General features: G+C 42.8%; 3 protein-coding genes across 5 annotated transcripts; 1 reads left to right on the top strand and 2 right to left on the bottom strand.

Annotated features, from left to right (window-relative positions):
• The first annotated feature begins 22440 nt into the window (after positions 1–22440).
• On the top strand, positions 22441–37873 carry prss35 (serine protease 35). The gene is made up of 2 exons (XM_067984784.1): positions 22441–22724; positions 33875–37873. Exons 1-2 carry the CDS (start codon positions 22666–22668, stop codon positions 35031–35033), a joined length of 1218 nt encoding a protein of 405 aa, XP_067840885.1. The 5' UTR covers positions 22441–22665; the 3' UTR covers positions 35034–37873.
• Positions 37874–70240: 32367 nt separating this feature from the next.
• Positions 70241–308005, bottom strand: snap91a (synaptosome associated protein 91a). Of its 3 annotated transcripts, XM_067984781.1 has the most exons (29): positions 307866–308005; positions 306796–306956; positions 237991–238133; positions 205681–205756; positions 192381–192483; positions 185622–185715; positions 178002–178113; positions 176882–176988; positions 162677–162718; positions 150465–150541; positions 144058–144088; positions 132163–132272; positions 124551–124651; positions 119597–119758; positions 115195–115296; positions 111467–111772; positions 111134–111217; positions 110873–110944; positions 107058–107141; positions 101797–101880; positions 101215–101340; positions 99511–99660; positions 85860–85890; positions 82653–82767; positions 81574–81597; positions 78148–78207; positions 77795–77899; positions 74054–74152; positions 70241–71679 (listed from the first exon to the last, which is right to left on the bottom strand). In XM_067984781.1, exons 2-28 carry the CDS (start codon positions 306923–306925, stop codon positions 74060–74062), a joined length of 2724 nt encoding a protein of 907 aa, XP_067840882.1. In that variant the 5' UTR covers positions 306926–306956; positions 307866–308005; the 3' UTR covers positions 70241–71679; positions 74054–74059. The 3 variants fall into 3 exon arrangements, with proteins under 3 accessions (XP_067840882.1, XP_067840883.1, XP_067840884.1); XM_067984782.1 differs by lacking the exons at positions 101797–101880; positions 107058–107141; positions 110873–110944; ... (1 more) ...; positions 111467–111772; positions 115195–115296; XM_067984783.1 differs by lacking the exons at positions 101797–101880; positions 107058–107141; positions 110873–110944; ... (2 more) ...; positions 115195–115296; positions 119597–119758.
• A 45145-nt stretch (positions 308006–353150) lies between these two features.
• On the bottom strand, positions 353151–376729 carry mchr2a (melanin concentrating hormone receptor 2a). The gene is made up of 5 exons (XM_067983848.1): positions 376542–376729; positions 369727–369936; positions 362577–362771; positions 359642–359761; positions 353151–353475 (listed from the first exon to the last, which is right to left on the bottom strand). Exons 1-5 carry the CDS (start codon positions 376727–376729, stop codon positions 353151–353153), a joined length of 1038 nt encoding a protein of 345 aa, XP_067839949.1.
• Between the last annotated feature and the right edge of the window lie 167779 nt (positions 376730–544508).

Genomic DNA, 544508 nt, shown 5'->3' with positions numbered 1-544508 from the left:
TATCTGGTCATTACCTCATTGCTGTTTGTGGGAGCTTGCTGTGCACAAGTTGGCTGTCACATTCACTACATTGCAACAGGGACTACACTTCAAAAGTACTTTATTGACTAAATGCTTTGGGATGCCCTGAGGTCCTGAAATGCACAATATAAATGCAAGTTCATTCATTCATTCATAACCACTACACAACTGTGTTTAAAGCCTATTTTTGATTTGCTGAGAACTGGTCTCAAAGACCATTTTTTCCACCTAAAAAGAGAATCATTATTAAGGTTTGGTCTACAGACCAAGGCTCAGCTTTCTGGACCTCTCTGAGCAGCAGTGCACACGGAGGCTCAGAGTCACTCAACATGTAGTCATGGACATCTGCAGCCTCCTTCATGCCGAGCTGCTCCCGGCTGGCCCAAGCACCATCTTCTTACCTGTCGCTGCCAAAGTCACCACTGCCCACAACAACTTCTCCTCTGGATCCTTCCAGGGTGCCACTGGGGACATCACCGGTGTCTCTCAGTCATCTGCACAAAAGAGCCCTGAAAATACACCTACACTCACTCTGCAGTGACACAATGGGTGGCATCAGTTGTGGGCCTTCATGGTGATCCTCAGGAAAGGGAATTATTGCACAAACCAGACAAGATTTGCAAAGACGTGGCAGTAGTGGTGATAACAACATTTAATGTGAGTGGCAAAAGAAACAAACCTAAATGAAAAACATGACATTCTGTCTTACACCCTTGTGCATCCCCTGTGTGCAATACCATGTATTTATGTTGGTCTAATAAGTTGGTATTATTCCCTATGTTACACTTTATCTAAAAAACTTTTACTGGCGCATACTATTGTTTTTATGCTGGGTTATAAATAACCAGCCAGCTATTGTATTGATTACCAGTCATGTGAAAATTAAAAATTGACATTCCACTACTGGTGCCAGCTGTGGCTTAGTTGGTAGCGCTCTCGCCTCTGGGTTAGAAGGTTTTGGATTCAAGCCCCACTCCCGAGACTTGAGCACAAAGACTAGGCTGTCACTCCAGTAATGTTCAAGGTAAATGCAGGACATTTGTTTCCTTTATTGTGTATTGTGTGAATGTTGACAGCTTGAGTTGGCACGGTGTTGTCCCTTAGGGGTCAATTTTAGGATGGCCGAGCGGGTGCATTCATGGCAGGGGGAATTGCTAAAATCGGGGATTCCCGGGGCAGGTCCGGAGCCCGGCTCCAACCCGCCCACTTCCGGGTTCTCCAATGAGGTGCTTAGATGCATGCGCAGCCCCGCATGCGGGACTCCCACCGGCAATTTAAGCCAGCGGGATCCCACTTAAAGCAATTATTTAGATAGTTCAGGTCATTTGCAGACCTGATTGACATGATATTTTAGGAGAGGTGGGATTTTCATCTCAACAGAGCGTGTTTCCCATGCTGGGGGAAACACTCCCAGGTGAAACAGACGTGTTGCAGCCGTCAGCCAGTGGGAGCTGCAAAGGTCCATTTGACAGGTGGGGGGGGGGGGGGGCGGAGACCCTCACTCATTGCAGGAGGCCACTCTGTCACTTTGGACAAAGTTTGGCCTGCACCACCCTCCTCCTAACACTAAAATTCACCAACTCGGAACCTCAACCCCGGTGTGCAGAAACATTTACCTACCTTGCGGACCCCCTCAGATGTACATCTTCCAGATGGGGGCCACCATAGCAGCAGACATGACCTCATCGGAGGACGAACAGCATCACCAGCCTTGCCGGCCACGCCGTCCACCTCTGACATGTGGAGCTCCACAACACAGTGCTGTGACACATCCATCTGCACAGCAGGAGGGAGGGCAAACGCAGAGAGAGATGCGTCATTACCCTCGCCACAGGGTCCACAGACCGAGGCTCAGTTTCCTGGACCTCTCTGATCAGCAGTGCACACGGAGGCTCAGAGTCACTCGACATGTAGTCGTGGACATCTGCAGCCTCCTTCATGCCGAGCTGCTCCCGGCTGGCCCGAGCACTTTCTTCTTACCTGTCGCTGTCAAAGTCACCAGTGCCCTCAACAACTCCTCCTCCGCATCCTTCCAGGGTGCCACTGGGGATATCGCCTGTGTCTCTCAGTCATCTGCACAAAAGAGCCCTGAAAATACACCTACACTCACTCTGCAGTGACACAATGGGTGGCATCAGTTGTGGGTCTTCATTGTGATCCTCAGGAAAGGGAATTATCGCACAAACCAGACAAGATTTGCAAAGACGTGGCAGTAGTGGTGATAACAACATTTAATGTGAGTGGCAAAAGAAACAAACCTAAATGAAAAACATGACATCTGTCATACACCCTTGTGCATCCCCTTTGTGCTCACAAAACCTTAGCCTTACGTTTACGGGAACCCCTATGTGGTGCTATCTCTGTGGCTTCAGCAGAGGTAGTGGCAGGTTGCTCTTGTCCATGCCCTGACCGATGAGATGCTTTGCGTGGACGCCCTCTGGGTTTCGGTGCCCGTGAGCGTCCCTCCAAAGACTGCTCCACCTTCACCTGTGCAGGGGCAGACTCGACCACCTGGAGAGGAGGCACCATTACGGGTACTGGTTGAGAGGGGAGCAACGAGTGAGACATGGGAGGCGCTTTGAGTGGCGTCCCCACTTCCATGTCCCCTTTCGCCATCATCCCTCTCCTGGCCCAGGCCCACATCACTCCTTCCACCCTGCTGGACAGTTTGGAGGACTTGTGTGAAGCCTTGGAAGGCCAGTTGTAACGTATCTGTCAGCCTGTTTAAGGCTGCAAAATGTTGCTCACCCTGAATCCAAACGGCCGTTGTCAGGGCCTGAATGGACTCATTGTTGAGCTGTGCTTGAAGCTCGATGGAGGTTAGCCTTCTCTCCATCGCAGACATTCCCGCACTTACCCGCGGCACTATCTCAGAGATGCCTTCACGTCCCTGTGACAGTATTCCACTCATGCAGGAGTTGGACTCCTCCATCCTCTGCGCGATTGTGGAGAGTGTGCGTGGCAACTGTTCCAGTACCTTGGCAATGTGCTGCTGCCTCTCGATGTCTCTCCTTTTCATGGCTGGCCCCATGTTTCAGCATCTGTGTCCAGCTGAGCAGAGCCTGGAGAAGAGTGCTCCCACCGACGTGGACTCTCCATGGCTGCCCCTGCCACCAGGGTCTGCTCGTGCTCACATGTGCGTGGTGACTCACCATGTGCAACCCCAACTAACTGAGGACAGGGACCCACCGAGGTGTGTGTATCTGCACTGGTGGATGGCTGGCTCGGATGTGACGATGCCCCCTCAGAGGCCGGCTGGTCCTCTGAGGAATCGCCCTCCGCAGTCATGGCAGTCGCAGATGGTCCTGCAAGAGAACAGAAAGCAATATTAAGCATGTGGACAGATGTTGAGGTGCTGCAGATGCCAAGTGATGTTAAGATCATTCGCTATTATGAGTACTGGGTGTTAAATTTCTGTCACCAGTCGCTTGTGCACTCCCAGTCTCGGCGTCCGCCACGGACAAGCTCTCCAGCATACGGCTTAATTCCAGTGCCTACTGCTCTGCGTCGGTGAGGACCACCTGGTGTGGCGGGCCCCTTCCGGTCCTTGCCCTCTCCCGGGGATTCTGGCATCTCTTCTCCTATCAAGGCAAAACACAGGGAGGCATGATTGAGTGATGGTTGCATGGTGACCCACTGCATGCATTGGTGTGGGTGGGGGTGACTGTGAGGGAGATGCATGGGAGGGTGCGTGTGAGACATAGCCATGAGATTGTATGAGGATTGAGTTGCATGGAAGTGTTCGAATGGGAACTGGGGCGGTGAGTACGTGCAGGCAAGGTGAGGATGATGGTTGAGTGGATGTGAGGAGTGATGCGAGAGCATTGTGGTGGCAGTGCAGAAGGAGTTGTGTAGTGGTGGAGGTGATGTGGAAGACGGAGTGTGGAAGAATGCGTAAGTATACTCACTTTGGCTGACCTGGTTAGGTCATTAAAGCTCTTTCTGCACTGGACCCAGGATCGGGAGATGTTACTGCTGCTGGTGACCTCCTCTGCCACCTCGAGCCAGGCCTTCTTGGTGCCAGAGGCAGGCCACTTCCTCCTCCTCCTGACCCCATCGAGCAGCACCTGGAGTGAGGAGTCTGAGAACCTTAGGAGCAGCCTCGCCTCTGGGCTGCTCCATGTGGCCAATTTGGTTGCTTGCTGCAGGAGGAGCATTGGAGGACTGCAACTTTAAATAGGGCTCCTCCTGCTGACAGCCTGTGATGCGGGTGCGCAGTGCGCCTGCTGCGCAGGTCTGCAACGGGAATCCCGGAAGCAAGCATAAGTACCTTCAATTAGGCTGCGATCGCGTGTGGAGCACACCAATTTCACTGGGCGCGTTACCCACGCGCCCAGTCGACCCCCACTGCCAACCTGCCTCCCTCCTAATATCGGGGCCTTAGGGCTCGATTTTGGCGTCGGGTTTCCAGCGGGTTTCCAGCGGGTTTCCAGCGGGGGGGCCCGGAAAATCCCGATATCCGGTCACGTGACCGGATCGCGACGAAATCCCGGCCACTTCCGGGTACCGCGCTGACGTGCGGGGCTGCGCGCGCAAGCCCCGCTGGTGGGAATCCCGCAGGTAATTAAAGCCAGCGGGGTTCCACTTGAGTGTACTTACCTTGCTTGTTGAGGTCAGTTAATGAGCTGAATCAGCTGTCAAAAGAGGAAGTGTGGGATTTTAGGTTCAAGGCAGTGAGTTTCACACACTGGGTGAAACAGTCTCTCTCCAACCAGGCGTGTTGCAGCCAGCAGCCTGTGGCAGGTGCCAAGGTGCACTCCACGGGGGAGAGCCCTCACCCACACAGGAGGCCACCGCGTCACATAGGGCAACAACTGCCCCCCACCACCCCCCGCCAAGCCAGAGGACAGACCGACACGAAACCGCAGCCCCAGTCCGAGGAACCACCCACCTACCCTGCACAACCCCTCAGACCAACACCTGCCAGATGGGTGGTGTGTGGACACCCTCGGAGGACGAAGAGCATGACCAGCCCCAGCAGCCTCGCAGTCCACGCCGTCCGCCGCAGAGACGTGGAGCCCCCCAACACGGTGTTGTTGCACGCCCACCTGCACAGCAAGAGGGAGGGCTACTGCAGAGAGAGACGCATCGCAGAGGGCACTACCCTCGCCACAGGGTCCACAGACCGAGGCGCAGCTCCCCGGACCTCTCCGAGCAGCAGTGCACATGGAGGCGCAGATTCACTCGACATGTAGTCGTGGAGATCTGCAGGCTCTTTCATGCCGATCTGCTCCTGGCTGGCCCCAGCACCAACTGCTTACCTGTCGCTGTCAAAGTCACCACTGCCCTCCACACCTTCTCCTCCGCATCCTTCCAGGGTGCAGCCGGCTACACCTCGGATGTCTCTCAGTCGTCTGCGCGGACGAGCCCTGCAAATACACCTGCACCTACTCTGCAGTAACACGATGGGTGGCATCAGTGGTGGGTCCTCATAGTGATACCCAGGAGCGGGCATTATTGGACACAACGGACAGGATTCGCGGAGACATGGCAGTGGTGGTGTCAATATAATGTGTGCTGTTTGTTGCTCTGAAATTCAATATAGGTAACACACATGACAAACCCTCAGACACCCTTGTGCACCCCCTTCATGCTCACGACACGTTTGCCTTACGCTGCCTACTGCACATATGTGATGCATGCCCTGTGGCTGCAGCACAGGTGGTGGCAGGTTGAGTGAGGCTGGCCGTGAGGGAGATGCACGAGAGGGTGAGTATGGGATGGAGCAATGAGATTGTATGAGGATTGGGTTGCGTGTTAGTGGCAGGATGAGTACTGGCGAGGTGAGTAGGTGGAGGTAAGATGAGGATGGGGTTTGAGTGGGTATGAAGGGTGATGTGACAGAGTAGTGTTGGCGGTGCCGAAGGAGATGTGGGGTGGGGGCAGTGTTGTGGCAGACGGAGTGTAGGGGAAAGACTTCGTGTTCTCACTGCGGCTGACCTACTGCGGTCATTGCAGCACCTCCTGCACTGTATGCAGGTGGGCCATATGTTGGTGGCGCAGGTGACCCCCTCTGCCACCTCGAGCCAGGCTTTCTTGGTGGCAGAGGCAGGCCGCTTCCTCCCGCCCGCTGGGGGGAAGATCTGTGTCCTCCCCCTCCTCCTCACCCCATCTGATGATACCTGGGGTGAGGCATCATTAAACTGGGAGCAGCCTTCCCCCTGGGCTGCTCCATGCTGCAATTTGTTCCATTGACTGCAGCATCTGTCAGTGGAGGACTGCCCCTTTAACTAGAGAGCCTCCAGCTGACAGATCGTACTGCGCATGCGCAGCCCGCCTGACGCGCAGACCAGCAGCGCGGACCCCGGAGGAGCAGGTAATTGATTCCAATTAGTGGGTTGCCTGCTACGATCGCGCGGGCAACCCACTAATTTCACCGAGCGTGTTGACCACGCTCCCGAAACCCAACCCGCCGGAAACCCGCAGACCTGCTAAAATCAGGCCCTTAGTGTTTGTGCTTCATTTCAGATGTGTGATAGATACCTAACCTACCATTTCTTCAAAGTGGAAGAAGTCAGTATGTTGGCTGGCTGCAGGGTTTCAATGGGAACCTGCTGTGATTCTGGTTACCCTAGGCCGCCCTGGGCTCTCCATTGCCAGAGCCTTGCACGTAAGTCAACCACATCCAGGAACTGTGTTGGCTGACTGGTGTTGCCAACTTTAGGCTAACTCCTCCTATGCCTGCTGTAGTAGCTGTTTTTGGAGAGTGGCCATCGGATCTTTTAAGTGTTTGCAAAAGTGTTTGCAGCTCCCGGACGATCAAAGTGGCATTTCTACGTCACTAATATCCACATCTGCAACAGTTTGGTGAGTGATCAGCTGGCTTTGCATTCTTTGTGCTGTTCTTAGTGCTTTCTCCTAGTTGCAGCTCACAGCTGCTTTAGAGGAATTAGTGTTTTTCCCTTACCAGTGGTTGGCTCACTTTGGGGGAAAGACTTCCCACAGTTTCAGCTCACAGCCTGAAAAAAAAAGGAAAATTGTGACTAAACCATGAGGAGTAAATTTTTCCAAAAACTTTCAGTAACTGACAAGTTGGCCCACAAACGGGAATGTCCAGGTTATAGTTAACAATAACTGTGGAGCAAACATGACTGTAAAAAGAAATTAATGTGATCATAAAAAGCAAATGCTTTACTTGACTTGATAGTGCTGTTTTTTGCACCTGTAAAGTGCCAACATAAATTAGGTTAACCACTTTGTTTGATGGAGTATATCTACTTAGTTTGTTGTATAGTATAAAAATGATAAATCAAAATTAAATTGGATCACTCCATTCCCAGCTATGCGGTGCCTATCAAGAGTAAACAAAGATTAACTACTCTAATGCACAGGTTGCCCAATATGAGCTGGTAGGAGAAGGTGCAGAGGAATCATTAACTTTATGAAAGAATGTAATCTTTTCACTAACGTATTTATGCCTATTAGTAATTGTATTTCAAATGCATTAAGATAATTTATAATATGTTTCTTCCCTTCTCTCTGCAGATTAGAGAGGTGGCATTCAGAAGTCATTGTGAAACAGCAGAACTGTTCACACCACTCCTTCTAATCTACAGGGGAAGGTGAAAAATGTGTTCAGAAACATGTATTATACTAATGACCCGGACACCACACACAAGGGGCTCGATTTTCGCACCCCCGAGCGGGTGCGTTAGTGGCGGGGGGGGCTGCGAAAATCGGGGATTCCCGGGGTGGGTCCGGAGCCCGGCTCCAACCCGCCCACTTCTGGGTTCCCCAATGACGCGCTGACATGTGCGCGCAGCCCCCGCATGTGGGACTCCCGCCGGCAATTAAAGCCAGCAGGGTGCCACTTGAAGTAATTAACCAGGTACTTCAGGTCGTTTGCAGAACTGATTGACCTGATATTTTAGGAGGGGTGGGATTTTCAGATCAACTGGGACTGTTTCCTGTACTGGGGGAAACACTCCCAGTTCAAATGGATGTGTTGCAGCCATCAGCCTGTGGCAGCTGCAAAGGTCCATTTGACAGGTTGGTTGGGGAGACCCTCACTCATTGCAGGAGGCCACTCTGTCACTTTGGACAAAGTTTGGCCTCCACCACCCTCCTCCTAACAATAAAATTCACCAATTTGCACACTTACCCCAGTATCCAGAGACATGTACCTACCTTGCGGACCCCCTCAAATGTACATCTTCCGGATGGGTGCCGCCATAGCTGCAGTCATGACCTCCTCGGAGGACGAACAGCATCACCAGCCTCGCCAGCCACGCCGTCCACCTCTGACAAGTGGAGCTCCACAACACAGTGCTGTGACACATCCACCTGCACAGCAGGAGGGAGGTCAACCGCAGAGAGAGATGCGTCGCAGAAGGCACCACAGGGTCTACAGACCGAGGCTCAGCTTCCTGGACCTCTCTGAGCAGCAGTGCACATGGAGGCTCAGAGTCACTCGACATGTAGTCGTGGACATCTGCAGCCTCCTTCATGCCGAGCTGCTCCTGGCTGGCCCGAGCACCATCTTCTTACCTGTTGCTGTCAAAGTCACCACTGCCCTCAACAACTTCTCCTCCGCATCCTTCCAGGGTGCCACTGGGACATCGCCGACGTCTCTCAGTCGTCTGCACAAAAGAGCCCTGCAAATACACCTACACCCACTCTGCAGTGACACAATAGGTGGCATCGAGTGTGGGTCTTCATGGTGATCCTCAGGAAAGGGCATTATAACACAAACCAGACAAGATTTGCAAAGACGTGGCAGTAGTGTTGACAATATAATATGTTATGTGAGTTGATCAGAAATTAAATATAAGTAAAAACCATGACAAACCCTCAAACACCCTTGTGCATCCCCTTCATGCTCACGACACGTTTGCCTTACGCTTCCTACTGCACATATGTAATGCATGCCCTGTGGCTGCAGCACAGGTAGTGGCAGGTTGAGTGAGGCTGACCGTGAAAGAGATGCATGAGAGAGTAAGTATGAGATAGAGCCATGAGATTGTATGAGGATTGGGTTGAGTGGTAGTGGTGGGATGAGTACTGGCGAGGTGAGTAAGTGCAGGTAAAATGAGGATGAGGTTTGAGTGGGTGTGAGGGGTGATGTGATAGAGTGGTGTCGGCAGTGCAGAAGGAGATGTGGGGTGGGGACAGTGATGTGGCAGACGGAGTGTAGGGGAATGAGTACGTGTACTCACTTTGACTTACCTACTTAGGTCATTGCAGCGCCTCCTGCACTGTATGCAGGTGGGCGATATGTTGGTGGTGCAGGTGACCTCCTCTGCCACCTCGAGCCAGGCCTTCTTGGTGGCAGAGGCAGGCCACTTCCTCCCGCCCGCCGGGGGGAAGATCTCTGTCCTCCCCCTCCTCCTCACGCCATCCAATAAGACCTGGAGTGAGGCATCATTAAACCTGGGAGCAGCCTTCCTCCTGGGATGCTCCATGCTGTAATTTTTCCTATTTTCTGCAGCATCAGTCAGTGGAGGACTGCCCCTTTAAATAGAGCTCCTCCAGCTGACAGCCTATGCTGCGCATGCGCAGTCCGCCCGCTGAGCAGCTTTCCAGCGCGAAACCCGGAAGCCAAGGTAAGTGGCTTCAATTAGCTTGCGATTGTGTGCGGAGCACCCCGATTTCACTGGGCACGTTGCCCACGCGCCCAGTCGACCCCCCGCTGCGAACCAGCTGCCCTCCAAATATCGGGCCCAAGGTATCAGTGTCATGGGTTTCATTAGTCAAATATGGTCTTCTATGACTTTCAGTAACATCCTAGAAAGACTTTTGGTACAGTTCAAGGCTGAAAGATTATTTGGAATAAATATCCAGCAGTAAAAGCTGTCAATCATTATCATCATTCCATGCATTTGAACTGGACACATAGGGTTGGATTTTCCTCCGTTATCCTGCACCCAAATTAGGCAGTACAGCATTGGAAAAAATGGGAAAGTCCTGTGGCAAGGCCTACCGCCATGTTCCCATCCCAATCTCAATTTTCAGGCTTGGGGCTCATTTGAACATTCCACTGCAGCTCGCCAATTGTGGGAAGCATGAAATCGGCCAGGACCCACACTGAGTTTGCTGGCAGGTCAAGCCTGGGTGGAGGGGAGCCCATCCCAGAGGGGGTCAATCATGGCCCGGCAGAGGGATGCGGTATTTTTGTGAAGCCAGAGGACCACTCCTGCCAAAATTCTATCCAGAAGATTTCTGGGCATTCTTGAGTGGCCACCAGTGGTCCCTTTAAGGGTAGATGGTTAGGCTGCTCACCGCCTGATACAAAACAGGCAGGCATGCTGCTTGCCCGTTTACAGGCCTGCCTAAAAATTGCATCAGGTGGACCTTGGGCATCAATGGGCCAATTGTGGTGCTCCCCCAGTTTTCAACTGCTCGCTGCCCACTTTTCAGGTGAAAAAGGGCTGGCCTATAGTTGAAAATGGTCCATACTAAATCATAAACAACCTCTTTCCTTGAGGCATTCTGTACCACCAAGGGCTAAAGGATGGTAACTGAAGGAAATATGGCTCGGGTAGCAAATGCTGCCATCATTTGCAGGCCGAAGGTGTCCTTCCCCAGCGGGACCTGAGGAAAATCTGCTGGTAAGTTTTTGAGGTGGAGACCTGGCATAGGATCTCAAACCACCCTCCCCTCGGCAACCCCCCCCAACTCCCACGGATTTTCCTCTGTTGGCCAGTTCGAATATGCCGAAAATGGGCAGCAAAGCAGAGGTGATTGGAGCTCTAAAACACAGATAAGTGAGTACCCTAATTTTTCTCATGGTGACTGGTATCATCAGGCAAGATCGAAGAGGATATCCAATATCCCTCAGTATCCATTCACACAGCTTGTTCTCTCCAAAAAAGAGTTGGAGCTGTTGCAAGATGTAGGAATCAAGGCAGCTATCTGGATACCTAGCATTAATGTGGAGGATGCTCTAGTTAATAGTGCATGGTATCTGCATGTTGATTGAGTAATTTTCTTTTCTTTTATATAGAGCATGATATGGCCTAATGAAGTCTGAGTGGACATGTATGTGCCATTAGTAATGTCCCACACCCTTGGAAACTGTCAATTTCAAAGAAGTTAGAAAAGCAGTACATTATTTAAATGGAGAGAGATTGCAGACTCTGAGATACAGAGGGATCTGGGTGTCCTAGTACATGAATCACAAAAAGTTAGTACGCAGGTACAGCAAGTGATTAGGAAGGCAAATGGAATGTTGTCATTTATTGCAAGGGGAATGGAATATAAAAGTAGTGATGTTTTGCTACAGTTGTACAGGGCATTGGTGAGACCACCTCTAGAATACTGTGTGCAGTTTTAGTCTTCTTATTTAAGAAAGGACATAATTTCTTTAGAGGCATTCAGAGAAGGTTCACTCGACTGATTCCTTGGATGAGGGGGTTATCTTATGAGGAAAGGTTGGACAAGTTGGGCCTGTATTCATTATAGGTTAGAAGAATGAGAGGTGATCTTATTGAAACATATAAGATCCTGAGGGGACTTGAAGGGTTAGATGCTGAGAGGATGTTTCCCCTCGTGGGAGAGACTAGAACTAGGGGACACAGTTTAAAAATAAGAGGTCTCCGATTTAATATGGAGGTGAAGAGAATTTTTTTTCTCTCATAGGGTTGTGAGTCTGTGGATCTCCCTTCCCCAGAGAGCGGTGGAGGCAGGGTCATTGAATATTTTTAAGGCTGAGTTAGATAGATTCCTGATTAACAAGGAGTCAAAGGTTATAGTAGGTAGACGGGAAAGTAGGGTTGAGGTCACAATCAGATCGGCCATGATCTTATCAAATGGCAGAGCAGGCTCGAGTTGCCAAATGGCCTACTCCTGCTCTTAATTCGTATGTGTGTATGTTCGTAAGTAAGTCTTGCTGCCTGGAGGTCTGCTGCTGAGCCATAATACCAATCTACACATGCCAGGAAATGTGCCTGTCACACGATGGGTGCAGTATTACACTGAGGAACAGCTCATTCGTGTCAGGTCCCCTGTGGCTGCATGGAAAAATCCTGAAAACACAAAAAGTTAGGGCCGTAGTCACTTTAAGAGCCAAAGACAGACTGTGTTCACCCTGGACTCTCCCTTACAGCACATGAAATGGCCATCTCCCAGGATAGTTCCAGACAGTGTTTTGCAGACGTATTCAGGAAGTTGGTTTGGAGACAGAAGACACAATCCTATGGGTGTCTGAACCCAGGACATACCAGAGTTCCACTGAGTCTCTGCCTTTGAAATTGGATTGCATCTGACTTCAGGCGTAAACGCAAACTGCTGCACCGAAACCGATGAGCAACAGGACCACGCAAAATTGGTTCTCTTGTGTCATCGGGACACGACCGGCATGCTGGAGGTGTTAGTCATGCCCAAGAGGCAGTGCGCTTGTTTCGAAGAGGATGAAGATAGGCCAGAGCAACTGTGAGGGTGGCCAGCAGCACTTCTGCCCTCTCTGGCTCCACATTCAGCTAAGTAAAACATACTTACCTTTTTGGCAGCAGCCTGCAGCGATCCTTGTAAAGACCGTTAGTTTGGCTGCTCTATGTCTGAGAAAACTGATCACAGCATGGTCAGGTGCCAACTAGTTTTGGGAATGAACTTGAAATAGGCATTAGACACCACAAACCCCCGGCTCCGATCTGTATAAGCAATGGGCCTAACCCCTGCTTTAGGCGGGCGCTCTGGACGACTACAGGGCACCCTAAACAATATGGCCTGTGGCGCATACCTGACGTGGAATGAGCGAACATGCCGCATGCCATATGGGATACTTCAGCACCCGTTTTCCACCTTTAAAATGGGTGCTGCGCAATCCAATTTCTAGGCCCCTGGTCCCTCTGAGCTCTCTGTCTCCTGCATCCATGCAATAAATACAAATATTTGCAATATTGCTTATCCTAGTAACTGTATGCCATTAGCTGCACAGCCACTATTTCAATTCCAATTGATACTGAGGTCAGAAACGACAGGAATATTTTGATACAGATAAACAGAGGGCAATACCAATGGAAACAATTCTGTATCAAATTCTGGTAGGGTTAGATGAAGCAGGGTGGAAGGAGGCTCATATGGAGCATAAACACCAGCAGAGACCAGTTGGGCCAAATGACCTGTTTCTGTGATGTACATTCTATGTAATTCTATGTATGTAAATAATGCTTAATTGGGCTTAACAAATCTGTTGCAGCAAAATAAATCCCGCTAAAGATTTTTGAGCCAATTTGGAGCCACCTGTGAACTCCAACTCCCATGCACAGCAACAGTTGTTGTTACTAAATCAAATATCAATGTTCTCTGCTTGGCTTAGAGGCCGCTGTGGCCACTGGCTCGATGTTGGAGTAGAGAACTTGGCCCCTGGTATTAATTACTCCGATCAAGCTTTGGAGTAAAACCTCCAACTGCTTGATCTCAGAGTTGTCTCAGATTGTAAAGCAGGAGATTCATAACAGCTTGTATATAAACCTGACAGGAATATCCCACTGATTTTAGATGGAAATGAAAATGGTGGTCCTGTGTTGGAAAAGTAATTTAATAAATTCATTGCATGACACAGAGCAGCCATTAATATCATATACACACTGGAAATCGCCACTGAGTTTGAGTGATTTGCTTCCGAAAATAATGTGATCTCTTTGGGGTTGAATGTATAAACAAGATTTCAGCTTTGAGTTGTGCCATATCTATACAATATCTTGCATGTTACTCGAAAGTTTTCCGGTATATACATATATGAGTGTGAGGGAAGACAGGGAGAGAGTGTCCCAATAATAGCCAACTACAGATTGCAATGATTTTAAAACGGTGACACGACAGGACATATGAATCAGAATGGACAATGCATCCTCCATTGGGATAGAATGAATTATCGCCAAAGACTGGTTTTGACCAATATCACCCATAAAAAGATATCCAAATATGCGAACATATGAAATTGACAGGCAGGAAAAGACCAGATGGTCTATCAAGCCCATCCCACACCATGATGGCCAGACCATCATGATTAAACATTTCTTGCCTCCTCCCACCCACCGCAGTCATGTAATATGAACATCAACAGATCATTCATTTCATTGCTGTTTGTAGGAATTGCGGGCTCAGAATGGCTACTGTGCTTGCCTACATAACAGTAGTCATTGCACTCCAAAATTAATTCATTGAGTAGTCTGCTTTGGGACATTTTGATGATGTGATAAGACACTATATAAACTAAACATATAAAATATACTTTATAGTAATTTTTAATGATTGGGGCCATTGAAAAAGTGGCACTTTTGTTATGCATGTTTCATCCAGGTATAACTATTGTCCTTGCTCATTAATCAGTAAGATAGAAAAATTGCTTCATTTTTTCTGCATTTAAGTTTTGTGGGCATAAATGAAATAAATACATATCAAATGCAGAGATAAAAATCTTTGGTATGCAGGAAAGGTTTGATCATGATCCAGGATCCTCACTTCAGATGGGCCATTATTCAGATGGATCCCTCCAATTTGTCAAATAGCTTGGATTGCCACGTCCTACATTATTATCTTTTTAAACATATACTTCTGTGAGCATGACAGCTAATACAGCAGAGTTCTAAGACCAGCTGTATGCAAAAATAATGACGAGTTAATTTTGAGGGATTTGATGTAATTATCAGTGTTGAATTCAGTCCTTAAGTTGTTTTACAATTTTTTCTCTCTTTTATCAATGGGATCTTGTTTGTAATGTCACTGTGATCTCTTACTTCTTGTAAAAATACTTTCCTTCACAGTAACCATTCTAAACCAGACAATAAGACTCGTGTTGTAATGGATATTCTTTACATAGCAAGTGTAAGTGTTCATCATATGACATCATATACCTATAATTCGCAGGAGGGAAACAAATATCACAGTGTCGCTGAAGGCTTTTTTAAGGCAGTACATTGCGTCCTGACCACAGGAAGAAGAAACAGCAGAAAAAAATATAGCAGTAAAAATGAAGAGAAAGTGATCGATGTAATGAAAGGATTAACTTCACCACTCTGGGTTGGGTCCCTTTAATCAAAGTGAAATGTTTACATCAATTTTGGGCATCCAATGATCTGCACTGTTTAATCATATGGTGGGTGTGCCCAACAGAATCCATCTCCCGCCCTACCACAGCTGTGGCTTTTTTGCAGAATATTTCTATAGAGTGCATAGAAAGACCAAGGGCATAATTTTAACATGGCGGCGGGAGCTCAGCGCTGAGGTGGGGGGGTGGTGAATAGTCCTGTGGGAAATCCGGAAAAAATTACTGCGCATCAGCTCTAATGATCACGACTTAATTGAAACCCTTAATGTAACTTCCGGGTTTCATTGGTGACACAGCAGCTGGTGACAGAACTTTAACATTCTTCACACACATCATGAATTGATGTTATCAATCATTGACCTGTTACACACCTCAGTATGCTCATTGCAAACTAACTTCTGCGATGAATGTTAATATTTGCTTTATGTTCTCTTCCAAGACCTTCAAGGATTGATGACGAGGCATACGCCATGGAAGAAGGTGATTCCCCAGAGGAGCTCCATTCCACTGCGGGCGCACCATCACATCATATCCAGCCATGCACCAGCACAGATACTCGCACTTTGGTGGGTCCTGTTAGGCAGATATCTGGGTTGTCACTTGGTGATTCAACACTCACAATTGAGCATGAGGAGACACTTGTGGCAGGGCCAGCTGTGGAGAGTCCGCATAAGGGGACGCACTCCTCTCCCAGCTCTGCTCAGCTGGACCCAGATGATGAACCCCGGGGGACATCATTGAGAGTGAGAATGATCAAGGTACAGCTCCACCCTTTGCGAGGTAATGGAAAAGGTGTCACGCACACTCTCCACAATAGCGGAGAGGATGGAGGAGTCCAACTCCATTGCTAGTGGATTGGTGGCGCAGCTAAGTGCGGGAATGTCTTCGATGGAGAGAATGGCAGCCTCCATTGAGCTTCAAGCACAGCTCTCTAATGAGTCCATGCAGGCCATGACAACGGCTGTGCGGACTCTGGATACCAATATGTCTGCCGCCTTAAACAGGCAGACAGAAGCTTCATCCGTGGCCTTAGAAAGTGCCACATCTCCTCACCAGCCTGCTGTCCAGCAGAGTGGAGGGAGCAATGTTGCGTCAGCCCAGGAGACGGATGATGGTGAAAGGGGACATGGAAGTGGGGACTCCACTCATATTGCTCCCATGTCTCACCCATTGCTGTCCCCCCCCCCCAACCAGTACCCGCAATGCTGCCTCCTCTCCTGATGTCCAAGTCTGCCCCTGCACAGGTGCAGGTGGGGCAGTCTTTGGCGGGACCCTCATGGGCTCCAAAACCCAGAGGTCGGAGGCTGAAAGCATCTAAGCAGTCAGGGCATGAACATGAGCAACCTGCCACTATCTCTGCTGAAACCACAGGGAATGCACCATGTAGAAGTGCTAGAAAGAGGAAGGTTACAGTTATCACCAAGGGTATGCAAAGGCTGTCTGACGGAATGTCATATTTTTCATTTATATTTGTTTTTTGTTAAATGCACATTAAATGTTATAATTGTCACCACCACTGCCACGTCTTGCCCATTCTTGAGTCCCTTTTGTGAAAGCGCCCTTTCATGTGCTTCATCATGAATGCCAAGACTTGGTGCTACCCTTTGGGTCCGTTCACAGTGGTTGTATGTGTGGTTGAGGGACTCTTTTGTGCAAACGCCGGGGGGACGGGGGGCTGGTGTTGGTGGTGGTTGTCATTCCAGGCGGTCTGAGTAGTTCACTATCTTCACTTTGCAGATCTCATAATGAGAACCTGTTAGATATGAGTGAATCCCTGGCATTACAAGCAGCCATGTGGGCCGCTGCTCTGGCGATGGGTTCCCCACCTTCCTCCTCCATCTCTTCCTTCTCCCCCTCCTCCTCCTCATCGTCTCCTTCAATGTTGCCGGCAGATTAGGATGTTTCATGAGCGCATTTGAGCTCCTCCACCTGTAACCCTCTCTGCTGAGCGATGTTGTACAGGACACAACGCACAACTATTATTCTGGACACCCTCGCTGGTGAGTACTGAAGGGATCCACCAGATCAATCCAAACATCTGAAGCGTATCTTGAGCATTCCTATGGCTTGTTCAAAGACAGACCTGGTGGTGCTGTGACTGTCATTGTACCGCTGCTGTGCCTCGTTGGTGGGGTTTCTCACAGGTGTCATGAGCCATGTCTGCAGGGGGTTTATCCCTTGTCTCCGAGGAGCCAGCCCTTAAGTCTGTCTTGTGTGTGGAAGAGGGCCGGAATGGTGGACTCGCACAAAATGAAGGAATCATGACAGCTGCCAGGGAATCTGGCACACACCTGCAGAAACCTCTCTGAATGGTCGCAAACCAGCTGCGCATTGATGGAGTGATATCCCTTTCAGTTGATGAACAGTCCTGGCTCATACGGAGGTCCTCGGATTGCTATGTGTGTGCAATCAATTGCACTCTGCACCTGTGGGAAGCAGCCAGAGAGTGGAAACCCACTGCCCTCTCAGTCTGACTGATGTCGTAGATGGGGAAGTTGACGTCGTGGGATGCCCTGGCAAACAAGCCATCCATGGTCTGTCGCATACATTTATGTGCAGCCGACTGAGAGGCCCTGGAGATGTCACCTGTGGCGCCCTGGAAGGATCCGGAGGCAAAGAAATTGAGAGCAGTGGTTACTTTAACTGTGACGGGCAATGCATGGCCACCAAGCCCAGCCAGGAGCAGCTCTGCATGTAGGAGCGTGCAGATTTCTGCGACCACCTGGTGACTCAATCTGAGCCTTTGTAGGCACTGCTCCTCAGAGAGGTCCAGGAAGCTCAGCCTCTGCCCGTAGACCCTCTCACGTGGAAAGCGCCTCCTGCGACCACGGCCCCTCTTTTGGTCTCCTCTCTGCTCTTCTGCAGGTCCTTGTGGTACACCTCTGTCTTGTGCATCTACAGCTCCCATAAATGCACGCCCTGCCTGCCGCAGATGGTGATGTGCCTCCTCCTCAGATGTACTGTTGAATAGATCTATTGTGGCCCCCATCCTGATGTTGTCAGTTTGAGGGGGTCCAAAATGTAGGTAAATATGTCTGAACACAAGAATTCTCAGTGTGAACAAAGAAATCTCAGTCTAAACACAAAGAACTCCCAGCCAAAGGTTTGTCTGAGAGAACTGATTGCCCTGCTGTGAAAACTCACCTTTTTTAAGATGCGTCAATCACTTGTTTAAAGGTCCAAATGAGGGTCGGCTGCAACTTGCCTCCGTTTCCATGACGTGTTTCAGAGGCCATGGGAGAAATGTTCAGGAGAAGTTAAAATGGTTTGTGTAACTCAGTACACAAAAAGTTAATCGCCTGAAGTAGTTTAAATGCCTAAATTGGCCCTTCAAATATCGGCCCGCCGGCTTTAACTGCTGGCGGGACTTCCGGGTGTCAGAAGAGCGCGCGCATCCAAACGCATCTGGGGCAAATCCGGAAGTGAGCGCGTTGGAGCCGGGATGCAGTCCCGCTCCGAAAACTTAGTATTTTTACTGCCCGCCCACCCCCCCAACCCACCCGTTGTTGGGGGTTAAAATTTACCCCCAAATTTCTACATGTGTTCTTCAAACTGTTCATTACACATTTGACAACAGAATCTAAAATTAAAGAAATGTTTCACTCTTCTAAATAGCTGACAGCAATTAGAAAGCACAGGGGCAGACCGACCATATGGGAAATCGAGAGATTTCCCGAGTGCCCTCATGAATGGTTCCATAGCACTGTATTATCAGCGGCCCATTTATCTGTGAGAATCCCGAAGAATCCCGCGCCCATACATTCATGATATGTACTGTAAAGCCCAAAGGTCTTCAGCTTTAGATCTTTTTTTGTGAAAGTCACTGTCGCAGTGGACATCAGCAGTGAATCTACGCTTAGGGATTTGATGATTCTGATGTGATCACTGCAAACCTAGTGAATATCACTCAAATGCTATAAAGTAATTGCATCAGTGTATATTAGAAAATATTGTCTACAAGAAACTAATAACAGGGCAGTGTCTTCAAATAGAAGTGTTTGCAAACCTTTTCTCATTTGTTTGCCAAACGCACATTACAATGATGTGACTTACGTTTGGACACACCATTGTATTGACAACTTCATTAATATCACTTGCATTTATCATCATCACAAAAATGCTGCAAGAGTTGTCTTCCTCCCCCAGCATTGAAGACAATCCCCTCTTTAATATGCAGAAGATTAAAAAGTGAATACACACTGCTGTCCTTAGGTACCCTATATTATAGTCAGGATATTCATAATGAATGTGTATAAAAAAATCCCTGAAGCAGAATGTTTATGCAAATGAGAATTAATAGAAAATATTTGGGATACACTGGAATTCTCTGCTTGCTTCAAAATGATCTGATGCATGCTTATTTGAAGTGATGATGTGGAGATGCCGGTGATGGACTGGGGTTGACAAATGTAAAGAATCTTACACCAGGTTATAGTCCAACAATTTTATTTGAAAATCACAAGCTTTCGGAGATTATCTCCTTCGTCAGGTGAGCGTGGGACTCCTTGAACGTTTCGCATTTATAGTCAGAGAACAATACCTGGTGATTACAGATAATCTTTCCAACTGCCCGTTGTCAAGGCAATCAAAGTGTTCAGACAGAGAGGTGTTACCTACAGGGTATTTGAAGTGGACTGCATGTCTGGAAAGGGGACACTCACGGATAAGGATTTAAAAAGACAAATGCTGTCTGATCTGCAATTTTCAGTAGCTCCTAGCTCTTCATTGTTATCTGTGTTAGAGCAGGTCAGGCAAGAGTCAGTCTGCAGCTGAACATTTCTCTATTTGCTAAAATTTTCTTTCAGACATCAAGGCACTGTCTAACAGCTCAACAGAGATAAGCAAACATACACTGCCGGTAATCTTTTTTTAAAAACATTGTAATGGTCATTATGTTGCACAGAGATATTTTTCTCCTTATTTTGAAGAGGCAAATGTTATGCTTATCAAGGGGAAGGATGTCAGTGCTGGGAAGTGGAAGACTCTTTTCTCACTTTTATCACCCAGTGTCTGCATCAAGCTTTACCATGATCAGGTACAGCACAGCCATCTGCAGAGTAAAGCTCCCTTTATTCTGTCACAACAATGTGCTTTAGACTCATGCAGAGAAAAGCACTGCATTAGCAAGAATTTTCTCTTTTTTTTTATTTGTTCACGGGATGTGGGCGTCGCTGGCGAGGCCAGCATTTATTGCCCATCCCTAATTGCCCTCGAGAAGGTGGTGGTGAGCCGCCTTCTTGAACCGCTGCAGTCCGTGTGGTGACGGTTCTCCCACAGTGCTGTTAGGAAGGGAGTTCCAGGATTTTGACCCAGCGACAATGAAGGAACGGCGATATATTTCCAAGTCGGGATGGTGTGTGACTTGGAGGGGAACGTGCAGGTGGTGTTGTTCCCATGCACCTGCTGCTCTTGTCCTTCTAGGTGGTAGAGGTCGCGGGTTTGGGAGGTGCTGTCGAAGAAGCCTTGGCGAGTTGCTGCAGTGCATCCTGTGGATGGTGCACACTGCAGCCACAGTGCGCCGGTGGTGAAGGGAGTGAATGTTTAGGGTGGTGGATGGGGTGCCAATCAAGCGGGCTGCTTTATCTTGGATGGTGTCGAGCTTCTTGAGTGTTGTTGGAGCTGCACTCATCCAGGCAAGTGGAGAGTATTCCATCACACTCCTCACTTGTGCCTTGTAGATGGTGGAAAGGCTTTGGGGAGTCAGGAGCTGAATCACTCGCCGCAGAATACCCAGCCTCTGACCTGCTCTCGTAGCCACAGTATTTATATGGCTGGTCCAGTTAAGTTTCTGGTTAATGGTGACCCCCAGGATGTTGATGGTGGGGGATTTGGCGATGGTAATGCCGTTGAATGTCAAGGGGAGGTGGTTAGACTCTCTCTTGTTGGAGATGGTCATTGCCTGGCACTTATCTTACGGCTACTTTGAATTAAATTGCCAATTTAGGTGCCAATTAGTTAATGAGGCTGTGTTCCTCAGATTTTGGCAGTCATGTAAATTTAACGCTGGCCGGGAGGGTTTCCCAGGACTCGGGAAACCCAGCAGCTGAAGGGAAGCAGGAGCTGGCAGATCCAGCAGTTAAGCACTTTTCCAGCACTGCTTTTGGGCCAGGAGGAGCACGAATGCTTCCCTGGCTCCTCAAGCAAATCTTCAGCAGCTATCTGCCTCACTCCTCGCTGCTGCAATCTCTCCCTCCCCGCGATCTCTCCCTCCCAGCGAACGGCTGATCCCCTCGCGATTGGCCAACCGTCCCCCCACAACCAGATGATCGCCCCATGTGATTGGCTAACCTACCCCCCCCCCCCCCCCGCCATGTCTCCCCCCAGCCATGTCTCCCCCCAGCTATGTCACCCTCCCTCCCTCGTACTGAGCCAACCCCCGATCTTCTCGATTACCGCGACCCTCCCCAGCGGTCCTCGGCTGCTGCTGTCTACAGCAGGATTTCCTGCCCGGCAGCCAGCCAGCCTCTCAATCTGATCAGCTGCCAGACGGGAAATGGAGTAAAAAAATTCTAATGTGGTCCTGCCGTTAAATTCGGAAGGAACTCCACCCTCCTGGTATTTCAGGGTTTCCCGGCTGCTGGCATGTGCCCCCACTCCCTCCCCGTAAATATCAGGGCCACAGAGTGCTCTATTGGCCTTTTCGCTTACAGTTAATTCCCAAATGAAAGGTATTGCAGTGTGGAAAGATGTCTCAGTATATTCCAGTCACCAACTTTAGACACCAGCTTGGAGTTCTAATTGTCACAATTTTCTCTTTGGGTCTAGAATTCCCTTCTAAACATTTGGCTTTTAAATTTTATGTTTCCCAAAGTTGGGAAGATGGTTTGCGATTCCAAGCAAATAAGAAATTACTCCAAAATATTAAAATATAGATCTGATAATAATGTTAGTGCAGACACCAACTATTCTGCACTAGGCGAATGCATAAACTATCACATTTTCTGGTTTATTTAAGAACACACTGAAAAATGTCCAGGTATCAAAGTCTTATAGAAATAATTCCAATTTAAACGCGGGTTTCTGTTGCTAGTGGCGCTCATTTCGTCCCCTAAAGGACCAAAAGAATGAATTCAGCGGTAAAATATAGACTCCTATGATTATTCTTTGCGCAATACACCAAAAGAGCTTTACACTGCAGCACACCGCGCAATGTAACTGCGCCAGGTGTACAAAACTGTTCCTAACACTCTGATTCACCCTCTCTCTGGCATGTTGGAACATACACTGAAACTTTCTCTCCAGCAGTAACGATGAGATGATTTGGCAGGCGGGGGAGGGGTGGGAGGTGGAGTCCTTAATGGTTCACAACAGGTTTTGGTAACCAGTCATGCCTGTTCTTTTTAAAATGTAGAGATCGGTTTGTAAATAGTAACTTGGAAACAAAAGCAGTGCAGTGTCTGATGTGACTAGCTGCCCAAACCAGAGGGCTGTTCGTTTCAGGCTTGGAGAAAGGCAGGCGAGTGTGCGGGACTGCCGGTCCCATTGGACACACCCCTCCCACTCCTCTTGGGCTGGGAAGAAACGGGAAAGTTTTGGCCTTTTTGTTTCAAAAGCGTCAAGTGCACTGTGCAGGCAAGTCTTGCTCGGCAGTGTTGCCTTGGTATTTGGTGTTGAATGTGAATGCCAGAGGATCTGTACGGATACAAAACCCCCTCATGAAATGTGAGGAGCCGGAGAGAGAATCGTGCAACATTCACACATCGAATGGTAACAGGTAAGAAATGATCAGTGCGTTCACAGGTTAGGGTCAGCGGAGGTGAGGATTCATTGGGAGTGAAGGAAGAAGCATAACTTGAGAGATCAGACCGTTTGCAGCAGAGAAGCTGCTTTGTTGGGTCTGGGTCAGCAACGTTAATCGATTAATGTATTGGGTTTAGGTGATTCGGATAGGAAAGTACACATTTCAGTGGCTTAGAAGCATTGCTATAGAAAGGAAACACTACAACAAAGACGGCGTTCACAATTTTTATGGAGAAGTATCTGACAAAACGGGAGCTTTGCCTAGTCTTCATTTAAAAAATAAAATCTACGAAGTGTGTTATTTGACCAAATACAAACTTTGCAGTTGACCTCCAAATTCCACAGCATATGTATTTGTTGTTACTTTTTCGGCTTTTTACCTGATTCTGGTGAAGATTAATCTATTAAAAATAAGACTTTTTTAAAAAGCCGGGTATTTATGGGAGCGGACGTTACTTAAAATGATATGTAAATAAAAATCAAATCGCCAGATTCTTGTTTATTATATCTCATTGATTTATCCTGGAGACTGTTCTAAAAGCATGAGTCGAATAACCTGATGAGTTTTATTCCGGTTGATATCTATCTAGAACGCGACATGATGACAGCGAGTTGGGGAATCAAGCTCTCTGAGACAAACTTCCACTGCTCTCTGAGACAAACTTCCACTGCTCTCTGAGACAAACTTTCACACTGCTCTCTGAGACAAACTTCCACTGCTCTCTGAGACAAACTTTCACACTGCTCTCTGAGACAAACTTTCACACTGCTCTCTGAGACAAACTTCCACTGCTCTCTGAGACAAACTTCCACTGCTCTCTGAGACAAACTTTCACACTGCTCTCTGAGACAAACTTTCACACTGCTCTCTGAGACAAACATTCACTGCTCTCTGAGACAAACTTTCACACTGCTCTCTGAGACAAACTTCCACTGCTCTCTGAGACAAACTTTCACACTGCTCTCTGAGACAAACTTTCACACTGCTCTCTGAGACAAACTTCCACTGCTCTCTGAGACAAACTTCCACTGCTCTCTGAGACAAACTTTCACACTGCTCTCTGAGACAAACTTTCACACTGCTCTCTGAGACAAACATTCACTGCTCTCTGAGACAAACATTCACTGCTCTCTGAGACAAACTTTCATACTGCTCTCTGAGACAAACTTCCACTGCTCTCTGAGACAAACTTTCACACTGCTCTCTGAGACAAACTTCCACTGCTCTCTGAGACAAACTTCCACTGCTCTCTGAGACAAATTTTCACACTGCTCTCTGAGACAAACTTCCACTGCTCTCTGAGACAAATTTTCACACTGCTCTCTGAGACAAACTTCCACTGCTCTCTGAGACAAATTTTCACACTGCTCTCTGAGACAAACTTTCACACTGCTCTCTGAGACAAATTTTCACACTGCTATCTGAGACAAATTTTCACTGCTCTCTGAGACAAACATTCACTGCTCTCTGAGACAAACATTCACTGCTCTCTGAGACAAACTTCCACACTGCTCTCTGAGACAAACTTCCACACTGCTCTCTGAGACAAACTTCCACTGAGACAAACTTCCACTGCTCTCTGAGGCAAACATTCACTGCTCTCCGACAACTTTTCACTGCTCTCTGGGGCAAATATTCACTGCTCTCTGAGACAAATTTTCACTGCTCTCTGAGACAAACATTCACTGCTCTCTGAGACAAACTCTGAGGGGTTGGCAGAGCGGCTTCCAACTCGCCTCTTGCTCTTTCGCCCTTTGTGGTTGGCTGCTGCCGATCGGGAGCTCTGCTTGGCCACCTATCGTTCATTTATGTGAAATCCTCAACTTTCATGGACTGAATTACTTCACTGAACTTGACTGAAGGCAAAATTTTAAAACACAGACACACACACTTCCCCAGGGTTCTTAACACTGGCAAGTAACTACGTGGTTTGTTTCCATCATCTCCCTTATAACCACTGTGCTTGGCAGGATTCCAGGCTTTAATTTTAATCCCTTGCCTGTATGTGCCGTTGCCACTTCAGTTTGTAGAGCTACGTTTGCCCCTCCCGAGCATCACATTCAAAGGCAAATACAATTCTGTCCTGATTTTTTTTATTTCCATGACAAGTTTTTAAAACCTGAAACATTGAACACTCGTGAGTCAAATGAATGAAGTAAAGTTATATATGCCTTTCAACTGTGGGTGGGAATAAAGTAGTCATTGCACTTAATCAGTTTGAAAATTCATTCCAGATTGCAGAAGGCATTAAAACAATCTGTTAAGTGCCCCTCTTGAAATACCAGGTTTTCGTGGATAGCAATAGATAAGGGCACCGCTGAGGTTTCAGCAGAGATTGCGGGGGGAGCAAGTCAGCTATGGGGGAAAAGAGCACAGAATTAGAAATGACCAGAGGAGAGTGAAATACAGAATAAAAAGAGAAAATGCTGGAAACATTCAGCAGGTCAGGCAGCAGCTGTGGAGAGAGAGCCAGGGTTAATGTTTCAGGTTGATGACCTTTAATCAGAAATACAGTTTTAACTTATAGGAACATAGGAACAGGAGTAGGCCATTCAGCCCCTCAAGCCCGCTCCGCCATTTGATAAGATCATGGCTGATCTGTGATCTAACTCATATACCTGCCTTTGGCCCATATCCCTTAATACCTTTGGTTGCCAAAAAGCTATCTATCTCTTATGATAATAGCATCTCAAGAACTCAGCAATTGCATAGGGAAGGAAAGGAATGAAGTACACATTGAAATAACCAGGAGCCGTTATAATTAATTCGATATACAACGATGAACTCTCATATATTTGGGATGAAAAGGTGGACATGACGGACGTTAGGACCCGGGGAGACCTTTCTCGGGGTGACTGATGTCAGGGTACAGAGGGTGGAGAAGCAAGAATACGGGAACAACCCCCGTCCATCAGCCGGTGTCTCAACTTAAAGGTGGGAATATTGTCTGATGTTGGTGCCTGTTCGGCATCGCGAATATTTTATTTCAACTTATATGAAGTCGTGGGATAGTCTTTGTATGTATTAAATAAAGAGCGCTGCAAAAGTTAACCCTGGAACAGAGTCTCTGACCTGTCAGATTGATTCCAAGGTCCGTGGGTAAGTTTGCAAAAGCCAATACTGTTTGTTGCATATAAAAATGTAAAATAATTAACAAATGAGGTGTACTACATTTGTTATAACGGTGGAACTTAGATATCTTATAAAGCGATCTGAACTTTAAAGACATTTATTTATTATTTATATAATAATAATATTGTTATTTATTTAAACACACCACGAACCAGATATCAAAGCAACTGTGAGTGTCTGATATTTAAATGTCTGATATTTAAATAGAGTGCCCGCCAATAAATGTTCCAAATTGAGAAAACAAATGTTTTTGTTTTTAGTATTTTATAACAATATCAAGTATTTTTAGTGTCTTGGTATATTGCTGAACTAAGAACTTGTGAAAGTTCCCTAGTCGTGTTCTGCCACCTTGTGGCGAGTTAACAACACGCAGAATTGCAGCAGCTAGTTTAACTTAAAGAAATTACATATTTGCAAAGAGCCACGATTTGAAGTTGTAAACTGCTTACTGTTATTTTCATTGTAGCAACAACTTGTACAAATATTCCTCCAAGGAACTTTGAAACCTAAACAAAAACTTGCATTTATATAGCATCTTACACGATCTCAGGATGCCCCAAAGCGCTTTGCATCCAACAAAGCAGTTTTGAAGTGTAGTCACTGTTGTAACATAGGGAAAAAAGGCAGCTACTTCACGCACAGCAAGGTCCTATGTACAGCAGAGATAAATTATCAGATAATTGGTTCTGTTGATGTTGGTTGAGAGATAAATGTTGGCCAGGAGACTGGAGAACTCCCCTGCTCTTCTTCAAATAGTGACAGTTGAATCTTTTACATTTGCAGCCAAGGCCTTGGTTTAATGTCTTAACCAAAAGCAAATCACTCCCTCAGTATTGCAGTGAAGTATCAGCCTAGATTATGTTTTAAAGTCTCCTGAGTGGGGCTTGAGTGTACAATCTCCTGATTAAAAGGCAAGAGTGCTACCACTGATCTAAAGCTAACACATTGATACATCACGATTGGTCCTTGACGTTCCTGTCTTGGTGAGATTTTATTGAGCCGTGATGATATGGAACATAAGTTGATTGTCTTCATGAACACAAATGAACATCTGAACATGGTGCTGCCTTCAGATAATATTTATATTTATTTCCCCCCACCTTTAGACCTTCCCAGGCCACACACAGTTTCTGGGAAGTAAAGCAAAGTGCTCCCATGCTGTCTTTATGTCCTGCTTTAAAGCAATTGGTACAGTATTAGTGCTTTTTCCAACTTATATAGTCTTTGATAAACAAATTACAATAAAAACAAAAATTACCTCATAAAACACTTAAAAGTTCATTATTTACACTCATTGCCAGATATTTTTTTAAATCCCCTTGAGCTCCAAGAATCATTCAGAAGAGAATAATTTTTTTACTGAAACTTTAACTTTTCATCTCAAAGACAGATATGATTAAATTTCTTGTATGCATTTCAAAATTAAATGAGGTAAAATTATTGTTTTCCATATCTTTGCTCCAAAAGCTCCAAATAGCAAATTTAAATATGTAGTGCATTTGGAGAGGGATAATATGAACATGTATTTATGCCATTTGTTATTCTCATGAAACCTGTTTTTACATTACTGTAAAAATATTGACCATTTGAGGAAAATGCAATTTTGTAGCACAACAAAGTCAGAATGTTTAAAGTACAGAGACCATTTCAAATAAGAGAAGTCGTGTGTCTGTATATGTTATACAGGTATTTCCTTCTCAACTCATTCTACATTGTAATTTTCTGCATTATAAATTTATATCCTTTGAAAATAACCAGGGTCGACAATATATAGCAACTTCAAAGATATAGAACCTCCTAATTAAATACAGTCAAATCCACATGCAGACAATTGCAGCATATAATGATCAAACACCTGGTGAGTTCATAAACAAAGCAAATGTTTCTAAAGCTGAGTCAGTCCAGACTGTTGTAGCCATTGTTGTGATTTGCAGCTCTGGGTACACAGAACCTCAATAATATTCCTCTCAATCTGTTGCGAATATTGTTATTCAACTGCATTCAACGGCATTACCATCGCCGAATCCCCCACCATCAACATCCTGGGGGTCACGATTGACCAGAAACTTAACTGGACCAGCTATATAAATACTGTGGCTACAAGGGCAGGTCAGAGGCTGGGTATTCTGCGGCGAGTGACTCACCTCCTGACTCCCCAAAGCCTTTCCACCATCTACAAGGCACAAGTGAGGAGTGTGATGGAATACTCTCCACTTGCCTGGATGAGTGCAGCTCCAACAACACTCAAGAAGCTTGACACCATCCAGGACAAAGCAGCCCACTTGATTGGCACCCCATCCACCACCCTAAACATTCACTCCCTTCACCACCGGCGCACTGTCGCTGCAGTGTGTACAATCCACAGGATGCACTGCAGCAACTCACCAAGGCTTCTTTGACAGCACCTCCGAAACCCGCGACCTCTACCAACTAGAAGGACAAGAGCAGCAGGTACATGGGAACAACACCATCTGCACGTTCCCCTCCAAGTCACACACCATCCCGACTTGGAAATATATCGCTGTTCCTTCATCGTCGCTGGGTCAAAATCCTGGCACTCCCTTCCTAACAGCACTGTGGGAGAACCTTCACCACACGGACTGCAGCGGTTCAAGAAGGCGGCTCACCACCACCTTCTCAAGGGCAATTAGGGATGGGCAATAAATGCTGGCCTTGACAGCGACACCCACATCCCATGAACGAGTAAAAAAAAACTGCATGCTAAAACTGTTGCAATAGCAACTGGTGATCTTCCTCACTTTCACCTGAGCCCATCTGATGTGTCTCTCTTCTGCCTGCTCAATGTGTTTCTGAATCCGAGTTCTCCATTCTCACCCAATGTGTATTGGAATCTCTATTCAGCCTTCTCGTGTCGCCCTGTTAAATAAGCCTATTTAATTCTATTATTACAGCGAGAGTCAGAAGATGTTACTGGGAGGTAGGGCTGTCACAACCTCCCTTGTAATGTAGAACTAGTTCATCCCCACTGCAGGGAAAGACTGGTTTCACATCAAGAGGAGACTGAGATACAACCACCCTTGTAAAGTTACCTGACTACCTTTCTGTGTCAGTGAAATCAGAGAGGAAACAGACATTTAATTAAAAAAAAGTGTCTGGAAGATGTAAACGGGGACACATTAAGTACGAAAGGAAGCATTAAGGGGTAAATTTTAACTTCGAGCCAGGAAGGAAGTGGTGGGGAAGATGTTCAGGTGCGAAACCCGGAAGGTAAGTGGGCAGATTGCGACCTCAATGAGGCCCATCAATTTCACTTTCGTGTTTTGCTCCCAGAAGCCAGCCTGATTGACAGGCTGTCGGGCAGGAAGGCCTGCTGCAGCAGGCCATAGCTGGGGATTGGAAGGAGGGAGGGAGGAATAATGGGCCAGGAAAAGATCAGGGGGTTGGGGAAGAAGATCGGAGGTCGCTGGAGGTCGGGTGAAGAGTCGGAGGTCCACTATAGTGGAGTGGTCCACTGTCGGGGTTGTGGGGGGGCGGAGGAATTGGCCGATCCTGGGGGTCCTGTCGACCGGGTGTGCTTGTTGGGCCTGGATGAAGCACTCCTGCTCCTCCGGGCCCACAAGCAGTGCAATAAAGGCACCCACCTCATGAATCCGGCCCTTCCTGCCTGCTTTCACCTGACGTGATTCGGAAGCGATGGGAAACTCGAACAGGTAAGGCTAAATTCATTTTAATTGTTTAATACACAAAATATTATGGGGTAAATTTTAACGGGGAACTGAGAAGAGGGCGGTGGGGGGTGGAATTCCTTACGGGAAACCCAGAAGTTTCAGTTTCTCAGTCTTTCAGTTTTTTTCTGTCGGCTTCCTGGCCGACAGTCAGCCAGATTCACAGGCTGGCTGTCAGTCGGACGGGAGAGCAGCCAGGGGGCGGAGGCCAGCAGGTAAATCTTAGTTTGGGTGGGGGTCGGTCATCGGGGGAGGGGGTTGGTCATCAGGGGGGTCATCGGGAGGGTCGGTCATCAGGGCCTCTGTCATGGGGAGGTTGGATGTCGGGGGAGTAGATGCTCATGGTAGGGGGGTTGGAGATCGTAGTGGGGAGTCAGAGATCATGGGGGGGGGGGGCAGAGATCATGGGGGTGGGTTGGAAATGACGGTTGGGGGGAGGAGCCACCGATCGCATGGGTGGGATCGTGGCAGGTAAGCTTGCTGAGCCTGGAGGAAACACTCCAGCTCCTCCTGGCCCACAAACAATGCAATAAAGGCACTTACCTGTTGATCTGGGCCGTCTCGCCTCCTCACAAGTAGCGTGAAGCAGAAGGCCTGGGAATCCCAGCCCCCAAGAGTTAAAAATAAAAAACTTATTAAAATGGAGGCCCGCAGCCTCCTTAAAAGATTTCACTGACTGGCTGCTTCCTGAGAGCGGGTTGGTCACCCGCCCCTCAACCCGCCAACGTGAAAACCGGAAGTGGGTGGGTTGGAGGCGGGTTGAGGTCGGGTTTTACTTTTTTACGATTTTTACCTTCCCACCCGTCCCCAACTCACCCGTTCGTGGGGTTAAAATATACCCCTAAGTATCCCAATGGTGTACATTGCTCTTTTAAGTATTGGCCTGCTAGCTTTAATTGGAGGTGGGACTTCCTGGTGTTTGCTGTCCCCACACATACAAACCTGCTTGGGTTAAAGCCAGAAGTGGGCGAGTTGGAGCCGGGATATGGTCCTGCTCCAAAAACCTGTTATTTTAACCTCCTACCCTGCCCCAACCTACCCGTTCTTGGGGGGGTTAAATTTACCCCCCCAAGAGTCAGAAATTGAGTGGCCAGGGTTGGAGAAGATGCAATGAAAGGTCAAGTGGTGGAGTCTAAAAGATGAGAGTAGATATATGAGGAACATTAAAAGCATATAGGCATATAGATAGGGAGGGTATCGGGCATGAGGAGTACAAGGCTTATTAGAGGTATGTACAAGCAATGTCAGAGGCAAGAGGAAGATTATGGTTAGGATGCTTGAGATGCATGGAGAATGGGGGCAGGGGAAGAAGTCAGAGGTAGAAGCAGAAGTAGATGTACAGAACGGAATGGCAGAGGGGAAGTTAGAAATACTCAACAGCTCTGAATTTTTTTCTGAATTAAGAACATAAGAAATTGGAGCAGGAGTAGGCCAATCGGCCCCTCGAGCCTGCTCTGCCATTCAATAAGATCATGGCTGATCTGATCCTAACCTCAATTCTAAATTCATGTCCAATTTCCTGCCCGCTCCCCGTAACCCCTAATTCCCTTTACTTCTAGGAAACTGTCTATTTCTGTTTTAAATTTATTTAATGATGTAGCTTCCACAGCTTCCTGGGGCAGCAAATTCCACAGACCTACTACCCTCTGAGTGAAGAAGTTTCTCCTCATCTCAGTTTTGAAAGAGCAGCCCCTTATTCTAAGATTATGCCCCCTAGTTCTAAATTAATTAGTTCTAATTAATTAGTTGTAATTAATTAAATCCATTGTTCCAATACTGTCTCCTGGTATCCCAAGTTGCATACACCACAGCTCCAGTAACATTTGAACCCAGATCTTTAATTGAGATTTTTTTCAAAGAAATTCAATTCAATTTTGATGATCTTTTTTTGGGGGGGAGTGGTTGGGTGTCATTTTAGCTTCAGTCTATGGCCTATCTGAATGAGATTTTCCAGTTTAGTTCTATTTTGTACTGCGTTATATGTAGGTTTGTTCTGTGCCCTCACCCATTAGTAATTGGGTTGAGGGTTGCCTACACTCAGTTCACTTCGGACTCTTATAACCAGCAAAGAGGGTAGACTTCCATCCCATCAGTCTGGGCTACATGCAGACCTCGGTTGTAGAGATGAAAGGACAGTGTGCCAACTCCATGCATCTTCCAGCCACCTTCTCCAGACACTATGGGGCAGATTTGCAACTTGCCATCCAGACATAAAGCTGGCATTGCAGATTAGGCATTCTGCAGTGGGCAGCCAATCCACAATGTCAGTTTTATGCCCAGGTGGCAAGTTGAAAATCTACCCCTATGTATTTAAGCAGGTTAGACAGGACTTGGGCATGTTAAGCATTATCAGCACTTAATGCAGGTGCTGAAAAAGGTTAGCACTGATCCCTGAAGGGGAGCATAGTTTTATGAAACAAGTAAAGGTGGAAAGAATGAATACTTATCTATGGATTTGTGAGTATTATCCTATGATAAATTACCACTTGACTATATAGCCCTAAGTAAAATATTAGTATATGCCTTAAATGAATGTAGTGGACATAGGTACAGACTGGTAAGAAATAACTTACATTTATACAGCACCTTTCATGATCTCAGGCCATCCCAATGAAGTACTTTTGAAGTGAAGTCACTGTTGTAATATGGGGAAATGTGGCAGCCGATTTACACAAAGCAAGGTCCCACAAACAACGAGACAAAAGACCAGGTTTTGGTGGTGTTCGTTGAGGACACTTTTTAAAAATTCGTTCATGGGATGTGGGCGTCGCTGTCAAGGCCAGCATTTATTGCCCATCCCTAATTGCCCTTGAGAAGGTGGTGGTGAGCCGCCTTTTTGAACTGCTGTAGTCCGTGTGGTGAAGGTTCTCCCACAGTGCTGTTAGGAAGGGAGTTCCAGGATTTTGACCCAGCGACGATGAAGGAACGGCGATATATTTCCAAGTCGGGATGGTGTGTGACTTGGAGGGGAACGTGCAGATGGTGTTGTTCCCATGTGCCTGCTGCCTTTGTCCTTCTAGGTGGTAGAGGTCGCGGGTTTGGGAGGTTCTGTTGAAGAAGCCTTGGCGAGTTGCTGCAGTGCATCCTGTAGATAGTACACACTGCAGCCACGGTGCACCAGCGGTGAAGAGAGTGAGTGGGTGGTGGATGGGGTGCCAGTCAAGCGGGCTGCTTTGTCCTGGATGGTGTCGAGCTTCTTGAGTGTTGTTGGAGCTGCACTCATCCAGGCAAGTGGAGAGTATTCCATCACACTCCTGACTTGTGGGAGAACTCTTTGCTCTTCTTCAAAAAAGTGCTTGAGGATCTTTTACATCCACCACGAGAAGGCAGACAGAGCCTCGGTTTAACAGCTCACCTGAAAGGCAGCACCTCTGATGATGTAGCACTCCCGGATTGCTGCACTGAAGCGTCTGCCTAGATTATGTATTTAAGTCTCTGAAGTGGGGCTTGACCCCATGACCTTTTGACTGAGTGATGAGAATACTGCCACTGAGCCGAGGCTAACACCTTAGCAAGTTCACCATTGACGTTAGGAAGCATTTCTTCCAATAAAGAGTAGTCATAACCTGGAATCGTATTCCAAGTGGAAGGTAAAAATTCTGGAATCAATCAAGAGGCAGTTAGTTTCTATAATGGAGGTGGGGGCAGGGAGAGACCATACTTCGATATGGAAAGGTGAGCTATTCATACATTTCTACCAGTGGCCTTCCTAACTTATCTTTGTGATGTAGCTTATTTTCTCCATTACCAACACAGCTCCTATTAGTGGGAAAAGTTCATGACCTAAACTGTCTCAGTCTCCTGGCATCAAATGAAAGGAAGCAAGTTTGAAATGGATTAAAAAAATGGCCTGATGGGATCTACCCAATTATTTTGCAAAATAGTTTGCGTTCTTCAGCATTCATAGGAAATGTGTTCTGTTGCTACTGTTTCATCTAGATCTCTGAAACAAGATTCCAGATAATTCCATAAGCATAGATACAATTCTGTGATTCTACTTTGAAAAATAAAAAAAAGGTTGAGGAAAGGGCAGGAGAATGGGACTAGGTAGACAGCTCTTTCAAAGAACCGTTCATAGTACCAATGGGCTGAATGACCTCCTTTTGTCTGCAAAGTTCTATGATTCTATATTATAAATGTGTTCATTATCTCTTTCTCAAGCAGTAACAATTGGTTCAAAATTATATTACAGTTCCGAGTTTTATTATGTTATATAGATGGTAACTTTTAATAATTTTGAAATGTAAATAGTAGAACTGAGTAGGATTTTTAATATTTTATCCTTTTTTTTTCTTTTCTTCACAGAAAAAGATCTGGCTTCACAATGAGAACTATACCACTATTAATATTACTTTCCATAAACACATTAACATTTGCCTTTGGGATTGACACTGAGGAGGATTATACCTGGCACTTAAAAAGAGCACCAATAGTGCTGGACAGAAGAACCATAACCATAGATCCTCCAAGATTTAAAGCTAAAACCAAATTGTTGATAAACTCAACCTGTGGGATTGCTTGCCAAAAGAAACTACCGCTGCCAACTGTGTCTGACCTTCAGAATTACCTTTCATATGAAACAGTGTACAACAATGGGACACGTACGTTGACTGAGGTAGATGTCAGAGAATTTGACCTGAAAAATGAATTTGAGCTTGTTAAGACAAGAGGCCGTTCTAGGAGGAAGAGGCAGGTCTTTGGGTTGGACAGTAGATTTAGCATTGGTGACAAGCATTTCATAACTAACTATCCTTTTAGTACAGCAGTGAAAATCTCCACAGGATGTACTGGGATTCTAGTGTCACGAAAACATGTGCTAACGGCAGCTCACTGCATTCATGATGGTAAAGATTATGTGAAAGGTGCCAAAAGGCTAAGAGTAGGATTTTTAAAGATGAGATCCAAGGGGGGTGGAAAAAGGAAAGGATCTAAGAGGAATAAACGGTCAACAAAGGATAAGCCATCTTTCCAGTGGTCAAGAGTAAAGCGTACTCAAGTACCAAAGGGCTGGTTCAAAGGCGTGGCTGATGATATTGCAGTGGATTATGATTATGCTATCCTTGAACTAAAGAGAGCTCAGAAACACAAGTACATGGAGATAGGAATTAGCCCCTCTGTCCAGAATATGCCAAGCAATCGGATTCACTTTTCAGGCTTCGATAATGACAGACCTGGGAAGTTGGTATATCGTTTCTGCACTGTGTCTGATGAATCCAATGATCTATTCTATCAGTATTGTGATGCTCAGCCTGGATCAAGTGGCTCAGGTATTTACATTCGTCTTAAGGAGCCAGACAAGCGTAAGTGGAAACGCAAGATCATTGGAGTCTTTTCTGGTCACCAGTGGGTGGATGTCAATGGCGTACAACAGGATTACAATGTGGCTGTTCGTATTACTCCACTTAAATATGCACAGATATGCTTCTGGATACATGGGAACTATGCTGATTGCAGAGATGGTTGATGGAATTCATTAAACACATTACCCGTGTTTGCATCTATGTACTTGTGTGCGGATATTGGTCCTTTACATACAAAGTGGATGATGGTATTCCATCAAGGCACATTGAAAAGATATGTACAATTTCATCTCGACTAAAAGAATCTGTTCATGGTGCTCTAATTTAAGTATATAAAATGTAAAATTAACGGGAGCCTTTCAGAATATATTGTTGACTGGGTAACATTGCTGTTCAAAATGTTTAGTTATTCAGTATCTAATTTACTGTAATAATTAATCTGCAGGAACAAATTATTCAAGGTTGATTAATTGCCCAATAAGTATTCTACTTAATGATTTTGAAAGATACATGCAATAAAATTCTCATTTCTAAAGTTATTTTTAATGGGTTGAAGAATGCACTGCAGCGATCTCCAGAACCTGATTATTTGTCTTGTATACACAAACACTGATGCACACAGATTTTAAGCAATTTCACTTATTAAAGTATGACAATTTGTTCTTGTAACAAAACATACAAAGCTATCAACACGTCATTTGTAACTGAATTTAAAGTAGTTTGTAACATAAGAGAAGTTGTGCCTTATGATTTGTCTTAGATGTACTGATCAAGCATTGTAGCATTTGGAATTGGAGATTCATAATGGGTGTTCTTCATATCTTGTTTCCAGTGAAAGGAATTGTAGATATGCTGAATTTTTGATGACCTCAGCCAAAGTATACCACTTTACAAATGAACTGTTATAATGGAGCTCATCAATACAGCAAAATAAATTAATGGCTCTCATCAATTAAGTAGTGACAAAGTTTTGTGAAGTTAAAGAAAAGGAAATACTGAGGTTTGTTTTTTTCTGTAACAAATGATTATAGAATTCATCGACTAAATCCTTTAAAAAATTTAGTGCAACCATTAAGAGGTTATTGAATAGATATTGTGAATGAGCAAATAAATTTGGTGATTCATCCAGTAAAAAGTGTTTAAATTTCAACCATCTCTTGCTTCCCCCCAAAATACTGAGTTAGTGATAGGTCAAAAAGGCAAATGTAACTACTTCACTGTGATGAACATTAGTGCCCGTGGGAAAACAATGTTATAACTGACAAAGAGCAGTTTCTCTTTTGGGAAAATCTGAACAATCTCTTTAAAAGTGAGTTGTCAGAGACTTATCTTATTCAATTGCATCTAGCCATCTGAATAGAATTAGAAATTAATGCTTAAAGTACCAGTCTAATCATTTGTTGTGCTAACAGTATATAATTCTTATTTATACATAGAGCAATGGTTAACATCTACAGGCTTGCCTTAAAAGCATAAGAAAACCGATAACATTTTTCAGAACTTATATCTATGGCAGAGGAGTTAAGACCTAAAAGTTTAGTGGCAAATACAGTTCTTTAAAGTGCATTACAGAATGCTTTGCCAAATAACAACTGAAATATTATTTGGTACTTCAGTATGCCTTGAAACATACTGTTGAGTGGCATTAAGATCACTATACATACAAACAGATTGAGTGAAGCAGAAAATGAGGAGTTTTAGGAAGGTTCTGCCACTTTAAATGCACTGGTGCTATGCTGTCTGCTACATACACTCACTGTCTTTGCATGTTAAATAACTTTCATATATCGGAATTGTAAAGATAGAATAGAAAAATTATTTAGTTAAGAACTGTAAAATGGCTCACTCTGCTTAGTCAGATCTTTCATTCTTTAAAATGAAATATAACCATACTCAAATAAAACGCAGCAGATGTGGTAGGAAATCTGAGCAATTCTTTGATGGATTACGTAAATGGTGATGATTGTTAACAAATAGAGAGTGATACCTAACTGAATTGTTTTTTTTAGGAGGGGGTGTTTGGGAACGTGCATTCTTGCAAAAAAAAATCACAAGGTCACAAAAAAACACACATTCATTTTAAAAAACTAATGTTGATGAAAAATATCCAACAAAAATTACTGATATTTCGCATTACTTTTAAGTGCATAAAGAGAATACATGTCTTCCCAAGATAGCAATGCAACCCATGGATCCAAATGGACCCCTATAGAAAAATGTTCCAGGCTGGATAATGGCTGACAATGGTCATCAAAGAAAATTCATATAAGGGAATACAAAGTGAGAGCTGATCATTTATTTTGCTTCAGGCAGGACACTGGCTGCTTTGCATATTTGCTCTTTTGTCTTTTTTGTGAAATGCATGTTTGGAAAGTGACGTCTTTATAGATTCACTGAGTTGTTGTATACTGTAAGACATGATCTACTCCTTTGAACCTCACTGTATATTCAGCAGAAAAATACAGACCTTTTCTGTCATTTGTTATCTGATGTGTTTTTCTTATCACAGGAGATAGTTACACATTCTGCATACATATGTTATTGATGCTTATTGTACATGCTGACCATGCAGTTGATTACAAGTATTCAGTTACCTCCAAGCAGAGTTAATATCAAATTCATTTATTCAGTCAACAATCCTGTAAGTTATCTAGATAGCAATAGTAATTATTTTCTTTAATTCATGCAACCACTATCGTAGCAGCCTGCATTACAATGGCTGCTAAACATCACAAAGAAAACAACTTACCTCAGATGGCTGGTAGGTTGTTTCTCAAGAGAGACAACAAAATCAATATTGTACAGTATACTTTATATAAAATAATAATCAGAAGAACTGATTACAAAGTAATTACACACTATCCAGAAGTTAGTTGAGGTTGACACTTCAATGATGCTCTCACAACTTGTGATGTCAGCTGAACTCTTCAGTTGTCTTGGAATTCACTTGTATACATTAAATAAATAAATATGCACCTGACCATATTAAAGTTCACTATAAACAGCTCTTGTGGTGTTATTTAGTGTGATTTTATTTTATCCAATGTTCTTATTTTCTCAATTTTGTTTCTGAAGGGGCTGACTCAGCATGACAACGGTGACATACTCTGATCATTGCCAGTACATATTGGACCCAGCAAAATCAGACTGTGGTTCAATGGGTGCTGGCATTGCTCCAGAACCTTGCCTAGATGGCCATTCTTCATGTGTAAACACCTGTCGGCAGGCTGTTTGACCATGTGGACATCTTGACTGAGCCTATCCTTACTCATCCGACATCCACGTATGTGCAGTTTCCTGCAGGTGTTACTGGATAGCAATCAGAAATCAGAACCCTGGCTGTTTTTCCACTTCCTAACCTGGGTAACTGTCCAATTGTAGCATTTCTAAAGTACCCCAGCTGAGATCATTCTACTCAGCACAGACTAGAAATGGACCTTCCGGGTTTGTTTGTTTCAATACCATAGTGGGTTTGGGAGGTTGCTTAATTTGGTTATGTCTAAGAAACTGGACAATATTAAGTTCTCTTTAAAACTGCCCATTAGCGCATTGACTTCCATTTTTACTCATTCAAAGCATTATATGTAATTTACTCAACTTTTATTTTTGTATTAAAATATGGAAGCGCACTGGAGTTAATCTGAAGATTTTCTTTCAAGTAACATCCTATATTTGGCATGAACTCCAAGAATTATATTGACTCGTTTTTAATCAACTTAAGTAGATTAATTCTCCACGTGAAGTTAACTTTTAATAAAAAGCAGAAAAATGGCTGTTTTTCTTTAAGATTAGTGTATGTCCCATGGCGTTGTTCATGGTGAGTCAGAGAATAAGCCATTTTATAATGACATGTGCATTTAACCATGTAACACACAATGTACTATAGTTCATCTCCCATTGCATTACTTATAACCCCAAATATCTGTTTCTGTAACCTGTAAGTTTCCTGTAACCTGTAAGTGTCTGCCTGTTTTCCATTCTTAAATCTTAGTATCATTTTCTGTGTCTTGTCTTCCACTATTTTTCTCCCTATTCCTCTCTGTACTGCTGTCACATACTTTTCTTACTACTGTGTCACTCTGCCCATCTCTTTTTCTGTAATACTGTCCTCCCCTCTGTCCCTTTTGTATATTTCCAGTGCTTGTGTGGCACTCAGACAGGTTCCTTTATCCATGTACTCAGTATTTTTCTTATTTTTCCAAGGCCCAAGATATGCAGGAAAATGGGAGGCAACATATACCCGATTAAGGAGGGGGGGGGGTGAAATTGAAGTATTGTAGCATTAAGGTGGGGATGAGAAGGGACTGGGGGGAGTATAGCCAGAAGGAAGTAGTGGGTTGGAGTGTGGATAGAAGGGAGAAGGTCTGGACATGGGAATAGTCATGGGGATTGGGAGTGCTGCAACCCAGGAACATTCTATGGGATTGCAGTTTGGGGCCTGGGAGGACTTTGGGGCCAGTTGGCCTCTGGCAGCAATCATGGGATGGGTTGCTAGGACGTGGAAGCACGTATTTGTGGTGTACACTGTGAAGTCCAACAGCACTGCAGGAGGAGACTGGTATCTGGATGGGATCATTCAATGGGGAATCTGGAGATTGGGAGGACTCAGAAGGTTGGGAATCTTGAAGAACTGTGGGATATTGGAGTCTGTAAGAGGGCATTGGGAGCTTTGAGCACTGGAGCGTTGGGAGCATTGGAGGGGGCTGGAATGTGGGATCATGAAGTCATGGGAGGAGTGAAATGGGTTGGTGTGTGGAAGTACTGGGCTCTGCTCACTGTAAGGAGATTAGATTGTAGGGAGCATTGAGATGGAATCTGGGAGTATTGTATGGTGGGGATAAGATAGGGATTGGAATCATGAGGTCTAGGAGCACTATTGAAAAAATGAAGGTTGGAAGCATGGTTGTTATAGTCTGGAAGAAGTTGATGACAGATGGCCTGGACCTGACTATAGCCAGGTCCAGGAGTGGCCAAACCTAGGAACACAGCGCACTGGTGGCTAAGAGCACAAAAGAGGTGCTGCATGTTAACAACATCACCAAAAACTATAATGCAATATTTTTCAAACTTTTTTGGGTTGAACCTTACCAAAAATCTCTCAGCCGTTATAACCCTCTAGTTAGGATACTGATAATGGTAAATCTTCCAAAAAAGGATCTTTTCTTTCTCTTTCTCTTTTTCTTCATAGTTGTCAGTTTGTCTCAGTTGACAGCTCCGTTACTTCAAGGTGAGAAGATTGTGGTTCAGTCCCCACCCCAGGACTTAATTATTTAGCCAGGGAAATTCCTTGGAATTGCTCCAGCTCCGCCAATGTTACTTTGCTGGAAATGCGGCGCAAAACCAGTTTACCCATGCAAGTGGAGTTTTCAGGGCACTTCTGACGAAGCGACGCTGGTGGGGCAGGAGCAGCTCCGAGGAAAATCCTGGCATTGTTATTGACTAATCATGCCAATCCATCTCCATCAATTAGGCTACAACAGACCCAGTCATAGGGAAAGGAAAACCCCTAGTGGTGCAAAACTTTGGGAACCATAGATCCAAAGTCACCTGTCCTTCCCAAGCATGCGACACTTAACCATATGTCATGTCTCAAAGTACTCATATACCCTATCCCAATATATTATTTGAAATATATCTAAGAAATAACTGGCGCAAAAACACAAAAAGAAATGCGGCCCAACCATGGCTAACAAAAGAAATTAAGGCTAGTATTAGATCCAAAGAGGAGTCATATAAAGTTGCCAGAAAAAGTAGCAAGCCCAAGGATTGGGAGCAGTTTAGAATTTAGCAAAAAAGGACCAAGAGATTGATTAAGAAAGGAAAAATAGAGAATGAGAGTAAACTTGCAAGGGACATAAAAGTTGACTGTAAAAGCTTCTACAAGTATGTAGAAAGAAAAAGATGAGTGAAGACAAATGTAGGTCCCTTACAGTCAGAAAGGGGAGAATTTATAATGGGGAACAGGGAAATGGCAGAGCAATTAAACAAATACTTTGGTTCTGTCTTCATAGAAGAGGACACAAATAACTTCCCAGAAATGCTAGGGAACCAAGGGACTAGTGAGAAGGAGGAATTAAAGGAAATTAGTATTAGTAAAAAAGTAGTGCTGGAGAAATTAATGGGACTAAAAGCCGATAAATCCCCAGGATCTGATAATCTGCATCCCAGAGTACTAAAAGAGGTAGCCATGGAAATAATGGATGCATTAGTTGTCATCTTCAAAAATTCTATAGATTATGGAACAGTTCCTGCAGATTGGAGGGTGGCAAATATAACCTCACTATTTAAAAAAGGAGGGAGAGAGAAAACAGGGAACTACAGACCAGTTAGCCTAACATCAGTAGTAGGGAAAATGCTAGAGTCTGTTATAAAGGATGTGATAACAGGACACTTAGAAAATATCAACAGGATTAGACAAAATCAACATGGATTTGTGAAAGGGAAATCATGTTTGACAAACCTACTGGAGTTTTTTGAGGATGTAACTGGTAGACTAGATAAGGGAGAACCAGTGGATGTGGTGTATTTGGATTTTCAGAAGGCCTTTGATAAAGTCCCACATAAGAGGTTAGTGTGCAAAATTAAAGCACATGGGATTGGGGGTAATATACTGGCATGGATTGAAAATTGGTTAACAGACAGGAAACAGAGTAGGAATAAACGGGTCTTTTTCGGGGTGGCAGGGAGTGACTAGTGGGGTACCGCAGGGATCAGTGCTTGAGCTCAGCTATTCCCAATATATATCAATGATTTGGATGAGGGAACTAAATGTAATATTTCCAAGTTTGCCGACGACACAAAACTAGGTGGGATCATGAGTTGTGAGGAGGATGCAAAGAGGCTTCAAGGCAATTTAGACAAGTTGAGTGAGTGGACAAATACATGGCAGATGCAGTATAATGTGGATAAATGTGAAGTTATCCACTTCAGAAGGAAAAACAGAAAGGCAGAGTATTATTTAAATGGTGATAGATTGGGAAATGTTGATGTACAAAGGGACCTGGGTGCCCTTGTACACCAGTCACTGAAAGCAAACATGCAGGTGCAGCAAGCAGTTAGGAAGGCAAATGGTATGTTGGCCTTCATTGCAAGAGGATTTGAATATAGGAGCAAGGATGTCTTACTGCAGTTATACAGGGCCTTGGTGAGACCACACCTGGAGTATTGTGTGCAGTTTTGGTCTCCTTACCTAAGAAAGGATATACTTGCCATAGAGGGAGTGCAGCGAAGGTTCACCAGATTGATTCCTGGGATGGCAGGACTGCTGTATGAGGAGAGATTGGGTCAACTCGGCCTGTATTCACTGGAGTTTAGAAGAATGAGAGGGGATCTCATTGAAACATATAAAATTCTGACAGGGCTAGACAGACTGGATGCAGGGAGGATGTTTTCCCTGGCTGGAGGATCCAGAACGAGGGGTCACAGTCTCAGGATACGGGGTAGGACATTTAGGACTGAGATGAGGAAAATTTGTTCACTCAGAGGGTGGTGAACCTGTGGAATTCTCTACCACAGAAGGCTGTGGAGGCCAAGTCACTGAATATATTTAAGAAGGAGCTAAATAGATTTCTAAGCACAAAAGGCATCAAGGGGTATGGGGAGAGAGCGGGAATATGGTATTGAGATAGAGGATCAGCATTGATCATATTGAATGATGGAGCAGGCTCGAAGGGCCGAATGGCCTACTCCTGCTCCTATTTTCTATGTTTCTATGTTTCTAAATCTATATTAATGATCTCAAGGTACTCTTCTCCAAATATCCTGGCCCATATTGTTCCCTTAATCAACTCTACCAAAAATAGATCAATTGGCCATTCGTCCTACTGATATTTGTACAAAATGGCTGCTGTGTTATTCTACATAGCAACAGTGACTGCACTGCAAGTTCATTGTATGTGAAGTACTTTAGGACATCTTAAGTCATATATTGCTGTACAAATGCAAGGTCTTTTTTTCCCACATTCTCACTTGCCTTCAATTCTTGCTTTCTCTCACTCACCTCTTGCGTTCTTTTACTTTTGCCCTTCTCTTTCAATATCCACTCTTTTCCACTCTCCTCCACTTTATTTCCTTCACTCTTTCACTTCTTGATAGACCATGAAGACTTGCGTAGGTGGGTGAGTTGGGAAGCACTTGAGGCAGGTGAGTCGGTGGACTTGGAATTTCTTGGGCATAATGGACAAGAACGTACGCAGGATATACTTGAGTTATGAGAGAAAGCAGGCAGCTCAGGAAGCACTTAAGCAGGTGGGCAAAGAAATATTCAGACTGGCTGAGTGAGCATGCAAACTGGCAAGTCTCTTGGTGGATGGGCTTACAAACAACATGCTTTGTAAGTGGGTAGCCTTGCTATGAATGGTGTTCAAAAGGCAGAAATCCTTAACCTGCATCTTGGAGCCATAATGAAGAAGGAAAGGGCTTGTCATGATTAACATGACTGCAGCTAATCAAGAGGAACCAGAGAATCAGAGAAATGATCAGCATAAACCATCCCAATAATCCACACCGCAGTCTGTACAAGTTAAGGATAGTATTAGCACGTTCCCCTCCAAGTCACACACCATCCCGACTTGGAAATATATCGCCGTTCCTTCATTGTCGCTGGGTCAAAATCCTGGAACTCCCTTCCTAACAGCACTGTGGGAGAACCGTCACCACACGGACTGCAGCGGTTCAAGAAGGCGGCTCACCACCACCTTCTCAAGGGCAATTAGGGATGGGCAATAAATGCCAGCCTTGCCAGCGACACCCACATCCCATGAACGAATAAAAAAAAAGATTAAAAGAAGAGGCTTACAATGTTACCAAAAAGAGTAATAAGCCTGAGGATTGGGAGGGTTTTAGGAATCAGCAAAGGATGACCAAGAAATTGAGAAAGAGGGAGAAAATTGAATATGAGAGCAAACTAGCAAGAAATATAAAAACAGATTGTAAGAGCTTCTACAAATATGTAAAATGGAAGAGATTAGCGAAAGTAAACGTGGGTCCCTTAGAGGCAGAGACAGGAGAAATTATAATGGGGAATAAGGAAATGGCGGAGACGTTAAACAAATATTTTGTATCTGTCTTCATAGTAGAAGACACAAAAAACATATCGGAAATAACGGGGAACCAAGGGTCTGAGAGTGAGGAACTTAAAGTAATTATGATTAGTAAAGAAAAAGTACTGAAGAAATTAATGGGACTAAAGGCCGACAAATCCCCTGGACCTGATGGCCTACATCCTAGGGTTTTAAAAGAGGTGACTGCAGAGATAGTGGATGCATTGGTTTTGATCTTCCAGAATTCTCTAGATTCTAGAACAGTCCCCGTGGATTGGAAGGGAACAAATGTAACCCCACTATTCAAGAAAGGAGGGAGAGAGAAAACAGGGAACTATAGGTCAGTTAGCCTGACATCAGTAGTAGGGAAAATGCTAGAATCTATTATTAAGGACGGGCACTTAGAAAATCATAATATGATTAGGCAGAGTCAACATGGTTTTATGAAAGGGAAATCGTGTTTGACAAGTCTGTCAGAGTTTTTTTTTGAGGGTGTAACTAGCAGGGTAGATAAGGGGGAACCAGTGAATGTAGTACATTTGGATTTTCAAAAGGCATTCGATAAGGTGCCACACAAGAAGTTGTTACACAAGATTAGGCCTCATGGGATTGGGGGTAATATATTAGCGTGGATTAAGGATTGGTTAATGGACAGAAAACAGAGTAGGAATAAACGTATCATTTTTGGGTTGGCGGGTTGTAACTAGTGGGGTGCCACAAGGATCAGTGGTTGGGCCTCAGCTGTTTACAATATATATCAATGACTTAGATGAGGGGGCTGAGTGTAATATATCCAAGTTTGCTGACAATCCAAACTAGATGGGAACGTAAGCTGTGAGGAGGATGCAAAGAGGCTGCAAAGGGATGTAGACAGGTTAAGTGAGTGGACGGGAAGGTGGCAGATGGGGTATAATTTGAGGAAATATGAAATTATCCACTTTGGTAGGAAGAATAGAAAAGGAGAATTTTTTTAATAGGTGAGAGACTAAGAAATGTTGGTATTCCGATGGATTTGGGTGTCCTTGTACACAAATCACAGAAAATTAACATGCGGGTACAGCAAGCAATTAGGAAGGTAAATGGTATGTTAGCCTTTATTGCAAGAAGATTAGAGTATAAGAGTAAGGAGGTCGTGCTGCAATTATATAGGGCTCAAGTGAGACCACACCTGGAGTACTGTGTACAGTTTTGGTCTCCTTACCTAAGGAAGGATATACTTACCTTAGAGGTGGTGCAACAATGGTTCACTAGACTAGGATGAGAGGGTTGTCCTATGAGGTAAGATTGAGTAGAATGGGCCTATATTCTCTGGAGTTTAGAAGAATGAGTGGTAATTTCATTGAAACATCTAAAATTCTTAGAGGGCTTGACAGGGTAGATGCTGAAAGGATGTTTCCTCTGGCTGGAGAGTCTAGCACTAGAGGTCATAGAATCAGAATAAGGGGTCAGCCATTTAGGACTGAGAAGAGGAAACATTTCTTCACTCAGAGGGTTGTGAATCTTTGGAATTCTTTGCCCCAGGGGGCTATGGATACTCAGTCATTGAGTATATTCAAAACTGAGATCGATAGATTTTTGGACACTAAGGGAATCAAAGGATATGGATAAAGTGAGAAAGTAGAGTTGAGGTTGAAGATCAGCCATTATCTTATTGAATGGCGGGGCAGGCTCGAGGGTTCATATGGCCTATTCCTGCTCCTATTTCTTATGTTCTTATGCATTAGTACACGAACATGATTAAATTTATTAATTGAATCGCCTTTCATGTTTTTTAATACCATCATTAATATTTTTACTTTATGGCCTCAGTCTGCCTCAAAAGCCTGGGCTTTGACTGGGTATTTTTCCCTCAACAGTTAGAGAGCTTTCGAGCATGCACAGATTGAAGAATTTCCCAACATGCGAACTATACATCAGCAGGAGTTGAACGTTAGAAAGATGTGTCCTCTCATCCTATGAGGATTTGAGAGTTTGCTGACTTACATAAACAATAGCTGTGAACAACGCACATCAACAGAAGCACCTTTTTTTTATTCGTTCATGGGATGTGGGCGTCGCTGGCGAGGCTGGCATTTATTGCCCATCCCTAATTGCCCTTGAGAAGGTGGTGGTGAGCCGCCTTCTTGAACCGCTGCAGTCCGTGTGGTGAAGGTTCTCCCACAGTGCTGTTAGGAAGGGAGTTCCTGGATTTTGACCCAGCGACAATGAAGGAACGGCGATATATTTCCAAGTCGGGATGGTGTGTGACTTGGAGGGGAACGTGCAGGTGGTGTTGTTCCCATGTGCCTGCTGCACTTGTACTTCTAGATGGTAGAGGTCGCGGGTTTGGGAGGTGCTGTCAAAGAAGCCTTGGCGAGTTGATGCAGTGCATCCTGTGGATGGTACACACTGCAGCCAGAGTGCGCCGGTGGTGAAGGGAGTGAATGTTTAGGGTGGTGGATGGGGTGCCAATCAAGCGGGCTGCTTTATCTTGGATGGTGTCGAGCTTCTTGAGTGTTGTTGGAGCTGCACTCATCCAAGCAAGTGGAGAGTATTCCATCACACTCCTGACTTGTGCCTTGTAGATGGTGGAAAGACTTTGGGGAGTCAGGAGGTGAGTCACTCGCCGCAGAATACCCAGCCTCTGACCTGCTCTCGTAGCCACAGTATTTATATGGCTGGTCCAGTTAAGTTTCTGGTCAATGGTGACCCCCAGGACGTTGATGGTGGGGGATTCGGCGATGGTAATGCCGTTGAATGTCAAGGGGAGGTGGTTAGACTCTCTCTTGTTGGAGATGGTCATTCCCTGGCACTTATCTGGCGCGAATGTTACTTGCCACTTATGAGCCCAGGCCTGGGAACATCCAGGTCTTGCTGCATGCGGGCTCGGACTGCTTCATTATTTGAGGGGTTGCGAATGGAACTGAACACTGTGCAGTCATCAGCGAACATCCCCATTTCTGACCTTATGATGGAGGGAAGGTCACTGAGGAAGCAGCTGAAGATGGTTGGGCCTAGGACACTGCCCTGAGGAACTCCTGCAGCAGTGTCCTGGGCTGAGATGATTGGCCTCCAACAACCACTACCATCTTCCTTTGTGCGAGGTATGACTCCAGCCACTGGAGAGTTTTCCCCCTGATTCCCATTGACTTCAATTTTACTAGGACACCTTGATGCCACACTCGGTCAAATGCTGCCTTGATGTCAAGGGCAGTCACTCTCACCTCACCTCTGGAATTCAGCTCTTTTGTCCATGTTTGGACCAAGGCTGTAATGAGGTCTGGAGCCGAGTGGTCCTGGCGGAACCCAAACTGAGCATCGGTGAGCAGGTTATTGGTGAGTAAGTGCCGCTTGATAGCACTGTCGACGACACCTTCCATCACTTTGCTGATGATTGAGAGTAGACTGATGGGGCGGAAATTGGCCGGATTGGATTTGTCCTGCTTTTTGTGGACAGGACATACCTGGGCAATTTTCCACATTGTCGGGTAGATGCCAGTGTTGTAGCTGTGCTGGAACAGCTTGGCTAGAGGCACAGATAGTTCTGGAGCACAAGTCTTCAGCACTACAGCTGGGATGTTGTCAGGGCCCATAGCCTTTGCTGTATCCAGTGCACTCAGCCGTTTCTTGATATCACGTGGAGTGAATCGAATTGGCTGAAGACTGGCTTCCGTGATGGTGGGGATATCGGGAGGAGGCCGAGATGGATCATCCACTCGGCACTTCTGGCTGAAGATGGTTGCAAACGCTTCAGCCTTGTCTTTTGCACTCACGTGCTGGACTCTGCCGTCATTGAGGATGGGGATGTTTGCAGAGCCTCCTCCTCCCGTTAGTTGTTTAATTGTCCACCACCATTCACGACTGGATGTGGCAGGACTGCAGAGCTTTGATCTGATCCGTTGGTTGTGGAATCGCTTAGCTCTGTCTATAGCATGTTGCTTCCGCTGTTTAGCATGCATGTAGTCCTGAGTTATAGCTTCACCAGGTTGGCACCTCATTTTTCGGTACGCCTGGTGCTGTTCCTGGCCTGCTCTTCTACACTCCTCATTGAACCAGGGTTGATCCCCTGGCTTGTTGGTAATGGTAGAGTGAGAAATATGCCGGGCCATGAGGTTACAGATTGTGCTGGAATACAATTCTGCTGCTGCTGATGGCCCACAGCGCCTCATGGATGCCCAGTTTTGAGCTGCTAGATCTGTTCTGAATCTATCCCGTTTAGCACGGTGGTAGTGCCGCACAACACGTTGGATGGTGTCCTCAGTGCGAAGACGGGACTTCATCTCCACGAGGACTGTGCGGTGGACCTGCTGTCATGGTTTCTCTCTTTGCTCTTTCCAAAAGAATTATGAACAAGAGAATGAATTCGCAATGCTTTTTCTTCCTCAGGCAAGTGAAATTCATTTCTACAAATGTATTACAAACTGCTTTTCTGTTATGAGGTCTTAAAAGACAACCACCACCTGTGAACCGCACATGTGCACAGAAGAACCTGTGATCATAATTTTTTTGTTGACGATTAGAAAAGTAAATGATTGTTTATAGAGAATGGATTACTATTTGTTGCCGTCGAAAATGCAGTTAAAATTTTCTGAGGCTTAAGGATTTTATAAATATAAAAATTTGGAAATTGCGTAAATGATGAAGTTTTAAGAATTTTATGAAGTAATTGATGTTTATTTATAGAAATTTATATTCATTAAAGACTATATAAATAGGAAAATTCGGGTGTAGCATTCAAGTGAAGTGGGATTCAAGGGGAGGGGTCAATTGGACCAGGGCACTCAGACTTAATTCTGACCCTGCTTTAAAGTCATGAATTCTGCACTTATTTTTATGTAATACTTGATTTGATTTTATTATCTTAATATTTTGGAAATGTGACATTTCCTGTCAACTTTTTCCATGATAAATTCCTTCGCAGTCATTCATAACAGAAACTGCCGATGTAAACTTGTCACACTGCATATTTTTAATCCTTAAATGATTTTGTTGCATGTGAAATAATGTTTCATCTTATAATAATCACTGTCAGGTACAATACTCTCACCCAGAAATAAAAAAGTATGTAAATTGATCAGACACATATTTAAGGGATAATTTTAACCTAACCCACCCGGCAGGAGACTGACCATAAGACCATAAGAGATAGGAGCAGGAATAGGCCATTCAGTCCCTCGAACTTGCTCCACCATTTAATGATTTCATGCCTGATATGATTTTTACCTCAACTCCACTTACCTGCCCTTTCCCCATATCCTTTGACTCCCTTGCTGATCAAAAATTTGTCTAACTCAGCCTTGAATGTATTCAATGACTCAGCCTCCACAGCTTTCTGAGGTAAAGAATTCCAAAGATTCACGACCCTCTGACAGAAGAAATTCCTCCTCATTTCCGTCTTAAACGGGCGACCCCTTGTTCTGAGACTATGTCCCCTAGTTTTAGATTCCCCCATGAGGGGTAACATCCTCTCAGTGTCTACCCTATCGAGTCCCCTCAGAATCTTGTATGTTTCAATAAGATCTCCTCTCATTCTTCTAAACTCCGATGAGTATTGACCCAACCTGTTCAATCTTTCCTCATAAGACAACCCTTCCATACCCGCAATCAACCAAGTGAACCTTCTCTGAACTGCCTCCATTGCAAGTAAATAAAGGCTCCAGAACTGTACGCAGTACTCCAGGTGTGGTCTCACCAGCACCCTGTACAGTTTTAGCATGACTTCCCTGCTTTTATACTCCATCCCCCTAGAAATAAAGGCCAATATTCCGTTTGTCTTCCGGATTACCTGCTGCACCTGTATGTTGACTTTCTGTGTTTCATGTACGAGGACACCCAGATCCCTCTGTACCGCAGGATTTTGTAATATTTCTCCATTCAAATAATATTTTGCTTTTTTATTTTTCCTCCCAAAGTGGATGACTTCACATTTTCCCACATTATATTCCATCAGCCAAATTTTTTCCCATTTGCTTAACCTGTCAATATCCCTTTGCAGACACTTTGAGCCCAATATTAGGAGGGAGGTGGGTTGGCAGCGGGGAGTCGACTGGGCGCGTGGGTAATGCGCCTATTGAATTCGGTGTGCTCCACACGCAATCGCAGCCTAATTGAAGGCACTTACCATGGCTTCTGAGTTTCCCGTTCCAGACCTGTGCAGCGGGCGCACTGTGCACCAGCATCACTGGCTGTCAGTAGGAGGAGCCCTATTTAAAGGGGCAGTCGTCCAATGCTCCTCCTGCAGCAAACAACCAAATTGGCAGCATGGAGCAGCCCAGAGGCTGGGGTCATGAGGAGGAGGGAAACGTTTTTCCCAGCAGACGGGAGGAAGTGGCCTGCCTCTGACACCAAGAAGGTCTGGCTCGAGGTGGCAGAGGAGGTCACCAGCAGCAGTAACATCTCCCGATCCTGGATCCAGTGCAGGAAGCGCTTTAATGATCTAACCAGATCAGCCAAAATGTGTATACTTATGCATTCTCCCACACTCCGTCTTCCACATCACCTCCACCACTACACAACTCCTTCTGCACTGCCACCACAACGGTCTCGCATCACTCCTCACATCCACTCAACCATCATCCTCACCTTGCCTGCACTTACTCACCGCCCCAGTTTCCATTCGAACACTACCACGCAACCCAATCCTCATACAATCTCATGGCCATGTCTCACATGCACCCTCCCATGCATCTCCCTCACGGTCACCTCCACCCACACCAATGCATGCAGTGGGTCACTATGCAACCATCACTCAATCACGCCTCTCTGTGTTTTGCCTTAATAGGAGAAGAGATGCCAGAAGGCCCAGGAGAGGGATGATGGCGAAAGGGGACATGGAAGTGGGGACGCCACTCAAAGCACTTCCATGTCTCACCCGTTGCCCCCCCTCTCAACTAGTACCTTCAATGCTGCCTCCTCTCCAGATGCTCGAGTCTGCCCCTGCACAGGTACAAGTGGAGCAGCCTTTGGAGGGCACCGAAATCCAGAGGGCGTCCGCGCAAAGCATCTAATCGGTCAGGGCATGGACAAGAGCAACTTGCCACTACCTCTGCTGAAGCCACAGGGGTAGCACCACGTAGGGGTTCCCGTAAACGTAAGGTGAAGGTTTTGTGAGCACAAAGGGGATGCACAAGGGTGTAAGACAAAATGTCATGTTTTTGATTTACTTTTGTTTATTTTGCAAAAAAACATAAAAATTTGTTATCACCACCACTGTCACGTCTTTGCAAATCTTGTCTGGTTTGTGCAATAATGCCCTTTCCTGAGGATCACCATGAAGACCCACACCTGATGCCACCCATTGTGTCACTGCAGAGTGGGTGTAGGTGTATTTGCAGGGCTCTTTTGTGCAGACAACTGAGAGACACCGGCGATGTCCCCGGTGGCACCCTGGAAGGATGCGGAGGAGAAGTTGTTGAGGGCAGTGGTGACTTTGACAGCGACAGGTAAGAAGATGGTGCTCAGGCCAGCCGAGAGCAGCTCGGCATGAAGGAGGCTGCAGATGTGCACGACGACATGTCGAGTGCCTCTGAGCCTCCACGTGCCCTGCTCCTCAGAGAGGTCCAGGAAGCTGAGCCTCGGTCTGTAGACCCTGTGGCGAGGGTAGTGCCTTCTGCGACGCATCTCTCTCTGCGGTTCCCCACCCTCCTGCTATGCAGGTGAATGTGTCACAGCACTGTGTTGTGGAGCTCCACGTGTCAGAGGTGGACGGCGTGGCTGGTGAGGCTGGTGATACTGTTCGCCCTCCGAGGAGGTCATGACTGCAGCCATGGCGGCCCCCATTCGGAAGATGTACGTTTGAGGGGGTCCGCAAGGTAAGTAAATGTGTCTGCACACTGGGGTTGAGGTTGCAAGTTTGTGATTTTTTGTGATAGGAGGAGGGTGGTGGAGGCCAAACTTTGTCCCAAGTGACAGAGTGGCCTCCTGCAATGAGTGAGGGTCTCCCCCCCTACCTGTCAAATGGACCTTTGCAGCTGCTACAGGCTGGTAGCTACAACACGTCCATTTCAACTGGGACTGTTTGCCCCAGTACGGGAAACACGCTCAATTGACCTGAAAATCCCACCCCTCCTAAAATATCCAGCAAATCAGGTCTCCTAACGAACTGAAGTAGCAAATTAATTGATTTAAGTGGGATCCCACCGGCTTTAATTGCCGGCGGAAGTCCCGCATGCGGGGGCTGCGCGCGCATCTAAGCGCGTCATTGGGGATCCCCAATTTTCGGAGCCCCCCCGCCACAAAAGCACCCGCTGGGACATCGGAAAATTGAGCCCTTTGTGTCCTCATCACAACTTGCTTTTCCACCTATCTTTGTATCATCAGCAAATTTGGCCACAAGACACTCTGTTCCTTCATCCAAGTCATTGATATATATTGTAAATAGTTGAGGCCCCAGCACTGAGCCCTGCGGCACCCCACTAGTTACAGATTGCCATTTTGAAAATGACCCTTTTATCCCGACTCTTTGTTTCCTGTTAGTTAGCCAATCTTCTATCCGTGCCAGTATATTACCCCCAAGACCATGAGCTCTTATCTTGTGCAGTAATCTTTTAGGTGGCACCTTATCGAATGCCTTTTGGAAATCCGAATACACTGCATCCATTGATTCTTTTTATCCACCTTGCCCTTTACTTCCTCAAAGAACTCTAACATCAGACATGATTTCCCCTTCATAAAACCATGTTGACTCTCCTTGATTGTATTATGAGTCTCCAAATGTCCTGCTATTACTTCCTTAATAATGGATTCTAGCATTTTCCCAAAGACAGATGTTAGGCTAACTGGTCTGTAGTTACCTGCTTTCTGTCTCACTCCCTTCTTGAATAAGGGTGTTACGTTTGCGGTTTTCCAATCCGCTGGGACCTTTCCAGAATATAGTGAATTCTGGGAGATTACAACCAATGCATCCACTATCTCTGTAGCCACTTCCTTTAAGACCCTCGGATGCAAGCCATCAGGTCCAGGGGACTTGTTAGCCTTTAGACCCATTAGTTTACCTAGTACTTTTTCTCCAGTGATAGTGATTGTTTTTAGTTCCTCCCTCTCCTTTGTCCCTTGATTTTCTACTATTATTGGTATGTTATTAGTGTCTTCTACTGTGAAGACAGATACAAAATTTCTGTTCAATTCCAGTGCCATTTCCTTGTTTTCCATTATTATTTCCCCAGTCTCATCCTCTAAGGGACCAATGTTTACTTTAGCTACCCTCTTCCTTTTCATATACTTGTAGAAGCTTTTACTGTCAGTTTTTATATTTCTTGCTAGTTTGCTCTCATAATTGATTTTCTTCCTCTTTATTATTCTTTTAGTCATCCTTTGCTGGTTTTTAAAGTTTTCCCAATCTTCGGGCTTACCAGTAATCTTTGCCATGTTGTATGCTTTTTCTTTTAACCTGATACCATCCTTGACTTCCTTAGTTAGCCATGGTTGGCTCACCCTTTTTGTGGAGTCTTTCCTCCTCACAGGGATATATTTTTGTTGCGAGTCATGAAATATCTTTTTAAATGTTTGCCACTGCTTATCCACCATCATACCATCTAATCTGTTTACCCAGTCCACTTCAGCCAATTCTGCCTTCATTCCTTTATAATTGCCCTTATTTAAGTTTAATACAGTAGTTTCAGACCCAAGATCCTCGCTCTCAAACTGGATGTGAAATTCTATCATGTTATGATCACTGCTTCTACACAAAAATAATAATTATATGCCTAATATATAGCATCGCTACAACAATGTTTACCTAGCTGAAGATCAGTTAAGAAATGCAGAACATACAGTAGAGGAAAAACTGCAAACAAGTTACAATTTTCAGTTTATCAACCGATCCTCAGTGGCCATGTTAATGCCGCAAATTTCTGTTTTACTCTCTTCTGACACTGAAAGAAGGATAAAACCATTAAATGAGTAAATTAATATAGAATTGGATTCACACCACCGCCTCCAAGTTCCCCTCGAAGTCACATACCGTCCTGACTTGGACATTTATTGCCGTTCCTTCACTGTCCCTGGGTCAAAATCCTGGACCTCCCTACCTACTAGCAGTGTGGGAGTACCTTTACCACACAAACTGCAGCAGTTCAGGAAGGCAGCTCACCACCATCTTCTCAAGGGCAACCAGGGATGGTCAATTAACGCTGGCCTTGCTAGCGACAAGAATATCCCCAGAATGAATTTTTTTAAATTAGGAAAAAAAATGTTCACTGTTATTAGATTAGCTTGTAAACTGCATTTATTGGGAATGGTAATCACATCACGTCTGCCCTCTAGTGGCACCTCAGAGTATTCACAGATCTTTCAGCTTTTGGAGAAAACCATTCTTGCCTTGGCACCTGCTGGAATCATTTTGACTTACTTGAAATGGGATGATTACTTTGAAAAAAAAAATATATATATATATATATATAAAATACACTTTGTGAATGTAGTATCAACTCTTTTTGTTCCTGGAATTTGCATTCAACTGCTGAGCAAACCTATTCCAACTTTTGTAATGCAAGGATTTTGTAGATTTATTCAGTGTCCAATTATAGTTTATTCAGGTACTTAAAGGAGCAAGATAGACTGAGGGATTCGTACAAGATGAAGGAATCATGGCAGCTGCCAGGGAATTTGGCACACACCTGCAGTAACCTCTTCCGGTGGTCACAAACCATCTGCGCATTGATGGCGTGGTAGCCCTTTCGGTGATGAACAGTCCTGGCTCGTGTGCAGGTCCTCGGATTGCCACGTGTGTGCATTCAATTGCACCCTGTACCTATGGGAAGCCAGCCAGAGAGTGGAAACCCACTGCCCTCTCAGTCTGGCTGATGTTGACAATGGGGAAGTTGACGTAGTCGGCTGCCCTGGCAAACAAGCTATCTGTGACCTCTCGTATACACTTGCGTGCAGACGACTGAGAGATCCCGGTGATGTCACCAGACTTGCCTTGGAAGGATCCGGAAGTGAAGAAATTGAGGGCAGTGGTGACTTTAACTGCGACGGGCAATGTGTGGCCACCAGGCCCAGCCGGGGCAGCTCTGCATGAAGGAGCATGCAGATGTTTGTAAACCAGCTGGTGACTCACTCTGAGCCTTCGTAGGCACTGCTTCTCAGAGAGGTCTAGGAAGCTCAGCCACTGTCTGTAGACCCTCTCTCGTGGGTAGTGCCTCCTGCGACCTTGGCCCCTCCGTTGTTCCCATCTCTGCTCTTCTGTAGGTCCTTGTGGTGCACCTCTGTCTTGTGGAGCTGCAACTCCCAAAGCTGCACACCGTGCCTGCGTGGATGGTGATGTGCCTTCTCCTCAGATGTACTCCTGAATACATCCATTGCGCCCCACATCCTGATGGTGTCAGTTTGAGGGTGTCCAAAATGTAGATAAATATGTCTGAACACAAGAATTCTGAGCATAAACAAAGAAATTTCAGTACATTCCTCCCTTGCTGAAATATTTTACATAATCCTCCTGATTCTTTTAAACTTTAATACCCCCTTTCCCTTTATTTTTTTTATCAGTTGCATGTCATCTCCCTTTATCAGCCTTGGTTTTCACAGCCTCTCCTACATTCTTTTATTTTGCTAATACAGACTGAGCAATGGCAATTCATACTATTTAATTTCTCCTTGACTCAGAATTATATAGCGTAGAAGGAGGACATTTGGCCCATCATGCCTGGGCTGGCTCTTTGAAAGAACTTATCGAATTAGTCCCACTCCCCTGCTTATTGCCTGGCAAATTTTTCCTTTTCAAGTATATATCCAATTCCCTTTGGAAAGTTACTATTGAATCTGTTTCCACCACCCTTTCAGGCAGTGCATTCCAGATCATAACAACTCGCTATGTTAAAAAAATTCTCCTCATGTCGCCTCTGGTTCTTTTGCCAATCACCTTAAATCTGTGTCCTCTGGTTATTGATCCTTCTGCCACTGGAAACAGTTTCTCCCTATCTACTCTTTCAAAACTCATCATAATTTTGAACACCTCTATTACATCTCCCCTTACCCTTCTCTGCTCTAAGGAGAACAACCCCAGCTTCTCCAGTATCTCCCCATAACTGAAGCCCTTCATTCCTGGTACCATTCTAGTAAATCTACTCTGCACCCTCTCCAAGACCTTGACATCCTTCCTAAATTGTGGTGCCCAGAATTGAACACAATACTTTAGCTGAGTCCTAACCAGTGATTTGTAAAGGTTTAGCATAACTTCTTTGTTCATGTACTCTATGCCTCAATTTATAAATCCAAGGATCCCATATGCTTTTTTAACAGCCTTATCAACATGTCCTGCCAATTTAATCAATTTCATCAATAGGAAGGGCAATCAAATCCCCAAATATTTAATATTTAATACTTTCACATGAAAGGACACAGTGTCTTTTGGGAAATATTTTAGATTTACTTCAGTTTATCTGATACACTATCTTAGGCACTTGCCAAACTCACTTATTGAGGTCCCTGATACATGAGACATCACCAATCTGCAGTAAAGAGCTAGTGCATAATGAAACTAACATAGGCATACATATTCTACACCATCCAGGTTGTGATTCACATCTCGTAGAGCTGACTGCCAATGATTCTCTTAACTCCCCCTCCCTCAAACTTATTTCCTTTCATTATCACCTTCATCTTGCAGTGCATGTTTCACACCTAGTGCAGGCTTTCACTTTTGTGATCTGTCAGCCAGAAAGACAGGGCTCATCAGATTGACAATTCTCCAAACTAGTGGTTGAAGTATCTCAATTTAAGCTTGATATGCTCTCCTCCTACCTCATTTATGGATCCATTTGAAGATGTATGAACATTTACAATATTTTTATTTCTGAAATGAACAATGCCTAGTAGAATGTTCCTTAAATTTTAGTATGGAATTTTAACTGCTGTTATCATATGCCTCTCTCATTTGCCTACAAATTTAATTCTCAATTTTATTTCCATGGTTCAATCTTGTATATACTCCCAGTAATGTGATTGTTCCCTTTGTGTTCCTCAGCTCAATCCAAAGGGATTCTGTTTGTACCACTTCCGTACTTAAATATTTATACTCTATTGTTATGGTAATTGGACTGGAGAGAGATCCATGTGGTTCTTAGATTTAAAAAGGATAGTATGGCAGAACCAGAAACTATGGGCCCATTAGTTTAACTTCAGTTATGAACAAGTTGCTAGGAGGTATTGTTAAAGAAGCATCGTATCACCACCAAAAAAAAGTCATAGGGAATCCCAGCATAATTCCTGGAAAAAGAGGTTCTGTCTTACCAACTTGATTGAATTTTTTGAAGAGGTTACAAAGTTGGTGGATAATGGAAATCCAGTAGATTTTCAAAACATCTTTGATAATGTGCCGCACAAAAGGCTGCTAAGTAAGGTTGCATCTTGTGGAATTGGTGGGCAGATCTTAGGTTGGATAACGAGTTAGTTGCATTCAAGCAGACAAAAAGTAGCTATTAATGGTCGGAGCTGTGTGTGGGGGTTGGTCACTAATGGAGTTGTGCAGGGCATATTAGGCCCGTTGCTCTTCAACATCTTTATTAATAATCTAGATGATGGCAACAGGAAAACAGTTCACGAATTTGCTGTTGACACAAAGATTTGTGCGGCAGTGAGGGCCTTAGATGAAATAAATATTCTGCAGGTGGATTTAACTGCATTGGGGGAATGTGCCTGTATGTCTTTCAATGTTGACAAATGCAGAATGATGTATTTGGGCTGGGGTAATTACAGGCATGTATACACCATGCAGGGCTACAGAGTGGGAGAAGAATGTGAGGGTTGCAATTCATAAATCATTAAAGGTCCATGTCTAGTATAGCAAGGTTGTTGTGAAAGCGAATAGGATGTTAGGGTGTATAGCCAGGGCAATTAAACATAAAAGTAGACCTTGTACTTACTTTGTACAAGGCATTAATTTGGCCACACCTAGAATAATGGTGGGTTGGGCACGGGTGGGAGGTTAAAATAGTAACTTTTTCAAGTGGGACCGCATTCCGGCTCCAACGTGCCCACTTCTGGGTTTAACCCAGGCAGGTTTGTATGCGTGTGCACAACAGACACCAGAAAGTCCTGCCCCACTTAAAGCCGGTGGGCTGATATTTAAAGGGGCAATGTACCTCATTGAAATACTTGAGGTACTTAATATTTTGTGTATTGCAAAAGTAAAATGCCAAGAATGCATCATTCAGGCCCAACAAGCTCACCTGGTCGACAGGGCCCCCACGATCGGCTAAAACCCACCCCCAGCCGATGGTGGACTCCCCGATCCCGAAGCTAGACACCCCCACTCTCCAATGCTGGCTGAACCCCCGATGTTGTTCACGTCTCCCCACCATCCCCCCTCCAATTTTTTCCAGCGACGATGATCTCATTCTCCCTCACGCCCCCATCTCTGATTTGCGGCTCCTTTCACTGTCGACAGGCAGCCAGCCTGCCAAGCTCAAATACTCACCTTCAATTGAGTTGCGATCGCAGATTGCGATGCACTCAAATCGCTTCCACATTCCACATTCGAATATCTACAGACGTGCGGGGTACCCGGCTCTGAGATAAAATCATGCCCACTGTCACCTGTTTTGGTCCCTCACATGGCTGGGGATATCAAGGCCCTAGAAAAGGTCCAGAAGAGGGTCACTCAATTGATAACTAGTTTAAGGGCCCTTAGGTATCCGAGATGATGAGGGAACCGGGGCTTTTTACTATGAAAAGTGAGCTCTTTAAAATAGTGAAGGGATTAGACCCTATCCAATTGAACAGATTATTTGAATTGGACAGACTATGGAGAATCAGGGCAGAGTTAGGCTAAGTGCCAGGAAGGACTTTTCACAGGAGGTCACCAATCTCTGGAATAGGTTGCCAACATTTGTGGTGAGTGTGGATTCACTGTATACCTTCAAAAGTGAGCTGGACAAGTTCCTGCAAGTGGAAGGCATCTTGAATTAGGGCTATTTATTTTAATCAACGACTAGTTTTCCATGCATCGCTATACACACATTTTAGTTTGGCTTTCCCTGCTCTTGCGATTTTTCCTCCACATGTTTGACTTTAAATCACTGACCAGGAGAGAAGAAATTTGGAGGAAAAAATAAATTAGAAAAAATGTTTTTAAAACACTGAACCCTCAAGTAAGTTAAGAGTATCTTGAAGAAGAGAATAATCCAAGGTAAGTAAATCAATGGTAAGTACTTCAAAATGCCTTGCAAAGGATAAGGTTGTGTAATGGTTATAGTACTTGTTTGGCAATCCAGAAATTATTAGTTCAGACCCACTGCCCCACCCCGGTTGCCCCCTATCCACTCTGCCCTACATGTGCTTCTCATCCTTACTATGTAGTTGTCACTTATTGCCCTTTAAAATGTTCTCAGGGTAACTAGGTATGGAAATAAATACAGCCTTGCCACTGTCACCATCTGCTGGGGCAAGATTTAAAAGGAAAGTTTTAGACGCCTTCTGGATATCCCTTTGGAGGGGATTTGTTTTCTACCATTTGTGTTAATAACCTTGAATTTTTGCAAGGGTTGTCCCAATTTCCTGTCATAACTTCAGTGGGAGATCAGTGGACTCCGCCAAGAAACAGCAAAAACACTTTTTATGCCATTTTGTCTGGGGTTTTGCCGATCTCCCACCAAAGTTATGGTTGGAGATTGGGACAACCCTGTGGAAATTCAACGCCAATGTTTGGTCTGTTTTCAGTATCAGACAGACTTTTTTGTTCTCTATCTTTGCTTCACTTTTTCTATCTTTGCATTTTATATTATAAGCATGTTTGTATGCTAATTTATTCTTTTAGATCCCCAGTTCAGTGAAGATTTTCTGTCCAGGATTATTGTAAAAATTGATTTATGCTTTATCACTTAACGCTGGTAATTTAAAGAGATTTTCCTTCCTCTTATTTTTCTTGTGACTTTTTAAAATAACTACTGTATCATTTACCAAAAAAAAATCCAACGACTTTTCTTTTGGTTTTTATGCTTCGTTTGGACATTTGCCCAACCAGCTGTACCACTGTTGCAATTAACAGCTGAATGTGCCATAATAATATGTCTAGTGCTGTCTCTGGAGCTAATACTCAACAGGTCACAAGATAAATACAGACGAGGAAGGCCATTCAGCCCTCCTTAGTTTATCCATCCAGAAGAACCTTATATGTTTCACTGCAACATTCAATTTTTTTTCATAAACAGTTGCAGGATTTTCACCTTCACTTTCAAGCTCTATTACTGTTAAAATATGCCTTGAAACTGCCAAGAGTGACTACAGGCAAATTGCTAATTTAAAAAAAATCTTTGTTTTTTGGCTGGAATGCCGCTCCCCCCTGGTAGTGGCAAGATGCTGCTCCAAAATTCCTCCTTCATATGGAGGTGGATGCCCCATTGTGCCAAAACAACATGGGTGCCTGCTTAACACATGTAAAATTGCATTCACCATTGAATTTTGAGGTAATAGGAGCTAATCTGCTCCCAACATTTTGAATTGAAAATTATAAACTACATTGCAGCAAGTTATTTGTTTTAATTTAAGGACTGAAATCATGGTATCATACCATATACGAGTTAGATCCCTACACTCAAATCCACACTTATTAACACCAGATAAGATGCTTTCATGATCGTTTTTGAACAAAAATGATTACAGAGCTGGACAAATTTAAGATTGACCAACTAGGTCAATTAATACAAAGACATTCTGTTGAATAATGTAGTTGAAAACTTCGGTGGGGGCTCCACACAGACTCGTATCTGGCAGCTGTAGCAAAAATTGATGACCATGCTTACTGACAGTCGCCTCTCAGTTCCAATTATATTTGCTGATGGAGCTGAGCTTCTTTGCAGTCCTCACACAGTATTCATTTTTTTTTCAACAGAAACACAGATTTAAAGAGGTGTGATGTTTCCAGGAAATATTTTTGCATTTCAGAACGATGAGTCAACTGTGAACAGATGGCCCAATGAGAACACATATCAGAGTGGCATTGGTAGGGCAATTTTCAATCTACAAACCTGTTTAGTTTCCATTTAAAGGGAAAACTTACATCTACCTTTTAATTTCCTACATGAAGTATATTATAAATAATATATGAGCAAGACTCATGAGCTATGTGGGGGGGTGGGGTAGGTTTATTTTATGAACCTGCTCTACCAGCAGGCTGCCTCACCCAGAGCCAGTGCAAATCAGAAATTCAGGCATACATTGCTACGATATTCCAACCATTCATTTTAATTTCCAATTTGCTTAAGACTCCCTGCCAGCAGTGTGACCACCAAGTTACCTCCGTGCTCTGTATTCTAACTTGTGGCTGATGACGACTCACACAACTTTGCTGGTGAATTATTCAGTCTCCACTGTGGTGGGATAAAAATCTTCTTTCATTTTTTTTGTCATTCATAATCAAAGCAACATGGCTGCAGTTTTGGATAGGCTCAAATTCTGGAACAGTCACTGTGCTGGTTGCTGCAAAAATCGAATTGCTGCGGATTAAACTGTTGAATTATGTTTTTTGTAGGAAACACTTTTTAAAAAAATACTAAACTTCTGTTCAGCACAGTTGTGATAGGTGCCATTGCCAATTTGTTTATAAATATGACAAAGCATTTTGTGACTATTCCATAAAAACTGTACATGAATTGGTGGGATTTTTATTCTCTTTTTGAGTTGTGTTTTTGATGGTAATAGCCAACAAAAATGCATTATATACTGGCTGCAAGATGATTTTCATAAAAGGATATTGATGCTTTGCAACTGACAAAAACTTCATTTCTCAAATATATCTGTAAATGAAGTATTAAATAGATGAAAGCACCTCTGTATTACAGAACAATACAAATAGCTTGCTGTACATTTCTGTATGTGGACACTTCAAAGCAATTAAAACCAGCCAACCATACACTGACTTATCATTGCATTTGGCCACTCCAATTATTCCAGAGATCTTGAGCACAAGTCCCTCATGAAGTACTTTTCTCCTTTCCTAACCCTATGGGTTACGTTCCATCGTATAAGTGTTTAGGATCCCTTTATGAAATGTAATGGGTTAATGGATTATGATTTAAGGTTGTTTTTAAGGCATTTAGATGTGGTGCCTACATAAACTGACCTGATTTCAAGCTGCCATTTAATAATGACACCCCTCCCAAAACAGTTCAAGGATTAAGAAAGAAACAATTTGAGGTACAACAAATAACTACTTTCTTACACTACTTCTGTTCGGTCAAGGATAGAATAATTGTCTGATTAATTATAAACTGAACAATAACTTGGCTTTAAACTTGTGTTCAAATTTATCATAAAATTCAGTTCTGAATTACAGTATTACAGCCATAGGTGGTTCAACTTAATATAGCCTATTAGTAATTTTCAATTTTGAGTATTACAGTATGGAGTATGGAGTGGATAACATTTCAGTTAATATAGTGAGGTAATGGGTAGCAATCATGCCCTTGTTCAGTTTATATGTTGGATGATAATGTAAAACAGATAACCTTTTTGACCTGGTAACAGTTTAACTGCTATATCAAAACTATTTCACTGTCCTTTGCAGCATTCTGTATTCAACTCTTTCGTACATCTTCACTGAGTTGCCTCTAGTTCTCTTTCCTCCTGCTTTGTTGACAGTGTCCTTCTACCAACTGCAGTCAACACCTTGCAAGTTCATACTATTACATTTCTTTAAAAAGCCATGCCCACGGTTGGATTCCTGTCTAAACTGTTCTTGACCATAATTTAATGCTCCTATCTGAAAGCTTTTTTGACTTCTGAAATCTAAGACGAAAATCTCCTCTTTTAAATTTTCAAAATGTTAACCTTACTTGAGACCATCTGATCGCCTAACACTATACAACTGCGAAAACTATACAACCATACTTGTCCAAATAAACATTTAAATGTGTAGTAGTCAATAAATTCAGCTCCAAAGCATCTGCCTTGTTGGGTTCTGTTCAAGGTCAACAGCTCAATGTTCAGTCCTCTCAGAATCATGTTAAACTTTGTATTTCCACTGCATAAAAACAACTAGGTATCACTCTCAAAACACATTCAACGTTTACCATTTGGCATCTGCTTTGAAGTCAAGTACAGACAGTGGAAAAAATTCAATTGCAATAATCTGAATAAGTGTTGGTCTATATGCTAGTCCTGGGGAAAATATATGGATATGAACGTTCTTGGGAGGGCCTAAGTCTCCACTGTCCTGCAGCCAAATCAATAAGCCCCTGATATTTATATTAATGGTTAAGTTCTCAGACAAGGACAGTAATTTTTAATCTAGTGTTGAATTACATTGGGCCATGATTTGCTGTAGCAGGGCATCTAACAATGTCTGCCATTACACGCGCATGGACAAGTCTAGGTTTTTTAATTTTTTGTGGGCACGTTGCTGAAAGTGCGAGCTGATCACATCGCAGTGAGGGAAACAGGGCATCTGGGACCTGAGTGAACAGGGCAAGTAACTGTATCTCCTTAATCAATCAGATTGAAGGATTGTGAAATTAACAGCGCAAGGACTGAGAAGGAAGTGTGAATTAGAGTGGGTGAATTCAATCTCAAATCAGGTACGGAAAGAAAGATTGGATTGAGAGAGAAAAAAAAGAGAAAGGAAAGTAAAAAGAAAGTAAATTTAAAATGACATTTTTAAAATCTCCAACAATTAAAACTTGAAGGAATGAGACTCCACATTTGTAATAGTTAATTTTCAGTGCCAGAGGTTGATTGTTAAAATGGTACTTACACTTGAAGTGACTTGACTTAACTTTGTGGCGAGTTTAGTTTGTATCTACTGCACAAATTTAACAACTTCATGCCATTCAATGCATTTTAATGGTGAAGCAGACAGCGAGATGCTGTTTTCATGAAGCTAATGGCGGAGCAGCACAACTCGGACAGCAACTTTTGGATATCCGCATTTAAACGCACATCTGGCCCTGCGCATAAATAACGGCGAGCACCATTAGCCTCACTGTTATTTTGATAGCAATTTCTGGCCCATTATAATTCAACATCTCACAAATGTACAGTATCAGAAAACATTTGAAACTGATGGAAATTAAACAAATTTTGTATATTATGAATAATTTGACATAGCATTTATGTAGTGCTTTCTATGACCCGAGGACATCCCAAAGCACTTCACAGCAAATGAGGTACTTTTGAAATGTAGTTTCTGTTGCAATGAAGGGAAATACAGCAGCCAATCTGCACCCAGCAAGGTCCACAAACAGCAATGAGGTAAATGGCCAGATAAGTCATACCTAGCACAAAGGAAGATGGTAGGGGTTGTTGGAGGCCAATCATCTCAGCCCCAGGACATTGCTGCAGGAGTTCCTCAGGGCAGTGTCCTAGGCCCAACCATCTTCAGCTGCTTCATCAATGACCTTCCCTCCATCATAAGGTCAGAAAAGGGGATGTTCGCTGATGATTGCACAGTGTTCAGTTCCATTCGCAACCCCTCAGATAATGAAGCAGTCCGTGCCCGCATGCAGCAAGACCTGAACAACATGCAGGCTTGGGTTCATAAGTGGCAAGTAACATTCGTGCCAGACAAAAGCCAGGCAATGACCATCTCCAACAAGAGAGAGTCTAACCACCTCCCCTTGACATTCAACGGCATTACCATCGCCAAATCCCCCAACCATCAACATCCTGGGGGTCATCATTGACCAGAAACTTAACTGGACCATCCACATAAATACTGTGGCTACAAGAGCAGGTCAGAGGCTGGGTATTCTGAGGCGAGTGACTCACCTCCTGACTCCCCAAAGCCTTTCCACCATCTACAAGGCCCAAGTCAGGAGTGTGATGGAATACTCTCCACTTGCCTGGATGAGTGCAGCTCCAATACTCAAGAAGCTCAACACCATCCAGGACAAAGCAGCCCGCTTGAATGGCACCCCATCACCACCCTAAACATTCCCTTCGCCACCGGCACACCGTGTACCATCCACAGGATGCACTGCAGCAACTCGCCAAGGCTTCTTCAATAGCACCTCCCAAACCCGCAACCTCTACCACCTAGAAGGACAAGGGCAGCAGGCTCATGGGAACACCACCTGCACGTTCCTCTCCAAGTCACACACCATCCCGACTTGGAAGTATATCGCCGTTCCTTCATCGTCGCTGGGTCAAAATCCTGGAACTCCCTACCCAACAGCACTATGGGAGAACCTTCACCACACGGACTGCAGCGGTTCAAGGCGGCTCACCACCACCTTCTCAAGGGCAATTAGGGATGGGCAATAAATGCTGGCCTTACGAGCGACGCCCACATCCAGTGAACGAATAATTTAAAAAAAATAGGTTTTTCTAATGTTGGTTGAGGGATAAATGGTGGCTAAGACATCAGAATTCCCTAGCTCTTTGAATAGTGCTATGGGATGTTTTACATCCACCTGAGGGGGCAGACAGGGTCTCAGTTTATTTTCTCATCCAAAAGATGGCACATCAGACAGTGCACCTCACTTAGTACTGCAATGAAGTATTAGCCTAGATTATGGGCCAGATTTTGCTGAAAAAATAATGGCATCTGAACGATGCACTCAGTTATTAATGCGCAAATTGGCCAGCAACTTGTAGCGAGAAAGAGATACCCCACAAATTGTGAATCATGCAAGTTGCTGGCCTATTTGCACCGCTCTGCCTTTAGCTTCGTGAAAAGGGCATCTCGCACTTCACCTCCCCATGATTTCTGAAGTTTCTGTATTTGCAAATTAATTGCCCATTAAACATGCCACAGAAAGTAATCTAATTATCAGCGTATATACCCTTTTAATGATGTGATAATTGTTAATGACTACCAATCAACCTCTTGCCCAGAAAGTAAACCATTATAAGTGTGGAGTCCCATTCCTTCAGGTTGTGAATTGTTTGATTTTAAAAATGTCAAATTTTTAATTTTTTAATATATTCCCCTTACTTTTCCATTCTGTCTCTTTTCTTCATCTCAATACATTCTTTCTTTCCCTCTATTTCTCTTTCTGTACCCTCCTCAGTCCTTCATGTTTATGTCTCAATCCTTTAATCTCATTGGTTAAGGAGATAGACAGTTGGTTCAGTTGTTCACCAAGATCCCAGATGCCCTGTTGTCCTCACTGCGCCGCTTTCAGCTCGCACTTCCAGCAACTTTGTAGGCAAAAACTTTGCAAACCTGAACGTGCACAAACACGTCTAATTAACGGGGCATGTTGCGAGATGCCCCACTCCAGCAAAATCTGTCCCACTGCGTTCAAAGTCTCTGGAGGGGGTGGCAGGGGTTGAACGACGACCTTCTGACTCAAAGGCATGATTGAGCCAAGGCTAACATATTAAATCTTACAAATACTTGTGGTAAAATACCACAGCAAATCAACCACCAGATTCTTTCTTCTTTTGTAGTTTTTTAATGCAATTTCTATTGTCTGTTGAGTATATTTAAATCTCTTTCTGTAAACAATTGTTCAGTATTTCTCCTTGCAAACCAGCTGAGCTATAACTTTCAATGTGATTATCCACATCTGGATCTGTCATTTATAATTATCCTGAGGTTTTTTGAAACTGGCTTCTCGTAATAGCTATTTTGTCCACTGAAACACTAAGACTCATCACTTACTGAAGAAACTGTTGTGACATCACTCACTCTAGCAGCCAGAAACAATGGCTGCAAAATAGCTGGTCAAGGTAAAAGACTCAAATTTTGTCCGATTGTCATAGTTACATGCATACAATGGCCACAGAAACATGAAATGACAAATCTTTCATAAACCAGCATTGTTACTCCTTTTGAAATGGGATTTGAATGAAATTTGAAACCCTAGCTGTAACCTGTTCATGAAATTAAATGAGATTTAAAAAGCCACTTATCCTATTAACACAATACAATCATGCTGTAAAATATGGGCTTCTGTTAAAAGTTTCTCTCTTCTAAAAATATCTGCCGCAATTTAGAAGACTTGTATGTGATCAAAAGGTCTTGCAGACATACAGTAGGAAACAGTCATTTTTAAAAAACCTCATCTCCATATGAATTGTTTAGATAGAGTAAATAAGGAGAAACTGTTTCTGCTGGCAGGAGAGTTGGTAACAAGAGGGCACTTATTTAAGGTAATCAGCAAAAGAACCAGAGGGGAGATAAGAATTTTTTTTAACGCAGTGAGCTATGATCTGGAATGCACTGCTTAAAAGGGTGGTGGAAGCAGATTCAATAGTAACTTTCAAAAGGCAATAGGATATATACTTGAAAAGGAAAGATTTACAGGGATATGGGAAAGAGCAGGGGAATGGGACTAATTGAATAGTTCTTTCAAAGAGCCGGCACAAGCGCAATGGACTGAATGGCCTCCTTCTTTGCTGTAAAATTCTAGAACTAATTTATTGCTTATGAATTATATTCATTATTTTCTCATGAATAACTTGCATTTATATAATATTCCAACGTGCTTCACAGGAGCATTATCAGACAAAATTTGACACCTCAATTTAAAATCAGTAGCACTTTTTTAGATTGTAGAATATTATACAGATTATAAAATGCTCCACATGACAGGATGGTGGTTCTTATTGGTATCCATAAGCATTGGATTGGAACCTGAGGTGTGACAGAGTTGATTCGGTTGTATGGCTTCTCTTTAATCTTACATTTTGGTAACATTTATTGCTCCAATAGGGCTGAATACAATAGGTGTTCAGAAAAACTTCAGATGGACAGCCCTTCAGCCATGTGTAGGCATTGGAGGAGGGCCCGTAGGTCCTACCTGGCTTCATACAAATGAACTGTGGGCTATGGGCACTCCTGTAAACCTCACAGATGTTCTTGATTATTTTTGTGTTGTGGCCCCTTTAAACTGCTGCAGGCCTTTAAATGCTGCAACATCATGTTAATTCCTTTCCTCCCTCTACCCTATGACAACTCCAAAATAACTGGCATTTCTAGCACCATGAGTGCACCATCATTTCATTAATTAGACTGATATTGGAACCTGTGGTGGGGTTAGTCTATTCTCGGCCTTTGGGCATAAATAGTGCTCTGCCATTTTTCTACTCAGGGTTTTGCACAAGTGGACAATCTGGACTTATGAGGGCTCCACGGCAGTAGCATCAGAACATAGAAGAAGCCTCTGAACTAGGTACCGCATGGTAGGTTGTTACATAAGGTTAAATCTCATGGGATCCAAGGTGAGGTAGCCAATTGGATACAAAATTGGCTTGACGACAGAAGACAGAGGGTGGTTGTAGAGGGTTGTTTTTCAAACTGGATGCCTGTGTCCAGCGGTGTGCCTCAGGGATCGGTGCTGGGTCCGCTGTTATTTGTTATTTATATTAATGATTTGGATGAGAATTTAGGAGGCATGGTTAGTAAGTTTGCAGATGACACCAAGATTGGTGGCATTGTGGACAGTGAAGAAGGTTATCTAGGATTGCAACGGGATCTTGATCAATTGGGCCAGTGGGCCGATGAATGGCAGATGGAGTTTAATTTAGATAAATGTGAGGTGATGCATTTTGGTAGATCGAATCGGGCCAGGACCTACTCCGTTAATGGTAGGGCGTTGGGGAGAGTTATAGAACAAAGAGATCTGGGAGTACAGATTCATAGCTCCTTGAAAGTGGAGTCACAGGTGGATAGGGTGGTGAAGAAGGCATTCAGCATGCTTGGTTTCATTGGTCAGAACATTGAATGCAGGAGTTGGGATGTCTTGTTGAAGTTGTACAGGGCATTGGTGAGGCCACACTTGGAGTACTGTGTACAGTTCTGGTCACCCTATTATAGAAAGGATATTATTAAACTAGAAAGAGTGCAGAAAAGATTTACTAGGATGCTACCGGGCCTTGATGGTTTGACTTACAGGGAGAGGTTAGACAGACTGGGACTTTTTTCCCTGGAGAGCAGGAGGTTAAGGGGTGATCTTATCGAAGTCTATAAAATAATGAGGGGCATAGATAAGGTCGATAGTCAAAATCTTTTCCCAAAGGTAGGGGAGTCTATAACGAGGGGGCATAGATTTAAGGTGAGAGGGGAGAGATACAAAAGGGTCCAGAGGGGCAATTTTTTCACTCAAAGGGTGGTGAGTGTCTGGAACGAGCTGCCAGAGGCAGTAGTAGAGGCGGGTACAATTTTGTCTTTTAAAAAGCATTTGGACAGTTACATGGGTAAGATGGGTATCGAGGGATATGGGCCAAGTGCAGGCAATTGGGACTAGCTTAGTGGTATAAACTGGGTGACATGGACATGTTGGGCCGAAGGGCCTGTTTCCATGTTGTAACTTCTATGATTCTATGATTTAAAATGTTCATTTCTATAATATGCCTTTCATTGATTTTGGGTTTGGCTCTTTATTTTAAGGATATGTATTTCAAATCAGAGTTTTGTTTCCACAGCTCCAAGAGAATCTCAAAGATGCTCCCTTTGGAAAGTAGAGTGAAAATAATCAAAATAAAATAAATTCCATGTCATGCCTTAGCTAAGGTTTTTATAAATCTGAAGAAGCTGATTAGTGCCTTTATACAGGGTGATAAGATGTTGCAATTGCACTCTCCCAAACACAGTAGATTGGCTCCTTTGAATATCCTTTGATATTTTTGGGTAATCTAGTTAAAACCTGTTCTTCGATGGATTTTGCATCGGGAGGGGGCGGTCTTCATTGGCGCATGGCATACTGGAAGTTTCTTTTGCTAAAGATTTTAGATTAGAAGCACAATTAGGCAGATCGGAATCCAGTGTTGCTCAGCAGGTGCTTAATGTAGCACATTGAACGCTATAGTTGCCAGTGTTTCCACACCAGGATTTGATTCTATCTAACTTGGAGTAATTGTGTGAGAGAAAGGGAGGGGGAGGGGGGGTAAAAGAAAGAGGACAGTAGTGTGTCATAAAGGGATCTGAGTCTATAAAAGTATAAATTTGTAACTTAACTTTAATACCACCGTTGACATTAAAACTATCCAGTGTCTTGGGTTGTAACCAAGATCTATAATCATGGCAAATATTGGGATGGAGGTTTAAAAAAAAAACCCACTTGCCTGTGAATTCTTCAGCCTGCCCCTGGGACCACTGCCGACCCTCTGGTCAGCATGGGGCTAGGGGTAGGTCCTTGCTCTAGCTTTTGACTGGCCCTTCAATAGGATGCCGGCCAAATGGTTGTAGAGGATGAATGAGGTGGGAGCCAGAAACCACCCCCCTCCTGCCTCATTTAAATGACAATGGTCCTCCGCCTACTACAAAGACCCAGTTTATGCTGCTTGGCGAAGCCCCATAAAATTCCAGGATAGTGCAATGGGGACAGAGACCTGATGTAACCCAAGAGAAACAGTACTTCAACTAGGTGCAAAGAAATGCTGTTTTCAACAGCTATAGTAAGAGACTTCACTGTTTAAATGTACACAAAGACATCGCACGTGATTATTTCAGCAAAACAAACATTTCTAAATTTACTTTGTTCAATGCATTTATTGCATCTCAAAGGGCTTACATGCACTGGATCATAAACAGAAAAATCAAACAAATTTAAATAAAAAGAGTAATATTTTAAATAATGTATTTTTCCACATTAATTCCAGATACACTTACTTGGAATGGTACAATATATAGATATACTGATAGATCTGAAGAGACATAAATGAAACACTTTCAAACTGCATAGCATTTTTACAAAACAGCTGCCATGCCTGAGAACACTAATCCCACTGATCAACAGTGACCTCTTTTGTTGGTGCCTACACCTTTTGCCAAGCAGTTTGCGCAAACAATATGAAATTTCCCTGGGAATCACACAGTACATGTAGTTTCTTTAAAGGTGGAAGGATATAGAAGAGATTCTGGGCAATGTTTGAGACTACCCATTTGCGTATAAAAATTACCGACAACACTTTAATGACAAAAGTACTTACAACTAAAAACAAACGCAAAATATGATATGCCGCTGAATGGAAAAAAGATGCGAAAACTGGTATTGGACAAAAAAAGTGCGTTTGAACTGGTTTGTGATCCCTTATAGTGAAGACACAACTGAGAACATCAATCCATTATTGTCTTTTCCAAAATATGCATTCTTACACTGTGTCCAATATTTTACTGCAGGTCCATTAAACAAAGAATACATAATGTAACTTAAAGAAATTAAATACAACAATTTAACATACTGATAGATATAAATATGAGATCTATTTAGATAATATTTTCTGTCTTGGCATACAGCATATATTTTTGACAAGTAATACCTTCTTTATGCCAAGATCAGTGCAGCCTATGGAACTTTAACATCAAATTTTATATTACTTTTAAAGAATTATAAATAATTCTGAATGTAATGCACACGTTTCTTTTAAAAACAGTTTGATAGCACGTTTAACCCAATTTTTGCAGTTGTGAATTGTTTCAGACAAAAAAACTTTAGACTTGGAAGATTTGAAGGGTGTAAGCACATTAATTTATATGCAAATTGCTATCAGAATCATGACTATAAGCTAGTAATAGGTATACAGAACGGACATGACATCCTAGGCTCTGCAAGGAAATTATATACATTTGCACTTTCAAGAATACGAACACATTACTCCAAATGGCTCATCACACAACAGCTGCAAATCTGCAACCTAAACTATCAAGTTAGGTACAGAGAAGCACTAAAAGGCATCAGTAACATACATCCATCTTTCAAGTTGCAAAACACAATCCAAAATGCACAACTTCTGATAAATTAGGGCATAACATCGAAAAGTACACATTTCTAAGTTACTTTCACAGTTGTGCTACACCTTTTACAATATGGAAGTCTGAATAAGCATTGAAACATGACTGGTGGATTGCTTGGAGTATTGAGTATCAACTGTGTCATCTTCAGGGTTCCCATCATCGCATGAACTGTAGCTGCAAAGTAAGCCATAAATAAATGAGATCTATCAGATGGACCAACTGTTTTCAATAAATTGCTATTTTAATGAGTTCTGATCTAAGTCTGGAGCAAGAACATTATTGCTCTGATGGTTGGAGTGTTTAATATTTCCTACATTACAACAGTGACTACACTTCACAAGTACTTCATTGGTTATAAAGCGCTTTGGCACATCCTGAGGTCATGAAAGGCGCTTTCTTTCAAATGCAAAAATAGCAGATTGATTGGTTTGGGAGGGTATCGCTTTAAAAGAATACAAGATGATGCATTATTTAAAAAAATATAACTGTCAACTGAAATATTTTCAAAGATTACTAAGTGCATTACTAACATTAGTCCATGTTAAGGAAAAAGAGCACAATCAAGATACAGACACATTTTGTTCTCGTTATTTACCATATATATTGCCATGGTCCATTTGTCAAATTTAGTGAAGAAAGAAATAGTGCCTTTTATGAACTCAGGTTGTCCCAAAGTGCTTCACAGCCAATAAGGTATTTTTGAAGTGCAGTCACTGTTGTAATGTAGGGAAGCACTGCAGCCAATTTGTACCCAGCAAGATCCTACAAACAGCAGCGAGATAAATGTCTAGATGATGTGTTTTAGTGATGTTGGTTACTGGATAAAAGTTGGCCTGGACATTGGGAAAAGTCCCCTGCTCATCTTCAAACAGCGCCCTGGGATCTTTTACATTCACCTGCGAGGGTAGACAGGGCCTCGGTTTAATATCTTGCATGAAAGATGACACCTCCGACAGTGCAGCATCCCTCACTACTACATTGGAGTGTCAGCCTCGATCATGTGCTCAAGTCTCTGGAGTGGGACTTGAACTCACACCTTTCCGATTGAGGCAATAGTACTACCACTGAGCCAAGCCTGACACATAATAAGCACAATTGAAAGCATGCAACAGAAGATATTAATTTCAATGATCCATTTGTTAATTTAGAAATGGTGCTTAGACTCAAGGTTTAGACTTCAAATAAAATGTATGCTGGAGAAGTGTACTCATTTTCAATTGACACCTATTTTGGTTACAATATGTGCAAAAAGGTCAATCCAAGATTCTGATAGGAACATAGGAATGTACAGGACAGAAAGAGACCATTTCCATCTATCTGACCACTCCCAGAATTCAACAGAGTACAATTCACTACCTATACGGTTCAACTACCTATATCATGATTGATATTCTCACCTTGCCTGTCCAACTCCCTCTGAACATTACTGATTTTATCAACCTCTATCTCCCTGGGCAGTCCTTTAGAAAAAAACAATCACAACCGTCTGTGTGAAATAGCTATGTCCGAGTTGTCCAGTCATCTCCCTTCTTCAGAGCTTCCTCCCATACCCCTTGTGCTATTTGCTGTAGCCACTGTAAACAGTTTCTCAGGTTCAAACATCATTGCTTTAAAGATCTTGAATACCTCAGTAAGGTCCCCTCTCAGTCTTCTCTAATGTAAATAAACTCAGTTTCTGTGGTCTCTCCTTGTAGATTAAGTGTCTGCTCCTAATAATTTTTTTTTTGTAAAAGGCAAGGCAAACAAATACACAGTAGTTTTTCATTCCTGTATTTTACATCAGTTTCAATTTGAACTAAATACTTTGGTTAATAGAATGTTTGTATGGTTTTCCTGACATTTAACTAGTGAATGGCTCAGCCATAGACCAGGTTCAATTCCACAGTCTGCGCTGAGTTAGTTAATCTTAGTAAGCATCCTCAGCACTCCTGGGTTACAGAAGGGAAAACCTAGCTGCCATGCTGCAACTGCTGCAGGAAATGAGCATGTGGGGAAACTGATGATGAATCTGGCTTGGCTATAATACCCCTGTAGTCAAATTGCTTCCCTACATTCATTGTCATAGTTCAAAACGAATAATGGCCAGTTGGGCTGGGTACCACAACAGAGGGCAGCTAGCACATCTGGAACCACACTCCAGCAAGATGCAACAGATTCAGAAAGGGAGAGAAGGGGGAAAATTGGCGAAAAATTAAAACACCTGTAACAGAGAATATGGAAAGAAGTTTTGATTTCTTTGTACATTGTGAAACACCAATCAGCCCTCCTATTGTTTTCTATTCAGCAACTGAGTTTGGATTTAAATTCCAAAATTTTATTTTTTATTCCAATTGGGGTTTTCATATACAAGGCAAGATAACTGACATTTTTGAAGACTTACCAAGTCTTTACGATATCCTTCACTGCATTAGAAAATCCCTCCAGTGCGTCAGAAATATTAAAGGTAGATTGCACGATTTTCTATCAATCACTCACAAACCCACACACTATCCATGCAATTCTAACTTTCAGCACACAAAATGATTTCCAGTTAGAACCTAGAGTGTACCTTTGTTTACAAGAAATCCTTGATGTTTAGATCTGCTAGAGGGTCCTTTGTTGGAGGTTTCTTGGGGCTCTGAGTGGCAGGCGTTGGGCTTGGGGAGAGCTAACAAAGCAGAGACCAACCAAAGAAGGCAGAAAAAGCAGCAACATAGTGAGGCAGAGAGATTAGAAAGGGTATAATTATACTTTACATGCACATTCTGCTCATGCAACAATTATCTGATTCCAAACATGATAAAATACACAAAACACGCTATTTTTAGTTTAGTTTGTTAAATATATTCATGAAGGAAAGAAACGTGAAAGAGCCAGCAACACTAAGCACAGACTTTGGCAAGGGACAGTAGTCCCTACATTGCCCAAAGAAATGCTTCTCAAGTCCACCACCAGAAAACCAACCAATCCCTCCATATTTAGACTCAATTAGATTCTGACTGTAGTCTGGGACATATTCATGTTTCACATTTGAATTATATGATTAAATATAACAATTTTATTAACTAGGAATTGTTTGATCCTAATTTTATTTGCACCCATAACCATTATTGGTGACAAGATAGTTTCTTCTGTAGCAGAAATAGGTAGAATACAAATATTAATGCCTCTTAGTCCTGCTCATTTCAACTTTTCTTCATGGCTTCATTAGAATAATGCTCCTCACAGCTGAATTTATGAATCATTTTTAAAAGAAGTGCTATCTGAAATGTCACTTAATCCTAAATGTTATACAAGTAAATATTTTGGACTTAAAGGTCTCAGTCTTCCCTTGTTCCCACATCTTGCATTTAAAAACTGAACTGCTGTAAGTGGAAAACACTATTTCTCCAACAAACCCCCAAAATTGAAACACGTGGGAAGAATAGCTAGATCATGCTATAACATGTAGGATTGAGATGATTCTGATGAATGCAGTTGCCCTTTTAATGGCAGAAGTTCATGTACATTTCTTACCAACGACCACCTGAAATCACTGATAATGAACAAACAAAGTGTCTTAAGTTGAGGCAACTGACAATCGGATGTACCATTATTTGGATGCAGGATTCAATTTTTCTGATATGCAAAACACTAAGTGATAACATAATATCTGAATTAAATTTGAAACCAACTTTTTTTTTGATATTTTCAATTTAAAAAAATTAAGTGCATTGTGTAGTACTTTAAAATCCCAGCCAACATTTGCATTAAACTGCACAACACGAAGGAATATATTGAATTTCTCTCATTTATAAATTGAGTTTTTCACATTAAATAATGTAATTACTACCTCAACAGTTTAACTGTATCTATGGTGACTGACATCAGCTTAGTTTACTGCAAGAGATGTTACATCATAGAATCATTAAAAAAATAAACGGCACAGAAAGCGGCCATTCGGTCCATCGAGTCCATGCTGGAAACGGTAACACAGCGGGGCTCAATGAGGATTTGTACCCAGGAACTCCCACATACCAATCAAATCCCAAATGCAAGAATCATACCCCTAGACCAACGAGCCGCTATATAGGCTTACAGAAATCACAATAGTAGAGGTAGCTGTTAATACTTATAAAGGAAACTAAACTTTGGGGGTTAAATTGGTCTTGGGCGGTAGAGCGAAACGGTCGATAGTGAATCGGCAGCCGGTTTTCACACTCTGTCCTGAAAAATTCCAGCGGAATGCAAAATGGGCTGCTGATTCACTATTGCAGTTTTGCGCTACCGCCAAAGACGGATTTCACTCCCTTTATTCTTTTAGCTTCCGCTCATGTCCTCTTGCTTCTTATTCTTTGTTCAAAAGGTCAACAGGGTTGACATGATCATTTTTCTCCTAAAAATTATGGGCAATTATGAAGCTCTCTTATTCTGCCCCCCCGCCACCCCAATTACTTCACTTTCATTGAAATAATAAAATGTCAAGCTAGCATCTCAAACATTTTACCATTTCTTCCCCTTCCTATGTGAAAAGTTCACAGAATAAACTTTTCTGCCATACAGAATTAGGCTTAAAATAAAAGTTATCCATATGTAGCCCCTTTGCAATCTGGATCTGTTGCAAATGTCCTCTGCTGCTCCAATCAAACTCAGGTGTATGCATAAGTGTGGAAACTGCCATCTGAATGAAGCCACATGACTATTCATGACAACCATGCAGAGTAACTACACTTATAACCCTTTCAGGCTTTTCAACACGCCATCATTTATTTACTCGTGAAGGACAACTTCAAACTGGAATTAAAAATCCTCATTTTCAATTACCGATAATTTTCATGAGAAAAAAATTCATGGTGACATAAATGGTCTAAATAAGTCAGAAGTTCTGACCAACTGAATGAGAATTTGCTTAAAACAATTTCAGTAATTAGAAGAAAATAAAGAACATGATGAAAAGAGTAGCTAATTAAATGATGCAATTCTGTTCACAAATGTCCATAAACCAAACTTAACAGGACAAAAAAAGTAGCGATAGTTGGCATTTTAAGTCAATTGGTTAAAACTATTTTCAACTGTTTTCTAGTGGTGAGAAGCAAGCAGATCCCTTCCTTAAGCGGTGTGTTAGTAGGCTACAATGGCAGAGGTATTGCTAGGTCTTGTTACGGGTAACAAAATAGATCAGGTGGATGAGTTAAATGTGGTTAAGCACCTTGGGAGTAGTAACTACAATATAATGTTTAAGATCCAACTAGAAATGGAAAAAGTCAGTGCGAAAAAGATAAGTGAGCTAGCTGAGGGGAGGTGGAAGGAGAAATTGTCACAGGACTGTAGAGCAACAGTGGGGTGATTTAAGAGATCGCAAAGGTAAAGAAATAAGTATATTCCATTAAGAAAGGAAACTACTAGTAGCTTTAGGATGCCATTGATAAATAAAGAGGTTACTAACTAACTAAAATTGTAAGGAATCTTACAACACCAGGTTATAGTCCAACCGTTTTATTTGAAAATCACAAGCTTGTGATTTTCAAATAAAACAGTTGGACTATAACCTGGTGTTGTAAGATTCCTTACATTTGTCAACCCCCGTCCATCACCGGCATCTCCACATCATAATTAAAATTGAAGTAACCTGGTGTTGTAAGACTCCTTACATTTGTCCACCCCAGTCCATCACCGGCATTTCCACATCTCAACTTATCAAGAAATTAAAGTGTCAGCCTAGATTATGTGCTCAAGTGGATGGAGTAGGACTTGAACCACAAACTTCTGACTCAGAGGCAAGAGTACTACCATTGAGCCAAGGCTGATACCTACTAAAGAATAAACAATCAGCTATTTGACCTCATGTAACTCCTTACCTTCATATATTGTGAAATTTTTGTATCGCATGAAAACATACTGGGAATTTGGGCACATGCCCACCACAATCTTCAGTCCATTAAAATTAAGAGTCAGAAAATCATTGGAGTTACGAATTCCCAACATGTGCTTCCAGCACACAAAGCGCTACATGTACTTTGCTTAAGATGAAATTTACCTCAGACTTTTAGGTGCATGTATATTGCATAGTAAAATGGACAGTTTTCCCTTCATTCAGAAGGAATATATTACCTAGTGTTTCAGCTGAACATGGAGTAAACCCAACTAGCAGTGACTAGCTTAAATGCCAGACACCACTGTGATTTGAATTTGCAGTACCCAAATTTCTCATTACTGTGCTACCAGGCTGCCTTATTTATAACTTTTCAAACAAATACCTTTCATACTAGTCTTGGAATAGAAACAATGATCTTGTTGATCAGCAATATTACATTCTTATAACAAAGCTTACCTGTGCTCCAGGAACTGGTCCTGCTCCAAATGCTGGTCTCATCATGGGTTGTGGATACATCATTGGTTGCTGAGGCATCATGGGTACACTTGCACTTGCAGGTGGCTTAATCAAAAAGCATATTTAATATTGGAGTACTTGAGATAATTAAAAAAAATAGTAGATATTGTGTTAATGAAAATGTTATTTTACACAGTCTTAGCCAATTTATCCGATCAGACTACATTTAGCAAGGTAGCAGGGTAAATTATGAATTTAAATCAGAAAAATACTTGAATTAAAAAATCTTTATAAGTCAAGATCTTAATTATATGAGCAGTAAGCTGAGCTTTCATGAATCTTCTACTACTTACTATCCCAAATCCAGGTACAGGTTGAGCAGTAGGTGGGGGCCCTACGGGTGGAACAGCTCCCTACAAACAATTCATAGAACAGCAGGTGAGAGTATATTGGTATAGATTAGTTTGACTTAAACTTGCTTTTGCAGTGAAAAGAAATGGTGCAACATAATCTTAATTGTTATGTGAGAGTCAAAAATGAGGAAGAAAGTACAATTACCTACCTTTGGTATGGTCTCATTCTTTGAAGTTTATCCATCATATGCAACAGGACTAGCTATGGTACATAATAGGGAAAATCCCTTGAGATCATCCACTCAAAAAAAAAATTCAGAACCTGCCAGCTTTGTTAGATTCACACGGCTTCCCCAGCTCCTTTACTGAATAAATGGTCTTGTGTTATAGCCTGCACTCCCCAGTTCTTCTTTGCAGCACAGAGACCAACTGAGAAAGGGGAAGGGAAAGAGGGAACTATGTATATGGGGATACATTTTAAATCAAAGAGAAGATGGTTACACCAAAGGGAGGCAATTTTTATTTTCTTCCTCATTTACTTTCCATATACAATAAAGATTACACCAAATACAGAAAGTTGAATAGGATAATTTTTCTTTAATGTTAAGGCCATCTTGGGGCACAGAGGCTTCAAAGTGTAATCTTTCCTTAGCGGAAAGGTCCAAACAATGACTAGAAAAGGCATCGAGGCTGCTCCAAGTAGACAGCTTGCAAACAAAACTAAGAGAAATCAGTTTAACGTGGGCATATACAAGTGGGCTAGGACAAGTGAAATAGGCTTTTATTCTGCGTAATGGTTCATGACCAGCAAAATAACAAATTATTATGTAATGCAACCCATTCTGGAACAGAGGGGCAGGTTTACCTAAAGTTTTATTTCCAAAGGAAACAGTCTCCTAGACAGATATTTCCTTCTTTCTGTTTGAACAGTAAGTCAAGCACTGCTAAATATTAGTTTAGTGAAATCTAGGTTTGATCTTAGAGGAATGGGATGTCAGGTAAAATATGGCACTACAATTTCTTGATAAGTTAAGATGTGGAGATGCCGGTGATGGACTGGGGTGGACAAATGTAAGGAGTCTTACAACACCAGGTTATAGTCCAACAGCTTTATTTGGAATCACAAGCTTTCGGAGCTTTCCTCCTTCGTCAGGTGACTCACCTGACGAAGGAGGAAAGCTCCAAAAGCTTGTGATTCCAAATAAAGCTGTTGGACTATAACCTGGTGTTGTAAGACTCCTTACATTTGATAAGTTAAATTCTGAGACAATTTTAGTCCACATATTGAAAAAGAGCAAACATATTTGTTGAGAACAAAGTTTCAATTCCATGGTTTGAGCTGCCATGCATCTTCCATGTACCATGATACCAATGACTGATCAACTGTTTTATTCTCCACAAGAGAACAACAGGCTACAATGGTTGCCAAATGCACACTTGATTCATGTTAATAATCCTCAAGACCAGTAGGGACTGAGGAAAAAAAGAGGAAGACCTTATTTAGACAACAACTAGGTTATCATTGAGGCTCAGAGAGGAACTGTGCCAAATCTGGCAATATTTTGGGCAAGAGGTCCCAACTGTCTACTAAAAGGCAGCAACAAAATAAAAAAAAATCCTCAATGTTTTTTTCTCCAAAAAGGCTAGGTGTTAAACGCTAGGAGATTACATATTAAAAATTGAGAAAGATGTATATAAAAAGTTAATTTTTTTTGGTGTGACAACAGCAAAACACGGCAAAGAGAAAACAAATTAAGGAAGGTCATTTGCACAGCTAGTAAGTTTTGAGTTCTTGAATGGAAGACAAATAAATTCTTGATTAGAATGCAAGTAGTCATATGTTGTATTTTTTGGAAAGGAGTAACCTCTTCTACCAAAAAAAGTTATTTCTGATGGCTCTTTAGAGCATTGAGTATATCTTTTCAGATTGCTAAATATATCCATTTTATAATAGATTAAAAAAGAGCTGTGTAACATTAATATTACAGAGCATAATCTGATTATTTTAAAATGTTTACATTTCTTGAATATACTAAGATATTTGAGCCCATTTTGCTTCATTTTCCATTATGGAGCAAAGCATACAATTGAATTCCTCATTGGCTTAGATTAGTAGCGCTGAATGCCATATGATGCCAAAGGCTGCAGAGAAAGGAGTAATTTAACTGAACAGCAATAAAATGAATTGATTGGCAGATTAATTTACTCTTGGTAAATAGAAATTTAACAAAATTCACAGCAATTCTTCCGTGGAATCTGAAAACAATTGGGAGTGCAATTAAGAAGAAAATGTTAAGATCCAGTATTGTATCTTTAAACCAAAGACATGACCCATACTATTTTGTTGAAACTGCTTGAAAGAAAATACCTTCTCTGGAGATTCAAATGTACAGAAACATTTCAAATCCACAAAGTGGTTGAAGAACTGCATTACACACCATACAAAATGTACTAGCACAAACTACACAGAGGATATATGCTGGTTCAGTACATTACAAAGCAGTAATTATTCAAGTAGTTCAAATGATGACAAATTACAAGGGTCAAGTCCAGCAGTTAACTTAACAACAGAGCTCAGTGGCTGTAACCCTCTGATAAACATTTATCATATGGATTGTAATTAATTTTTACTAGCTTTGTGTTCTTAGCGTGAGAGTTTTGACATGGAAATCAGTTATTTCACTTCCTGCGATGTTGGGACACGGATATCACGATAGCTTTTTTTGATGAAGAATTATTTAAGTGCCACCATCCTCATAACATTAAACAATTCATTTCTGAATAAGGATCTTATCCATTTGTGAAGAGAAATAACTTACAAGCACAAGGTTAATGCAAAGGAAAAAATGAAAAATTCAATGACATAAAATATTTGGTTTATATCAACTATGAATGCCAGAGGCAAACTTTTCAGTCAGTTGACCATTCTGACCAAATTACAAAACAGCAGTAGCAAAAGTGTAAATAAAATCTGCAGGTTAGTAAACAAGCCAATATGTTTCCAGAGACATTTGAGTAAAATGAATTTATACAAACCACTGTGTTTTATCTAACATTTTAGGCAATCAAAATAGAAGAGTTGAAGTTTTAAGCTCTCTGTGTTTATAAAAACTTTATTTGTGTAATCTTCTTTTAAAAAAGTCAGAGATGGCACTCCTGGACAGCATACAGGAAAAACCCTATTATCCCTCTTTCACTTCTTGCCACCTACCTCCATCTCTCTTTCCTGTGCTACAACCATTGTCTTTTAATCAGCTGTTTCATATTAGTTTTTGGGTGGGGGGGCGGGTAGGAGTTCGATCAGTTATCATGCAGTTAAAACTAAAAGATTAATACTTTTTGCAGTCAATATTTCTAAAGAATGCTGTTCAGAAAGTGGTTAGTAATGCTGTCAAAGGCTGTAGCGTAGGAATAGGTCTCACTTACATAACCTGGGATTGGCCAACCATTCTGTTAAGGAAAATTGTAGTTAAATATACATTACTTCTCACTATTTATTATTTCTAATAACTGATACACAATACAAATGTAATAACTTAATAAATAACTTTCAAATGCAACTTTTATTAACAATGCAAAAATTAACATCTTAAATATTAAATTGCATGATTCTGAACAATTCTACTGAATTATGCTGCTGAACCGCTCACCCATGCAATGTCATAGCAGCTGAAAGACTCAAACCTGTGCCTCAAATATAATAAAAATAGCATGCCAGAGTGCATTCCCATAAATGTGTCCATCATATTGGACCAATGCAGTGGGCCAAATAACTAATTTCAATAAATTATTTCCTTTGTTTCTGGGAGGAAGGAGATTGTTCCGAGACCCACTGAACTATTTTAACACCATGTTTCAGCACATTTCCACAGTGTCATTTACACTAATGTCCCCCTAGAGTCACTGCAGGCAGTCATATTGAGGAATTCTTCCAGATCAGAACAGCAACCCTATGCACAGAGAACAATGGGTATTATAGAGTCACTGTAGTTCATTTCTCTGGAATCAATACCCCCGCAACACAAGAATAACCCTCAACCTTTTGAAACACCAGTGCATTGTACCAAAAATAGTCACACTCATCCTGACAGGGAGAAAAAAAGTTGCCCTGACATGCTGATGTGCATCTTCTAGAGGCTGGTTACAGAATGACATTGGCAGAAAACTGTGAGCTGGTCTCCTATCTACCTTCATGGTTGGAAAATGCTGCAAAGGCAAGCTAAAACGAAAGGAGTGTTTTTTTAAAAAAAAGTGTGAATTATGGCACAACAAAAACATTAGAATCTTTTAGGATATACTTATTCAACAAATAGGCGATACTGAATGACTAACAGGTTGAATCATGTATTATTTAATTACACTTCTAACAGGAAAGTGAGGACACCAGGTTTGAAAGGCCCGCATCACAAAAGGTTCATAGGGCCCTGGAAGCAAACTCCAGTCAACATTTTCATAAAGTAAAAAGCTTGAAAGTTTATTTTAGTAAAGCAAAAATGTGCGAGTACCATTTGATTGCTGGGTGGAACACCTGCTGACCAAGCTGTGGTTGGAGCAACCTTAGGCTGCCAGTTAGCACCTCCTGTCAACTTCTTTTCAGAGGCATTCCATTGAAGGTCACTCCTATAACAACAGTAAACTTATTTTAAAAATATAGGTTAAAAATATGCAACTCAGTTATTCCTCTTAGGGATGTGTTAATCATTCACATGCAACGTTTTATCTTTTTCTTCAATATTTGAGATGATAAATTCAGAAAGTTTAACTACATTTACTATACTTAGCCGTAAGTGACAAAATGCATACTAAACTCCAATTATTGAAGTATAATAAACCTTAATTTTGTTTTGCTCTTATTTTACAATAACTTACGCAAGTTATAATGTAATGCTGTAAAATAGATGTTCAGCAATATTTCTAAGTTGCTTTGCTAAGTACACTAGCATAAAGTCTGTTTGATGGACTTAAAAAGGGGTTTTAATTTCCTTCAATATTGGGACAGAATTTACTGTCAAAATTACAGCAAGGCAAATGTGCTCACTGTTATTTATGGGCAAATGGTACAACAACTTCAGGCGAGGAGCAGATGCGTGGTTAAATATGAATATCCGTGTTGCGCCATTTCACTGTTAGCGTCGGGAAAGCCGCGTCTCGCCTTTAGCCGCCCCCCTTTTTTTTGGAACTTGCTGTATTTGCCTATTAAACTCGCCACAAAGCTAAGTCTTGTCATTACAAGTACCCTTTTACAGATGTGACAAGTGCTAACGACTGCCAATTAATTTTCGGTGCCAAAGATGTTAATTATTAAAAGTGTGGTGTCTCATTCCTTCAGGTTTTGAATTTTTCGGGGAGTTTTAAAAATGCCAAATTTTAATTTAAAAAAAACTTTTTCTTTCTGTCTTTAATTTCTCTCTCTCTTACGCCCATCTTTCTTTCTCTCTCTATTTCTCTTTCAGTACCTGATTTGATATTGAATTCAGCCCCTTTAATTCACCCTCTTTCTCAGTCCTTCCACTCTATTTCCCAGTCCTTAAATCTCTTTGGTTAAGGAGATACCCTGCTGCTTGCCCTGTTCACTCAGGTCCCAGATGCCCTGTTTCCCTTGCAGCACCATTATCAGCTTGCACTTTCAGCAACTTTGTTGGCAAAAATGTTTTGAGCTGAGGGGTGCAGGGACAAGTCTAACTAACGACAGACACTGTTAGCTGCCCTGCTACAGCAAATGCTGGCCAAATATTTATAGTCCTCCAGCTCACAAAAATTACACAGCCAGATTAGGGGACTTCAGGACTTAAAGTCTAAAGTCTAGAGTTCAGTGAATATGAAAACTAAGTGCTATTAATCATATCTTCCCGGTAAGAAACTTCAATCACGTCTATTATGTAATAAAATTGGTAGGTGGTTACAGCACTGCATTTCAAAATACATTGACAACCCTCATGTCAACCACTCCTTAAGGGAATTTTTTATTTTATCAATGTCCATATTTATCTGCAACAATTGTTACTCCTGTAGGTAGGTACTTTTACAGTTAAATGTCATAACATTAGCTAACAATTGCTGCTATTTTATACCAAAAGTTTCAGTTTGCATGGAGTTGCAGGCTCTGACCATCAGGTGCTGCTGACCACTGTGTCAGATATGTTGGTGAAGGTAAGTAAAAGATGGTAAGGAGGAAATTTCCCAAAGGAGGCCCCGCTACTCTTTAATTTTGCTGATGGAGGCCCTATTTATTTATTTACTTTTTCCCAATGCAAACTCCAGTCATTATTTAATTTTCCAGATTGAAGCCCTGCTCTGTCATTAATTTTGTTCATGATGTGGAGATGCCGGTGATGGACTGGGGTGGACAAATGTAAGGAATCTTACAACACCAGGTTATAGTCCAACAGTTTTATTTTAAAATCACAAGCTTTTGGAGATTATCTCCTTAGTCAGTTGATTCCCCTTTCAATTTATTCATTCCAAATCTACTATTAATTTTAATTTCTCTCCAATTTATTTAATTAATTTTCCCCACCATTGCCAATAAAAAAAATTATTTAGTGCTGCTTCTCACCATTCTGTTTAAGTCCATCTTTTGGATAAAAACATTAAACTGGAGCCCCAGCTACCCTCTTTGGTGGACGTAAAAGATCCCATTGCACATTCGAAAAATAACAGGGAAATTCTCCTGGTGTCCTAGCCAATATTTATCCCTCAACCAACATCTTGTTTAAAAAAAAAATCTGTTCATTTATCTCATTGCTGTTTGTGGAACCTTGCTGAGCACTAATTGGATGATGCATTCCCCTACATTACAACAGTGTCAGTAACTAGGAGAAAAGGGAGGAAGTGCATACAGAAACCTGTGTGTGCAACAAAAAGATAGGTCATCTCTTTTCCAGGAGAGTTGGCCTACAAAGGCTCGCTGCCCCCACAACACCTCCAATTTAAAATTCTACTCCTCATATTCAAATCCCTTCATGGCCTCAACCCTTCCTATTTTTGTACCTCATCCAGCACTGCAACCCTCAGAACTGTGTGTTGGCTTGTAAAAAATATGCAATTATAAAATAATTTAAGAAATGTTTCAGAGCTACAGCAACAACAACCACCTGCTTTTAAATAGCATCTTTAAAGTGGTAAAACGTCACAAGAGCCTTATCAAACAAAATTTGACAACAAGCCACGTAAGGAGATATTAGGACGTGACAAGAGGTAGGTAGATTTTAAGGAGCATCTTAATAGAGAGAGAGGTAGAGAGGCGGAGAGGGAATTTCAGAGCTTAGGGCCGAGACAACTGAAGGCCCTGCCGCCATTGATGAAGCAATTAAAATTGATGTTGTGCAAGAGGCAAGAATTGGAGGAGCGCAGAGATTTGGGAGGGTTGTGGAGCTGGAGGAGGTTACAGAGATAGGGAGGGGCGAGGCCAAGGAGGGATGTGAAAACAAGGATGAGAATTTTAAAACTGAGGCATTCCTGGACTGGGAGCCAACGTAGGTCAGTGAGCTCAGGGGTGATGGATGAGCAGGACTTGTTGCGAGTTAGAATACAGGCAGCAGAGTTTTAGATGAGCTCAAGTTTATGGAGGATGAAAGATGGGAGGCCAGCCAAGAGGGCATTGAAAAGGCATAGATAAGGGTTTCAGCAGCAGAGCTAACCACAAATTGGGCGAATGGTAATTAGTAAGTTGGTACATATGTTAACAAGCTTCTAAATACAACTTTACTTACTTCTTTCCTGGAGCAGGAGAAATGCCCAAATCTACAAAAGAAAGAGAAATATTAGACTAACCAGACATTAAACTGGCATGATTTTATGTGGCATTGTTAACTAGAGACAAAAATAAGAAAAAGGCAGATGACATGTCTTTGGATATAGTAATCAAAATATAGTGCGTACATAATAAATACATCAATAGTGGAACGAGGAAATGAGGGTGCCTATCCCTTCGTTACTTTTCCTATAAAAAACCACCCTTCCTGCAAGGTTATTAAACCACGAGTCTGATTTCTTCTATCAAATGCAGCAAAGAATTAATAAAAGGAATTAGTTATATTTTATATAAATTGCCCCCTTTACATTAAGTCGACGATTTTGTAAAACCCTGTGATTAAGAAATATTTTTACATCATAACCACAATTAATTGAAACAAAATGGAAATGGTAGAGCACATAGCTGTACAGACTGTACTGAAGAGGATCTTTTTTGAAGATGCAAGGGGGGAGGAGACAGTGATAGAGAAAAAGAGCAAAAAAAAAGCAAAGTTATGTAACACCTTATCACGTTCTCAGGATGTTGCAAACATAGAAACATAGAAAATAGGAGTAAGAGTAGGCCATTCGGCCCTTTGGGCCTGCTCCGCCACTCAAAATAATCATGGCTGATCATCTAACTCAGTACCCTTTTTTTCCCCCATTCGTTTATGGGACGTGGGCGTCGCTGGCAACGCCAGCATTTATTGCCCATCCCGAATTGTCCGAGAAGGTGGTGGTGAGCCGCCTTCTTGAACTTCTGCAGTCCGTGTGGTGAAGGTTCTCCCACAGTGCTGTTAGGAAGGGAGTTCCAGGATTTTAACCCAGAGACGATAAAGGAATGGCGATATATTTCCAAGTCGGGATGGTGTGTGACTTGGAGGGGAACATGCAGGTAGTGGTGTTCCCATGTGCCTGCTGCTCATGTTCTTCTAGGTGGTAGAGGTTGCGGGTTTGGGAGGTGCTGTCGAAGAAGCCTTGGCGAGTTGCTGCAGTGCATCCTGTGGATAGTACACGCTGCAGCCACTGTGCACCGGTGGTGAAGGGAGTGAATGTTTAGGGTGGTGGATGGGGTGCCAATCAAGCGGGCTGCTTTGTCCTGGATGGTGTCGAGCTTCTTGAGTGTCGTTTGAGCTGCACTCATCCAGGCAAGTGGACAGTATTCCATCACACTCCTGACTTGTGCCTTGCAGATGGTGGAAAGGCTTTGGGGAGTCAGGAGGTGAGTCACTCGCCACAGAATACCCAGCCTCTGACCTGCTCTTGTAGCCATGTTATTTATATGGCTGGTCCAGTTAAGTTTCTGGTCAATGGTGACCCCCAGGATGTTGATGGTGGGGGGATTCTGCAATGGTAATGCCGTTGAATGTCATGGGGAGGTGGTTCGACTCTCTTGTTGGAGATGGTCATTGCCTGGCGCGAATGTTACTTGCCACTTATCAGCGCAAGCCTGGATGTTGTCCAGGTCTTGCTGCATGCGGGCTTGGACTGCTTCATTATTTGAGGGGTTGCAAATGGAACTGAACAATGTGCAATCATCAGCGAACATCCCCATTTCTGACATTATGATGGAGGGAAGGTCATTGATGAAGCAGCTGAAGGTGGTTGGGCCGAGGACACTGCCCTGAGGAACTCCTGCAGCAATGCCCTGTGGTTGAGATGATTGTTCTCTAACAACCACTACCATTTTCCTTTGTGCTAGGTATGAATCCAGCCACTGGAGAATTTTCCCCGATTCCCATTGACTTCAATTTTACTTGGGCTCCTTGGTGCCACACTCGGTCAAATACTGCCTTGATGTCAAGGCAGTCACTCTCACCTCACCTCTGGAATTCAGCTCTTTTGTCCATGTTTGGACCAAGGCTGTAAAGAGGTCTGGAGCAGAGTGGTCCTGGCGGAACCCAAACTGAGCATCGGTGAGCAGTTTATTGGTGAGTAGGTGCCGCTTGATAGCACTGTCGATGACACCTTCCATCACTTTGCTGATGATTGAGAGTAGACTGATGGGGCGGTAATTGGCCGGATTGGATTTGTCCTGCTTTTTGCGGATAGGACATACCCGGGCAATTTTCCACATTGTCGGGTAGATGTCAGTGTTGTAGCTGTACTGGAACAGCTTGGCTAGAGGCGCAGCGAGTTCTGGAGCACAAGTCTTCAGCACGACAGCCGGGATGTTGTCGGGGCCCACAGCCTTTGCTGTATCCAGTGCACTCAGCCGTTTCTTGATATCACGTGGAGTGAATCGAATTGGCCGAAGACTGGCTTCTGTGATGGTGGGGATATCAGGAGGAGGCAGAGATGGATCATCCACTCGACACTTCTGGCTGAAGATGGTTGCAAACGCTTCAGCCTGGTCTTTTGCACTCAACGTGTTGGACTCTGCCATCATTGAGGATGGGGATGTTTGCAGAGCCTCCTCCCGTTAGTTGTTTAATTGTCCACCACCATTCACGACTGGATGTGGCAGGACTGCAGAGCTTTGATCTGATCCGTTGGTTGTGGAATCGCTTAGCTCTGTCTATAGCATGTTGCTTCCACTGTTTAGCATGCATGTAGTCCTGAGTTGTAGCTTCACCAAGTTGGCACCTCATTTTTAGGTACGCCTGGTGCTGCTCCTGGCATGCTCTTCTACTCTCCTCATTGGACCAGGGTTGATCTCCTGGCTTGTTGGTAATGGTAGAGTGAGGAATATGCCGGGCCATGAGGTTACAGATTGTGCTGGAATACAATTCTGCTGCTGATGGCCCACAGCACCTCATGGATGCCCAGTTTTGAGCTGCTAGATCTGTTCTGAATCTATCCCATTTAGCACAGTGGTAGTGCCACACAACATGTTGGATGGTATCCTCAGTGCGAAGATGGGACTTCGTCTCCATGAGGGCTGTGCGGTGGTCACTCCTACCAATACTGTCATGGACAGATGCATTTGCGACAGGTAGATTGGTGAGGACGAGGTCAAGTAAGTTTTTCCCTCGTGTTGGTTTGCTCACCACCTGCCGCAGGACCAGTCTGGCAGCTATGTCCTTCAGGACTCGGCCAGCTCGGTCAGTAGTGGTGCTACCGAGCCACTCTTGGTGATGGACATTGAAGTCCCCCACCCAGAGTACATTCTGTGCCCTTGCTACCCTCAGTGCTTCCTCCAGGTGGTGTTCAACATGGAAGAGGACTGATTCATCAGCTGAGGGAGGGCGGTAGGTGGTAATCAGCAGGAGGTTTCCTTGCCCATGTTTGACCTGATGCCATGAGATTTCATGGGGTCCAGAATCAATGTTGAGGACTCCCAGGGCCACTCCCTCCTGACTGTATATCACTGCACCGCCACCTCTGGTGGGTCTGTCCTGCCGGTGGGACAGGACATACCCAGGGATGGTGATAGAAGAGTCTGGGACGTTGGCTGAAAGGTATGATTCTGAGAGTATGGCTATGTCAGGCTGTTGCTTGACTAGTCTGTGGGACAGCTCTCCCAATTTTGGCACAAGTCCCCAGATGTTAGTGAGAAGGACTTTGCAGGGTCAACTGGGCTTGGTTTGCCTTGCCTTTGTCGTGTCCGGTGCCGAATGCTCCGATGGCGGGTGGTCCGTCCGGTTTTATTCTTATTGTGACTTTTTACAACTGAGTGGCTTGCTCAGCCATTTCAGAGGGCAATTAAGAATCAACCACATTGCTGTGGGTCTGGAGTCGCATATCAGCCAGACCGGATAAGGACAGCAGGTTTCCTTCCTTGAAGGACATTAGTGACCCAGATGGGTTTTTACGACAATCTGGTGGCGGGAATGGACTCATGACTCTGGATTACAAGTCCAGGCCTCTGGATTACTAGTCCAGTAACATAACCACTATGCTACTGTATCCTGTTCCCGCTTTTTTCCCATATCCCTTGATCCCTTTAGCATTAAGAAATATATCTATCTCCTTCTTGAATACATCTAATGACTTGGCCTCCACTGCCTTCTGTGGTGGAGAATTCCACAGGTTCACCACCCTCAGTGAAGAAATTTCTCCTCATCTTGGTTCTAAATGGCATACCCCGTATCCTGAGACTGTGACCCCTGGTTCTGGACTCCCCAGCCATTGGGAACATCCTCCCTGCATCTAGTCTGTCTAGTCCTGTTAGAGTTTTATATGTTTCGATGAGATCACCTTTCATTCTTCTAAACTCCAGTGAACATAGGCCGAGTCGACCCAATCTCTCCTCATACGTCAGTCCTGCGATCCCAGGAATCAGTCTGGTAAACCTTCGTTGCACTCCCTCCATGGCAAGGATATCCTTCTTCAGATAAGGAGACCAAAACTGCACACACTACTCCAGATGTGGTCTCACCAAGGCACTGTATAACTGCAGTAAGACATCCCTGCTCCTGTACTCAAATCCTCTTGCAATGAAGGCCAACATAACATTCGCCTTCCTAACTGCTTGCTGGACCTGAATGCTCGCTTTCAGCGACTGGTGTACAAGGTCACCCAGGTCTCATTGCACCTCCCCTTTTCCCAATCTATCACCATCCAGATAATAATCTGCCTTTCTGTTTTTACAACCAAAGTGGATAACCTCACATTTATCCACGTTATACTGGATCTGTCATGTTCTTGTCCACTCACCCAACTTGTCTATATCACATTGGAGCCTCTTTGCATCCTCCTCACAGCTCACATTCCACCCCAGCTTTGTGTTGTCTGCGAACTTGGAAATGTTACATTCAGTTCTCTCATCCAATTCACTGATATATATTGTGAATAGCTGGGGCCCATGCACTGATCCCTGCGGTACCCCACTAGTCACCGCCTGCCACCTGGGAAAAGACCCGTTTATTCCTACTCTCTGCTTCCTGTCTGTCAACCAATTCTCAATCCATGCCAGTATATTCCCCCCCAATCCCATGTGCTTTAATTTTGCACACTAACCTCTTGTGTGGGACCTTATCAAAAGCCTTCTGAAAATCCAAATACACCACATCCACTGGTTCTCCCCTATCTATTCTACTAGTTGCATCCTCAAAAAACTCCAGTAGATTTGTTAAGCATGATTTCCCTTTCATAAACCCATGCTGACTTTGTCCAATCCCGCTAATGCCCTCCAAGTGTTCTGTTATCACATCTTTGATAATACTATAGCATTTTCCCCACGACCGATGTTAGGCTAATTGGTCTGTAATTCCCTGTTTTTTCTCTCCCTCCTTTTTTAAATAGTGGGGTTACATTTGCCACCCTCCAATCTGTGGGAACTGTTCCAGAGTCTATAGAATTTTGGAAGATGATCACCAATGCATCCACTATTTCCAGGGCCACTTCCTTTAGTACTCTGGGATGCAGATTATCAGGCCTTGGGGATTTGTCAGCCTTTAGCCCCATTAATTTCCCGAGCACTTTTTAAAAAAAAAACTAATACTGGTTTCCTTCAGTTTCTCCCTCTCACTAGACCCTTGGTTCCCTAACATTTCTGGGAGGTTATTTGTGTCTTCCTTTGTGAAGACAGAACCAAAGTATGTGTTTAACTGTTCTGCCATTTCTTTGTTCCCCATTATAATTTCCCCCATTTCTGACTGTAAGGGACCTACATTTGTCTTCACTAATCTTTTTCTCTTGACATATTTATAGAAGCTTTTACCGTCAGTTTTTATGTTCCCTGCTAGCTTACTCTCATACTCTATTTTTCCCCTCTTAAAATCAATCTTTTTGTCTTCCTATGCTGAATTCTGAACTGCTCCCAATCCTCAGGCTTGTCACTTTTTCTGGCAATTTTATATGTCTCCTCTTTGGATCTAATACTATCCCTAATTTCTTTTGTGAGCCACGGTTGAGTCACCTTCCCTGTTTTATTTTTGTGCCAGACAGGAATTAATAATTGTTGTAATTCCTGCACACGTTCTTTAAATATTAGCCATTGCCTATCCACCGTTATCCTTTTTAGTAAAGTTCCCCAATCTATCATAGCCAACTCGCACCTCATACTTTCGTAATTTCCTTCATTTAGATTCAAGACCCTAGTTTCGGATTCAACTACTTCACTCTCCATCTTAATGAGGAATTCTATCATGTTATGGTCGCTCTTCCCTAAGGGACCCCGCACAACAAGATTGTTAATTAATCCTTTCTCATTGCACAATATCCAGTCTAGGATAGCCTGTTCTCTGGTTGGCTCCTCAACGTGTTGGTCTAGAAAACCATCACATACACACTCCAGGAATTCCTCCCTCACAGTATTATTGCTAATTTGGTTTGACCAATCTATATGTAGATTAAAGTCACCCATGATCATAGTTGTACCCTTCTTGCATGCATCTCTAATTTCATGTTTAATGCCTCCCCTACATTTCCACTACTGTTTGGGAGCCTATAGACAACCCCCACCAACATTTTCTGCCCTTTGGTGTTTCTTAGCTCCACCCATACAGATTCCACATCGTGATTTTCCGAGCCAATATCCTTCCTCACTATTGCAATGATTTCCTCCTTTACTAACAAACGACGCTACCCCACCTCCTTTCCCTTTTTGCCTGTCCTTCCGAAATATTGAATACCCCTGGATGTTCAGTTCCCTTCCTTGGTCACCCTGCAGCCATGTCTCTGTAATCGCAACTATATCATAACCGTTAATATCTATCTGCGCTGTTAATTCGTCTACCTTATTGCGAATGCTCCGCACATCAAGACACAATACCTTTAGACTTGTCTTTTTAAGACTGCTAGTCATCTTAGTTTTATTTTGCACTACGGCCCTATTTATTTTTCGCCCTTGTTTTCTCTGCCGTCCATTATTGCTTCTTCCCTTTCTGTCTTTTGTTTTTATCCTGGTTTCCCCCTCCTCTGTCTCCCATCCCCCTGTCATTCTAGTTTAAACCTTCCCCAACAGCTCTAGCAAACACCTAAGCGAGGATATCGATCCCGGTCCTGCTTGGATGTAACCCGTCCCGCTTGAACAGGTCCCACCTTCCCCAGAACCGGTCCCAATGTCCCAGGAATCTAAATCCCTCCCTCCTATACCGTCCCTGCAGCCATGCATTCATCTGGTCTATTCTCCTGTTCCTATACTCACTAGCACATGGCACTGGTAGTAATCCTGAGATCACTACCTTTGAGGTCCTGCTTTTTAGTTAATCTCCTAACTCCTTAAATTTTTTAAAAATTAGTTCATGGGATGTGGGCGTCGCTGGCGAGGCCTGCATTTATTGCCCATCCCTAATTGCCCTCGAGAAGGTAGTGGTGAGCCACCTTCTTGAACCGCTGCAATCCATGTGGTGACGGTTCTCCCACAGTGCTGTTCGGAAGGGAGTTCCTGGATTTTGACCCAGCGACAATGAAGGAATGGCGATATATTTCCAAGTCGGGATGGTGTGTGACTTGGAGGGGAACGTGCAGGTGGTGTTGTTCCCATGCGCCTGCTGCTCTTGTCCTTCTAGGTGGCAGAGGTCGCGGCTTTGGGAGGTGCTGTCGAAGAAGCCTTGGCGAGTTGCTGCAGTGCATCCTGTGGATGGTACACACTGCAGCCACTATGCGCCGGTGGTGAAGGAAGTGAATGTTTAGGGTGGTGGATGGGGTGCCAATCAAGCGGGCTGCTTTATCTTGGATGGTGTTGAGCTTCTAGAGTGTTGTTGGAGCTGCACTCATCCAGGCAAGTGGAGAGTATTCCATCACACTCCTGACTTGTGCCTTGTCGATAGTGGAAAGGCTTCGGGGAGTCACTCGCCGCAGAATACCCAGCCTCTGACCTGCTCTTGTAGCCACAGTATTTATATGGCTGGTCCAGTTAAGTTTCTGGTCAATGATGACCCCCAGGATGTTGATGGTGGGGGATTCGGCGATGGTAATGCCGTTCACCTTGCAGGACCTCATCCCTTTTTTTGTAAACCTGTGTCGTTGGTACCGATATGGACCACGACCACTGGCTGTTCACCTTCCCCCTCCAGAATGCCCTGCAGCCGCTCCGTGACATCCTTGACCTAGCACCAGGGAGGCAACATACCATCCTGGAATCACGTTTGCGGCTGCAGAAACGCCTATCTGTTCCCCTTACAATTGAATCCCCTATCAATATAGCCCTGCCACTCTGAATTCTCCCCTGCTGGTGCCACGAACTTGGCTCTTGCTGCTTTCCCCTGATAAGCCATCTCCCCCAACAGTATCCAAAGCTGTTTGAGAGGGAGATGGCCCCAGGGGACTCATGCTATTTCTCCCGAGTCCTTTTACTCTGCCTGGCGGTCACCCATTTCCAAAGCACTTCACAGACATTGAATAGACGTGTACGTGAACGTGACAGCCAATTTGCGCAAAGTAAAATTCCACACAAAGCAAATGAAATCCATGACCAGTGAATCTGTTTTTGGTGCTGTAGATTGAAGGAGGAATATCTGCCAGAAGAATCCCTGCTCTTCTAATAGTGCCACATAATCTTTTACTCCCACCTGAGCAGGCAAATGGAGCTTCAGCTTAATAGCTCATCTGAAAGAGACAACTTTAAACATGCAGCTCTCCATTAGTACATCGGATTGTCGTACAAACCCATCTGGTTCACTAATGTCCTTTAGGGAAGGAAACCTGCCGTGCTTACCTGGGCTGGCCTATGTGTGACTCCAGAACCATAGCAATGTGGCTGATTCTTAACAGCCCTCTGAAATGGCCTAGCAAGCCACTCAGTTGTACAATCCCGCTACAAAAAGCATAATAAGAATAAAACTGGACGGACCACCCGGCAACAGACCACTAGGCACCGTACACGACAAAGGCAATCCAAGCCCAGTCTACCCTACAAAGTCCTCCTCACTAACATCTGGGGACTTGTGCCAAAATTGGGAGAGCTGTCCCACAGACTAGACAAGCAACAGCCTGACATAGCCGTATTCACAGAATCATACCTTTCCGCCAACGTCCCAGACTCCTCCATCACCATCCCTGGGTATGTCCTGTCCCACCGGCAGGACAGACCCACCAGAGGTGGTGGTACAGTGATATACAGGCAGGAGAGAGTGGCCCTGGGAGTCTTCAACATTGACTCCGGACCCCATGAAATCTCATGGCATCAGATCAAACATGGGCAAGGAAACCTTCTGCTGATTACCACCTACCGCCCTCCCTCAGCTGATGAATCAGTCCTCCTCCATGTTGAGCACCACTTGGAGGAAGCACTGAGGGTAGCAAGGGTACAGAATGTACTCTAGGTGGGGGACTTCAATGTCCATCACCAAGAGTGGCACAGTAGCACCATGACTGACCAAGCTGGCCGAGTCCTGAAGGACATAGCCGCCAGACTGGGCCTGCAGCAGGTGGTGAGCGAACTAACACGAGGGAAAAACACACTTGGCCTCATCCTCACCAATCTACCTGTCGCAGATGCATCTGTTCATGACAGTATTGGTAGGAGTGACCACCGCACAGTCCTTGTGGAGATGAAGTCCCGTCTTCACACTGAGGACACCATCCAACGTGTTGTGTGGCACTACCATGCTAAATGGGATAGATTCAGAACAGATCTAGCAGCTCAAAACTGGGCATCCATGAGGCGCTGTGGACCATTAGCAGCAGCAGAATTGTATTCCAGCACAATCTGTAACCTCATGGCCTGGCATATTCCTCACTCTACCATTACCAACAAGCCAGGGGGGGGATCAACCCTGGTTCAATGAGGAGTGAGAAGAGCCAGGAGCAGCACCAGGCATACCTAAAAATGAGGTGCCAACCTGGTGAAGCGACAACTCAGGACTACATGTATGCTGAACAGCGGAAGCAACATGCTATAGACAGAGATAAGCGATTCCACAACTAACAGATCAGATCAAAGCTCTGCAGTCCTGCCACATCCAGTCGTAAATGGTGGTGGACAATTAAACAACTTGGAGGAGGAGGCTTTGTAAACATTCCCATTCTCAACAATGGAAAAGTCCAGCACGTGAGTGCAAAAGACAAGGCTGAAGCGTTTGCAACCATCTTCAGCCAGAAGTGCCAAGTGGATGAACCATCTCAGCCTCCTCCCGATATCCCCACCATCAGAGAAGCCAGTCTTTGGCCAATTCGATTCACTCAACGTGATATCAAGAAACGGCCGAGTGCACTAGCCCCGAAAACATCCCAGCTGTCGTGCGGAAGACTCGTGCTCCAGAACTAGCTGCACCTCTAGCCAAGCTGTTCCAGTACAGCTACAACACAGGCATCTATCCAACAATGTGGAAAATTGCCAAGGTATGTCCTGTCCACAAAAAGCAGGACAAATCCAATCCGGCCAATTACTGCCCCATCAGTCTACACTCAAACCAACAGCAAAGTGATGGAAGGTGTCGTCGACAGTACTATCAAGCAGCACTTACTCACCAATAACCTGCTCAACGATGCTCAGTTTGGGTTCCGCCAGGACCACTCAGCTCCAGACCTCATTACAGCCTTGGTCCAAACATGGACAGAAGAGCTGAATTCCAGGAGGTGAGGTGAGAGTGGCTGCCCTTGACATCAAGGCAGCATTTGACCAAGTGTGGCACCAAGGAGCCCCAGTAAAATTGAAGTCAATGGGAATCAGGGGGAAAACTCTCCAGCGGCTGGAGTCATACCTAGCACAAAGGAAGATGGTAGTGGTTTTTGGAGGCCAATCACTTCAGCCGCAGGATATCGCTGCAGGAGTGTCCTAGGCCCAACCATCTTCAGCTGCTTCATCAGCGGCTTTCCCTCCATCATAAAGGTCAGAAATGGGGATGTTCACTGATGATTGCAGAGTGTTCAGTTCCATTCACAACCCCTCAGATAACGAAGCAGTCCATGCCCGCACGCAGCAAGACCTGGACAACATCCAGACTTGAGCTGATAAATGGCAAGTAACATTCACGCCAGACAAAAGCCAGGCAATGACCATCTCCAACAAGAGAGAGTCTAACCACCTCCCCTTGACATTCAACGGCATTACCATCGCCAAATCCCCTACCATCAACATCCTGGGGAGTCACCACTGACCGGAAACCTAACTGGACCAGCCACATAAATACTGTGGCTACAAGAGCAGATCAGAGGTTGGGTATTCTGCGGCGAGTGACTCATATCGTCTCCCCAAAGCCTTTCCACCATCCACAAGACACAAGTCAGGAGCGTGATGTAATACACTCCACTTGCCTGGATGAGTGCAGCTCCAATAACACTCAAGAAGCTCGACACCATCCAGGACAAGCAGCCCGCTTGATTGGCACCCCATCCACCACCCTAAACATTCACTGCCTCCACCACCGGCGCACTGTGGCTGCAGAGTGTCCCATCCACAGGATGCACTGCAGCAACTCGTCAAGGCTGCCTTGACAGCACCTCCCAAACCCGCGACCTCTACCACCTGGAAGGACAAGTGCAGCAGGCACATGGGACCAATACCACCTGCACGTTCCCCTCCAAGTCACACACCATCCCGACTTGGAAATATATCGCCATTCCTTCATCGTTGCTGGGTCAAAATCCTGGCGCTCCCTACCTAACAGCACTATGGGGGAACCTTCACCACACGGTCTGCAGTGGTTCAAGAAGGTGGCTCACCAATACCTTCTCAAGGGCAATTAGGGATGGGCAATAAATGCTGGCTTTACCAGTGACGCCCACATCCCATGAACGAATAAAAAAGTACTGCATGTGAAGTGTCAGCCTAGATATAGGCTGAAGTCTTGGAGCAGAGCTTGAACCCACAACCTACCAACTTCAAAGTGAATGCATTACAAACTGAGCAATGACAACACTTACTGCACCACTAGCCCAGTTCACCCTCCTCTTCTCGACCAGTTGGAGCAATGGACTTCATACTAAGTCAGAGTACAGTTCTTTCAACTGACTCATGAGCTTAACTGGATGGCCTCTTATAAAGGTTCCTAATATTTTTTGGGATTGGGAAAGTCAGGCAATCATAGATTGATATATGGTAAGTACAGCACGGAAGGAGGCTATTCGTCCCATCTTGCCTGTGCCGGCTCTTTGGAAGGCCTATCCAATTAGTCTCACCCTGCTCTTTCCCCATAGCTCTGCAAATTTTTCCCCTTCGTATTTATCCAATTCCCTTTTGAAAGTTGCTATTGAATCTGCTTCCACCACCCTTTCAGGTAGTGCATTCCAGATCATAACAACTCTCTGCATTAAAAAAATGCTTTCATGTTGCCTGTTTTTTTTGTGCCAATTACCTTAAATCTCTGTCCTCTGGTTACTGACACTTCCGCCACTGGAAACAGTTTCTCTTTATTTACTCTATCATGATTTTGAACAGCTCTATCAAATCTCCCCTTAACCTTCTCTGCTCTAAGGAGAACAACCCTCACTCCTCCAGTATTTCCACATAACTGAAGTCCCTCATTCCTGGTACCATTCTAGTGAATCTCTCATGCATCCTCTCTAGGGCCTTAGCATCCTTCCTAAAGTGTGGTACCCAGAAATGGACACAATATTCCAGCTGGGGCCTAACCAGTGATTTAAAGGTTCAGCATAATTTCCTTGCTTTTGTACCCTATGCCTCTATTTATAAAGCCAAGGATCTCATATGCTTTTTTAATAGCCTTACCAACTTGTCGTACCACCTTCAAAGATTTGTGTACATGCACCCCAGGTCTCTTGGTTCCTGCACTCCTTTTAAAATTGTATGATTTAGTTTATATTGCCACTCCTCATTCTTCCTACCAAAATGCATCACTTCACACTTCTCTGCATTAAATTTCATCTGCCATGTGCCTTCCCATTTCACCAGTCTATGTCCTCCTGAAGTCTGTTACTATCCTCCTTCCGTTTACTACATTTCCACATTTTGTCTCATCTGCAAACTTCAATATTATGTTTCCTATAATGAAGTCCAGGTCATTAATATATATCCAATAATATATATCCAGGTCATTAATATAAAAATCAAAAAGAATATATCAAAAGGGTATTAATACCAACTCCTGGGGGACACCACTGTATACTCCCCCCCGCCCCCACCCAGTCTGATAAACGATCGTTCACCACCACTTTCTGTCTCTTAGACAATTTCATGTCTTCATTACCACTGCCCCTTTAATCCCATGGGCTTCAATTTTGCTAAAAAGTCTATTATGTGGCACTTTATCAAAAGCCTTTTGAAAGTCCATATACACAACATATTAATCCACATTTTCACTTCTTCTGCCTAATCGCATGACTTAAAATAGTATTAGAATAAAATGTATTCATATTAAACCACATCTGTCACCACTCTGCCTATCGACCTAGCCTAACCTTATCGCATTTTGGTCACTGTACTCAATTAGGCGTTACTCACAAATTTATATTCAATCAATAATTGGAAAAATCTGTTTTCCAATTTTCTCTCAAATCCTATCTATGCTTGGCTGTTTTACATACTCCTACAGACAGTTGAGCTCATTTGACAAATATCTTTGCAATAATGAACTATGTAAGACGTTCAGCAGCCTCCAGCTTCTTGCAATTTCAGATTCTAACCACCATCGTCAGTAACCCGTTATCCAGCATCGTCTGTAGGAAGAATTATTTGTGCAAAGTCACACAGTTTCAGATGTTACTGATGTGCTCATGAGAGCTCACAACTTAGATCAAGTGATCTAATAAGTAGTTCACTACTAAGACAAGTTGGATTGTACAAAGCACAACAGTGCCAATGAAAGTTTTGCGAACGCTATTCTAAAAAAATCAACTTACTTCCTACGAGATTTGCAAGGGACGAATCAAGATCACTCCCCAGGCCTTTTGTTGACTGCTGTGTTCCACTTGCTGTTGGCATTCCTGAAAGTATTGCTTGATTCTGCGATGTCACAGTGGGCATAAGAAGATCACCTAATCCATCAAAATCTTTGGCAATAAAAAGAAAGGATTAACATACAGGAGTGGCAATCTCAGTAGAACTGTATCTATAAATATGATTCCTTTTTGCTCTACCACTTACATATTGTACAATCCTGTAAGCTTACCTGAACCATGTTAAGGCTACATAGTAAACCAATCACAGAAATAATAAATATGTACTATAATCTCTTACAATTTAAAAATACTTGTCTTTTGGGAACACTATAATTATGCACTGTGCACTACACCTAAGCATAAGATGGATACACCAATCAAAGCATCTCTCCTTGAACTTTTGGGGCTGAAAGATAAATTATAATGGATGTTCTGACTAATTTAAGCTTAGATTAGACTCGATTTAGTGTCATTCTGATAGCATCAGTGCAAAAAAGGTAGCCTGGCATTGGTTTGAAATTTTAATGTTAATTTGAATTTTAAAAAGCATCTTACAAGAACAGAGTATGCCACTCTGTTAGTCAGTTCAATAAAAAAAAAATGTATGCATACAACGTAGCAACAGTGCAACAAGCATATAATATTTCACCACAGTATAAATTAAGCCAAGTCACAATTAAGGCAAAAACTCACCAATAATGAAATCGCATCAAGCAACGAGCCAACGTTGATGGTGTGAAATGGAAGAGAAATAAAATATGATAGCACTGTTAAGAACTGAAAGCTTTGGCTCAATACTGAACAGCAACAGTTGCACCTCAAATTTATTCTTTACAGCAGAAGCAAGTCATGCAGAATTTAATGCTGGTTAAGCAATAATGCAGCCTGGCAAATGTTGCACACTTTGCTTAAAGTAAAAGGGCTTTCACTACATAGCTGTATTTGTTACAACTAGAATCTGCAAGAACTCACCCAAGCATTCATACAGCTTTGCCACACAAAAAAGCCACAATTTAGGAAATCTCAATTGTCATTTATCTACTAAACTAACTTAATCCCTCAAGTACCTAACGAACACTGGTTGTAAGGATGTATTGGAAGAAGTCAAATTTTCTTTTAAACAGCAATATTCTTTAAAATTAAGCTTATTTTTTAAAAACATGGTACAAAAATCCCACCATAATACTCAAAGGAGCAAAGAAATAAAATGTATTACTGACCAGTTTCACATTTTGTATTCTATGTCATGAAAAATTAGACAATGTAATTTACAAGCATTGAGAACTAAAAAAGATCCTTCAATACTATATTAAAATATAATTTAGTACATTATAATTCTGCGAGGTGGAGTAAAATGTTCCTCATGAATATTCAGGTGTGCACTTAGTCACCCACTGGTGACAAACTGGCAAGTGAACTAAAGATCTTTCCTTTATTACAACTTTGAAGCCACCCCAAAAAACAGTTGAAGATTTAAAATGGAATTTTTTTTGCCTTTGAGGTAGTGCTGAATAAACAGGAGGTGTATTTGCATTCCATTTAAATTCTGAACAGGTCAGTTTATTTTATTTTGATTTATTGAAGTTATAGTCAAAAGTGGTAAATTCTCAAGCCATTTTTTCTCCCACTTCTTCGAAAGAAAGATATTTATTTTCTTTCCTTTACCTGATGAATCAAAAGTGTTACTTGTGGTTGTCATACCAAATGCTGCTTCAAAGTCAGGCTGCAAAACGTTATTCTGGACTGCAGGTTTTGGTGTAGTTGGTGTTGCCATAAATGCATTTCCAAAGCCTTAGAGAAACAGATAACAACATTTCAAATATTTAGCATTGCTTTTATAATGTCCTTTTCGATTATGGATGATGTTGGAGTGCTTATGCCTCCTCTAGGAAGAATTCTTGTGAAAAGCTGAACAGAGTGCAAGTTTGGACAGTTCTAAAACCAACAGTGTGGATAAGGTAGAGTGAATATAATCCTGATTGCAGTTACATAATACTGAGACAATACAATGTTATGCCGGTCTTTCAACTGCATCTACCTAATGCAGTAAATTTTCATGTAATATAATATCTCACAAAACTACAATAGTTACAAGTAAGCTTCAAATCAAGGAAAGCAGGCATTACTACTAAAATTATTCAGATAATTAATACAAATATATGCACGGATACTTCCAAGGTGAAGGAATATTTTTCAGTAGCCTGTCTTCTCCCCTCCCCTGCCACAATTAAAATAAAAGTCAGTTACCAGCTAGTAAGTCCGATGAAGCAGATGAACTGGAAATAGCCTGAGTGGCAGGCTGAGACTCGGGAGCAGAGCTGCCAAAAACATCTAGTATTGTGATCCAAAAATGCAGCACAAAAGTGAAGAAAGCACCAAACTTAGTCCAATTGGTTTCCACAAGCATCAGAATTTTTTTACACATGGCTTCCCATTGAAATATGAGGGAAGCAAGCTTATACAAAGGATAAGTTCAAATGTAAAGTTTAATAGGCTTAACAATGGATATAATATTAAAGGTAATTTCAACCTCAATTCATAAGGATAATCAGAGTATATCAAATATTTCTGTATCTCATGCTATCTAAATGAATTAGACAATTTATTTCATTTACTTAAGAGCCACAGTTTAAAATGCTGGTGTTGAACTATATTTCATTCAGTGAAAGCGACATTGGTAACAAAAAAGGGATGAGGTCCTGCAAGCAGAATATTGGAAGTTAGGAAATAAATTAAAAAGCAGGACCTCTAAGGTAGTAATCTCAGGATTACTCCCAGTGCCACGTGCTATCGAGAGCAGAAATAGGAGAATAGACCAGATGAATGCGTGGCTTGAGAGATGGTGTAGGAGGGAGGGGTTTAAATTCCTGAGGCATTGGGACCAATTCTGGGAAAGGCGGGAACTGTACAAGCTGGACGGGTTGCACCCAAGCAGAACCGGGACCAATATCATCATGGGGCATTTGCTAGTTCTGTTGGGGAGGGTTTAAACTAGTATGGCAGGGGATGGGAACTAAAGGGCAGGTACAAATAGGACAAATTCAGACCAGGAAACGGGAAGTAGAAGAGCAGTTAGTGAGGTAGTTAGTAACTCAAAGGCAAAAGATGCAAAGGTTAAATAGTGTTCAGCACAGGAATTTGATGGGGTTAAAGAGTATATACTTCAATGCAAGGAGTATTACAAACAAAGTAGATGAGCTAAGGGTACAGATAGACACATGGCAGCATATCATTGCTATAGTGGAAACTTGGCTCAAAGAGGGGGATAATTGGCAGCTCAATATCCCTGGATATAGAGTTTTCAGGCAGGATAGAGTGGGTGATAAAAAATGAGGGGTGGTAGCATTATTGGTTAAAGAGTCAATTACAGTTGAGAAGGGATGATATGCTAAATGGATCATCAATCGAGACCATATGGGTTGAGCTAAGAAATAAAAAAAAGGGGCAGTCACACTACTAGGAGTGCACTATAGACCCCCGAATAGCAAAAGGGAGATACAAGAACAAATATGTAGGCAAGCTTCTGAGTGCAAAAATAAGAGGCCAATAATAGTAGGGGACTTCAACTACCCTAACATCAACTGGGATTCAAACAGTGTGAGGGGCACAGTGGGCACAAAATTCTTGATCGGTGTCCAGGAGAACTTTTTTAGCCAGTACATGACAAGCCCAACAAGAGGAGATGCAATTCTAGATTTAGTTTGGAAAATGAAGACGGGCAAGTGGGTGAAGTGACACTGGGTATAGTGACCACAATTCGGTTGGTTTTAGCATTATTATGGAAAAGGACAGAGTTAAATCAGGAGTAAACGTTTTAAATTGGGGGGGGAAGGCAAATTTTACAGAACTAAGGTGATTTGGCAGAAGTGGACTGCTCACAACTATTTGAAGAGAAATCAGTGGCAAACCAGTGGGAGTCACTAAAAAGTGAAATTCTACAGGTACAATGCAGACACGTTCCCTCAAAGAAAAAGGGTGGCACTACCAAATTTAGAGCTCCCCGGTTGTCTAGAAATATAAGGGGCAAGATAAAGCAGAAAAAGAAACCTTATGACTGTCAGAAAACTAAATACTGCAGAAAGCCTAGGGGAGTATAGAAAGTACAGGGATGACGTAAAAAAGGAAAGCAAAGAGAGGGCATGAAAAAATATTAGCTCGTAAGGTTAAAGAAAACCCAAAGATGTTTTATCAGTACATTAAGAACAAGAGAATAGCTAAGGAAAAGGTGGGACCTATCAGGGATAAGGAGAGCTTGTGTGCAGAAGCAGAGGATGTGGGTAGGGCGTTGAATGAATATTTTGTCTCTGTATTCACAAAGGAAAGGGATGATCTGGACATAGTAGTTAAAGGGGAGAGGTGTGAAAGATTGGATTTTTTTTATTCGTTCATGGGATGTGGGCGTCGCTGGCGAGGCCAGCATTTATTGCCCATCCCTAATTGCCCTCGAGAAGGTGGTGGTGAGCCATCTTCTTGAACCGCTGCAGTCCGTGTGGTGAAGGTTCACCCACAGTGCTGTTAGGAAGGGAGTTCCAGGATTTTGACCTAGTGACGATGAAGGAACGGCGAGTTATTTCCAAGTCGGGATGGTGTGTGACTTGGAGGGGAATGTGCAGGTGGTGTTGTTCCCATTTGCCTGCTGCTCTTGTCCTTCTAGGTGGTAGAGGTCGTGGGTTTGGGAGGTGCTGTCGAAGAAGCCTTGGCGAGTTGCTGCAGTGCATCCTGTGGATGATACACACTGCAGCTACAGTGCGCCGGTGAAGGGAGAGAATGTTTAGGGTGCCAATCAAGCGGGCTGCTTTGTCCTGGATGGCGTCGAGCTTCTTGAGTGTTGTTGGAGCTGCACTCATCCAGGCAAGTGGAGAGTATTCCATCACACTCCTGACTTGTGCCTTGTAGATGATAGAAAGGCATTGGGGAGACAAGAGTTGAGTCACTCACCGCAGAATACCCAGCCTCTGACCTGCTCTTGTAGCCACAGTATTTATATGGCTGGTCCAGTTAAGTTTCTGGTCAATGGTGACCCCCAGGATGTTGATGGGAGATTTGGCGATGGTTATGCCATTGAATATCAAGGGGTGGTGGTTAGACTCTCTTGTTGGAGATGGTCATTGCCTGGCTTTTGTCTGGCGCAAATGTTACTTGCCACTTATCAGCCCAAGCCTGGATGTTGTTCAGGTCTTGCTGCATGTGGGCACGGACTGCCTCATTATCTGAGGGGTTGCGAATGGAACTGAACACTGTGCACTCGGTCAAATGCTGCCTTGATGTCAAGCGCAGTCACTCTCACCTCACCTCTGGAATTCAGCTCTTTTGTCCACGTTTGGACCAAGGCTGTAATGAAGTCTGGAGCCGAGTGGTCCTGGCGGAACCTAAAGTGAGCATCATTGAGCAGGTTATTGTTGAGTAAGTGCCGCTTGATAGCACTGTCGACGACACCTTCCATCACTTTGCTGATGATTGAGAGTAGACTGATGGGGCGGTAATTGGCCGGATTGGATTTGTCCTGCTTTTTATGGACAGGACATACCTGGGCAAATTTCCACATTGTCGGGTAGATGCCAGTGTTGCAGCTGTACTGGAACAGCTTGGCTAGAGGCACAGCTAGTTCTGGAGTGCAAGTCTTCAGCACTACACCTGGGATGTTGGATAAGGTAAACACAACAAGAGGGGAAATACTAGAGGGACTGGAATCCTTGATAAGTCACCAGGGCCAGATGGATTGTTTCCTCGGCTATTGAAGGAAGCCAGGGAGGAAATAGCGGATGCTCTGAGGATCATTTTCCAATCCTCACTAGATACAGGGGAGGTACTGGAGGACTCGAAGACAGCAAACATAGTACCATTGTTTAAAAGGGTATGAGGGAAAGCCTGAACAATTATAGGCTGGTCAGTCTTACCTCGGTGGTGGGCAAACTATTAGAAACAATATTGAGAGATAGGATAAAGTGTCACTTGGAAAGGCATGGTTTAATCGGGAATAATCAGCATGGATTTGTTCAGGGAAAGTCATGCCTTACAAATCTGATTAAATTCTTTGAGGAAGTGACAAGGAGAATTGATGAGGGTAGTGCAGTGGATGTTGTCTACATGGATTTTAGTAAGGCATTTGACAAGGTCCCACATGGCAGACTGGTCAAGGGTAAAAGCCCATGGGATACAGGGAAATGTGGCGAATTGGATCCAAAATTGGCACAGTAACAGGAAACAAAGGGTAATAGTCGATGGATGTCTTTGCGAATGGAAAGCCGTTTTCAGTGGTGTGCCACAGGGTTCAGTGTTGGGTCCCTTGCTGTTTGTGGTATATATTATTGATTTTGACTTGAATGTAGGGGGCATGATTGGCAAATTTGCAGATGACACAAAAATTGACCATGTAGTTGATAGTGAAGAGGAAAGCTGAAGACTCCAAGAAGATATCAATGGGTTGGTGGAGTGGGCGGAAAAGTGGCAAATGGAGTTCAACCTGGAGAAGTGTGAGGTAATGCACTTAGGGAGGGCAAACAGTAAAAGGGAATACGCAGTAAACGGGAATATATGAAAGGGGTAGAGGAAGTGAGAGACCTTGGAGCGCATGTGCACATGTCCCCGAAGGCGGCAGTACAGGTAGATAAGGTTGTGAAGAAGGCATACGGAATGGTCTCCGTTATTAGCAGAGGTATAGAATACAAAAGCAGGGATGTAATGATGGAACTGTATAAAACGTTGGTAAGGCCACAGCTGGAGTATTGTGCGCAGTTCTGGTCACCACATTACAGGAAGGAAGTAATTGCTCTGGAGAGTGTGCAGAGAAGATTTACAAGAATGTTGCCAGGGCTTGGAAACTGTAGCTACAAGGAGAGAATGGATAGGGTTGGGTTGATTTCCTTGGAGCAGAGGAGGCCGAGCGGTGACTTGACTGAGGTGTACAAAATTATGAGGGCCCAGATGGAGTAGACAGGAAGTACCTGTTTCCCCTAGCGGAGAGTTCAAGAACTAGAGGACATAGATTTAAGCTGATTGGCGGAAGGATTAGAGGGGGCATAAGGAAAAACATTTTTACCCAGAGGGTGGTGGGTGTATGGAATTCGCTGCCCGAATTGGTGGTAGAGGCAGGGACCCTCAACTCTTAAAAAGTATCTGGACCCGCACCTAAAGCGCTGTAAGCTGCAGGGCTATGGACTGGGTGCTGGAAGGTGGGATTAGAATGGGCGCCTGGTTGTTCTTTGAGCCGGTGCGGACACGATGGGCCGAATGGCCCCCTTCTGTGCTGTATCTTTTCTATGGTTCTATAAGCAAGAGCTCAGCTGAGCTGTTACTGCAGTAGATTTTGATAGTAGATAAGGACTGTACATGGGGAGAAAATCTATCTGCATTTTTACTTTTTCTAAACACTGGTTATTTTGAACAGCACTACTGCACTTGTCACAATATTCAGCCATGCTGTCATTTCAATTTTAAACATCAGCAAAGTCTAGTACAATGCTGAATGACTGCTTAGCTTGGGAAGAAATCTGAAGAAGTATACCCACCACCAAACAGATCAAGTACTGCTGAAGGTTCTGATTTAGCAGGAGAGGCACCGATTGTCGGTGGTGGTGCTACAAATGCATCAACTGTAGCAGGCAGCAAATATAAAGGAAAATAATATGTGAACAGCAGCAGAAGTACAAGAGATTTCTCAATAAGTTATACCCAAGCACACAACCCAAAAGATAGAGCGTACATGTCAGATAATTTCTGAAGTACAATGGTTTTCAATATATGATGCCTCGGTTACAACTTCCCACCAGATGACAGAAGTAAAATAGCTGAAATGAGTCTGTCTGCACAAAACCCAGTCCACAAACACCAGGCAACTCAAGTCTATTGGCACTTATATTTCTTACTCCCTGGTTTATCCTGTTTGAATTTTGTGGGCCTCGAAGTTTGAAAAGGATTGTTTCTAGTGCTGTTTTCTCATTGGTGGATAAATCCTAAATCAGAATACTAAGATCTGTTAGTCTCTGAAGCTAGAAATAGACAAATTAATGGGAACATTGATTTAAATTTTATCGGTGACCCATGGGGCTCCATGGTATGTACCGAAGCAGCCCATGAAGGCACAAAGCTTGGACACTCTTTTACTTCTTTAGTTTCTGAAGGAAGGATTTTAATGGTAGGGAAACTTTGCAAATACGATGATTAAGAACATGAATAAATTCATTAACAGCAGGCAAATTCCTCATTTGCATTAAAATCTAAATCTGTAGTTCACTAAAATCTAAATCATAGTTTGTGACACTAAAATACTTCAAAGTTCTGTACTTAAAACAAACAGCAAATGCTGGAATCTGAAATAAAAACACAAAATACTGGAAATCCATCAGCATCTGAAAAAGCAAGACAGGTTGACATTTGGGTGTATGACCTTTGGTCAGAACTGGAGGATAAGCGAGACCCCTAAAGGTTCTGAACAAAACAAAAATAGTTCGGGTGGGGAAGTGGAGGGGTGTCTGAAGAGAAAAAGAAGTTAAAATTCAGAAGTGCCATCTCCAGTCACATCATAATTACTGAGTTGAATGCTCAAGCAGGTTTTTGAGAAGCTGGAAGAGGGGAAACTGGTCGATTATACATAAAGATCCCTGTAAGGTATTGAAAAGGCATTAACAAAAAGGGCATGAAAATTGTTAATGGCATGGAAAAGATGCATAAAAAAGCAAAGGCAAATCCTTCTACAAGATACACAAACAAGACTTTCCCAGCAGACCCATTAGGGCCGATTTGACAAATGCACACACTATGTGCGGAGTCACCATTGATACGAAATTGTTGGTGCATTGCCCATAATTTTATGTCAATTAAAATTAATGGCTGGAAAAATCGCAGGGAGTGCACCTGTGATTTCCCGATGCGTGCTCCCAGTAAGTGAGCCTTCCAGCCAGGAGTACAATTTCATAAAGTTGTTCCTATTGTTTCAGCCTGCTCCTATCCAACTGAACTAGTCGCCTCTTATTTTGATTCCATTCTCCAACCCCCTCCCCTTCCCCCACCCCACCCTTGTCCAGTCACTACCTGTCTAACTCCATCAGTCTTTTGATGCCCTCCACTGCTCTCAGGATCTTGAGCACCCATTGTCTCCTTTCCTGGACTTACAATTGTTCCGCACATCCTGCACCAGCATTCAGCTCTAGGCTCTCCATTTCTTGCTTCAAGAGCAGCCCAGCTAGAGTCCATCCACCACCTCCATGCTCATCTACTGCTTGGCTGAACTTTTTATCACCCATAAAGGTGTCATTATGGAGACTGGCATGGGTCACAACTATGCTTGTCCTTTTGTCGGATATGTGGAACACTTCAAATTCTACCCTTACTCTGATTACTGCATCGGTGCCATTTCTTACTCAAGAATTTTATTCACTTTGCATCCAATTTCAACCCTTCAGTCAACTTTACGTAGTCTATATATAGACTCTTCCCTTGCATGGATTTCTCTTTTTACTTCGGAAATAGGATTTCCACAGACATTCAACTACGTTGATTATGCTTCATCCTGTATGCTCTCTATACAGCATGAACACCTTTCTTCTAGTTTCTGTCTTATTTGCTCTGTTGACTTAATTTTATGCACAGGAACGTCTTAAATGTGCTTTCTCTTTAGCTGAGGTTTTCCCACGTCCATCTCACTTTCATTGCCTCGCCCTCCTCTCATGATGACAGGGGCCCGCCCCCTTGTGCTCACCTACCTTGTTAGCTTTCACATTCACCAGATCATCTTCCTCCAACAATGGCATAATCATAACCACCAAGCATTTCTTCCCCTCTCCAGATATCCTTGTTCATTAATCTACTATCCTGACTTCCAGCTGCTGTCCTTGGCACTTCATCATGCAACTACAACAGCTGTAACACCTGTTCATTCACCTCTCCCTACTGCACTGCCCAAGGCCCCAAACACACCCGCCATTGGAGACAGCAATTTACACACATTTCCTACAAACTGGTATACTGTATTTGCTGCTCATTTTGTAGTCCGCTCTACATTGAGGAGCCGAAACATAAATCGGGTGAGCAATTTACCAAAAACTTCCATTCTGTCTCAAAGTGTGATCCTAACCTCTCCATGACTGGTCACAAACTCACCTTCTCATATCACTCTGACCTTAGTCTTTGGCTTCTTCCACTGCTCCAATCAAGCTCAATGCAAGCTTCAGGAACAGTATCTCACCGTTTTCCTCAGTCATTTGGTCCGAACATTGACTTCAGCAACTCCACACATTAGTTTTCTTAGCATGGGATGCACGTTTGGTCCACTGGCGTATGGGAGAAGCAGGAGAGAGCTGGGTTGACATGTTCTATGTAGACTTTTTGTTAGGGTTAGTTTGGGGGAAAGAGATCTGTCTTTTCTCCTTTTGGGTGCTGACAGTGTATTTCCGACATTTTCTGTTTTATTCAATGTTTACTGCATTTTCAGTTTTAGCCTTTTAATATTCCTCAATTTCTTGTTTCTTTGTCATGCATCTTTCCCAAGGTCTTTTCACATCCTTTTATTCTTTTAGTGTCTTTTAATTATCTCATCTTTATTTATCACTCTAGTTTTCACCTCTCATCAATTAACCCATTAACTGATCTGTGACAATAATCAGTACTTCTTCGACTTCTACCTATTATTCTCCCTTTTGTTTGGCTCAGGGGCGTGCTTCTCTTCCAGTCCTGACCAAAGGTCTACACCTAAAATATTAACTTCTTTTTTTCTTTTCAGATGCTTCCAGCATTTTCAATCGTTATTTCAAAGAGTTCGAAGTCAAGCGTATTCACTATAATTTAGCTTCTCGATTAAGAATCTGAAAAGTTAAAGTCAACTAAAAGCAAAACAAGTTCGCTACACATTTAATGTAAAAAAGTGAAATTTGTTATTATTAGCTTGGAGGATTGGCACATTTTCCACTTTAGATACACAGTGTGAGCATCCTACTCTCCCACGTCAGTATACTTAAGTATAGAACTCTCTTCACTGTGCCTCAATATCAGAAGAACAGCCTCCACACTTTTCTGCTTGCCATTTAAGCCACCTTCGAGCCTCTATCAACATTGTTGCCAATTTAGTTCAAGTTACAACATTTTTGTATTGTGGATCCATCCTCACCAGGAATTTGATGGGGATTCCCCAAATTCATTTCACATTGGACCTTTATAGCTATCAATCTAGGCTGTACTTTGAGCCTAGGTCTCATCTGCACCACCCAATCCCAAATCCAAGACTTTTTTTTTTAAAAAACTGCTTTGTTCATACAAAGACACTGTTACAATCCAATTTAGCTTTCACAGTTGCCAATCTTATGTGCTCAGAGAGAAAAGGAGGACTCACCGGATAACAGATCAGCAGTAAGACTACTTTCAGGCAAAGGGGAAGCCCCACGAGAAGGGGTTGAAAAAGCATCTTTAAAAAGGGAAAGTGAAAGCAAGTAAACAACAATAATTAAAAACTAAACTATTCCCCTTTCCAAAAAATGGCTTTATACACATTTTGAAAGTTAAAATGGATTCCAAAAGATTACACAAAATATTTAAAGTCTTTCTTGTTGTCTGAGGATTTCAGATGGGAAATGGACATTTTCCTGTTTTGTACCTGATGCAAACAGGTCTACACTAGGAGTTGCTTCTGGTTTGGGAGTTGTAGGTGCATTTGGTTCAGTAACAGAATCAAATAAATCTAAGAACAAAGATAAGAGACATTAATTCCCCTCCCCCACATAAAATCTCTGCAGTAAAAAAGTTTATATTGCTTTGAACACTTACCAAACAAATCTATTACACAAACTAACCTCAGAGCAGGAATAATACAAGTTTGTTCTAAGGAAGTTTTAAGTATGTTTGCAGCGAGTTTACTATTCATTAAAATTTATCTTGCTGAATTATCACTGCCTTAGATCAGAAATGTCAAGATAAAGAATAAAATTACCACCAAAAATATCAAGAACAGGTGCAGTGGTGGTGACAGTAGTATCAGCAGTTGTAGTGGTAGTAGCAGTAGTAGTAGCAGTCGCAGTAATAGTAGCGGTAGCGGTCGCAGTAGCAGTAGCAGTAACAGTAACAGTCTCAGTCGTAGTCACACTAGTAGTTGTGCTGGTAATGGCACTGGTAGTTGTACTGGCAGTTGCACTGGTAGTGGGGGTAGTTGCAGGAACGCTGACCTCAGCAGGCTTCATAGCAAAAAGGTCCAGTTCAGCAGCAGCCTCCGCACTACCTTCAGATGGTGCAAAAGGGTCTTTGGAAATGGGCAGAGGTGGGAAGAAAGAGGGTCAGAGGATGGAAAGTTAAGGGTTTACAATCAAGAAACTAGGGTTAACATCTACACATCAGCAGATTGGCTTATTTCTCCTCATAACATTTTTTTATTACATTAACCCTAGTTACATATTTTTGTAACAAGTACCAAAGTTGCATTTATACTGAACAACACTTTATACATTCCTCTCACAGCCAACTAGATTATACCACTATAATTGCTACCACCCAAAATCAGGAAATTGCACAGTATACCACTGATTAGATTACTTTGAATAGGAAGTTTAGTGATTTAAAAATAGAAGCTCAAAACGATTCCTTGTTTTAAACAAGAAATGTTACTTCTAGTATTTGTAGCTTTTTTTAAAATATAAATTTTGCATATGCTTGACAGACTGCTGATGGCAACAAGCCAAGAGGTGTTATTGAGCTTGACAACGCGATGGACAATGGGACTGTTTTAGCAAAGTGTGGGATAAAGAATACTTGGCCGAACCAGAGAAGGCACCCTGTTTGACCCAGACTGAGCTTTAGACCTCATCTGGAGGGCGGTGGGGGTTGGGATATAGGAGACAAATTTTTTGACTTCAGTCCAAAATGGCCGCAAAAGTTAAGAGTGCACCTGTGGTGCCCATCCAAGATCACATTTGGGAAGCATGAACTATTTTCAGGATTGGACCTCATCTGAGTTTTACCAGTGAGCTGCAGGTGCCAAACGGGTGCTCGCTGATTTTACATGGCAGAAAGAGCCAGCTGGCAGATAAAGCCAGCAAAGTGGGAGGTGGGGCGGGAGGAGAAAGGAGGTGAAGAGAGCGGGGTAGCAGCAGGCCGGAGATTATAGTGAGGCCAGAAGAAATTCCTCCTGGCTTCACGAAAATCTTTCTTAATAAAAAACTTACCGTTTCCCTTTAAGGATCATTGATTAGGCCGCACAATGCCCGGTACAGTTAAGGCTAGCATGCATGGCGCACGCTCCACTCATTTGTACATTAAAATTGCATAGGGTCCTATAGCTGGTGTAGGACCTTGATTTGCATATTTAAACAGCCTCTCTCTTGTTTTGGGCAGGAGTTCTGGGCGCATATTTAAAAGGCCTGCCTGAAAACTGAATAAAAACTGAAAATGCTCGAGAAGCTCAGCAAGTCAAGCAGCATCTATGGAGAAAAACAGAGTTAATGTTTCAGGTCGAAGACTTTTGCCAGTGCTGACGAAAGGTCTTCGACCTGAAACATTAACTATTTCTTTCTCCACAGATGCTGGCAGACTTGCTGAGCTTCTCCAGCATTTTCTGTTTTTATTTCAGGTTTCCATCTGTAGAATTTTGCTTTTGAAAACTGAACATGGGCAAATGGGTGTCCAAGGTATCTACCAGATTTTCCACCGCTGACTGCCCATTTTTCAGGTGAGAAACAGATGGCCAGCAACTGAAAATCACTACCCATATCTTCTTAAAGACTGCATACTTACAACTCTAAAACATTGCCTCTCTGCCTCTACTTCAGCCCCTCTGCTACTAAAATGCCTTTGTCACCTCCATTGCTAGCCTGCCATCCCACAGAAACTCAAACTTGGCCAAAACTCTACTGCATTTATTCTGCCCAGCACTGTCCTGCTCACCCACCACCCCTGTTCTTGTTGACCGAAACTGGCTCCCTGTCTACAATGTCTCAAATTCCTTCCTGGCCTCACCCCACCCTACTTCTGCAATCTTCGAGGCCTGTATTTCCAACAAAATTGCTCTGACTAGACCTCTTCTGCAACCCGACCCCCCCACCCTCAAAATCGTAAAATCATCCAGGAAACCCAAACTTCCGGGTTTCTAGCCCCCCCACCTCGATAAAATCATGCCCAATATGTCTATCGGTGAAGTATCTTGGAACTTTTACTATTAAGATATAATAAATACAAGCTATTGTTGTCATAATCTCAACTGGGAAAACCCCTCTCAGATGACAACATATTTAACTGGTTTGTCTTTAGCCAGTTGTCAATGAGCTGTGCAGGGATCAACAACCTACCTGGCTGATAATCCTGGTACCCAAATGTCTCTGAAAACTGAGCAGTAGCCAGGATTTCAGTTCAGCTGAGTACTGATTGTGTTAGCACTGGGACTGGGATTCGGGACCTTAGAATGCCAATTCCTGCTTCACGCAATAGCAGTTATGCAATGGGCATTTCTTCAGCCAAGAAATCCAAGGTGGTCTTTTCTGGCCTGAAAACCCAGGCCACGCTATGCATTTATCCAATAAATAGCTGAGCCATTCTTACCAACAAGATGCCAGGTATAGTCACCCATCTGTATTTAGTTGGCTGACCTGAGTCAAGTTGGCTGTAGGCATACTACAATTGGTCTCAATGGGTTTGAATTAGAGAAAGGAAAAAAAAACTTCTAAAATTTCTGCTGATAATCAAGCAACCCCTGACAGATAAGATTGTGTGTATGCTGCGCAAGGAAATAAATTGATCAGAAATAGTTTTTAGCAATGAAAAAAAAATTGTACATATGCTCAATGAATGTGGACTCATTTAATTTGTTCTTTTTCAGGAAACTCAAGTAAGCAGCCCCCTGCTCAGAAGTGCAGCTACTTTTCAATGAAAAGCAAAGGTCTGAACAGCCATTTATATAATTTCTTCTGGGATTCTGCCAACCTCCTGCTAAATTTACAGTGGGAGAGCCCCAAAGAAATTCAGGGCCACGTGCCTAATTTACTGCATTTTTGGCTTTTTATTAAACAAAATTGCAGTGCTCAAAGTTTGTGTGCACTGGTAGAAATGCTGTGTCCATCAAATTCAGGTGGGTGGCTTTCACCAGTTACTGTTTTAGCTACTAGTTCACATGCTATACTGAGACAGAAGTAGATTGAAGTGGTTGCAGAAAAGTTTGTTACCCAGACTGTACTACAGTTCCAGTTAGCTGGAAGAGGATGCATGACAGGAAGTTGCCTGCAAATAGCAAAATTACTGCAGGGAGATGGGGAGGCAGGGAAGCGAAGAGAAATGAGAAAGAAAGAAAGTGGTCCAGGGAACAAGAGTGTCTTGGATACTCAAAAACATTGTTTCATATTGTTCTGAAACCTGTTAAAGTAAAGTAGTGTTACAAATTTATGGGATAAAAGAACATAATAGGAACTGCTGAAAATAGACATCAAGGATATTTTGCTCTGTATGTCAGGTTGAAGAAAAATTCTCTTACTAAACTAAGGAGATTTATAATACTAGATTTTTTTTTCTTATATTTTGCTGTGTGTAAAGTAAATCACCAGGTTTTTACATATGTTAAAAAATTGTAGCTTAAAGTCTGAGAAGTCAGTTATTTTAAGCGAAATCCCACACAAGTAAATGACCCAAAAATCTAAAGTAGTTCACTGATAACCGCAAGTAAGCGAATGATATGAGACCCACCAGTTCCAGCGCATGCATCAAGCGCTGCTGCTGCAGGGGCTGCTGTTGCTCCTGCCCCTTCAGATGTTGTTGATTCTTCAGTAGGAGAAGCTGCAAATGCATCTAAGATGCATTACCAACACCATTCACAACAGAAAGTGGAGAGAAAAGCAAAAAGAAAAAAAAGACAGGGATATACAGAGCAAGAAACAAGTCACAAGTCTGTAGGCTAAAAGGCATATCAAAGTCCCTTTTACAGTATACAAATTTCCTAAGACCAGAGATCTAGATCTTGGAATTTAAGCCATGCAAGAAATCACATGAGGGTTTGGCTTCATATTTTCTAAAAGACAACTGGGATAAACAACATACAGAAAGAAAATGTGCATCAGTGTGTGTATTCTTCCCTTTGAAGTGTGCATCTTTTTGGCTTATTTATTCACATTTTAATTACTTTATATTCTAGCACATCAATGGTCTTTTAATGTTTGCTTTTATGTCTATTAGAATTAAAGGAGTGATTTGTAGACCTACATACATTTAGCAAAATGGTACTAAAATAGGGAAGAAATTTATACACTACTGTAGACATCTAATTGCAATTTGTAACTTTGACTAAAATACCAGTGAAACTGAACAATTATTCAGATACATTCTCTGATACAACTAGTACAGTTCATAGTTTTAGCTTCATGTTGCATGCTTGCGTTCAAAGTGAAGGATGATGGCACTATTTTCGACTTCACATACAGTTGCAAACACCCTTGTAAGACACTTAACAGGTCAGATACAACAGAGCCCTCATTGCTCTGGTAATGTACCTAAATCGCAAACTAAAGACAGTGATGTGGATGGGCACACAAATCTTAATACACAGCTACTGAATTGCCACAGAGAACCATACAAGGATGATGGTTCTGAGGTGGAGTGATGTGTTGTAACAGTTGAAGCAACTGACATCCCAAAATAGCCTATTCATATCTGGACATGCCCTATATCCACCTGACACAAATCAAATCCCTTCAGCCAATACAGTATGTGCTGTTAGGTACATATAATGTGGTATCTCCTTAAACCCCTTTCCCCTGCCTCCTCCACCCTCATCTCCAACAAGTGTGAGGAGCTCATGAGCCTTTGTCACTAAGATTGAGACCATCCATTCTGCTGCATTCTTCCCTTCCCCTAGCCCACCAAGCCAAACTTCCTCCAACGCTCCCCCTACCCAGCCCTAGCTCAGAACTTGCATCTTTCTCTAGTTTCTCTCCTAGCTCCTCTCATACCACTTCTAAGCTCATCTTATCCATAAGACCCACTTACAGCTCTCAACCCCATTCCCACTAAACTGCTGACCACCTGTTTCCTCTCCTCTGGTACTGTCCCCCTCACTTTCAAATCAGCTGTCATCATCGCCCTCCTTAAAAAAACCCACTTTTGATCCCTCTGTCCTTGCAAACTACCACCATCTTCAACCTCCTGTTCTTCTCCGAAGCCCTTGAACATGTTGTCGCCTCCCAAATCTGTGCCCATCTTTCTCACAATGCCATGTTTGAATCCCTCCAATCATTTTCCGCCCCACCACAGCACTGAAATGGCCCTAATCAAAGTCACAAATGACATTCTATGTGATTGTGACCATGGTGCACTATCCTTCCTTATTCTTCACGAACTGTCTGGAGCCTTTGACACAGTTGACCACACCATCCTCCTCCAACTCCTCTATCGTCCAGTTCAGTGGGACTGCCCTCGGCTGGTTCCATTCTTATCTATCCAGTTGTAGCCAAGAATTTCCTGTAATAGCTTCTCTTCCCACTCCCACACCGTAACCTCTGGAATACCCCATGTATTTATCCCTGACCCCCACCTATTTCTCATCTACATACTGTCTTTCGACGACATCATCCGAAAACACGTCAAGTTCCAGCTCGACCTCAATACCACTGCCTCTGTGTTGTCACACCGCTTGTCCAACACCCAGTACTGGATGAGCAGAAATTTCCTCCAATTAAACATTAGGACGACCAGAGCCATTGTCCTCGGCCCCCGCCACAAACTCCATTCCCCTCCCTGGCCACTGTCTGAGGCAGAACCAAACTCTTTGCAACTTACGCGTCCCTATTTGACTGAGCTGAGCTTCCAACCCCATATCCTCTCCATCACCAAGACCACCTACTTTGACCTCTAATATCTCCCGGCTCCGCCCCTGCCTCAGCCCATCGGCTGCTGAAATGCTCAACCATGCTTTTGTTACCCCCAGACTCGAATTTTCCAATATTCTCCTGGCTGATCTCCCATCTTCCACCCTCCATAAACTTGAGCTCATCCAAAACTGTGCTGCCCGTATCCTAACTCGCACTAAGTCCTGTTCACCCATCACCCCTGTGGTCGCTGACCTACATTGCCCCTGGTCCGGCAACGCTTTGATTTTAAAATTCTAATCCTAGTTTTCAAATCTCTCCATGGCCTTGCCCCTTGCTGTCTCTGTAACCTCATCTGGCACTACAACTCAGATCTCTGCGCTCCTCCAATTCTAGCCTCTTGCGCATCCCCAATTTTAAATCACTCCACCATTAGCAGTCGTGCCTTCAGCTGCCTAGGCCCCAAGCTCAGGAATTCCCTCCCTAAACCTCTCCGCCTCTCTATTCTCCTTTAAGACGCTCCTTAAAACCTACCTCATTGACTAAGCTCATATCTCATGTGGCCCTGTGTCAAATTTTGTTTGATAATTGCTCCTGTGATGCGCCTTGGGACGTTTTACTACGTTAAAGGCGCTATATAAATGTAAGTTGTTCTCACATGGATTTAATTTTAGGATGTTACACAATTTTTCTCAGAAAACTGTGTATGTTATTTTTAAACTAGAATTGATAGCAGTCTCTTATTTTTAAAGCAGTTCCCTATGCATTTTTTAAGACTGAGCATACTACATTATATTGATTATTTTTTTCTGAAAGCAGAGATAATTGAACAATTCACAAAGTAAGGCATATTCATGACATTTTTTTGTTCATGAGCAATTTGTTGCCAACCACAAACATTGGATTTAAATGTTATTTCTTGCACATCAGCAGTATTAGTACCTTTACTTGTATAGGCTGATTGGGTAAAGTTTCTAGGATGTTTATCCTGTACAGGAATGGAATGAAAACTGTCACCATTAAGTAAAATTCAGATACTGTAAATACAACTGAGGTTATTTTGTGCCTGGGCAAACTTTTGAAACCACTTTGAGAATCTCGACTTATTGGAAAAGAGAATGCAACTGGAATCGTTGGGCTGCGTCAAAGTTATATTGTATTATATGTGAACTGATTTGAAAATCATGTTAGTACGTTACACCTTTGCCAGTAAGTCTGGCTGCTAAGGTAACAGTAGCAGGACAGATGCAAGAACTGTGTCTTCCCTCAATTTACACATTCTTGGGTTTAAACATTGACTGACCCTAATTTATCAATGTAACTGTATGAGTGTACATTTAGGATAAATCATTCTTTCTTCGACGTTCAGCAATCATATGAAGCAGAACTTTAAAATGGACTCTTCACTGAGCATCAAAGCAGATACTGAAACACAAATTGGAGGATTAAAAAAAGAGACGCAACAAATCTTGCTTGAATAACAGGCTCAGAACATCAGCAAGGAACCTGTGGTTGGGCCTGCAAGTGGCCTCAAGGTACCTGAGCAAGGGAGTACAAAAAAATTAGATGAATTTCTCACTTCTTATTGTTACCCAATGATTTGTACTGGAAGTGTGCATGTGTGGATACCTGATGACAACATGATCAGGCTTGGTTGTGATGCCTCTCATAAAAACCTGACAAGATTATTTAGGTTCACTCCCAGTTCTGATGAAAGGTCATCGACCTGAAACATTAACTCTGTTTCTCTCTCCACAGATGCTGCCTGATCTGCTGAGTATTCCCATTTCACTATTTTTCCATTGATGCACAGTACTATATATTCAGAGTAAAAACAAAGTGTGTTAGGCAGCTAATGTTTTCACAAGTTCCCTCGATATGTTCATGTTTTTAAGTCAGATCAAGGTGAGGTTTATGGCCAGTTTAAAAAGTCCCTCATTGAATAGATTTTCTGCTTGGTTACTAATGTTTGAGTTCAAACATACATTTCTACCCAATAATAGGTATTAAGTTGACTCACATAAAAGAACTGTGAAGACTTATAAAAGCACAAATCATTTCACATCACAGTAAATTTCACCAAATATCCACAATCACCACTTAAGTTAATTCTCTCTAGTTTCCATAGTCTAAAGATACTTCAACAGTCCAACATAAGGTATTCCCCTTATCAGCTGTAGCCAAGAATACAGAACATGTTGAAAATCTTAACTACTGAACAAAGATCTCTCCAGTCTAGGAGACATCAGTATCACTGAGCTAAGAGATGCTAGAACACCCAAACTGACCTCCAAAAAGATCCAGATCAGTGGTTGTTGCTGTAGCAGCAGCAGCAGTAGGTGAAGTAGTATCAGCAGTTGTAGGAGGAGTGGTCAGGGAAGTCTCTGCTGCAAATGGATCAGAAGGTTGTGCCTCAGAGGCATTAGGAAGGGCAGGAGAAGCCAAAGAATCTGTATTGCCAGTGTCAAAGGAAAGAGGGGGAAGAAAAAGGAATAAAAACATTCTCTTGAAGCCAGACTCCAACTATCTAGTTTAGAAAATAATGCAAAAGTGTAGGAGTACATCCGCAGGTGACTGCTTTCAAATTTTGGATTAATGAATTCTAATAAACCACATTTAAACAAACTACTCACCTTCACCTAACAGATCTGTTATATCCATTGCAAAGATGCAGAGTGAAGAAAGCGTAAAAAGATAACAGTTCAATAAAGGGTACCTTTAGTAATAAAAGAACCTAATTATACTATGGATTTCAGGAACAATCTTCATTTTAAATTGAAGTACAGTAACTAAGTTCAAATTATATAGAGAATATCAAAAACAATACAACATTCAATATTACCATATATTATGCTTTCTGCCTTCTTCCTACAAATGTCAAACTCTTTAGATTTTCTGCTAGTTTACTGAGAACTGTTCAGAACAAAAATGCCACTTCAGTGCCATCTCAAATTTCAAGTATGAAGACAACATAGAAATCACAATTAGCCTTTTCTTCCAATTATTTCATGTAATTGAGACATGCTATCTGAAATGACTTTAAACATGACCATTTTAGGCATCACTACCAACAAGGCTGAAATGATAGACATGTCAAGTTACAAGGTTTCAAGCGCATTGCAATCAGCTCAAAAGTAGGTTTGCAACAGATTTAATTTTTCTATATTCTGTAGCTTAGGAAAATCAGTTGAAGCTGCTTGTTAATGCATTACATGTGGAAACATGATTTTTATCTCTTATTTCTATATATTAGTGTTACAAAATAGTGACTGTAGCCTGAGAATGCAATAAGTAGTACCACAACACATTTAAAATTTACTATATAAAAGCATATTGTAGCTTTTATAGAAGCCAGCATATGCTTTTGAAATGTCATGTTTGGAGCTTCCTCGTGAATATATTTTAAAAACAATTACTGCCAAAATCACCTAGTCAGTTCAAGCAAGACAAAATAATCAGCCTATCCTGTGTCATGGTACCAGGCATTAACCGCGATATTAGATCAGACTGCAAGACAGTGGGAATGTACAACTACAGCCAATTCAGCTATCAAAATGGCAATAAACAGCCCTGGTGGAATAGCTGGAGTGATATGTATACGAGATGGTTTTCTAGTTCAGTATGTTGAGGAACCAACTATTTTAGACCTAGTATTGTGAAATGAGAAAGGGTTAAATAATCTTGTTGTAAAAAAGCCCTTAGGGAAGAGTGACCATAATATGATAGAATTCTTCATTAAGTTTGAAAGTGATGTAGTTTAATCCGAAACTAGGGTCTTAAATCTAAACAAAGGGAACAAGAAGGTATGAGGCGCAAATTGGCTGTGATTGATTGGGGAGCTACATTAAAAAGGTATGACGGTAGACAGGCAATGGCTAGCACTTAAAGAATTAATACATAATTTGCAACAAATATATATTTCTTTAAGCACAAAAACCCAACAGGAAAAATGATCTAACCGTGGCTAACAAGAAATTAAAGGTAGTATTAAATCAAAGAAAAAGGCATATAAAGTTGCCAGAAAAAGTAGTAAGCCTGAGGATTGGGAGCATTTTAGAATTCAGCAAAGGAGGGCCAAGAAGTTGATAAAGGGAAAATGGAAAATGAGAGTAAACTGGCGAAAAACATAAAAACGAATTGTAAAAGCTTCTATAGGCATGTAAAAAGGAAAAGACTGACGAAGGAAATGTGGGGTGCCTTACAGACAGAGATGGGAGAATTTATAATGGGGAATAAGGAAATAGCAGAGAAATTAAACAAATACTTTGGGGGTGATTTTAAATCCGAAAGAACGGATGGGTTGGGGGGTGGGTGGGAGTTGAAAATAGTTGTTTTTTTGGGTCGCAACCGCAACCCGGCTTTATTTCTGGGTTTAACGTCAGCGCGTAAAAGTACAGGCTTCCCACTGGAAATGCAAAGTCCGAAAATTTTGCGGTTGCGACCCAAAAAAACAACTATTATCAACTCCCACTCGCCCCCAACCCACCCGTTCTTGGGGTTTAAAAATCACCCCCCTTGTGTCTGTCTTCATGGAAGAAGAAACAAAAAACCTCCCAGAAATACTAGAGAACCAAGGGTCTGGTGAGAATGAGGAACTGAAGGAAATTAGAATTAGTAAAAAAAAGTACTAGAGAAATTAATGGGACTGAAAGTCAATAAATCCCAAGGACCTGATGATCTACATCCCAGGGTTTTCAAAGAGGTGGCTATAGAGATAGTGGATGCATTGGTTGTCATCTTCCAAAATTCTATAGGTTCTGGAACGGTTCTTACAGATTGGAGGGTAGCAAATGTAACCCCACTATTTAAGAAAGGAGGGAGAGAGAAAACAGGGAACTACAGACCTGTTAGCCTGACATCAGCAGTAGGCAAAATGCTAGAATCTATTATAAAGGATGTGATAACAGGACACTTAGAAAATAATAATAGGATTTGGCAGAGTCAACATGGGTTTATGAAAGGGAAATCATGTTTGTCAAACCTATTGGAGTTCTTTGAGGATGTAACTAGTTGATTAGAAAAGGGGGAACCAGTGGATGTAGTGTATTTGGATTTTCAGAAGGCTTTCGATAAGGGGCCACACAGGAGATGGTGAACAAAGTTAGAGCACATGGAATTGGGGGTAATACACTGGCATGGATTGAGAATTGGTTAACAAGACAGAAAGCAGAGAGTAGGAATAAATGGGTCTTTTTCAGGTTGGCAGACTGTGACTAGTGAGGTACCGCAGAGATCGGTGCTTGGGTCCCAGCTATTCACAATCTATATCAATGATTTGGATGAGGGGACCAAATGTAATATTTCCAAGTTTGCTGATGACACAAAACTAGACAGGAATGTGAGTTGTGAGGAGGATGCAAAGAGGCTTCAAGGGGATATAGACATGCTAAGTGAGTGGGCTAGAACATGGCAGATGGAATATAATGCGGAAAAATGTGAAGTTATCCACTTTGGTAGGAAAAACAGAAATGCAGAGTATTTTTTAAATGGTGAGAGATTGGGAAATGTTGATGTTCAAAGGGACCTGGGTGTCCTTGTACATGAGTCACAAAGCTAACATGCAGGTGCTGCAAGCAATTAGGAAGGTAAATGTTATGTTGGCCTTTATTTCAAGAGGAGAAAAAATGTCATACTGCAATTATATAGGGCCTTGGTGAGACTGCACCTGGAATATTGTGTACAATTTTGGTCTCCTTACCTAAGAAAGGATATACTTGCCATAGAGGGAGTGCAACGAAGGTTCACCAGACTGATTCCTGGGATGGCGGGATTGTCGTATGAGAGATCGAGTAGACTAGGCCTGTCTTCTCTAGAGTTTAGATGAAAGGTGATCTCATTGAAACATACAAAATTCTTACAGGACTCGATAGGGTAGATGCAAGGAAGATGTTTCCCCTAGCTGAGGAGTCCAGAACCAGCGGTCACAGTCTCAGAATAAGGGGTAGACCATTTAGGACTGAGAGGAGGAGAAATTTCTTCACAGAGGGTGGTGAATCTTTGGAATTTTCTACTCCAGAGGACAGTGGAGGCTCAGTCATTGAGTACATTCAAAACAGAGATTAATAGATTTCTAGATATTAAAGGCATCAAGGAATATGGGGATAGTGCAGGAAAATGGTGTCAAATGCAGCCATGATCTTGTTGAATGGCGGAGCAAGCTCAAGGGGCCGGATGGCCTACTCCTGCTCCTATTTCTTATGTTCTTATATCACACTAATTTAAGAACACAAATAGATTTTTTATTTGACTGTTTGCTGTTGCCAAAATAGTAGAATAACCTGTTTACCACCTGAGCTTCATTGAAGCTGGCTATTCTACCCAATTTTCCCCCTTTCCTGTTTTTTCCTACTGCTACTTCTGCACTTGTTATGTCAAACCATAGACCAATTTACTCAATACAGCTGAGTGAAATGCAGCAGAGAGATAAAAACAAAAGAGGAAACACTGTTATAATACAAAGTAAGTGTTCTGAAATGGAGCTGCTGCTTTTCATTTAATTCATTTAAACAGGATACTCAATTTGATTAAATGGTCTGGAAGTCATTGAGAGTCATAAGAAAAGGATTTGTGCAGTGATATTTTATTCTTAAGTGGGATTTTTATTGTGTTATTAAATAGGCCCACTCTACAGACAGTTATACTGCCAATTGTATAGATACAAATTTTTTTTTGATACCTTCAAAGTATTTAACATGTTGATGATTGATGTAATTTGAAAATCAGCCAATTCAGTCTAAAACACCTAATGAGAAAATACTGAAGTAATCAGAAACCAAAAAGGAAAAAAAGCTTACTGAATATGTTCATGCATAATAGCTTTTCTTCCTACAATCACATTTTTCATCCTGACTGCAGACCAAAATTTATTTTCTGCTTTTTGTATTCAGTTTGGCACAGATTTTTTTTTAAAAACCTACATAAAAAGGACTGCAAATTTAAATTAGTGACAGTATAAAACTTTGGAGCAAAACTGCATCAGTAATTTTGCAATACAACACTCATTCCAAATTCTGAAGGAAAACTGCACCAAAAACTTAGCAATACAACACTCATTCGAATAGAGATCCTTCTCCAAAAATCAATAGTAAGCATTTAGTGGCAAAGAGAAATAACCAAGAGGGTTCAGTATCAGCCACCCATTAAACTGATTTTCCGATTCCCAAATTGAAACCACGCAGAATCAATACATTAAGAATATTTTGCCAGGGGGTTAAAAGTATTCTTGCAATGCACCATTCTCACCTCCCCAAGCACTGGCTGGTGGATTAGCGGCTACTGTCGATTGCACTGTAGATGTAAAATCTGGTTGTAGATCAAGAAGATCACTGGACAATTTGGATGCACTGAAGTGGAAAAGGAAATACCATTAATAATTTTGCTATTTCAAGTTAAAATTATTGAAATACTTCTCCCCTTCAAATGCAAGAATTTGTACTACAAAATATGTGTAACTGAACAAACTTGTGGTCTTTCCCTAGTGCAGACATCGGAATAGAATTGTTTTTATTGCAGAAATTATAAATAAATACATTTTTAAATAAAAGTATTATCCTGAGAAACCATTAGTGCAAACACATAAGAGGCTGCCATCCTCTGTGCTGAGCCTATCATCCGGTACAGAGTACTAAAATAGCCAATGGCACGTACACATACATCTGATTTACGTTTAATTTTGGTACTTTGAATTGGGGAGCAGGGGTGAAAATATTGCCTTCTAGTTCTGTCTTGATACACCGGTTCCTAAGTAGTGCTATAATAGGAGTCCAATTTTGCCCAAGAATCAACTGTGGGGAAAAGTCAAAAATAGACTTTTTAAAAAAAAAAGCACTATAGAAAGATTAAAAATGTAGGTTTATATTTAAAAATAAGTTAGTTCATTAATTTGGGCAGTTAAACCAAATATGAAGGCACAGAAAACTTGAGCAGTTGCACTGTGTGTAAATATTCAAAAACAAATTCATTGAGCCCTGGTTGTACAGTTCTCAGTGACTTGGATTCAGAAACTCAATGTAAATGGACTAAATTTGCAAATGGTACTCAACTATTGGGGGGTGGGTCAGAAATTACAAAATAAGTTGGACAACTATGTTAGTGGAGGGGAGAATGGAAGACCAAATTTTAATGTGGGCAAGTGTAAAGCGCTGCACATAGGAAGAAAAATAGGCAGTGCATGTACTCTCATGAATGGTGTTTAAATAGTCAATGATGAAGTTGAGAGCGCCATAGTGGATGGAAATGTTTTATATGTTGTACACTATGCATCCAGTAATTCCATTCTCCAACCCTTGCATAAGTATTACACATGAATGAAATTTCAGTCATCATTGGATGTCTGTTGCAGCAATCTTCCTGGATGTAAATCCTTCTATTTCCTCATCCTCTGCTACTGTGGCACCACGGGCTTCCTCTATGCTTAATCTTCTTTGTATATTGAAGTTATGCAACATATGGCAAAAAGTGATTTTGAACACTTTGCTAATGTACAGAGAAGAACCCTGCTAGAGCAGTCCAGTGGAATATCTGCCGAGGCATCCTAAATGATGTGCTCAACAGGTATTCTAGCTGATGCATATATTTTATTTTTTAAAAAAATATTCGTTCATGGGATGTGGGCGTCGCTGGCAAGACCAGCATTTATTGTCCATTCCTAATTGCCCTCGAGAAGGTGGTGGTGAGCCGCCTTCTTGAACTGCTGCAGTCCTTATGATGAAGGTTCTCCCACAGTGCTGTTAGATAGGAGTTCGAGCATTTTGACCCAGCGACGATGAAGGAACCGCAATATATTTCCAACAGTTGTTTCTGAATTTCCAATTGGGGCTTCAACCATAGCTGCAGGGAATAGCTTGGTCCCCCAGCAGCCATTTGTCTATTCCATCTGAGCCTTCAAATAATGCGGGCACTGTAGACTGTCACATAAAGGAGGCATAATCGCTGCTTCCTGAATAATGGGCATTAACCTGCATTATGATATTTCTGTAGTCAGACAACACCTGATCATTAATTGAATGGAAGTCCTTTGTTTAAGTAGGACAAGGGTTTGATGTGAGGAGCTGTGATGCCCACATGGTGCCATCTACTACACCCCGCGCTCTTGGAAACCTTACCACATGGTAAAATTTCTATGCCCGCCCAGTTAATGCCTCCTTTCCGTATTGGAGAGATCTTATAAAAGGGCCCTTGAAAATATTTCAGTCGCTTAGTTGATACTTCTATGGATTGCAACCTAATATGGCAGATGCTCCCTCTAGTAGCTTGAAGGATCCAAGGCATAAAATGCTAATACTGCATCAACCTTTGCACCTCTGGGCGGAGCCATCCCGGTTTCAGAAACTGACCACAGATCAGCCTGGAGAAGATGGCACAGCTGTGAAATGCAGTACGCTGTGCATTAGGCTTGAACACCCGAATGCCCAATTTCCCAATGAGGGTTTGGCTCCAGGTGTGCCTCACAATTTTGAGGCTAATATGCCTTCTGATAATAAGTGCCTATTTTTCATTTGAGCCTTGTAGTGAGTGTCAGCAGGCTGTTCCTCCATGGGGAAAGCGACATTTGCACTTGATCCTCTCCTCACCCAAGGCCGGCATGCACACTTTAAGCAGGAACTAGATAGGAACTAGGAACCTGGCCTAATTTTTCTTCTCTGATGCTCAAGGGCACGGGGTTCAATTGGACCACTTTATTATCAAGTGAGAATATAAGAACAGATTATAAGAGCTTCTACAAGAACGTAAAAAGGAAGAGATTAGTGAAAGTAAACGTGGGTCCCTTGAAGGCAGAGACTGGAGAAATTATAATGGGGAATAAAGAAATGGCAGAGATGTTAAACAAATATTTTGTATGTCTTCACAGTAGATGATGCAAAAAACATACCGGAAATAGTGGGGAGCCAAGGATCTAATGAGATTGAGGAACTAAAAGTAATTAAAATTAGTAAAGAAAAAGTACTGGAGAAATTAATAGGATTAAAATCTGACAAATCCCCTGGACCTGATGATCTATACGCTAGGGTTTTAAAAGAGGTGGCTGCAGAGATAGTGGATGCACTGATTTTGATCTTCCAGAATTACCTAGATTCTCGAACGGTCCCCGTGGATTGGAAGGTAGCAAATGTAATCCCGCTATTCAAGAAAAGAGGGAGAGATAAAACAGGCAACTGTTGGGCTAACTGGCCTATTATCAGTAGTAGGGAAAATGCTAGAAATTATTATTAAGGACATAGTAACAGGGCACTTAGAAAATCATAATATGATTAGGCAGAGTCACCACTGTTTTATGAAAGGGAAATCATGTTTGACAAACCGAATTTTTTTTTTTTTGAGGGTGTAACTAGCAGGGTAGACAAGGGGGAACCAGTGGATGTAGTATATTTGGATTTTCAAAAGGCATTCGATAAGGTGCCGCACAAGAGGTTGTTACACAAGATTAGGGCTCATGAGATTGCGGACAATATATCGGCTTGGATTGAGGATTGGTTAACGGACAGAAAACAGTAGGAATAAATGGGTCATTTTTGGGTTGGTAGGTTGTAACTAGTGGGGTGCTGCAAGGATCAGTGCTTGGGCCTCAGCTGTTTACAATATATATCAATGACTTAGATGAGGGGACCAAGTGTAAAGTATCCAAGTTTGCTGACGATACGAAGCTAGGTGGGAAAGTAAGCTGTGAGGAGGATGCAAAGAGGCTGCAAAGGGATATATAGACAGGTTAAGTGAGTGGGCGGGAAGGTGGCATATGGAGTATAATAGAAACATAGAAAATAGGAGGAGTAGGCCATTCGTCCCTTCGAGCCTGCTCCGCCATTCAATATGATCATGGCTGTTCCTCTATCTCAATACCATATTCCCGCTCTCTCCCCATACCCCTTGATGCCTTTTGTGTCTAGAAATCTATCTAGTTCCTTCTTAAATATATTCAGTGACTTAGCCTCCACAGCCTTCTGTGGTAGAAAATTCCACAAGTTCACCACCCTCATTGAAGAAATTTCTCCTCATCTCAGTCCTAAATGTCCTACCCCGTATCCTGAGACTGTGACCTCTTGTTCTAGACCCCCCCCCCCCCCCCCACAGCCAGGGGGAACATCCTCTCTGCATCCAGTCTGTCTAGCCCTGTCAGAATTTTATATGTTTCAATGAGATCCCCTCTCATTCTTCTAAACTCCAGTGATTACAGGCCGAGTCAACCCAATCTCTCCTCATATGACAGTCCTGCCATCCCAGGAATCAGTCTGGTGAACCTTCACTACACTCCCTCTATGGCAAGTATATCCTTTCTTAGGTAAAGAGACCAAAATGGCATACAATACTCCAGGTGTGGTCTCACCAAGGCCCTGTATAACTGCAGTAAGACATCCTTGCTTCTATACTCAAATCCTCTTTCAATGAAGGCCAACATACCATTTGCCTTCCTAATTGCTTGCTGCACTGCATGTTTGCTTTCAGTGACTGGTGTACAAGGACACCCAGGTCCCATTGTACATCAACATTTCCCAATCTATCACTATTTAAATAATACTCTGCCTTTCTGTTATTCCTTCCGAAGTGGATAACTTCACATTTATCCACATTATACTGCATCTGCCATGTATTTTCCCACTCACTCAACTTGTCTAAATCACCTTGAAGCCTCTTTGCATCCTCCTCACAACTCATGATCCCACCTAGTTTTGTGTCGTCAGCAAACTTGGAAATATTACATTTGGTTCCCTCATCCAAATCATTGATATATATTGTGAATAGCTGGGGCCCAAGCACTGATCTCTGCGGTACCCCACTAGTCACTGCCTGCCACCCTGAAAAAGACCCATTTATTCCTACTCTGTTTCATGTCTATTAACCAATTTTCAATCCATGCGAGTATATTACCCCCAATCCCATGTGCTTTAATTTTGCACACTAACCTCTTGTGGGACTTTATCAAAGGCCTTCTGAAAATCTAAAACCACATCCACTGGTTCTCCCTTATCTATTCTACCAGTTACAGCCTCAAAAAACTCCAGGAGGTTTGTCAAACATGATTTCCCTTTCATAAATCCATGTTGACTTTGTCTAATCCCGTTGATATTTTCTAAGTGTCCTGTTATCACATCCTTTACAATAGACTCTAGCATTTTCACGACTACTGATGTTAGGCTAACCGGTCTGTAGTTCCCTGTTTTCTCTCCCTCCTTTTTTAAATAGTGAGATTACATTTGCCACCCTACAATTTGCAGGAACTGTTCCATAATCTATAGAATTTTGGAAGATGTCAACTAATGCATCCACTATTCCCATGGCTACCTCTTTTAGTACTCTGGGATGCAGATTATCAGGTCCTGGGGATTTATTGGCTTTCAATCCCATTAATTTCTCCAGCACTTTTTTTTTTACTAATACTAATTTCCTATAATTCCTCTTCTCACTAGTCCTTTGGTTCCCTAGCATTTTTGGGAAGTTATGTGTGTCCTCTTCCGTGAAGACAGAACCAGTGTTTGTTTATTTGCTGTACCATTTCCTTGTTCCCCATTATAAATTCTCCCGTTTCTGCCTGTAAGGGATCTACATTTGTCTTCACTAATCTTTTTCTTTTTACATACTTGTAGAAGCTTTTACAGTCCACTTTTATATTCCTGTGTGGGGAAATGTGAAATTATCCACTTCAGTAGGAAGAATAGAAAAGCAGATTTTTAAAAAAAATGATGAGAGACTAAGAAATGTTGGTATTCAGAGAGATTTGGGTGTCCTTGTACATGAATCACAGAAAGTTAACACGCAGGTACAACAAGCAATTAGGAAGGCAAATGGTTTGTTAGCCTTTATTGCAAGGGGGTTGGAGTATAAGAGCAAGGTGGTCTTGTTGCAATTATATAGGACTGTGGTGAAACCACACCTGGAGTACTGTGTAGAGTTTTGGTCTCCTTACCTAAGGAAGGATATAATTGCCATAAGAGGGGGTGCAATGAAGGTAAAGTAGATTGATTCCTGGGATGAGAGAGTTGTGCCATGAGGAGAGACTGAGTAGAATGAGCCTATATTCTCTGGAGTTTAGAAGAATGAGAGGGGATCTCACTGAAACATACAATATTCTGAAGGGGCTTGACAGGCTAGATGCTGTTTCCCCTGCTGGAGAGTCCAGAACTAGGGATCATAATCTCAAGGGTAAGGGGTCAGCCATTTAGTACAGAGATGAGGAAAAATTTCTTCACTCAGGGTTGTGAATCTTTGGAATTCTCTACTCCAGAGGGTTGTGGATGCTGAGTCGTCGAGTATATTCAAGACTGAGATCGATAGATTTTTGGACACTTAAGGAAATCAAGGGATATGGGGATAGGGTGGGAAAGTGGAATTGAGATCCAAGATCAGCCATGATCTTACTGAATGGCGGAGCAGGCTTTAGGGGCCATATGGCCTACTCCTGCTCCTATTTCTTATATCGATCAGCTAACTCAGAACCAGAAGGGCCCAAATATAATCTGTTCTGGCTAACTCAGTACCACAATATAGAGACCACATCAGTTGTTAAATAACTACTTCTACGGTTTGAAAAAAAACTTCAATTTTTCAAAAAAACAAGTGACAAAAAGGAAAGATTTATGCCTATGATGGATTAGGTTATCGACTTGTGTCTTACTGGTCATGGTACATATAGGTTTGAAATTTAAAGTTCACCTAAAGAAAATAGCACAGGATTTGCAATATAAACCAGGCCCAGAGTCAGTCAATTGGCTGATGTAGGTATCAAGGAAACAAATTTATGTAAATTGGAAACCTGTTTGCGTCGTCCACTGTATTCAAAATGTGGCTAATAGGTATCAAATGGATTGCTCCAGGTGGGGTAGGATATTCTATTGCCCGGGTTGCCCGACTTAAATACATGCTACGAGATTTCTTTATACTTTACCGTTAGTGGCCGCTGTATTTGTGTGGGCAAATACTGCTTTGAATCCTTTTTATTTTGGGAATCAAGGGAACACTCGAATCAGGTATACGAAAGAGAAGTGGGTGTGATCCATTGTAGCTTTGTAGCCTGGAGTTGTAACGTGGGTTTATATTTGACAGCTTTTGCCTTACTCAAGAATCATTTGAAGCCATCATGGATCCAAACAGGTTAGAAATGCCAGTTAGCTTTGAATACTTTCTCCAAGATACTTTAAGTGTAAAAGCTTGTCTTATAAGCTTTTCTCGTAAGAGTGGAAAATTCAGGGGGAGAGGAAAGTGGGAACAAAGGTTACCTGGTTTTATCGGATGATTGGTTCATAACTTTTTGAAGGATTACTCCATAGAACCCTATAGAGTCATTCATGTAGTGTGCAGAAAAAGCAAGTGGATGCACTCCAGCCATATCAGCCAAGGGGCTCTCCGCATAGCAAGTTAGTTGCCCAGCAGACACTAGTGAGTTGCTTGCTTTCAAACAGATAAGTAGATTTAAAACTGTCTGAATTGTTGCTCAAAATTCATCCCAAAAACAAGGTGGACACACAACTGCCATTTTCAAATTCTTCATTTCCTCCACTTCTTCCCCAATGCATGGGATAAATTGAATCTTCACACCGAGATCTCTAACTAATGTTTTGAATTCATCTACAGCTAAAGATCATCCAAGATTATGTATGAAAACATTGAGGAAAACTAGTTGCAAAATGAGAAATGAAATGTTATTGACATTAGCCTATTAATGTATCTGAATAAGTTTACTTTGGGGTGTTACAGCTTTAATAATTTGTATGCCACTTTTAATTGCATAAACATTTAGATGTATGCTTTACCCTGACAAACAATTTTACTAGTTTTAACAAGATACAAATGATAGCAGCATAAAAAGAAACAAAGTGGTCCAGTAACCTTATAACAAAACCTTTTAACTTAAGCACTGACTCACTTTGTTGGAGCTACAGAGGGTGGGGATGAAAAGAGATCGACTACTGCAGCTGTATCGGCCACCTTTGCTGGACTGGAAGTGGGGGATGCTCCTGTGTTGTCTGGAGAACCCTGAAAGGAGAAAGGTACATAGAAAATCAAACCTTTTTGCGGTATGTCGTGAAATCTGTTTACTGGACTACTCACATTATAAGTGAACAAACTGTTTAAGTTCATAACTTACTGTTATGTGCACAACCACAAAGACTGAATCTGTCCATATTTTAACTGACTCAAAATGTCTTTGCAAAATAATTTCCCTGAAAAGAAGCCTTTTGAGCATTTGAACTCCAGTATCAATTTCCTGTCATCTCAAAAGAAGGATCTGGTATTTGCTTTACATTCAGTTATGTATTATTAACCTTTCCAAATGGAATCATGTTAAACCAAACTACTCCATTTCCTCTCTCCAATATAATACAACATTTTAATAAGCATCAAGTTACACTAAAACCTTGTGGATTGATTCTATTACTGCAAATATGTCTTCCTGCACATAGCCTGTGGTCTGTGTGGCATTTAGTAGGCTCTAAGGAAAATCATAACGTGAATTGATTTCATTTATGTTCACTGAGAGAATTGGTAAGCATAGAAAACACAGGAAATACTCGGTGCTAAATTAATTTGATTATTAGGTTTGTGGATTCCCAAGATCCAATTCCTACACAGTTTAATAGTAGTCTAGTAGTTTAAATGCATCAACAATAGTTTGAATAAAATATCAAAATGATAAGCTTTTCCACAATTGCTGCCCATTTTTGAGATGGGTTATGACTAAAGATTTGCCTTTTGAACCATGAAGCAGTGTTGGGGTCTATCCATGACTGAAATCATTTTAATTTTTTTAATTTGTCTTAAAAAAATAGAATTTGGTTTTTGAATGTGAAATAAATTCTAAAATTGGCCAAGAAATGTTCTTGTATGTTTGACGTGATAAAGCAATTGCTACCCAGTGTCTCACCCAAAAAGATAAGCCAGGCACTTTGGTGTAGAGAAGACAAAACAAAGAAAATATGACCAATCCCTCTAGACCACTTGAAACACACCCTAGTAACTGACTATAGAACAGCAAGTTAGAATGTTATTACATCTATACCAGTACAATGAGTACTGAAACCAACACAAATGAGTGTTGGCACATGCCTGTAGTTTTGGTACTGATTTCTTCAGTGGAACTGCACTATATATGTTCCACAAAGTTGCACACATTAAAAACAATTTGCCTGCAGCTTTACTGGCACAAAATTAAGCTCCCTAAAGCACTAAATGTCACCTTTGTGCCCACTTTGGCCAGGAGTCTTCCTCCCCCGCCCCCCACAACACAGCGTACCCTTTCTCCTGTCTTCAGAATTCTTGTTCCACCTGGACCCCTCCTTCTGGCCTCTTACCCTCTCGATCTTTTCACTGCGAACTGCCAGCGTGTCATTGGCTATCTCAATTTCTCTCCCATCTTTGCGGTCAGCTAGTGCTGGTAATGGTTCTGCTGCTGCCAATTACAGCTACTCCTGATCAATCTTTTGTTTCTTAACCTGTCCCTTTACCATCATCCCTTTTGTTATTTAATCACTCGTGCCCTATCACAGACCTTCCCTTTTGTTCTTTCCTCCCCTCCCCCTCTTTCCCTGGCTCTGTACTTGCTCAAAAACTTTAACTCTCTTAACATCTTCCAGTTCTGATGAAAGGTCTTCAACCCGAAACATTAACTCAGTTTCTTTCACCACAGATGCTGCCTGACTTGCTGAGCTTCTCCAGCATTTTCTCTTTTTATTTCAGATTTCCAGCATCCGCAGTATTTTGCTTTTGATCCCTAAAGCACTGCTCTTCTGATTTGAGGAAAGCAGTGGCCCTATATCAGAATCACAGTGTGTCAGCTCTAATATAACATCTAAATCTGATACTATCATGATGTAACAACATACATAAAAGCTGGCCTATCTACTACTGGTAGGATGTCCACTCCTCCCAGGGGCAAGCAGCCAAAAACACTGGATGCTCCCAAGTGTCTACTTCTTTGTGGAAAATAGCTTGGTCTTCATTCACTAACTTCTCAGGACTGCATGGTTGAGATCCAGGGCTCACTCTGTGGGAAGCCATGGATGCAGATGATCGGGAGCAGAGGAGAGAGACCGAGAGCGGGGATAAAAGAGCGGCGGCCCGAGGCCAGAGACCAGAGCGGCGGCGGACCTGATCGGGAGCAGAGGAGAGAGACCGAGAGCGGGGATAAAAGAGCGGCGGCCCGAGGCCCGAGACCAGAGCGGCGGCGGACCTGATCGGATCAAAAACAACAACAGAAAACCAAGGAGTGACGTCACAGGACAGCAGGTAAGTGATTGGTTGGTGAGTATTACTGTTTTTTTTTCTTCTCTAAATTAGGGCATTGGTTTAAACTAAGAGCTGGGAAACTAAGCAGCTTTTATAGCAGGTAGTTTTTTTTTTTAAAGTGAACCTAGGTCCCTGGTATAGTTTACATTTTCAAATTTCAACGTAATTTAAAAGGGCTAACTAAGCCAAGGCAAATCATGGCAGCAGACCTCGCACCCGTGATATGCCCCTCCTGCAAGATGTGGGAAGTCATGGACACTACCAGTGTCCCTGCCGACCATGTGTGCAGGAAGTGTGTCCACCTGCAGCTACTGACCGATCGTATCTCGGAGCTGGAGCTGCAGGTGGACTCGCTGTGGAGCATCCGCGATGCAGAGAAACTCGTGGATAGCACGTTTAGCGAGTTGGTCACACCGCAGGTAAAGGCAGTACAGGCAGGAAGTGAATGGGTGACCACCAGGAAGAGTAAGAGGTGCAGGCAGGTAGTGCAGGGGTCCCCTGTGGCCATCCCCCTCTCAAACAGGTATACCGTTTTGGATACTGTTGTGGGAGATGGCTCACCAGGGGAAGGTGGCAGCGGCCAGGTTCATGGCACCGTGGCTGGCTCTGCTGCACAGGAGGGCAGGAAAAAGAGTGGCAGAGCTATAGTGATAGGGGACTCGATTGTAAGGGAAATAGACAGGCGTTTCTGCGGACGCAACCGAGACTCCAGGATGGTATGTTGCCTCCCTGGTGCAAGGGTCAGGGATGTCTCGGAGCGGCTGCAGAACATTCTGGAGGGGGAGGGTGAACAGCCAGTTGTCGTGGTGCATATAGGTACCAACGATATAGGTAAAAAACGGGATGAGGTCCTACAAGCTGAATTTAGGGAGTTAGGAGTTAAACTAAAAAGTAGGACCTCAAAAGGTAGTAATCTCAGGATTGCTACCAGTGCCACGGGCTAGTCACAGTAGGAATGACAGGATAGCTAGGATGAATACGTGGCTTGAGAGATGGTGCAAGATGGAGGGATTCAAATTCCTGGGACATTGGAACCGGTTCCGGGGGAGGTGGGACCAGTACAAATTGGACGGTCTGCATCTGGGCAGGACTGGAACCAATGTCCTAGGGGGAGTGTTTGCAAGTGCTGTTGGGGAGGGATTAAACTAAAGTGGCAGGGGGATGGGAATCGATGCAGGAAGTCAGTGGGAGGTAAAGTGGTGACAGAAACAAAAGGCAGTAAGGGAGAGTGTACAAAACATGACCGGACAAATGGTCTGAGAAAGCACGGCAAAGACCAAGTCTAGACTAAACTGCATTTATTTCAATGCAAGAAGTCTGATGGGCAAGGCAGATGAACTCAGGGCATGGATGGGTACATGGGACTGGGATGTTATAGCTATTACTGAAACATGGCTAAGGGAGGGGCAGGACTGGCAGCTAAATATTCCAGGGTACAGATGCTATAGGAAAGATAGAGCAGGAGGTAAGAGAGGAGGGGGAGTTGCGTTCTTGATTAGGGAGAACATCACGGCAGTAGTGAGAGAGGATATATCCGAGGGTTCGCCCACGGAGTCGATATGGGTAGAACTGAAAAATAAGAAGGGAGAGATCACGTTGATAGGATTGTACTACAGACCACCAAATAGTCAACAGGAAATTGAGGAGCAAATATGTAAGGAGATTACAGACAGCTGCAAGAAAAATAGGGTGGTAATAGTAGGGGACTTTAACTTTCCCAACATTGACTGGGACAGCCATAGCATTAGGGGCTTGGATGGAGAGAAATTTGTTGTGTATTCAGGAGGAATTTCTCATTCAGTATGTGGATGGCTCGACTGGAGAGGGGGCAAAACTTGACCTCCTCTTGGGAAATAAGGAAGGGCAGGTGACAGAAGTGTTAGTGAGGGATCACTTTGGGACCAGTGATCATAATTCCATTAGTTTTAAGATAGCTATGGAGAAGGATAGGTCTGGCCCAAAAGTTAAAATTCTAAATTGGGGAAAGGCCAATTTTGATGGTATTAGACTGGAACTTTCGGAAGTTGATTGGGAGAGTCTGTTGGCAGGCAAAGGGACGTCTGGTAAGTGGGAGTCCTTCAAAAATGTGTTAACCAGGGTTCAGGGTAAGCACATTCCTTATAAAGTAAAGGGCAAGGCTGGTAGAAGTAGGGAACCTTGGATGACTCGGGAGATTGAGGCCCTAGTCAGAAAGAAGGAGGAGGCATATGACATGCATAGGCAGCTGGGATCAAGTGGATCCCTTGAAGAGTATAGAGATTGCCGGAGTAGAGTTAAGAGAGAAATCAGGAGGGCAAAAAGGGGACATGAGATTGCTTTGACAGATAAGGCAAAGGTGAATCCAAAGAGCTTCTACAAATACATAAAGGGCAAAAGAGCAACTAGGGAGAAAGTAGGGCCTCTGAAGGATCAACAAGGTCATCTATGTGCGGAACCACAAGAGATGGGTGAGATCCTAAATGAATATTTCGCATCGGTATTTACGGTTGAGAAAGGCATGGATGTTAGGGAACTTGGGGAAATAAATAGTGATGTCTTGAGGAGTGTACATATTACAGAGAGGGAGGTGCTGGAAGTCTTAACGCGCATCAAGGTAGATAAATCTCCGGGACCTGATGAAATGTATCCCAGGACGTTATGGGAGGTTAGGGAGGAAATTGCGGGTCCCCTAGCAGAGATATTTGAATCATCGACAGCTACAGGTGAGGTGCCTGAAGATTGGAGGGTAGCAAATGTTGTGCCTTTGTTTAAGAAGGGAGGCAGGGAAAAGTCTGGGAACTACAGACCGGTGAGCCTGACATCTGTAGTGGGTAAGTTGTTAGAGGGTATTCTGAGAGACAGGATCTACAGGCATTTGGAGAGGCAGGGACTGATTAGGAACAGTCAGCATGGTTTTGTGAGAGGAAATCATGTCTCACGAATTTGATTGAGTTTTTTGAAGGGGTAACCAAGAAGATAGATGAGGGCTGTGCAGTAGACGTGGTCTACATGGACTTTAGCAAAGCCTTTGACAAGGTACCGCATGGTAGGTTGTTACATAAGGTTAAATCTCACGGGATCCAAGGTGAGGTAGCCAATTGGATACAACATTGGCTTGACGACAGAAGACAGAGGGTGGGTGTAGAGGGTTGTTTTTCAAATTGGAGGCCTGTGAACAGCGGTGTGCCTCAGGGATCGGTGCTGGGTCCGCTGTTATTTGTTATTTATATTAATGATTTGGATGAGAATTTAGGAGGCATGGTTAGTAAGTTTGCAGATGACACCAAGATTGGTGGCATCGTGGACAGTGAAGAAGGTTATCTAGGATTGCAACGGGATCTTGATAAATTGGGCCAGTGGGCTGATGAATGGCAGATGGAGTTTAATTTAGATAAATGTGAGGTGATGCATTTTGGGAGATCGAATCGGGCCAGGACCTACTCCGTTAATGGTAGGGCGTTGGGGAGAGTTATAGAACAAAGAGATCTTGGAGTACAGGTTCATAGCTCCTTGAAAGTGGAGTCACAGGTGGATAGGGTGGTGAAGAAGGCATTCAGCTTGCTTGGTTTCATTGGTCAGAACATTGAATACAGGAGTTGGGATGTCTTGTTGAAGTTGTACAAGACATTAGTAAGGCCACACTTGGAATACTGTGTACAGTTCTGATCACCCTATTATAGAAAGGATATTATTAAACTAGAAAGAGTGCAGAAAAGATTTACTCGGATGCTGCCGGGACTTGATGGTTTGACTTATAGGGAGAGGTTAGATCGACTGGGACTTTTTTCCCTGGAGAGTAGGAGGTTGAGGGGTGATCTTATACAAGTCTATAAAATAATGAGGGGCATAGATAAGGTCGATAGTCAAAATCTTTTCCCAAAGGTAGGGGAGTCTATAACGAGGGGACATAGATTTAAGGTGAGAGGGGAGAGATACAAAAGGGTCCAGAGGGGCAATTTTTTCACTCAAAGGGTGGTGAGTGTCTGGAACGAGCCGCCAGAGGCAGTAGTAGAGGCGGGTACAATTTTGTCTTTTAAAAAGCATTTGGACAGTTACATGGGTAAGATGGGTATAGAGGGATATGGGCCAAGTGCAGGCAATTGGGACTAGCTTAGTGGTATAAACTGGGCGACATGGACATGTTGGGCCAAAGGGCCTGTTTCCATGTTGTAACTTGTATGATTCTATGATTCTATAAGCTGCGCAGCGGGCGTACTGCGCACCCAAATGACATGCAGGGAGCTGGAGTGTTTAAAGGGACATTGCAACCATGGATTTTGAGGGAGAAAGGAGAAATTTAAAGACAGGGAACATCAAAGGACGAAGCCAGCACCCCGGTTTACTGACTCTTCACTTGAGCTGCCACTGGCTGGTGCGAGGAGCAGGAGGGGCATACTGTACCCGGGTGATAGGAGGAAGCACCCTGTTTCTGCCACGAAAGCCTGGCTCGAGATGGCAGAGGAGAAGAGCAGAAGGAGCACCATGGCAAGGTCATGGGTGCAGTGCAGGAAGCGCTTTAATGACCTAACCAGGCCAGAAAAAGTGAGTACAGTTACTAATTCACCTACATCCTGTGATGTACATTGCTCCCCCCCTCACTCTGTCTTGCCAAGCCTAATCCATCACATCACATCTCACACCCACTTAACTCTCATTATCAACTTACCTGCACTTTGTGTACTTCCTCACCTCCCCATTTGTGAACTCATCACTCCCACTCACCCCAATACTGATGCAATGTCATGAATCTGTCTGCCAGTCACCCTCTGATGTATCTCTTTCATGGGCAACCTCACCCAAAGCAATGCATCCACTGGGTGACCCCATCACCCTCACTCATCTGTTCTTTCTCGCCTTGTAGGAGAAAAGAGTGCAAAATGCACAGGAGGAGGATGACTGGAGAGGGGCTACTACAAATAGTGCCCCTGACAAAGACGGAGGCAGCGGCCTTGGAACTCAGCCAGATGCAGGAATGCCTGGCCGGAGATGCGGAGACTGGCACCCTGCAAATGTCTGATAACAGAAGTTTAACATCCCTCACACGCAACATGAATTGATGCTATCAATAACTGACCTGTTGCACAGCTCAGGATACTCATTGCAACATCACTTCTGTGATGATTCTTAATATTGTTGTATGTTCTCTTCAAGGGCCTTCAAGGAGTGCTGAAGAGGCATATGACGTGGACGAGAGCGATTCCTCAGAGGAGCTCCCTGCCTCTGAGGGTGCATCGTCACGTTATAGTGAGCCATGCACTAGTGCAGATACTCATATCTCGGTGGGTCCTATTAGAGAGTTCGTTGGATTGTCACCTGGTGATTCAGCACACACAACTGAGCACGAGCAGATACTGGTGGCAGGGACAGCTGTGGAGAGTCCAGGTCAGTGGGTGCATTCCACTTCAAGCTCTGCTCAGCTAGACACAGATGTTGAACCCCAGGGACCATCCTTGAAAAAAGGAGAATGATCGAGGTACAGATGCACCTTTGCGAGGTAGTGGAAGACGTGCCACACATGCTCTCCATAATAGCGGAGAGGATAGAGGAGTCCACCTCCAGCATTAGTGGACTGATGTTGCAGGTAAGTGTGGGAATGTCTGCGATGGATGGAATGGTAGACTCCATGGTAATTCAAGCACGGCTCACAAATGAGTCCATTCAGGCCCCGATAACGGCCGTGCGGACTCAGGGTGACCAATATTCTGCTGCCTTAAACAGACAGACAGATACATTAGCAGTGGCCTTACAAGGGTTTCTCAGAGGTGTCATGAGCCACATCTCGAGGGGGTATCCCTGGTCTCCAAGGAGCCATCCCTTAAGTCTGTTTTGTGTGTTGAAGGGGGCCAGGATGTTGGATTTGTGCAAAATGAAGGAATCATGGCAGCTGCCAGGGAATTTGGCACACACCTGCAGTAACCTCTTCCGGTGCGCATTAATGGCGTGATAGCCCTTTCGGTTGATGAGATGAACAGTCCTGGCTCACATGTAGTTCCTTGGATTGCTCCGTGTGTGCAATCAATTGCACCTTGTACCGGTGGGAAGCAAGCGAGAGATGAAACCCTCACAGTCTGGCTGATGTCATCAATGGGGAAGTTGACCTAGTCAGGTGCCCTGGCAAACAAGCCATCCATGATATGTCGTATATACTTATGTGCAGGTGACAGAGATCCTGGTGATGTCACCAGTGGCGCACTGGAAGGATCCGGAGGTGAAGAAATTGAGGGCAGGGATGACTAACTGCGACGGGCAATGCTTGGCCACCAGGCCCAGCCGGGAGCAGCTCTGCATGAAGGATCCTGCAGATGTCTGCGACTACCTGGCGACTCAATCTGAGCCTTTGTAAGCACTGCTTCCTCTGAGGTCCAGGAAGCTCAGCCTCTGTCTGTAGACCCCTCACATGGATAGTACCTCCTGCAACCTCAGCCCCTCCGTTGGTCCCTATCTGCTCTTCTGCAGGTCCTTGTGGCGCACCTCTGTCTTGTGGAGCTGCAACTACCAGAACTGCACACCGTGCCTGTGTGGATGGTGATTGCCTCCTCCTCAGATGTACTGCTGAATAAATCCATTACACCCCCCATCCTGATGGTGTCAGTTTGAGGGGGTCCAAAACGTAGGTAGAATTCTTGTGCTCACACATATTTGAGTGTCAACCAAGAAATCTCAGACTAAACACAAAGAACTCCCAAGCCGAAGGTTTGTCTGAGAGAACTGACTGCCCTGCTGCAAAAACACACTTTCTCTTTACATCTGTCAATCACTGGTTTCAAGGTCCAAATGGGTGCCGCTGCAACTCACCTCCATTTCCATGGCACGTTTCAGAGGCCAGGGGAGACACATTCAGAAGCAGTTAAAATGGCTTCTGTCATTCAAACCACAAAAATTTAACATCTTTAACAACGATAAGTACCTCAACTGGCCCTTTAAATATCATCCTGGCAGGACTTCTGGGTTTCAGAAGCGTCCACGCACCCAGATGCGTTTGGGTCAAACCTGGAAGTCAGTAGGTTGGAGCTGGGGTGCGGTCCCACTCCAAAACAGACAATTTTCACTACCCACCCGCCCCCAACCCACCTGTTCTTTGGGGTTAAAATTTACCCTAAAGAGTCTGCAAAGGGATATAGACAGGTTAAGTGAGTGGGCAAGAAGGTGGCAGGCGGAGTATAATATGGGGAAATGCGACGTTATTCACTTCAATAGGAAAAATATAAAAAACAGAATTTAAAAAAAAATGGTGAGACTATTAAATATGTGTTCAGAGGGATTTGGGTGTCCTTGTACACAAAACACAAAGTTAACATGCAGGTACAGCATGCAATTTGGAAGGCAAGTGATATGTTGGCCTTTACTGCAAGGGAGTTGGAGTACAAGAGTAAGGAAGTCTCGCTGCAATTGTACAGGGCTTTGGCGAGACCTCACCTGGAGTACTGTGTACCGTTTGTGTTCTTACCTAAGGAAGAATATACTTGCTTTAGAGGCAGTAAAACGTAGGTTCACTAGATTGACTCCTGGGATGAGAGGATTGTCCTATGAGGAGAGATTAAGTTAGTTGGGATAATAGAGGGTGATTTTCAATGGCGATGCCCTGTACAACTTGAAGTTGTACAGGGCATTGGTGAGGCCACACTTGGAGTACTGTGTACAGTTCTGGTCACCCTATTATAGAAAGGATATTATTGAACTAGAAAGAGTGCAGAAAAGATTTACTAGGATGCTTCCGGGACTTGATGGTTTGACTTATAGGGAGAGGTTAGACAGACTGGGACTTTTTTCCCTGGAGAGTAGGAGGTTAAGGGGTGATCTTATAGAAATCTATAAAATAATGAAGGGGCATAGATAAGGTGGATAGTCAAAATCTTTTCCCAAAGGTTGGGGAGTCTATAACGAGGGGGCATAGATTTAAGGTGAGAGGGGAGAGATACAAAAGGGTCCAGAGGGGCAATTTTTTCACTCAAAGGGTGGTGAGTGTCTGGAACGAGCTGCCAGAGGCAGTAGTAGAGGTGGGTACAATTTTGTCTTTTAAAAAGCATTTGGACAGTTACATGGGTAAGATGGGTATAGAGGGATATGGGCCAAGTGCAGGAAATTGGGACTAGCTTAGTGGTATAAACTGGGCGACATGGACATGTTGGGCCGAAGGGCCTGTTTCCATGTTGTAACTTCTATGATTCTATGAATGGACTTTTCTTGTCCTTGCCCATTATTTTATTACCCATTCGGCTACAGCAGAATGATTACATTTTGGTTTTAGATGCCAGAAACACTCAGGGGTGCTTTCAGAGTTCGGGCCCTGTGCTAATTACAAAAAAATCAAAAATGCATAGATTGTGTGAAAAATCTAAAAATGGAAAAATTATGGGTGCAGTAGCAGTCACTGTATATTTAACAATTCACAATGTTGAACACTGTTGTATGCCAAATCTCTTCTGGACTTATTGGAACAGTCCATCTCAAACATGGGGAGTAGAGGGGGATTTGAGCAAATCTAACTTCAAAAGTTTTAGAAGTCTTGTCTGAATATCCACTGTAGATTTAACCACTGGGTTACTTATATTCAAATTTTGTTTCTAAGATAAATGGTGGCGTGGCATTGCCCTAGAAGACTCAGTTTCTTCAACACTTTGCTAGGATCTGTTCCTTGGTGCATCAATGCACATGTTGATGTTCTGCATTTTAAATGTAAACTTAACATAGAAACACAAATGTGTTAGAACTTACATGATTTTTGGATGTTTTCCTCCCTTGTGAAACCAAACATTTTCCATGTCTTTTGAAAAACAATTAAGACCAACTCAAAGTATCATCCAAATGTCAGTTACTCATGCAAACTCCTTTTCTATAACTCAACATAATGCCTATGAATAGCTTACAATTCACATTTTAACAGCAATTTTGCAATAAAAACACATTCTAACAATTTCAGGTAATAAAATGTTGGATTAAAAAGCTTTAAATATTCAAGTTTTAAAAAAAGTTTACTAAAAGTTATGGTCGGGGTTTCTTTAGATGCAGGCAGAAAAATAACTTCCCAAAACACACTCTGATGCACAATGAACAGTTAGTAGTCAAAAAAAACATTAAATATTATTTCACCTCTTCTGGGCCTTCTGCTTGGAACTTCATGCTGTTAAATTTTTATAATCCACTACAAAACAATGCAATTCCATGGTTATGCTCTGAATTTTGCATTGCTTAAGGATAAAAAAAAGTTTGAGCTGAACAACAGGTAACACTAGTTACTGATCTGTGACTATATAGTCAACAGTTCTTATACAACAGGTCTAATCATTTTTTGGGGTGGATGAAGAGAGGGGAAAAATATTTCCTATAACTAACTGCCTGATGGAAAACATTTAATTGTTTTTCATCCTTAATAGAAACACATGGACAAAGACTATTTTAATATATTAATTTAACCAAACTGTATCTAACATTTATTATACAAACACGCATATATGCACACAATTAGAGGATTTTATTGTTTTAAAGTCTTTCTCATGAGGAATAAACCGATATCCCATTCTGTACCCTCTTTAAAATACAATTCAACAATTATTACCATATTCGCTTGCGTTGGTGCTCCAGTAGTCCTAAAAGAGGTGGAAAAAAAAATGAAAACATTTGTTTTTTAAAAAAAAATTATCTCCAACTTTACCTGCAAAGATACCATAGGGACCAAGTATTATTTTCACGTGCTGTTTGCATTTTTGATATTGAGAAAAGGTGTTTCTGAACGATATGAAATAAAATTCTCTGAACAAATATATTTGTAGAACAGGACTACATAGTGATGCCATTTGCTGACGCATCAAAATGCAGCACTGCAAAGTCAGTAGGACACAGGTTTGACTCCTCTACTCTGCTGAGTGTCTAATCTCAGCCTGACTCCTATGGGGAGGGAGAAAACAATTGCTTCCTGTGCTGATTGCAAGATATGATGTGGAGATGCCGGTGATGGACTGGGGTGGACAAATGTAAGGACTTGCACAACACCAGGTTATAGTCCAACAGTTTTATTTTAAATCACAAGCTTTCGGAGCTATCCTCCTTCGTCGGGTGAGGAAGGAGGAAAGCTCCGAAAGCTTGTGATTTAAAATAAAACTGTTGGACTGTAACTTGGTGTTGTGCAAGTCCTTATGATTGCAAGATAGGTTTGGGCGAAGGTACTTCAGCTCATTTATTTTCATCCTTCCAGAATACCAATCCTATCGTCTTCCATTACAACTTAAATTTAATCTCAATAAACAGAGACATAAAGTCTCTGAAAGATAGCACCTCTGAAAACGCAGCACACATTTAAGGCAACATATGTAAAATACACCTTTTGCTGCAAGTCCTGCTGGCCATAAGTCTTGCCCCACCTCCAACTCATTACTGACACCACTGTGTCAGCCACACACTCTGCACATGGAAATGCCAGCCTAGATCAAATCCTGGTGTAGGGCTCAAATTTAATGACCCAGTTACCAAATTAACTGAGCATTCCTGTGATCTTGGCAACTGATTCAGAGTAGCACAGAGTGAATTCACTACTATCCTAGTTCCAATCAGTGCAAGGTCCAGGAAGACCAAGGAGGGGGGGGGGGAAATAATTTTTGTATCCTTAAAATATATGTACATAATATTAATAAAATCTTGCATTCTTGTTTGTTAGAAAACTAGCACAGAATATTGCTTAAGTTATGCTCTACTATAGCTACATCATTTTCTTCTATGGCAGCTGTAATCCAGCAACAAGATCATTAAAAATGTCAAAAGTTTGTACAACAAATTCCATTTAATTGCTTAAGTCTGGTGTAAAATATGTCAATGACTATATAAATACATAATTTATTTAAATCCACTTAATTGAATAAATCCATTTGCATCATGTTCTCATTTTGATTCCCACTAATTTGGTCTCCAGAATGGATTTGCTTGCTATAATATACTACATACTGTACATCAAACAGTGGCGACTTGAATGTTAATCTCCTCCCCAAGCAACGTACAATGTATTTATATTATGCTTGTGATTCCAACTCAAATACAAAAATGTGTATGCTGACATTTTGCAATTAAAATTGCAGATCTGTTAAAAGTGCAAAATTAGTATTTTTGTGCAGTTTCAGCTTTTCTCCCCCAACCCCATCTCCCTCGCTGGAGACCACCTAGAATAATGCCAATCCTCCACCCAACCAGCTACCAAGAGGTGCACAAGCACAGTGCAGGTGACCATTTGTTTCAAATTTCTATCCATGTGGGAAAACATCTGTTCAACTCCTTTCTGGCATGACTGCGGATTGGAACTCAACAGGGAACACTGGGTATTAAATTACTTCCCAACACACTATCACGAGACAAACTTCTTAAAATAATCAGGGCTGTTTAGAGGGGCAGGACAGAGCCGGACAAGACAGAGGTACATATGCAATAAAAATCTACAAGCTCTGCGAGATGTTCAAGAGTTGAGAGACCATGAATACAAGCTGGCATGTTCCCGTAAAACTATTTTATGCATCATAAAATGCTGATTTGAACTTAGTTCTGAAAGTGATGGGAACAAATATTGCACTTAATTCAGTGGGATTTTTGAAGTACACCATTCAGCATACGTTTTAAGAATCTTCTGAACAGAATATGCTTTAGATGTTTAAATTAATGATTAATTTAAAAATGCATTTCTGGGCCATTGTAGCTTTAAATTAAGTAATGAGACATTTATCTAGACAATTTACATTATTTCCTGTGAAAAGAGCACTTTGAAGACAAAACAAACCTCAAGTCCCATTTATTCAATTTACAACACAATAGTGTCACTTGTATTGCAAACAGCTTGCAGCCATTCATTCTTCCCAAGAGGCGATGATACAATTTTAATTGTAGATTTGAAATTCTCTATTTCAGGTAATTCATAGACTAGAGATAACCAAAATGGAGGGGGGGGTGGTGCAGGGAGAGAAGAGGGCCGAAACCTCTTCAATTATATATGACAGGATACATTTCTAGAAAGGCCTTCACTTCATCCATCATCGCCCCTTAAGGATTAACCACAATGACTATGGCCCAGTTTTCCAAGTTTTAAGTTGCTGCTAAACTACTAATTTACCAGTAACACTGGAGTTGTTTTCTGTTTCTAATCTCATCATTTTTTATTTTAATGGCAATAAATACTAATGTTAATAACCTCAGTTTTTCACTGGGTGATACTGTTCCAATGGACCTGGTTAGCCTTACCTGCAAATTAGGATTTGCCTGCATTAATGCACATTTTGTGCCTCAAATGTTTTGACAACTACTTAATCAAGTAATGACGAAGGACATTACTCCAACTCCTGGGAAAGGGAAACTGCATAAAATTAAGCAGTGTAATTTATTGACAAGGCCACTCTAGATTCTGAAAGGCTGATTGATGATCAACTTCAAGTGTTGAAATCAGAAAGAAAGTAAACCACAAAGCAAATTTTAAAGTGTGCCCATCGTTTGAGTCTACAGCTTGTATTAAAAATATTTAACATAATTTCTTAGTTAGCTCTGGTATTCTTTGTACCTGCAATGATTTGGTTCAGCAGCATCCCAACAGTGAGATTTTAAATTCTCTTGAGGAAGAATGAAATATACAACTGAGCAGTGCATCGATGCTTTTCAATAGTTTAGTGCTCACCAGTTTAGCATGCCCCCAAGCTGCTTAAAGTAAGTGTGAATATTACGAACTATTCAAAATCCTGATAGTAATGGTGCATAGTCCCGTTGCTAGCTGTGTTCTCGGGCTCCCTATTCTCATCAATGGTAACACTGAGCCAGTTAATGCAGTAGTAACAGAAAAGTGCATGAGTGCCCTAAAAGGTATTGCTGCTTCATTGTTGAATTAACTCCAGTTCAGCAGGCAAGACAATTTCTAAGCTAGCTGTTTAAAGGTCCCCCAGCAGAAAATTGCTGTGCTTTTCTTGAAAAACTAGTTAACAAGCAATAGCAGATTTTCTTTTTAGAACTGTTAATTTTACTTCCCTTATTTGGGGTAGAAAACTGGGAGCAAGCTGAAAAGAAAGAAAAACTGGTGGTTTCAGTTTAACTCCGATGGATATAATGACCACCTCCACCATCGATAGTTAACGTACAGCGCAAATATCCTTTCATGTTTTTGCAGCCTCTTCTAATGCAGATATAATGTGTTAAAAACTTACCCTTCACTAAGATTCCAAGGCAGCAGGAAAGAAACAAGTTTTAAAATTCACTTTCACAAAAGTAAGCTTTTAAATTTAAAAAAGAGAAAATAAATGATTACCAGTGGCATTTTAATAATTAAAAAAATTCCCCTGTATATTACAAAGGTACTGTTTATTCAGGTGTGGGAATTGTATGTACAAGTTCTTAATGACTCCAGTCAAATGTTTTTGATCAATGGGTTAATTTAAGTTTCGAGCTCTGACATTCATTGGCATGACGAACATTATACAAATTCAAGTATATTTTAGCTTCATAGCTCTAATACAAAGTGTCAGTAACATACTTACTCCTTCACTTCTACATTTGGCAAATCAGGAAAACAAGAGGAGTACATTCCTATTTCTAGTATTTAGCTAGAAGCCACATCCTTGAATTTTTCAAAATTTTTTAATTAAGCTGTTACTCGCCAATGAAAAACATGTCGCTCTGTTTTCTCCTTATGGATTCTAAATTCAAAACCTCTGTTTCCTTTCGCTAGCCAAGGTGCATGGCAGTGATCTACTAACACAAAAAGTTAGCATGCAGGTACAGCAAGCAATTAGGAAGGCAAATAGCATGTTGGCCTTTATTGCGAGGGAGTTGGAATACAAGAGTAAGGAAGTCTTACTACAATTGTACAGGGCTTCGGTGAGACCACACTTTGAGTACTGTGTACAGTTTTGGTCTCTTTGTTCATGGGACGTGGGCGTCGCTGGCAAGGCCAGCATTTATTGCCCATCCCTAATTGCCCTTGAGAAGGTGGTGGTGAGCCACCCTTTTGAACTGCTGCAGTCCGTGTGGTGAAGGTTCCCCCACAGTGCTGTTAGGTAGGGAGTTCCAGGATTTTGACCTTATCTAAGGAAGGATATATTTGCCTCAGAGAGGGTGCAATGAAGGTTCACTAGATTGTTTCCTGGGATGAGAGGGTCGTCCTATGACGAGAGATTGAGTAGAATGGGTCTACATTCTCTGGAGTTTAGAAGAATGAGAGGGGATCTCATTGAAACATACAAGATTCTGAGGGAGCTTGAGAGGGTAGATGCTGAGTGGCTGTTTCCCCTGGCTGGAGAATCTAGAACTAGGGGGGCATAGTCTCAGGATAAGGGGTCAGCCATTTAAGACAGAGATGAGGAGGAATTTCTTCACTCACTCAGAGGGTTGTGAATCTTTGGAATTCTCTACTCCAGAGGGCTATGGATGCTCAGTCGTTGAATATGTTCAAGGCTGACATCGGTAGACTCTAGGGGAATCAAGGGATAGGGGGATTGGGCAGGAAAGTGAAGTTGAGGTTGAAGATAAGCCATGATCTTATTGAATGGCGGAGCAGGCTAGAGTGGCCATATAGTCTACTCTTGCTCCTATCTCTTATGTTCTCATGTCATGATAGTCCTGTCCAATTTTCCATCCCTCCTCCAGGGAGGCAGCAAAGATTTCAACCAATATGGTTCTGATAAGGAACTGAGTGGAATTGGAAAACTGACCTATGTACCTTTCCACTCTGTAATGCAACACATTGGTACTTCAGTTGCACAATTGCATACTGCCAATGTTTTTTTTAAAATAAGTTTTGTAGTATTTATAGTCGCAATAGGTCAGGAAAATTTTGACCAGTCTTTGACAAATTAATACAATGCTTGAGGGTATAATTCTCCCCGAATTTTATTTTAAAAAACACAACCCAGAAGATTTCTAAGATGTTGGAATTAAAAACGAGAAGAATTTTCAGCAAGTTTTAAAAAAAGTGTTTTTTAAAACAATGTGGTTAAATAATGGTAATTGTTCAAGGCTTTTAACAAGCATTTTAAAACCACTTCCAATATGCATAAACTATATACCAGTTAATTTTTTGTTTTGATCAACTTCTAGCGATTCTGACAGAATCAACTCTATAATGCAGACATATAGTCACTGTTTATCGACTGCATGGAGTGTCTTAGCTTGAATCTCAACAATGCCAAAAAACAGCAAAACTAAAATAAATCTGCCCATCAATTCCACAACTTACATCATAAAAGTAATGAATACACAAGATTTAAATGTAGCAAGTTATCTGATTTTTGGGACCGGGTTAAGCACCTTGTAATCAGTCCCTAGTTTTATATTCTCTAACAAATATTAGCCAGAATCCAAAAACTGGTATCCCCTAATTCCCTGTCAAAAAACAAAACAAATCCCACCAAATCTTTCCCAAAACAAAACTATGACCCCCTCCTCCAAAAACACACACTTAACTTCTCAACTGTTTTTTTGGGTAAAGTATAAAGTAGATTAACTGGAAAAAAAAATCTAAGATTTTGATGAACTGCAACAGTGTGTAGGTTTTCAGGAAAAAAAATGGAAAAGTAGGGTATATTTCTATGACTCCAGCTTTTATCGCAAATTTACGATCATCTGAAGGCTAGTTTTAAAACATTAATTTGCAGAGGTATGAGTGTGCTCTGATTGGTTATTACTGAATGCAGATAAACTTGTGATTTAGTTGGTTTTAGACAATTAACATTATTTATGGAACTTATTTGTTTAAAATATGCAAAAATGTTTTCCTTGCTTTGCAATATAAAATCCTGATTGTTAATGATTTATCATACTACTTATACTATATTTCAGTCATAATACTCTTACATGAACATCTCTGACCTTATAGCACCACTAAGGGAATAATTGCATTTACAAAGTCTCATAACGCAGCGGTAAGTAGCAAATATAAGCTAAATATAAAGTGAGAACTGCAGCATGCCCTCATTTAATGAAAATGTGTAGTCTAAATAGGGGAGACCCTACCTATTGCCAGCTGCATTTTTCTTCCCTTCCAATGTATTCAAATGTTGTTCAAGGGCTTCCAGAAGACTGCTAGGAGCCTAAAAAAAAGTAACAGCACAACATATCCATGATATATTTACTGGTAATTCACCAGACAACTACATATGGCACTAGTGTCAAATAAATGCAACCTTCTGCAATTATTTGCCTGGAGAACGGCAAAGCACTACACATGCATGCTTTCTTCTACTTTCGCCATAAAACCAATGCATTACAAAAAAAACCTCATGCTTTCAGTCCAATGTAAACTTTTGAACTCAGTATAAAGTTTTATTTATTCTCTTAATAGATCCTAAAATTAAAAGGCCTGAAACTAGCACAAGGGTAAAGGTAATCTCAATCAAGTTTTTGAATTTTAAAGACAGCAGAAAAGAATTTAAACTGACACACACACACCATGCACAACCTCTTCTAGAACTATTTCTTATAAGACATCCAAGTCTGTTGATGTTACAAGGTAAAGACTGCACTTTTAATATAGCAAACATTATATGGATTGATGGGACTCTGGGTTTGACATTGGGACCATGATGCCAAGTTCCACTAAACAACTACTGACCAGTGCAGGTTTACAGTGGTTCACAATCTTTTCCCAATTTAAGTTTTGAAATAATGTTTTGGTTGCTGACAAGAAGATCACTCCATTTTTTTTTAAATTAAGAAAAGCTAGATTCTCTATCGTAAGTATGGGTTGCCACACTCTGAAAGAAGTTCAACCTCCACATATAAATAGATATTGTTGTAATCCTCTATCCAGACCTTGACAGTGTCTGAAAACTAGATTCAGGTAGCAAGAGGTGACAAAAAAATCATATTCACTGCAGGAGTTAACTGACTTGATGTAATCTCTCCGATTTGAACAGTCCAGGCTAATTAAATTGCCTTAAAACAGTTGTTGGGGCTTTGCGGATTTCAGTACCTGTCAGCTAATTTCAAAAGGAGCAGCCAGTCTTGCAAATAACAAAAAAAAACAGTATATTGTTTGAACCACGCGGCTTGGCTTCAATCTCAAGCCAACAACTGGAGATAAACGAACAGAATCCCTTGCAACGTTCTTATTGAATTAAGTTGGGAATGTGATTCTAAATGAGATGATGTCTAAACTTCTTATGCATTGTGACTGAATTAAAAGGAGTCACAACCAATATAAAAATTGGGCTTATCTTCGAAAGATTAACTTAGCTTTTCTTTAAATGCTGATTAACCTGCTATGTATTTCCTGCACCTTCTGCTTTTATTCCCGACTGTTATTTATCTGCACTGACCCTCGGTTTGTTGTGGTCACAACTAAACTATTCACAGTATTTAAAACTGAGACCATTTATATGCCAGGGTTCGCATAGTTACAACCATATTCTCAGTATTCATAAGCGTTGGTATAATTCATTATACAGCTTTTTAATGGGCATGTTGATGCTGAACTACAATTTAAAGAGCACAAGGTAGCTTGATATCCATTCCAAGAAATAAGTTCAGGAAAGTGAAGCAGGTTAGGAAGCAGAAAAGATTAAGAGAGCAGATCATTTTTCTTTTTCTTTTTCTGTTATCTTTTTTCTCAGAGCAGTGGGCAGCAGAGTGAGAACATTGTTGGTAGAGTTTAGCAGTCTTCCTCCTACTGCCCAGATCAGGATTGAAACCAGTGCTGAGCCTCAGGTTCTTGTATTTGAAAGTGGTGTTCAAAAAAATTGACTTCAAAGACTGACATCTTAGTCACTTGCTTGAAAAAGGAATCAGGTGATATCAGACCTTACAGAACCCTCAAATTGAAGAATGCTGGAATTGATCAATGTTGGAATAGTTGTAGAAACGCCAGAGGACTACAACAACTTTTCCCTCGCTGTATGAGAAAATGTGGAATGAAGCTCACTGTTGATTTGTTCACCAAGGTGTGGGGAAGTGGAGTGTAACACTGCCTGCATCTCATTCCCTATCTGATGTGGAAGTCTGCTTCCAGACAGAATTGGCGCCCAAGGTGCGTAATGCCTGGAGAATGAAGCTTGGGCATCCTTGTGGTCAGGTCGGCTCAGAGTAAATATTATGTTCTTTTGATGAGTTTACAGCAGAAAGCTGGCTTCTAAAAGTTATGCTGCTCCACAATAATTCATTATACAGGTAAAAGCAGGTTTCAGATAATGATATAAACCTTTCAAAATCACCCTCAACATTACACCATTTTATGAATTAGCTTGCCTTCATTTTAATGCCAGTTTTTGCTACAAGTACTTCTTGCTAGAAACTCATTCTAAGATCACTCAATTTCCTTGGCTTCATCAAAAAGTTACAGACAGATCTGCAATTACATTACTCTTACTGGAAGGTTCCTCGCATTTTCCTGTGGTAGCATAGTGCAGAACACTAGTTCACTCTTCATGGACATTTGATATCACCTAGATTTCTCACATGTAAATTCCCCTCTTTAGCCAAGCTATTGCAAGGAGGCCTGAAGCAAGACAAAATACTTTTCTTCAGGCAGGAAACAAAAAAAAAGGTGCCCTCATCCAAGGCCACCTTTTGAGTAGCTGAAACAGGTTTCAAACACATTCTCTTAGCCTCGAAGAATATGAAGTAAAGGGGGAAGAGAGCAAAAATTAAATCAAATTGTTGAGTAGAATGGGCCTATACTCTCTGGAGTTTAGAAGAATGAGAGATGATATCATTGAAACATAAGATTATGAGTGGGCTTGACAGGGTAGATGCTGAGAGACCGATTTCCCTGGCTAGAGTTTCTAGAACTAGAAGGCATAATTGCAGGATACGGGGTCGACCATTTAAGACTGAGATGAAGAGGAATTTCTTCATGCAGAGGGTTGTGAATCTTTGGAACGCTCTAACCCAGAGGGTTGTGGATGCTGAGTCATTGAATGTATTCAAGGCTGAGATAGAAAGATTTTTGAACTCTAGGGGAATCAAGGGACATGGGGATAGGGTGGGAAAGTGGAGTTGAAGTAGAAGATCAGCCATGATCTTATTGAATGGCGGAGCAGGCTCGAGGGGCCCTTTGGCCTACTCCCGCTCCTATTTCTTATGTTCTTAAGATGTAAACATGTATTAAAATAATAGTTGAAAAGAGTACTTTTTAAAAAGAAATTCACTTAAAACTGCTTATATTTTAGGAAGCCATCACATTCAAAAATGTACATCATATCACTAGGTAAGTTTTTCCACTTATAAACAAGACAAACCAATCAAGATATCCTTACATCACAGTCACATTGCTGAATCTTATAGTTAGTAGAGAATATGGAGAAATAGAATGATCTGGCTTACATTGTTATACGTGCTGATCAGAGCCATATTATAAGCCATGATCTCCACATCATGGCTTATAATATGGCTCTGATCAGCACGTATAACAATGGCAAAATAGAAGGAAACATGAAAAATGCACAAAAACAGGAGTTATAACACATAAGCTTAACACAGGAAACAACTGTGAAAGACAAGAAATTCATGCTATGTGCAAGACTTTTATTAGACTATTTTATCTCCTGTGGCATTATATATTAAATTGAAGAATATGGCCACTTCCTTATTTCTCATGTAGCTGTTTCTCTCTGTCCCTCTTCTTCTGCTTCTCGACCCATAACTCCCCTTTTTTCTTCTCTCAGTCGCCTGCTGCTTCTCTGTCTTTTTCTTCATTCTTTTTGGCAGGGAGGTAGTGGATGGTATATAATAATGTAGTGGAGAGGAGCCACCAACAACTAAAAGCTGCTTTTCTGGCGAAAGCTGTGAAAAGAACTATGGCCGAGCAGCTCCTTTCCCATCCCCTCCCCATATTACTCATTTCCCCCACCTCCTGGCTCCCATCACATCCCATTATCCTTTCCCCTTCCTCCCACCCCCTCACTGTCTCTAATCCTTTTGCTTTGAAGTACTCACTCAACCCTTATATCCTATCTTCCCTTTTGCTCCACTGGCACTCACCTCACCCCACTTCCACCAACTTCCCCTTCAATTAGTTCCCCTTCCGTCTTATCCATTTCCCTCAAAATGGCTTCATTTACTTCAAAAGTACATCTTTCAAAAATAAAATGAAATTAGAATGAGGGAAGAAACTGTCTCAGTCTTTATCACTCTCCCCCTCTGTCTCAAAAATGTTAGAAATTAGAATCTGTCAGGTAAGTGATTAGCATTGACCTTTTCTGTCAACAAAACACACAAGATAATGGGTTGCCGTCAAAATTCGACAATTTTTTTTAAAAAAGGGGGGGTGGGGGGAAAAAAAGAAAAGAAAGCAAGCAAGCAAGAAAAGATAAACAACTTGCACTTATATAATGCCCTTTATGGCCTCAGGACATCCCAAAGTGCTTTACAGCTAATATAGTACTCCACCCCCGCAGAGTGCAATCACCTTTGTAACATAGGATAATGCAGCAGCCAATTTGCACACAGCAAGGTCCCACAAATGGGATCATGACCAGATAATCTTTAGGTGTTGGTTGAGGGATAAATGTTAGCCAGGACACAAGAACTCCCATGCTCTTTTTTGAATAGTGCAATGAGATCCTTTACGTCCACCTGAGGGGACAGACGGGGCCTCGGTTTAACGTCTCATCTAAAAGATGGCACCTTTGATAGCGCAGCGCTCCTTCAATATTGCAGTGAAGTACCATCCTAGATTATGTTCAAGTCTCTGGAGTGGGGCTTAAACTCATTGAGCCAGGACACCTCAGGAACTTCCCTGGTCCACATGTTGTGGCATTACCCAAGTATTTTTTCATAAATTACCTCCAAAACAGCTTTAAAAAAATGGCATATACCTGCCTGTAGGTTTCTTGATCAGTTTTTGGCTACAGGATAGCTTACCGCTGTACCCAGTACAATGCAGTCTCCATCATGGAGTTAACTCAAGTCAGTCATTTCTAGGTGCTTAACCATGTACCACCATTAGCTCCAATTATTCTGATTGTTGGTTACTTGATCGATATCTCAGTTGAGTTGTTATTCTAGGTCTTGAATGAAATCAATATTTATCTATATAATAAGAAATATGTAGAAGATCCAGGAGGAAACTGTATATCTTTGGGTGGAAAGGATAGGATTATTCAGCAAAAGATTTCTGGGTAAATTGGCTCTACCAGAAAAACCTGGATTGTGAAGCACTGAAAGATTAAACCTATTCATGCTTGACTTTTTTTAGTGAAGTATTTGATATATGTATGCTTTTACAAAGAAATATTCCCCAAGCAAAATTATAAGAGGAGGATTGCACTGAACATCAATCTAAAACAAGCACTCAGTTCTAGCTATTTACCAGATGCTCCAGCTGTTGAGTTGATTTTTGAAAAGTGTGACTATATAAAGTCAGTTATCAAATCCTAAGCCAATTTTAAGACTGAGTTGATCAAGTACTCCATTGAGCAACTAATCCAATAACCTCATAGATCTATTAACAGAAAGTCCAGCACACCAGAGGTATAGTGGATAACATATGGAGAGTTACCGGATTATCAATGGTATAGTCTTTAAAAGGAGAATTTTCAGTGTCAGAATTTTTAAGGTCAGCAAGAATTCTCCGATGTATTGCCTGCATTTTCAAAAAGAGTTATTGTTATAAGAAAATGAACATTGAAAATTTAACTGTAAAACATTTAATCAGGAATAGTAAATCCCAGAAGAACTTTCTGTGGTATTTGTTAGGTATCTCAGTATTACCCATCTGGCAAACACAAAAATAGAATGTGCTCTATCCTATATATTTTGTTACATTGAGTTCAATTCTATGCTTAAAACACTTGCTCATACCCAAAGAAAAATACATTAGTGAACATTATAATTTAGTGGAAACAGAGGCAACAATTAAAAAGTTTTGTGAACACAATAAAAACTGCTTTGGTAAACTAAAAAACTGCTCCATCAGATATTCTTCTCCTACTCCACTCCTAAAAAAGTGGTGGTGACCTCACTGGGCCAACATTTTACAGAAGCAACCTTTGTCCAGCTAGTCACTCTTCGTGTATGAGCCGTGTAGCAATATGCTGTTCAACAGTGGGACCAACATAGCTGATGGTCTTTATCCAGTGTTCATACATTTTCAAAGTCACTGGATAGCAATCAAGAACGTGAATTTATGTTTGCTTATTTCTGATTATACCTAGAGTGACTGAGATTGGTTAATGTAACAAATTAGAGATTGAAGTTTTGACTTCAATGGCTCAGTGCTGTACTTATTTTACTAAACAATCAAGGAACCATCAACTTCTAATCCATTAAACCTCAAAACCCTCTAGTCCATTTGGTGGGTTTTGTATAATTATGCAGTCTCTATTTTATTCAAAGTAATACATTAAATAACAGCATTCATGGTTACAAGCGATAGTGACTAACCTAAACCTATGCAAACATGTTTTCAACAAAGTCAACATGCACTCCATATTCTTTCTTTTTATGTATCAACACAAAATGTACATTTAAACAGAGCAATTTCGATTGCAAATGTAGTGTTGTACTGTCCCATACTAATAGTCAGAATAAAAATGTATGGAAGGTAGTCTGGCAGAAGTGGAAATTGTATGCATATAATATTTTGATAGCTGAAAAACAGGCAACATTTGGCAATTAAAGAACTTTGGGCACTGCTGCACTAAGCAAGAGATACATTTACAGCATCAAAAATTTTAAAATACTGTTTCAGGAATTATGATGCCACAATTTAGCATTTATTTTTCATCTTCATAGTTATCCAAGATGATTGAAAATACTTTTTTCTATACCAACATTTAACAGTAAAGCTACATATCAAAGGCAACACTTGACATTCTACAAAGCAAGAATCTATTGTGACTTAATCCTAAAGTATGATACACATTTGCACTTTAAGAAATGTAGACTGGGTTTTCTATCCTAACTTTCTACCATATCACACGTACACAAAATAGTTCTTGTACAGAAGCATTTGGATCCACCAGTGCACACCTTCAAAACATCCCATCACTATTATCAAACAACAGTTTTACTGGAGGGAGTAGTTAAGTGTACCCAAGTCAAAAGGACTTAGTAAGATTTTACCATTAGCTATAAGGAACTCAAATCAATAGGTCACTTTTGTAAAATCACAGAACTCTTTATACATTAAATGTAAGGAACAAATGATGCTGTTGTACAGAACACTAGAATCAACATAGTACTAATGACAATTCATTGTCACAAACATCAATCTTTGTACAGCTCATCTCAAAAAAATGAAAACCACTATGTAAGGATTGAGTAAATCTTGCTGTGAACTGTAGATACTTTCAGCAATTTTATGAGCAGGTTCCAAGGACTTTTTGAAAGTTTCTAGAATATGGAGCAAGTCAATATGATGATTGACTTACTCCATAGAAAAGATACAGCACAGAAGGGGGCCATTCGGCCCATTGTGTCCGCGCTGGCTCGAAGAACAACCAGGTGTCCATTCTAATCCCACCTTCCAGCACCCAGTCCGTAGCCCTGCAGCTTACAGCACTTTTGGTGCAGGTCCAGGTCCAGGTACTTTTTAAAAGAGTTGAGGGTCCCTGCCTCTTCCACCAATTCGGGCAGCGAATTCCATATACCCACCACCCTCTGGGTAAAAAAGTTTTCCCTCATGTCCCCTCTAATCCTTCCACCAATCAGCTTAAATCTATGTCCTCCAGTTCTTGAACTCTCCACTACGGGAAACAGGTGCTTCCTGTCTACTCTATCTGGGCCCCTCATAATTTTGTACACCTGTCAAGTCTCCCCTTAGCCTCCTCTGCTCCAAGGAAAACAAACCAAGCCTATCCAATCTCCTCATAGCTGCAATTTTCAAGCCCTGGCAACATTCTTGTAAATCTTCTCTGCACTCTCTCCAGAGCAATTACATCCTTCCTGTAATGTGACGACCAGAACTGCGCACAATAATCCAGCTGTGGCCTTACCAGCGTTTTATAGAGTTCCACCATTACATCCCTGCTTTTGTATTCTATTCCTCGGCTAATAACGGCATAATCTCCTTCTTCACAACCTTATCTACCTGTACTGCTACCTTCAAGGACCTGTGCACATGCACGCCAAGGTCTCTCACGTCCTCTACCCCTCTCAATATATTCCAGTTTACTGCATATTTCCTTTTACTGTTTGCCCTCCCTAAGTGCGTTACCTCACACTTCTCCGGGTTGAACTCCATTTGCAACTTTTCCACCCCTCCACCAACCCATTGATATCTTCTTGGAGTTTACAGCTATCCTCTTCACTATCAACTACACGGCCAATTTTTGTGCCGTCTGCAAATTTGCCAATCATGCCCCCTACATTCAAGTCCAAATCATTAATACATACCACAAACAGCAAGGGACCCAACACTGAGCCCTGTGGCACACCACTGGAAACTGTTTTCCATTCGCAAAGATAACCATCGACTTTTACAGTTTGTTTCCTGTTACTGTGCCAATTTTGGATCCAATTCGCCACATTTCCCTGTATCCCATGGGCTTTTACCTTTCTGACCAGTCTGCCATGTGGGACCTTGTCAAATGCCTTACTAAAATCCATGTAGACAAAATCTACTGCACTGCCCTCATCAGTCCTCCTTGTCACTTCCTCAAAGAATTTAATCAGATTTGAAAGGCACGACCTTCCCTGAACAAATCCATGCTTTCTATCCCTGATTAAACCATGTCTTTCCAAGTGACAGTTTATCCTATCTCTCAGTATTGATTCTAATAGTTTGTCCACCACCGAGGTAAGACTGACCGGCCTATAATTGTTTGGCCTTTCCCTCGTGCCGTTTTTAAACAATGGTACTACATTTGCAGTCTTACAGTACCTCCCCTGTATCTAGTGAGGATTGGAAAATGATCCTCAGAGCATCCGCTATTTCCTCCCTGGCTTCCTTCAATAGCCTAGGAAATAATCCATCCAGCCCTGGTGACTGATCAACTTTCAAGATCTCCAGTCCCTCTAGTACTTCCTCTCTCGTTATGTTTACCTTATCCAATATTTCACACCTCTCCTCTTTAACTACTACTCCAGATCATCCCTTTCCTTTGTGAATACAGAGACAAAATATTCATTTAAAACCCTACCCACATCCTCTGCTTCTACACACAAGTTACCCGAATCATCCCTGATAGGTCCCACCTTTTCCTTAGCTATCCTCTTGTTCTTAATGTACTGATAAAACATCTTTGGGTTTTCTTTAATCTTACCAGCTAATATGTTTTCATGCCCTCTCTTTGCTTTCCTTATTTCCTTTTTTACGCCATCCATGTAATTTCTATACTCCTCTAGGCTTTCTGCAGTATTTAGTTTTCTGTGACAGTCATAAGCTTTCATTTTCTGCTTTATCTTGCCCCGTATACTTCGAGACAACCAGGAGGCTCTAAATTTGGCAGTGCCACCCTTTTTCTTTGAGGGGATGTGTCTGCATTGTACTCAGAATTTCACTTTTTAGTGCCTCCCACTGGCTTGTCACTGATTTCTCTTCAAGTAGTTGTGTCCAGTCCACTTCTGCCAAATTACCTCTTAGTTCCGTAAAATTTGCCTTCCCCCAATTTAAAACGTTTACTCCTGATTTAACACTCCTTTTCCATAATAATGCTGAAACTAACTGAATTGTGGTCACTATCCCCAATATGGTTACCCAGTGTCACTTCACCCACTTGCCCATCTTCATTTTCCAGACTAAATCTAGAATTGCATCCCCTCTTCTTGGGCTTGTCACGTACTGGCTAAAAAAGTTCTCTTGGGCACCGATCAAGAATTTTGTGCCCTCTGTGCCCCTCACACTGTTTGAATCCCAGATGATGTTAGGGCAATAATAGTAGGAGACTTCAACTACCCTCTTATTTTTGCACTCAAATTTGCCTACATATTTGTTCTTCTATCTCCCATTCGCTATTTGGGGGTCTTTAGTACACTCCTAGTAGTGTGACTGCCCCTTTTTTATTTCTCAGCTCAACCCATATGGCCTTGATTGATGATCCATTTAGCATATCATCCCTTCTCAACTGTAATTGATTCTTTAACCAATAATGCTAGCCCTCCTTTTTTTAAAATCACCCACTCTATCCTGCCTAAAAACTCTACATCCAGGGATATTGAGCTGCCAATTATCCCCCTATTTAAGCCAGATTTCCGTTATAGCAATGATATCATGTTGCCATGTGTCTATCTGTGCCCTTAGCTAATTGGCTTTGTTTGCAATGCTCCTTGCATTGAAGTATATACCCTTTAACCCCATCAAATTCCTGTGCTGAACACTATTTAACCTTTGCTCGAGTCGCTAACCTCACTAACTGCTTTTCTACTTCCCGTTTCCTGGTTTGAATTTGTCCCATCTGTACCTGCCCTTTGGTTCCCATACTAGTTTAAACCCTCCCCAACAGAACTAGCAAATGCCCCTGCGAGGGCATTGGTCACGGTTCTGCTTGGGTGCAACCAGTCCAGCTTGTACAGGTCCCGCCTTTCCCAGAAACAGTCCCAATGCCTCAGGAATTTAAACCCCTCCCTCCTACACCATCTCAAGCCACACATTCATCTGGTCTATTCTCCTATTTCTGCCCTCACTAGCACGTGGCATTGGGAGTAATCCCGTGATTACTACCTTAGAGGTCCTGCTTTTTAATTTATTTCCTAACTCCTATATTCTGCTTGCAGGACCTCATCCCTTTTTTAAAACCGGTATCGTTGGTACCGATATGGACCACAACCTCTGGTTGTTCACCCTCCCCCTTCACAATGTCCTGCAGCCACTCCGTGACATCCTTGACCCTAGCACCAGGGAGGCAACATAGAATCCTGGAGTCATGTCTGCGGCCGCAGAAACGCCTATCTGTTCCCCATCACTATTGCTCTCCCATTCTTTTTCCTCCCCTCCTGTGCAGCTGAGTCACTCGTGATGCCACAGTCTTGGCTCTTGCTGCATTCCCCTGATAAGCCACCTCCCCCAACAATATCCAAAGCGGAATATCTGTTCGAGAGGGAGATGGCCCCAGGGACTCCTGCTCTACCTGCCTAGTCCTTTTACTCTGCCTGGCGGTCAAACATTTCCTTTCTGCCTGCGTAATCTTTACTTGCGGTGTGACCACCTCACTGAACGTGCTATCCATGATAATCTCAGCATCGCGGATGATCCGCAGTGAATCCACCCGAGCAGCTCCATCTCTGCAATGCAGTTTGCCAGTAGCTGCAGCTGGACACACTTCCTGCACACATGGTTGCCAGGGACACTGGTAAAGTCCATGACTTCCCTCATAGCGCAGGAGGAGCAGATCATGGGTGTGAGCTCTGCTGCCATGACTTGCCTTAGATTAAGCTCGTTAGTTACTTCCTTTAAGGAGTTTACTCCTTTAAATTTAGAGAGTATCAACTTAAGTAGATAGCATATTAAACATGCAGAACTACCCATAATTTTTAGCATTTGTTTTGGGCTTTTTATGTAAACTGTACACTGATGAACACTTTATGCTGATGTAGTCCATTAAAGGCAGCTGACCTACCACATTAATTTACAAATTAGAAATTTTCTGTCCATGCACAGACACATATTAAGTAGAAAATTTAGCAACTTCAGGTCGTTCTACTTTCTTGCACTTCTTGTAGTTTAAAAGTATTGTTTTGGTACTGGATCAAAATACGACTGCATTTGCTCTATAATAGATTATTGGAGCTTTAAATTGTGACAACTCTTGTCACATTGAAGGTGAAATAAAGAAAATTATGAACTACATATCAAATCCATTATAGAAATTCTGGAAGGAACATTTGTATTGGGATTAATTTTGTTCTATTGATATTGCTGAAACTGTAAAGCAGTGTACACTACTCACACTCTGTCAGGGATCAATCTGCATCTCTAAAAGTGAGATCAGAAGGAGCAATGTCTGTCATTATCTCTTGCAAAACCAAGTACTGTTCTTTGTGGTTAAAACAGCACTCTATTATGATCACCTATATGATCTAGGTGAGAAATAGTGCTAGTGTATGAGCCACTGCTCCTGTTGTCCAGATCGCCTATAAATCAGCCAGAATCACAAGCAATAACATGTGAAAGCTGGGATTGAAGTAGCAAGATAAGCAGCCATTTTACCTATTAATTGCAAGGCCCACTGGACTACCATCAAATGCAGACATGACCAGATACTGTCATCATGCTATGTTAGTAGGTATTTGTCATGAGTTATGAAAATTAATCTAACTAGAATGCAAAAGGAACAGAAAAAAAAACTTACTTGAGATAGATCAGGAATGTCACCTTTGTCAATCCCTACTTGCTGTAAAAACAAAAGCATCAAGTTAAAAAAAAAACTTTGGAATTGCAGCATTCTTATTACACCCTCTTGGAACCTGTGATTATTCTGGCATTGCACTGTAATAGCCTCAGTAGTGAATGTCATTTCAAAACTTTCAAAGCATGGTTTTCATTAAGAATATAAGAAATAGGAGCAGGAGTAGGCCATACAGCCCCTCGAGCCTGCTCCGCCATTCAATAAGATCATGGCTGATGTTCAATCTCAACTCTACTTTCCCATATCCCTTGATTCCCCTAGAGTCCAAAAATCTATCAATCTCTGCCTTGAATATACTCAATGACTGAGCATCCACAGCCCTCTGCGGTAGAGAATTCCAAAGATTCACAACCCTCCGAGTGAAGAAATTTCTCATCTCAATCCTAAATGGCCGACCCATTATCCTGAGACTATGTCCCGTAGTTCCAGACTCTCCAGCCAGGGGAAACAGCCTCACAGCATCTACCCTGTCAAGCACTCTCAGGATGTTGCATGTTTCAATGAGATCACCTCTCATTCTTCCAAACTCAAGAGTACAGGCCCATTCTACTCAATCTCTCTTCATAAGACAACCCTCTCATCCCAGGAATTAATCTAGTGAACCTTTGTTGCACCGCCTCTAAGGCAAGTATATCCTTTCTTAGGCAAGGAGACCAAAACTATACACAGTACTCCAGGTACAGTCTGACCAAAGCCCTGTACTATTGCAGCAAGACTTCCTTACTCTTGTACTCCAACTCCCTTGCAATAAAGGCCAACATACCATTTGCCTTCCTAAATCGCTTGTTGTACCTGCATGTTAACTTTGTGTTTCGTGTATAAGGACACCCAAATCTGTCTGAACACCAACATTTAATAGTTTCTCACCATTTTAAAAATATTTTGTTATTCTATTCTTCCTACCAAAGTGTATAACCTCACATTTCCCCATGTAATACTCCATCTGCCATCTTTTTGTCCACTCACTTAACCTGTCTATATCCCTTTGCAGACTCTGACCTCCTCTCAGCTTACTTTCCCACCTAGCTTTGTATCGTCAGCAAACGTCGATACATTACACTCGGTCCCTTCATCTAAGTCATTAATATAGATTGTAAACAGCTGAGGCCCAAGCATTGATCCTTGCGGCACCCCACTAGTCACAGCCTGCCAACCTGAAAATGACCCATTTATCCCTACTCTGTTTTCTGTCCGTTAACCAATCCTCTATCCATGCTAATATAATTATGATGTGGAGATGCCGGTGATGGACTGGGGTTGACAATTGTAAACAATTTTACAACACCAAGTTATAGTCCAGCAATTTTATTTTAAATTCACAAGCTTTCGGAGACTTCCTCCTTCCTCAGGTAAATGTTTACCTGAGGAAGGAGGAAGTCTCCGAAAGCTTGTGAATTTAAAATAAAATTGCTGGACTATAACTTGGTGTTGTAAAATTGTTTACAATATAATTATCCCTAACTCCATGAACCTTTATCTTGTGTAACAGCCTTTTGTGTGGCACCTTATCGAATACATTTTGAAAATCCAAATATACCACATTCACTGGTCCCCCTTTGTCTACCCTGCTACTTACATCCTCAAAAAGCGGATAGATTTGTCAAATACAATTTCCCTTTCATAAAACAATGTTGACTCTGTCCAACCATTTTCTCAGTATCCAGTTACCACGTCCTTAATAATAGATTCCAGCATTTTCCCTACTACTGATGTCTGGCTAACTGCTCGAAAGTTCCCTGTTTTCTCTCTCCCTCCTTTCTTGAATAGCGGGGTCACTTTGCTACCTTCCAATCCACTGGAACTGTTCTAGAATGTAGGGAATTATAAGAACATAAGAAATAGGAGCAGGAGTAGGCCAATCGGCCCCTCGAGCCTGCTCCGCCATTCAATAAGATCATGGCTGATCTGATCCTAACCTCAAATCTAAATTCATGTCCAATTCCCTGCCCGCTCCCCGTAACCCCTAATTCCCTTTACTTCTAGGAAACTGTCTATTTCTGTTTTAAATTTATTTAATGATGTAGCTTCCACAGCTTCCTGGGGCAGCAAATTCCACAGACCTACTACACTCTGAGTGAAGAAGTTTCTCCTCATCTCAGTTTTGAAAGAGCAGCCCCTTATTCTAAGATTATGCCCCCTAGTTCTAGTTTCACCCATCCTTGGGAACATCCTTACCGCATCCACCCGATCAAGCCCCTTCACAATCTTATATGTTTCAATAAGATCGCCTCTCATTCTTCTGAACTCCAATGAGTAGAGTCCCAATCTACTCAACCTCTCCTCATATGTCCACCCCCTCATCCCTGGGATTAACCGAGTGAACCACTTTTGTACTGCCTCGAGAGCAAGTATGTCTTTTCTTAAGTATGGACACCAAAACTGTATGCAGTATTACAGGTGCGGTCTCACCAATACCTTATATAACTGCAGCAATACCTCCCTATTTTTATATTCTATCCCCCGAGCAATAAAAGCCAATATTCCATTGGCCTTCTTGATCACCTGCTGCACCTGCAAACTAACTTTTTGATATTCTTGCACTTGAACCCCCAGATCCCTTTGTACTGCAGTACTTTCCAGTTTCTCGCCATTAAGATAATAACTTGCTCTCCGATTTTTCCTGCCAAAATGCATAACCTCACATTTTCCAATATTGTATTGCATCTGCCAAATCTCCGTCCACTCACCCAGCCTGTCTATATCCCCTTCTAGGTTTTTTATGCCCTCCTCACTCTCTACTTTCCCTCCCATCTTTGTATCATCTGCAAACTTTGATATGTTACACTCGGTCCCCTCCTCCAAATCGTTAATATAGATTGTAAAGAGTTGGGGACCCAGCACCGACCCCTGCGGAACACCACTGGCTACAGGTTGCCAGTCCGAGAATGTACCATTTATCCCAGCTCTCTGCTTCCTGTTAGATAACCAATCCTCCACCCATGCCAGAATATTACCCCCAATCCAGTGATTCTTTATCTTGAGCAATAATCTTTTATGTGGCACCTTCTGGAATGCCTTCTGGAAGTCTAAATACACTACGTCCACTGGTTCCCCTTTATCCACCCTGTACGTTATATCCTCAAAGAACTCAAGCAAATTTGTCAGACATGACTTTCCCTTTGTAAAGCCATGCTGACTTTGTCCTATTAAATTATGTTTATCCAAATGTTCTGCTACTGTCTCCTTAATAATAGACTCCAAAATTTTACCCACCACAGATGTTAAGCTAACTGGTCTATAATTTCCAGCCTTCTGCCTACTACCCTTTTTAAATAAGGGTGTTACATTGGCAGTTTTCCAATCTGCCGGGACCTTTGCCGAGTCCAGAGAATTTTGGAAAATTATTACCAAAGCATCCACAATCCCTACTGCCACTTCCCTCAAGACCCTAGGATGTAAGCCATCAGGTCCAGGGGATTTATCTGCTTTGAGTCCCATTAATTTACTGAGTACCAATTCCTTAGTGATTTTAATTGTATTTAGCTCCTCCCCCCCTAGAGCCCCTTGTTTGTCCAGTGTTGGGATATTTTTAGTGTCCTCTACCGTAAAGACTGAAACAAAATATTTGTTCAGCATTTTTGCCATCTCCAGGTTTCCCACCATTAATTTCCTGGTCTCATCCTCTAAAGGACCTACGTTTGCCTTAGCCACCCTTTTTCTTTTTATATAACTGTAGAAACTCTTGCTATCTGTTTTTATATTTTTTGCTAATTTATTTTCATAATCTATCTTCCCTTTCTTAATCAATCCTTTCATTACTTTTTGCTGTCTTTTGAAGACTTCCCAATCTTCTATCCTCCCACTAAGTTTGGCTACCTTATATGTCCTTGTTTTTAGTCGGATACTATCCTTAATTTCTTTACTTAGCGGATGGCTGTCATTTCTTTTACACCCTTTTTTCCTCAGTGGAATATATTTGTTTTGAAAGTTGTAAAATAACTCCTTAAATGAACACCACTGCTCATGTACCGTCTTACCCTTTAATCTATTTTCCCAGTCCACTTTAATCAATTCCGCTCTCATACCATCATAGTCTCCTTTATTCAACTCAGTACGCTTGTTTGAGAACCAACCTTCTCACCCTCTAATTGGATATGGAATGTAACCATGTTATGGTCACTCATTCCAAGGGGATCCTTAACTAGGACATTAATTAATTAATCCTGGCTCATTACACAGGACCAGGTCCAAGGTTGCTTGCCCCCTTGTTGGTTCAGTTACATACTGCTCAAGAAATCCATCCCTAATACACTCAATAAACTCTTCCTCAAGGCTACCCTGCCCAATTAGATTTGTCCAGTTAATGATAGTTAAAATCCCCCATAATTATAGCTGTTCCCTTATTACATGCCCCGACTATTTCCTGATTAATACTTCTTCCAGCAGAGTTGCAACTATTAGGAGGCCTATATATTACGCCCACGAGCGTTTTTTGCCCCTTATTATTCCTTATCTCTACCCAAACTGTTCCATTATCCTGATCCTTTGTCCCAATATCTTTTCTCTGTATTACAGTGATTCCTTCCCTTATTAACATGCCACCCCACCTCCCCTTCCTTCCTGCCTGTCCTTCCTGATTGTTAAATACCCTGGCATATTTAATTCCCAGTCGTTGTCACCCTGCAGCCATGTTTCTGTAATGGCCACAAGATCATACCCATACGTCATTATTTGTGCCGTTAACTCGTCCATTTTGTTACGAATGCTACGTGCATTCGGATAAAGAACTTTCAAATATATTTTGTGACACTTAGTTCCTGCTTTTTCCTTTTTTAACACTTTACCTTTTACTCCATACCTTCTGTCCCTTCCTGATATTCTTTCCTCTGTCTCCCTGCTCAGGTTCCCAACCCCCTGCCACAGCTTTGATGCTGGGTTAATCGCCTTAGGCCTTCTAATTTTCATTTTATCTGTCGTGCCTAAAGTACACTTTTTTTCCAATACTCTATGCTTTTCACTTGTTCTTGAACAACTGTTTGTACTATTTGTATTGTAGATTTCCCCTGGGTCTTCCCCTCTCTTGCTGCTCTCAATTTTATTCCCTTCTGACTCCCCGCTCAGGTTCCCATCCCCCTGCCACTCTCGTTTAAACCTTCCCCAACAGCACTAGCAAACACCCCCGCGAGGACATTTGTCCCGGTCCTGCTCGGGTGCAACCCGTCACGCTTGTACAGGTCCCACCTTCCCCAGAACTGGTCCCAATGTCCCAGGAATCTAAATCCCTCCCTCCTACACCATCCCTGCAGCCACGCATTCATCCCGTCTATTCTCCTGTTCCTATACTCACTAGCACGTGGCACCGGTAGTAATCCTGAGATCACTACCTTTGAAGTCCTGCTTTTTAATTATGGAAGATCACAACCAATGCATCCACCATCTCTGCAGCCACTGCTTTTAGAACCCTTGGATGTAGGCCATAAGGTCAAGGGGATTTGTCAGCTGTGCGTCCCATTAATTTCTCCAGTACTTTTTCTTTACTGATATTAATTACTTTAAGTTCCTCACTTTCATTAGCCCCTTGGTTCCCCACTATTTCGGGTATGTTTTTTGTGTATTGTACTGTGAAGACAGATACAAAATATATGTTTACCATCTTTGCCATTTCTTTATTCCTCGTTATAATTTCTCCTGTCTCAGCCTCTAAGGAACCCACGTTTACTTTCGCTACTCTCCATTTTTACATACTTCTGGAAGCTCTTACAATCTGTTTTTATATTTCTTACTAGTTTACTCTCATTCTGTTTTCTCCCTCTATCAATTTTTGGTCATCCTTTGCTGGTTTCTAAAACTCTCCCAATCCTCAGGCTTACTACATTTGGCATTAAAAGCCTCTTCTTTTAATCTAATACTATCCTTAACTTCTTTGGTTAGCCACAGATGGATCACTTTTCCCTTGGGAGTTTTTACTCCTCAGTCGAATGTATATTCGTTGAGAATTATGAAATATTTCTTTAAATGTCCACCGTTGCTTATTTACCGTCATATCCTATAATCTAATTTCCCAATCAACCTTAGCCAACTCACCCCTCATGCCTATGTAATTGCCTTTGTTTAAGTTTAAGACTCTAGTTTCGGACTTGAGTTCGAGAGTGACGTACTTGATGTGAAATTCCATCATATTATGATCACTCTTCCCCAGAGGAGTAGTTACTATGAGATTACTAATTATCCCTGTGTCATTACACAAGAAAAGATCTTAAAATAGCCTGTTCTCTGGTTGGTTCCACAACATATTGTTCTCGGAAACTGTCTCCAATGTATTCCATGAACTTGTCCTCCAAACTACTTTTGCCAATTTGATTTACCCAGTCTATGAAGATTAAAGACCCCACGATTATTGCATTACCCTTGTTACAAGCTCCTCTTATTTTTTGATTAATACTCTGCAACAACATAACTATTGTTAGGGGCCTATAAACTACTCTCCAGTGTTTTCTGCCCCTTGTTATTTCTTATCGCCATCCATACTGCTTCTACTTCCTGATCTTCCAACTCAAGATCCTTTCTCACTACTGTCTTTATGTCATCCTTTATCATCAGGGCTACCCCCGCCTTTTCTATTTTGTCTTTTTTACCCCCCGAAAAAAGAAGTACCCTGGAATGTTTAGTTCCCAACCTTGGTCACCTTGCAACCATGTCTCAGTAATGGCTACTAGATCAAACCCATTTACCTATCTGTGCTATTAATTCGTCTCTTGTTACGAATGCTTCGTGCATTCAGATAAAGCAACTTTAATTTTAACTTTTTATCATTTATCCCCCGATTTTACCTTATTCACTGATGCACTATTACTGTTGAACACTGTCCCTTCCTGACTCTGCTTATCTTTACCCAAAACCATACTCTGCTTATCTTTACCCAAAATCACTACACTGCTCTCAGGCCTGGACTTTTCTCCATAGATTTATAAATTTATCCCTACCTGAACCTCCCTCCCCAACTTTTTAAATTTAAAGCCCGATTTAACACCCTAGTTATTCGATTTGCCAGGACACTGGTCCCAGCTCAGTTTAAGTGGAGCCTGTCCCAATGGAACAGCCTCCTCTTTTCCTGGTACTGGTGCCAGTGCCCCATGAATTGAAACCCCCATCTCCCACACCACTCTGAGCCATGCATTTAACTTTCTGATCTGTTTGATGCTATTCAAATTTGCATGTGGCATAGGTAGTAATCCAGAGATTACTACCTTTGAGGTTCTACTTTTTGGCTACAGATTAAAAAGGAACCACCATTACTCATAGCCAGTCCAGTCCCCAGAGTAGCAGTGATCCCAGTTTAAGCTCGCTAGTGTAATACAATGGGGGCTGAAGAGTATGGCAGATCAGCAAATGGAGAGAGCTGAGCAGCAGAGAATACAGAATTAAAGATTGAAAACATTGGACCTTGAAAGAAATAGGGACCCATGGTTTTCTGTGTTACGATGCTAAACAATGCATTCACAATAGCACCAGGGTTGCAGGGAACTGTGATGGCAGCTGGTCTGAAAGAATTTATTTCCTAGATCTAATTTTCAATTAGAAAGAAAAAAATGTTTTTGTCTGCTCAAAATCAGGATGTTTCCTAAAGCACCAGAATACTCTTATGATCAACAGTAAAAGTGTCCATTTGTTCATAACCCCACTTTCCTGTCCAGTATTAGACTTTAAAAGGTGGCAGCCTGAAGGCTGCCTTCTGTAAGTTGTCGTCCATATCGGTAACAATGGTGCATTCTGGGAGTCCATGACTTGGTTGAGTCTCTTCATGGAGAAACTGGAGAATGCAGAATTCCAGAGAAAGGGCTAAGCATGTGCAAACAAAACTTCTTGGAAGTGTTGGCCAGAGGCTGCAGAAGGTAACCTGAGACGTCAGCTGCTGATACACAGGCAGGAACAACTTTTGAACTAAAGTAACCGCGTGAATAAAGTGAATTGAGAGTTAAGAGAGAATTGACTCTTCTCCTCTGTGTACTAAGCCAGTAACCGGTGACCTCTGGTCAACAGAAGTGTTTCCAATGTACAGTGACTTTCTGGGTAAGTTTAGCATTTTATTTGCAGACTTACTTTTAGTTAAAAATTTATTAGTGGCTCTTCTGTGGCATTGTTCAGCGAGTCAGAAAATATACTGTTTCATAACAAGTGTCTTTGGCAACATACATAAGACCAGGTATTGAATTTTAAAAAGGGAAGAAAATGGACCACCACTGCACATACATAATTGGCCCAATTTTACGAGGGGAGCAAGTCCCTATTAGACAGGCTCAGATCAAAACGGCCACCGAAACCAGGGAAAAGCAGGGGCACAATAAGACAGACAGGAAGGCAAAACAATTAGTGCAGGAGAAAGCAGAGACAGTTACAGGGCAAATTTTCTTCTAGCACTTGGGCGTAAAGCATCGCCTGAGGAGCGTACATAGGGGAAAAGCAGGTGAGGAGGATCCCACATCCATAGTGGGGAGCACATCTGATTTCCTAGCCAATTAAATTAAAGTGATACAAAATTGGGTAGACTTTATGATGATGCTTTACACCCAAGTGCTGAAGAGGAAAAGCTGCCCCAAGGATTTATTTTTTGCCCATGTGCATCATCATAGGAGTTAAACTATTCTAAATATAAAAATATACATGGAACTAAAAATACAAAAGAGATACCTGTTCGCCTCTAATTGGGTTAGATCTTTTCAGAGGCAGGGGAGGGAGGAAAAGAAAAAGGTGGGGGGGGGGGGGGGAGAAAGAGAAGAAGGTAGGAAGGGCAGAAGAGCAGGAGCGAGGAATGAAGGGAGGAAATATTTTAATGTTGTATGAGATTTGAAGTGTTTCTTTGGCAGCTCCATTTGCCTAAGCCAAATCACTGCAAAAATTAAAAAGGCCACGAGGTGAAAATTAATAGTCACTTTGGCCAACTCAAAATGGCCATTTTGGGCAAAGGAAACTATACCAATTTGCAGTGGAATGAACTTTGGGCCAAACTTAAATCTCTTCAATTTTTGTACTGCTAAGCAAAAGGCCTAATTTTTAGGCTTCAAGAAAAACAGGAATTGCATTGTCAGGGCTATATCAGTATGAAATGATGTTCTCTCAAACAGTCTCTTTACAGCTAGACAATTATTCATGACATGATTTAATGACCATTTGTTTACATTATGGGATCTAGTCACAAATATTCTCACCGCAATCAAAAGGTATAATGAGCATCATGAACCTAGCTTGCTTCAACCCAGCAAATGCTTCAATTCTGGAAAATGCAGTACCAATTCTATCAAATAGATTTTGCAGTAAATCAAATATTTTAATTGCTCATAGTGCAAGAGCTCAACAGCAGAAGTTCAATCTAGACACAATGCAGCATTTTTCATGATGGTACTGGAGGCAATGATCCACAGCGAGGAACCAGATGTAGTAGGAATAACTGAAATATGGCTACTTAAAGAATAGGACTGGCAATTAAATATTGCAGGTTATAACAATCAGAAAGGATAGGGAAGGGAGGGGGTGGAATAGCTGTACTAATTAGAGATAACAATGACAGTCGAAAAAAGGGACATTAACAGAAGGATTGAAACCTTTTATTTCAAAATAGGTGGTCTGTAGTATCACCTCCATTAGTGTGATCAATCCCTTCTTACAGAAATATGTAAGCAAATAAGTGAAATGAGTAAAGGACATAGAATAATCATGGGTGATTTTAACTACCCCCAAATAAACTGGCAAGAGGTAGGTAAAGGGGTACGGGGAATGGATTTTTTTTTTTTAACGTGTGCAGGACTCCTTTGTTACCCGGTATGTAATAAGCCCAAGAGAGGAAGCACTGTAGGATCTAGAAACAGGAAATGAATCAGACAAGAGAAGTAAGCGCAGGGGAACATTTAGGCAATAGCAATCACAACGTAATAAGGTTTAAGATAAAGATTGAGAAGGACAAAAGTAAGACAAAAACCAAAGTGATAAATTGGAAAAAAGCTGATTTTAAGGGGACGAGAATGGAACTAGGCAAAATAAACTGGAAAAATGTACTGACAAAGAAATAGAACAGCAGTGGGAATCATTTAAAACGGTGATCAAGAGTGTCCAGGAGAAATATATTCCACTAAAAAGCAAGAATAAACTAGCCAGTAATGTCAAACCATGGGTGAATAAAAACATAGGGGCAAAATTGAAACTAAAACAAAAAGGCATGCACTAAGCACAGACAAAGGAGGATGCAAAAGGGAATGTGAAAAGGTTAGGAAAGAAGTAAAAAAAAAATAGCAAGGCAAAGAGAAACCAGGAAATTAAATTATCATGGAATACAAAAAGAAATAGTAAAGTATTCTACAAATAAATAACAAAAGAAAAATCAGGATAGGGATACGGCCACTAAGGATACACACGATAAACTCACAGGTAATGACACCGAAATGGCAGAAATATTAATAATTACTTGACCTCTGTTTACCAGGGAGACTAACACGGTAGGTATGACATTAGAACAAGAGGTCAAAAAAGATAGTAAGGATAGAAACAGGGGGTGGGGGGAGGAAAGAGAGAAGATATTGATAAACTAATCAAACTTAGAGGGGATAAACCCCTGATCCAGACAGATTGCATCCACACATATTAAAAAGTTAGGGAAGAGATAGCAGAGGCACTATTAAATATATAGGCCAATTAGCTTAATGTCTGTGATAGGAAAGATAATGGAATCCTTACTCAAAGATGTAATAGAAAAACATCTAGAAAACGAAAAGTATAATAGTCAGCACGGATTTCACAAGGGAAAGTCATGATTGACCCAACCTTATTGAATTCTTTGAAGAAGTAACAAAGGGTAAATGAGGATAATGCAGTAGATTGATATATTTGGATTTACAAAAAAGGCCTTCAATAAAAGGTACTGCATAGTGGACCTATGACTAAGGTCAGAGCATGTGAAGTCAGGAGACAAGTAGCAGAATGGATAGCAAGCTGGCTACAAAACATGTGAGTGGGGGCTAAAAGGCTCAGGCTAGCAAAAGGTAGGAAGGGGTGTTCCACAAGGATCAGTGCTGGGACCACTGTTCACTATTTACATAAATGGTTTGGACTCAGGAATCGGAAGTACAATTTCAAAATTTGTGGATGACACCAAATTGGGGGTTAATAAGGAGGAGGACTGCGACAAAATACAAGACAACATTAATAAACTTGCATGTAATTAGCAAATAAATTTTAATATAGGTAAGAGGGAGGTGGTACATTTTGGTAGGACGGCACATACTCCTTGGAAAAGAACAGTCTAAATGGGGTTGAGGAGCAGAGGGATCAGGGGATACAGATACACATCACAGAGAAGCGAACCAAGGCCATAAAAAAAGCAAACAATGCACTGGGGTTAGTTTCTGGAAGGATAGAATTGAAAAGCAGAGAAGTTATGTTAACCTTGAACTTTGGTTAGACCGCACTTGGTCTCCATATTATGAAAAGGATACAGAGGCACTGGGGGAGGTACAAGAAATATTTGCTTGGATGATACCAGAACTGAGAGGTTATACCTATCAGGAAAGATTGAGCAGACGGAGGCTCTTTTCTCTAGAAAAGGGAGGACTGAGGTGTGACCTTATAGAGGTCTTTAAGATTATGAAAGGGTTTAATAGGGTAGACGTAGAATAGGTGTTTCCACTTTTGGGGGAGACCAGAACTAGTGGCCATAAATATAAGATAGTCACTAATGAATCCAATAGGGAATTCAGGAGAAACTACTTTGCCCAGAGTGGGCAGAATGTGGAACTCGCTACCAATAGGAGTAATTGAGGCGACTAGCATTAATGTTAGTAAGGGGAAGCTAGATAAACACATGAGGAGCAAAGGAATAGAAGGATATGTTGATGGGGTTAGATGAGGAAGGGTGGGAGGATGCTCATGTGGAGCATAAAAACCAACATGGACCAGTTGAGCTGAATGGCCTGTTTCTGTGCTGTACATTCTATGTAAAGCAGAACTTGATTCAAGTGCAATAATCATCCTAGATTTCCACCCAGTCGCAAATTTACGGTTCAATTCTCAGGAACTAGGGTAACTTCAACCTTGAACCATGTAGTGACTACAGCTACTGAACCTGTCACCATATATTGCAGATATCTTGTGACCAATTCATTAGCTACTTCCTTAAGTAACTTACTGTGCAGTCCATTTGGGCCTGGTGTCGTTCTCTCTGTGCCCTCAGCCTGTCTATCACTTATTATTTAATTATTCTTAATATTTCCTTGATTTGCCCTGGAAACTCTCATTATAGGTACCACTAGTAGGAAAGGAACTGTATATATAAATAGCATAATTGTATGCTCCAAACTATGTAATTGCACTTTTTCATTCCAGACGTTCAGTTTTCACAGCAACACATGCCAACTGTCTGATCCTAGAACAACATTTTACCAAGGACCTTTGGCATTTTCCCCAAAATCAGTCAATCATTTGTGAATCCAAATAAATGAGTCTGCATGTTCAACCCTATATCTTAGGTGATATTTACAAACTAAGTCATTCTAGATAATATTTACATGTAAAGTTCACTGGTAAATAGACAGACCATATAAGTTATATCTAAATTACTGTTGCATTCCTATTTACTAAGGAATCAGGTGATATTTGCAAATATCTAAAAAGAGATAACGGCCTGCAGCACTCCAGCACAGTGCCAATAATGTTAACTGCTTACTTTTTCTTTACTTTTAAAACTATGAAACCATAAAACCATATGAGTTTGGAGTACTGTGGTTTGCATGAAAAAACTTCATCTCAAAGTAAAATTTTCTTCATATGAAAGGTTCAATTGCTAAATTTAAACTAAATAGTTTTATTTGAGAAACTGGTTTATAATATCATTGTACACCATATTCCAAAAAAAGTATACCATTAAAATCTTTCCATCTTTCGGATACAAGAGACGTGAAATAACGGCTATGCTGATTCTTCACTTGGACAAGACCAATTCTATTCAAATGGACGCCAGGCTGGGAGATCAGACGGTACATTTGTTCTGAATCTGAGTTGAGCCAATTACTTGAAATAGATATAGGTGTAACAGATTCAAGGTCCCCAAGTTTAAACATCAAATATAGAATAGCTAGGAACAACAATTGGAGCTTATAATGGTGATGTAACATACTGGAAACCTAGTAATTTCCATCATACAATTTTAAGACACGAGTTTGTGCCTATGTTTCTCCAAACAGATTCACAATTTGTAGATTTCTCAAAAATAGCCTCAATTAGAACACTAGCTTCCATTTCAATTTAATTACTAATGTACATTATATATTATTCTAAAGTGACATTTGCTTAATTTTGAACACAACTGTGTGGGGATGTTTGCGGCTGGGCCCATGTGTCAAATTACTAGAACAAAGGGAATACAAAGCAAATATTGTGAACTTCAAACTTTGGGGAATGTTTTCCAATTTTTAATGAAACATTGGGGTGCAATAACTCTTTAGCAAGCTTGTAAAGATCTTATGTTGTTCTTAATTTCAACTACCGTATTTAAGCAATGCAGAATATCCAGCATGAAATAGGATGACACACCGATTCCAGTGTGATACAAGATTAAATAGGATTTGATTGGACCTGACTGCAACACACTGTTACATTTGATCAGATCAGTGGGTTGCCTAAATACCAAATCACAGCAGGACCACTAACATGATGTACATATAGCATTACTTTTATGAATGTGTAATGTTTTTAATTGTAGAGGTGTTATTCAAACTAAAATATTAAACTTGTTCTACAGTGCTTTACTAAGATAATAGATACAGTCGTTGTTGAGTAGCAGTTGAGTATGAATGGTGGTCCACAGAATGAGTACAGCAGAATAGTATTTGGGTCAGAAAGAATGGAAATTTAAAAGACAAACTTATGGTAAGTAGACAGAAAAAAAAAGGAAATATGGTCAGAAGCGCCAAACTCTAAAGCACAGAACACAATAAGGACAGCAAGTGAAAATTTTAAAACTACAAATTTTTTTTGGTTTTATTTTCTTTCTCGAGTTTTATTGTATTTTGTAGGTAACATTCAGTGTCCTTAATTTTTTTTTTCTGATATGACCTCTAAGGACCAATCTTAAAACTTTAAAAGTAGTCTATGAAAAAATAATCAAACAGGGCTGTGCTCCAGAGCCACACACATTATGCAAAAGTGATTTTAACAGTTACTTACTTCAGCAACTTTAAGAAATTCTGAAACTCTTGTCATTCTAGTGAGGAATTTTTTATAAATTTCTAGAGCTTCTTTACACTGTCCCTTCTTCATTTCAAAATATTTTTCTAAAATCAGAAAAAAACAATTACATTAAACTGTAGCACCAAATGTTATTTCTTCCCAGCAGAAGAGTCAAGGATTTAAATAAACATTGCTACATTAACATTTTGAGCAAAAATTCGATGGCATCTCGAAAGCTGAATTTAAGTGATTCAGACAATATCCACACAAAGTTAGGTCTACACTAAGTCAACATTATTTTTTTCCTCCTATTTAGTCTCACTTTATGAGTCTTATTTTATCCTTGTGCCACTCCTGGCCAAGACTATGGACTACTTTTAGGCCTTTATCAATATAATTCTATAATCAACCAGCAGTGGGTGGCAAGAACAGCCCAGACTGCCTTGTCCTATAATTTTCCCTCCATTCTTGGCTTCGTACCTTACCCATAAAGTTGTAGCTAAAAATCAGGAATTTGCTGTGTGTGTGGAATTGTGGCTGTGAACCTGAAATCCTTCATTCTATGAAAAGGCAATGTGTTCCAACATATTGTGCACCTACACGATCCACAGGCAATCTCTCTCACCGGTCATTTCAAGATTTTACACAACCAAGCTTGAAAAACAGCATATAGACCTAATAATATTTCATTTCACAAAATTAATTAATATTTTCTCTTCATCCATTCAAACCTTCCTTTCTCCTCTCCCACCTAACCTGGTTGATTCAATCAGCAGTTTTACAGGAGGAAGGTACATATTTGACACAGAAAATCTTCATGCCAGGGAAATGTGTGGCTGCTGGTCACCAAATAAACCTGTGGATTCCAAAAATGTCAGTATACAATTTGAACAACTGGATTTGTAAAAAAAAAAATCAATCCTCAAACTGATTAAACTTGTTCACACAATGGTATAGTAGATTACATTCAAAAAAAGTGATGGGGAGAGAACATTAGGCAGATGGATTAAACTAGAGCAAATGATCTTATAGGTCTTCACATTTCTAGTAATGGAATAATTGATAACTAATTAAACTGCGGTGAACAAGTTGATTATGTATGGTAAATTGTACTCACCTAACAAATTAATGATTCCATCATTGTAACACGCAAATAATTTGATTAGATCTTTGAAAAGTAGCATGAAACCAGCATTTATTACTCCATTTGACAATTCACCAGGGCTCACCTGTAATACCAAATTGTTAGCATTTAACAGTGTGGTTGCAAACTAAATTATTGTTTTAGTATATCTACAAGTGTGATTATTCAGTTCTTAGATTCATGCACAAAGTAGGTGCGTAAATTACAGTGCAATGAATGCTTTTTCCATGCAGGTGATGACAGAATGGTCAGGTCCATGCTGCAAGAAGGTCAACTGCCATAAAAGAACAACAGAATCACACACTATATTTAAGTATAGCAAATACTGTATTTCAAATGAATTCTCAAGCTTTCTAGGGATAGTTAAGAACAAGCCTTGCTAGTCAAGAGTCAATTACACAATGATTAATTGCTTGGTGTTTTTAGGGCTGTCCTCTAATTTGAAACTAGCTTCTGCTAAATAACCCCAGCCACTTTCTTGCTAGGCCTTAATTTCTTCAGAAGATACCAGCACCAAGTTATGAAAAACAGATGCTCATATTAAAGTACCAACACAGGGATTCTCCAAAGTAGTGTACCTAGCCCCACTCTGCTCATCTTCAATCATTTAGTAAGATGGTATCAAAAGGATCACTTTTAATATCACCTTTTATAGAAAGTGGTTGCCTTCCCATCAGAAAAAAACAACCAAGTTGCTGCTCATGTGACAGAATTGGAGAGGTGAGGGAACACATATGGGTACAGCAGTGCAGTGGTTATGTACCTAGCATAGTAATTCAGAGACCTGGACTAATAATCTAGAGAATGAGTGTTCAAATCCCACCATAGCAGTTTGAGAATTTGAATTCAATTTAAAAAAAACATCTGGAATCAAGTCACTAAAAGTGACCATGAAGCTGTCAGATTGCTGTAAAAACCCAACCAGTTCGCTAATGTCCTTTAGGGAAGGAAACTTCCATCCTTATCCGATCTGGCCTATATGTGACCTCAGTCCCACACCAAATATGGTTGACTTATAACTATCCTCTGAAGTGACCTAGCAAGTCACTCAGCTGTATCAGGGCAGCTAGGGATTGGCAATAATTGTCAACCTTGCCGATGACATTCATATCCCAAGAACGAATAATAAAAAAATATTAGCTTCATCAAGGTGGGTGGGGGGGGGAAATAAAGCAAGTATTTTCCCCCCCCAATAATTTGAAATCACAACCATGAATTAAGGTTTGGTGCAGGGGAAACACATAAATGCATCTAATACCAGGTTAAAGATCTCCTGGGACAGATGTTCCCTTGTATGGGGAATGTTTTATTTCTTGTAAGAACTAGGATTAACCACACAACACAGCGGCTCCATCAATATATGGAGTACGAACGAAGGGAAGCAGGAAGAAAAGACAGAATCTTTAGGTCTGATGGTCAGCACTTCAAATAAATGCAAAGTCCACATGCCATAATCAAATGGGTGTGGAGGTCAGGGGAAGAATCAGGATGTCAACCACTTGAAACCTTTTAGTTGTAATCCATGGGACATTCCCTTAAGCAGGCAGGTCAGGCAGCACCAGAGACATTCTTTTCCCACCAATGCGTCACTACCCGCACCTACTGACAGCGATGCAGCTCTCTCACTTCGGCAGACAATTAGTGCATGCGGATGCTCCAATTCCCAAGTGAAACAATGAACCATGATAGCATGAAAACAATAAGCAACGGTCTGACCAACCACAATGCTGGATAGTTCTTCAGATGCATGTCAGTGTGTCACGCTTTAACTGGTACTGGATGAAAGAAGGAATGCCAGGTCAGCAACAACTTGCATAGCCTGACTGTTGATATCTTGATGGGTGCAGCCAACCAAATCTGTAAACCTCTACACATCCAGCTGGGAGTGACCACTGTGAAAGTCTTGCAGCAGGAAGCACAGTTCTGCAATTGGACCCAATGCAAGCCAATCTGGAACCAAGATGCAACATAGAAGTGGCACAGAACGAAACAATTAACAGTCAACTGCAGCCTCAAATCTGCCTTCATCGGGCATGCTGAAATTATGATTTATGGGGACGTTGCAAACAGGACCATCCTCCTAAAAATGTGCAGCACCACCTCCATTTCACCAGCCATCAAACAGGGAGTCGGTGCTGAGTTGTCTGTCTCTTGCCTACACAGTGTCCTTTCACTTCATTTTTGCCCACCACTTCTAGACAAAGATCCCCAATGGGTTGAAATGCCCGAGTGTTTTCTGTTGAGACAAGGAATTTTGTCTCCCTATTCTGCCACTTACTGTTAATTGTCCATACTGGGCTACCTTCATGCACACATCTAAATTTGCAACTGGAGCTAAGAATAAAGATAATGAGATGATCGTGGAAAATTCTGTGTAATCAACATACTTCACTTATGGGAAGCGTAGCACTCATTTTTTAAACTATTCAGGAGTAAAACTGCACCCACAGTGGAAAATACAGTCTAAAACGTCAGAGTCCTCTTGACATGCACATGGTGGAAGAGATACATTGTTGAAACAGTGAACAGCTGAGCACAGCTAACACCGTAAGTTCCCATAATAGATGCAATTCAGTTACCAACTAGGAACTCAAGATGTAGACAAAGCACTGCTGTTTCCTCATGCCAAATGAGGTAGGATGACGGAGCCACAAAGCATACGATGATTTGGAGTGACAAGGCAAGGGTCAAGAGTTTTAGCTTTTAGGTAAGTAACTGAAGATAATCATACTTGGATACCTGAGTGAGGAGGGTAGGTTCATGTTGGAATGATCAACTAAGGATGGTCAGTTCTGTAGATCACTTTTATAAATCAAAAAAACAAAGTAGCGCTTCTCTCAAGATTCCTAATCCATAGGCAGGTTAGAAGTAGACGTTGCTGCTAGGTATATCCCAATGAAACTGGACTTAACCAAAACTTCCCAATATGACTAGTTCCAGTGGTAGGTTTATGCTTAAATTCTGACACTGTAGTCTGCAAATGTTTATACAGCTTTCTGTAGAAAGCTTACAGCAGGCCAACATGACCTTCCATAGTATTGATAATTCGGGAAGGTGAGAGAAGAGAATGGGACAAACAGTCTAGTCTGCTCAATTGTAGATCCATAAGTTGACTGGATTCGGTGCATTGTGGTCTGAAAATTTAAAAAAATGATTCAGTACTGAGCTACAACTACAACTCAACATCTCTGTTTTCACATTCTCTTGGGAACGGTGAAAAGGAATTGAAGAATTCATCGTACAGTATTAGAATCTTGTATTCTGGATGATAACTAGGTTGACTGGATGCTTTCACTCAACGCAAATAGATCTTCAAAAAGCCTACAAGTCTTGACAACGTGGTAGCCATTAAATTGTCGGATAGGATTGCAATACTTCAAGGTAACCCGCAACTACATTCTCTATATCGGCTAGTCACCAACTTTGCTTTCTGTACCAACCTTCAAGTCAGGAGCATTGGAATTTGTAACCCCTGATAAATAGGTGACTGTAGGGGTGAGGGTGGTTCTGTATCTGTTGAAAATAACAGCTGTGCTATCAAGTTGCATAAGTTTATGGGCAAAATGAATTAGGTCCAAATGTCCTACAGATGAGTTTCTCAAGACAAAGGATTTAGTGACAACAAAGGTAGTAAAATCCAAAACTACAAAATTATCAAAGAATATAAAGAAATAGTAAAGTATTCTACAGACATATAAATAACAAAAGAAAAATCAGGATAGGGCCACTAAAGGATACATATGATAAACTCACAGGTAATGACATCAAAATGGCAGAAATATTAGGTAATTACTTTGCTTTAGTATTTACTAAATGGGAGACTAACATGGTGGGTATGACATTAGAAGAGCTCAAAAAAGATATAAAAGGATAGAAAGGGGAGAGATAATTGATAAACCAATCAAACTTGGAGATAAAACACCTGGTCCAGACGGAATGCATCAGTGTATACTAAAAGAAGTTAGGGAAGAGATAGCAGAGGCACTATTACATATATAAAAATTCATTAGAAAACGAATAGTGCAAGAGGACTAGCGGACAGCTAACATGAGTCCTACATTTTAAAAGGGAGACAGAACAAGTCCAGGGAATGACAGACCAATTTGCTTATTGTCAGTGATTAAGGATTTGGAATCCTTACTCAAAGATGTAATAGAGAAATATCTTTTTAAAAAACAAAAATAGTCAGCATGGATTTCAAAAGGGAAGGTTATGCTTAACCAACCTTATTGAATTCTTTGAAGTAATAGAAAGGGTAGACAAGGGTAATGTAGTAGATGTAATAATTTGGATTTACCAAATGCCTCCAATAAAGGTTCTGCATAGTGGACCTATGACTAAGGTCAGAGCATGTGCAGTCAGGGGACAAGTAGCAGAATGGATAGCAAGCTGGCTACAAAACAGAAAAGAGTAGGAGTTAAAGGTAGTTACTCAGACTGGCAAAAGGTGGGAAGTGGTGTTCCACAAGGGTTGGTGCAGGGACCACTGTTGTTTGCTATTTACATAAACGACTAGGACTTGGAAGTACCATTTCAAAATTTGCAGATGACACCAAATTGGGGGGTATAGTTAATACTGAGGAGGACTGTGACAAAATACATGAAGGCATTAATGAACTTGCAGAATGGGTGTGTAATTAGCAAATAAATTTCAATATAGATAAGTGTGAGGTGGTACATTTTGGTGGGAAGAATGAGGCCACCTCCTTGCAAAAAAGATTTACTAGGATGATACCAGAACCGAGAGGTATACCTATTAGGAAAGAGTGAAGAGGCGAGGGCTCTTTTCTCTTGAAAAAGAGAAGACTGAGGGATGACACAGTCTTTAAGATTATGAAAGGGTTTGATAGGGTAGACGTAGAGATGATGTTTCCAATTGCTGGGGAAACCAGAACTAGGGGTCATAAATACAGGATAGTCAAAAGTAAATCCAATAGGGAATTCAGCAGAAACTTCTTTACCCAGAGAGTGGTTAGAATGTGAAACTCACGACCACAAGGAGTAGTTGAGGCAACTGGCATAGATGGGGTTAGATAAAGAAGGGTGGGAGGGTGGGAGGAGGCTTGTGGAACACACTGGCATGGGCCTGTTGGGCCAAATGGCCTGTTTCTGTGCTGTACATTTTATGTAAAATAGGACAGAAGGCAGCAGCCATAATTTGTTTCTTTCTGGAGTGGAGTCCCCAAACTAAAAAGCAGCATAGATGGTAAAATAATTTTGAAAATGGCTATGGCAACAACAAATGTTAAATTCTGATTGGATGTAGTGCCTACTTATTGGCACACATGCTTTTCTCCTATTGGGGATGCTAAGTTTGTAACAATCTTGAAAATAATCCAAAATACGAATGGACAATCTGTTCAGACTTCTATACACGAGAAACAGCAGCTTCTTCAATAAGATAATTTGGTTTCCATGCTTATCCATTCTTCACTTCCAACGTTCGCACTGACTATTTTGATCTTTAGTAGGTTCTTGAAATGAAGAGCTAGGCTTCATACCCAACATTTCTCCTTCTGCATCAATATAATATCCAACAGCAGGTCCCAAATGGGCATATACAAAATATATTAGAAATCTGAAGGTGGTTGGGTTAAACAGCCTTACTTTTAAATATTTGTCCTCAGCACAAGGCTGCAGAAATAGAATACTACTAAGCACTTTTTGTCACATTTACTTCAATGTAACTCCACGGGGAGTCAATTTCTCTTCTTACAGATACTATTCAGCATGGTATGAGGCTGCCTTCCCACTAAGTTTGCAAACTGAAGGATATATAATTTAACATTGAGCTTGCTGACTATTCAGAGTTACCACTAGCAGTTGCATCTCATATCAGGTGTTCTTAGGGTGAAGTTGATGCCAGGGCTAGACACCTAGGCTTTATTAGGTACAGTTCAGTGCTTAAGAGGACCCTATTCTGTGTTTTCTTCTTGGTAATCCCTGTTCTTAAAGCTACAATGGCACAAGAGGAAGATCCACTGAAGATGAAAAGGAGTTTTATGGTGCCCACATAGAACCTGCTGTGAATATATAGATGCACTATTGTCCTCAGTAGAGGGAGATGGGTAAAGGAGGAGAGGGAAAGAGAAAGTATTTGGGGAAGGCAATAATGTTGCAAGTAGATTGTAGCTTTACTCTGGACTTTTAAAAAAAAATTCATTCGCGAAATGGGCATCGCTGGCAAAGCCAGCATTTATTGCCCATCACTAGTTGCCCCGAGAAGGTAGCCATCTTCTTAAACCACTGCAGTATTTGTGGTGAAGGTACTCCTACAGCACTAGGTAGGGGGCTCCAGGATTTTGACCCAGAGGGGAAGTTGGAGGTGATGGTGTTCCCATGCACCTGCTGCCCTTGTCCTTCTAGGTGGCAGAGGTCACAGGGAACAGGTTTGGGAGGTGCTGCCCAAAAAGTCTTGTTGACTTATTGCAGTGGATCCTGCAGATAGTACACACTACAGCCATGGTGGAGAGAGTGGACGTTTAAGCTGGTGGATGGGGTATTGATCAAGTGGGCTGTTTTGTTCTGGATAGGAGTGTTGTTGCAGCTGCACCCATCCAGGCAAGTGAAGAGTATTCAATCACACTCCTGACTTGTGCCTTGTAGGTGGTGTGGGGCTTTGGGAGTCAGGTGGTGAACCACTCCCTGCAGAATATCCAGCCTCTGACCTGCTCTCGTGACCACAGCATTTATGGTGGCTGCTCCAGTTGAGTTTCTGGTCAATGGTGATCCCCAGGATGTTGGTAGGGGATTTGGCAATGGTAATGCGGTTGAATGTCAAGGGGAGGTAGTTAGGTTTTCTCTTGTTGGAGATGGTAATTGCCTGGCGCGTGTGGCGCAAATGTTACTTGCCATTTATCAGCTCATGCCTGGATGTTGTCCAGGTCCTTCTGCATGTGGGCATGGATGGCTTCATTATCTGAGAAATCACGAATGGGCTGAACAATCAGCAGCGAACAGCCCTACTTCTAACCTTATGATGAAGGGAGGGTCACTTCCAAGTGTTCCTGCAGCAAGTCAGATATTACACTTTTAAATCTTGTGGCTCATGTACTGAAGATACCAAAATAACAATTGGGGTAGAGCAACTGCAGTTGGTACAGGATTTGGAGGTCTTCTGCTCCCATACCAAATTCTTCCAAAAGAACTTTCAGCTTTAAAAATAAAATTGAAACATTCAAGCTAACAATGAAATGGATATGAGGCTTCACCTTAGACAATATTTGCAAGATTAAAATTTCATAGGGTCAGTGGAGCTAATATATGGCATGCATTATGATACAATTGCGTACCACATGAAAATGCAAAGTGCAACTACAGGCTGCGAAAAGATCAGAAATGGAAGAAACATTCATTTTCTGAACAAACATGCATGAGAGGGTCCAAGTGGAAGGTTCTAATAAGACCATGCATTTCTATGAATGTAAAGTGTCCATGCATCATTAAGACATTCAGTATTTGCAATATCATAAGCAGGCAAGATTTTTTAATACGCAGATAGATCGGAGACAATCCCAATTAATTGCTAAATGAACTGTTCAGTTCCATCAATGACTGTCACAAATACAAACGGTCATGCCGATGAACTACTCACATCGAACTCCAGTAGTGCATCCAACTGCCCCTGCAGTATTGGCATGCCTTTCAACAATTTTTCTGGAGCTATAGTTCTCATTGCACCTTCAGCCCTGTAAAAAGAGAGCATATCTGAGCTAAAAAAATCTATTATACTTGCATGAAATGACTTACATCAAATTCCAGCAGAGCATCTAAATGTCCTTGAAATATCTGCATGCTTTTCACCAATTTATCTGAAGTCATAGTTCTCATGACACCATCAACCCTGAAAAAAAAATTGTAGCTTTGGAATCTATTTTTGCTTTTTGTATTTGACCATTTTGACCTCATGATTAATAGAAAACTAGTATAAATCATTTTTATTCATTTCCTCTTCCTTTAAGTTTATGGTAGCAACTGAAAGACTTTAGCTATGAGGAGGGACTAGAGAAACTGACATTGTTCATCAAAAAGATCTTAAAAAAGATCTGAGAGTTGTTCAAATTATGAGATAAGGTAATTCGGGAAATACTATTTCCGCTGGTCAGTGAGTTGTTAACCAGAGGGTATAAGAACATAAGAAATAGGAAGAGTAGGCCATACAGCCCCGAGAGTCTGCTCCGCCATTCAATAAGATCATGACTGAACTTCAACCTCAACTCTTCTTTCCTGCCCAATCCCCGTATCCCGAGATTCCCCTAGAGTCCAAAAATCTATCTCGGCCTTGAACATATTCAACGACTCAGCATCCACAGCACTCTGGGGTATAGAATTCCAAAGATTCACAACCCTCAGTGAAGAAATTCCTCCTCATCTCAGTCTTAAATGGCCGACCCCTTAGCCTGTGACTGCGCCCCCTAGTTCTAGCCTCCCAAGCCAGGGGAAACAACCTCTCCACCCTGTCAAGTCCCCTCGGAATTTATGTTTCAATGAGATCACCTCTCATTCTTCTAAACTCCAGAGAGTATAGGCCCATTCTACTCAACCTCTCCTCATAGGATAATCCTCTCATCCTAGGAATTAATCCAGTGAACCTTCATTGCACCACCTCTAAATAGATCCTTCCTTAGATAAGGAGACCAAAACTGTATGCAGTACTCCAGGCGAGGTCTCACCAAAGCCCTGTACAATTGTAGTAAGACTTTCTTACTCTTGTACTCCAACCCCCTTGCAAGGCCAACGTGCCATTTGCCTACCTAATTGCTTGCTGTACCTGAACGTTAACTTCCTGTGTTTCCTACACAAGGACACCCAAATCCCTCTGAACCCCAACATTTAATAGTTTCTCACCATTTAAAAAATATTCTGTTTTTCTATTCTTCCTACCAAAGTGAATAACCTCACATTTCCCCACATTATACTCCATCTGCCATCTTCTTGCCCACTCACTTAACCTGTCTATAATCGCTTTGCAGACTCAGTGTCCTCCTCACTGCTCACTTTCCCATCTAGCTTTGTATTATCCGCAAACTTGAATACATTACACTTGGTCCCTTCATCTAAGTCATTAATATAGATTGTAAATAGCTGAGGCCCAAGCACCAATCCTTGCGGTACTCCACTAGTTACGGCCTGCCAACCTGAAAATGACCCGTTTACCCCAACTCTGTTTTCTGTCCACCAGTGAATTTAAGACCACAAAAAGAATGACTGGCTAAGTATTTGAAAGTGAAAAATTTAGGCAGATTTAGAGAAAGGGCAGGGAAATAGGACTCAAGATAGCTCGTTCAGAGAGCCAGCACAAGCATAATGGTCCAAATGGCCTCTTTCTGTGCTGTTAAATTCTGTGAATCTATAACCCTGGGAAATTTGGCCAGGTTCTCAATTTCTAATCACTATGCAGCAACTGCCTGTCGCTGGCTATTGGATATGGTTGAATAGTCTGCTGATACATGACGCGTGCCACGTAGGTGAGATACCAGAAAGCAACTAACCCTGGCGAAACTAAATCACTGCAAGCAGTCAGTACTTTCAGAAGGGTAGGGAGGGTATGGGAGAAAATTGGCAGGAAAAAGATGAAAAAAAGATAGAATTAGCATTTGATCCAGTGACCACCTGAAATTCCATTTGACATAAAATAATACTCTTGTTTAGATTAATCTTTGACTTCAGTTACCCTGGAACTGGTTGATTTTAAAAGCTTAGCAATACAACAGACCTTCAACTCTTGGAAGGCAGATTTTGAGGAGATGAGGGAACTAAAAGATCTCACCTGAAATCCATTATTAAAAAGAGAGGAATACAAAAGTAACAATGGAATACTTTCAAGATTGCATTACTGAGAAAACAAACTAGCCATATATGATAAAATCCAAATATGTCAGTGGTGACCAAACTTTCAAAGCTCATGAGTCAGAATTATACATGATAGGATCTTTTTACATTACAACATGGGTTCTGGGACAGCAACATCAAAAGTAGGCTTTTGCTGCCACTGGCTCTACTGTGATTGAGTCATTTGTATTCAGGAGTGCAGACTACAATGCAAGAACAATGTATCTGCAGTCCATGGCATTCCATATAATAACCGTACCATAAAATACTACTAAATCTTGTTGCGATGCAGAACGGAAGTCAAAACAAAGTGCAGTATTCCGATCAAGGAGATAACTGGAACCGGACTAGGGGTTTTGGTGTGGGGGGGGGGGGGTTGTAAAAAGATGAGCGGAAGAGAGAGGGCAATTGCCTGTTTGGTGGACTGTGGAGGAGATGCCCTGCTCAGGCGGGGAACCCAAATCAATTCATTGCTCTGCAGTGTGTGGAGGGGACAAGAGCCAAAATGCTGGTCATGAAGGATGGGGGAAATGGTGAAAAGCTGGTCAGTGCTCAGGGGAAGGCAGTGGCAAACTGCTGATAAGCAAGGCGCTGGGGGAGAATACTTTGGAGGTGATGGGAATCAGGGGTCAATATTCTGCTGAGTAGGTGAGTGGAAGATAAAAAGTACAGTTTAGTTGTTGGCGGGGGGTTGGGGGAGGGAGGGAGAAGGGGTGGGCATAGGGACAGGCAGAGGAACAGATCAAGATGGTCATATTTGAGGAAGTGTTGTAGCAACAGAGGGAAGAGAATCAAATGGATTTTACAGTTCTGTTAAAAAGGGCAAGTTGGTGGGTGAGCATGGATTTCTGAACGATTGTTTTGTCATTAGGCTGGGTGGCTGGCCACCCAAAGAGGCTCGAGATCTTGGGTACAAAAGGGCAACAAGCTCATCAGGCAGGGACACATTTCTCTCTCTTGTTCTTTCAGTTTAACACCTTGGCACACAAAGCTGCAAAAGGTGCGTATTCCATCCTGAGTTGGACATATAATCGCCATTCCTTCATGAGTCAAAATCCTGGAACTCCCCAGCTAACAGGATTGTGGAAATATCTTCACCACATGGATTGCAGCGGTTCAAGGTGGCGGCCCACCACCAACTAGTGATGGGCAATGTACTCCTTGCCAGTGACGTCCACATCGCGAGAATGAATAATAATTTTAAAAATTAATCTTTTATCTATGGTCCACATTGTAGACTCCTCAACTACTGGAACCCACCTGCTTCTATCTATCTTGTTCCATCTTTTCATCATTTTATGCACATCTATCATAGCGCCCCGTAATCTGCGTTGTTCCAAAAAACCCAGCCCCAATTTGTAAGTCTTTCTTCGCATTTGTATTTCCTCATACCAGGCAGAATTCTCGTAAATTTGCATTGTACCCAGTGTAAAGCCTAAATTCTTCCTTTAGCATGCAGCCCAATTTTTTTCTGCACTTAAAAGTAGGAAACAAAAGATTTACACAAATAGGTGAAACATAAACATTTGATGTAGTGCAAGGATCTTGATTCTTATTAAAAAAAGATATTTTTCACATGGCACAACCCTCCAAAATGCAAATATATTATCAAGTGACTTCAAGCAATCTAACTTTGCACTAACTCAACATTCAACCAGAAATCTAACCAGATGCCTTTACAAAGCCAATTTTTGAAATTGCTTGATATAACTAACTTGAAGACCCAGGAGAAGGTTTGGTGGGTCTTCTGCCATATTACCATTTTCATGAGCCTTAACCATGGATGGAAAATGAGTAAGTTTTGTTTTCTGCAACTAAATATGAAACTTTCTCATTTATAAATGCAAAGTCACTTTATAGCAAGTTCATATTACAACTTAATGTGTCCTTCCAATTCCAGATTCAATTTGTTTAGATGCAGCAACATAGTTGATGAAAAGTCCAAATCTAAAATCCAACCGTTTTACAGATTAGTCTGTCAATTAAGGACATGCTTTGATCTTTTCTTTCACAGGCTTGAGCAGTTCAAAAAGAAACCAAGCGATTACATTTCCTTTAGAAAGTTAGGGTACTGCTGAGTGAAGCACGAGATCTTATAGGAGACTTATCACTGAACTCTTCAATCAGATTTTTCAAATGCCTGTGATTCAGTGCATGAGTTTTAATGTTGTTTACAATTTTCATCACATGCTTCAACACCAGCTACTCCTAATGAATGATATAAAAAAAAGCTATCAGTTATTCAAAATTCCACTAACTTGCTTACTGATCGCAACATCCCATTAGCAAAAAAAGCACATTTCTATTTTGGACCTTGTATAATGTACAAAGAAGAATCTATTTCTTTTCAAATGAACCAAAGATATTTGAAAATGTTCCATAAAACTTATGTAAACACAAATATCATTTAGAAGCTTTACAAATGGTCCTCGACAAGCCATCAGAACATATAACACACCGCTAATTAATTCCTCACAAGCACAATGAAAACGCAACAAATCTGAATTTAAAACTTGACCTCTGTTTAAACATTCATATAATTCATTGTGCTTATCGCTTACTTCAAATGTTGCAACTACTTAGCCATCCTTCCTTCCTTCCTTCCAACAGGAAACTGGTTCATAGCTCGCCTAGCTGCTTAAGTGTACTGCAGATCCACTGGATGACAATTAGGTGGCATATCAACATTTCTACTCGTCTAACATAGAAACATTGTACAATTTTTTTTTTAAACAGAAATTAACTGACTGGAAAAATTATAGAAATAAAGTTGATCTTCAAGCCTAATTTCTATGAATATTCAGTGTAGTCATTCAATTCAAATGTTCCAATCAAGTGTTGAACAGTTAGTCATAGAGTCATAGAGTTATACAGCACGGATAGAGGCCCTTCGGCCCATCGTGTCCGCGCCGGCCATCAGCCCTGTCTACTCTAATCCCATATTCCAGCATTTGGTCCGTAGCCTTGTATGCTATGGCATTTCAAGTGCTCATCCAAATGCTTCTTGAATGTTGTGAGGGTTCCTGCCTCCACAACCCTTTCAGGCAGTGAGTTCCAGACTCCAACCACCCTCTGGGTGAAAAAGTTCTCTCTCAAATCCCCTCTCAACCTCCCGCCTTTTACCTTGAATCTATGTCCCCTTGTTATAGAACCCTCAACGAAGGGAAAAAGCTCCTTAGTATCCATCCTATCTGTGCCCCTCATAATTTTGTACACCTCAATCATGTCCCCCCTCAGCCTCCTCTGCTCCATGGAAAACAAACCCAATCTTCCCAGTCTCTCTTCATAGCTGAAGCGCTGCAGCCCTGGTAACATCCTGGTGAATCTCCTCTGCACCCTCTCCAAAGCGATCACATCCTTCCTGTAGTGTGGCGACCAGAACTGCACACAGTACTCCAGCTGTGGCCTAACCAGTGTTTTATACAGCTCCATCATAACCTCCTTGCTCTTATATTCTATGCCTCGGCTAATAAAGGCAAGTATCCCATATGCCTTCTTTACCACCTTATCTACCTGTTCCGCCGCCTTCAGGGATCTGTGAACTTGCACACCAAGATCCCTCTGACCCTCTGTCTTGCCTAGGGTCCTCCCATTCATTGTGTATTCCCTTGCCTTGTTAGTCCCTCCAAAGTGCATCACCTCGCACTTTTCCGGGTTAAATTCCATTTGCCACTGTTCCGCCCATCTGACCAACCCATCTATATCGTCCTGCAGACTGAGGCTATCCTCCTCGCTATTTACCACCCTACCAATTTTTGTATCATCAGCGAACTTACTGATCATACCTTTTACATTCATATCCAAGTCATTAATGTAGACCACAAACAGCAAGGGACCCAGCACCGATCCCTGTGGTACCCCACTGGCCACAGGCTTCCAGTCACAAAAACAACCTTCGACCATCACCCTCTGCCTTCTGCCACTAAGCCAGTTTTGTATCCAAAGTGCCAAGGCACCCTGGATTCCATGGGCTCGTACCTTCTTGACCAGTCTCCTGTGGGGGACTTTATCGAAGGCCTTACTGAAATCCATGTATACCACCTCCACTGCGTTACCCTCATCCACACGCCTTGTCACCCCCTCAAAAAATTCAATCAAATTAGTCAGACATGATCTTCCCTTGACAAAGCCATGTTGACTATACCTGATTAATCCTTGCTTCTCCAAGTGGAGACTAATTTTGTCCTTCAGAATTTTTTCCAATAATTTTCCTACCACTGATGTTAGGCTCACTGGCCTGTAGTTCCCCGGTTTTTCCCTACTCCCCTTCTTGAATAATGGTATTACATTAGCGGTTCTCCAGTCCTCTGGCACATCCCCTGTGCCCAGAGAGGTTCTGAATATATGTGTCAGAGCCCCCGCAATCTCCTCCTTTGCCCCAAACTATTTTCACAATATCTAGCAGAGAGACTGGGAAACAAATCTAATTTTATGCAGTAAACTTTACTACAGCCTGCAATTTTTGTAGGACACCATTTTATATTTTACTGCATAACTTTCACAAAAATGATCTCAAACTTACCCCTTCTTCACTCTTGCAAAGTCAAATGCCATTTGTCTATACGAATATGCCTTTTCATTTAAGTATCTACTGTAGCGTCTAATAAACGTAGACATGTCATAACCTGCAAGAAATGAAATGTAGCCATTTGTGAATAGCACTTACAAAATCCCAGTATTTTCTACTTTTTTCAATTATATACATTCTGGTTTGAGATTTAGCCATAAGTATATTTTCAATTGACTAAATTTGACTGCAAATTTTGCAGACAAATTTCAATAAATTTTATAATATACAATTTCAATGATCAGGAGCAAATTTACACAGCAGAAAAAAATTGCACAACTGAAATTAGTATTTCATCACAAATACCTGAGAATGAACATTTTGTAACAAACTTAGTACTTAACAGGAACTAATTGGCTTACACAATTCACCACTCAATAATTTCAGGCTTGCAAGCAATTCCCATTTACAAACTAAGGAGTCAGTCTGAATCAAGAATGACTGTTTTGAACTACGCCAAAAACATCTCATTACATTTCAGCAGACTTGTACTTAAAATCTTCAATTTTACTGCGTTAATTATGTTGGTACAAAAACCCTGCATTACTTTACCATCCTTAATTAAGCTATTAATTAAGTCACAGTGTATACTACATCATTTTTGTGATAGACATGCTCTCCTCTATTCAACAGTGACCTTTCAATTTCAGCCAGGACATATGGTCATCACTTCTTGTAAGGGTACTTTTTGACTACAATGCCCCCTTTTCTCTAACTTATGCCCATCATCTACCTAGCTTCCACATCGCTGTAGCCAAGATGGCAGGCACAAACCTACTTGCCCATTACTGCCCCACGTAACCATCAGGAATCTCAGGTGTGACTGTTGGTTCAGCTAATTCCTTCCCCAACACTGATGCCATAGTTGCTATTTGATAGCTCCCTACTCTGATTGATCTATCCATTCCCACTGCATAACTAGTGTTCTAAATACCACTGCAACCTTCTTCACCCTCCAACCACATCTAATTAATCTCCTTGTGGGCAAGTACTACATAAACGCTCCTCCAACTCACTAACATAAATCAATCAAAACTCCAGAACATCTATTCAACTTCAGAATTCAATGCATGTCCAGCTCTTAAAGTTAACAGTAAGATCAACTACTACTTTTTCTGAGAATTTATTTGGTGGTGGTGGGGGAGGGGTGGAATTCTTCTTTTAATCTTTCTTAAAGTTTTAGCAATTTAAATCCATGTCCTTTAGCTCTGTTTACAGTACAATTCAAAAAGTTTGCCTACATCATTTACTCTATCTCTTAGTGCGTGTTAACTCTCAATCTTGTCTCAAATGAACATAAATTTAGCTCTGCAAGCAGACTTAAGTCTTGAAATATGTTTTGTTGTTTCGCCACCCACCCCCACACACACACGTGCTGTTATGTTAGACATTGCTAATCCAACACAGCCAAAGTTAGAACAGTCTCTATGCAGAATAAGTGGCAGCTAGAATAAACATCAAATGAGCAAACATGCCATTTCTATTTGGTGCGATTCTCTTGGCATTATACTAGGAGTATGCATTGCTTACCTTGGTTTCATAGATTTCAGAGATTTGCCCCACAATATGTGAACAGTATCTGGGCCAAAATAGTAGGACGGAGCTATGTCTGCAGCTCCTTCTGATATCCATCAGGTGTTTCTAAAGATGGAGAATGTTACTATAGGGACCTTAATTAAGTCAAGCATATCATAGAAGTTAGGAGTTTAGTAATGGCAGGAGCAGGAGTTAGATTGATGTGAGCAGCATGTAAGGTGTGAAATATTCTGAACCTGAAAAGTATTCAGGATGAGTACATATGCATGAAGTGCCAAAGATGCGCTTCTTGAACAGAAGAAATATATACGGGACCTAAAGGTTGTGGAAGACACATTTTGGAAAGAGGGACAGGGAGAGAGCAAGAGAGAAAGCAAGAGAGAGCCATCGAAAAAAGCAAGAAATTGAAAAAAAGCAACAGACCAAGAGAAAGAGCGAGAAAGCGAGAGCATGAGCGAAAGGGTAAAGAGTGAAAGATTTTTTTCCCCTGGCTGACAGGAAAATGGGATTAGAGCGAATGGCTCCAGTTGAAAAGCTAGCACCAGTACAAGAGTGCTGGGCCAAATGTCTGTCTTTTGTGTTGTAATTTCTATATTCTCTGATCAAGAGCCCCGTTGATTCTCTAGTAACACTGCATTAATCTGCAAATACAGGATTAGAGGGCCTGGTTATGAGCTAGCTATTACTAGCCTATGATTAACTTAGTTGTAACAGCTTTGCATTACCTGGAAATTTTCAGTGAATGACCAATAATCAAACCAAAATGCTTTTCAACTTGTTAACATACATCCCTTCAGTGTGCACAATTCCTACTCCAATATGCATTTTATATCAAAAGGCATTTACCATTCCTGAACCATCTGTTTATATAGTCCCTATTTCTTTGATTGTTATTTTCCTGCATCAAATCCTGGGAATGGATAATCTTTGTAACCAGGAGATGCATTAGGCTGTAAGCCAAATCCATAAGGTTAATAACTGACATGCAGAGTGTAGGAGCCAGTGATCAAGATAAATTGCATGCTGAACCCAGTTAAGTGCTGCAGTCATTTGCTGGAGCTTGTAAGGAGGCCACTTTCGTAACGTGCTTTGTATTCTAGGATAGTGACATCTCAAACAAACTTCACCTTCAGGAACTACCTCAGCAGCAGCTAGCTGCAACACCTCAATGCCGACAGAAGCAGAGGGAAAAATCTTTTGAGGAGTCTCATGACCAACCAGTATCAGGGCATCCCTCACTGGTGCAGTCTGAGACAAGGACACAGCTCCACTCAAAAGAGCTCAAGCAATTGCTCTTGGTCTGCACTATCCACCAGTATAAAGAATGGTCTCCAACCCTTTGCTGTTTAAGACTACGGTGTTAACCAGTGCCTAGATGGTCAACTCAGAGCATTCCTGGTCCAATTTCTTAAGGAAGTAAAGTTGGGAACATTTGCAGCTGGAGTATACCAAGGCTTGCTTGATAATGCAATTGCCCTTCTTGCAGCCTGGCTAGAGATGCCTGGAAGATAAAGAACACCAGCACTGTTTAGAGCCATGGTGGGAAGACTTAGTGGACTTCCAAAAAGCCTTTGACAAATTGTGCACAAAAAGCTACTATGTAAGCTTGAAACAGTGGGGAATCAAGGTAAAACGCATGAGTGATTAAAAAAAATGGCTGAAGGATAGGAAATATAAAGTGCTTGTTTGGGCAGCAATGTCAGAGGGTGGAGGTCCCTAGTGATTTGTGTGGAGATACCTAGCATTTCTAAATTTGCATTAACAATTTAAATTTAGAAGATCAATATAAACTGGTCACATTTGCAGATGATGCCAGGAGGGGACAGTGGCTAGATACTTACATATTTTCAGCTAACTCATTCTGTAAATGGGCAGGACAATGGCAGATGAATATGACTATGAAGTATTCCACGTAGGAAGAAAAAGGTGACATCTTACTACTCCATGAATACAATTAAAATAGCATAAGATCCCAGGTTAGTAGAATCAATGCTTAACATGTCCAATAACTGTGGAGCAGCATTCGACAAGGCCATTAGGATGCTGAACTATATAGCCAAAACAGTGCAGTACAAGTCAGAAGTTATGCTTAAACTGCACAATGCTCTGATCAGACACCACTGAAATCAAATAGGATAAGAGAGGCAAAAACTAGAATCATTTCAGAAACCGCTGTATATGGTCACTGGAGCACTTTTTTTTTCTAGCTGGATGATCGGAGATGGGGAAATGGCCTTCGTTGTTTATATCTATCTTGTGATGATTACTCTGTTGGATGTGAAATAACACATACCTCATATAGCTTTCTTGAATTCTAACATGGAACTAACTGTCCATCAGATGGATTAGTGGTCCACTATAAGTTGAGAATAAATTCTGCTAAATAATCTCAGCAATCCACATGGGGCTGGTAGAAAAGTAAAACCACAACACTTTGTCTGATAGTTATATTCAACTATGCAAGATGGTACATTTGCTCATCGACAAGTTCAGACTGAACTCCTGCAAGGTGATGAGAGAATGGATTCTGCCTTTCATCTCTCCTGAAGCCTTGAGAACCTCAGGAAAAGAGACATCTTCTGTTTCTAGCATCCTATTCTCCCTCACAAAAAAGGGGTGACATCGCCAGAAATATGCCACAAGCCTTGGGCATATCAACGGAAGCATCATTCTCTTCTTTCTCTCCTCCTTCCCACTCCCCCTCTCCTTATCCCTGGCCACTCAAGAGACAATGCTGTCAGGTCGGTACCTATGTTGAAGCTCGGTGGGCTGGGCCTGTTTGGGCTGACAGCACAGAAGTGACTGAATATCACCACATTTTCTGACCAAGAATCAGTAACAAAAAGAAATGTAATCAGATTCTTCAATGGTGGCTCCTTGGACTTTGACTTCCATGAAATTTTGAAAACACATTGATGAACTAGCTTTCTTTGGCAAATGGGAGGTAGCAGAAAATCATCCAGAAAATCATCTGAGGCAGGAGTGAAAAAAAAAGCTCAGCTTCAAAATGAGCCTCCACAACTAGGTGGCAGAGGTCATCCAACATCCAGAGTGCAATTTTCTTAAAGGCAAAGACTCCCTGCTGAGAATCCCCCATGGGATGAAAGCCACTTTTCCTTAAGGTATGTGGAAGTTGAACAAAGTAATAGAAATTTAGAAAAATAGAATAAAGAATCACTGGATTGGGGGTAATATTCTGGCATGGGTGGAGGATTGGTTATCTAACAGGAAGCAGAGAGTTGGGATAAATGGTTCATTCTCGGACTGGCAACCAGTAGCCAGTGGTGTTCCGCAGGGGTCGGTGCTGGGTCCCCAACTCTTTACAATCTATATTAACAATTTGGAGGAGGGGACCGAGTGTAACATATCAAAGTTTGCAGATGATACAAAGATGGGAGGGAAAGTAGAGAGTGAGGAGGACATAAAAAACCTAGAAGGGGATATAGACAGGCTGGCTGAGTGGGCGGAGATTTGGCAGATGCAATACAATATTGGAAAATGTGAGGTTATGCACTTTGGCAGGAAAAAATCAGAGAGCAAGTTATTATCTTAATGGCGAGAAACTGGAAAGTACTGCAGTACAAAAGGGATCTGGGGGTCCTAGTGCAAGAAAATCAAAAAGTTAGTATGCAGGTGCAGCAGGTGATCAAGAAGGCCAACGGAATGTTGGCTTTTATTGCGAGGGGGATAGAATATAAAAATGGAGGTATTGCTGCAGTTATATAAGGTATTGGTGAGACCGCACCTGGAATACTGCATACAGTTTTGGTCTCCATACTTAAGAAAAGACATACTTGCTCTCGAGGCAGTTCAAAGAAGGTTCACTCGGCTAATCCCGGGGATGAGGGGGTGGATATATGAGGAGCGGTTGAGTAGATTGGGACTCTACTCATTGGCGTTCAGAAGAATGAGAGGCGATCTTATTGAAACATATAAGATTGTGAAGGGGCTTGATCGGGTGGATGCGGTAAGGATGTTCCCAAGGATGGGTGAAACTAGAACCAGGGGGCATAATCTTAGAATAAGGGGCTACTCTTTCAAAACTGAGATGAGGAGAAACTTCTTCACTCAGAGGGTGGTGGGTCTGTGGAATTTGCTGCCCCAGGAAGCTAAATCATTGAATAAATTTAAAACAGAAATAGACAGTTTCCTAGAAGTAAAGGGAATTAGAGGTTACGGGGAGCGGGCAGAAAATTGGACATGAATTTAGATTTGAGGTTAGGATCAGATCAGCCATGATCTTATTGAATGGCGGAGCAGGCTCGAGGGGCCGATTGGCCTACTCCTGCTCCTATTTCTTATGCTCTTATGTTAAATTTATAATTTAATCCTATACAATTACGTTAATTTGATAGAGGTAGACAGTTCGCAACATGATCCTTTTCCAAAATCTGGGAGGGATTGTGAAGTTTGGTAAAAATCCTATTTAGAGTTATTGGAGATAATTCAGTCCTTATGAAACATGGAATGAAACTTTAAGATGCTCAATTTTCCAAAAGATTAAGCAATAGGTTGGTGAAAGCTGGTTAATACCAGTAGAAAAGTAATTTCAGGTTTACATTTAGTTTTCAATCCAGTAAATAAGACATGAAGCTGGAAACTATTTTGTTTCCTGAAGCTAGGTTGCAATTTTTTTTCAGTAGAAACTGTTGCATACTTTAAATGAAAATGCTCCTGCAAATATCTTGGATCATGCTTTAACAATGCATGAATGCTTTCAGAAAAATTAAAGTACCAGCTAGGTAACAGAAAATGAAATGTCCTGAAAGACCACTGTCCAACTGTTCAAATTGGAGAGGCAGAAATTTAGATACATTATTCAAACTATAAATTTGCAGACCATGAATGGCTAGAATGTATATCCATCTCAATTGGAAATGGACTATAAAAAGTTTTTCATGAAAACTTTGCTGTCACAATTTGTCAATGTACCCAGGTCTACACAATAGATTTGAGAGGTTACTAAACAGGGGGCCTTATTCAGATTAACCCCAGCTCTGTACACAATCTGCCTAGGCAGTCCTGTCTCCCACTGGGTGGGCAGTCTGTCAGGAAATTTGGCACAATACCAGCTCGGCCTCCCATTCCCAACCTACACTTCTAGCATTAAATGCCTCGACTAGAGAGCCAACATTAGAAGCAGCATCAAAACTCAAAAATGGACAATAATTGTTTGTTCGTGTTGAAATCCCTGCAAGGCCTTTCCCCTCCCTATCACTGCAACTTCCTCCAGCTTACAAACCCCGCAGAACTTTCTGTTCCTCCGATTGTGGCTTAAAGTGCTTCCCCCGACCCCCATCTCTTTGCCCAACCATTGGCCCCATGGTCTGGAATTTCCTCCATAAAACCCTCTGCCTCTCCACTTCCCCATTCTCCTTTAAGACCCTCTTTAAAGCCCACCTCTTTGACCAAGCATTTGGTCACCCCTTGTAGTATCTCCTTCTTTTACTTGAGGTTCACTTTTGTCTGATTATGTCTCAATGAAGCGCCTTGGGTTGTTTTTAAAAGTACTATATAAATACAAGTTGTTGTTCTGAGTGGGCTACCCCAGCCTCCTCTACTGATGCACAGGATAAGGCTGGGTGATGCATCATGAGAAGTACCAAGAAGGGTTCCAACCGGAATGGGATGAAGCAGCATGCCAAGGCTGACAGTGTACTGGACTTTTCAAGAGCTATCTGTGGAAACATCTGGCTAAACTGGTATACCATTTGTCCAAAGGTAACCACAAATAGCTGTTGCTTTCTGTTGAGACAGCTCGAGTAGCTGGCACTGATACTATAATGCCAGAATCCATCACTATCACCAATTCATAAGGTAGCTTTCTCCATCACAGTGAAGGTATACTGCCAAACATACATATCATCCAAAGCAGAGGATCAAGTGGATCAGACTCACATGTTTATCTTCTGCCAATGCAACTATAACTAATCCAAAGATGACACAAGGATAGTGTATTAGTCTTGCTAATATCCTCATCCATGTACAAAATAACATATGCTTCTTGTATGGGGCCTGGCATCATTAATGTCCAATGTAAGTAATCTTACAACACCAGGTTATAGTCCAACAGTTTTATTTGAAAATCACAAGCTTTCGGAGGCTTTCTCCTTAGTCAGGTGAAGTGCACTTCACCTGACGAAGGAGAATGCCTCCGAAAGCTTGTGATTTTCAAATAAAACTGTTGGACTATAACCTGGTGTTGTAAGATTCCTTACATTTGTCAACCCCAGTCCATCACCGGCATCTCCACATCATTAATGTCCAACAGTGAACCGTTCAATAGGCATGGTACAGATACACATTTTTACAGTGCAATCTGGCATCAAGGCCAATAACCCCAGTCTTTGCCTCAATGATAAATCATAATATATCAATCTGGACTGAAAATAGCATTTGACGCAGACTTTAATCGGAGCTAATGTAAGGACCAATGTTTGTTACTCCTGACTATTCAGAGGAAAGTTTTCCAAATAGACAAGCGTAATACAGATTACCATAAGAGATAGGAGCAGGAGTAGGCCATTCGGCCCCTCGAGCCTGTTCCGCCATTTAATGAGATCATGGCTGATCTGATTTTTACCTCAACTCCACTTTCCTCCCCTTTCCCCATATCCTTTGACTCCCTTATAGGAACACAGGAACAGGAGTAGGCCATTCAGCCCCTCATGCCTGCTCGGCCATTTGATAATTTCATGGCTGATCTGTGATCTAACTCCATATACCTGCCTTTGGCCCATATCCCTTAATACCTTTGGTTGTCAAAAAGCTATCCATCTCACACTTAAATTTAGCAATTGAGCTAGTATCAATTGCCGTTTGCAGAAGAGAGTTCCAAACTTTGACCACCCTTTGTGTGTAGAAATGTTTTCAAATCTCGCTCCTGAAAGGTCTGGCTCTAATTTTTAGACTGTGCCCCCCTACTCCTAAAATCCCCAACCAGCGGAAATAGTTTCTCTCTATCCACCTTATCCGTTCCCCTTAATATCTTATAAACTTCGATCAGATCACCCCTTAACTTTCGAAACGCCAGAGAATACAACCCCAATTTGTGTAATCTCTCCTCGTAACTTAACCCTTGAAGTCCGGGTATCATTCTAGTAAACCAACGCTGCACTCCCTCCAAGGCCAATATGTCCTTCCGAAGGTGCGGTGCCCAGAACTGCTCACGGTACTCCAGGTGCGGTCGAACCAGGGTTTTGTATAGCTGCAGCATAACTTCTGCCCCCTTGTACTCTAGTCCTCTAGCATTCCATTAGCCTTCTTGATTATTTTCTGCACCTGTTCATGACACTTCAATGATCTATGTACCTGAACCCTTAAGTCCCTTTGGATATCCACTGTTTTTAACTTTTTACCATTTAGAAAGTACCCTGTTCTATCCTTTTTTGATCCAAAGTGGATGACCTCATTTGTCTACATTGAATTCCATTTGCCACAGTTTTGCCCATTCACCTAATCAATATCGCTTTGTAATTTTATGTTTTCATCTACACTGCTTACAATACCACCAATCTTTGTGTCATCGGCAAACTTAGATGAGACTTTCTATGCCTTCATCTAAGTCGTTAATAAATAGTGTGAATAATTGAGGCCCCAAGACAGATCCCTGCGGGAATCCACTAGTCACACCCTGCCAATGTGAGGACCTACCCATTATCCCTACTCTGTCGCCTTACGCTCAGCCAACTTCCTAACCAAGTCCGTACTTTTCCCTCGATTCCATGGGCTTCTAACTTAGCTAACAGTCTCTTATGTGGGACCTTATCAAATGCCTTCTGGAAGTCCATATAAATAACATCCATTGACATTCCCCTGACCACTACTTTAGTCACCTCTTCAAAAAATTCAATCAGGTTTGTCAGGCACGACTTACCTTTCACAAATCCATGCTGGCTCTCTCTGATTAACTGAAAATTCTCGAGCTGTTCAGTCACCCTATCCTTAATTATAGACTCCAGCATTTTCCCCACAACAGATGTTAGGCTAACTGGTCTATAATTCCCTGGTTTCCCTCTCTCTCCTTTCTTAAAAAGCAGAGTGACATGTGCAGTTTTCCAATCTAGAGGGACAGTTCCTGAATCTAGAGAACTTCGAAAGATTATAGTTAGGGCATCCGCAATGTGCTCACCTACTTCCTTTAAAACCCTGGGATGGAAGCCATCTGGTCCTGGGAATTTGTCACTCTTTAGTGCTATTATTTTCTTAATTACTGTTGCTTTACTTATATTGTATCGAGTCCCTGTCGCCGATTCAATATTAGTTTTCTTGGGATTTCCGGCATGCTATCCTCTTTTTCTACTGTAAATACTGACGCAAAGTAATTGTTCAACATGTCCGCCATTTCCCCATTGTCAATGACAATATCCCCACTTTCAGTTTTTAAGGGGCCAACACTGCTCCTGACCACCCTCTTTTTCCTAATGTAACTATAAAAGTTCTTTGTATTGGTTTTGATATCCCTTGCAAGTTTCTTTTCATACTCTCTTTTTGTAGCCCTTACTATCTGTTTTGTGACCCTTTGTTGATCTTTGTATCTTTCCCATTCGCCAGGATCTGTGCCATTTTTTGCCTTTTTGTATGCCCTTTCCTTATCTCTTTAGTTGTCCCTTACCTCTTTAGTTGTCCATGGCTGGTTTTTTTTGGCAAGTAGAGTTCTTGCCCCTCAGGGGTATAAACCGATTCTGTATTTTGTTAAATGTTTCTTTAAACATTTCCCACTGATCAGTCGTTTTACCCATTAACAGATTTGCCCAGTTTACTGTGGACAGTCTCTGTCGCATCCCATTGAAGTCGGCCTTACCCAAGTCTAGAATCTTAGCAGCTGATGCACTTTTTTCCCTTTCAAACACTACATTGAACTCGACCATGTTATGATCACTATTGGATGGATGTTCACGCACAGTTAAGCTGTTAACTGAATCTGGTTCATTACTCATTACTAAATCTAGTATGGCTTGCCCCCTTGTTGCCTCCAGGACATACTGCTGTAGAAAACTATCCCGGACACACTCAAGAAATTCACTACCTTTCTTACAGTTGCTAGTCTGCTTTTCCCAATCTATGTGAAGGTTAAAGTTCCCCATTAAGACCACTATGCCTTTGCTACACGCTTGTCTAATCTCTGCATTTATACAATCTAGCACTTCAGGAGCTGCTGCCAGGGCTCCTATATACAACTCCCACTATGGTCTTAGATCCTTTCCTATTTCTCAATTCAATCCATAAGGTCTCTGTTGGCTGCTTACCTCTCGTTATATTCCCCTTTATCATTGAAGTGATTTCATCTCGAATCATTAAGGCTACTGCTCCCCCTCTTCCATTTTCCCTATCTCTCCTGTCGACCTTATAACCCGGTATATTTAGTTCCCAATCTTGACCATCCTGCAGCCATGTCTCCTCAATAGCTATCATGTCATACCCTCCAATTTGAATTTGAACTTGTAGTTCATTTAATTTATTCCTTATACTCCGTGCATTTGTATAAAGAACTCTTAGTTGGGCCACACAGTTGCAGCCATCCTGATGCCACCACAGCTGTATTCTTTGTACAGCTTCATTTTGGGCTTTAAGTTTTCAGCTGAAATTCTTGCCAAGATTGGCACAAAAGTGTTGGGATGTTATTAGACAGTTGCAGAAAAAGATTAACTGCTTTTTTCCCCTTTTTACCTTCAACAGAGCACTGAGGTAAGGCTGTGCAAAGCACCGATACAAACCACCACTCAATGGGACATAGTACAGATCCCCAGTCGGTTTAGAACCCAATTTGGATCACTTTAGATACAGCCCACCATTTTTCCCTGCAAGGTGGAGGGAAATCAGATGGCTTGTCATTGGCTGGTCACTATTTTGTACACAAACAGGGCATGACAAGGATCTTGAAACAAGATAGTCATCCACTCAAGGTAGAGTCATGAAACCTAGAAACATAACAGGCAGCAAACTGAGGCTGCATGCTCCATATTGCAGGACTGAACATAGAATAGAATGGTTACAGCACAGGAGGCCATTCGGCACAGAGCCGGTATGGGCTCGATGGAAGAGAAATCCAGTTAGTCCCATTCCCCCAGAAAGAAAAATTGGCAAACTTAAAGACTCCTGTTGTTAGATAGCGAAATACTAATGATGTTGCCTTTTCTCAAGGAAACAGCATGAAAGTTTGATACAGACTGTAGTGTTCTATCCCAGAGATAAGTTGCATTCAAAAGTTCATCGGGTTTTGTGGTATCTAACTCAGTGATCTTAAACAGAAAGGAAAGCAGACAAACCTTAGCTTTCAGCAGTTACTGGACAGATACATACATGGAGGTGAAGAAATGAACAGAATTGTTAATCTAATGGAATTCTATATATTGTATATTGTCCAAGAAATCATAACAGGAAGTTACAATAGGTTTAAATTATATCACATATATAAAGCATTAAATAACTGAGGCATTTCACCCGATTTTAAGGGGGGGGGGGGGGGGGGGGGGAGAAAGAGTATGGTACGCGCGAACCCCAAAGTGGGCGGCAAATTGGGGGACATGGAGGCCCAAATGTTCTTAACGGCCAGGACTCATTGCCATAACATTTTGGACTCCCGCCTGAACCCAGCCATATATATTATCTGGCCAGCAGGAGGCTGCAGCCGGGGACCCAAGGGAACTGTCCCAGGCAGTCACACAAATGGTGGTGGGGGGGTTGGAAAGAGTCTGGCCATGATTAAATTACTGGAGTAGGGATGCTTGGTTAACAAATTAGTGGTATTGTATGAATTAAAAGTAATCCTATAAAAATGGTATCATGCTGTTCTGGAGGCTTAATCATATTTTTATTGCAAAACTAATTAGGGCATAGTGTAGCACACCATCAAGGCTGGAGCCACCTGGATGAGATCAGAAGGGCACTCCTGCTCCTCCCTGGCCCACAAGGAAACTTTAAAAAAGTTTTAACACACTTATCTTGCTGGGCCTCTTGGGGCCACGATCCAGTTCCAAACAGGGTTAGCCTGATGGGGAAGCAGTCACTGCTCCCCTGCTTCGGCCTTCAACTAAAATTGCAGATCGGGTCCCAATGACATAATCGGATATAATCTGCATATTTAAAGAAGGACCCTGCTGTCTTCCTGCGGGTGTTCCGTTCGCCTGCTCAAAAGATGGTGGGAAGGCAATGGGGTCAGAGGGACCAAGTGACTGGCCTCATTTTAACTGCATCCCCACAAAGTGTTCACCAAGAAGGGGCAGTTAAAATTGGGGCCATAGAGTCAGTGTTTATGAACTGATGGGTGGAAGACACAGACAGCATGTGCTAAAATCCTCCTACTTTAAAGTGTCATGGGGATCAAAGCATACTCTGGCATCACTTACTCATGAAATATAAACAGACAGCTTATTTTCCACCACAGGGGTAGGTCCCTGTTATTACATTTATGATTGTTTGGTACAGGCGTATAATAATCTAGTCATTGCTTCCATATAAATGGATCAAGCAAACATACTGTATTTTAGGATCTTCAGAATAGTTATACATGCCCTATAAACCTTCTCGAATTAGTTTCACAGCAGAGCAAGCCCTATTAAACTGAGGAATTCAAATCGGTACCTATGAAAATACTAATAATCCATTTACAATATGAACATGAAAAAAAGGAAACTAATCAACCTCTTAGTACATCAAACATTTTCTTATTAAAATTTTAATATTAGTAGTTCTTCAAAAACAAGTGCTGATTTCTTACCATGTGTCCCACTTTTGTCCAAAAAATTGCTGAGGTTGAACAAAGTATTTCTAGATGCCAGGTATTGAATAAATCTCTGCAAAATACATAAAATTGTTACACAAAGACAATTTATGGCTTTATTTGAATGAAAGTGAATGTCAAAACATTACATGTATATGGAACACGATTAGAAGAACCCAACAGCAGTTAGGAAACGAACATTTGGTGCAGGTGCTTCCAATTTTTTCATTTTGATTTTAAAATTCAAATGATTGTAGTTTGCTACATCTAGTAAATGTCCAAGTGGCAGCACCATACATCAACACCGACTCCACTGTGCTTCTGAATATCTTGATCTTATCCACCTTCCCCAGTTCTGTGCACTTCCAGACTGTTCATTTGAACACAACCTGACCAAGACTCATCCTTTCTGGAGTTCATATCCTTTTCTGTTGTTCTAATCCATGATCCCAAGTTTTTGAAGTCACTGACCTCCTCTAATACCTAATTTTGCATAGTTCTTTTTTTGATGTTCAGCATTATATATTTGGTTTTCACATATGTACTTCAATAACCAAAACAGACTTTCCAAGTCAATGCTAGGAAAACCCTTTCTGGAATTCAAATTCCACTAAAAGTACAAAAGCCACATTCTTGGTTGTGACCCAAGAACCAGTTTTAAGATCTTTAAAATCAATAAGTGCTTTAAAGAATTTAACCTTGGTTACCAGCTCATAGCCATGTGAACATGCTTTAGTGCTTTTCTTAAGGGAAAGAGAAAAGGTACAAATGCCCAAGGAAAAAGGCAGTGAGATCAGCATGTTGGATAAAGTCTTCTTAGGGCCCAGCTGAGGAGGGACAGTGGGATTGGCTCAATTTTTAGAGCCATCATATGGATACCGCAACAGACAAAAAAGTGGCACTACCGTACTGTTACCATTTTCTTTCTGCAGCCTCTCCCCCTGGCCCTGGTATCTTCCCTCTTTTCCTGACCCAGATCTGCCACCCCTACTTTCTCCATTTACAGATTAGTGGGGGGGCGGGGGGAGAGAAGAGAAAGAGAGAAAGAAGTAGCAGCTATCAAGAGTCTGGATTCAACAGTCTATAATTGGGAATTGGAGAGTGAGGGAATTCCGTTCAGTAAGGGGTGAGGTACATTTGTTTGGACAGCAGAGAGGAGCATACCAAGAGCGGGACACAGCAACAACAAAACAAAACTGCAGTGTGACATCACAGGTAAGGCAGATAGGTGGTTGGTGGTGAGTATCTCTTCTGTTTTCTTCTTTCTCAGGGCTGTGTGCTAAGTAACTTTAGTTTTATGCTATAATTTTTTTTAAAAACTTAAACTTAATTTAATAAATTAAACAAGGCTAGTACTTGGTTCAACCTAAAAATAATTTGATTACTACAATGCCAATCAATCAATTAAATAAAAGTTATGACCGGGCATAACTTTTATTAAATAAAACTTGCAAGGGATATCAAAACCAATACGAAGAACTTTTATAGTTACATTAGGAAAAAGAGGGTGGTCAGGAGCAGTGTTGGCCCCTTAAAAACTGAAAGTGGGGATATTGTCATTGACAATGGGGAAATGGCGGACATGTTGAACAATTACTTTGCGTCAGTATTTACAGTAGAAAAAGAGGATAGCATGCCGGAAATCCCAAGAAAACTAATATTGAATCCGGGACAGTGACTTGATAAAATTAACATAAGTAAAGCAACAGTAATGAAGAAAATAATAGCACTAAAGAGTGACAAATCCCCAGGACCAGATGGTTTCCATCCCAGGGTTTTAAAGGAAGTCGGTGAGCACATTGCGGATGCCCTAACTATAATCTTTCAAAGTTCTCTAGATTCAGGAACTGTCCCTCTAGATTGGAAAATTGCACATGTCACTCCGCTTTTTAAGAAAGGAGAGAGAGGGAAACCAGGGAATTATAGACCAGTTAGCCTAACATCTGTTGTGGGGAAAATGCTGGAGTCTATAATTAAGGATAGGGTGACTGAACACCGAGAATTTTCAGTTAATCAGGGAGAGCCAGCATGGATTTGTGAAAGGTTTGTCGTGCCTGACAAACCTGATTGAATTTTTTGAAGAGGTGACTAAAGTAGTGGTCAGGGGAATGTCAATGGACGTTATTTATATGGACTTCCAGAAGGCTTTTGATAAGGTCCCACAAAAGAGACTGTTAGCTAAGATAGAAGCCCATGGAATCAAGGGAAAAGTACAGACTTGCGTGGCTCAAAGATTGGTGTGGGAGAAGTGGGTTTCGATTCACGCGGCACTGGCACCAGTACCGGGGAAAGAGGGAGCTGTTCCGTTGGGATGGGCTTCACCCGAACCAAGCTGGGACCAGTGTTCGGCAAACCGAATAACTAGGGCGGTAGAGAAGGCTTTAAACTAAATAAAGGGGGGGGGGGGGGGAGGGAGGGCTCAGGTGGGGCGAAGTTTAGATTGATAAAGAGAAAAGACAAGGAAGTAGTACAGGAAAGTGATGGGAATAATGATAAACAGAGTGTGTCAGGAAGGGGCAGAGCGTACAAACATAAGAGTGCACTAGCAAATGGGGCCGGGGTAGAAAAGAATGGTAAAAAGACAAAATTAAAGGTTCTTTATCTGAATGCACGCAGCATTCGTGATAAGATAGATGAATTGACGGCACAAATAGAAACAAATGGGTCTGATCTCGTGGCCATTACAGAGATGTGGTTGCAAGATGACCAAGGTTGGGAGCTAAATATTCAGGGTTATTTAACATTTCAGAAGGATAGGAAAAAAGGTAAAGGTGGTGGGGTAGCTCTGTTAATAAAGGATGAAATTGGTATAATAGTGAGAAGTGATCTTGGCTCAGAAGATCAAGATGTCGAATCAATTTGGATGGAGGCAAGAAATAGCAAGAGAAAGAAATCACTGGTGGGAGTAGTATATAGGCCCCTTAACAGTAGCTACACTGTAGGGCACAATATTAATCAGGAAATAAGGGGGGGGGCTTGTAAAAAAGGTAATGCAATAATCATGGGCGATTTTAACTTTCACATAGATTGGACAAATCAAATTGGCAAAAATAGCCCTGAGGAGTTCATAGAGTGTATTAGGGACTGTTTCTTAGACCAATACGTCGGGGAACCAACCAGCGAACCGGCCATCTTGGATCTGGTAATGGGTAACAAAACAGGATCAATTAATGATCTCAAAGTAAAGGATCCCTTGGGAAGCAGTGATCCTAACATGATGAATTTCACATCCAGTTTGAGAGCGAGGATCTTGGATCTGAAACTACTGTATTAAACTTAAATAAGGGCAATTATAAAGGAATGACAGCAGAATTGGCTAAAGTGAACTGGGTAAACAGATTAGATGGTATGATAGTGGATAAGCAGTGGCAAACATTTAAAAAGATATTTTATGACATGCAACAAAAATATATCTGTGAGGAGGAAAGACTCCACAAAAAGGGCAAACCAACCAACTAAGGAAGTCAAGGATGGTATCAGGTTAAAAGAAAAAGCATAAAACATGGCAAAGATTACTGGTAAGCCCGAAGATTAGGAAAACTTTAAAAAATAGCAAAGGATGACTAAAAGAATAATAAAGAGGGAGAAAATAAATTATGAGAGTAAACTAGCAAGAAATATAAAAACTGACAGTAAAAGCTTCTACAAGTATATAAAAAGGAAGAGGGTAGCTAAAGTAAACATTGGTCCCTTAGAGGATGAGACTGGGGAAATAATAATGGAAAACAAAGAAATGGCAGAGGAAATGAACAGATATTTTGCATCTGTCTTCACAGTAGAAGACACTAATAATATACCAATGATATTAGAAAATCAAGGGGCAAAGGGGAGGGAGGAACTAAAAACAATCACTATCACTGGAGAAAAAGTACTAGGTAAACTAATGGGTCTAAAGGCAGACAAGTCCCCTGGACCTGATGACTTGCATCAGAGGGTCTTAAAAGGAAATGGCTACAGAGATAGTGGATGCATTGGTTGTAATCTCCCAGAATTCACATGATTCTGGAAAGGTCCCAGCGGATTGGAAAACCGCAAACGTAACACCCCTTTTCAAGAAGGAAGTGAGACAGAAAGCAGGTAACTACAGGCCAGTTAGCCTAACATCTGTCATTGGGAAAATGCTAGAATCCATTATTAAGGAAGTAATAGCAGGACATTTGGAGACTCAAAACAATCAAGGAGAGTCAGCATGGTTTTATGAAGGGGAAATAGTGTCTGATGTATTTATTAGAGTTCTTTGAGGAAGTAACGGGCAGGGTGGATAAAGGGGAACCAATGGATACAGTATATTTGGATCTCCAAAAGGCATTCGATAAGGTGCCACATAAAAGATTACTGCACAAGATAAGAGCTCATGGTGTTGGGGGTAATATACTGGCATGGATAGAGGATTGGCTAACTAACAGAAAACAAAGAGTTGGGATTAAAGGGTCATTTTCAAAATGGCAATCTGTAACTAGTAGGGTGCCGCAGGGATCAGTGCTGGGGCCTCAACTATTTACAATATATATCAATGACTTGGATGAAGGAACAGAGTGTCTTGTGGCCAAATTTGCTGATGATACAAAGAAAGGTGGAAAAGCAAATTGCAATGAGGACACAAAGTATCTGCAAAGGGATATTGACAGGTTAAGCGAATGGGCAAAAACAGAATATAATGTGGGAAAATGTGAAGTCATCCACTTTGGGAGGAAAATATAAAAGAGCAAAATATTATTTGAATGGAGAAATACTTCAAAATGCTGTGGTACAGGGGGACCTGGGTGTCCTCGTACATGAAACACAAAAGAGTCAACATACAGGTGCAGCAGGTAACCCGGAAGGCAAACGGAATATTGGCCGTTATCTCTCGGGGGGATGGAGTATAAAAGCAGGGAAGTCATGCTACAACTGTACAGGGTGCTGGTGAGACCACACCTGGAGTACTGTGTACAGTTCTGGTGCCCTTATTTAAGGAAGGATATACTTGCATTGGAGGCAGTTCAGAGAAGGTTCACTAGGTTGATTGCGGGTATGGAAGGGTTGTCTTATGAGGAAAGATTGAACAGGTTGGGTCCACACTCATTGGAATTTAGAAGAATGAGAGGATCTTATTGAAACATACAAGATTCTGAGGGGACTCGATAGGGTAGATGCTGAGAGGATGTTACCCCTCATGGGGGAATCTAAAACTAGGGGTCCTAGTCTCAGTATAAGGTGGAGGTGGGGGGGGGGGGGGGGGAAAGAAAAGCGGCACGGGGGGAGGGGGGGCGGGGAAGGGGAAGAGAAAGACAGCGCGGGGGAGGGAGGGGGGAGAGAAAGAAAAGAGAAAAAAATCAAAAAGACAGAGAAAGAAGAGGGAGGAGGAGGGGGAGGGATATCGCTCAAGTCTAAGGGACACAGATCCATCATCAGATCTGGTAGGACCACATCAAGCATTATCTGGCCTCGTTCTCCTCTGCCAAAATTGCTCATTCTTGAGTCAAGATTGCCTTGGCTACTTTTCTCCACTACTGACCTTAAACCCCTTTCCTATGCCCCCTCTATCCTGGCCTCCAAAAAATGAGGGGAACTCATGAATTTCTTGTCACAATATGATGGATTTCTTTGTCACAATAAGCTTGAGACCATACGTTCAGCAGGCTCAGCTGCATCTCCCACTTCAATTTGTCCACCAAGCTTCTCCACGGCTCCCCCTTGCTCTAATCATGAACCCACATTTTTCTCTAGCTTCTCTCCCATCTCCTCTCATGCCCTGTCCAAACTCATCTTCTCCGCAACACCCGACTCCTGCTCGAGCCCAATACCACTAAACCGTTGACCACTCAACTTCACTTCCCGGCCCCATGCTAGATTACATTGTTACTGGTTTCATCTCCGCAGGTACTGTGCTCCACCGTTTCAAGACCACCATCATCCCCCACCCTCTACCCCTCTATCCTTGCAAACTACTACTCCATCTCTAACCACCTTTTCTTCTCCAAAGTCCTTAAAAGTGCTGTTGCCTCCTAAATTTGTGCCCAACTTTTCTACAACTCAATGTCTGAATCTCCAATAAGGTTTCTATCCACACGACAGCACTAAAATGGCTCTAATCGAAGTCACAAATAACATCCGCTGTTACTGTGACCATGGTGAACTGTCCCTCCTCCTCCTCCTCCTCCTCCTCGCTGCAGCCTTTGACAATTAATCACACCATCCTCCTTCAACACCTTTCCTCAGTTATCCACCTTAGTCGAACTTCATTTGGATAAACATAATTTAATAGGACAAAGTCAGCATGGCTTTACAAAGGGGAAGTCATGTCTGACAAATTTGCTTGAGTTCTTTGAGGATATAACGTACGGGGTGGATAAAGGGGAACCAGTGGACGTAGTGTATTTGGACTTCCAGAAGGCATTCGACAAGGTGCCACATAAAAGATTATTGCTCAAGATAAAGAATCACTGGATTGGGGCTAATATTCTGGCATGGGTGGAGGATTGGTTATCTAACAGGAAGCAGAGAGTTGGGATAAATGGTACATTCTCGGACTGGCAACCTGTAGCCAGTGGTGTTCCGCAGGGGTCGGTGCTGGGTCCCCAACTCTTTACAATCTATATTAACGATTTGGAGGAGGGGACCGAGTGTAACATATCAAAGTTTGCAGATGATACAAAGATGGGAGGGAAAGTAGAGAGTGAGGAGGACATAAAAAAACCTACAAGGGGATATAGACAGGCTGGGTGAGTGGGCGGAGATTTGGCAGATGCAATACAATATTGGAAAATGTGAGGTTATGCACTTTGGCAGGAAAAATCAGAGAGCAAGTTATTATCTTAATGGCGAGAAACTGGAAAGTACTGCAGTACAAAGGGATCTGGGGGTCCAAGTGCAAGAATATCAAAAAGTTAGTTTGCAGGTGCAGCAGGTGATCAAGGCCAACAAAATGTTGGCTTTTATTGCTAGGGAGATAGAATATAAAAACAGGGAGGTATTGCTGCAGTTATATAAGGTATTGGTGAGACTGCACCTGGAATACTGCATACAGTTTTGGTCTCCATACTTAAGAAAAGACATACTTGCTCTCGAGGCAGTACAAAGAAGGTTCACTCGGTTAATCCCGGGGATGAGGGGGTGGACATATGAGGAGAGGTTGAGTAGATTGGGACTCTACTCATTGGAGTTCAGAAGAATGAGAGGCGATCTTATTGAAACATATAAGATTGTGAAGGGGCTTGATCGGGTGGATGCGGTAAGGATGTTCCCAAGGATGGGTGAAACTAGAACTAGGGGGCATAATCTTAGAATAAGGGGCTGCTCTTTCAAAACTGAGATGAGGAGAAACTTCTTCACTCAGAGGGTAGTAGGTCTGTGGAATTTGCTGCCCCGGGAAGCTGTGGAAGCTACATCATTAAATAAATTTAAAACAGAAATAGACAGTTTCCTAGAAGTAAAGGGAATTAGGGGTTACGGGGAGCGGGCAGGAAATTGGACATGAATTTAGATTTGAAGTTAGGATCAGATCAGCCATGATCTTATTGAATGGCGGAGCAGGCTCGAGGGGCCGATTGGCCTACTCCTGCTCCTATTTCTTATGTTCTTATGTTCCCTCATCTCCAGCAATAGCTTCGCCACAGCCCCAAACAGTTACCTCTTCAGTCCCCGAAGGATCAATCCTCTGCCCCTCCTCGCCATCATCCTCAAGCATGGGGTCAGCTTCTACAAGTACACAGACCACCCCCAGATCTCTCTCCACCACCAGTCCTGACCCCTTCACTGCCACTGTTGTCAGATTGCTTGTCCGACAGCCAGTCTTGGATGAGCCATAATTTCCTCCATTTAAATATTGGGAAGACTGAAGCCATTATCTTCAGCCCCCTTCACTAACTCCAATTCCAACCCCCTTCCCAGGCACTCTTAGGTTGAACGAGAGTTTTCAGCCTTGGCATCGACTGCGCCCAGTGTCAATCTTCCAACCCCATGTCCTCTCCATCACAAAGACTGCCTATTTCCACCTCTAACATTGCCCACCTCTGCCTTGGCCTATCTGCTGCCGTAAGCCTCATCCATGTCGTTGTTACTTCCATGCTTGACTGTTCCAATGCTCTCCTGGCCAGCCTCCCATCTTCCATGCTCAGTAAACTTAATCTCATCCAAAACTCTGCTGCCTCTATCCTAACCTGCACTTAGTCCCACTCACCCGTCACCTCACTTACCGACATTGGTTCTCATTATCCCAATGCCAGAAATTTGACTCTCACCTTTGTATTTAAATTTCTTATCTCTAACTCCTGTAATGCTACAGCCCCTCCAGAACTCTGTTCTTCTAGCTGTGGCCTCTTATCCACCCCCCTCCCTTCACCCCACTATTGGCACCCATGCCTTCAGCCATCTAGGCCTTATGCTCTGGAATTACCTACCTAAACCTCTCCACCCCTCTCGCTTTTATGACCCTGCTTAAAACCCATATCTTTGGCCAAACACCTCCCAATAGTTCCTTCTTTGGCAGTGTGTCCATTTTTGCCTGATAACACCATTGGACATTTTGCTACATTAATTGTGCTAAATGCAAGTTGCTGTTATTAATTCTCCAAAGAAAAAGGCTGTGATATAATATGTACCTATTCTGCTGGAAGACAACACTGAATTATTTCATTTACAAGAATGTTTATTTTATTAAACTGTACATATTTCTTCTAAACATACAAAAGCTGGATAATCCAACCATCTTATTTATTTTCACTTTCGAATTTCTCCAGCATAGTGCAGATCACATCAGTAGAAATTCAAATAAGCAAGATCTCAGCAGTGATTTTAACTCCTACTGTAAATCCATCTGTTTCCTTATATTACCTACCTATTACAATATGCAGCAATCAGTGCTATTTTGCTTCCTGAATATACTTCGACTATACCTTTTTTTGAATAAAACATGTAGACAAGCAGCAACTCTAATGAACATTTGCTGTTCATGTAAAATAATAGCATAGTCTAACCTGAACACATATTATCCTGATAACCTTTGTTCTTGCCATCTGTTTTCTCACACAATATTGCAATTTGGATCTGGAAGGATGTGTAATGCAACAGAAGCATGGGTGATATGACCAGCAAATATCATCCATAATAGGCCACACTAAATCAGTCATGGAATTAAAATGGCAATAAAGATTTCCATTCAAAAATATTAATCTAACTATAATACGGCAGGGGGACTGTGATATACTCGAACATATTAACATCGAGCGGGAGGAGGTATTGGCGGTTTTAGCAGGCCTAAAAATGGATAAATCCCCAGGCCCGGACGAAATGTATCCCAGGCTACTGTGTGAGGCAAAGGAGGAGATTGCGGGGGCTCTGACACATATATTCAGAACCTCTCTGGCCACAGGGGATGTGCCAGAGGACTGGAGAACCGCTAATGTAATACCATTATTCAAGAAGGGGAGTAGGGAAAAACCGGGGAACTACAGGCCAGTGAGCCTAACATCAGTGGTAGGAAAATTATTGGAAAAAATTCTGAAGGACAAAATTAGTCTCCACTTGGAGAAGCAAGGATTAATCAGGGATAGTCAACATGGCTTTGTCAAGGGAAGATCATGTCTGACTAATTTGATTGAATTTTTTGAGGGGGTGACTAGGCGTGTGGATGAGGGTAACGCAGTGGAGGTGGTATACATGGATTTCAGTAAGGCCTTCGATAAAGTCCCCCACAGGAGACTGGTCAAGAAGGTACGAGCCCATGGAATCCAGGGTGCCTTGGCACTTTGGATACAAAACTGGCTTAGTGGCAGAAGGCAGAGGGTGATGGTCGAAGGTTGTTTTTGTGACTGGAAGCCTGTGGCCAGTGGGGTACCACAGGGATCGGTGCTGGGTCCCTTGCTGTTTGTGGTCTACATTAATGACTTGGATATGAATGTAAAAGGTATGATCAGTAAGTTCGCTGATGATACAAAGATTGGTAGGGTGGTAAATAGCGAGGAGGATAGCCTCAGTCTGCAGGACGATATAGATGGGTTGGTCAGATGGGCGGAACAGTGGCAAATGGAATTTAACCCGGAAAAGTGCGAGGTGATGCACTTTGGAGAGACTAACAAGGCAAGGGAATACACAATGAATGGGAGGACCCTAGGCAAGACAGAGGGTCAGAGGGATCTTGGTGTGCAAGTTCACAGATCCCTGAAGGCGGCGGAACAGGTAGATAAGGTGGTAAAGAAGGCATATGGGATACTTGCCTTTATTAGCCGAGGCATAGAATATAAGAGCAAGGAGGTTATGATGGAGCTGTATAAAACACTGGTTAGGCCACAGCTGGAGTACTGTGTGCAGTTCTGGTCGCCACACGACAGGAAGGATGTGATCGCTTTGGAGAGGGTGCAGAGGAGATTCACCAGGATGTTACCAGGGCTGGAGCGCTTCAGCTATGAAGAGAGACTGGGAAGATTGGGTTTGTTTTCCTTGGAGCAGAGGAGGCTGAGGGGGGACATGATTGAGGTGTACAAAATTATGAGGGGCACAGATAGGATGGATACTAAGGAGCTTTTTCCCTTCGTTGAGGGTACTATAACAAGGGGACATAGATTCAAGGTAAAAGGCGGGAGGTTTAGAGGGGATTTGAGAAAGAACTTTCACCCAGAGGGTGGTTGGAGTCTGGAACTCACTGCCTGAAAGGGTTGTGGAGGCAGGAACCCTCACAACATTCAAGAAGCATTTGGATGAGCACTTGAAATGCCATAGCATACAAGGCTACGGACCAAATGCTGGAATATGGGATTAGAGTAGACAGGGCTGATGGCCGGCGCGGACACGATGGGCCGAAGGGCCTCTATCCGTACTCTATGACTCTATGACTCTATAATGTGAGTTTGCTTTCCTTTTAGCTGTGGCTCACTGACATATTCAGACATGGAGCTGGAATCCAGGCCCAAGTAAGGATAGTACCCTTTGTAAAATGGAACAGTCCGAGCATAAAGACTGTTAGCAACCTATGCCTTAAGGTGTTTCATATATGGGATATATACTGAATCAAGCTCTTTCATAACAGTGCGGCAGAGTTGAAAAAAGTGGGCTGCAGTTATTCCAAAGGGGCATTCACAGTTGCAAAAATCCCCAATTTCTCACAATTTAGCTTCTATTCTTGATTGTAATCAGGATACGAAAATACAAAATGAATTACTCCATAATTCACACACCACTATTATCACCCACAGTTACTGGGATATATAATTCTCAAAGCTAATTGTCAATAAGAGGCAGGTAGAGCCCATAGGTGGGTACAGAAAGAATGATTGAGGGTGCGGATGACAAGGAGGAAGAGGAGGGAAAAAGAGAACAGAGGGAGAGCAAAGAGGGAGGGAGAGAGCAAAAAAAAACCCACAAGAGCAGAAAGATTAAAAAAGAAAAAATGTCAGAAGCTCCTGCAAGAGGACAGCACATATGGACAGAGGAACATACTGAGAAAGCTAAAAAAGAGTGCAAGTAGCCAAGAGAAAGGGGACTTTAATTTAAAATGGAAGGATGCGCTTTATGGGGTGAATCACCACACCTGCCAATGATTTTTTTCCTGTCCTCAGAACCACCCTGTCCAATAACCCATAAGTCTCACTTCATGCCTAATTATTTTGTACTTGTGGCCTGCAGTCAGTTTGTCAACTCCCATACATTTCCATTTTCCATAACTTTCAGCACTTTAAAAGCCTTGAACTTGTCCCTCTTGATCTTTTCTTCACTGAAAGCTATTTTAATCCTGAAAGCTTTCTTCCCAACTGATGTTCAAGTCTAAGTAGTATATGTATGAAATGAAGGTTCAAAAATGTTACTCAATACGTTAATCTCCTACAAAGTTGCTCTGACAAAAAAAAACTGTTTTGCTAATGCCCTCTCCTTGTTTCACATCAATTCCTCGCCTGTTCAAGCGTACATTGAATAAAACAATGGAAAGCGTTCTTTTGACGAGTTCTCCAAGTAGAAAAATAACCCGGTCCGGATGGGATGAATCCTACATTGCTGATGGAGGCAAGGGTGGAAATTGCGGAGACTCTGCAAATGTTACAACCCTGTTCAAAAAGGGGGAGCGGGATAAACTTGGCAACGACACGCCAGTCAGCCTAACGCTGGTGGTGGGAAAACTATTAGAGACAATAATACAGGACAAAATTAAATGGCACTTTGAGAATTATGGGTTAAATGAAAACCAGCACGGATACGTTAAAGGATAATTGCGTTTGACTAACTTGATTGAGTTCTTCGATGAAATAACGGAGTCTTGAAGAGGGTAGTGCTGTTGATGTTGTGCATAGGCATTTTCAAAAGGTGTTTGATAAAGTACTACACAATAAACTTGTGAACAAAATTGAAGCCCATAGGATTAAAGAGGCAGTGACTGCATGGATACGAAATTGGCAAAGGGACAGCAAGCAGAGAAGAGTGGTGAATTGTTGTTTTTCAAACAGGAAGTATACAGTGGTGTCCCCAGGGATTGGTATTGGGACCACTGCTCTTTTCCAATATATATTAATGACCTGGACTTGGGGAAACAGAGCACAATTTCAAAAAAGTTAGCAGATGACACGAAACTCTGAAATGTAGTAAACAGAGAGGAGGATCGTAGCAGACTTCAGGAGATCACAGACAGACTTGTAAAATGGGCAGATACATGACAGATACAATTTAACACAAAGAAGTGTGAAGTGATTCATTGTGGTAGGAAGAATGAGGAGAGGCTATATAAACTAAATGGTACAATTTTAAAGGGGGTGCAGGAACAAAGAAACCTGGGGGTGTACGTACACAAATCTTTGAAGGTGGCAGGACAAATTGAGATGGCTGTTAAAAAGGCATACGGGATCCTTGGATTTATAAATAGAGGCATAGAGTATGATAGTAAACCTTTACAAAATACTGGTTAGGCCACAGCTGGAGTATTGTGGCCAATTCTGGGCACCACACTTTAGGAAGGTTGTCAAGGTCTTAGAGAGTAGATTTAATAGAATGGTACCAGGGATGCATGTATTCAGCTACATGGAGAGACTACAGAAGCCGGGATTGTTCCCCTTAGAGCAGAGAAGGTTAAGGGGAGATATAAGGCAAACCAAGTCCAGTCGACCCTGCAAAGTCCTCCTCACGAACATCTGGGGACTTGTGCCAAAATTGGGAGAGCTGTCCCACAGACTAGTCAAGCAACAGTCTGACCGCCATACTCACAGAATCATACCTTTCAGCCAACATCCCAGACTCTTCCATCACCATCCCTGGGTACGTCCTGTCCCACTGGCAGTACAGTGGTACACAGTCAGGAGGGAGTGGCCCTGGGAGTCCTCAACATTGACTCCTGACCCCATGGTCTCGTGGCATCAAGTCAAACATGGGCAAGGAAACCTTCTGATTACCACCTTCCGCCCTCCCTCAGCTGATGAATCAGTCCTCCTCCATGTTGAGCACCACTTGGAGGAAGCACTGAGGGCAGCAAGGGCACAGAATGTACTCTGGGTGGGAGACTTCAATGTCCATCACCAAGAGTGGCTCGGTAGCACCACTACTGACCGAGCCCTGAAGGGCATAGCTGCCAGACTGGGCCTGCGACAGGTGCTGAATGAACCAACATGAGGGAAAAACCTACTTGACCTCGTCCTCACCAATCTACCTGTCACAGATGCATCTGTCCATGACAGTACTAGTAGGAGTGACCACCGCACAGTCCTCGTGGAGACTAAGTCCCGTCTTCACACTGAGGACACCATCCAACGTGTTGTGTGGCACTATCATTGTGCTAAATAGGCTGGATTTAGAACAGATCCAGCAGCTCAAAACTGGGCATCCATGAGGCGCTGTGGGCCATCAGCAGCAGCAGAATTACGTTTGAGCACAATCTGTAACCTCATGGCCCGGCATACTCCTCACTCTACCATTACCAACAAGCAAGGGAATCAACCCTGCTTCAATGAGGAGAGTAGAAGAGCATGCCAGGAGCAGTACCAGGTGTACTTAAAATGAGGTGCCAACCTGGTGAAGCTACAACATAGAACTACATGCATGCTAAACAGTGGAAGCAAAATGCTATAGACAGAGCTAAGCGATTCCACAACCAACAGATCAGATCAAAGCTCTGCAGTCCTGCCACATCCAGTTGTGAATGATGGTGGACAATTAAACAACTAAGGATGGCAGAGTCCAGCGCATGAGTGCAAAAGACCAGGCTGAAGCTTTTGCAACCACCTTCAGCCAGAAGTGCCGAATGGATGGTCCATCTCTGCCTCCTCACAATATCCTCATCACAAAAGCCAGTCTTCAGCCAATTCGATTCACTCCACGTGATATCAAGAAACAGCTGAGTGCACTGGATACAGTAAAGGCTATGGGCCCCGACAACATCCCCGCTGTAGTGCTGAAGACTTGTGCTCCAGAACTAGCCACGCTTCTAGCCAAGCTGTTCCAGTACAGCTACAACACTAGCATCTACCCGATGATGTGGAAAATTGCCCAGGTATGTTCTATCCACAAAAAGCAGGACAAATCCAATCCGGCCAATTACCGCCCCATCAGTCTACTATCAATCGACAGCAAAGTGATGGAAGGTGTCGTCGACAATGCTTTCAAGCAGCACTTACTCACCAATAACCTGCTCACCGATGCTCAGTTGGGGTTTCGCCAGGACCACTCTGCGCCAGACCTCATTACAGCCTTGGTCCAAACATGGACAAAAGAGCTGAATTCCAGAGGTGAGGGGAGAGTGACTGCCCTTGACATCAAGGCAGCATTTGACTGAATGTGGCACCAAGGAGCCCAAGTAAAATTCAAGTCAATGGGAATCAGGGGGAAAACTTTCCAGTGGCTGGAGTCATACCTAGCACAAAGGAAGATGGCAGTGGTTGTTGGAGGCCAATCACCTCAGCCGAAGAATATCGCTGCAGGAGTTCCTCAGGGCAGTGGCCTAGGCCCAATCATCTTCAGCTGCTTCATCAATGATCTTCCCTCCATAAGCTCAGATGTGGGGATGTTTGCAGTGTTCAGTTCCATTTGCAACCCCTCAGATAACGACATAGTCCGTGCCCGCATGCAGCAAGACCTGGACAACATCCAGGCTTGGGCTGATAAGTGGCAAGTAACATTCACGCCAGACAAGTGCCAGGCAATGACCATCTCCAACAAGAGAAAGTCTAACCACCTCCCCTTGGCATTCAATGGCATTCCCATCGCCAAATCCCCCACCATCAACATCCTGGGGGTCACCATTGACCAGAAACTAAATTGAACCAGCTATGTAAATACCGTGGCTTCAAGAGCAGGTCAGAGGCTGGGTATTCTGCGGTGAGTGACTCACCTCCCAATTCCCCAAAGCCTTTCCACCATCTACGAGGCACAAGTCAGGAGTGCGATGGAATACTCTCCACTTAGCTGGATGAGTGCAGCTCCAACAACACTCAAGTAGCTCAACATCATCCAGGACAAAGCAGCCCGCTTGATTGGCACCCATCCACCACCCTATTCATTCACTCCCTCCACCACCGGCACACCGTGGCTTCAGTGTGTACCATTTATGAGATGCACTGCAGCAACTCGCAAAGGCTTCTTCGACAGCACCTTCCAAACCCGCGACCTCTACCACCTAGAAAGACAAGGGCAGCACATGGCAACACCACCACCTGCATGTTCCCCTCCAAGTCACACACCATCCTGACTTGGAAATAGAATCGCTGTTCCTTCTTCGTCACTGGGTCAAAATTCTGGAACTCCCCACCTAATGGTACTGTGGAGAACCTTCACCAATCAGACTGCAGCGAATCAAGAAGGCAGCTCACCACCATCTTCACAAGGACAATTAGGGATGGGCAATAATTAGGGCTAGTCAGCGATGCCCACATCCCATGAATGAATAAAAAAAATGAATGACTTGGACTTGGCTGTACACAGAAACATAGAAAATAGGAGCAGGAGTGGGGCATTCGACATGATCATGGCTGATCCTCTATCTCAATGCCATATTCCCACTCTCTTCCCATATCCTTTGATGCCTTCGGTGTCTCGAAATCTATCTCCTTCTTAAATATATTCAGTAACTTGGCCTCCGCAGCCTTGTGGTAGAGAATGCCACAGGTTCACCACCCTCAGTGAAGAAATTTCTCATCTCAGTCCTAAATGTCCTACCCCTCATCCTGCGACTGTGATCCCTCGTTCTGGACCCCCCCAGCAAGGGGAAACATCCGCCCTGCATCCAGTCTGTCCAGCCAGGTCAGAATTTTATATGTTTCAATGAGATCCCCTACAGGGCACAATTTCCAAGTTTACAGATGACACAAAACTTGGAAGGGTAGTAAACAGTGAGGAGGATAGTGATAGACTTCAAGAGGATAGAGACAGGCTGGTGGCATGGGTAGATATGTGGCAGATGAAAATTAACACAAAAATGCGAGGTGATACATTTCAGTAGGATGAATGAGGAGAGGTGGTATAAACTAAAGGGCACAATTCTGAAAGGGGTACAGGAACAGAGATCTGGGGGTATATGTACACAAGTCATTGAAGGTGGCAGGGCAGGTTGAGAAAGCGGTTAAAAAAAAATCATACAGGATCCTGGGCTTTAAAAATAGAGGCATAAAGTACAAAAGTAAGGAAGTCATGATGAACCTTTATAAAACACTGGTTTGGCCACAACTGGAGTATTGTGTCCAGTTCTGGGCACCTTTAGGAAGGATGTGAAGGCCTTAGAGAGGGTGCAGAAGAGATTTACTAGAATGATTCCAGGGATGAGGGACTTTGGTTACGTGGATAGACTGGAGAAGCTGGGATTGTTCTCCTTGGAACAGAGAAGGTTGGGAGGAAATTTGATAGAGGTATTCAAAATCATGGAGGGTCTAGACAGAATAGAGAGAGAGAGAAACTGTTCCCACTGGCAGAAGTGTCAAGAACCAGAGGACATTGGTTCTTTTGCCAATCACCTTAAACCTAAGGTGACATGAGGAAGAACATTTTTTTAAAAAAAACACAGCGAGTGGTTAGGATCTGGAATGCACTGCCAGAGTGGGTGGTGGAGGCAGATTCAAATCATGGCTTTCAAAAGGGAACCGGATAAGTGCTTGAAGGGAAAAAATTTGCAGGGCTACGGAGATAGGGTGGGGGAGTTCTACTAGCTGGATTGCTCTTGCGTAGAGCTAGCACAGACTCGATGGGCCGAATGGCCTCCTTCCATGCTGTATCTATGATTCTACCTAATTGCTGTTGATGAAATCTTAGTCACATTTCATACTTGCCTATATAATAATTGTTGCACTTCAAACTGATTTATTTATATGGGATACTGAATTCCTCCCCCCAAAATTCAGAAAAGGGACAGATTTCTGTGAATTTATAAAACTTTATGGAGAACAAAGGATTAATGCTTGGTTAAAAATATTAAGCCACTGCAGTTACCACCTGTAAAGGTGACAGTTGATTAAAAATCAGACATTGCAACATGTCCAGCATAGAATGTAATGAAGTTTGATCTGTTACGTGGCACCTATAGTGAAGGGTGGAGGAGCAATTACACCTCACTAAGCTTGTTTTTGATCTTAGTTGTTTGGATTTAAATTTCAACCATAGTTATGGGAATGGCTTCAGTGCCAATTTGTACAACCAGAGCAGAGACTTCAATTTTATGCAAAGTTCAGCTTCCCCCTCAAGATAGGCCATCAAGTTACTGGACTAGTTATCTCCTGGCATCAAACAACTGTTAAAATCTTCCTGGTCATGCCTAGCTTTCTGTCACTGGTCGATGCCATTCAAAGTGTCTCTCCATGCCCACTCACATGGGAATATTCACCACCATTCCAGACCAGAGACCTCACACCTCCTCCCTTTTCTTTTGCCCAGTTCCAGACCCTGCTCTGCTCTCTTCACCTCCCCAGAGCAATGTTGTATTCCACCTCTAACATCCTTCCCACCTCACTTATCTCTTCCATCCCACCTTGACCACACCAGTAAGTCGACTACTGCATTGTTCCGTATTGCCTACCAGAATGTTTGCTCACCTACGAACAAGTGCCTCACCCCCAAGATCGTATTGTGAATGAATCTATTGCCGTTACCCAATACCGAGGCTTTTACACCTGGCTACACATTCCACATTTGCCCTGCCTGGCTGATGTAGCTCGCACCGTGGCCACCTCGGCCTCTTCACTACCCCGCTAGCAGCTTTCCCATCATAATCATAATCACTCCCAAGCAATCACTGAAATTTCCTCAGTTTCTGCACTCAGTGTCTCTTCATCCTCAGAACTTTTATACCTAACCTAAACTCCCCTAGCATCCTCGCCACCAATTTCTCTGCCTTCCTGTCCTCACTCAATCGCCACCATCACATGAATTTTCCCATTCACACCCAAAGCCTTACCATCTCATGCTGCCTGTCCATCTTAAGTTCTCTATCTCCTTTACTACCCACATCCCCGTGTCTTCCTCAACATGTGGGGAGATGAGAGGCTCTTCCCAATTCTCAAATTCACTCCCAATCTTTCCTCTGACCTTCTACTCATAACACCTCTGCCATTATTGGTCTACTCAGCTTTTCCCTTGCTCTGTTTTGCATATCCTTATTTGCACCAAATCGCTCATTTCCCAAAGGAACATGAGTAGGCCATTCAGCCCCTCGTGCCTGTTCCGCCATTTGATAAGATCATGGCTGATCTATGATCTAACTCCATACACCTGACTTTGGCCCATATCCCTTAATACCTTTGGTTGCCAAAAAGCTATCTATCTAGATTTAAATTTTGCAATTGAGCTAGTATCAATTGCAGTTTGCGGAAGAGAGTTCCAAACTTCTACCACCTTGTGTGTAGAAATGTTTTCTAATCTCGCTCCTGAACGGTCTGGCTCTAATTTTTAGACTGTGTCCCCTACTCCTAAAATCCCCAACCAGCGGAAATAGTTTCTCTCTATCCACCCTATCCGTTCCCCTTAAGATCTTACAAACTTCGCTCAGATCACCCCTTAACCTTCTCAACTCCGGAGAATACAACCCCAATTTGTGTAATCTCTCCTTGTAACTTAACCCTTGAAGTCCGGGTATCATTCTAGTAAACCTACGCTGCACTCCAAGGCCAATATGTCCTTCCAAAAGTGCGGTGCCCAGAACTGCTCACAGTACTCCAGGTGCAGTCGAACCACGGTTTTGTATAGCTGCATCATAACTTCCGCCCCCTTGTACTCCAGTCCTCTAGATATAAAGGCCAGCATTCCATTAGCCTTATTGATTATTTTCTGCACCTGTTCATGACACTTCAATGATCTATGTACCTGAACCCCTAAGTTCCTTTGGACATCCACTGTTTGGTCCCATTGGGTACATTTATAATCTTTGCACCTTCAAGTCCAAGGGCTGAAAACTGGAACCTAACCTGGTGCAGGACTAGTCCAATCATTCTTAGCCAGATTTGGCTTGACCATGTTTAGCTTGCACCTTGGTTTTCTCAGCCAAATACTATTACTGCAGGATTATCCTGGAGGGCAAGGACAACTCACATCACCTTCTCTTTAATAAAAGCCACCTCAAACTGCTTGTTTCCATCCCAGTCAACCTCACCTCCAAAATCAAGTGCGAAGAGCTCATGTATTCCTTTGTATCTTGGATGAACACCATCTATGCAGCTGCCTCTGCTGCACCTACCCCCCATTTTACCCTACCGTCTCCACTCTGGTTTCTCTCCCATCTACATCTGCCATCTCCAAGCTCACCTCAACCATGAAACCCAGCTTCTGCTCCTCTCCCCATCAAACCCCTGACCAATTACTTTTCCTTGTCCCAAAGTTTAACTAACATCATTGCTCAGGCAACATTGATCTCACTTTCAAAACCACCATCATATGATTGACCTGTTTCTCCTCTAACTACCACCCCATCTCCAAGCTCCCTTTCCTCTCAGGTCTTTGAACTGGTCATCACCTCTGCAGTTCTGTGCCCATCTCCCACAAAATTCCCCATTCAAAACTACTCAGTCCAACTTCTATGCTAGTCGATGTCACACCTGACATTCTAAGTGTGACTATGGTCAGTTATTCCTCCTTAACTTCTTCACAGCATCCAACACTGGCAACTATGCCATCATCCATCACTGCCTCTCCTTTGTCATCCAGCTCCATAACACTGCCCCTTATGTGGTTTCATACTGTCCCGCACAGTCAGTGAATCACCAGCAATCGCTTCTCTTTTCCCTGCCACCATCCCACCACCCCCACCCACCCAACAATGGCTCAATTGAAAATTTCAAGACTGAGATTGACAGATTTTGTTAGGCAAGTGTATCCAGTGATATGGAATAAAAGCAGGTAAATGGAGTTGAGTTACAGATCAGCCATGATCTAATTGAATGGCAGAATAGGCTCAAGGGACTGAATGGCCGACCTGAGCTCCTGTGACTAAGTAGTTTGCCTCCAACATAAACCCTCTTCTTTTGTTACCGAGTCCATCTCGCTCTCTGGTCCTTGCTTGAACTGAAATCAGACTGTGCAAATCCTTGGTATCCTGTTCAATCCAGTTTCAAATTCCATACCCTATCACAAGATGGTTTACTTCCACAACAAGAGTTGTATTTCACAACAGTGTAAGCTTTGATTTTGTCCACAAGAGGATGTCTAAAATGTCCAGCATTATACCTCCCACAAAAACAACTTCATTTACCTCCCAAATGTCCATAACCTATATGGCTACATCACTCTCTTTCATATCCACTATCTTTTTGGAACACTGCATATCTGTGAATGTTACATTCTTTCCCCATCATCTGTAGTTTACCATATAACCATATTTCTGATATTACTACTGCATCAAAGTTGCCTGCTGCCACACAGCCTCCACATCCAACATCTTATTTCTAAACACACACAACTTAATATAGATTTGCCACTTTATAGCCACCAGCGTCTGCCTTTTCTGCTCTCCGGTTCATTCATATAAAAGTTTGGGTTCATACCCATCTGTTGGCTATTTTCTACTTCCTGTTCAGTCTCACCTGGAATCCTGTTTCCATCCTGCCCCCAATTTATCTAGTTTAAATGATTCCTGAGTGCTGTCTTAATGTTACTCGCAAGTCTTTTTGTCCTTACTTGGTTGAGGTCCAGTCCATCAATCCTGTACAAGTCCTTTTCATTCTAAAGTAACCCAAGTAATTTACCAACATTATATTATTGCTTTCACACCATAGCCTCAATATTAACATTTATCCCCCACCCCGACGGGTGGAAGAGGGTTAAAAATGAAAAACGGGAAATGCGACCCCAACCCACCACGTATAAGCTTTCTGGAATTTTCACGGCGGCGGGTTTCATGGCATGCGAATGTCCCGCTGTGGAGAGGCAGGACACTTAATTAACATATTTAAATCAGGCCCCCACAGTACAATTGGGAGCCTGATTTAAATTTAACAGTTGACACGCAGGATTCCCAGGGGTCAGGAAACCCAGCAGTGAAAGAATGGCGGGAGCTGCCGGCTCAAGAAGACAAGTGCCTTTTACTCCACTTCTTGTGGGTCAGGCGGAGCAGGAGTGCTCCTGCCGGCCCCTGAAGGAAACCTTTGGCCTCCTCTCTGCTGTTCGCCACCTCTCCCCCTCCGCCACAATTGCAGACCTCCCCATGTCCCCTCTCCCTCTCTCTGTCTGACCCCAACTTTCCCGCCCGGCAGCCAGCCAGCTTGTCAATTTGTCCGGCTGCCAGGTGGGAAACTGGACCTCGCATCCCCAGCCTTGACGCATACCCCGGCCATTTCCACCCTCCCCCAAATCTCCCTGCAAATATCAGGGCCCATGTTACCAATTCAATTTTCTTGGTGAATTCTGTTCCTTTCCCAAACACAAAGTATATTGAAGATTATTTTTAGGACCCCTTTATTATTTCTCCCATGTCATTTATCCCTACATAGACTACAACTATTGGGTCTCTTCCTGTCCCCTTCAATATAGTTTCCATCCTTTCTTCAATATGTACTGCTTTATTTCCCAGGCCCTAATACATATTATAAAAGGTTTTACTTAAAAATAATTACTGCTGTAATTTGTGATTACAAAAAAAAAAATCTCAATTTCTGGGCCTGTAGTCTATGTTTCAATAGACTACAGAGGAGAACAGGGAACTGACGTGGTGGTTGTATTCTATTAAATTTAGTTTGGTAGAATGCGATTACTAGATCATTAATGACTACAGGCCTGGTTCTCAGATCTCATTGGTTCCTGGTTTGGTGATCTGATTGACTGAAAAAAACTCACGGCAGTAGCAATCCATATAAAGAATCAGTTCAAGTAATCATCATTGGTTAGGATAGAATTGGTTAAAGGGTACTCTCTTCCACAGCTTATGGCATTTTTGAGCCTGTCACTGTAACCACTAGTGCAGCCAAAAAAGATCCTGGGTGTTTATCTGACAACAGCTAATATTTTTTCAACTAGAAATCAGAATAAATTACATTCTGCACTTCAAGATCATCTCAAACATTTATGCCTTCATTGATGCGCAGGAGAGCAATGAATACCCTTGCAGTAGACTGGAAATGAGTTTGCAAGAAAGCTGTTTGCAAACAGACCACCATAAACAAGACAATGTATGTTGCTGCAAAAAAAACCCCACAAAGACTATAAAAAGGGTTTACTGATAAATAAGGTAAGTTTGAAAAAGTATTTGAGCCTGACTGTAGGCTAAAAAATTGAAAAAGGATCTTTTATATAGTTACCTTTTGCAAGGAACAAAAAATGGTCCAAGTATGAATGGTATGATAAAGGCAGATGTAGCTAAATTATGGTATATACGACAAAGATAGGGAGAATCATGGAAGATAATTATAAAGCAGAGTACTATTCTACAATCAATTTAACATTAGCAATTGACATCCACCACCTGATGTTACAAAATTTATTTTGCACAGCAATAATAGAAGAAACAAAGAAAATCAAAAAGCTAAATCAGAAATGCAAATCACACACACACACACACACACACACGATATATGTGGTACCATAATATACATTTACACAGCACCTTTAATATCGTTAAATGCTGCAAGACATTCCACACATGGATTCCATTATTAGTGGTTAATGTATTAGTGCATGAGGTGCAGCATTTAAAATAAGATGGTAATATTTATGTTAAATGAGCTGCTGTATAAAATTTTAGCACTTACAAAATGCCAATGAACTACCCAGCAATAAATTAAGGATCCGCAAAAATAAGTTCCCATCCATAAAAATTCTTGAGTCATGTTCCTATTATAAATAAAGTTTATAAATATTCAAGTCTTAATGAAGTTCAAGCAGAAACAATTGTAATGGGAATTAGCATAAGAACTTAACATAAATACAATTCTTTTTTGCTACCTGACAGCAGGAAAGAAAAATCATTCTAGTCCAGGTAAGTTGCAGGATATGTCTGGACTCTCACCAGCAATGTAATGGATGATCAGTCGGAAGCCTGTTGATGGTCAATTAACCCATCAGACCTCTGTCCTTTGCCTGGATGGCCTCACTTTTTGATAGGCACCTAAAGCACTCCTAGTGAACAGTTTAATACTTCTTACTTCAGCAGCTCAATCCCTACAATACATGCACCTCAATTCTACAACTTCCCACTTTCTGTTTAATTCATTGCCCCAAATGCCCAACAATTCATCCTTGAAGTTCTCCAGATCTGCCAGTGAATGACTTCAGCTTAGACTGAGTTGAGCAGATATTTGTGTGCAAATAAATTTTACCAGAAATACTTTTTCTCAACTTAATATAATTTATATTATGAAAAAAAGTTGACAAAGGTGATACTGATTAAATCTCTGAAAAACATTATGTTTTTCACTCAGTGAACAAGAAATGTCCATGAAAAAAAACACTCAAACCTACTTTCTTCTGCATATCATGTTTTACTAAGTCAGTTCCACAATTTTTTTTAAAAAAAAAGGATGTGCAAAGATTGTAAGGGGTAAATATTTGAGGTTTATTCTGCCACTCACAATTACAGAACTATGCGCCTAGAGATGGCATGTATAAACAAAAGTCACAGGCCTGCAAGCCAGGGGGAGCAGCAAGGGACCCAAGCACTGTTCAAACCGATGTTACAGATTAATAATTCACTGCTGATTTTGATGACTCTGACAATGCAGTCAGTTAGTTTTAGCATTATTATGGAAAAGGACAGAGTTAAATCAGGAGTAAACGTTTTAAATTGGGGGGATAGGCAAATTTTTACAGAACTAAGAGGTGATTTGGCAGAAGTGGACTGGACACAACTACATGGAGAAATCAGTGACAAGCCAGTGGAAGGCACTAAAAAGTGAAATTCTACAGGTACAATGCAGACACGTCTCCTCAAAGAAAAAGGGTAGCACTGCCAAATCTAGAGCCCCCTGGTTGTCTAGAAGTATACGGGGTAAGATAAAGCAGAAAAAAAAGCTTATGACGGTCACAGAAAACTAAATACTGCAGAAAGCCTAGAGGAGTATAAGAACATAAGAAATAGGAGCAGGAGTAGGCCAATGGGCCCTTCGAGCCTGCTCCGCCATTCAATAAGATCATGGCTGATCTGATCCTAACTTCAAATCTAAATTCATGTCCAATTTCCTACCCGCTCCCCGTAACCCCTAATTCCCTTTACTTCTAGGAAACTGTCTATTTCTGCTTTGAATTTATTCAATGTAGCTTCCACAGCTTCCTGGGGCAGCAAATTCCACAGACCTACCACCCTCTGAGTGAAGAAGTTTCTCCTCATCTCAGTTTTGAAGGAGCAGCCCCTTATTCTAAGATTATGCCCCCTAGTTCTAGTTTCACCCATCCTTGGGAACATCCTCACCGCATCCAACCGATCAAGCCCCTTCACAATCTTATATGTTTCAATAAGATCGCCTCTCATTCTTCTGAACGCCAATGAGTAGAGTCCCAATCTACTCAACCTCTCCTCATATGTCCACCCCCTGATCCCCGGGATTAACCGAGTGAACCTTCTTTGTACTGCCTCGAGAGCAAGTATGTCTTTTCTTAAGTGTGGAGACCAAAACTGTATGCAGTATTCCAGGTGAGGTCTCACCAATACCTTATATAACTGCAGCAAGTAGAGAAAGTACATGGATGATGTAAAAAAGGTAATAAGGAAAGCAAAAAGAGGGCATGAAAAAATATTAGCTAGTAAGATTAAAGAAAACCCAAAGATATTATCAGTACATTAAGAACAAGAGGATAGCTAAGGAAAAGGTGGGACCTAACAGGGGTGATTAGGGTAACTTGTGTGTAGCAGCAGAGGATGTGGGTAGGGTTTTAAATGAATATTTTGTCTCTGTATTCACAAAGGAAAGGGATGATCTGGACGTAGTAGTTAAAGAGGAGAGGTGTGAAATATTGGATAAGGTAAACATTACAAGAGAGGATGTACGAGAGGGACTGGAATCCTTGAAAGTTGATAAGTCACCAGGGCTGGATGGATTGTTTCCTGGGCTATTGAAGGAAGCCAGGGAGGAAATAGCAGATGCTCTGAGGATCATTTTCCAATCCTCACTAGATACCGGAGGACTGGAAGACTGCAAACATAGTACCATTGTTTAAAAAGGGCACGAGGGAAAGGCCAAATAATTATAGGCTGGTCAGTCTTACCTCGGTGGTGGGCAAACTATTAGAATAAATACTGAGAGATAGGATAAAGTGTCACTTGGAAAGGCATGGTTTAATCAGGGATAGTCAGCATGGATTTGTTCAGGGAAGGTCATGCCTTACAAATCTGATTAAATTCTTTGAGGAAGCGACAAGGAGGATTGGTGAGGGTAGTGCAGTGGATGTTGTCTATATGGATTTTAGTAAGGCATTTAACAAGGTCCCACATGGCAGACTGGTCAGAAAGGTAAAAGCCCATTGGATACAGGGAAATGTGGCGAATTGGATCCAAAATTGGCACAGTAACAGGAAACAAAGGGTAAAAGTCGATGAATGTCTTTGCGAATGAAAATCTGTTTCCAGTGGTGTGCCACAGGGCTCAGTGTTGGATCCGTTGCTTTTTTGGTATATATTAATGATTGGCAAATTTGCAGACGACACAAAAATTGGCCGTGTAGTTGATAGTGAAGAGGACAGCTGTAGTCTCTAGGCAGAGATCAATGGGTTGGTGGAGTGGGCGGAAAAGTGGCAAATGGAGTTCAACCCGGAGAACAGTGAGGTAATGCACTTAGGGAGGGCAAACAGTAAAAAGGAATATGCAGTAAACGGGAATATGTTGAGGGGTAGAGCACGCGAGAGACCTTGGCATGCATGTGAAGGTGGCAGTACAGGTAGATAAGGTTGTGAAGAAGGCATACGGAATGGTCTCTTATTAGCCGAGGTATAGAATACAAAAGCAGGGATGTAATGATGGAACTGTATAAAACGCTGGAGTATTGTGCGCAGTTCTGGTCACCACAATACAGGAAGGACATAATTGCTCTGGAGAGAGAGTGCAGAGAAGATTTACTAGAATGTTGCCAGGGCTTGAAAATTGCAGCTACGAGGAGAGATTGGATAGGCTGGGGTTGTTTTCCTTGGAGCAGAGGAGGCTGAGGGGAGACTTGACTGAGGTGTACATAATTATGAGGGGCCCAGATAGAGTAGACAGGACGTACCTGTTTCCCCTAGTGAAGAGTTCAAGAACTAGAGGACATAGATTTAAGCTGATTGGCAGAAGGATTAGAGGGGGACATGAGGAAAAACTTTTTTACCCAGAGGGTGGTGGGTGTATTCGCTGCCCAAATTGGTGGTAGAGGCAGGGACCCTCAACTCTGGACCCGCACCTAAAGTGCTGTAAGCTGCAGGGTTACGGTCCGGGTGCTCGAAGGTGGGATTAAAATGGGCACCTGGTTGTTCTTCGAGCCGGCGTGGACATGATGGGCCAAATGGCCCCCTTCTGTGCTGTATCTTTTCTATGGTTCTATTCTATGCCAGCCAAAGGAACAGAAAAAAATGCCTTCAGCAGGTTTACCAGCAACACTTCCTCCATCTTTTTTGGGGTGATGCAGGGGTAGAGCTTATATTTTGCTTTTCTCAATGCCATCAAGTTTTGGATTTCGATACCATGGGATACAGGGAAATGTGGCGAATTGGATCCAAAATTGGCACAGTAACAGGAAACAAAGGGTAAAAGTCGATGAATGTCTTTGCAAATGAAAATCTGTTTCGATACCAATGTCGGGGTGGAGGAAACAAACATTCAAGTTTTCAGCTATAATAAATTCTTGCATTAATAGGCTATGTGGAAGCCAGGCGTACTGCATATTGGAGGCACTGCTTGATGATTTATCCAGTTTGTTGAAGACTGAGGAAGGAAATTCTATCCAAATGTAACAATTAATAGACTACAAGATTTTTAATATTGAAAACTGGTAAACATCTGTTACAAAGAAGTACCCTACAAGGTAATAGGTTGGCTTGTGTAACTAATCTAAACCACAAAACAAAAACAGAGAACCTACCTGCTAGCTTCTTCATTCTCTGGTCACCCTATCATATAAAGGATATTAAACTAGAAAGAGTGCAGAAAAGATTTACTAGGATGCTACCGGGACTTGATGATTTGACTTATAGGGAGAGGTTGGATAGACTGAGACTTTTTTCCCTGGAGAGTAGGAGGTTGAGGGGTGATCTTATAGAAGTCTATAAAATAATGAGGGGCATAGATAAGGTAGATAGTCAAAATCTTTTCCCAAAGGTAGGGGAGTCTATAACGAGGGGGCATAGATTTAAGGTGAGAGATACAAAAGGGTGCAGAGGGGCAATTTTTTCACTCAAAGGGTGGTGAGTGTCTGGAACGAGCTGCCAGAGGCAGTAGTAGAGGCGGGTACAATTTTGTCTTTTAAAAAGCATTTGGACAGTTACATGGGTAAGATGGGTATAGAGGGATATGGGCCAAGTGCAGGCAATTGGGACTAGCTTAGTGGTATAAACTGGGCAACATGGACATGTTGGGCCGAAGGGCCTGTTTCCATGTTGTAAACTTCTATGATTCTAAGTATTCATAGAATCATAGAACGTTATGGCACAGAAGGAGGCCATTTGGCCTATCATGTCCATGCCGGCCAAAAAAGAGCTATCCAGCTTAATCCCACTTTCCAGCACTTGGTCTGTAGCCCTGTAGGTTACGGCACTTCAAGTCCACATCCAGGTACTTTTTAAATGAGTTGAGGGTTTCTGCCTCTACCACCCTTTCAGGCAGCGAGTTCCAGACCCCACCATCCTCGGTGAAAAAATTTCTCCTCAGCTCCCCTCTAATCCTTCTACCAATTAGTTATATGTCCTCCCTATCCACTTTATCCAGGCCTCTCAATTTTATATACACCTCAATTAAATCTCCCCTCAGCCTCCTTTGTTGCAAAGAAAACAACCCCAGCCTATTCAATCTTTTCTCATAGCTAAAATTCTCCAGCCCTGGCAACATCCTCGTACATCTCCTCTGTACCCTCTCAGGTGCAATCACATCTTTCCTGTAATGTGGTGACCAGAACTATACAGTTCTAGCATAACCTCCCTGCTCATATATTCTATGCCTCGGCTAATAAAGGAAAGTGTCACGTATGCCTTTAACAACCTTATCTACCTATCCTGCTACCTTCAAAGGATCTGTGGACATGCACTCCAAGGTCCCTTTGTTCCTCTATCAGTATCCTCCCATTTATTGTGTACTCCCTTGCCTTGTTTGCCCTCCCCAAATGCATTACCTCACACTTCTCTGGATTGAATTCCATTTGCCACTTTTCTGCCCACCTGACCAGTCCATTGATATCTTCCTGCAGTCTACAGCTTTCCTCCTCACTATCACACGTGGCCAATTTTTGTATCATCTGCAAACTTCTTGATCAAGACCCCCACATTCAAGTCCAAATCATTAATATATACCACAAAAAGCAAGGGACCCAGTACTGAGTCTTGCAAAACTCCATTGGAAACAGCCTTCCAGTCACAAAAACACCCATCAACCAATTGCTTCCCGCCATTGAGCCAATTTTGGATCCAACTAACTAGGTATTCTCCAAATACAATGCTTCTAGCTTAAAAACTGATGCCCAAGGTAACTGCCGCCATCATATCTGTCTCTCCTTTCTCCGAAAGGGAAGTACTTGGGAGTTCTTTTAAAAATAATTTCAGTCTTGAATGACTGTCAAAGCTGAAAGGTCCCCTAATGTCAGGCGATCTAGTGCCTGGACAGATAAAGAGGTCATGACTCTATGGGATCCCTGATTAGGCTGGTGCGAGGAGTGGGGAGGCAGTGAAAAAGGGAAATAGAAAAAGGACTGCAAAGGGGCAGCTGATATAAGCTGGCTGACGACAAAATACTGAAGATGTATGTCAGAGGGAGGCTCCACTACAGAAAACTCTCTCAAGATAGTATAGTCAGGTCAGTTTGGCAACTTTGAGACTCAGTACTGTCATTAATAGCAGAGCACCAACTTTGGACAGCAAGTGAAGCTACACTGGTGGAAGTCATGAGATTCCTCAAGCCAGTTGGAGACCAGGGCATTGTTTCAGGATACCAAAGCAGATGACACACACTAGCCAAAACTGATGCGACTAATACTGGGGGAGATTATGCAACACCCAGAGAACCTTAACACCTTTGCCCAAATATAAGAACCAACATAGTTCAAAGTGTTTCTTTCCCTGATTGATCAGACAGAAAAATCTCTTTCACATGGTCAAGATAATAGGAAGGGACTAATCATTACAAGAACAAAGGCCAAACAGCAATTACAATTTTAGATTATGGCAGATGACTCAGAAAAACTCAGCTATGCAAGATGCAAATATCTATGGATCAATTTGAAATTAAAAGTATACTGACATTTAAAGGAAAGTGTAAAACTGCTAATGACTCTGCATGTACATTAAGGATGTCATTATAATACAGGTATTAGTCTTGGACCAGTACACATATAGAGCAACATTGGGTCAGCAACCAAAGTTATGCTGCTGTCTCCCACATTGCTTCTCAGCCAGGGAAAAACTATGCTCTACATATACGAAGTGTGCAGTGCAGAACTCCAGCTACATAATGGTTAAAAAAATATGGAGATCCAGGTTTCACATCACACTTTACACCCAAATTACAAATTTTGCTGATGCAAAGCCAAAAGAGTTTCACATTCATACAAGTTACGGTGGATAAGGAAAACCGTGGTAGAAATTCACCCCCGATGTACAGGAACAAAGTGACCTTCAGGCGAACAAATCGTTTACTTCATAGAAAAGTTCAGATTCATACAGTATACAAATTGCTTCGGTAGCAGCTTACTTGGCTTATACATTTCAACATACAGTACCAGGACTCTTCTTCATACATGCTACTTGTCCACAATTGATGTAGACAGAAAGCGATTCAGGCATGAGACTGCCCCTCGCAACTTTTCCCATCTTTCCCCCATCATCATACCAGGTCGCTCCAACAGGAGACCTGCTGTTGCGGCTGTAAATTAATGTGACAGCAGCAGCAACAGAACAATAAGAGTCCTGGGGGGCAAAGAGCAGCTGTGAGTAGTACTGAGGGGCAAGTTGAACTGAAGGAGGAGGAGAAAGAAGAGTGTATGAATTGAGGAAGTTGGAATGGGGAGTGTCTGTAAACAGAATGGTGGGCTAGAGAGGGTGGATTGCCTTTGTGTTCTTGGTAGAAAGAAGAGTGTAAAAGGTAAGAGAAGGTCTGTGTGAAAATCCAAATATCAGTTACTTTTTTATACGATTAAAAATCACATGATTTTACATTACTTACAACATTAAAAACTCAAAATTAAAATGTTGCTTCTGGCTAATGGACATCAGACCCCACTAGAAAAGCATCAACAGATGGCTCAAGATGATAGGAGTGGGGGGGTGGTCAACATTTGTACAACACTAAATTGACTGGAATGGTCAAGAAACTTGTGCTTGAATCCACTACTTGCTATTGGGCAAATAAAAAAAATCTCCCAGTGATAGGAACATAGGAACAGGAGTAGGCCATTCAGACCATTGAGCCTGTTGCACCATTTAATTAGATCATGGCTGATCTGTACCCGAACTCCGTTTACCAGTCTTTGATCCATATCCCTCGATACTCTTACCTAACAAAAATGTATCGATCTCAGTCTTGAAAATTTCAACTGACCTAGCAGCCACTGTCTTTTGGAAGAGTGTGTTCCACATGTCATTGCCCTTTAGATGAAGACATGCTTCCTGATTTCACTCCTGAAAAACCTAGCTCTAATTTTAAGATTGTGCCCCCTTGTTCTATAATCTCCAAACAAATAGTTTCTCTATCTACTCAAACCCATTTATCATTTTAAACACATTAATTAGATCAGATTTCAACCTTCTAAACTCAAGGGAATATTTATTAAGTTTATGCAAGCTGTCCTCAAAATTTAACCCTTTTAACCCCAGTATCATTCTAGAAAATCTGCACTGCTTGCCCCACACCCTCCCACCCCTCTCCAGGCCAATATATCCTTCCTGAGGTGTCCAGAACTGAATGCAGTACTCTAGATGTAGTTTAACTATAGCTTTATACAACTGCAGCATGACTACCAACCCTTTGTATTCCAGCCCCCTTGAGATGCAGGAGTTGCTGTAGAGGTGACTATGCAATTAATTTCCTTGTGCATCAGCTCACTTTGTTTTAGATGGTAGGAGCAGGTGGAAGTACAAGGAGGAAAAATATATACATCAGGCATTCAGGTGAAACAAAAATCTAACTTTTGTTAATAGTCATTTCATTTTTCAGTTTCAAATCAGCATCATGCCACAAATTATTCTTTCAGACACAAAGATTTGTCAAAGCACACATCATTACATTAACAGAAAAACATGATCAACATGGTGGCTCAAGTAAGGCAGATATGTTTTATTAAGGTATGTTGGATCAAAGGGTCAGACCTTGATGTTATAACTCTGAAATTTAGAGAACACCGCTAGCAGCGTCCCACTTATCGGGAGAGCAAACTCAATTTGTAGTTTTCCCAAATTTCCAGCATGGAAAAAAAATCAGTGGTTAGAAAATCAGGCACGCTTACTTACACATCTGATTCTATAGTCTGCACTTCCACTGAGTGAGGCTGTATTCAGGGCTTGTATCTATATATATATGAAATCTAGTTAAAATCACCATGATTAACCAAAAGAAACCAGTTAGAGTTTCAGTGATACACCATTCATTTTCAATGGAAAAATATGGGACATCTATTATCATTTACTCATCCACAGTATAAGCTACAGTCTATTACCCAAAGTCCATAACAACCCTCATTTCCAGTGTCAGAATTGCTCCATGCACAACAAATGCAAACTGAAATAGTCGTTTACATTGTTAGATAACTGTTCTCAGCCACATTAAATAAAATGCTAAGAATTAATAAGCTGTACCTCATTGCCATGGACCATCAAATGATGTGTAGTAACCAAAGCCTTAAACACCACTACCCAGCTGCTGTTTGTTGCTCTCTCAAAAAGAGTGTCAGCCATCTGAGGTATGTTAACATTGGTCTCATTTGTAGCTTGTATAAGATCTGAAAAGACAAGAATATCAGATGCAATTCAGAAACTAGCTCAGAGGGAAAAACACAACAACTTGCAGTTAGCTTTTACCACTGAAATAGCAAGTGCTTTAATCTGCATAGAACACAATAAGCGAGCAACTTTAAAAAAAAGACTTTAGATGTTAGACAATTACTAAAAATGGCAAACCTATTTAAACCTTATTGTGCTGTTTTAAGTCATTTGCAAAGGTCGATACCTTGAAATAGAAACTGCAGCATTACTCAACACAATCCATTACCACTCAAGGTTTAGATTTCAAGGTTAGCAAGAAAAGCTGTTTTGGTATGTACAGTAAAATAGAATAAAGATATGACAACATTCGAGACAGTTTTCTAGAACAATGCGTCAAGGAACAAACAAGGGATTTTAGATCGAGTATTGGATAATAAGACAGGGTTAATTAGTAATCTTATAGTTAAGGATCCTCTGGGAAAGTGTGATCATAATATGATGAATTCCATATCTAGTTTGAGAGTGATGTAGTTAAGTCCAAAACTAGGGTCTTAAATTTAAACAAAGCCAATTACATACAGATGAGGGGTGAGTTGGCTAAGGTAGATTGGGAAATTAGATTAAAAGATATGACGGTAGATAAGCAATGGCAAACATTTAAAGAAATAATTCAGAATTCTCAACGAATATACATTCCCTTGAGGAATTAAAAACTCCATAGGAAATGTGATCCAACCATGGCTAACTAGAAGTTAACGACAGTATTAGATTAAAAGAGGCTTACAATGTTGCCAAAAAGAGTAGTAAGCCTGAGGATTAGGAGGGTTTTAGAAATCAGCAAAGGATGACCAAGAAATTGAGGGGGAGAAAATTGAATGTGAGAGTAAACTACCAAGAAATATAAAAACAGATTGTAAAAGCTTCGACAAGTATGCAAAAAGGAAGAGAGAGTAGCAAAAGTAAACGTGGGTCCCTTAGAGGCAGAGACAGGAGAAATTATAATGGGGAATAAAGAAATGGTAGAGACGTTAAACAAATATTTTGTTTCTGTCTTCACAGTAAAAGACACAAAAATCATACTAGAAATAATGGGGAACCAAGGGGCTAATGAAAGTGAGGAACTTAAAGTAATTATTAGTAAAGAAAAAGTACTGGAGAAATTAATGGGACTAAAAGCCAACAAATCCCCTGGACCTGATGGCCTACATCCTCGGGTTTTAAAAAGAGGTGGCTGCAGAGATAGTGGATGCATTGATTTTGATCTTCCAGAATTCCCTACATTCTAGAACGGTCCCCGTGGATTGGAAGGGAGCAAATGTAACCCCGCTATTCAAGGGTGGGGGGGGGGGGGGGGGGGGAGAAGAAAAAACAGGGAATAGGTCAGTTAGCCGGACATTACTAGTAGGGAAAATACTAGAATCTATTATTAAGGATGTACTAACAGGGCACTTAGAACATCATAATTGATTAGGCAGAGCCAACATGGTTTTATGAAAGGGCAATCTTGTTTGACAAATCTATTAGAGCTTTTTGAGGGTGTAACTAGCAGGATAGATAAGGGGGAACCAGTGGATGTAGTATATTTGGATTTTCAAAAGACATTCGATAAGGTGCCACACAAGATTAGGGCTAATATATTAGCATAGACCGAGGATTGGTTAATGGACAGAAAATAGATTAGGAATAAATGGGTCACTTTCGGGTTGGCAGGTTGTAACTAATGGGGTGCCGCAAGGATCAGTGCTTGGGCCTCAGCTGCACACAATATATATCAATGACTTAGATGAGGGGATTGAGTGTAATGTATCCAAGTTCGCTGACAATACAAGGCTAGGTGGGAAAGTAAGCTGTGAAAAGGCCGCAAAAGGATATAGACAGGTTAAATGAGTGGGTGAGAAGGTGGAAGATGGAGTATCCTGTGGGGAAATATGTGAAATTATCCACTTTAATAGGAAGGATAGAAAAGCAGATTTTTTTTTTAAAAAAGGAGAGAGGCTAAGAAATGTTGGTATTCAGATGGATTTGGGTGTCCATATACATGAATCACAAAGTTAACATGCAGGAACAGCAAGAATTAGGAAGGCAAATAGCATGTTAGCCTTTATTGCAAGGGAGTTGGAGCATAAGAATAAGGAGGTCTTGCTGCAATTATACACGGCCTTGGTGAGACTACACCTGGAGTATGGTGTACAGTTTTGGTCTCCTTACCTAGGAAGGATATACTTACCTCAGAGGGGGTGCAGCAAAGATTGAGTCCTGGGAATGAGGGGGTTGTCCTATGAGAGATTGAGTAGAATGGGCCTATATTCTGTGGAGTTTCGAAGGATGAGAGATGATCTCATTGAAACATATAAAATTCTTAGAGGGCTGGACAGAATAGATGTTGAAAAGTTGTTTCCCCTAGCTGGAGAGTGTCGAACTGCAGGGGGGGGGGGGCGGTAACAGTCGCAGGATAAGGGGTCAGCCATCTAGGACTGAGATGAGGAGAAATTTCTTCCCACAGGATTGTGAATCTTTGGAATTCTCTACCCTAGAGGGCTGTGGATGCTCAGTCATTGAGATCAATAGACTTTTGGACACTAAGGGAATCAAGGGATGCAGGGATAGGGTGGGAAAGTGGAGTTGAGGTAGATGATCAGCCATGATCTTATTGAATGGCAGAGCAGGCTCAAGGGGCCCTATACCCTAATCCTGGTCCTATTTCTTATGTTCTTACATAACACAAAAAGTTAGAATAACCTTATTTCCATAGATACACTGCACTTTTCTTTCAAGTGAAAGTCTTCCAGGTCTGACTACAGGAGCCAAGTCAAACCAAAACAATACTGAAAATTCAGCCATCATATTGCTGCTAGCAATTAATTACAAAAAAAGCATCTTCATGGGAGGAGGCCCAAGAAATAAAAGTATACTGCTCTGGAAAAATTGTCCCAGATCATACAATATGGCACAAGTCCCAACAGTGTCTTGTGGTATCTGCAAGACTCTTCCTCTCTTCACCAATGGGAAGAAGAAGAAAAGCTTTTTTTTTTGCACTTCACAATATTCATGCCATTTTCTCAAAATTTGATATCCATTTCATTATTTGTCCTTATTTGTAATTTCTCTCAAACCCAAATTGCACATCTAACTTTTCTGCCTAATTTCCCATACACGTTCTATTTCAAACTCCAAACCGAAAGGGAGATGTATATGCTATGTGGTTGCTGCTACTCACCTTAACTTCTGAGTCAGGTGACTCTGATCACTTTCCAAATCAGTAAATTCAATCTACTGTGTCTATTGGTCTGATTCTCAAACTTTGTCAAACAAAATTAAATCCATATCTTCTTTTTTCTGCTGAAATCACTATTCTTATCTTTACACCTATTTTACAGTAGATATGACAAAGTTATAATATCCTTATTTCCACAGATATATTACACTTTTCATGCTCACCACAAGCAATCGATTAGCTTCCATATTAATTAGCACAATCTCTAACCTCATGGCCCAGCATATTCCTCACTCTACCATTACCAACAAGCCAGGGGATCAACCCTGGTTTAATGAGGAGTGCAGAAGAGCATGCCAGGAGCAGCACCAGGCGTACCTAAAAATGAGGTGCCAACCTGGTGAAGCTACAACACAGGACAACGTGCATGCTAAACAGCGGAAGCAACCTGCTATAGACAGAGCTAAGCGATTCCATAACCAACGGATCAGATCAAAGCTCTGCAGTCCTGCCACATCCAGTCGTGAATGGTGGTGGACAATTAAACAATTAACGGGAGGAGGAGGCTCTGTAAGCATCCCCATCCTCAATGATGGCAGAGTCCAGCACGTGAGTGCAAAAGACAAGGCTGAAGCATTTGCAACCATCTTCAGCCAGAAGTGCTGAGTTGATGATCCATCTTGGCCTCCTCCCGATATCCCACCATCACAGAAGCCAGTCTTTGACCAATTCGATTCACTCCACATGATATCAAGAAATGGCTGAGTGCACTAGATACAGCAAAGGCTATGGGCCCCAACAACATCCCCGCTGTAGTGCTGAAGACTTGTGCTCCAGAACTAGCCATGCCTCTAGCCAAACTGTTCCAGTACAGCTGCAACACTGGCATCTACCAGACAATGTGGAAAATTGCCCAGGTATGTCCTGTTCACAAAAAGCAGGACAAATCCAATCTGGCCAATTACCACCCCATCACTCTACTCTCAATCATCAGCAAAGTCATGGAAGGTGTCGTCGACAGTGCGATCAAGCGGCACTTACTCACCGATAACCTGCGCACCGATGCTCAGTTTGAGTTCTGCCAGGACCACTCGGCTCCAGACCTCAATACAGCCTTGGTCCAAACATGGACAAAAGAACTGAATTCCAGAGGTGAGCTGAGAGTAACTGCCCTTGACATCAAGACAGCATTTGACAGAGTGTGGCACCAAGGAGCACTCGTAAAATTGAAGTCAATGGGAATCAGGGGGAACACTCTCCAGTGGCTGGAGTCATACCTGGCACAAAGGAAGATGGTAGTGGTTGTTGGAGGCCAATCATCTCAGCCCCAGGACATTGCTGCAGGAATTCCTCAGGTCAGTGTCCTAGGCCCAACCATCTTCAGCTGCTTCATCAATGACCTTCCCTCCATCATCATGTCAGAAATGGGGATATTCGCTGATGATTGCACAGTGTTCAGTTCCATTCACAACCCCTTAGATAATGAAGCAGTCCATGCCCACATGCAGCAAGGCCTGGACAACATCCAGGCTTGGGCTCATAAGTGGCAAGTAACATTCGCGCCAGGCAATGGCCATCTCCAACAAGAGAGTCTAACCACCTCCCCTTGACATTCAACAGCATTATCATAGCCGAATCCCCCATCAACATCTTGGGGGTCACCATTGACCAGAAACTTAATTGGACAAGCCACATCAATACTGTGGCTGCAAGAGGAGGTCAGAGGCTGGGTATTCTGCAGCAAGTGACTCACCTCCTGACTCCCTAAAGCCTTTCCACCATCTACAAGGCACAAGTCAGGAGTGTGATGGAATATTCTCCACTTGTCTGGATGAGTGCACCTCCAACGACACTCAAGAAGCTCGACACCATCCAGGACAAAGCAGCCCACTTGATTGGCACCCCATCCACCACCCTAAACTTTCACTCCCTCCACCACCGGCGCACAGTGGCTGCAGTGTGTACCATCCACAGAATGCACTGCAGCAACTCGCCAAGGCTTCTTCGACAGCACCTCCCAAACCCACGACCTCTACCACCTAGAAGGACAAGGGCAGCAGGCACATGGGAACAACACCACCTGCACGTTCCCCTCCAAGTCACATACCATCCCAACTTGGAAATATATCATCATTCCTTCATCGTCGCTGGATCAAAATCCTGGAACTCCCTTCCTAACAGCACTGTGGGAGAACCTTCACCACACGGACTGCAGCGGTTCAAGAAGGCGGCTCACCACCATCTTCTCAAGGGCAATTTGGGACGGGCAATAAATGATGGCCTTGCTAGTGACACCCACATCCCATGAACGAATAAAAAAAAATTAGGCAGGCACTAATGCCAAGTCTTTGGTTTTCCTGAACGATCTTGAACCCATCATTAACTGTCATAACCATATTCCTGATCTCAGACCCCACCATCCCAGTATATATACCTCCTTGATTTTTCACTCACCTCCAATCCTTTTACACTACCAGCTTCCCACCATTGTACTGTATTGATCACAGTCTCATATTAGTCTCTTGAACATCCGGCAAAAATCAAACTTTGCAAACCAGTATTCTCTTGTTTGGCATTATAAGTCAACCAAATGCTGTCTTCTTATGCTCTGACTCCAGGATTTGTATGAAACCCAGTCGAATGGTAATCCAAGAAATAGTATTAGATTTGGTGGAATGGGAAGAATGAGGTATGAAACCTTCCATGCCAGCTCTTCTGATCCTTCTGTGAAGTAACTAATGCTATTCAAGCTGGTATGGAAGGTTTCGTTCTTCCCATTCCATCAAATCTGGTACTACCTCTTGGTCAGCATGACTGGAACCATTCTGCCATCTCAAAAATTCATCCTATTGCACCTGGTACCTTAATCATGGGGAAGTATCCAAACTTTCATTATCTCGGCAAATCCACAATTAGACACCCCAAATACAACTTTATTAAAAGTTATCAACTGCCATCTTACCCCTTCCTCTCTGGCAGCTGCTTGTTCTAGTGCCTTACTAAAGCTGCCTAACCTCAATCTTCCTTACCATCTCCTCTTTCCTAATGGTACAGTTAGTCTCTGCTTTGACCTTTCTAGTTCCCCTAAAGAGAGGAATGACACTTTTGACTCCCCTTTTACCTCCAATTCTAATTTTGACAAGATTGGCTAAGAATCTAATTTCATTGCTCCATTCTGTTCGACCATTACTGTCGACAAAGTTTTATACTTTGCAGGTTTGTCGGACTCTCCGTTCATTACACTTCAATAGGAACTTCTGGTCCTATGGTATCTCTCCAAAGTCCTCAAGATGTATGCCTCCACACTTACGTTGGTCTTATGCCACCTCTTGAGATTCTTTCTCTTAACTTTCCCTTTGAAATTTCCTCATGTTCATCTTATCCCAAAGGAAAGTTAGCCCTGTTACCCAGAGCTGTCCTCTATTCTCATTCTGTTTCACCTACATGTTAACGGCCTCCACCACTCATTATCCAAATCTATTTACTTTTGCTCATCATTCCACTCTATATTTATCTTCCTTCAGATCGGACACCCTCACTGCATACAACTTCCATTTCTTAAAGCGCAATGGATGAATTGCTACAACTCCTCACCACTGTGTCCTTCAATAAAGCAATTTTCAAACAATTTCTTCATGCTCCTTACATCCTCACTATACTGAAATCAAGACTCGTCAGTCTTCAACTCCCTTTCTTTTCTTTTTTTTCTCCTCCTGGTAACCTTCAGGCTCTTAAAACCCAAGTTTAGAATCACTGAATATTTAAACATTTTGGTCGAGAAAATATTTCTTAAATTTGGTATCCAAGCATTTAGCATAAAGAAGCTGATCAGATATGTTGTACTCTGCTTCAACAATGTCCCTTGTATTCAGCTTCAACCAAACAGAAGCACGCCAACTACACCAAAGTGCCATTCTTCCACTTCCTGTAACAGCAATCTTGTGATTTCTCTGGATGAGATTGGGACAGAGATTGACATTTCACAGGATAATTAATGCCAAATTACACACTGCATATTCAGAATTCAGTTGAGACTGTTCAAACTCATTTTACATTGGACCTTATATGGAGAGAGTAAACTTTCATCTCATCCTTTTCAGCTGGATTTAACCAAAGTTCCAGGTGTGAAAGGCAAGTTTCTAACCCACTACAGCATTCCCTTCTAATCTTTTGATTCCTTATTTAGTTTGTTTCTTTTTTATTCATTCAATATAGTCATCCTTCTTCGTCCTTCAACTGAATCTCAAAATAATAAAATATGTTTCAGTTTCAGTTACTGAGAAACCTAGCTACAATTAAGTTAGTGCCCAGCAGGAAAACAAAATCACGGAGAAAAACTTCAACATTGCACGCTTATTTTCTTCCCACAGCTGGACACTGTTCAGAATCCTTGGCAGAGAATTCTGTTTGACTAAACTATTAAAATCTATGATTTCAAAATAGGACAGATGCTCAGTGAATAAAATAGGAACTAAATCTCCTGTTCTTTCCAAAAATGGGTCTCTGATAACTACTGCTCATGAATAGTATGCCTAGTTCTGAGGCTTCTAACAATTGCCTTGATTTTATATTTTTTTAATCTATAGTTATAAGAAAATACCAGATAGAACACTGCATTGTAATATTGCATTTTAAAATTCTCATCCTTGTTTTCAAATCCCTCCATGGCCTCGCCCCTCCCTATCTCTGTGACCTCCTCCAGCCTTGCGTTCCTCCAATTCTGGCCTCTTGCGCAGCCCTGATTTTAATTGCTCCACCATTGGAGGCCTTGCCTTCAGTTGCATAGGCCCGATGCCCTGGAATTCCCTCCCTAAACCCCTCTACCTCATTTAAAACTTATCTCTGACCCACCTGTCCTAATATCTCCTTACGTGGCTCGGTGTCAAATTTTGTTTGATAATTCTCCTGTGAAGTGCATTGGGATGTTTTATTATGTTAAGGGTGCTATATAAATGCAAGGTATTGTTGAAGATTATGTTTCAATTTTATATTATTCAGTGTAACAAATGCAAAAGATAATGAAAACCAAAGAAAACAATTTTCAGGTTCAGATGTTAAACCCTTAGTTCCCATGATTTGTGGCATCATCTGACGTCCTCAAACCATATAATTAAATCTTGCATTTGTCCAGCTTCTGTCACACTTCGAAGTGTCACACATGCAAAGTGTATACTGCACTTCAATCAAAATTACATACCCCACCCTACTTCATCTAACCCCAACATATCCTTCTGTTCCTTTCTCCATGTGTTTATCTTGCTTCCCTTTAAATGCATCTATGCTATTCGCCACAACTACTCTCTGTGGTAGCCAGTTCCATATTCTAACCATTCTCTCATTAAAGAAGTGTATCATTCATAAATAGTGCAAATATTAATTCATCTTGGTAATACAAAAAAAACAGCTGTCCTAGACTTGTAGCCGAGAATTGTTTAGTAGCTTAAATCATTAAAGTGGTTCTTCCACTATTTGTGCTTTAAGTTTCTGCTGTGTTTTCAATTTATTCTTGTCCACAATGTTGGCAAGACCACATTTATTGCCCATCCATAGTTGCCCTGAGACAGTGGCAATAGGTCTTTTTTAGTAGAAAAAACATTAACCTGAATAATGCCATTGCCCAAAATATCAACAGATAGGAAACGTATCAATTAGTATGCAGGAAGAAGATACAAAAACTAGCAAATCAAAAATCAGTTTTCAACAAAAAAAAAGGTGCAGTGGAACCTTTCAAATAATTTCTTCAGTTTTCAGCTACCAATTTCCTTCATCAGGTCAAATTGTACTGCTAATTTTTGAAACTATTACTAAAAACCTACGTATAAAATTAATCATTTAAATTTCAGAAATAACCAAGAAGTTTTTCCTGCATAAGCCTGTCCTCTGGGGTTTGAATTATGCTTCAGCCCCAGAGTTGGAAATTTGTTTCCTAGGCAAAGGTGACCAGCTGCAGTGGCCAAATTCTGATGTGCGAGAGATGCATAATGACAAATGTAGTTTTCACCCTGCTCCTGTGATACTACAATACCCAGAATGTAGTGCGACATAATGGGTGCAGCAAAATAGTGGTTATGGTTCTGAACTGGCAACCTAAATGAGAATTCAAATCCCACCATAGGAAGCTCTGAAACAGATAGTGTAATTTGTCCACAGGCACCAAAATTAAAACAGTGAAAGCTGCTAGATTGTCATAAGAACCCAACTGATTTATTGGTGCCCTTCTAGGAATGGAATCTGCCACCTTTACCTGGTCTGGCCTTCACATGAGTCCAGTCCTATATCAAATGGTGACTGTTAATGTCCTTTCTACTGAAAAAGACCTAATGCCACATGCTCAGGGCAACTACGGATGGGCAATACATGTGGTCTTGCCAACATCGCTGACAAGAATAAGTTAAAAACACAGCAGAAACTTAAAGTATAAATAGTGGAAGAACCAGCTTTAAAAATGATTAAGTTACTAAAAAATTCTAGGCTACAAGTCTAGGACTACTGTTTTTTTGGTGTTGCCAAGACAAACTAATGCTTGCACTATTTGAAGTAGAGCAGAGGAGTTATCTTGGCCAACATTTATCCCTCAACCATCACCATCAAAAAACGATTAACTAGTCATTTATCTCAATTGCCATTTGTGAGATCTTGTGCGCCAATTGTCCAAATTGCCTACATTACAACAGTGAGTTCACTTTAAAAGCATTTCATTGGGTGAGAAGTACTTTAGTATGTTGTGTGGATGTGAATGGCGCTATATAAACGCAAGTTCCTTGGACATTACAGCCGGAAAAAAAAGTTAGGATCCACCTCCTCCTCTCCCCACCCCACCCCCCTGCCCTGCCAGTATTGACACATTACACTTGAATTATGTCAATGGAAATCACAACTTTAAATGCTATAATCAAGTAAGCGCTGCAATAAATTTTCCACACAAGTTAAAGGATGGAAGTCAGGAATCAAGGTCCAGAGATAATATAAAAGCAAAATACTGCAGATGCTGGAAATCTGAAAGGCAACAGAGTTAATGTTCTCTTTTTCCTGGCTTTGTACTTGCTTAAAATCTGTTAATCTCAAACATCTTCCAGTTCTGAGAAATGGTCATTAACATGAAACATTAACTCTGTTTCTTTCTCCACAGATGCTGCCTGACCTGCTCAGTGTTTTACAGCACTGTGTTTTTATTCCAGAAATAATATGGCATGTCTAGTTTTAAACAAGTCAAAATGCATCATACCAAAAAGTGGTAACACTTTAGAAGTCAAGTGTTGAACCTCCCTGAAGCTCAAAGAATTTAGCTATGAATACTTTTTATGGGAGGTTTAACAAGGTCAAGATTCAAATTGTTCAAACACAAGGGTTCTCAAACTTTTTGGGGGCAGAAGTATCCAAAAACTATTATAGGTTTTCACACCTAACTAGCTATGGATACGGACAGGAAAGTGAAGAGGGAAAAGACTTTCATTTATAAAGTGCATCTGATCACATCCATCTCAAGAACTTCACAAAAATTACTTTGGAAGATCAGTCATTGCTTATGTAGGAAAACATGGCAGCAATTTCCACATATCAAGATCTCACAAATAGCAATGAGACAAATCACTAAGTGAAACTGCTTTTGGATGGCATTGGTTGAGGGAAGACTGTTGACTAAGACATCAGGAGAACTCATCACTCTTCTTTGAACAGTGTCATAGGGTCTTTAACTGCCACCTGAACAGGCAGATGGTGCCTCGGGTGCCAGGGTAGGTTGAATGTCTCACCTAAAAAAGGACAGTACCTCTGACAATGTAACACTGCATTACAGCATCAGCTTAGACAATGTGTAAAGGGGTATTTGAACTCAACCTTCTGATTCAGGGAGGGGATGCTACCAACTGAGTCAAAAGAAACTGAAAACTACTACTGATAGAATATTCCACCATATATCCAGTTACATTTAAGTGCATAAAAGAATCCAAGAATTTAAATTTTACAATGTAAGCTGAGAAGTTTGATATTCTGTAGTTCTGGAGTGTTTTGGGTATTTGTGCAATGCATGACAGCAGTGGCTTATGGAACGGAAGAGACTCAATTATTAAGTGTAATTTAAATTCTCACTGTATAGAACAATAATAATTTAAGGAGCAATAAAAACAAACAGTATATTACAATAGAGGTCAGTTTCTTGGTATGCCAGATTTATCAAAATGGAATGAAAACAGAAATTGCTGGAAATACTCAGCAAGTCCAGCAGCATCTGTGGAGAAAGAAACGGTTAATGTTTCAGGTCAATGACCTCTCAATAGAACTGGAAGTAGTTAAGGATTTAACAGTTTTTACTGACCTAAACTTGGGTATAGAGAGTACAATTTCTAAGTTTTCAGGTGACATTGGCCTTTATTTCTAGGGGGATGGAGTATAGAAGCAGGGAAATCATGTTACAACTGTACAGGGTGCTGGTGAGACCAGACCTGGAGTACTGTGTACAATTCTGGTGCCCTTATTTAAGGAAGGATATACTTGCAATGGAGGCAGTTCAGAGAAGGTTCACTAGGTTGATTGTGGGTATGGAAGGGTCGTCTTTTGAGGAAAAATTGAACAGGTTGGGTCAATACTCATTGGAGTTTAGAAGAATGAGGAGATCTTATTGAAACATACAAGATTCTGAGGGGACTCGATAGGGTAGATGCTGAGAGGATGTTACCCATCATGGGGGAATCTAAAACTAGGGGGCAAAGTCTCAGAATAAGGGGTCGCCCGTTTAAGATGGAAATGAGGAGGAATTTCTTCTCCCAGAGGGTTGTGAATCTTTGGAATTCTTTATCCCAAAAAGCTGTGGAGGCTGAGTCATTGAATACATTCAAGGCTGAGTTAGACAAATTTTTGATCAGCAAGGGAGTCAAAGGATATGGGGAAAGGGCAGGAAAGTGAAGCCGAGGTAAAAATCAGATCAGTCACAATCTCATTAAATGGCGGAGCAGGCTCGAGGGGCCGAATGGCCTACTCCTGCTCTTATCTCTTATGGTCTTATGAACAGAGAGACCTTGGGAGCATACATAAATCTTTGAAGGTGGCAGGACAAGTCAAGAAGGTTGTTAAAAAAAAGCATATGGGACCCTAGGCTTTATTAATAGAGGCAGAGAGTACAAAAGCAAGGAAGTTATGCCAAACCTTTATAAAACAATGGTTAGGCCTCAGCTGGAGTATTGTGTTCAATTCTGGGCGCCACACTTTAGGAAGGTTGTCAAGGCCTTAGAGAGAGAGTGCAGAAGAGATTTACTAGAATGGTACCAGGGATGAGACACTTCAGTTATATGGAAAGATTGGAGAAGCTGGGGATGTTCTCTTTAGAACAGGGAAGATTAAGGGGAGATTTGATAGATGGGTTCAAATTCATGACCGGTTTTGACAGACTAAATAAGGAGAAACTATTTCCAGTGGCAGAAGGGTCAGTAACCAGAGAACACAGATTTAAGGTGATCAGCAAAAGAGCCAGAGGCAACATGAGGAAACATTTCTTTCCCCTCGCAGCAAGTTTGAAATTATCTGGAATGCACTGCCTGAAAGGGTGGTGGAACCAGATTTGTATAGTGACTTTCAAAAAAGGGAATTAGATAAATACTTGAAGGGAAAAAAATACAGGGCTATGGGGAGATAGCAGGGGAACAGGACTAATTGGATGGCTCTTTCAAAGAGCTGGAACAGGCATGATGGGCTGAATGGCCTCCTGCTGTACTACACCTACTATGATACGCAAGTACAGAGGCAGGCAAAGGTGTTGGGGGGGGGCGCAAGAGGAAAGGAGACAGGAGGAAAGAATAAAAGGGAAGTCTGTGATATGGTGGAGGGCAGGAGTGATTAAATGACAAAAGGGATGATGGTGCAAGGTAAGGATGGGTGGTAATGGGACAAGTAAAGAACAAAAGATGGGTCTAGAGGAGTGTAAATGGCAACAACAGAATCATTACCAGCACTGCTATCTAAAAAATGGGAGCAGCTGTTATGATCTGAAGTTATTGAAATCAATGAGTCCGGGAGATTGTAAAGTGCTGAATCGAAAGATGAGGTGCTGTTCCTCGAGCTTCTGTTGAAACTGTGTAGGAAGCAGAGGACAGAGTGGGGGTGGGACAGAGAATTAAAATGGCAAGCAACCAGATGATGATCAGGGTCACCCTTGTGGACTGAACGGAGGTATTCAGCAATGCGATCACCCAATCCAAATTTGATCTCCCAATGTAGAGGAGACCGCATCGTGAGCGGCGAACACAGTATCATAAATTGAAAGAAGCACAAGTAAATTGCTGTTTTACCTGGAAGGAGTGTTTGGGATCCTGGACAGTGAGAAGGGAGGAGGTGAAAGGGCAGGTGTTGCATCTCCTGTGCTTGCACGGGAAGGTGCCATGGGAAGTGGAACGGGTGATGAAAGAATGGACCAGGGTGTTGCTCAAGGAACAGCACCTCATCTTTCAATTATGCACTTTATAACCTTCTGGACTTAATGATCTCAATAAATAACTTTTAGTCATCCTTTGCTGGTTATTAAATACTAATAAAGAGGGAGAAAATAAATTATGAGAGTAAACTAGCAAGAAATATAAAAACTGACAGTAAAAGTTTCCACAAGTATATAAAAAGGAAGAGGGTAGCTAAAGTAAACATTGGTCCCTTAGAGGATGAGAGTGGGGAAATAATAATGGAAAACAAGAAAATGGCAGAGGAATTGAACAGATATTTTGTACCAGTCTTCACAGTAGAAGACACTAATAACATACCAATAATAGTAGATAATAACTTTTAACGTACAGGGTGGATAAAGGGGAACCAGTGGACGTAGTGTATTTAGACTTCCAGAAGGCATTCGACAAGGTGCCACATAAAAGATTATTGCTCAAGATAAAGAATCACTGGATTGGGGAGTAATATTCTGGCATGGGTGGAGGATTGGTTATCTAACAGGAAGCAGAGAGTTGGGATAAACGGTTCGTTCTCGGACTGGCAACCAGTGGCGTTCCGCAGGGGTCAGTGCTGGGTCCCCAACTCTTTACAATCTATATTAACGATTTGGAGGAGGGGACCGAGTGTAACGTATCAAAGTTTGCAGATGATACAAAGATGTGAGGGAAAGTGGAGAGTGAGGAGGACATAAAAAACCTACAGGGGGATATGGACAGGCTGGGCGGGTGGGCGGAGATTTGGCAGATGCAATACAATATTGGAAAATGTGAGGTTATGCACTTTGGCAGGAAAAATCAGAGAGCAAGTTATTATCTTAAAGGCGAGAAACTGGAAAGTATTGCAGTACAAAGGGATCTGGGGGTCCTAGTGCAAGAAAATCAAAACGTTAGTATGCAGGTGCAGCAGGTGATCAAGAAGGCCAATGGAATGTTGGCGTTCATTGCTCGGGGGATAGAATATAAAAACAGGGAGGTATTGCTGCAGTTATATAAGGTATTGGTGAGACCGCACTTGGAATACTGCATACAGTTTTGGTGTCCATACTTAAGAAAAGACAGTACAAAGAAGGTTCACTCGGTTAATCCCGGGGATGAGGGGGCAGACATCTGAGGAGAGGTTGAGTAGATTGGGACTCTACTCATTGGAGTTCAGAAGAATGAGAGGCGATCTTATTGAAACATATAAGATTGTGAAGGGGCTTGATCGGGTGGATGCGGTAAGGATGTTCCCAAGGATGGGTGAAACTAGAACTAGGGGGCATAATCTTAGAATAAGGGGCTGCTCTTTCAAAACTGAGATGAGAAGAAACTTCTTTACTCAGAGGGTAGTAGGTCTGTGGAATTTGCTGCCCCAGGAAGCTGTGGAAGCTACATCATTGAATAAATTTAAAACAGAAATAGACAGTTTCCTAGAAGTAAAGGGAATTAGGGGTTATGGGGAGCGGGCAGGAAATTGGACATGAATTTTGATTTGAGATTAGGATCAGATCAGCCATGACCTTATTGAATGGCGGAGCAGGCTCGAGGGGCCGATTGGCCTACTCCTGCGCCTATTTCTTATGTTCTTATAATCAAGGGGCAAAGGGGAGGGAGGAACTAAAAACAAACAATCACTTTCACTGGAGAAAAAGTACTAGGTAAACTAATGGGTCTAAAGGATGACAAGTCTCCTGGACCTGATGGCTTGCATCCGAGGGTCTTAAAAGGAAGTGACTACAGATATAATGGATGCATTGGTTGAAATCTTCCAGAATTCACTAGATTCTGGAAAGGTCCCAGCAGATTGGAAAATTGCAGAAGTAACACCCCTATTCAAGAAGGGAGCGAGACAGAAAGCAGGTAACTATAGACCAGTTAGCTTAACATCTGTCATTGGGAAAATGCTAGAATCCATTGTTAAGGAAGTAGTAGCAGGACATTTGGAGACTCATAATAAAACCATGTTGACTCTCCTTGATTGTATGAAGGGGAAATCATGTCTGACAAATTTATTAGAGTTCTTTGAGGTAGTAACGGGCAGGGTGGATAAAGGGGAACCAATAGATGCAGTATATTTGGATTTCCAAAAGCATTCAATAAGGTGCCACATAAAAGGTTACTGCACAAGAACTCAGTGCTGGGGGTAATATACTGGCATGGATAGAAGATTGGCTAACTAACAGAAAACAAAGTCGGGATTTTCAAAATGGCAATCGATAACTAGTGGGGTGCCGCAGGGATCAGTGCTGGGGCCTCAACTATTTACAATATATATCAATGACTTGGATGAAGGAACAGAGTGTCTTGTGGCCAAATTTGCTGATGATACAAAGATAGGTGGAAAAGCAAGTTGCGATGAGGACAGATTGTCTGCAAAGGAATACTGACAGGTTAAGTGAATGGGCAAAAATTTGACAGATGGAATATAATGTGGAAAAAAGTGAAGTTATCCACTTTGGGAGGAAAAATAAAAAAGCAAAATATCATTTGAATGGAGAAATACTACAAAATGCTGCAGCACAGGGGGATCTGGGTGTCCTCACACATGAAACACAAAAAATTAACACAGGTGCAACAGGTAATCCGGAAAGCAAATTGAATATTGGCCTTTATTTCTAGGGGGATGGAGTACAAAAGCAGGGAAGTCATGCTGCAACTGTACAGGATGCTGGTGAGATCACACCTGGAGTACTGCGTACAATTCTGGTGCCCTTATTTAAGGAAGGACATTCTTGCATTGGAGGCAGTTCAGAGAAGGTTCACTAGGTTGATTCCGGATATGGAAGCGTTGTCTTATGAGGAAAAATTGAACAGGTTGGGTCAATACTCACTGGAGTTTAGAAGAGTGAGAGGAGATCTTATTGAAACATACAAGATTCTGAGGGGGCTCGATAAGGTCGATACTGAGAGGATTTACCCCTCATGGGGGGAATCTAAAACTAGGGGGCATAGTCTCAGAATAAGGGGGTCACCTGTTTAAGACAGAAAAGAAGAAGAATTTCTTCTCCCAGAGGGGCCTGAATCTTTGGAATTCTTTACCCCAAAAAGCTGTTGAGACTGAGTCACTGAATACATTCAAGGCGGAGTTCGACAAATTTTTGATCAGCAAGGGAGTCAAAGGAAATGGGAAAAAGGCAGGAAAGTGGAGTTGAGGTAAAATAAAACAAATCAAATCAGCCATGATTCCGCCATTAAATGGCGGAGCAGGCTTGAAGGGCCAAATGGCCTACTCCTATGGTCTTATAACTTCAGATCATAACCACTGCTCCCATTTTTTTTTGAACAGCAGGCGCTGGTAATGGTTCTGCTTGTTGCCATTTACAGCTCCTCTATACCCATCTTTTGTGTCTTTACTTATCCCATTATCACCTTCCTTGCCTTGAAACATCATCCCTTTTGTCATTTAATCACTCCTGCCCTCCACCATATCAGACCTACCTTTTCTTTCTTCGCTTCTGTCCCCCTCTCCCCTCGGCCTGGCTCTGTACTTGTGTAAAAACTGTTCAATCTTTAACTTCTTCCAGTTCTGGCTTGAAACATTAAATCTTCCTTTCTCCACAGCTGCTGCTTGACTTGCTGAGCATTTCCAACATTTTCTGTTTTTATTTCAGATTTCCAGCATCTGCAGTATTTTTCATTATCAAAATGGAGTTTGTTAATGTGCTTAATAGAACAAGGCCCATGACATCAGGAACAGAACACCAGCTATCGCCAAGGTACTTCAGAATCTGCAATTACTTGTGGTTGGAGAATGACACCTCCATTACACAAGCCATACAAATGGAATCAAGTGTCCCTGAAAGAGTACTTTTCAAACACAAAAAACTATATCAATATACTTTCTGCTAATGGAAACTCTCCCATCCAGTACAATGCATTTGGAATTGTGTACTTAGATCCCTATGGTAATTAAAGAGCTCAACCAAGTTTCATAAATTGATAGTTGGCACAGTCTGTTGCAATTATTCCATGTAATTCAAGAAATATAGCTTGCAGCATTGCACCTCAAGGTCCTAATCCTTTATTTATGGCACTTGGTGCAAGTGGCTAGTTGTATGATTGCATTAAACTTTTAGTTTTACTTTATACTGAATTTTTCTCCCCAAATGGAGTACACTTAGAAATGTACATTTTATTGTTCTTCAATTTCTTACCTCCTCCACTTCTACCCCCACCCGAGACAAAATTGGCTGGAGACCTGTTAAGATGCCACTCCACAGTTGTTCACATTGCCTTTTGCTGCTCTTGTGCACACAATGACCCTATAATTTTGTCACCCTGAAGGAGAAGCACAATTGAAACTGGGTTCTGTGTGTACAAGGAACAGATTTCCTACTTTGCAATTCACTTATTAGAATTATTTTGCAAATGAAAAACAGCCTAGGAGTAAAGAGAAGACTGCAAACAGGGCTAAATGATCAAAACTAGAATAGATTGAGGTCAAATATTCTGAGAACAGAGGAGGGGATGACCAGATGGCAGCTGGAGAGCAGTGATGCAGAAGATCCACATGGGGTAGTAATGATTAAAAAAACAATTGTATTTATTTATATAGTGCCTTTCATGACCTCAGGACGTTCCAAAGCACTTTAAAGCCAATTAACTACTTTTTCAAAGTGTAGTCACTGTTTTAATATAGGGAAACACTGAGTGAACTTGCACACAGCAAGGTCCCACAAACAGCAGTGAGATAATGACCAGATCATCTGTTTTAGTGGTGTTGGTTGAGGGATAATATTGGCCAGGGCACCAGGGAGATCACCCCTGCTCTTCTTCAAAATAGTGCTATGGGATCTTTTACATTCACCCGAGGAGGCAGTTGGACCTTGGTTTAATGTGTCACCTGAAAGACGGCACCTGCAACAGTGCAGCACTCCCTCAGCACTGCAGCCTAGATTTTGTGCTCAAGTCTCTGGAGTGGGACTTGAACCCATAACCTTCTGACTCCAAGGCGTGCGTGCTACTAACTGAGCCATGGCTAGAAAGAAAATACATGGCAGGCTAGGAAATTAGGAAAGTGGGGCTTATTACAGTTGCCTCAAAATTCTGTATACAAATGCCAGGCATTTTAAAAATAAAATCTGGATTGCAAAATGAAGGAAGCGTAAATTGGTATTACTGCTAAGTAAAGACATCAAATTAATATTTTGAGTGGAGGTTAAATTTCCAGGGGCATACAAATTGTTCCACAGAAATAGAAGAGGTAAGAAGTCACACCCCATGTCCAGATTTTTTTTTAAAATTCACCCAGTAAGGTTGGCATTTATTGCCCATTTCTAATTGCTATGAGCAGTTTGATATAACTGATTGGCTTGCTAGGCCACTTCAGAGGGCAGTTAAGAATCAACCAGGTCGGTGTGGAACTGAAGTCACACTTATGCCAGACCAGGTGAGGATGGAAAATTTTCTTCCCTAAAAAGGACACCAGTGAACCAGTTGGGTTTTTAATGACAATCTGACAGCTTCAGTCACTTTTACTGATACCAGATTTCTTCCACAGTTTCCAGATTTAAAAAAAACAGAATTAAAATTCTCAAACTGCCATGGTCGAACTTGACCAATAATTCAGAGAATGAGAGTTCAAGGCCTCTAGACCAAGATAACCACTGCATTACTGTACCCAATTGCCAATTTATGTAAAAGGGGGACATAAAAAAATTGTGTACTGGAGTATCAGTGTTCATGGAGGAAACCACAGACTATACTCCCTAAACAAAAAAGGTGAATAGCGGGAGGGAGAGGGAAAGAAGGGGGGGGCGGAAAAAAGAGGGAATGGAAAGGGAGAGGGAGAGGGAAAGAAGGGGAGGGGGATTGAAAGTGGAGAGCACATGCTAGAGGGGGAGAAAGCAAGCGAGAAAGGAGAAAAAAGGAGCATAGAAGATAAGCATCGAGCCCATGGAAAATGAGGCACCACATGCGAGGGGGCAAAAGAAAATGTGCGAGAAAGAAAAACAGGCTTACAGATAGGATGGAAAAACACAAATCATTTAATGAGCTGTTGGAAGCAGTTATGGGAAAAACTGAGACTTTTTGGATACAAGAACTAACTCTTCCTTATCTTTACTTGCAGCTTGTAGCACTCTGAACCAAGAAGTTAGCAAGACACAGAATAAACTTCAATACCTTTCACTACAGACATTACAGGAGGTTGGACATTTGTCACATCTAAAACGGTCGAGTTTGCAGCTCAAAGCCAGGCAATCTCTCACTAGGCTGGGTGATCAGAAAGTAGTTCTTAGAGGGAGCAGCTCTGCCTTATTCTGTTCACCATTATGAGTCAACGCTCGCCTTGAAGATGGTTGGTAGCATAGTCCAGACTGGTCTTCTGCTGAAGAGTTGGTGGTGAGGAGCCTCCTGCATATCTTTAAGTAGCAGTTGTGACATCTCCTAGATTTTCTCAAAGAGATTCTTTTCTGCAATATGATACTTGATGTTAGGAGGCCACATATTTGAGAGGACTGGTAGCCAGTCGGTGTTTCTTGGTCTCAGTCCGTTATTATTCTCATTGTTTGATTTACGTATACATCGACTAGTTTTGTGTGGGAAGAGTTTAACCATACACGAGCACAATATTCTCCAACTAAGTAGCAGAGAGCTAGCGCCGAGCTACGCAATGTGAGCACATTAGCTCCCCAAGTTGTGCCAACAAAGTTGTTTCGAAGGCTACTTCTGCTCTTGATCTTCTGAGTTTCCTTAGTGTGGTGGTCCTTGTAAGTGTGCAATCTAGAGTTACTGCCATGGGATATGTGCCAACCGATCTCCATCCAAGATATTGCGTTCTCGTGAAGCGTTGGCATGAAGATGGAAACATTACAACATCGTCTTTGACACACTAGGCTTAAGCTTTCACTTTTTGCGATAGTCAATGATGGCTACCATGTCTGCTACTGGAGCAATGTACTGAATTAAAAATGGGCAGTGTTTTTCTTCTCGCCCTGAAATAATTTTAAAAAAATCTTCAACAAAAAAATTGCTGATTTGTCTACAGCGCGTCTGCTTTAATAGTATCATGCCAAAATTTGATGCAGACAAAATCTAGTGCATCAAGTGTTTAGGTTAATACCTCAGAATTAATTCAGACTAGTTTCTTAAAACAGAAGAAAATCAATAAAATTTTAATTCCTTCATAAAAGCTGTTTTAGTACTAAAACAATATCTTGCTCTGCCAAAATATGGCATTACTATTTGCTCTGAGGGCAGATTACCACAATAATCCAACTACTGCTGTTTGCCAGGATTTACAAAAATTTTTATTCCATTGGTAAGTATGTTTAAATATCTCCATGGCCTCATCTCTCCTCAACTCTAGAATCCTCCAGTTCTATAATCCCCTCCCAGACTCTCCTTTCCTGACTCCAACCTTTGCTACAACACTCCTCTCTTTGCCCCATTAGCAGTTATAACTTCAGCTGCCTAGATCCCACACTGAAATTCCTTCTCCAAACGTCTACACCTCCTTTAAGACGCTGCTTAAAACCCAACTCTTTGACCAAGCTTTTCGGTCACCCCTCCTAACCTCTCCTCCTTTGGCTCAGCAGTCATTTACCACCCCCCCAAATCACCTTGAAACAAACTTCCTCTTTAAAAAAGATGCTTTATAGTATGAAAATGGCTGTTGTAATGGTTTCAATTGCAAAAAGCTTACTTTTTACCTACACAGACATATAGACCAATTAGCATGCATCAGCTTACAAAAATTTGATAAAAACTAAATGCAAAAGCAGCAATACAATTTATCTTAAAAATTGTGCTAGTCCAACTTGCATGCATTCTGAAGACACAATACATGCCAAAAATTGTGGCCTGAAATAAACTACAAATCCCACTTGAAAGGGTGTTACCATCCAATCTTACATTTTCACGGCACACAGCATGCCAACATTATATACTTAAACATTTATGTAATTGCAGCATTTATATCCCACTAATACTAAATCAGAGTTTCAACTATGCAACCACTAAAGAAACTTTTAACTTTTAAGTGAAGCAGCTCAGCACAAAATTAATTTGCTTACAATCCTCTTCCTGGAAAAAATGCTTTCTACCTTACCTGAAGTAATTCCTCTGGCCATAGTATCACTGCTTAGAATAGGATATTTGCATCCAGTCTATTGGTATGCACACCTTTAAACTGCAGAAAATCCAGGAGCAAGTTTAATTCAATCACTGCATAAATATTGGGCCGGATTTTGCTGTAAAAACGGGGAGACTAACAGTACTCACTGTTATTTATGTGCAAAATCAGAAATCAACTTCCATCATCTGCACATGCGGAGTTAAACGTGGAAATCCGGAAGTTGCTCGGAGATGTGATGCTCCTCCAAAAGCTGCACGAAAACGGCATCTCACTGTCTGGCTCCTCATTCAAATGTATTGAACAGCGTAAAGTTCCTGTAGTGATGTCGCAGATACGGGGCCCGATATTACCAGGGCGGCGGGGGGGCAATTGCGCGCGTGGGTAACGCGCCCGGTGAAAACACAGTCTGCCCAGCGCGCAATCGCAGGCTGATTGGATCCACTTACCTCTTGTTCGGGGTTCCCCGCTGCTGAGCTGCGCGGCGGGCGGACTGCGCATGCGCAGTAAGGTCTGTCAGCTGGAGCAGCTCTATTTAAAGGGGCAGTCCTCCACTGACTGATGCTGCAAGAAATAGGAAAAATTACAGCATGGAGCAGCCCAGGGAGAAGGCTGCTCCCAGGTTTAATGATGCCTCACTCCAGGTATCATTGGATGGGGTGAGAAGAACATAAGAAATAGGAGCAGGAGTAGGCCAATCGGCCCCTCGAGCCTGCTCCACCATTCAATAAGATCATGGCTGATCTGATCCTAACCTCAAATCTAAATTCATGTCCAATTTCCTGCCCACTCCCCGTAGCCCCTAATTCCCTTTACTTCTAGGAAACTGTCTATTTCTGTTTTAAATTTATTTAATGATGTAGCTTCCACAGCTTCCTGGGGCAGCAAATTCCACAGACCTACTACCCTCTGAGTGAAGAAGTTTCTCCTCATCTCAGTTTTGAAAGAGCAGACCCTTATTCTGAGATTATGTCCCCTAGTTCTAGTTTCACCCATCCTTGGGAACATCCTTACCGCATCCACCCGATCAAGCCCCTTCACAATCTTATATGTTTCAATAAGATCGCCTCTCATTCTTCTGAACTCCAATGAGTAGAGTCCCAATCTACTCAACCTCTCCTCATATGTCCGCCCCCTCATCCCCGGGATTAACTGAGTGAACCTTCTTTGTACTGCCTTGAGAGCAAGTATGTCTTTTCTTAAGTATGGACACCAAAACTGTATGCAGTATTCCAAGTGCGGTCTCACCAATACCTTATATAACTGCAGCAATACCTCCCTGTTTTTATATTCTATCCCCCTAGCAATAAAAGCTAACATTCCATTGGCCTTCTTGATCACCTGCTGCACCTGCATACTAACTTTTTGATTTTCTTGCACTCGGACCCCCAGATCCCTTTGTACTGCAGTACTTTCCAGTTTCTCGCCATTAAGATAATAACTTGCTCTCTGATTTTTCCTGCCAAAGTGCACCACCTCACATTTTCCAATATTGTATTGCATCTGCCAAATCTCCACCCACTCACCCAGCCTGTCTATATCCCCTTCTAGGTTTTTTATGTCCTCCTCACTCTCTACTTTCCCTCCCATCTTTGTATCATCTGCAAACTTTGATATGTTACACTCGGTCCCCTCCTCCAAATCGTTAATATAGATTATAAAGAGTTGGGGACCCAGCACCGACCCCTGCGGAACACCGCTGGCTACTGGTTGCCAGTCCGAGAATGAACCATTTATCCCAACTCTCTGCTTCCTGTTAGATAACCAATCCTCCACCCATGCCAGAATATTAGCCCCAATCCAGTGATTCTTTATCTTGAGCAATAATCTTTTATGTGGCACCTTGTCGAATGCCTTCTGGAAGTCTAAATATACTACGTCCACTGGTTCCCCTTTATCCACCCTGTACGTTATGTCCTCAAAGAACTCAAGCAAATTTGTCAGACATGACTTCCCCTTCATAAAGCCATGCTGACTTTGTCCTATGAAATTATGTTTATCCAAATGTTCTGCTACTGTCTCCTTAATAATAGAACCCAAAATTTTACCCACCACAGATGTTAGGCTAACTGGTCTATAATTTCCAGCCTTCTGCCTACTACCCTTTCTAAATAAGGGTGTTACATTAGCAGTTTTCCAATCTGCCAGGACCTTTGCCGAGTCCAGAGAATTTTGGAAAATTATTACCAAAGCATCCACAATCACTACTGCCACTTCCCTCAAGATCCTAGGATGTAAGCCATCAGGTCCAGGGGATTTATCCACCTCGAGTCCCATTAGAAGGGGGAAGACAGAGATCTTCCCCCCTCGGCAGGCGGGAGGAAGCGGCCTGCCTCTACCACCAAGGCGGCCTGGCTCGAGGTGGCAGAGGAGGTCACCTGCACCACCAACATATCACCCACCTGCATACAGTGCAGGAGGCGCTCCAATGACTTAAGTAGGTCAGCCAAAGTGAGTACACTTACTCATTCCCCTACACTCAGTCTGCCACATCACCGTCCCAACCCCACACCTCCTTCTGCACTGCCAACACTACTCTATCGCATCACCCCTCACCCTCATCTTACCTGCGCTTATTCACCTCGCCAGTACTCATCCAGCCACTACCACTCAACCCAATCCTCACACAATCTCATGGCTCTCTCATACTCACCCTCTCATGCATCTCTTTCACAGTCAGCCTCATTCAACCTGCCACTACCTGTGCTGCAACCACAGGGCATGCATTACATATGTGTAGTAGGAAGCGCAAGGCAAACGTGTCGTGAGCATGAAGGGGATGCACAAGGGTGTTTGAGGGTTTGTCATGGTTTTTACTTATATTTAATTTCTGAGCTATCACATCACATATTATATTGGTACCACCACTGTCACGTCTTTGCAAATCTTGTCTGGTTTGTGAAATAATGCCCTTTCCTGAGGATCACAATGAAGATCCATAACTGGTGCCACCCATTGTGTCACTGCAGAGTGGGTGTAGGTGTATTTGCAGGGCTCTTTTGTGCAGACGACAGAGATGTCGGCGATGTCCCCAGTGGCACCCTGAAAGGATGCGGAGAAGTTGTTGAGGGCAGTGGTGACTTTGACAGTGACAAGTAAGAAGATGGTGCTCGGGCCAGCCAGGAGCAGCTAGGCATGAAGGAGGCTGCAGATGTCCACGACTACATGTCGAGTGACTCTGAGCCTCCGTGTGCACTGCTGCTCAGAGAGGTCCAGGAAGCTGAGCCTCGGTCTGTGGACCCTGTGGCGAGGGGAGTACCCTCTGCGACGCATCTCTCTCTGCGGTTGCCCTCCCTCCTGCTGTGCAGGTGGATGTGTCAAAGCACTGTGTTGTGGAGCTTCACGTGTCAGAGGTGGACAGCTTGGCCGGCGAGGCTGTTCGCCCTCCGAGGAGGTCATGACTGCAGCTACGGCGGCCCCCATCTGGAAGATATCCATCCGAGAGGGTCCGCAAGGTAGGTACGTGTCTGGACACCGGGGTAAGTGTGCAAGTTGGTGAATTTTATTGTTAGGAGGAGGGTGGTGGAGGCCAAACTTTGTCCCAAGTGACAGAGTGGCCTCCTGCAATGAGTGAGGGACTCTGCCGCCCCCCCCCCCAACCCCCACCTGTCAAATGGACCTTTGCAGCTGCCACAGACTGATGGCTGCAACATGTCCATCTGAACTGGGAATGTTTCCCCCAATACGGGAAACAGTCCCAGTTGTTTGTAAAATCCCAACCCTCCTGAAATATCTCGTTAATCAGGTCTGTATACGACCTGAAATACCTAAATAAATACTTTAAGTGGCACCCTACCGGCTTTAATTGCCGGCGGGAGTCCCACATGCGGGGGCTGCGTGCGCATGTCAGCGCGTCTGTCGGAAACCCGGAAGTGGGCGGGTTGGAGCCAGGCTCCCGACCCGCCCCGGGAATCCCCGATTTTTGGAGCCCCCCCACCAGGAACGCACCCGATCGCGGGTGCTAAAATCGACCCCACGGACAAAACTCGCCAACAAAAGTCAAGTCATTTCAAGTCTAAGTACCATTTTAACGACGTGGTAATAAGGCTTCATTGCTGCCAAACGACCTCTGGCACTGAAAATTAACTTTTACAAGTGTAGAGTCTCATTCCTTCAGATTTAGAAACATACAAAATAGGAGGAGTAGGCCATTCGGCCCTTCGAGCATGCTCCACCATGCAATATGATCATGGCTCAGCCTCTACCTCAATACCATATTCCCGCTCTCTCCCCATACCCATTGATGCCTTTTGTGTCTAGAAATCTATCTAGCTCCTTCTTAAATATATTCAGTGACTTGGCCTCCACAGCCTTCTGTGGTAGAAAATTCCACAGGTTCACCACCCTCAGTGAAGAAATTTCTCCTCATCTCAGTCCTAAACGCCCTACCCCGTATCCTGAGACTGCGACCCCTTGTTCTGGACCCTTCAGCCAGGGGAAACATCCTCCCTGCATCTGGTCTGTCTAGCCCTGTCAGAATTTTATATGTTTCAATGAGAGCCGCTCTCATTCTTCTAAACTCTAGTGAATACAGGCCAAGTCGACCCAATCTCTCCTCATACGACAGTCCTGCCATCCCAGGAATCAGTCTGGTGAACCTTCGCTGCACTCCCTCTATAGCAAGTATATCCTTTCTTCGGTAAGGAGACCAAAACGGCACACAATACTCCAGGTGTGGTCTCACCAAGGCCCTGTATAACTGCAGTAAGACATCCTTGCTCCTGTACTCAAATCCTCTTGCAATGAAGGCCAACATTTGCCTTCCTAACTGCTTGCTGCACCTGCATGTTTGCTTTCAGTGACTGGTGTACAAGGACACCCAGGTCCCTTTGTACATCAACATTTCCCAATCTATCACCATTTAAATAATACTTTGCCTTTCTGTTTTTCCTTCCAAAGTGGATAATTTTAATTATTGTTGGACATTAAAAAAAATTAAATTTTCTATCTGTCTCTTAATTCAATCTTTCTTACCTTTTTTTTATTTCACTTTCTGTACCTGATTTGACACTTGAGTTCACTATTCTAACTTACACTTCTGCTTCAATCTGTTGGTTATGGAGATACACAGCTGTTTGCCTTGTTCACAAAAAGAAGGTTTATCACAACATCTCAAACTATTTTATACAAATTACTGAAGTGCAGCAATTGTTGTATAGTCAAATGATATTTCCTTTCATGCAAATGTTTTAAAAAGTTATTTGAGATCAATTTAAGGCAGTAAGTGACAGATCATTGCTCGATCAGTATACTATTGATAATTTGCAACTGTTAAATTTTTGTTTTTAAATCAACTCAATTAATTTATAGTCTTCAGACAGCAGTGGACTTGGGCTAAGAGTACTCATGTCAATTCCAGTGAACGATTTACAGAAATAGGTTGTTTTGTTTGATCCCTGGGCAATGCTGCATTAACAGATGGTATGCATGTACTTCAGCTCACATGGAATACTCACTTAGGAGTTGTCCTTGGCACTGAAATAAGAGAAATAGCTGGGTGAATCCAGCACATCATAACATGCAAATACTGAAGCTACTTCGAAAACATTACAAAATATATCAAAAAATTAAAAACGCCAAAATTTCAAAGTACAAAGTTTCATTTCTCAAACATGTTAAGATACTGTTATATCGTAAACAAAACTACTTGAATATAGTCAGAGAGTTCCTGTGTAAGGTCTCAAAATTCCAAAGTTCATACTTTATGTTGTTTGTGTTTTTGTATAAAATCATCAAATGACTTTAGCAGCTTCTAATAATGATTCCCACAGAAGCTTCATGTCGCCTCCTCCATCGACAGACAGATGGAGGAGGAGACATGAAGCTTACAAACTTTAAGTCCCTATACACTTTTTGTCAGTTATAAAACTAAAATCCTGGGACTTGTAGACAAAAAGGTGCATGCTAGGCATTATATTCTATTTGTTTTTAAATTTGTTCAGGATAATGCCCATCTCCAGTTTCCCCGAGAATGTGGTGGCGGGCCTCCTCTTTCAACTGCTAAAGTCCATGTGGTGATGGTGCTCCCACAACAATGCTGCTCTTCTCCTTCTTGGTGGTACAGGACGCAGAAGAGGAAAGTATTCTCGATGTAACTTTGGTGAGTTGCTGCAGTGCATCCTGTCGATAGTACATACTGCAGCCACAGTGAGCCAGTGGTGGTGGTGGTGGCGGATGGCGAGTCCAGTGACAGGGACACAAAGCAAACTGCTCTGTGCTGGATGGTATAGAGCTTCCAAAGCGTTGTTCAGGCTGCACCTATTTAAGCAAGTGATGAGTATTCCATTGCACTTCTGATAAGCCTTGAAGATGGTAGAGGGGCTTTGAGGGATCACATGGTGAGTTGCAAAGTATCCAGCCTCTGTCCTGCTCTTATACATGTGGTGTTAATATGATCAATGATGATCCCAAGATGTTGATGGTCGGGGACTCAACAATCATAATATCTAGTAGGTACAGCACAGGAGGAGGCCTTTCAGCCCATCGTGCCTGTGCCAGCTCTTTGAAAGAGCTATCCAACTAGCCCCATTCCCCCGCTCTTTCCCCACAGTCCTGTAAATGTTTTCCCTTCAAGTATTTATTCAATTCACTTTTGAAAGTTACTATTGAATCTGCTTCCACCACCCTTTCAGGCAGTACATTCCAGATTATTACAACTCGCTATGTTAAAATAAGTTTCCTCATGTCACCTATGGCTCTTTCGCCAATCACCTTAAATCGGTGTCCTCTGGTTACCGACCCTTCTGCCACTGAAAACCGTTTCTCTTTAATTACTCTGTCAAAACCGGTCATGATTTTGAACACCTCCATCAAATCTCCCCTTAACCTTCTCTGTTCTAAAGGAGAATCCCAGCTTTTCCAGCCTCTCCACATAATTGAAGTCCCTCATCCCTAGCACCATTCTAGTAAATCTCTTCTGCACCCTCTCTAAGGCCTTGACATCCTTCCTATAGTGTGGTGCCCAGAATTGAACACAATATTCCAGCTGAGGCCTAACCAGTGTTCTATAAAGGTTTAGCATAACTTCCTTGTTTTTGTACTCTATGCCTCTATTAATAAAGCTAAGGATCCCATGTGCTTTCTTTAAATATAAAACAGCCTTCTCAAATGGTCTACCACCTTCAAAGATTTGTGCATGTGCACCCCCTTTAAAATTGTCCCATTTAGTTTATTTTGCCTCTCCCCATTCTTCCTATCAAAATGCATCACTTCACACTTATCTGCGTTAAATGTCATCTGCCATGTGTCCGCCCATTTCACCAGTCTGCCTATGTCCTCCTGAAGTCTGTTACTATCCTCCTCACTGTTTACTAGTTTTCGAGTTTCATGTCATCTGGAAACTTTGAAATTATACCCTCTATATCCAAGTCCAGGTCATTAATATATATCAAACAATGGTGAGGGATGGTAATTATCTGGCACTTGAATGTTGCCTACCACTTGCCAGCCCAAGTCTGGATGTTGTCCAGGTCTTGCTGTAGGCTAGTCTGGGCTGCTTCATTTTCAGATGAGTTGTGAACGGAGCTCAAGACCGGAATCGACTGTAAACAGATTTATGATGCAGCTGAAATTGGTTCAGATGAGGACATTTCCCTAAAGAACTCCTGCAACAACTGACCTCGGATATTATCAATATCTGCCTCCTGACCTCGGATATTATCAATATCTGCCTCTGCATCAGGTATGACACTCAGGCACTGGAGAATTTTCCCTTTGAAGCCTATTAACCTCTTGCAGTAGGGCTTCTAGGTGCCATATTTGGTCAAATTGCACCTTGAATCTCTTCAGTCAACTGTGGTAGCTTCTCAAGGAGCCACAGGCATCCAACAAATAAAAATGTGATTAGATGAGTTTTAAAAATCACAGAAAATACTATTGTACAGATAAGACTAATTACTTTTTGTAAACTTTATAACAGACAGTTAAAAAATTACAAAATTTTCAGTACTAAGTTTTTCCAGTTTAGTTGAGTCCAAAATAGTGGCTGTACAGTTTTCAAAAAAAAATAGCTGTAGCAATTTCATTGATTTGTCTTATTATTGGTAGCTTTTGCTGATTGGAGGAAAGTCCTGAATTTTAACCAAAGGTGTTCAAATGGGAGTGTCCTTTCAGAATCTACCACTGTTGCAAGAATAATTTTGCCTTCCTGGCTATGAATTCTGAGATTCATTTAAAGAAGAAAAAATGTGGCAATGTACTTCAGATTACACAATACTTGTACACCTGCTCCTTCCCACTCATTTTTTTCTCCCCAGCTGTATCGACTCTTGCTATACTTTCCAACTTTTTGCTTAAAGTAGCACTGAAAAAGGTAGAAGAAAAACCCTCCAGTTACTTTTGCTGCTCCTAAAAGTGGTTTCCCTAGGGCTTTTCATTCACAGTAGTTTTCCATTGATACCCAGAAAGAGACAAGTTTTACTAACACCAAGTCCTGGCATTAAAGAGTCAGATTTGCTATATAAAAAAGTTGTAGTCACAAATACATGAAGGGGTCTGTTGTCTGCTATCTTGAGTGTCTTTGATTGAGAGTGATGAGGCTCAAGGAACCCAAAAGAGTTTAAGACTCAGGCTTCTCAGACAGGTAAGGCATTTAAAATACAGAAAATGCAATAGATAAATGTAATTTTCTGCAATTTGTTTCACATCTTTAAAAAAGTTCAAGAAAATGATTTCCTACAGCGACCAAGATGGAGAAAGAGCGAGCAAGAAAAAGCTGTAGTTTTGTTGACGTGCTTGTCATCTAAAAAGGTGGCAAAGTTCGATGTACCATCATGTAGTCACTTAACTATTTTACTACTGTGAAGCTACTTTTCTAATGAAATGGTAGTGATTATGGAAAACCATATGCAAAACAAAACATTGTTATAAGCACTTAGTATAAACAATGCCAAAATATACTAAGCCTCAAGTTTTCAAACAAGAAACTCAACATTAACCTTAGCAATACACTGGAAAATGTCTTCTGAACTGTCATGTTGCAATATTTACAATCTTGCCAATTACCAAGCATGCCAAGTGTCAGAAATAACTAACATGCATAAACAGGCAATTTTCACAACAACATAATCTAATCGGATTAGCTTTAGTATAGATTTTATTGGGCAGATATTACAGGTGACCACTGGCATATGTGTAGATTACAGATCAATGTTTATTACTCAAGTAAAGAGCATGTATCTCTCAGATTGTAGAAATAATCTTATTTTGCAAAAATCAATAATCTGGAACAGAAAGGGACACAAATTCCACCTTATTTATTAAAACTTTCTCTTCCCTCCCTCTCCTGAAAGTTTTGGTATCAAACTTGTGAATCGTTTTTGTACCTTCTCCATATCCTTTTTATAATATGGAATCCAAAACTGTTCACAGTACTCCAAGTGTGGTCTAACCAAGGTTCTATACAAGTTTGAGATAACTCCTCTGCTTTTCAATTCTATACCTCTAGAAATGAACCCCAGTGCTTGGTTGGCCTTTTTTTTTTAAATGGCCTTATTAACCTGTGTCACTACTTTTAATGATTTGTGTATCTGTACCCAAAGATCTTTTTGCTCCTCTACTCCATTTAGACTCTTGCTATCCAAGCAGTATGTGGCCTCCTTATTCTTCTTACCAAAATGCACCACCTCACACTTATCTATATTGAAATTAATTTGCCAATTACATGCCTATTCTGCAAGTTTATTAATGTCTTCTTCCATTTTGATGTATTCTTCCTTTGTATTAATTACAACCCCCAATTTGGTGTCGTCCACAAATTTTGAAATTGTACTTGATTCCCAAGTCCAAATCATCAATTTGGTGAGAATGTGGAACTCGCTACCACATGGAGTGGTGGAGGCGCAGAGAGAATAAAGTGAATCTCCCTGGCACAGAAATAGCAAACTTGATACTTGGGGAGATCTACAATATTGAGTAGGATATGTGGATATGGTAGTTGTAAGGTGACATCTGTATTTCTCAAGATTGCATCAAAGTTTAATTTATTAAGAAATCAGTGCAAAACTCATTGTTAATTCATGCTTGGTAATGCAAACTGCCAGGGAGGTTTACACTTATTCTATTCTCACTGTGTAACATTATATCTTGTTGGTATGTAGAAATAAAACAACATATTTTTGCCAAAAATGTATTGGAGTATTGTTTACCAAGAAATCAGAGCCAAAACTTTAATTCTTTACTTCACAAGTCTTCAGACAAAAATGAGGTATCGCTACATTGTGCAAAGGGCTTTAGTTTTCAGAGTAGTACAGTAGTGTAATGGTTATGATATTGGACTAGCAACCTGGAGGTCTGGACTAATAATCCAGAGAATGAGAGTTCAAATCCCACCATGGTAGTTTGAGCATTTGAATTCTGTTTTTTTTAAAAAAAATCTGGAAACAAAAAGCAGGTATCAGCAAAAGTGACCGTGAAGCTGGCAGATTGTTGTAAAAACCCAACTGGTTCACTGATGTCCTTTCGGGAAGGAAATCTGCTATCCTTACCCAGTCTGGCCTATATGTGACTCCAGTCCCACACCAATGTGGTTGACTCTTAATTGTCCTCTGATGTGGCCTAGCAAGCCACTCAGTTATATCAAAACCACTGACTAACACCTTCTCAGGGCAACTAGGGATGGGTAATGAATGCGGGCTTGCCAGCGATGCACACATCTCGAGAAGATTTTTTTTTTTAAAAAGGCAAGTCTAAAAGTACATGAAAGACAACTGTTAGCTGACTGACATATATCAGCGCGCTACTGCAAAGCAGACATACATCGATATTCCTAATGCCTGAACTATCAATATAAACATTTTTCAAAGCCACAAGATGTGCATTGTGGCAGAATTAGCATCTTCTGGTTATAGCAGATATTGAACATTACTGACAATCAAGGTGGTATGTCAAGCCGTCACCTTCCATTCTGTCTGACTTTTGCTTGACAACCCATACCCAGGAGGCACCCTGCTGCCTTTAAACCTATTTTGATTGAGTTTTAGTTGGGTCTTAGATACCTTTTGCTCTTCAAAGGAGAAGCGTCAAGGGCAAGTCAGTAAAGCATTTAGTTCATTGGTTGGTGGTTATTAGGGATGAAAGGAACGGGAGCGGGAGGCCCGAGAGCAGAAGGAGCGGGACCAGAGACCGAGGGCAGAGCACATAAAGCTGAGACCAACTCAAACACAGACAGAAGTTTGCAAGAGTGACATCAGAGGATAGCAGGTTGGTGAATAATACTTCTTTTGCTCTCTAAGCTAGGGGAGTGGTTTAAATTAGGAACTACGAACCCATAACTTGTTAATACTTTATTAAATTAATAATAAAACTAGATCAATTAATTAGTTTTTTAAAAATTTAATAAACCAAATTGGAGAGCAGATCTGAAGGAGTTAGGGGGCGGAGTGCCAGAGAGGATAAACAGCGAGGTAAAAAAACTAAAAAACTGAAGTGATGACAGCACAAGGCAAAGAGCTGATTGGTGAGGTTTTTTTTAAGTCTTTAGTTTATTTCTGTTAAGTTGAGTTAGTAATCTAATAAATAGAGGCATGGCAGGGCACCTCAGTCCTGTCGAATGCACATCTTGTGCCATGTGAGAACTCCAAGTCGCTTCCCATGTCCTGGACAACCACTGGTGCAGGAAGTGTCATCAGCTGGAGGAGCTTGAGCAGCAGCTGGTGTCACTGCAGTGCATCCACGAGACTGAGCGCTATGTGGATAGCACGTTTGAGGAGGTGGTCACCCCGCACTTTAAGCGAACGCAGGCAGAGGGGGACTGGGTGACCACCAGACAGACAAGGAGGACCAGCTAGGTTCTGCAGGAGTCCACTTGTGTATCTCACTCTCTAACCAGTATTGGTGAGGGTGATCATTCCTCTGCAGCCAGAACCAAGTCCACAGCACCATGGGTGGCTCAGCTGTACCTGGGGGGGGGGGGGGGGGGTGTTGGGGAGAAAGGAGAAAGGTTAGGAAAGCAATAGTGACAGGGGATTCAATAGTTAGGGGAAAAGACAGGCATTTCTGCAGCCGCAGAACTGATTCCAGGATGGTATGTTGCTTCCCTGGTGCAAGGGTCAAGGATGTCACTGAGTGGCTGCAGAACATTCTGAAGGGGGAGGGTGAACAGCCAGAGGTCGTGGTTCATATCGGTACCAACGACATAGGTAGAAAGATGGATGAGGTCCTGCAGGCAGCTTTTAGGGAGCTAGGGGGAAAAAAAGAGACTAATAAGCAGGACCTCAAAAAGGTAGTAATCTCCGAATTACTCCAGGTGCCACATGCTAGTGAGTAGAAATAGGAGGATAGAGCAGATGAATGTGTGGCTGGAGAGATAGTGCAGGAGGGAGGGCTTTGGATTCCTGGGGCATTGGGACCTGTTCTGGGGCAGGAGGGACTTGTACAGGCCGGATGGGTTGCACCTCAACGGACCTGGGACAACTGCCCTCGCGGGGAGGTTCACTAATGCTGTAGGGGAGGGTTTAAACTAATTTGATGGGGGGATGGGCACCAGGATGTAGAACTGGAAAGGAGAGACAAGGTGCACAAAAGGATTGGGAGAGACAGATAACACTAGTGTAAGAAATAGTACAGTATTAGGTGGGATCAGATTAAGAGAATATAAAGGTCTAGGATAGATTTACAGCGCATGTGTGTAAATGCACAAAGTGTGTTAAACAAGGTTGGTGAGCTGCAGGCACAAATAGCCACATGGGAATATGATGATGTGGCAATAATTGAAACCTGGCTCAAAAAAGGGTAGGATTGAGTACTAAATATTCCTGGATACAAGGTGTTCAGGAAAGAAATTGTTGGACTATAACCTGGTGTTGTAAGATTCTTTACATTCAGGAAAGATAGGGAAGGAAAGAAAGGGAGGGGGGGGGGGGGGGGAGGAGGTGACAGTATTGATTAAGGAGAATATCGCAGTACTGGAGAGGATGTCCTGGAGGTGTCAAGGACAGAATCTATTTGGTTAGAGTTAAGAAATGAGGAGCCGTTACACTACTGGCTGCATTCTATAGGCTACCAACAAGTGGAAAGCATATAGAGGAGCAAATTTGCAGGGAAATTACAGAGATGCAAAGAGCCATAGAGTAGTGATAATGGGAGACTTCAATTATCCTAATATAGACCGAGATAGTATTAGTGTAAAGGGCAAAGAGGGGAAGGAATTTCTGAAGTATGTTCAGGAGAACTTTCTTGACCAGTATGTTTCCAGCCCAACAAGGAAGGAGGCATTGCTGGATCTGGTTCTGGAGAATGAGGTGGGTCAAGCGGAGTAAGTGTCAGTGGGGGAACATTTCAGGAACAGCGATCATAGTATCATCAGGTTTAGATTAGCTGTGGAAAAGGACAAGGAGCAATCTAGAGTAAAACACTCAATTGGAGGAGGGCCAATTTCAGTAGGTTGAGAACGGATCTGGCCTGGGTAAATTGGAATCAAAGATTGGCAGGCAAAACTGTAACTGAACAATGGGCGGCCTTTAAAGAGGAGATGGGTCGGGTGCAGTCTAGGTACATTCCCACGAGGGGGAAAGGTAGGGCAATGAAAGCCAGAGCTCCTTGGATGACAAAAGAGATAGAGTGTAAGATGAAGCAGAGAAAGGGGGTGTAAGACAGATGTCAGGTTGATAATACAATTGAGAACCAGGCTGAACATAGAAAGTTCAGAGGGGAAGTGAGAGGCAGAGAGAGAGTATGACAATAGACTGGCAACTAACATAAAAGGGAATCCAAAATTCTTCTATAGGCATATAAATAGTAAACAGGTAGTAAGAGGAGGGGTGGGGCCGATTAGGGACCAAAAAGGAGACAGCATGGCTGAGGTACTAAATGAGTATTTTGCATCTGTCTTTACTAAAGAAAAAGATGCTGCCCATGTCACAGTAAAAGGAGGCAGTTGAGATACTGGATAGGCTAAAAATTGATAAAGAGTAGGTACTAGAAAGGTTGGCCGTACTTAAAGTAGATAAGTCACCAGGTCCAGATGGGATGCCTCCTAGGTTGCTGAGGGAAGTAAGGGTGGAAATTGCAGAGGTACTGGCCATAATCTGCCAAACATCCTTATACATGGGGGGTGGTGTCAGAGGACTACAGAACTTAAATGTTACACCAGTGTTCAAAAAAGAATGCAAGGATAAACACAGCAACTACAGGCCAGTCAGTTTAACCTCAGTGGTAGGGAAACTTTTAGAAATGATAATCTGGGACAAAATTAACAGTCGCTTGGACAAGTGGGGATTAATTAGGAAGAGCCAGCACGGATTTGTTAAAGGCAAATCATGTTTAATTAACTTGGAGTTTTTTGATGAGGTAGCAGAGAGGGTTGATGAGGGCAATGCGGTTGATGTGGTGTATATGCACTTCCAAAAAGAGTTTGATAAACTGCCATGTAATTGTCAGCAAAGTTGAAGCCTATGGAATAAAAGGGGTAGTGGCAGGAAACAGAGCAGTGATGAACAGCTGTTTTTTGGACTGGAGGAAGGTATCCAGCAACTCGCCAAGGCTTCTTCGACAGCATCTCCCAAACCCGCGACCTCTACCACCTCGATGGATAAGGGCAGCAGGCACATGGGACCACCACCACCTGCACGTTCCCCTTCAAGTCACACAACATCCTGACTTGGAAATATATCGCCGTTCCTTCATCATCGCTGGGTCAAAATCCTGAAACTCCAACAGTACTGTGGGAGAATCTTCACTACACAGACTGCCGCGGTTCAAGGAGGCGGCTCGCTACCTCCTTCTCAAGGGCAATTAGGGATGGACAATAAATGCTTGCCTTGCCAGTGATGCCCACATCCCTTGAATGAATAAAAAAATAAAGGCAGTAGTGAGAAAGGATCTTATCTCAGAAAATGAGGATGTAGAATCAGAATGAGTACAGCTAAGAAAGAACAAGGGGCAGAAAACACCAGTGAGAGTCGTTTATAGGCCCAACAGTAGTGATAGTGATGGGCAGAGTGTAAATCAGGAAATTAGAGTAGCATGTAACAAGGGCAATGCAATAATCGTGGTGGACTTTAATCTTCTAATTGGGCAAACCAAACTGGTAAAAGTAGTTTGGAGGATGAGTTCATAGAATACATTCGAGAGTTTTCTAGAACACTATGTCGAGGAACCAAGAGGGAACAGCTATTTTAGATGTAGTATCAGATTAGTAATCTTATGGTCAAGGATCCTCTGGGGTCAAGTGATCATATGATAGAATTTCATATTGAGTTGGAGTGAAGTAGTTAAGTCTGAAAATAGGATCTTAAATTTAAACAAAGCCAACTACATAGGTAAAAGGGGCAAGTTGGCCAAGGTAGATCGGAAATTAGATTAAAAGGTATAGCAGTAAATAAGCAGTGGCGAATATTTAAATAAATAATTCATAATTCTCAACGAATATACGTTGCCTTGAGGAATAAAAACTCCAAGGGAAAAAAAGTGATCCAACTGTGGTTCACTAGAGGAGTTAAGGATAGTATTTGATTAGAAGGTTACAAAGTTGCCAAAAAGAGTAGTAAGCCTGAGAATTGGGAGGGTTTTAGAAATCAGCAAAGGGTGACCAAAAAAATTGAAATCACATTCACCTGAGGAAGGAGGAAGCCTCCGAAAGCTTGTGGATTTTAAAATAAAATTGTTGGACTATAACTTGGTGTTGTAAAATTGTTTACAAAAAAATTGAAGAGGGAGAAAATTGAATGAGAGTAAAATAGCAAAAATATAAAAAGATTGCAAGAGCTTCTACAACTTTGTAAAATGAAAGAAATTATCTAAAGTAAACTTGGGTCCCTTAGAGGCAGAAATTATAATGGGGATTAAGGAAATGGCAGAGACATTAAACAAATATTTTGTATCTTTCTTCACAGTCGAAGGCAAAGAAACATACCAGAAATAGTGGGGAAGTAAAGGTCTAATGAGAGTGAGGAACTTAAAGTGATTAATATTAGTAAAGAAAAAGTACTGGAGAAATTAATGGGACTAAAAGCCAACAAATGCCCTGGACCTGATGGCCTACCTCCTGGGGTTTCAAAAAAGAGGTGGCTGCAGAGATAGCTTCCAGAATGGCCCCCAGCTTCCAGAATGGTCCCCGTGCATTAGAAGGTATCAAATGTAACCCCACTATTCAAGAAAGAAGGGAGAGAGAAGACAGCGAGCCTGGCATCAGTAGTAGGGAAAATGCTAGAATCTATTCTTAAGGACATAGCAACAGGGCACTTGGAAAATCATATGACTAGGCAGAATCAACACGATTTTATGAAAGGGAAATAGTGTTTGGCAAACCTATTACAATTTTTTTTTTTGAGGGTGTAACAAGCAGGGTAGACAAGGGGGATCCAGTGGATGTAGTATATTTGGATTATCAAAAAGGCATTTGATAAGGTGCCACATAAGAGCTTGTTACACAAGATTAGGGGTAATATATTAGCATGGAATGAGGATTGGTTAACAGACAGAACATAGAGTGTAAGAATAAATGGGTCATTTTCGGGTTAGCAGGTTGTAACTAGTGGGGTGCCGCAATGATCAGTGCTTAGGCCTCAGCTGTTTACAATATATATCAATGACTTAGATGAGGGGACCGAGAGTAATGTTTGTTGACAATAAAAAGCTAGACGGGAAAGTAAGCTGTGAGGAGGACGGAAAGAGTCTGCAAAGGAATATAGACAGGTTAAGTGAGTGGGCAAGAAGGTGGCAGATGGAGTATAATGTGGGGAAATGTGAAATTATCCACTTTGATAGGAAGAATAGAAAAGCAGAATATTTTTTTTTTAAAAAGGTGAGAGACGAAGAAATTACTCTAATATTCAGGAGGATTTGGATGTCATTGTGCACGAATCAAAGTCAACATGTAGGTACAGCAAACAATTGAGAAGGCAAATGGCATGTTAGCCTTTAGGAACATAGGAACAGTAGTCCATTTAGCCCCTCGAGCCTATTCCACCATTCAGTGAGATGTTAATTGTATCCATATGATTTATAACAATTAGTGTTAATTGTATTCAGGTGGTAGGTATCAATTGGGGACTCTTGTATCCATTAATAGGAGGGATCTTATCTAGTGAGTGCACAATGTGTAAGGGCAATCTGAGAATAAAGGCTTGGAAGCAACTGAAGATTAGGCTCTAGTATCCTATCCTTCACTAACTGGCTATCCAACTTTTTACAAGATCGTGGGTGATCTGTGACCTAACTCTATATATCTACCTTAACCAAAGCTATTAAGGGATATAGGGCTAACAAAAATCTATCAATCTCAGATTTAAAATGAACAATTGAGCTAGCATCAACTGTAGAAGAGAATTCCAATCTTCTACCGTCCTAACTTCACTCCTGAAAGCCCTGGCTCTAATTTTTAGGCTATGTCCCCTAGTAGGAACATAGGAACAGGAGTAGGCCATTCAGCCCCTCGTGCCTGCTCCGCCATTTGATAAGATCATGGCTGAACTGTGATCTAACTCCATATACCTGCCTTTGGCCCATATCCCTTAATACCTTAGATAGCTTTTTGGCAACCAATCTCAGATTTAAATTTAGCAATTGAGCTAGTATCAATTGCCGTTTGCGGAAGAGAGTTCCAAACTTCTACCACCCTTTGTGTGTAGAAATGTTTTCTAATCTCGCTCCTGAAAGGTCTGGCTCTAATTTTTAGACTGTGCCCCCTACTCCTAAAATCCCCAACCAGCGGAAATAGTTTCTCTCTATCCACCCTATCTGTTCCCCTTAATATCTTAGAAACTTCTATCAGATCACCCCTTAACCTTCTCAACTCGAGAATACAACCCCAATTTGTGTAATCTCTCCTCGTAACTTAACCCTTGAAGTCCGGGTATCATTCTAGTAAACCTACGCTGCACTCCCTCCAAGGCCAATATGTCCTTCCAAAGATGCGGTGCCCAGAACTGTTCACAGTACTCCAGGTGCGGTCTAACCCGGGTTTTGTATAGCTGCAGCATAACTTCTGCCCCCTTGTACTCTAGTCCTCTAGATATAAAGCCCAGCATTCCATTAGCCTTCTTGATTATTTTCTGCACCTGTCCATGACACTTCAATGATCTATGTACCTGAACCCATAGGTCCCTTTGGACATCCACTGTTTTTAACTTTTTACCATTTAGAAAGTACCCTGTTCTATCCTTTTTTGATCCAAAGTGGATGACCTCACATTTGTCTACATTGAATTCCATTTGCCACAATTTTGCCCAGTCACCTAATCTATCAATATCCCTTTGTAATTTTATGTTTTCATCTACACTGCTTACAATGCCACCAATCTTTGTGTCATCGGCAAACTTAGATATGAGACTTTCTATGCCTTCATCTAAGTCGTTAATAAATAGTGAATAATTGTCCTAGACTCCCAAACCAGCAGAAATAGTTTCTCTCTATCTACCCTATCAGTTCCCCTTAATATCTTGAAAACTTCAATCAAATAACCCATAACTTTCTAAATCTGTGGCATACAACCCTAATTTGTGTCATCTCTCCTCGTAATTTAACCCTTGGAGTCCAGCTATCATTCTAGTAAATCTATGCTGCCCTCCCTCCAAGGCCAACATATCCTTCCTAAGGTGTGGTGCCCAGAACCGAACCACGTGTGGTCTGACCAGGACTTTATAGCTGTAGCATAAAATCTACCCATTTATATTCTAGTCCTGTAGATATAAAGGCGAGAATTCCATTAGCCTTTTTGATTACTTTCTGTACCTGTCCGTGACATTTAATGATCTATGTACATGGACCCCTAAGTCTCTTGGGACCTCCACTGTTTTGAGCTTTTCACCATTTAGAAAGTGGATAACCTCACACGTGCCTTCACTGAAATCTATTTGCCACAGTTTTGCCCATTCACTTAATTTATTACTTTCTCTCTAATTTTGCACTTCCATCTACACTGTTTACAATGCTGCCTATCTTTCTGTCATCAGCAATCTTGGATATGTGGCTCTCTATCCAGTCATCTAACTCGTTAATAAATATAGCAAATAGTTGAGGCCCCAACACAGATCCCTGAAGGACACCACGAGTCGCATCCTGCCAATTTGAATACCTGCCCATTATCCCTACTCTCTCCTGCCGCTCAGCCAATTTTCTAACCAGGTCAATAATTTGCCCTCAATTCCACGAGCTTCAAGTTTAGCTATCAGTCTCTTACGAGGGACTTCACGAATGTCTTTTGGAAGTCCATATAAACATCCAGAGGCATTCCCCTGTCCACTTCTTTAGTCACCTGTTCAAAAAAATTCATTCAATCAGATGTGTCAGGCATGACCTACCCTTTACAAATCCATGCTGGCTCTCTCTCTTTGATCAGCTGAAAATTTTCAAGGTATTCAGTCACTCTATCCTTACAGACTAGTAATTTCTCAACAGATGTTGGACTCACTGCTCTATAATTCCCTGGTTTCCCTCTCACCTTTCTTAAAATAGTGGAGTAACGTGTAATTTTCCAATACAAACATACGAATTAAGAGTAGGAATAGGCCATTCGGCCCCTCGAGCCTGCTCTGCCATTTGATAAGATCATGACTGATCTGACTGTGACCTCAACCCTATTTTTTCGTCTACCTACTATAACCTTTGACTCCCTTGTTAAATCAGGAATCTCTCTAACTCAGCCTTAAAGCAATTATGTCCTTTCTTAAATAAGGAGACCAAAACTGCACACAGTATTCTAGATGTGGTCTCACCAATGCCCTGTACAACTGTAGCAAAACATCTCTACTTTTATATTCCATTCCCCTTGCAATAAATGACAACATTCCATTTGCCTTCCTAATCATTTATGGTACCTGCATATTAACTTTTTGTGATTTATGTACAAGGATATCCAGATCCCTCTGTACCTCAGAGTTCTGCAACCTCTCTCCATTTAAATAATACACTGCTTTTCTGCTCCTCCTGCCAAAGTGGACAAGTTCACATTTTCCCACATTATACTCCATCTGCCAAATTTTTGCCCATTCACTTAACCTATCTATATCCCTTTGCAGACTCCTTACGTCCTCGTTACAACTTACTTTCCTACCTACCCTTGTGTCATCAGCAAATTTAGCAACCATACATTCGATCCCTTCATCCAAGTCATTGATATAGATTGTAAACAGATGAGGCCCCAGCACTGAATCCTGTAGCACTCCACTCATTACATCTTGCCAACCTGAAAATGACCCATTTCTGCCGAATCTCTGTTTCCTGTTAGCTAACTAATCTTTTATCCATGCTAATATGTTACCCCCTACACCATGAGCTCTCATTTTGTGTGGTAGCCCTTGACATGGTACCTTGTCAAATGCCTTCTGGAAATCCAAGTACACCACATCCACAGGATCCCCTTTATCCACGTTGCTTGTTACTTCCTCAAAGAACTCTAATAAATTAGTCAAACACGATTTCCCTTTCACAAAGTAGTGTTGACTCTGCCTGATTGCATTGAGATTTTCTAAGAGCCCTGCCACAACCTCCTTAATAATAAATTCTAGCATTTTCCCTCTGACAGATGTTAAGCCAACTGGCCTGTAGTTTTCTGCTTTGTTTTCTGTCTCCCTCCTTTCTTGAATAGGAGTTACATTCACTATTTTCCAATCTGATGGGACCCTTCCAGAATCTAGAGACTTTTGGAAAATTAATACTAATGCATCTACTATCCCTGCAGCCATTTCTTTTAAGACCCTAGGATGATGAAGTCCGTCAGGACCTGGGGACTTGTCAGCATTTAGTTCTAATAATTTTTTCAGAACCCTTTCTCTGGTGATTGTAAATGTTTTAAGTTCCTCCCTCCCATTAACCTCGAGTCACAATTATTTCTGGCATGTTATTTGTATCCTCCAGTGAAGACGGACGCAAATATCTGTTCAATTCATCCGCCATTTCCTTGTTCTCCATTATTAATTTCCCAGACTCTCTCTCTAGAGGACCAACGCTCACTTTACTTACTCTTTTCCTTTTCCTAAAGGGACGGTTCCCAAATAGAGAGAACTTTGGAAGATTATATAGTTAGGGTACCTGCAATGTTCTCACCTACTTCCTTTAAAACCCTGAGATGGAAGCCATCTGGTCCTGGGGAGTTGTCACTCTTTAGTGCCATTATTTTCTTCATACTGTTAATTTTCTTACATTAATTATGGTGAATCCCCATCCCTGATTCAAAATTAATTTCCTTGGGGTGTCCGGCATGCTGTCCTCTTCCTCTACTGTTAATGCTGACACGAAGTAGTTATTAACACATCCACTATTTCCTTATTTTCATTTACAGTATCATTCAGTTTTTAAAGGGGCCCCACATTGCTCTTGACCACCCTCTTTTTCCTAATATAATTGTAAAATCTTTTTGCAAGGGGGTTGGAGTACAAGAGTAAGGAGGTCTTGCTGCGATTATATAGGTCTCTAGAGAGACCACGCCTGGAATACTGTGTACAATTTTGGTCTCCTTACCTAAGGAAGGATATACTTGCCTTAGAGGGGGTGCAATGAAGGTTCATTAGATTGATTCCTGGCATGAGAAGGGTGTCTTTGAGAAGAGATTGAGTAGAATGGGCCTTTACTCTGGAGTTTAGAAGAATGAGAGGTGATCTCATTGAAACAATTAAGATTCTGAGAGGCTGTTTCCCTTGGCTGCAGAGTCTAGAACTAGGGGGTCATAGGCTCAAGATAAGGGGTCTGCCAAATTAGGATTGAGATGAAGAGAAATTTTTTCAGTCAGAAGGTTGTGAATCTTTGGAATTCTCTACTCGAGGGCTGTGAATGCTCAGTTGTTGAACATACTCAAGACGGAGATCGATAGATTTTTGGACACTAAGGGAATTGAGGGACATGGGGGTCAGGCGGGAAAGTGGAGTTGAGGTAGAAGATCAGCCATGATCTTATTGAATGGTGGAGTAGGTTTGAAGGGCCATCTGGCCTGCTCCTATTTTTTATTTTCTTTGTATTAACTCAAAGAGAAAAAGTATAACCCAGCACACAATTTTCAGTTCCCTTCTCACTGAAGTGTTATAGGGATAGAGCGTAACAAAGGAGTCCATGGGCTCATTTTAATCAAGGACATGGAGTCCAAGTTACCAAATTTGAGAATTACTACAGCTTTGGGACTTTCATTTTGAAACTGTTAGTAATTGGATGGGAGGCAGGAAACAGAACGTAGAGATAAAGGGAATGTACTCTGATTGGTGGGATGTGTTGGTGACAAGTAGTGTTCCCCAGGGATCTGTACTGGGGCCTCAGCTTTTCACCATATATGTTAATGACTTGGATGAATTAATAGAGTTGTATATCCAAGATTGCAGATGACAATAAATTAGGAGGGACAGTAAGTAGTACAGATGGGATCAGGAAGTTTCAAAGTCAGATCAATTGTGCAGGCGGATGGAGTTCAATGTGGGAAATGCAGGGTCATCCACTTTGGATCTAAGAAATTGGAATATTTTCATAATGGCGAGAGACTAGGAACTGTGGAAGAGTAAAGGGATATGGGTGTCCAGCTATAGAAATCACTAAAAGCTAGCGCACATGTCCAAAATGTATAGATCATAGAATCATAAACGCAGGAGGAGGCCAATCGGCCCATCATGCCTGTGCGGGCACTTTGAAGAACTATCCAATTACTCCCACTCCCCTGCTTTATTCCCATAGCACTGCATATTTTTCCTTTTTAAGTATTATCTAATTCCCTTTTGAAAGTTACTATTGAATCTGCTTTAACCACCCTTTCAGGCAGTACATTCCAGATAACAACTCACTGTGTAAAAATTCTCATCTCCCCTCTGGCTTTGTTGCCAAGTATCTTAAGTCTGTGTCCTCTGGTTACTCACGCTCCTGCCAGTGGAAACAGTTTTTCCCAATCTACTCTATCAAAACCCCTCATAATTTTGAACACTTCCATTAAATCTCCCATTAACCTTCTCTGCTCAGAGAACAATCCCAGCTTCTCTAGTCTCTCCACATAACTGAAGTAATCCATCTTTGGTACCAGTCTGATAAATCTCCTCTGCACCCTCTCCAGTTCCTTGACTTCTGTCGTAAAAAGTGTGTTGCCCAGAATTGGCCACAATACACTAGGTGAGGCCTAACCAGTGATTTATAACGGTTTAACATAACTTCCTTGCTTTTGTACTCTATGCATCTATCTATAAAGCCAAGGATCCTGTATTTTTTTTTTAATAGCCATATCAACTTGTTCTGCCACCTTCAAAGATTTTGTGAGCCCCCAGGTCTCAGTTCCTGCACCCCCTTTAAAATTGTACCATTTAATTTATATTGCCTCACCTCATTTTTCCTTCCAAAATGCATCACTTCACATTTATCACGTGTCTGCCCATATCCTCCTGAAGTCTGTTACTATGCTCCTCACTTAAGTACATTTCCAAGCTTTGGGTAATCAGCAAACTTTGAAATTATGCCCCCATACCCTAATCCAAGTCATTAATATACAGATCAAAAAGAGCACTGGTCCTAATACCAACCCCTGGGGGACTCCACTTCTCTCCAGTCTGACAACTATTCACCACTACTCTCTGCTTTCTGCCTCTTAGCCAATTTCATATCCATGCTGCCACTGACCCTTTAATCCCATGGGCTTCAATTCTGCTAACAAGTCTATTATGTGGCACTTTATCAAATGCCTTTTGAAAGTCTATATACACATCAATTACACGACTTTCATCAACCCACTCCGTTATTTCACTGAAGAACTCAATCAAGTTTCGCAGATACGATTTGCCTCTAACAAATCCATGCTGGCTGACATTTATTAACCCAAGTTTTTCCAAGTGACAATTAATTTTGTCCCAAATTATGGTCTCTAGAAGTTTCCCCATCACAGTTAGGCACTGGCCTGCAGTTATCTGGTTCATCTCTGCCCTTTTTTGAACATGATGTGGAGATGCCGGTGATGGACTGGGGTTGACAATTGTAAACAATTTTACAACACCAAGTTATAGTCCAACAATTTTATTTTTAATCCCACAAGCTTTCGGAGGCTTCCTCCTTCCTCAGGTGAACGGTGTGGAAAACAGTGTAACTTTTGCAACCCTCCAGTCCTCTGGCACTACTCCCATATCAAAAGGAGGATTCAAACATTGTGGCCAAAGCCTCCGCTATTTCCACCCGTACTTCCCTCAGCAACCTAGGATGCATCCCATTTGGGCCGAGTGACTTTTCTATTTTTGAGTACCGCCAATCGTTTAAGTAACTCCTCTTTATTTTTATCCTATCCGATTTCTCTATCCCCTCCTCCTTTACTGTGACATTACATCTGTCTTCACTAAAGAGGATGCTGCCAAAGTATTAATTTAGTACCTCAGCCTCTGCCCCAAGATTCCCTTTTTGATCCCTAATCGGCCCCACCCTTCCTGTGACTATCCTTTTACTCTTTATGTTTATAGATTACTTTAGTGTTCACTTTTGTTACCCGCTAGTCTTCTCCTACACGCTCCTTGCCCCTCTTTTTTTTTTCCTTCAGTTCTCTTCTGCTCACTGTATTCTACTTGATTATCTACTGAATTATGAACCTGATATTTATCAATCCTCCTTTTCAGTTTAATTTTAATCCCAATTTCTTTGGTCATCCAGAGACCTCTAGTTTTGGATGCCCTTCCTTCGCCCCACATAGGAATGTGTCTAGTCTCTACCCAAACTATCTCCTCCATGAAGGCCTCCCATTGCTCATTTACTGTTTTAGCTAATAATCTTTGTTTCCATTTCACCTGAGCCAGGTCCCTTTTCAACTCACTGAAATTAGCCCTCTTCCAGTTGAGTATCTTCATCTTTGACTGTTCATTTAATTTTTAAATCAAAAAGGCTATCTAAAGAGGGTTGGAATACAAAGGGGAGGAGGTTATGCTTCAGTTGCAGAGCTTTGGTCAGACCCCATCTGGAGTACTGTATTCAGTTTTGGGCACTGCACCTCAGTAAAGATATATTGGCCTTGGAGAGGTACAGTGCAGATTCACCAGAATACTAGGTTAAATTATGAGGACAGGTTGCAGAAACTCAACTTGTAGTCCCTTGAGTTTAGATGGTTGAGGGGTGATCTAATTGAAATGTTTAGAATGATAAAAGAATTTGATAGGGTAGACAGAAGCTCTGGTGTGGGAATCCAGATCTTAAGATGGCACAAGTCAGCATAGAAACTCCATGTAGAATCAATTCAGTGCATCACAGGATGTCTTCCCCACCCCAAATTAATACTAGTATCAACAGTTAGAGACCTCTTCACTCAACCTCCAGGAAACCACTGATACATATGACCGGCAACCCTTCAAGTTTTTTTCCCCCATCCAGATTTGAAATAAAAATGAAAACAGCAAAATATAATCACCACTAGAGTACAATCTCACCTCAGACATCCTGAATGAGGCTCTTTAATCTCTACTCATTGTGGAACTGATAATGTGACCACCCTACGGAGAGAGGAAGAGAAAGAAAAAAAGAAAGGAGAGAGAGAGACTTGCATTTATATAGCGCCTTTCATGACCTCAGGGCATGCCAAAGCACTTTACAACCAATGAAGTACTTTTGAAATGTAGTCACTGTTGTAATGTAGTAAACATGGCAGCCGAATTGCACACAGCAAGGTCCAACAAACAGCAATGTGATAATGACAAGATAATCTGTTTTATTAATGTTGGCTGAGGGATAAATATTGGTCAGGACACCAGGGAGAACTCCCCTGCTCTTCTTCGAATAGGGCCATGGGATATTTTACATCCACTTGAGGGGGCAGACTCATTGGTTTAAGTCTCATTCGAAAGATGGCACCTCCGACCGTGCAGCACTCACTCAGTACTGCACTGGAGTATCAGCCTGGATTATGTGCTCATGTCTCTGGAGGAACGAGGTTATTCCATGGAAGCTCCCTCAATTTTAAGGCAATCTGCACTATCCTTATTTGAACAGAAATCAAGATTGGAAGGATGTCTCCAAGACCAAAGGTATCTTATACTGGCAGCCATAGCTCATGGCATCCATATGCCAGCCACGCACAGAAGTGGATCACAAGTACATTGAAGCTTGTGGAACAATCAAACATTCCACTGGTATTCTGAAGTATCACTTCATAAACCTGCACTACAGACAACATTACAGTACAACTGGTCCCCTGCCCATGAAGCTTTACAGAATGATTGTCATCTGCTGCATGCTCCATAACTTCACCTTGAAAAGCAACATCTGCATGCAGCTCGATGACCAAGATGGCAAAGCCTAATTACAAAGCAAGAGCCTGTGGGGATTCCTACAGCTCAGTTGGATTGTGTATTATAAGAGCTCTGCATAGGACTTAGCATCACAGTTCTAGATGTGGCTGAGTGATGCTGCCTGCTTTCCACCACCTTCTCCCATGACCGGTGTCCCAGGTACTTTGGAAATAGGGGAGGAGGAAAGAGTGGCCATTCCCTTATATTATGTCCGTTCTCTCCTTGACTGCAGTAGGGCTTATGGCATCTGGCCTGTAAAACTAGCTTTCCTCCGACGCTTAATCTTACGGCAGTTTTGCTCAATAAGTATCCACCTTTGCCTTCTTAGTCCTGCATCAGGTGCTTAACTGCAGTTCACAGCTGATTAAGAAGTTTAGTACTTTTTCATTGGCTGACCTGATGTGGGAAGCCCACAGACTAAGTAACCCACTGTTAACAGGGCTATAGCTTACAAATTGCTGATGTACAATTCAGGGCTTAAACTATTACAGCACCATTCACTCAATGATGTATTTCTTAAAGGCCAAAATCATTCATTCTTGCAGTTAAATAAATTGTTCAGAAATAATATCATTGCTATTTCCATGTTTATCACCAAACAAAAAGGCATAAATTTCCTGTGAATGCAACAGGTACAGTAGAGTATGTAGAATATCAGGTACTATTATTTCCTATATTCTGTGGCCACAAAAAAAGGATGCAATTCTTGTACTGCACCAGTCTCATGATTATATACACCTTCAGGTCAGATATCAGTTGCATCTGTTGTTCCCAATCACCTATATCTATAAAAAACCACATTCTCCACTGCTAAAAAAAAACGTTATAGTAATAAATACTTTAAATACATAGGCAGCAGATTTACAAATCAGACTTTAGCACCCAAATCAACTAATTCAATTGCTGTTACATATAGTTAGATACCTTTAAAACCATTTTTTTTTGCCAAGTACTCTAGATAAACAAACAAACAGTATGGTGTTGTCATGCAGCTTTCACTTAACCTGTAGGTCTTTCAGAAGGTGAAGTTTATCCTGTTTAGCTTCAGGATGCACTTGTTTTCAGCTAATCAAGACAAGCAAATTGTAGAGTTCAACATAGAAAGAAAACAAAATCACACCCCTTCGGTTTTGTACCTTAAGGTCCCTTTGAGGCATCTGAAAACATTACCCAAAATAATGTTCTTTTAACATAGCACCCGTACTATGAATTCAGTCAAGCATGCGTAGAAGAGACAAAAGGAATCTTGGAGCTTTAACCCCTAGGGAAAGAGAACTGATAAAGGTCACCTCTAGGACTGGCAATGGGCCACAACCACCGCCACAGCCACAGAAATAAAGCTAGTGATTTAATTCTGGCTCATTACTTTATTGACCAGCAAGATCTCAAAAGCATTCTTGTATGTGCCACATTAGTAAAACAAAGATAGGCATAAAAATATTGATCACGTGATTAGAAAAGTATTTCCGATGTATTATATCTATATTAAAAGATCAATCTAAACCAGGAGCGTCCAAAAGGCAACTCTTCAGTTTCCTCAGTTTCAATTTCATTGGCATGGAGTACTGGAAAGGAATATTCTCAGCGCTGTTGCCTTATTTGTGGATAAACAGTAAATCAGAACACCTAGATGTTATTTTTTCATTGCTTCTGATATATGGAAATTAATGGAAACATTTATTTAAACTTCATTAGCAAGGGGCAGCTGATGAAAATGAGTATTTTTAATATACAAGATACTGACAGTTGGAAAGAGACTTCAGAAATATGTTGCACACAGCACCTAGTGGCAGCAGCCTGCAACTACAATGCACCAGCAGCTATTTACATAGCTGTTCTTAATATAACTGATTACATGGCATTCATTACATGAGATTGGTATTGTCAATGTCAAATGTTGGCATAAAAAACATGACCAAAAATCATACCAGGAAGTCAAACTGGATGTGTATGCATACAAAAGATTATAAATAATAAGGTATTTGGCCTAAGATTTTTCCTTTGTTTTGCCTTGCCAAGGTGGTTGCATGACTGTATGGGTGGAGAGGGGTGGTGATATTGTGCAGAAGGTGCATGATGCCAGGATAAAACAGGTTCAATGGACTAGCTGGTCTTTACATATCCTTTTTCATACATTCATATCTGGGAGGAACAATAAATGTTAGTAGCCAATACTGCCTGTCCAATGTGGATTTACAGTTTGGTAGTTTCCATTCCTGCTTAACGTTTGTCAGTTGGCTTGCTCCCACCTTTTCAGTTGTGACTTCTTGTGTTTGGTTCAAATCTCATTCAAAAAAAAATCACATACAAGTGACAGACAAAAAGTGCATACCCGATGCAACACTTTGATAGAAAGATAGTACAGATATCTGTATCTGTCTGTACCAAGATAGACGTTTCCATTGCTAAACTAGTTAATCTGCTCAAATGTCAAGACTTTGTGATACACACTCATGCAGTTTCGGAACAGCAGATCACATAGCTGTGGAAATATTGTACCCTGCGCCACTTCTGGCAGTTGTGAAGAAGGGTGAACAGTGCTCCACAGCAAATTACAGTCTCTAATTCTGTGCCTTTATTATGGTCCAATTCAGCACCATGCAGGAATGCTGACCAGACATATACTGTAATTAAAGATTCATACCATCTACTTTTTCCATACCATGAAAAGTCTTAAATTCTCCATAGTGGTTAGTATAGTCTGATAAAAATCACCTTTGGCTGCAACAAGGAGTCACTTCACTTTATTCTCACATCACCTTTTGTTGGACGTACATAATTTTATATTACTAGCAGATCTCCTCTGGTGGTGTTCACAGTGAGTTGATGGATATGCTGTCTTATAACAATAGGAGTTTATGCCACATAGAGCCAGATTTACAGTGCCTGAATAAGTTAAATTCTACTTTTAATTACGTAGTATTTTGGGATTTCTTTTCCCCCCCCAGTATTCTGGGGATCAAATGTCAGGTATAACTCCAGGTTTTCCCTTTGCTCCCCCATTGTTAGAACTCCTAGGTGCCATGCTTGGTCGAATGCTGCCTTGATGTCTAGGGCAGTTAAATTCACCGCTCCTCTGGCATTTAGCGGTTATGTCCATGTCTGGGTCAAGGTTGTGATGAGTTCTGGAGCCAAGTGATTCTGGCAGAACCCAAATTGAGCATCAGTGAGCAGGTTATTAGCAAGTAGGTACTGCTTGATGGCATTATTGATGACTCTGACAATCACTTTACTGATGATAGGAAGGAGGCTGATACGACAGGTTAGATTTGTCCTGGTATAGGATGTACCTTTGTTTTTAATTCGTTCGTTCATGGGATGTGGGCGTCGCTGGCAAGGCCAGGCCAGCATTTATTGCCCATTCCTGGGTGCACTCGGTCGCTTTTAAGGTCACATGGAGTGAACTGTATTGGCTGGGCACTGGCATCTATGATGGTAGGGAACTTAGGAGCAGACCAAGTAGGATCACCTTTGGTTGAAAACACCTGAATTTATTTGCTGGCTCCACTCTGGTTGAGGATGAGGATCTTCATGGAGCCTCCTGTTAGTTGCCTGTTATCCACCACCATTCTCAACTGGATGTGGTAGGGCTAGAACTTTGCTCTGATCCATTTATTGAGACACTGCTTAGCTCTGTCTATAGCCTGCTGCTTTTGGTGTTTAATATGCAGGTAGCCCTGTGTATGAGTATATCATTCTAAGGTATGCCTGGTGCTGCTCCTGGCATGCCCTTCTACATGCCACATTGAATCAGGGCTGGTCTCCTGGCTTGATAGTGATCACAGGGTGAGGGATGTGCCAGGCCATGAGTTTACAGATTGTGGTAGTATACAATGCTGCCACTGATGGCCCACAGTGCCTCATAGATGACCAGTTTTGGGTTTCAATGATTTCTCCCAACTCTGTCCCATTTAGAGCAGTGTTAGTGCCACACCACATAATGGAAGACGCTCTCATGGTGGAGACGAGACTTTGACTTTGCAAGGCCTGTTGGGTGGTCACTTCTGCCAATGCTATTGTGAACAGATGTGTCTGCGACAGATAAGTTGGTAAGGATGGGGTCAAATTGGTTACCTTGCGTTGGTTCCTTCACCACCTGATAGAGGTCCCAGTCCGGCAGCTATGTCCTTCAGGACTTGGCCAATTTGATCAATGGCGGTACTACCAAGCTACTCTTGGTGGTGCACATTAAAGTCCATTACGCATATTACATTCTGTGTCCTTGCTTCATCCAGAATTCCCTCCAAGTGATTTTCAACATGAATTGAGGTGGGACAGGGATGGTCCTGGATTTTGGCTGCATCGAGTTAGGTTGCATGGAGTTGACAGCAAGGGGAGGGGTTTCTTTAGTCTGGCATCACTGTGGAGGGGAGAACCTGGGATTTGAAAGTGTGTGTGTGTGTGTGTGTGTGTGTGTGTGTGTGTGTGTGTGTGTGTGTGTGTGTGGAGGGGGGGGTCCAAGTGTAATGTGGGTTTTGGCCCAATGGTGGATTCTTGGAGTCAGTCTGCAGTGAGGGAAAGGCAGTTGCTGCTGACCCAACAGCATAGTCGGGGGTGGGGGGGGGAAAGAGAGGGAGGAAGAAGAGCCATGTCCCAGCTTTGACAACATTGCATTGTACCTTTCCAATAGTCCTCCCAAAACACTGAATTCATGGTTTTGTGATGGAGTTCATTCTCAGAAAATATAAACATTCTGAGAATCAACAATGGGTAGGTGATGCTTATTTGCCTGCTAAGCTTTCAAAATTAAACTCCTCGTGGTAAAATATGAAGACACTCTCAGCTTGACACACGTAAAGTAAAAAATTAAATAGCTCCAATTCGAAGTTTGATTATAAACAAGATCTGAATGAGGTTTTCAATCAAATCCTTTTTAAAAAAACACACTTATGGTCAGAGATAATGTTTGTTTGAATTATAAATGTTCTATTTATTTTTGTCAAAGTCAATCAAAAGTCACAACAATTGCATAACCAGCACGGAGTCGTGTTCGAAAGGGATTTGGTGTCAAATACACAGGTTTTACACAAACACTCAACATAAACATTACCTGAATAAAGCTTTTGAAGATTGCTCTGTAGCTTTTCTTCAAATAATTTTGAAAAACAACTAGGTGTTGCTGGAAGCTGAAGAGAAACAGTAACTATGAGAATTAAAACAGAAAATACAAGCAAAACACTGGATCTGCCAGAAGAAAGCATGAAACAAAGAGTACAAACTCACACAAAAAGGGAGAGAGAAATGGGTCGTAAGTGAGACAATGCATGCAAAAGACAGTTCTGCATATAAGAAAGCACAAGTGAAAGAGGAGGGGGGACGGACGACCAGGAGAGGAGAGAGGAGACCAGGAGAGGGTGACTAGGAAGGGTAGGGTAGAGATAGATCAAAATTAGAAGTGTAGGAAAGGAAATTCTCTATCAGACCAATAACAGGAAGCAGCACCAACACAAAATCAATACAAGAGGAAGTTTGGGATCCACGAGCCGGTCTAGAACAAAGTGTTCCAGAAATCTTACAACCTAGGGAGGCAGATGAGAGGTGACAAGGATATCTGGGTGAGACAAAACAGACAAACTGACAGCTTATTTATGATCTCAAACAATTTCTTGCGAAGTGCGAAGTGTTGGAACCACTGAAAGGCAAGGACAGAAGGCACCTTGTCTAGTAAGTGGCTTAAGAAATTCTGGCAAGAAAGATAACTGCTCACCAAAGAGCTGGCTGTGCTTAGAAGAGAAATGGAGACACAAATAACATTAATGAAATGGGCAGCAAGGCAGATGGAGAATAAAAGCTTACAGGATATTGAGAACTGTTGAAATACTTAAATGGCTGGGATGCAAGCTCATGAAGAAGCTTCACTGTCATCCAATTGACCAGAGAAATTACTCAACTTCAGATACAGACAATATTACCTCCACAAAACAAGAAAAGCAAATGAGAAGCAATGTGCATTATATGTAAAAATTTAAATGCAGTTACTACCAATTACTGACCAGGACAGGTGTAGGTTGCAATACGTTGCAAAAGTTTTGCAATGTGCATAGGTTGCAATGTGCCCACTAATACCCCACTACAATTTCTCCAAGTATTCCTGTGCTCTAAGCAAACAAGATCAAATTTGGGATATGTGGCTCATTACAGCTACCTCCTACTCCATCTAGCTTTGCTGCTTTTTAAAAAAAATTAACCATGTGTCACAGGTAACCAAAGCTCTGGCAGAATGAGCTGCAAACTTATCTAGTGGTTGTCTGAATTTTGACTATTCTACATGATTTCAGGGTCTGGATACAGAATAATTCAATTTTTCACATTGTGTCAGCATCAAGCACTCCCAGGTCAAGTACAATATGGGCAGGATATAGAAATCATAGAAAGGTTACAGCATGGAAAGAGGCCATTCGGCCCATCGAGTCAGTGCTGGCTCTATGCAAGAGCAATCCAGCTAGTCCCACTCCCCTGCCCTTTCCCCGTAGCAAATTTTTTCCTTTCAAGTACTTATCCAGTTCCCTTTTGAAGGCCACGATTGAATCTGCCTCCCCCACCCCTTCGGATAGTGCATTCCAGATCCTATCCACACACACTGTAAAAAAGTTTTTCCTCATGTCACCTTTGGTTCTTTTGCCAATTATCTAAAACCTATGTCCTCTGGTCCATGACCCTTCTGCCAATGGGAACAGTTTCTCTCTATCTACTCTGTCTAGACCCCTTTGTGATTTTGAATACCTCTATCAAATCTCTTTGCAACCTTCTCTGTTCCAAGGAGAACAACCCCAGCTTCTCCAGTCTATCCATATAACTAAAGTCCCACATCCCTGGAATCATTCTAGTAAATCTCTTCTGCACCCTCTCTAAGGCCTTCTCATCTTTTCTAAAGTGCAGTGCCCACAACTGAACACAATACTCCAGTTGTGGCCAAACTAGTGTTTTTTTTAAAAAAAAGGTTCACCATGACTTCCATACTTTTGTACTCTATGTCTCTATTTCTTAAGCACAGGATCCCGTATGCTTTTTTAAACAGCTTTCTCAACCTGCCCTGATACCTTTAACGATTTGTGCACATATGCCCCCAGATATATCTGTTCCTGTACCCCTTTTAGAGTTGTGCCCTCTAGTTTATATTGCCTCTCCTCATTCTTCCTACTGAAATGTATCACTTTGCATTTTTCTGCATTAAATTTCATCTGCCCACCCATGCCACCAGTCTGTCTATCACTATCCTCCTCACTATTTACTACTCTTCCAAGTTTTGTGTCATCTGCAAATTTTGAAATTGTGCCCTGTACACCCAAGTCCAAGTCATTAATATATATTAAGAAAAGCAGTGGTCCCCAACAGCGACCCCTGGGGAACACTACTGTACACCTCCCTCCAGTCCGAAAAACAGCTGTTCACCACTACTGTTTCCTGTCCCTTAGCCAATTCTGCATCCATGTTGCTACTGCCCCCTTTATTCCATGGGGCGCAATCTTGATAAGCCTACCATACAGCACTTTATCAAATGCCTTTTGAAAATACATATACACCACATCAACTGCATTTCCCTCATCTACCCTCTCTGTTACCTCATCAAAAAACTATCAAGTTGGTTAAACAGAATTTGCCTTTAACAAACCCGTAATGTAACAAATAATGTATTCAAAAACTATTTTTTCTGGTCATAGATTTAAAAAATCCACACAAGCGTAGCAGAATAGAGACTTAAGATAACAATTTGGCAGTCGTAGTTTGGTATCCTGAAGTAATCTTTAAAAATATAATTGACCATTATTAATTTCCATATTTATAAAAATTAAGAATTTTCAGTAACATAATTTGTCAAAGTAGTTTTTTCACATTCAGTACCAAAGATAGAGGAACTGGACGAAATATTGACAATGGAGCAAGATGGTGAAAGAATGGCATAACAGCTGAACCGCCACATTTGGACTTAGTAACTCCAACTCTTTCAAATGATGGCATTCCTTTAGAAATGGTAAGTCATATGGCACCCTGATGGCTAAGCTAATCAACAGTGCAAAACAGCCATACCGATTAGGAAGGTCATTGACCAATTTGTGTTAAATTAGCCACTCAGCCAGTTAGCAGTCAGATGCTACAATTGGCCTCAGCACCCAAGTTAGGAAAGGGAAAGTTGGCCAAGATACTCACTCCTGATTACTATCCAACAATCCCTTCTGGAAGCATGTATTACAAACATTACCTAAGGTCAGGATCAAGTTTAGCTGTAATACCATCCCATTCTCCACCAATGCCTAGGTTCACAAGAATGGCGACTTGAGTAAGGTATCAGAAAGCAAGTGAAACAGTGTCCTAGCAAGGAATCAACATCTTCACTGTTGGAAGTGGGGAGGGGGGAGGGAAAGAAAAGATGGCCGAAAAAAATTGGTAAGAAGAAAAGAACAAGATAGGAACTGAAATTCACTAAGTGGAAATCCTTTGTGGTGGAGACCCTTACTCAAAAATATTGTTTTGACATTTCAGTTTCCTTTGTACCTCAGTAGAATGTCAAATGTTAAACTGATTCCACAAAAGATATAAAATAGACTGCGTTCTCCTGAAGTGAAAATATATGTCTACAATCAAACAACTTTAATAATGCAGTTTAAAATGAAATCTTTAATACGTAAATAATTTCTGTACATCAATTTCAAAAAAACAAGCCTTCTAATGTTACACCCTTGTTCAAAAAAGGATGCAAGGATAAACCCGACAACTACAGCCAGTCAGTTTAACCTTGGTGGTGGGGAAACTTTTAGAAACAATAATCCGGGACCAAATTAAGAGTCACTTGCACAAGTGTGGATTAATAAAAGGAAAGCCAGCATGGATTTGTTAAAGGCAAATTGTGTTTAACTAACATGATTGAGTTTTTTTGATGAGGTAACAGAGGATTGATAAGGACAATATGATTGATATTGTGTATATGGACTTTTAAAAGGCATTTGATAAAGTGCCACATAATAGGCTTGTCAGCAAAATTGAAGCCTATGGAATAAAATGGGTAGTGGTAGCATGGATACAAAATTAGCTAAGTGACAGGAAACAGAATAAGAGTGAACAGTTGTCTTTTGGATTGGAGGAAGGTATACAGTGGTGCTCCCCAGGGATCGTTACTAGGACCACTGCTTTTTTGATATATATTAATGACTTGGAATTGGGTGTACAGACACAATTTCAAAATTTGCAGATGACAAAACTTGAAACTGTAATAAACAATGAGAAGGATAGTAATTCAACAGGACAGAAACTGGTGGAATGGGTGGACACATGGCAGATGAAATTTAATGCAGAGAAGTGTGAAGTGATACATTTTAGCAGAAAGAATGAGGCAATATGATCTAAATGGTACAATTTTAAAGGGGGTGCAGGAACAGAGCGACTTGGAGGTATATGTGTACAAATGTTTGAAGGTGGCAGAACAGGATGAGAAAGGTTAAAAAAGCACACAGGATCCTGGGCTTTATAAAAATAGAGGTAAAGAGTACAAAAGCAAGGAAGTTATGTTGAACTTTTATAAAACACTGGTTCGGCCACAACTGGAGTATTGTGTCCAATTCTGGGCATCGCATTTTAGGAAGGAGGTGAAGACCTTACAGAAGGTGCAAAAAAGATTTGCTGGAATGGTTCCAGGGATGAGGGATTTCAGTTACGTGCATAGACTGGAGAAGCTGGGGTTATTCTTCTTACAGCAGAGAAGGTTGAGAGGAGATTTGATAGAAGTGTTCAAAATCATGAGTGGTCCAGATAAAGCAAATAAAGAGAAACTGTTCCCATTGACAGAAGGGTCAAGAACCAGAGGACACAGATTTAAGGTGATTGGCAAAAGAACCAAAGGCAACATGAGGAAAAACTTTTCTTACGTAGTGAGTAGTTATGATTTGGAATGCACTGCCTGAAAGGATGGTGGAAGAAGATTCAATTGTGGCTTTCAAAAAGGAATTGGATAAATACTTGAAGGGAAAAAATTTGCGGGGCTACGGGGAAAGAGCAGGGGAATGGGACTAACCAGATTGCTCTTACAAAGAGCCGGCACGGGCTCGATGGGCTGAATAGCCTCCTTCTGTGCTGTAACCATTCTATGATAACAAAGCTGGTGTCTTGAATTTTTTTTTAAGTTTAAAACCTCAAACAATTTTGAACCCAGAATTACTCTATATCCAAATTGCTCACAATTTACTATCAAACTAACCATCAGTATTGCCAAAATTGTTCTCTTCTATTACAATATGATCCTTAATGCAGCTACATCAACTGCTTTATTTTCACCTGTGTAGTCAAGACTTCCAGACTAACATTAATTAATTGAGTAAAAATTTCATCTAACCAAGCATCAAGATGATGTGATCATTTTTGGTCCTGTCATAAACTCTGCTCCCTTACCATGGGCGGCTTCCCACTTGCTAGCTATTTCCTCAGGCTGAATCACACCATCTAAAGCCTTGGCGCGTTCTGTTTTGACTCAGCTGTGCTTTAAACCCCATACTGTATTTGTCACCAAGACTGCATACTTCCACCTCTGCAAGAGGTCACCTCCAGCCATACTTCACATCCCACAAACCCTTAGCCACACTTGTCACCTCCACTCAATTTCTCAAACTGCTTCTTGCTAGACTCCCATGTCCCACCCTGCATAAACTCCAACTTCGTCCTGCCCCCCCCCCCCCCACTAAGTTAGCTTGCTCATCATCTATATCCTCCCTGAACTACACCAGCTCCCTATTTCCCAATGCATTGAATTTAATATCCCTGTTGTCAACTTCAAAGGCTTCCAAAGCCTCACTCCACTCCATCTCCAACCTCCTCCAGCTTTACACACCCTTAAGTCCTCCACTCTGGCCTTCTGTGCATTTCCCCTCCATCTGACCAACCACTGGGGAGGGGGGGGGGCAGGGCCTTTAACTACTTTAACCCTATTCTCTGGAACTCCCTCCTTGAACCTATCTACTGGCCAAAGTTTAAAATCAAAGTTCCTATTAATCTGCATATATTTTAAGATGCAGAAATAAACAGATCTTAAGTGTTCTGATTTAATATTTATCCACCAGTGAGACAACAGTAGCAAGAACATTCCTTTCCAAACCTCCCGACCCATAAGTTTAAGCAGAATAAAATCAGCTAGTGAAAAACAATAGCACAAATAAAATAGAGTTGCCTGAGTTTTGTGGGGCAGATTGCCAGACCTCAAGTCAACTGTGGCCCATAGGCATCCTGAAGCAACATTTTTTTTCCCTCTGCACATTTGTGATCCAATTTGGGTCATAGATCAAGGAGTCTGCCATTAGCAACTGATCCAGCCATTCTTTTACTCAGCAAGACCCAAACTGCATTTGGTTTCACAAATCTATAAAGTGGGTTGGACCTAGCAGTCAGCTGCATGGACTAAAAAAAAACTCAGGACATAGATGAAGTGCTTCCCACTGCAGTCCAGGAAAGTGCTTAGCTCAATTGCAGGCTCCAATCAATAAATCTGTAATATTGCACACATTATATCCTACACTGCAGGGGTTATATAAAATGAATCAGATTTGAGAACAATATAGTCAATCTACTCAACATCCTGTAGACCAGTCAATGTTATATGTCCCCAAAAAGGAACATAAACTGGAAGAAGTGGGAGAGGGAGTGGAGGAATTTAAAAAAAAAAAATTGTTCATGAGATGTGGACATCGCTGACAAGGCCAGCATTTATTGCCCTTCCCTAATTGCCCTTGAGAAAGTGGTGATGAGCCGCCTTCTTGAACCGCTGCAGTCCGTGTGGTGAAGGTTCTCCCACAGTGTTGTTAGGAAGGGAGTTTCAGGATTTTAACCCAGCAACAATGAAGGAACGGCGATATATTTCCAAGTCGGGATGGTGTGTGACTTGGAGGGGAACTTGCAGGTGGTGTTGTTCCCATGTGCCTGCTGCCCTTGTCCTTCTAGGTGGTAGAGGTCACGGGTTTGGGAGGTGCTGTCCAAGAAGCTTTGGCAAGTTGCTGTAGTGCATCCTGTAGATGGTACACACTGCAGCCACGGTGCGCCGGTGGTAAAGAGAGTGAATGACTGGGGTGGTGGATGGGGTGCCAATCAAACGGGCTGCTTTGTCCTGGATGGTGTTGAGTTTCTTGAGTGTTGCTGGAGCTGCAATCATCCAGGCAAGTGGAGAGTATTCAATCACATTCCAGACTTGTGGATGGTGGAAAGGCTTTGGGGAGTCAGGTGGTGAGTCACTCGCCGCAGAATACCCAGCCTCTGACCTGCTGTTATAGCCGCAGTATTTATGTGGCTGGTCTAGTTGAGTTTCTGGTCAATGGGGACCCCCAGGATGTTGATGGTGGGGGATTCGGCAATGGTAATGCTGTTAAATGTCAAGGGGAGGTGGTTAGACTCTCTCTTGTTGGAGATGGTCATTGCCTAGCACGAATGTTTCTTGCCAGTTATCAGCCCATGCCTGGAATGTTGTCCAGGTCTTGCTGCATGCGGGCACAGACTGCTTCATTATCTGAGGGGTTGTGAATGGAACTGAACACTGTGCATTCATCAGTGAACATCCCCATTTCTGACCTTATGATGGAGGGAAGGTCATTGATGAAGCAGCTGAAGATGGTTGGGCCTAGGACACTGCCCTGAGAAACTCCTGCAGCAATGTCCTGGGGTTGAGATAATTGGCCTCCAACAACCACTACCATCTTCCTTTGTGCTAGGTATGACTCCAGCCACTGGAGAGTTTTCCACCTGATTTGAGTGACCAGTTCCAGGTTTGCCTTCATTTTGTTATATATTAGGTCAGGACCTTTCAATGCATCATAGCACAAAGGATATGGAGGTATCAGTCTCTATTACCATTTGTAATTCAGCAATTTCTCAATCACGTGCAGCACTAGACAACATGGACAAGTACTCAGCACTGGTTGAAAAAAATATTTTTCTCAATTTGGGAAAAGTTACAGGTCTCAGACACAGGAATATATTTCTGGGTTTATGCACAAGGACAAACAATAAGACTTGGTACATTTACAAATTAGTTACCTAGCCATCATCCTGTTGGTGGAAAAATAAAACAGCCATACTGTATTGTTTTCAAATGACAATACCTACATATACAAAGCTTTGTTCTTATTGTGACAGGTAGCAAAGTCATACTGTATATGATTTCCATGGATAAGTGCTCTGCTCAGTTTGGAAGAGCTGGGAATGTCCCAGATGAGATGAGACTGTTGATTTATGCCAAGTTGATTGATCTGGGCTTTGGCATCATGGTCTCACAGAGAACAACTATTCACAATCACTATACAATGTAGAGGAGGACAACAACTTTACTTAAGTATCACCTTTAAAATTGAAAAACATCCCTAGGCACAACAGAGGCATAAGAAATACAATAAACACTGACCAAAGGGAGCAGGAGGTGGATCTCATGGACAAAATGAGCTTAGAGGGGGTATTGGGAGAGTTCGGAAAGAAAAGAGACAAAAAGGGTGTGGGGCTAGAGTAGGGGAAGAAGGAAGCAGCAGAGGCAGCTTAACAGATGATCTCTATCTTTGCAACAAAGAAATCGATGAACTCCTTGTTGGAGTTCAAGGTAGAGGAGACAGGGAAAGGAGCTTGAAGTGATTGGTAGTAGAGAAAAGCCAGGTTATCTTTGCCTCCAGGATAATTCTAAAGTAATGGGTGGTTTTGACAGGAGAGCAAGGCCTTGTAAAGCTTGATATGGTCCAGCCAGAATCACCGAGAAATGCTATCTAGGCTCCAACATGAATAGCCAATTGAGCTATGCTGGTGCTCTAAAAGGAAATAAATGGAGGGGGGTGGGGGAGAACTAAATTCAGCATACTACATTCTCAGTCTTTAATTGTTAGTTCTTCCAATATGAATGTTTAATAAAATTGTAACAGTAAGTGGCAAGGTGCGTCAAGGTCCCCCCTCAATAGCACCAAAGCAATGACTTTGCTACATATTAGTTTAATGCAAGTTATATACTTATGACTTAATGAGGAAACTAAATTAGACACTGTTAAAGTACTCCATCACTTCAGTCTTTTTCAATTAATCCTAGTATATTAATGTTCAATTCTCGTACATTTCACATTCCCAAGCAAGTTATGTCGTACAGTCAGTTTAGATCATATTTCTTCCATGTTAAATTATCACTTTCTATAATAAATGCAAAGCATCCAAACAAGTAATAATATGCACATGCAAACATGAATAGTACACGACACTAAAAATGTGATGTTCTGCAAATCTTTGACCAAGTTACGTTGCAGCAAATAATGAGTGAGATACTAAAATAGAAGCCTATACTAAGTTTCACAAATTGAAAAGGAATGCCACTTAAACAAAAAACAGGAAAACAAGAGGGAAAGATGATGGTTATATCTCAGCATAGATTTTTAAAAATTGAAATACAAGCTGGAGAATTAAAAAGTGACTAGTAGATCTACTGAAACTACAAAATTGAAAGAAAGTACTTACAGAATGAAAACATACTATAAGTTGATTAAAGTTTTTTAAAAAATGCATACAAAGGCAAATTAGCATGCAATCCTATCGAGTATGATACTAGATATTGTAACAATACCTAATGTGTGTGTTATGCACAATAAAGTGCAACAGAATGCATGTCAATTCAGCATATAAGTATTAAATCTCATTTTTGGGGGCTGAGAAGAAGAATCCCTGATTCTTACCTCAAATGAAAAGGTTAATTTATTTATACTCTAGCAACCATAAAGTTGGGATAACTAATTTACATTACTTTGATAAATATTTGCTTGAATTAATATTTTGGCATTCCATTTTCAGTGTATGTTAAAATTTGGAGAAAAAATGCCAGGTTGATTTTTGATAACTGTACAAAAAGGATGCCACAAAAAATAATGGCCCAGAAATTGCTGATGAAATAGTGGCAAGGCTAACAAGGCTCACCATTATTTCAGAGTAAATAGAATAGCAAGTTCCGGCGAGCGCACATGCAGAGTCAAACACAGAAATCGCTCCACCATTTGTCCTGCTCGTTTGAAAGCTGCACGGGAAGGACAGTTCACCGGCTGAATGAATAGACCAGCATGGACTTGCTGAACTGCCCAGCTAGAAACTAAACTAATGTCTCCAGAAAAAAAGGTGCAGAGTTATATCAGGTCTATACTAACTTTTAACGACATGTAACCAGTCCTCATAATTTAACGCTTTTACTCCGGTATCATGCTGGTGACTCTGCGCTGCACCCCCTTCCTGAGCTGCAGTGCCCAGAACTGAACACGGTACTCCAGATGCGGTCTAACCAGAGCTTTAGATAACCTGTAGCATAACTTTCACCCATTTGTATTCCAACCCTCTTGAGATGAAGGCTAACATTCCATTAGCCATTTTAATTATTTTTTGTACCTGTTCACTAATTTTTAGTGATTTCTGTACAATGCTCCCCTAAATCTCTCTGCTCCTCCACAGTTCCTAGCTTCTCACCATTTAGAAAATACATCGATCTAGCTTTCTTTAGGTCCAAAGTGGGTGACCTTGCATTTCCCCATGTTGAACTCCATCTGCCACAGTTTTGCTCACTCACTTAACCTATCACTGTCCCTTTGCAACTTTCTGCTCCTATCTACACTATTTACTGTGCCACCTAACTTAGCGTAGTCAGCAAACTTGGATATACAGCTCTAATTTACTTTTTGCCTTAAAAGTTCTGTTTGCATAATTGATGGATTTCACTTCATTTTATTGCATAAGTTTTCTATCCTTATTCCTTAGACCAAAAAGGGTCCATGAGGAACATATTAAGGGGTCCGAGGAATTTATTAGTTCATTATTTATATTGCTGCATAATAAAAGACAACAATTTTTGTTTGGATAGATAGTAGTTGCAATAGGGGCTGCTCGGCAATGTACCAATTTTGCAGGAGGTTCCGCCACACAAGGAAAACTTTGGAAATGAATGAGTTAATAAATTGAAAAAATAGCACTGTATGTAGTTGCACAATGTGTTAGCAAGGCACTATGACACACTTGAAACTTTTAAAGGGTTACGGGCATAATGTGAAAGAATGAAAGTTCAAAGGTACTGGCTTTTTAAACACTGAAATAAGCATCCTTGTTAATGATTGAGGTATGTCAAAATCTGAACAGTCCCGATCAACCTGTAACGTCGTGAAAAAAGATGTTCCATGAGATCTCAGGTAAATTTTCCACTGTGATCCAGTAGCAAAGAGGCACCAATTCTTGCAGTTTACAGACAACATCCGAACCCCTGGTTTGGATTACTGCTTTGCAATCCACATCCATACATCAGTAACTTTATGGATTGTGTACTACTTTTTGAAACCATTATAAAATGTGTTCTAAATTGATCCAAAAGAGTAACTCTATCTCCTCACATCCCATTACCTTTGCTGCATTGCTGAGGGCACTGCTGAAATTTGAGCATCTGTTTGTGCTCCTCCTTTACATAAAAGGGCTGTATGAGTTGCTTTTATATAAATTCAAGATGCCTAAATATGCATATGAATATCTCTACGTCAGTTTAAACTTTGCCAAATAGTTTTGTCTGCATCACCTGATATCAAACTAATGTTTCTAATTTCTAAACCTACTGTAAATATCTAGAATAGAGATGAGAACAGATCCGACCTGGGTAAATTGGAATCAAAGATTGGCAGGCAAAACTGTAATTGAACAATGGGTGGCCTTTAAGGAGGAGACGGTTTGGGTACAGTCTAGGTGCATTCCCACGAGGGAGAAAGATAAGGCAACTGAAGCCAGAGCTCACTGGACGACAAAAGAGATAAAGACCAAGGTGAAGCAGAAAAGATGGGCATATGACAGACGTCAGATTGATAATACAAGTGAGAATCAGGCTGAATATAGAAAGTTCAGAGCAGACGTGAAAAAGGAAATAAGAGGGGCAAAGACAGAGTATGAGAACAAATTGGTGGCTAACATAAAAGGGAATCCAAAAATCTTCTATAGGCATGTAAACAGTAAATGGGTAGTGAGAAGGGGTGGGGCTGATTAGGCACCAAAAAGGAGATCTACTCATGGAGGCAGAGGGCATGGCCGAGGTACTAAATGAGTACTTTGCATCTGTCTTTACCAAGGAAGATGATGTTGCCAGAGTCTCAGTAAAGGAATATATAGTTGAAATACTGGATGGGCTAAAAATTGATAACGGGATACCTGAAAGGCTAGCTGTACTTAAAGTACACCTGGTCCAGATGGGATGCATCCTAGGTTGCTGAGGGAAGTAATGGTGGAAATTGCAGTGGTACTGGCCATAATCTTCCAAATATCCTCAGATATGGGGGTGGTGCCAGAGGACTGAAGAATTGCAAATGTTACACCCTCATTCAAAAAAGGGCGTAAGGATAAACCCAGCAACTACGGGCCAGTCAGTTTAACCTCGGTGATGGGGAAACTTTTAGAAACGATAATCCGAGACAGAATTAGCAATCACTTGGACAAGTGCGGATTGATTAGGGAAAGCAAGCACGGATTTGTTAAAGGCAAATTGTATTTAACTAACCGGATAGAGTTTTTTGATGAGGTAACAGATGAGGGCAATGCACTTGATGTGGTGTATATGGACTTTCAAATGGCGTTTGATAAAGTGCTGCATAATAGGCTTATCATCAAGATTGAAGCCCATGGATTAAAAGGGGCAGTAGCAGCATGGATACAGAATTGGCTAAGTAACAAGAAACAGAAAATAGTGGTGAAGAGCTGTTTTTCAGACTGGAGGGAGGTATACAGTGGTGTTCCCCAGGGGTCAGTACTAGGTCCACTGCTTTTCTTAATATATATTAATGACTCGGGCTTGGGCGTACAATTTGCAGATGACAAAACTTGGAAGTGTAGTGAACAGTGAGGAGGATAATGATAGACTTCAAGAGGATATAGACAGGTTGCTGGTATGGGTGGACATGTGGCAGATGAAATTTAACAGAAAAATGCAAAGTGATACACTGCAATAGGAAGAATGAGGAGAGGCAATATAAACTAACGGGTACAATTCTAAAAAGGGATACAGAAACAGAGAGAACTGGGGTATATGTACATAAATTGTTGAAGGTGGTATGGCAGGTTGAGAAAGCAGTTAAAAAAGCATACGTGATCCTGGACTTTATAAATCAAGGCATTGAGTACAAAAGCAAGGAAGTCCATGATGAACCTTTATAAAACACTGGTCCGGCCACAACTGGAGTATTGTGTCCAGTTCTGGGAACCACACTTTAGGAAAAATGTGAAGGCCTTAAAGAGGGTGCAGAAGAGATTTACTAGAAATGATTCCAGCGATGAGGGACTTTAGTTATGTAGATAGACTGGAGAAGCTGGGGTTGTTCTCCTTGGAACAGCGAAGGTTGAGAGGAGATTTGATAGGGGTGTTCAAAATCATGAAGGGTCTAGACAGAGTAGATAGAGAGAAACTGTTCCCATTGGCGGAAGGGTCAAGAACCAGAGGACATAGATTTAAGGTGATTGGCAAAAGAACCAAAGGTGATATGAGGAAAAACTTTTTTTTAAAAACACAGCGAGTGGTTAGGATCTGGAATGCACTGCCAGAGGGGGTGGTGGAAGCAGATTCAATCATGGCCTTCAAAAGGGAACAGGGTAAGTACATGAAAGGAAAAAAATTGCATGGCTATGGGGATAGGGCAGGGGAGTGGGACTAGCTGGATTGCTCTTGCATAGAGCAAGCACAGACTCGATGGGCTGAATGCCCTCCTTCCTTGCTGTATCCTATGATTCTATGAAATTGAATTTATGTTTTCAGAGCAACATAAACATTTTTGTTATTGAATAAATCCTATGGGGTTCCCTATGGCTCAATTGGCAAGTGCACTGCCCAGTACAGAATTGAGTCAAACAGACCAAGAAGGTTCCAAGTTCAATCCATGTGCTGAGCTGGTTGATCTCAGCCAGGGTGGCAGCACAGGTACTCAAATTGCAGTCACACTCCTGGGTAGAGAAGGGTAAAAAAAAAGTCAGTCAGGTGTTCACTACTGATGGCTGTCCAGTGATCTCTGCTGAAAAGTGTACGTGTACGAACATTAGGTAAGGTCAAGATTGTGCTGTGCTCTGATACCTCCACCCTCCCCCACACAGTCAAATAGCCTGCTGGCATTCTCTTTCTCAAGTTCACGTGAAATGTGGTCAAAGTACAAGAGAGCAGCTAACAGCCCTAGAATCATACAAATTTATACCTTCAAGAAAAAAGTGAGGAAACCCTGAGAGTTGCACAATGTATATTTACCCTCACCTTCATGTACTTTACTGCATAATCTCTGCAATGCTGCTACTGACAAAATCAGTAGTTTTTAAAAAAATGGTGGCCCTCAAGAGAAAATAAAAAAGATTTACTTGACTAACTGGTATTTTTAAAGTTCAAAAAATACCACTGGCACAATTCTTTAATAGAAAAAGTGTAATTTTTACAGCAATTTCTAAATCCACAACATTCTACTGAAAGTGTACTTTGCCTGATATTTGTGTCAATATCAGAGGATGATAAACTGGAGAAATTATTCACACCCTTCACCACTGGTTTATGACTTCTAGCAGCATTGCATCCTGAAGGAAATTACCCATGTGGCATTGATTTCTGAAGGAAAGCATTAGATCACCAAGGACGTACTGCTACTTGTTTCAGAAATATAGATTTAAATCATGTAATTGTGGGGATTGTTTAGACATTTTTAGTTAAATCAAACAAATATTTAAATTATACAATAACATTACCACTTGAAATTCATCATCACCGTCTCCTCTGGTCAAATGTGACTGCTGACTATTCTAATGTAGAATGTTAAGAAATAATAGTAATATCCCATGAGAAGTACTAAGATACTACATAATTGTAAACTATTTCCACAATATTAATGACTGGAATAATCTAACGACAATCATTTGAGAGTCAAAACAAAGTATTTAAACAGCAACATCCAGAGGGATTAGCAATGCAGGGAGAGGAGTGGGGGCAGGGTAGAAAGGATCACTGCCACATCAGAATCATTGCTCAGTAAACTGCACCATTCAGACCTAAGCCTATAGCTGCAATTTTTAAGAAATCATTTTGAATCCGCCCCAACTCCTCCCCTCTTAAAGAAAAGTGCTGATGCGTCTTAATATTTATATAGCCCGCTATACTACAACCAGTGATAAATCAGACGTTATAAATTCTTTTATTACCATTTCCAAGAAACGAAAGAATTTCAACCCTCCGAAATCTGCATAATCTATACGCTTTCACGTAATATGCGAGGAAACTGAAGGATTACAATCTAAATCCTGCTTTCTTGTATATGACGAACACATTTACCTGCAATATTCTATCATTTGTCCGGCATAGCAAATTCAGAAAATGCATTTTTATTTGCGCTGTTTAAAAAAATTAAACACCAGTCTTCCTCAGCAATTCTGCTAGTAAAATATTTATTATACTTCTGGCACAGGCGCTACATTATCGCCACCGTTAGCTCCTGGATCCAGAGCTATGAATACAACCCTTTTTAAAAAAAAACAAGCTTGGACTCCATTACAACCAACAGAAATACCAGAGTGTGGAGAAAAGCAAATAAAACAGAGCCAGGAATGCTAGTGAATGTCTGGGATAAATGATAACACCAGCAGCCAGCATCTATAAATACCAGGAATATGAGCGAATACAAGCAAATTAACAACACAAATACATGTTAATAGAATTAAATTACAAAATATCAGGAAACAGCAGCAAGTAAAAAGCGAATTATGAGCACGGATTCGCATTTAGGCAAGTTAAATGCATCGTTTGCGATTAATACTGATGTATAAATTAAAGGGGTGGGGGCTCGGTCAAGTATAAGATATGAAGATGAAGTCTCTTACAGTCCAGGTGCTTCTTTTTGGGTCCCATCACCTCGTGGGTTGTCGCTTTACAGACGGCTCTGGCGACAGCGGAGCCGGTGACACTGTACTGAGCGGCCGCGATTCGGTCCGTGATCGTCTGGCCCGACATTTTCTCGATTGAATCTTCTTCTCCTCTCTCACTTTGCAATTAATAATTTAAGATATAATTTTTTTTTTAAAAAAGGAGGATGCCAATGAAACAAAATCAAATAAAAAAATTAGCAATACAGAGGACAGGAAAGAAGATCAGCCGCTAGTCGCCTGTCAAAAAAAAACACACACGCAGCGTCTCCTCGACCGCAACCGTGATCAGGGGGAGGGCGGGCGGGCGGAGGATGAGGGGGGGGGGGCGGGGGGAGAGAGAGAGACACACACCTGGGGGGAGGAGGAGGAGTGAGAGAGGGGAACGGGTGACGATTGGGGCTTATTTTAAAATGTCAGAAAGGAAAAAGGAGACGCCGGCAATAAATCTACAGATTAAAAAAATAACGGGCGGTGCGCTAACCGTCTGGAGGGCGGGGGGGGGGGGGGGGGAGTCGGGGATAGACCCAGCCGGGGGGGGGGGAAAGAGTCGGGGATAGACCGGGCCGGGGGGGGGGGGGGGGAAAGAGTCGGGGATAGACCGGGCCGGGGGGGGGGGGGGGAAAGAGTCGGGGATAGACCGGGCCGGGGGGGGGGGGGGGAAAGAGTCGGGGATAGACCGGGCCGGGGGGGGGGGGGAAAAGAGTCGGGGATAGACCGGGCCGGGGGGGGGGGGGGGGGGAGTCGGGGATAGACCGGACCGGGCCGGGGGGGGGGGGGGGAAAGAGTCGGGGATAGACCGGGCGGGCCGGGGCTCTCCTCTCGGTGACGGGCAGGTGGACCACGATAACAAAAGTAATCTGATCAATAACAGAGGGCCGGGTCGGGTCGGGCCGCAGCGCCGCCTTTTATTGTTCTCCCTCCCTCGCCAGCCCGATATAACGGCCCCGGGGAGGAGGAGGAGGGAAGGGGCGGGCAGACAGACGGACCTAAACGGCGTCTCCCGATATGAAGGGTGGTTTTAATACCCAGGACTCGCCGCCCCCGGGCTCGCTGCCTCCTCTCTCCCTCGATGCTCCGGGTAGTTTTCACTCTGAGTCCGAGGAGGGGTTTTAATAAAATGGCGATTGATTCGGGGATTTAATCGGATTTTTTTTCCCTCTTTCTCCCCTCGCTCAGCGACACGTCATTAAACCCCCCCCCCCCCCCCCCGCGTTTTTAAAGGGGAGGGCCACCCATCCATCATCGCGCTCTGAGCTGGGTGGAGGACGTTTGGTCTGCCGACATAAATTACACCTGTGTGTGGTTGTTTGTGATTGTGTGTGGGGGGGGGTTACTTAATTGAGCTGAGTTAATATTAATGCTTTCACCGCCCACCTCCCCATCACAAAAACGCAAACTTAAAAAAAATAACACGCAATGGCCTTTCTTCAGAGCCACTGACAGTTTGAGCTCATTCCCTGGACCTCTGAAGGTTGTCCTGTCCCGTTCCTTTTCGTGCTCACTCCTGCCCCTGCCCTCTGATGTCTCGTGGTATATTTACACTTGCCTGTGTGAGTTGATTGCTGGTTAATTTGTACTTTTCTGTAACCACTGTTACGATGAAACCTTTACGTTTTAAGTTGTTTCTGATTCCTATTGTGGTTTCAAAATCTTTAAGTAAACAGTTGAAAACCACTGAAATCATGTTATTGCAGACGTTTGTATGAAAAAAAAAGTGAAATACCAACAAGCCTTGTCATCGCATTCAGAATTGTAGGTTTGATTCATCACCCAAACCACTGAGTTGGCAACTCAGTTGGCAATATGGTTGTGGGGAAGTTCACACAAAAAATAAGCACCTGTGTCTGACCATCCACTCCATCCTATGCCACCTTGACCCTGACACATGTACAACTACACCATCAATGTACTCTCTTGTAAATACCATGTTAAGAAAATGTACTCCAGCTACACCAATATACAAACCAGTGTATGATCTTCCTCTTTAAAAAAAATCCAATAAAATACGTGACTGTTAAATGTTTGACAGGCTTCCTGTTTGGGTTTGTAATAATTGTCTTGATGAAATAAGGTTGTATAGTTAAAAAGGCATAAATGCTTTTATTATGTGAAGATATGAATCTGTTTTCTTCCTGTCCCTAGGTTTCTCCATGCCCAGCTTCTCCTGTGTCTGCAAAAGCTAACTGACTTGGTGACAATTCCACCTCTAATTTTCAATCACTCCCAAATTGACGGCAGCACTTTCTCACAACATAACACCACTACTATTTCTTTCAATTACAGTGGAGTATGGATGGCTAAAGTAGTAAGTAGCTAGATTGTACAGATCCAGGAAGGTCCCAGATTTGACACCCAGCCTCCAAGTTAGGTGATTTAAAACTGGAAGTGGTAAGAAGATAAGAACATTCAAGGCTGAGAAAAGACTATTCAGCCCATTGAAGCTCATCCTTCTACCCTAATTCTCCTAGTCGATCATCTAACTTTACTTTGAATGATACACTGCATAGCCGATTTTTCCAACCATTTATAATATGGTGAGTAAAGTTCTTCTGCTTTAATTATTTTCACCAATTTAATATTATTTCCACTAGTCCTATTAAACTGACTTCACATCCTTTTTGTGCCACGATGACCAGAACTGAACACAATAAGAAAGAACCTGCAATCATAGAACACCCTTCACATCCTCAGGACACCCCAAAGCACTTCACAGCTTTAAAAGTATGTCATCAACTGTTGCTTTTGTAGGCAAATACAGGAGACAATTTTCACACAGCAAAGTCCCACAAACAGCAATGAGACAAATGGCCATGTAGTCTGTTTTTTGTTCAGGAGGAATGTTAATCAGGACACCAGGAGATCTTTAACATCGACCTGAGTAAGCAGGGTGTCAACTTAACATCTCATCTGAAAGACAGCACCTCTGACAATGGAGCAGTCTCTCAGTGCTATACTGAAGAGACAGTAGTAGATCAGTCCTAGAGTGGGGCTTGAAACCAAGACCTTCTGTTATAGAGGCAAAAGAATTACCACTAAGCCAATGCTTACTCTTAGTATGGTCTGGGCAGTATATTATACAGACTTAGTAGTCGATTTTAACCCAGAGTGGGCTTTGGATGGGCGGGAAAGCGGGGCGAGTGCAATTTACGGTGTTCTACAAAAATTGAACAGCAAATTAGTACTATCCTCTTTTATAAATTCATCTAGGGGCTTATCCTTAAGAAAACGTTGCTTCTACCAGCTTCTCCCAACTGTTACAGTTCAGGGCTCACAAGGACTCATCAGTAGTAAGGTCCATACTGTTAAGGAGCATTTTTATATTGTCTTTCCATCTTGTCCTGGGTCTGACTCATGGCCTCTTCCATGTTAGTGGTGGTTTGGTGGTGAATGCTTTGGCAGGGTCAGACTCGGGATGGTGCATGAGGTGTCCACGTGAGGAGAAGGTGACGACTGACGTGACTCAAGTGTACTGATTCATTAGAGTATATGGAGATGGCCTAAATGGCTGATTCTATAATTGCTCCTATGGGTTATGGGATCCCTAAACCATATGCATCTCAGCCCCAGGATATTGCTGCAGGAGTTCCTCAGGGCAGTGTCCGAGGCCCAACCATCTTCAGCTGCTTCCTCAGTGACCTTCCCTCCATCATAAGGTCAGAAATGGGGATGTTCGCTGATGATTGCACAGTGTTCAGTTCCATTCCCCTCAGATAATGAAGCAGTCCGTGCCCACATGCAGCAAGACCTGAACAGCATCCAGACTTGGGCTGATAAGTGGCAAGTAACATTCACGCCAGACAAGTGCCAGACAATGACCATCTCCAACAAGAGAGAGTCTAACCACCACCCCTTTACATTCAGCGGCATTACCATCGCCGAATCCCCCACCATCAACATCCTGGGGGGTCACCATTGACCAGAAACTTAACTGGACCAGCCATATAAATACTGTGGCTACAAGAGCAGATCAGAGACTGGGTATTCGGCAGCGAGTGACTCACCTCCTGACTCCCCAAAACCTTTCTACCATCTACAAGACACAAGTCAGGAGTGTGATGGAATACTCTCCACTTGCTTGGATGAGTGCAGCTCCAACAACACTCAAGAAGCTCAACACCATCCAGGACAAAGCAGCCCGCTTGATTGGCACCCCATCCACCACCCTAAACATTCACTCCCTTCACCACTGGTGCACCGTGGCTGCAGTGTGTACCATCCACAGGATGCACTGCAGCAACTTGCCAAGGCTTCTTCGACAGCACCTCCCAAACCCACAACCTCTACCACCTAGAAGGACAAGGGCAGCAGGCACATGGGAACAACACCACCTGCACATTCCCCTCCAAGTCACACACCATCCCGACTTGGAAATATGTCGCCGTTCCTTCATCATCGCTGGGTCAAAATCCTGGAACTCCCTTCCTAACAGCACTGTGGGAGAACCTTCACCACACGGACTGCAGCGGTTCAAGAAGGCGGCTCACCGCCACCTTCTCAAGGGCAATTAGGGATTGGCAATAAATGCTGGCCTTGCCAGCGATGCCCACAGCCCATGAATGAATAAAAAAATATGCACATAGGGCCAATCAGCTGGTTACAGAAACTAACAGTAGAATTTTTTTATAAATGCTAACAGAAAATAATCATTAAGTATTTTGAGTGTTTTGCCTCTTTAGTTTCATTCCTACTTTTATTTTCTTCCCTAAGTACTCTTACTGTAATAACCCTGAAGAAGTGGTTTGGTGTTGTACTCAAACACTTATTGCTATGTTAATCTCAAGGGCCTTTTTTGCACATCTAATATCTCCTTTAATCTGTTTTTGCATACTTCTGTATTTCTTTTACAAATCTCCCCTCCTATTTCCCTGTGGACTTTGTTTAACCACACCTATTTCCTCTCTCATTTTCTTGAGGACTCTAGGGTGTATATCATCTGTTCCACTATAAAGGCAGATTTTTTTTTGAAAGAAAATTACTTACATTAAGCTGAAAAACTTTTGCAGTAGGCCACTAAATAAGGAAGAAATTTGTATTGTTATTTAGAAACTGTTACACATAATTGGTTCATCATTGCAAATGCTGTATATTGTTTAGTTGTAACTCAATAATGTTGATAAGGGATGTCGATCAGTTTAAAATTTCTAAACAGGTTGGCTCATTGGTACAAGACAAGTTGATGTGCTTATATGCCTAATTTTGCAGCATTAGGACATAGACTTGCAACTGTGATTCACCACAGGTGATTTCTTGATCTCATTATATGCATCCACTTTTTCCCTGTGACTCATGCTCCAAAAAGGAAGTGTGTATTAAGCTTCAATGCATTTAATATGAAGGGTCACCCTGTGCTCACCTTCTATGTATGTGCTCTTTCTTATTCTATCCCTGCGGTGGCCAAAATTGAACGCGGTGCTCCAGATGGGGACTGACCAAGGTTCTGTACAACTGAAGATTAACTTCCTCTCCATTGTGTTCCAGCCCTCTTGAGATAAAGGCCAACATTCCATTAGCCTTTCTAATTACTTTTTCTAAGTGTGTACTAGCTTTTACATGTGCATGTACCCCCCACAGTTCATAGTCTCTCACCATTAAGAAAATATTCCAATTTGTCATTCTTGGATCCAAAGTGGAAGATCTCACACTTCCTCACATGGAACTCCATCTGTTACAGTTTTGCTTACACATTTAATCTGCCTATGCCCCTTTGCAATCTTCTACTCCCATCTATATAATTTACTGTGTTTGATGTCATCTGCAAGCTTGGATATACAACTCTCTATTCCTTCATCCAAGTCATTGATATACATGGTGAAAAGCTGAGACCCCAGTACAGATCCCCAGGGAACACCACTCGCCACATCCCGGCCAGTCAGAACACATTATTCCTACTCTCTGTCATCAACCTTGGCAAAAGAACCAGAGGGGAGATGAGGAGAAATTTTTTTACGCAGCGAGTTGTTACGATCTGGAATGCACTGCCTGAAAGGGTTCTGCCTGAAGCAGATTCAATAATGACTTTCAAAAGGAAATTAGATAAATATTTGTAATGGAAAAATTTGCAGGGCTATGGGCAAAGGGCAGGGGAGTGGGACTAATTGGATAGCTCTTTCAAAGAGCCAGCACAGCCAAGATGGATAGAATGACCTCCTTCGGTGCTATATCTATCTATGATTCTATGAACCTCCCAACCTATTACTAACCCATGTCATAAGGATACCTCTGGTTCCGTGCATTTTTTTTCGTAAATAATCTCTTGTGAGGAATCTTATCAAATGCCTTTTAGAAGTTATATAGGCAACATCCATAGACCCTCCCTATCCACCATATTAGTGACCTCCTCAAAAAATTCAATTAGATTATTCAGACAATAACTGCCTTTCACAAATCCATGCTTACTTTCTTTGATCAACTCATACTTATCCAAGTGCTCAGCCATTTTGTCCCCAATGATAGATCATTAGAAACCATGAGCAGATGCAAACAACCTGAGCAGGGGATTTCAGAAATAAGATGTTGATACCTGAAATGATGTGGAGATGCCGGTGATGGATTGGGGTTGACAATTGTAAACAATTTTACAACACCAAGTTATAGTCCAACAATTTTATTTGAAATTCACAAGCTTTCGGAGGCTTCCTCCTTCCTCAGGTGAATGTTGTGAAATGACAACCTGAAATGACATGCTTCATGTGCCATCTTGCATGGAGAGCAAAATTTGTGCAATAAACATTGAAACAATGCTGACATTATTGTGTCATAGCTTTTAATCTGAGCATAATTAATTTAATCTGGAACTCTCTCCCAGAAAAAGCTGTTGAGGCTAGGTCAAATGAAAATTTCAAAACGAAGATTGGTAGATTTTTGTTAGGCAAGGGTGTTAAGTGTTACGGAACCAAGGCGGGTAGATGGAGTTAAGAAACAGATCAGCCATGATCTAATTGAATCGGGGAACAGGCTCGAGGGACTGAATGGCCTACTCCTGTTCCGATGTTCCTATAATGAAGCATAACAATACATTTATTTCCTCAACCGTGAAACAGGAAATCAACAAAGTTATGTATGAAGGTAGATTTTACAAATCTGCATTTCCAAGAGTGCGTACCAGGAGCTTGGGGCTGGAGGTCAGCAAGCCCTGCAGTATTTTCTGCCTATTAATTTTAATGGACAGAAAATCATTCCTGGCCCGCTGACCTCCATGTCAAACCTGCGCATTAAGCTCATGTTGAGAATGCAAATTCATAAAATCTACCCTGTGATGTCAATAGTATTTTTTGGCAAAATGAGGTGACGGCAGTGAGATCATACGGGCAAAATGCATCGTGGCAATGACGCTCATGTGTTTGCATATTTTATTTCGAATAACTGCAAATTCATGTGTTACATTATTACGGCACTTAGTTTCACCCCTTCAATTGTGGCAAGTGCTAATGTAGCTAAAACAAACAGCAGCAGAAATTATTTTCTCCACAATATATGGCACAAACATCTGATGATGTCAGAAAAACATGAGCCCCAATTTTAGCTTGGGGCAAGGATTCATGCTAACGGGGGCCAAGGCAGAAGGAAAACCGGGAGTGCTCATTCTAGCCCAACAAGGAAACCTTGCACCTCCTCTCTCTTGGGCATTCCCCCTCCCCATCTCCAGCTACAATCCCCCCCTCATTACTTACTTTACCAGGGACCATTCCCATGGGTTCCTGGCAGTATCGGTCTCCCACCCAATTTCCTGCACCTGCCTGCCAGCTGTTAGGTTATTCCAGCTGGTTTCTGATGGGAGACAGTTCAGAGAAATGCAAATGAGGCCCAAGAGTTAAAATGGCCAGGAGCCTGTAGGGATTTCCCTCCCGCCCCACACCCCGCCTGCTCCAAACACGCCGAGTTTAAAATATGTTTATAGGTCACTTTATTAGGTTTATTGCCTTGTCTTTGAAATCTATGATGCAGCTTCAGTTTGAGCATGCCCTTTCAAGTATTCTAACATGAATTCAAATTCAAATGAACTCTAGTTTCAGCGTCTCAACCAAGTGTCTTGATTCACCTGGAGTAACACTGCTGCACGCTAAGTTTAAATTTCATTTTTTGAAATTAATCTGAAGACATTTATAAAGCTTGTGCATTAATCAAATCTGTACAATGGGTACATTTTGTAATACGGTTGCTTGCAACTGATGCGTTTTAGTTAACTTCCTTATGTTTGGTGTATTGTTTCTTAAATCTTGAAAACCTGTTTCTACTGTTTTTGCTACCTTTTTGAAGATATGAAATGAGAAGCCGTTTGGAGGGGGAACAAAAGATTTCAATTTACCAAGACCAGAAAAAATCATTTCATAGATTTTCTGAAGCCATAAATGTCACTGTCAAGGAGCAGTTATCCCATATTTTTTTTCATGCTATATGTTTTCATTGCTTTATGACAAATTATACTACTCGGTTGTGCTTACATGTAATAGGAAACCTCTATGTGCTTCTACCATATTATTCATGCACAGAGCACATTGCCATCGGAGAGGATTGTGAATTGAGTGGGACCTTGAGAATTTGATGAGATGGGAAATTAGGTGTAGGAGCCCATGTGGCAATTATCCCCGCCTTTGGCCCATATCCCTTAATACCTTTGGTTGCCAAAAAGCTATCTATCTCAGATTTAAATTTAGCAATTGAGCTAGTATCAATTGCCTTTTGCGGAAGAGAGTTTCAAACTTCTACCACCCTTTGTGTGTAGAAATGTTTTCTAATCTCACTCCTGAAAGGTCTGGCTCTAATTTTTAGACTGTGCCCCCTACTCCTAGAATCCCCAACCAGTGGAAATAGTTTCTCTCTATCCACCCTATCCGTTCCCCTTAATATCTTATAAACTTCGATCAGATCACTCCTTAACCTTCTAAACTCAAGAAAATACAACCCCAATTTGTGTAATCTCTCCTCGTAACTTAACCCTTGAAGTCCGGGTATCATTCTAGTAAACCTACGCTGCACTCCCTCCAAGGCCAATATGTCCTTCCGAAGGTGCGGTACCCAGAACTGCTCACAGTACTCCAGGTGCGGTCTAACCCGGGTTTTGTATAGCAGCAGCATAACTTCTGCCCCCTTGTACTCTAGTCCTCTAGATATAAAGGCCAACATTCCATTAGCCTTCTTGATTATTTTCTGCACCTGTTCATGACACGTCAATGATCTATGTACCTGAACCCCTAAGTCCCTTTGGACATCCACTGTTTTTAACTTTTTACCATTTAGAAAGTACCCTGTTCTATCCTTTTTTGATCCAAAGTGGATGACCTCACATTTGTCTACATTGAATTCCATTTGCCACAGTTTTGCCCTTTCACCTAATCTATCAATAGAGGGGGAAGGACAGTGTGCAGAGAGGAGGAGCTTTGAGAGACCCGAATAAAAGGGTAGGTTAATTGGGGTAAGTAAACAGTAAGTAAATTAATAATAATTGAGTATCTAAAGGGAGTTTAGAAAAAAAAGGTTTCTAAATATAATGGACAGGCAGCTGAGACCCATTGCCTGCAGTTCCTGCGCCATGTGGGAACTTCAGGACGCTTTACATGTCCTAGAGGGCCACAAGTGCAAGAAATACCTCCAGTTGCTCGAGCTCAAGCTGAAGGTTTCTGAGCTTGAGGAGCGGCTGGAGTCATTGCAGAGCATAAGGGAGGCTGAAGGTTTCCTGGATCATACATTCCAGGAGGGGGTCACCCCGCAGCCACAGAGAGTTCAAGATAGCAAGTAGGTGGCCGTCCGAAAGGGTAGGAAGAGGCAGGCAGTGCAGGAATCTTCTGGATGTGTGGCATTCTTAAACCAGTATTCAGAATACCAGTGAGGGTGACGACGCCTCGAAGGAGTGCAGTCCTGAGCATGGCACCATGAAGCAAAGGACTGCACGGGGCGGGTATAGTGAAGCGCAGAAATGCAGTAGTTATAGAGGATTTGATAGTCAGGGGGACAGACAGGCATTTCTGTGACCGTCGACGTGAGTCCCATATGGTGTGATGCCTCCCTGGTACCAGGAGAGGGTGCTGAAAATTTTGTGGGGGAAGGGGAAAAGCCAGAAGACGTGATCCATGTGGATATCAATGACATAGGAAAGAATAGGGATGAGATCCTGCGAGTTTCAGGAGCTATGGAGGAAGTTAAAATGCAGGACCTCAAAGGTAGTAATCTCTGGATTACTCCCACTGCTACACGCTAGTGAGTACAGGAATAGGAAGATAAGGCAGGTTAAAGCGTAGCTACAGACATTGTGCAAGAGGGAGGGCTTCAGATTCTTGGGGCATTGGGACCAGTCCTGAGGCAGGAGGAACCTGTTCAAGAAGGACGGGTTACACCTCATCAGAGCTGGGACCAATGTTCACACAGGGAGGTTCACTAGTGCTTAGGGGGAGGGTTTAAACTAATCTGGCAGGGGGATGGGCACCAGGATGTAGCATTGGAAAGGAGAAACAAGGTTCACAAAGGATTAGGAGAGACAGGTAGCACTAGAATAAGAAATAGTACAGTATTAGGTGGGATCAGACTAAGAGAGAATATGAGAAGGTCTAAGATAGGTTTAGAGTACATGTTTGTAGACGCACAAAGTGTGGTAAATAAGGTTGGTGAGCTACAGGTACAAATAGCAACTTGGGAATATGATGTAGTGGCAATAACGGAGACCTGGCTCAAAAAAGGGCAGGAATGGGTCCTAAATATTCCTGGATACAAGGTGTTCAGGAAAGATAGGGAAGGACAAAAAGGAGTGGGGGGGGGCAATATTGATTAAGGAGAATGTTGCAGTGCTGGAGAGAGAGGATGTCCTTTAGGGGTCAAGGACAGAATCGATTTGGTTAGAGTTAAGAAACAATAGAGGTGCCATTACACTACTGGGTGAATTCTATAGGCCACCAATTAGTGGGAAGGATACAGAGGAGCAAATTTGAAGGGAAATTAGAGAGGTGCAAGAACTATAGAGTAGTGAAAATTGGCGACTTCAACTATCCAAATATAGACTGGGATAGTATTAGTATAAAGGGCAAAGAGGGGGAGGAATGTCTGAAGTGTGTTCAAGAGAAGTTTCTTGATCAGTGCGTTTCCAGCCCACCGAGGAAGGAGGCATTGCTGGATCTGGTTCTGGGGAACGAGATGGGTCAAGTGCAGCAAGTGTGAGTGGGGGAACATTTAGGGAACAGTGATCATAGTATCATAAGGTTTAGATTAGTTATGGAAAAGGACAAGGAGCAATCTAGAGTAAAAAAACTTAATTGGAGGAGGGCCAATTTCAGTGGATTGAGAACGAATCTGGCCCGGATAAATTGGAACCAAATATTGGCAGGTAAAACTGCAATCGAACAATGGGCGGCCTTTAAAGAGGAGATGGGTCAGGTACAGTCTAGGTACATTCCCACGAGGGGGAAAGGTAGGGCAACCAAAGCCAGAGCTCCCTGGATGATGAAAGAAATAGAGAGTAAGATGAAGCAGCAAAAGGGGGCATATGATAGATGTCAGGCTGATAATACAAGGCTCCAGACCTCATTACAGCCTTGGTCCAAACATGGACAAAAGAGTTGAATTCCAGAGGCGAGGTGAGAGTGACTGCCCTTAACATCAAGGCAGCATTTGACTGAGTGTGGCACCAAGGAGCCTGAGTAAAATTGAAGTCAATGCGAATCAGGGGGAAAACTCTCCAGTGGCTGGAGACATACCTGGCACAAAGGAAGATGGTAGTGGTTGTTGGAGGCCAATCATCTCAGCCCCAGGACATTGCTGCAGGAGTTCCTCAGGGCAGTGTCCTAGGCCCAACCATCTTCAGCTGCTTCATCAATGACCTTCCCTCCATCATAAGGTCATAAATGGGGATGTTCGCTGATGATTGCACAGTGTTCAGTTCCATTTGCAACCCCTCAAATAATGAACCAGTCTGAGCCTGCATGCAGCAAGACCTGGACAGCATCCAGGCTTGAGCTCATAAGTGGCAAGTAACATTCGCGCCAGACAAGTGCCAGGCAATGACCTTCTCCATCAAGAGAGAGTCTAACCACCTCCCCTTGACATTCAATGGCATTACCATCGCCGAATCCCCCACCATCAACATCCTGGGGGTCACCATTGACCAGAAACTTAATTGGACCAGCCATATAAATACTGTGACTACAAGAGCAGGTCAGAGGCTGGGTATTCTGCGGCGAGTGACTCACCTCCTGACTCCCCAAAGCCTTTCCACCATTTACAAGGCACAAGTCAGGAGTGTGATGGAATACTCTCCCCTTGCCTGGATGAGTGTAGCTCCAACAACACTCAAGAAGCTCGACACCATCCAGGACAAAGCAGCCCGCTTGATTGGCACCCCATCCACCACCCTAAACATTCACTCCCTTCATCACTGGCGCACTGTGCTGCAGTGTGTACCATCCACAGGATGCACTGCAGCAACTTGCCAAGGCTTCTTCGACAGCACCTCCCAAACCCACAGCCTCTACCACCTAGAAGGACAAGAGCAGCAGGCACATGGGAACACCACCACCTGCACCTTCCCCTCCAAGTCACACACCATCCCGACTTGGAAATATATCGTCGTTCATTCATCGTCGCTGGGTCAAAATCCTGGAACTCCCTTCCTAACAGCATTGTGGGAGAACCTTTACCACACGGAGTACAGCGGTTCAAGAAGGCGGCTCACCACCACCTTCTCAAGGATAATTAGGGATGGGCAATAAATGCTGGCCTTGCCAGCGACGCCCACATCCCATGAACGAATAAAAAAAATACAAGGGAGAAACAGGCTGAATATAGAAAGTACAGAGGAGAAGTGAAAAAGGAAATAACGGGGGCAAAGAGAGAGAATGAGAATAGACTGGCGGCTAACACAAAAGTCTTTTGTAGGCTTATAAATAGTAAGAGGAGGGGTGGAGCCACTTAGGTACCTAAAAGGAAATCTCTGCATGGAGGCAGGGAGCATGGCTGAGGTACTAAACGAATACTTTGCATCTATCTTTACCAAGGAAGAAGATGCTGCCAAAGTCACAATAAAAGAGGAGGTAGTTTAGATACTGGATGGACTAAAAATTGATAAAGAGGAGGTACTAGAAAGTTTGGTTGCACTTAAAGCAGATAAGTCACCAGGTCTGGATGGGATGCATCCTAGGTTGCTGAGGGAAGTAAGGGTGGAAATTGCAGAGGTGCTAGCCATAATCTTCCAATCCCCCTTAGATACGGGGGTGGTGCCAAAGGACGAGAGAATTGCAAATGATACACTCTTGTTCAAAAAAGGGTGTAAGGATAAACCCAGCAACCACAGGCCTGTCAGTTTAACCTCAGAGGTGGGGAAGTTTTTAGAAACGATAATCCTGGACAAAATTAATAGTTGCCCGGACAAGTATGGATTAATAAAGGAAAGCCAGCATGGATTTGTTAAAGGCAAATTGTGTTTAATTAACTTGATTGACTTTTTTGATGAAGTGACAGAGAGGGTTGATGAGGGCAATATAGTTGATGTTGTGTATATGGACTTTCAAAAGGCGTTTGATAAATTGCCACATAATAGGCTTGTCAGCAAAATTGAAACCCTTGGAATAAAAGGTGCAGTGGCAGCATGGATACAAAATTGGCTAAGTGACAGGAAACAGAAAGTAGTGGTGAACGGTTGTTTTTTGGACTGAAGGAAGGTATATGGTGGTGTTCCCCATGGGTCAGTACTAGGACCACTGTTTTTTTTGATATATATTAATGACTTGGACTTGGGTGTACAGGGCACAATTTCAAAATTTGCAGATGACACAAAATTTGGAAGTGTAGTAAACACTGAGGAGGATAATAATAGACTTCAAGAGGACATAGACAGGCTGGTGGAATGGGTGGACACATGGCAGATGAAATTTAACGCAGAGACATGTGAAGTGATACATTTCGGCAGGAATAACGAAGAGAGGCAACATAAACTAAATGGTGCGATTCTAAAGGGGGTGCAGGAACAGAGAGACCTGGGGGTATATGCGCACAAATCCTTGAAGGTGGCAGGCCAGGTTGAGAAAGCGGTTAAAAAGCATATGGGATCCTGGGCTTTATAAATTGAGGCATAGAGTACAAAAGCAAGGAATTTATGTTGAACCTTTATAAAACACTGGTTCGGCCACAACTGGAGTATTGTGTCCAATTCTGGGCACCGCACTTTAGGAAGGATGTGAAGGCCTTAGAGAGGGTGCTGAAAAGATTTACTAGAATGGTTCCAGGCATGAGGGACTTCAGTTACGTGGAAAGATTGGAGAAGCTGGGGTTGTTCTCCTTAAAGCAGAGAAGGTTGAGAGGAGATTTGATATAAGTGTTCAAAATCATGAAGGGTTCAGATAAAGTAAATAAAGAGAAACTGTTCCCATTGGCGGAAGGGTTGAGAACCAGAGGACTCAGATTTGACGTGATTGGCAAAAGAACCAAAGGCGACATGAGGATAAACCTTTTTACGCAGCGAGTGATTATGATTTGGAATGTGCTGACTGAAATTTTCAATCATGGCTTTCAAAAAGGAATTAGATAAATACTTGAAGGGAAAAAATTTGCAGGGCTATGGAGAAAGAATGGGGGAGTGGGACTAACTGGATTGCTCTTACAAAGAGCTGGCACGGGCTCAATGGGCCAAATGGTCTCCTTCTGTGCTGTAACCATTCTATGATTCCATGATTCTATTGTAACTTTTTGCAAATATGAATGTGTTGGATTTAAATGCACGGGTGAAGAGGATGTTCATTTATCAAAATACTGTATCCACCAACCTTTAGTTTAACAGCAGTAGACTGAATGCACATCTGTATGAAGCATTCAAAACAGGAGAAGGGAGCTGCATAAACTATATCAGCGCACAATACTTATTAGTTGTTAATTTATAAGTAATATTGTCTTTGTAGCAAGATGAACAGTCAGAATAATGAATTCTGGAATATAGTTCTGGTTAATTTTATCAAAGCTACCAAATTGACATTTTTCAGCTGCTTCCCAGAGCATACGTAACCCATAGATAAAGTGAGCAAAAATCAACTGCAAAGCATTTCAATTTAACACAAGCTAGGATACAGCAGCCAATTCACCTTGTAAAAAAAAATCCTGGAAAGGCAGAATGTGAGTAAGCTTCAACACATTTTTAATATAGTATGCCCCCCTAATGGCATGAACACCCACTAGAATACTTAAATTGGGTGACCTTTCCCTGACTCCAAAAACCTTGGTGAGGTCAGCACCAGAGGTGAAGAACAGTTATATCCCAGCTCTTAAGCCGGGATGCTGGGGCTGTAAATTTTGGCCCCAATGTTACAAATTAGGGGATCAAAATTCCTGGAAACCTGCTTTACCACTGAAAGTCATTCTGGTCATCATTCTGCTCCGCCTCTGACCCTGTCCCAAATCCCAAGGCCATGGGCATTTGTGTAGGGGGTGGGCACCAGTGCCATCACTGCTGGTGCACCTTACTCAATGGGGGAGGAGGAATTTTGCTGCAGAACCTTGCACAGTGTAATGGGGCCAGCTGTGGTGCCAAAGATGGTGACAAACTTTAAAGATTACAAAATTCAAATTTGCTGCATCCCCAACAGTTAGCAATCGTTCTGAAAATCAGCCTTTAAAATTTGTGTGAGCCCCATTTCTACCAGGATCACTTCCTGGCACACTAGTAAGCCTGCTTCACGCAGGTGTACTTAATGTTGGGGGCAACGGGGGGGTGGAAATGGTAGGAATTCTGGTATGAGTCACCTCCTCCCCTCTTCTTGTGAAATCCATACGGAGGGAGCTGGATACAATAAGTGTTGTCCGCAGTTCTGCCAGAGTTTCGTAATAGAAACGAAAAGGGGCAGAGACCCAGCGGAACTGGCTTCTGCTCCAAATTCCATCCCCATCCAACTAGATTGCAGTTCAGAATTTTGGGCCATGGATGTCTGCATAAAACAATAACAAATGATTTAGAATAATTTGTAGTATTTTGTGAGCAAGCTACTGAAAGTTAAATTAAAAATAAATTGTTTGCTTTCCAGTTTAGTTTCTCTTCATGCTTTGCCAGGCAGTTTTTCCCTCCTTTTAAAAACAACATGTGATAAACAGGGTGTTATTACAAAGGGCAACTATTTACTTTTCATTAGGCTTGTGCAAATAAAGAATGCTCAGCATTTTTGTTAATGGAATTATTGCAATCAGCGTTAGCTCATTAGGTTGTTCATAAAATAAAAGCTATTTTTGGTTTCCATTCCACATTAAAAGGAAATTGTATATAATCGCTTGGGCCATTAACATTACTTTATCTGGAAATGTCTGTTAACATACTTCATAAAATAGCACTCAAGTTGTCCCAAAACTTTTGGTGTAGAATTCCAATTATAGTTTAGTTAAGTACCATATATGTTCATAGAATCATAGAAATTTACGGCACAAAAGGAGGCCATTCGGTCCGTCATGCCTGTGCCAGCCGAAAAAGAATTATCCAGCTTAATCCCACTTTCTAGCTCTTGGTCCGTAGCCTTGTAGGTTACGGCACTTAAAGTGCACATCCAAGTACTTTTTAAATCCGATGAGGGTTTCTGCCTCTACCACCCTTTCAGGCAGTGAGTTCCAGATTCCCATCACCCTCTGGGTGAAAAAAATTCTCCTCAACTCCCCTCTAATCTTTCTACCAATTTGTTTAAATCTGTGCCCCCTGGTTATTGAACTCTCTGCTATGGAAAATAGGTTGGATAGGAAGGACCTATCTAGTCCCCTCATAATTTAATACACGTCAATTAATTCTCCCCTCAGCCTCCTCTGTTCCAAAGAAAACAACCCCAGTCCATCCAATCTTTCCTCATAGCTAAAATTCTCCAGTCCTGGCAACATCCTCATAAATCTCCTTTGTACCCTCTCTAGTGCAATCACATCATTCCTGTAATGTGGTGACCAGAACTGCACTCTAGCTGTGCCCTGACTCGTGTTTTATGCAGTTCGAGCATAACCTCCCTGCTCTTATATTCTATGCCTCGGCTAATAAAGGAAAGTATCCCATTTGCCTTCTTAACCACCTTATCTACCTGTCCTGTTACCTTCAGGGATTTGTGGACGTGCACTCCAAGGTCCCTCTGTTCCTTTACACCTCTCAATATCCTCCCATTTATTGTGTACTCCCTTGCCTTGTTTGCCCTCCCCAAATGCATTACCTCACACTTCTCCGGATTGAATTCCTTTTGCTACTTTTCTGCCCACCTGACCAGTCCATTAGTATCTTCCTGCTGTCTACAGCTTTCTTCCTCACTATCAACCACATGGCCAATTTTGTATCATCTGCAAACTTCTTAATCATGTCCCCTACATTTAAGTCTAAAGTTTAAGTTCATATGAAACTAAAATTTATATCCCTATTCGGGGCTAAAAATAGGAGGGGCTGTTCATTTTATCCACAGTGTACAGATTGTACTCTCAGTTGCCAGTAATTGACCTGACTCCAATTTGGTAAAAAGGTGCTTTATTGAAATTCACAAAAGGACCTACACTCGCAGTGTTGGGGCAGTGGTTTACAACGCAGAGCAAGAGATCATATCACCCGTTCCGCACTGGGTAGAGTCATGTCTATTTCAGGAGTCTTGAAGAAAGCGCTTTCCACCCTGCCTGGGGTACCTTCGTCTTCTGGTTATCTCTCACGTCTTCTGCCCTGCCTGGGGTGACCTCTTGGACTCCTCTTGTCCTCAGTCCTGCTCTGCCTAGAGCCACTTCTATTGATCCAGATCATTCGTTGAAATCTCAAATCGCTATTTGGCTGGTCTCCAATGCTACCAGTTGTTAATCCTGCCAAGTCTCTACAACCTATCACCCTTGTGGGGTGCTCCTTTTATGCCACTTTAGGGGGTGGACCCAGGGTCAGCTATTGACATGGGTCCTTGCCCTATTGGGATCTCCCAAAAGGGCGAGGTGCCCAATGGTGCCTCGAGTTCTTTGTTTCTTCCACCTTTCAGGGGTCTGCAGAAACAGTTTAAGTGCCACTTCTGGTCTTAACCAATCATCGCCTTACACAGTGGCTCAAAACTGTTTTGCCTCATCTTATCTAGTCTTGCCTTTATGTCAAGGATGGGAGCCCCTATTGCTCCAGGCCTCCCTTGACTCCTTCAGATTCCAGGCCATGTTTTATGGACCTGATTTGTAAGGCTCCATTATTTATGGTGCCCAGTATCCGATAAAGGTCTCAGCCCTAACTAAATCAGGAATGTTTGTTTGTTTCACCTTTTAGCTTGTTCATATAAACAAGCCAGAAGGCAGAATGCTAAGGCTGCCTTTCTTGCAAGTTGATGTGAACTAGAAGCTCCCTGCTCTGATATTAGCCCTGTGCGATTTATACACCCAGAGCCAGATTATTTAATTACATTCAATCAAATAAAGGAAAAAGATACACTTGCCCACTGTGCTATGAGCAAGGGTTCAATCTTACAACAGGTCACACTCTCTCTCACGTTTTTTTCCCAGCGGATTTCCCTAGTGGAACAATGTCTCCAATGGCAGACGACCCAGCAGCAACACCATACAAGTACATTTCCATTAAGTGTCTGCTTAGCTCAGTGATAGCAACCTTGCCTCAGAATCAGAAAATCATGAGTCAAGCCCCACTCCAGGATTTGAGCATATAACCTAGGCTGATGCTTCAGTGTGGAATTGAGGGTGTGCTGCATTGTCAGAGGCACCATGATCGGATGAGATGTCAAACTGATGCCCTGCCTGCTTGTTCAGGAAGATGTAAAAGATCCCATGGCACTATTTGAAAAAGAGCAGGCGAGTTCCCTTGGTGTTCTGGCCAACATTTATACATCAATTAACATCATCAAAACAGATTAGCTGATCATTCATCTAATTAATGGAACTTTGCTGTATGAAAATTGGCTGCTGCTTTTTCCTACAAAACAACAGTTTAAAAATAGTTAATTGATTGTGAAGCGTTTTGGGATGTCCTGAGAACGTGAAAGGCACTATATGAATACAGGTTCTTTCTTTCCTACCAGTTGATTCTCTTCTCCTGTACTCCAGCCCTTTGATATTTAAATTTTAACACTTCCTCCTGACTCCTGATTTGAGTCCATGCTCCCACTGTTGCTTTAAAATTGAAGTAATTCAGAAGGATGGATACAGAGGGAGGAGCAAGAGCAAGGACTGAAGTTGAGAGAACTGCCATTTAAATATCACAACAATGGTGGAGTGGAGCAACAGCAGGAAGGAATGTGCCAGTAGGAATGAGAAAGAATATAGAGAAAGTGTATTTGTAGCCATCAGCTGATGGGAAAGTGAGAATTTTGGTGAACAGAAGTTTTGTAACGTTGATCCTCATCTTATATGAAAGTCATGCATTTTTTTCATTTTTTTTAAAGGGGGGATTTTAAGGTTGTCATTTATGCAATTATAATAATAGTCAAAAGACTGGGTGAATCCTTTTTTTAATATAGGCCTGTTATCTGCTAATTTTGGATATTAATTAATGTTCCTTTCTTTGTAATAAATGGCCAAGCAAAGGGATTAAATCAATGGAAACTAAACTACTGAAAACAGTAACAACTTAAATATTAAATTTACTATTTCATTATTGCTGAAGTGAAAATGTTATCGTTGTTGAATCTTCAGCAAGCTGGAATACTCATTGCAATGAAGAAAAACAGAATATATAGTGCCTTTCACACCTTCAGGACATCCCAAAGTGCTTCAAGATCATAGAACTACTTTTGAAGTGCAGTCACTTGTTTGGGATGAAATATATCCTGAAAACTACTTTACAGTAATCAGTGAACTATTTTTATAATGTAGTCACTGTTGTTTTTAGGCAAATGCAGCAGCCAATTAACACACAGCAAAGTCCCATTAATTAGATGAATGATCAGCTAATCTGTTTTGATGATGTTAATTGATGTATAAATGTTGGCCAGGACACCAGGGGAACTCACCTGCTCTTTTTCAAATAGTGCCATGGGATCTTTTGCATCCTCCTGTACTAAAAAAACAAGAACAAACTGTAAATGTATGTTGCTATCTGCTAATGTATGTAGTTAGGTCTTGTCTGCTATGTATGAGATGCATGTGATTATATTCCAGATTGCATGTCTGCAATATTAACTTTCCAAAATAAACTTTTGGAGATGTAATTAAATATATGACAGCAGCATTACGGTTTGACCTTTTTCCCTTTCAATTGTTGTATCAGATTTCCCACAAATGAGCTGCGCCTGGATGACTGCATGTAAGGAGCAGAAAGTCAGAAACTGCTTTTCATGGTTCTATGGTTCTTCTGCTGGGAAAAGAGAACTAATTTAGCAGTGTAAATGCTAGGAATCGGCTGACAGACAGTTGTCTCCTGGAATTTGAATTACGTGGCACCAATATAAAAACAGGGATAGAGCAGAAGTGAAAGAGGAGAAAAGAGAAGCACAGGTGAGGGAGAGAGAGAAACAAAATGAAGGAGTGATTGTTTTTTTTTTGGAGCAATTTTACCAATACCAGTATTCCTAGAAAGAGGGCATAAACATTGTGTGTTTTCCTCTCCTTCTTGACTTCACTCTCCCTCTTCCTTCACTTCTGTTTCTCTCTCTTTTTTCACTTCTGCTTTTCGCTCTTTCATTTCAGTTTTTCTCTCCTTCATGTCAGTTTCACTGTCTCCTCTATTTCAGCTTCTCTATTGCCTCCTTAAGTTTTCTTTCTTCATGCATCTTCCCACCGGTTCAGTTGGTAAATACACAACATAGTGTAACTCAGCCACATCGAATATGATGGTCCAAGGCTTGATCATCAGTCTTTGCTGAGTTAGCTGATTTCAACCGGGGTAGAAGTAGGGGTGCTACAGGTTGGGAGGTAAATAAAATCAGCTACAGTTCCTGCTTTACAGCAATTTCTTCTGAAATTGCCCTTCATTGTCAGATATCCTCTGACATTCACTGTCTAAGGCCCACACATGAAGAATAGACACTTGGATCAGGTAAATGTCCCGGAGGGCTGTCAGGGCCTGTGGAACCATGCCCCTAACCATAACTATAGGAATCAGCACTTCAGGAGAGAAGAGGAGAAACTGAAAGCAGAAAATAAAAAAAACAGCAGCACAACACTTAATATATATCATTATAAAATAGTTATGCTTATAACCATGACATTTGACACATGCAAATTCCTTTCACTAATGCATTTCACAAGAACTATGGGCTGGATTTTCCTCTTATCCGAAATCAGTTTGAGAAGCAGTGGAAAATGAGGTACAATCGAGTGGTGAGGCCCACTGCCACCTCCCCACTCTGACCTTAATTTCCTTCCATCTGACCCCACCGGCACCACTGCTCGTCCCCTCCCTCCAGCATGCCTGGGCCCAGATTTCCTGGCCCATTTCCCTCCGGTCTGCCTCTCTTACCATCACTCTGCAGGATTGTCAGGTGAAGCTTGCCAGTAGTCTCTGGGGTAGTGACGGGAAGGCCCGAAGTCCCGTGACAGAGGCAGTGTGCTGACTAGCACCCTCCTCTCCAGCCTGATCTCTAACCCGCTGAAGATCTCAAACTCGGCTAGGCCTTCAGTAAAAGGTTTACAGAAGTCTTCAGTGCATTTCTGGCCACTGCAATACCACCAGGATTTCCTTTCTTGGCAGGGGCAGGCTTGGTTGGGAGCCCACTATGCATACCAGGTTACCCCAACTCAAGAAAATGGGCCGGGGTCACTGTGAGGCCGCAGCTATGGGCGGAAGTCCCGTCCCACTGCTAAGAGGAGAATTCCTCCCACCGGGTGCATTTTATTGTCAACAGAATCGGTCTTGCCAGTGCAGGACGTAGGTGTGAGGGCTGGGAAATTGGGCATGTAATCCCTTTCTCTGGAATCTTACCTGATTAGTGTAGTGCATGAGCTTCCTTTTAGGACAGCCTAAAGTATTTGCACACAAAATATGTGAGAGCTTCATTTTAATGTTGGACGTCAAAAGTCCCTAGTTTGATTTCCTGTTCATTTAGGAATAGGTTACAGTGCGGGCAACTGGAGTGGTCAAAAGGAGAAGCTCCATTTGCAAAGGAGATCTCGAAGGGGCAGAGGCTTTCTTGCCTGATTTCTTTTTTGATTTTCATGCTTTCAGTGGCTTTTTAGTGCTGTTTTTTTTCTCTCTTTCCTTTTTGTTTTTTATGGCACCACAACATGTATGGAATGAAACAAAAATGCAGCCAAATATTATCAGTAAAATAAACAGGAAGCCAAATAAAAAATAGAAGCAGGAGTAGGCCATACGGCCCCGCATGCCTGATCCACTATTCCATACGATCATGGCTGATCTTCTACCTCAACTCCACTTTCCCGTCCTATCCCCATATCCCTTGATTCCCTTCGTGTCCAAATATCCATTGATCCCAGTTTTGAATAAACTCAACGACTGAGCATCCACAGCCCTCTAGGGTAGAGAATTCCAAAGATTCACAATCATCTGAGTGAAAAAATTTCTCCTCATCTTGGTCCTAAATGGCCGACCCCTTACCTTGAGACTATGACCCCTAGTTCTAGACTCTCCTGTCAGGGGAAAGAGCCTCTCTGTGTCTACCCTGTCAAGCCATCTAAGAAATTTCTACATTTCAGTGAGATCGCCTCTCATTCTTCTAAACTCCACAGGATATAGATCCATAGTACTCAATTTCTCCTTATAGGACAACCCTCTTATCCCAGGAATTAATCTAGTGAACCTTTGTTGCATCCCCTTTAAGGCAAGTATATCCTTCCTTAGGTAAGAAAACCAAAACTGTACACAGTACTCCAGGTGTGGTCTCACCAGGGCTCTATATAATTGCATCAAGACCTCCTTACTCTTATTCTCCAACCCCCTTGCAATAAAGGCTAACATACCATTTGACTTCCTAATTGCTTGCTGTACCTGCAGGTTAACGTTCTGTGATTCATGTACAAGCACACCCAAATCCCTCTGACTACCAACATTTCTTAGTCTCCTACCTTTAAAAAAATATTCTGCTGTTCTATTCTTCCTACCAAAGTGGATAATTCACATTTCCCCACATTATACTCCATTTGCCACCTTCTTGCCCAATCACTTAACCTATCTATATCCCTTTGCAGTCTCTTTGCATCCTCCTCACAGCTTACTTTCCCACCTAGTTTTGTATTGTCAGCAAACTTGGATACATTACATTTGGTTCCCTCATCTAAGTCATTGATACATATTGTAAACAGCTGAGGTCCAAGCACTGATCCTTGTGGCACCCCACTAGTTACAACCTGCCAACCCGAAAATGACCCGTTTATTCCTACTCTCTGTTTTCTGTCTATTAACCAATCCTCAATCGTTGCTAATATATTACCCCCAATCCCATGAGCCCTAATCTTGTGTAACAAGCTCTTGTGTGGCACCTTATCGAATGCCTTTTGAAAATCCAAATATACTACATCCACTGGTTCCCTCTTATCTACCCTGCTAGTTACACCCTCAAAAAATTCTAATAGATTTGTCAAACACATAATTTTTTAATGATATTTCTGCAGAACAGGAAGAGTGTAGAAGAAGACGGAATATGAAAAGGGAGATACAAGGCATCGAAGTGAAACCAAAGAGTCCTATTGTGGCCAACAAATCAAGTTAAAATTAACCTGCAAGTAAATCAAAAGTTCACAAAAGTCCACTGGGGTGCAAACTCGGCCGTTACACAGGGATCATTGCTGCCACTGACACCACTGAAATTTGCTGGATCAGGGGAAGGGGCCTTGAGGTGAGGTCCTTTGATGGTTTGGGGATCCATCTGTGGTGTTGCCTGCTGAAGACATCAGAAATGCTGGTGGAAGATTGCTGGCCTGCAGGAGGAGTTGGGTCCCCCACCTCCTCACACAACTGATCATGCTGCCCCCAAGAATCCTTTGTGTCAAGGAACACTTTAGAAATGCAACAAAAATGCTGTTGCTCCTAGTCTTCAGGGATCCAGCCCCTGATCCCAGTCTGGTCCCTAGTTTGGCCCCACTCCGTCGGACCTGCTCCCTTCCATCAGTAGTCTTGAAGGGGTCGATGAAGATTCACCCCACAAGGCCGTCCCAGATATTCTGGCATAAGAAAAAGAACTGGTGCATCTGGATCCCGAATGAGTTGGTGGCTTTGGTTAGCCAGTTTTGTAGGTTGTGTGATTCTTGGACCATCAACCTGGTTTATGGTACTGTTGCGTAGCCATACCATGGCAACTTACTTAAGATGTGTCATCTTCTTGCACATCTGTTCCCAGGTTCTCTGGTAGTGTCCACATGATACTGACCTTGGCTGCTACATCCTGCCAGGCATGCTGCTGTCCTCTAAGGATGGTGCCCTGCAGTTCCAAAAAGGCAACTTCCCTTGTATCCCCCTCATGCAGCAACACCTGCTGGTACCATAGTTATGGGCACCAGGACCAGAAAATCAACCCAATTCTTATTTCAATTGATTATACTAATAAGATGGCTTATTTCTTACTCTTAGATTACATCCATCTTTGAGAGAAGATCCAAGGAACAGAAAGCTAAGCAAGAAGGTCTGAATCTCCAAACAAACACTGGCAAGGTGTTTGCGTATTTAGTGCAAGTCTTGCGGCTGTTTCATTACAGAAATCAAAAATAATTTGTTATATTCACCTGCCAACCTAAAGCCTCAGCCTGTTCCAGTCTTTCCTGATAGTTGTACCCTCTCAGTTCTGGTATCATCCTTGTAAATCGTTTTTGCACTTTCTCCTGTACTTCTATATCCTTTCTATAATATGGAGACCAGAAATGTACACAGTACTCTAAGTGTGGTCTAACCAAGGTTCTATATGAGTTGAACATAACTTCTCTGCTTTTGAATTATATTTCCTCTAGAAATGAATCCCAGTGCTTTGTTTGCATTTTTTATGGCTTTGTTAACCTGCGTTGCTACTTTTAATGATCTGTGTATCTGTATTCCTGGATCCCTTTGCACCTTTACCCCATTTAGACTCTTATTTTCCAAGGTAGATGTGGCCTCCTTATACCTCCTACCAAAATGCACCACCTCACACTTATCTATATTGAAATTCATTTGCCAATTACACGCCCATTCTGCAAGTTTGTTAGCGTCTTCTTGTATTTTGTCGCAGTCTTCTTCAATATTAACTATACTCCCAATTTTGTGTCATCTGCAAATTTTGTTATTGTTCTTTCGATTCCCAAGTCCAAATCATTTATGTAAATGGTGAACAACAATGGTCCCAGCACCGATCCCTGTGCAACACCACTTCTCACCTTCTCCCAGTTAAAGTAACTACCTTTAAGCCCTACTCTCTGTTTTTTGTTTTGCAGCCAGTTTGAAATCCATTCTGCTACTTGTCCCCTGATTCCACATGCTCTGACCTTAGTCATGAATCTACTATTGAAGGCCTTTTTAAAATATTGACACAGCCTCAAATTCAAGGTGGCAGTGCAAAAACAGTCCTGAATATAGCCCTATGGCTCAAGTAAACTAGCAGACAGAAAAATGTCACATCAATAGGTTACATGTTTATCCACTGTTATCACAGCACCTGCAGCACAGTAGCTGATAGTGCTTATTTGACCCAGTCAAAAAGATTTATTTTCCAAAAATGACAATCTAGAAAGCAAGCAGAAGCTGAATAACACCCTCAAAAAAGCTGACAGCTCAAGAACAGCTCTGAATAGAAACCTATGATATATGAAGACAAGGAGTTTGACTGAGAATGCAGTGGGACATAGGCTTGGCATGACCTAAGCTGCAAGTATACCCAATGTTCCTTCACTTTTATTGTAGTACACAAAAGCATATTTAATGATTTAGAAAGTGGGAAGTGAGTGCTGAAGGCTTGAGAATTATTTTCTATGGGGACATGCACTCCCAGAACATTTTGATTTTTGACATGATTTGATGCATTTAATTTGCATTTTGGAGCCTACACAATTCTGAGTGTGAATCTTTCAGTATAATTTTTTTTAATTAAGTGAAACACATCATCACTCCAATCTCACTCCTTATTTTATTTCCTAACTTTGGCAATTCCACAGGTATGGTGACAGGAATTGTCAAATGAAGCCAGTTAATGCATTCACGCGAGGACATATCCACCTTATCTCAAAATGCAGCTGCAAAAACAGCATTGAACAAAATAAACCTTCACATGAGACAACAGTCAGTCATGTCTGAAGGGTTTTGATGGAGTAAATAAGGAAAAACTGTTTCCAGTGGCAGAAGGGTCAGCAACCAGAGGACACAGGTTTAAGGTAATTGGCTAAAGAACCAGAGGGGAGATGAGGAGAAATTTTTTACACAGCGAGTTGTAATGATCTGGAACGCACTTACTGATAGGGTGGTGGAAGCAGATTAAATAGTAACTTTCAAAAGGGAATTGGATAAATACTTGAAGGGGAAAAATTTGCAGGGCGATGGGGAAAGAGCAGGGAAGTGGGACTAATTGGATAGCTCTTTCAAAGAGCCGCCACGGGCTCGATGGGCTGAATGGCTTCCTTCTGTGTTGTATCAATCAATGAGTCTATGTACCAGAAAGTTCCTAAGAAATAAAAAGTTTCTAGAAGCAACATTTTAGCAGCTTATTTGTAATTTATAATTTCTTTGGGGACATAGGAACATAGGAACAGGAGTAGGCCATTCAGCCCCTCGAGCCTGCTCTGCAATTTGATAAGATCATGGCTGATCTGTGATCTAACTCCATATACCTGCCTTTGGCCCATATCCCTTAATACCTTTGGTTGCCAAAAAGCTATCTATCTCACATTTAAATTTAGCAATTGAGCTAGTATCAATTGCCGTTTGCGGAAGAGAGTTCCAAACTTCCACCGCCCTTTGTGTGTAGAAATGTTTTCTAATCTCGCTCCTGAAAGGTCTGGCTCTAATGTTTAGACTGTGCCCCCTACTCCTAGAATCCCCAACCAGTGGAAATAGTTTCTCTCTATCCACCCTATCCGTTAGCCTTAATAGCTTATAAACTTCGATCAGATCACCCCTTAATCTTTGAAACTCCAGAGAATACAACCCCAATTTGTGTAATCTCTCCTCGTAACTTAACCCTTGAAGTCCGGGTATCATTCTAGTAAACCTACGCTGCACTCCCTCCAAGGCCAATATATCCTTCCGAAGGTGCGGTGCCCAGAACTGCTCACAGTACTCCAGGTGCGGTCTAACCAGGATTTTGTATAGCTGCAGCATAACTTCTGCCCCCTTGTACTCAAGTCCTCTAGCATTCCATTAGCCTTATTGATTATTTTCTGCACCTATTCATGACACTTCAATGATCTATGTACCTGAACCCCTAAGTCCCTTTGGACATCCACTGTTTTTAACTTTTTACCATTTAGAAAGTACCCTGTTCTATCCTTTTTTGATCCAAAGTGGATGACCTCACATTTGTCTGCATTGAATTCCATTTGCCACAATTTTGCCCATTCACCTAATCTATCAATATCGCTTTGTAATTTTATGTTTTCATCTACACTGCTTACAATGCCACCAATCTTTGTGTCATCGGCAAACTTAGATATGAGACTTTCTATGCCTTCATCTAAGTCGTTAATAAATATTGTGAATAATTGAGGCACCAAGACAGATCCCTGCGGGACTCTACTAGTCATAACCTGCCAACGTGAGTACCTACCCATTATCCCTACTCTCTGTCGCCTTTCGCTCAGCCAACTTCCTAACCAAGTCCGTACTTTTCCCTCGATTCCATGGGCTTCTATCTTAGCTAACAGTCTCTTATGTGGTACCTTATCAAATGCCTTCTGGAAGTCCATATAAATAACATCCATTGACATTCCCCTGTCCACTACTTTAGTCACCTCTTCAAAAAATTCAATCAGGTGTGTCAGGCACGACCTACCTTTCACAAATCCATGCTGGCTCTCTCTGATTAACTGAAAATTCTCGAGGTGTTCAGTCACCCTATCCTTAATTATAGACTCCAGCATTTTCCCCACAACAGATGTTAGGCTAACTGGTCTATAATTCCCTGGTTTCCCTCTCTCTCCTTTCTTAAAAAGCGGAGTGACATGTGCAATTTTCCAATCTAGAGGGACAGTTTCTGAATCTAGATAATTAATAAATAATTGGGACTGTTAGTAATCAACAGCTCATTTTATTTTTCCCCTCAGGTTTGTGCACAACAAATAATGGGAGGACGTAACATCCAATTGGATCCAGTCCTGCCCTAAAACCTATCTGGTTCCAACAGGCTCTAATCCTGTCCCCTAAATTAGCTGATTGATTGATATTGATATTGATTGATATTGGCAATTTCCAATGCTGGTGAAAAAGTTGAATTTTCATGTAAAAATCTGATGATTGGCAGGTATAACTTTTTTGTAATCATTTGCAATCATTTAAAAAAAACAGAAGTGCATGAAAATATGAGTTACAGAAACAGGCACAGGGAGCTGAATTTTGTAACCTGATTGACTGCCTTTTATTGATTATGTTATTCCTCACATTTTCTCATGGATGTTGACTACTCTAATATGGATAGTGTAGGCTGTCTCCCTGGTTACTGCAGAGTCACCACCACCACAAGTGGACAAACAAACTGAAAATAACTTACAGAACATGATGTAACCAGCCACAAAATGGGCAATGGTCTGCATCACAGATCACAACAGTAGTAAAGTCCTAAATATGGAAAACTCAATGGGGCTGAATTTCCTTTGTCCAAATAGTGCCCAAAATAGATTTAATGAAAAGAAAAAATGGGCCCTAATTTCTTTGCTTCCGTTCTGCTCCTGGATTGCATTCCTCTATGGCTTTTTTGGTGTCATCGCCTGACTGTGCCTGAAGAGGGTGTGGCAATGTAAATTACATGCAAATGAATGTCAAAAGTCTTTACACACAGATTCTCTGTATTTGTGGCAGATGTAGATTGGAGCAAACTTCCCCCATAACAACCGAGCGCTACAGCTTCCTAAGCTGCTGTTTAGCATCTCCCAGAGACTCCCCCTCCTATCCCTTGACCAAATGGTTCGGAGAGGGCTGCCACTGTTTAAGGTTTCTTGTATGTAAACTATTTCCATTGGGTTTCTCCCGATTTCCCACCATACTTCGCATTCTGCAGCGAGTGGCTTGCCTCCTGACTCCCCAATGCCTCTCCACCAGCTACAAGCCACAAGTCAGGAGTGTGATAGAATACTCTCCACTTGCCTGAATGGGTACAGCTGCAACAATACTTAAGAAGCTCAACACCATCCAGGACAAACCAGTCTGCTAGATCGGCACCCTATCCACCAGCTTAAACATCCACTCCCTCCACCATCAGTGTACTGTAGCTGCATTGTGTACTTTCTACAGGATTCACTACGACAAATCGACAAGGCTTCTTTGGGAGCACCACCCAAGCCTGCGACCTCCACCATCCAGAAGGACAAGGCCAGCAGGAGCACAGGAACACCAGCACCTCTAGTTCCCCTCGAAGTCACACACCATCCCGACCTGGACATATATCGCCGTTCATTCATTGTTACTGGTTCATAATCCTGGAGTTTCCTACCTGACAGCATTGTGTGACCACCTTCACCACATGGACTGCAATGGTTTAAGAAGAAGGCCCACCACCACCTTCTCAAGGGCAACTTGAGATGGGCAATAAATGCTGGCCTTGCTGGCGATGCCCGTTTCCTGAGACAGAACAAAAAAAACTTGGTGCACTTTTCATCCTTCCTCCCAGCAGGCACCCAAGATGTGTCCATACTAGCACAGATGTCAGCTGAAATTATTTAGATCAGATGATTGTGTCCTGATCGTAGTTAGTCCAGAGAGGTCAGGGGCAGAGGTCAGCAGCAGAGCCAAATTTCTACTACACTTACAGAGGGACAGTGGACCCAAGCATTTTGGGCCCTGCTTTTTTGCGGTCAAACATTAAATAAATACGCTTATAGTTGTGACTCTCAGAAACCATCACCACATCTTAAAACCTTTCTGCTTTAAGTTTGTGTGCAACCAACTGTGGGAGAAAGTAATGTCAGATTGAATAGTTCTGACAGACTCTAGTTTCATCTGATTGGTTGATAAAAACAACTTCCCATCCCATTATAAAAGCTTATTTTTCATGAGAAATACTAAGAAGGTGACACATGGCAGTTGGCATGTATGATTCAACTGCTAATGCCTGGCGGCAGGTCACCCACCTACCATGTTGGCCAGGGAGCATATATAAGCAGAAGAGCAGGAAAGTGAGGAATATTAGCGAATGCTTCTCCACTTAAGAAACTGGAATGCTGTCCAACTCCTGCCAGAAACTTTATACCTTAGCCTGCAATTCTATCATCCTTCCTGGCTGTCCCTCAGCTTGAACCTGACAGTTCAGTAGAAACTCCTGGGAAAGGCCAGGACCTGGCAGATCCAGGCCCAGGGGTAATTTGTGGCCTTTCCACTGGAAGGACCATGGATTTTGGTCCCATGTCTGGACGACAGTTGAGTACAGGACCAGGATTGGTGGTGATATTCCTCCATGGGTGAATTGCTCGTTAACACATGAACTTTAGACTCACGCATGAAGGGAAGGTAGCAGAGAGTTGGTGATTTCAGCAAAAGTCAGTGCCTATGGGAGAGGAGGAAAAAAATGATACAAAACATTTGTTTCAAATTGAGATCAGTTGCAAAGCTCAGCGGTTGGAGCTCTGCTCTTGTAAACTAGGGATTGCAACTTAAAATATCACTGGACCTTCAATACTATTATCAAAACTGATACATGGGGAAGGGAATTTGAACCCACCCCGCCCATCAAGTGTGGGCTGGGAGGCATTTAAAATGGAACATTCAGCCTTACTGCCCTGTTCACGCCTCTCAGGAGCCTCATAAAGTTGTACAAATTGGGGTCCCTTTACGTCAATGGGACCATCATTGGATTTGATCTCAAGTCTGAGCAGGGAAATAGGTACGGTTTTCCCACCAGGTGAAAGCGGGTCATCAGCTGTCGGGAGGACAAAGAGGTCCTCCAAGGTAAGTGGGAATTTTTCCTTTTTGGAGCCAGAATGATCAGGAGTGTACCTCCAGATCCCATGAAGAAAGTTATGACTGATCTTGCATAAGTTTTTTTTTATTCATTCATGGGATGTGGGTGTTGCTGGCAGGGCCAGCATTTATTGCCCATCCCTAATTGCCCTTGAGAAGGTGGTGGTGAGTCGTTTTCTTGAACCGCTGCAGTCCGTGTGGTGAAGGTTCTCCCACAGTGCTGTTAGGAAGGGAGTTCCAGGATTTTGACCCAGCGATGATGAAGGAACGGCGATATATTTCCAAATCGGAATGGTGTGTGACTTGGAGGGGAACGTGCAGGTGGTGGTGTTCCCATGTGCCTGCTGCCCTTGTCCTTCTAGGTGGTAGAGGGTTTGGGAGGTGCTGTCGAAGAATCCTTGGCAGGTTGCTGCAGTGCATCCTGTGGATGGTACACACTGCACCCACAGTACACCGGTGGTGGAGGGTGTGAATGTTTAAGATGGTGGATGAGGTGCCAATCAAGTGGGCTGCTTTGACCTGGATGGTGTCGAGCTTCTTGAGTGTTGTTGGAGCTGCACTCATCCAGGCAAATAGAGGGTATTCCATTACATTCCTGACTTGTAGATGGTAGAAAGGCTTTGGGGATTCAGGAGGTGAGTCACTCGCCACAGAATATCCAGCCTCTGACCTGCTTTTGTAGCCACATTATTTATGTGGCTGGTCCAGTTAAGTTTCTAGTCAATGGTGACCCCCAGGATGTTGATGGTGGGGGATTCGGCGATGGTAATGCCGTTGAATGGCAAGGGGAGGTGGTTAGACTCTCTCTTGTTGGAGATGGTCATTACCTGGCACTTGTCTGGTGTGAATGTTACTTGCCACTTATCAGCCCAAGCCTCAATGCCATGCAGGCATGGACTGCTTCATTATCTGAGGGGTTGCGAATGGAACTGAGCACTGTACAATCATCAGTGAACATCCCCATTTATGACCTTATGATGGAGGGAAGGTCATTGATGAAGCAGCTGAAGATGGTTGGGCCTAGGACACTGCCCTGAGGAACTCCTGCAGCATTATCCTGGGGTTGAGATAATTGGCCTCCAACAACCACTACCATCTTCCTTTGTGCCAGGTATGACTCCAGCCACTGGAGAGTTTTCCCTCTGATACCCATTGACTTCAATTTTACTAGGGCTCCTTGGTGCCACACTCGGTCAAATGCTGCCTAGATGTCAAGGGCAGTCACTCTCACCTCACCTCTGGAATTCAGTTCTTTTGTTCATGTTTGGACCAAGGCTGTAATGAGGTCTGGAGCCGAGTGGTCCTGGCGGAACCCAAACTGAGCATCAGTGAGCAGGTTATTGGTGAGTAAGTGCTGCTTGATAGCAGTGCCTACGACACCTTCCATCACTTTGCTGATGATTGAGAGTAGACTAATGGGGCAGTAATTGGCCGGATAGGGTTTGTCCTGCTTTTTGTGGACAGGACATAACCGGGCAATTTTCCACATTGTTGGGTAGATGCCAGTGTTGTAGCTGTACTGGAACAGTTTGGCTAGAGGCGCGGATAGTTCTGAAGCACAAGTCTTCAGCACTACAACCGAGATGTTGTCGGGGCCCATAGCCTTTGCTGTACCCAGTGCACTCAGCCATTTCTTGCTATCACGCGGATTGGATCGAATTGGCTGAAGACTGGCTTCTGTGATGGTGGGGATATCGGGAGGAGGCCGAGATGGATCAGCCACTCGGCATTTCTGGCTGAAGATGGTTGCAAACCGCTTCAGCCTTGTCTTTTGCACTCACGTACCACCCTCCACCATCATTGAGGATGGGGATGTTCACGGAGCCTCCTCCTCCCGTTAGTTGTTTAATTGTCCACCACCATTCACGACTGGATGTGGCAGGACTGCAGAGCTTTGATCTGATCTGTTGGTTGCTAGTAGTGGCTTGGAAGGATCCAGTGGCGTAAAAATTTAATGCAATACTGATCTACAAACCCACAGGAAGTGATGTAACTGTGGTAAAAGTTGTCTGCAGATTAGATTTCAGGAGAAAGCATAGCTATATGGCAACCAAAACATTTTCTGAGATCTTTTCCCACTGGGCTGGCTTTGCAAGCAGTGGGTGGTCTATCAGAAACCTGTGATTTCCCATCAATTTAAAACAATGGATGCAGGTAGTGCAATTGTGATTTTATGATAAGATATCCACTGGAGGCATGGAGTTCTTAAGAATTGTAACCCATGTATAATGTTCTTTGTAGAATTTAAAAGCCACGGCAGGTTCAACATTATGGATGACCAGCGCCCATTTGTCTGGCTACTAGAAGATGCTCTTTGTTCTTGATATTCAGATTCGGTTGATGTGCTAATTGAGCCAGGAAGGCTTTATTTTGAAGATGCCGACAACTCCACTCGGTGCATCATTCAATGTGGATCTTAGTGTCAAAGAGATAATTAAGCAATCAAGATAGTGAAAGATAAATCTGATTTTCTGGCTGCCTTGAACTCGGAAATGAACCATAAAACAGGGAATTTTAATTCCTGGGCAAAAAGCTGGTGGGTTGCGCAGGCTGCCCATTCAGGAGATGCAGGGGGAGCATAAGAAAATATTAACTAACCAAGAGAATGCATGAGAGACAGTCCTAGCTAGTGAGGAGATTGACCTTTCTAGCTTAATCAGACACTTAAAACAATAGAGAAGCTGCAGAGCCTTAAGTCACTGCCTGGGTCAGCTATTTTGGAGAACCTTTGCTCTGCTTCTGCAAATGTGGTAAGGGAAAAAGGGTAACCTTTAGACTGATTCCATGAATACCCTAACCACTTTCACACTGTTAAGAAATTAGAGGAACTGATACCATTGTATAGCCCCTACCTGCATATGATTATGTGCCAAAGTGCATATTCCTCAGGCAGAAGTAGAGTATATAAAGACTGGCTTTTAGCCCCACAGTCAGAGGAGAAGGAGTGTTAGACATATCCAGGGGATCCATGCTGGCTTCAGGCCTAACCCTGTGTAACTCTCCGAGGAACAACTAGGAACGGGCCATCCGTGCCGGCTGTCCAGTCCATTCCCCAAACGGGTAATATCATGCTTGTTTAAGACTGTTAGTTACTGCTCAATGATTGTTATATAAAATGATCAAACGCTGCCTGTGAACAATAAAAACCTCAATTCTCTAACCAATATGGTGTCAGGTCGGATTAATTGAAAGGAATCACCGTATCGGCATACGGAATCCCAGCAGGAGGCGTGGTGCATTTTATTGGCTGGGCCTTATTTGAATTTAACCAGCCAGCTGCCTGCCCTAAACAGCAATCATGCGTCTCCTGACAGGACCTGCACTGGATGTCCGCCAGGTTTTACTGAGCAGATTGTCCACCACAGATTCCTAATGACATCACAGGAACCCCATTTACATTTGTTCATTGAGCTCTCGACTGAGCCCAAGAAAACAGCAGCATTAATATTGCCGCAGGGCAGTAAATGAACGGTAAGTGTACCATTTGGACTTTAACTCCCGTTCCGCCCAGTTTCCGCTGGGTAGAGGGAGTCAAAATTCCCCCTAAAATATTACATTGAAGCACCTAGCAGGGGGGCTGTGGGAAAGAGAGATTAAACCACGACAAAGGGAGATGCTACGTTGGGTCCTGCCTAAGGGCCAGGGCATGGCAGTCCCTCACTTAGGGAGTCCCTGCCTCTAGCCATGCCCTCTCATGTTGACAGCCTTGTTGGGGTGGTTGGAGGCTCCACCCCCACAAAGTCATACAGGGATCCCAGTGTAAGTCCGGAATCCTGCGTATTTGGGTCATGATTGAGTTTTAAGCAGTTCCAATGGGCGCCTGGGACAGCCGCGGATTTCTAACCTTCCCCGTAACAGGCAATAAAATAGTATAAATAATGATAAACAGGGGATTATTTAAGCATGAGAAATGCTCTGCTCTGAGTTTTTGGGTCTTTTGCACCCTTTTGCATTTTAGATTATTCTCAGAAGTAAGTTCAGCTCCTCACAATCTCAAGAATATCTTCACTGGTCCTGATTTTTAGGTAAGCTTTTGGTAATGAGCCCAGGATCACAAATTGAAAACCTTTCTGTAAACTGCTTTGGCTACTGAATCTATCCTGTCCCTCCACAAGACTTAGGGAGTGGGTCAGAGGTTACCGTGGCAGGGTTGTGTGGCGTCGTGGACGCTGTTCTCTTGAAAGCTAGGTAATTTGCGAACGATGGTCTGTTTGAGGTTGGGTGGCTGTTTAAAGGCGAGTAGTGGAGGTGTGGGGATGGCCATAGCGAGGTGTTTGTCCTCATTGATGACATGTTGAAGGCTGCGGAGAACATGGCGTAGTTTCTCCGCTCCGGGGAAGTACTGGACGACAAAGGGTACTCTGTTGGTTGCGTCCTGTGTTAGTCTCCTGAGGAGGTCTATGCGATTTTTTGCTGTGGCCCGTCGGAACTGTCGATCGATGAGTCGAGCGTCATATCCCGTTCTTACTAGGGCGTCTTTCAGCGTCTGTAGGTGTCCATCGCGTTCCTCCTCGTCTGAGCAGACCCTGTGTATTCGCAGGGCATTCAAAATGAGTCTGCATTATGGTGAGGTCTCCCCAGTTGAAATAAAAAGTGGGTCCTTAATGAGATTTGCGCAAATTTCAAGCATAAGCTTCCACGATGCTACATGCTGGCTGGCCATGTTGGGGAACTCAGAGTGCATTGGATGGAAGGTAGAGTTGAGGCTGAATAAGGACCATTAGCAAAGTGATAAAAGTGTTTCCCCAGGCAAACATAGCATCAGTCACCTCCATTATGCAGGAATGAACTGCAGACTTACCTGTCTGTCAGATATCTTCTGTGCTGGCCTGGGAGGCTCTTGCTTTGGCATTTATCGTTACATGTCTATCATCACAGTTGTAAACAATTTTACAACACCAAGTTATAGTCCAGCAATTTTATTTTAAATTCACAAGCTTTCGGAGATTTTCTCCTTCCTCAGGCAAATGTTTCAAGATCTCCTTGAAGCCTACGCATTTATACGTAGGCTTCAAGGAGATCTTGCGTATAAATGCGTAGGCTTCAAGGAGATCTTGAAACATTTGCCTGAGGAAGGAGAAAATCTCCGAAAGCTTGTGAATTTAAAATAAAATTGCTGGACTATAACTTGGTGTTGTAAAATTGTTTACAATTGTCAACCCCAGTCCATCACCGGCATCTCCACATCATATCATCACAGTAGCCTATCACAGTGCCACCTACAGGTATAACTGGCACTGCATTGAATGTTGTCCCTCACAGAGCAGTTTTAACATATGACTAGTTTATCGTACATGGCATTGCACATGGGGAGTCAAAACCAAATGCAGTATTTAGCTCATGATGTGGAGATGCCGGTGATGGACTGGGGTTGACAATTGTAAACAATTTTACAACACCAATATAACTTGGTGTTGTAAAATTGTTTACAAGTATTTAGCTCAAGTAGAGTTAGAGGGCAGAGGATAATTGGATCAAGGGTGGGAGATAATTAGATCAAGGAGGGAGAGAGGGGAAAGAGGGAGAGGAGAGAGAAAATAATGTATAAGGGGATGGGAGAGTGAGAGGGCAGGGGAGGGGGAGGAGGGGGAACGGGGAGGGGAGATAAGACATGGGAAGAGAGAGAGAGGTCAGTGAGACAGAGGAGGAGTAGGAGGGCAGGACTCGGGGATGGCTGAGGAGATTGGCCGGAATTGGCAAATACTCATGACCTCATGGGGGAAGGGTGTTAATAAAATCTCAGCAGGGGTTGAGTTCCAGGAGACTTTGGTTGCGTCATGCATTAGGCTGTGAAAGACTGTCAGTGGGACATCGGGCAACAGGAGCGATCTTAGCTGGGGTGGGATTTCAGCTGGGCAGCGGTTTGGGCCACTTCAAGAAGACACATGGAACTGAAGGGTGGGAGGGATTTATTTGATATTTAGGCACCAGTGAGGATTTACTTCTGAAGAAGAGATTCACATTCCAGTTTTACATTTCAAGCATAGACTTACCTCTCGTCCTCATAATGAGACCCTGTGATAAGGGCTTAAACATCCCAGCACTGGCACCCAGTGTCTCTGTGGTGGAAGTGCATGCTGACTCTCAGGGCCAAAATACAGCAACAGTCGTGACATTACATGACAATAATACTGTAAAGGCTAAACGCATGTCATGTGCAGGTGTAACAGGTACTGTCATTAAATGTTGACACCTTCATAATGAATTTTGACACCTTCATAATGAATTTAGACAGAGTCTGAAACAAGAGTTTTTAATGCATTTTGAAATGGAATGCTGTGACCCAGTCATCGATTTTAATATTTAATAGATACTTCAGCCTTTTTCTTCAATTTAGTTGACAGTCTGAATCCATGAGAGAGGTAAAGAATATAGAAAGGCCAGAGACACTCCATGGATGCTCAGGAGCAAACAGCTGCATAAGGTTAAGTCAGGGACCTTGATCCAGGTGACGAACCGGATTCTTTCCCCTCAGTCTGGTTCAGCAAGAACTGATTCGAGTACACCGTAAAGTTCAAACAACTTTAATAGCAGATCTTAGTCTGTAGCTTCAATTCAGATTCCTGAGAGAATCCGAACGATTCTAACAGAATAAGGAGAGACAAAGACAAAGACAAAAACTCATACCTTTATACAAATCCATAGAGGTTGGAACATCATTAACACAAAAGTCAACACCAATCATAAGCCGGGCACAGGCTGCCATGCGGGGTTACATTATTTCCGGCCAATCATAGACAATCCATATGCTGACCATGTTGCTATTAGACATCAAAGGGGTTACTTCCTCACTTTCCAACTTGGAAGGTTCTTCCCTGTTCCTTCTATTCCTTATCTCCCAACCTGGAATGTCTTTCAACTTTGGCTAAGCTCGTTCCCTATATTGATCTGCCATAAACATGGAGACATTCAGACCAGTCCTTGACTCACATCAAAGACCTATCATTGATAAGACAATGCAGGCCTGCTGACTAAGCAACCATATGGCCCAGCAGGAGGGCCAGGCCACTTGTATCAATCTCAGTTACTAACTAATTAACCCTTTCTAACCATTTTGCATTCTGCTTCTTTGCCACATAGGCATTTTAATATTTTACTAAAAACTGACCACGTAGGGATTCTCACAGGTACAATTCACATTGAAGTTTATTGCAGCAGATTTTACTTTTTTTTATTGAGGGAGGAAAATTTAAGTCTGTAATTACTGTAAATCTACAGTACATCATTGCTACAGTTCACTTATTTTCTGTTTACTAAAAATCTGTATGGCAGTCTATAGCTTAAGCAACAGCCTAGTGGAGTGTTTATTCTACCACCTTCTGAAGCTAAGGAAGATCTGGAGTAAAAACCCAAAATGTAACACCCATCAATTTTAGTCACATGGCTCTTTAACTACTCCTCTTGAATTGGAAATTAATTCTCATTGCACTTTCCTTATCCTGGTGGCAGGCTTGTAGATGTACAAAAAACTGGATCTGTCACTGGGATAATGGAGATGGATTTGGAGAATAAATGATGCAAGAAAGCTTGCAGACACTTGTCTCCTGAAGGCTGAATTAAAACAAGTCTAATATGATAAAAGCAGCAAGTGCCCCCTACTCCCAATATGGATGAAATGGCCAAGGGAATGGTAAGCCTTATGGGCACTTAGTGCAATCTGGCTTGGTGAGCAGAGGCCAAGAACTGTGTTAGGTGTTAATGGAGGAGTAAAAACACCCAACACAAAAATAAACGGGGCCCAAAAATCTGTGGGCCTTCTGCTGCACTCCCGCCTTAAGTTGGGCAGGAATGCGCTGAAATGCCCACAAATTAGGCTGGAACTCAAATATGCTGAGTCTGTCCACTCCAAACATGGTTCCTGTGTCAGAAGAGGTGTGGCCAGGGGGAGGGGACTTCTAGACTAGGAGTTTTCTCTGTTTCCTGGAGTGGCTTTCCAGTGTCACTTTCTCTGCCTCTCTGCAACGGTGTGTGCCTGAGATATGCTCATAGTGGCGCAGGCGTCTTCCACAAAAATGCAGATTGGTGAACCTCCCTCTGACTCCGGAAAGTCTGGCAGGGTCAGTGGTGGTGGTTGCCGACGGACGCATCCTGGCACTTAGAGCAGGATCACTGACCTCCAGGTATTCAGGCCCAAGCCCTTTAAATAAAATCTTGACCTTCCCTGTTAAGAGTGAGAGCAAGAAAGGACTTGCATTATATACCTACTTCTGATATCTAGACCACTTCATTACTATTTGAGTTACTGAGCCATTTAACTTATTGAATTTAGGGTTCTTTCATACTTACTATTTAGTTTTGCATTAATTTAGACATTAATACAAAGATTTAATTGCACATGTCGGCAAAAATCACCCCTTATTTGCATTGTACTTTCTTTTTGCTATCACTGAAGTAAAGTAATTCACCACAAGATGGTACTGCTGACTGATGCCTCAGCTGTACTGTTGGTAGCAGTATGATACCAATACTATTTTGGAGTGGTGCTAGTGAGCACTGTAGAGTTCGACTACCTGCCTTCACTGTTGTCTAATCAGAGTTCTATCCGCCAGCCTCCATTAGCCAGTGACATTTTTAAAGTTAGAAGAGCCAACGGGACAGTCCTTTTATTTCTATTGTTAAGAATCTTAACAACAGTTCTGGGAAACATTAAATTGATTTTTAAACTTTAAAGGTAAAATAGTAGTGTAGCTAATGTGTAGCAGAAACATTGCACCACTGGGATAAAGTCTAAGAGGACGGAAGGTAAGGATTTACATTTTTAATGGTTTCCTTGTGGGCCGGGAAGAGCAGGAATGTCTTACCCAGTCCCAGACTTCCCTCTTTCCTTGCCTATAGACTCTGTTTTGTGCCTACATTTTGGGTTTGCCTTAACTTTGTTTTTGTTGAGCCCTACTTCCTCGCTTTCCACACCATAGAGCCTTTGAAAAAGCTATTGTTTTAAATCCATTCTAAGACTTTGTAAAGGCTCAAATAATTTTTGCCTCCGTATCCAACCACTTACATGCCTTTAAAATGTTGTGAGATTTCTAGAAATTTATCACTAGAGATAATTTACCCTCACAATCATATGTATATTTGTGTTTATATATATTTATTGTTTAGTTCCTATTTCCTGGTTTTGTATTTATTTGATAAGGTACCACATAACAGACTTATTCGGAAAATAGAAACACATGGTATTAAAGGAACGGTAGTAACTTGGGACATAATTGGCTAAGGGATAGGAGGCAGAGAGTAGTAGTGAACGGATGTTTTTCTGACTGGAGAGAAGTATGCAGTGGGGTCCCTCAGAGATCGGTATTAGGACCATTGCTTTTCTTGTTATATATAAATGACCTGGACTTGAGTATGGGGAGTACAATTTTCAAGTTTGTGGATGATACAAAACTTGGCAAAGTAGTAAATAGTAAGCAGGATAGTAGCAGACTTCAGGAGGACATAGACAGACTGATGAAATGGGTAGACATGTAGCAGATGTAATTTAATGCAGATAAATGTGAAGTGATGCACTTTGGCAGGAACAACATGGAGAGGCAGTATAATCTAAATGGTACTATTTTGAGGGGAGTGCAAGAGCAGAGGGACCTGGGGATGCATATTCACAAATTTTTGAAGGTGACATGGCAAGTTGATAGCCTTTAAGTAAGCATATGGGATCCTTGGCTTTATAATTTTTTTTTTTAAATTCTCTCTCTCTCTCTCTGCCATTTTGAGTTTCTTTCTGCCTGCCTGTGTAATAGACACAATGTATATCGAGTGTACTGGGACGTGCTGTTCTCCGTGACTGGCCTGTTTGAATAACAACGACACCTTTTGATTGGTGTGATGCTGTCCCAACATAGTATAAGATATGCGATTTGAGAACCTTTTCATTCATTCATCTGACGAAGGAGATAATCTCCGAAAGCTTGTGATTTTAAAATAAATTTGTTGGACTATAACCTGGTGTTGTAAGATTCCTTACATTTATAAATAGAGGCATAGAGTACAAAAACAAGGAAGTCATGCTAAACCTTTACAAATCACTGGTTAGGCTTCAGCTGGAGTATTGTGTACAATTCTGGGCACCACACTTTAGGAAGGATGTCAAGGCCTTGGAAAAGGTCCAGAAGAGGTTTACCAGGAAGATACCACGGATGAGGGTCATCATTTATGTGGAGAGATTGGAGAAGTTGGGATTGTTGTCTTTAGAGCAGAGAAGGTTAAGGGGAGACCTAATAGAGGTATTCAAAATTAAGAAGGTTTTGATAGAGCAAGTGGGGAGAAATTGTTTCCTCCGGCAAGTGGGACGGTAACCAGAGATCATAAGTTTTAAAATAATTGGCAAAAGAACTGGAGGGGAAATGAGAAATTTTATCACACAGAGTGTTGTTAAGATCAGGAATGCACTACCTGAAAGGGTGGTGGAAGAAAATTCCACTGGAACTTTCAAAAGGCAATTGGACATGTACTTGAAGAGGACTAATTTGCAGTGGTATGGGGAAAAGGCTGGGGTGTGGGACGAAATTGGACAGTTCTTTCAATGAGCCAGCACAGGCACGACGGGCTGAATGGCCTCCTTCTGTGCTATGATTCAATGATTTTATGTACATTCATATACATAATTTTGATGCAGCAGTTTTCTGCTATTGTACTTGTTCTTAATGCTGACTGATAGTTTCCACTGTTTTGTATTTTTGAAAGTGTTCACTTTTTTAACATCATTCTGTTTGTATGCACCTGTAGGTGATGCTGCGAGGGTCATATTAAATGATTCATTAAGTACAGTGGGGCTGAACTCATGTTACTTGACAGCCCACTGTCTCCCTCCACAAAGGGAGTCAAGATCGCATGTACTCTTTAGGTAAAGTGGGGTTAGAGGGAGGGGAATAATTGGACCTGGGTGTGCTGACATAATAAAGTCCCCAGTTTCGAGTCATACATTCTGTCCTTGTTTTTAGATAATATTTTAATTTTATATTATTAATAGCTGAATCCGCACTTTAAACCATTCTGCAGACCTCCCTGAATTTTATTCTGAAGTAATCATCCAAAAGAATTAACTGCCTCGTTGGCCCCATAGACAAGTATTGGCCAGAAATGAAGATCAGAAACGTGGAGAGCTGCCAGGTGTGAAACTGTGTTTAAATGACCTCGATGAAATTGAAAGTGATCACATGGTCACCACTGACCAATCACATCCCAACAAACAATCCCACAAGAACACACAAAACTATCCAAATGTGGCCATTATTTTTTTTATCATACATACCTATTTTTAATTATCCATTTCTCTTATTACTTCTGTATCATTTTTAGCCTTCTACTTTTTAATCATTTTTAAAATATTCTCTACTCTTTTAAAATTACTTTAGTCCCCCACACAGCCAGTCTTGATCCACTCAGTGTTTGTGCTCTGACCACCCTGACTCCCACTCCCTCCAAATACACATTAAAGTCCAGCATGCCAAGGTCTCTGCTCTCCTAGACCTGACTCAACCTTACTTGATCACTGCCCTTCAATGTGGCCTCAGAGCTGGGCCTGGGAAATTGAACATATAAGGGGCCAAATTTATGAAATCATGTTCTAGGCACGCGAGGCTTGCCTGCAAGGGGTATGCATTTGTGAAATCAACCCTGATGAACAAAATTATACAGCAAATTAGAAGAAGTGAAAATACAGTGTGGAAGTCAAAGGAGGAGGATATCAGAAAGAACAAAGCAAAGCAAATTAAAAGATTAAAACAACACAAAACAATAAAGCAGAATGAAAATAGTGCATGACAGTCACATAGATTGCCTGATATATAGAGAGAAAGACAGAAAAAAAACCATACACAGATACAGAGAAACACATAAACTGTGTGATAGCCATACACAGAGAATGAAAGACACACAGAAGGGAGAGGTTACAGAGGGAATGACAGACTGTCAGAAGGAAGATAGGAGTGAGAAAGTCTTGGAGACAGATAGATACCAGCATAAAAACAAGAGAAAGTGTCTTTGAGCCGTACAAAGAGAGACACAGAATGAGAGAGAGGGAGGCAGAGACAGTGGAAGTCAAGCAGAAAGACAAAGTGTGAAACATAAAGAATTAGAATGTGGGAGAGAAGCGCAGCCACAATTACATAAAGCAGGAAAGAAATTTTCTTTTTTTTTGTCCACGAGCAATGCCTTGGGAGTTCAATTAAGAGGATAAAATAATATTAAACAAATACTATGGTGATGTAATTTTGACCAGAGCCTGGGACCACACACAAGGTGCTCGAGTTTCGCACTCGCGATCGGGTGCATTCCTGGCGGGGGGGCTGTGAAAATCGGGGATTCCTGGCCCGGCTCCAACCCGCCCCATTTCCGGGATCCCCACTGACGCGCTCACATGTGCGCGCAGCCCCCGCATGTGGGACTCCCGCCGGCAATTAAAGCCGGTGGGGTGCCACTTAAAGTACTTAAAAAGGTACTTCAGGTTGTTTGCAGACCTGATTGACCTGTTATTTTAGCAGGGATGGGATTTTGCAACTGACTGGGACTGTTTCCCGTACTGGGGGAAACACTCCCAGTTGAAATGGACGTGTTGCAGCCATCAGCCTGTGACAGCTGCAAAGGTCCATTTGACAGGTGGAGTTGGGGGGAGACCCTCACTCATTGCAGGAGGCCACTCTGTCACTTTGGACAAAGTTTGGCCTCCACCACCCTCCTCCTAACAACAAAATTCACCAAATTACACACTTACCCCAGTGTCCAGACACATTTACCTACCTTGCGGACCCCCTCAGATGTACATCTTCCGGATGGGGGCTGCCGTAGCTGCAGTCATTACCTCCTCGGAGGGCGAACAGCATCACCAGCCTCGCCGGCCACGCCGTCCACCTCTGACACGTGGAGCTCCACAACACAGTGCTGTGACACATCCACCTGCACAGCAGGAGGGAGGGCAACTGCAGAGAGAGATGCGTCGCAGAGGGCACTACCCTCGCCACAGGGTCCACAGACCGAGGCTCAGCTTCCTGGACCTCTCTGAGCAGCAGTGCACACGGAGGCTCGGAGTCACTCGACATGTAGTCGTGGACATCTGCAGCCTCCTTCATGCCGAGCTGCTCCCGGCTGGCCCGAGCACCATCTTCTTACCTGTCGCTGTCAAAGTCACCACTGCCCTCAACAACTTCTCCTCCGCATCCTTCCAGGGTGCCACTGGGACATCGCCGACTTCTCTCAGTCGTCTGCACAAAAGAGCCCTGCAAATACACCTACACCCACTCTGCAGTGACACAATGGGTGGCATCAGTTGTGGGTCTTCATCGTGATCCTCAGGAAAGGGCATTATTGCACAAACCAGACAAGATTCGCAAAGACGTGGCAGTAGTGGTGCCAATACAATATGTAATGTGAATTGATCAGAAATAAATATAAGTAAAAACCATGACAAACCCTCAAGCACCCTTGTGCATCCCCTTCATGCTCACGACACGTTTGCCTTACGCTTCCTACTGCACATATTTGATGCCTGCCCTGTGGCTGCAGCACAGGTAGTGGCAGGTTGAGTGAGGCTGACTGTGAAAGAGATGCATGAGAAGGTGAGTATGAGATAGAGCCATGAGATTGTATGAGGATTGGGTTGAGTGGTAGTGGTGGGATGAGCACTGGCGAGGTGAGTAAGTGCAGGTAAGATGAGGATGAGGTTTGAGTGGGTGTGACGGGTGATGTGACAGAGTCGTGTTGGCAGTGCAGAAGGAGATGTGGGGTGGGGGCGGTGATGTGGCAGACGGAGTGTAGGGGAATGAGTAAGTGTACTCACTTTGGCTGACCTATTTAGGTCATTGCAGCGCCTCCTGCACTGTATGCAGGTGCGCAATATGTTGGCGGTGCAGGTGACCTCCTCTGCCACCTCGAGCCAGGCCTTCTTGGTGGCAGAGGCAGGCCGCTTCCTCCCGCCCGCTGGGGGGAAGATCTCTGTCCTCCCCCTCCTCCTCACCCCATCCAATAAGAGCTGGAGTGAGGCATCTTTAACCTGGGAGCAGCCTTCCCCCTGGGCTGCTCCATGCTGTAATTTTTCCTATTTCTTGCAGCATCAGTCAGTGGAGGACTGCCCCTTTAAATAGGGCTCCTCCAGCTGATAGACCTTACTGCGCATGCGCAGTCCGCCTGCCGCGCAGCTTAGCAGCGGGGAACCCGGAAGCACAGGTAAGTGGATCCAATCAGCCTGTAATTGTGTTCGGAGCGGACTGATTTCACCGGGCGCGTTACCCATCTGCCCAATCGACCCCCGCCGCAAACCCGCCGCCCTGGTAATATCGGGCGCAAGGGTTTTATTTTCTGAGTAAGCAACAAATCATATTGTAATATTTTGGCATTTAATGCATGCATTTACATATATTTCCATAAAATTTGAGAACACTGTTTAACATACAAGTTAACCTAGCAGTTCACATCAGATTTTTGCTATCCTATACTTTAATATTGTTCTCTAATTAATGTATTCCAGAAATTCAATTTAATTATAAATATAAAAGTAATAACAGAAAACATGATATTTATCAATGAAATATACAGAACAATTACTGTGGAAAATCTACATTATTTCCTTCTCAAAACTATTGTGAAACTTGAAAACATAATTGTAAACACTAATGCGTATAACTGCACTTATTTCTAACAATTGTTTAAAGCCTTGTTATCACAGGTACACAAATGCATGCAAAAAACATTGTTAGTTGTAAGGAATAGCTGTAGTTTACATTAAGAAGGAACTGAAATGTATGCTTAGATATATTGTGAGATATATAACAACAGTTGTTTGGAGTTGTTTCTATTTTAATGCTGCAAGGGCTACTTATGCCACTCTAACTGAATGTTGATTTTTATTGAGCATATGGATGACAGCAATGTGGAGATTAAAAACATTTTTCCAACTAATGGTGTGGAAGAGCTGCACTTCAGGGCTCTGACCATTATCGTTCTGGCAATGGATATTGACCCGAGTCTTAGAAGAACAGCCTCTATTGTCACAGTGCAATCTCTTTTTGCTGCCTCTCCGCATGAGATCTGAGCCTAAGAATTAAATTTTAGTTTTAAATTGCCTTGAAATTGTGGCCCTTATCAGGTGTTTGATAGAGACCTTACTCTGTTCTGGCTAGGTTGGAATTCAGACTGAAAGGCCAGAAATTATAATACTCTGGCACACTGCACCATCCAGTTCCACTGATCTAGGACACTGTTTGCACCTGATCGATTTTCCGCTGCATACTGGAGGTAGGAAAATGGTTGGTTAGACGGGTTGTATCTAAGTTAAAAGTAGCAGCATCATATATTTGTAATGCAGAGCTACTTTTATTCTACATGGTGATTTGTACATTGATATTTGCGTTATTATGTTCATCTCTACAGTAACACTTCACAAACACAGTCTTTTTTTTAGAGGCTATTACATCTAATAACTTGACTTCACTGTACTTTCTATGTTAATAATTTCACGTTCAGTCACTTTCATTTGAATCTTTGTGCAGCCAGTTAGCCTCCTTTGGAAATTGCCACTGAGCAATATGTAGAGGAAGGGGTTAATGCTGCTGCTGACATAGCTGAGGCAGATGGAGATGTAATAGCCAATGTAATAAGCAGTGGTTGGCTGAGTGGTTTTGAGATTTACCAGTTGCATCACATGATATGGTGCTGAACTAACCACAAAAACGCCGACTAACACCAGGACCATTTTGGTTAGTCGTTTGAGCCGTGCTCTGGGGATAGTCGTGTTATATCTAAACAGATATAAGAAAACATGATTTATTGAAGTACAGCCTTCATTCATATGAGTCACAACAAGGCTATTCTATTTTTAATATTATGGTTTTCTAGCACATTCTAATACAGGGAAAGTCTTCATGTTTCAATAAAATCAAAAGAGGGTATCAATCGTTCGAACAGCATCAAATAAACAATTATAACAAGATTTGGGATTCTGGGGTTTATTCCTAGAATATATATAATTAAAATTTTTGCATCTGTTGAGTTTCCAATGTGTTGATGGATCATGGGAAATTGTCTGAGATGTCCATGGGGCTTGAAACTGATTGGCACAAATTTCACATTAACTGAAAACGAACCAATCGAAAAACACTTAAAACTCTCACAAATACACAGAGTGCACTTCACTATCTCTCAAAAAATTCTATTCATAAAAAAAGGAAACAATCACATTCCTTAAAAAAGATCCATTTCCCCAACTCATAATTTGCACTCACTGCCATTTAAGGGGATCCTGGCAAGGAAAGGTTGAGTCCCTGAACCGCTCCTATCCATTCCTGTCATATTTCTTCAGGAGCCCTCGTTGGTCTTCCTCCCTTCACGGGCCTCCCATTTCTTACCAGAATTGGCCTTGCTTTTTACTTTCTCCCCAGGGGTCCCGTTATTCATTTGTTGTTCTTTCACTATTATTCTGCGGCATAATGCATGCATAATCTGTTGGTGCCGCATGCCCGTGTAACTTTCCTGGGCTATAACTAACTATTCAATGCCTTCAGCATTAGTTTCTGCTCCCAGACACATCAGTGGAACTTCTGGTGTTGCACTGGAGGCGCAAGAGCTGAAAGTAGGTCATTGAGCGAAAGAACCTAACAGAACCAGCAAGACTAAAGCGAGAAAGAATATCGGAAAGATAGTGGAGGAAAATAATTAACAGAATCGGTAAAGAGAGAATTCAAAGAGCATAGCTGAATAACATATTAAAAGATAGCTCAGGAGAAGTATCTTTGTTGTTTTGATATATTGTGAAAGATAGTAAAGTTTGTAAATTACTGTGAATATAATGCTTTGCAGTGAGTACCATTCATTTATCTGTTCCATGTTAAATACATTGACTGTTAGTTTATAGCCTGAGCCTTGGTCTGATAGTTTATTTAGTCCATCTGAAAATGTGGCAGCACCTGGTACATATCAGTAAGCTGGAGTACAGCGGAGAGGGTTCTCTGTTCAATCTCTGGGTCTTGCTATCAGTTTCCTAGATATTGGGCAGGTAAAGGCACACTCTGGATCGTAAGGAATGTGAGGCCCCCTTACAGAAGTAGTCAATGACGCAGAACCTGATTAGAAATCTGGCACAAACACCCAATAAAGTAACATACATAATCCTGCTCCTTGAAGTCTAAATTTTTCTGAAAAGTTAATGAAATTTTCAGGTATTTCTCAAAATTATTATGTGGCATTGAGGTTGTTAAACATTATCAACTGCATTTCAGATGTTATCATATATTTCAGTTGGTACTTTTTAAAATATTACTGATAAATCATTAAAATCATACACCAATATAACAGATGTTATAACAAAGGTTATGCAAAGACAACAAATTATTATTGGTGAAAATTAGTTTAATTCATCAAATTCAATGGTATAAGAGCAGAAATTATGATATTTACGGAAGAGTTAATGTCCCAGAATTTGTTGTCGAAATAACTGCGAGGCTAACGACGTTCGCTGTTATTTATGCGCAAATCACACAGCAACTTCAGGTGAGGGCAGATGCGCAGATAAATGTGAAAATCCAGAGGTTGTTCTCCAAGAAGTGCCGCTCCGCCGTTAGCTTCGCAAAAACAGCATCTTGCTGTCTGACTCACCATTCAAATGCATTTAACAGGGTGAAGTTCCTGTACTTGTGTAGTAGATATGAATTAAACTCACCACAGAAAGTTAGGGCTTGTCCATTTCAGTCTAAATACCCTTTTTAACGGTGTGATAAGTGTTAATTACTGCCAAACAACCTCTCCGGCACTGAAAATTAACTATTACAAGTGTAGCATCTCATTCCTTCAGGTTTTAATTGTTGTTGGAGGTATAAAAAAATTAATTAATTTTTTTTAACTTTATCTTTCTGTTTCTTTTTTCTCTCTTTCTTAATCCAATCTTTCTTTCCTTCTCTTTATTTAGCTTACTGTACCTGATTTGACATTGAATTCACTATTCTAACTTACACTTCCTTGTTCAGACTGCGCTGTTCATTTAACAATCGTACAATCTGATTGTTTAAGGAGGTGTACAGTTGCTTGCCCTGTTCACTCAGATCCCTGTAGAGGGCATCGCGCTGTTTCCATCTCACATTTCCAGCAACTTGCGGTGCAAAATCTCATGGAAATTTAATGGACAAGGGCAAGTCTAACTAACGGTGGGTGCCATTCGTTGACTGGCTACAGCAAATTCTGGGCCATTATGATGTGAGTTGTGTACATGCACTAAAAGAAACTATCCAAGACGTAGTTTTCAACAGTATAACTGAATAATTCAGGGTGACAGGATCATGATCAAGGCAGGCGTACATTACACTGATGGTTAGTTCAGGGTTACGTTACAACTGTAGAGAGTGTTACTCCCTTACAGTTCTCACATATATGTTACTGTTTTTTTCTATTTCAATGATTTTGTGTTTTCCTCTAAAAGTCTATTTTGAGTGTATTTTCCCTTGTGCTGTTTTGATTATGACTGGCTATCCTACCCCATTCTTGGTAGATTAGCCCATCTGCATGCCGACTGTTTGCGTTTTACACAGACAATCAGTGTCTGCTTGTCCACGTTTGTCGATGAAAATCAGTTGTAAATGCATACTTCCCATGCTTCACTAAGGTCTAGGGACGTTTTACTATGTTAAAGGCGCTACATAAATGCAAGTTGTTGTCAGTTAAAGTCTAATGGTAATGAATATGCTCCTTTCTGCCATTCCTAGATCTTAGTTATACAGTTCTACTTGCGGAACGAAACAAATATGTTGATTATCTTAATCTGCTGATTTTATAAATAAACTTTATTGAATTATCAATATGCCAACTGGAGACGGGGAGTAAGAGTCTTGCAAGATCAAAAAATTTCACACACAGAATTCAACAGAGCTTGATCTCTTGAGAAAAGTGGTGGCATCAAGTAAGATCCAGAAGTAGCAGTGAAAAAAGAATCACACAGCAGGGAAGAGGAGGAAGGGGAGAGAAAAGTGCCAGCATGAAGGTTACATCTCTTTGCCAAAGCCCCTAAAATAAGGATCTGGATTAAGCAGTGATGATGAGTAAGCCTGATATTGCAGCACTAGAACATCAGGGTGGCTAACATATCCCAAGCTACCCAGGGTAGGTCTTTCCATTATGCTGAAAGCAGGTGTTCACCATCTACCTAATGAGGAAACCTTGACATTTGGGGTGGCAGTTGCTGGATAGCATTCACTGGAGGCCAGTTTGAGAATATATGCCTACTAAATGGGGTAGAGGAGCAGAGGGATCTGCACAAATCACTAAAAGTAGCGACGCAAGTTAATAAGGCCATAAAAAAGCAAACAAAGTACTGGGGTTCATTTTTAGAGGGATAGAATTGAAAAGTAGAGAAGTTATATCAAACTTGTATAGAACCTTGGTTAGACCACACTTAAAGTACTGTGCAGAGTTCTGTTCTCCATATTATAAAAAGGATATAGAGGCACTGGAGAAGGTGCAAATAAGATTTACTAGGATGATACCAGAACTGAGAGGTTATACCTATTAGGAAAGATTGAACAGGCTGGGGCTGTTTTCTCTAGAAAAGAGAAGACTGAAGGGCAACTTGATTGAGATCTTTAAGATTATGAAAGGGTTCGATAGGGTAGATGTAGAGAAGATGTTTCCACTTGCGAGGGAGAACCAGAACTAGGGGCCACAAATATAAGATAGTCACTAATAAATCCAATAGGGAACTCAGGAGAACTTCTTTACCCAGAGAGTGGTTAGAATGTGGAACTAGCTACCACAAGGAGTAGTTGAGGTGACTAGCATAGATACATTTAAGGGGAAGCTAGAAAAACACATGAGGGAGAAAGGAATAGAAGGGTATGTTGATGGGGTTAGATGAAGAAGAGTGGAAGGAGGCTCCTGTGGAGCATAAACACCAACATGGACCTGTTGGGCCGAATGGCCTGTTCTGTGCTGTACATTCTATGTAATACTTTGATTGGATTGTAGAAAGGCAATAAATTGCTGCTAAAGCTCTGCACCGCCAACTGATGGAACCGCATTCAACGAGGTATATTTTTATTCATGCCATGGTCAGGAGAATGATGTCAATGAAATCAAGAAGCACAGGAAGTGACTCACCTCCTGACTCCCCAAAGCCTTTCCACCATCTACAAGGCACAAGTCAGGAGTGTGATAGAATACTCTCCACTTGCCTGGATGAGTGCAGCTCCAACAACACTCAAGAAGCTCGACACCTTCCAGGACAAAGCATCCCGCTTGATTGGCACCCCATCCAGCACCCTAAACATTCACTCCCTGAGGCTGCATTGTGTACCAGCCACAGGATGCACTGCAGCAACTCGCCAAGGCTTCTTCGACAGCACCTCCCAAACCCATGACCTCTACCACCTAGAAGGACAAGGGCAGCAGGCACATGGGAACAACACCACCTGCATGTTCCCCTCCAAGTCACACACCATCCCGATTTGGAAATATATTGCCGTTCCTTCATCGTCGTTGGGTCAAAATCCTGGAACTCCCTCCCTAACAACACTGTGGGAGAACCTTCACCACACGGACTGCAGCGGTTCAAGAAGGTGGCTCACCACCACCTTCTCAAGGGCAATTAGGGATGGGCAATAAATGCTGGCCTTACCAGCGACGTCCACATCCCATGAATGAATAAATTTAAAAAAACTTTTTCACACAAAGGATAGTAGAAATCTGGAACTCTCTCCCCCAAAAGTCTGTGGATGCTGGGACAATGGAGCTTTCAAGACTGATATAGATTTTTGTGAGGTCAGGGTATCAATGGATATGGAGAAAAGGCAAGGAAATGGAGTTGAGGTGCAGATTTGCCATGATCTAATTGAATAGTGGAGCAGGCTCAAGGGGTTGAATGGCATACTCCTGTAGTTATGCTTCTATGTGACATACATTTTATGGCTGCTCACTATACTGCTCAGGAGGAATGCCAGGTCCTGCTCTGTCTTGCGAGGGTCCAAACCCATGTTTGTCAGTTCTTAGCAAAGTGGAGGTAAGCTAAATCTCTTTGGGGTCACGTTGGCTCCTGGATGACATTCTTGGCAATGGAAGCTTGAAACTGACTTGACCCCCTGTGGTAGGTTTAGTAATTTGATAACTGAACCAGGCAGGACTATAATACTTTTTAAAAAATGTATTCATGGGATGTGGGCGTCGCTGGCGAGGCCGGCATTTATTGCCCATCCCTAATTGCCCTTGAGAACGTGGTGGTGAGCCGCCTTCTTGAACTTCTGCAGTCCATGTGGTGAAGGTTCTCCCACAGTGCTTTTAGGTAGGGAGTTCCAGGATTTTGACCCAGCGAGATGAAGGAACGGCGATATATTTCCAAAGTCAGGATATTGCATGACTTGGCCAGGAATGTGCAGGTGTTGGTGTTCCCATCCACCTGCTGCCCTTGTCCTTCTAGATGGTAGATTTGGGAGGTTTAATACTTAAGTATAATACTTCAGAATGCTGTCGATGATTGACCAGCCAGCCTGGCTTATTCAAGGTACCTGGAGGAGTAGATCTGTCACTCGGCTCCAGATGACCCTGCAAGCAAAAGTCTTAACAAGACAAGCGGGGGAAGCTTATCAGTGTTCTGTGCTGGTAAGTTGCATACTGTTAGCTGGTTAACCACTGGTAGCACCCCTATGCTTAGGGGAGTCTTGCCAAATCGCCCCTAGGTTCTCTGTGATCTGGTAAGTGCAATTTGTCCCTACGGGTAAAGAGTGTACATTCCATGTCAAGCAAATAGATACCCTATTTATGTAGTTTTCTCAATAATTTGTTTTGGAGACACTTTAGCATGAAGTTAGGTTTTCGTGAGTGTGTCAGACACTTGGCTAACCAAAAAAAAATTACCCATAACATTTTGAGAAAAACAGCTCACCTTTGTTCATTTATTTGTTCTGAATATAACATGCATGATAATTAATTTACCTTCCAGTTCTCTTGTTTTCCTGATAGATGTCCCATGTGTAACATAGAATCAATATGTAGCAAATCAGTATCAGTGGTAAAGGAAAGAAGAAAGAAGTTAAGGTGTGATACAGCGTATACCTGTGAAAGGATAAGAGAGAATATATGTTAATTTTGGCCAGTTATTGATCAGCACTTGAACACTGTGATCTGCATTTTCCACCAGTGGTATTCCACATGGGTCAGTACTAGGGACCACTGTTTTTCTTGATATATATTAATGACTTGGACTTGAATGTACAGGGCACAATTTCAAAATTTGCAGATGACACAAAACGTGGAAGTGTAGTGATAGGGAAGGATAGTAATAGACTTCAAGAGGACATAGACAGGCTGGTGAAATGGGCGGACACGTGGCAGATGAAATTTAACACAGAAAAGTGCTAAGTGATACATTTTGGTAGGAAGAACGAGGAGAGGCAATATAAACTAAAGGGTGCAATTCTAAAGGGGGTGCAGGAATAGAGAGGCCTGGGGATATATGTGCACAGGTCATTGAAGATGGCAGGGCAGGTTGAGAAAGCGGTTAAAAAAGCATAGGGGATCCTGGCTTTATAAATTGAGGCAGAGAGTACAAAAGCAAGGGGGTTATGGTGAACCTTTATAAAACACTGGTTCGGCCACAGTTGGAGTATTGTGTCCAATTCTGGGCACTGCACTTTAGGAAGGATGTGAAGGACTTAGAGAGGGTGCAGAAAAGATTTACTAGAATGATTCCAGGGATGGGGGACTTCAGTTCCGTGGATAGACTGGAGAAGCTGGGGTCATTCTCCTTAGAGCAGAGAAGGTTGAGAGGAAATTTGATAGAGGTATTCAAAATCATGAAGGGTCTGGACAGAGTAGATAGAGAGAAATTGTTCCCATTGGCGGAGGGGTCAAGAACTAGAGGCTACAGATTTAAGGTGATTGGCAAAAGAACCAGAGGCAACATGAGAAGAAGCTCACACAGCGAGTAGCTATGATGTGGAATGCACTGCCTGAAGGGGTGGTGGAGGCAGATTCAATCGTGGCTTTCAAAAGGGAAATGGATAAGTACTTGAAGGGAAAAAATTTGCAGGGCTACGGGGAAAGGGCGGGGGAGTGAGACCAGCTGGATTGCTCTTGCAGAGAGCCGGCACGGGATCAACAGGCCGAATGGCCTCCTTCTGTGCTGTAACCATTCTATGATTCTATGATTCTATGATTGATAATATTATTGCCTTATTTTGAAGTGTTTTGCTTATTGGTAATTGTGGCCATCAAATAAAGCCATTTTTCAGATGGTGCCCAAAATGGCAGCACTGAGAAACTGTGTGGATGGAATAGGGTAATCAGTGGTGAATTAACAGAACCACTGGCTGTGTTTGATTTCCACCTTTTTTTAGTCAACAGCACATAAAGACAAATTGAAACAGCCTTTGTCTGGAAAAATTCAAAATGTACCACTGTTCATAAGAGTGTGACTGCAGTTATATAATCAGCAGCGTACCGCTCTAGCTATATGCTTACATAGAATGGGTTTAAGAATACTTGAAATATTTTTCCCTAACTTGCACTTTCTTTGGCCAGTGTTATACTGCACAAAGTGAACTGAGCGCGATTCACTCTTGAGTTATATGGAAACCAATTTGTATTGGCACTTCAAGGTTGCACTCAGTCCATGATTGATGTCACAGTGGTGCACATTTAAGGAAATTTCAACAGGGGACCATGATCACTGTTCTGACTCTTCATTTAACTTTAGTATTGCAGTGAAGTGGAAACTGCTGTGCTGCAATGCTAATGTTGGAAAGCAATTGAAAGTGGCTAGCAATCGCTACTAAAATTCTCCACCTCCAACTGATAGAACTACTATGTGGTGTGTGTCCATGCTCTGGTCAGGAGGATTCTGGCAATGCACTCGTACATTTTATAGCTGCTTTACCATAACACTTAGGAAGAGCTTCTGGTATTTGCTGTTGGCTTTGCAAGGGCTTACATCCATGTTTGTCAGTTTTCTAATAAGTAGTTCCTAACTATCCTCCTTGAAGAGGAGGTAAAAAGGGGTCTCTTCTTGGTTGAGTTGGCTCCAAAGTAGATCTCTCTCCATCTCTTCTTCAGCTTATTTTTCTGCTGCTAAAATGTCTGTAAACCCCTAGCACAATCTTTACATGTTTAAAATGTGGACCATAATTTCATTATGTTTCTATTGCTCCTCCAAATAACAGCATATGTCACACTCTTAGAGCATATATGAGATGAATTCTATGGAGCATTATTACAAAAATATAAATCAATGACATGCTGCAAATGTGATTTTTGAACATTGTTAAAATCATCAGTGAAAAAGTACGCACTTAGTTTCGTGTAAGCTTAATGTTATGTTGAAACATTCTGGCGCAGACTTCACACTTCAGAAGCAAGAAAAATAAAATCTATGAATATTGTGAAAGTGGAGCCAGGTTTGTTTCCTCACACAGTATTTGATATAATCATTAAAGTGCTGTATGATTCCTTACTGAATAAATTGAGATTCTGCATTAACTTCTTTTCCCCGAGAGTGGTTAGAATGTGGAACTCGCTACCACATGGACTAGTTGAGGCGAATAGCATAGATGAATTTGAGGGGAAGCTAGATAAGTACATGAGGGAGAAAGGAATAGAAGTATATGTTGATAGGGTTAGATGAAAAGGGGTGGGAGGAGGCTTGCGTGGAGCATAAAGACCAGCGTAGACCAATCGGTAAAATGGCCTGTTTCTGTGCTGTAAATTCTATGTAATTTTCAATTAAAAAATAAATAATAAATACTTCTGTATAGTAATGATTACACATTATGAAATTTAAGACAGTGTGAACTCTATAGTAATTGAAAGAAAAATGTGCAACAATCACTTTCCATCCAAAACACTTAGGAGCTTTATTTGAAAATACACTTACCAAAGTATATCCTGGGGTGAAGTCAGATCGAAAGCACAGCTTTCCAAGCCATCCTTAAATTTAATGACTTTCGCATACATCCAGACAGGAAGAACCAATACAAGTGAAATAGCCCAAAGGCATAGATTGATTTTAATGGTTTTTGACCTAGTTCTGAAGCTTGTCAAACGAAATGGATGAACAAGAGCCAGGTACCTATGGACCAAATTTCGAGTTTAGTTTCAAAAACGGTAGATTTATTTTACACAGTTATCATTTTTTATTAGCTTATAGGAGCTGCATTTGTAAATTATATAAAAGATATACAAGGAAATGTGGCTTTAGAGATTTCCTGCCACTACTATTGAGATTATGTTGTGCTGCACCAAAAGTTAAACTGGGATTAAGATAAAGTTGGGGAAATCAGGGCCTGTAAAGGTGAATGAGAATGAAAGAAAGAAAGAACTTGCATTTATAAAGCACCCTTCACAACCTCAAGAAGTCCCAAAGTGCTTTACAGCCAATCAAGTACTTTTGAAGTGTAGTCACTGTTATAATGTAGGGAAACATGGCATCCAATCTACGCACAGCAAGGTCCCACAAACAACAATAAAATAATGACCAGATAATCTGCATTTTAGTTAGATTGATTGCAGGATAAATGTTGGCCAGAACATCGGGAGAACTGCCCTGCTCTTCTTTCAAAAGTGCCATGGGATCTTTTACCTGAGAGGGCAGACAGGGCCTCGGTTTAATATCTCATCCAAAAGATGGCACCCCCAATAGTGCAGCATGATTGAGTAGGATTATTGAACAATGCTTGGACTGGAAAGGGAGTAAGGTTCCAGAGTAATGATGGGACTAGCCAAGGTTGAGAAAATAAGTCATTTGCAGAAGAGGAGTTGGGTTGTCAAATGGGGAGTAATATCTGATTGGATGGTGAATGAGTTAAGTATCAATAGTGGAGTAAGAGCATGTCAGTGAAGTAGGTGGGAACAGTTGTCCCTGAGAGAAATAAAAGATGGTTCAGTTCAAGAGCAGGGAGATTTTGCAGGGGAGTTGAGTACATGATCAATTTTGATTTGATGGAAAACTGAATAAAATCCTGTAAGGAGAATGTGGAATTCTGAATAATGACAGGGATTCACATCAAAATCAAAGTATGATATTTAATTGTTCAAACTCACTCTGAGAAGGATGTGGATTAGAATGCTCTATTTCTACTTGTAACTCCTTACATTTACTTGATAATTTTCAGCATTGACAATGTGGAGAAAAAGTATTTTTGTCAGTTGATGTACAAATATGAAGTGTGAATATTCAGTGCTGAAAGTGTTAAAGGGGCTGGCTGTTTTATTTTTGATACACAAACTACACAGGGAAAAGTGATACAAAAGCAAACAAATGTTCAGAGCCCTGTAGAAATTATTGGATACACATAGCAGGTAGATTACATATAAAAGAGAAAAAAGGTTAAAGTTTTCAGGAACCATCTGACTCCGTGCTCCCAACAGGGAGCCTTTCTCACTGGAAGTGCATGTTGGAAATTCTGGCAAGTGTTGTGCATGATTTTCCAAACCATCTTGGCTGAAAATCATGTGCAGTACATGCTTGAATTGCTGACATATCCTTTCCGACGGCAAGGCTCCCTACTGGGAGCGCATAGTCTGGAAATTACCCCTCTGATGTAATGGTACACTTGAAACCTATCTTTGTCCTTCAGATATTGATTGACTTGTTGCACACTGTAGCATTTTTTGCTTTTATATCAGATTTACATCAGATTTTCAAAATTATAGATTGTTTTTACCCCACAAATACTAAGTTCAACTTACTAGCAATTTTCCTCTATATATCAAATGGACATTATAGTATGAGAGCATCCCTTTTTATACAAGACTATTGATAGGTAAATACTTAAAAAAACAAAAATATATAAAGAGGAAAAAACAGTCTGATCCCTTGTTAATTATATTCATTGAACCACTCATCTTAGATCAATACCATTAAGCCGTATTCTCAAGAAACTGACATTTAATTTTAATCAATTGAAAAGCAAATCAATAGCTCATGAACTGAATATATAATTGAAACAGACTAACAGACCATGAATAAACTGTATGTGTGTGTGTGTGGAATAGGAGGGTCTGTACTGAAATCTGTGGTATTTAATATAATTTGTTTTCAGACCAATGATAATTACTATGTTTTATACTTCCTTTTTATGTAAGTTTATGTTACTTTGTAAATTCTCCTTTTCCTCTGGTCTGCAAGGTGTAGTACCTCTGCTGTCAACAATGGTGTGGAGATGCCGGTGATGGACTGGGGTTGACAATTGTAAACAATTTTACAACACCAAGTTATAGTCCAGCAATTTTATTTTAAATTCACAAGCTTTCGGAGGCTACCTCCTTCCTCAGGTGAACGATGTGGAAATGAAGTCCTCGAAATGAAGTCGCATTTATAATTCACAGAACAATGCTGGTGATAACAGACAGTTTTTTCAACTGCCCGTTGCCAAGGCAATCAGTGTGCAGACAGACAGGTGTTACCTGCCAGGTCTCAGAATATACAAATCACCAAAAAAAACAACAAACAAAAAAAAAACAGAGATAGAGAGGTAGAAACATAGAAAAGACAGCAACTGACCCGTTATCTGCACACTGATTGCCTTGGCAACGGGCAGTTGAAAAAACTGTCTGTTATCACCAAGCATTGTTCTGTGAATTATAAATGCGACTTCATTTCGAGGACTTCATTTCCACATCGTTCACCTGAGGAAGGAGGTAGCCTCCGAAAGCTTGTGAATTTAAAATAAAATTGCTGGACTATAACTTGGTGTTGTAAAATTGTTTACAATTGTCAACAATGGGGTGGTGAATCTGCCCCCAGAATGTTGAAAATACCTCCTGCAGCCAGGTGCCATCAGGTACGACTCTCCCCTTCAAATTTCCTGTTCTTCCTCCTGAAGGGACACTCTGTAGATTCCGCGGCAGCTTCCCTATTCAGGCCTCAGTTAAAATTGCAGTCAGGTTCTGAGGACATCATCAGGACCTGACATGTAAAGAAGGACCCCCCCCCCCCACCACCACCGACTTTGGGTGGGTGTTCTTGCCGCCTGCTTAGGAGCTCAAGTTAAAATCTCAGATGTCGGAATCTTGGTGGCATTCCGGTGGATAAGTAGCCTGGGCAATTTTAACTGTCCACCTGCCCAGTTTCTGGCGGGTGGGTAGGTTAAAATCGCTCCCGAGATTTTATGAATCCTCACTTCCATTGCAGAGTTTTGTGTACCAGGAGAACACATCAGGAATTCTGGCATGGAGAACATCAGGCCCTGCAGGATTTTCTGTCTATTCATTTTAATTTTAATAGACAGAATATCCTGTGGGATTTGGTAACCTCCATTGCCTGAATTCTTGAAATATGCACAAAGCTCGGTGCCAGAAGTACAAATTAGGAACATTTATCCTTCTTTGTACACTTTTGGTAGAGGAAGAGGATAAAGGAAGAAACATTCTGTGTACATTTAGAAAATCATCAATAATTCCTCGTAGTGCTTCAAGCTCTAGTAGTGTCATAATGCATTATAGCACTACATTATTGCATGGAATTTTCACAGCAAATGGATACTAAAATAAAACTATTCACAAGGAAACAAAAATGTAAAGCAGCAACGTCTAAAAATCCCTAATATTGCATCCCTTATGTCCCCCCATTATAAAATCCTAGCTTTATTCTTTCTCACCAAGCACTCTAAATCAACAACTTACATTTATTTGGCACCTACAACGTAGAAAAATCTCCCAAAGCACTGAACAGAAGCATAATGAGAAAAAAATTGCCAGTGTAAACTGTGACATTAGCTCACATTGAACGACTCAACAATTTAATATTAATAGCTGCATATAACAGTGAAGTGGTTTAATTAAAACACATGAAGATGGGTTTTGCAAGGTCCTGTGCTACCGGTGGAGTGTTGCATTCAGCCAGAGCATATCAAGTAATCACGGGCTCACTGCACATGAATTTTCAACTATTGGATTAGACAATATGTGCTGGCTGCATTCAAGGCCCCACTGGTGGTGCAGGACCTCACAAAATTTACTGGTACTATCAGCCAATCTATGCTGTAGCGAGAGCCACAGCTATTTTCCTCCTCTAGCCCCCAAGCGGTGAGCTTTCAAAAGAGAGCGCTAATAGCACTGGGAATCTGCCATGAATATTTTAATCAACATGATCTTGAAAAATTGGCTAGGATCAGAGTGGGGGTCACACCAGAGGGCAGGAGTCACACCCTGACACACTTCCAATGGAAAATGCAACCACAGAGCAAAATTCAAGCTAACATATTATCAGAGGCGGATGTAGTTACGGAGATGGAAGTAGGTGGCCTTTGTGATGGAGATGATATGGGGTCGGAAGATCAGCTCATAGTTGAATAGGACCCTGAGATTGTGAACAGTCTGATTTAGCTTGAGACAATGGCTGGGGAGAGAAATGGAATCGGTGGTGAAGGAATGGAGTTTGTGGTGGGGGCCAAAGTTGATGGCTTCAGTCTTCCCAATGTTCACCTGGAGCAAATTACAGCTTATCCATGACTGGATATCAGCCAAGCAGTCTGACAGCACAGAGGCAGTGGAGGGGTCATGAGAAGTGTTGGAGAGGTAGAGCTGGGTGTCGTTAGAATATATGTGGAAGCTGACCTCACGTCCGTGGATGATGTCACCAAAAGGCAGCACGCAGATGAGCCAGAGGAGGAATACTGGCCAAGGATAGACCCTTGAAGAGCTCTGGAGATAACGGTGCAGGGATGGGAAGAGAAGCCTTTTCTGGAGATGCTTTGGCTATGATTGGATAGGTAAGAGTGTAACCAAGTGAGGACAATCCTGTTAAGCTGGATAATGGAGGAAAGGCATTGAAGGAGAATGGCGTGGTTGAAAATGTCAAAGGTTGCAGAGAAGTTGAGGAGAATGAGGACGGATAATGCACTATAGTCACAATGACAGAGGATATAATTTGTGTCTGTGGTTAGGGTCGTTTCAGTGCTGTGGCAGGAGCAGAAACCTGATTGGAGAGATTCAAACATAGAGTTGTGAAGAAAATGGACACAGATTTGAGAGGAAACGTGTTCACAAACTTGGGAATGGAAAGGGAGGTCAGGGACGGGGCGATATTTTATAAGGATAGGGGAGTGGAGATTGGGTTTAATGGAGGAGAATGATGATGGTGATTTTGAAAGGGAGGGGGAACAGTATCTGAGGAGAGGGAACCATTTACAATGTCAGCTGGCATAGGGGCCAGAAAGGGAAGCTGGGTGGTTAGCAGTTTAGTGGGAGTGGGGTCAAGGGTCTCATGGCCTTGGAGAAGGAATGAAGGGTGATAGGAGGGAAATTAAAGAGAGACATGGGTTCTCTCAGGCCAAGGCATGGCCTGGAGGGAGGTTTGGCTTGGTGGGCCGGTAAAAGGGTGGAAGCAGAGCAGAGACAACCAAATGGACAGTCACAATTTTAGTTACAAAGAAGTCCATAAGCTCCTTGCACTTGTCGTTGGAGGCGAGGGTGGGAAGGGGCAGAGAAGTGGGTGTTTAAGGAGATAGTTGGTAGGGCAGAAAAGAAGCTGAGGGCTATTTTCCTCACCAGGATGATTCTGGAGTAGTGGGCAGTTTTGGCAGGGTAGAGTGAGGCCCAGTAGTGCTTGATGTGGTCCAGCCAGATCTGTTGATGGATAGCTAAACCAATTGTGCACCAGATACAATCAAATTTGTGCTCCTTGGGATTGAGAAAATGAAGATGGGAGCCATAGCAGGGGGGATTGACTAGGACAAGGGTATTATAGGTGCAGGTGAGGTTGAACAGATTGATGGCTGCAGAAGTATTGTGGCAAATTAACGGTTAAAGTCTCAGCATTTTGAAAGTGCAGTTATAAGTGACTTGGGGGAAGAGTTTTTTCCAGAGATGTGCACAGAAGGAAGTGGGTGTGGAAGGTTTAAGCTGAGCAAAACTAGCCACCAAAGTACTAAACTGATCAATATGCAGTAAAGGTAACATCAACTCTCATTAGCAGCACACAAAATGGCCTCCTTGATGTGGTATCTGCCTCAGAGGCTACCTTCCTGCATCTTCCACAGCCACTTTTATAGTGACTAATTATTTGGGATAGGTTTCTGCTGGAAGTTTGGGGAAATGAGTCAGAGAGTTAGCTACGCCCCCTTGACCCTATTTAAATGTGATGGAGTGGGCTCCCGGTGGCCTTAAAGGGGGACTGGCAATCTTTTGGTGGAATTATTCTGATGCAGTTTTTAAGCACCTGATTTGAGGTGGTAGCCTTTAAGAACCCATTTCATACTGTTTTGCATCCCCAGGTGGCAGTAATGCAGAGATGAATCCAGCTCCCCAAGACTATCACTTGGACCTCCTGGATGCTGGACTTTGAGCATTAGCAGAGATCGATAGCCAATCAATGCCTGCCTCTTGCATTGAAGTGATCCAAGGAAAATTGCAGAGTAGAGATAGAAAGAAAATGTAAAAAAGTTAAAAGGGTGAAATTCAACTTCGATGTGGGCACAAATCGGGTGGTAGTGGAGTCAATGGAAAGATAAATCGGGCGGGGTCAATCTGCTACCATCTGCTTTGTGCCCTCGCCAAAGTTGAATTTTCACCCCCCAGACAGGGACTCCTCAGATGACAGAGATGTTTGATAAAGTTTGACAGCCTAAAAATTAATGATAGTATCTTCCTTCTTTTTCCTCTCTGGTGCTGTATTGACAAATCATCATATTTTGAAACAAGAACTCTGTATTGACCCAACTTTTCTTATATCCTGCATTGTGTATCTTAGTGAGACATGATAAAAGCACGTCCTAAGGACATCAAATGGTTATTGTATCTGTATCCTGAGGGCTACTGTCTTATTTGATTAGTTGACTGGAATATTGGAGTTGATTTTCAGTGATGGTTATAGATGGTGGGGGAATTCTGCAGTGTGGGTTTTTCACTCATTTGAGTGATGCACATCTGACCCTGACAAATCTCCTGGAGTCAGACCTAACCGAGTTCTCAGCATGCAATTGCATGGAACTGTCCTTTAACGCCCATATTATGTGGGTGGGTAAGTATACTGTGACGATGGGTTGTTTTTTTAGATTATTTTAAAGATTCATGCTCTTGCTTACCTGTCCAGGCTCATAGCTGTCATAATTGCACAGCAGGCAAACTGATTGCAGCTGTCTAGTGATGTGATAATGGTGCAGAGAGTACTGCCAAAGACCCACTCTCCTCCTCGTGCCCACTGATGAATCAGGAATGGCATTCCAATAATATGAACCAAATCTGCTACTGCCAAATTACAAATATAAATATCTGGGATGGTCTTCCTCACTGATCTGAAACAAATTCAAATTTAATTCAATCAGCATTGTATTATTGCCTGGTACATTGTTTTACCAAAGGCACTTAATGTTATTTAGTATAAAAACAGAAAATGCTGGAGAAGCTCAGCAAGTCAGGCAACATCTGTGGAGAAAGAAACAGAGTTAATGGGCTCGATTTTTGGACGTCCGAGCCGGCGGGTACGTGGCAGGGGGGACTCTGAAAATCGGGGAATCCAGAGCCTGGCTCCAACCCGCCCACTTCCGAGTTCCCCAGTGACGCGCTTAGATGCGCGCGCAGCCTCCGCATGCGGCACTCCCGCTGCCAATTAAAGCCGGCGGGATCCTAAGGCATATTAATGTGATAGTTCAGGTCGTTAGCAGACCTGATTCGTAGGCTATTTTAGGAGGGGTGGGATTTTCATCTCAACTGAGTGTGTTTCCCGTACTGGGGGAAACACTCCCAGTTGAAATGGACATGTTGCAGCCACCAACCTGTGGCAGCTGCAAAGGTCCATTTGACAGGTGGGGGAGTGGGGGGGGAGTGGGGGGGGGTGGGAGACCCTCACCCATTGCAGGAGGCCACACTGTCACTTTGGACAAAGTTTGGCCTCCACCACCCTCCTCCTAACAATAAAATTCACCAACTTGGAACCTCAACCCCGGTGTGCAGAAACATTTACATACCTTGCGGACCCCCTCAACGTACATCTTCCGGATGGGGCCATAGCTGCAGTCATGACCTCCTCGGAGGACGAACAGCTTCACCAGCATCGCTGGCCACGCCGTCCACCTCTGAAACATGGAGCTCCACAACACAGTGCTGGACCTGCACAGCAGGAGGGAGGGCAACCACAGAGAGAGATGCGTCGCAGAAGGCACTACCCTCACCACTGGGTCCACAGACCGAGGCTCAGCTTCCTGGACCTCTCTGAGCAGCAGTGCACACGGAGGCTCAGAGTCACTCGACATGTAGTTGTGGACATCTGCAGCCTCCTTCATGCCGAGCTGCTCCCGGCTGGCCCGATCACCATCTTCTTACCTGTCGCTGTCAAAGTCACCACTGCCCTCAACAACTTCTCCTCCGCATCCTTCCAGGGTGCAACCGGGGACACCGTCAATGTCTCTCAGTCGTCTGCACAAAACAGCCCTGCAAATACACCTACACCCACTCTGCAGTGACACAATGGGTGGCATCAGTTGTGAGTCTTCATTGTGATCCTCAGGAAAGGGCATTATTGCACAAACCAGACAAGATTCGCAAAGACGTGGCAGTAGTGGTGCCAATACAATATGTAATGTGAGTTGATCAGAAATAAATATAAGTAAAAACCATGACAAACCCTCAAGCACCCTCGTGCATCCCCTTCATGCTCATGACACGTTTGCCTTACGCTTCCTACTACACATATGTGATGCATGCCCTGTGGCTGCAGCACAGGTAGTGGCAGGTTGGGTGAGGCTGACCGTGAAAGAAATGCATGAGAGGGTGAGTATGAGACAGAGCCATGAGATTGTATGAGGATTGGGTTGAGTGGTAGTGGCGGGATGAGTACTGGCGAGGTGAGTAAGTGCAGGTAAGATGAGGATGAGATTTAAGTGGGTGTGAGGAGTGATATGATAGAGTAGTGTTGGCAGTGCAGAAGGAGATGTGGGGTGGGGGCGGTGATGTGGCAGACGGAGTGTAGGGGAATGAGTAAGTGTACTCACTTCGGCTGACCTACTGAGGTCATTGAAGCGCCTCCTGCACTGTATGCAGGTGGGCGATATGTTGGTGGTGCCGGTGACCTCCTCTGCCACCCCGACCCAGGCCTTCGTGGTGGCAGAGGCAGGCCCCTTCCTCCCGTCCGCCGGGGAGAAGATCTCTCTCCTCCCCCTCCTCCTCACCCCATCCAGTAGGCCCGGAGTGAGGCATCATTAGACCTGTGAGCAGCCTTCCCCTTGGGCTGCTCCATGCTGTAATTTTGGCTCCTTTCTGCAGCATCAGTCAATGGAGGACTGCCCCTTTAAATAGCCTATGATACGGGTGCGCAGTCCGCCCGCTGTGCAGCTTTCCAGCGCGAATCCCGAAAGCCAAAGTAAGTGGCTTCAATTAGGCTGCGATCGCGTGCGGAGCACCCCGAATTCAATGGGCGCGTTACCCGTGCTTCCAGTCGACCCCCCGCTGGCAATCCGCCTCCCTCCTAATATCGAGCCCAATGTTTCAGGTCGAAGACCTTTCGTCAGAACTGGAAGATGTTAAAAGAGTTAAAGTGTTTGAGCAAGTACAGAACCAGGGAAAGGGGGAAGGGAGGGGAGTGGAGGAAAGAACAAAAGGGAAGGTCTGTGATAGAGTAGAGGGCATGAGTGATTAAATGACAAAAGGGATGATGGTACAAGGCAAGGAAGGTGATAATGGGACAGGTTAAGAAACAAAAGATTGGTCAGGAGTAGCTCTAAATGGCAGCAACAGAACCATTACCAGCACCTGCTGACCGAAAAAATGGGAGCAGTGATTATGATCTGAAGTTATTGAAATCAATGTTGAGTCCAGAAGGTTGTAAAGTGCTTAATCGAAAGATGAGATGCTGTTCCTTGAGCTTACGTTGAGCTTCATTGGAACAGAGTAAGAGGCCGAGGACAGAGAGGTGAGAGTAGGAGTGGGAATTAAAATAGCAAGCACCGGCAGGTCAGGGTCACGCTTGCGGACAGAGCGGAGGTGTTCAGCAAATCGATCACCCAATCTGTGTTTGGTCTCCCCAATGTAGAGGAGACCGTATTGTGAGCAGTGGATTCAGTAAACTAAATTGAAAGAAGTACAAGTAAACCTTGTATATTGTTTCATCTGGAAGGAATATTTGGGGCCCTGGACAGTGCAAAGGGTGGAGTGAAGGGGCAGGTGTTGAATCTCCTGTGCTTGCACAGGAAGGTGCCGTGGGGAGGAGAGTGGGTGTTGGGGGTGATGGAAGAGTGGACTAGGGTGTCGCGGAGGGAGCGGTCCCTTCGGAATGCTGAAAGGGGAGGGGACAGATAGATGCACTGGAGGTGGCGGAAATGGCGGAGGATGATACGTTGAATGTGGAGGCTGATGAGGTGGAAGGTGAGGACAAGGGGGTCCCTATCATGGTTCTGGGAGGGAAGGGAAGGGATGAGAGCAGAAGTGCGGGTAATAGGACTGACATGGTCGAGGGCCCTGTCAACTACAGTTGGACTTGTTCAAATAATGGGGCTATAATATCACATGTAATATTATTACTACTTTGAACAATAAATATTGCTAAATGATAATTAATCACCCTGTTAATAATAACATTTCCTGAGGGATATTTACTCGAGTATTGATTCATTCTTTGTACAAGGGGTAAATTATCTTTGCATTGGAACCAGTGTACTTGTTAAGTGTACATTAAAGGGTAGTAATTTAAGGGGTCATTTTCTAACTTAACACTCCTGGGTAGGGGGGACCCTCGCCTGCCAAAAGTACACATTGGAAATTTAGATGTACACAGTGCATGAATTTCCAATCATTTAAGGTAATGGTCAGAAATGTGGGCACTGTGCATGCCTGAGTTTCTGATGAGTGCTCCCGACAGGCAAGGCTCCACACCAGGGGATCTGCTTTGACTTTTGGGTGACCGACTTTTGGAGCATGCTGGTCGGCCTCCCTTTTCCAGTGCCAAAGAGGCCTCTGTGATTTTGAGACACTGGCCTCATTTAAATCTGGCAGGTGAGATGCGAGACGCAAACAGCTGTCCAGGTGCAGCTCGCTTGATTGAGGCCTCATAATCGGGCCAGTACAGTCACACCCTTTGCTAAAGGGATCAAGGGATATGGGGAAAAAGCGGGAACAGAGTACTAAGTTAGACGATCAGCCATGATCATTTTGAATGGCGGAGCAGGCCCGAAGGGCCGAATGGCCTACTCTTGCTCCTATTTTCTATGTTTCTATGTCACCAGCAAGGTAAGGTGTGGGGGGGAAGAGGGTGTTGCGATTGCGGAGTGTGGGGATGGCAGCTAGCGGTCCAGATTATTTTTGTGGGCCCCGAAGGAGCACTCCTACTCCTCCATGGCCCACAAAAATAATTCAACACTTATCTTTGGCGCGCCTCTTTGGTTCCTTCACCTGTCTGGCCCCAGTTCTGTTAATTTATGAAAAAGATTTACACTGTTCTTTGGCTACCCCAAAGGCAGCAGGCCAAGCTAAGGTGCTTTCAGGGAAGTGTTATCAGACAAAAATTGACACCGAACTAATGAAAGAGATATTAGGAGGGTGACAAAAAGCTTGGTTAAAGAGGTAGGTTTTAAGGAGGGTCCTAAATGAGGAGAGAGATGTGGAGAGGCAGCACGGGAGTTCCAGATCTTAAGGCTTAGATGGCTGAATGTATAGCCACTAATGGTGTGGTGAAGGGAATGGGGATGCGCAAGAGAACAAAGTTGGAGGAATGCAGAGTACTCAGAGGGTTGTAGGGCTGGAGGAGGTCACAGCGATAAGGGGCAAGGACATCGAGGGATTTGAACCGTGAAGTGGATGAGAATTAGTTGACCAGGAGCCAATATAGGTCAGCGAGCACAGAGGTGATGGGTGAGTGGGATGGTGTGGGCAGCAGAGATTTGGATGAGCTGAAGTTTATGGAGGGTGAGGAAGGGAGTTTGACCAGGAAAGCATTAGAATAGTCGTGTCTGGAGGTGTCAAAAGCATGGATGAGGGATTCAGCAGCAGATGAGCTGAGGCAGGAGTAGTGATGGGTGATGTTACAGAGGTGGAAGTAGTCTGTCTTGGTAATGGACAGGATATGGGGTTGGAAGCTCAGCTTGAGATCAAATAAGATGCCAAAACTGCAAACAGTCTGGTTCAGCCTGAGACAGTATCTGGGGAGGGAGACAGAGTTAGTGGGGAGGGAACAGAGTTGGTGGCCGGGGCCAAAGACAATGGCTTCAGCCTTCCCAATGTTTAACTGAAGGAAATTGCGGCCCATCCAGACAAGCTGGCTGAAAATATAGAAGCAGTGGAGGGGTCGAGAGAGTTGGTGGTGAGGTACAGCTGGGTGTCATTAACGTATATGTGGAACCTGACGTCATGTCTGCAGATGATGTCGCCAAGGGGCAGCATATAGATGAGGAATAGGAGGGGACCAAGGATAGAGGACTCCAGAGGTAATGGCACAGGGGCAGGAAGAGAAGCCAATGCTGGAGATTCTCTGGCTACGATTGGCTAGGTAAAAGTGGAACTAAGCGAGGACAATCCTACTAAGCTGGATAATGGAGGAGGAGGCTGGAGGAGGATGGCATGGTCGGCCATGTCAAAGATAGTAGAGGGGTAGAGAAAGATGAGAAGGGATCATGCACCACGGTCACAAGGATGTCACAGAAACCAGATTGGAGAGGTTCAAGCATGGAGTTTGCATGAAAGATGGGCACAGATTTGGGAGGCGCCAACACGTTTAAGGACTTTAGAGAGAAAAGGGAATTTGGAGACGGGGCAGTAGTTTGCAAAGACAGAGGGGTCAAGGGTGGGTTTTTTGATAAGTGGGGGTAATGGTGGCACCTTTGAAAAGGAGGGCACAGAATCTGAGGAGAGGGAACTATTTACAATGTCTTCTCCTTGAGAACATTATTTAAAGCCCACCTATTTAACCAAACATTTTGTCTCCCTTTTTAATATCTCCTTCTTTGGCTTGACATCAATGTTTTTCTTATGCCTCTGTGAAGCACCTTGGGACATTTTTCAACGTTTAGAGGCACTATATAAATGCACTCTGTTGTTGTTGCTGTAGAATTAGTTGCACTGACACTAACGGTATTTAAACATAGAATGCAGATGCAGTCAGATTATCAGGTTGTTTAAGAATATTTTCCTTAGAATTCAAAGATTTCACTTCTTTATGAAATTTGGAGGCTGTTTTCATGATACTAATAGTCAGAATATCTTAGCAAAGTTTGACATATATGAATACAATTTATGACGGGTTTTTCCCCTATTGTGGAAAAGTTGTAAATCCCATTTTCATGAAACTTGAAGAGTTTGTTCATTGTACCAAAAAGGGAAATATAATTAAATATGCCAATTTAATCAATTTTGCACAGGAAATTGATAACCTATATAAGGCTTTTCTGGTGCAAGACATTTCTCAAATTGCATATGCATATCAATGTAGGCTAGAAAAGTGACATTCCTCTCCAACAGATATAAAAATGTCTAATGCACTGCTATAACACTACAGCATTGCTGCCCAAAACTCAGAGGTTCACTTGCTCATTTAATAACATGGCTGTTCAGCACCCTTAATTCTTATTTTAGTTTTTGATGGATGATTTTTTTTAACACCAACTTGTTCAATATCTTTAAAGCCATCTTATTTAATTTTCTTGGAAAGCCTGAACATAAATCTTGTTCTTTCCTTTATACTCCTTGACATCTGATCAATGTAAATATTAGTAAAATGAACAGAAATAAATAGAAACAATAGAATTCTGTATTATCGTGGCACATCTCTAAAAGCTCATGTGTAAAGACAAAACACTGTCATGCTTAAAATAAAATCTAAACATTAATATTCATTAATTCAGTATTTTTTTTACATATTTTGCATACCAATAGCTCAAGTAGTCTTTCAGTTTCTTTCATTTTTATTTTGCTGTACCTGATGATGGTAGATAGGATGAGAATATTTCCAACTAATCCTGTTGAACAGATAATGCCAATAAAAGAAGGAAGGAGAATAGTTTCCATTACATCAATCATTTGATAATGATGTGATGTAGGGCAGGACTCGTTTGTCCAATCAGATCCATTTTTCCAGGCCCAGCATGGTGTCTGGGATCCATTCATTGTTTATATGGTTTAGGTTCTTCCTCCTGCAATAAGAGCAATAAATAGCAATGGTATTTGAGCCATTGAAGAATAGACATTCCAATTAGACAACATAGAAAGGATCAGAGGGCTTACAACACATAATGGTCAAGCCAATACTGATGTTGCCACTTGATATTATTTGTAACTACTGCTCACACATCACCCTATCCTCACTGACCTACATCGGCTCCCGGTCCCCCAATGCCTCACATTTAAAATTCTCATCTTTGTGTTTATATCCGCCCAAGGCCTCACCCCTCCCTATCTCTGTAACCTCCTCCAGTGCTCCAGCCCACCCCCCTCCCCAAATTCTGCATTCCTTTGACTCCAGCCTCTTGTGCATTCATCTCCTCCCTTCATCCCTCTATTTACAGCTGTGCCTTCAGCTGCCTAGGCTCCACATTTTGGAATTTCCTCTTCAAATCCTTCCACCTCTGTTCCTGCCTCTACTCTTTTAAGATCCTCCTTAAAACCCACCTCTTTGACCAAGCTTTCAGTTACTCTCCTATACTAGACATCGTTGGCTATATTAGGAGAGTATGTTTGTTTCCCTTCTGCTTCTGTGAAGTGCTTGGGAAGTTTTTCTGCATTGAAGATGCTATATAAGTGCAACTTGCTGTGTTAAATCGAGTTTATTTCTTTTCAGTTTTTATGTTAATAAAACAAAATCCATTGAAAATTCAAGGCTGGAGAGAAATTGGAAGTAAGATAAAAACTGAGAAAAATGTTTACTCACTTGGTTATTTTCTCTTTTATAGAATCATACAATGGTTACAGCACAGGAGGAGGCACTCGGCCCATCGAGCCCATTCCAGCTCTTTGTAAGAGCAATCCAGTTAGGCCCATTCCTGCACTCTTTCCCCATAGCCCTGCAATTTTTTTTCCTTCAATTATTTATCCAATTCCTTTTTGAAAGTCATGATTGAATCTGCTTCCTCCACCCTTTCAGGCAGCACATTCCAGATCATAATCACTCACTGTGTAAAAAAGTTTTTCCTCATGTCGCCTTTGGTTCTTTTGCCAATCATCTCAAATCAGTGTCCCTTGGTTCTCGACCCTTCCACCAATGGGAACAGTTTCTCTTTATTTACTTTATCTAAGCCCTTCATGATTTTGAACACTTCTATCAAATCTCCTCTTAAACTTCTCCGCTCTAAAGAGAACAACTCCAGCTTCTCCAGTCCATCCATGTAACTGAAGTCCCTCATCCCTGGAGCCATTCTAGTAAATCCTCTCGAAGGCCTCCACATTCTTTCTAAAGTGCAGTGCCCAGAATTGGACACAATACTCCAGTTGTGGCCGAACCAATGTTTTATAAAGGTTCAACATAACTTTCTTGCTTTTGCACTCTCTGCCTCTATTTATAAATTGTAAACAATTTTACAACACCAGGTTATAGTCCAACAATTTTATTTTAAAATTCACAAGCTTTCGGAGGCTTCCTCCTTTCTCAGGTGAATGTCAAGAAACCCTCGAACCTCTCGCATTTATAAATCACAGAACAATACCTGGTGATTACAGATAGTCTTTTCAACTGCCCGTTGCCAAGGCAACCAAAGTGTTCTTCTATTTATAAAGCCCAGGATCCCATATGCTTTTTTAACCACTATCTCAACCTGACCTGCCACCTTCAAAGATTTGTGCACATATACCCCAGGTCTCTCTGATTTTGCATCCCCTTGAGAATTTTCCCATGTACTTTATATTGCCTCTCTTCATTTTTCCTGCCAAAATGTATCACTTCGCACTTCTCTGCGTTAAATTTCATCTGCCACGTGTATGCCCATTCCACCAGCCTGTCTATGTCCGCTTGAAGTCTATCACTAGTGTTGACTACACTTCCAAGTTTTGTGTCATCTGCAAATTTTGAAAATATGCCCTATACACCCAAGCAAAATTCATTTATATCAAAAAAAAGTATTGTCTCTAGCACCGACCCTTGGGGAATGCCACCATATATCTTCCTCCAGTCCGAAAAACAACTGTTCACCACTACTCTGTTTCCTGTCACTTAACCAATTTCGTATCCATGCTGCCACTGCCCCTTTTATTTGATGGGCTTCAATTTTGCTGACAAGCCTATTTTGTGGCACTTTATCAAAAGCCTTTTGAAAGTCCATATACACAACATCAACCGCATTGCCCTCAACAACCCTCTCTGTTACCGCATCAAAAAACTCAATCAAGTTGGTTAAACACGATTTGCCTTTGACAAATCCGTGCTGGCTTTCCTTTATTAATCCACACTTGTTCAAGTGACTGATAATTCTGTCCCGGATTATCGTTTCTAAAAGTTTTCCCAACACCGAAGTTAAACTGACTGGCCTGCAGTTGCCAGGTTTATCCTTGCACCCTTTTTTGAACAAGGGTGTAACATTTACAATTCTCCAGTGCTCTGGCACCACCCCCATATCTAATATCGCCTTCACCTTTGCAATTTCAGCCCTTACTTCCCTCAGCAACCTAGGAGGCATCCCATCTGGACCGGGTGACTTATCTACTTTAGGTACAGCCAGCCTTTCTAGTACTTCCTCGTTATCAATTGGTATTAAGTTTTCAATAAGTAAATTAGAACAACATTTTACATAAATAAACAAAATTAAAGTATAATGACTGCATAACTTGCATAAAATAATAATTTCAATTATTTATGGTGAGCAGTTTATTAAAAATGTTTTATTTTATTTAAAGCAAAATTACCCTACTCGTGGGAAGAGAATTGACCCAGGTGGCCACAGCAGCAGATGCTTTGAATTAGATTGAGCTGGTGCTAAATTCACTTTGGCATAGAAGAGAGAGTGATGCAGCTGAGACATGAAGAGGTTAGGGATGTGGAGTTGACATGAGGAGGTAAGGGAAAAAGAGATGATTGTGGATAGATCATGAACATATTTAAAATATAGTAATTAGCATAATTACTGCTTGTGCTAGTTCTTTCCATGTTATGAATTTAGTTATGTATTTTTAATGCATGGTAATCTTTACTTTTCCCAACTTTTTCCTCTACTTCCCTTCTGAACTTGACACAAAATAGGATATGATTCCAGAGATGCCAAGTTCTCCAGTAGCTCATCCACAAGTGGCTATTCTTTGCATATAAGCCCAGATAGGGAGTGTTGACAGGCTATTTGACTGCATGGAGCATCGCAGCTAAATCTGTTCTTGATCTCATTCAATAGCCACACATGTACACTTTCTAGCAGGAGCCATTAGATAGGGATTAGGTGCAGTAAATCTGGCTGACTGTTTTCCTAGTCTGTGGACACTGAGTGCCCAAAGATTAAATGGGACCTACCTGACTTTGTAACATTTCCCTACATTACAATGGTGACTACACTTCCAAAGTACTTAATTGGCTGTGAAGCACTTTGGGACGTCCTGAGTTTGTAAAAGGTGCCATGTAAATGCAAGCTCTCTCTTTCTATTTGGTACCGCACCACGGAGTGCATTTTAGCCCCTGAGCCCCATTACTTTGTAATCCGTAGGTGGCCGCCTCAAGGCAGAGTTTATAATTCCATATAATTAAATATCAGATATTATAAAGTAACTTATGACTATTTCAATACTGCACCTTTGTTCAATGATAGATTGACTTAACATAAATTACACCAGCTCTGTGAATAGAATTCCAAATATTACTCATGACTGAAATTCAAAACAAGTCAATGCAAAAAATTGTGTTATTCATCAAAAAGGGAAATAAATTCTCCTTGTATAATTAGAAACTAACAATCATGTTGGAGTGGATTACAAAGCTGCAACACAGTCTTGGGCATCAGGGATGTTTATGAACTGCTTTAGCTTTTCTCTGTGCTTTGTGATATCAGGTCTCCTCATAGCCTTTGAACAGACCTCGATTTATCTGTTGTTCTACGTATAACCACACAACATTAGGTCAAGCGAGAAAGTTATTGATATGAATGTTACTTAAGGTATCTGAGGTGAAGAAACACATTGTTTTAGCTGGAACTACCCATGATGGAAACTACTCTGGAGGAAGAAAGACCCACTATGGTTCTGCATGGTGCTGAGAACTAGTTATTCACAAAATTGCAAAAGCAGAGGCTGGATATTTTTGCAATATACTCTGCAGTAACAGTATGCTTTGGCAAGAGAATTATGAATGGCAGGATATGTGTGCTGTATAGTGAAGAATGATATCCTTAGAAGACGGTGGAATAAGTACCAGCTGGGAAAAAGGCATCCTAAAAGGCCAAACTAGGAGTAGTGGAATTGCATATGGATGACCTGTATGAACAGACACTGTAGAAGTTGGAAGCGGGGACAGCGTGATGGCAAGGTTTTGAGTGTCTATAACCAGCTTGCTTATGACAACTAACTGGAGGTATGTGCATGGATATCAAGCACCTTGGGGTTACAGGTGCTATACAAATGCAAGTTTTTGTTGTTGATTTCAACAGAACTAGAAATAACATTGATTCACTCATATTTACTTTATTAACATAAAAAGAACAGGTTTCTGTTTTACAGGATTGAAAACAAATGATCACCACAAGCTGTTTTGACAAGTATTTAAGAGAAAAGTAGTTAGATTTTAAGGGATTTTTGCAGATCAACACAATTTTGTCTTACTGTGTGCCGCTGAGAGTTTCTTGACAGATTCAAGACTTGTTGTAGTTCAATCTTTTTGATTAATTCATATCAGATTCTATCTGCCCTCACGGGTGAATATTTTAGTTCTTGATCAAGATGATTAATGAAAAGCTGCATGACATGGAGCATTCTATATCGAAGAGAGAATTAAAGCTGACACACTCCAAGAAACAACCCTGTAGTTCACTGTTAAAGTACTAATAGCATCTGAGGGGAAAATCCACAAACACACACCCTGGTAGTGGAAGGAAATATAATCGTGAAAAGCTGTGTGGCGGCTGGAGGAAGGAAATATCTCAGAGCTGTGGGGAAAATGAGGTTGAAAAATAATTAAAATTGTTGCACTTCTGCTCTTTCACCAATTGGATCTACTTATCTAAGAAGCTTTTTTATTATGAGTTATGTTTTAGATATGATTCATTGAAATTCTTTCACTTTTGTAATTGTATTACAATTGACAAGACATGACCTTGTCGCAATATATTCATTCAAAAATTCCCTTGTATTTACTGATGTGGAGATGCCGGTGATGGACTGGGGTTGACAATTGTAAACAATTTTACAACACCAAGTTATAGTCCAGCAATTTTATTTTAAATTCACAAGCTTTCGGAGGCTTCCTCCTTCCTCAGGTGAACGATGTGAAAATGAAAACCTCGAAATGTCATTTCGAGGTTTTCATTTTCACATCGTTCACCTGAGGAAGGAGGAAGCCTCCGAAAGCTTGTGAATTTAAAATAAAATTGCTGGACTATAACTTGGTGTTGTAAAATTGTTTACACTTGTATTTACTGTCATTAGATAGAATGTGTAATTAGTATGGAATGACTGAGGTGTGTATTGACCTACTTTCCGGTTAATTGCTTTTGGGAGTTGTTATTTTTCTTCAAAGATATCAATGAGGTGTTTGCATTACTGATTACAAAAAATGCTGATTTTAAGCTCTGTTGGATTCAATTGAGGATAAATTGAGGATATATTTTCTTTATTATATAGCTATTTGATCTCCTGTGGTATCACACATGGGAGTCAAGGACTGTGCATTGTTGAAAAGTTGGGCCAAAGCTGTGCCTGCCATGTAAGCTACCAGTTATTTAAAACTGTTTGATTAGCTTTAAGGCTATTTAACTGTTTAGCCAGCACCAAAACACTAATCACTGAAAACACTAACCACTAAAAAAAAACCACTAACCACTAAAAACATCTTTGATGTTTTGAAAGAATTTGATAACTGTAAATCCTAAAACAGTGAACAACAGAAGTATAATAACATAAAGATTAAAAATTCATGGAATAAACTGGAGAATTTAAAATATAACAACATGCGATGATATAGTGTGTTATTTGATGTTGTAAAATCCCAGCAGAAGAACTCAGCTTACAAAAACCAACAACAAACCACATGCATCACTACTCAGTGACAACACCAAAAAGTTGTTGTTGAGCTTTGCTGCACAGCTTCAGCAGGAAACAGTGAGTTAACAATGCACCAGCAACCAGTGAGTCAATAAATTTAAAAAGCACAGGCACCAGCAAATTAAAAAAATTAAAAGTTAGTGGAGCAGTGGGTAGCAGAAGCAATGGGTAGCAGAAAATAGATGGATAGGTGGGCAGCAGTGAATTAATGAAGCAGAGCAGGCAGGGCCAAAGATAACAAGGAAAAAGGGAGTGAGTAAATACCAAAGTGGGAGCACAGTCCAAAGCTATAGCGAGATGGGAGCATGGGTGGGCAGGCTATTAGGAGGAAGCCTGGCCATGCTTGGCAATGAATGGCTTCAAAATAAAAACAGAAAAGTGGGGTCCTTAAAAAGCAAAGGACCCCAAAAATGAATGAAGCAGACTTAGCATTGGTGAAAATCAAAGGACCTCAAAAAAAGTGAACTGAAAAGCTGAAACCAAACAGCTTAAAAAACAAAAGAACAGGCTGGCCCTAGTGAAAACCCAAAGTGCTCAAAAAAAAGGAGTGGGGTTGGTGTTGTGTGAAAACCAAAGGGCCTCAAAGAATTCCGAGGACTGGGGCTAGACCAAAGTAATGGAGTGAGCAGGAAACCAAAACGAGAGCAAAATTTTAAAATGTAAAAATTTAATGGGGCAAGTGGGTGAACGTGAAGAAGCATGGCTGTGCCCAAGGCTGGAAGGCCTCAAAAAGGATGGAGGACCAGGGCTGGACCAAGCAAGGCTGAAGAAAACCTTTAAAAACTGGCAGTAAAATTCTGTAGAAATAGAATAGAGTACAAAAACAGGTCAAATGGGGGCATGTGGGTTCAAATGAAACAGCTGGTAGGGAACGGAGGCCAGGGTAGAAATTAAAAAAAATATTTAAATTTAATTTATGGGAAACAGCTCAAATTAGTCATAAAGAGCAGCACAGATTATGGATTACAGAGTACAATTATTTTTTTTCAATTTATAGGCACTTTTAAAAGCATAGAAGCAGCAAAGAACTCTGGGTAGTGTAATGGTATGGCTTCGACAAGGTTAACAGCTGAGCCATGGAAGCTGGAGATAGCAGGGAGTGCTATAAAGCCACCATTAGGCAGGGGTGAGCAATTATATTCTGATACACAGTTGTTTACATACAGGATTGCTATTATAAATGTCTACAGGGTTGTTATTATAAATGTAAGTGTTGATATAAAAATGTTAGCCAAAATTGTAACAGAAGGAAGTAAGATTTGTGAACAGGAAAGTGAGAGCATATGCAACATTTTTAATACAAACCAGCAGATTTCCCATGGTCAAAAGCAAAATACTGCAGATGCTGAAAGTCTGATATAAAAACAGAAAATGCTGGAAATACTCAGCAGGTCAGGCAGCATCTGTGGAGAGAGAAACAGAGTTAATGGGCTCGATTTTAGGGTCGGGTTACCTGCGGGTTTCCAGCGGGGGGGCCCCAAAAATCCCGATCTCCGGTCACGTGACCGGATCGCGACGAAATCCCGGCCACTTCCGGGTACCGCGCTAACGTGCGGGGCTGCGCGCGCAAGCCCGCTGGTGGGAATCCCGCAGGCAATTAAAGCCAGCGGGGTTCCACTTGAGAGTACTTAACTTGCTCGTTGTGGTCAGTTAATGAGCTGAAGCAGCTGTCAAAAGAGGAAGTGTGGGATTTTAGGTTCAACGCAGTCAGTTTCCCACACTGGGGGAAACAGTACCTTTCAAAACCAGGCGTGTTGCAGCCAGCAGCCTGTGGCAGGTGCCAAGGTGCGCTCCACGGGGGAGAGCCCTCACCCACGCAGGAGGCCACCGCGTCACATAGGGCAACCCCTGCCCTCCACCACCCCCCGCCAAGCCAGAGGACAGACCGACACGAAACCGCAGCCCCAGTCCGAGGACCCACCCACCTACCCTGCACAACCCCTCAGACCAACACCTGCCAGATGGGTGGTGCGTTGACATCGTCGGAGGACGAACAGGATGACCAGCCCCAGCAGCCTCGCAGTCCACGCCGTCCGCCTCGGAGAGGTGGGGCCCCCCAACACGGTGCTGCGGCACACCCACCTGCACAGCAGGAGGGAGGGCAACCGCAGAGAGAGATGCGTCGCAGGAGGCACTACCCTCCGCACAGGGTGTACAGAGCGAGGCTCAGCTTCATGGACCTCTCCGAGGAGCAGTGCATACGGAGGCTCAGAGTCAATCGCCAGGTAGTCGCCGACATCTGCAGCCTCCTTAACGACGAGCTGCTCCCTGATGGACCAAGCAGCATCTTCTTACCTGTCGCCGTCAAAGTCACCACTGCCCTCAACTTCTTCGCATCCGGTTCCTTCCAGGGTGCCACCGGGGTCTGTCAGTCGTCTGCACACAAGTGCATAAGGCAGGTCACCGATGGGTTGTTCCGCAGGGCCTCCCACTACATCAACTTCGCCATGGACGAGCGCAGCCAGATGGAGAGGGCGGTTGGATTCCATGCCATGGCCGGCTTCCCACGGGTGCAGGGTGTAATCGACTGCACCCACATCGCAATACGGGCACCTCCGCATGAGCCAGGGCTGTTCATCAACAGGAAGGGGTATCACTCCATGAACGCCCAGCTCATCTGTGACCACCGCCAGAGATTCCTACACGTGTGCGCCAGATACCCCGGCAGCTGCCACGATGCCTTCGTCCTCAGGGAGTCCGCCGTCCCGCCCATCCTGCAGGCACCCAACGCCGGCAACGGCTGGCTCCTCGGCGACAAGGGGTATCCCCTCCACACGTGGCTCATGACACCTCTGAGGAACCCCATCACCGAGCCGGAGCGTCGGTACAATGACAGCCACACTGCTACCAGGTCTACAATTGAGCAGACCATAGGGCTTCTCAAGATGCGCTTCAGGTGCCTTGATCGTTCTGGGGGAGCGCTCCAATACACACCATTCAGAGTGGGACGAATCATAGTTGTCTGCTGTGCCCTGCACAACATGGCCCAACAGAGAGGGGTGCCGCTGGAGGAGGCCCCATCCACACCCGCCACCCACATTGAGGAAGGCGAGGGCGAGGAGGAGGAGGAGGAGGAGGAGGAGGCGCCAGAGGATGTTGGACGACCCATGCGCCGAGCCGCGACTCACCGGGATGGTCGCCGGGCCAGGGAGGCACTCATACGTCAACGGTTCTCCTAGAGTCAGACACTGCGATGCGCTCGCATCTCCTCACCTGCACATGCGAGCGGCCATACCAGCCCCCTCCACTGAAGAGTGCTGCCAGTAATCCTGCACCCACAGCAGTGTGCCCAATGGGTGGCAGCAGGTGTTCGCCATCATGATGGCCTCCACGGAACGCAACTATTGCACAAGCCGCGGAAGAATGGACGAGAGGTGGCAGGAGTGGTGAGAATAGACTATTTAATATCTGGAATGTGACATTATATAAGAAACAAATTCCAAATTAAAAAACACCTTGGTGTATTCCCTTTGTGATTATAACGCCTTTGCAATTCTTCTCCGGGAACCCCTACGTGGTGCTACCCCTGTGGCTCCAGCAGAGGTAGTGGCAGGTTGCTCGTCTTCTTGCCTTGACCGGGTAGATGCTTTTGGCGGACGGCCCCTGGGTTTCGGTGCCCGTGACGGCACCTCCACAGACTGCTCCTCCTGCACTGGGGCAGGGGCAGACTCGGCCACCTGGAGAGGAGGCACCATTGCGAGTACTGGTTGAGAGGTGGGCGACGGGTGGGACGTGGGGACGCCTTGAGAGGCGTCCCCGCTTCCATGTCCCCGGTCACCATCATCCCTCTCTTGGCCTCGGCCCACATCACCCCTTCCACCCTGCTGGACGGCAGTTTGGATGGCATGTGTGAGGCCTTGCAAGGCCACCCCTAGTGTATCCCTCAGCCTGTTGGTGGCGTCGGAATGTTGCTCACCCTGAATCCGTACAGACGTTGTCAGGGCCTGCATGGACTCGATCTGGAGCTGTGCGTGACGCTCGAGGGAGGCCAGCCTGTCCTCCACCGCAGACAGTCCCGCACCTACCCGCGACACTGTGTCGCCGGTACCCTCCTGTGCCTGCGCCACCAATGCCCACATGCAGGAGTTGGACTCCTCCATCGCCTGCGCTATTGTGGACAATGCGCGCGGCACCTCTGCCAGTACCTCAGCAATTAGCTGGTGGCCCTCGACGACTCTCCTTTTCACTGGTGGCCCCCTGGGTTCAGCATCTGGGTCCGGCTGAGCAGAGCCTGGAGATGAGTGCTCCCTCCGTCGCGGACCCTCCGCGGCTGCCCCTGCCACCAGGGTCTGCTCATGCTCACTCGTGCGCGGTGACTCACCAAGTGCTACCCCAACTAGTTGGCGAGGGGGACCCACCGAGGTGCGTGTCTCTGCGCTGGTGGATGGTTGGCTCTGATGTGACGATGCACCCTCAGAGACCGCCATGTCCTCTGAGGAATCGCCCTCCACGCTCGCTTGACCCAAAGACGGACCTGCAAGAGAACAGAGGGCACTTTGAGGCATGTGGACCAACTTGACAGTGCGCCTGATGGCAGGTGATGAGACGGTAACTCGCGATCATGGGTGTTGAGTGTCAGCTTTCCCTTACCGGCCGTTTCGGCAGCGACACACTTGCCATCGGCCACCGACAGGCAATGTCGCGTGCGGGCGAGGTCGAGCGCCTCCACCTCTGCGTCGGTGAGCTCCACCACTTGCGGCGGCCCACCTCCGGTGCGTGCCCTTTCCCTATTGTTCTTGCTTCTCTTCTCCTGTGAAGGCAAAACACAGATGTGTGAGTGGGTGCGTCTTGCATCGTGAGACGCATCGAGCATCGGTGTGGTTGGGTTGAGCGTGGCGCGGAACGGATGGGAGGAAGCGTGGGCCACGTGCCCATCCCATTGCATGGGGATTGGGGTGTGTGGTAGTGTTCGGGTGGGGTCAGGGACGGTGGGTACTTGCGTGCACGGCATGGATGGTGAATGAGTGGCTGTGATGATTGCTGATGGAGCGCAGTGGTGGCTGTGCAGGAGGGGGTTGTGATCTGCTTGGCGTGATGGTGGGGACGGGATGTGGGAGGGTGCGTTGGTGTACTCACCTTGCCAGACCTAGTCAGGTCATTGAAGCGCTTGCGGCACTGCTCCCAAGTCCTTGGGGTGTTGCCCCTGCTGCTCACCTCCGCCGCCACCTCTGCCCATGCCTTCCTGGTTGCGGCGGCAGGGAACTTGCGCCCATCTTCTGGGAAGAGTGTTTCCCTCCTCCTCCTCACGCCCTCCAGCATCAGCTGCAGTGCCAGATCTGAAAAACGGGGCGCAGCCTTTCCCCTTTGCTGAGCCATCGTCTCAAACCGCTTGCTTGTAGCAGGAGGGGCTTTGGGAGACTGCCCCTTTAACTGGAGCTCCTACATCGCGTCGACGGTACTGCGCATGCGCAGCCGGCCGGCACGCAGCTGGGGAGCGCAGAACCCGGAAGCAGGGCTTAATCAGTCCAATTATCCCGCGATCGCGTGGGGGACGCACACGATTACCCGTCCGCGTTTTCCACGCTCCCGGAGGACCACCCGCTGGGAACCCGCAGGCCTGCTAAATTCGAGCCCAATGTTTCAGGTTGATGACCTTTCATCAAAAATGCAAGAAGTAAAGATTTAACAGTCTTTAAAGCAAGGTGGGGGGGGGGAAGGGGGGAAGGGAGGGGGGAGGGGGAGGGGAAGAACAAAAGGGAAGGTGTGAGATAGGGTGGAGGACAAGAGTGATTAAATGACAAAAGGGAACATGGTGCAAGGCAAGGAGGGTGGTAATGGGAGAAGTAAAGAAACAAAAGATGGGTCGAGAGGAGCTGTAAATGGCAACAGCAGAACCATCGCCAGCACTGCTAGTCCGAAAAAATGGAAGCAGTGGTTATGATCTGAAGTTATTGAAATCAATGTTGAGTCTGGAAGGTTGTAGAGAGCCTAATCGAAAGATGAGGTGTTGTTCCTTGGGTTTTATTGGAACAGTGTTAGAGGCCGAGGACAGTGAGGTCAGAGTGACAGTGGGACAGAGAATTAAAATGGCAAGTGACTGGAAGCTCATGGTCACGCTCGCGGACTGAGCGGAGGTGTTCGGCAAAGCAATCACCCAATCTGGGTTTGGTCTCTCCAATGTAGAGGAGACCACATCGTGAGCAGCGAATACAGTATAGTAAATTGAAAGAAGTACAAGTAAATTGCTGTTTCACCTGGAAGGAGTGTTTGGGGCCCTGGATGGTGGGAAGGGAGGAGATGAAAGGGCAGGTGTTGGATCTCCTGCGCTTGTATGGAAAGATACTGTGGGAAGGGGATCAGGTACTGGGGTGATGGAAGAGTGGATCAGGGTGGCGCGGAGGGAATGGTCCCTTCGGAATGCTGGAAGGGGAGGGGAGGATGTATTTGGCGGTGGCATTGCACTGGAGGTGGTGGAAATTGTGGAGGATGATCCATTGAATGTGGAGGCTGGTGGGTTGGAAGGTGAGGACGTGGTTCTGAGGGGGTGGGGTGAGAGCAGAAGTGCAGGAAATGGGTTAGACATGGTCGAGGGCCCCGTCAACCAGAGTGGGGCAAATTCTTGCTTGACAAAAAAGGAAGACATATCAGTAGCACTGGTGTGGGAGGTGGCATCGTCAGAACAGATACAACAGAGACAGAGAAACTGGGAGAATGGAATAGAGTCCTTACAGGAAGCGGGGTGCGAGGAAGTGTAATCAAGAGAGCTATGGGAGTCGGTGGGCTTATAATAGATATTGGTTGACAGCCTATCCCCAGAAATGGAGATAGAGAAGTCGAGGAAGTGAAGGAAAGAGTTGGTGATGGACCATGTGAAGGTGAGGGAGAGGTGGAAATTGGAAGCAAAGTTGATAAAATTTTCCAGTTTGGGGCGAGAGTAGGAAGCGGCACTGATACACTCATCAATGTACTGGAAAATGAGGTGAGGGAGGGGCCTGAGTAGGATTGGAACAAAGAATGTATCCCACAAAAAAGCAGGCATAGCTAGGACCCATATGGGTTCCCATAGCAACACCTTTTATTTGGAAGAAGTGAGTGGAGTCAAAGGAGAAGTTGTTCAATGTGAGAACAAGTTCAGCCAGGCGGAGGAGGGTGTGGTGGTTGGGGACTGGTTGGGCCTCCGTTCAAGGAAGAAATGGAGGGCCTGCAGGCTCTCCTGGTGGAGGATTGAGGTGTAGAGGGACTGGATGGCCATGGTGAAAAGGAAACAGTTGGGCCGGGAAACTGGAAATTGTTAAAGTGGCGGAGGGCGTCAGAAGAGTCGTGGATTTTTTTTTTTATTCATTCATGGGATATGGGTGTCGCTGGCGAGGCCGGCATTTATTGCCCATCCCTAATTGCCCTCGAGAAGGTGGTGGTGAGCCATCTTCTTGAACCGCTGCAGTCCGTGTGGTGACGGTTCTCCCACAGTGCTGTAACAGGAAGGGAGTTCCAGGATTTTGACCCAACGATGACTAAGGAACGGCGATATATTTCCAAGTCGGAATGGTGTGTGACTTGGAGGGGAACGTGCAGGTGGTGTTGTTCCCACGTGCCGGCTGCTCTTGTCCTTCTAGGTGGTGGGTTTGGGAGGTGCTGTCGAAGAAGCCTTGCCGAGTTGCTGCAGTGCATCCTGTGGATGGTACACACTGTAGCCACATTGCGCCGGTGGTGAAGGGAGTGAATGTTTAGGGTGGTGGATGGGGTGCCAATCAAGCGGGCTGCTTTGTCCTGGATGGTGTCGAGCTTCTTGAGTGTTGTTGGAGCTGTACTCATCCAGGCAAGTGGAGAGTATTCCATCACACTCTTGACTTGTGCCTAGTAGATGGTGGAAAGGCTTTGGGGAGTCAGGAGGTGAGTCACTTGCCACAGAATACCCAGCCTCTGACCTGCTCTTGTAGCCACAGTATTTATGTGGCTGGTCCAGTTAAGTTTCTGGTCAATGGTGACCCCCAGGATGTTGATGGTGGGGGATTCGGTGATGGTAATGCCGTTGAATGTCAAGGGGAGATGATTAGGCTCTCTCTTGTTGGAGATGATGTGGAGATGCCGGTGATGGACTGGGGTGGACAAATGTAAGGAATCTTACAACACCAGGTTATAGTCCAACAATTTTATTTTAAAATCACAAGCTTTTGGAGATAATCTCCTTCGTCACCTGACGAAGGAGATAATCTCCGAAAGCTTGTGATTTTAAAATAAAATTGTTGGACTATAACCTGGTGTTGTAAGATTCCTTACATTTGTTGGAGATGGTCATTGCCTGGCACTTGTTTGGTGCAAATGTTACTTGCCACTTATGGGCCAAAGCCTGGATGTTGTCTAGGTCTTGCTGCATGCGGGCTTGGACTGCTTCATCATTTGAGGGGTTGCGAATGGAACTGAACACTGTGCAATCATCAGTGAACATCCCCATTTCTGACCTTATGATGGAGGGAAGGTCATTGATGAAGCAGCTGAAGATGGTTGGGCCTAGGATACTGCCCTGAGGAACTCCTGCAGCATTGCCCTGGGGCTGTGATGATTGGCCTCCAACAACCACTACCATCTTCCTTTGTGCTAGGTATGAATCCAGCCACTGGAGAGCTTTCCCCCTGATTCCCATTGACTTCAATTTTATTAGGGCTCCTTGGTGCCACACTCGGTCAAATGCTGCCTTGATGTCAAGGGCAGTCACTCTCACCTCACCTCTGGAATTCAGCTCTTTTGTCCATGTTTGGACCAAGGCTGTAATGATGTCTGGAGCCGAGTGGTCCTGGCGGAACGCAAACCGGGGCATCAGTGAGCAGTTTATTGGTGAGTAAGTGCCGCTTGATAGCACTGTCGACGACACCTTCCATCACTTTGCTGATGATTAAGAGTAGACTGATGGGGCGGTAATTGGCCGGATTGGATTTGTCCTGCTTTTTGTGGACAGGATATACCTGGGCAATTTTCCACATTGTCGGGTAGATGCCAGTGTTGTAGCTGTACTGGAACAGTTTGGCTCGAGTCGTGGATAGTTCTGGAGCACAAGTCTTCAGCACTACAGCCGGGATGTTGTCGGGGCCCATAGCCTTTGCTGTATCCAGTGCACTCAGCCGTTTCTTGATATCACGTGGAGTGAATCAAATTGGCTGAAGACTGGCTTCTGTGATGGTGGGGATATCGGGAGGAGGCCGAGATGGATCATCCACTCGGCACTTCTGGCTGAAGATGGTTGCAAACGCTTCAGCCTTGACTTTTGCACTCACGTACTGGACTCCGCCATCATTAAGGATGGGGATGTTTGCAGAGCCTCCTCCTCCCGTTAATTGTTTAATTGTCCACCACCATTCACGACTGGATGTGGCAGGACTGCAGAGCTTTGATCTGATCCGTCGGTTGTGGAATAGTTTAGCTCTGTCTATAGCAAGTTGCTTCCGCTGTTTAGCATGCATGTCGTCCTGTGTTGTAGCTTCACCAGGTTGGCACCTCATTTTTAGGTACGCCTGGTGCTGCTCCAGGCATGCTCTTCTACACTCCTCATTGAACCACGGTTGATCCCCTGGCTTGTTGGTAATGGTAGAGTGAGGAATATGCCAGGCCATGAGGTTACAGATTGTGCTGGAATACAATTCTGCTACTGCTGATGGCCCACAGCGCCTCCTGGATGCTCCGTTTTGAGTTGCTAGATCTGTTCTGAATCTATCCCATTTAGCACGGTGGTAGTGCCGCAAAACACGTTGGATGGTGTCCTCAGTGCGAAGATGGGACTTCGTCTCCACTAGGACTGTGCGGTGGTCACTCACTCCTACCAATACTGTCATGGACAGATGCATCTGCGACAGGTAGATTGGTGAGGATGAGGTCAAGTAAGTTTTTCCCTCGTGTTGGTTCACTCACCACTTGCCGCAGGCCCAGTCTGGCAGCTATGTCCTTCAGGACTCGGCCAGCTCGGTCAGTAGTGGTGCTACCGAGCCACTCTTCGTGATGGACATTGAAGTCCCCCACCCAGAGTACATTCTGTGCCCTTGCTACCCTCAATGCTTCCTCCAAGTGATGTTCAACATGGAGGAGGACTGATTCATCAGCTCACGGAGGGCGGTAGGTGGTAATCAGCAAGAGATTTCCTTGCCCATGTTTGACCTGATGCCATGAGATTTCTTGGATTCGAGAGTCAATGTTGAGGTCTCCCAGTGCCACTCCCTCCTGACTGTATATCACTGTACCGCCACCTTTGGTCAGTCTGTCCTGCCGATGGGACAGAACATACCCAGGGATGGTGATGGACGAGTCTGGGACATTGGCTGAAAGGTATGATTCTGTGAGTATGGCTATGTCAGGCTGTTGTTTGACTCGTCTGTGGGACAGCTCTCCCAATTTTGGAAGAAGTCCCTAGATGTTAGTGAGGAGGACTTTGCAGGGTCGACTGGGCTTGGTTTAGCTTTTGTCATGTCCGGTGCCTAGTGGTCCGATGCTGGCTGGTCCATCCCGTTTTATTCTTATTATGACTTTTTATGGCGAGATTTTACAACTGAGTGGCTTGCTGGGCCATTTCAGAGGGCAATTAAGAATCAACCACATTGCTGTGGGTCTGGAGTCACATATAGGCCAGACTGGGTAAGGACGGCAGGTTTCCCTCCCTAAAGGACATTAGTGAACCAGATGGGTTTTTAACGACAATCCGGTAGTTTCATGGCCACCATTACTAATACTAGTATTTTAATTCCAGATTTTATTTAATTAATTGAATTTAAATTCCCCAGCTGCCGTGGTGGGATTTGAACTCATAACTCCGAATTATTAGTTCAGGGTCTCTGGATTACTAGTTCAGTAACATAACCACTATGCTACCATACCGTAGGCCGGAAGAGACTGGATAAGGGGAGAAAAAAGAGTCGAGATAGGGAGAAATAAGTTCCGTGGGGCAAGAACAGGCTGAAATGATGGATCTCCCAGGGCAGTCCTGTTTGTGGATTTTGGGAAGGAGGTAGAAGTGGGCTGTGTGGGGTTGGGGGACTATGAGGTTGGAGGCCATGGGGGGAAGATTTCCAGAGGAGATGAGGTCAGTGACGGTCTGGGAAACAATGGCTTGATGTTCGGCGGTGGGGTCATGGTCCGGGGAGGTAGGAGGACGTGTCAGTGAGTTGGCGTTCAGCCTCCACAAGGGAGAGGTCTGTGCACCAAACAACAGCGCTGCCCATGTCAGCAGGTTTAATGACAATGTCAGGTTGGACCTTAGAGAATAGAGTGCTGCAAGTTCAGAGGGAGGTAGGTTAGAGTGAGTGAGGGGAGTAGAGAAATTGAGACGGCCGATATCACGCTGGCAGTTCGCAATGAAAAGATCGAGAGAGTAGGAGGCCAGAGGGAGGGGTCCAGGTGGAACGAGAATTCTGAAGATGGGAAAAAGGCTCCACTGTGCGGGGGGGAGGACTCCAGACCAAAGGAGTGGGTGCAGAGACAAAAGTGACAGAAGAAGAGCTCAGAACGTGTCGAGCTTGAAATTCATTGAGGTGGGGGCATACGGGGATGAAGCTGAGGATTTTGCTGAGAACTGATCATTTGGGGTTAGAGAGGGGAAGGTCAGAGAGGATTGTGAAAACACGACAAAGGGTGAGATTGGAGGAAGGGATGGGGTCAGAGGAAAGTGAAGGGGAAGAAGGATCAGGAGGGGCTTCAGTATGTAAGTGTTGAAGTTATACCGTTTTGGATACTGTTGGGGGAGATCGCTCACGAGGGGAAGGTGACAGCGGCCAGGTTCATGGCACCGTGGCTGGCTCTGCTGCACAGGAGGGCAGGAAAAAGAGTGACAGAGCTATAGTGATAGGGGACTCGATTGTAAGGGGAATAGACAGGCGTTTCTGCGGACGCAACCGAGACTCCAGGATGGCATGTTGCCTCCCTGGTGCAAGGGTCAGGGATGTCTCGGAGCGGCTGCAGGACATTCTGGAGGGGGAGGGTGAACAGCCAGTTGTCGTGGTGCATATAGGTACCAACGATATAGGTATAAAATGGGATGAGGTCCTACAAGCTGAAATTAGGGAGTTAGGAGTTAAACTAAAAAGTAGGACCTCAAAGGTAGTAATCTGAGGATTGCCACCAGTGCCACGGGCTAGTCAGAGTAGGAATGACAGGATAGCTAGGATGAATACGTGGCTTGAGAGATGATGCAAGAGGGAGGGATTCAAATTCCTGGGCCATTGGAACCGGTTCTGGGGGAGGTGGGACCAGTACAAATTGGACGGTCTGCATCTGGGCAGGACTGGAACCAATGTCCTCGGGGGAGTGTTTGCAAGTGCTGTTGGGGAGGGTTTAAACTAATGTGTCAGGGGGATGGGAACCGATGCAGGAAGTCAGTGGGAAGTAAAGTGGTGACAGAAACAAAAGGCAGTAAGGGAGAGTGTACAAAACATGACCGGACAGATGGTCTGAGAAAGCAGGGCAAAGACCAAGGGAAGTCGAGATTAAACTGCATTTATTTCAATGCAAGAAGTCTGATGGGCAAGGCAGATGAACTCAGGGCATGGATGGGTACATGGGACTGGGATGTTATAGCTATTACTGAAACATGGCTAAGGGAGGGGCAGGACTGGCAGCTCAATGTTCCAGGGTACAGATGCAATAGGAAAGATAGAGCAGGAGGTAAGAGAGGAGGGGGAGTTGCGTTCTTGATTCGGGAGAACATCACGGCAGTAGTGAGAGGGGATATATCTGAGGGTTCGCCCATGGAGTCTATATGGGTAGAACTGAAAAATAAGAAGGGAGAGATCACTTTGATAGGATTGTACTACAGACCCCCAAATAGTCAACGGGAAATTGAGGAGCAAATGTGTAAGGAGATTACAGACAGCTGCAAGAAAAATAGGGTGGTAATAGTAGGGGACTTTAACTTTCCCAACATTGACTGGGACAGCCATAGCATTAGGGGCTTGGATGGAGAGAAATTTTTTGAGTGCATTCAGGAGGAATTTCTCATTCAGTATGTGGATGGCCCGACTAGAGAGGGGGCAAAACTTGACCTCCTCTTGGGAAATAAGGAAGGGCAGGTGACAGAAGTGTTAGTGAGGGATCACTTTGGGACCAGTGATCATAATTCCATTAGTTTTAAGATAGCTTTGGAGAATGATAGGTCTGGCCCAAAAGTTAAAATTCTAAATTGGGGAAAGGCCAATTTTGATGGTCTTTCAGAAGTTGATTGGGAGAGTCTGTTGGCAGGCAAAGGGACGTCTGGTAAGTGGGAGGCTTTCAAAAGTGTGTTGACCAGGGTTCAGGGTAAGCACATTCCTTATAAAGTAAAGGGCAAGGCTGGTAGAAGTAGGGAACCTTGAATGACTCGGGAGATTGAGGCCCAAGTCAAAAAGAAGAAGGAGGCATATGACATGCATAGACAGCTGGGATCAAGTGGATCCCTTGAAGAGTATAGAGATTGCCGGAGTAGAGTTAAGAGAGAAATCAGGAGGGCAAAAAGGGGACATGAGATTGCTTTGGCAGATAAGGCAAAGGAGAATCCAAAGAGCTTCTACAAATAAGTAAAGGGCAAAAGAGTAACTAGGGAGAGAGTAGGGCCTCTTAAGGATCAACAAGGTCATCTATGTGCAGAACCACAAGAGATGGGTGAGATCCTAAATGAATATTTCACATCGGTATTTACGGTTGAGAAAGGCATGGATGTTAGGGAACTTGGGGAAATAAATAGTGATGTCTTGAGGAGTGCACATATTACAGAGAGGGAGGCGCTGGAAGTCTTAATGCGCATCAAGGTAGATAAATCTCTGGGACCTGATGAAATGTATCCCAGGACGTTATGGGAGGTTAAGGAGGAAATTGCGGGTCCCCTAGCAGAGATATTTGAATCATCGACAGCTACAGGTGAGGTGCCTGAAGGTTGGAGGGTAGCAAATGTTGTGCCTTTGTTTAAGAAGGGCGGCAGGGAAAAGTCTGGGAACTACAGACCGGTGAGCCTGACATCTGTAGTGGGTAAGTTGTTAGAGGGTATTCTGAGAGACAGGATCTACAGGCATTTGGAGAGGCAGGGACTGATTAGGAACAGTCAGCATGGTTTTGTGAGAGGAAAATCATGTCTCACGAATTTGATTGAGTTTTTTGAAGAGGTAACCAAGAAGATAGATGAGGGCTGTGCAATAGACGTGGTCTACATGGACTTTAGCAAAGCCTTTGACAAGGTACCGCATGGTAGGTTGTTACATCAGGTTAAATCTCACGGGATCCAAGGTGAGGTAGCCAATTGGATACAACATTGGCTTGACGACAGAAGACAGAGGGTGGCTGTAGAGGGTTGTTTTTCAAACTGGAGGCCTGTGATCAGCGGTGTGCCTCAGGGATCGGTGCTGGGTCTGCTGTTATTTGTTATTTATATTAATGATTTGGATGAGAATTTTGGAGGCATGGTTAGTAAGTTTGCAGATGACACCAAGATTGGTGGCATTGTGGACAGTGAAGAAGGTTATCTAGGATTGCAACGGGATCTTGATAAATTGGGCCAGTGGGCCGATGAATGGCAGATGGAGTTTAATTTAGATAAATGTGAGGTGATGCATTTTGGTAGATCGAATCGGGCCAGGACCTACTCCGTTAATGGTAGGGCGTTGGGGAGAGTTATAGAACAAAGAGATCTAGGAGTACAGGTTCATAGCTCCTTGAAAGTGGAGTCACAGGTGGAAAGGGTGGTGAAGAAGGCATTCGGCATGCTTGGTTTCATTGGTCAGAACATTGAATACAGGAGTTGGGATGTCTTGTTGAAGTTGTACAAGACATTAGTAAGGCCACACTTGGAATACTGTGTACAGTTCTGGTCACCCTATTATAGAAAGAGTGCAGAAAAGATTTACTAGGATGCTACCGGGACTTGATGGTTTGACTTACAGGGAGAGGTTAGACAGACTGGGACTTTTTTCCCTGGAGAGCAGGAGGTTAAGGGGTGATCTTATAGAAGTCTATAAAATAATGAGGGGCATCGACAAGGTAGATAGTCAAAATCTTTTCCCAAAGGTAGGGGAGTCTATAACGAGGGGGCATAGATTTAAGGTGAGAGGGGAGAGATACAAAAGGGTCCAGAGGGGCAATTTTTTCACTCAAAGGGTGGTGAGTGTCTGGAACGAGCTGCCAGAGGCAGTAGTAGAGGCGGGTACAATTTTGTCTTTTAAAAAGTATTTGGACAGTTACAAGAGTAAGATGGGTATAGAGGGATATGGGCCAAGTGGAGGCAATTGGGACTAGCTTAGTGGTATAAACTGGGTGACATGGACATGTTGGGCCGAAGGGCCTGTTTCCATGTTGTAAACTTCTGATTCTATGATTCTATGATTCTTGCGGTCCTTGACACCTGAAAGGAAGAAAAAAGTTTGACCTGCTGAGTATTTCCAGCATTTTCTGTTTTTATTTCAGATTTCCCATGCTGTTTCTCATGGCGTGTTGGAGGATGCACTATTTTATAACAATAAGGTTAGATATGCTATGTAGGGAATAATATCAGGCCTCTAATTTACAGTAACTAAATAAGACAAATTCCATGTCAGCACTGTGATGGTGCTCTGGGGTTTTGCTGCATGTTAGGGGAAGAAATGGGATTTGGCAGAACCATGGCAGGGGACCCTGAAGCTTGGCAAACCTATGAGTTGAAATATGTGTTTTAGCTCACTGATGAATCTTGGTATCTATCAGCAATGTGGGAAGCCGATGTGTCTGGGTTTGACAGCACTGGGTTGGGTTGTGGACATCCCAGGTCTGGTAACATTGCATTGTAACTTTCTAAAGGATCTCTGCAAATTTTAAATTTGGTGTTTTGTGATTGATTCCTGAAAATGTATATCTGTATTTGTAGCTCTCGCTCCGTGACTCACAGGTGTCATTAATTAGATTGTTTACATCTTCTAACCATCAACAAAACACAAGTGATAATTAGAAGCTTTCAGTTTATTTTCAAGTTTAAACTTATTTGTTTCTTTAAAAAACAACTCAAATTAGGATGAAGACAAATATTCTGTCTGCTTATCCATTTTTTTCTTTCATTCTGTTGCTCACTTTGCCTCACAGGTGTCAGTAATTAGAGGTGTCGTTGGAACATACAGATTTCTGCTGGGTGATGCAAAACTGAGGCACAGAACCACTATGGCAAGTTTACACAGGCAGCATCCATTATAAATGTGCACCTAGAAATTTATAATGGGAAAATCTGACAACAGGAAATAAGGTTTTTCTATATAGTGCATGCAGACATAAGATTTTAAAATATATTATAAATATAGATGGTTATTACCTCCAGAGCAGTTTCATAATACTAATGTGTTTCTAATATTTTTATAAAGTTAATTTTAGGTCATATCTTGGTAAAATAGGGAGTAAATTGTCAATTAAATTGCAAAACCCAACCATCCCAATAAAACAACATTTTCTATTAAATATGTGGAGACATTGTATAAAAATACCTCCTAAGTACTTGACACTTCCTTGCTTTATGAAGAGCTGACCATGGCTCTCAGCATACCTATACGGCATTCCTCTGTGGTGACACCCATTAAATAATGGAGGTCCTTCATTTACTTTATTATTTATATCAAATAACATTTTTCCAATTCTGATAGCTAACATTCTCTCTCTCTGGCAGTCCCTCAGGGTTAAGGATAACTTGGTGGACGATGCCTGTGTGTGGATTCTTTTAATGTAGGGTGGTCGTTTCATACCAACCACCACACGGTCCCAGTGGAGCGAAGTCTTGGCCAAATGGCAGGGAAATCCAAGACGATTGGAGACTAGGCTCTGCTGTAGGACAGGGACAGTGAAGCACTTCACTGGAGTGTCAGCCTAGATTTTGTGCTCAAGTCTCTGGAGTGGGACAATGAACCCACAAGCTTCTGCCTCAGAGGCGAGAGTGCTACCCACTGAGCCATGGCTGACACTGCACAGCTAACATTACCCATTGTATAAATAGAATGTTCTATAGATATTTTTGTGGTAGAACATTTAAGCAACTTATAAACCTAAACAGACGTGACACACTTGGTACATTGTGGTTTATGCATTATGAGGTTGGGTTTGCCATTGTTTAAATGTCATGTAACACTAAGACGATCAAGGCACCCTCTATTTAAAAAGTAAACAACTGAAAATCTATGAATTGTTTTAATGGGATTATTTAACTTGGATTTAAAAAAATGATTTATAATCTTGATTTCAAATCTTTAACCAGCGGAAAAGACAAAATAATAAAGGAATGTCTTAAATTGCTTAATGGATCCCCATTAGCTATTGTCTTGAATCTGGCCAAAGGAGAAATAGGAATTTGCTTCAAGACTCGGTCAAGGCTCAGAACAAAATAAACATCATGGTGACAACAGCACAGAAGGAGGCCATTTGGATCATCGGCCATTACTTAGGCCATGCCATAATTTTCCAGGACTTGTGTGCTGCTCCGCTGTTTTCCTCGCCAAAAAAGTTGAACAGCTAATTTTCATAGTTCCGACCCCCATTAAAATCAATGGCGATCGCGGGTTTGCTGTGTTGATGCCACTGAGATTGTCATTATCACTTAGGCCATCGCAGAATGGCACTGGTGGGCCTTTGGTAGCAGCATAAGTTGATGAACCTACCATGCTTTACATTAACAATCAAAGCAAATCCATTGCATCAGTTGTACTCGGATTTAAATGTATTGTGTGGTTCACAATTATGTTTTGTGTATTGTAGCACCGTGACTGAAGGCTGGTACATTAGCCATAGGCTGATGAGGGCCCTGAACCCCAAATAAGGCCCTTTAAGAAATCTCACCTTTAAGAGGAACGGCCAGGCCATGGCTCTGAGATTTGAAAGAAGCTGATGAGCTGAAAGACAGTTCAGGGAAGCTGCAAGGGCCTGGGAGTGGAAAAGTGTACTCGGCGTTGCCAAAGGTACTGTGGTGTGATTTTGCATTGTACGAATTGGTCAAGGACTATTGTTTGTCGTACGAAGAAGGTTACATGACGGTAGGACCCTGTGACAGTATATACAAAATAACGCTGACAACACATTTAAAGTCAGTAAAACAGTATTGGATTCATTTGGTTAATCGTATGATCGCTGTGAAGCATTTTATAATTCAAAGTGTCCGACCTGGACAATGTAAAGTAGACAGGTAAAATTATTTAGAAAATATAATGCCTTGCAAAATTGGCACATCTTTGGATAATCAAATAATGCCATTCTATTTTAATTGTCTACCCTTTGAGATTAAAAACTGCTTCATAAAGTCAATCTAGACTTTGCTTTAGGACGGGATAGCACAATTCATTGCCCACAAGCTTCTGCGGTGTTAACTCGCATATCAATGCATTTTGCAAGGGTAATTTTTCGAATTCTCAGGCCATTATTTTCCCAATCAATTTCAAATGTTAAAGGTACTTGCAATGAACAAGTGGCCCATACCTTAGCAGATTGGTGTTCTTTTGCGTGTCTTGATTATAAACGGATTTGACTGAAGTTAAAATAAGAATAACAGGTAAAGGTATAAAGATTTTTAAAACAGGAAAATAGGAAATGTGCACAAATAATTTAGCTCTTTTACTTTTATGAAAACATTAAATAACCTGTTGTTCCATCCTGTGTTGGGCCCCAGCCCCTTGGATGTGTATTGAACATTGGTTGCGAGCATCAGACTTCTGATATTCTCGCTGCGGCGTATTCTAATCCTCCAGCAAATTTTGTCTAAAATTCACCACCAGAGGATTGGGATGCACAACGGTCTAAATTACGATGTCCGTTGCCAATTTCGCCATTCCAGAAAATTCCGGGCCATGTCTGTGCTGACTCATTACCAGAAGAATTGAAGTCAATGGAAATGAAAATCAGGAGAGATGTATTCAGGGCGGCTGAATCGACATCGCCTGTTTTACACTATTATCCAAAGTCAAAATGATCCCCATTGTAATTTTAAAAGGATCTCTGTTAACCCCCACTTAGCCTTTTATGTTACAACATAAATGGTCCCAGTATCACAAGACTCTCCTCATAACTACACTTTCTCATGCTTGGTTTCAGCTCTGGGTAGCTTGATTAATTTAAGCAGGGAAAAAAGTAATTACACAATGTGCAGCAGTGATTACATTTCGAAACCCTGCCCCAGAAACAAAGGAGCCATCATCTGATAGCAAATGTCTCCTGCAAGAAAGTACACGTTTGGATGTTGGTTGAGGATAGGATCATGCTCTGGCTGTGTTGTTCTCCGTGGTTGAATAGTCTACCACACTTACTGTCTAGTCTCACCCTGTCACTTACTTTGTACTATAGGAGAAAAAATGGTCGTGGAGGGAACGGGTTATTAGTTACAATAAAACACGAGTACTCTGGCACTCCTTTTAAGTGATACTCTGCAGGTCTACAAAATGGAATCGATTTCCATTCTCTATTAAAGCAGCGTTTATAAAACGTCTAATTCTTTATAAAACGTTTTGCTCAGGTAACGCTGTTCCTTGAAATCGTTTCTGACCTGATCGATGATCATTTTCTTACCTATGCGGTGGCCTTTTTTCACTGAGTAAATACAATATTCTGTGGGAAGACACTATAAACTATAATACAGAATCCAGCAAACTTGCTGACTGTTGGGTCAGCGTTGGTGCAGCAGTAAGTTCTTGACTTTCTTTACCTTCACGAAAAGCTGCGATTCTGTTTATTACGGCGTAAAGACGGTACAAAGATGTATTTTGTCGCTGTATTTTTTTTAATGAACACAACACATTTATTGGCTTTGGTTTGCTTTCAGGAGGATCCTGATTTTCTTAAACATTACAGAATCGTTAAATGCAGAAGTCTTTGCTTCCTTTAAAAAAATCTGTTGGTCACTGGTCGTGGGGGGTGGGGAGGAGGAAAGTTTAATTTTATCTATTCCTATTGAAGTGTTTAAGGTACTGTAGATTATGAACATCGACGAACAAGTTTACCTGCACATCAGAACCACCAACGTAACCATAACTGAACTTGACTAGTTTTGTTACCAGTAAAATACCACCTGGAAATGAATGGTGTGACACATTGCTCAGCAACAGAAGTGTACTAGCACTGATATATGTCATTCAAATAAAATAATCGAATAAGGAAATACGAACAAACATGAATGGTTATATATATTATAGAAAGGTTCCTAGATATATTCCGTATTTACAGTATATAAAATATTTTTCTTATACTCACTCAAGTATATTGTCTTAATCCAGTTCTTACCTGCTTGATGCTAGTGGAGATATCTTTTAAAAACTCGCACCTACCAAGTCAGCCTTGTATTTTCTTCCCGGCCGTTACATCCGATTGATGTTTGGAAACGTACAGAAGTGGCTTCCAGTTTGCAATTCTGAGTAGCAAGACACCCCACTTTCAGCTCAGCATTGTGTTGTACGGAGTCCGATCTCTGCTACCTTCTCCTTTCACACCTCACCTGTAGTGGTGCTGGTGGTTGGGGGAGTGACGATTTGTCTGTGACCTGTCTGTGGGAAACGAACTGATGAGACTGAACTGTGAATGTGAGAGCACAGCTGGCATCTTCACAAGCTGAGCCGCAAAGAGTGTTGCGACGTCAATGATCGCATCAAGATCGCCCTGCAACAGTTTGCTTTCCCCTCGCATCTACTCCCCGAGTTTGCAAAAGCTCTTTCTATTCACCGAAAATTAATTCTGTCAGGAACATAGCAGCGTCTTTAGACCACAGTGTGAAGATAATTACTTTCAACAATTCTTGCAGACTTTTGACTTTGGACTCATTCATATTATCTCCTTCCATCCTTTTTACAACCAGGACATGTCTACTAATTTTGTCATGGCTATGTATTTCGCCCTGAGGCCATTACTTCTATCACTTTTTTTCTTCTCTTGATCCCTTCACTCCTGACTCCTCCCCTTCCTGTCACCCAGTAATGCCACCTATAATTTATCTCCTCTTGGTTACTTTGTTGCCCACCCCAACTCCAACCCATCACTACTCCTCTGCCTTCCTTCTCTTCTGCTGTGTCCTGGGCTTGAATCCCCGTCGGATAAGCCCACAGTGACCCTCTCTCGACATTCTCCAGAAAGCCCATCGAGGCACCTGTCACTGCCTCCTTACGAGCAGCAACACCAATTGCCCCATCCTCCTATCCCACTCTGGCTCCAGCTGGGGGTTACTCCAGTCAACTTCTTTCCCATCCCACTCACCTCACCTACCACTGCCAGCGGATCAACCATCACCACCACTCTCCACATTTCCCTACAGGACGTCTGTTCACTCTTGAGCAACGCCCTTGCCTTTCACAACCTTGTTGCATTGACATCATGGCTTTGACGGAAACTTGGCTCACTTTGCCCCTTGTGGAAGCCACCATGTCCGACTATACTTTCTACCATCTGCCCTGTTAAAACCGCCACGGTGGTGATATGGCTTTTATCGCCAAATCACATCTTGATCTCTCCCCCTACTCCTCTAGTACATTCTCAAGTACCTCACCTTGTTCTACCACTTTTGCCTCCTTTAAAGTTCTCGTTCTCTACCATCCACAAAAGGAGTGCAGGAACAGAGAGGCCTGGGGGTGTAGGTACAAAAATTTTTGAGGGGGTGGCAGGACAAGTTGAAAAGGCCGTTTAAAAAGCATATGGGATCCTTGGGTTTATTAATACAGGCATAGAATACAAAAGCAAGGAAGTTATGCTAAATCTTTATAAAACGCTGGTTAGGCCTCATCTAGAGTATTGTTTTCAATTCGGGGCACCACACCTTAGGAAGGATGTCAAGGCCTTAGAGAGGGTGCAGAAGAGACTTACGAGAATGATACCAGGGTTGAGGCATTTCAGTTCTGTGAAGGGACTGGAGAAGTTGGGGTTGTTCTCCTTAGAACAGAGAAGGTTAAGAGGAGATTTGATAGAGATATTCAAAATCATCAACGATTTTGACAGAGTAAATAAAGAGAAACTGTTTCCAGTGGCAGAAGGGTCAGTAACCCAGTAACCAGAAGACACAGATTTAAGGTGATTGGAAAAAGAACCACAGGCGACATAAGGAAACATTTTTTTACGCAACGAGTTGTTATGATTGGGAATGCACTGCCTGAAAGGGAGGTGGAAACAGATTCAATAGGAGTTTTCAAAATGGAATTGGATAAATACTTGAAGGGAAAACATTTACAGGGTTTTAGGGAAAGAACGGGGGAGTGAGACTAATTGGATAGCTCTTTCAAAGAGCTGGCACAGGCATGATGGGCCGAATGGCCTCCTTCTGTGCTGTACCATACTATGATACTACTACGACTGTGATACAGGTCCCAACCTGAGTCACTCCTCCCTCCTTTTCCACTGACTTCAATGGAAAGGCAAATTGGTTGGGGTGTACAAAGAGTGGCTGATCACCAACCGTCAGCTTTCTGCCTGAGGCCAAAGTGAAAATTGCCCCCAGAGAGTTCTCAGTGTTTATGGGATTTCTTCTTGTGGGTCCATCATCTCCAATGTGGTGTGGCTGATTGTGTATCCAGATTTAGATTAATGACCCTAAAAAGCCAGAATCAGCTCCCTATCATAAAATTGATGCATGTAATGTGCTTACAGAATTTTACGTAGTAAAAATATTGAAGTGGAAACTGTTTGTCTAATGCATTGTTTTGTTGCAGTGTGGAAATTTAGAGTTGTAAAAAATGGTAAAGCTGCTTAACGGTGGTTATTCTTGTCTTTTTTTAATGCTTCTCTCAATAGTTAGTTAAATCCTGATGTCAATGCACATGTAGCACTTGTACAATTATTTATGACTTAATTGATTTGGATTTTACTGACAATAGTTATTGAAACCTCCTGATTTATAACAACAACAACAACAACAACTCGCTTTTATATAACTCCTTTAATGTAGTAAAATGTCCCACGGCGCTTCACAAGAGCATTATCAAACAAAATTTGACACTGAGCCACATAAGGGGGTATTAGGTCAGGTGATCAAAAGCTTGGTCAAAGAGGTAGGTTTTAAGGACCATCTCAAAGGAGGAGAGAGAGGCAGAGAGGAGGAGAGGTTTAGGGACTGAATTCTAGAGCTTAGGGCCGAGGCAGCTGAAGGCATGGCCGCCAATGGTGGAGCGATTAAAATCGGGGATCTGCATGAGACAAGAATTGCAGGAGCGCAGAGACCTAGGAGGGTTGTAGAGCTGGAGGAGGTTAGAGATAGGGATGGGCGAGGCCATGGAGGGATTTGAAAACAAGGATGAGAATTTTAAAATTGAGACGTCCCCTGACCAGGAGCCAATATAGGTCAGCGAGCACAGGGGTGATGAGTGAACGAGAATTGGTGCGAATTAGGATATGGGCAGCAGAGTTTTGGATGTGTCCAAGTTTATGGAGGGTGGAAGCTGGGAGACCAGCCAGGAGAGCATTGGAATAGTCGAGTCTAGAGGTAACAAAGGCAAGGATGAGGGTTTCAGCAGCAGATGAACTGAGGCAGGGGCAGAGATGGGTGATGTTTTGGAGATAGAAGTAAGTGGTCTTGGTGATGGAGCAGATATGTGGTCAGAAACTCATCTGATGGTCAAATAAGACACCAAGGTTGCAAACAACCTGGTTCAGCCTCAGACAGTGGCCAGGGGAGGGATGGAGTCGGTGGCTAGGGAACGGAGTTTACAACGGGGACGAAAGACAATGGCTTCGGTCTTCCCAATATTTAGTTGGAGGAAATTTTGCTCTGTCGGACAAGCAGTGTGACAAATGAGAGACAGTGGAGGGGTTGAAAGATGTGGTGGTGAGATAGAACTCGGTGTTGTCAGTGTACATGTGGAATCTGATGTTGTGTTTTTGGATGATGTCTATGAGGGACAGCGTGTAGATGAGAAATAGGAAGGGGCCAAGGATAGATCCTTAGGAGACTCCAGTGGTAACGGTGTGGGAGCAGGAAGAGAAGCCATTCCAGGTGATTCTCTGGTTACGACTGGAACGATAAGAATGGAACCAGGTGAGTGCATTCCCACCCAGCTGGACGATGGAGGAGAGGCGTTGGAGGGGGATGGTGTGGTCAACCGTGTCAAAGGTTGCAGACAGATCTAGAAGGATGAGGAGGGATAGTTTACCATGGTCACATTACATAGGATGTCATTTGTGACTTTGATAAGGGCCGTTTCAGTACAGTGGCGGGGCGGAAACCTGATTAGAGGGATACAAACATGGAGTTGCGAGAAAGGTGGGCATGGATTTGGGAGGTGACAACACGTTCAAGGACTTTGGAGAGGAAAGGGAGGTTGGAGATGGGGCGGTAGTTTGCAAGGACAGAGGTGTCAAGGGTTGGTTTTTTGAGGAGGGGGGTAATGACAGCAGATTTGAAGGGGAGGGGGATAGTACCTGAGGAGAGAGAACCGTTAACAATATCAGCTAACATGGGGCCAAGAAGGGATGTTGGGTGGTCAGCAGTTTGGTGGGAATAGGGTCGAGGGAGCAGGAGGTGGGTCTCATGGTCAAGATGAGCTCAGAGAGGGCATGAGGGGAGATATGAAAGAAACTAGAGAAAGGTGCGAGTTCAGAACTAGGGCAAGGGGGAACCTTAAGGGAAGTTTAGCTTTGTGGGCTAGGGGAAGGGAGGGAAGCAGCAGAGGCAGCTGAACGGATGGTCTCAATCTCAGTGGCAAAGAAGTCCATGAGTTCCTCGCACTTTTAGTTGGAGGTGAGCGTGGAGGGGGCATGGGAGAGGGGTATAAGAAGACGGTTTGAAGTGGCGAAGAGAAGCCAGGGGTCATCTTTGCATTCCAGGATCATCCTGGAATAGTGAGCAGTTTTGGCAGAGGAGAGCAGAAGCCGATAGTACTTTATGTGATCCAGCCAGATCTGACAATGAATGGCTAAACCAGTTGTCCGCCATAAATGTTCAAGTCTGCGTCCCTTGGATTTAAGGGAGCAGAGATGAGGGCCATACCAGGGGGACTGACTAGGGTGAGAGAGAGTAATGGTTTTAATGGGGACAAGGGCATCAAAGGTAGAGGTGAGGGTGTGATTGAGCAGATCGGTAGCTGCAGAAATGTCGTGGTGAATGGAGGGCCAAAGGCTTGACAATTGGGAATTTAAAAGTGCAATTGTAAGTGACTTGGGGGAGAGTTTTTTCCAAGGGCGGACACAGAAGGAGGTGGATTTGGGAGATGGAAAAGGGATATGGGTGGAGAGGGATACAAGGAAGTGATTAGAGATAGCCTTATCTGTGATTGACACAATGGGAATAGAGAGGCCGTGTGAGATGGCAAGGTCGAGGGGGTGGCCGTGAATATGGGTAGTGGAGTTTATATGGAGGGAGAAATTAAGGAAGGACAGGAGGGCAGTGAACTCAGAGGAGAGAGGGCATGATGAGTTGAGATGGAGGTTGAAATCACCGAGGATGAGAAGTCGCTTGTTGCAGAGGCTGAGGGAGGAAAGCTGTGAAAAACATGGGTGGGCGGTAGAAAACGAGGATTTTAAAAGAGAGGTGAGAGGGGTGAAACAAAGTGAGATGCTCAAAGGAAGAGAAGGTGCCAGAGGAGTAGGAGGACAGACCAATAGAGTGCATAGGTTGGAGGCCATCCCAAGTTTGTAGCATTTTTACAGATGTATAGTTGTAGTAGGGGGTGGGAATGTATATTATGCTTCTCCAGTGCCAATTATGAAGAATTTTGAAATAAAAATGAAGTTTCCATGACAGCTGCAGAAGTCACCAAGGTGATTATAGTCTTGCAAGGTAACTAGTTGTGATATAGAAATAAGATTTTCCTGTTGAAATATTAGGTATGATGTTTCCCCCACCCCCCACCTGGCGGAACACAACTAAAGTGTGCACCACTTCACATGACCAGAACGCGCCTGTATTTATGGGTTTACATCATTTACACAGGCTGGCGGCTCCCCCCTGGCATAGGCATAATGCCTGAAGGTGGGCAAGGAAAATCAGATGCTGTTGCAGACCTCAGAGCTCTGCAGCAGTGGCAATGGCCAAAAACAGCAGCCAAAAGGTCTCCAGCCTAATCCTCTTCTTCCTGCAAAGAAGGTACTTAGCATCAGTTTGCTCCAACAGGTGGCACCCAGGCTCTGCTCAGAAGGGGGTAAGCCTAAGGCCCACTTCTTCTGGGCACTTCTCCAAATGTTCTGACAGGAGAAAATGTGCCCCTCTCACCTCATTTGAAATGTATAACCCTGACTACACCAGATATGGGTATAGTCATCCTGTGACCCCCCAACCCCTCCTTCTGGAATCTCCAAAAAATTAAATTCCTGGGCAACGTAAAGGAGATAAACCTGGCATAACGGATCTCTTCCCTTGCTCCCTCTGCTTTGCACCCAGGTCCTGAATGTTCCCCAGGTGCATAGCAGAGGAAAATTGGCCTTGTCCACTATTAATATGACATCTCAATACAATTGGAACATGGAACATACAGGACCAGAAGTGACCATTATCCATCAGGCCAATTATGAAGTTCACAAAATTAATTTTCATGTTTTTTAAACTATCTTGAATCAATTATATGATTACGTTTATTCTGACAGCCTGGCTTAATATTAGAAAGCTGAAAATAAATATCCCTCAGTCTGGCACTCAGATATCAATCACAAAGCACAGTCTGTATGAGCTATTATAATGAGTTTAATAATGACCTTTTATTGCTACTGACACCAATATTTGGTTGAATGAGCACATCTTTTACACTGTAAGAGACTGAGAAAAGTAATAAACAACAATATTGTTCTGCAGCATTTTGTGGAGGTAATTTTCAATTTATCAGTGGAGCGTAAAACTGGCATTGCGGGTCAGGTGCCCATTATAGAAACTGCCTGTTTTTTCTTTCATTGAAATCAATGCAAAGGAAAATGTTGTGGTCTCTATAATGGATGCCCGACCTGCAATGCCAGTTTTACGCTCTTGTGGTAAGTTGAAAATTATCTCCCAAGTTTTTTTAATGGTAACCATACTTTCCATGAGATTACATGGCTGTTTGAGGGTGCGGGGTTGCGGGGGGGGGGGCGGTGGGGGGGGGGGGCGGGGGAGGTTGGAAGTTTCTAGTCATGTTGCCCCAGCCATCATGGTGTGTGGGGCAGGCTTAATGGATCAGTTGGTCTTTTCCTGCCCGTCAATTTCGGATGTTCGTATATTTGGTCCTGGAGAAATCATGCAGCAAGTAAGACTGACAAAAGGTGTCAGTTCTGACAGGAAAAAATATGACTGTGAGTGACTGCACAGGATCAGATGAGTTTTCAGCATTTTAATTTCTAAACTTACCGTTGAAACAAAAATAATCATCTTTTAATGGTGAAGATATTGAGTAGCACAGTTGCTCAGCAGACTGTCCTGACATCTCTGTGACATGTCCACATCAATCAAATGAACGTCTCTCTTTTCTGACAGCAGAGTCCTTTTTTTTAATTCATTCTTGGGAATGTGGACGATTACCTACCCCTATTTGCCCATAGAAGGTGGTGGTGAGTCTTGTTCTTGAACCACTGCAGGTACTCCCACAGTGCTATTATTTAGGAAGTTCCGGGATTTTGACCCAGCGACGATGAAGGAACGGCGATATATTTCCAAGTCAGGATGGTGTGTGACTTGGAGGGGAACGTGCAGGTGGTGTTTCCATGCACCTGCTGCCCTTGTCCTTCTAGGTGGTGGAGGTCGTGGGTTTGGGAGGCAAAATAAGTTTGTGCAGTCTCAAACAAGTACTTGTTAGATGCAGGCCCACAAAACAAAACTTTCCACATCTTAGTAGTAATGTGTATAGCAAGCCACATTTATACTGCCAACTCATGCTGCTATAAAGTAAAAGTTGAATAGAGGTATAGGAGATTATCCAATTTTTAAAAATACTAGTAAGGTCCACCATTGCATTGCTCATGGTGAGTCAGACGATTAGCACCCTCCCCTTCACATGTTCTGTCTCTTAATTTTCAGTCCAGTCTGGATTTTTTCCTATGTCAATCTGATCTCTCTCTTTGCCCCATTGTCTTGACCCAGATGTCTTTTACTCTGAGACACAGGATCTGTCTCTCTGAAACTGCCTTAATGAAGAGTTACATACTTCACTTGTGTTATTCACTTAATAAATACAATCAGTTGCTTTTAGTGATGTACAAGTAGAGATTGCAGGTCTTGGTCTCAGGACACTGGTGGTAGTTTGGCCCAAAGTGAGGGCAGTGGTGGGAATTAAAGAGGAGCAGAAGCCGTGGAGCAGGAGAACACAGCTAATACAGAAGATGTTCTGATTTATTTGAAGTACATCACTCTGAGAGCCATGTGGTAGCACGATGTAAGTAAGTAAATTATTTACATATAAGGTAGAACTATGGCATAATGAACTTAATAAATAGTGAACAATTTTAAATGTTTAAGAATGAGTTAGAGATAGTAACCATCCAAGCGACGGAACAGGGAGAGGAGAGTCAGGGGAAAGCAGGGAGAGGCTGGAGTCCAGTACAAGTAAAGAGGAGCAGGTCTGGGGTGGGGTTGTCCGTACTTTTAAACACACTTAACTTTTGAGCTGTAGAATTGGCTTCAGCCGTTGCAGCTTGGTCTGGGACAGGGACAAAAATGGAATAAGAGCCGGAGGCCAGAGACATCAGCAGAGCAGGACCAAGAGCAGCAGGGTCAGGCTGGGGAGCTGACGAGCAGCATGGAAGATCAGAGGGATAAGGCAGGCAAAGGTCATGGAGCCCAATGGGCTTGCTGGAGCCTGACTGATCCTGGCTCGGGCAAAGGAAAAGGGAGAAAAAAATAAAATTTTAAAAATGTAAAAGTAAAGGAGAAATCTATTAAAGAAAAAAGTTATGTAAAAAACTTGTAGATTGGCTGAGAAACAACAATTAATGGAATTGTTAGACACACTTGGGAGTCTCTCCACAGAGCCAACCAGTGACCCGAGCCTGAAACTACATCATTACAGGCAACTGTTTTCATACAGAATTTCAAATCGAAAGCCCTGAACATCCATAGGGGTTCTAGCCTAACATCTGTGGCGGGTAAAATTTTGGAGTCTATTATTAAGGAGACAGTAACGGAACATTTAGATAAACATAATTTAATAGGACAAAGTCAGCATAGCTTTACGAAGGGGAAGTCATGTCTGACAAATTTGCTTGAGTTCTTTGAGGACATAACGTACAGGGTGGATAAAGGGGAACCAGTGGACGTAGTGTATTTAGACTTCCAGAAGGCATTCCAGAAGGTGCCACATAAAAGATTATTGCTCAAGATAAAGAATCACTGGATTGGGGGTAATATTCTGGCATGGGTGGAGGATTGGTTATCTAACAGGAAGCAGAGAGTTGGGATAAATGGTTCATTCTCGGACTGGCAACCAGTAGCCAGTGGTGTTCCGCAGGGGTCGGTGCTGGGTCCCCAACTCTTTACAATCTATATTAACGATTTGGAGGAGGGGACCGAGTGTAACATATCAAAGTTTGCAGATGATACAAAGATGGGAGGGAAAGTAGAGAGTGAGGAGGACATAAAAAACCTACAAGAGGATATAGACAGGTTGGGTGAGTGGGTGGAGATTTGGCAGATGCAATACAATATTGGAAAATGTGAGGTTATGCACTTTGGCAGGAAAAATCAGAGAGCAAGTTATTATCTTAACGGCAAGAAACTGGAAAGTACTGCAGTACAAAGGGATCTGGGGGTCCGAGTGCAAGAAAATCAAAAAGTTAGTATGCAGGTGCAGCAGGTGATCAAGAAGGCCAACGGAATGTTGGCGTTTATTGCTAGGGGGATAGAATATAAAAACAGGGAGGTATTGCTGCAGTTATATTAAGTATTGGTGAGACCGCACCTGGAATACTGCATACAGTTTTGGTGTCCATACTTAAGAAAAGACATACTTGCTCTCGAGGCAGTACAAAGACGGTTCACTCGGTTAATCCCGGGGATGAGGGGGCGGACATATGAGGAGAGGTTGAGTAGATTGGGACTCTACTCATTGGAGTTCAGAAGAATGAGAGGCAATCTTATTGAAACATATAAGATTGTGAAGGGGCTTGATCGGGTGGATGCGGTAAGGATGTTCCCAAGGATGGGTGAAACTAGAACTAGGGGGCATAATCTTAGAATAAGGGGCTGCTCTTTCAAAACTGAGATGAGGAGAAACTTCTTCACTCAGAGTGTAGTAGGTCTGTGGAATTTGCTGCCCCAGGAAGCTGTGGAAGCTACATCATTGAATAAATTTAAAACAGAAATAGACAGTTTCCTAGAAGTAAAGGGAATTTGGGATTACGGGGAGCGGGCAGGAAATTGGACATGAATTTAGATTTGAGGTTAGGATCAGATCAGCCATGATCTTATTGAATGGCGGAGCAGGCTCGTGGGGCTGAATGGCCTACTCCTGCTCCTATTTCTTATGTTCTTATGTTCTACCAGTCTCCCACTGTATCTCCAGCAGAACTCCTAGGGAAACAGCATAAATGGCCATTTTCAACTGTTTAAGCCATCTCCCTGAGGGCTCTTCCTGTCTCCTGCTGGAATTACAGTGGGAGATCGGTAGAACCCCTGTAGAATTTCAGGGCCATAATGTTTACACAGTTTCAATGCTGACATAAAAATGTGAGAAAAAATTGTGACAAACAGAAGTGGTCAGACAAGAAGTGTGCACAAATGCAAGATATTTAACATAATATAGACAAATGAAAAGTGTGTTTTCACTAGTACGTGTGAAGTTAAAACAATATTATCTCATTTACATAATCAGCAATAATTTGGCAATCTTGCTCAGAGGGGTTTGAATGATGGCTGGAGTGGGAGGTGGAAAATTCACATTAGTCCAGTAGGGGATTTTCTTTTGAAGCTGGGATTGTTGCACATTCTTAGTGCAGACTCTGGAATGGTAGTGTCATACCCTGTTTTTGTTGAGGCTGATTGGGTGGTAGTGCCACCAAGACAGCTTCAAGCACCTCCGTTTGCAAGGAGGGCACTACTAATAAATGACAAGTGGGCTGTCCAAACTAATAGTGCGTGTCAGTAAACTTAAATGACATACGGAAATTCCTGTCTACAAAACGTGCCGTTCTGCTTTGCCCATCGGTCATGGAAGGATTATAAAGGACACCGCATTGTCGTACTCCATAGTCAACTGGGTGCAGACAAAAGACTGAAACAGGGGCAAGCTGTTGGAAGGACCCAATGATCTTACACAGCAGATCTTGCCAGGTCCAGGGGGGACCTCCAATTTGTTTACCCTACCTACTGGGTAACCAAAGATAAACAATGTGGGGGAGAAATGCAATCAAAAACTAAGGAGCAGACCCTTTAGATAGTTAAACAGGGACTGCAGCATGGGTTTGTTCTGGGTGTAGAATGGACATTTGGACAGGGTGTCCATGAAGTGGCTCAAATAAATGTTTGATGCCACCATGCCATGCATCATTATCCACCAAATATTTCCAATGGTGTTGGGGAGGATCCCTAAATATCGAGGTGGGGGCCAGGGTTAACGGACCAGTAATTGTCATATAATGTGGCTGATAGGTCCTTTGGCCTGTTTTTGGTTTGCTTGGTGTTCTTTAGAGAAAGACAAGTGTAGGGTCTTCTCACTACTCAACAGCACAGTGTGGAATTTGGTCTCTGGATGGCAGGTCTTCGATATCTGACATTGGTTGCCCTTGACCCACCGAATAAATGGCCTTTGCCCCCTCTCACTTAGGATTAGAATGATCCCTGGGCTATGTTATCATTCACCTAGATATTGTGCAGGAAAAGGTGCACTCCAGATTGTAGGAGATGTGAGGTCCATTTACAAGAGAGACTAGTGATGCTGAACCTGAGAAAATATCTAGTGTAAAAATTCAAAAATCTTACAGGAATAAATGTACACTTGAAATGGAGATAGACTGATGGAGATACCAGAGAGGCTCCAAATAATTTAAAGCACAGAAGAGTTATATAGGAATATATTTTCATCTGATTTAATTGCTTTACAAACTGAAATTAGCAAACAGAATAACAGATATTATGAGCTGTGCTTTCAATGGGGCAATTGTTAAACTAAAGTATAACTTAGGCTTCTCCAATGGTAAATGCACTGTGTGATGTTAGTGTCATATAGACCAGGGAGGACCCAGGTACAATTTTTGATCTGTATTGAGTTAAATAATTTCAACCAATATTAATGTAGTGGTACAACAATGGGCTTTAACGTATTCAGCTAGGCAGTAGAAAAGTCACCTAGGGTTCCTGCACCTGACCAGTGACCCCCTGTTGGAAAATGGATATCTATGGACTTCACAGAGGATCTAGTCTGCTTGGTTGTGATGCCCCAACTCATTTTCTGGGCTCACACATGAAAATTGACGATCTGGACAAGGTACCAGAGGCATATCTCTGCTTGGGGAACTGTAGTACATGGATCAATACTTGCAAGACAGGTAGGGAGAAAAAAAAGCTTTTTAAAAATGCGTGCTAAAAATTTAACGAAAGAGGAAAAGGTTCACTGGTGTTGGTGTTATCTGATACCTGTCATACTAAAAGAAAGGTGAACTTTGCTTCTTGTTATTGATTTGGTCAATGCAGCAGCTGTAGATAGTGCAAATGAAAGCCAAGCAATGATACAATTCAGATAATCCTTTAATAACAGCCTACCTGCTAATCAGCTCATGGTATACCAATTGTCCACTCTTTTTCTTTTTCTCACAATTGGGCCAAGAAATTAGACTTGAAAGTGCAACAATTCAATTTGCAGAGGATACCTTTTCATTGCCCACATCAGATTTGTTTTCTGAACAAGGGACTTGATCTTGACAGCCACAAGTTGTAATTATAAAACAATTCCTGAGCTACACAGTGATAATTGTACTCATGCTTGAGTTGATTTTGGTGGTGTTTAATTACAGGTTATCAAACCCCATGCCATTTACTTTTTTACTTTGATCATTAAATCAAATAACGGGAAGAAATTATTTCCATAATTTTTTATCACAAAAAATAAGCATTTTTAATAAGCGTAGATAGTCCTCCCGCCTCTGAGTAACCCGATTTTAAATCACTGAAAATGACTTAAAAAAACTATACGGAACTATTTACTACTTTTATTGCTGTACACTAGTCAGTTCCTTGGTAAATTAAATATTCATTAATATGTAAAAACATTTAAAACATACTTACTAGTGCCTGTGCGCCTAAGAAAGCGAGTGCAATTTGAAGACCCTCCTTGTATGGCCACAGATGGCGCAATTGGCGAAAACTCGTCATCCTTGTTATTTCGTTCGGGGGCGTGGCCAGTTTTGTGGGCGGGGCCAGCTTCAGCGCAATGATTTTTGACCCAGCGCTAAAGATCGTGTTAGGCTGGGTGTAATTTATATGAATATCGAAATTCCTCGATCTTTTGCGTTGATTCAGCCGGATTGCACTGATAAAACCAACGCAATCTCGCGGAAACTCCACTCCAAGCTATTTAAAATATATTTAGATATACAAGCCTAACAAGACAAAAATTCTATTTAGTGGCCAAAATAATGATCATCAGTTATTTTGAAGGAGTATATTTCATCTTTAGTTAATGAATGATTTGCAATGCAAGAAGCTAATTGTGAAAGTTTAATTGCCAAAACCGATGGGAAACTTAACACTGACAACATCTTTTCAGATTATTATTAAATCAGGTCCCAATCTTAATACTAAATCCAAATCAAATCAACCCTATTCCACCTGTCTTAGTAACATAGGAACATGAGTAGGCCATTTTAACCATTAAGCCGGCTCCATTATTTTGTTAGCCATGGGACCTCTTTATGTTTTTAATCCCATTTCCCCACTCTTTCTTCATATCCCTTAATGTTTTTACTTCCCAATTAAGTATTTATCTCCCTTTTAAACATTTCCTTTTAATCATTTCGACTTCTGACAAATGTAGTTAGGGAGGTGTCGTGTAGCATGTTTATGATTGGCATGCACAGAGTATTCCTGACATTGTACAGCTAGATTATAAGGGGCTTTGTGGCTAACACTGATATTTAATATTTTCTACACTAAATTATCCTATTTTCCCTGTGGATTGGTGGTAGTAGCTATCCCATTTGGCTGCATTTTATATAAGTGGGGCTATAAGTCAGTGGTTTTTAAACTTTTCTGAGCATGGGACTGGCTGCAAATATTGCACAATCCTGAGGACCACCTACAAATACTAACTGAGATCTGGGAACTCCCTGTGCTAATTTCCAAAACATAGTGTCAGCTACTCAAAGAAAACAGTACTCTCATTGCAGAAAACATTTTTCCTTAGTTAAGAGTGAGACAAATAATTTCTTAGTTAACCAAAAATACAGAAATTTAAATGGGCTCTCTTTGTGGGCTCCTTGGGTTCTGGGGATCCAAATGTGAAAATCTATATTCACAGCAAGGTACAGTTTGTAAGTGCCTATGTATGGCTGTGATAGGTTTATTTCATTGTACTAAAAGGAAACAATCATAGTTCCTTTAAAAAAAACAATCCTTTATCTTTGGAATTGGGATTCTAATCCAATTTAAAAAGTTAGGAAGAAAGTCCCGTTATTGATAGCTACTTGGGGATCTTAAGGGTCAGAATGTTATATATTAAATTGAAATAGCATAAAAAAGGCTCTGTAGATTTTAGTACTGCAGAAATATAAAACATTTGCTAATATTAAATTTGTGTCTTGCGTCGGAAGGCAAACTGAGGAACATGCATAGCTAGTTCCGATGGGGGCTAGTGCAGGTGATAGAAAGGTTGCATTGATCCATTGGGTCCGATATTACCATGGCGGCGGGTTTGCGGCAGAGGGGGGATTGGGCGCGTGGGCGACGCACTCGGTGAAATCAGTCTGCTCCGCGCGCAATCGCAGCTGATTGGATCCACTTACCTGTTGTTCCGGGTTCCCCGCTGCTAAGCTGCACGGCGGGCGGGCTGCGCATGCGCAGTAAAGTCTGTCAGCTGGAGGAGCCCTATTTAAAGGGGCAGTCCTCCACTGACTGATGCTGCAAGAAATAGGAAAACTTACAGCATGGAGCAGCCAGGGGGAAGGCTGCTCCCAGGTTTAATGATGCCTCACTCCAGGTCTTACTGGATGGGGTGAGGAGGAGGGGGAGGACAGAGATCATCCCGCCGGCGGGCGGGAGGAAGCGACCTGCCTCTGCCAGCAAGAAAGCCTGGCTTGAGGTGGCAGAGGAGGTCACCTGCACCACCAACATATCGTGCACCTGCATACAATGCAGGAGGCACTGCAATGACCTAAGTAGGTCAGCCAAAGTGAGTTCACTTACTCATTCCCCTACATTCCATCTGCCACATCACCGTCGCCACCCCACATCTCCTTCTGCACTGCCGACACTACTCTATTACATCACTCCTCACACCCACTCAAAGCTCATCCTCATCTTACCTGCACTTACTCACCTTGCCAATACTCATCCCGCCACTACCACTCAACCCAATCCTCATACAATCTCATGGCTCTATCTCATACTCGCCCTCTCATGCATCTCTTTCACAGTCAGCCTCACTCAACCTGCCACTACCTGTGCTGCAGCCACAGGGCATGCATCACACATGTGCAGTAGGCAGCATAAGGCAAACGTGTCATGAGCATGAAGGGGATGCACAAGGGTGTTTGAGGGTTTGTCATGGTTTTTACTTATATTTAATTTCTGACCAACTCACATGACATATTATATTGGCACCACTACTGCCACGTCTTTGCGAATCTTGTCTGGTTTGTGCAATAATGCCCTTTCCTGAGGATCACAATGAAGACCCACAACTGATGCCACCCATTGTGTCACTGCAGAGTGGGAGTAGGTGTATTTGCAGGGCTCTTTTGTGCAGACGACTGAGAGACGTCGGCGATGTCCCCGGTGGCACCCTGGAAGGATGCGGAGGAGAAGTTGTTGAGGGCAGCGGTGACTTTGACAGCGACAAGTAAGAAGATGGTGCTCGGGCCAGCCGGGAGCAGCTCGGCATGAAGGAGGCTGCAGATGTCCACGACTACATGTCGAGTGACTCTGAGCCTCCGTGTGCACTGCTGCTCAGAGAGGTCCAGGAAGCTGAGCCTCGGTCTGTGGACCCTGTGGCGAGGGTAGTGCCCTCTGCGAAGCATCTCTCTCTGCGGTTGCCCTCCCTCCTGCTGTGCAGGTGGATGTGTCACAGCACTGTGTTGTGGAGCTCCACATGTCAGAGGTGGACGGCGTGGCCGGCGAGGCTGGTGATGCTGTTCGTCCTCTGAGGAGGTCATGACTGCAGCTACGGCGGCCCCCATCCGGAAGATGTATATCTGAGGGGGTCCGCAAGGTAGGTACATGTCTCTGGATACTGGGGTAAGTGTGCAAGTTGGTGAATTTGATTGTTAGGAGGAGGATGGTGGAGGCCAAACTTTGTCCAAAGTGACAGAGTGGCCTCCTGCAATGAGTGAGGGTCTCCCCACCACACCTGTCAAATGGACCTTTGTAGCTGCCACAGGCTGATGGCTGCAACACGTCCATTTGAACTGGGAGTGTTTCCCCCAGTACGGGAAACAGTCCCAGTTGTTTGTAAAATCCCAACCCTCCTAAAATATCATGTTAATCAGGTCTGTAAATGACCTGAAATTCCAAAATAAATACTTAAAGTGGCACCCTGCCGGCTTTAATTGCCGACGGGAGTCCCACATGCGGGGGCTGCGCGCACATGTCAGCGCGTCAGTGCGAAACCCGGAAGTGCGCGGGTTGGAGCCGGGCTCCCGACCCGCCCCGGGAATCCCCGATTTTCGTAGCCCCCCCGCCAGGAACGCACCCAATCGTGGGTGCTAAAATAGAGCCCATTTTTTCAGATGAGGGTTGCTGTGGAAATGTGAGGAGAAATAATTTGTTGTTGGTTCATGGTGGCTTAGCCAGTCTGTTGAATGCCCCCTCTAGCAACTATAATTGATATACGTGTTACAAAGAAAGTCTCTTCTCTCTGTTACCTGGGAAAATCCTACGTGAAATTATTTTAGCCATTCTTAACCCGGTTCTTAGTTGGTCTTTTTGAAATGCCTGCAGAGGGGGCATAAAAATGAACATGAATATTTCATGAGGGCCTTATCCTTCTTGTGTGACTGTTTCTGTGTTGCTGTTCATCTGCTATTCTATCTATTTAAAAAAGTTTTTATCTATTTAAAAAAGTTTTTCTGCATTGAAGATGCTATATAAGTGCAACTTGCTGTGTTAAATCGAGTTTATTTCTTTTAAGTTTTTATGTTAATAAAACAAAATCCATTGAAAATTCAAAGCTGGAGAGAAATTGGAAGTAAGATTAAAAACTGAGAAAAATGTTTACTCACTTGGGGCATTTTCTCTTTTATAGAATCATACAATGGTTACAGCATAAAAAGAGGCCATTTGGCCCATCAAGCCCATGCTGGCTCATTGTAAGAGCAATCCAGTTAGGCCCATTCCTGCACTCTTTCCCCATAGCCCTGCAAATTTTTTTCCTTCAATTATTTATCCAATTTCTTTTTGAAAGTCATGATTGAATCTGCTTTTACCGCCCTTTCAGGCAGCACATTCCAGATCATAATACTCGCTGTGTAAAAAAGTTTTTCCTCATGTCGCCTTTGGTTCTTTTGCCAATCATCTTAAATCTATGTCCCTTGGTTCTTAACCCTTCCACCAATGGGAACAGTTTCTCTTTATTTACTTTATCTAAACCCTTCATGATTTTGAACACTTATATCAAATCTCCTCTCAACCTCTGCTCTAAGGAGAACAACCCCAGCTTCTCCAGTCTATCCACGTAACTGAAGTCCTTCATCCCTGGAACCATTCTAGTAAATCCTGTCTCAGGCCTTCACATCCTTCCTAAAGTGCAGTGCCCAGAATTGGACACAATACTGCACTTGTGGCTGAACCAGTGTTTTATAAAGGTTCAACATAACTTCCTTGCTTTTGTGCTCTATGCCTCTATTTATAAAGCCAGGATCCCATATGCTTTTTTAACCACTATCTCAACCTGTCCTGCCAACTTCAAAAATTTGTGCACATATATCCCCAGGTCTCTCTGTTCCTGCACCCCCTTAAATTTCACCTGCCATGTGGCTGCCCATTCCACCAGCCTGTCAATGTCCTCTTGAAGTCTATCACTATCCTCCTCAGTGTTTATTACACTTCCAAGTTTTGTGTCATCTGCAGATTTTGAAATTGTGCTCTGTACACCCAAGTCCAAGTCATTTATATCAAAAAAAGCAGCGGCCCTAGTACTCACCCCTCGGGAACACCACTGCATACCTTCCTCCAGTCCAAAAAACAACTGTTCACTACTACTCTCTGTTTCTTGTCACTTAGCCAATTTCGTATCCATGCTGCCTTTTATTCGATGGGCTTCTATTTTGATGACAGGCCTATTATGTGGCACTTTATCAAACGCCATTTGAAAGTCCACATACATAACATCAACCGCATTGCCTTCATCAATCCTCTCTGTTATGTTACTGCATCAAAAAACTCAATCAGGTTGGTTAAACATGATTTGCCTTTAACAAATCCGTGCTGGCTTTCCTTTATTAATCCACACTTATCCAAGTGGCTATTAATTCTGTCCCGGATTATCGTTTCTAAAAGTTTTCCCACCACCGAGGTTAAACTGACTGGCCTGTAGTTATCAGATATATCCTTACATCCTTTTTTGAATAAGGGTGTAACATTTGCAATTCTCCAGTCCCTTGGCATCACCCCCATATCTAAGAAGGATTGGAAGATTATGGCCAGTACCTCTACAATTTCCACCCTTACTTCCCTCAGCAACCTAGGATACACCCCATCCGGACCGGGTGACTTATCTACTTTAGGTACAGCCAGCCTTTCTAGTACTTCCTCGTTATCAATTGGTATTAAGTTTTCAATAAGTAAATTAGAACAACATTTTACATAAATAAGCAAAATTAAAATATAATGACTGCATAACTTGCATAAAATAATAACTTCATTTATTTATGGTGAGCAGTTTATTAAAAACGTTTTATTTTATTTAAAGCAAAATTACCCTACTCGTGGGAAGAGAATTGACCCAGGTGGCCACAGCAGCAGATGCTTTGAATTAGATTGAGCTGGTGCTAAATTCACTTTGGCATAGAAGAGAGAGTGATGCAGCTGAGACATGAAGAGGTTAGGGATGTGGAGTTGACATGAGGAGGTAAGGGAAAAAGAGATGATTGTGGATAGATCATGAACATATTTAAAATATAGTAATTAGCATAATTACCACTTGTCTGCTTGTGCTAGTTCTTTCCATGTTATGAATTTAGTTATGTATTTTTAATGCATGGTAATCTTTACTTTTCCCAACTTTTTCCTCTACTTCCCTTCTGAACTTGACACAAAATAGGATATGATTCCAGAGATGCCAAGTTCTCCAGTAGCTCATCCACAAGTGGCTATTCTTTGCATATAAGCCCAGATAGGGAGTGTTGACAGGCTATTTGACTGCATGGAGCATCGCAGCTAAATCTGTTCTTGATCTCATCCAATAGCCACTCATGTACACTTTCTAGCAGGAGCCATTAGATAGGGATTAGGTGCAGTAAATCTGGCTGACTGTTATCCTAGCCTGTCCTGAGTTTGTAAAAGGTGCCATGTAAATGCAAGCTCTCTCTTTCTATTTGGTACCGCATCACAGAGTGCATTTTAGCCCCTGAGCCCCATTACTTTGTAATCCGTAGGTGGCCGCCTCAAGGCAGAGTTTATAATTCCATATAATTAAATATCAGATATTATAAAGTAACTTATGACTATTTCAATACTGAACCTTTGTTGAATGATAGATTGACTTTAACATAAATTACACCAGCTCTGTGAATAGAATTCCAAATATTACTCATGACTGAAATTCAAAACAAGTCAATGCAAAAAGTTGTATTATTCATCAAAAAGGGAAAGAAATTCTCCTTGTATAATTAGAAACTAACAATCATGTTGGAGTGGATTACAAAGCTGCAACACAGTCTTGGGCATCAGGGATGTTTATGAACTGCTTTAGCTTTTCTCTGTGCTTTGTGATATCAGGTCTCCTCATAGCCTTTGAACAGACCTCGATTTATCTGTTGTTCTACGTATAACCACACAACATTAGGTCAAGCGAGAAAGTTGTTGATATGAATATTACTTAAGGTAGCTGAGGTGAAGTCTCTCATCCCTGGAACCATTCTAGTAAATCTTTTCTGCACCCTCTCTAAGGCTTTCACAACCTTCCTAAAGTGCAATGCCCAGAATTGGACACAATACTCCAGTTGTGGTCGAATCAATGTTTTATAAAGGTTCATCATAACTTCCTTGCTTTTGTACTCTCTGCCTCTATTTATAAAGCCCAGGATCCCATATGATTTTTTAACCGCTTTCTCAACCTGTCCTGCCACCTTCAAAGATTTGTGCATGTATACCCCAGGTCTCTCTGTTCCTGCACCCCCTTTAGAATTGTAGCCTTTAGTTTATATTGCCTTTCCTCGTTCTTCCTGCCAAAATGTATCACTTCGCACTTCTCTGCATTATATTTCATCTGCCATGTGTCCGCCCATTCCATCTGTGTGTCTATGTCCTCTTGAAGTCTATTACTATCCTCCTCACTGCTTACTACACTTGCAAGTTTTGTGTCATCTGCAAATTTTGAAATTGTATCCTGTACACCCAAGTCCAAGTCATTCATATATATCAAAAAAAGCAGTGGTCCTAGTACCGACCCCTGGGGAACACCACTAAACACCCTCCTCCAGTCCGAAAAACAACCGTTCACGACACTCTCTGTTTTCTGTCACTTAGCCAATTTTGTATCCATGCTGCCACTGCCCATTTTGTTCCATGGGCTTCAATTCTGATGACAAGTCTATTATGGGGCACTTTATCAAAAGCCTTTTTAAAGTCCATATACACGACATCAATCACATTTCCCTCTTTAACCTTCTCTGTTACCTCATCAAAAAACTCAATCAAGTTAGTTAAACACAATTTGCCTTTAACAAATCCGTGCTGGCTTACCTTTATTAATCCACACTTGTCCAAGTGACTATTAATTTTTGTCCTGGATTATCGTTTCTAAAAGCTTCCCCACTACCGAGGTTAAACTGACTGGCCTGAAGTTGCTGGGTTTATCCTTACACCCTTTTTTGAACAAGGTTGTAACATTTCCAATTCTCCAGTCCTCTGGCACCACCCCCATATCTAAAGAGGATTGGAAGATTATGGGCCAGCACCTCTGCAATTTCCACCCTTACTTCTCTCAGCAACCTAGGATGCATCGCATCTGGACCGGGTGACTTAACTGCTTTAAGCACAGCTGGCCTTTCTAGTACCTCCTCTTTACCTATTTTTAGCCCATCCAGTATCTCAAATACCTCCCCTTTTACTGTGACTTTGGCAGCATCTTCTTTCTTGGTAATGACAGATGGAAAGTATTCATTTAGTACCTCAGCCATGCCCTCTGCCTCCAATGCATAGATTTCCTTTTTGGTCCCTAATCAGCCCCATCCCTCCTCTTAATACCTGTTTACTATTTATATGCCTATAGAAGACTATTGGATTCCTTTTTATGTTAGCCGCCAGTCTATTTTCATACTCTTTCTTTGCCCCTCTCATTTCCTTTTTCACTTCTCCGCTGTACTTTCTATATTCAGCCTGATTCTCCCTTGTATTATCAGCCTGACATCTGTCATACACCCCCTTTTTCTGCTTCATCTTACTCTCTTTCATCATCCCGGGAGCTCTGGCTTTGGTTGCCCTACCTTTCTCCCTCATGGGACTGTATCTAGACTGTACCTGACCCATCTCCTCTTTAAAGGCCGTCCATTGTTCAATTACAGTTTTGCCTGCCAATCTTTGATTCCAATTTGCCTGAGCCAGATCCGTTCTCAATCCACTGAAATTGGCCCTCCTCCAATTAAGTATTTTTACTCTAGATTGCTCCTTGTCCTTTTCCATAACGAATCTAAACCTTATGATCACTGTTCCCTAAATGTTCCCCCATTGACACTTGCTCCACTTGACACACCTTATTTCCCAGAACCAATTGCAGCATTGCCTCCTTTCTCGTTGGGCTGGAAACATACTGATGAAGAAAGTTCTCCTGAACACACTTCAGAAATTCCTCCCCCTCTTTGCCCTTTACATTATTACTATCCCAGTCTATATTAGGATAGTTGAAGTCCCCCATTATCACTACCATATAGTTCTTGCACCTCTAGAATACACCCAGTAGTGTAATGGCACCTCTATTGTTTCTTAATTCTAACCAAATAGATTCTGTCTTTGATCCCTCAAGAATGTCCATTCTCTCCAGCACTGCAACATTCTCCTTAATCTATACTGCCACCCCGCCTCCTTTTTTTCCTTCCCTATCTTTCCTGAACACCTTGTATCCAGGAATATTTGGTACCCAATCTTGCCCTTTTTTGAGTCAGGTCTCGCTATCGCTACTACATCATATTCTCATGTGACTAATTGCACCTGCAGCTCGCCAACTTTATTTACCATGCTTCTTGTGTTTACATACATGCACTCTAAACCTATCTTAGACCTTCTCATATTGTCTCTTAGTGCGATCCTACCTAATACTGTACTATTTCTTACTCTAATGCTATCTGTCTCACTCAATCCTTTGTGCATCTTGTTTCCCCTTTCTAATGCTACATGGTGGTGCCCATCCCCCTGCCAAATTAGTTTAAACCCTCCTCCACAGCACTAGTGTACCTCCCCGCGAGTAAATCGGTCCCAGCTCTGGTGAGGTGCACCGCGTTCATCTTGAACAGGTCCCTCCTGCCCCAGAACTGGTCCCAATGCCCCAAGAATCTGAAGCCCTCCCTCCTGCACCATGTCTCTAGCCACGCATTAACCTGCCTTATCTTCCTATTTCTGTACTCACCAGCACGTGGCACTGGGAGCAATCTAGAGATTACTACCTTTGAGGTCCTGCTTTTTACCTTCCTCCCTAGCCCCTGAAACTCTAGCCGCAGGACCTCATCCATTTTCTTTCCTATGTCGCTGTACCCACATGGACCATGACTTTTGGCTGTTCCCCTTCCCGCCCCCGCAGAATGTTCTGTACCCTCTCCGTGATGTTCTTTACCCTCGCACTAGGGAGAAAACATATCATTCGAGACTCACATAGATGGTCACAGAAACGCCTGTCTGTCCCCCTGACTACCGAATCCCCTACGACTACTGCATTTCTACACTTCACTGTGCCCCCCTATGCTGTCCTTTGCCCCATGGTGCCATGCTCAGGACTGCACTCCTTTGAGGTGTCATCACCCTCACTGGTATTCAATGCTGAATACTGGTTTGAGAGTGCTGCACACCCAGAAGATTCCTGGAGTACCTGCCTCTTCCTACCCTTTCAGATGGCCACCCAATGCTATCTTGAACTCTCTGTGGCTGCGGGGTGACCACCTCCTGGAACGTACGATCCAGGAAATCTTCAGCCTCTCTTATGCTCTGCACACATGAAGTGTCCTGAAGTTCCCACATGGAGCAGAAATTGCAGGCAATGGTTCTCAGCTGCCTGTCCATTATATTTAGAAACCTTTTTTTTCTAAACTCACTTTAGATAGAATGGTTTATCTAATTCAAGTTATTCCTTTATATTTTAATGAAATAAAACCAGTAAGCACTGATAGAATCTGATTTAGTGCAACCAGAAAATGATCTAAATAAACATTTAAAAAAATAACCTATTTACAGTGTACTAATTTCAATCCTCCTTTTAGTTTTTAATTATCAGCGTCTTGACATTCTGTCTAAATTGCTGCCCCCACAGACAAGATAAAATATTTCATTGACATTTAAAATTGCTGCAGCTGTGGCCTCAGCTTGTGATTGCTTTTATTGTTGCTTGTTTGTACAAATAAGCTTTGATTTTCTGAGTTTTGGAAAATTGGGGTTACGCATGCTAGTGGCAAGTGAGCGCCTAGGCATGGTAATGGGGGTGGGGGCTGGACTGGATGGATTTTTCAATTTATGCCTCTCCCCTCATTAGATTGGGCTCCCTGCCCCATGGCTGCCCACAACCATAGGGAACAAATGAGGATAGGAATTAAGCCAGCCTCACTCAAGTAGTTGACTAGATAGGATGAGATGGCACTCACCTTACATGGTAGGTATTAATTGTATCCATGTGATTTATATCAATTAGTGTTAATTGTATTCAGGTGTGCGTATCAATTGGAACCTCTCTTGTATCCATTGATAAAAGAACTGGTCTACGTTGTTGTGTGAGTGTGATGTGGAGCTCTGTGAATAAAGGCTTGGAAGCAACAGAAGACTAAGCTCTAGTACTCTATCCTTCACCACCTGGCAATCTAATTTATAACAGTAGGGAAGCTGTATAGGGCATTAGAGAGGGTTCTTTTGGAGTCATGGCACCAGCATATATCCTCCATTTGTTATGATCTTTACATTGTGACTGCCTTGCCAAATCCTCACAACTGGGGCTACAATTGTTGCTCACGTGCATGAAGTACTAAAGTCATACACACCTTACATTTATTGAAAGCCACTGCCTGGGGACTGCATTGTAAATCTTGCACATTTTCCTTTCCTGTAGATACTTCTCAAGCTAAGGAGGCCAGAGGGAGTGATGCCATCAGCAAAACCAGTTTACACAATGTTGCGCCAAGCATTCCTTCTGCCCCTGGTACCAGCACAGATACTAAATCCCCAGGGAGTGAGTTCGGGGAAGTGGCATTGGGTGAAGCATAATGCACTGGTGAGGCGAGCAAGTAGAGATTGCAGGATAGGAAGAAGAAACATCTAACCAGGTCGTGAGCCAATGTCATTTGCCAGATGCATGGATAAGGGATTGGTGGGAAGAGCAACTGTGGTGACAAGTTGATGTGGGGCACTATGACCCTGTTGGGATGGTCATAGACTGGATCTACGGAGTGAGGAGTCATGTAGTGTCCCTTCTTTCATTGTTGATCCATAGCTACACAGTGGCAAAAGGTGTCCTTTACTGAAAGTAGCTGACAATTCAAGCTTCACTCTACTCTACCTGCCTGCACATCAACCCACACTAAGTAGGCCTCCTCCTCCAGGAGGACTGCTGCGGGGTACAGAGCACCCCCCATCCCCACTTGATGTTGATGTTGAATTTCTATCTCGGGAGGTCGGGCTCAGGTGGGAAGCTGACTTTGCAATGGACAAAAAATAGGCCCCAATAAAAGCTGCAGCACATATGTGGAAGGAGGTGACCAGGACAGTTAGAGCCAATTCCAGCATTTGGCACACAGCCATTCAATGCTCCAAAAGCGTAATGATCTTACCAGGTCAGGCAACTAAGAGGAGCCAGCCACACCTTCCAAGAATGCACTGTACTAAGCATGCCTACCACTTACAACCATCCCTCCCTCACACTTTGTTAATATGTTTGAATTGCTCACAGTCAATGCCCAGAATTTAATATGGTTTCTTTGACACCCCCAGCCTTCACCTGAAAGTGTTCACTCACATTATTGCAAGCATTAGCCCTACAAATAATTTGCATGTAATTGATTGGTGTATGCACCTGTCATCACTCTTCTTACACCTATAAGTGAGGTTAAGTGTAAGAAGTCATGTATTACATACTGGCAACAAAAGGAAGCACAGTGGAAAAAAAAATAGACATGCACACAAAAGGATTACATGAAAATGTTGGTTGCACTAAATTTGTTATACATGCAGACATTGGGTTGGATTTTCCTGTGAAAGTAACGGTGCGGCTAACAGCACTCACCATTATTTCTGTGCACCTGGTACAGCAACTTCCAGCGAGCACACATGCGCAGTTAAACACGGAAATCCGGAAGTTGCTGTACAAGATGCCCTGCTCCTCCGTAAACTCCATGAAAACGACATCGCGCCGACTGACTCACCGTTCAAATGAATGGAATAGTGTGAAGTTCCTGCACTGACCTGATGGATACGAACTAATCTCTCTGGCATTGAAAATTAACTTTTACAAGCGTGGAGTCTCATTCCTTCAGATTTTAATTGTTGTTGGACATTTAAAAGAAAATAATTAAAATTTTTCTTTCTTTACTTCTTCTTTCTGTCTTTTTTATCTCTGCCTCTTAATTCGATATTTCTTACCCTCTCTTTATTTCACTTTCTGTACCTGATCTGACTATTCTAACTTACACTTCCTGGTCCTGATTCTTGCCTGTTCATCAGATGCTTTAATCTGATTGGTTAAGGGGATGGAAAGTTGCTTGCCCTGTTGAACAGGTCATAGAATCATAGAAAGTTATGGCACAGAAGGAGGCGATTCGGCCCATTGTGTCCATGCTGGTCCAAAAAGAGCGATCCATCTTAATCCCACTTTCCAGCACTTGGTCTGTAGCCCTGTAGGTTACGTCACTTCAAGTGCACATCCAAGTACTTTTTAAATGAGTTGAGGGTTTCTGCCTCTACCACCCTTTCAGACAGTGAGTCCCAGACCCTTACCATCCTTTGGGTGAAAAAATTTCACCTTAGCTCCCATCTAATCCTTCTACCGATTACTTTAAATCGATGGCCCCTGGTCACTGACCCCTCTGCTGAGGGAAATAGGTCCTTCCTATCCACTCTTTCTAGTCCCGTGATAATTTTATATCCTTCAATTAAATCTCCCCTCAATCTCCTTTGTTCCAAAGAAAACAACCCCAGCCTATCCAATCTTTTCTCCAGCCCTGGCAATATCCTCGTAAATGTCCTCTGTAACCTCTCTAGTAATATGGAAACTGAGACAGAGAAAATCACTTCATTATTACAGTCTCATTTGAATGCACAATTTTGGTACCATACGCTTATGCAGGGCTTAAATCGTAGAATAATATTCAAACACATATAAAGTTACATCACTAATACTAATTACTTTCATTTTATTCTTTTTCTTTAATTGCTATCATAAATAAATATTAGTGACATTTTCATAAGGTTTTGTATTTATTTTACTTTATCTCTTTGAAAATCTATTGTACTTTATAAACTATTACTGTAATATGAATACCACATCCACAAATCTATGGAAAATCTAGGGAACTCACATTTTAGTATATTCACTACTATGCAAATCAGTAATATTGCAATTCCCTATACCCAACTATATTTAGTAACCAAGTCACAATTACAGTCAGCACTAAAAATTGCTTGTGAACAGAATGTTTATTTGTATACATGAACATGATCACATACACATGTATGTTTGACCTGAGAAGTGTGCCCCATGGTAAGACAAAATATTCCTTGGGAATAAATCAATAACCTCTTATTTGAGCACAATTTATTACATTGGATAAAATAACTGAATATTCAACAAGGAGGGCTGTCAAGTTGTCACCTTTAATAAATCATTATTTATGATGGCTCTATCACAGTTTTAAATTAACTATAAATAATGCCCTAAATGACAAGGTCCAATGTAAAAACTTTTTAAAAAATGCATCAAAATCCATCACTGTTCAGTCAGATTATACTAAAATATTCGAGCTTGATTTCTGCTAAAAATAGCATTTTGAGTGTTCGCAGTGTCTTCCTTGGTGTATCCGTGATGTTCAGATAATGTAATTGCTTTTTAAGCTACTTATCCTGTAATTTATGTGCGCTACCTCTGGTTCATCTCATTCCATGATTTCTTGCTGTAAGCCCCCTGCTGATCCCTCTCATGCTGGATTTTCTTGTACGTAAGGGCATAAGAAAGTATGAAATGAAACAGAATCATTTGAACCAGTGAATTTGTTCCTTCCACTGATCATATACAATTTCACCCATATCCAACTTATTTAATCTCCTGAGGGAAAATTTGGCCAAGTTTCCTCCTGCTCCACAAAGGTAATTTTGCACAGCACAAGGATATCTATCAAAACTTTTAACCTGCATTGCTTATCCGGTGGGAGACCAGGGGCATGACTTTAGCATGGCGGCGGGAACTCAGCGGGTGTGTAGTTAGTCAGCGATCGCAACTGAATTGAAGGCACTTAATTTTGCTTCCGAGTTTTACGTCTCCAAACTGCGCTGTGGGCATACTGCGCACCAGCATGACGTGCTATGAACTGGTGTATTTAAAGGACCAGTGCAAAAATGGATTTTGAAGGAGAAAGGAGGAGCAAGGAAAATGGAGCAGCACCCCGGTTCAGCAGTGCTTCCCTTGAGATGCTACTGGCTGGTGTGAGAGTCAAGAGGAACATCCTGTATCCAACTGACAGGAGGAAGAGACCTGCTTCTGCCACTGAGAAGCCGTTGCTGGAGCTGGCAGAGGAGTTCAGCAGCAGGAGCATGGTGCCCAGGTCCAGGGTTCAATGCAGGAACCGATTAAATGACCTAGCCAGGTCAGGAAAAGTGAGTACATTTGCTGATTCACCCATGTAAGAACATAAGAAATAGGAGCAGAAGTAGGCCACATAGTCCCTCGAGCCTGCTCCGCCATTCAATCAGATCGCGGCTGATCTTCGACCTCAACTCCGCTTTCCTGCCCGATCCCCATATCCCTTGATTCCCCTAGAGTCCAGAAATCTGTCTATCTCAGCCTTGAATATATTCAATCTTACAACACCAAGTTATAGTCCAACAATTTTTGGACTATAACTTGGTGTTGTAAGATTGTTTACATTTGTCAACCCCAGTCCATCACCGGCATCTCCACATCTTGAATATATTCAACAACTCAGCATCCACAGCCCTCTGGGGTAGAGAATTCCAAAGATTCACAACCCTCTGAAGAAATTCCTCCTCATCTCAGTCTTAAATGGCCGACCCCATATCCTGTGACTGTGCCCCCTAGTTCTAGACTCTCCAGCCATGGGAAACAACCTCTCAGCATCTACCCTGTCAAACCCCCCTCAGAATCTTACATGTTTCAATTAGATCACCCCTCATTCTTCTAAACTCCAGAGAGTGTAGGCCCATTCTAATCAATCTCTCCTCATAGGACAACCCTCTCATCCCAGGAAATAATTTAGTGAACCTTCGCTGTACCGCCTCCAAGGCAAGTATATCCTTCCTTAGATAAGGAGACCAAAACTGTATGCAGTACTCCAGGTGAGGTCTCACCAAAGCCCTGTACAATTGTAGTAAGACTTCCTTACTTTTGTACTCCGACCCCCTTGCAATAAAGGCCAACATTCCATTTGCTTTCCTAATTGCTTGCTGAACCTACATGCTAACTTTTTGTGTTCCTTGTACGAAGACACCCAAGTCTCTCTGAACACCAACGTTTAATATTTTCTCACCATTTAAAAAATATTCTGTTTTTCTATTCTTCCTACCGAAGTGAATAACCTCACATTTCCCCACATTATACTCCATCTGCCATCTTCTTGTCCACTCAATTAACCTGTCTATATCCCTTTGGAGACTGTTTGTGTCCTCCTCACGGCTTACTTTCCCACCTAGCTTTGTATTGTCAGCAAACTTGGATATATTACACTCGGACCCTTCATGTAAGTCATTAATATAGATTGTAAATAGCTAAGGCCCAAGCACTGATCCTTGTGGCACCCCACTAGTTACAGCCTGCCAGCCTGAAAATGACCCGTTTATCCCTACTCTCTGTTTTCTGTCCTTTAACCAATCTTCTATCCATGCTAATATATTACCCCCAACCCCATGAGCCCTTACCTTGTGTAACAACCTTTAATGTGGCACCTTATCGAATGGCTCTTGAAAATCCAAATATATTACATCCACTTGTTCCCCCTTATCTATCCTGCTAGTTACATCCTCAAAAAACTCTAATAAGTTTGTCAAACATGATTTCCCTTTCATAAAACTATGTTGACTCTGCCTAATCATTATGATTTTCTAAGTGCCCTGTTACCACTTCCTTAATAATGGATTCCAGCATTTTCCCGACTGCTGATGTCAGGCTAACTGGCCTGTAGTTCCCTGTTTTCTCTCTCCCTCCTTCCTTGAAAAGCGGTGTTACATTTGCTACCTTCTAATCCGCTGGGACCATTCTAGAATCTAGGGAATTTTGGAAGATCACAACCAATGCATTCACTATCTCTGCAACCACCTCTTTTAGAACCCTCGGACATAGGCCATCAGGTCCAGGGGATTTATCAGCTTTTAGTCCCATTAGTTTCTCCAGTACTTTTTCTCTGCTGATATTAATCACTTTAAGTTCCTCATTCTCATTAGACCCTTGGTTCCCCACTGTTTCTGGTATGTCATGGACATCCTGTGAAAAGAACCCCCCCCTCCCCCAACTCTCTCACTCTATGCTGGCAAGCCTACTCCATCACATTCCTCCTCACACCCACTTAGGTTTCATCATCAACTAACCTTCACTTTCTACGCACTTCCTCACCTCCCCATTTATACACCCACTACTGCCACTCACCCAATCCTGATGCAATGTCTGATGAATCTGTCTGATAGTCACTCTCTGATGCATCTCTTTCATTGTCAGCCTCACCCAAAGCAATGCATTCATTGGGTGAAGACGTCACCTTCAGCCACTCACAGGTCTGTTCTTTCTCCTCTTGTAGAAGAGAGGACAAAATGCAAGGGAGAGGAGGAGGACTGGAGGTGGACCTCCACAAATAGTCCAGTTGACAGATGCAGAGGAGGAGGCGATGGACATCACTCAGATCGTTGCACGCCTGGCCGTCTGAGATAGAGCAATTGGCAACCCGCAGATGGCTGGTGACAGAACTTTAACATCCTTGACACATATGATGAATTGATTTTATCAGTGATTGACCTGTTGCACACCTCAATATGGTCATTGGAAAGATTGTCACTTCTCCAATGAATAATTAATATTGGTTTATGTTGTCTTCCAGGCCCTTCAGCCGCTATGGAAGAAGGCGATTCCTCAAAGGAGCTCAATCCTCCTGAGGGCGCATCATCACATCACATCCAGCCATGCACCAGCGCAGATACTGACACTTTGGCGGGTCCTGTTAGCCAGCTTGTTGGGTTGTCACCTGGTGATTCACCACTCACAAGTGTGCACGAGGAGACACTGGTCCGGGAGAGGGATGATGGCGAAAGGGGACTTGGAAGTGGGGACTCCACTCAAAGCGCTCCCACCTCTCACCCTTTGCCCCCCCCTCCCAAACCAGTACCCGTAATGCTGCCTCCTCTCCCGATGGCCGAGTCTGCCCTTGCACAGGTGCAGATGGAACATTCTTTGCCGGGGCCCTCACTGGCTCCGAAACCTATAGGTCGTAGGCCGAGAGCATCTCAGCAGTCAGGGCAGGGATCTGAGCAACCTGCCGCTACCTCTGCTGAAGCCACAGGGGTTGCACCATGTAGAAGCGGTAGGAAGAGAAAGGCAAAGGTTTTTTAATTCTCCAAGGGTATGCACAAGGGTCTCTGACGAGCTGTCATGTTGTTAATTTATATAATTTTTTGTTATGACACATTAAATTTAATAGTTATCATCACCACCAATTTTGGCCATTATTGAGCCCCTTTTGTGAATTCACCCTTTCATATGCTTCATCATGAATGCCAAGACATGATGCCACCCATTGGGCGTGTGAGCAATGGGTGTATGCGTGGTTGAAGGGCTTGTTTGTGCTAACGGAGAGGGTGGTGGTGGTTGTTCCAGGCGGTCTGAGTAGTTCAAAGTCTTCAATTTGCAGATCTCATTATGAGAACTTGTTAGAGATGAGGGAATCCCTGGCATCACGGGCAACAATATACGCCGCTGCCTTGGCGATGGGTTCCCCAGGTTCATTTTCCTCTTCGTCCTCGTCCTCCTTCTCCTCCTCATCCTCATCCTCATCCTCTTCTTCAAAGTTGCAGGCAGATGAGGATGCTTCCTGATCGCATTCGACCTCCTCCGCCTGTATCCCTCTCTGCTGAGCGATGTTGTGCAGGACGTAACACACGACGATTATTCTGCACACCTTCACTGGTGAGTACTGAAGGGCTCCCGCAGATCGATCCAGGCACCTGAAGCGCATCTTCAGCAATCCTACGGCTTGTTTAAAGACAGACCTGGTGGTGATGTGACTGTCATTGTACCGCTGCTGTTCCTCGTTGGTGGGGTTTCTCACAGGTGTAATGATCCAAGTCTGCAGGGGGTTTATCCCTTGTCTCCAAGGAGCCAGCCCTTAAGTCTGTCTTGTGTGTGGAAGAGGGCCGGGATGGTGGACTTGCACAAAATGAAGGAATCATGTCAGCTGCCAGGGAATCTGGCACACACCTACAGAAACCTCCTCCAGTGGTCACACACCAGTGGTGCATTGATGGAGCGATATTCTTTTTGAGTTCTGGCTTATGTGGAGGTCCTCGGATTACTACGTGTATACAATCAATTGTGTCCTGTACCCGTGAGAAGCCAGCCAGAGAGTTGAAACCCACTGCCCTCTTAGCCTGGCTGACGTCATCAATGGAGAAGGTGACATGTAGTTGAATGCCCTGGCAAACAAGCCGTCCATCACCTGTCGTATACACTTTTGTGCAGACGACTGAGACACCCTGGAAGGATCCGGAGGTGAAGAAATTGAGGGCAGTGGTGACTTTAACTGCAACGGGCAATGTGTGGCCACCAGGCCCAGCCTGGAGCAGCTCTTCATGTAGGAGCGTGCAGATTTCAGTGACCAGCTGCTGACTCAATCTGAGCCTTTGTAGGCACTGTTCCTCAGAGAGGTCCAGGAAGCTCAGCCTCTGCCTGTACACCCTCTCACGTGGGTAGTGTCTCCTGCGACCTCGGCCCCTCTGTTGGTCCCCTCTCTGCTCTTCTGCAGGTCCTCGTGGCACACCTCTGTCTTATGCACCTGCAGATACCAGTACTGCACGCCATGCCTTCTGCGGATGGTGATGTGCCTCTTCCTCAGATGGAATACATCTGTGCGCCCCCCCATCCTGATCTTGTTAGTTTGAGGGGCTCCAATATGTAGGTAAATTTGTGTGAACACAAGACTCCTCAGTGTGAACGAAGAAATTTCAGCCTAAACACAAAGAACTCCCAGCCAAAGATTTGTCTGAGAGAACTGAGTGCCGAGCTGCAATACCTCACCTTTTATTGAGATATGTCAATCACAGGTCTAAAGGGCCAAATGAGCTTCAGCTGCAACTCGCCTTCATTTCTATGGCGTGCTTCAAACACCACGGGAGACATATTCAGGAGAAGTTAAATTTGATTCTGTTGCAGAATCCACAAAAAGTTAATAACCTTAAGTCTTTAAAGTACCTAAATTGTCCCTTTAAATATCGGCCCACTGGCTTTAAGTGCTGGTGGGACTTTTGGGTGTCAAAAGCACGCGAGCATCCAAGCGTGCCTGGGGCAAACCCGGAAGTGGGCGCGTTGGAGCCGATATGCGGTCTCGCTCCAAAAGGCAGGCATTTTAACCTCCCACCACCCGTTAAAATAATCCCCCAGAACTAGGGGCCATAAATATAAGATAGTCACTTATAAATCCAATGGGGAAATCAGGAGAAATTTCTTTACCCAGAAAGTGGTTAGAATGTGGAACTTGGTACCATAAGGAGTAGTTGAGGCAACTAGCATAATGCATTTAAGGGGAAGCTACGTAAACACATGAGGGAGAAAGGAATAGAAGGATATGCTGATAGGGTTAAATGAAGTATGGAGGTCATGATGTGGAGATGCCGGTGATGGACTGGGGTTGACAATTGTAAACAATTTTACAACACCAAGTTATAGTCCAGCAATTTTATTTTAAATTCACAAGCTTTCGGAGGCTTCCCCCTTCCTCAGGTGAACATCGTTCACCTGAGGAAGGGGGAAGCCTCCGAAAGCTTGTGAATTTAAAATAAAATTGCTGGACTATAACTTGGTGTTGTAAAATTGTTTACAAGAAGTATGGAGGGAGGAGGCTCGTGTGGAGCATAAACACTGGCATGGACCTGTTGGGCCGAATGGCCTGCTTCTGTGCTTTACATTCTATGTAATTCTATGTAATTATCCCTGACTGTTTGATCTGAGCATATGCCATGTGTGTCATGTTTTACAGACTATTGGATGACCATTGTCAATACTGACCTTGTAACAATCAATTCCATTCCAAAGTAGATGATCATGCATAAAAAGTATAAAAGTGCAAGTGCTATTAATCGGAAAGAAAAACAGAAAATGCTGAAAACATCCAGCACCTGAGGAAAGAACAGACAAGTTTCATGTGCAATCTTCATACGTATTTATCCAGCTCTTTTTTGAAGAAATGAATCAACACAGCAGAACTGGTTTTGCTGGAAGTCTGTTCTATATCCACTAAACTGGGAAAAAAATGCTGTAATCATGCTTGAAGTTTGTTAATTTTGCATTTATGTGCTGTAGTTGTTGAATGCAAATAGTCTGCTGACATTTACACAATCCATTATCTCATTAATTTAAAGAGTCGAGGGCTAAGAATCTGTTGGTGGTGGGGATGGCGGGGGGGTGGGGAGGGGAGGTTGAACTCGCTGTTAGGAACACCAGCAACAAAGATTTTATTGAAGAATCTATTTTATTTTCAGTACTCCATCTTATGGTTAAAAGGCAATTTTTGCAGAATCTGTTGAAAGAGGCAATATCTGTCGAACGTCATGACAGATCAAATCATATAGCCTTATAATTGTGATCTTCTAATAGATACATCTATCTGTTTGATGACTGTAAGTTTACCATTGCTGTACATGTAAGCAACATGTGTCTTTGTTATGAGATCCACTCTCTGAAATGCGATGCTGATGTAAGTTAGTGGAAACCAAGAGTGAAGGTCATGGAGGAGGTATGATGTAATGGCCTTTAAGCTATAGGATTAAAAGAGAGACCATTGTACAAGACTTAGGGAAGACCCAGGGGATAATCTCCCTGCGACTGAGGCCTCCCGCAGCCTTCACATCATCATATGTGTTGTCTGTGAGTATCATTCCCTCTAACAAAATCTACAAAGCAAAGACTCTGCATCTGTAACTTTCATTCCCAGCACAGAGACAACAGATCCGAGCTTTTGTCTCTGGCAGTATTAATCTACAACACATGCCAGATTAAAGAGTTAGGTGCGCCCGCCTGAGACCTCAACTACTGACACCACCAAATGTCACAGGAAGGAAGGCAGGGGGGCTTTCCTGTTTTACATGCCAATGGCAGATGCTCACACCATTCGGGATGCAACTAGAAACGGAAAAGTCCAGTGGAGGCTGCCAGGCCAAGGGACTGGGTTGTCGCGGTCCCCCTCAGAGACTAAAGGAAACTGCCTCCAGTAGCTCCCTTTGTGAGGGGATTATATTTACATTTTTAATAAAATACAGTTCCTCTTCAGCAGTCCCCCCATGAAAGAAATTATGGGATGAGAACAATAAATGTAGGTCTGAAACTGATGGACAAGGGTGAGACTGTTAGAGGCAATAAAAGTCATTCTTAGCAACAAATTCTAATAAAAGCATTCAGTGAATCATATTCACTGCTGATGAGAAACCATAGAACAAGAGTGAGACCATTAACAAGAAAATGCATAATGCGAAAGGGATCAGTGTAGGAAACTTCAAATAAGATTACAACTGATAGCAAAAAACTGGGGTCTGAGAATAATCTGGTTGGCACTATCAGCAAAAAACAATTGCATGAATACAAGATTATTAATGGCAAACTGGACAACATCAAGCAACGTAGATCTGATGTCAAAAACAGCAGGACAAAATAAAGGAAAAGAACTCACAGAACAGATGGGTTAAGAAGCTTCATATACTAGAATAAAATACAATAAAGACCATGTGAACACTCAAAACTCTCTACCTTTAATGATGTCACTTTGCTTTTCAACAGAAATGGAGCTTTTCGGTAAGAGATGTGAGTATTCACAAATCCGTTAATGTTTTGGCAAAGTGGTGATGGATTTTAAAATGGTTTATTTTCAAGTAAATATTTAAAGGCTGCTCTGTCCTGTTTTGTAGGTAAACAATGGTATAATGTCACATTCAAATAGCTCTTTAAGGTCAATGGATTTCAATACACACAGCTTTTCTGCACTACATAACAATGGCTTTTGATGGTATTGAATTGAGCATGACTGAATAATTCAGATTTGACTTCTGCTGCATGCGCATTTCTTTAATGTTATAGCTTTAACCTTTTTCAAAACTGGAAAGCAGCACAAATCTTAACAGAAAGACCACCAACTATTTTCAGAACAAAGTTATCAAACGATTCTCTTCACAAAAAGGGAAGTTAAAGCTGAACTGGTTGCTTGACCTTAACTGGTCCCAAACCAATACAGGTGGGAATTGAATAAGAAAATGGACAAAAAGCGGCTTATTCATATGATACTGTTCTGGCATTACAGCCAATGTTAGTAGGTTTGTAAGAGCAATGTATTTTCTTCAATTGGGAGAAAAGAATTGCATTTGTCAGCTGTGGCTCAGTGGTAGCAATCTTGCCTCTGAGTCAGAAAGTTGTGGGTTTAAGTCTCACTCCAGAGACTTTGAGCATAAAATCTAGACTGATGTTCCAGTGCAGTACCGAGGGAGTGCTGCACTGTTGGAGGTGCTGTCTTTCAGCTAAGATATTAAACCGAGGGCCCATCTGTCTTCTCAGGTGGATGTAAAAGATCCCATGGCACTATTTCAAAGAAGATAATTGTAAACAATTTTACAACACCAAGTTATAGTCCAGCAATTTTATTTTAAATTCACAAGCTTTCGGAGGCTACCTCCTTCCTCAGGTGAACGATGTGGAAATGAAATCCTCGAAATGAAGTCGCATTTATAATTCACAGAACAATGCTTGGTGATAACAGACAGTTTTTTCAACTGCCCGTTGCCAAGGCAATCAGTGTGCAGACAGACAGGTGTTACCTGCCAGGTCTCAGAATATACAAATCACAGAATATACAAATGTATATTCTGAGACCTGGCAGGTAACACCTGTCTGTCTGCACACTGATTGCCTTGGCAACGGGCAGTTGAAAAAACTGTCTGTTATCACCAAGCATTGTTCTGTGAATTATAAATGCGACTTCATTTCGAGGATTTCATTTCCACATCGTTCACCTGACGAAGGAGGAAGCCTCCGAAAGCTTGTGAATTTAAAATAAAATTGCTGGACTATAACTTAGTGTTGTAAAATTGTTTACAATTGTCAACCCCAGTCCATCACCGGCATCTCCACATCAAAGAAGATAAGGGGAGTTCATCTGGTGTCCTGGGCAATATTTATCCCTCAACCAACATCACTACAGTTTATCTGGTCATTGTCACATTGCTGTTTGTGGGACCTTGCTGTGCGCAAATTGGCTGCTGCGTTTCCTACATTACAACAGTAACGCTTCAAAAGTACTTCATTGGCTGTAAAGTAGTTGGGATGCCCTGAGGTTGTGAAAGCTGCTATATAAATGCAAGTTCCTTCTTTATACAATGAGGCCTGGTGACTTATCCACATTGCGTTCCGCTAATTTTTCAGAATCAATTCCTTTTTATCAATTAGTTTTATCAATTTCTCCCTATCCTCCTCTACTACACCTTTGTTCTCAATTTCCAACATCATTTGTAAAAATTGGGGATGTTGACTTGTCATGGATTTCTTCATTAATTCCAATTCATTTTTAAGTGAATCTTCTGTAGAACAGAATTTAACTAGGTTCATATTTCTGAGGTTTTGATTGTCTGATGGTTAATATGTTAAGAAACTATGGTCTCCAATTTCCTTGTATGTGCCTACATTTAGACACGTGAACTGCATTTTCTTATTTTGTTAATTCGATTTTAAAAAATTTTCAAATGGGTCTTTTAGCAAGTATCTAAGTTTTCAAACCCCTCCATGGCCCCACTCCTCCCTATCTCTGTAACCTCCTCCAGCCATACAACCCTCCGAGATCTCCGTGTTTCTCCAATTCTTGCCTCTTGTGCATCCCTGATTTTAATCGCTCCACCATTGGCGGCCGTGCCTTCTGTTATTCCTTATATGGGCCTTCCCTAAACCTCTCTGCCTCTCTACCTCTCTCTCTTCCTTTAAGACGCTGCTTAAAACCTACCTCGTCACCTGTCCTAATATCTTCTCATGTGGCTCGGTGTCAAATTTTGTTTGATAACGCTCCTGTGAAGCACCTTGGGATGTTTTACTATATTAAAGGCACTATGTAAATGCAAGTTGTTGTTGTTGTAAGTCTTCCTACATGATTTTGATTTACTTGGAAGAATTTCAATGTGACCATTTTAAGAATTTTTGCCTTTGGTTTTATATTTATTTAAACTTTTGTATAAGTTTAAATTGAGACTGCTCTTCAACTAAATAAACAATAGAAGATCTGAGATGCTCTGTTTGTGACAAACACATAGGATTGCTTATTCATGAGTAATAATTAAAGGTTTCCTTTTGATGGGGATAACTTGATTAAAATATTAATGCTTATAGAATTCAGTAGACTAATATGTAATTTTTGATTGTTTTCATGTCTTAGGATAGTCTAGTGGAAATGCAGAAAGTCTAAGGATGAAAGTACAATTGTTACAAGCTACTGTTTTCTAAGATGTGAAGACTGTTAACTTTTTGTTGCCGTCAGAGAAATTGTTTGAATTTCAAAGGGGGAAAATAACCTTACACTTGAGAATCTTCTAGGATTTAACAGTTTCTGTTCATCGTTGCCATTATACAGATGAAGTTTACAGAACTCTGTTAAAAGTGCTAATGCATTAGAGACTTTGCTGATATTAGCGGCTGAAAGCTTAATGCTCTACTTGCTTTTACCAGATGTCAGTCAAAGGAAGGGTGGGGCCAATTAGGGACCAAAAAGGTGATCTTCTTCTGGAGGCAGAGGGCATGGCTGAGGTCCTAATTGAGTAATTATCACCTGTCTTCACAAGACAAGAGGATGCTGTCACTGTCACAGTAAAGAAGGTGTTAGTTGATAAATTGGATAGAATAAAAATTTAGAGGAGGAACTTAAAAGGTTGGCAGCACTCAAAGTAGAAATGTCACCCGGTCCAGTTGGATGCATCCTAGGTTGCTGTGGGAAGTAAGGGTGGAAATAGTGGAGGTTCTGGCCACAATCTTCCAATGCTCTTTAGATATGAAAGTGGTGTCAGAACATTGGAGGGTTGCAAATGTTACCCCCCTTTTCAAAAAGGGGGGTAACAAATAGACTTGTTAGAAAAATTGAAGCCCACGGGATTAAAGGGATGGTGGCTGCGTGGATATGAAATTAGCTAAGGGACAGAAAGCAGAGAATAGTGGTGAACGGCTGTTTTTCAGACTGGAGGGAAATATAATGTGGTGTCCCCCAGGGGTCATTATTAGGAACATTGCTCTTTTTGATATATATTAATGACCTGGGCTTGGGTATATAGGGCATAATTTCAAAGTTTGAAATGACACGAAACACAGAAATGTAGTAAACAATGAGGAGGATAGTAGCAGACATCAGGAGGACATAGACAGACTGGTGAAATGGGCAGACACATGGCAGATGCAATTTAATGCAGAGAAGTGTGAAGTGATGCATTTTGATAGGAAGAATGAAGGGCGTCAATATAAACTAAATAGTATAACTTTAAAGGGGGTGCAGGAGCAGAGAGACCTGGGGGTTTATGTACACAAATCTTTGAAGGTGGCAGGAAAAGTTGATAAGGCTGTCATAAAACAAGTGATCAATAGAGTTCAGGAGAAGTATATTCCTCTTAAAAGCAAGAACAAACGAGCCAATATTGAAACACCATGGATGAATAAAGATATAAAGATAAAATTGAAACTAAAAAAAAGGCATACTCTAAGTACATAGAAAATAAAGAAGAGGATGACAAAAGGGAATACGAAGGGGTCAGGAAAGAAGTCAAAAAAACAATTAGGAAAGCAAAGAGGAAGTATGAGATTAAACTATCAAGAAATAAGAGATTGAAAAAGATATTAAAACATTTAAGATGGAAAGGGAGGAGATAATTGATAAACTAATCAAACTTAGGGAGGCTAAGACCGCCCGGTCCAGATGGATTGCATCCACGAATATTAAAAGAAGTTAGGGAAGAGATAGCAGCGGCACTATTACATATATTTAAAAATTCACTAGAAAAGGGAATAGTGCCAGAGGACTGGCGGACAGCTAATGTTATTTCTATATTTAACAAGTAGATAGAACAAGTCCAGGGAACTATAGACCAGTTAGCTTAACATCGATGGTAGGAAAGATAATGGAATCTTTACTCAAAGGTGTAATAGAAAAACATCTAGAAAATGAAAATATAATAAAGAATAGTCAGCACAGATTTCAGAAGGGAAAGTCATGCTTGACCAACCTGACTGAATTCTTTGAAAAAGTAACAGGAAGAATAGACAAGGGTAATGTATTAGATGTAATATATTTGGATTTTCAAAAGGCCTTTGATAAAGTACCATATTTTAGATTCATGGCTAAGGTCAGAGCATGTGGAGTCGGGGACAGGTAGCAGAATGGAAAGCAAGTTGGCTATAAAACAGAAAACAGAGAGTAGGGGTTAAGGGTAGCTACGCAGATTGGCAAAAGGTAGGAAGTGGTGCTCCGTAGGGATCGGTGCTTGGACCACTGTTGTTCACAATTTACATTAATGATTTGGATTCGGGAATCGGAAGTCCAATTTCAAAATTTGTGGACGACAACAAATTGGGGGGTATAATTAATACAAAGGAAGAATGCATCAAAATGTAAGAGGACATTAATAAACTTGTCGAATGGGCGTGTAATTGGCAAATTAATTTCATTGGATAAGTGTGAGGTGGTGCATTTTGGTAGGAAGAATAAGAATAAGGAGGCCACATATTGCTTGGATAATAAGTGTCTAAATGGGATAGAAAGAGATCTAGGGGTACAGATACACAAATCACTAAAAGTAGAGACACAGGTTAATCAGGCCATAAAAAAGGCAAATCAAGCTCTAGGGTTCCTTTCTATAGGGATAGAATTGAAAAGTAAAGAAGTTATGTTAAACTTGTACAGAACTTTGATTAGATCACACTTGTCATTGTGCCCAGTTCTGGTCTCCATATTATAGAAAGGATATAAAGGCATTGGGGAGGGTGCAAAAAAAGATTCAAAAGGATGATACCAGAACTGAGAGAATATCCTTATCAGGAAAGGCTGAACAGGCTGGGACTCTTTTCTCTAGAGAAGAGAAGGCTGAGGAGTGATCTGATAGAGGTCTTTAAGATAATAATAGGGTTTGATAGGGTAGACGCAGAGAAAATGTTTCTACTTGTGGGGAAGTCCAAAACTAAAGATCATAAATATAAAATAGTCGCTAATAAATCCAATAGGGAATTCAGGAGAAGCTTCTTTACCCAAAGAGTGGTTAGAATGTGGAATGCGCTACCACAAGGAGTGGTTGAGGCAAATAGCATAGATGCATTTAAGGGGAAATTAGATAAGCACATGAGGGAGAAAGGAATATAAGGGTATCCTGATAGGGTTTGATGAAGTAGGGAGGGAGGAGGCTTGTGTGGAGCATAGATGCTGGCATATACCAGTTGAGCCAAATGGCCTGTTTCTGTGCTGTATTTTCGATGTAACTTGATGTAAAACAATATAGGATCCTTGGCTTTATAAACAGAGGCATAGGCAAGGAAGTCATGCTAAACATTTATTAATCACTGGTTAGGCCTCAGCTGGAGCATTGTGTCCAATTCTGGGTGCCATACTTTAGGATGGACGTCAAGGCCATGGAAAGGATGCAGAGGAGATTTACTAGAATGGTACTAGGGTTGAGAGACTTCAGTTATGTGGAGAGATTAGAAAGACTGGGATTGTTCTCTTTAGATCAGAGAAAGTTAAGGGGAGATTTAATATAAGTGTTCAAAATTTTGAAGGGTTTTGATAAGGTAGGTAGGGTGAAACTGTTTCCACTGGTAGGCGGGTTAGTAACCAAAGGACACAGATTTAAGGTAATTGGCAAAAGAACCAGAGGGGAGATGAGGAGAATTTTTTTACGCAGCGAGTTGTTGTGATCTGGAATGCAGTACCTGAATGGGTGGAGGAAGCAGATTCGATGGTAACTTTCAAAATGGAATTGGATAAATACTGGAAAAGGGAAAATTTGCAGGGCAAGTAGGAAGGGAGAGGGACTAATTGGATTGTTCTTTCAAAGAGCCGGCACAGGCACAATGTGCCGAGTGGCCTCCTTCTGTGCTGTATGATTCTATGTGCAAACCTGTTTATTTCAATATTGCGAATAGTAATTTCTTGCTTTATGTCTTACATAGATAGATAGAAAATAGGAGCAGGAGTAGGTCATTCGGTCCCTCGAGCCTGTTCCGCCATTCAATATGATCATGGCTGATCCTCTATCTCAATACCATATTCCCTCTCTCTCCCCAAACCCCTTGATGCCTTTTGTGTTTAGAAATCTATCTAGCTCCTTTTTAAATACATTCAGTGACTTGGCCTCCACAGCCTTCTGTGGTAGAGAATTCCACAGGTTCACCACCCTCTGAGTGAAGAAATTTCTCCTCATCTCGGTCCTAAATGTCTTACCCTGTATCCTGAGACTATGACCCCTCATTCTGGACCCCCCCAGCCAGGGAAAACATCCTCCCTGCATCCAGTCTGTCTAGCCCTGTCAGAATTTTATATGTTTCAATGAGATCCCCCCTCATTCTTCTAAACTCTAGTGAATACAGGCCTAGTTGACCCAATCTCTCCTCATACGACAGTCCTGCCATCCCAGGGATCAGTCTGGTGAACCTTCGCTGCACTCCCTCTATGGCAAGTATATCCTTTCTTAGGTAAGGAGACCAAAACTGCACACAATACTCCAGGTGTGGTCTCACCAAGGCCCTGTATAACTGCAGTAAGACATCCTTGCTCCTATACTCAAATCCTCTTGCAATGAAGACCTAACTGCTTGCTGCACCTTCATGTTTGCTTTCAGTGACTGATGTACAAGAACACCCAGGTCCCTTTGTACATCAACATTTCCCAATCTATCACCATTTAAATAATAGTCTGCCTTTCTGTTTTTCCTTCCAAAGTGAATAACTTCACATTTATCCATGTTACACTGCATTTGCCATGTATTTGCCCACTCACTCAACTTGTCCAAATCGCCTTGAAGCCTCTTTTCAAAGGTTTGCTGAGAGCAGCTGGAAAAACAAAGGTCTTCCCAATTGTTTGTATTACAAATTACCAATAGTATTTTGCCAATGTTTTTGCTTCTGTGAATCCGTTGTAAATAGATCTAGACAGGAGTTTAGCCGACAGAGTAGTTTAGCATTGTGAATGTTTTCCACCTTCCAAATTGCCAGGAGCCATAAAGGACTGTTTTTCACTAAATAAATTACCATAATTGGTGTTAATTGTTCAACCGGGGCTATGTTGAAAAGAGCAAAAGCACAGGCTGTAGTTTGTTCAAGTTTAAAAAACATTGTCAAGCTGTTTACACGAGAAAAAGTTGTAGAAAAAAGACTGAACTGTAAGAAACACCTTGGGGTAAATTTTAATGCCGAAGAATGGGTGGGTCGGGGGCGGGTGGGGATTAAAAATACTCGTATTTCATAGCGGGACGGCATCCTGGCTCCAACACGCCTGTTTCTGGGTTTAACCCAGGCAGTTTGTCTGTGTGTGGAGAGCAGACACCAGGAACTCCCGCCCCCACTTAAAGCCAGCGGGCTGTTACTTAAAAGGGCAATATACCTAATTGAGATACTTGAGGTACTTAATATTTTGTGTATTGCACTAATAAAATGAATTTAACCTTACCTGTTCGGGTTTCCCATCGCTTCCCATTCACGTCAGGTGAAAGCAGGTGGGAAGGGCTGGATCCATGAGGTGAGTGCTTTTATCGCACTGCTTGTTGGCCCAGAGGAGCAGGAGTGCTTCATCCAGGCCCAACAAGCTCACTTGACCGACAGGACCCCCATGGTCGGCTGATCTCCCCCCCCCACCGATGATGCCCACCCCGATGGTGGACACCACCTACCTCCTGTTCTTCACCCGACCTCCAGCGACCTCCGATCTCTTCCTCAGCCCTCCGATCTCTTCCTCAGCCCCCCACCCTGATCTTCTCCCCTAATCCCCCCCTCCACCCCTGATCTTCTCCCCAACCCAGCCAAATCTTCTCCCTGGCCCCACCCCGATCTTTTCCCCGGCCTATTAATCCTCCCTCCCTCTGATACCCGGCTGCGGCCTGCTGCAGTTGGCCTTCCTGACTGACCTGTCAATCAGGCTGGCTGCCAGGTGCGAAACCTGGAAATGCCATTGATGGGCCTCATTAAGGTTACGATCGCGCCCACTTACCTTCTGGGTTTCACACCCAGAAATCTTCCCCCCAGCTCCCTTCCCGGTTCTCAGTTAAAATTTATCTCCTCCTATGCCTTCAGTGTAAATTTTCCATTCCTATAGCAGGAATGGATATACTGTCTGAATAAGGTGGCAAATTTAGTACCAAATTATGGGGAGTTTTGTGCCCTAGGGCTGCACTCACTACGATCTGGATTAAGTCAGCTAAAAGGTATTTTATGTGGTCCTTAAAACCAGCAGTAAGAAGAGATATTTAACCCATCACTTTAATCTGGATTAGTTTGAATTTGGACTAGGCTATGAAGTGAAAAGACAGCATGCGAGTCACTTTGCACCATGATCCACAGTTTAATAAAATTGTAGAATATAATTTGCAAGCCCGTTTGAATCCTTTTGGTTTTCACCTCATCTCAATCTGTTATACTTGGGTTCAGCTGCTATGCTGTTTTTCCAGCTCTTTCTTTGCATCTCTGATCATCTTCTAACATATTTCTGCAAATTCCTATATTCGTCCCAATCGGTCCCTTCTTCTTGCAGGATTTGTACATGCCATTATCCCTTTCTATCGCACTTTTAATTTGTTTGCTGATCAAATTAGGGTCACATTTGTTTAATGTGAGTTTGTTTGTTTTGGGAGTGTATTTATCCTCAAATCTCAGCATTATACCACCAAATGTATTCCATTTATCTTCAACTGAAGTGTTGTTACATAACCTCCCCAAATCTATTTGCTTGAGTTGATCCCTCATTTCATTGAATTTAGCCCTTTTAAAATTATGAATCCGGCTCCAGGTCTTAAGTAAACTTTATCATTCTGTGGTCACCGTCCTCCAGAGGTGCTATGACTTCCACTTCATGTATATTTTCTGGGTCATTTACGAATACCAGATCAAGATGAGCATTGCCTGTCTTGGCATCCTTGACATCAATAAGCAGTCATAAACGACATCGTCCAACTCTAACTCTAAACAGCTTATGTCTTCCAAGTTCATATTTGGTTGGTTGAAGTTGCCCATAAAAATAACCTTCCTGTTCTCACATACCCTTGCTATCTCTGTGAAAAGAAAACTGTCCTCCTTCTTATGCTGACCTGGTGATCTGTAAAGGTAGCTGATATGAAAGAATACTACAGGTGCACTTTTTTGGAATATGATCTTTGTTAATTTATTTTTTCAAATCTTAATTACTTCTGCTGCGATCTAAAGCAACCTTAATTGTATCTTTTAATTAGAAAAAAAATCATTTTAACAGATACATACATTGTTCTATTGATCATATTGTGCCAAAGACATTTTAAATTTTGGGCATATTGCCCATTTAAACTGAAGGAAATACAAGCCCTCTACAACAAGTCAGGTATCAGATGTGCCATCTGCACAGTACTAGTCAAATATGATGCTCCATCTGTTATTTTTGTGCTTTTCCTACTTTGAATTATTAGATAAATATAAATATAAATAAAATTATTTATGGTCAGTGATTAGCTCCATACATGTAACAGTTACTGTGTGAATGGTCTCAGTTATGTAACTTTTATATAGGAGTTAATACTAGTATAAAGACACTCCGTAAAAATTCAGAACTCAGATAATTACATATCCTTTATTGTTCCACAAATGCAAATTAATTCATTGTAAAACCTTCACAAGCTGTCCATATAAAGAAATCTTAGCCAAATGGCAGCAAATGTTGCCATAGTTACAGAAAGTGACAACTTTGTTTTATAGTAGGCGGTTGTCAGGGAGCTAACAACAAAGTCATACATTTAAAGTCTGCTCTACATTTACATACATTTATATATTGGGCCGGATTTTCCTGTGAGTGCCGAACAAACGGCGCCCACCGTCCAGTAGACTTGAACTTGTCCATTGACTTTTCATGGGCTTTTGCATGGCAAGTTCCTCTCATTGGGCATTCAATCCAATGCGGCGCCCTCTCCCAGGCATCTGGGACCTGTGAATGGGGCAAGCAGCTGTGTATCCCCTTAAAAAGATCAGATTGAAAAATATTAAGCCACATAGAGATTGAACCAGGAAGTGTAAGTTAGAATAATTAATTCAATGTCAAATCAGGTACAGAAAGCATTATAAAGACAGGGTAAGAAATATTGAATTAAGAGACAAGAGATAAAAGAGACAGAAAGAAAAAAGTAAAAATATATTTTTTTAACTATCCAACAACAATTAAAATCTGAAAGAATGAAACTCCTCACTTGTAAAAATTAATTTTCAGTGTCAGAGAGGTTGCTTAGCGGGACATTAAGACTTACCACGCCGTTAACAGGGTGCTTAGACATAAAATGACTTGTTGTACCTTTTTTTGGTGCGATTAGCTCGTATCCATCAGGTCAGTGCAGAAACGTCACGCTGTTCCATTCATTTAAATGGAGAGCCAGCCGGTGAGATGTCGTTCTGGTGGAGTTTACGGAGGAGGGTGGCATCTGGTACAGCAACTTCCAGATTTCCGCGTTTGACTGCACATATGTTGTCGCCGGAAGTTGCTCTACTGTTTGCACAGAAATAATGGTGAGCCCTGTTAGCCCCGCCGTTATTTTCACAGGAAAATCCAGCCCAATATGATCTGGGAGATTGAGATAAAGTCATTACTTGTTTTTTTTAAATGGAGCTTTTATTGCAATTGTGGAAACAAGACTTACAAAACATTTGTGCACTATTACAAATATTCAAAACATTTTCTGTAATACATTTTCCAAAATTGAAAGAGACTCAAAACCAAACCATAATCTATCTGAGATATGATGGAGCATAAAGCTTATCCAAAACAACAACATGAATAAACATAGAACAGTAGTATCAACAGGAAAAATTAAACTTTGGTGTTCCATTTATAGCGGGCAGTTGGGAGATTAAAATAATAGCTTTTTGCAGCGGGACCACATCCCGGCTCCTATTTGTTCACTTTTGGGTTTGACCCAGGCACATTTAGATGTGTGTGCACAACAGACATCAGGAAGCCAGGAAGTCCTGACCTCACTTAAAGCCAGCGGGCCGATACTTAAAGGGCAATGTATCTCATTGAAATACTTGAGGTACTTAATCTTAATCTTTTGTGTATTACTAAAGTAAAATGAATTTAACCTCACCTGTTCAGGTTTCCCGTCGCTTCCGATTCACGTCAGGTGAAAGCAGGCGGTAAGGGTCAAATCCAAGAGGTGAGTGCCTTTATTGCACTGCCTTTGGGCCTGGAGGAGCAACAGTGCTTCATCGAGGCCCGACAAGCTCACCTGACCGACAGGACCCCCGCGATCCGCCGCCTCCCCCATTCCCCCGCCAGACCCCCCCCTCTCTGTGCTGGACCACCTGATCCTGCTGCTGGCTGAACACCTAACACTCCCCCTCCCCCCCGACCTGAACCCAATGCTGGCTGAACCCCACCTGATCCCGGGAAACTCAGAAGCTCAAATACTTACCTTCAATTGAGTTGCGATCCCAGATTGCGACACACTCATTTGGCTTCTGGGTTCCTCATGCAAATATTTAGGGATGGACTGGGTTCCTGGCTCCAAGTTAAAATCATGCCCAGTGAGTCAGAATCAGACTGTCTTAGAAAAAGATAGTTTCATTTCAGTTATACATCTCCTGCAAACTATCATTGATCTTTTTATGATACACCATTCAGAGAAGCCTCAATTTTATCTGGGGATGGGAATTGGGCGGGAAAACCAACCTGACCGCAGCAGCATGAAGATTTTAACTCCTCGGCCTTATCTGCATGCCCCTGGACAGATTCCTGCCCGAAACTGGCTGAAAGCGGCAGCTGAACGGCGAGCAGAGAAGTAGAAGGCCGCCGCTGTGGACCGAAGGAATGGTCCCTGACCCTCAAATAAGTTGATCGGGTTGGCCGATAGCCCGGGTCAGGGGATTCATAAACTTTCCTCGTTGGGCCCGGAGGAATACTCCTGCTCCTTTTGACCTCACAAGGAAAGTAAATAAAAGTAAAAAGACTTACCTTTTGGAGCCTCTTCTGGACTTGGCTCCTCTTCCTACAAGGTGGACCTGGTGGGAAAGCCACAACTGCTTCTTTGCTCAGGCCCATAGTTAAAATAACAGTTGATGACAGGCCCCAATCTGCATATTTAAGAAAGGACCTTGCAGGTCCTACAGGTGATTTCAACTGCTCGCTCACTCTGTTTCCTCCTAGCGAGCAGATTTAAAATTGCCCCTATAAAAATTGCATTGCTATTACATTATTTTGGTTCTATAATTACAATTTTATAAAACTCGGTTGAAAGGGAAGCAATCTGCCTTGCTTAATAGAACTCCTTGTAATCAGAATCTAATCAGATCACATAGATAGGTGGGGTTGGGGTACAATGAGAAGGTGGGTAGCTGGGGTCACATTTGTTTGGCTCGTACATCAGATTTTTGAAATTATCATGTATGTATGTTTGCCACTGTGAAACACAGGAACTCATTGACTATGATTGTGGCAACCATTAAGGGATGAAAATTCCCAAAGGATTTGTTCCAGACTTATTTTAATAAACAACTCTCTAGATAGTGAAGGATCTGTGTTCATATGCCACCCAAGTTAAGCGACAGGTACTTTAATGACCTGCCTATTGAGCAAGAACCTCAGTCAGCTCAACAAAATATACTTAGCGTAAAGGGACTGCTTTGATTGGGGGTGTCAAAAGCTGGCTTAGGGTAGTATAAATATGATTGTTTTTCCTTATTCTCCACTTCCTTTGCTTCCACCATTAGTTTCCACATCACAGTAGTCAGAAAGGACTCTGAGGCAGAAGTACACTCATACCACATTCTTCAAAGACTCAGCTAAAAGATTCTGAAAATAACTCTAAAGTTACAGACACTAATATTTTTGGACAAATGTAAGGACATGCACAACACCAGGTTGTAGTACAACAGTTTTATTTTAAATCACAAGCTTTCGGAGCTTTCCTCCTTCGTCAGGTGAGTGAAGAGATCTAAAAACACATAGCATATATAGTCAGAGAACAATGCCTGGTGATTACAGATAATCTTTCCAACTGCCCCCTATCACACCTCGGCTGGGAGACGATCACAGCAATCAAAGGAGTCGTTGGTGTTCGGACAGGTGAGCCACGGAAAACATTACATCCCAGGATACTGAATATACAATGGGTCAGATCACAAAGACAGAGAGAGAAAGAGACCCGAAAGGCAGAGAGAGAGAGAGAATGTCCAGTTGTATTAAAAACAGATAACTTTTTTTCGCTGGTGGTTTTTTACATGTAGCGTGACATGAACCCAAGATCCCGGTTGAGGCCGTCCTCATGGGTGCGGAACTTGGCTATCAATTTCTGCTCGACGATTTTGCGTTGTCGTGTGTCTCGAAGGCTGCCTTGGAGAACGCTTACCCGAAGATCAGAGGCTGAATGTCCTTGACTGCTGAAGTGTTCCCCGACTGGGAGGGAACCCTCCTGTCTGGCGATTGTTGTGCGGTGTCCGTTCATCCATTGCTGCAGTGTCTGCATGGTCTCGCCGATGTACCATGCTCCGGGGCATCCTTTCCTGCAATGTATGAGGTAGACAACGTTGGCAGAGTCACAGGAGTATGAACCAAGTACCTGGTGGGTGGTGTCCTCTCGTGTGATGGTGGTATCTGTGTCGATGATCTGGCATGTCTTGCAGAGTTTGCCGTGGCAGGGTTGTGTGGTGTCGTGGACGCTGTTCTCCTGAAAGCTGGGTAATTTGCTGCGAACGATGGTCTGTTTGAGGTTAGGTGGCTGTTTGAAGGCGAGTAGTGGAGGCGTGGGGATGGCTTTAGCGAGGTGTTCGTCGTCATCGATGACATGTTGAAGGCTGGGAAGAACATGGCGTAGTTTCGCCGCTCCAGGGAAGTACTGGATGACGAAGGGTACTCTGTTGGTTGTGTCCCGTGTTAGTCTTCTGAGGAGGTCTATGCGATTTTTCGCTGTGGTCCTTCGGGACTGTCGATCGACGAGTTGAGCGTCATATCCCGTTCTTACTAGGGCGTCTTTCAGCGTCTGTAGGTGTCCATCGCGTTCCTCCTCATCTGAGCAGACCCTGTATATTCGCAGGGCCTGTCCATAGGGGATGGCCTCTTTGATGTGGTTAGGGTGGAAGCTGGAAAAGTGGAGCATCGTGAGGTTGTCCGTGGGCTTGCGGTAGAGTGAGGTGCTGAAGTGCCCGTCTTTGATGGAGATTCGTGTGTCCAAGAATGAAACCGATTCTGAGGAGTAGTCCATGGTGAGTTTGATGGTGGGATGGAACTTGTTGATGTTATCGTGTAGTGTCTTCAGTGATTCTTCGCCGTGGGTCCATAGGAAGAAAATGTCGTCAATGTATCTGGTGTATAGCGTTGGTTGGAGGTCCTGTGCAGTGAAGAAGTCCTGCTCGAACTTGAGCATGAAAATGTTGGCGTATTGGGGTGCGAATTTGGACCCCATGGCTGTTCCGTGTGTTTGGGTAAAGAACAGGTTGTCGAAGGTGAAGACATTGTGATCCAGGATGAAGCGGATGAGTTGTAGGATGGCGTCCGGAGATTGGCTGTTGTTGGTGTTAAGTATTGATGCTGTCGCAGCGATGCCGTCATCGTGGAGGATATTGGTGTAGAGTGCCGAGACGTCCATCGTGGTGAGAAGTGTTCCTGGTTCAACTGGTCCGTGGGTGCTGAGTTTTTGTAGGAAGTCTGTAGTGTCGCGACAGAAGCTGGGGGTTCCCTGTACGATGGTTTCAGGATGCCCTCGACGTATCCAGAGAGGTTCTCACACAGGGTTCCGTTGCCTGGTACGATAGGACGTCCGGGTGTGTTGGCTTTGTGTATCTTTGGGAGGCAGTAGAAGTCTCCCACGCGGGGAGTACGTGGGATGAGAGTGCGTAGGATGCTTTGAAGGTCTGGATCGAAGGTCTTGATCAGTTTGTTGAGTTGGTGGGTGTGTTCTTTGGTCAGATCTGTGGGTAACCATCTGTAGTGTTCCTGGTTGTCCAGTTGTCGGTATGCTTCTTTGCAATAGTCCATTCTGTTCTGTATGACGATGGCTCCTCCTTAGTCCGCTGGTTTGATGACGATGTTGCAGTTGGTCTTGAGAGCATCGATGGCGTTGCGTTGTGCTCGGGTGACATTCTGGACTGTCTTGTGAGTGCGGCTGATGAATCTGGCGTTGACGCATCTCCTGACAGCTTGAGCATACATGTCGAGTTTAGGTCAACGACCCTCCGGAGGAGTCCAATTTGACTCTTTCTTCTTCGGTTGCTGTACCGCGGATCCCTCTGTCTGCTGTTCCGGATCGTTGATTGTCTCATGCCAGATCATCGACACAGATACCACCATCACACGAGAGGACACCACCCACCAGGTGCATGGTTCATACTCCTGTGACTCGGCCAACGTTGTCTACCTCATACGTTGCAGGAAAGGATGCCCCAGAGCATGGTACATTGGCGAGACCATGCAGACGCTGCGACAACGGATGAACGGACACCGCGCAACAATCGCCAAACAGGAGGGTTCCCTCCCAGTCGGGGAACACTTCAGCAGTCATGGACATTCATCCACCGACCTTCGGGTAAGCGTACTCCAAGGCGGCCTTCGAGACACACGACAACGCAAAATCGTCGAGCAGAAATTGATAGCCAAGTTCCGCACCCATGAGGACGGCCTCAACCGGGATCTTGGGTTCATGTCACGCTACACGTTACCCCACCAGCGAACAAATGTTATCTGTTTTTAATATAACGGGTCAGTTGCTGTCTTTTCTATGTTTCTACCTCTCTATCTCTGTTTTTTTTTGTTTGTTGTTTTTTTTTGGTGATTTGTATATTCTGTGAGACCTGGCAGGTAACACCTGTCTGTTTGCACACTGATTGCCTTGGCAACGGGTAGTTGAAAAAACTGTCTGTACTCACCAAGCATTGTTCTGTGAATTATAAATGCGATTTCATTTCGAGGATTTCATTTTCACATCGTTCACCTGACGAAGGAGGAAGCCTCCGAAAGCTTGTGAATTTAAAATAAAATTGCTGGACTATAACTTGGTGTTGTAAAATTGTTTACAATTGTCAACCCCAGTCCATCACCGGCATCTCCACATCATGACAAATTGTTTTGGTGGAGGCCATAGTGTGATGATAATGAGCTTGATGGCTTCATGCTTTACCAACAAAATAAATGCTTTCTTCAACTTCTTCTTGCTTGCCCTTGCCCTTGAAACTCACTCAACAGCTCCTAAGTATATCTGGCCAGCAGAAGCCTTGCTACTCTTTACAGACCAACATGCTTCTGGATGTTCCTGAATTCCCAGTGTACACAGCTGCACACGGAGCAGACATATTAATCAGAAGAAGTGCTTTATGCAATCCTTTAAGAATCTTCAGAGATCCCTGCATGGTATGGCAAAGATTATACAGAGTGCAACTCCAATATATGTGCATGCATGCAACAAGCCTGTGGAAAACTGTAGTTCACCAGGAAGTGAGTGGCAACTCCATGATATCTGCACGGAACCTCCAAGTATGGAGGACCAAAGCACAAATGCAGTTTTGTTTGCCATTTCTTTCACAGCCATTGTGGAGACCTTGGGCTCCTATTTACAAGGCTCCCACTTCTGGCCTTGAAAGGCTGGGGAATTGGTTTGAGAGAATCTTGATGGTGGGCTTCACACTCCTTAGTGCTGGCCAAGGGTCTGTTCTCTCACAGATCCTTGGTCATCCACAAGAGGCACTCAGCACCTGGCACATGACAGGCAGAGGCATGGATGGGCATGGAAGAGGCATGGACCTCAGGGTGATGTCCCATCCACCCTGCTGTTCCCTCAGAGCACTGAAGAGGCAGATAGTGGATAGGAACCGCCAGCCAATGCAAGGACCTAAGTGCTGGAAATACTTGTAGGGCCATCTCGTGACTCAGTACAAAGAAGTGAAGTGCCACAGCCATGCCCAGAGGCTGCTGTTGAGAAACAGTAGGTGCCACCACACTTCCTCCTCCTACTGAGGAGCACAAGATTATATACTAGATGGCATAAACCCTACACTGTCACTAAAGAACTATTACTGGGGAAGTAACAGTGAAGACAGACACAGAACTTGAGAAGGGAAGTAAACTGGGTGCACATTTTTGGGATGTGCTGTAGACATTTCTGTCACAAAGGACATATTAATGTTACATGCGGTAGGAAACATGCAAAGGATGATAGGAGGGGCAGTGGTGATTGGGCAGAGAAAAGAGAACAATAAAACTGAGCAACAGTGTTGATTTTAAGTGAAAGTCCAGTCTTCCTGGATACATATTGGTCTTGCCCATTTATGGATAGAAAATCATGGGCTGCTTGCCTGCAGTTTCTTCAGAAGTGGGGGTGTAGTTTCAACTTGCCGCTGGGTGTAAATCTATGGTAGTGGATTGACTGTTCATTATAGAAACCATCCAATTTTCATTTCCATTGATTTAATTGGAAATGAATATCAGGCAGTTCCCATAATGGGCGGACAATCTGCAATGCCAGATTTATGGCTCGGATGGCAAGTTGAAAATGTACCCAGTGATTTCCGCAAGCTCCAATCCCCACTGGGAGTGCCAGATTGCAGACTCAGTCCCATTACCCTACCCTGTCCTCGCCAAGCTCCACTGCCTCCCTATAGCCCAGTATGTTGATTTCAAAATTTGTGTCCTCGGCTTGTTTTCAAATTATTTGATGGTCTTCCCTCCTATCTTAGTGACCGTCTCCTCCCGTAAGTTCCTGCATGCAGCCTCCACACTTCTAACAATGGACTTCTCCTGACCTGATGCTCCACCATTGGCAGCTGTTCGTTCAACCATAACACCCTTACCCTCTGGAATTCTCTGCTTAGTGCCCTCCACCTTGCTAGCTTCCTCCCTGCTTTCAGGAATTTCCTCAAAACTCTTCTCTTCATCCAAGCCTTCAGTTGCCCAGCTTAACCCCTCTATTCCCCTTCAGTTTCCCTACGCTCCATATCCAACGTATCCCTTTTCTCCTTATTGTAAAGCACTTTGAGATATCTTCTGCATGTGAGGCGCATTACATAAATGCAAGATGTTGTAAGATTGGCTGAATTTCTTATTGATGTATTTGGCCTCTATAGCTACGTTTGTTTCTGGATTGCCCCTCTGATTGACTAGTTTTCATTTTTTTTTTAGATGCTCTTGTACACTTCTCAGTGGTTTTTCTATTTCCTTCCTAGAGGCCTTACAGAACTTGTGTTTTTTACTGATTTCACTTTGTATTGTCTTATTCTATTTAGGGTCACTTTACTGTGCTTACTAGTCCTTAGTATGCAATTATACTGCATGCTCAATGGAATGTATTTAGAGGTATTCCATTTGTTGACAACTGAGGTTTTCTTGAGTAACTGCTGAATTCCAACACAAATGGAAGTAATGAGGACTGTTGGGCATTCATTAAGCTGGCTAAAAAAGGATTACTAAAAGATACAAGGAGAAAGAACAAAGCCGATCATTATTCACACGTACACCTACAATTTCAATGCACTCAATTTGCAGTCAATTCGTCTGTCATTTATGGATCCGCACTGGTTCTAGCCATTCTTTGAAAAGAAAAATAATCACTGTGGGAGTGTGACTTCATTGTTATGCATTTTGGTGCAGCATCGTAATATTCAGGTAAACTACGCTTAAAACCATAAACTGTGTTGCTGCCTAAAATACACAATATGAGATTCATTCTATGTTCTCCTTGCAGAAGAATAGAAAGAACCTATGTCAAACAACAGCGGGATACAGCAAACGAAAACACTCACGCACTTCATAGAGGCCATTATGGAGGCCATAGGATAGGAAGCCATATGTGATATGAGCTGCATTTATCTTGTTCTAGTGCTGTGCTAGTGACCTTTGCATCTGATTCTTCAGTCTCCCGGAGGATGTTTCCCCTGACTGGGGGGGGGTCCAGAACGAGGGGTCACAGTCTCAGGATACGGGGTAGGACATTTAGGACTGAGATGAGGAGAAATTTCTTCACTCAGAGGGTGGTGAACCAATGGAATTCTCTACCACAGAAGGCTGTGGAGGCCAAGTCACTGAATACATTTAAGAAGGAACTAAATGGATTTCTAGACACAAAAGGCATCAAGGGGTATGAGGAGAGAGCGGGAATATGGTATTGAGATAGAGGATCAGCCATGATCATGTTGAATGGCGGAGAAGGCTTGAAGGGCCGAATGGCCTACTCCTACTCCTATTTTCTATGTTTCTATGTCTCAAACACCCAGTGGCAACACCAAAGCAAACTTGCAAGATTTCCTGAAGCTGGCAACCAGGAAGACTCAGTATAAAATAAGATCAGGGGAGGAGGGGAAGGGGAAATCAGGAGCAGTACGTGAAGCAGTTGGCAAATTTCTGAAAGACATGACAAGACAGTATGGCCCAGAAATTCGGCTGTGCGGCGCCTTGTTTCAAAGCTCAAAATGGGCTACTAGGCCTCCAATATAGCGGGCAGGAAGCACGCGCTCATTACGAGCTGGAGGTGTGCCGTCCACCATATTGGTAAAGGCCAAAAATTCAGCGTGCAGTGCCCACGTCTGAAACAGGCGTTAGGCCCTTTGCATATGCAAATAAGGGGCTTTACGCCTATTTGAGGGACCCACTGTAAGATTGGTTTGCAGGAGTGCTCCAGAAAGCCCCCCTCCCTCCCGCGACCTGACTTACGCAAGGCCAGCAGCCGCTTCCCATCCACTATCAGCCTGTTCTGGGAAGTGGACTGGCCACGTGCTATTGAGGCCCTGTGTTTAAAATCGCTGTGGCGTCATGCTGCAGAGGGGCAGGTCGAAAACTAACTGACTCTTGTGGTGGTGGAAACCCAGGAGTTAAAGTCAATCCCAAGAGTGAAGAGCCTAACTGGGCAAAAGTTATATTTTTGTCACAGTCAGTCTGCGTGAGCTTTCTTTGAAAGAAAGAACTTTCATTTATATAGCACCTTTCATGACCTCAGGACGTCCCAAAGCACTTTACAGCCAATGAAGTACTTTTGAAGTGTAGTCACTGTTGTAATGTAGGGAAATGCGACAGCCAATTTGCGCACAGTAAGGTCCCACAAACAGCAATGTTATAATGACCAGATCATCTGTTTTTTTAGTGATGTTGGTTAAGGGTAAAAATGTTGGCCAGGACACTAGGGAGGATTCCCCTAATCTTTTTCGAAACGTGCCATGGGATCTTTTAAGCCTATCTGAGAGGGCAGAGAGTGTCTCGGTTTAACATCTCATCTGAAAGACGGCACCTCTAACAGTGCAGCACTCCTTCAGTACTGCACTGAAGATTTTACAAAATCGCCTTTCCCAGATTAGAAATTCAGGGACTGTCCCCATCTGATTTCCATCTATTATAATCACTCCCTTATATTTTTTCAAAATAGTTTGTTTAATATGTGACTTGTAAGATCACCTAAAAGTTTCATTTGTTTTGAGTGTGAAAACATGCAGAAATTATACATCAAGATATAGTGATTTTCTTAATTCACGTTAATAGAGTTATCACATGCTTTAACACATGCATTTTAAAATTGCTCCTGGGAATAAGCATGTTTAACGCATGTTAATGCACAGAACTAGCATTAATGTTTTTTTGCTTATTGGGTGCTTTCTCAGCAGCAATTAACCGGAGACATGCAAATTTACTTAGGATTTACCTGCTTTGCACATCACATTATTTTGCTGAATTAAAGATTGCATAAAAGCACCTAAGGGAGAAACAGACTTTGAGGGGTTAGGAAAGAACTAGTTAGAATTCTTATTCTGTTACCTCCCCTCACTTCCTTCGCAATTCTGTATGCCTGGAATGTATTCCTGTCATTACTGTATAATTTACAAATTAGTGAATGTGCGTATTCATCCAGATGAAGGATTTCCATGCTGGGGAATGCACAACCTGTCACTTTTTACACCCAACATCATGGGCTCAATTTTAAAAGGGTGGCGTGATAGCAGTGGGGGGGGGTCAATGGGCACGCGGCAAACCCGACTAATAAAAACGTACCTTTCCCCACGCGATCGTGACTTAATTGATGGCCCTTAACGTGGCTGCTGGGTTTGCCGTCCGAAGCTGTGCGGAGGGCGGACTGAGCACCCACATGACAGGCTGTCAGCTGGAGAGTCTAGATTTAAAGGGCCATTGCTCCAATGGATTTTGGTGGAGCAAAGAGCAAGAAGACCCAATGGAGCAGCACAGGGGCAAGGCTGCTTCAAGATTTAACGATGCCTCACTTGAGGTGCTACTGGCCGGGGTGAGGAGGAGGCAGTGCCCTGCCTTTGCCATTAAGAAGGCCTGGCTCAAGGTGGCAGAGGAGGTCATCAGCAGCAGCAACATATCCCGCATCTGGGTCCAGTGCAGGAAGCACTTCAATGACTTAACTAGATCTGCAAAAGTGAGTACACTTACTGATTCTCCTGCATTCTGTGTCGCACATCACCGTCCCCAACCCCCATTCTGCACTGCCAAGACTACTCTTTCACATCACTCCTCACACCCACTTAAGGCTCATCCTCAATTTACCTTCACTTCCTGAGCACTTCCTCACCTCCCCATTTGTGACCCCACCACTACCACTCAACCCAATCCTGATCCAACGTGATGTCTCTGTCACATACTCACCCTCTGAAGCACTTCTTTCATGGTCAGCCTCACCCAAACCAGCGCATTCATCAGCTGACCACTTCACCCTCACTCACTCATACATCTGTACTTTCTCCCCTTCCAAGAGAAGAGAGCACAAAATGCACGTGAGAGGGCAAGGACTAGAGGGGGCCACAACAAATAGTGGTCCTAACAGACGAGGAGGAGGAGGCCTTGGAGATCAGCGACACCCTCAAGTGCCTGTCCGTCGGGGACGCCGAGACTGGCACCCCACAAACGTCTGGTGACACAACTTTAACATTCATCACACACAATATGAATTGATGTTAACAATGATTGGCATGTTCAACACCTCAGTATGCTTATTGCAACATGACACATCTGTGATGATGCTCAATATTACCTTCTGTTCTCTTCCAGGCCCTTCAGCGACCGCAATGACTGGAGAGGGAGATTCCTCAGAGGAGCTCCAGGCCTCTGAGGGTCGCCGTCACATCTTAGCGAGCCATCCACCAGCACAGATACTCACACCTCGGTGGGTCCTAGTAGTCAGTTAGTTGGGTTGGCACCTGGTGAGTCACCATACACATGTGAGTACAAGCAGACACTGGTGGCAGGGGCAGCTATGGAGAGTCTGCATTGGTGGGAGCACTCTTCTCCAGGCTCTGCTCAGTGGACGCGGATGCTGAACCCCAGGGGCCATCCTTTAAAAGGAGAATGATCGAGGGACAGCAGCAAATCTGCAAGTTACTGGAACAGGTGCCACACACACTCTATACAACAGCAGCGAGGATGGAGGAGTCCACCTCCTGCATGAGTGGAATAGTGGCACAGGTACTTGAGGAAATCTCTGACATACTGTCTCAGGGACGTGAAGGAATCTCTGAGATACCGTCACGGGGACGTGAAGGAATCTCTAAGATACCGTCACGGGGACGTGAGCAACTATCTGAGGTAATGTCGCAGGTAAGCGCGGGAATGTCTGTGATGGAGTGAAGGCTAGCCTCCATTGAATTTCAAGCACGGCTCACAAATGAGTCCATTCAGGCCCTGACAATGGCCGTTAGGACCCAGGGTGAACAACATTCTGCTGCTTAAACAGGCTGACAGATACTTTACAACTGGGCTTCCAAGGCATCACACATGTCCTCCAAGCTATTGTCCAGCAGGGCGGTAGGAGTGATGTGGGCCTGGTCCAGGAGAAGGATGATGCCGAAAGGGGACATGGAAGTGGGGGCGCCACTCAAAGTGCGCTCAAGTCTCACCCATTGCACCCTTCTCAACCAGTACTCACAATGCTGCCTCCTCTCCAGATGGCCGAGTCTGCCCCTGCACAGGTGCAGGTGGAGCAGTCTTTGGAGGGGCCCTCACTGGCCCCAAAACCCAGAAGACATAGGCTGAAATCATTTAAGCAGTCAGGGCATGAACATAAACAACCTGCCTCTACCTCTGCTGCAGCCACAGGGGATGCATCTCGTAAAAGCGGTCGGAAGAGAAAGGCTAAGGATTTGTGATCACGAAGGGGTTGCACAAGGGTGTCTGACAGACTGTTATGCTTTTCATTTATATTTGGTTTCTGTTAAAGTCACATTAAATGTTATCATTCTCATCACTACGGCCACGTCTTGCCCATTCATAAGAACATAAGAACATAAGAAATAGGAGCAGGAGTAGGCCAATCGGCCCCTCGAGCCTGCTCCGCCATTCAATAAGATCATGGCTGATCTGATCCTAACCTCAAATTTAAATTCATGTCCAATTTCCTGCCCGCTCCCCGTAACCCCTAATTCCCTTTACTTCTAGGAAACTGTTTATTTCTGTTTTAAATTTATTTAATGATGTAGCTTCCACAGCTTCCTGGGGCAGCAAATTCCACAGACCTACTACCCTCTGAGTGAAGAAGTTTCTCCTCATCTCAGTTTTGAAAGAGCAGCCCCTTATTCTAAGATTATGTCCCCTAGTTCTAGTTTCACCCATCCTTGGGAACATCCTTACCGCATCCACCCGATCAAGCCCCTTCACAATCTTATATGTTTCAATAAGATCGCCTCTCATTCTCTCCTCATATGTCCACCCCTTCATCCCTGGGATTAACCGAGTGAACCTTCTTTGTACTGCCTCGAGAGCAAGTATGTCTTTTCTTAAGTATGGACTGGCTTTTGTGATAGCGCCCTTTCATGTGCTTCATCATGAACGGCGATACTTGATGCCAACCAGTGAGTCACTTTACAGTGGGTGTATGAGTAGTTGCAGGACTATTTTGTGCGGGGAGGGTGCGGCTGGTATTGGCGCTGGTCTTTCCAGGTGGTGTGAGGACCGGACTCTTCTCACTTTCTGATCTTACGAGAACCTTTCACATATGAGTGACTCCCTGGCCAGGTGACCCGCTGCTCTGCCCATGGGTTCATCCTCCTCCTCCTCCTCCTCCTCAATGTGGATGGCAGATGTGGATGGTGGATGAGGGGATGGGGCTTCCTCAACCGGTACCCCTCTCTGTTGCATCATGTTGTTGACCGGTTCAGTTCAAAAGTTGCTTTTGCCTGTGTGTCGGCAACTGATGTCTCAGGTTACTGCAGCCCCTGGCCAACAATGTTGTGTAGGACACAACACGCTACTATAATGCGACCCACTCTCGCTGGTGCGTATTGAAGTGCTCCCCCAGAACGATCGAGGCACCGAAATCGCATCTTCAGCAGTCCTATCACATGTTCAATTATAGACCTGGTGGCGATGTGGCTGTCGTTTTATTGACGCTGTTGCTTGCTGAAGGGGTTCCTCAGAGGTGTCATGAGCCACATGTGCAGGGGGATCCCTTGTCCCTGAGGAGCCAGCCCTTAAGGGTGTTCGGTGCGTGGAAGAGACCCAGGATGTTGGATTCCCACATTTACCTGAGGAAGGAGGAAGCCTCCGAAAGCTTGTAAATTTCAAATAAAATCGTTGGACTATAACTTGGTGTTGTAAAATTGTTTACAAATGAAGGGTCTAGACAGAGTAGATAGAGAGAACTGTTCCCATCGGCAGAAGGGTCAAGAAGCAGAGGACATAGATTTAAGACGATTGGCAAAAGAACGAAAGGTGACATGTGGAACAACTTTTTCACACAGCGAGTGGTTAAGATCTGGAATGCACTGCCTGAGGGGTGGTGGAGGCAGATTCAATCATGGCCTTCAAAAGGAAATTGGATAAGTACTTGTAGGGAAAAAATATGCAGGGCTACAGGGATTAGGCAGGGGAGTGGGACTATCTGGATTGCTCTTGCAAGGAACAGGCACGGACTCAACGGGCCGAATGGCCTCCTTCCATGCTGTAACCATTCTATGGTTCTATGAATCGTGGACATCTAGACCATTTGAACTTCTCATTAAATATAATGAGCTTACTGGAGCTTCTCCATTTAAACCTCACGAGCCTCATGTAGCTGTGAAACCCACTCCACTGCACTGCTAGTTGAACAGGACATTGGAACTTCAGGTCCAAAGCACTTAATGTCATATTATTGAGTTTACTGACTTATACTGTCTTTAGTAATGCAATCTCATTTTTTTCATCTATGGACCTTACACCCCGACATATCTTTGTGCCATTGGGGGGATAGTTCCCCTAATGCCTTCATCTTCATCATTGATAAAGATGGTGAAAAGCAACAGCACTAACACCTGTCTCTGCACAGCTCCACTAGTGACAGGCTCCCAAACAGAACCTGTGCTATTAATGATTACATTCTGTCTACAAGAATGCAACATTCCTTATCCGACCCAAAATCTACCCGCCAATATTGCAATACTCACTACCCTTGGTACCTTTTGTGTGGCCCTTTGTGAAGGGCTTTTTGAAAATCTAGATACACAATGCCAACTGGGTTTCCAACATCCATCAACTTTGTAACTTCTTCAAAAAATTCAACCCGGTGCGACAGGAACTTCTTTTCTAGAAGTCATGCTGAGATTGCGCAATAAACAGTTCTCTTTCAAGATGGATCACTAATGATGCCTTCTAGAAAATTCCTTATAACTAAAGTCAAAATGATGGGCCTATAGAGTCATAGAGAGTCATAGAGTTATACAGCACGGATAGAGGCCCTTCGGCCCATCGTGTCCGCGCCGGCCATCAGCCCTGTCTACTCTAATCCCATATTCCAGCATTTGGTCCGTAGCCTTGTATGCTATGGCATTTCAAGTGCTCATCCAAATGCTTCTTGAATGTTGTGAGGGTTCCTGCCTCCACAACCCTTTCAGACAGTGAGTTCCAGACTCCAACCACCCTCTGGGTGAAAAAGTTCTTTCTCAAATCCCCTCTAAACCTCCCGCCTTTTACCTTGAATCTATGTCCCCTTGTTATAGAACCCTCAACGAAGGGAAAACGCTCCTTAGTATCCATCCTATCTGTGCCCCTCATAATTTTGTACACCTCAATCATGTCCCCCCTCAGCCTCCTCTGCTCCAAGGAAAACAAACCCAATCTTCCCAGTCTCTCTTCATAGCTGAAGCGCTCCAGCCCTGGTAACATCCTGGTGAATCTCCTCTGCACCCTCTCCAAAGCGATCACATCCTTCCTGTAGTGTGGCGACCAGAACTGCACACAGTACTCCAGCTGTGGCCTAACCAGTGTTTTATACAGCTCCATCATAACCTCCTTGCTCTTATACTCTATGCCTCGGCTAATAAAGGCAAGTATCCCATATGCCGCCTTTACCACCTTATCTACCTGTTCTGCCGCCATCAGGGATCTGTGAACTTGCACACCAAGATCCCTCTGACCCTCTGTCTTGCCTAGGGTCCTCCCATTCACGTCCTTTTTAGATAGTGTCCTTTTTAGATATTGGTACCAAATGGGCCTCTCTCCAGTACATGGGAATAATCCCAGATCCCAGTGAACTATTAAATATTTGAGCAAGTGGCTCAGAGAGCATAGTCCCTAGTTGAGCACCCTAGGGTGAATGCTGGTAGGGCCAGCAGCTCAATCCATTTTGAGATCTCAAATTCTAAGCAGATCTATATATACAGTTCTTAATGGCCTACTGGCTCATAATATAGCTGAAAAAGACATTGCTATTACTACCACACCTATCAATTAAACTCTTCTCCAGTGTCCTTTTGGCTGCTCTGATATCAGCTTCCGCTGCTTTCAGCTCAGTTTGATATTTATCCCTGTCTTATTGAGAGTTCTTTTGCTTAAACTTGTAACAATATTTCTGCTTTAGTCTAATTTGCCTTTGGACATGACCAATTAGCCAATTTTGTTTTGTTTTACCATGTTCCCCTTTAATCCTAGGGATATACATGGCTTCCTTCTGCAAAAGGATGATATTAAAAACACTATATTTTTCTTTAGTATTGCTATTATTCCCATCTAAACAGGACTACCCAATCAATCTTACTCAAGTTGTTTGTCATCTTTGCAAATTTATTCCTCTTATCATCTGGTACTTGCATTACATTTTCAGCAGCTTTGGTTTGGTTGAACAATTTAAATCAATAATATTATGGTCACTGTTGCCCAGATGTTCCTTCACATAGAGGTCCAATACCACATCAGGGTCACTGCTAAAAACTGGGTCCAGTTTCTTCCCTAAATCTGTTGTGTAAGGAAACAATAATTTAAAATAAAGAGAAAGAAAGAACTTACATTTATATTGTGCCTTTCATGACCTCAGGATGTCCTAAAGTGCTTTACAACCAATGAAGTACTTTTGAAGTGTAATCACTGTTGCAATGTAGGAAATGCAGCAGCCAATTTGCACACAAAGTCCATCAAAATATAATGAGACAATGGCCAGATAATCTGTTTCATTGATATTGGTTGAGGGATAAACATTGACCTGGACACCAGGGAGAACTCCCCTGCTCTTCTTCGAAACGCGCCATGTGATCTTTCAAGTCCGTCGGAGAGGACAGATATCTCATCTAAAGGGCGACATCTCCAACAGTGCAGCACTCCTTCAGTACTGCACTGAAATGTCAGCCTAGATTAAGTGCTCAAGTTTTGAACTCACAACCTTCTGTCTCAGATGCGAGAGTGCTACCACTGAGCCAAGGCTGACACATCTATCAATATTTCACCCAACCTGACCTCATACTAGATGGATAGCTAATGGATCATTGAATACCTGGGAAATATAAATGTCAATTTTGTTGCTCTTGTAATTTGTGCCCAAAGTGCCTCATCTTGATGAGCCCCCTGACCAAGAGGATAGGGACAAGGCAAAAAATTGATCCTTGTAGGATTCCTGAGGTGAAACTGCAGGATGGGAAGAGAAGCCAGGAGGAATATAATAATTCAAACACTTTCCAGATGGGCATATATCACATGGTAAAACAAGCTGAGATCCCTTTTCAATCTATCAACGGAAAAAAAAATGTTGATAAGCAATCTCTTTATTTTGTTTTCTTTCTGTCAACAACAATACTACAGAAGCTCTGATGATAGATATTGTGTGTCAATGAACGGTACATAATAAAAAGCAGCAGTTGTTAATACATTTAAATGTCATAACTTGCCTGAAATAAAGCTTTGAGAATTCAATTTCCAGTTTGCTGCAGTCTATTGAAAACAACAAATAAACTCTCAAATCCTCAAGGGGGAGCAGATATAGCTTTCTACATCAACGCATGCTGAGTGGGGGTGGAGGGGGGGTGAGTTTTTAATGGGGACAAGCTTTTAGCTGTCAGCCAACAGCGCCTTTTAATGGATGAATTCATCATACAAAATGAACAACATGTAAACATGTTGGAATGCTGCACTGATAAAACCTTTATGAACTAATCACAACAGACCGGTGATTAGTTATCACCGTATCAAACAGGAAATGCAGCTCTTAACCCATATACAAAATAAACCCATTACAAATAAAAATACGCTTTTCAGTCACCGAAAACTCTTCAAAAGGGCCTTTTTCCAACTCGGAAGTGTCTTCGAATGTAGAAAAGGTATTGGGTAGAATGGTGAAATATTGCTTTCAACTACACATACCCAGGCTATTTCTGGGTGTTGCAAAACTTTCGGCAAAATTTTCAACATTTGAAATATTAACTTCTGTGTCTTTTGAAAGAAAAGAAAAGCAAGTTTGATGGCTGATTAACATAATAATAGAATGGGAAATTTTGCAACTTCACTCTGACTGTGTGTGAGGCCCATTACTAAAAGCCTGAAGTTGAAAATGAGGAATTAATGATTTAAAGCTCCAGTGGAAAATTATCTACCATACTGGCTTTTACTATTAACTTTGGTACTGATTAAATGATTCATACATTTTCTGTTCCTGTTGCTCCAGCACAATAGTTTCTCAATTTTGTCAATGCTTCTCTTGTAATGGCTCAGCTAGGATTCATTTTTTGTTCATGAAAAGTACCTTGAAATAGCATTGTGTGATATTTGTAAAAGGTGTTAGCACATTCATATTCAATTCCTTTGTGTGGCATTTTGAGACACTGGTACTGTATTTAAGATACTGGGACTATTTCCATTGGAGGAGAAAAGGCAAAGAGGAGATATAATTGAGGGGTTTTAAAATTCTGAAGGGTTTTAATAGGGTAAATGGGGAAAAACTACTTCCCCTGATTGGGGAATCAGTGACGAGGGATCATGAATTTAAAAGAGTGAGAACAGAGGTTAGGAGAAATTCCTATATGCAGAGGGTAGTTGGAGCATAGAATGATCTGCGACAGAGAATGGTTGAGTAAGAGACCTTTAAGGGAAAAGTGGATAAATATTTGAAGCGGAAGATGATGCAGAAAGCATGGCAGTGCGTCGAGTTTGGACTGCTTCAGCGAAGAGCTGGCACAGTCATAACAGACCAAATGGCCTCCTTCCGTGTTATACATTTAGCACGGGAGAAGCGGCTGAGCGGAGCTTTATAAAGCGGGAAGCAAGTGGCTGAGAAGAGCACTATAAAGCACAGGAGAAGCGGTTGAGAGGAGCACTATAAAGCACAGGAGAAGCGGTTGAGAGGAGCACTATAAAGCAGAGGAGAAGCGGTTGAGAGGAGCAATATAAAGCACAGGAGAAGCGTTTGAGAGGAGCACTATAAAGTGCGGGAGAAGCGGTTGAGAGGAGCACTATAAAGCACAGGAGAAGCGGTTGAGAGGAGCACTATAAAGCACAGGAGAAGCGTTTGAGAGGAGCTCTATAAAGTGCGGGAGAAGCGGTTGAGAGGAGCTCTATAAAGTGCGGGAGAAGCGGTTGAGAGGAGCTCTATAAAGTGCGGGAGAAGCGGTTGAGAGGAGCACTATAAAGTGCGGGAGAAGCGGTTGAGAGGAGCACTATAAAGTGCGGGAGAAGCGGTTGAGAGGAGCTCTATAAAGCACAGGAGAAGCGGTTGAGAGGAGCTCTATAAAGTGCGGGAGAAGGGGTTGAGAGGAGCACTATAAAGCACAGGAGAAGCGGTTGAGAGGAGCACTATAAAGCACAGGAGAAGCGTTTGAGAGGAGCTCTATAAAGTGCGGGAGAAGCGGTTGAGAGGAGCTCTATAAAGTGCGGGAGAAGCGGTTGAGAGGAGCACTATAAAGTGCGGGAGAAGCAGTTGAGAGGAGCTCTATAAAGTGCGGGAGAAGCGGTTGAGAGGAGCTCTATAAAGTGCGGGAGAAGCGGTTGAGAGGAGCTCTATAAAGTGCGGGAGAAGCGGTTGAGAGGAGCTCTATAAAGTGCGGGAGAAGCGGTTGAGAGGAGCTCTATAAAGTGCGGGAGAAGCGGTTGAGAGGAGCACTATAAAGTGCGGGAGAAGCGGTTGAGAGGAGCACTATAAAGTGCGGGAGAAGCGGTTGAGAGGAGCACTATAAAGTGCGGGAGAAGCGGTTGAGAGGAGCACTATAAAGTGCGGGAGAAGCGGTTGAGAGGAGCACTATAAAGTGCGGGAGAAGCGGTTGAGAGGAGCACTATAAAGTGCGGGAGAAGCGGTTGAGAGGAGCACTATAAAGTGCGGGAGAAGCGGTTGAGAGGAGCACTATAAAGCGCGGGAGAAGCGGTTGAGAGGAGCACTATAAAGTGCGGGAGAAGCGGTTGAGAGGAGCTCTATAAAGTGCGGGAGAAGCGATTGAGAGGAGCACTATAAAGTGCGGGAGAAGCTGATGAGAGGAGCACTATAAAGTGCGGGAGAAGCGGTTGAGAGGAGCACTATAAAGTGCGGGAGAAGCGGTTGAGAGGAGCACTATAAAGCGCGGGAGAAGCGGTTGAGAGGAGCACTATAAAGTGCGGGAGAAGCGGTTGAGAGGAGCTCTATAAAGTGCGGGAGAAGCGATTGAGAGGAGCACTATAAAGTGCGGGAGAAGCTGATGAGAGGAGCACTATAAAGTGTGGGAGAAGCTGATGAGAGGAGCACTATAAAGTGTGGGAGAAGCTGATGAGAGGAGCATTATAAAGTGCGGGAGAAGCGGTTGAGAGGAGCACTATAAAGTGCGGGAGAAGCGGTTGAGAGGAGCTCTATAAAGTGCAGGAGAAGCGGTTGAGAGGAGCTCTATAAAGTGCGGGAGAAGCGGTTGAGAGGAGCTCTATAAAGTGCGGGAGAAGCGGTTGAGAGGAGCACTATAAAGTGCGGGAGAAGCGGTTGAGAGGAGCTCTATAAAGTGCGGGAGAAGCGGTTGAGAGGAGCTCTATAATGTGCAGGAGAAGCGGTTGAGAGGAGCTCTATAAAGTGCGGGAGAAGCGGTTGAGAGGAGCTCTATAAAGTGCGGGAGAAGCGGTTGGGAGGAGCTCTATAATGTGCAGGAGAAGCGGTTGAGAGGAGCTCTATAAAGTGCGGGAGAAGCGGTTGAGAGGAGCTCTATAAAGTGCGGGAGAAGCGGTTGAGAGGAGCACTATAAAGTGCGGGAGAAGCGGTTGAGAGGAGCTCTATAAAGTGCGGGAGAAGCGGTTGAGAGGAGCTCTATAAAGTGCGGGAGAAGCGGTTGAGAGGAGCACTATAAAGTGCGGGAGAAGCGGTTGAGAGGAGCACTATAAAGTGCGGGAGAAGCGGTTGAGAGGAGCTCTATAAAGTGCGGGAGAAGCGGTTGAGAGGAGCTCTATAAAGTGCGGGAGAAGCGGTTGAGAGGAGCACTATAAAGTGCGGGAGAAGCGGTTGAGAGGAGCGCTATAAAGTGCGGGAGAAGCGGTTGAGAGGAGCTCTATAAAGTGCGGGAGAAGCGGTTGAGAGGAGCTCAATAAAGTGCGGGAGAAGCGGTTGAGAGGAGCGCTATAAAGTGCGGGAGAAGCGGTTGAGAGGAGCGCTATAAAGTGCGGGAGAAGCGGTTGAGAGGAGCACTATAAAGTGCAGGAGAAGCGGTTGAGAGGAGCTCTATAAAGTGCGGGAGAAGCGGTTGAGAGGAGTTCTATAAAGTGCAGGAGAAGCGGTTGAGAGGAGCACTATAAAGTGCGGGAGAAGCGGTTGAGAGGAGCACTATAAAGTGCGGGAGAAGCGGTTGAGAGGAGCTCTATAAAGTGCGGGAGAAGCGGTTGAGAGGAGCTCTATAAAGTGCAGGAGAAGCGGTTGAGAGGAGCTCTATAAAGTGCAGGAGAAGCGGTTGAGAGGAGCTCTATAAAGTGCAGGAGAAGCGGTTGAGAGGAGCTCTATAAAGTGCAGGAGAAGCGGTTGAGAGGAGCTCTATAAAGTGCGGGAGAAGCGGTTGAGCGGAGCTCTATAAAGTGCAGGAGAAGCGGTTGAGAGGAGCTCTATAAAGTGCGGGAGAAGCGGTTGAGAGGAGCTCTATAAAGTGCGGGAGAAGCGGTTGAGAGGAGCTCTATAAAGTGCGGGAGAAGCGGTTGAGAGGAGCACTATAAAGTGCGGGAGAAGCGGTTGAGAGGAGCTCTATAAAGTGCGGGAGAAGCGGTTGAGAGGAGCTCTATAAAGTGCGGGAGAAGCGGTTGAGAGGAGCACTATAAAGTGCGGGAGAAGCGGTTGAGAGGAGCACTATAAAGTGCGGGAGAAGCGGTTGAGAGGAGCGTTATAAAGTGCGGGAGAAGCGGTTGAGAGGAGCTCTATAAAGTGCGGGAGAAGCGGTTGAGAGGAGCGCTATAAAGTGCGGGAGAAGCGGTTGAGAGGAGCGCTATAAAGTGCGGGAGAAGCGGTTGAGAGGAGCGCTATAAAGTGCGGGAGAAGCGGTTGAGAGGAGCACTATAAAGTGCGGGAGAAGCGGTTGAGAGGAGCGCTATAAAGTGCGGGAGAAGCGGTTGAGAGGAGCACTATAAAGTGCGGGAGAAGCGGTTGAGAGGAGCTCTATAAAGTGCGGGAGAAGCGGTTGAGAGGAGCTCTATAAAGTGCGGGAGAAGCGGTTGAGAGGAGCTCTATAAAGTGCGGGAGAAGCGATTGAGAGGAGCACATATACAAATGCAGTGAACAATCTGAAAACAAAAATTTGAATCTGCAAAAATGATGTCAGAGCACAGGGAGGAGCGATGGAACCCGAGGAATTGACAGCTAAGTGTTTAATTTATTGTAGAATTATGTTAAGTGTTTAATTTAATATATAAATAAGCGAAGTGCTTAATTTACTATATAATTGAGCTAAATGTTTAGTTTATTATATAATTAAACTAAGTGTTTCATTAATTAATCAGATCTAAAGGGATAAAATTAAAATTAACTAAATAGAGTATACTAACATTAAAAAGTTCCGAATGTCATTAAATTAAAATCTGGTATATATAAATAATAAGTAGGAGTTAAGAAAATAATAAAATAAAGAAGTTAATAATCAAAAGATAAGGCTAATTAGCTACGAATTAATCTGAAACCAAGCTAAATCCATCTACTAAATATAATCTAGCTCTCAAGTAATTGTATTATATCCAGAACTAAATTAATACTAATAAATAAATATATTAATTAAAAATAAATTTAGAAACTAGAAATGGCAGTGCAGGCTATGTGTTGGGACTATAATAATGGGAGTTTGTGGACAGTAAGAATGTCCCGGATTGCCACATCTATAGTAAATGTCTCTGGCTTGAGACGCTCTGGCTCAGAGTCCTTGAGCTGGAGTGCGAGTTAGAGACACTTCGACACATAAGGGAGGGTGAGGAATTTTTGGATAGTTTTCACCAGAGTATAGTCACATCTCAGAGAAAAGCACGGGTACAGGAATGGGAGAGTGTGACTGTCAGTCAGCAGGGTAAGGGGAACCAAGGGGAGGTAGAGAAGGAGGTCCCACAGACACTGGTCCTGTCCAACAGGTACAATGTACTTGCTACCTGTGAGGATAAAGATGCAGGCTGCGGGGTGGATGGCCAGAATGATAACCATGGCACCATGGAGCAGGAGACAGTCCAAGGTTGTAGTCATAGGGGTTCGATAATCAGGGGGATAGATGATGTTCCGCGACCAAGAGTCCAGAAGGGTGTGTTGCCTTGCTGGTGCAAAGATAAAGGATATCATGGAGCAACTGGAGAGCAACTTGGAAAGGAAGGAGGGAGATCCAATTGTTGTGGTTCAGTTGTCATGGTCCATGTTGGGACCAATGACGTAGGGAAGAAAAGGGAGGAGGTCCAGATAAGGGAATATCAGAAGTTAGGAACTAAATTAAAAAGCAGGACCTCATGGGTGATAATCTCAGGATTACTACCCAAGCCACATGCTAATTAGTATAGGGATAGGCAGATAAGGAAGGTGAATACACGGCTGAAAGTCTGGCGTGGGAAGGAGGGGTTCCATTTCATGGGACACTGGCACCAGTACTGGGACAGGAAGGAGCTGTACCGCTGGGACGGGCTCCACCTGAACTGGAATGGGACCAGTGTCCTAGCGGAAAGGAGTGATGTGGTGTATTTGGATTTTCAGAAGGCTTTCGATAAGGTCCCACACAGGAGGTTGGTGAACAAAGTTACAGCACATGGAATTGGGGGTAATAAACTGGCATGGATTGAGAATTGGTTAACAGACAGAAAACAGAGAGTAGGAATAAATGGGTCTTTTTCAGGTTGGCAGACTGACTAGTGGGGTACCACAGAGATCGGTGCTTGGGCCCCAGCTATTCACAATCTATATCAATGATTTGGATGAGGGGACCAAATATAATATTTCCAAGTTTGCTGATGACACAAAACTAGACAGGAATGTGAGTTGTGAGAAGGATGCAAAGAGGCTTCAAGGGGATATAGACAGACTAAGTGAGTGGGCAAGAAAATGGCAGGTGGAATATAATGTGGAAAAATGTGAAGTTATCCACTTTAGTAGGAAAAACAGAAATGCAGAGTATTTTTTAAATGGTGAGAGATTGGGAAATGTTGATGTTCAAAGGGACCTGGGTGTCCTTGTACACTGCAGGTGCAGCAAGCAATTAGGAAGGCAAATGGTATGTTGGCCATTATTTCAAGAGGAGTAAATATGTCTTACTGCAATTATATAGGGCCTTGGTGAGACGGCACCTGGAGTATTATGTATAATTTTGGTCTCCTTACCTAAGAAAGGATATACTTGTCATAGAGGCAGTGAAACGAAGGTTCACCAGACTGATTCCTGGGATGGCGGGATTGTCGTATGAGGAGAGATTGAGTAGACTAGGCCTGTTTCTCTAGAGCTTAGAAGAATGAGAGGTGATCTCATTGAAACATACAAAATTCTTACAGGGCTCAACAGGATAGATGCAGGGAGGATGTTTCCCCTGGCTGGGGAGTCTAGAACCAGGGGTCACAGTCTCAGAATAAGGGGTAGGCCATTTAGGACTGAGATGAGGAGAAATTTCCTAACTCAGAGGGTGGTGAATCTTTGGAATTTTCTACCCCAGAGGGCTGTGGAGGCGTAGTCATTGGGTACATTCAAAACAGAGATCGATAGATTTCTAGATATTAAAGGCATCAAGGGATATGGGGATAGTGCAGGAAAATGGCGTTGAGTAGAAGATCAGCCATGATCTTATTGAATGGCAGAACAGGCTCGAGGGGTCAGATGGCCTCCTCCTGCTCCTATTTCTTATGTTCTTATAAATAGGGCTGTCAATAGGACTTTAAACTCGTAAGATGGGGGGAGGGTTCTGGTGAAAATAACACAAGTTTGAAGATGAAAGAAATAGAAAATAAGAGTTAAGGTCAGACCAAGGTAAGGAACAAGGGTTACAGAAACGGTTGGGGAACAAACATGAGTACAAAATGACTGTTAAAAATAAAGTGAGGGGAACAATTATTAAAAACAAATTAAATTGCCCGTACAGCAATATGCACAGCATCCGAAACAAAACGAGGGAACTGGAGGCAATAATTCGTAGCGAGGAGCCACAAATAGTAGGGATAACTGGAACATGACTACATAAAGAACAGGACTGGCAGTTACATATTGCAGGATATAACATATTTAGAAAGGATAGGGAAGGAAGAAGGGGGGTGGGGTAACTGTACTAATTAGGGACAACATAATGGCAACAGAAAAAGGGACTTGAGTGATATTAAGATAGAAACAAAATCCATATGGATTGAGACAAAGGATAAGAAGGGATCAATCACATTAGGCATGTTATACAGACCACCTAATAGTGGAAGGGAAGTGGAGGATGAAATATGTAGGCAAATCTATGAAATGAGTAAAAACCATCGAATAATAATCATGGGAGTTTTAAACTACCCCGAAATAAACTGGCAAGAAGAGGTAGGGAAAAGGGAATGGAGATTTTACATTGTCTACATGACTCCTTTCTTACCCAATATGTGAGAAGCTCAATAAGAGAGGAAGCACCGCTGGGTCTAGTAATGGGGAATAAACCAGAGCAGATAAGAGAGGTAAGCGGAGGGGAACATCTAGGCAATAGCGATCATAACACAATAAGTTTTAAAATAATGATTGAGAAAGACATAAGTAAGACAAAGACAAAGTAATAGATTGGAAAAAAGTTAATTTTGAGGGGATGAGAATGGAACTAGGGAAGGCAAACTGGAAAAAAAATTGACAGACAAAGGGATAGAACAGCAAAGGGAAATATTTAAAACAGTGATCAATAGAGTTCAGGAGAAATATATTCCTTTATAAAACAAGAACAAACTAGCCAATAATGAAACGACATGGATGAATAAAGAGATAAGGGTAAAATTGAAACTAAAAGAAAAGGCATACTCTAAATACACAGGCAATAAAGGTGAGGGTGACACATAATAAACTCGCAGGTAATGACAGCGAAATTTCAGAAATATTGAATGGCTGCTTTGCGTCAGTATTTACTGGAAGACTAACAAGGTGGGCATGACATTAGAAGAGGAGATGAAAAAAGGTGTAAAGACATCTAAGATAAAAAGGGGGAAGATAATTGATAAACTAATTAAAATTAGAGAGGATAAAACCTCTGGTGCGGATGGATTGCATCCACGAATATTAAAAAAAGCTAGGGAGGAGATAGCAGAGGCACCATTACATATATATAAAAAATCACTAGAAAAGGGAATAGTGCCAGAGGACTGGTGGTCAGCTGATATTATTCCTATATTTAGAAAGGGAGATAGAACAAGTCCAGGGAAGTATAGACCAGTTAGCTTAAAATCGGTGGTAGGAAAGATAATGGAATCTTTACCCAAAGATGTAATAGAAAAACATCTAGAAAATGAAAATATAATAAAGAATAGTCAGTATGGATTTCAGAAGGGAAAGTCTTGCTTGACCAACTTTATTGAATTCTTTGAAGAAGTAACAGAAAGAGCAGACAAGGGTTATGTATTAGATGTAATATATTTGGATTTTCAAAAGGCCTTCGATAAGGTACCACATTGTAGACTCATGACTAAGGTCAGAGCATGTGGAGTCAGGGGCAGGTAGCAGAATGGATAGCAAGTTGGCTACAAAACTGAAAACAGAGAAGTAGGGGTTAAGGGTAACTACTCAAACTGGCAAAAGGTGGGAAGTGGTGTTCCACAGGGATCAGTGCTGGGACCACCCCTGTTCACAATTTACATCAACAAATTGGACCAGGGAATAAGAAGTACAATTTCAAAATTTGCAGACGACACAAAATTAGGGGGTGCAGTTACTACAAAGGAAGAGTTAAAATGCAAGAAGACATTAATAAATTTGCAGAATGGGCATGTAATTGGCTAATGAATTGCAGTATAGATAAGTGTGAGGTGTGCATTTTGGTCGGAAGAATAAGGAGGCCACATACTGCTTGGATAATAAGATTCTAAATGGGTTTAGAGATACACAAATCACTAAAAGTAGCAACATAGGTTAATAAGGCCATAAAAAAGGCAAACCAAGCACTGGGGTTCATTTCTAAAGGGATAGAATTGAAAAGTAAGAAGTTATGTTAAACTTGTATAGAACCGTGGTTAGACTACACTTGGAGTACTGTGCACAGTTCTGGTCTCCATACTATAAAAAGGATAGAGAGACACTGGAGAAGGTGGAAAAAAGATTCACAAGGATGATACCAGAACTGAGAGGATATACTTATCGGGAAAGAATAAACAGGCTGGGGTTGTTTTCTCTAGAAAAGAGAAGGCTGAGGGAGTGACCTGATAGAGATTTTTAAGATAATGAAAGGGTTTGATAGGATAGATGTACAGAAAATGTTTCCACTTGTCGGGGAGTCCAAAACTAGAGGTCATCAATATAAGATAGCCACTAATAAATCCAATAGGGAATTCAGGAGAAACTTCTTTACAAAAAGAATGGTAAGAATGTGGAACGCGCTACCACAAGGAATAGTTGAGGCAAATAACATAAATGCATTTAAGGGGAAGCTAGATAAGCACCCAAAGGAGAAAGGAATAGAAGGATATGCTGATAGGAGTAGATGAAGTAGGGAGGGAGGAGGCTCGTGTGGACCATAAATGCCAGCATAGACCAGTTGGGCCTAATGGCCTGTTTCTGTGCTGTAGACTCAATGGGCTCAATTTTACAATGGTGGCAGGTTGGCAGTTGGGGTGGTTGAAGGTGCGCGTGGCAAACCCGCATGAACAAAACTTACTGTTTCCGACGTGATCGCACGTTGATTGATAGTGGTTAACGTCCTCTCCGGGTTTTGCGCTTGGCAGCTCGTCTGATTGACAGGCTGGCTGCCGTCAGGAGCTGCAACATGAGGGAGGGGGCAAGAAAGAGAGAGAGCGAGAATGGAAGACTGGAGGAGGAGAACGGAAGACCGGGGAGTGGGGGGGAGAATGGAAGATCCGGCGTTGGACTTGAAGACCGGGGGAGGGGGGAGAGGGGAAGATCGGGGCGGGGAAGGGGAAGATCGGGGGGGGGAGAGGGGAGGATGGAGGTGGAGAGGGGAAGATCGGGGAGGGTAGAGGGGAAGATCAGGGCGGGGAAGGGGAAGATCGGGGGGGAGAGGGGAAGATAGAGGTGGAGAGGGGAAGATCGGGGGGGGGGGGGTAGAGGGGAAGATCGGGGGAAGATAGGGACGACATTGGGGGCAGATCGGGGGGGGGGGGGTGGTGAAGAGGGGGACATCGGAACGGGAGACATCAGGCGTCGGAGCAGGTTTCAAAGGTAGGTTCATTTAGTATTTTCACTTCCTTCCATGGTTTCTTTTTGCCTGATCCGGCCCTTCACGCCTGGTTTCATGGTGGACAAGCCACCCAGGTAAGTTAAAAATCGTTCTAATCCCTTCATCTGTCACAAGTAAAGTGCCTTAAGTACCTCAGTGAGGTACATTTGGCTCTTTAACTGCTCATCCCACGGCTTTAATTGCCGGCGGGACTTCCATTTTTGGGTCGCCCGTGTGCTCACAGGTGGGTCACTGGGAAACAAGGAAGTCAGCGGGTTGGAGCCCCAACGGGATTTTCGGAGGCCCCCCCGCCCCCAACGCACCTGCAACTGGCTCCTAAAATCACCCCCAATGCAACTCAATGTAATATTTCATGTTTTAAAAAAGAATGGATGGACTGGCAAGAGGTCATAGGAGGGGGTAGACTGGGGCGGGGGGTAACAGTACAGGCACTTAAGGTGAAGGTGGAAAGAGCAGCACAGCCAGCAGGCGAGTTTGGTCCTGGTAGGATGGGGGATTTCTTAAAAGTGTTTCCCCAGCAGTGACTAATGAAACCTGTATTATTTGAAATAAATGCTGCTGTTGAAGAAGTGCATACACAGTGACAGACAACTGTCCATCTGCAGCCCATCCTGTGGCAGTAAGTCACCCATCATGCCACTAGGTTGTGTTACAAGCGTTTTATATGTAAAGCCCTTTGAAGATGAGAGTCTGCCAAGGCTTTCAATTGTAAGGAATCTTACAACACCAGGTTATAGTCCAACAGTTTTATTTGAAAATCAATTTTTTCAAATAAAACTGTTGGACTATAACCTGGTGTTGTAAGATTCCTTACATTTGTACACCCCAGTCCATCACTGGCATCTCCACATCAAAGCTTTCAATTGTAAGCTACAGCTAGAATCTGTGCCCTGCTGAAGTATGGGTATGCATGATCAACAATGAAAGAACTTGTGTGAGGGCTTAGCATGGGCTAGCAGTAAACGTGCCTGGATTTTCTGCTTTTGCAAAGTCTCGAGCCGAAGTTGGGTGGAGCACAGTTTTCACCTTCTCGACGTGAAGTGGGCTGACCCTGCTGTAATTTCTGGGGTCAGCCTAATTTGAATGTTCAAAATTAACTCCAGGCAACACCACTCACTGAGAGCTCACCCATTGGGACGCAGGTGCTAGTAAGATGCTGCAGGTTTCATCCACCAAAATGTCTTGGGAGCTGAGGTTCAAAGTTTTTACATTATAAATGTCCACAAGGTCTATAGGAGGACAGAGAGTACTGAGCCTGCAAAGGAAGTGCTGTAGGAGGTGTCAGCCATGGCTCAGAGGTAGCACTCTCACCTCTGAGTCATGAAGGTTGTGACATCAAGTCCCTCTCCACAGACTTAAGCACAAAATCTAGGTTGACACACCCAGTGCCAGTACTGAGAGAGTACTGCACTGTCGGAGGTGCCATGTTTCAGATGAGACATTAAACCAAGTCTGCCCTCTCAGGTGGACGTAAAAGATCCCATGGTACAATCATGAAGAAGATTTTGTGCAAATTGGCTGCCATGTTTCCTACATTACAATGGTGACTACACTTCAGAAGTACTTCACTAGCTGTAAACCCCTTTGACCTGTTTGGGACACAATAGCCAAGGCCCATGGGAAGAGTTTCCCAGAGGCCAGGGCAGTTGGTGCAAACTGCAACAACACATACATGGCCACTCGGTGCCTGAAGACATTTAATGACCTTACCAGGTCAGGCAAGGTAAGAGGAACGAGCCTTACCTCTCAAGAGTGCATAATACTAAGCACATTTGTCCCATCCAATAACCTCCCCTCACAACATGTGAAAGTGCTGAATTGCTCACATCAATGCTCAGGAGGCATTATGGTGCCTTTTACATTCCCATCATTCATCTGTAAGTGTTCCTACATTCATATTTTTACATGCGTTCACCCCACTGGAACATAATTGTTTGCTGCATACACTTTGATCATATCTCCTTATGGATTGCATGCTGATACCTAGGTTTACTGCAAGTCATGGTAAAATTATTTCTCACTTTGTGCATTCTTTTCTAAAAGATAAAACAACCCATAACACCTTAGAGAGAGCTGCAATATGTGTCCACCCCCCCCCCCCCCACCCCGCCCCGATCTCCTCCCTTTCACCTCCAAATGAGAACAAATTGTGGGGTGGAGTCAGTCTCACATTAAAAGCCCTTCTTTTCTGATTCCCTCATATGGGTACCTGGATTATGCAGTCAGTAAATAGGCCAGGCACGTAGCACTGAACCTGGATGGCTGCACAATGCAAACTGAGGTGGAATGCAGAGGGAAATTGGCCATAGAAGCACAACAGTTTCCTAAGTCACTTCAACTGATGGAAATGTGTAAAACTATCAGAGCAACATCATTTGGTATTTTAATGCTATCTGTTGGGAAAAATGTTGAGATTGAATTTCTCAATGAATGAGAAAACAACACCAGAAAATATATCGAACATTAGAACCTAACAGATGTGCTAATCTGTCGACTGTATTTTAGATTTGAATTGTCAAATATGAAATAAAGAAATAAAGGTCAGTAAATAAGGACAGTTGATTATCTCAGAAATTGCCTAAAACCAGACTTCACCTATTTCATTTTTTCAGAACTGAATAATTTTTTTTTTCGTTCATGGGATGTGGGCATTGCTGGCAAGGCCAGCATTTATTGCCCTTGAGAAGGTGGTGGTGAGCCGCCTTCTTGAACCGCTGCAGTCCGTGTGGTGAAGGTTCTCCCACAGTGCTGTTAGAAAGGGAGTTCCAGGATTTTGACCCAGCGACGATGAAGGAACGGCGATATATTTCCAAGTCGGGATGGTGTGTGACTTGGAGGGGAAAGTGCAGGTGATGTTGTTCCCATGTGTCTGCTGCTCTTGTCCTTCTAGGTGGTAGAGGTCGTGGGTTTGGGAGGTGCTGTCGAAGAAGCCTTGGTGAGTTGCTGCAGTGGATGGTACACACTGCAGCCACGGTGCGCCAGTGGTGAAGGGAGTGAATGTTTAGGGTGGTGGATGGGGTACCAATCAAGCGGGCTGCTTTGTCCTGGATGGTGTCGAGCTTCTTGAGTGTTGTTGGAGCTGCACTCATCCAGGCAAGTGGAGAGTACTCCATCACACTCCTGATTTGTGCCTTGTAAATGGTGGAAAGGCTTTGTGGAGTCAGGAAGTGAGTCACTCGCCACAGAATACCCAGCCTCTGACCTGCTCTTGTAGCCACAGTATTTATATGGCTGGTCCAGTTAAGTTTCTGGTCAATGATGACCCCCAGGATGTTGATAGCGGGGGATTCGGCGATGGTAATGCCGTTGAATGTCAAAGGGAGGTGGTTAGACTCTCTCTTGTTGGAGATGGTCATTGCCTGACACTTGTCTGGCACGAATGTTACTTGCCACTTATGAGCCCAAGCCTGGATGTTGTCTAGGTCTTGCTGCATGCGGGCTCGGACTGCTTCATTATTTGAGGGGTTGCGATTGGAACTGAACACTGTGCAATCATCAGCGAACATCCCCATTTCTGACCTTATGCTGGAGGGAAGGTCATTGATGAAGCAGATGACGATGTTGGGCCTAGGACACTGCCCTGAGGAACTCCTGCAGCAATGTCCTGGGGCTGAGATGATTGGCCTCCAACAACCACAACCATCTTCCTTTGTGCTAGGTATGATTCCAGCCATTGGAGAGTTTTCTCCCTGATTCCCATTGACTTCAATTTTACTAGGGCTCCTTGGTGCCACACTCGTTCAAATGCTGCCTTGATGTCAAGGGCAGAGACTCTCACCTCACCTCTGGAATTCAGCTCTTTTGTCCATGTTTGAGGTCTGGAGCCGAGTGGTCTTGGTGGAACCCAAACTGAGCATCAGTAAACAGGTTATTGGTGAGTAAGTGTCGCTTGATAGCACTGTCGACGACACCTTCCATCACTTTGCTGATGATTGAGAGTAGACTGATGGGGCGGTAATTGGCCGGATTGGATTTGTTCTGCTTATTGCGGACAGAACATACCTGGGGCAATTTTCCAGATTGTCAGCTAGATGCCAATGTTGTAGTTGTACTGGAATAGCTTGGCTAGAGGCGCAGCTAGTTCTGGAGCACAAGTCTTCAGCACTACAGCCGGGATGTTGTCGGGGCCCATAGCCTTTGCTGTATGCAGTGCACTCAGCCGTTTCTTGATATCACGTGGAGTGAATCAAATTGGCTGAAGACTGGCTTCTGTGAGGGTGGGGATATCGGGAGGAGGCCGAGATGGATCATCCACTCGGCACTTCTGGCTGAAGATGGTTGCAAAAGCTTTGGCCTTGTCTTTTTCACTCACTCTATCAGAAGAATAACAACAACAACTTGCATTTATATAGTGCCTTTAACATTGTAAAATGTCCCAAGGTGCTTCACAGGTGCATTATTAGACAAAATTTGATAGAATAACTATTTACAAAATATATTTTAGCTGAATTGAACAAAAATGTAAAATTGACAGAATAGCATTTGACAAATTAAGTGCAGAGGGATGGGCACCAGGATGTAGCATTAGAAAGGAGAAACAAGATGCACAAAGGATTGGGAGAGAAAGATATCACTAGAATAAGAAATAGTACAGTAATAGGTGGGATCAGACTAAGAGAGAATATGAAGGGTCTAGAGCGCATGTATGTAAACGCACAAAGCGTGGTAAATGAAGTTGGTGAGCTGTGCATCATGTAGTGGTGATAACGGAGACCTGGTTCAAAAAAGGACAAGATTGGGTACTAAATATTCCTGGATACAAGGTTTTCAGGAAAGATAGGGAAGGAAAAAACGGAGGGGGACAGCAGTATTAATTAAAGAGAATATTGCAGTACCAGAGAGAGAGGGTGTCCTTGAGGGAATCTATTTGGTTAGAGGTAAGAAACAATAGAGGCACTATTACACTACTGGGTGCATACTACAGCCACCAACTAGTGGGAAGGATAAAGAGGAGCAAATTTGCAGAGAAATTACAGAGAGGTGCAAGAACTATAGAGTAGTGGCAATGGGGGACTTCAACTATCCTAATATAGACTGGGATAGTAATAGTGTAAAAGGCAAAGAGGGGGAGGAATTTCTGAAGTGTGTTCAGGAGAACTTTCTTGATCAGTATGTTTCTGGCCCAACGAGGAAGGAGGCATTGCTTGATCTAGTTCTGGGGAATGAAGTGGGTCAAGTGGAGTAAGTGTCAGTGGAGGAACATTTAGGGAACTGTGATCATAGTATCATAAGGTTTAGACTAGTTATGGAAAAGGACAAGGAGCAATCTAGAGTAAAAATACTTAATTGGAGGAGGGCCAATTTCACTGGGTTGAGAATGGATCTGGCCCGGGTAAATTGGAATCAAAGATTGACAGGCAAAACGGTAATTGAACAATGGGCAGCCTTTAAAGAGGAGATGGTTCAGCTACAGTCTAGGTACATTCCCATGAGGGGAAAAGGTAGGGCAACGAAAGCCAGAGATCCATGAATGACGAAAGAGATATAGTGCAAGACGAACATAGGAACGTAGGAACAGGAGTAGGCCATTCAGCCCCTTGACCCCGCTCTGCCATTTGATAAGATCATGGCTGATCCGTTATCTAACTCCATATACCTGTCTTTGGCCCATATCCCTTAATGCCTTTGGTTGCCAAAAAGCTATCTATCTCAGATTTAAAATTAGCAGTTGAGCCAGCATCAATTGCTGTTTGTGGAAGAGAGTTCCAAACTTCTACCACCCTTTGTGTGTAGAAGTGTTTTCTAATCTCACTCCTGAAAGGTCTGGCTCTAATTTTTACACTGTGCCCCCAAGTCCGAGAAACCCCAAACAGCGGAAATAGTTTCTCTCTATCCACCCTATCTGTTCCGCTTAATAGCTTATAAACTTCGATCAGATCACCCCTTAACCTTCTAAACTCTAGAGAATACAACCCCAATTTGTGTAATCTCTCCTCGTAACTTAACCGTTGAAATCCGGGTATCATTCTAGTAAACCTACGCTGCAGTCTCTCCAAGGCCAATATGTCCTTCTGAAGGTGCGGTGCCCAGAACTGCTCACAGTACTCCACGTGGGTATAACCAGGGTTTTGTATAGCTGCAGCATAACTTCTGCCCCCTTGTACTCTAGTCCTCTAGAAAAAAGGCCAGCATTCCATTCGCCTTATTGATTATTTTCTGCACCTGTTCATGACACTTCAATGATCTATGTACCTGAACCCCTAAGTCCCTTTGAACATCCACTGTTTTTAACTTTTTGCCATTTAGAAAGTAACCTGTTCTATCCTTTTTTGATCCAAAGTGGATGACCTCACATTTGTCTACACTGAATTCCATTTGCCACAGTTTTGCCCATTCACCTAATTTATCAATATCCCTTTGTAATTTTATGTTTTCATCTACACTGCTTACAATGCCACCAATCTTTGTGCCATCGGCAAACTTAGATATGAGACTTTCTATGCCTTCAGCTACGTCATTAATAAATATTGTGAATAATTGAGGCTCCAAGACAGATCCCTGAGGGACTCCACTAGTCACATCCTGCCAATGTGAGTACCTACCCATTATCCCTACTCTCTGTCGCCTTTCGCTCAGCCAACTTCCCAACCAAATCCGTACTTTTCCCTCGATTCCATGGGCTTCTATCTTAGGTAACAGTCTCTTATGTGGGACTTTATCAAATGCCTTCTGAAAGTCCATATAAATAACATCCATTGACATTCCCCTGTCCACTACTTTAGTCACCTCTTCAAAAAATTCAATCAGGTTTGACAGGCACGACCTACCTTTCACAAATCCATGCTGGCTCTCTCTGATTAACTGAAAATTCTCGAGGTGTTCAGTCACCCTATCCTTAATTATAGACTCCAGCATTTTCCCCACAACAGATGTTAGGCTAACTGGTCTATAATTCCCTGGTTTCCCTCTCTCTCCTTTCTTAAAAAGCAGAGTGACATGTGCAGTTTTCCAATCTGGAGGGACGGTTCCTGAATCTAGAGAACTTCGAAAGATTATAGTTAGGGCATCCGCAATGTGCTCACCTACTTCCTTTAAAACCTTGGGATGGAAACCATCTGGTCCTGGGATTTGTCACTCTTTAGTGCTATTATTTTCTTCTTAACTGTTGTTTTACTTATGTTAATTTTATTGAGTCCCTGTCCCGATTTAATATTAGTTTTCTTGGGATTTCCGGCATGCTATCCTCTTTTTCTACTGTAAATACTGACGCAAAGTAATTATTCAACATGTCCGCCATTTCCCCACTGTCAATGACAATATCCCCACTTTCAGTTTTTAAGGGGCCAACACTGCTCCTGACCACCCTCTTTTTCCTACTGTAACTATAAAAGTTCTTCCTATTGTTTTTGATATACCATGCAAGTTTCTTTTCATACTCTCTTTTTGCTGCTCTTACTATCTGTTTTGTGACCCTTTGTTGATCTTTATATCTTTCCCATTCACCAGGATCTGTGCCATTTTTTGCCTTTTTGTATGCCCTTTCCTTATGTCTTATACTGTCCCTTACCTCTTTAGTTGTTCATGGCTGTTTTTTTTAGCAAGTAGAGTTCTTGCCCCTCAGGGGTATAAACCAATTCTGTATCACATTAAATGTTTCCTTAAACATTTCCCACTGATCATCAGTCGTTTTACCCATTAACAGATTTGCCCAATTTATTGTGGAAGTCTCTGTCTCATCCCATTGAAGTCGGCCTTACCCAAGTCTAGAATTTTAGCAGCTGATTCACTTTTTTCCCTTTCAAACACTACCTTGAACTCAATCATGTTATGATCGCTATTGGATAGATGTTCACACACAGTTGAGCTGTTAACTAAATCTGGTTCATTACTCATTACTAAATCTAGTATGGCTTGCCCCCTTGTTGCCTCTAGGACATACTGCTGTAGAAAACTATCCCGGACACACTCAAGAAATTCACTATCTTTCTGACAGTTGCTAGTCTGCTTTCCCCAATCTATGTGAAGGTTAAAGTCCCCCATTAAGATCACTATGCCTTTGTTACACGCTTGTCTAATCTCTGCATTTATACAATCTAGCACTTCAGAACTGCTGCCAGGGGTCCTATACACAACTCCCACTATAGTCTTAGATCCTTTCCTATTTCTCAATTCAACCCATAAGGTCTCTGTTGGCTGCTTACCTCTAGCTATATCCTCCTTTATCATTGAAGTGATTTCATCTCTAATCACTAAGGCTACTCCTTCCCCTCTTCCATTTTCCCTATCTCTCCTGTAGACCTTATAACCTGGTATATTTAGTTCCCAATCCTGACCATCATGCAGCCGTGTCTCGGTAATAGCTATCATGTCATACCCTCCAATTTGAATTTGTGTCTGTAGTTCATTTAATTTATTCCTTATACTCCGTGCATTTGTATATAGAACTCTTAATTGGGCCACACACCCTAGCCTGACCTTCAGCTTTGATGCCGGCTTAATTGCTTTACACCTTCTAGTTTTCACTTTATCTCTAGTGCCTAAAGTACCCTTTCTTTCTGCTGCTCTATACTTTTCCCTTTCACTTGTTCTTGAACAACTGTTTGGACTATTTGTATTGTAAATTTCCCCTGGGTCCTCCCCTCTCTTGCTGCTTTCAACTTTACTCTCTTCTGACTCCCCGCTCAGGTTCCCATCCCCCTGCCACTCTAGTTTAAACCCTCCCCAACAGTAGTAGCAAACCCCCCTGCGAAGATATTAGTCCCGGACCTGTTGAGGTGTAACCCATCCAGCTTGTACAGGTCCCACCTTCCCCAGAAATGGTCCCAATTCCTCAGGAATCTAAATCCCTCCCTCCTGCACCAACCCTCCAGCCACGCATTCATCTGGTCTATCCTCCTATTCCTATACTCGCTAGCACGTGGTACTGGGAGTAATCCTGAGATTACTACCCTTGAGGTCCTGTTTTTTAACTTATTTCCTAACTCCTTATATTCTGCTTGCAGGACCTCATCCCTCTTTTTATCTATGTCGTTGGTACCGATATGGACCATGACCTCTGGCTGTTCACCCTCCCTCTTCAGAATGTCCTGCAGCCGCTCAGTGACATCTATGACCCTGCCAACATACCTTCCTGGAATCACGTTTGCAGCCGCAGAAACGCCTGTCTGCTCCCCTAACTATAGAATCCCCTATCACAATTGCTCTCTCGACCTTTCTCCTCCCCCACTGTACAGCTGAGCCACCCATGGTGCTTTGGACTTGGCTCTGGCTGCACTCCCCAGAGGAACCCTCTCCCCCACCAGTACCCAGAACTGAATACTGGTTGGAGATTGAGATGCCCTCAGGGGACTCCTTGTCTGTCTGGCGGTCACCCAGTCCCTCTCTGCATGCACTCTCTTAATCTGCGGGGTGACCACTTCCTGAAACGTGCTATCCACAAAACTCTCAGCCTCGCGGATGCACTACAGTGATGCCAGCTGCTGCTCAAGGTCCGAAACCCGGAGCTCGGGCTCCAGCAGCTGATGACACTTCCTGCACATGTGGTTGTCCAGGACACGGGAGGCGTCCTGAAGTTCCCACATGGCACAGGTCGTGCATTCCATGGGTCTGAGCTGCCCTGCCATGCCTTAATTTGTTAGATTAACTTAAATCAAGCAAAAACAAATTAAGCCTTAAATACAGACAAAGGGGGCGTATGACAGATGTCAGGTTGATAATACAAGTGAGAATCAGGCTGAATATAAAAAGTACAGAGGAGAAGTGAAAAAGGAAATAAATTGGGCAAAAGAGAAAGTGTGAGAATAGACTGGCGGCTAACAGAAAAGGGAATCTAAAAGTCTTCTATAGGCATATAAATAGTAAATGGATAGTAATAGGAGGGATGGGGCCGATTAGGGACTAAAAAGGAGATCTACCCATGGAGGCAGAGGGAATTGCTGAGGCACTAAATGAGTACTTTGCATCTGTCTTTACCAAGGAAGAAGATGCTGCCAGAGTCATAGTAAAAGGGGAGGTCATTGAGATACTGGATGGGCTAAAAATTGATCAAGGAGGTAGAAAGGCTGGCAGTACTTAAAGTACCCTGGTCCAGATGGGATGCATCCTAAGTTGCTGAGGGAAGTAAGGGTGGAAATTGCAGAGATGCTGGCAATAATCTTCCAATCCTCCTTAGATAGGGGGGTGGTGCCAGAGTACTGGAGAATTGCAAATGTTACACCCTTGTTCAAAAAAGGGTGTAAGGATAAACCCAGCAACTTCAGGCCAGTCAGTTTAACCTCGGTGGTGTGGAAGCTTTTAGAAACAATAATCCGGGAAAAAATTAATAGTCACTTGGAGAAGTGTGGATTAATAAAGGAAAGCCAGCATGGATTTGTTAAAGGCAAATTGTGTTTAACTAACTTGATTGAGTTTTTTGATGAGGTAACAGAGAGGGTTGATGAGGGCAATTTGGTTGATGTTGTGCATATGGACTTTCAAAAGGTGTTTGATTAAGTGTCACACAGTAGGCTTGTCAGCAAAATTGAAGCCCATGGAATGAAAGGGGCAGTGGCAGCATGGATACGAAATTGGCTAAGTGACAGGAATAGAGCATAGTGGTGAACGGTTGTTTTTTGGACTGGAGGAAGGTATACAGTGGGGTTCCCCAGGGGTCGGTACTAAGACCACAGCTTTTTTTGATATGTATTAATAACTTGAACTTAGATGTACAGGGCACAATTTCAAAATTTGCAGATAACACAACACTTGGACATGTAATAAATAGTGAGGAGTATAGTAATAGACTTCAAGAGGACATAGACAGGTTGGTGGAATGGGTGGGCACATGGCAGATGAAATTTAATGCAGAGAAGTGTGAAGTGATACATTTTGACAGGTAGAATGAGGAGAGGTAATATAAACTAAATGGTACAATTCTAAAGGGGGTGCAGCAACAGAGAGACTTAGGGGTAAATGTGCACAGATCTTTGAAGGTGGCAGGACAGGTTGAGAAAGCGGTTAAAAAAGCGTATGGGATCCTGGATTGCTTACAAAGAGCCGGCTCGAGCTCGATGAGCCGAATGGCCTCCTTCTTTGCTGTAACCATTCTATGATTCTAAGTACTGATTGTGTTAACAAAGGCAAAAAACTTGAATGGTACATTAAATGTCAAGGATTAACAGTAGGCCCATGTAGATTCCTAAAAGGCCCAATTAAATTTGACATTTTGGCATTCATTCAATTACATCAGAATCTTCAGTGCATTATTAAATTAAAATAAGAAAGCAGTACCACAATGAATTAATGACAGAACAAAAATGTAATGAGTATACTGACAATATTAAGAAAGTATAGACATGTAACAAAAGGCTTCCCTTTCTTTTACACGTCAACGTTGCTAACTTTCAAAGGGGAAAAATACCATAGGAATGTGAATTGTCTTCTTCCGCAAAACTGAAAAATCAGTTGCTTTGCTTTTTAGTAGTTTGCTATTATACCTTCACGTTAGGCCAATCAATTCAATAATTCAATTTTATTATAGGAATGTCTTCTTTCATCAAATATCAATCCCTAACAATCTTACAAAAGAAAGTTCCATTTCATTGGGGTACATTCAGTCTAGTACAATGCTTCTTTCTTTAGAACTCAAACAGACAAATCCAGTCGATTCAGGGAATAACTAAGTGAAACTGCATTTACTTCAAATGATATTCAAGAATCAAAAGAATATTGTATGCCATGATATACAAAATGCTTATCTGGCCATTTTTTGAATTATATTTTAAAAAGATATATTCATAGCAACACAGGAGTGTACAGGACCGAAAATACCACTGAGGTCCAGCCGGCTCACTTCAGAGCTGGATTGTCCTTTAAATTGCTGACCATTAAGGGCTTAGGCTGCAAAACAGAGTGAAATGGATTCTTAAAGGCTATTGCCTCAAATCTGCTGCTGAAACTCTACACTTCCAAAAATCCCTTTCAAAGCCTGCTGGGATACCTCTAGATTGCATCTAAATGGCATCAAGGGGGCACAGCTAACCTGTCTGACCCACTTCTCCCAACTCCCACCCTAAATCTGCCCCAACTAATTACTACCACTATATAATTGGCAGGATGAGCTGCAGTAAGGTATCCCTTTAGGATACCACATTGAGGAGGTCATTTTGTGTGCTGCTACTGAAGATTGGCGTTATTTTGCCTACGTATCAATCTTTTTAATACTTTGAAGGTTCAGTCAGAGCTTTTGCTGCTAGTTTTATTCAACTTTGCTCAAAGATACATGGATTACCAGTGGGAATCCCTCTATTCTTATGCTATGAAGAGAAGGAAAATGAGGATATGGAAGAGGCTAGACTGGAAGCTCTTTATGTTGCTTCATAGTACTGAACATAATGGAACATAATTATGGAGATTTTGTAGGTGGAATATTCGATTGTGGTTACATTTGGATTTCCTCATTGCACATTCTAGATTTTTGCAGCTTTTGGAATAACTATTCTCTGAATCAAGCCGAAATAAATTCTATATTGAAATCAACTTTGAATTTCCTTTTGCTTTCATTATATTTGAAATATAAGGCATCAGTAGATAGATAGTCAAATGTATGCTACAACTTCAAATAATATGAGCCTGTAATTGCTGAGGCAGATATGTCAGCTTTTTTAAATTATAGCTGCTATATTTGCTGTCTTCCAGTTCTACAAAACTCTATGAATGCTTAGCACTTCTTCCATGAATATTGCCAGTGCATCACAAATCAGCATTCTAGGATATTCATTTAATATTTCATATATTATTTAACTAACTATTCAGTTTCATAGCCTCTTTCTTTGATGGCACTAATTACTCTCATTTTTTTTACTATTCTGATACTGGAAGAACTTTTTGATATTATTTTAACATCTATGCTCATCTCTAAAGTGCTCTTTACAGAGTATCCTTTTTAACTACTTTAGACAGTTCCTATATTCCTCCAAGTTTTTTCCCTCCCTTTTCCTTGTAGGATGCCATTTTATTCTCATTTTCCTAGTCATCCATAAACAGGATGTGGAGATGCCGGTGATGGACTGGGGTTGACAATTGTAAACAATTTTACAACACCAAGTTATAGTCCAACAAATTTATTTTAAATTCCACAAGCTTTCGGAGGCTTCCTCCTTCCTCAGGTGGTGTGGAAATGAAATTTTCGAATCCTTCGCATTTGAAAATCACAGAACAATGCTTGGTGATTACTGCCTGTTACCAAGGCAATCACAGTGAGCAGACAGAGAGGTGTCACCTAAAAGGCCACCGAATATACAAACCCCCTCAAAAAAAAAGAGAGAGAGAAGGAAGACAGTCAATGACCCGTTATATTAAAAACAGATCACATTTGTTCGCTGGTGGGGTTACGTGTAGTGTGACATGAACCCAAGATCCCGGTTGAGGTTGTCCTTAATCCATAAACAGGACAGTTTTAACAGTAGATGAGAAATAATTCAGTTTTTGTGCAGACCATTTGGACATAGGGTTCCCTACAGTGGCAAAATAAGGGATGTGACTCATCCAAAGGGACCTTGTGAAGCAGGCACACCGGCTCAAAATAAAATAAAATGGGGCTGCATGGTAAATTCTGTTTTGCAGGAAACAAAAGGCTGGAAATTATTGATGGCAATGTTATTGTAACATTGGTGCTTAGTGTCCATATCAAATTCCTTTGTTCTCTGTTTTAACGGAAGCATTTACACATTTTGAAAAAAGCAATAGGTGTTTATAAGGTTTTGCATCATTTTGTAATTGCCCCTGGATTTTATTTGTATCAAGAAGAAATCCATTCATCATATGAGTGATGTTACCATAGAGTCCCACTGAATTCAATATAGGACAGTTTAATCTGTTTGTTACAGCCAGGGATTAGTTAAAGCAAGTACATAGGAGCAAGTAAGCAGGAGCCAATGTATTATTTTTTAGTCTTGTCTCTTTGTCCTGCATGTATTCCCCAAGTTACTGGTCACTGTCACTTTGAGAGGGTCTGCCTGGCCACTCCATGCTTGTAATTCCATAGTGAACATTCAGTATTCCTCCCAACGTGTTTTGGCATGTAGTATACTGGGAAATTGACACCACTATCGCCTATACACAAATTGGAAGTTTATTTTAAATTTTTCCATTGCCAGGCTGTATTGGATTTTTAATGTGTTTTGCGATGCATCTATCAAACTACAGGTGGCACACATGCAAATTTCTGTGTCACAATTTTTTTTTAAAAAGAGGAAGAAATTTTATCTTTTATAATATTCAGCGACACGGGGGCGGGGGGGGGGGTAATTTTGACTTTGCGCGATAGCGCAAAATGGGTGATAGTGAATCATCAGTCCGTTTTAGATCATCCCTGATTTTTATTTTCAGTGACTTCAACGGAAATAAAAATCAGGAGAGATGAAATACAAGCTGCCGATTTGCTATCGCCCGTTTTACACTATTGCACAAAGTTAAGATCTTCCCCACTTCCCCAACAACTGTAAGTGGCTTTTAATTGCCTCTAGAATTAACACTTTAAAGAAGTATGATAAAAAGAAAGCTGCTCTGATCTCTATTTGACCCCAGCATCTGAAGATGAACAACAAGCTTACATAATAATATAGTAACAATTTGAGGCAGGAGAAGACCTTTGGTCCATGTACCCACCTATCCACAATATTCCCTTGTGCATTTCTAATAACTTTCAAACCCATTTGTTGGCAAGAACCTGTCTAGTTCCTTCTTGAAACCCATTAAGGTTTCTTGTTCCACCACCAGTGCTGGTAAACTGTTCCACATACTTACCAGTCCCTTCACTAAAAAAGTTCCTCCTGCATTTCCTATTTTCTTTATGTGTCCTTAATTGTAAATATGACCCCTTGTGCTTAACATCTGTGCACGGCAGAAAAGCTTACTTAGATCCAATTTGTCCTTTCATAGTTTTAAACACTTCTTTCATATCCCTTCTCAGAGAGAAAAGACCAAGGGTAGTCGATCTTTCCTCATAGGTCATTTCCTTAAGTTTTGGGATCAGCCATGCAGCCTTCTCTGTACCCCCTCCAATAACAGAATAACCTTTTTGAAATAGGGATGCCAAAACTGCACACAGTACTCCAAATGTGGTCTCACCAGGGCCAAATATAGTTTTTTAAAATGACCTCTCTGGATTTATATGTTATACACTTTGCTATGCATCTCAATATTCCGTTTGCTTTTTTAACAGCCTGGGAACATTGTGTTGATGATTGTAGTGACCTGTTCACTGAAACGCCAAGATCTTTCTCCTGCTCCAATACCTCAAGTACAATACCATTTAGCATATAATCCACATCAAACTTCCCGATACCATATCCCATTACCTTACAGTTCACTTCTCCCAATTTGGTATTGTCTGCAAATTTGATATAATTCCTTCATCTAAATAATTTATAATTATAAACAGCGGCCCCAACACTGGTAGTTGGCTGCTAACCAGATACCTGCCCATGCGCTACCACTTTTGGTTTCTACCAGCCAGCCATTTCCCAATCCACTTTAATACATTGCCATCTTTTCCATGGGCTTGGACCTTATGCAGTGGGACAGTGTCAAATGCCTTCCTGAAATCCAGGTAGATAACATACACTGTCTCTCTCCTACCTACTGGGTCTGTCATCTCCTCAAAGAAATCCAATAAATTAGTCAAGACAGTTTCTTTATAGATCTCCCTATCCTATTCCTTTCCTGAACATTTAAACATTTTGTATGCTTTCTTTTTCTACCTAATGCCTTTCACAGCTTTGTTCGCAAACCAAACTGGTCTTACTCCTTTATTGTGTCCCTGACCTATTTCAGGGATAAATTCTTTTGTATCTTAACAAACCAGTCCTTTGAAATTATTCAACTTTCCTTCCACATCTTTTCTTTCTAGTATCTATTCCCATTTTACCATTCACATGTAATCTCATATCCTTAAAATTTAGCTTTTTAATTTACTTCCTTTTGATATCCAACCTGAATGTCAGAACATTATGGTCACTAGATCTCAAAAGTTCCCTTGCTTCTACTTTGCTAAGGCCAATTAGAGGTTAATTATTGGTAAAGGAAGTTTGAATTGTGAATGAGAAAGCAGGTGGATGAATATTTTCATCATAATATCCTAGTAGTATCATAGCATGGTATAGCACAGGAGAAGGCCATTCAGCCCATTGTATCTGTGCCAGCTCTTTAAAAGAGCAATCCAATTAGTCCCAGTCCCCTGCTCTTCCCCCCTAGCCCTGTCATTTTTTTTCCCTTCAAGTATTTATCCGATTCCCTTTTGAAAGTTAATAATGAATCTGTTTCCACCACCCTTTCAGGCAGTACATTCCAGATCATAACAACTCGCTCCATAAAAAAATATTTCCTCATGTCTCCTCTGGTTCTTCTGCCAATCACCTTAAATCTGTGACCTCTGGTTATTGACCGTTCTGCTACTGGAAACAGTTTTTCCTTATTCACTCTATCAAAACCATTCATGATTTTGAACACCTCTATCAAATCTCCCCTTAACAAATCCCCTCAAATCTTCCCCAGCTTCTCCAATCTATCCACATAACTGAAGTCCCTCATCCCTGGTACCATTCTAATAAATCTCTTCTGCACCCTCGCTAAGGCCTTGACATCCTTCCTAAAGTGTGGTGCTCAGAATTGGACACAATACTCCAGCAGAGGCCTAACCAGTGTTTTATAAAGGTGTAGCATAACTTCCTTGCTTTTGTACTCTATGGGGGTAATTTTAAACCCCAAGAACGGGTGGGTTGGAGGCGGGTGGGAGTTGAAAATAGTTGTTTTTTGGGTCACGACCGCATCCCCGCTTTATTTCCGGGATTAACGTTGGTGCATAAAAGTACCGGCTTCCCGCTGGGAATGCCAAGTCCAAAGATTTTGCGGTTGCGACCCAAAAAAAACTATTTTCAACTCCCACCCGCCCCCACCCCACCCATTCTTGGGGTTTAAAATCACCCCCATGTCTCTATTTATAAAGCCAAAGATCACATATGCTTTTTTAACGGTCTTCTCAACTTGTCCTGCCACCTTCAAAGATTTGTGTACATACACCCCCAGGTCTCTCTGTTTCTGCACTCCTTTTAAAATTGTACCATTTAGTTTAGATTGCCTCTCCTCTTTCTTCCTACCAAAATGTATCAGTCCACACTTCTCTGTGTTAAATGTCATCTGCTATGTGTCTGCCCATTTCACCCATCTGTCAATATCCTCCCGAAGTCTGATACTATCCTCCAAGTTGTTTACTATATTTCCGAGTTTCGTGTCATCTGCAAACTTTGAAATTATACCCTCTATACTCAAGTCCAGGTCATTAATATATATCAAAAAGAGCAGTGGTCCTAATACTGACCCCTGGGGTACACCATTGTATACTTCCCACCAGGTTGAAAAACAACTGTTAACCACTACTCTCCGCTTTCTGTCCCTTAGCCAATTTTGTATCCACACTGCCACTGTCCCTTTAATCCCATGGGCTTTAATTTTGCTAACAAGTCTATTATGTGGTACTTTATCAAATGCCTCGTGAAAGTCCACACGCATATCAACCGCACTACCCTGTTGCATGAAAACTGTACTCCCACTCCCTCCAGTATACCCAAAGTCTTTCCCGCGCACGCTAACCCATCCACTCCCGTATAATACAAATTTAAATCCTCTCTTTTCCCTTTGTCTGAGTTCAGTCGCTGGCCTGAGCTGGCTGGAACCGGTTTGAATTAGCTAAGTTTTGTGAAAGACAAATGGGATGTGATAAGACACAAGTCCTTATTTAGAAAAGGAGTAATGAGGTAATGCTACCTTGGGACAGAGCCAATGAGGAGAAGACATAGGGTAACCAAGCAAGCCTAAGCCAACGAAAGAGACAGACAACACAGCTTGAAGAGATAAGATTCGGAATAAGAATGAAGGATCAGGGACGTAAAGACGACATATATTCTGTGACCACTCAGGGAGTGTCAGAGAAACCTCGAAAGAGAGAGAGCGAAGACTCCGGAGACCAACCATCGCGGAAGTGGAAGAACCTACGTCAGGGACGTAGAGATGACGTCGAGAGAGAGAGAGAACGGAACGCCTGGCCAGCGTCATCTCTCCTTTTTGGGTATTATCCTTTATATTCTGTGACCACTCAGGGAGTGTCAGAGAAACCTAGTGGGTGTGCGTTTAGATCTTAGTTTGGGTATAAAACTGTATAACCTGGTGTAAACTGCATGTCTATATCTAACCAGACATATAAGCTATATTTATATGATCTAATGGTGTGAATAAAGTGAGTTGAGAGTTAAGAGAGAATTGACTCTTCTCCTCCTTGTACTAAGCCAATAACCGTAACCATCAACCCTCTCCGTTACTTCATCAAAGAACTTAGTCAAGTTAGTCAAACACGATTTTCCATTAACAAATTCGTGCTGACTTTCATTTATTAGCCCAAGTGCCATTTCATTTTGTCCCAGATTATTGTCTCTAAAAGTTTCCCCACCACCAACATCAGGCTAACTGGCCTCTCATTGCTGGGTTTATCCCTCTTCCCTTTTTTGAACAGAGGTGTAACATTTGCAATCCTCCAGGCCTCTAGCACCACTCCCATATCTAAGGGGGATTGGAAGATTGTGGCCAGAACCTCCGCAATTTCCACCCTTACTTCCCTCAGTAACCTAGGTTGCATCCCATCTGGACCAGGTGACTTTTCTACTAGATCATCTTTTACTATTTATATTTAAAAATACTATATATGTAAAAATATTTAACTGGAGGAGGGCTAATTTCAGTGAGTTAAAAATTACGGGGTAGGACATTTAGGACTGAGATGAGGGGAGATTTCTTTACTCAGAGGGTGGTGAACTGGTGGAATTCTCTACCACAGAAGGCTGTGGAAGCCAAGTCACTGAATATATTTAAGAAGGAGCTAGATAGATTTCTAGACGCAAAAGGCATCAAGGGGTATGGGGAGAGTGCGGGAATATAGTATTGAGATAGAGGATCAGCCATGATCATAATGAATGGCGGAGCAGGCTCGAAGGGACGAATGGCCTACTCCTGCTCCTATTTTCTATGTTTCTATGTATCTTGCCCAGGTGGATTGGAATAAGAAATTGTTAGGCAAAACAATAATTGAACAATGGGAGGCCTTCAAGTAGGAGATAATAGACTTTTGGATTCCCTTTTATGTTAGCCACTAATCTATTCTCATACTCTCTCTTTGCCTCATTCCCTTTTTTAGATCTCCTCTGCACTTTCTGTATTCAGCTTGGTTCTCTGCTATATTATGAATCTTACTTTTATCATAAGCATCCTTTTTCTGTTTCATTTTAATCTCTATATCTTTAGTCATTCAGGGAGCTCTAGCTTTGGATGCCCTTCCTTTCCCCCTCATGGGAATGTGTCTACATTTCCGAACCATTTCCCCCTGAAGGCCTCCCATTGTTCAATTACTGTTTTGCCTAACAATTTCTTATTCCAGTCCACCTGGGCAAGACCCTTTTTTATCTCACTGAAATTAGCCCTCCTCCAGTTGTTTGTTGTCTTTTTTCATAACTATTCTAAACCTGATGATATTATGATGACTGTTTCCCAAATGCTCCCCCACTGAAACATGCTCCAGTTGCCCCACTTCATTTCCCAGAACTAGATCCAGTGCTGCTTCCTTCCTCGTTGGGCTGGAAATAAACTGACCAAGAAAGTTCTCAAGAAGGTTCTCTTGTACTGTCCTCAACAGCTTTCTGAGTTTGGATGTATTTTCACACATCAAGGATCCACCTGGCTGCATCTAATGGCCAGATGTAGGGTTTGAAGCTCAGCTCAGTGTCAAACAGGACACTGTGGTGTGTATTTTCAGGTTCAGCCTGAGTAGGTGAGGAAAAAGATGGAATCAATGTCTGTGGTGCAAAGTCTCTGAACAGAACCGAATAGGATGGCTTCAGTCTTGCTGATGTTAAGCTGAAGAAAATTCAGGAATGAAGAATTTGAAGTCAGACAGGTAGTCAGACACCACGTTGCCAGTAATGGAATCAAGGAAAGTAGCAGAGAGGTATAATTAGGTATTGTTGGTGTACCTATGTCCACATGTTTTTAAATGATGTTGCCATGAGCTAGTATATAGATGAGGAACAAGAGGGGGCTGAATGGAATTCTTTGACATCCTCGAGATGACCATTTAGGCAGGGCAGGAGAAATAGTTTGAAGAGATGTACTGACTATACTGGGAGAGGTAGAAATGGGAGCAGGAGAGGATGGTGCTGAGGAGAAGAGGAGATGGAGGGGGACAAAATGGTTGATGGTATCAAAAGCTGTGGAGTAGTTAAGGAGAAGATGGAAGGATACTAGTTGGTAAAAGAGTAAAATTAAAATCAAAATAGAGTAGGATAGAGAAACCAAATAAAAGAAGAGATAATAGCAGGAAAATTAAGAAGTTAGGATCAGATCAGCCATGATCTTATTAAATGGCGGAGCAGGCTCGAAGGGCCGATTGGCCTACTCCTGCTCCTATTTCTTATGTTCTTTTGTTCTAAGAACAGGTTAAAAGCCCTGATTTTAACCCAATCCAACTTTAATGGAAAGAAAAATCAGATGAGGTGTAAAAGAGGCAGCCAACCTGAACCTGCCCTGTTCCCACCGGGCGGGTAGATTAACATCAATGCTAAAGTGTTTAATGGCTTTTATTTCCATGTATTCATGAAATTGAATTTTACGAGTTTAATTTATTAATTTTGTAAAACTATTTCTGATGCTTGTGTAGCTTTATCATAGCTATATTATTTTATTTATCTTGAGCATCGCAGCGTATGAGTTGAAAACAAACTAAACTGTCAACCCAGGAATAGGAGAATTTCCTTGAACCTGCCCACCAAATAAGTGTTAAACTGGAGTTATGCTCCAGGTTCTGAGTTGTTGTGATGTGAAAACCAAGTCAATCTTATGAGAATTCTGCAGTGTAATAAATATAATATATGATTGTTATAATGCTTGGTGGAATAGTCTTAGCTTTGGTTATAGAGTGCCACCTTGAGGATTTTCTGCATGTCAAAACTCTTATTGAAGATTTTAATAAATTTGAGATCGAAGAAGGGGAAGAACTGTTGTTATCATTGACTTGATAGACTCCTAAAAAGAATACAAATGCACTTCTAAAATGCATCATACATTGTGGATCATAAGGGCTACTTTCTATGCTGTAAAAGATGGTGCTAAATTCATTTCAAACAGAGTCAAATAAAATATACCAGGCTAAATATTCTGCTATTGCAGTATTAGGGCTCCGACCCCGGTGGATTTTCCTGCCTCAGTGACATTTAAATAATTTTGTTGGCCTTGCAGGCCTTCTGCATCATAATGTGGCTGTCAGCCTCTGTACAACCGTCTGAAAATGTAAAAAATATTAACATGTTTAACAATTGCACCAAAACCTGTGGAATTGATTGCCCTATGATCAACTGAAGAGGGTTTCAAGACTTCAAATCTAAAATCACCCCCCCCCCCACCACCCCAATCCCACTATAGCAACACTGAGTGGCAGTGCTGAGCAGGTATCTCCTGAGTCCTCTGATTCTTTCGTGCAAATGACGAGAAATAAGTTAGATGATGCATTTCCATCATCTGAATATCATTACAATACCCCCCTATCTGTATATGGGCAGATGTATTGTATGTCATCAGGCACTTCCAACAGGAAATAGGATGGTCTTTAAAATGAGCAGAGACCTAACACCATTAGTCCCTGACCTATTTCCTGCCCTGCCCACCATAGTTTTGCTGAAAAATTGATGGAGGGAGGACGGAGAATTTCTGCCCATGGAGTCGAGCACTAAAGCGGGTTATCGTCCCTTTTTTTGACCGAGGAGAGCTACAATCTCAACATGAATAGGGTTCCTGAAAACCTGGGATTCAGAAGGAAGATGCTATCTTGTAATCCGAAATGATTCAATCTTTTACTCAAAAACTATGCCTTTTTAATGCCAAGTATCACTCTAAACCCTGTACAGATTGAGTGAAATTACACTCAACAATATTCGTATCACACTTTTGTATGAAGCTCCTTTACCCATTATTTTAACAGAGGGGCTATCCTATTTAAATTTAATGGGCTAGCACCTCCGTTAAAGTAGCAAATGCAAACATACAGGCACACGAAAAGACAGACAGGAAAAGACCAGCTGGTCCATCAATTTGATACTTGTCAGCCGAAGCTCGAATGTGCATCAGTCACAGGCAACGCGTATTATCAGCCACTGAGGCCTGAGATGTGCCTGTTGTGCATAGCACTGTATTAATACAGTGGGGAAGCATCGGTGATGCTGATAGCCTATGCACCAAGCATGCACTAGGCTCATTGAAACCTCAGAAAAATTTTAATGAGGTCCTTGCCCCATAACATGGCCTGAATCTGAACAATGCTACTGCAGCAATGTTGGTTCCTGTTTCAAAAGGAAATTCTTTGGTCATTGCATCAAATAGCTGCATATTGATCTAGCAACATCATGGTTTATTTCATGTTCTCCTTGGGTTTCTCTGATATGTGGATGTTAGCGCAGGGAACTGTAATTGAACTCTATCTAAAAAGGGCCCAAGGGCATTCTGGTGACCATCTCTCTCTTTTTGCTGGTTCTGGAGGGAGAAAGTCAGGATCAGAGGAGTACAGTACAGCTTGGTCAAGGTGTCCAAAATTATTGTTGCCTGCTGCATCTTACAAAACTTCATTCTGCAAAGGAGCCTTGTCATGGAAAAGGCGGGAAAATTCAAGCCCAGTGGTAGAAAATGACGCAGACCAAGAAACAGAAGACTTGTCTGTGCAAGAAACTGGACAGTCAGCAAGAGAAATAGGGCAGGATGGAACAGACGAGACATTTAGTTAAGAGCCTGAAACATCCAAGGCACAACAGACATCTATGTCAGCCCAGTTCCTTTGCCAAATAAAACAGTATTCCATTGGCCTCAGCCATACATCAAAACCGGTATGGGCTCGATGGGCCGAATGGCTTCTTTCTGTGCTGTAAACATTCTATGATTCTATGAAACCAGTGAATAAAGCAGCATTTCTCCCTAACTACCTTAATCTGACACATACCGAAAGTACAGTCAGCATATGTTCCAGTATTAATCATACCAACTTTTATTTACATACAGTGCATGGTGCAGCTTTGTTCAGTGTGTTTTGCCCCAGTGTTTCTCCTTAGTCCCACAGTCCCATTAACTCCTCCCGCCCCCTCCCCCACCCCCACTTTCCAAGCTCCACAGTCTCCCCATGCTCCAGTATATTGATTTCAAAATTCTCATCCTTGTTTTCAATTCTCCCCATCCTGCCTAGCTGTCAGCCTTGGCTCAGCGGCAGCAATCGTACTGTCAGATATGCTGTCTGATGATCAGAGGTTCATGTCCCACTCCAGAAGCTTGAGTATGTAACATAGGCTGATACTTCTATGTAGTACTGAGGGAGGTCCTGTCTTTCAGATGAGATGTTAAACTGAAGTACTGCCTCCCCTCACAGATGGAAATGAAAATCCCACGGCACTATTTGAAGAAGTGGAATTGTCCTGGCAAATATTTAACCAACACCACAATCTCATTCCTGCTTGTGGAACCTTGCTGTGCACAAATTAGCTGCTGAATTTCCCTATATTGCAACAATAATTACACCTCAAGAGTACTTCATTGGCTCTGAAGTGCTTTTCGGTGTCCCGAGGTTGTGAAAGGCGCTATACAAATGCAAGCTCTTTTTTTTTCTTTACCTTCATGATCTCCTATCTTACATTCCCGTATGCGTCCACCACTCCTTGGACCCTGAACTTCCCCTTGCTCCCACCACTCCACGATTGTCAGCCATTTGTTCAACCAGTTAGCACTGGCCTTCTGGAATTTTCTACCCAGTTATTTCCACTTCACCATCTTCCTCCTTGCTTTCATAAACCTCCTCAAAAACCTTCTTCTGTGACCATGCGTTTGGTTCCTCATTTGGCCTATCTAGTCCTCTTCCTTTTCCCATGTTTGATGTCCAACATTTTCCTTTTCTCCTCATTATGAAGCATTCCGAGACATTGTTAATGCAAGTAAAGTGAAAACGAAAAGGAGAGATTTGAAAACAAGGATGAGGATTTTAAAATCGAGGTGTTGCCGGACTGGAAGCCAAAGTAGGTCAGCGAGCACAGGGGTGATGGATGAACGGAACTTGGTCTCAAAGAATGATTCTTGTGTGATGCCTCCGACCTCATCTTTCCTCTGACTTCTTTTATTGCCTCCTTTCCTAAGATCTTCAGGGTCCTCACCTCAAGGATTATATGTCAGGTGACCCGTCCCTCCGGTCTTCACAGGTTGCCTCGTTATGTGTAGCCTACTCCTGCAAGCAGATAAATAAGTGGCATAGGTTGAAAAGAGGAATCTGAGAGAAGATGTGTACCACACAAGTGTTCAGGTCAGCACCCACCTTATACATCTGTGAACTTCCAACACGCAGATATCTTGTGTTGGCAGCGTGCTTGGTATTTGTTGCTTGCCACATGTAATGGTCCACAGAGTAAATGCAATGCCATGGCAGCAATACCCAAACCCTGGTAAAATATGTGAACTCCTGTACATTTAGGAAGTACAAGAACAATTGCCAGAGTGCTGCGAATTCTCCTCTGTGATGCTGCCCCAAACTTAAACTGAAGTGCTGTTAAGCCAAATGTGAGTAGAGTTTACCTTGATAATCTTCCTGAGACCAGCAGATTCCTTCCTGACCTGCTTCTAGTATTGGTACACAGATGAGACTGCACTCACTCCTTCAGCCACCTCCATGCAGATTGTCCTGTCACCACAGTACCAAGTCTGCATTATCCGCCACCTAGAACAAGTTTTTCCCCACATTAGTTGATATGTGGAACAGATCCTCAGAGAAAGAAATTAAGATTGGAGATTTTGGAATAGATATGGACAAGATCATTACAAACTACAGGATATGAATGTTCTAGTATTGCTGGGCCAGGGAAGGCGGGGGGGTGGAAGAAATGTTGAATGTGCCAGACAGCAGGCTTATGTTGAATCATGGAGCTGTGGGGTTGAATTAATATTCTTTAATGTTGCCTGATATCCTCTGGGGATTGTGGAGTATTTATGCACAACTTTCCGTCAGAAGAAGAAATTAGTGGAGTAAGGTCCATGATGAGGTGGAGTGCACATAGTATGCAGAAGGAGCAAGCTTGTTGGCTAAATGGTCTTTTTACGTTCTGTGTGTTCACAAGTTATCTTAAACATCAAACCTAAAATATGCTGTAAGGCATTGCTATAGAAAGAAAAAAATAAGGCTGTGGCTAACATAAGAAATCAAAGCCTTTTGAATTTATTTAATTCTAAATCAATTATGATTTCACTATTTTATAGGTGCTAGTTAATAGATAATAATTACTTAAAGAGAAAATGTTGGAAATACTACAGGCACACAAAACCCCTGATTCAATTGCTTTGGTTCCTGGTATCACATCTACTAAACGTGATTGCTGTGAGATACTTATGAGGAATACTGCATTATTCTAGGAGCTCACAGCAGATGGTGCTGTGGGACAGCAAGCAAATGCACAAACAATCCAATCTAACCAAAGACAGCCACCATTAACATCGCATTTTTCAAGAGGCAAAGCTTACAAGTTAACTTATTTGAAATAAAGCACAAGATTATTAGTTAAGAACATTACATTTACATAACAAAAGTGTATGGCAATGTTACAATGCTCTAATATCAAAATGTAGAATAAAAGTGTCAACACACCAATACCACAGTAAGAGTTATGGGATGTCACACTAATGGCAAGCACCCTACATCTAAACTATCAATGTCATCCAACCACAGATTTACCATCAGTTTCTGCTCACAAAATTAACCAGTGGCACACCTGCAAAATATTCCTGTTTTGTCTGTTGAATTATGGCCTGCAACTGATGGAAGAACTGATGAACTGATGTGATCATTTATATGACGATTAATAAGTGATACAGAATATTCTCAGAGTGTACTCATCAATTGGGACATTCTTCTACTACCCCCTCTGTTGAAACAACTTGGCATTACATACAGCAAAAATATAACCTAGTACATTCGGGGTTGCAAGGAATTCAGGGTTTGCATATTACATGTAATATAATCTTCATAAAAAATAAGTTTAGAAGTCTAAATATTAAATTATTAGTTATTTTGCCCCCATTTCTATACTATTCCCCGCCTGAGAGATTTTGCAAATTGCTTATACCTCTATGACATTCTTGACTGAATCATTGAAAACTAACATGAGACTTGCCCTATTATTGGGGTTGATTTTCATGTGACCCCTTTAATCGGGCAGGCGATGGACAAAGAGAGTCCACTGTCCGTCTGATGAAGTTCCCCGGAGGCCCGAGCCGTTTTCACGGTCAGGTCTCATTAAAATAAAATTGACGAGCTGCCAGAGCTAAACAAGTGCTGAGAGGCAGCTTGCCGATCGAGGGGGGAGGTGGAAATTCTGCAGCTACTCCACGGAGCCAAGCCAGCTGTTGTGATTTAAAGGGGAAGGCTAGGTGTTCGGGGCAGGGCACGGAAGGACTCGTGGTAGACGGGAATATTTTTGTGGAGGCGCAGGAAGGGGATTCATGCTCTTCCTGGCCCCACAACATTTTTAAAAACACTCACCTGCAGCAGTTTAGAAGTAGCCTCCAGCAGATCACTGGTTAGGCTGCTTTATGTACAGGCCATATGGGAAATAGAGAGATTTTGTGAGTGCCCACGTGAAAGGTTCCACAGCATATTATCGCGCCCCCTTTTTCTGTGAGAATTCTAAAGAATTCCGCACCCTTTCGGGGAACCAATCCACCCCTGTTTACATAAAGTCCCAGTGGGCAGGGCTTGCTCAGCACGGGCACCAATGCGTTCGAGTTCCAAAATTGCATTGGGGTCCTATGTACATCATAGGACTCCAATTTGCATACATTAATCAGGCTCCCACCTGTTTCCAGTGGGAGCCCCGGCGCCTATTTTCTGGCCTGCTCCAAGATTATGATGGGCTGGACATCTGTGGGAATGGAGTGGTAAGTCCTACACTTTGATTTTGGTCTTGGTAACCCCCCATGCCCGCTGAAAAACAGGGCAGCAGAGAGATCAAAATCAGCCCTATTTTCTCTTACTCCTTGATTGTTGGGCTTTTCCCTGTTTATCACAAACTCCTGATGACTCCTTTGAAATTAACAGTAGCAGGCCTGAACCAACATCCAATTTTCCTGTGGTGCAGTATAAACACATAAATGCCCTACACCAGTCCAGAATCATTTTTAGCTCATGTACATGACTTCTCTTGTAAATAAAAAGAAACGCTTTTTTCTATTTCTTTCATCTTAGCAATATTTTTAAAGCAAAAATTGATGATTTGGAAACAATTATGGTTGTGATATCTCCTTTGGTTTGCATCCATTTTCTCCTTATGCCTCTTAAGTGCCATGGGATGTTTTTCTATGTTAAAGGCGCTATATAAATGCCAAAATATTGTTGTTGGTAGTTTGCACATAATCATCCCTATTAGGAGTTGATTAGTTGTGAACTATCTTTGAACATTTGGAATAATTCATGAGTCCTGTGAAAGTCACTAGTGTGTTAATGAAAGGAATTAAGATGAAAACAAATGTAAGAGGAAAAAGACTAATCCAACAATAACTGATGCTTTTGTTTGCTGTGAAGTTTGCACTTTTCAGCTATATTTTGCATAGTAATGATTGGATTATCTATTTTGTTCTTAAGACTTTTTTCTTCCACATGTTCTGGAAATTATGGGACTGATGGTGCGATGTCTGATGCCTGCAGTGCTGCTGCTTGTCGTGTACTCATGTCCTGTCTTATGGGGTTCTGAGGTCAATATCTTTAGAGGTTCAGTCGTAGTGATCATTAAGGAGAAAGCAAGGGCTTGTGTTTAGAACTTTGGTCAAAGGGCCATCCACTGCAGAAGGTTATGGAGTATCCATACTCTCCATGGTAGTCTGCATCTCAGTCAGGTGGTCATGCAGCATGGAACAACTCTGGGTTGTGGACTTCTCTACAGATGTTTTCAAACTGTACAGGTTGTTTGGCACACTCTGAAATGACTGCATAAGCTACCACAGTGCATTTGTAGGCAGGCACTGTGAGGTCTGAATTCCTGGACTCAGCAGTTAAAGGAACTCTTGAGCTGGCCATCCGCGTAGCAGATTTCAGCTTCTGCAAATCCACATGCACATCCTCCTCCTTGCTCATGCTCTGTGCTTCACCAATTGCCCTCTCCAACAATTCACTAACTGACCACACCCCCCACGCCCCCTCCCCCTCATCAAACCAGGTATGTATATATCTGTGCTGGTGCTTGTCACTGTAAGAGTAGGTGATAGAAAATGCTCAGTTGAAGCTGTACATTTGGCTAAAATACCTCCTTCTTTTGGGTACCTAGAAGAGCAGGAGAACGTATTTTAGACTGCTGGTAGTAAGATACCCGTTTAAACAGAACTTTGAGCGGCAAGACATTGTAGTGTGCTTTGCTTTGGTGAGCTGAGCCTGTTCCACCATTCAATTAGATCATGGCTGACCTGTACCTGAACTCCATTTGCCTGACTTTGTTCCATATCCCTTGATACGCTTACCTAACAAAAATCTATCGATCTCAGTCTTGAAAATTTCAATTAACCCAGCATCCACATTCTTTTGGGGGAGCAAGTTCCAGATTTCCACTACCCTTTGTGTGAAGAAGTGTTTCCTGATTTCACTCCTAAAAAGCTGAGCTCTAATTTTAAGATCATGCTCTCATGTTCTGGATTCCGCCCCCAGAGCAAATGGGTTCTCTGTGTCTACCTCATCGAATCTCTTAATCATTTTAAATACTTTGATTAGACCACCCCTCAACCTTCTAAACTCAAGGGAACACAAGTCAAATTTATGCAACCTGTCCTAATAAACTAACCATTTAAGCCCTGGTATCATTCTGGTGAATCTTCCCTGTACCCCTTCCAAGGACAATTTTCTCTTTTGTTCCAAATACTTCTTTTCCCTTGAACAACTTTTCACTTTCTATAATGCCTGAGACCAACACTTGAATACTGCACCCATATCTACTGGTGGCCTTCTAGCAGCTTGTTACATACTAGACAATCCCTCTCTGACCTCCAGCCCATATCTCTCTTCTTGTCTTTCTCTATTTTATCAATGCTGCTATGGTCACACTCCTCTGAAGCTCCTACACTTGCTTTTTCTAAGTGCCCAATATGTCATCCTACATACTCTTCCCCTACCCTACATCATCACTGTGTTGAAATTAAGACAATCAACATTCTGATACACTAAATCATTCTTTCAAAGGACCTCAGAACTGTGGAACTCCTTACCTCCTTCAGTCTTTCCTTCCTTGTATGATCTTCAGGCAGAAGAATAGGCCCTGCATCCAATCCCTCTTCATTTGGAGGATCAGAGAAGTGCAGGAACCAAAGACTAGAGGACCCAAAGTTATTCCATTTTTTTCTTCCAGGGACATAATCGGCGCTGGCAGCCTGCTGGCAGCAGTCCAGAAAAAGCAGCCAGAAGGCCTTGGCGCTGGTGGCCATTCTTGCTGCTGCAGGTTGCTCAGGCTTTCAGCAAGAGCAGTATTCACAGCCGTTTCCCAGCGCAAGGCCCTGTCAGAGACCACACCTCATGTGTACACCACCTGCCTGGTGCCCAGGCGCAGGGGACAAGGAAAGTTGGCCCTGATAGGTCTGAGAAATCTGGGGTCAATTTAAGTTCACCAGTTTCAACTAAATGAGTAGAAATTTAGGAAACTATATTACTCATTTACTTTATTCTGCCCATATTTTAAATGTCTTTTAAGTTAATCAAAGCATGAACATTAACATGAATTTATTTAAACAATGCAATCTATTTTTTGGCATAGGTACTCTCATTAATTTGAAGCTGGTATTTGTTCATGATTTTAAGACACAATGCATCTGCTATTATTCTGAACATCAAAGACAGTTTAAAAACAAAACCTATTAAATTAATATGCATAAAGCATCTTACATCTGAAAATACAACCAATGAATAGAGATGGTTTAGAAAAAAAGAGCCAACATTAGCAGGAAAATGCAATATAAAAATACTTGCATGGGCTTGTCTTTAGTCAGAGAGGCTGAGTTTGAGATGGAAATGCAGTGTGTGGTGCACTTTAGTTTCAGTTAATAGACGGACCTGCTTTCATCTTGCTGCTTTATGCACGGTGGCTTCTTTCTCTGCTTCACTTGTGGCACGTAAGTGCCCACTGTATTTTATCTCCTTACCTGTTCGAGAGCTCCAAGGAAGTGTGCCTCAGCAGTCGGCCTGTTTACAGAACATGATGCAAATGATAAATTAGGTACATTTGCAAAACTGCGTAAATAAAAAAGTGCAATCATTGATCTGGAAACTGTGGAGGAGAATTAGAGAGGTGCATAAAATATTAATACATTCTTTTGTGCTCGTTTGAATGTTTATTTAATCAGTTCGAAGAGCACACACTTATCCATGCAGGAATAGAGTGTAAGGGTGGCTGTTAGACTGTACTGGATAGAGTTCTTGTGTTCTGCACTGAAAAATTGCAAGTCTCAACATTTTAACCAGGAATGGTGATGGAGACATTTAAAGTATTTTGAAGAGAAGATAGGATCTTAAGTGTTACATTACAAAAGTTCTGAAAACTTGACAGTTGTGTGGCATCCTATTATTGGTCTCATTATGTACCGAACAGCAGCATCGCCTTTACCAGTTTAAATTTTATTTATGACTAATGCAAGTGTCAGCCTTGGCTCAGTGGTAGCTCTCTCATATCTGAGTCAGAAGATCGTGGGTTCAAGCTCCACTTCAAAGACTCACCCTGTCGCAAATGCATCTGTCCATGACAGTATTGGGAGGAGTGACCACCGCACAGTTCTCATGGAGACGAAGTCCTGTCTTCGCACTGAGGACACCATGCAACGTGCTGTGTGGCACTATCACCGTGCAAAATGGGATAGATTCAGAACAGATCTAGCAGCTCAAAACTGGGCATCCATGAGGCGCTGTGGGCCATCAGCAGCAGCAGAATTTATTCCAGCACAATCGGTAACCTCATGGCCCGGCATATTCCTCATTCTACCATTACCAACAAGCCAGGGGATCAACCCTAGTTCAATGAGGAGTGTAGAAGAGCATGCCAGGAGCAGCACCAGGCATACCTAAAAATGAGGTGCCAAACTGGTGAAGCTACAACTCAGGACTACATGAATGCTAAACAGCGGAAGCAACATGCTATAGCCAGAGCTAAGCGATTCCACAACCAACGGATCAGATCAAAGCTCTGCAGTCCTGCCACATCCAGTCATGAATGGTGGTGGACAATTAAACAACTAACGGGAGGAGGAGGCTTGACAAACATCCCCATCCTCAATGATGGCAGAGTCCAGCACGTGAGTGCAAAAGACAAGGCTGAAGCGTTTGCAACCATCTTCAGCCAGAAGTGCCGAGTGGATGATCCATCTCGGCCTCCTCCCGATATCCCCACCATCACAGAAGCCAGTAACATTAGTGCCAGGCAATGACCATCTCCAACAATGTGGAAATGCCGGTGATGGACTGGGGTTGACAATTGTAAACAATTTTACAACACCAAGTTATAGTCCAACAAATTTATTTTAAATTTCACAAGCTTTCGGAGGCTTCCTCCTTCCTCAGATTTCCACAACATTCACCTGAGGAAGGAGGAAGCCTCCGAAAGCTTGTGAAATTTAAAATAAATTTGTTGGACTATAACTTGGTGTTGTAAAATTGTTTACAAACATCTCCAACAAGAGAGAGTCTAACCACCTCCCCTTGACATTCAACGGCATTACCATCAACATCCTGGGGGTTACTATTGACCAGAAACTTAACTGGACCAGCCATATAAATACTGTGGCTACAAGAGCAGGTCAGAGGCTGGGTATCCCGTGGCGAGTGACTCACCTCCTGACTCCCCAAAGCCTTTCCACCATCTACAAGGCACAAGTCAGGAGTGTGATGGAATACTCTCCACTTGCCTGGATGAGTGCAGCTCCAACAACACTCAAGAAGCTCGACACCATCCAGGACAAAGCAGCCCGTTTGATTGGCACCCCTTCCACCACCCTAAACATTCACTCCCTTCACCACCGGCGCACCGTGGCTGCAGTGTGTACCATCCACAGGATGCACTGCAGCACCTCGCCAAGGCTTCTTCAACAGCACCTCCCAAAGCCGCGACCTCTACCACCTAGAAGGACAAGGGCAGCAGGCAAATGGGAACAACACCACCTGCACGTTCCCCTCCAAGTCACACACCATCCCGACTTGGAAATATATCGCCGTTCCTTCATCGCCGCTGGGTCAAAATCCTGGAACTCCCTTCCTAACAGCACTGTGGGAGAACCTTCACCACACAGACTGCAGCGGTTCAAGAAAGCGGCTCACCACCACCTTCTCAAGGGCAATTAGGGATGGGTAATAAATGCTGGCCTCGCCAGCAACGCTCACATCCCATGAACGAATAAAAAAAAAAGTCTTCAGCCAATTCGATTCACTCCACGTGATATCAAGAAACGGCTGAGTGCACTGGATACAGCAAAGGCTATGGGCCCCAACAACATCCCGGCTGTAGTGCTGAAGACTTGTGCTCCAGAACTAGCTGCGCCTCTAGCCAAGCTGTTCCAGTACAGCTACAACACTGGCATCTACCCAACAATGTGGAAAATTGCCCAGGTATGTCCTGTCCACAAAAAGCAGGACAAATCCAATCCGGCCAATTACCACCCCATCAGTCTACTCTCAATCATCAGCAAAGTGATGGAAGGTGTCGTCGACAGTGCTATCAAGCGGCACTTACTCACCAATAACCTGGTCACCGACGCTCGGTTTGGGTTCCGCCAGGACCACTCGGCTCCAGACCTCATTACAGCCTTGGTCCAAACATGGACAAAAGAGCTGAATTCCAGAGGTGAGGTGGGAGTGACTGCACTTGACATCAAGGCAGCATTTGACCGAGTGTGGCACCAAGGAGTCCCAGTAAAATTCAAGTCAATGGGAATCAGGGGAAAAACTCTCCAGTGGCTGGAGTCATACCTAGCACAAAGGAAGATGGTGGTGGTTGTTGGAGGCCAATCATCTCAGCCCCAGGACATTGCTGCAGGAGTTCCTCAGGGCAGTGTCCTCGGCCCAACCATCTTCAGCTGCTTCATCAATGACCTTCCCTCCATCATAAAGTCAGAAATGGGGATGTTCGCTGATGATTGCACAGTATTCAGTTCCATTTGCAACCCCTCAAATAATGAAGCAGTCCGAGCCCACATGCAGCAAGACCTGGACAACATCCAGGCTTGGGCTGATAAGTGGCAAGTAAAATTCGCGCCAGACAAGTGCCAAGCAATGACCATCTCCAACAAGAGAGAGTCTAACCACCTCCCCTTGACATTCAACGGCATTACCATCGCTGAATCCCCCACCATCAACATCCTGGGGGTCACCATTGACCAGAAACTTAACTGGACCAGCCATATAAATACTGTGGCTACAAGAGCAGGTCAGAGGCTGGGTATTCTGCGGCGAGTGACTCATCTCCTGACTCGCCAAAGTCTTTCCACCATCTACAAGGCACAAGTCAGGAGTGTGATGGAATACTCTCCACTTGCCTGGATGAGTGCAGCTCCAACAACACTCAAGAAGCTCGACACCATCCAGGACAAAGCAGCCCGCTTGATTGGCACCCCATCCACCACCCTAAATATTCACTCCCTTCACCACCGCGCACTGTGGCTACAGTGTGTACCATCCACAGGATGCACTGCAGCAACTCACCAAGGCTTCTTCGACAGCACCTCCCAAACCCGCGACCTCTACCACCTAGAAGGACAACAGCAGCAGGTACATGGGAACAACACCACCTGCACTTTCCCCTCCAAGTAACACACCATCCTGACTTGGAAATATATCGCCATTCCTTCATCGTCACTTGGTCAAAATCCTGGAACTCCCTTCCTAACAGCACTGTGGGAGAACTTTCACCTCACGGACTGCAGCGGTTCAATAAGGCGGCTCACCACCACCTTCTCAAGGTCAATTAGGGATGGGCAATAAATGCCAGCCTCGCCAGCGACGTCCACATCCCATGAACGAATAAAAAAAAACACTTGGTCTCGGCTTACATGAAAAATAGCATTAATGTATTCATTAGGTCAAAGCAAGCCATTTTAAAGTTGGTATGGACATAAGTATATTTTGCTAGACATTAAGGACTATATTTTCCTCTTTTTAAAAAAAATGTTGAATGCCTTTTATTCATGGATTTTTAGAATCCACAAATAAACTGGTATGTGCCTGATTTTAAAACTGTTGGGTGACATGCAGTAGGATTTCATTTGCAGAAATGTCAGATAATCAGTTAATCACAATGTAATTGTAAATAGTCAAAGGACAATAGTGTCGATCATGGCCTGGACCCCTGAAGAATAAAGTTTATAATTTTTTTTTTAATGCAGCCCTCTTACCAAGGGATGTGATTAGGGTCATTTGGCTTTCTATCCTGGGGGGTGCGGGAAAGGCTGGCATCCCCTCCAGATCTGGCAATGGACGGCTGATTTTCCAGCCTTTGGGAGTGGTGGGCACTCTCAATGTGCCCCTAATGGCATGGGCGCCTGCCATCCATGTATTAATAAAAAGACCTCTCCATGACCCCTCAAACCTTGGCAGTGTCAGCAGTGGAGGTACATCTTGGCAAGGAGGCGTCCACTGTCGATTTTCAGCCCAATCAGTGTCAAATACTGTGAAGATCTCGACTGAGATCTAGAAGAATTTGCACAACTTGCAAAATAAAAAGCAAGAATCTGACTGCTAAGTTGCGGCACAGAACTAATATAGTAATGAAGGAGAGTGATAAATATAGATAGTTGCAGAATGGCTGTACTTACCCAGAGAAACATTACCAAGGAAATAGCAAGGAAGATAGTGCAAGTGAAAATGGTAGGCTGATGTAAATTTTAATGCACATACATATCTTGATGGCAAAGAGAACTTACTACAAAAAGATTTTCCATGGACCAAATCATCATGTTTTACTTTATGCTGCCTTTATATTTAAAGACATAGATCATAAACAGGGGGGCAAAAACTGGAACAAGTGATGGACTCTACCAGAAGAGATCTTTAAGTAAACAGAGAATTGTGGGATTATTAGGAAGGAAGACTCACAAAGATATTAAACCTGGTCTGTGTTATGTTAATCCTAGATTCCATAATTTGTATCATGTTACATCAAAATGGCCGTGCATGGTAATTATGCACAACTGATCATTAGTTCATGTAATAGCAATACAACACTCAAATTAATAATTATGTTAAAAGCAAAATGCTGCAGATGCTGGAAATCTGAAATAAAAACAGTAAATGCTGGAGAAGCTCAGCAAGTCAGGCAGCATCTGTGGAGAGGTCTTCGACCAGAAATGTTAACTCTATTTCTTTCTCCACAGATGCTGCCTGACTTGCTGAACTTCTCCAGCATTTTCTGTTTTTATATTAATAATTATGTTTATGTATTCATTGGGACTCTGAGGCCTGAGGTCTACCCTGCGCCCAATGGCTGGGAATTATATGGCCATTGAGGGAGTGCAATGAAGGTTCACCAGATTGATTCCTGGGATGGCGGGATTGTCGTATGAGGAGAGATTGAGTAAACAAGGCCTGTATTCTCTCGAGTTTAGAAGAATGAGAGGTGATCTCATTGAAACATACAAAATTCTTACAGGGCTCGACATGGTAGAAGCAAGGAGGATGTTTCCCCTGGCTGGGGTATCTAGAACCAGAGGTCATAGTCTCAGAATAAAGGGTAGGACATTTAGGACTGAGATGAAGAGAAATTTCTTCACTCAGAGGGTGGTGAATCTTTGGAATTCTCTACCCCAGAGGGCTGTGGAGGCTCAGTCATTGAGTATGTTCAAAACAGAGTTCGATAGATTTCTAGATATTAAAGGCATCAAGGGATATGGGGATGGTGCAGGAAAATGGTATTGAGGTAGAAGATCAGCCATGATCTTGTTGAATGGCAGAGCAGGCTCGAGGGGCCGGATGACCTACTCCTGCTCCTATTTCTTATGTTCTTATGATTCTCCTGATTCTCCTGATCTCTTGTTGTAACTTCAGAGGAAGACCGGCAGAACCCAGAGAAATGGTGTTAATGCGTTTAGCCATTTATGCTGTTTCTCTGGGGGTTTCGCTAATCACCTGCCACAATTATGCCAGGAGACTGGAAGAATCCCCACAAAATTTCAGGGCCAATGTGTAATGTGCCATAATGAGAAAGAAAGAAAGAGCAAACAAACAAACTTGCATTGATATAGCACTTTTCACAACCTCAGGACATCCCAAAGCGCTCTACAGCCAATGAAGTACCTTTGTAATGTAGGAAACACGGCAGCCAATTTGCGCACAGCAAGGTCCCACAAGTAGCAACAAGATAATGACCAGATAATCTGTTTTTTTAGTGATGTTGGTTGAGGGATAAATATTGGCAAGGACACCAAGGAGAACTCCCCTGCTCTTCTTTGAAATAGTGCCAGGGGATCATTTACATCCACCCGAGAGAGCAAATGGGGCATCATTTTAACATCTCATGCTAAAGACTGCACCTCTGTCAGTGTAACACTCCCTCAGTACTGCACTGGAGTGTCAACCTAGATTTTGTGTTCAAGTCTCTGGACTGGGACTTGAACTCACAACCTTCTAACTCAGAGGCAAATTGGCTACCAATAGATCCATGGCTTACATGAGTAGTGTATGCTTGCTGCCTTCACATTAGCTGTGCACAAAGCTCATTATTATCTAGAGTTTTATATTAATAAAGGGGCCTCTCCATAATATGATCGGATGCTGCTCAGAAGGCCTGTTCCCTTCAGCTGGATCCTTGTTTTTAAAGGAATATTTCTGTTAGTATCTCTGATTGTTTATATAGTGTTTTTGGTCTATAACACAAAGGAAGTTTTTCAAACTTATTGGAAAGCTGCTGATAGCTACTTAGAATCATAGAATGGGTAAGGCATAGAAGGAGGCTGTTCGGCCCATTGAGCCTGCAAGAACAATCCAGCTAGTCCCACTCCCTCGCTCTTTTCCCATAGCCCTGCAAATCTTTCTCCTTCAGGTACCTATGTAATTCCTTTTTGAAAGCCACAATTGACCCTGCTTCCATCACCCTTTCAAGCAGTGCATTCCAAATCATAACCACTCGCTGCGTAAAGAAGTTTTTCCTCATGTTGCCTTTGGTTCTTTTGCCAATCACCTTAAACCTGTGTCCTCTTGTTTGCGACCCTCCCGCCAGTGGGAACAGTTTTTCTTTATTTGCTTTGTCTAGACCCTTCGTGATTTTGGACATGTAGTGAATGGTGAGTAGGATAGTAATAGACTTCAAGAGGACATAGACAGGTTGGTGGATTGGGCAGATACGCGGCAGATGAAATTTAACGCTGAGAAGTGTGAGGTGATACATTTTGGTAGGAAGATCGAGGACAGGCAGTATAAATTAAAGAGTACAACTCTAAAGGGGATGCAGGAACAGAGAGACTTGGGAGTATGTGTACACAGGTTGTTGAAGGTGGCATGATTTTGAACACCTCTATCAAATCTCCTCTCAACCTTCTCTGCTAGAGAACAATCCCAGCTTTTCCAGTCTATCCACGTAACTGAGGTCCCTCATCCCTGGAACCATTCTAGTAAATCTTTTCTGCACCCTCTCTAAGGCTTCACATCCTTTCTGAAGTGTGGTGCCCAGAATTGGACACAATATTCTAATTATGGCCGAACCAGTGTTCCTTAAAGGTTCAGCATGACATCCTCGCTTTTGTACTCTATGCCTCTATTTATAAAGCACAGAATCCCATATGCTTTCTTAACCCGCTTTCTCAACCTGTCCTGTCACCTTCAATGACCTGTGTACACATACCCCCAGGTCTCTCTGTTCCTGTACCCCTTTTAGGGTTTTACCCTTTAATTTATACTGCCTGTCCTTGTTCTTCCTACCAAAATGTATCACCTCACACTTCTCCGCGTTAAATTTCATCTGCCGCGTGTCTGCCCATTCCATCAGCCTATCTATGTCCTCTTGAAGTCTATCACTATCCTCCTCACAGTTCACACGTCCAAGTTTTGTGCCATCTGCAAATTTTGAAATTATGCCCTGTACACCCATGTTCAAGTCATTAATATGTATCAAGAAAAGCAGCGGTCCCAGTACCGACCCGTGGGGAATACCACTGCATACTTTCCTCCAGTCTGAAAAACAGCCGTTCACCACTGCCCTCTGTTCCCTATTACTTAGGCAATTTCGTATCTACGTTGCCACTGCTTCTTTTATTCTGTGGGCCTCAATTTTATTGACAAGCCTATTATGTGGCACTTTATCAAACGCCTTTTGGAAGTCCTTGTACACAACATCAACCGTATTGCCCTCATCGACCCTCTCTGTTACCTCATCAAAAAACTCAACCAAGTTAGTCAAACACGATTTGCCTTTAACAAATCCGTGCTGGCTTTCCTTTATTAATCCATGCTTGTCCCGGATTATTGTTTCTAAAAGTTTCCCCACCACCGAGGTTAAATTGACTGGCCTGTAGTTGCTGGGTTTATCTTTACATCCTTTTTTGAACAAGGGTGTAACATTTGCAATTCTCCAGTCCTCCGGTACCACCCCTGTTTCAAAGGAGGATTGGAAGATTATGGCCAGTACTTACGCAATTTCCACTCTTACTTACCTCAGCAACCTAGGATGCATCCCATCCGGACCTGGTGACTTATCTATTTTAAGTACAGCCAGCCTTTCTAGTACCTCCTTTTTATCAATTCTTATCCCATCCAGTATCTCAACTACCGTCTCTTTTACTGTGGCTTTGGCCGTTTCTTCTTCCTTGGTAAAAACAGCTGCAAAATATTCATTTAGTGCCTCTGCCATGGCCTCTGCCTCCATGCGTATATCTCCTTTTTGGTTCCTAATCCGCCCCACTATCCGTTTACTATTTACATGCCTTAAAAATTTTTTTGGATTCCTTCTATGTTAGTTGCCAGTCTATTCTCATACTCTCTCTTTGCCTCTCTTATTTCCTTTTTAACTCCCCTTCTGTACTTTCTATATTCAGCCTGGTTCTCACTTATATTAACATCCTGGCATCTGTCTCTATCTCTCTATCATCTTGCTCTCTATCTCTTTCGTCATCCAGGGAGGTCTGGCTTTGGTTGTCCTACCTTTCCCCCTCCTGGGAATGTACCTAGACTGTACGCGAACCATCTCTTCTTTAAAGGCCGCTCATTGTTCAATTACAATTTTTAAGCTGTACTGCATCTATTGTCACTGTTGGAGAGCTGATTATCTTCCAGGTATCGATATTCCTATTTGCAGCTTCTGGAGGAGGAATTTGGGGATCATAATCAAAAATGATATAGGCCTGTAGGAAGAGAGTAGGGCAGTGGGATTTGTTTTGGATTGCTCTCGCAAAGAACCAACATAGACATGTTGGGTCAAGTTGTCTTTTTCTATGCAGTAAACTTCTATGGCTGTATCACGGGAGGCATAAAAGGCAGGTGAAATTACACCTTGGATATTTCATTCAAACAAATGTATGGATCCCGAAATTCCACGCACCCACCAGTGCTCTCCATCAACCACATTGTGCAGTGTCAGTGAGAGGACACCTAGCCATTCGGAGGGGCTGTTGGGGGGGGGGGATTCCCAGCCGCACCCCCCCCCAACCTTGCCACTTCTCCTATCGAGACCTGAACAACGGGACTGATCTGGGAAATTATAACTTTTCCCCCCTTGAGGATCCAGACCACTTGCCAAGCTGAGACCCCACTGGTGGAGCCCACGTGGAGGCCAATAGACCTCATCTTTCTGATGCTCTGGCTCCCCAGGCAGGGCCAGGCTTAGGGAGTCCTCATCTCTGACAACCCCCCGAGATGATCAATTGCCTTGCAAAGGGCCGACAGAAGCTCTACCCCTCGTGAGTTAAATTCCTGGCAGAAATGGCAGGGACCTGATGTGACCGGGTCTTCCCGTTCCTTTGGGGGATTCCGCCAATCTCCCACTGAAAATATTTGTGAATCAAAACCTCAGGCTGCAAGTCAGAAAGAAAAGTGAGGAAGTGGTGAACTGCACACTGGGTCAGCCAGGAAAGGCAAGTCAAAGTTTAAGGTTTTGCTAAAGGGTTCAGAGACTTTAACTTGTCTTTCCCTTTCAAATGCTGTTCAGCCTATTATGTATTCCAACATTTCTGTTTTATACACAAGATAGTTTGTTACCTGCAAAATTTTACATGACAAAACTTCAGCGGAGGTTCAACAAAAAGCCCCATTTATGTGTGTGAATAGGGTTTTCGCTGAAGTTACGATGGCGAAGCAGGAGAAGCCCCAAGGAAATTCCCGGCAATACATTTTCAAATTCTGTTAATTTTGATCTGGAGCAAACACCGATGGTGCCTACCATTTATAGGAACAGGAGTAGGCCATTCAGCCCCTCGAGACTGTTCTGCCATTCAATTAGATCATGGATGATCTGTATCTTAACTCCATCTACCCGCCTTGGTTCCGTAACCCTTAATACCTTTGCCTAACAAAAATCTATCAACCTCAGTTTTGAAATTTTCAATTGACCTAGCCTCAACAGCTTTTTGGGGGAAAGAGTTCCACATTTCTCTTCTGTTGTTTATTAAGTTGGGGGATATTGGCCAACTCAGGTTTTATGGGATTGCATTGGTGCGGACCACTCCATTTCAAGTCAATCCACCATTTTTGATATTTTCCTGTTCTTCTTTATATGGGATTAAGATTCAGTTATTAATGGTATTTTGCCAAATTTTAGAGGTTACTTTTCACTGAATCTTTCTTCCTTTTTTGAACTAAGGACAGTTTTTGTATTCAATTCAGCAATAATCAATTCTAACTCACAAACTGGGAAATCTCTCCTTTTTAAGACACTCATTGCTTCTTTGCTTGCGTTGTCCTCTGCTGGCTTACAGCCAATACTGCCTATTTATTATGCCATGAGCATCATCTGCATTCATTATACATTCATTATCACCTCATTAACTTGTCTTATGCAACAGACAAGCAAATACGTGTACTGGAGGTGTGTGCCGTGAACCGGGTAATAAAATATAAAATACGTGTTGTGGCACATAAATCTGCATTGTGCCCCATGATAGCAAACACCACATTTAGATTTTTCTAAAACAATAAAAACATTAGCTAAACATTAACTCACAGAGACAGTCTCCCTATTCCTACTAGCCAATATATGATTTGTGTTTTTAAAAAAGATATGAGCAATCATCAAATCCCATATAGCTATAAATTTAATGTGGCGTTATACTTTATCTCTTTAAGTATGAAACCTTTTCAACATTCATTTTAATCAGGAAATACATTGCAAATCATAATATATTTATCAGTACACTGATAGTGTGTAGTACCAGCCTCGTTTACATTTTATGAAATGTGATGAGAGTGCTGGTTTCAGCAGTTCTGCCCTGTCTGTTGATCGCAACAGAACGCAATATAAAGGAACGGATTGTTTAGACAGATGAATCTTCATCTCATTCTGTACAGCCCACTCAGGATGGTTGCAGTTGGCTGCAGCAGCTCAAACATTGTGTGCAGTGACCTCAGCAGATCCCCACCATCATCTTGCTTGACAAGAGAGGATTTATCTTGAACGTGGGCCAGAAATAAAATATTAAATGGAAATAAATGTGAAAATTTATGCACTAATAAATGCGATTATTGCAAGAGAAGCATGGTGAATGAGATATTTTTTCAAATAAAAGACAATATGATATGGGCTGATTTATTTGGTCGAAATATCAAGTTTTGGCTTGGCTCAGTTGATTTGGGTTTGGATATGCTTGTTAGGAATGCTAGTTCAGGTTCCTTTAGGAATTGACTAAAATCCATGGGATCGATTTTATCTTTTGGGCAGCTAACTGGTGGAACGCACCACCAGCCTTCACGCTCTGGCAGCAACGAGGCTCGAGCTATTTCAAGGCCGGGACATCATATAAATAAAACCAGCGAACATTTGGGTACCAAAGGACATCCTGATGCAGCTCATTGGATTCAGGCCAGCGCCCAGGTCAGATGGCCCAGAAATCGCCCGGCTGGCAGCAAGGTAAGTCCGGTGGTGGGGGGGGGTGGTTGCGATCGTGGAAGTATCGGCCCAAATTATTTTTGTGGGGCATGGAGGAGCATTTCTTCTCCTCCGGCCCCATAAAAGTAATTCTAAGCTTATCTCTCAAGGCCTCTTCAGCTCTATCACCTCTGAAACTGGTCGGAGAGTGCAGGGCGCAAGCTTTGACCAGTTATATCCTAAAATGGCAATTTTCAATCACTCAGTGTGTAATGCGACTAAAGCATGACACAGTTTGAGCATGACTTCCTCTGACTGGTGCTCTGCTGCTATATATTTCATCTTCCTACTGGCCATGTTGACTGCTGTTCCACAGTGAACTTACTAAAACCTCGAGATTGTTTTCAACTTCTTCGTCAGCTTTTTCAACACCTTTTATGGAGTACATGGGGATGCATTTCCACTGGAATTCTCCCGCTCACTTGCTGTATCTTTGGCAAAAGAGCTGCATAAACCATGGAAAATGGCGTTAATAGTGTAAATGCACTTAATGGCATTTTTCTGGAGTTTCTGCGGCTTTTCCACTAAAGTTAAGGCAGATGAGCAGGGGAACCCGCTGTGAAAATTCAACCCCCTGTGTGTTTCATATTTTCTTTTCCTATGTGCTGTACTCTACACTTTTTGCATTAAATTTCATCTGCCATTGTTTTGCCCTCTTACATATCTTGTTCAACTCGTTTTGTGGTTCTCAAGCTACCTCAGATTCAAATGTTTCTTTTAGTTTGGCATCAACTGCAAATTTGACCAATTTACATTGCGTTTCTGAATCCAAGTCGGTAATATAAAGTAGAAATAATGCTGGTCCCAATGCTGATGCCAAGGGTACATCAGTAAGCACTTCCTCCCAACTTAAGTCTCCTAACAATTACCCATTGGTTTCTACCCTTCTGCCAACTTCTTATCCAATCCCAAGGTTTACCCTGGATTCTCATTGTTTTGAGCTCAAATAATAAACATTTCTACAGACCCTTGCTTTTTGAAATTCTAGATATATCGGGCTAGAAATTCGGCCGTGTAGCGCCTGTTTCTCAGGTGCTTCACGGCCACCTAAGGTTCCAAAATGGCATCCAGAGTCCGCCGCACGTGCACTGGATGCCTTAATGGGAAAGGGGTTTGCGCAGGCACAGGTAACGATTGCCAGTACCATGTAAAGTAAGGAGAATATGCGTTAAATCAGTGTGCAGTGCTGATTTAAAGGGATAGATACCATTTTGGCACTCAACGCTCCAGCCAATGAATTGTCTTAACCACGAACAGCTGAACATGTCATAGACAGGCTGGAGGACCCCCCCCCACCAGTTCTATTTAAAGGGACCATGCAGGATTTACAGGTTAGCTGATGGATTATTGCATTTGAATGCTGATGCATTTGTGCCTGTTTTTGGAGGTCTCCTATACTTGAATACTACGACTAGGGGACATAGGCTAAAATTTAGAGCCACGACTTGCAGGAGTGAAGTTAGGAAACGCTTCTACACGCAAAGGGTGGTAGAAGTTTGGAACGCTTTTCTGCAAATGCCAGTTGACGCTAGCTCAATTGTGAATTTTAAACCTAAGATTGATAGATTTCTGTGAACCAAGGGTAGTAAGGGATATGGGGCTAAGGCGGGTAAATAGAGTTAGGTCATAGATCAACCATAATCTCATTGAACAGGCTCGAGGGGTTAAATGCCACCGCCACTTGCTGCCTCCTGTTATGCACCACCTTCTCCTGCAAGAAAGCGAGAAGTGTGTCAGTGAGTGTCCTGCAGGATGTCTGGGTGATGTGCCCGTCATGGTTGAATAGCTGCCAATGTGTGTGAGACCCATGAGTTGTGGGTGTGCGGCTTGCAATAGTGGTAATGTGTGAGGGTGAGAAGAAGCATCTGATTGGAAGATTAATATTGATTGAAAGAGTTTGTTGGTGTGTGGGTGATGGGGGGGTGTAGTGCGTGAAACAGTGGATATGGCTAGTGGTGCAGTTTGTAGGAGATGCCACTTGACAGTTGACTTCAGTCATCTTGACCACTCGTGTCAAAGCATTGAACGTCTTCCTGCACTGCATCCATGTTCATGGTGCTATGCAACTGGCATTGACTTTGTCCCCTACTGCCTCTTGAGCATATGTTCGGTGGGCCTCTTGCCCCCCTGCAGATATAGGATGCCCCTTCTTTTGTCCACGTCTTGCACCAAGGCCTCTAGTGCATCATCAGAGAACCTTGGTGCACGCTCTCTCGCAGGCCCGGTACAAACTCAGATTGGTGAAGTCTGGCGTGCAGATCGGAGGATGTGGGGTTTAGTAGTGCGCAACCTTTATTCAATGTTAGGGACAGGATCTGCATCTGTGTTTTACGTGTGCGATGTCTGATCTCCGTTCAGACTCCATGCGGACCCGTAGCTTTTTTTTGCAAATAAGATGTGCAGGCTGCCTTTGAGAGGTGCGAACAAATCACGTGATATCAGGGCCCCCCTGCTGGTGAGAACGTCGCAGCTCGGCCTGATTGCTGTGCTACCATCAGGTAAGTGAGGAGGCAGCACAAATGTTTCGTGCTGCCTGCATCAGAACCACCAGGCGCAGGTTAATCGGGCACCGCGATGCCAGTATCCAGATTTGGGGGTTAACCAATTTAACCCCCATCACATTGTAGGGTTTTACACTGTTCATTTGGGATGTCATTTCGTCAAAAATGTCAAAGGCCCCAATATTAGTGAGGAGGCGGGATGGCAGCGGAGGGGGGATTGGGCGGGTGGTTAACCCGCCCAATAAAAAATATCTGTTTCCAATGCGATCACGGGTAAATTGGAGCCACTTAACCTGCCTTGCCGTCCAAAAGCTGCACAGCGGGCAGACTGCGCACCTGCATCACAGGCTGTCAGCTGGAGCAGCTCTATTTAAAGGGTCAGTCCTCCAATGGCCGCTCCTGGAGCAAACACCCACAAACCACAATGGAACAGCACAGGGGAAAGGCTGCTCCTAGATTTAGCGATGCCTCACTCCAGGAGCTACTGGATGGGGTGAGGAGGAGGAAGGATGTCTTCTACCTGGCAGACGGGAGGAAGTGGCCTGCCTCTGCCACCAAGATGGCCTGGCTCGAGGTGGCAAAGGAGGTCACCAGTAGCAGCAACATCTTCCGCACTTGGATCTAGTGCAGGAAACGCTTCAATGACCTAACTAGGTCAGCCAAAGTGAGTACATCAATCATTCTCCTACATTCCGTCTTCCACATCATCGCCCCCACCCCCCAGCTCATTCTGCACTGCCAACACTACTCTATCACATCACTCCTCACACCTATTCAAAGCTCATCCTCAACTTACCTGCACTTCCTCACCTCCCCAGTTCTCACCCCACCACTACCACTCAACCCAATCCTCATACAATGTCATGGCTCTGTCTCACACTCACCCTCTGATGCATCTCTTTCACGGTCAGCCGCACCCAAGCCAATGCATTCATCGGTTGGCCACGTCACCATCACTCACTCACGCGTCTCTACTTTCTCTCCTTGTAGTAGAGGAGAGCCCAGAATGCACGGGAGAGGGCGAGAACCAGAGGGGGGTCGCAACAAATCGTCGTGCTCACAGACGCGGTGCAGGAGGCGCTGGAGCTGAGCCACACCCTCGAGTGCCTGTCCGTCGGGAATGCCAAGACTGGCACCCGACAAACGTCGGGTGACAGAACTTTAACATTCAGCACACACAATATGAATTGACGTTAACATGCCTTGCCATCTTCAGCACCTCAGTATGCTCATTGCAACATGATACATGCTTAATATTGACTTCTGTTCTCTTACAGGGCCTTCAGCGACCGTTGTGATGGCAGAGGGCGATTCCTCAGAGGATCTGCCAGATTCTGAGGGTGCACCGTCACATCTGAGCGAGCCATCCACCAGCGCGGATACTCACACCTCGGTGGGTCCTAGTCCGCAATTAGTTGGGGTCGCACATGGCGAGTTACCACACACACGAGCACGAGCAGACACTGGTGGTAGGGGCAGCTGTGGAGAGGCCGCGTCGGTGGGACCACTCCTCTCCAGGCTCTGCTCAGCTGGACACATGGGTTGCTGTTAAACTGCTCCTGCTCCCGTTCCCGCTCCATGTGGGTGGTAGATGTGGATGGGGCCTCCTCAAGCGGCACACCCCTCTCTGTTGTGCCATGTTGTACACAGTACAACACATGTCTATAATGTGTCCCACTCTGTCTGGTGCGTATTGAAGCGCTCCCCCAGAATGATCAAGACACCTGAATCGCATCTCGAGCAGCCCTATAGCATGCTCAATTGTAGACCTGGTGGCGATATGGCTGTCGTTATATCGACGCTGTTGCTCGGTGGTGGGGTTCCTCAGAGGTGTCATGAGCCACATGTGCAGGGGGTATCCCTTGTTCCTGAGGAGCCAGCCCTTACGGGTGTTCGGTGCATGGAAAAGGGGCGGGATGTTGGATTCCCAGAGGATGAAGGAATCGTGGCAGCTGCCAGGGAATCTGGTGCACACATGAAGGAATCTTTTGCGGTGATGACAAACGAGCTGAATGTTGATTGAGTGATACCCCTTCCTGTTGGTGAACAGTCCTGGTTCGTGTGGAGGTGCTCGTATTGCTATATGGGTGCAATCGATTACACCCTGCACCCGTGGGAAGTCGGCCACAGCGTGGAATCCCACTGCCTTCTCCATCTGACTGAAGTCGTACATGGGGAAGTTGACGTAGTGCGAGGCCCTGCAAAACAAGCAGCCGGTGACCTGCCTTATGAACTTGTGTGCAGACGACAGAGACCCCGGCAATGTCCCCAGTGGCACCCTGGAATGATCTGGAGGTGAAGTTGAGGGCAGTGGTGACTTTGACAGCGGCAGGTAAGGAGATGCTGCTCGGCCCAGCCGGGAGCAGCTCGGCATGAAGGAGGCTGCAGATGTCTGCGACTACCTGGCGACTGACTCTGAGCCTCCGTATGCACTGCTCCTCAGAGAGGTCCAGGAAGCTGAGCCTCGGGCTGTAGTCCCTGTTGCGAGGGTAGTGCCTCCTGCGACGTCGCTCTCTCTGTTGTTGCCCTCTGTGCTCTTGTGCAGGTGCCTGTGGCACAGCACTGTGTTGTGGAGCTCCACGTGGCGGAGGTGGACGCCGTGCCTGGCGAGGTGGCTGATGTTGCTCATCCTCGGATGTAGTGGTGAATGCAGCCATGATGGCCCTCATCCTGAGAGGGTTTGAGAGGGTCCGCAAAGTAGTTAAATATGTTTGAACAGCAGAGTTTTGGGTGGAAAGTAAGAATTTTGAGTGAAAACACAAAGATGTTGCAGCCAAATCTTTGTCTGAAGTGACAGAGTGCCCTGCTGCAATAAATGACATTTTCTCTCCACCTGTCAAATAAGCATTTGCATCTCCCGCTGGCTGCTGGCTGAAACATGTCTGTTGCAACAGGGAGTGTTTCCCACATCATGGGAAACACGTTGAGGATACTTCAAAATCGCACCCCTGCCAAAATGTCAAGACAATTAAGTACTTCAACTAGCTGACAAACTATGCAAAGTATCATCCCACCGGCTTTAATTGCCGGTGGGACTTCTGCATTCGGGAGGCGCTCGCGCACCCTGACGTGTCACTGGGGAACCCGGAAGTTGGCCGGGTTGGAGCCAGGATACGAACCCACTCGGGATTTCAGCGATTTTCGGAGACCCCCCCCCCCAGCAACGCACCCGCTCCTTCGTCCAAAAATCGAGCCCAAAGAGTTTGGTCAGGCAGGACCTTCCCCTTCTCAATCCATGTTGGTGCTGTTTACAATATTATCATTGTACAGACAATCCTTAAATTTACTCCTGATAATTGATTCTATTATTTTATACAGCATTCAAGTAAAGCCAATTGGTTTGTAATTACTTTGTGTCTGCTTTGTTGCTCTTGTTGAAAATGGGTTACACATTAGACTGCTTCCAATCTTCTTGTATCACCCCAGTGTTTATGAATAATGATTGTCCGTGCTTCACAAATCTCCCCCCTTCTCTCACTTAGTACTCTGGGATAAATACTATCAAACCACTCAGCTGAAATTCCTGTCAACAACATTGAGCTGTTTGAAAGAGATGGGGTTACAACTTCATTAAAATAGTGTTCAAAGGAATTTCACACAAACACTCCAAAGTTGGGATAAAGTATTTTCAATAATTTTGTAACAAAAAAGACCATTTTTTTTAATTCCAAAAACTTTCTCCCTCCCCCCCACCACACATCTTTCCACCTTGATGTCATACCGTAGGGTCAACAGAATTTATGCCTGCATGATACAGATGTACTTTGCAGTATATGTATCATATGTGTGATCCACAATGCCATTTCCCAACAACAGTCTCAGGGAGATGATTGCCATTAATAAAGTAGTAAATCAATAAAGAAGTAGCTCTTTAGTTAATCACCATGGCAGACTGGTGGCAGTGTGGCTGCCCAACTGGAATTTCTAGCCTAACATCACTTTTTGTGCACTCATTTGCAAATGTCGGCATCGAGTGTTAGTAGCCTATCTGACCACAGGGGCAGTGAGGCTGAGTCTGATCTTTTCCAACTCATACAAGTTGACAGATATAAATGGTGGCTCCAACATATATCATTGTATCATGATATACATTATGAAATGTTCTATCAGCTTCAATGACTCATCACTTTGCATAGGCATCAGACGAGTCAACAGTCTCTGCTTTGGATTGACAGCTCTCTACTATGATTTTTTTGCTGGATTTATGCTACAACAAGCTTAAATGAGCCACATAAATCTTAACAAGGTAAATGTGTGAAATATATACTCCCTTCCCGACCCCATCTGGAACTACAGGTCTTTGGGCAGATAATATTAAACTAGAATAAAAAGCAACCAATTAACTCTTATTAATAGTAACTTCCTTCCATTCAGTACAAGCACCAGCCCATAGAACCTTCCCTAAACCTCCAACTAGGTACTACACTTGCTCAGAAGAGAATAGTCACCATACGTTAGTGTCTACCTGTTGTAATATTAAAACAAAATTGGAATTCAGAACAGTGGGAAAAAATGGACCTTACTTGAATATAATAAGGCCAGTTTCAGTTCAGTGCACATTCCTGTCTTCACATTCTTGCCAAAGAAATGACCTTAAATAATGAACATAAGTAACATTAACCTTGTGAATGATAAGAATATAAAAATTATATAAAAAGAAGCTGCAAATGCTAGAAATGCTAAAAAACCAAAATACGCAGCAGGTCTATTTTAAGAGAAAAGACAGGTTAGCAGTTCAATTGTGGGCCTTTGTAGTGTCAGAAAATGCTGAGCTATGGTTATACAAAATGTTGCCCTTCAAAGATCACATTAAAAGGAGATTTTCAGACACAGCATTTTTAAAAAACGTGTCAGATCCTCACACACAAAGCAACAATCACAGCTTATCATGCACACAAATAGTGGTTGGATCTTCAAAGCATCTCAATAATTCTTACCCCACTTCATCGTGAAGTGGTGACAAATCCAAAGGATCATACACAACATAATATTCCTGAATACCCCCCGGGAGCATGAAATAAAAAATCAGTAACAAACTCAGTTTCTATAGCACTTAAGCCTGGGTCAATTATATTTATATAAAAGTAAGATCCCCTGTGTAATTCCAACCGAATAACCTCATTGAATGATTGAGAAGATATAAAACGAAGAAAAAGTGCAATAATTCATGACCATTATCAGAGCTCTGAGTTGAGCTTACAACCTGGAAATCACTTTCATCTATCTGTGATGCTATATGACATGCACTTATGGAGTTTGTGGGTTATTTTTCCTTCTTTTAGGCCAATATAATTTGCCAACAGCAGATGGTGTTGTGGTTGTAGACGCAGTACATATTTGATGCAACTGGTATCTACACTGAAGGATTAAGGAATGTGATATAATCAGTGTAATTTATCAAGAAATGACCCACAGTTTAATATCAGAAAGTATTAGGCAGTATATATCATAATAAGTTAAATCAAAGACTAATTTACATGCAATAAGTTAATATGGTGACAGTTAACTCTCAAACCACACTATGCTTACATAGATTTAAATTCCAGAGGCTGAAATTTATTAGATTACAAAGCATCCTATTGAAAAGTTATTACGAACTACAATCCTGAGAACGCCGTTAGTGTTTCTGTCTTTTTATCAAGGTATTGATGGAGTGTTATGTAAATAAAAAGTTTATTAAAACATAGAAAAACTAATATTTCTTTTAATAAAATGCTCTTAAAACAGTGCCACGAATCTTTAATGTAATCATGTGTTAAAGGAACTTCACTAAACAATGTTCAGAAAATATACAGATTGTAAGTGCTTTAAGAATGTGTAAACTATGCTTTCTACAGGCAAGATGATCTAATGACATATATATGATGCTTACAAAATAACAAATAACAATGAAGTTATATAGTTCAAAAATGTATCTCACAAATCTCATAGCTGTGTTTTTATTATTATTTATTTTCCCATAAATAATCTATAGTCCTTCTACCTTACTTTCAGAATTGGTGCAAATTTACACTTCAAAAATGTGAAGAATAAATGTGCAGTATTATTTGATGTCTAAATGAAAAAAAAAGACTTCAAAGGCAGCACAATACTCAGGCTAATTTCACTATTCCGAACCCTAGCAGAAAATGATTGCACTGTTGATTGCCTCTTGCCTATTGTGCTGACAGCCTCATCCACAGCTTCGAGAAATTAATCATTGTCTTTTATCCATGAGCTTTTCTGTAGCAGCGACCAGCACAATAGCACAGTGAGCTTGCAATATGTATGTAACAGCTCCACACAATACCTGTAAGTAACAGCCAGTTTAATTGAAAAATAGACCAAACCTACCAGGCTTTTGTCACGAATAACTATATGGACAAAAAAAATCAAATGTCATCAATAGCTGGATGTGCATTGTTACTTTGAAGTTGTTCCCAGCTACCACCATCATCTGGCCTAAGTGGAAGCTACCACCCACTACTGTGAATCACTATTGAAGTACTTGTACTACTTTTTAATGTAGAAATCATTTTACCCCACTTCATATTTTAATTAATTCTATAATAAAGCAGTTGCAGTATGACACTTCTGCTTACTATTGACAGTCTACTGACTAAGATGGATATTAAACAAAAGACGCAGACATAATAGAGTAATTATATTTTAGTTTTCAATTGGATCACAAGACCAATTTTGGATGGAGAAGACCCTTTGGCACATTTGATCTGATCCTTCCAGAATATCAGCCTTACCACTTTCCTACTGCAGCCTGAATGTTCAACTGAACAGGCAGTCAGGGGCACAGCATAATATGTCATTCAAAGGACAATACTTCTGACAAAGCAGCACTCCCTCAGTCCTCCAATGGAGTTTTGGCCGGGATCTATGCTGAATGTTTAATGCAGTCCTGAGAGAGTGCTGCTTTGTCAGTGGGACTCAAACCTACAACCTTTTGACTCAGAAGCAAGTGGATGGTAGCTTTGCCCACAACTTTACGATCCCTAATAGCTGTGTACGAAACAACCACCAGAAGCGGGAGGGGTCTTGCAAAATATATTCTTGGAACTAAATTAATAGAAGCTGATATTAACAATCATTAGGATGGAGCCTTGCCCACCACATGTGCATAGCTGGAAATTATGGGCTCAATATTACCAGGGCGGCGGGTTGGTGGCGGGGGGGGCTATTGGGCGGGTGGGTAACGCGCCCAGTGAAATCAGTCTGCCCCGCGCGCAATCGCAGGCTAATTGGATCCACTTACCTGGTCTTCCGGGTTCCCCGCTGCTGAGCTGCGCGTCGGGCGGACTGCGCATGCGCAGTAAGCTCTGTCAGCTGGAGGAGCTCTATTTAAAGGGGCAGTCCTCCACTGACTGATGCTGCAAGAAATAGGAAAAATTACAGCATGGAGCAGCTCAGGGGGAAGGCTGCTCCCAGGTTTAATGATGCCTCACTCCAGGTATCATTGGATGGGGTGAGGAGGAGGGGGAGGACAGAGATCTTCCCCCCTCCGGGCAGGAGGAAGCAGCCTGCCTCTGCCACCAAGAAGGCCTGGCTCGAGGTGGCAGAGGAGGTCACCTGCACCACCAACATATCGCCCACCTGCATACAGTGCAGGAGGCGCTGCAATGACCTAAGTAGGTTAGCCAAAGTGAGTACACTTATTCATTCCCCTACACTCCGTCTGCCACATCACCGCCCCCACCCCACATCTCCTTCTGCACTACCAACACTACTCCATCACATCACGCCTCACACCCACTCAAACATCATCCTCATCTTACCTGCAATTACTCACCTCGCCAGTACTCATCCCGCCACTACCACTCAACACAATCCTCATACAATCTCATGGATCTATCTCATACTCACCCTCTCGTGCATCTCTTTCACAGTCAGCCTCACTCAACCTGCCACTACCTGTGCTGCAGCCACAGGGCATGCATCACACATGTGCAGTAGGCAGCATAAGGCAAACGTGTCGTGAGCATGAAGGGGATGCACAAGGGTGTTTGAGGGTTTGTCATGGTTTTTACTTATATTTAATTTCTGACCAACTCACATCACATATTATATTTTCACCACTACTGCCACGTCTTTGCGAATCTTGTCTGGTTTGTGCAATAATGCCCTTTCCTGAGGATCACAATGAAGACCCACAACTGATGACACCCATTGTGTCACTGCAGAGTGGGTGTAGGTGTATTTGCAGGGCTCTTTTGCGCAGACGACTGAGAGACATCGGCCATGTCCCCGGTGGCACCCTGGAAGGATGCGGAGGAGAAGTTGTTGAGGGCAGTGGTGACTTTGACAGCGACAAGTAAGAAGATGATGCTCGGGCCCAGCCGGGAGCAGCTCGACATGAAGGAGGCTGCAGATGTCCACGACTATATGTCGAGTGACTCTGAGCCTCCGTGTGCACTGCTGCTCAGAGAGGTCCAGGAAGCTGAGCCTCAGTCTGTGGACCCTGTGGCGAGGGTAGTGCCCTCTGCGACGCATCTCTCTCTGCGGTAGCCCTCCCTCCTGCTGTGCAGGTGGATGTGTCACAGCACTGTGTTGTGGAGCTCCACGTGTCAGAGGTGGACGGCGTGGCCGGCGAGGCTGGTGATGCTGTTTGCCCTCCGAGGAGGTCATGACTGCAGCTACGGCAGCCCCCATCCGGAAGATGTACATCTGAGGGGGTCCGCAAGGTAGGTACATGTCTCTGGACCCCGGGGTAAGTGTGCAAGTTGGTGAATTTTATTGTTAGGAGGAGGGTGGTGGAGGCCAAACTTTGTCCCAAGTGACAGAGTGGCCTCCTGCAATGAGTGAGGGTCTCCCCCCCCACCCCACCTGTCAAATGGACCTTTGCAGCCCCCACAGGCTGATGGCTGCAACTTGTCCATTTGAACTGGAAGTGTTTCCCCCAGTACGGGAAACAGTCCCAGTTGTTTGCAAAATCCCACTCAATGTAAAATATCTCCTTAATCAGGTCTGTAAACGACCTGAAATACCTAAATAAATACTTTAAGTGGCACCCCGCTGGCTTTAATTGCCGGCGGGAGTTCCACATGCGGGGGCTGCACGCGCACGTCAGCGCATCACTGGGGAACCCGGAAGTGGGCGGGTTGGAGCCGGGCTCCCGACCCGCCCCGGGATTCCCCGATTTTCGGAGCCCCCCCCCGCCAGGAACGCACCCGATAGCGGGTGCTAATATCGAGCCCTATGTATTCGCAGCCACAATCTTCCAGCCATTGACCATGGGCAGTGCCTGCATAATTTTCCAATATCACACCGGGTGAAGCTTCATGCTAGGAGCATGCAAGTGGAAAAGTTACCCTCCTTCATATGTTCGGAAAAATGGGAGCTGAATTTCCGTGAGAAGCAATTTGGGGCAAATCATACAACAACTATTTGTGTCCCACTTTCCAGGGTCAGAAACATATACACGGACCAGTGGGCATCCACATCATTATTAGTGCAACCTGAAGGTGCCCATCTCAGGAAACCTACTGCAGGCCCAGCGACAGTGTAATGGTACCAGTGCAAAGATATTAAAAAATTGCTCCATTTTCTTGAGACTGGTTCCTCTACTGCAATTGAATGGTCTTTATAAATTTGAAATGCCCCAAATGCTCGAGCAACACTAGATGCCAGGGATACACAGGTGTTGCTAAGGGCACAAATGTGGGAATGATATTGTAAACGTCCCACAATAGCTTGCAACTGTCCAAGTGTGCCAGAAATTTCAATGGGTCGAAAAGGGAGGGATAATTGTGCTAAATGCAGTTATTATAACAAAACTATGAGGAAATTCACCCCCATGAACTCTACTCACTGTAGTAGTCAGCCTCGGGTTTTTAAAAATTTTGTTTTTAATTTATATTTTCAAAGTATGGTTCTAGAGGTGACAAGGTACTCCATTTGCTTTATCTATAATTTAATAAAATGGACAAGTTATGGGCAATATTAATTAGGAAACCATACTTAAAAATAGAGTAACATTAGAAAATATTGATGATACAAAATGAGAAAGAAAATATATAGGTCCAGAAATTCATGTGGAGGTTCTCCTGTCATAAGGTGGCTAGCAAAACCCTCAGGGAAATGGCAAAGATGGCCATTTGCACCATTTCCCCAAGGTTCCACTGGTCTCCCATCTAAGTTATTGTGGAAGACCAGGAAAACCCCTGTGGAATTTCAGGAACATCTGTTTAGAAAATGTGGAGGTATAGATTAATTTTGAAAAATGCTGACCAAGATGGATCAGGTAAAAGATCTGGGAGTCATAGCAAATAGGTCTCTGAAGCAATCAAGCCAATGTCTGGCTGTCAAAAATCTAATGGGATATTTGATTTTGTACAAAAGGAGGAATAGAATGTAGATCAGAGGAAGTCCACACCTGGAGTATTGTGTGCCGTTCTGGAACCTACACTACAGAAAAGAGATTGGCGGGTTTTACCTACGAAAATTTGGATGAGCATTTTAGGGGGGCAATTGTAGTGGTAAACCACACCATTTTACTTTTTTTTACATTGCAGAAATGTCCAAACCCAAGCATTTTCAGGAAGGAAAATCCAACCTTTGGTGTTTCAGGTATCTGATTTGTGTTGACTCTTTTTTCACTCATAATAGTTATAAAATTGTCTTTTATTGTTGGTTAAGACTAGAGTTTTATTTGTGTGTTGACTCACAATCAGTTTTTTGATGTGCTTGCTGAATTTTTGCAGGCACACAAAAGCATCAAGTGATACAGATTTGTTTCAGAACTCCCTTTAATGTAAGAAAAGACAATCCACAATTTTGTTTCAAAAAATAAGCAGACGATTTTGTTCTTGAAATTAATAAAATAACTTGTACAACCCGATTAACAATATTTTAAACTTGGTCATTCTTTTGGAATTATAAATATTGTTTTATCCATTATCTATTCATCTGATTACTTATGGTGTTAATTCAAACAATTCAACTGTTATAAAGTATAAGGGGAGCTATTATTAAACTATTTGACAATCAAGAATACCATAAACTTTATCTTTTTTCATTCAGAATGTGGGCATCACTGGCAAGGCTGGCATTTATTACCCATCTCTAGTTGCCCACATATTAAAAGTCATACATATGTAAACTACTTTATTTATATAGGCACAAAGAAAAATAAGGAAAAATGTAGAAAATGCTTGAAATGCACGGAAGGTGAATCAGCATCTGAAAGGAGAAGTGTTTGTACATTGAGGGTAGGATTATTATACAAGGCATTGGTTTGTCATGAGGAAAACCAAAGTTTATTCTAATATAGTAAACAAATATTGATATGTGCACACCTTAATCGTCCATTAGGTCATTTACCCTGTTTATTGCTCTTTAAGCACAAATTAATTATAACTTTAAAATAAAAATATTACAACATTTTTAATTAAAACTGATTTCAACCTGAACTGACACAGAAATCAAATTAGTTGCACCAGCAACAGAGAAAATCTTCATGCACAAGCATACCCGAGCTTGAACAATGCTGAGATAGCTAATCATAATGATATTGATGGGTGCAACACAGTATATTGGATCTAAATAGATTACATAAACCAACTGTATTACAGCATATAAATATCAGATATTAGAATAGGAATGCTCAATGTATAGAGTCTGAAAAATTGCCACAATAAGTGTTATCTTCAGATTCAATGCTGAACTCTGTCTGAGTCTTCAAACAATGATTCAGCAAAGACTACTGCTTTAATTAATGTTCATCAGGAAACATCCTATTGTTTAGGTGCAGGATTGAAATACATACGGAACAAAAGAATGAACAAATATTATGGCTCAGTGAATAAGAATGGAGATAAAATGATGTCAATTATATAATTATCAGGAAAACATTTAATAATGTGTTTACCTAATTAGAACTGTTATGACAATTATTGCTTTTATAATTTGTATGGATGAGTAGTCAATTGTTTTAAAATTCAAACTAGTTCAAAATTTAGATAGTTGAGTAAACTGAATCTTCAGTTACTTTGAACTATTTAGATTTTGAATTATCCGGTTGAAGAAATCGCATCACACGGGGCATTTTTTGTCATGGTCTGCACATGTATAAATCAACTTTGTTAGTTGCATGGTTTTATGGTTTCAAGTTCTTTTGCACCATTTTCCCATTCAATGGTCTTGTAATAGCTTCTGTAAGCACACAGTGTCCCTTTCACTCTGAAATCTGCATCTTTTTGCTTTCTGGTGCTGCAGATTTGGAGATTCCCACTACATCTATAGTCTATTCAAGCAAATAGACGAGAGGTTTGACAAGCCAAAACAAGTGTACAAAATTATGAGGGGCACAGATAGGATGGATACTAAGGAGCTTTTTCCCTTCATTGAGGGTTCTATAACAAGGGGGCATAGATTCAAGGTAAAAGGCGGGAGGTTTAGAGGGGATTTGAGAAAGAACTTTTTCACCCAGAGGGTGGTTGGAGTCTGGAACTCACTGCCTGAAAGGGTTGTGGAGGCAGGAACCCTCACAACATTCAAGAAGCATTTGGATGAGCACTTGAAATGCCATAGCATACAAGGCTACGGACCAAATGCTGGAATATGGGATTAGAGTAGACAGGGCTTGATGGCCGGCGCGGACACGATGGGCCGAAGGGCCTCTATCCGTGCTGTATAACTCTAAGAGGAAAAACAACAAAAATTAGAGCAATCTATAAAACACAGCAAGGTAGGGAGTTTCACATAAGGCATATGAGCCATACGTTGACAATTCATTTTGGTCTGAATATTCTCCAGAATCCCACAAGAATTAAAGATTAGGCAGACAGATTCTGTTTTTATGGAGTTAAATTTTTGAAGAACTAAAGCAAATTAGTTTTAAGGATATTAAATGCAATAATACAACATTTCATAGCTTTAGGACAGTTCATAGCCACTTTCATGCACTTGAGTTTTAATACGTAACCACATGTGAAAACTACATTTGAACCTGATGTTATGCAATGAAGAAATGCATATAAACATTTTGTGATTCTGAATTGAATGTCTGGGACCAATTTACAGAACTACATTCCATTAATACTCAAAACAAAAGGACCTGTCATTTACACTTAAGGAGTTAATATAATTAACTAAACTCATTTCCATAGAACAAAAGTGACTAACCCACTTCAAAGTAAAGAAAACATAGTATCCTGCTTTTAACCCTTGGTTGGACAAATGCTGCTTTTTAAATATACATTAAAAATTTAACAGCATAAATGTAACAACTTGTGACATTTACTAAACATAATTTCTTTCACTTTGGTGTTCCTGAGCTTGACTGATTTACTGCAATAATAGTGAGACCCTGAAACATGGGTTTTGGTAGCTTGCTGACTTACATTGGCTCCCGGTCCCTGAATGTCTCCAATTTAAAATTTTCATCCTCATGTTCAAAGCCCTTCATGTCATCACCCCTCCCTATCTCTGTAACCTCCTCAATCTCAACAACCCTCTGAGAACTCTATGTTCCTCCAACTCAGTCCTCTTACGCATCCCCCACTCCCTTCGCCCCACTACTGGCGTGCCTCCAGCCATTTAGGCCTCAAGCTCCGAAAATCCCTCCACAAATTCCTGTGCCTCTTCTCCTGCCTTTCCTCCTTTAAGACCACCCTTAAAATCTATCTCTTTGATCCAGCTTTAAGTTACCCCTCGTACAATCTCCTTCTTGGCTTCGTGTCAATTGTTGTCTAAATATGCTTCTGCACAGTGCCTTGGGATATTTTCCTGTGCTATATAAATACAAATTGTTGTTGAGGTTGTAGGGAAAAAAAGTGGTCCTTAGTGGTTCTGTTCCTAGGTCTCCTCAGCACCTCTTCTGTCTCCATCCGAAAGTATAGGTGCCCAGATTTACTCTGTAGCTAATTCATGCTGTAGCTGCCCTGGGATTGGCTCCTGGGCTGGAAATGCCTTGATTTTAAAATCCTCATCCTTGTTTTCAAATCGCTCCACGGCCTCACCCCCTCCCTATCTCTGTAACCACCTCCAGCCCGCTGAGATCTCTGCATTCCTCCAATTCTGGTCTCTTGCACAACCCAGATTTTAATTGCTTCACCATTGGCGGCTGTGCCTTCAGCTGGCTAGGCCCTAAACTCTGGAATTCCCTCCCTAAACCTCTCTATCTCTCTTTCCTCCTTTAAGATGCTCCTTAAAACCTACCTTTTTGACCAAGCTTTTGGTCACCTGTCCTAATATCTCCTTATGTTGCTCAGTGTCAAATTTTGTTTGAATCCTGGCCTTGGGATGTTTTACTACGTTAAAGGTGCTATATAAATGCAAGTTGTTGTTGTTTGATGGGACAGTGTAGACGGAGCTTTACTTTGTATCTAACCCATGCTGTACCTGCCCTGGGAGTGTTTGATGGGTCAGTGCAAAGGGAGCTTTACTCTGTGTCTAATCCATACTGTACTTGAATTGGGAATGTTTGATGGGCCAGTGTAGAGGGAGCTTTACTCTGCATGAGGTGAGAATGTGGAACTCGCTTCCACAAGAGTAATTGAGGCGAATAGCATAGATGCATTTAAGGGGAAGCTAGATAAGTATATGAGGGAGAAAGGAATAGAAGCTTATGCTGATGGGGTGAGATGAAGTAGGCTGGGAGGAGGCTCATGTGGAGCATGAAAACTGGCATAGACCTGTTGGGCCGAATGGTTTGTTTTGTGCTGTACATTCCATGTAATTCTATGTATCCATTTTGCCAATCACTTCTGCTTACCCCATCCCATCGTGACCTCTACCCTTTCACCTTCCCAATGCCCAGCCCCCTTCCTACTAATCCCATCCCTACCCTTCCTCTTCAAACTCTGCTTAGTTCCTGCATCCTACCTTCTTCCACTGTCAGTCACCTCACCTTTAACACTAGACTCCCCCAAAGGACAGGTAGTGAGAGGCCAGAAGCCCACCCCACTCAACCTGCTCCCCTCCTTCCCTTCCCTTGACCCGTCCTTCCTACCTGTTTCTCTTAAAGAGGCTTTGTTTGCTTTCAAAATTAAACTTTGTCTCTCTTTGTCTGTGTATCTCTATCTTTTGGTTTCATGCACACTAGCAACTGTCTTACAGGTGGAAACAATCAGTAGTTAGCTTTATTAACTGTCAAAATACACAGGTGAGATAGATAATTAGTTGACCTCAAAATCCAACTAATGTTTTATTTAAATTGAACTAACATTTCCCTGAAGAAAAAAAGCAGTCTCTCTTTCCCCTTTCTCATTCTCTCTCTCTTGGACCAAGTCTCTCTCAATGTCACACTCTCTTCCTCTGCTTAATACAATTTCTGAAGTTTATAGAACACAAAGCAAAGGCTACAACAGGTATGCAATCTGTACAGTGTTGTTTTACACACTCGTTCACATACAATATATATATATATATATATATATTCACACCTTTGCTTAAAAAAATGCACTATAAACTTTATTAGGCTCTTGAAAAGCAACCAGGCAGAAACTGCTAGAAGCTAAAGAAAAATATTCCAACAGTATAGCTAGTTAAACAGTATTGATACATCATGAGAAATAGGCACACTGCAATGCTTAGACTGCACAATCCAAATTCAGGTCACAGCATCACAGCTCTGGGCAAAGTCAAGTCCAAGCCCAAGCCCAAGCCGTTGGAAGAGGCAGAAGCCTTCAAGTAAAACTTTAATGAAGGCATTATAAGGCATAAAAAAAGGATAAATTTAATCATGTTATTGTGAATTCATGCAATTTTTTGATTTTTAATTTTGTTTAACCCTTATTTTGGATATTAGAAGTCTCAGTTACTGTGAAAAAAAATGCTTGACAAAAATATTTAGATGAAAATTTTTCACAAAGCATTTTGAGCAATTTGTGGGGAAATGCCACCCAGTGGCCAGGTTGGTCAATTGCAGGGTGATTTCAGCTCACTGGCAGTCATATATTTAACAGAAAAGTCCTTTTATAAATGTGACAAGCATCATAGGAAATTGTTTACATATAATCATTACAGGTAGGTATGATCTCATTTAAAATGGGAAATCTCAGAGGGAGGTTTTTAAATAGGAGTTGTCAATGGAAGACACAACATATGTTCTGATTTTAATAATTACAGATTTTCATTTTATTGGAGGGGGTATCATTTTAATATTTCTTTCCTATGTTATGCTAGTTTGGATTTAGTTGGCTACTTTACATGATGTGTCCATTTTTCCTTAGCAGTTTAGTCTGTGTTTGTATTTGTATGCTGGAGGCGGGGGAGGGGCAGAAGATGGATATGCATCTATTTTCCCTAGTCATCAAGTGGAGAGGGAGTTAATACCTCCTGGTCTAGGATGATGTATATTTCCAAACTCTTGCACAGTAGTGATGGTATAACTCGAGTGTTTGCAAGTACCCGTTTTCTCCTTTCCCATTACGTCAAACATTGAAACTTAAATTTTGTATTCAAGGGATCAGCAAATCTAATAAATTTAATCACTTGGTGAAAGAGAAGGTAGATCAGAGTTTGAGATTTGTTTACCTCTCATTAGCTCGTATCAGAGTAATGGGTTTTCAGTGTAACAGCTGTCCCCTCTGGTTACTCGTTTTATTGCACCTGGATTCAAGCAGCATACACTGAAGCTCATCCCTCTGATCTCTTGTTTGTCAGAATAAATAAGAATTTTCATCTCTTTTCACCAGATGAGCCTCATCGCTTTCTTGGCTTCTGTAGAATGCAAATAAGAATTAGGAAATGAAGGAGACACCAGGACAAATAGTATCATTCGCTTATGGGAAAGGATATCTCTGAGAACAAACTTAGTTAAAGCATTCAAAAAAAAAGAGAGACTTACATCTATGAAGTGTCTTATCATGTTTCAAAAATTAACCAAAGTGCTTCAGTAACAATGAATTATGTTGAAATGTAGTAACTGTTGTGATATAAAATGAAATAGGAGTTATTATGCACATAGCAAGATCACTCTAACAGTAATGAGATGATTTAGTAGGCAATCCATTTTTGGTGATTTTGATTGAGGAAAAAACATTGACCAAGGCACCAGGAGATTTCCTGCTCTTCAACATCCATCTGAACCAGTAGAACAGGCTTGGTTTCATATCTCATCTGAAGGATTCCTCAGCACTGTCAGCTCAGTTATGAGCTCAAGCAGGGCGTGAACTCACAATCTTCTGACTCAGAGAGAAAGAAATACCAACTGAGCCAAGCTGACAAAAAAGAGGAAGATTTTATGTATGAGTGCTCTCAGCATGGACATCAACTGCCATTGTCATAATTTTGTAAAATTAAAAATAGAAGATTTGAGAAGAAACTTGCATTCCTACAGCACCTTATCACAGCTTCAGGGTGTCATCGACTGAATAACTTAAGTGTAGTTACTGTTGTAGTGTAGGTAAACACAGTAGCTAATTTGCACAGAGCAAAAGATAGCAGACAGCAAAAGAGATAAAGGACCAGATAATCTGTTTTTTGGTAGTATTGGATGAGAGGGGAATATTGGCCAGGACATTGGGAGAACACCCTGCAGATCTTCAAACAGTGTCTTCGGATCTTTTACATCCACCAGAACAGAGAGATGGGGCCTCCGTGTAACTTTTCATTCAAAAGTTGAAAACTGCAGCAATACAGCATTCCCTTAGTTCTGCAACAAAATGCCAGCTTAAATTATTTGCTCAAGTCCTGGCATGGAACTTAAATCTACAACCTTCTAATTTTGAGGCAAAAATGCTACTAACTCAGCCAAGTTGATGCTAGACAGCCTGGCATTCAACTAGTTCCCTGGCTCAACAGAGAACAGAACAGGCCTTAACAGATGATGGGAAGAGCAAGATTTGTGGTGCAGATTTGCAAGAAATATTGGGGGAGCAGGACTGAGTAAGGCTCGTTAAATGAGCATGTTTACAAACATATCTTTGTTATAAATTCGATAGCCAGGTGGTGAAGGATAGAATACTAGAGCCTAGTCTTCAGTTGCTTCCAAGCCTTTATCCACAGAGCTCCACATCACACCCACACCACACCCGAGATCAACTCTCTTATAAATGGATACAAGAGAGTTCCCAATTGATATGCACCACCGGAATACAATTAACACTAATTGATGTAAATCACATGGATACAATTAACAGAGTCCCTTCTCTCTAAATAAAAAGAAACTTTATATACACACAATACAAACAAAAATTGCAAAAATCAAAAACTTCCATACTGTGTTCAACTTATACTATTCAAAGCATTATATTGTGAGGCGACCCTTCTCCTGGACCCCTAATAATTTCTTCGTACATGTATTTCTCTTAGTAAAACAATCCGACAGTTGATGACTTGAATCCACCCATTTAATTTTAGAGATTTCCTTTCTCTCCAGCTTTTATTTCAAGCCAGCAAGGTCAATCCGTAATCTTTTCTCACTCACATTTTTCGTAAAGTGTACATTATCCCACAATGAACGATTGTCTACATAACATTCAGTGGTATATTATCTTCAGTACTCCCATTGTATAGTACATCACTCAAAATATTTGCCAAATAGAATCCCATAACCGCTGCGTAGACAAGAGCCTTTCAGCAGCCAGAGTACTTTTACAACCCTTTTTATTTCCTTAGCTTCCCACTATGAAACCAGCTGCGCTAGAATACCCATCAGGAAGATTAACACGTGAAGCATCGCTAAAGATAACTAGCTTCATTTTCTTTGGGTTACCTAAGAATGGGAACTTAAGTACGCATTTATCTATATTTATTTTTTTCCTTCCTTAAAGCATTCTCTACTACAGGGTGTTTCATTGAAGTACTTAACTCCAACACATCAAAACTAGCATCTGGTCTAGTCTAAGTGCACAACCAGTTCAACTGACTAATCAAGCTTCGTAATTGCTCTGTCTCTTCTTTAGATATAACATCACCTTTCTGTGATGTCCTAGTACGATTAACTGGGATGGGAGTAACACTCTCTCGAGTATGTTGCCAAAAGAGCCAAAAAGATTTTTAAGATTACCTTTCCAGCAGTGGGAGAATCCACTCAAATATCTGTATCATCCAATTTCTCTTCAATACCCCTAGCTACCAACTTAGTTTTAGCCTTATAAGTCCCATCTGCAAGGACTTTTTCAGTACAAACTCATCTATGCAACAAAGCTGATTGACCCTTATCTGTGACCTCAGAATAAACTCCAAATTCTTTCCAACTATCTAACTCCCTTTGTTTTGCCTCTCTTACTCATTTATCCTCAAGTTTATTGTCAGCCACCACAACTTCACGATCATGAGGACTCCTGCTCCTAGTTCTGTTACTTCACTGTTCTGTGGTCTTTGTTTCATTGTCTGACCTAGTCAAGCTACGTGTTCTACTTCCACTATTATGTCTGCAGGGACTACTACTGCGAGATCTCCCTCTTTCATCTCTAGTTCACGATGGTTTTCTGACGAGAGATTCACTTCCGGACTCCCTATCACTACTTATACTCTGCTTTTGTACTCTCCACTCTTATACCCCATTTTGCCAGTCCATGGACCTCGCTGCATGACTATCATCCTGAACATTCAACCAAAATTTAAACCTACCAGTATCGTTGCCTGCACATCCCAAAATTGTTCCATCCCTCCATTCATTAGTCCCTTCTGGAACATATGTCACCCATGTACCCACTTTGGGTACTTGTTCTATGGATGTGATAGCTCTGTCATGTGTTTCTTGATCATTGATATTACCACTGTCCAGCCCTTGATCTACCCCATTCTGTACCTGAGGAACCTCAGCAAAAAAATCATGAATATCAGGGACACAAGGTGCCTCGTTTACTTCTATCAACTGCTCAGAGTCTGAGATTTTATAATTAATTCCAATTAATCGTGAGGAATGAATCTTAACAGTTTGATTGCCATGTTGGACAATTACTCTCTTATCACCATGACCTATTACCTTACCAGGGCCTTTCCATTTCCTATGACCCTCTCTTTTATAGTATACCAAATCTTCTGAATTGCTAAAGCACAGAGCGAACGGAGTGGAATGCGAACAGAGTGCGAACTTGAGAATTTGGTGAGGGGGGAATTAGGTATAGAGGGGGAAGGTCAGTGTACAGAGAGGAAGAGCTCGGAGAGCAGCAGAGGTGGGAGCGGGGACTGGAGCAGCAGAGGCAAGTAAATAAAAGTCAGGGATCGAAGGCCTAAAGTCTCTTGGAGCAGCGGGGGCGATAAATCTTCAGGATGAAGTCAGTGGGATCGAAAAAACAATCAAGTAGTCATGTCACAGGACAGCAGGTAGGTGATTGGCTGGCAGAAGGCCTGAGTGGAAAGCGGGAGCGGGAGGCGACAAAGCCCGAGCGTAGAGCGGGAGGCGACAGAGCCTGAGCGTAGAGAGAGAATGGGAGCGGGAGGCGACAAAGCCCGAGCGTAGAGCGGGAGGCGACAGAGCCCGAGCGTAGAGCGGGAGGCGACAGAGCCCGAGCGTAGAGCGGGAGGCGACAGAGCCCGAGCGTAGAGCGGGAGGCGACAGAGCCCGAGCGTAGAGCGGGAGGCGACAGAGCCCGAGCGTAGAGCGGGAGGCGACAGAGCCCGAGCGTAGAGCGGGAGGCGACAGAGCCCGAGCGTAGAGCGGGAGGCGACAGAGCCCGAGCGTAGAGAGAGAACGGGAGCGGGAGGCGACAAAGCCCGAGCGTAGAGCGGGAGGCGACAGAGCCCGAGCGTAGAGCGGGAGGCGACAGAGCCCGAGCGTAGAGCGGGAGGCGACAGAGCCCGAGCGTAGAGCGGGAGGCGACAGAGCCCGAGCGTAGAGCGGGAGGCGACAGAGCCCGAGCGTAGAGAGAGAACGGGAGCGGGAGGCGACAGAGCCCGAGCGTAGAGCGGGAGGCGACAGAGCCCGAGCGTAGAGCGGGAGGCGACAGAGCCCGAGCGTAGAGCGGGAGGCGACAGAGCCCGAGCGTAGAGCGGGAGGCGACAGAGCCCGAGCGTAGAGAGAGAGCGGGAGCGGGAGGCGACAGAGCCCGAGCGTAGAGAGCGGGAGCGGGAGGCGACAGAGCCCGAGCGGAGAGTGAGAGCGGGAGCGGGAGGCGATAAAGCCCGAGCGGAGAGTGAGAGTGAGAGCGGGAGGTGATAAAGCCCGAGCGGAGAGTGAGAGCGGGAGCGGGAGTGAGAGCGGGAGTGAGAGCGGGAGCGGGAGTGAGTGAGAGCGGGAGCGGGAGGTGATAAAGCCCGAGCGGAGAGTGAGAGCGGGAGTGAGAGCGGGAGCGGGAGTGAGAGCGGGAGCGGGAGTGAGAGCGGGAGTGAGAGCGGGAGTGAGAGCGGGAGCGGGAGTGAGTGAGAGCGGGAGCGGGAGGTGATAGAGTGAGAGCGGGAGTGAGAGCGGGAGCGGGAGTGAGAGCGGGAGCGGGAGTGAGAGCGGGAGCGTGAGTGAGAGCGGGAGCGGGAGTGAGAGCGTGAGTGAGAGCGGGAGTGAGAGCGGGAGCGGGAGCGGGAGCGAGAGCGGGAGCGGGAGTGAGTGAGAGCGGGAGTGAGAGCGGGAGTGAGTGAGAGCGGGAGCGGGAGTGAGCGGGAGTGAGCGGGAGTGAGAGCGGGAGCGGGAGTGAGTGAGAGCGGGAGCGGGAGTGACAGCGGGAGTGAGAGCGTGAGTGAGAGCGGGAGCGGGAGCGGGAGTGAGAGCGGGAGCGGGAGCGGGAGCGAGAGCGGGAGCGGGAGTGAGTGAGAGCGGGAGTGAGAGCGGGAGTGAGTGAGAGCGGGAGCGGGAGTGAGCGGGAGTGAGCGGGAGTGAGAGCGGGAGCGGGAGTGAGTGAGAGCGGGAGCGGGAGTGAGTGAGAGCGGGAGCGGGAGTGAGAGTGGGAGTGAGAGTGGGAGCGGGAGTGAGAGTGGGAGTGAGAGTGGGAGTGAGTGAGACACAGTTGGAGTCAATTCATCACTGGCAGAAAGTGGAAGAGTGATGTCACAGGACAGCAGGCAGGTGATTGGTTGGTGAATATTACTGTTTATTTTCTAAGTCAGGGCAGGGGTTTATCTAAGAACTTAAATCAATAACTTAAACTACATAAATTAATTAGTAATAAAACTAAGAATAGCAAGAGATTAAAAACACTAATAAAGTAAATAAATTCTGCTTCGACAAGCGATGGCAGGGCAGGTGATGTGTCGTAACTGCAGCATGTGGGAGTTGGTGGAGACCAGCGTGATCCCCGGCAAACACATCAGCAGTGAGTGTCTACAGCTCGAAGAATTTCAGATCAGAGTTGTTGAGCTGGAGTCTGAGCTGCAGACATTGCGATGA

The sequence above is a fragment of the Heptranchias perlo genome, chromosome 5, assembly GCF_035084215.1.
Source record: "Heptranchias perlo isolate sHepPer1 chromosome 5, sHepPer1.hap1, whole genome shotgun sequence".
NCBI classification, from domain to species: Eukaryota; Metazoa; Chordata; class Chondrichthyes; order Hexanchiformes; family Hexanchidae; genus Heptranchias; species Heptranchias perlo.
Note: the sequence above shows the minus strand (reverse complement) of the source record. Positions and strands in the feature narration are given on the sequence as shown.

Bases quoted from the DNA above. Each gene is read 5' to 3' on its own strand.
- snap91a (XM_067984781.1), bottom strand. From the start codon at position 306,925: ATGTCGGGCCAGACGATCACGGACCGAATCGCGGCCGCTCAGTACAGT. The intron at 107,142-110,872 runs GTGAGTCCTCCT...TGCCTGCTACAG, and splicing joins TACTGCTGATCTGTTATCCG to TTGATGCATTTGTAGCACCA. The intron at 85,891-99,510 runs GTAAGTTGATTT...TTTCTTTTGTAG, and splicing joins CCTTGCAAATCTCGTAGGAA to ATTTGGGCATTTCTCCTGCT.
- prss35 (XM_067984784.1), top strand. From the start codon at position 22,666: ATGAAATGTGAGGAGCCGGAGAGAGAATCGTGCAACATTCACACATCG. The intron at 22,725-33,874 runs GTAAGAAATGAT...TTTTCTTCACAG, and splicing joins CACACATCGAATGGTAACAG to AAAAAGATCTGGCTTCACAA.
- mchr2a (XM_067983848.1), bottom strand. From the start codon at position 376,729: ATGAATGGATCCCAGACACCATGCTGGGCCTGGAAAAATGGATCTGAT. The intron at 369,937-376,541 runs GTACAGCAAAAT...AATTTGTTTCAG, and splicing joins ATCCTATCTACCATCATCAG to ATCAGTGAGGAAGACCATCC. The intron at 353,476-359,641 runs GTAAATTAATTA...ATATCTGTTTAG, and splicing joins GAAAACAAGAGAACTGGAAG to ATATAACACGACTATCCCCA.